Genomic DNA, 576,716 nt, shown 5'->3' with positions numbered 1-576,716 from the left:
TGCCTGATCTCTGCGCCTCCCCTGCTACCTGGCCCTCGGAACTGCGCCTTCTGCCACTAGCGCTGTCGGATGGGAAGTTTACCATCAGTTTGTCCACCAGCGCCCTGTGGTATAGCATCATTCTCGAACCCCTTTCCTCTTCGGGAATGAGAGTGCAAAGGCTCTCCTTATACCGTGGGTCGAGCAGTGTGTACACCCAGTAATCCGTAGTGGCCAGAATGCGTGTAACGCGAGTTTCACGAGAAAGGCATCCTAACATGAAGTCAGCCATGTGTGCCAGGGTACCTGTACGCAACACATGGCTGTCCTCACTAGGAAGATCACTTTCAGGATCCTCCTCCTCCTCCTCCTCAGGCTATACACGCTGAAAGGATGACAGGCCACCAGCATGTCTACCCTAACCAGTGGGCCAAGCTGTGTCTTCCCCCTCCTCCTCATCTTCCTCCTCCTCCTCCTCACCGCGCTGAGATATAGACAGGAGGGTGCTCTGACTATCCAGCGACATACTGTCTTCCCCCGGCTCTGTTTCCGAGCGCAAAGCGTCTGCCTTTATGCTTTGCAGGGAACTTCTCAAGATGCATAGCAGAGGAATGGTGACGCTAATGATTGCAGCATCGCCGCTCACCACCTGGGTAGACTCCTCAAATTTTCCAAGGACCTGGCAGAGGGCTGCCAACCAGGGCCACTCTTCTGTAAAGAATTGAGGAGGCTGACTCCCACTGCGCCGCGCAAGTTGGAGTTGGTATACCACTATAGCTCTACGCTGCTCATAGAGTCTGGCCAACATGTGGAGCGTAGAGTTCCACTGTGTGGGCACGTCGCACAGCAATCGGTGCACTGGCAGATTAAACCTATGTTGCAGTGTCCGCAGGGTGGCAGCGTGCGTGTGGGATTTGCGGAAATGTGCGCAGAGCTGGCGCACCTTTCCGAGCAGGTATGCCAAGTGGGGGTAGCTTTTCAGAAAGCGCTGAACCACCAAATTAAAGACATGGGCCAGGCATGGCACGTGCGTGAGGCTGCCGAGCTGCAGAGCCGCCACCAGCTTACGGCCGTTGTCACACACGACCATGCCCGGTTGGAGGCTCAGCGGCGCAAGCCAGTGGTCGGTCTGCTCTGTCAGACCCTGCAGCAGTTCGTGGGCCGTGTGCCTCTTCTCTCCTAAGCTGAGTAGTTTCAGCACGGCCTGCTGACGCTTGCCCACCGCTGTGCTGCCACGCCGCATGACACCGACTGCTGGCGACGTGCTGCTGACACATCTTGATTGCGAAACAGAGGTTGCGTTGGAGGAGGAGGAGGAGGAAGGTGCTTTAGTGGAGGAAGCATACACCGCCGCAGATACCACCACCGAGCTGTGGCCCGCAATTCTGGGGGTGGGTAGGACGTGAGCGGTCCCAGGCTCTGACTCTGTCCCAGCCTCCACTAAATTCACCCAATGTGCCGTCAGGGAGATATAGTGGCCCTGCCCGCCTGTGCTTGTCCACGTGTCCGTTGTTAAGTGGACTTTGGCAGTAACCGCGTTGGTGAGGGCGCGTACAATGTTGCGGGAGACGTGGTCGTGCAGGGCTGGGACGGCACATCGGGAAAAGTAGTGGCGACTGGGAACCGAGTAGCGCGGGGCAGCCGCCGCCATCATGCTTTTGAAAGCCTCCGTTTCCACAAGCCTATACGGCAGCATCTCTAGGCTGATCAATTTTGCAATGTGCACGTTTAACGCTTGAGCGTGCGGGTGCGTGGCGTCGTACTTGCGCTTGCGCTCAAACTGTGGCACTAGCGACGTCTGGACGCTGCGCTGAGAGACATTGCTGGATGGGGCCGAGGACAGCGGAGGTGAGGGTGTGGGTGAAGACCAGGAGACGGTAGTGCCTGTGTCCTCAGAGGGAGGTTGGATCTCAGTGGCAGGTTGGGGCACAGGGGGAGAGGCAGTGGTGCAAACCGGAGGCGGTGAACGGGCATCGTCCCACCTTGTGGGGTGCTTGGCCATCATATGCCTGCGCATGCTGTTGGTGGTGCCTCCCCAGCTGATCTTGGCGCGACAAAGGTTGCACACCACTGTTCGTCGGTCGTCAGGCGTCTCTGTGAAAAACTGCCACACCGTAGAGCACCTTGACCTGTGCAGGGTGGCATGGCGCGAGGGGGCGCTTTGGGAAACAGTTGGTGGATTATTCGGTCTGGCCCTGCCTCTACCCCTGGCCACCGCACGGGCTCGGCCTGTGCCCACACCCTCACTTGGCCCTCCGCGTCCTCGGCCGCGTCCACATCCTCTAGGCCTACCCCTACCCCTCAGCATGGTGTATTACCAGTGATTTGATTTCCCAGGCAGGAAAGAAATTGGCGCAAGGCTGCACTCAACCGTAACTGGTTGCGTCTTATTTTTTCACGTTCTCCAGGCAGCACACACGTACCCAGAGCCCTTAGGACTGACAGAGGCAGGGCAAATATACTTTCTTCCCTTTTGTTTAAAAGGATAGGCCCACTGCGTCTATTCACTGAATAATAAGTTTAATAACTGACACTGTGTTGCGGCCCTGCAAAAGTGTCACAGAACTTTACTGTTGCAGAGTTATTAACTGTGGCAGAGCAGGTATTTCCCAGGCAGGAAAGAAATTGGCACAAGGCTGCACTCAACCGTAGCTGGTTGCGTCTGATTTGTTTACGTTCTCCACGCAGCACGCACGTACCCAGAGCCCTTAGGACTGACAGAGGCAGGGCAAATATACTTTCTTCCCTTTTGTTTAAAAGGATAGGCCCACTGCGTCTATTAAATGACTAATAACTGTGTTGTGGCCCTGCCTACACAATTCTGTGCCTGTAGTATCAATGGAGGGTGCAATGCTCTGCACCGCCGATTTTGAGAAAAAAAAAAAAAAAAAGCAACACAGCTAACAGCAGCCTGCACAGTACTCCACACAGTTAAATGTGGCCCTAGAAAGGACCGTTGAGGATCTTGAAGGCTACACTCACTCCTAACACTCTCCCTGCCTAAGCACCACTTCTGTCCCTAATACCGGGTGCAATGCTCTGCACTGCCGATTTTGAGAAAAGAAAAAAAAAAATTTCCACTGCTAACAGCAGCCTGCACACACGTAGATGTGGCCCTAAGAAGGACCGTTGGGGTTCTTGAAGCCTACACTCACTACAAACACTCTCCCTACAGCAACTCCAATAGAACAGCACTTTCCCTCACTAACTCACACGGCATCTGAGGCGAGCCGCGGGAGGGGCCGACTTTTATACTCGGGTGACATCAGATCTCCCCAGCCACTCACAGCAGGGGGGTGGTATAGGGCTTGAACGTCACAGGGGGAAGTTGTAATGCCTTCCCTGTCTTTCAATTGGCCAGAAAAGCGCGCTAACGTCACAGAGAGGAAACTGAAAGTAACCGGAACACCGCGTGGTACTCGTTACGAGTAACGAGCATCCCGAACACCGTAATATTCGCACGAATATCAAGCTCGGACGAGTACGTTCCCTCATCTCTAAATGCTACGTTTTATCAGCTATGCCTCTTATGAACAAAGAAGGATAGTAATCTCTACCCTAAACCTCTGAATAGTAATTCTTTTCCAGTTTTTAGCTATTTCCAAATAGCCACCCATATAGGGTAGTAGTGCAAATTCCTGCTTGTAGCCTGGTACAGGTTAAAAATTGCATACATTTAATTATATAATATAAGTAATTGATGATGAAATTAATAAACAATAGTTTTTTCTCTTTGCAGCAGTATGTAGAAAACATTACAGTATAAACTTTTTATTACTATGTTTTATTACTATGTAATGCTTTCTACATACTGCAGCAAAGAGAAAAAGCTATTGTTTATTAATTTTATCATCAATTACTTATATAAATAAATGTACACAATTGTTTACCTGTAGCGGGCTACAAGGAGGAGCGCTGCCTTTGCTGACTGTCATATTATGTACTATGTTAGGGGTGAGGATGGTGGTTGGCTTGAACTCGTGCCTTGCAGCGTTGGGGTCCTCGGTTCAAATCAGAAAATATCTAGTGCTGTAAAGAGTCATGTAATATGCATGTGCTATATATGTAAAGATGAGTATTATGCAACACAAGGAGAACATGCAAACTCCGTGCTAATGTTGTCAGATTTGAACTTAGTAGCCCGGGTTCGGGTTAGCAAAGTTCAGCCCAAAATAGAGTTCAACAGGTTCGATTTGCTCAATAATCAGGGGCATAGCTAAGAAGGGGCACAGCAGGCCTGTGTTTCATGTGCATGGTTCTGAAAGGACAGCCACACATCACTTTGTGTTGACCTGAGTAGTTTCAGGGCTGAGGCAGTAAACTGGACCTTTTGCACCTCTCCGCCCTCTCCATCTTTCCAAGTGAAAGAAAGCCAAGCTATGGCTCTGACAATGTGATGGTCTAGTACAACAAAAATATGAATACCTGATAATCGAACAAGCAGGAAGATAGTTCCAAACTATTGAAGGTAGATACCTCCAGCCTACCTTCAAGGCTGGAGGCCAGAATCTTTGACTGCCGCTTTTTATTTTGGTGGACCTCACCAAATGACCATGTCTTGTTTATAGTGCAGGTATTAGGGTAGTAGCATTTATGTTAGGGGATATTTTTTCCTTTTTCCACACTGGCATAGATATTGACTTTGGCCAGTTCAGGGATTACTAAACTGTGTCCTTGAATGATTTATGGCCACTAATTGCTCTGTTCATGTGGATACTTAGTGGATTCTATACCCAAACAGACACCCACCTAACATAGTGGGAATGACCTCTGGTATCCACTAGGTTGCTTTCACCATTGACATTAGGGCAGCCTATATCTAAAGAACTTTTTATTACCTAAGTGGGGGATTTCTTTTCGTCTAACCCACAAGGACTAACGTGCAGAGTGTAGTTCATTGTTTGCTTTGTCCTCTTATTCTGATAGAGAGGTTCTATTGTGGTTCCTAAAGAGCCTTTCGTATGGCAGAAGTGCGTTGAACCAGCTACCTGAAGAACCATACACGGCCTTCAGAGCCTATACTGGATAGGCAGTATAGTCTTATAGGTTATTGGCCATCATTAACCCTCAAATCTACTAAGATGTTGGTGGACGATCTAACGTTGTTGAGTTATCTACCCTCTAAATCAGTTCCACCTTCGCTTCTCTCTTTCTAGTCTTTTACTATTCTACTATTTACCTAGTGTAACTATTAATGGAAACTTCCTTATATATGTTGTTTGTCCCTTTGTTGTGAATATTTTAGATTATTTAATAAAAGTTATTTTTTAGGAGTCACACAGGGAATCCAATATAGAAATGTCTGATTCCTCTGCCGCAGTGAAAGAGACAAACTATTGTTTGGGATAAGACATCTTCCTGAAATAATAGTTACCTTGTTTAATGAACAGGGAGCATCGTCATCAGTTAATGGCTACTATTCCTTTAATTCACAGTGGTAAAATAATTTGGTTAATGTCCCCATATAATCCATAGTTATTCACTTTATGCTCCTTGCTTTTGCATGTAATGTTTGCAATGCTTTGCTTCTATTTTAATTTGTTTTCAGTATTTCAACTGTGTGTATTGTGTTAATTTCTTAAAATGTTACCATTGAAATCAATTTACTATGTGTTCTCAATCTAAGGAGATTACTAAATGACAGAACAGGTGTCTCGGCTCTGTAGTCACTGAATGGAATATTATCACCATGTGTATCATCTTCATTTCTGTTTTGTTTCTATTTAGTTTATTTCTCTTTTGCCAATTTATCTTTCACAAGTTCTGAAGTCTTTAAAGTGATACTCCAGGCTGAAAATAACTTTGTAAAATGGACCCACTTGGGGGTAATAATTATACCTAGGGAATTATTTCTGAATCTTTGGTTTCAAGGGGTATGAAGGCAACTCTCCGGGCCTGGACAAGCAACGATGGCTATACTATACCTGATGGATGCCGTGCATTAGTATCCATTGCTAGTCTAATACACTACACCTCCCTTGATTAACTAGTGCTGTCCAAATGAGCAGTGCTGACTAGAGATGAGCGAACCTACTCGTTTCGAGTAATTACTCAATCGAGTACCGCGATTTTCGAGTACTTCCGTACTCGGGTGAAAAGATTCGGGGGGTGCCGGGGAGCGGGGGGAGCCGTGGCGGAGCGGGGGGTAGCAGCGGGGAACAGGGGGGAGCCCTCTCTCTCTCCCTCTCCCCCCCCCCACTCCCCGCTGCAACCCCCCACTCACCCACGGCGCCCCCCGAATCTTTTCACCCGAGTACGGAAGTACTCGAAAATCGCGGCGCTCGGGTGAAAAGGGGGCGTGTCCGAGTAGGTTCGCTCATCTCTAGTACTGACCAATCAGCACAGCATGCATTTTCTTAGACTACCGATGCATACTAGTGCACAGTGTGAATCAGGTGCTTACAGAAGCAGTGCGGCTAACTTTGTTTCCCCAGGCCCGGAAGGGTCGCTTTAGTACTGTAAGACTTGGTAAACAAAACTCTGCTGTTCCAAGAGGGTAAAAGTAGTTGCCAAAGCCCCGCCATCCTCAATCAGTGATCTACAGCTATTGGCTGTAGATGAAGAACACTGATGTCATTACCGTTAGCTCTCATTTCTTGTGATTGGAAATCATTATGTTCTCTTACAGGTGATCCTCCTTTGTGTTTTAATCTGTTTATTAACATTTTTAATAATTATTTCAAAGCATACCAAGGAAGTCAAGATGTTAACATGTATATGACCAGAACAATAGGAATAACAATAACAAGACCCTCAGGGGCAGATTAAATGAGGGAGAGTCATAGTCCAATGGACCAACCTCTGAGAGACCCATTAGCTGCCAACCACATGAGTAAACAATGGTAAGGTCCATATCGACATCAAAAGATTGATACAGTGTCAAAATACCCGCAGGGCCAACAGTCATCCATGTGCCCTTATACAGTGGTGCATGAACGTTTGTGAAGCCTTTAGAATTTTCCATATTTCTGTCTATATTTGACCTAAAACTACATCAGTGTTAGATCCTCTGTTCAGACTAGCTTCCCTCTTCCTGGTGCTGGCAGACGTGGGCATCGTCCTGCTCTCCCTGTAAGCTGAGCTTTCTTTCCTGCTTTCAGCAATGCTATGGTTAATTTCTCCAGGGCTTCTCTGCTCAGCTGTGGCCTCGTTGACAATCTCCTTCCTACATAGCTGTGCTAGGACTTTAAAGCAGTCCTGCAGAGTTAATGTTGTTTTAGACCTGCTCTCTGGCTCATAGTTTGCTCCTATTTGTGTAAGTAACCCATTTGCATTCTGTGTCCTGTGCTGTATTGTCTTGTCTGTTCTTGCACTCCTCTGTATATTCTCTGCACCTGTTCCTCTGTATATACTCTGTACCCGTTCTTCTGTGTTTCCTTGCAAGCCTGCCTCTTCCTCTGTCTCTTGATTCCTCCTAGTCCAAGTCTGTCTTTTGTCACATAGGTGTTCTGTCCTGTTAGGTTGGGCAGCGTTTAGAGAAGACTGCAGGGTTGTTCTTATCAGGTCGCCAGCTCTGCTTACAGGCAAGAGCTTTCCTCTCCTTCATACTAGCTCAGGGCTAGCTACCTCCCCTAGTTTGCATTCCCGGACTGGGTCGCAGTCATCTGGTATCTCACCTCCGCACGCTAGAGGATCAGTTGTTGGCGTTGCCGGATCAGGTCATCGGATATCTGGTAAGTTGACGCAGTGGATCTACGTCCACTTCCCTAAAAAATCAGATTTTCACATAAATTCTAAAAGTAGATAAAGAGAACCAAATCAAACAAATGAATCAAAAAAAAATTAGACTTGTTCATCCATTTTTTGAGGAAAATTATCCAATATTAAGTATCTGTGAGAGGCAAAACTACGTAAACTTTGGCATCTGGTGTGACCGCCCAGTGCAGCAACAGCTACATCTAAAGGTTTCTAATAATTGCTGATTAGTTTTGTACATCGGCTTGGAGGAATTTTGCCCCATTCCTCCGTACAAAACAGATTCAATTGTTATGTTGGTGGGTTTGCTCCCAAGAACTGCTTGTTTCAAGTCCTTCTAGAAGATTTCCGTAGGATTAAGGTCAGAACTTTGACTGGGGCATTCCAAAACTTTAACTTTTCTCTAACTATTCTTTCGTAGAACAACTTTTGTGCTTTTATTCTTTGCCTTCCTGTTTGACCCCCATTCCCTTGACATTCAGCTCACGGACAAATATCCTCCCATTTTCTTTTAGAATTTGCTGGTATAATTCAGAATTCATTTTTCCATCAAAAATGGCAAGCCGTCCTGGCTCAGATGCAGTAAAACAGGCCCAGACCATGGTACTACCAGCACCTTGTTTCGCAGATGGTATGAGGTTTTTATGCTGTAATGCATTGTTTTTCTTTCTCTAAACATAACACTTCTCATTTAAGCCAAGAAGATCTATCTTGGTTTTACTGATACACAGAACATTGTTCCAATAGCCTTCTGGCTTGTCCAGGTGATCTTTATCAAACTGCAGATGGGCAGCAATGATATTTTTGAACAGCAGTGGCTTTTTCTTTTTGCAATTCTTCCATGCACACCATTGTTGTGCAGTGCACCCCTGATAGTAGATTCATGAACAGGTTTCTTTGTAGTCTCACAGACTACCATACACCTTGCTCTTGGAGTGATCTTTGTTGGTTGACCACTCCTTTGCAGGGTAATAATGGTTTTGAATTTCTTCCATTTTTTTGTTACAGTGGAATTACAGTGTTTCATGCATTTCCTTGCATATTGTGCACACATTTGTGCACCCTGCAGTGACTTTTATGGGGAACTTTGATGAGCAATAGAGATGAGCGAACCTACTCGTTTCGAGTAATTACTCAATCGAGCACCGCGATTTTCGAGTACTTCCGTACTCGGGTGAAAAGATTCAGGGGCACCGGGGGCGGGGGGCGGCGTGGCGGAGCGGGGGGTAGCAGCGGGGAACAGGGGGGAGCCCTCTCTCCCTCTCCCCCCACTCCCTGCTGCAACCCCCCCACTCACCCACGCCCCCCCCCCCCCCCCGAATCTTTTCACCCGAGTATGGAAGTACTCGAAAATCGCGGTGCTCGGGCGAAAAAGGGGCGTGGCCGAGTACGCTCGCTCATCTCTAATGAGCAAATACACAGAAAGATAGAACATACTCTATGTTTTTTTTTTGCATAGCTAAAATGTGCATGTGAACAAGTCCATTGAAATTAATGGTTCTATTCACTGTGCATTACACGTGCAAATACGTCTGTGTAAAGCTGGCCTAAAGGACCACATACTTTTGCCACTCACAGTCTTGATATTAGGTCATTTTCCTCAACAAATAAATGAGCAAGTCTAATATTTTTGACTCATTTCCATGCTTTGTTTCTCTTTTAGGACTTGTGTAAAAATCTGATGTAGTTTTAGGTCAAATATAAGCAGAAATATTAAATTCTAGAGGATTCACAAACTTTCAAGCATCATCGTAGGCATCTAATTGTCTTTAAACAAAATTGTAATTACGTATGTGGCCCTTTGATCAGCCTCAATTAGTTGCATATTTTTACTGCCTATTTGGGCCATTCAGAAGTAAAATACCTGTTGTAGGAAATAATGTGAGATTATCTTGTATGCCTAAACTAAGAGGGCTGCCTGCCAGCTGTAATCTCATGTGGGCAGAGAAAACGTCATTTCTTATCAAACGCAAGTAGTGGAAGCAGTACTTCTAAAGCTAAGTGTGATTAAAGCCTTTTTCCGGACTTTTGCAAAAAGTGCTCGCTACATAACGGCACTTACTGACATATTTCAAGTGGCTTTGAATTATAGTTAAGGGAAGATTAATTATTTATAAAAAGTCTATAACAGGGAGAAGTATCTACACTTAATGCTGCAGGTGATGCGCTCATCAAACATAGTGCCGCTGAGAACAGCTATACTGTTTGCTATCCAATGCAGTATTTAAAATACTGGGGCTGATGGAATTTACGAGGGAATATCCAAAAGATACAGGGATCTTATTGTGGTGGTCTGGGCTTTATTAGTACAGGCGTCTGTTGCCAGGTGAATGTCTATAGAAGCCTTCTGAGACGGTCTACCAGCCGATGTTGTTGGTGAAAGTTGCATTTGGCTCCAACAAGTTGTTGAATTGTGGGCAAGTGAGATGTCATGATGGAAGAGCCAGTCACCTGTTTGCCCACACAGCACTAAGTGTTAAGGAATATTTGATGAAAAACGGCATGACACCCTTGTCTCACTCTCCGTATTCACCCGCTCTCGCTCCATGCAACTTGTTTTTGAGCAATGGAAAAGGATACAACATGTTGTTTCTATGAATGAGCCATCACGAAGCAGGTGAAAAACTGAACAACTTGTAGAAAAAAAAATCACTAGAGCCAACCGTTACCTTCCCTAACAACGTCGGCTGGCAAACCGCCTCATAAGGGTTCGCAGACATTCACCCAGCAACAGAAACCTGTACTGGTATTACCCCAACCACCACAAGAAAATGTATTTTTATTTTGAATTTGCCAGTGGGATTGTGCTGGCTGTGCTCCATCCAAAAGCAAGGTTGAAAGCGAAACATCAAATTGGTGGACTCCAGTGCAAAAACTCTTATGCAGTTTATCCTGGATGGACAGTTGTGCAGCATAGAAATGGCTGCAGAAACTCTAAGGGTGTACTGGTCAAGTAAGTGTAGGTAAAGGTAAGGCCCCCTGGTGCAAGCACAGAGATATGACCAACGCCGCGGCTGCCTCAAATTGTGACATTTTTTTGGCAGACTGTTTTTTGCAGGGTGGTTTACCATTTCCTTCTCCAGTCATCTTTTGCCACCCCCCAGCAAACTGGGTACTCATTTTACCAACCTCAGAAAGATGGAAGGCTGAGTCAACCTTGAGCCGGCTACCTGAACCACCCGGGAATCGAACTCGTAACCTTTAGGTCGTGAGTGAGAGCATTTTTGCTTCCTTAAGGCCCCCTGTCCACGGCCGTTGCGTAATATTGCTAGCCATATTCCACAGCAGGGAAGGAGGGGGGCCGCTGTCAGTGCTCTGCGGTGAGCCTATCTGACCGATAGGCTAACTGTGGAGAATTGCGGCAAATCGTGGATGCCGCAGATTGAATCCCATGAGCAGAGAATCACTATGATTCTCCGCTCGTGGACAGCGGGGCTGCGCTTTCCATAGTCCAGCCGGATTATCGCCATGGGTAATGCAAAAAACTAACGCTCGTGGACAGGCAGCCTAACATTCTACGCCGTACAAGGCTCATGTCAAGTAAGTGTAAAGCCCATATTTATTGTATGATCTGGCTGGTCTCAGCAGGCTAGAATGGAGGGGATTGAAGGAAATCCTCCCTCTGCAGACTGATCATGATTGCATCAGCTGGACCATGGGCACGGTACACTCGAGAAGGTCACATGATTCACTCTATGATGTCCCAGATTATTCTCTGAGTAATCCAACAAGGTAAAAATGAATATGTCTTATGAAAGCTTTCCAAAAGAAAATCTGACTTTGTTGTCCATAGCAACCAATCACGGTGTAGCTTTCATTTCTTATACGCTGAAGTAAAAATAGACAATTTTTATAAGAGTATGGTGCCAAGCTACTTTTCCACGGCCCACCCTGCACAAAAGAAAACCAGTAAGGTCTTTTACTTAATTAGCTGAATTAAGCATTTTCTCCACTTTTCACCATCCACTAGTTTTGACAAACTTCACTGTACATGAGTCACTGTGCATCCATCAAGAGTATACGTTGATTGAGTAAAGGGGCTTCCTTTATGTTAACCAGGACTGAAGGTTGTAGTGCTGATGCAACTGATTTTTCATGAACTTTGTGCTGATTCCTTCATTCCTTATTTGCCCACAATGCTTGGCTTCCATTATATCTATGCTCCATTACCCTGGACTTTCAGTGTAATAATCCCATACAATATCCATTGTTTTGTGCCATACTAATACTGCAAAATACAACCTACATAATACACACTTTATAGGGCCCAGAAATATGAAGTATCCTATTAATACTCCCTTAAAGAGCCCATATAGTATTGCAATCTAACTCACGAATGATACGACGTGTAATTAACAAACTTTTCAAAAGTTCAGTTTGACCAGTTCGCCAAATTTCAGCAAAAAGTTGGGTTTGGTCCGAATTGGTTCAAACTGAACCAGAACTTCACCAAATACCCCTAAAACCAGAGTATAACACTGTCTATGGGTCACCTAAGAGTGTATGCAAGTACCAGCTATTTTAATGCAAAGAAGAAGAGAAAGAAGAAAAGGAAGATGGAGAATGAAAAGCAATAGGAAGAAGAGGAAGAAGAAGAGAAAGAAGAAAAAGGAATAGAAAAAGGAAAAGAAAGGAAGAAGGAAAAGGATGATGGGTAGGAAGAAGGAAAAGAAATAGTAAGAAGGGAAAGGAATAGAATGAGGAAGAAGAGGAAAATGAAGGAGAAGAACCTACAAAAAAATGCAGCCAGGAATAAACAATATGCTGTCTATCTGTAGAGTGCAACATCAGGCAGTGGGAAAAAAACACAATTTTGCTGCAGTAATATGGCATGTTCATTCCCGGGCAGATTACCTTAAAGGGCTTTTTTCCTATAAAGACTGTCTACAGAATAGATGATACATGTCTAATCATTGAGGGTCCAACCACTGGGATGAGAATGACACACCCCGAATGCCCAATGTAAACGGAGAAATGGTAGGGATGTGTGAACATCACTGTATTCACTTCTTTGGAATGGAAGGAGATTGCCAAGCACATTAACCCCCCTTTATCCTATAGAAACAAATGGAATGCCCCATTTAGTTGGGGCATTTGGGATGCACCATCCCAGCGGTCAGACCTCTATCCTATAAATAGGTTAAAAATATTTTAGTGGAAAAACAAGGCCCTGGGCTGGTATGTAACATCCTCACACACCCACCCAAATGGTACGTCCTTTGTAATACTATGCCACAACAGTATTTGGCAATTGTCTAGTTTTACCCACTTTTCTACCCATTAAAACATGTTCTATTTCTAAGTCGGTTTTTAGCATTCCTCTACAATTTCTGTATCTGTCACTTTTCGTTTACTTACTTTCTTAATTCCCTTTAACATATTTATTTTTCAGGTTTCGGATAGCGTTGGCCATATTTCTTTCCAAGCATTGATTTTTCTTCTATTCGCAATTAAATAATTACATGTGAGTGTAAATACATTTAATACGTTGTTTAGTTCTTTGTATGAAGAATGACTACTGAATCCTTCCATTTAGCTAGAATATTCTTAAACAGAATAGCACCAATTAGTAATCCAGGGTCTAAATAAGTTCAACCTCTAATTAAGTGTCTATTATTGATGTAATAGGATATTTACAATCTGACAAATTATTTCTCTATACTGCAATAACTTTAATGAGGCTAACTTCCTTTAATTAGTTGTTTACTTTAAAAAGGTTACTTCTGTGATGCTCCCACATTTATCAGTCTATTTGTATGTAAGTACAGACTGTACGTCCTGCACAGTTAAGAGCCTATAATTAGTGTATGGATAAATGAGGACATATGGTATGGGTCCATTAGGAGTCTTAGAGAGATTGTATAAACCTGGTGCTGAATGAAGCCAAAATCAACCTGGTTAATTGATTTATTTATTCCACTCAATACATATTTCGCTGTACAGATATCGTCATCACATTGAGCCTTCTCCGCATTGGGGCTTACAATCTAAAGTATGTATTTGGAATGTGGGACGAAAGTGGAGTACCCATAGGAAACCCACACAAACACAGTGTGAACACACAAACTCCATGTTGCCCTCAGAGTTTGAACCGAGGACACCAGCGCTCCAAGGCAACAGTCAATGCTAGTGCTTTCTACCAATCCACGGTATGGCAGTGGATGGAATTATCTGACTACAAGGAAATGGGGATGGTCATACATTTTGATTACTTTCTGCAAAAATTCAGGTGTAGTGTTGAGAAAACTGAAACAGTAGAACTCTGTTTCGTGTCAAACTTTATAAAAAGTTGGTTTGGCATGAAGCCGGACCCTGGGCAAGTTATCTCAGCCGAACCAACTAAAACAAAAAGGGCAGAAGAAGGGGGAGAGGATGAAGAAGAAGAGGAAGCATAAGAAGAAAAAACTTCATATTCTTCCTCTTCTTGATCTTCCTTCTTCCTCTTCCTTTTTTCTTCTTTTTCTTCTCCCTTCTTCTGTCACATGGGACTTTTATGGATCTTAGACAGTGTTATACTAGTTTTATGGATATTTAGTAAAGTTCTGGTTTGATTTAAATGGAGCCAAACATTTTGCTAAAACTCAGAGAACAAGCTGAACCAAACTTTTCAAAATTTTGCTCATCACTGTTCATGCGCAAATGTAGCAGTTACATATGAGTCCAGGAACTTGAAGGTGACCAAAGAACCTTTTGCCACATAAGAAAACATCATTATTGTGAATGGCATTGAGTAAGTGGGAAGCCTTTGGTTACATATTGCGCAGTGGAGCCCAAGAACTTCAAGGCTATGCCTATGGTAGCATGGCTATTAGCAGCCAAGATATTATATTAGAAAACTATTAGGGTATATGAGCATCACTGAGAGGGATAAAATGGGCTCATCGCAGTTGGAAAAAACAGAGTTAGTAGTAGAAGGATAGGAAAAGGATATTCTGTATCATTCCTTAAGACTCCTTTCACAGTTTTTGTTTTGTGTGATGTTTTTTGAGGCTTGCATGAACCGCCATAAATTTCATGTGGTTTTCATACGTTTTTATTGGTGGCTTTTTTTTTATACTCAAGTAGTTTTTTTCAGATGTTTTTTTTCTTATAGAGAAGTCTATGTGAAAAAACCTGAAAAAAATACTACACTTGCAGCACGTTTTTTATAAAAAAAAAATACCATAGACCAAAAGATGCATCTAAAATGAGGAGGAAAAACACCAAAAAAAACCTGTAATTGTGTTTCATTTCTTATTGACTTACAGCTTAAAATGCAGTAAAAAGAAGCTTGGAAAAGCACCACAAAAAAAATCAATGTTTTTCTTTAAAACGTTAAGTGTGAAACCATCCTTAGAAAGGTCTAGCACAGTAGAGGATTTTGGGATGTCAGTTCAAGGCTTGAAGAACTGTTAATGAGCTCTCATTGCTATTGTCACAGCTATGAACTTCCCTAAGGGATCGCTGGTTGTTACATTACTACAGACAGGAAAAACAGAACATTAGCAAGTGATCACCTTCCAAAGTCTATACCAAACATACAGTAGCATTTCTTGAGATAGTTTACAGATCCATGTCGCTGCAACCCATTTTGCTCTGGCTCGACTGAGGTACAGAGACTAAGGGTTTCCTGGCCAACATGAGTGAAAATGATTCTCTTAACCTCTTCTTGAGTGCATCAGGTAAATATATGTCATGTGGTCACAAAGGGTCTATGGAGTGGGCTCGGAAGTCAAGTCCATTAGCTTTTAACAGCTAATAGCTGTTGGCCAGAGGTAGGACTTAATAGGCAACATTGAAAATTACTGTATGCTGCAACACTAAAGTATTACGGTATACAGTAGAAGCAATCAAGTGAGTGCAAGCTCAAATACCCCATGCAGACTAAATAGAAAAAAAGTTTAATCAATTTCTTGAAACAGTAAAAAAATAAAAAGTATTTGAAGTTAAAAAAAAAAAAGTTTCCTGATTGTCCCATTAAAAAAAATCGACACAATAAAAAAACACATATTTGGTATTGCCATGCTCGTGAAAATCTGAACTACTAAAATATCACACTATTTATCCCGTGTTACATTCAGTAGGATAGTACAGATGGAAGGAAGTATGTCAAGAAGTAACAGGGCAGATGGAATACAGTGGGACTACAAAAACCCTGCATAATCCAATCCTGATGACCGTTACCATAGAGACACGTAGGTCTGCATAGAAGCTGCATATACAAAATAGTAGACGCTTCTCTTTAAGATAGTTTGCAAAACATTTTAGATGCACTGGAAAAGTGAAGTCTAAAATTGATTGCAAAGATGGACATAGGATTAACAAGGGTTCTCCTTGACTTCAATATGGTTCAATGGTTCATCACACCCAACATCTGCTGTTGGGTCAGGAGCCTCCATACACATTACTAGATTGGACAAGCCCACCAAAAAATTATCACGTTCAGTCAATCCACATCTGATATGCTCTGTTACTCTTAGGATACTTCAAGTATGACCTCAGAGACCCTAAGTTCAACATAGCAGTGAAGGGGCCACTTTCCCCTTAGGCACACCAGCTTGTGTGTATAACTGTTTGTGTCTGGTAACACAGCTTGATCCTCATTCAATTGGGATTAGCCATCAATGTTAACCCCTTCCTGACATACATCTGACTGCCTATTCCCAATGCAGTTAGAACTGTACGCGCCAAGTATGAAACAGAGGCAGGAGCAAAGCCTACTCAATACACAGATGATATGGGCTATCTTTGACGGCCAACACTCACTCACAACAGCCATCAGGTAACTTGGAGGCTGTTAAACCTATAAATGTCACTGTCAATTCTGTGTCCTGATCAGGAGTTAAGTGCCCCAGACGCCAACTACCTCCTGCGATGAAATCGTTGAGTCTTGTCTGGATGTCATGGCAGGGACTGCTATGATTGTGCGCCTATTAGGATGTGCCACAGGTACATCTTAATAAGATGCTTCTTAAAAACAGTGACATGAAAGGTGACGGCAACAGTAATCATATTTGATACCCCAGTTTTAGAATTGGTAGAATTGCTGCTGGGTCAGAACATTGCCTTTGCGTCTCTAACACTTTAATGTCAGTAATTCTGTGATGTATGGAGGCTGTACACAAATATTAAAACAAGCAATGTTCCCATTTATATTAAATTACAGGAGCGGAGCCGGTGCTTCTAATCCGCTCGCTGTCTGACCCAGTTTCTTCAACTGTGAAAAGATTATTTCTATCTGGAGGTTTGACAGGTAGAGTATCAGTAAGAAACTCACTAATATGACTGCAAAAGGAAAATAAAGACTTGTCTGGGCCAAGCAGCACCAGTGGACTACTTAAGAGTGGAACTGAGAAATCAAAATTTGACATCTTTGGTACATCACAGGGTTTTTGTATGCAATTGAGTTGGTGAAAGCATTGTCACTGAGTATGTGACACCAACTGTCAAACATGGAGGAAGCGTGATAATCTGGAGCTCTTTTGCTGGATCCATTGTTGATAACTTGCACAAGGTGACTGGCAAATTGGACAAAGAGGGCTAACACAGGATTTTCATATGCCATCCAATGCCCTCTGGTGCACGCCTAATTGGTCAGGAGTTCATATTACAGCAAGACAATGATCCAAAACATCCTCATAGGTAGTATCTGATCTGCTTAAGAAGAAAAGAAAGACTTTAAACAATTGAATGGCCTTTCAATGGTCCAGATCATACCAAACCCCATTGAGCTTGTTTGGGATGAACTGGACAAAAGGGTGAAAGCAAAGCAATCTACAAGTGCAGCACATTTGTGGGAACCTCTGCAACAATGTTGGGAAGAAATCTCTGAACAATATCAGAATGCTATTGTAGAAAAAATGCCTCACTTGTGTAAAGCTGTTATATCCGCTAGAGGGGTTACTTTGAAGAGTCAAAAATCTAGATTTAATTTGGTGAATCAAAGTTAATCCATAATTTTTATTCATCTTAACGTGTTTATTTGTTCTGTGTTTTCATTTCACAGTAGATTTCAGACATTAAACTGTGTAAATATCAATAAGAGCTGGAAACATTGAGGTGTTCTAAAACTTTTGGTGGGTAGTGTATGTGTGAGATACTCATCCTGCCCCCACAGTAACTGTATGGTGTTAATATTTACTGTAAGTAGCAACATGGAAATCAGCAATATGGTTTGTTATTCTTCTATCTGTACTTCTACTTTAGCATAAAACTGTCACTATTTACATTGCTAATTTAATAGGAAAGTAAATAGTGTTCAGTGAAAGGTGTTTGTGCGTATGTGCATGTGTACATCAGTTTGTTAGCTTGTAAGCTTGTTTCCCTCTACAGTTAACTATTGGATTATGTTCATATTTTATTATATGATCGAGTGTTGTGTTTAGGAGAAAACTTCCAGTGCGGACACCAAACATAGCCATAGGCCCCATGTCACTTTTGTCCTGGACTGCTGACAAAGCCATGGGTGATATGGTACCACTGTAAATGAAATTTGAAGTGCCTGCCACTCCCTTTTAACACCTCTGCAGTCCACTGCCTGTTGTTAGGCATTTGACATCTCTAGTAGCAGAGACATGGGGGCACTGCTTGTTACTAAATGCAACAGAGGGGTGGGCATTCTAATTCTGCCTTGCAGCTGATTGGAGCAGGGCTATGCAAGGCAACATGGAAAGTGTGGGAGAGGAAATACGGCCAGTACATTACTGGTATAATGGTTGCTTAGGACAACCCACACCTGTACGTGGATTACAAACGATAGGGCCGCAGAAAAATAGGAAAATCTACATGGAAAACAGAATTGATAAACCTGACACTGAGTGCAAACAGCTGCAAAGCAGTGACCAATGAAGAGCTGGGATGTTTAGGAAAAGTTTCTGAAAGGTCAAGTATGCTTGCAGCTAATTGTTTCTTATACCAGGTACCTTTGTTTTGTTTCATTCATACTGAATGTTCTCTATATCTGACCCTATAATACAAGGCCAGCCCTTCATTTGGATCACTACTCCATTCCACAAAGGAGTTGTGCCCAAATCAACTGCTATCACCTATTCTTAGGATAGGTAATAAAAGACTGATTGGTGAGATTCTCACCGCTGACACTTCACCAATCCTGAGAATGGGAGTCCCATGTCTCCCTTTGCTTATCGCTGTAGGGTCGCTTCTCCTATCCGCAGTGATGTCAGATTGAATGGATCACTGACTGCTGCCACCACTCCATTCATTGTACTCGGTTATCTCTAGCAGTCCCATTAAAGATGAATGGAACCACACCGCACATGTGCGACCACCACTCCATTCAGTCTACTACTCATTGTGGAAGATGCATTCTCAGGATTAGTATGGGTCTTAGAGATGAGACGCTCACTAATCTGACTTTTATCACCCATCTTAAGAATATCCTAAGAATAGGTGATAAAACTTGTTTCTGGTACAACCCCTTAAAGGCCCAATGTCAACAGGTGGATTTGAATTGTGGAACCCACACAGGATACCCGCATGGGAGATCTGCAAATAAAACCGCCCATAGGGATGCATTAGTGTCCACAAGACAGTAAAAAGCACGTGGATGGGAAGAGATCGCAGCATGCTCCATTTTCATGCGGATCCCACACAGACGGTTTCCATTGAAGTCAATGGAAGCCGTCTGATCCACGGACTGCCCGCAACTGTCACTGTAGCTGTGCCACGGATCCGCGGGACAGCAGGAGATTTTTTAAAAAAAGAGCACTGCGAATGTGCCCGGTGCATCAGCTGGCACGCCCGGACACATCCGCCGTGCTGAAGAAAGAAGATCCGGCCGAGACGGTGGATATCTGCGCTGGATCTGGAGAGGTAAGAAAATGTATTTTCCCCTCCATGTCTGCAGGCACGCACAGATTCCACTGCGGGATTCAGCAATGGAATCCATGCGTGCAAGTGGAAATTGGGTCTAAGTCTTTTCACAGTGGAACATTTGAATAACTGCAGTCAATCTGCTGAAAATCCTCATTTTTTAATTGCAGTTGGTTTCTCAGATGCATTGTGTGTCATTCGCACCGACAATATATTCCACATGTATAGATAGCCTGAAAGTCAGCGGTGACTATTAATTATTAAATGTATATAAAATAAATGCTGCTAATGATCTGTGTTATGCTGTGATCTGGAGATATCTTATCGCGCATCTTTACCGTTGCTTCCTTTGTCTAATTCTAAATTGAAAGATTCAAAGAATATCTGAATTACTTTAGGCAGATTCATAGTGATTTAATTAGTGTAACAAAGACTTCATTACATGCTAGCACTGCGTGGAAATGATACCCCTCCCAATTCCATGTGTTTCCCATAAGCATCAGGATGGATTACTAATATTACACAGTGATGGTTTTTTGTTAGTAAATTCAGTATATTTGTAAAACACTGCTTGTAAGTGATAATGCTTAAATGAACCTTTCTTTAAATCTGAAATATTGTCTTAAAGTTAAGTTTCTTCACATATACCTGCAAAAAAGAGATTGTTTCTGCTGCTTGCACGTATTAATGTATGCAGTTGTGTGTGGTTATATGTTATAATGAAGAACCAACAGGCAATACATTATAAAATCCTGGTATAGGAGATGTGTTACTATGCAGATCACAAGCACATTGCTCCTGATCCCACAAAATTGGCAAATAATAATGATTAGTCCTAATGCCCCTGTACCATGGTGCATCGTGCCTCTTAAGTCTCGACTGGATTGTAACTGGGAACTAAAGAAATAAGAACATGAAGAACTGAGCGGTGCTTAGTGTTGAAGTGTTCCACCTGGTCATGGCCCGCCTTATCTATGTGCAACCTGTGTGATCGCCCAGGCTGCTAGCCACCAGCTTGTAGTAGGACGCTAGGCAGATGTAGGCTGGGGCGATCACCTTCCTTGAGTCTGCCTGGCCAGAAGATCGTTTTTCTCCAAATGGCAGTGTGGAACTACATGAATCATCCTCCTACTGGTTCTGACTCCTCCCCTCTGATGTTCCAAGGTACCACTCTCAGTTCATTGGTGCTCCTGCCACACAATGACTACGTTCTGCTACTGTACTTATTTTATTAGCTTAGTTCTGGGGCTGTATTTATGTAATAAGCTTGGTTCTGGTATTCCATCTACGTACTAAGTTTGATTTGTGTTGTATTTATGTACTGAGTTTGATACTAGTGCTATATTTATGTTATTGTTCTGGTTCTGGTGCTGTATTTACGTTATTAGCTTGGTTTGGGTACTCTATTTATATTATAAGCTGGCTTCTGTGGCTATATTTATGTGACAAGACTGGTTCTGGTATTGAGGTTGGTTCATGCTGCATGTACCCAAAAGAAATGGAGTCCTTTCCCCCTCTTACACACTCCTATTTATAGTCTTACTCATACCACGTGACAAGACAAATTGATATAATTACAGGTAATTTCCAGGCTCATGCAAACACTTAACCCATCACACGCTGCAGCTGTGCAATACATATAACAGAATGACTAGACACTTTTGCACAGTGCACCAACACAAGACTTGACATGCATGACATTTATGGAGGGGGGCAGGAATAGATGTATTGGGCCACTACAGTTCCCCCCTACTTAAAAATAAGCCGACTCCGGTGCCTACATAGTGTAAACAAAGTGTAAGATCCAGAGTAGAACTATCCTCAGTGTGAAACTTCCATTTCACTTGTGAGGTCTCTGCGCAGTCACGAGTGTGCAAGGCGAAACCTATAAACACAACCCCTACCCGCCGGCTACTTATATACAGGATAAACCCATTCCCGGTGTACTGAGATTAACGGTGAATGTTTCTTTCTGAGTCTAGTTTTTTGATTATAACAGTGTGTAAGAAATATGACTTGCAAGTACATGTAAAGTTTTCCACTGGGCCGAACAGAATACAGGAACACTAGTATTGCTATGGAGCACATACATAACTCTTCACTCCACGGACAAAAGAATGAGACAAATAGAATGACCATCACTTTCTCGGTAAAGGACTGAAACACACCGCTACTAAACTACAGAACAGAGAAGGGTGACTGGCAGGAAAAGCAAGAGACGAGTGGAATGACCATCACTCTCCCTTAAAAAGTAGTAGTCTATGGTACAGTCAGTAGCTTACGTCTATACCGCTGCCCGTGACTAAAGAAACACTTAAAGTAAGGCCCTGCCTACTGGGACAGACTAGATGGAGGGCAAACACTGAGACAGCACATGGGGACACGAAAAAAACTCCTGTTATACACATAAATCATGCATACCATGCACACAGTTTCAACCACACAGGGACATATTAAATTTAACATTACTTTTACTCTTTAGGTCCAACAAATTTTGGTATCTAAGAGCATTAGAGCAGAAAATAATAGGCGCACTGGAACAAACTTCCTCCTGCACATAACTTGAACATTATAACATTGCAAACAGTACATAGCATTTTCAATATGAAACATAACTATGAAAAGGGAAATAGCTTTTGAGTCCTTTTATAAGAAGGGGCTTAACTGGGAAAAACACAAGTGTCTCTCATGCAAAGAGTCCCTTATTACAGGAATATGAAACAAGGCGAGATAACGCTGCTCATCGGGATCTCCTCTCCCTCTTCTGAACCAGTGGTCCATCTGGTAGGTGTGGGGGTGCTCTCCAAAGAGTGGATCCCTAGCGAAGCAACTGATGAGGGACTATCTGGGTCCCGAACCCAACGGGTCACAGTTCTAGGAGTTGTAGCAGCACTGACAGGGCATGGCTCCTCAAAGGCTGCCAGACTGGTGCGTAGAGGGTGCAGCTTACTCTGTAAATGCAAGTGTTCCCTTGCACTGAAAAATAACTTCACCCCAGGGTTCTCAAAGTCACAGATGAAAGGACACAACCCTGGGGGAACAGCAGATCTGGCCACCCCCTTGGCCTGATGAATGATGATCCAGGGTAAAATTGGATCCTTCCCCTGATAGGGCAGCAGCTGCAGTGCCGGCCTCTGGTGTGGCTTGGGAGGTGGAGAGGCAAACACGGGAGCATCTGACGCGGGGGCTTCTGGTAGAACAACTCTTGGAGTAAACCTCCTGGACCTAGCAGGCTGTAGGGGTACAAGTATTAGAGTCCTTTTCTTAGCGGAGATGGCTGAGGCATCACTGGGGACATCTGGCTTTATCACGTCAGCTTTGTCACCCCAAAAGAACCGCAGGACAGGTGGCGGGTAGCCAGCAGCTACGCCTTGTATATTCCTGCTAGAAGTAGCAGTCTCCATTGTGCCTGGGAAGCAGCAAGAAATGTCCGTGAGGCACAAGTGCAAAAGGTTCTTGAAATTGCTAAGCTCCACCTCTGGAGGCAGGCGTAAAGTTGGCACCAGATAGTCTGAGCAGGGGGAGTCCACCCCCCTACTTTTCGCTCAGCCAGAGCACGGTCCTTTTGGCGCCACACATCCGGTGGGAAAATTCTAGCAGGAACGTGGGAGAGAGACGAGAGCGATGGCCGATGGGTGCCATTTTGAGCAGTGTTGGCGGGAACATGAAGTGAAAACATTGGTAATTTTTTGAAACATCATCCAACTTTGCACATTTTCTATTTGGGTAGTACCTCTGGGGAATCGCAGGCATGATGATGCAGCACCGAGGATGCTATCCTGTTCGTGATGCCACGATTAAGTAGGCTGCTGCAGCATCCCGTAGGCTGACCCCAGACACAAGGCACACGTTGAGGAGCTGGGAGAGTAGAGTGGTCACTTGCCATGGTGGCACTTACCAGGCTGCCTCCCGGAGGGACACACGTAGCCTGGGCCAGAGCAGCGCTGGGCTGACACCCCTAGGATAGGGATGCCCAATAAACTGGAGAACAGGGATAGCAGATGTCACAGATGATGCCACCACTCCATTACCCATTGGTATGACCCTCAGTGGTAAATAAATGGAGCCGCAGGCAGAAGTAACGTACTGGGAACTTTACTGGAACAACTTCTTGTATACAAGACACAAATGACAATGATTTGCAGTGCAGGTATTAGAGAGACTTGAGAGTACCTCCACCCGGTGACCCCAGTCTTTAGGATGGCTAGATGTGACAAATAAAGAAGTTTACTTCTACGCGGTGATCCACTAGATCCGGATGGCCATGTAGGAAAAAAATGAATAAAGAGTACCTCTGCACTAGGCCTTGGAAGTGGCACCTGCTTCTTGCTCACGCTCTCTCTCTTCTTCAATTAGAGCTCACTCCTCTCTCATCTCTGGAACATGCACTCTCAGGGAACCTCTCTTCTTCCTCCATTCTTCACCACATGAGGGTTGAAGGTACCCCCATGTGGCTGGCACTCTCTCACAGGAACTCAGAAGAAATGGAGTCTGAACTCCTTTTCGTGCTCTCACACACTCCTATTTATATTCTCACTAATACCATGTGACAAGACAAATTGATATATTTACAGGCAATCTCCAGGCTCATGCAAACACTTAGCCCATCACACGCTGCAGCTGTGTAATACATATAACAGAATGACTAGACACTTTTGCACAGCGCACCAACACAAGATTTGACATGCATGACATTTATGCAGAGGGTCAGGAATAGATGTACTGGCCTCTACAATTACATCACCTGTGCAATAATGAGAAAATCCAGAAAACATGACCTGTTGTGAGGACTGAAGTTTGGGAAACACTGCTCTAGATGGTCCAAACTCACAGGTTGTCGAGGTTGGCATCCCAGACAGTCTCATGGCCACAGAAGTGTGGTAATGTTGTGGAGACATTCCTGTGACCCCCATGCGATGGCCCCCCAGACAATTACACCAGAGTGCTAAGTCTCCAGCTATGGACATGGCCATCTTTAGTGCCCAAACTAAACCTGGATTCATCACTTCAGACAACCTTGTTTCACTTTGTAGCCGTCCAGTTTATTTATTCATGACACCACTGCACACAGAGGTGGGTGTCAAAGGCAGTACATGTAATGGGCACTGGGAGACCAAATGTCCTTCAGCCAAGTGCCTGGAAATGGTTCCGACAGACACAGGGGCCTGTAACGATGGGGCCACCTGTCTCAGGATGGTGAAGAGCAAAACACCTAGAACTGCTTGTGCTTGTCAGACAATCCTCTCTGCTGTTGATCTGTCAAGGGCATCCTGAGCCCAGTTGCTTTGTGTGCCCTCACACATCCACTGGTCCCAACACCTAACAGTCTGGTCAGAATGGCCCAGGTGGCGGCAATTCATTCATACAACCATCCAGCTTCTCGCATTCCAATAATGCGCCCTCCTCAAACTCTGGTTGCGGGGTGAAATTTCTTCAATTGCATCGTAATCGGTCACTACACACAAGGACCCTCCGAGAGCCTTTTATAGGCCAAGATTGGAACCACTTTTAGGGCCTCAGATGGCAAGATCATTCATCTAATCACACCAGAACTTACATCATTTGTAGATCTGTCTGAGATGTAACTGCATGCCAGGTTTTGCAGCAAAACGACAACTTCTTCTAGGGGAAGGATTATTTTTTTTTTTACAATGAGTATATATTGGATTTTATTAATGATGGGAGAGAGGACTCAATGTATAGTTCCATCTAACCTAAGCCCAACACTGTACCAGCTTACCAGTGAATTCAGGCTCTTGACTCCAATGAATGCAGTGGGGTCACAACATAATCACAGAGGAAGTAATTATAGTCAATAGTTTCTTTACTGTAGATCAGGAAGAACAAAGTACAGCACTGCTGCATGCAAGCTATGCACCCTAATGCATTCTATAATATGCTAAAGGCGCTAGTAAATTCAGATTGACTATACAACAGTAATCTTATTGTTAGTAGCAGTCACTTCTTATACCAGATGCCCTTGCTGTATTAAGCTAATGCTGTTTTTTTTTTTATCACTGACAAAAGTTGTGGAAGGAAAGCAGATTTTCCTTTGTGTTGCAGCTCAGGGATGTACCTACAGGGGATACAGAGGATGTGGCTGCACCCAGGCCCAGGCGCCTCAGGGGCCCCATAAGGCCTCTCTTCTCCATATAGGGAGCCCAGTACTATGAATAAAGCATTACAGTTGAGGGCCCTGTTACAGGCTTTGCATTGGTGCCTAGAAGCTTCAAGTTACGCCTCTGCTGCAGTTGTTTCTGTCTCTGAGTCACCTATCCAGTATGTGGCCAGCTTCTTCTCAACAAAAATCAGGTACAACTCCCGAAACAGTTTAAGTGATCTCTGGTGGCTGGATTTTCAAGTTTCTGAATTCATGGCACACGACTACTACACCACACTTCCACTTCCTGCTTGTGCTGAAACTCTTACCCTGGCCATCTTAACTAAGACTATGGTGCCCTCTGCTGTTTGAAACAAGTATGGCCATTCTGGATATTGTAGCAGCGTCCCTGTGTGCTACAACATAATAATGGGTACTAAAGATCCAACCCTATTTGGAGGCGACATTGGAGCCAATCATTTGTCACTAAGGCCTTTTTCTTATGGGTTGATGCATAGATAACCTATTAAATGTTATACACCATACTTTAGGTTTTGAGGGTGCATTTGTGCCTGGAAACCCCTTATGAGCAGTTTATTAAAAATAAATCTAGTCAAAGGCCAAACCTCTTTCTGCTGCCACTAGGGGGAGAGACCTACATAATTTATTAGTGAGCTCAATGGGAGCTGAGCGCAGTACGCTCTACCTACTGGTGCCTGCAGGCGAACATACTTTTACTATGTTTCTCTCTTCTGTGCAAAGGGAAGCAAGGGATTTAGAGCTCTGTATCATAGAAGCAGAAAATAAAGAATTCCAGAACTGTTTAGGCTGAAAAAAATACCTATGTGGGTACATTTTCTTGCCTGAAACCACCATTAACCTCTTCACCATCCTAAGCAATACAATAATAATAATAATAATTCATTACAGTAAATGTGGAACTAGTAAACCATCCTAGACCATCAGGAAGATTTGCTATTAACCCATAACCATCCTATTCCACTATACATAGTGTATATCAATACCTTGCTTTCACCCTAGACCACCGAAGGTATCAGGTATGAACCACCTTAGCTCTTTAGATCATTATTTCTCAACTTCAGTCCGCAGAATGAATGTTTCATTGAAAAATAACCCATTATAATTAAATTAAGGTTTTAAGTTACCACATTTTTAAAGGATTTTTGGTATTTTTTTTTTAATTTTGATGTTATGATCTATATTTTAAAAAATCCCCAAATCTCGCAGTACTCACACTGACCACTAAGCCTAATAGTCTGACACATCCTGTTCTGTAGAGATCACTTCTCAGCAGTCACCTCACTATCATCACAGGAAAGAATACCATAAAAGGTAACAGCTATATATGTATAACACAGAAATTACCATTCACAATAGGCAATGGTCACAGCTCTCCTCCTCCCTATCCCTGCACAATTATTCTGCATGGTTAGCAGAGTGTATTTAGAACAGTTTCTCCTAGAAGTCAATGGTTCTCTTCCTGTCCATTGTGTGAATGGCTCATGAGTCTGCTGCAAAGCACCTCTCTAAAATAAATTGTAAAAATGTGTTTTAAAAAATGGAAAATGTTTCACTACCTGGTTTTAATTAGTAGAAAAAATATATAGGCGATAAATTCCCTTTAAGATCCCCCAACAGGTCATGCTTTTAGGATTTCCTTGATATTGCACAGGTGATGTCATTATTATCAGGAATTGTAATAGGTCTTCTCTCTATAAGATATCCTCAAATCATGACTTAGGCGGGGGGACTTGAGGAAGAAGCTTTTGAATGACAGCTGAGAGCTGTCTCTGATTGGTCACAGTGCTCAGCCAATCAGAGGCAGCCCTTTCAGCAGGCGGGGATTTTAAATCCCCGCTTGCTGAAAGCTCTTCATAGCAGTTAAGGAGAAGATCCAGCCTGAAGCACCTGAGCCCCGACAGCTGTAGAGGTGAGTGTATATATATTTTCTTATTTTTTACACATTTTAGGAATGATTTTCCCAAGTTCTATGCCCCTTCGACTGTCATTGCTGCTTGTTGGATTCTCTCAGCAGCTTAATACAGATACATAGACTTCTAAGTCCATTTTCATCTGCCGAGAGGTGCTGACGGGCAGCAAAGACATCCAAAGGGCACAGCACCCAGGTGAGAGTGCAACTCCTTAATTTAAGCAATCAGCGGGGTGTTTTTGTGGGGTGGTTTACCTCCCAGCAAGCTGGGCACTCATTTTACCGACCTCGGTAGGATAAGTCAACCTTGAGCTGGCTACCTGACCCAAGTGGGGATTGAACCCGCAACCTTCAGATCATGAACAAGAGCTTAGAACTGTATTTCTGCTGCCCTAGCACCCTATCATATCTACAAGATTACTTGGTTTCTCTTGCTGAGAACAAGCACATTTTATTCTAACATTTTGGCATGGTCCGAATTAGTTTGAACCAAAACGAAACTTCACCAATACCCATAAAACTGGTGTAGAGCACTGTCTAACAGACATAAAAGCCCTGTGTAACACTCTTAGGGCACCTAGGAGTATAGCTACCGTAAGTACATTCGAGCTGTTTTCAAGGTAAAGTTAACGAAGAGAAAGAAGAAGGAAAAAGAGGAATAAGAAGGAAAAAAGGAAACTGAAAAAGAAGCAAGAAAAAGGAAAAATTTTGTTTTTCCTTCATTTTACTTCCTCATGTTCCATCTTCTTCTTATTCCTTCTACTTTTCCCTATTTCTTAAAGAAGGAAAAAGAAGAATTTTAGCAAGATTGGCCAAGATTCAGGTTTGTAGCGAACCGAACTTTTTAGCAAAAGTTCCACCCCGAAACGGTTAACTACGGTGGAGATACCTATGCTATTCTCCTATTTATTACTATCTTTTTATCTCAGTGCACAATATATCTGCCCCTTCCAGCAATCTCTAGTGACGACTCTTTACAGATCATTGGCACTCTATTTGCTTTGTGTTTTGTAGGACTACAACATATTATTAGCAGTGATTTATATTCCATACCATGAAATATAAATTGAGAGACATCCATTTCTCTTTGTAAATCAAAAATGTATTATTCATCTTACTGATAGCTAAGATTTAGCTCCTTTCAATGAAGACATGCATTGATTGATGGAAGACGGCAATCCACACAGATACCATATAATCAAAAGCACATATTATGTAGACATGCAGAAGTAAAATAGATTAGTCTCTCACACGGCGTATGACATTGACATGTACACTGATCCCTTGGGGGTGGGAAATTGGGAGTATTTGATTCAAGTACTTTCTAAATGTGATTGACTCATAATAATATTGCTGAAAGGGTGTATTGTACGAATAAAGCGTATACAGCTATTAGCGCTGGAAGGTAAAAATGCAAGAATTAGACTTGGAGTCTAAATGCCTCAGAGCTACCAGACTAATGCGTACAGAGAGGAGATCAGTGAGTCATTTATTTGATCAGACTTCACTTTTTGGTGAAAGTTTTTGACTCGTAGGGTTTATTCACACAAGCGATTTTCATGTCCGTGTGCGGTCCGTATTTGCAATGGACAAAAAAAACAGCAAACTGACCTATTACAGTAAAGGGGGCCATGCAGAGATGTGTTTATTACACAGATTGTAAACAATTGCAGCATATCCTATTGGGGTCCGACTTCTTGGACGACAGGGACCCATTCAAGTCAGTGGTTGTGCAAAAAATAAAGGAGTGCTCACAGAGGGATTTTTTACGTATAGTTTATTTAGTGGCTGTTTTTCTAGCTTGTACAAGATGCAATCATGCATATTTTTACAAGCTTTTTTGGTGGTGTTTTTTATCTGTAGACATTTAGGGACGTCTATGGGAAAAAAGCCCAACCCACAGCATGCTGTGTTTAAAAAAAACTGTCCTGGACCAAAAAACTGTATTTAAAGTGAGAGAAAAAGCCACAAAATGCACTGTTTGTAGTTCGTTTAATAGTTCCCTATTGACGAAATGGAAGCAAACTGACAGAAATCCATTTTTTGAAAATCGATTAAAAAGCGATAGGGGAAAGACTGGAAACTTTAATTCTGATTTTCTGCCCCAAGTATGGAACAGAGATGGAATTGTGCTGCAAAGTCCCAAAGCAGGTGTGAACTTGGCCTTAAAGGGGTTCTGTCAGCAAAATGAAAAAAAATTGCACTCACCTCTATCCTGCCCTGCATCACTTTACAGTGTTACCTGTGGAAACAGAACACTTAAAAAAAACAGCATATTCACCTAATTCCGTTGTTCTTGGACCCGCCGTTGCTTAGGAGCCGCGTGCGGGGTCATCTTCAGCAGCTCCTACGTTCTCCCACCGTCCTGGCCGCATCTAATCTCTGCCGTCTATGGAGAGTTGACAGCGAGTGCGCATGTGCGCCAGGAAGGGGGACACATACGCAATCGCGTCGGCTCACCCGAGGACGGCAGACGTTAGATGTGGCCAGGCCAGTCAGTGGGCGACGCGTCACTTGTGATGCATCGACCACTGACCCGGGCGGCAGTGGTTGGAGCAGAGGCGGAAGCTGGCACGCCAGCTTCTGCCCGATGATCAGACGGCTGCCAGAGGGAGAGGAGAAGACCTGCAAGATCCCAGTGACCGGCCCGTATGGCAGAGGTGAGTATATATATATTTTTTTTTTTTCTGATAGAGCCCCTTTAATTAAAGATTGTTAGTAGAGATGAGCGAACGTACTCGTCCGAGCTTGATACTCGTTCGAGTATTAGCGTGTTCGAGATGCTCGTTACTCGAGACGAGTACCACGCGATGTTCGAGTTACTTTCACTTTCATCTCTGAGACGTTAGCGCGCTTTTCTGGCCAATAGAAAGACAGGGAAGGCATTACAACTTCCCCCTGCGACGTACAAGCCCTATACCACCCCCCTGCAGTGAGTGGCTGCCGAGATCAGGTGTCACCCGAGTATATAAATCGGCCCCCCCCGCGGCTCGCCACAGATGCGTTCTGACAGAGATCAGGGAAAGTGCTGCTGGTGCCGGAGCTGCTATAGGGAGAGTGTTAGGAGTGATTTTAGGCTTCAAGAACCCCAACGGTCCTTCTTAGGGCCACATCTAACCGTGTGCAGTAGTGTGGAGGCTGCTTTTTGCAGTGTTGCACTTTTTTTTTTTTTTTGTATATCGGCCGTGCAGAGCATTGCGTCCTGCAGTAATTTTACATTGTCCAGGGCCAGTAGTGGTGAGGCAGGGGCAGAAGACATATTTAGTGTATATAGGCAGTGGGCCTTTCCAAAAACATTTGGGAAAAAAAATCTATTTGGGCTGCCTGTGACCGTACTCTGTGTACTGGGTCTCTGCTGGGGGTAGTTGTCCTAATTAATACGCAGCCAGCTAAGTGTTACAGCAGGCTTGCGCAAAATTCTTTCCTGCCTCTGTGTTGCCTCTTACATCACCGCTGTATTCCTGTCCACAGTGAAACAGTCTGCAGTAATTTTACATTGTCCAGGGCCAGTAGTGGTGAGGCAGGGACAGAAGACATATTTAGTGTATATAGGCAGTGGGCCTTTCCAAAAACATTTGGGGGAAAAAATCTATTTGGGCTGTCTGTGACCGTCCTCAGTGTACTGGGTCTCTGCTGGGAGTAGTTGTCCTAATTCATACGCTGCCAGCTAAGTGTTACAGCAGGCTTGCGCAAAATTCTTTCCTGCCTCTGTGTTGCCTCTTACATAACCGCTGTATTCCTGTCCACAGTGAAACAGTCTGCAGTAATTTACATTGTCCAGGGCCAGTAGTGATGAGGCAGGGACAGAAGACATATTTAGTGTATATAGGCAGTGGGCCTTTCCAAAAACATTTGGGAAAAAAAATCTATTTGGGCTGCCTGTGACCGTCCTCTGTGTACTGGGTCTCTGCTGGGGGTAGTTGTCCTAATTCATATGCAGCCAGCTAAGTGTTACAGCAGGCTTGCGCAAAATTCTTTCCTGCCTCTGTGTTGCCTCTTACATCACCGCTGTATTCCTGTCCACAGTGAAACAGTCTGCAGTAATTTTACATTGTCCAGGGCCAGTAGTGGTGAGGCAGGGACAGAAGACATATTTAGTGTATATAGGCAGTGGGCCTTTCCAAAAACATTTGGGAAAAAAAATCTATTTCGGCTGCCTGTGACCGTCCTCTGTGTACTGGGTCTCTGCTGGGAGTAGTTGTCCTAATTCATACGCAGCCAGCTAAGTGTTACAGCAGGCTTGCACAAAATTCTTTCCTGCCTCTGTGTTGCCTCTTACATCACCGCTGTATTCCTGTCCACAGTGAAACAGTCTGCAGTAATTTTACATTGTCCAGGGCCAGTAGTGGTGAGGCAGGGACAGAAGCCATATTTAGTGTATATAGGCAGTGGGCCTTTCCAAAAACAGTTGGGAAAAAAAATCTATTTGGGCTGCCTGTGACCGTCCTCTGTGTACTGGGTCTCTGCTGGGGGTAGTTGTCCTAATTCATACGCAGCCAGCTAAGTGTTACAGCAGGCTTGCGCAAAATTCTTTCCTGCCTCTGCTGTGCGTTCCGTAAGCGACGTCAGTCTCCAACCACAGGCCAATAAGCGGCACATTTAATTACAGCGTTCTGTTTCTGCACTACTGGTAATACACCATGCTGAGGGGTAGGGGTAGGCCTAGAGGACGTGGACGTGGCCGAGGACGCAGAGGCCCAAGTCAGGGTGTGGGCACAGGCTGAGCCCCTGATCCAGGTGTATCGCAGCCAACTGCTGCGGGATTAGCAGAGAGGCACGTTTCTGGCGTCCCCACATTCATCTCACAATTAATGGGTCCACGCGGTAGACCTTTATTAGAAAATGAGCAGTGTGAGCAGGTCCTGTCGTGGATGGCAGAAAGTGCATCCAGCAATCTATCGACCACCCAGAGTTCTGCGCTGTCCACTGCTGCAACTCTGAATCCTCTGGCTGCTGCTCCTCCTTCCTCCCAGCCTCCTCACTCCATTACAATGACACATTCTGAGGAGCAGGCAGACTCCCAGGAACTGTTCCCGGGCCCCTGCCCAGAATGGCCAGCAATGGTTCCTCTCCCACCGGAGGAGTTTGTCGTGACCGATACCCAACCTTTGGAAAGTTCCCGGGGTCCGGGGGATGAGGCTGGGGACTTCCGGCAACTGTCTCAAGAGCTTTCAGTGGGTGAGGAGGACGATGACGATGAGACACAGTTGTCTATTACTCAGGTAGTAGTAATTGGAGTAAGTCCGAGGGAGGAGCGCACAGAGGATTCGGAGGAAGAGCAGCAGGACGATGAGGTGACTGACCCCACCTGGTTTGCTACGCCTACTGAGGACAGGTCTTCAGAGGGGGAGGCAAGTGCAGCAGCAGGGCAGGTTGGAAGAGGCAGTACGATGGCCAGGAGTAGAGGCAGGGCCAGACCGAATAATCCACCAACTGTTTCCCAAAGCGCCCCCTCGCACCATGCTACCCTGCAGAGGCCAAGGTGCTCAAAGGTCTGGCAGTTTTTCACTGAGAGTGCAGACGACCGACGAACAGTGGTGTGCAACCTTTGTCGCGCCAAGATCAGCCGGGGAGCCATCACCACCAGCCTCACCACCACCAGCATGCGCAGACATATGATGGCCAAGCACCCCACAAGGTGGGACGAAGGCCGTTCACCGCCTCCGGTTTGCACCGCTGCCTCTCCCCCTGTGCCCCAACCTGCCACTGAGATCCAACCCCCCTCTCAGGACACAGGCACTACCGTCTCCTGGCCTGCACCCACACCCTCACCTCCGCTGTGCTCGGCCCCATCCAGCAATGTCTCTCAGCGCACCGTCCAGCCGTCGCTAGCGCAAGTGTTGGAGCGCAAGCGCAAGTACGCCGCCACGCACCCGCACGCTCAAGCGTTAAACGTCCACATAGCCAAATTTATCAGCCTGGAGATGCTGCCATATAGGGTTGTGGAAACGGAGGCTTTCAAAGGTATGATGGCGGCGGCGGCCCCGTGCTACTCAGTTCTCAGTCGCCCCTACTTTTCCCGATGTGCCGTCCCAGCCCAGCACGACCACGTCTCCCGCAACATTGTACGCGCCCTCACCAACGCGGTTACTGCCAAGGTCCACTTAACAACGGACACGTGGACAAGCACAGGCGGGCAGGCCCACTATACCTCCCTGACGGCACATTGGGTGAATTTAGTGGAGGCTGGGACAAAGTCAGAGCCTGGGACCGCTCACGTCCTACCCACCCCCAGAATTGCGGGCCCCAGCTCGGTGGTGGTATCTGCGGCGGTGTATGCTTCCTCCACTAAACCACCCTCCTCCTCCTCCTCCTACGCAATCTCTGTCTCGCAATCAAGATGTGTCAGCAGCAGCACCTAGCCAGCAGTCGGTGTCGCGCGGAGTGGCAGCATAGCGGTGGGCAAGCGTCAGCAGGCCGTGCTGAAACTACTCAGCTTAGGAGAGAAGATGCACATGGCCCACGAACTGCTGCAGGGTCTGACAGAGCAGACCGACCGCTGGCTTGCGCCGCTGAGCCTCCAACCGGGCATGGTCGTGTGTGACAACGGCCGTAACCTGGTGGCGGCTCTGCAGCTCGGCAGCCTCACGCACGTGCCATGCCTGGCCCACGTCTTTAATTTGGTGGTTCAGCGCTTTCTGAAAAGCTACCCACGCTTGTCAGACCTGCTCGGAAAGGTGCGCCGGCTCTGCGCACATTTCCGCAAGTCCCACACGGACGCTGCCACCCTGCAACATTGGTTTCATCTGCCAGTGCACGACTGCTGTGCGACGTGCCCACACGGTGGAACTCTACGCTCCACATGTTGGCCAGGCTCTATGAGCAGCGTAGAGCTATAGTGGAATACCAACTCCAACATGGGCGGCGCAGTGGGAGTCAGCCTCCTCAATTCTCTACAGAAGAGTGGGCCTGGTTGGCAGACATCTGCCAGGTCCTTGGAAACGTTGAGGAGTCTACCCAGATGGTGAGCGGCGATGCTGCAATCATTAGCGTTACCATTCCTCTGCTATGCCTCTTGAGAAGTTCCCTGCAAAGCATAAAGGCAGACGCTTTGCGCTCGGAAACAGAGGCGGGGGAAGACAGTATGTCGCTGGATAGTCAGAGCACCCTCCTGTCTATATCTCAGCGCGTTGAGGAGGAGGAGGAGGAGCATGAGGAGGATGAGGAGGAGGGGGAAGAGACAGCTTGGCCCAATGCTGAGGGTACCCATGCTGCTTGCCTGTCATCCTTTCAGCGTGTATGGCCTGAGGAGGAGGAGGAGAAGGAGGAGAATCCTGAAAGTGATCTTCCTAGTGTGGATAGCCATGTGTTGCATACAGGTACCCTGGCACACATGGCTGACTTCATGTTAGGATGCCTTTCTCGCGACCCTCGCGTCACACGCATTCTGGCCACTACGGATTACTGGGTGTACACACTGCTCGACCCACGGTATAAGGAGAACCTTTCCACTCTCATACCCGAAGAGGAAAGGGGTTCGAGAGTGATGCTATACCACAGGACCCTGGCGGACAAGCTGATGGTAAAATTCCCATCCGACAGCACTAGTGGCCGAAGGCGCAGTTCCGAGGGCCAGGTAGCAGGGGAGGTGCAGAGATCAGGCAGCATGTACAGCACAGGCAGGGGAACACTCTCTAAGGCCTTTGACAGCTTTCTGGCTCCCCAGCAAGACTGTGTCACCGCTCCCCAGTCAAGGCTGAGTCGGCGGGAGCACTGTAAAAGGATGGTGAGGGAGTACGTAGCCGATCGCACGACCGTCCTCTGTGACGCCTCTGCCCCTTACAACTACTGGGTGTCGAAGCTGGACACATGGCCTGAACTCACGCTGTATGCCCTGGAGGTGCTTGCTTGTCCTGCGGCTAGCGTCTTGTCAGAGAGGGTGTTTAGTGCGGCTGGGGGAATCATCACGGATAAGCGTACCCGCCTGTCAACCGACAGTGCCGACAGGCTTACACTCATCAAGACGAACAAAGCCTGGATTTCCCCAGACTTCTCTTCTCCACCAGCGGACAGCAGTGATACCTAAACAATACGTAGGCTGCACCCGCGGATAGAAGCATTGTTCTCTATCACCATCAAAAACGTGGACCTTTTAGCTTCATCAATCTGTGTATAATATTCATCCTCCTCCTCCTGCTCCTCCTCCTGAAACCTGACGTAATCACGCCGAACGGGCAATTTTTCTTAGGCCCACAAGGCTCAGTCATATAATTTTTGTAAACAATTTTTATACGTTTCAATGCTCATTAAAGCGTTGAAACTTTTACCTGAACCAATTTTTATTTTAACTGGGCTGCCTCCAGGCCTAGTTACAAATTAAGCCACATTAACCAAAGCAATTAATGGGTTTCACCTGCCCTCTTGGTTGGGCATGGGCAATTTTTCTGACGTACATTAGTACTGTTGGTACACCAATTTTTTGGGGCCCTCGCCTACAGTGTAATCCAATTAATTTTTTGCCCATCTGCATTAAAGCTGACGTTACATCAGCTGTGCTGGGCACTGCAATGGGATATATTTATGTACCGCCGGTGGGTTCCAGGGAGCCACCCATGCTGTGGGTCCACAGGGAGTTGTAACTGCATGTGTCCACTTCTAAAGAACCCCAGTCTGACTGGGGCATGCAGTGTGGGCCAAAACCCACCTGCATTTAATCGGACGTTACCTCAGCTATGATGGGCACTGAAATGGGATACATTTATGTACAGCCGGTGGGTTCCAGGGAGCCACCCATGCTGTGGGTGCACACGGAATTCCCATTGCGGAGTTGTACCTGCCTGTGACTATTTATAAAAAAACGCGGTCTGACTGGGGCATGCAGACACCTTGACAGAATGAATAGTGTGTGGCACATAGGTTCCCCATTGCTATGCCCACATGTGCAGCTCCTGATGGCGGTGGCACAGGATTATATTTCTCATTGCTTCTGTACAGTATTGTGGGCTATCGCCCCGCCCGTTTTAAAGAGGGTCGCTGCCTAGCTATGCCAACCCTCTGCAGTGTGTGCCTGCAGTTCCTCCTCATGGCAGACGCACTTATAAATAGACATGAGGGTGGTGTTGCATGAGTGCAGCTGAAGGCTGCGCAGAGACACTTTGGTGTGCGCTGTGGACACTGGGTCATGCGGGGGGGTTGGGCAGCATGTAACCCAGGAGAAGTGGCAGCGGAGTGTCATGCAGGCAGTGATTGTGCTTTGTTGGAGGTAGTGTGGTGCTTAGCTAAGGTATGCATTGCTAATGAGGGCTTTTCAGAAGTAAAAGTTGTTGGAAGGGGCACTCTTGCCGCTATTGTGGCTTAATAGTGGGACCTGGGAACTTGAGATGCAGCCCAACATGTAGCCCCTCGCCTGCCCTATCCATTGCTGTGTCGTTCCCATCACTTTCTTGAATTGCCCAGATTTTCACAAATGGAAACCTTAGCGAGCATCGGCGATATACAAAAATGCTCGGGTCGCCCATTGACTTCAATGGGGTTCGTTACTCGAAACGAACCCTCGAGCATCGCGATAATTTCGTCCCGAGTAACGAGCACCCGAGCATTTTGGTGCTCACTCATCTCTAATTGTTAGAAAAAGATTTGTGTTTTTGAATGGCCAAAGTCCTAAACTAGACACCCTATAAAGATGCTACAGTTGACCTGAAGATGGCTGTGCACACAAGGCATCCCATAAATCTTGATTAACACATTTGCACAATATTGTACAATAGATGGAAGTGATTGCTACTAAAGAGGAATCTATAGGTTATTAAAGGGATTTCCCAGGACTCATGGAAAAAAAATCTACAGCTGTGAAATAGTGTGAGATAAAGAAAAAAAAGACTCACTTCCTCCATCCATTGCTGAAGCCCCAAGTCTTGCCACCTCAAACCCAGAAGAAGCTGGCTGCGATCATGTGCCATTCATTGTGCTCAGCCAATCACAAGCTTCAGCTGTGATGCTGTCATAAACCATAAACAGCTGTAAAAGCTGAAGCCTGTGATTGGCTGAGCAGTCATGTGCACTTCTGCAGCTTCTAATAGGTTACTTTATTATTTATTGTGTATCATTCATGGATGTAGAATTCCCATAAAACCCTTTCAAATCAAGGATTCACTTACTTATACCTGTAGTAAACTCTGCCTAATCTTTGGTCATGTGCTTAGAGTTAGTTTTTTCTTATATCATTGACCTTGAACTGCATTGTTTTTTACTGCCAAGTTTTCGTTTCCATTCCCCTTTCCACTTTTATTTCCTTTCCTAGTTGCACTGTCCTTTCCCCCTTTCTTCCCTCTCCTCTTTCCCCTTTCGTGTTTTTTCCTATCCTTTCCTTTTCCATTTCCTTCTATTTCTATTCCTTTCTTTTGCGCTTTCATTTCGCCTTGCTCTGTTTGAGACCTGAACTCCAGTCATCTGCTTTCAGTTAATTTTGACTCTTTTTTATTAAATCCTTTGCTTTCCCTTCTATTCCTTTCCTCTCCTCTTTCCCTTTCCTTTCATTTCCCCTTCTCTTTTCCCCTTCCATTTCCCATTTTCTTTCCTGTCCTTGCTCCTTTTCTTTTCTTTCCTTTCCCCTTTCCTTTGCCATTTCTTTTTCCTTTTCTTTCCTTTCCCCTTTTATTTTCTTTCTCATAATCTATTAAGAAACAGATAATTTGCATCTGGTCCCTTGCTCTGTTTGAGACCTGAACTCTAGTCATCTGCTTTCAGTTAATGTTGTCTCTTTTTTTATTATATCCTTTGCTTTCCCTTATATTCCTTTCCTCTCCTCTTTCCCTTTCCTTTCATTTCCCCTTCTCCTTTCCCCATTAATTTCCCATTTTCTTTCCTGTCCTTTCTCCTTTTCTTTCCTTTCCCCTTCCCTTTGTCATTTAATTTGTCATTTCCTTTCCCTTTTCTTTCCTTTGCCTCTTTCTTTCTGTTTTCTTTCCTTTGCCATTTATTTTTCCCTTTTCTTTCCTTTCCCTTTTTCTTGTCTTTCCCTTTTTCTTTTCTTTCTCATAATCTATTAAGAAAACAGGTAATTTGCCGTAATTATTGCTCAGCCTCAAATGCTTTCTTATATAACACCCCATGCCATTAACGTCAGTTCTCCTACATTAATTCTTTGTTGTTGTTTTTGCATTAACTGTTAATTGCATTTCCGTTTATTCAACATGATGGTAATTTTGTGCTACCTTCTTCATGTGATGTCAGTAGCCTTGAATCCACTGAGTGAATTATATTATGCTACACATATCTTTAAAATGGTAGGGTTTGCAAAAAAAAGGATGCTGAGATACATAATCTGTAGACAAGCTTTTGTAGTGCAGACCTCTCTGTGGAGTTGCATTTGACCTTCTGACAGATTTCGCAAAAGATGTTTTATGCAGTAATATTCAGTTTGCTTTTATGTTCTTCCTTCTGTCAATCTCTGGTTTCTCACTCGGCTCGGTATGCTTAACTGCTAGCAGAAGTGTTAGATGTGTTATGTCTAGACATGACTTTCAGGGTTCCCATTCATGAGGAGTTTGATTCTTTTAGTGGTTTGATTCCGTTGCATTCAGTGCTCAAAGTACACAATAAAGTAGCAGGTAAATGGACAGCTGGGCTCTATGAAATACACAATGGTTACCTGGAGAATTATCATATTTTCATATGATTTTACCAGCGCCAAGACCAATGCTACAATTACATCTCAGGAGCCTGTAGGCAAAAACTACAAGGAGTGGTGTGCGGGTGATTTGGACATTGTGCACCTCTAGTAGCACATTTTAAAATGTAATTCTACACCTTTGTACAATCAGACACCGTCATGTAATTTTGCGGCAAAGCGTACTTTTTCATAACAAAACATCAAAATTTATATTTATGGACACAAACAGAAAATTAGACACACAACACTTCCTAAAAATAAAACTTCAAAATATATATACATGCCGTGTATATCTGTATTTTACATACACATATCTTTCTAAAATCACCGAGACTGAAAAGACAAAAAATGAAAAGATGAAAAATGCAAAAAATTCAAGAAGAAGGATTTACATAAAACTTGAGTTATACAATAGATTGTACATCATGTTTAAATCTTAGACGTCCACACTAATCTTGTCTGCAATGTTACTCCCGCAAGCACCCAATCTAGTTGGTAGGTGTTGACCTTATATTATCATCAGCTGGTGGATACCCTCTATATGTTTCTGTGCAATTGAGCCTACATCTCCATCTACCAAAAGAGGAAAAATGTAACATAGTAAAACATAGTATGCTAGGCTAAAAATAGACAAATGTCCATCCAGTTTAGTCTGTTTCCACCCCTCTTGTTGATCCTGAGGAAGGCAAAAAAACTATGAGACAGACACCAATTTACCCCATTTGGTGGAAAACAATTTCTTCCCGACTCCATAATGGCAGCCAGAATAATCCCTGGATCTACATTTGCAGGGAGGTCAAAGCAGGGTATAATAGGGTAAGATTCTGGCATAGTACCACACAATTTTTAAGGTGATTCACTTACTTTCCAAGAATGGTCCAATAAGGTTAACAATGGTAGCAAATATTTTCATATCTGATTAATTGTAAGACGATTGCACCAAGTACCATTTTGAACTATTGTATAATTTTTGTATGTTCTGTGTTTTTTGGGGACTTAAAATGTGTATATATAGTATATAATATACAGTATATACTGCTGATTGAATTTTGGATAGAGGGGATAATTTATCTATTTCTATTCGGTGGAATACAATTTCATAATTTGCTTAAAGGGAATTTGTCAGTTGGAACCTGCTATCTAAACTTCAGGCATCATGCTATAGAGCAGGATGAGCTGAGCAGATTGATATAATTTTATAGGGGGGAAAAATCAGCATAGCTTGTAATTTATTAATTTACTTCTCTGATCATTCTGAGCTGAACAGTCCAATGGGCGGTCCTAATAGTGATTGACAGCCTTTCCTCTATGCACAGTCATACACAACTATCAATCAGTGATAGGACCGCCCATTGGACTCTTCAGCTGAGAATGAGTAGAGATGTAAATGAATAAAATATAAGTTACACAGAATTTTACCCCATAAAACTATATATCAATCTACTCAGCTCCTCCGGCTCTATAACACATTGCCTGTAGTTTGGATAGTGTACTCCAGCTGACAGATCCCCTTTAAATGGGATTGTCGAGCTTCAAATGATTTATGATTAGAGATCAGCTAGCATACTCGTCCGAGCTTGATGCTCGTTCGAGTATTAGGGTGCTCGAGATGCTCGTTACTCGAGACGAACACCACGCGGTACTCGTCTCAATTAAAAGAGCACTGACCATTGAATTCAATGGAGCCGGCAATACAGCCGGCTCCATTGAAAGCAATGGGCTGCCGGCGAGCGAGGGATGAATTTTCGGGAACGGCTTAAAAATATAAGCCCTTACCTGAAAATCATCCTAAAATGTGTAAAAATAAAAAAAAAATGTATACTCACCTTTCCGCTGCAGCCGGAGTTCAGCCGCAGCCGGCCGGCAGTTCTCCTGAACTGCTTTCTGTAGTATTCAGCAGGTGGGGATTTAAAATCCCCGCCTGCTGAATGAGCTGCCTCTGATTGGTCACAGCCTCACCAATCAGAGGCAGCTCTCACTCACCCATTCAAGAATTCATGAATGGGTGAGTGAGTGCTGCCTCTGATTGGCTCAGCGCAGGGACTAATCAGGGGCAGCTCTCAGCTGTCATTCAGCTTCCCTGATTGGTCCCTCCTCTGATTGGTTAGGCTGTAACCAATCAGAGGCAGCTCATTCAGCAGGCAGGGATTTTAAATCCCCACCTGCTGAATACTACAGAAAGCAGTTCAGGAGAACTGCCGGCCAGACGCGGCTGAACTCCGGCTGCAGCGGAAAGGTGAGTATAATTTTTTATTTTTACACATTTTAGGATGATTTTCAGGTAAAGGCTTATATTTTTAAGCCCTACCTGAAAATTCATCCCGCGCTCGCCGGCAGCCCATTGCTTTCAATGGAGCCAGCTATATTGCCGGCTCCATTGAATTCAATGGGCTAACATCGTTCTTCTCTGCCACAGCTGTTACAGCTGTGGCAGAGGAGAACGATCTTTATGCTGACAGTGCGAGGGGGGGGGGGGGGTCTCACTCTTGCCACTATTGTGGCTTAATAGTGAGAGCGCGGAGCCCGAAATGCAGCCCTGCATGTTGCTCCTCGCCTGCCCTATCCATTTCTGTGTTTTTTACATGACTTTGGTGATTTGCTAAGATTTTCACAAATGAAAACCTTAGCGGAGCACCAGTCATATACAAAAATGCTCGAGTCGCCCATTGACTTCAATGAGGTTCGTTACTTGAAACGAACTCTCGAGCATCATTGAAAGTTCGACGAGTAACGAGCACTCGAGCATTTTGGTGCTCGCTCATCTCTATTTATGATCCACTCTCAGGATAAGTCATTAATAGCTGATTGGTATGGGTCCACAGCCTAATCAGCTGTTCATTGGGCTGTTTCAATGTACAGCACTTGAAGTACACAGCGCCATACATACTGCACTAGCTTGGCATGATATTGCAGGCACAGTTCCTATGAAAATGTGCCTGCAATACCATGTCTGGCCACTGCAGTGTGTATGGAGCTGTGCTTTTGGCAGACATCAGCTCTGTTCAGGAGTGCACCAGCCCTGGCAAACAGTTGATCAGCGAGCACTCTGAGTGATTAACCCTAATGATGACCTTTTTTGAGGATACAGTAGGTCATGAAACCTTTAGAGCTTCGAACCACTTTAACTATGTGATTAAAATATTAACATGCTTCTATCTATCTATCTATCTATCTATCTATCTATCTATTTTTGTTATATTTGTTTTCCTAGAAAATATTCTATAAAGCACTAAAACTATATGACTAATGACAGTTCTGATCAACTTTTTTAATTTTTCAAGATGTGGAAATATGGAAGTTTTTAATACGACACAATAAAATGTTAGACGAGCACTCCTTCTCGAAAATGAATATTTAATTATCATTTCTAGAGGAATGTGCGTGTTTTCATGATAAATTTCCTTTAATGCCTTTGAATACAATTTATTAGCACAAAGTTCACACACCAGTTTTATTGGTCCTTAGGAAGCATGGATTCGTCTTAGGGAGTGTTAATTTTTTATGGACTTTTTTATAGATGCAATTATAAGTACAGTGATTTTAAATTCTCCCAAACCCTTGAGCGCACATGAAGGAGATATATGCCAGTTTTAAATCTCTGTACACCATGTGCGTATATGGGTAACTCTCTAGTTCATGAATTAAAGGATACTGTATAAGTCTTTCTCACAGATTTGGCAACCTTTAGTGGTCTGAACCTCAGCTGCGTATCTGGCTTCCTATTTTAATCTGATTTGCTATATGAAATAATAGTTCCCAATAAAAGTTAACACACTTGAGTTATAAACTACAGTCTCTGGGAGAAAAAGTTCTACACTGAAAGTAACACTCCAGTTAAAGTGGATGTACCCTGCAATGATGTAAACGGGCTGGCAGTAGGCAGAGCTGATACTTTCATGAGAACACATGATAGCGCTCCATTCACAGCCCAATATGACATGCTCTTCTGAGTGTATATACGCTGGAGCCCTGATACGTAAATAACGTCCATGTGATAGGAGCTGCATTTCTTTCACTTAGTTCTGAGTTTTACCTATTTGTTCATTTTATGTTAATAACATACTTTTTAGAGTTTATCAATGAGTGTGGAGAGCAAAGGAAATGACAGGTGTGGAGCCGAGAGGACATTCGGATGCCTACTATGAGCTCTAGGAGAGAGATGGCACAGGCCTGGTTCATCCCATTCACGTTGTTATTTGGCAATGAGAACCTGTGCAGGACTTCCACTGAGAAATTGCATCATTAGCAAAAAGAGGTTGCTCAAAGAACTTGGAAAGGGATTAGAGGAGAAACCTATTCCAAACCCTTCTGTCTTGGGTGGCAAAACCTGCCCCCATAATGCGAGGCCATGTTGATTTTTGCTATGAAGCTCACCATTTTGTGTTGTGACCAGACGTGTATCTAAGAGAAGGTTACATGGTCCTCTTTCAATTGTATTCGCATTGTCAAGATACAGATACAGCTAAGTACAATAAGAATGAGTTCAACAAAAGCTTCATAATGGATTTTTTAACCAACTCCCTCTAGATAAAATGTTGTGTACATCCCTGGTTGATACTTTCTATCCTGGGCAGCAAATTCTAGCAACACAACGGGAGTAGACTCCCATCTTTGCTTTGGGGCCATCATCTGTTTTGTATTGTGGATTGAAATATTGTGAGTTGCTCAAAACGTTCATCTTGAACCTTGCCAATCAAGCAACTAGAAGAAGTTTGCTGCTATACTGACATGCAGATTTGAAAATGATTAGAGTTGTCGCATGATTGGATGAACAGTGTTGCCACAAGAGGCCCTTAAATGGTTCCACCATTGACCTATTAAAAAGGCTCTCAAAAGCTACTTGTGTGTAGTGGACCTCTTTTGCTACAGCTTGTTGACCACTAGACATGCCTCTACAATGCAATCAAAGAGATTTTACACAGTTATTAGAATGCAAGAAGCTGAATGGTCATATTGACAATTGCCTGCCACTTGGGCCATTCGCACCATACTGTTGGGAGGTGTTGGGAACAGCGGATACGTGAGGGCATGCACACAAAGCAACAGGGCTCAGGAGACTCTCGGAAGTTCACTAGTTGAGAGGATCTTCTGACAAGCATGAGTATCTCCAAGTGTTTTGTTGTTCGCCATCCAAAGACGGGTGGCACCATCAAATACTGACCCCTGTGTCTGTCGGAAGCATTTCCAGGTGCTTGCCTAAAAGACATTTGGTCTTACGACGTCCATTACATTTATTGCCTTTGACACCCACCATCTCCTCAGTTTGCAGTGGTGCGGCGACTGACAAAACTGGATTAATTCAGAGTGGAACCGGGTTGTCTTCAGCAACGTATCCAGGTTTCGTTTAGGCACTGACACCAGCCATATTCGTGTCTGTAGACGTAGGGGCAAGCACCTCAATCCTGCCTTTTCTGTGGAGTAGCGCACTGTCTCCACTGCTGGTGTGAGATTGCCAGATCGGAGACAGGAAGGAATTTTCTTTCTTAAATGAGAAAAATTAGTTTCTGCCTCATTGTTTTTTTTTTTTTGCTTTACTCTCGATCAACATTGGGGGTTAATAGACTAAACTGGATGGACCAATGGCATAGCAAATTCAACAGCCTGTGAGTTTGAATGACCTAGAGGCTCAGTTACAGCAAATGTGGATAGATACACTGCAGGATACCATACGGAACCTATATGCCTCAGTGCCTGTCCATATCACATCGTGCATCCAAGCTAGAGGAGGCCCAATAACGACATGCCCGCCCGTATCAAATCTTGCATCCAAACTAGAGGTGGCTCAACAGGGTACTAGAACCTTCATGCCTGCCTATATCACACTGTATATCCAAGCTAGAGGTGGTACAGCAGGGTACTAGAGCCTTCATGCCCGCCCATATCACATCTTGTACCTAAGCTAGAGGCAGTACAACAGGGTACTAGAGCCTCCATCCCCCATGTATCACATCTTGTATCCAAGCTAGAGGCAACCCAACAGGGTACTAGAGCCTCCATGCCCACCCGTATTACATTTTGTATCGAAGCTAAGGGGGTTCAACAGGGTACAAGAGACTTCATGCCTGCCCATATCACACTGAGTACCCAAGCTAAAAGCGGTACAACAGGGTACTAGAGCCTCCATACCCACCCGTATCACATCTTGTATCCAAGCTAGAAACAACTCAACAGGGTACTAGAGCCTCCATGCCCCCTATATCACATCTTGCATCCAAGCTAGAGACAACCCAACAGGGTACTAGAGCCTCCATGTCTGCCCGTATCACATCTTGTATCCAAGCTAGAGGCAGTACAACACAGTACTAGAGCCTCCATGCCTGCCTGTATCACATCTTGTATCCAAGCTAGGGGCAGTACAACAGGGTACTAGAACCTCCATGCCCCGCATATCACATCTTGTATCTAAGCTAGAGATGACCCAACAGGGTTCTAGAGCCTCCATGCCCGCCGGTATCACATCTTGTATCCAAGCTAGAGGCAGTACAATAGGGTACTAGAGCCTCCATGCCGACCATATCACACTGTGTATTCAAGCTAGAGGGGGTACAACAGGGTACTAGAGCCTCCCTTCAAGTGTTCAGTTTTGTGCAATAAATTCTCCTTTTGCTCTGAAATTGTAATCACTTACTTATACCAACGTTACAATCACACATAGAAAGTTTCATTCGATTTTGACAACTCCTTCTAGGGGCTCGATTTTTTTTTTACAATGAGTGTACATTAGAGATGAGCGAGCATACTCGTCCGAGCTTGATGCTCATTCGAGTATTAGGGTGCTCGAGATGCTCGTTACTCGAGACGAGCACCACGCGGTGCTCGTCTCGATTAAACGAGCACTGACCATTGAATTCAATGGAGCCGGCAATACAGCCGGCTCCATTGAAAGCAATGGGCTGCCAGCGAGCGTGGGATGAATTTTCGGGAAGGGCTTAAAAATATAAGCCCTTACCTGAAAATCATCCTAAAATGTGTAAAGAGTAAAAAAAAATATATACTCACCTTGTCCCGGCAGAACGATGTTAGCCCATTGAATTCAATGGAGCCGGCAATACAGCCGGCTCTATTGAAAGCAATGGGCTGCTGGCGATCGCACAATGAATTTTCGGGAAGGGGTTAAATATATAAGCCCTTCTCTGCAATTCATCCAGAAATGTGTAAAAAAAAAATATATATATACCCACCTGGTCCCGGCAGACGGAGTTCAGCTGCGGCCAGCTGGCAGATCTCCTGAACTGCTCTCTGTAGTATTCAGCAGCATTTTTAAGCCCTTCCCGAAAATTCATCCCGCGCTCGCCGGCAACCCATTGCTTTCAATGGAGCCGTCTGTATTGCCGGCTTCATTGAATTCAATGGGTTCTTCTCTGCCACAGCTGTTACAGCTGTGGCAGAGGAGAACGATCGTTATGCTGACAGTGGGGGGGGGGGGAGGTCTCACTCTTGCCACTATTGTGGCTTAATAGTGAGACCTCAGAGCCCGAAATGCAGCCCTATATGTGGCTCCTCGCCTGCCCTATCCATTTCTGTGTTTTTTACATGACTTTGATGATTTGCTAAGATTTTCACGAATGAAAACCTTAGCGGAGCACCAGTCATATACAAAAATGCTCGAGTCGCCCATTGACTTCAATGGGGTTCGTTACTCGAAACGAACTCTCGAGTATCACTGAAAGTTCGACTCGAGTAACGAGCACTCGAGCATTTTGGTGCTCACTCATCTCTAGTGTACATCATACTTATAAACTGTAAACAAGTTATAATGAATAACAGAACGCAAAGGTACGTCCCCAACATTTAGATGTACTGAATAGTGTAACTCCTTTATGCATTAGGAGAACTGGCCTGTATGGATTTGTATGCCTATATCTACACATAGTGTACAGTACATTTGTGTATTCTGATGTAGAAAGTAGGAATTGTCTATTAAATATGTTCTACACTGTATTAATCCTGTTATTATATGATAGCACAGATTAGTTCTACCATAATCATTTTCCAGCCTGATAGAGGGAAGTGGTCTGACAGAATTCTTAATACAGATTAGTGTTTAAGTCCAAAGTAAAAGTCTACAGTATAATACACCAGAGGCACATTTTTTTTCTCGGAGATAAGGTTAATGAAAGCTTGGGAAAATGTTGACTTGACTCTGCAGCCCTCATAAAACTTCTATGTGTTTGAGCAACTGAAAATCTCAGTATTTGCAGGGCCTACAAGTTATGGGGAACTTTGCTATGCTATGACTAGGCACTGTATCATCCCGAAACATGTACGGATGAGCTGTCTTGTGTCCTGTTCGATCTTACGGGAACTATAATAAAGATGTAGTTTTACTGCTTATGGATGCTGGATATGTGTTTCTCTAATATTGCTACCTTCTACTACACAGTCCACAAATCCTTCTTGGCCAACTTTGATTTAAAGTTCAACACCAATTAGATAGGTTTTGTGGTTTGTTATTTGTATAGCGCTAACGTATTCCGCAGCGCTTTCAGGTAATTTATTTATTACCCGCCACCAAGCTGGGTACTCATTTTGTCAACCTTGGAAGGATGGAAGGCTGAGTCGACCTTGAGCCGGCTACCTGAATCAGCAGGATTGAACTTGCAACCTTCAGGTCGTGAGCAAGAGCTTAGGCCAGCATTTCTGCTGCCTTAACACTCTTTGCTACACGAGGCTCAGATTTTTTGTCATATGATTTGTCACTAAAGGGAACCTGGCATCAACTATAAGCATAATAAGTTAAGTTATGGTGCTTAGAGTTCAGGTGATGCGGAGTTAATGGAGCATCATTTCATACTTACCCAGTCCTCCAATTCCTGTGGTGCCCCTCAGCAAAGTGAGCTCGCACACAGCCAGCTTGACTCTTTTCAGAAGGCCATGAGCGCATTCCCATAGAGATGAATGGGAGTGCATGCGCAAAGTCTTCTGAAAAGAGTCAAGTTTGTTGTTCGTACGCTGAATTTGCCTATCGGGAGACACCACAAGATTGGAAACCAGGTGAGTATGACAAGAGCTTCCCCGTATTGCACGTAAACTTTGTTTATGGTGTTTTTAGTTAATGACAGGTTCCCCATAAGAAGGTAACATTAGTATGATGCAAGAAAAAGATGGCTGCTGCTCTGTTCTTTCTATTAAGTGGCCACTTAGCTCCTCCAGTAGTTGTGTGATGTTCTAGGACAACAAGAAGGTATCTTCAAGAATATACAGTACTAGAAGCATAAACGAAATACTGGGTTTAAATGCACATAGCATACGCTATAATCATCAACACATTACATGAGTCAGGAATACTTAAAGATAGATTAGCCAATGAGGAAATCCTCCCCAAAAAGGCTGGGTTGAGCAGCATGGTCTACTGGATCATAGCAACTGTCCTGAGAATTCCTTCTGATCCTAACAAGCTCTGAGTACTTCCACGTGAGACTTATAGGCTAGTTGCACTACACTAATGATACTGCTCCCTTCTCTCATTAGGAAGCTGCACTATATATCATATAGGTCTGTACCCCAGATTCTGCAAATGATCATAAAATAGACTGTGTCTTCTGTAGAACATAAGCTTTCAGCTCCTGCAGATCTTCTTTATAGAAAGGCTAGTTTAGTGTACATTATTGTACACTCCATAAAGACCTGTGGACTCTGAGGAGATGTAATTAATATATGTTTATGTCACTTTAATATGTTAATGATTTTTGGTCAACCACACTTTCGTGGTACAAGGTATAGCCTAGTTTAAGGGCATGAGATGGCTAGTTAGATGAGAAATAGCCTGTGATAGGAAGAAAGGTCCTACAATCGGGTTGGTGGAGTGTAGAAAGGTAGGAGGAAAGAGAGACTGGAGAGAGAAGAGAAAAAGGAGATGGAGTGCTAGGAGAGAGAAGCAAAAGCTGAGAACCAGTGTGGTGAGAAGGAAAGAAAGTGTGAGTACCCCAAAAGTTCTGTATTTCAAACTAACAGAAAGAAAAGAAGAGAAATAAATCAGCGTCAGCCATAATCTGGAGTAACCGTAAATCATAAGGGAAGACTAAAGTAACTGTAATGCTTGCTAAGAAAGGAAATTCAAGAATCAAGAGAATAGCAGAAACTAGGGAAAGAGAAGCAGAAGGGCAAAGTATAGAATGTAGGAGAAAGTCCCGTGCTTATTTACTGAAGGAAGAGCCTGTTTGTTGTCCAGATAGAAAGTCTGAGCTCCATACCTGCATAAGCTTTAGTTATACTGTTACCACCTCTAAGTAACGTAAACTAAGAAACGCACCTTAAAGAAACATCAAATTGGAATTGTACTGAGAAACGCAAAGTAATTCTAAACTGTACTAAATAAGCTGAAGATTCTTGGGGCGCTAAAAGGAAATTAACTGTTCAATGTGTTCACCATTGATCCTGGAGACCCTTCCCACCATTCACCATCTGCACTGAGGTATCCCACTATATTTCAGGGGAAAGGAATGTTTTATTTAATTTTTCTCCTTTTTATATTATTGTTTTGTCCAGCACCGGCCCTGGTCTGTATACACACTGATGTCACAAACTTGACAATTGCCCTTTTCACCTGCAGAAATCGCACCTGAAGCGCACTTTTCCAAGTGTAAGAGAGGAGCAGCGCCACTGACAGACAGACGCTTTTCCACTCCTCCTTCACTAAAGGCCCATTTAGATGGTACGAATGTCAGGCAAACGATGCTGACACTGATCCCCGCAAGTACCCGCTCACGTGCTTTTCAACAGGAGTGAGTATTGTTGCTTCACAGCGGGGCGGTTACAGGAGATTTCTTCCCTCGCTCTCCCCCGCCCCTCTCCATTCACTTAACATAGCGGCCGTTCAGTACTTAATGGCTGCTATTTACACTAATCGCTCATCGTTTAGAATTTTAAGCTACATAAAATCCTGAACGATGAGTGTGAGTGTAAATAACAGCCTTTCAGTATTGAACGTTTGTCATAAACAAAAAAAAATTCAATACTTACCTATTCCTCCCCAGGCAGTCTACTTAATGCATCTTCTACTCACCGAACTTCTCCTGGCTCCTGCAGCCCCCGGGTCACTTCACCACAAACTGGCCGGATCCTCTTCTTCTTCCTGCAGATCAGTGTAAGCTACGTCTCTAGTGACGTAGCCTACTCTGCCTAGCAGGAAGTGCTGGATGCTATGCTGTCTCGCGGCCTTAGTATATGAACTCTTATGATGACATTGCGTGCATACGCAGTCCTGGCATTAACCCGACATAGCATCAGGCACTTACTGCTAGGCAATGAACACTATGTCTCATTGCCCTGCAGGAAGAAGACAGCAGCCAATGGACGCTTCTTCACCCAAAGAATCGGCTGGCTGGAGGTGAAGTGACCCAGGGGGACTGCAGGAGCCAGGAGAAGATCGGCGGGGAGATGGTGCCTGGGGAGGAATAGGTAAGTATTATTATTATTTTTTTTAATCACAGAACCCCTTTAGATCTTTAGCTTATTTAGATGCATATAGAAGGTAATGATAATTACAGTGTTCTCCCAGCAGGCAGAGATGGTACTGGCTTTAGCGGGTCATATGAAGAGAAAGCAGGGAGAAATCTAAGATGATGCCTGTATCAGACAGGAGGCTGCACTGCGTGGACACAAAGGCAATATACATAGGAGACATCCAGAGTGTGACAAACAATCAAGCAAGGCATGTAATGATGTGTATTCACTGGAGTAGCCCTTTAAGAATACCTTAGGATTCCATGATCTGTATAAATACACTCTGATGATGGTCTCGTGCTTTTATCATAGAACTCCTTTTATATATATATATATATATATATATATATATATATATATATATATATATATTCTTATAATTAGGGAGATTATCCCATATATTATTGTATACACCTCCAGCTTCCTAATTCCTGTTTAGTTCTTCTTTTACCAGCCGACAACAGACTAGTCCTTATCATTCAAGACAGAGGCTTTCCATCCTTCAGTAAAGCATCCTGATGTACAATTCTTGTCTTAATAATAGGATTGTATTATTAAAATCCCCTAAACAGTCAAGGACCTGATGTGAACTACAGAAATGCCTCGCATCTCATTCATCGGAGAATAAGTTTATCACCTTGAACTTTTAATTGCATGAAGTGCACTGGGGCGCATATTCATTGGTTGTTAAATTGTATTTCCATGGCTGGAGGTAAAAGTTCTTTCCACCCTCTAACAAATCACTTCTCTCACAGCCAAATCCATGATTGATTGCTTTTCTCTTGCCTGAGTCTGTTATGTGTCATAAAAAGTTCAGACATGCTTAAAGTGCAGTCTTATTCATAGTTCAAAACTGTATCATTATAAACAACAAAAAAAAGTCTTGTTCCTTTCTCAAGCATAATAGTTTCCAAATATTACACCATTATTTATTGCTTGGGATTTGAAACTTGCCTGTAGTTCCGAAAATGTGATTCCGGCTATTTACCAGAAGAGAAAATCATAGCTTGGAGTTCAAATAAATTGCTACCTTGAGAGAGCACTTATTGAGGGTGCTGCACCTAGTTCAGGCTGAAAACACACAGCATGACACGAGGATGAACTGTATGCTGTGTACATATATACTGTATATAGGATAGGAGGTTATGGAAAACCAGTTTAAAGTAACCGATTACAAGAATGCAGATGAAGATACAATTGCAACCAAAATGATTCAAGCCCCATTGCAAATTAGATTTATTTGTCAATTTTACAAACTTTCAGCTGTTTGCAAAAAGCATACAGCAATTTAAGTATCTCAACACAACTAATATAGCAAGTGGTTTCTCCAAATGCAACACAAAATGCCACGTTTAATGACTACTGCAGTCTCCGAATTATTCACCCCCCTGAAGAGTCCTCATATGAGCACACATTTGTAAATCAGGTTTTGCCTTAAGCACACCTGATGCAACTAATCAAGGGCTTTGTTAGCTTTATCAGTTGTACTTAAAACATAACATATCAAATTCCTGGACTGGCTACAGGGGTGCCCAAAGCTTTCATGCTTTCTGAGGCAAAGTGTGAAAAGTTATCCCCCCCCTAACAAAAAAAAACAACCCAATATATTCATTTACAAGCATTGAAAGCATCAATACACAAGACACCCAACACATGTTTGAACCACTGAGACTTGTCTGAAGTGACAGAGTAATAGTGACCCCATTAGTTGCCAAAGTAGTGATAGTAACTGTCATAGTGGCCCAAGTAGTAACCGTGACCCCGTTAGAGGTTCCAGTAGTAATAGTGACCCCCATAGTGCCCCCAGTAGTAATATTAATCCCATAGCAGTCTCAGTAATAGTAGTGCCCCAATACTGACCCCAGTAGTAATAGTAACCTCCATAGTGGCCCCAGTATTAATAGTGCCCCCATAGTAGCCCCAGTAGTAACAGTGCCCACATAGTAGCCCCAGTAGTAATAGTGCCTGCATAATACCCCCAGTAGTAATTCTATTCCAAATAGTGGTCACAGTAGTGATTGTGACCCCATAGTTCCTGTAGTGAACCTCCAGCCAGGCAGCAACCAGGCCACATCAAGCATATCACTCAGTCTGTAGCTCCAGAAACTGCAGCTCCTGTAATCAATTTGTAACCCCCTTTCTGCCCAGCATCTATGCTGCATGAAGGAACGCAAATGCCAGGGAGAAAGGTCAAAGGTCACCAACTAATTACAGCATTGGCGCCCGCCAGACTGGAGCTACAGACTAAGTGAGTAAAATGTTCATTGGGTTGCTGACTGGCCTGCTTGCAGCTGGCAAATAAATACTGGCCGGATGGGCTGGTGACTTAACAGCCAGGTGGCAACCCACCAGTACCCCTCTGAGCTCCTGTAGACTGTTGCAGCAGGCTCAAGTCACCTCATAGTAGGGGCACTTTTGACTGTCTGGGGCTGAAGTATTCTATTGAGGGGGTTGAATAATTCTTAGATTGCAGTAATCATAAAAAGTGGCCTCTTGTGTTGGATTTGGAGAAACCACCCGTTATAATAGTTGTTATTTAAATTGTTCTACCTAGGTTACTTTTTTTTTTTTTTTTTTGCAAACATCTGAAAGTTTGTATACTTGGCAAATGAACATAACTTGCAATGAGGGTTAAATCATTTTGATTGCAATTGTATATACTTTTCCATATTTTGGAAGACCTTAAAGGGGTTTTCCAGGCAAATACTATTGATGATCTATTCTCAGAATAGGTCATCAATAGTTGATCGCCCGGAATCCGCAGCTCGGGATCCCTGTACTAATGATAAATGCAGACTTTACTAAAAGTGAACACAAGTCACAACTTTATGGGAGAGAGGCAAAGAAAATACACTGTTGAAAAAACTCAACACAAGTGCATAAAAATCCAAGCTGAATGTAACTTCTTGCCAGATTAACGCTATTTGGGTCACTAAGCATACACAAATCATCTCAAAATCATTTCCCCCTCATACTCAATTTTCTAGGGGTGTTATAGTAGTAGTCCCCCTGTTAATATTTTTTGGTGACTGCTGTGGCATGGTTCTCAAAGAGTCGCAAATGAGTGCCATAAAACTATTGGCTGCATCTGTGGGGCAGTAGCCCCATTGTAGCTAAGGAAAAATGAGCTTGTAGTCACGATGGCTCTGCTGCAGAGTGGAAAAAATACCGGTCTAGGGTCAAACTACAGCCAGTGGTAAAAAGTAACAAATAAACTACTGAAAGCAAAAATAAAAATAGGTAGTTGTAACAACCTGCCACCCGTGGAGTCGGATAGGGTAAGATGTTAGTTTGTCGTGACGCCAGCCTGTATACGGGTAGGGACCTGTTACAGGCAAAAACTAAAAATATAAAAAGTGGATAACTAAACAATAAAGGGGGTAGTAGTCTTTGCACTCCTGTAGTGTCATGTGGTACCTTAATGCAGTCTATTGGTGATGGAAAGGAACTCCAGGAAGCAGACTTTAGATAGTAAACCAACTTTTAACTCTTTATTGCAGGGAGAGAGGGACATGTGAATCTTGCAGTCGATAAACACAATTTGGATTCATTTGCAGTAGCTGTTGAAATACGTTGACTTGAGGTAGCTGAGGGTTTGGAATTACATCAGTACACATTGCTCACATAGACACTTTTTCAGGGGGCTGTAGCAACACATTGCAATAAAACACTTTCAGCTTTTATAACCTTCTTTGACTGCTACAATAAACATGACTTGCTAACTTGCTCACTTTCCTCTTTTCCCTTCTGCTTCTGTCCTTTCCCTCTTGGTCTCCTCTGCTAATATTCCAACACAACTTTGCTTTAGGTACTCCCACTTAGATATTCTAGCTCCCCATGCACTGACTCTGATAGATGTTCTCTTTAGAAAACTTTGTTAAAGATGTTCTCCTTGTAACTCCCCGATCTCTATCTCTGGCTGTCTTCTCTAAGCTATCTCCAGGACTAGACTCTCCTTCATGGCTGGGCTCCAGGACCAGACTGGTTCTGATGAGTGATAAGATCGTCTCCTGGCTCTTCCCTGATCTCTATCACAGGCTCCCCTGGACTAGACTGCCTAACCCCACCTCTGTCTTTTATACTCTCCCCACTAACCAATCCTGAGCTAGGGGGAATCTGACTACACAATTTCAGGCTAGCTAAGGGTGACTGACAGGTGTGAAAACAGGTTAGGGTGTACTATGCACAGTCATGCAGTGTTAGGTAGTAGGAACACTAAACATTAGCTCTTTGTCAACCATTTACAGTAATACAAATAATTTCACAAATTCCTACGCATATCTATACATTTACATTACCTAGTGCTAATAATGCTGTGGGACCCCTAACTCTCGGGTACTACACCATCACTGCTCACCCTCTTCTATGACTGGTGTCATTGTATAATTTTATGTTCTCTTACAACTTTAGTGCCTCCTACAGGGGATTTCATGGCACAGATTCCTATTAAAATGAATGAGGCACTTTTCTGGTGCTGATTTGCTGTGGAATTTGTGTGGATTCTATGTCAAATGCTTGGCAAATTTCCTCTGTAGGAACTTGTGGCAATGTTCAGAGCATAAAGCGGTCGCCACCACACTTCACCATAGGGATGTGCAAGAAGTGAATGGGTCTATATACTTCCTGAATGCATTGTATTACTGTGTATTACTGTATCACTGTGATCCTTCCTACTATATTTCTTTTCATCAGTTCATAAACTAGCTATCAAGTATTCAGCCATAGAAACATGCCACATATCATGCTATAAACATCTGCTCAGGACATAAAATGCACACTGCAGTTCATAAATCCAAATTGGGCAGAATGATCCCAAAGCCTTCATGTGGACCATTCTGTAGACTCATTCGTGGTGCCTGAGGCCCATGGAAATATCAAGGCTAGCACAGGGAAGCATGTTGAGTCTGGGATTCTGTCGCAGAAGTTCATTTTTTAACAAAGGTCACTTAATCCCTTGTGAAATTTCTTTGTGACAGTGGAAGTATTTTTCTGCCAAAAAAAATTGAAAATACCTAAGCTGAATACTGAATATAGCTATTAGATTATCTCCTCAATGACGGATTTCTTCTACTTCTGCCAGTTATAGAAGTAATTCCGAATTACTGATGGAAATTAAATATAATAGGTTTATGATAATAGATATTCATATCTGCAATACAGAGAGGTTGGCCTAGTTTTCTGATACCCAATGTGAACATGGCCTTACATTTTCTCTCGTAGTCCATAAAAATGTGTGTTTCTCATGCACTGGGTCCCTAAAAATCAATGTCATTGGTCATTTTTATACATGGAATCTCCAACTGCAGAAGCCCAATCAGGAGAACTGGAGATATTAGCTACAGGTTTGCTACTATTTGGGTAGCTCTTCAACTAGCTCCATCATTATGCAGGGATCATTGTGTTCAAGTGGTCTGTTTTTTGTTATTACACTACTGGGGGCTTCATTCACCCTGCTTATCACAACTGTCTTTGTATGTGTAAAAGCCAAACACATTTGTCAGTGTTAAAAATGCAAAATGGTGTCCGGAAGAACATTTGATTGCTCTTATCACATTCAGATCAAATATAAATGTAACACATACAGCATTCTTGAAAGATCCAATTGAATCATTACTAAGTCCCTGCAGGAATAAAATGATGTACATATGTGGGTTTTTTTGCATTGAGTTTTCCTTCTCATGTATTTACAAAGCTTCATACTTGATTTACAGGCTCTCCTGCATCCAAAATTCTGGCCTGGGGTGTTCCAAGGAAATAGTGGGTGCTCCAAAAGCATTGCCAGCAATTTCAGTTTGCTGATATAAGCTACTCTTAGGGCTCGGTCAAACGAGTGGAGATTCATGCGTTTTTCTGCGCAGAAAAAAACACAACTCGTGTGCAGGAAAAAATCCACATGACCACGTCCATTGCCACCCATATGTTCTATCTTTTGTAGGTGCTATTTTTTTCCCGCACACATGTTGGGTTTTTTTTTTCCGTGCAGAAAGATGCGTGAATCTCTACTCATCTGACCGAGCCCTTAAAGAATTAAAATTTGGGGGATTAAAATCTGCCACTAAAAAGTAGTGAAGACTGTCACAGCAGAGACCTGTATGCCGACTTCTCTGTTCGCAATAAATAGTCCAACAGCTCTGGTTCTGGGGCAATTATCACGCACTATTTTAGACCTTTAAGGTTATCAAGATACCCATAGACACAACGTTATCTGGATATGCACTTACAAAAGTAATACTAGTACAAAAGGAGAAACTGCCTTAGGGCCTTCATCAAATAGAGACCACCACCAACCAGTTCCCAACTGCCCTTTCATCAGAAAAGATTAAGTGTTAAAGTGTACCCCCAACAATGTAAAAGCTTTCATATGTGGCAGAAAAGATTGTTTTACAGCTTATACTACTGAGAGCTGGAGCTCTGATTCCCCTCCTGCCTGCAGCCCTGCTAGCTAACAGAAATCCACTGGTTCATCCTTTCATTAATACACCTGCCACTAGGTCACATTCGGCAGTTCTGGTATTTACATTTTCAAAAAACTATAATTTTTTAAATTTTCGGGTGCCATATCTACTTAAGGACTTTTTTTGTGAGACGAGTTGTATTTTTCAGAGGTACCATTTAACTTATCTTGTATGTTATTGGAAGATTTTTTAAAAATCCTAAGTGGTATGAAATGGGGAAAAAAAATCTGTAATTTCATCATTGGGGGGCAGGTACGTCCCTAATAGGCAAACAATCATAGCAGTCCTAAGGGTTCACAAAGCCCCATCAATAATCATGCCCAGCCAGAGGTGTAACTTGAAGCTTCTGAGCCCCAATGCAAAATCTGTAACAGGGCCCCCTACTATAAGGCCTCGTTTACATGGGCAAGAAAATCACAGCAATATCGCATCGCTGGTCCGTGTGATATTGCTACCTCTTTTCGCGACAATATCACGATTTTGTAGCGCTACAAAGTCGCATGTGGCTCTACAAAGTTGCGCGACCTTCGAGGATTTTTCAGGGTGGGGCTTGAAATATATGCCCTTCCCCCCCGAAAATCAGCCATAGCTGAAGAAAATTTTTTTTAAAAAGTATACATTACCTCTCCCGCGCTGTCTGGGACTCCGCCGCAGCCTCTCCCCGGGTCCCCAGCACTGATATTCTTCTTCTCTTCTGGACAGGGATTGAAAAATCTCCACCTCCTGGAAACGCTAATTGTGATTGGCAGTGCTCAATGAATGGCTGTGATTGGTTCATCGAGCTCCAGCTGTGATTGTCTAAGCGTTAGCCAATCACAGCCAGTGCTTCCAGGAGGCAGGAATTTTTCAATCCCTGGCCAGAAGGTGATGCAGAGAAACAGTCCTAGGACCCGGGGAGAAGATGCAGCCAGTCTAACAGCGCTTCTAAGGTGATGCATGTGTATTTTTTAATTTTTTTCATGCAGCTAGGGCTTAGGTTAGAGCTTGGACAGTAGGATTTCCTACTGTCAAAGTTGCATCACACTGCACAAAAATCGTGTATTTGTGCGATGCAACAGAAAGGAAGGCTCCATAAGGAAACAGCTAAAAAACCTCACGAGTCACAGGCATATCGCAGGACCTGTGAGGTTTTTGTGTTGCATTGTTGCATGCTACAAAATATCGCACGTGTGACGTTACCTATAGGAAAGCATGGGCTTCACATACATGCGATTTGTAGCATTGTAGCAATGCGACAAAATCACGTGACTTTGTCACCCGTGTGAACGAGACCTAACGCTTTATTTATACTACTAGGCCTACTATATGGAGATGAGAGGCCTCATGGGCCCCCTAAGGTTTGGGGCCAAGGAGCACCCGCATTCCCTGCATCCTCTATAGTTACGCCCCTGTCAGACTGGCGACTCAGGCAGCTGCCAGATAACCTCGATTCTGCTTACCTCCTGCCTGAATAGAGGATTTTGTATGATAAAACCCAACATGCCGAACCTTGTTTCTCCCAAGAGCGGACATTAGAGGACTTTTGGCTGCACTCATGCACATCGCTGTCATATCCTGCTGATATCAATATGATCTGCTGACAATTAAGTAATGGCTAGAGGTATAATTATAAAGGGTGCAGCTATTGCTGTTGCATTCAGACCCAGAGCCATAGGCGCCCAAAATTTCCTTTGCACCATGTGAGGAGATCAATACTATAAATTATGTGAATTATGTGTTAAAGTTGATGTCCTTTACAGATGTTGTACTGGAACACAGGTTGTGCAAGTTAAAGTGCCCTTCCAATGTTAAGGTTCCTTTACATGGGACGATTATCGAATAAAATGACAATCATCCCATGTGCACATGGCCTCCACAATTTCTCTCGCACCTATAAAACAATTTCTTGCAGACCTATTTGTGACGTCTGTACATTGTTCAACAAGTTTCTTGCACATGTCCTATTCTGCTTAAAAGGCTCCATGCATGAAACTTGTAGGGCAATCCAACTGTCTAATCTAGAGTTGCATCTCTCCATGCCCGATCGAAAGATCAATCGTGAAGGCAACATTGGAGGAACACTTTAAAGGGGTTATCCAGGGAAAATATTGTTGATGATGTATTCTCAGGATAGGTTATCAATAGTTGATTGGCTGGGGTCCAGCGCTTAGGAACTCCCACTGACAGCGCCGCAAACACACAGGTGTCAGAGCGGAAGCAAATGCTCCAACCCCTGTGTACTGGCCTATGCTTGTAACTGCAGGATGGGGTCTCATTGAAGTTTATGGCAGCTGCGCCTGTAGTTACAAGCACTGGCCAGTACAGAAAGGTTGTAGCATCTGCTTCCACACCAAACCCTGTGCATTTGCGGTGCTGTCAGCCAACCGGACTCCAGCCAATCAATTATAACCTACACTGTAGATAGGTTATCAATAGTATTTGTGCCTGGAAAACCCCTCTAAATGGGTTGTTTGAGTTAATAGAAGTTACTCACCTTCCCCGTCCCCTGTTCTTCCTCCACCACCAGCTCCAGTCTTCCTGTAATGTCACTTTGCCTATCTACAAATAAGCTTCAGCAACCAATGACAGTGCTCAGCGGTAGCGATTGGCTGCTACAGCAGGTTTACGGGATGTCACAGCTGCCTTTAAACAGACAGCAGAGACCAGAGCCGGCAGCAGGGAACGAATAGGGGAGCAGGGAGAAGTTAGTAGCTGCTGATTTGTTATTTTAATGCATGGGGGACCGATTGACATGAGTTTCTCTTAACTTTGACAATCCCTTTAAGCCTTTGCTAATACCAAAATATATACGTTGGCTCATTCACCAACCTTGATCTGGCCCAGCAATCTCCACAACTAAAATATCCCCTCTTTTCCTTACAAACCTTATTGTACATGCAAATAAGGGAGATGGAATAATGCCTCCACAGGGCCACCTATTGGAAGGCAGCATTCCTTCAAGCTAAAGTTAGACTCTTTACACAAGCCTTGTAGCAATGACTGGGAATTAAAAGCAATGCTAGACTCCATGTACAGACAGCTGTTTCAGTATATGTTCCCTTTATCAGTGTACAGTCGAAGTCTGGCTTTGCTACTGAGAGGCCTGGGATGGGGGTGAGAAACACTATCTTTTCTCCTTAGGGAGAGCACCTAGACGGTAAGTGAGAAGACTCAAAAGGCCATTCATGCTCCTCTAGGTAATATGCAAATAAGGGAGATGGAATAATACCTCCATAGTGCCACCTATTGAAAGGCAACATTCCATCAGGCCAAAGTGAGACTCTTTATACAAGCCTTGTAACAATGACTGGGAATTAAAAGCAAAGCCAGACTTCATGTACAGACAGCTGTTTCAGGATATTTGCCCTTCACCAGTGTACAGTAGGAGCCTGGCATTGTACATGCATTAATGGTACGCAAGCATTCTAATTGTAAAATAACATTATGTTATCCCGAATGCTACATTTACAGCAGCCACACTTGCTGATTTTGTATTACAACTGCAGACTGTGTGATTGTGAGGAACAAAAGCATGCCCTGCAATCATTGTTAAACTTCTCTTTAAAGCAGAAAAGGTTGTAAGACTCGCCAGAGATCCCCTAAGGTTAGCTTTTTTTACTCACACAATGTCAAATGTTCCTATGAAATGAATGCGCAGTCCGAATATTTCTAATGACTCCGCTAATGACAAAGCAGAAAGGTTGCTGCATTACAGTAGTTAATGATCCATCACTGGGCATTTCCAAACTTTTAACTTTACGATAGAATCTATAATGTCACCTTAATGTAGTGTTTTGTAATTATTTTTTTTTTAAGCTGCGGTCTTTTGCCTAGGGCTTTTTCAGCTTCTATTCTGCCGCACAGAGAAAGTTTCATCATCACACTGAAGGTTTAAGGTTTAACAAAGCTATTATATCTTTTTTCCCTCTATAAATATGACACGACCAAGGTCTTAGATCTCATCAGAAAAGAATTCTCATAGGTATAAAATACTCATCACGCTGCTCGAAGTTGCTAAAAAATCCTATCTTCAAAGTTGTGATAGGGTATTCTTGTTCAGTCGGAGCTTTGCCTGCTATAAGCTTTATTAGCAGCTACTTTTGACGTATAGAGTTTTGATCCATATTGTGTAAACAAAGAAGAGATGCAAGAGGAGGAAAAAGGAAAGTATCACCGGAAAGATGTCATATTACTTCAGATTTTTATATTTTTGGTATTATTTATGATATTTTTACTATTGGCGCTTCTCAGTATGGAAAGTAGACCCATAACCCCAGAGTGCCGCAGAAAATCAAGTGAGCAAGTCAACATGCAGCCAATCAGCAGCAGGAGCACCTTGCTGATGTCACCAAATGCATCCTCCATCTTGCATAGGGGCAACAGTTTAATTTGACACTTGCATCAGATGACGAACACTGATATAACATGGGAACTGTGTAACCAAGAACCTTTTAACAGCTGAGCACAGGACCGAATTGCTACATCATGTTTATATGCCTCTATAACACGTGGTCTGTTAGGACTAGATATTCCAAAGAAGATATACAGCTACTGCTGTGAAAGCTTATATACCAGTGTTATATTGGAGGGAAAAGAAAAAGAAGCTGCATCATGTCTATATGTCTACGTGGTCTGATATTAATTGGAACAGATATTCGGCAGAAGATATATTGCTGCTGGTGTGAAAGCTTGTATACCAGGAAGGAACCTAAATGGGGTTCTATTGGAGAACAGAGAAAGTTGCTGGGCCAAGTTGGTACTTCAAGCTGCTCCCACTGAAGCAATAGCTCCACGCTCTGCAGCAGGTGAGGCAAGCCCACTGTCATTTCCTAGCAGTGGTTCTGCCTGTGCGTTACATCCACAGCATGCAGAACAGATCGTAGAGTGGATGACACAGCCTCAAGAACCACCACCTCCTCTTCCTCCAAGTTGCTGGCACACAACAATCAGCTTGCACCAGTCAACCATGAGCATCTCCCCTCTACTTCACCCCATACCAAATTCCCCGCACCATCACCCTTAGGTACTACTAGTCACAGCAGCAACGTTAGACCAACAGCTAGGTCTGATCACAGGGCGCGTGCAGCCTGGGCATTCTTTAAAACCACATGTTAAGACAGAATTGTGGCTATTTCTAAGGTCTGCATAAGCATTAAAAACACTGAAAGAGCCTAAACAAACTCAGCACAACATATATGAACTCAAGTGATCTCCCACCACCTGCTGCCTTAGAGAGGCCACCTAGGCCAAAAGGCAAAACGTCAGCCTTATCCTGCTACCTCTTCTGATGCCACATTCTCCATCTCCTTCTTCATGCAGTAGCCTCTGATCACAGAGAGTCAGCATTGTGTAGAGGCAGTAGCACGTCTACTTCAGGCCTCTTCTCCGCAGTTGACAATTGGCTGCAGGCTTCACAGCCAGAAGTGGGAAATGGAGAGCAGAAGTTGAGCCAACACCATCAGGACATTGACATCCACATCATATTTCAGTGTGTCCCAGGTCAGCAGCAAGCCTTCCATCCCCCAACTATGGGAATGTAAAATTAAATACCACCCCGACCATTCACGAGCCTAGAGCATCGACGCAAGCTTTGCACAGCTGCTTGCAATGGAAATGCTGAGGCTAGTGGACACAGATGCCTTACACAATGTGATGCAATGTGCTAACCCACAGTACCAGATGCCCAGCCACCATTTCTTTGTCCTAAAAGCCGTCCCCGCTCTGCACCACCATGTGAGTGATAACATGTACCTGGCATTGAAAAAAGCCATCAGTGGCAGGGTGCACCTTACCATGGACGGGGGCATTACATATTCTTAACAGCACACTGGGTCAATATCCTGCAGGTGGGGCATGAAGCCGAAAGTGGTGGTCCACGTTTCACAGTACCCCCAAGAGTTGTGGGACATTCATCGTTATCTGTCCCTTCCTCACCCACCTCCTCTTCTTCCTTCTTTTCCTCTACCTTTGCATACCGCTTTATCTATATGTGACAAAATCCAACCTCCATACAACAGTTTAGTGGTAAACGCCAAAACGCTGTCCTAAAACTCATATGTCTAGGGGAATGTAGTCACATGGCCGAAGGGCTGTTGATGGCTCTGCAGGCCCAGGTTGACACGTGGCTTATCCCACACAATTGGAAGCCAGGCAAGGTAGTGTGTGACAATGGGGCCAACCTGCTGGCAGCCCTTCGCCTTGGCAATCTCATATCTGTACCTTGCCTGGTCCATGTGATGAACCTAGTAGTGCAGCGCTTCCTAAACAATTACCCAGGTTTACTTCCAGTGCTGGAAAAGACTAGGAAACTGTACCCACACTTTTGGCATTCACACTCAGCTGCCTCTCATTTGGCAGAAGTGTAGCGACAGTTCGAGCTACTATCCAACCGTCTAATCTATGACATGCCTACATGGTGGAATTCCATGTTGCATATATTGTAGAGGTTAAGCCAGCAGCAGAGAGTGATCATGGAATTATGGAACACCAGATGGTGTATGCCATTAGCAGACGTTGTATGGAGGTCGGTCACTTGATATCTGTGGAGTGGCTGCAAATCAAAGACGTGTGCCATTTTAGCATGCTTTGAGTAAGCTACCAAAATGGTCAGTTATGATGACACACTGATCAGTATGATCAACCCTATAGCATGCATGCTGAAAAAGACACCACACGGCCTCAGGGACAATGATGTGTTGTTGTTACAGGAGGAGGAGGGAGGGATACCAATCTCTCAACTGTCTGGCCATTCTGTCATTACTCAACACTACAGGGATGGTGGCTATGGGCAAGAAATGGGGGGAGTCTTTTTCCACACGTTTTTCCATCCATGGGAGAAGTATAGATAAGGAAGAAGAGGCAGAAGAGGTGGGTGATGGAATATGACTAATGGCAGGGGCGGGGGCTACAGAACTTTCTTTCTATCCATCTCTAACCCCAGCTTTTCTACGTGGATGGTGGGACCAGATGGAAGACACTCTTGGTGTGTGAAACTGCTGCTCTCCTTCTCCTGCTTCCATCATGTTTCCACCTCCTTCTTCCAAAACAATTTTTTTAAAATAAGGAAGATGGAACAACACCTCTGCAGTGCCACCTATTGAATGGCAGCTTTTCTTTAAATCAATGTACAACACTTTATGCAGGTCTTAACAAAGATTGGGAATTGAAAACCAAGCCAGAATTCATAAGCAGACAGCTGTTTTGGGGTGTTTGCCCCTCATCAGTGTGCAGTAGGATTCTGGCTTGGCTAATGAGAGGCCTGTGATGTGAGTCTCCTCAATCACCTTCTAGGTGCTCTCCTCAAGGAGAGACAATACCCCTCCTGACTCACACCACAGGCCTCTCACTAGCCAAGCCAGAATCCTACTGCGGACGGATGAGGGGAAAACACTAGAGATGAGCGAACGTATTCGTCCGAGCTTGATATTCGTGCGAATATTAGGGTGTTCGGGATGTTCGTTATTCGTAACGAACACCATGCGGTATTCGGGTTACTTTCACTTCCTTCCCTGAGACGTTAGCGCGCTTTTCTGGCCAATTGAAAGACAGGGAAGGCATTACAACTTCCCCCTGTGACGTTCAAACCCTATACCACCCCCCTGCAGTGAGTGGCTGGGGAGATCAGATGTCACCCGAATATAAAAGTCGGCCCCTCCCGCGGCTCGCCTCAGATGCCTTGGAAGTTAGATGAGGGACAGTGCTGCTGCTACCGGAGCTGCTGTAGGGAGAGAAATAGCAGTTAGTGTAGGCTTCAAGAACCCCAAAGGTCCTTATTAGGGCCAGTAATACCTGTGTGTTGGCTGCTGTTAGCAGTGCCTTTTTTTTTTTTTTCTCAAAATCGCCTCTGCAGAGCGTTGCACCCGGCATTAGGGACAGAAGTGTTGGATAGGCAGGGAGAGTGTTAGGAGTGAGTGTAGCCTTCAAGAACCTCAACGGTCCTTTCTAGGGCCATATTTAACCGTGTGCAGTACTGTCCAGACTGCTGTTAGCAGTGCTGCATTTTTTTTCTTCTCAAAATCGCCTCTGCAGAGCATTGCACCCTCCATCGATACTACAGGGAAAGAATTGTGTAGGCAGGGCCACAACACAGTTATTATTCATTGAATATACGCAGTGGGTCCTTTTGTTGTAAAAAAAGGGAAAAGAAATCTATTTGTCCTGCCTCTGTCCGTCCTAAGGGCTGTGGACACGTGTGAGCTGCGTGTACAACGTTAAAAAATCAGACGCACCCAGCTACGGTTTACTGCTGGCTTCGCCATTTGCTTTCCTTAATTGGGAAAAAAATACCTGCTCTGCCAGAGTTAATAACTCTGCTACCCTCAAGTTCTGTGACACATTAGCAGGGCCACAGCACAGTTATAAAACTTCTCATGTTCATTGAATATACGCAGTGGGTCCTTTTGGTGTAAAAAAATGGAAAAGAAATCTATTTGTCCTGCCTCTGTCCGTCCTAAGGGCTGTGGACACGTGTGAGCTGCGTGTACAACGTTAAAAAATCAGACGCACCCAGCTACGGTTTACTGCTGGCTTCGCCATTTGCTTTCCTTAATTGGGAAAAAAATACCTGCTCTGCCAGAGTTAATAACTCTGCTACCCTCAAGTTCTGTGACACATTAGCAGGGCCACAGCACAGTTATAAAACTTCTCATGTTCATTGAATATACGCAGTGGGTCCTTTTGGTGTAAGAAAAGGGAAAAGAAATCTATTTGTCCTGCCTCTGTCCGTCCTAAGGGCTGTGGACACGTGTGAGCTGCATGTACAACGTTAAAAAATCAGACGCACCCAGCTACGGTTTACTGCTGGCTTCGCCATTTGCTTTCCTTAATTGGGAAAAAAATACCTGCTCTGCCAGAGTTAATAACTCTGCTACCCTCAAGTTCTGTGACACATTAGCAGGGCCACAGCACAGTTATTAAACTCCAACATGGGCGGCGCAGTGGGAGTCAGCCTCCTCAATTCTTTTCAGAAGAGTGGGCCTGGTTGGCAGACATCTGCCATGTCCTTGGTAATTTTGAGGAGTCTACCCAGGTGGTGAGCGGCGATGCTGCAATCATTAGCGTCACCATTCCTCTGCTATGCATCTTGAGAAATTCCCTGCAAAGCATAAAGGCAGCTGCTTTGCGCTTGGAAACGGGGGCGGGGGAAGACAGTATGCCGCTGGATAGTCAGGGCACCCTCCTGTCTATTTCTCAGCGCGTACAGGAGGAGGAGGAGGAGCATGAGGAGGATGAGGAGGAGGGGGAAGAGACAGCTTGGCCCGCTGCTGACGGTACACCGGCTGATTGCCTGTCATCCTTTCAGCGTGTATGGCCTGAGGAGGAGGAGGAGGAGGAGGAGGAGGAGGAGGAGGATCCTGCAAGTGATCTTCCTAGTGAAGACAGCCATGTGTTGCGTACAGGTACCCTGGCACACATGGCTGACTTCATGTTAGGATGCCTTTCTCGTGACCCTCGCGTTGCACGCATTCTGGCCACAACGGATTACTGGGTGTACACACTGCTCGACCCACGCTATAAGGAGAACCTGCCCACTCTCATTCCCGAAGAGGAAAGGGGTTCGAGAGTGTTGCTATACCACAGGACCCTTGCGGACAAGCTGATGGTAAAATTCCCAGCCGACAGTGCTAGTGGCAGAAGGCGCAGTACCGAGGGCAAGGTAGCAGGGGAGGTGCGGAGATCGAGCAGCATGTACATCCCAGGCAGTGCAACAGTCTTTAAGGGCCTGGACAGCTTTATGACTCCCCACCAAGACTGTGTCACCGCTCCCCAGTCAAGGCTGAGTCGGCGGGAGCACTGTAAAAGGATGGTGAGCGAGTACGTAGCCGATCGCACGACCGTCCTCCGTGACGCCTCTGCCACCTACAACTACTGGGTGTCGAAGCTGGACACGTGGCCTGAACTAGCGCTGTATGCCCTGGAGGTGCTTGCTTGTCCTGCGGCTAGCGTCTTGTCGGAGAGGGTGTTTAGTGCGGCTGGGGGAATCATCACAGATAAGCGTACCCGCTTGTCAACCGACATTGCCAACAGGCTAACACTCATCAAGATGAACAAAGCCTGGATTTCCCCAGACTTCTCTTCTCCACCAGCGGACAGCAAGGATACGTAAGCAATACGTAGGCTGCACCCGCAGATGGAAGCTACGTTCTCTCTCACCATCCAAAACGGGGACATTTCTGCTTCATCAATCTGTGTCTAATATTGCTCCTCCTCCTCCGGCTCCTCCTCCTGAAACCTCACGTAATCACGCTGAACGGGCAATTTTTCTTAGGGCCACAAGGCTCACTCAAATAATTTTTCTGAACAATTTTTAAAAGTTTCAATGCGCTTAAAAGCGTTGGAACTTTAACTTGAACCAATTTTTCGTTAAACTGGGCTGCCTCCAGGCCTAGTTACCACTTAAGCCACATTACCAAGCGATTAATGGGTTTCACCTGCCCTCTTGGCTGGCCATGGCCAATTTTTTGGATGTACATTAGTACTGTTGATACAGCAATTTTTGTGGGCCCTCGCCTACAGTGTAATCAAATGAATTTTTAGCCCACCTGCATTACAGCTGACGTTACATCCACTGTGTTGGGCAATGCAATGGGATATTTTTGTGTATCGCCGGTGGGTTCCAGGGAGCCACCCATGCTGTAGGTGCACACGGAGTGTAACCTACATGTGTCCACTTGTAAAGAACCCCAGTCTGACTGGGGCATGCAGTGTGGGCCGAAGCCCACCTGCATTAAGCACGACATTACTACCTCAGCTGTGTTGGGCAATGCAATGGGATATTTTTATGTACCGCCGGTGGGTTCCAGGGAGCCACCCATGCTGTCGGTCGACAGGGACTTCACAATAGGGGGTTGTACCTGCCTGTGTCTATGAATTAAAAAGCCCGGTCTGACTGGGGCCTGCAGAGACACCTTGACAGAATGAATAGTGTGTGGCACATAGGTTCCCCATTGCTATGCCCACGTGTGCAGCTCCTGATGGCGGTGGCACAGGATTCTATTTCTCATTGCTTCTGTACAGCATTGTGGGCTATCGCCCCGCCCCTTTTAAAGAGGGTCGCTGCCTAGCCGTGCCAACCCTCTGCAGTGTGTTCCTCCTCATGGCAGACGCACTTATAAATAGACATGAGTGTGGCGTGGCATGAGGGCAGCTGAAGGCTGCGCAGGGACAACTTGGTGTGCGCTGTGGACACTGGGTCATGCGGGGGGGTTGGTCAGCATGTAACCCAGGAGAAGTGGCAGCGGAGTGTCATGCAGGCAGTGATTGTGCTTTGTTGGAGGTAGTGTGGTGCTTAGCTAAGGTATGCATTGCTAATGAGGGCTTTTCAGAAGTAAAAATTGTTGGAAGGGGGGAGGGCCCACTCTTGCTGCTATTGTGGCTTAATAGTGGGACCTGTGAACTTGAGATGCAGCCCAACATGTAGCCCCTCGCCTGCCTTATCCGTTGCTGTGTCGTTCCCATCACTTTCTTGAATTGCCCAGATTTTCACACAAGAAAACCTTAGCGAGCATCGGCGAAATACAAAAATGCTCCGGTCGCCCATTGACTTCAATGGAGTTCGTTATTCGAAACGAACCCTCGAACATTGCGGGAAGTTCGTTTCGAATAACGAACACCCGAGCATTTTGGTGTTCGCTCATCTTTAGAAAACACCGTGAAACAGCTGTCTGTGTTTGGGTTCTGGCTTGGTTTTCAATTCCCAATTTTTGTAAAGACCTGTATAAAGGGTTGTACATTGATTTGAAGGAATGATGCTATCTAATAGGTGGCACTGCAGAGGCATTGTTCCATCTTCATTATTTGCATATTACCCAGAGAAGCATGCATGACCTTATAAGTCTCCTCACTCACTTTCTAGGTGCTCTCCTCAAGGAGAAACAATGGGGAAGGAGCATACTTAGCTGTTCTGTTCACCTGGGCGAATTTGTACTTTGCAATTTTATGACATTTCTTTTAAAATAAACAGCATACCTGCTTTATTGTGTAGCACAATCTTTGGTAGCTCTACAGCTGTTCCTTGGAGTAGGCCCATGCTTGAGTGTTGTCTTCACCTGACATAATGTTTCCTTGTAAAATTCATGACATTGTTTTTAAAACAAACAGTGTACCTGCTATCTTCCTTGATGCAATTTTTGATCTAGGAGGCCCTATGTGTACCTTCTTTTGTTTTCAGTGACACCCCTGTGCTACAATTGACCCTCTGCAATACTGTACACTATTTGACCAATTTTTGGGAGGAGCGTAGTGTTCTTCAAGTGTATGGCTATATTTCCATACAATTTTAGGAGTTTGGGCTGCATTGGGGATAGAGATGAGCGAACGTACTCGTCCGAGCTTGATGCTCGGGCGAATATTAGCGTGTTCGGGATGCTTGTTACTCGTAACAAGCACCACGCAGTGTTCGGGTTACTTTCAGTTTCCTCTCTGAGTCGTTAGCGCGCTTTTCTGGCCAATTGAAAGACAGGGAAGGCATTACAACTTCCCCCTGTGACATTCAAGCCCTATACCACCCCCCTGCTGTGAGTGGCTGGGGCGATCAGATGTCACCCAAGTATAAAAGTCGGCCCCTCCCGCGGCTCGCCACACATGCCTTGTGAGTTAGCTGAGGGAAAGTGCTGTTCTATTGGAGTTGCTGTAGGGAGAGTGTTTGTAGTGAGTGTAGGCTTCAAGAACCCCAACGGTCCTTCTTAGGGCCACATTTACGTGTGTGCAGGCTGCTGTTAGCAGTGGAGAAATTTTTTTTTTCTCAAAATCGGCAGTGCAGAGCATTGCACCCGGCATTAGGGACAGAAGTGGTGCTTAGGCAGGGAGAGTGTTAGGAGTGAGTGTAGCCTTCAAGAACCTCAACGGTCCTTTCTAGGGCCACATTTAACTGTGTGGAGTACTGTGCAGGCTGCTGTTAGCTGTGTTGCTTTTTTTTTTTTTTCTCAAAATCGGCGGTGCAGAGCATTGCACCCTGCATTGATACTACAGGCACAGAATTGTGTAGGCAGGGCCACAACACAGTTATTAGTCATTGAATAGGCACAGTGGGCCTTTCCTTTTAAACAAAAGGGAAAAAATTATATTTGCCCTGCCTCTGTCAGTCCTAAGGGCTCTGGGTACGTGTGTGCTGCGTGGAGAACGTAAAAAAATCAGACGCAACCAGCTACGGTTGAGTGCAGCCTTGCGCCAATTTCTTTCCTGCCTGGGAAATACCTGCTCTGCCACAGTTAATAACCCTGCAACAGTAAAGTTCTGTGACACTTTTGCAGGGCAGCAACACAGTTATATTAGTCATTGAATAGGCACAGTGGGCCTTTCCTTTTAAACAAAAGGGAAAAAATTATATTTGCCCTGCCTCTGTCAGTCCTAAGGGCTCTGGGTACGTGTGTGCTGCGTGGAGAACGTAAAAAAATCAGACGCAACCAGCTACGGTTGAGTGTAGCCTTGCGCCAATTTCTTTCCTGCCTGGGAAATACCTGCTCTGCCACAGTTAATAACTCTGCAACAGTAAAGTTCTGTGACACTTTTGCAGGGCTGCAACACAGTTATATTAGTCATTGAATAGGCACAGTGGGCCTTCCTTTTAAACAAAAGGGAAAAAATTATATTTGCCCTGCCTCTGTCAGTCCTAAGGGCTCTGGGTACGTGTGTGCTGCGTGGAGAACGTAAAAAAATCAGACGCAACCAGCTACGGTTTACTGCAGCCTTGCGCCAATTTCTTTCCTGCCTGGGAAATACCTGCTCTGCCACAGTTAATAACTCTGCAACAGTAAAGTTCTGTGACACTTTTGCAGGGCCGCAACACAGTTATTAAACTTATTATTCATTCACTAGAGGCAGTGGGCCTTTCCTTTTTAAAAAAAGTTAAAAAATTATATTTGGCCTGCAGGCTTGCGCCAATTTATTTCCTGCCTGTGAAATCAAATCACTGGTAATACAGCATGCTGAGGGGTAGGGGTAGGCCTAGAGGACGTGGACGCGGCCGAGGACGCGGAGGGCCAAGTGAGGGTGTGGGCACAGGCCGAGCTCCTGATCCAGGTGTGTCGCAGCCGACTGCTGCGCGATTAGGAGAGAGGCACGTTTCTGGCGTCCCCACATTCATCGCCCAATTAATGGGTCCACGCGGGAGACCTTTATTAGAAAATGAGCAGTGTGAGCAGGTCCTGTCCTGGATGGCAGAAAGTGCTTCGAGCAACCTATCGTCCAGCCACAGTTCTGCGCCGTCCACTGCTGCAAATCCGAATCCTCTGTCTGCTGCTCCTCCTTCCTCCCAGCCTCCTCACTCCACTACAATGACACATGCTCAGGAGCGGGAAGACTCCCAGGAACTGTTCTCGGGCCCCTGCTCAGATTGGGCAGCAGTGGTTCCTCTCCCACCAGAGGAGTTTATCGTCACTGATGCACAACCATTGGAAAGTTCCCGGGGTCCGGGGGATGAGGCTGGGGACTTCCACCAACTGTCTCAAGAACTTTCTGTGGGTAAGGAGGACGATGACGATGAGACACAGTTGTCTTGCAGTGAGGTAGTAGTAAGGGCAGTAAGTCCGAGGGAGGAGCGCACAGAGGATTCGGAGGAAGAGCAGCAGGACGATGAAGTGACTGACCCCACCTGGTGTGCAACGCCTACACAGGACAGGTCTTCAGAGGGGGAGGCACGGGCAGCAGCTGGGCAGGTTGCAAGAGGCAGTGCGGTGGCCAGGGGTAGAGGCAGGGCCAGACCGAATAATCCACCCACTGTTTCCCAAAGCGCACCCTCGCGCCATGCCACCCTGCAGAGGCCGAGGTGCTCTAAGGTCTGGCAGTTTTTCACAGAGACGCCTGACGACCGACGAACAGTGGTGTGCAACCTTTGTCGCGCCAAGATCAGCCGGGGACCCACCACCAACAGCCTCACCACCACCAGCATGGGCAGACATATGATGGCCAAGCACCCCACAAGGTGGGACGAAGGCCGTTCACCGCCTCCGGTTTGCACCGCTGCCTCTCCCCCTGTGCCCCAACCTGCCACTGAGATCCAACCCCCCTCTCAGGACACGGGCACTACCGTCTCATGGCCTGCACCCACACCCTCACCTCCGCTGTCCTCGGCCCCATCCACCAATGTCTCTCACCGCACAGTCCAGCCGTCGCTAGCGCAAGTGTTGGAGCGCAAGCGCAAGTACGTCGCCACGCACCCGCACGCTCAATCGTTAACCGTCCACATAGCCAAATTTATCAGCCTTGAGATGCTGCCGTATAGGGTTGTGGAAACGGAGGCTTTCAAAGCTATGATGGCGGCGGCGGCCCCGCGCTACTCAGTTCCCAGTCGCCACTACTTTTCCCGATGTGCCGTCCCAGCCCTGCACGACCTCGTCTCCCGCAACATTGTACGCGCCCTCACCAATGCGGTTAGTGGCAAGGTCCACTTAACTACGGACACGTGGACAAGCACAGGCGGGCAGGGCCACTACATCTCCCTGACGGCACATTGGGTGAATTTAGTGGAGGCTGGGACAGAGTCAGAGCCTGGGACCGCTCACGTCCTACCCACCCCCAGAATTGCGGGCCACAGCTTGGTGGTGGTATGTTCGGCGGTGTATGCTTCTTCCACTAAAGCACCCTCCTCCTCCTCCTCCTCCTCCTCAACCTCTGTCTCGCAATCTAGATGTGTCAGCAGCAGCAGGACGTCGCCAGCAGTTGGTGTCGCGCGGCGTGGCAGCACAGCGGTGGGCAAGCGTCAGCAGGCCGTGCTGAAACTACTCAGCTTAGGAGATAGGAGGCACACGGCCCACGAACTGCTGCAGGGTCTGACAGAGCAGACCGACCGTTGGCTTGCGCCGCTGAGCCTCCAACCGGGCATGGTCGTGTGTGACAACGGCCGTAACCTGGTGGCGGCTCTGCAGCTCGGCAGCCTCACGCACGTGCCATGCCTGGCCCACGTTTTTAATTTGGTGGTTCAGCGCTTTCTGAAAAGCTACCCACGCTTGTCAGACCTGCTCGTAAAGGTGCGCCGGCTCTGCACACATTTCCGCAAGTCCCACACGGACGCTGCCACCCTGCGGACCCTGCAACATCGGTTTAATCTGCCAGTGCACCGACTGCTGTGCGACGTGCCCACACGGTGGAACTCTACGCTCCACATGTTGGCTAGGCTCTATGAGCAGCGTAGAGCTATAGTGGAATACCAACTCCAACATGGGCGGCGCAGTGGGAGTCAGCCTCCTCAATTCTTTTCAGAAGAGTGGGCCTGGTTGGCAGACATCTGCCAGGTCCTTTGAAACTTTGAGCAGTCTACCCAGGTGGTGAGCGGCGATGCTGCAATCATTAGCGTCACCATTCCTCTGCTATGCATCTTGAGAAGTTCCCTGCAAACCATAAAGGCAGCCGCTTTGCGCTCGGAAACAGAGCAGGGGGAAGACAGTATGTCGCTGGATAGTCAGAGCACCCTCCTGTCTATATCTCAGCGCGTTCAGGAGGAGGAGGAGGAGCATGAGGAGGATGAGGAGGAGGGGGAAGAGACAGCTTGGCCCACTGCTGACGGTACCCATGCTGCTTGCCTGTCATCATTTCAGCGTGTAACTTTAACTTGAACCAATTTTTCGTTAAACTGGGCTGCCTCCAGGCCTAGTTACCACTTAAGCCACATTAACCAAAGCGATTAATGGGTTTCACCTGCCATCTTGGTTGGGCATGGCCAATTTTTACTGAGGTACATTAGTACTGTTGGTACACCAATGTTTTGGGGCCCTCACCTACTGTGTAATCATAGCAATTTCTATGTTCTTCGCCTGCACTCATGGTACAGAAGTGTGTGTGGGGTTGGCCTACACTTTAGCTACATAAATGTAACTTGGGCCTTGGCTATACTGCAGCTACTGAAATGGAACTAAGACTGCGCTCCCACTATACTGCTGCTTCGGAATTGTTCCTGGGGCCTGTGTAGGCTGCTACAATGACTTAAATGGAACTAAGACTATGCTCCTCCTATACTGCTGCTTTGGAATTGTTCCTGGGGCCTGTGTAGGCTGCTACAATTACTTAAATGGAACTAAGACTATGCTCCTCCTATACTGCTGCTTCGGAATTGTTCCTGGGGCCTGTGTAGGCTGCTACTATTACTGAAATGGAACGAAGACTGCGCCCCCACTATACTGCTGCTTCGGAATTGTTACTGGGGCCTGTGTAGGCTGCTACTATTACTGAAATGGAACTAAGACTGTGCTCCCCCTATAATGCTGCTAGTGATATGTTAGTGGGGCCTGTCGCTAATGCTACGGCTGAAATGTTACTAATTCTGGGCTCTGCCTATACCGCTGCTAATGGTATGTCTCTGGGGTGTGGAAACAGAGGCTTCCCAAAGACATGATGGCGGCGAGGCAATTTCCCACCAACGCTGTTACTGTTAAGGTGCATATAACCACGGACACGTGGAGAGGACACGTAGTGCCTCCAAAACATCCCCCGCCACGGCCCACTTAATCCTGGCCACATTCCGAAAACCAACTACATTAAACCGCGCTACCAGGTCCGCAGTCACCACCACATTACCACCAACGAGGTTACTGTTAAGGTACATATTACCAGTCAGACTGGGGCATGCAGTGTGGGCCGAAGCCCACCTGTATTAAGCACGACATTACTACCTCAGCTGTGTTGGGCAATGCAAAGGGATATTTTTATGTACCGCCGGTGGCTTCCTGGCACCCACCCATGCTGTGGGTCCACAGGGAATTATAAATGCATCTGTTTCCACTTGTAAAGAACCCCAGTCAGACTGGGGCATGCAGTGTGGGCCGAAGCCCACCTGCATTAAGCACAACATTACTACCTCAGCTGTGTTGGGCAATGCAATGGGATATTTCTATGTACTGCCGGTGGCTTCCTGGCACCCACCCATGCTGTGGGTCCAAAGGGAATTATAAATGCATCTGTTTCCACTTGTAAAGAACCCCAGTCAGACTGGGGCATGCAGTGTGGGCCGAAGCCCACCTGCATTAAGCACAACATTACTACCTCAGCTGTGTTGGGCAATGCAATGGGATATTTCTATGTACTGCCGGTGGCTTCCTGGCACCCACCCATGCTGTGGGTCCACAGGGAATTATAAATGCATCTGTTTCCACTTGTAAAGAACCCCAGTCTGACTGGGGCATGCAGTGTGGGCCGAAGCCCACCTGCATTAAGCACGACATTACTACCTCAGCTGTGTTGGGTAATGCAATGGGATATTTTTGTGTATCGCCGGTGGGTTCCAGGGAGCCACCCATGCTGTAGGTGCACACAGAGTTTAACCTACATGTGTCCACTTGTAAAGAACCCCAGTCTGACTGGGGCATGCAGTGTGGGCCGAAGCCCACCTGCATTAAGCACGACATTACTACCTCAGCTGTATTGGGCAATGCAATGGGATATTTTTATGTACCGCCGGTGGGTTCCAGGGAGCCACCCATGCTGTCGGTCGACAGGGACTTCACAATAGGGAGTTGTACCTGCCTGTGTCTATGAATTAAAAAGCCCGGTCTGACTGGGGCCTGCAGAGACACCTTGACAGAATGAATAGTGTGTGGCACATAGGTTCCCCATTGCTATGCCCACGTGTGCAGCTCCTGATGGCGGTGGCACAGGATTCTATTTCTCATTGCTTCTGTACAGCATTGTGGGCTATCGCCCTGCCCCTTTTAAAGAGGGTCGCTGCCTAGCCGTGCCAACCTCTGCAGTGTGTGCCTGCGGTTCCTCCTCATGGCAGATGCACTTCTAAATAGACATGAGGGTGGTGTGGCATGAGGGCAGGGACACTTTGGTGTGCGCTGTGGGGGGGAGGGGGGCGGTTGGGCAGCATATAAGCCAGGAGAAGTGGCAGTGGAGTGTCATGCAGGCAGTGATTGTGCTTTGTTGGTGGTAGTGTGGTGCTTAGCTAAGGTCTGCCATGCTAATGAGGGCTTTTCAGAAGTAAAAGTTTTTGGGAGGGGGGGGCGCCCCACTCTTGCCGCTATTGTGGCTTAATAGTGGGACCTGTGAACTTGAGATGCAGCCCAACATGTAGCCCCTCGCCTGCCCTATCTGTTGCTGTGTCGTTCCCATCACTTTCTTGAATTGCCAAGATTTTCACACAAGAAAACCTTAGCGAGCATCGGCGAAATACAAAAATGCTCGGGTCGCCCATTGACTTCAATGGGGTTCGTTACTCGAAACGAACCCTCGAGCATTGCGAAAAGTTCGTCCCGAGTAACGAGCACCCGAGCATTTTGGTGCTCGCTCATCTCTAATTGGGGACCTTCTGGAGGGCAAATTAGTGAACCCGAATTTGGCCTGATACCATAACCAATTATTCCCCTAATCGCTGATCACTAGTCATTTGACTCTTATTGGCTATGCTAAATAGATTTCAAGGCTCCCAGAAAGAGGGCTATATTTCCTGGCCGTATGATAGATAGATTTTGTCATTAAAATCATTGGCGAATGGAGATTTGTAGACATCAGTAGTCTCTAATAAAGTGGTTATTCAGTATAATTTACAGTTAGATGCCCAGATGAAGTACTATAGTAACATTATAAGGCTTTGTATATAGCTTCACTATCATTCTTTTGGGAAGAGGGCTGGACTAAATCTCTTCCTGGAGATTGTATAGGGCTATGCTTACTTTGCATTTGGGCTTTACATTCGGCACAAGACATTGCAGGGATTAATGTTATTGCATTCTATATAGTGGCATACATTGTCCTCTGGGTTCTATGCAAAAGAAGCACACATTTCTCTGTGGGATCTCTAGACAGCTATACCTTTCTGTATACTAATATAAAAAGTAGACCAGCTTATACACTATAAATGTATTCCAAAATTACATGTTTTTGGCCTACGTTGTGTAATTAGATCCCTTTGATAAGTTCAACATACACTATCCTATCAAACGTAATTGGAAACCTGAGCAAGAATCAAAAGTAGGATTTATTTCCATATGTTAATACTTAGTGGGGCTCCTTTGGCCCTAATGACATTGCCTACTCTAAATGGTATATTTTTAACTAACATCTGAAATACTTCATCTGGTATTTCCCTCCATTCATCCAGCAAACATCTGCAGATTTTTTTTCAAAGAAGATGGATGCTGTTTATATTTCCTGAACTGACATTTTAGTTCGTCCTAAAGATTCAGACTCTGTGCAGCCAGCCTAATGGTGGAACATCTATATGAATGAACCTAGAGCTTTGCCCATGCATATGTGAGTGCAGAAATAGAACTTGCTGCAATATTTTTGCTGCAAGCGGACCTGCGACTGTTCTATTCTTTCTAATGGGTGCAGAATGCTGCGGATTGTCCGTGCAGGTGACGATCGCAGATTCCGCAATCCGAATCTGCTTGTATGCAGCCAGCCTAAGGCTGCATTCCCACGAACGTATATCGGCTCGGTTTTCACGCCGAGCCGATATATACGTCGTCCTCATGTGCAGGGGGGGAAGGTTGGAAGAGCCAGGAGCAGGAACTGAGCTCCCGCCCCCTCTCTGCCTCCTCTCCGCCCCTCTTCACTATTTGCAATGGGGAGAGGCGGAACAGGGCGGGGCTAATTCTCAGCACTTAGCCCCGCCCCTGTCCCACCTCCTTTCATTGCAAATAGTGCAGAGGGGCGGAGAGGAGGCAGAGAGGGGGCGGGAGCTCAGTTCCTGCTCCTGGCTTTTCCATCCTCCCTCCCCCCTGCAGATGAGGACGACGTATATCGGCTCGGCGTGAAAACCAAGCCGATATACGTTCGTGGGAATGCAGCCTTAGTCTACTGATATTTCACTGATTATTAATTTTCATTCATTCCAACTGAGAGAAAGTCTACACACCCTGTTGCCCTGGCTATACAGATATTACAGGAAGGGAAAGTGTCCCTCCAATATGGCCGTCCCAGGAAATAAAAAAATAAAAAAAATCTACAGCATTTTAATAAAAACACATTTTTCTTTTACATAATTACAACTAATAAAAAGTTACAATCAAATATATGAGAATTTCCCTTTAAGAGAACTACATAAAGGCTCTTAGAGAATCGTGACAATGAGAGATAATGCCATCAATCAGCTCTGGTCGTATATGATCCTTTTTTATGCTTATAACAGTGTTGTCAGCTGATTAAGAGCTAAGGATGATCGATGGCTGTTAAGGCAATTCATTGCATGCTGTCAACTGAGAGGAAAGAGATTTTCTATATATTCAGGTCATACTACGTTTTGCCAATGCTCTGCTATTTCAAATCAATTAATATGATCTATAGAGAATAGATAGAGGGCAAGCAAACCAATTAGATGTGGATTTCAAGGGACATAATGCTGAAATAATGCAGAACAGTTTCAAACAATGAACAGCATTAACAAAGTGGATAATGTGCTATATGGTGTTTAGAGCGGATTCTGCAGCCGATTCTGTGTCATGAGGTACACAGAAAAATTAACCATTAAAAGGGTTGTCCAGCTGTAAACTAGTGATGGTCTATCCTTAAGATAACTCATCAATAGTAAGTTGGCTGTTGTCCATTGTCTGGGATGCACTACCATCAGCTGTCTGCCAGGCCGGCATGCTTTGCACCAAACTGAATTCCACGGGAAGTAGACAGCTCTGTTCTTACTGTAGTGGCAAGGCTTGGTATTGCAGGCAAGGTTTTCATTCGTTTCAATGGGAACTTGGTCTGAATTACTAAGCCTGGCCACTACAGTAAGAACAGAGCTGTGTACTTCCTGCAGTATTCAGTTCAGTGCACAAGCATGACAGCCTGGCAATCTACTGTTGATGCGTTATCCTGTGGATAGGCCATCAATTGCTTACAACCATGCAACTCCTTTAATTTCAAGGTCTTCCTACTGCCAGATGTAGAAGACATTCATACACTTCATTCAGATAGTTGTTTCTTTTAGGAATATACACATGTTCATATTATGTGTTCATGTTATAGGCATCTGTGTTATGGTACCTATAGCTAAAGGTCGTACTGTACCTCCCATTTTACATAGAGACACATGAAGGTGGGTGGATAGGATACTGATGAGAAAAGAAATTCTGGCAAGGAAGCAGGTTATACCGGCAGCACACAAATCAAATCCACCAGGATGAGGCAGTGTAATATGCAACGCCAGCTTTCAGGAACCTGAGCCCCAGTTCAAAGGAATTCCAAAACCAAATTAAGCAATGCCGGCAGCATAAATGGTGCGGAAGAAATCTACCTTGTTTATTTCTCCATGTGAAAAAACTGCATGTAAAATAAATTCAGTGAAAGTTAACAACATTCAACATACAGTAGTTTGAAAGTCTAAAAAGATATACCTCCATCCATTTCAGCCTATTATCCTACAATGTTGATCGAAAGGAAGGCAAAAACCCCATCAGGTAGAAGCCAATTTCCCTCATCTTAGGGGAAAAAAATCCTTCCTGACTCCAAATCTGGCAATCAGAATAACTACCTGGATCAACGACCCATCTCCAGTAATCTTTCTGCTAGGGAAAATCTGCAGGAAATCTACCACATGTGACTGCTGTGACAATATAGTTGTCAGGGCTTGAACTCAGGAGCGTCTGTGTTTCAAATGACGTCTCTACCCGTTGAGCTATCCAGTCTTCTGATAAGCTCCCCTGCTGAATTCTTGCTCCTTGCTCTTGGTCCAGTTCCCTGTTTTGGCTCCACCCTGTTCCTGATTGGGCACTCTATATAAACCTGCCCTGATGTCTCCCTCTTTCCAAGATTATTGTACTCCCAAGCCTGTAGTCCAACTCCACCACCTACCTGCTCCTCCACACTGCAAACAGATATACTTGCGTACCGACCTCAATATGGGTATCGTTGATGACACGGAGATGTGTTGGTTTAGGTTGCCTACTGTCACCAGTATATCAAACACCTGTAAGATGCATTAAAAAGAACTTGAAGAGTTCTTCTATCTCATCATGTCATTCTGGCTGTTGGATGTCACTTCATGTATGAAGAAATCAGTTTGACTTTCGAAACATTCTTTTTGAATCACCCTGTATATCAGACTTTCTGCCTTGTACATAGTTTAATGTATATATTTTTAAAAATTCTTTTCTGTCAAAAGCCATAAAAACCTAAAGTAACCTTTTCCACATTTAAGACTGAGTAAAAAATGACCCCCCAAAGTCCAAGAGGAAAGTGTGTAAAATAGATAGTAGACGTGCCACAAGCATCCTAGCTGTATAAAGTATATGGTAGATTAACAGAATGGTATACCATATACGTAATAGCTACTTTGGAATATCTCTGGGCCATTTAATCTTTCTCTAGAGTACAGCAGCAAGTCATGTATAAAGAGTCTCAAAACTGTATTCTAAAACTAGTAAAATTCATATGCATTAGAAACCATTTGCATAATTCAGCTAACAAGTCAGCCAGCCATAAGACACAAACAACCTCATAAGAAGGCAGGCTTCATTAGTCTGGGTACAGTCATCAGAATATTAGAGTGGTAGAAGGCTTGTGTAAGGAAACATCTCTTAAATAAAAATGTTAAATTCCCTTTTAAAGAAAATGATTTTTTTTCCACAGATCCCATTAATATTCTTTATGCATAAATATGCAGTCAAATAATAGGAACTCAGACTATGAGATCAGCACTAAAAAGTGAATTTCCTTGTAAGGAATGGAAGAAAGAAGAAAACTTTTCAAAAAATAGAAAATGTTCACTTGTTGTAGATGAAGAGATTACTAACAGATTCTATCTTTCTACTAGGTATATATTTGATTTATAGATGCCCCCCCCCCTTCTCTTTTGGCTTATTGTGTGAACTCAACCATGTTATAGTAAGGCTATTTAAGATTTCTGTACTTAATACCTGCGGGATGGTTGCTTATTGTATAGTCCTGTTCTATGGATAGACATTCACTATTGTAATGCTGAACTGTGGCAATACTTTTCTTTATATGCTCCTATACTGTTATGGTACTCTTACCCCCACATTTAGGATTGTTGAAAAAGTTTGCAAAACTCAGTAAAACTTGTAAGGAAAAAAAAAGACTACCTCCAAGCCTTAGGCCCCCCTGTCCATGACCGTGAATTAGCTGGCGGTAAATCGACGGCGAATCACGCAGGCTGGAGCAGGCTGAAGCTTTCCATAGCAACACTATGGAAAGTGCTTGGCCCCGTGTCCATGAGCGGAGAATCATTGCGATTTTTCACTCGCGGTGGGCAATTGGCAGCATGCTGCGAATTCCCCCGATTCTCCGCGGTCAGCCTATCTATTAGATTAGGCTGACCGGCGGAGAAACGTGTGCGGCTCCTGCTCCCGGGCGGCAGCTCTGGCGGCGGAGATCTGCCGCGGGACTTCGCAACGCCCATTGACAGCCGGCCTTACTGATGTTGGAGTATTAGTAACAGCTGCAGAGTTATTTTGGAGGAACTATTTGGCGCTGTGTTTACTGCTAATGTGTAGAGTAGTTCTTCTGGTATAGTGAAAGGGTCTCTGTTGTTAGGAGGTCCTTCTCCCTCTTTCTGTATCCTCCATGTTTCATACAGATGTGGGTCAGGAACGCTATCTTTTCTCCTTAGGGAGAGCACCTAGAAGGTGAGTGAGGAGACTTATAAGGCCATGAGTGCTCTTCTGGGTAATATGCAAATAAGGGAGATGGAACAATACCTCTGCATCGCCACCTATTGGAAGGCAGCATTCCTGCAAGTCAATGTTAGACTCTTTATACAAGCCTTGTAACAATGACTGGGATTTTGATGCATAGAAATAGATCCTGTATTTCTCAAGTAATCAGTTTATTTGTTGGAACAATGTATCTCCAACTGTGAGATAGATGGGACACGGGTCCCCCATTCTCTGGATTGGTGGGGGTTCCAACAGTTGGGCCCCCACAGATTTATCAGCTTTCAATCATCCTGGATAACTTGTTTAACCCCTTCATGCTCCAGGATATGCAGTCATAGCTCTCTTTGACAGCTGACACCTTTCTGCAACATTCGCAATCAGCATTTGTCCTGATTGCTGCTGTTAACCTTTTAAATGTCACTGTCAATTCTAAAAGCAGCATTTAAATGCCCCTATCAATGTTCAGGGCCCAGAATGGTTCCCGGGGCTGCTATGACTGATTTCCTATCAAGACATGCTTGTGGCATGCCAGAACATAGTATACTGCAATATTATGTGTATAATACTGTATGAGTGATCAAATGGTCGTGAGTTAAAGTCCTCTACAGGGGACTAAAAAAAGAAACATAGACGTAAGTTAAAAAAATGTTTTATTAGAAAAAATAAAAGGTAATAAAAGTTAAAAAAAAAATCCCATATTTATAATAAATTAAAAAAAGACCCCAAAACATATTTGATATCACCGCATCCGTAAAAGTCTGATCTACCAAAGACAAACACACTATTTACCCGTCATGGTGAACATCATCAGGAAAAAAAAAATACAGAATACCAGGATTGCACTTTTTTGCTCACCCCATCTCCAATAAAAGATGTCATTAAAAGCAATCAAAACGTCATATGCACTCCAACATGGTATCAATAGAATCTGCAGGATGTCCTACAAAAAACAAGCCTGCACTTGACTATATCAAAAGAAATAAAAATGTTATGGCAGTCAAAAGATGGCAGAATTTTTTTTAATCTTTTCTAAAGTTGTTTTATTTCTTAAAAGCAGCACAGCAAAATAAATAAAAACTATGAAGTTGATATTGTTGTAATCACAGTCACCCATAGAATAAAGTCAACATGTTATTATTGTCGCATTGTGTATTCCATAAAAACAAGACTCCATCCCGACCCCCAAAGTTGGGGGAATTGCGTTTTTTTCCATTGCATGAAAGGTTTTCAGTACAATATATGTTATATTAAGTATTACCACTGAAAAATACAACCCATCCCACAAAAAAACAAGCCCTCAGACAGCTATCTCAGTGGAAAAATAAAAGAGTTTAATTTTTTGAAAGTGGGATGGGAAAACCAAAAATTAAAAAAAAAGCTACGTCATTAAGGGGTTAAAGTGAACCTTGGAGCTATACTAGTGACTTATATCACCAGTAATTCCTTAGTGTTTGCCATACTTGCAAAAAAATTACTGCTTTTACAGAGACCTTCAAGTAATACAGTTGCTCATCAACTGTTGAGGAACTACAACTTCGAATTACGACTGTTGGCAGTCAGGGAATGTAGTTTCACAACAGTGAAAGAGTCACAGTGCAAACCATTCCAACTCCATCTGGGATATGTGTTTAGTAGGAAACTGCACCCCAAGCTCCCACAATGTAGTGCCTGGAGGAGCGGCCCTGAAGATTGCAGCTGGTGAGAGACCAAGTCCCGAGAGAGAGCAGGATAGTCATGTCCAGAAGGGATCTTGTAATCTGTTGCGAACCACTGACCTGAAGGTCTTATAGACTGGTAGAGTTGGAAGGGATCTCCATGGTCATCGGGTCCAACCCCCTGTTCAGTGCAGGTCCATGGATGACTTGTAAGTGTGACTAGAGCTGAGCTTGCTACGCTGAGAATGCTTGAGGGATTTATTTGCATGTAAGGAGTGGGTGTAATGAGTTGTGTACTGAGGCTTGCTGATGCACAACGAGCCACACTAAAAACTAGATGCAAAAGCAAGTCCTGCTAAGTGGAGAATTGCCTGACATGCCAGTGATAAAGACTGCGAACTGAGGTAAAACCACACTGGAGTGTAAGCAAAGGTCTGAGTAATAGAGGCTATTTGATTTTGCTACCAGCAATTGCCAGATTCAATAAAGTGTTAGAGACGGTGTTACTGCAAACCACCAAGTTATTTTACTCTCTAAAGAAGTGTAACAAGTAAGCCTGTTGCCTATATTAAGATACTGTAACCACCACAGCCTCATAGTGAATACAAAAATGCTCTGGTTTTCTGGTTAACCCCGCCATGCCCGTGTCATTGTCTTCGCCATGCTTTAGTGAGGTCCAGGTCAAACACGCTGGACTAACTCTCCTATATGCTTTAGTTAAAAGCTTAAGACTTGATCTTTAGAACTTTCTTAAGAATATAACTGCTTCAGTTTGAAAGATCATACAAAATGTAAAATGTGTAAAATGATCAGGAACTTACAGACAAAGACATGAACTACTAGGAATGACCTTGCTTGACCTCCACAATATAAATTGAGTCTCACATTGAAAGATGGTGTATTCAGGAGTCAGATTTGCTGAGCCTTGTTAAGCCTCTGGATTTATTAGTCTATTGGTTACAGGACAAAGACAGCAATAATAGGAGGGTTACACAAAGGTTCACACAATATCTATGCCAAGATCACGTGATTCCTATATTGTAGCAAAATAAGCAATAATATATTAAAAGAAGTCTATGCTCCAGTGCATACATATCAGAGACACAGGAGAGACTCTATTACAATAGTAATTGTGTTCCTCCTTCGTAATTAAAGTTTTAGAAGTTGCATTCCAAGTTACCCCAAGGGGTAACACTGAGTTGCGATAGATATGATAGACTTCAAAATACTGGAGGCTTCTTGGGGTAATCATTTTTCAAATGTGGGGTATAGGGGGCATTAAGATCGTATCGCGAGGGAATAAAATGTAGCACTCTCCAACATATAAGGGGGATGAAAAAGCACTCTATGTACTATATGTGCAAAAATTTCAGAGAGGTAACATAGAATACTGATGTTTATTAATAGAGATGAGCGAACGTACTCGTCCGAGCTTGATATTCGTGCGAATATTAGGGTGTTCGGGATGCTCGTTACTCGTAACGAGTACCACGCGGTGTTCCGGTTACTTTCAGTTTCCTCTCTGAGACGTTAGCGCGCTTTTCTGGCCAATTGAAAGACAGGGAAGGCATTACAACTTCCCCCTGCGACGTTCAAGCCCTATACCACCCCCCTGCAGTGAGTGGCTGGCGAGATCAGGTGTCACCCGAGTATAAAAATCGGCCCCTCCCGCGGCTCGCCACAGATGCCTTGTGACTTAGCTGAGGGAAAGTACTATCGTGCTGGAGCTGCTGTAGGGAGAGCGTTAGTAGTTAGTGTAGGCTTCAAGAACCCCAACGGTCCTTCTTAGGGCCACATCTACTAGTGTGCAGTTCTGTGTTAGCACAGTATTTTTTATTTTTTTTTTCCAAAATTGGATCTGCAGAGCATTGCGCCCTGCAATAGGGACAGAAGTGGGGGTTAGGCAGGGAGAGTGTTAGGAGTTAGTGTAGGCTTCAAGAACCCCAACGGTCCTTTCTAGGGCCACATCTATCCGTGTGCAGTACTGTCCAGGCTGCTGTTAGCAGTGTTGCATTTTTTTTTTTTTCTCAAAACCGGCTGTGCAGAGCATTGCACCCGGCATTAATACTACAGGGATAGAATTGTGTAGGCAGGGCCAGAAGACATACATTATTCATTGAATACACGCAGTGTGGGTGTTCCTTGTAAAAAGCAGGGAAAAAATTCTATTTGGCCTGCCTCTGACAGTACTCAGGGCTCTGTGTACGTGTGTGCTGTGCGCTGAACATTCAGAAAAAATCAGACGCAGTCAGCTACGTTTTACCGCAGGCGTGCGGCAATTTTTTTCCTGCATGGGAAATCCCTGATCTGCTGTAGGTAGCGAATTACTTTGCATCACTGCAGTTCTGGGACAAATTGGCAGGGCCACAACACAGTTATTAAACTTAGTATTCATTGAATACACGCAGTGTGGGTGTTCCTTGTGAAAAGCAGGGAAAAAATTCTATTTGTCCTGCAGGCTTGCGCCAATTTATTTCCTGGCTGTGAAATCACTGGTAATACAGCATGCTGAGGGGTAGGGGTAGGGGTAGGGCTAGAGGACGTGGACGCGGCCGAGGACGCGTAGGCCCAAGTGAGGGTGTGGGCACAGGCCGAGCTCCTGATCCAGGTGTGTCGCAGCCGACTGCTGCGCGATTAGGAGAGAGGCACGTTTCTGGCGTCCCCACATTCATCGCACAATTAATGGGTCCACGCGGGAGACCTTTATTAGAAAATGAGCAGTGTGAGCAGGTCCTGTCCTGGATGGCAGAAAGTGCTTCCAGCAAGCTATCATCCACCCAGAGTTCTGCGCCGTCCAGTGCTGCAAATCCGAATCCTCTGTCTGCTGCTCCTCCTTCCTCCCAGCCTCCTCACTCCACTACAATGACACATGCTCAGGAGCGGGAAGACTCTCAGGAACTGTTCTCGGGCCCCTGCTCAGATTGGGCAGCAGTGGTTCCTCTCCCACCAGAGGAGTTTATCGTCACTGATGCCCAACCATTGGAAAGTTCCCGGGGTCCGGGGGATGAGGCTGGGGACTTCTGCCAACTGTCTCAAGACCTTTCAGTGGGTGAGGAGGACGATGACGATGAGACACAGTTGTCTTGCAGTGAGGTAGTAGTAAGGGCAGTAAGTGCGAGGGAGGAGCGCACAGAGGATTCGGAGGAAGAGCAGCTGGACGATGAGGTGACTGACCCCACCTGGTGTGCAACGCCTACTCAGGACAGGTCTTCAGAGGGGGAGGCAGCAGCAGGGCAGGTTGCAAGAGGCAGTGCGGTGTCCAGGGGTAGAGGCAGGGCCAGACTGAATAATCCACCAACTGTTTCCCAAAGCGCCCCCTCGCGCCATGCCACCCTGCAGAGGCCGAGGTGCTCAAAGGTCTGGCAGTTTTTCACAGAGACGCCTGAGGACCGACGAACAGTGGTGTGCAACCTTTGTCGCGCCAAGATCAGCCGGGGAGCCACCACCAACAGCCTCACCACCACCAGCATGCGCAGACATATGATGGCCAAGCACTAGAGATGAGCGAACGTACTCGGATAAGCACTACTCGTCCGAGTAATGTGCTTTATCCGAGTACCTCTCTGCTCGTCCTGAAAGATTCGGGACGCGCTGCGGAGCGGGGAGCTGCAGGGGAGAGCGGGGAGGAACGGAGGGGAGATCTTTCTCTCCTTCTCTCCCGCCCACTCTGCCCCGCTCCCCGCTGCGACTCACCTGTCAGCAGCGGAGCGCCCCGAATCTTTCAGGACAAGCGGAGAGATACTCGGATAAAGCACATTACTCGGACGAGTAGTGCTTATCCGAGTACGTTCGCTCATCTCTACCAAGCACCCCACAAGGTGGGACGAAGGCCGTTCACCGCCTCCGGTTTGCACCGCTGCCTCTCCCCCTGTGCCCCAACCTGCCACTGAGATACAACCCCCCTCTCAGGACACAGGCACAACCGTCTCATGGCCTGCACCCACACCCTCACCTCCGCTGTCCTCGGCCCCATCCACCAATGTCTCGCACCGCACAGTCCAGCCGTCGCTAGCGCAAGTGTTGGAGCGCAAGCGCAAGTATGCCGCCACGCACCCGCACGCTCAATCGTTAACCGTCCACATCGCCAAATTTATCAGCCTTGAGATGCTGCCGTATAGGGTTGTGGAAACGGAGGCTTTCAAAGCTATGATGGCGGCGGCGGCCCGCGCTACTCAGTTCCCAGTCGCCACTACTTTTCCCGATGTGCCGTCCCAGCCCTGCATGACCACGTCTCCCGCAACATTGTACGCGCCCTCACCAATGCGGTTAGTGGCAAGGTCCACTTAACTACGGACACGTGGACAAGCACAGGCGGGCAGGGCCACTACATCTCCCTGACGGCACATTGGGTGAATTTAGTGGAGGCTGGGACAGAGTCAGAGCCTGGGACCGCTCACGTCCTACCCACCCCCAGAATTGCGGGCCCCAGTTCGGTGGTGGTATGTTCGGCGGTGTATGCTTCGTCCACTAAAACACCCTCCTCCTCCTCCTCCTCAACCTCTGTCTCGCAATCTAGATGTGTCAGCAGCAGCAGGACGTCGCCAGCAGTCGGTGTCGCGCGGCGTGGCAGCACAGCGGTGGGCAAGCGTCAGCAGGCCGTGCTGAAACTACTCAGCTTAGGAGATAGGAGGCACACAGCCCACGAACTGCTGCGGTTGTCTGACAGAGCAGACCGACCGTTGGCTTGCGCCGCTGAGCCTCCAACCGGGCATGGTCGTGTGTGACAACGGCCGTAACCTGGTGGCGGCTCTGCAGCTCGGCAGCCTCACGCACGTGCCATGCCTGGCCCACGTCTTTAATTTGGTGGTTCAGCGCTTTCTGAAAAGCTACCCACGCTTGTCAGACCTGCTCGGAAAGGTGCGCCGGCTCTGCGCACATTTCCGCAAGTCCCACACGGATGCTGCCACCCTGCGCACCCTGCAACATCGGTTTAATCTGCCAGTGCTCCGACTGCTGTGCGACGTGCCCACACGGTGGAACTCTACGCTCCACATGTTGGCCAGGCTCTATGAGCAGCGTAGAGCTATCGTGGAATACCAACTCCAACATGGGCGGCGCAGTGGGAGTCAGCCTCCTCAATTCTTTTCAGAAGAGTGGGCCTGGTTGGCAGACATCTGCCAGGTCCTTCGAAAGTTTGAGCAGTCTACCCAGGTGGTGAGCGGCGATGCTGCAATCATTAGCGTCACCATTCCTCTGCTATGCATCTTGAGAAGTTCCCTGCAAACCATAAAGGCAGCCGCTTTGCGCTCGGAAACAGAGCCGGGGGAAGACAGTATGTCGCTGGATAGTCAGAGCACCCTCCTGTCTATATCTCAGCGCATTGAGGAGGAGGAGGAGCATGAGGAGGATGAGGAGGAGGGGGAAGAGACAGCTTGGGCCACTGCTGACGGTACCTATACTGCTTGCCTGTCATCATTTCAGCGTGTATGGCCTGAGGAGGAGGAGGAGGAGGAGGAGGATCCTGAAAGTGATCTTCCTAGTGCGGACAGCCATGTGTTGCGTACAGGTACCCTGGCACACATGGCTGACTTCATGTTAGGATGCCTTTCTCGTGACCCTCGCGTTACACGAATTCTGGCCACTACGGATTACTGGGTGTACACACTGCTCGACCCACGCTAAAAGGAGAACCTTCCCACTCTCATTCCCGAAGAGGAAAGGGGTTCGAGAGTGTTGCTATACCACAGGACCCTGGCGGACAAGCTGATGGTAAAATTCCCATCCGACAGCGCTAGTGGCAGAAGGCGCAGTTCCGAGGGCCAGGTAGCAGGGGAGGTGCGGAGATCAAGCAGCATGTACAGTCCAGACAGTGCAACAGTCTTTAAGGGCCTGGACAGCTTTATGGCTCCCCACCAAGACTGTGTCACCGCTCCCCAGTCAAGGCTGAGTCGGCGGGAGCACTGTAAAAGGATGGTGAGGGAGTACGTAGCCGATCGCACGACCGTCCTCCGTGACGCCTCGGCCACCTACAACTACTGGGTGTCGAAGCTGGACACGTGGCCTGAACTAGCGCTGTATGCCCTGGAGGTGCTTGCTTGTCTTGCGGCTAGCGTCTTGTCGGAGAGGGTGTTTAGTGCGGCTGGGGGAATCATCACAGATAAGCGTACCCGCCTGTCAACCGACAGTGCCGACAGGCTAACACTCATCAAGATGAACAAAGCCTCCACCAGCGGACAGCAGCGATACGTAAGCAATACGTAGGCTGCACCCGCGGATGGAAGCTACGTTCTCTCTCACCATCCAAAACGGGGACGTTTCTGCTTCATCAATCTGTGTCTAATATTCATCCTCCTCCTCCTGCTCCTCCTCCTGAAACCTCACGTAATCACGCTGAACGGGCAATTTTTCTTAGGGCCACAAGGCTCACTCATCTAATTTTTCTAAACAATTTTTATATGTTTCAATGCTCTTAAAAGCGTTGAAACTTTAACTTGAACCAATTTTTCGTTAAACTGGGCTGCCTCCAGGCCTAGTTACCACTTAAGCCACATTAACCAAAGCGATTAATGGGTTTCACCTGCCCTCTTGGTTGGCCAGGGCCAATTTTTCTGATGTACATTAGTACAGTTGATACAGCAATTTTTGTGGGCCCTCGCCTACAGTGTAATCAAATGAATTTTTAGCTCACCTGCATTACAGCTGACGTTACATCCGCTGTGTTGGGCAATGCAATGGGATATATTTATGTACCGCCGGTGGCTTCCTGGCACCCACCCATGCTGTGGGTCCACAGAGAATTATAAATGCATCTGTTTCCACATCTAAAGAACCCCAGTCTGACTGGGGCATGCAGTGTGGGCCGAAGCCCACCTGCATTAAGCACGACATTACTACCTCAGCTGTGTTGGGCAATGCAATGGGATATTTCTATGTACCGCCAGTGGCTTCCTGGCACCCACCCATGCTGTGGGTCCACAGGGAATTATAAATGCATCTGTTTCCACTTGTAAAGAACCCCAGTCTGACTGGGGCATGCAGTGTGGGCCGAAGCCCACCTGCATTAAGCACGACATTACTACCTCAGCTGTGTTGGGCAATGCAATGGGATATTTTTGTGTATCGCCGGTGGGTTCCAGGGAGCCACCCATGCTGTCGGTCGACAGGGACTTCACAATAGGGAGTTGTACCTGCCTGTGTCTATGAATTAAAAAGCCTGGTCTGACTGGGGCATGCAGAGACACCGTGACAGAATGAATAGGGTGTGGCACATAGGTTTCCCATTGCTATGCCCACGTGTGCAGCTCCTGATGGCGGTGGCACAGGATTCTATTTCTCATTGCTTCTGTACAGCATTGTGGGCTATCGCCCCGCCCCTTTTAAAGAGGGTCGCTGCCTAGCCGTGCCAACCCTCTGCAGTGTGTGCCTGCGGTTCCTCGTCATGGCAGACGCACTTCTAAATAGACATGAGGGTGGTGTGGCATGAGGGCAGCTGAAGGCTGCGCAGGGACACTTTTGTGTGCACTGTGGGGGGGAGGGGGGGCGGTTGGTCAGCATGTAACCCAGGAGAAGTGGCAGTGGAGTGTCATGCAGGCAGTGATTGTGCTTTGTTGTAGGTAGTGTGGTGCTTAGCAAAGGTATGCCATGCTAATGAGGGCTTTTCAGAAGTAAAAGTTTTTGCCGCTATTGTGGCTTAATAGTGGGACCTGGGAACTTGAGATGCAGCCCAACATGTAGCCCCTCGCCTGCCCTATCCGTTGCTGTGTCGTTCCCATCACTTTCTTGAATTGCCCAGATTTTCACGCAAGGAAACCTTAGCGAGCATCGGCGAAATACAAAAATGCTCCGGTCGCCCATTGATTTCAATGGGGTTCGTTACTCGAAACGAACCCTCAAGCATCGCGAAAAGTTCGTCCTGAGTAACGAGCACCCGAGCATTTTGGTGCTCGCTCATCTCTATTTATTAATGAACATGATATAAACTAGAGCCTCGTGTGGTGCAGAATGCTAAGGCAGCAGAACTGCAGTCCTAAGCTCTCGCTTACATCCTGAAGGTTGTGCAAGTTCAGTCCCGACGTGATTCAGGTAGCTGGCTCAGCCTTCCATCCTTCTGAGGTTGGTAAAATGAGTACCCAGCTTGGCTATGGTGGTGGTGGGGTAATAAATAAATTACTTGAAAGCACTGTGGAATAAGTTGGCGCTATACAAATAACAATATCTTAAATACTGATAATAAAATTTGATTGTTTTCAGTAAGAGAAGCCAAGTAACCTGGCAGATATGATACTTTATAATAGCTAATAAAAATACATATTGTTATGGGGGTGTCTAAAAAGTTGATTTATGTATACAAATAGCTCAATGTCAGGTATATTGGTTCCTGTTCAGAGTTGGTCCGGATGATTATGATGTCATCAATGTAGTGGAAATAGACTGATGTTTCTTAAGAGAAATGCTACTGATATAGTGATTAATGTTCATTAAGTAAATGTTGTATAGTAGGCAAATGACTGATGGCTGCTATACAACTCATGATGGCTGTGTGTAACTATGCAGTTAGGTTATTGTGATAGTCTATGTTGGATACTCCATGGACAAGTTGTTGTTGTGTTGGCTGTGGTGGTGAAGTGAGCAGCAAGTATGAGAGTTTGAAGCAACGTTGGGTATAGCAGGAGCCATATGAGAAGCTCTGGAAGAATCCTGTAGAAAAGGTTGGATGCAGCCTGAGATGTGAAAAACCAAAGTCAGAGCTGAGAGCACCCAGTCAGACAAGTGTGAGATCTTCGGTGGTGGACCTGCTGTATTGCTGAGAGAGTTGAAGTCCACCATTCACAGACCGTTAGTGTGTACTATTGTCATATTTACTAATACAAGAGGGCTGGCATATACACCATGTAACCACCAACATGCAGCCACTCACAAACCCTTCTAAATAATGAGGTGGGTGGCTGCTTAGTGTTTATTGCTGCATAGAAAAGTGGATACAGAGTGTTAGACCACATTATATTTGTAGTGCATCATGCAGGCTTACAACCTATTACTAATGCCATATTTGAAACCAGCTGGCTTTCCCGCACCCACAGCTTCACTGGCACTCAAAACTACACTGCATATTATAGATAAATACTGATAAATGTGTGGTATTAGCTGATATTTTGGCCAAAATACGTGAGCCCACAACCCTGATCATGAGTTCTCGCTTATTGTGGACAGAATAAGGACCCTTTTACATGAAATGATTATCGTTCAGAACATATTTTAAACTAGCGAAAATGAACGATAATCGTTCAATGTAAACATGGCCAACGATTAAGTGATAATATGTTTTCACTTATCTTTCATCAATCATTTCATGTTGGCTCATTCGTTAATTGTTCAGTTAAACACTGATTGTTCAGTTGCACTCATTCATCGGTACAGTGAACTGAACAATCCTGTAAAAAAAATAAACAATTTATCTTTGTGTCTAAACTGACTGCCCAAACGAACAAACAAACTGTGACATCGTATCCTCATTCACACGGGCAAAGGATAATCATGCCGTGTAAAAGCACCCATACTCCACACCTGCTGAATATAAGAGACTGAGACTCGTTCCTGCATGGGCTGATAAGCCAAGACAGTGAGGATGAGCAGTTAATCCAACATTGCTAAAGTATTGAAACTGTGTTGCAATGTTTTGAAACGGTGTGCCTAGTTAGACTATGCTGCTAATACAACGTCAATGAAAAAGTGGTTATTCTTCCCTCCAACAGGTGCTCTATCTATTAACTCACCAGCACTGTCGGATCCCACACTCACAAACATTTTCCCCCCATAAGCATATGTTTTTGCTTTTAACCCACCCTAAATACTTTACCCATTCACAATTAAATATAGCATAAATCTGCATAGAAATAATACCGCCATAATGTTACTACCATACATTGGACAGCAAACACTGTACTGATCAAGTGCAATCAGGGGGACAATAATTATGAATTATAAGCATAAGGACTCATAGTTGATAACTTTTCTGATTGTAGTTACATTACCGCATTGACACCAGCATGAACATAACCTCATCACTGTGGGGCTTGATTGGCCACTGCAGTTATGTTACATTTTCAGCATATGAAACTGTATTTTTACTTTTTGGAAAACTATTCAGCTCATACAGTAATGTCGAGCCTACACAACAGTATATGCTTCAGGGGAGCTGTGTATACAACCATATCTTTGTATTTATACAGGGGCGTAACTATGGGGGATGCAAAGGATGCGATTGCACCCGGGCCCATGAGCCTTAGGGCACCCATAAGGCCTCTCTTCTCCATATAGGAAGCCCAGTACTATGAATAAAGTATTATAGTTGGGGGCCCCGTTACAGGTTTTGCATTGGGGCCCAAAAGCTTCAAGTTACGCCCCTGTATGTATAGTTTAAATATCCTGTGTTATATAGGCCCCAATAGCACAATAGAGATATAATCCATGATTAAAGGGGTATTCCCATCTCAGGAACCCTAATTCAAGGTTTTCAAAATTTCTAAACAATTCATTCACCCAAATTATGTTTGTTTCTAAAATACTCCTGTTATATCTGTGCTGAGCACGGAAGCAAGACAGTATTCATACCGGATGACTAAACTCCAGAAATTCCCACATACAACACCAAAACCACTACCCAACAAAAACAAGGGAAAAGATGGGGTAAATCAAGCCATACCCGCTGAAGGCGAAAAAATACCCCTGCCTAAAGTGTGGTGATTAGAGATAAGTGAGCCTACTCGGTAAGGTAGTTACTCAAGCGAGCATCGCTCTTCTCGAGTAACTGCTTAGTGATTCGAGCAGGCTCGGGTGGGCTGCGGGGGTGAGCGGAGCAGAATGGGGGGAAGAGAGAGAGATCTCTCACTCTTCCTCGGGCTCCGCTCTGCTCCCCCCCGGCCCCCCGCAGCCCACCCGAGCCTGCTCGAATCACTAAGCAGTTACTCAAGAAGAGCGATGCTCACTCGAGTAACTGCCTTACCGAGTAGGCTCGCTTATCTCTAGTGGTGATTGACATGACAAGTAAAGCAGTTAATTGTGACAGCAGCATTGAAATGGCCCAGCAACTGGAGGGAGCTCCCTCTGTCTCTCAAATGCCCTTCCCACACAATAATATCAATTGGTGTTGTTCAAGTGTCATGGCAGCCTGGGATCTTCTGAACGCCCCCAAGACTGACATATATTTTCGCATATTAATCTGTGCCTATGGCAAGGCTTAATAAAGTGATTGCAGAAATACAATGTACTGCAATACTGAAGTATCAAACTATTGCTATTTCGATTTCCCTATGGGGACTGAAAAGAGTGGAAACATAAACAACAACAAAATAAAAAAAACATATTAAAAGTTTATGAAAACCCCTTTTATGACTTTTAACATATGAATTGGCATTGCTGCATCTGTGAGATTCAAATCTATTAAAATATCGAAATAACACATTAGTTATGCCGGTGAACGCCTTTACAGAAAAAAGTGTCATAATTTTTTGGTTGCCCCAATCCCCAAGGAAAATATTAATAAAGGTCAACCAAAAAGTCATATGTACTCCAATGGTCTAAATAGAAACTACAGGTCATGCCACAAAAAAGCAAGCCTTCATATAGCCATATCACAGAAGGGTTTATATTAATTGCATTTATATTAGTGTAGGGACCCACTACAACGCAAGGAACCGTGAAGTGGTTAGTGGGCTCATGTATCTTGGCCAACATTCAACCAATGCCTTGCATTTATTATCTATCATTCACATGCAGTGTGGCTTTAAGACTCCAGGGGGAGCCCAGGGTGGCAGTACCAATGTGGTTCACTGTTGGAAATGCAGGGCAACCCGCCAAATTATCATGGCGTCATTAATAGGTTGCTGGTCTGCATGGTGAACTACATATATCAGAATGGTCTGGCACCCTGTATCCACTATGTGTGGGAGTGTACACCAAGCATCCATCCCCCTCATTATCAGGAGGCAGCGTGAGTGGGTGTTTTATCGGTGCCCTCACAGGTGTTATTGGCTCCTCCATTTGGTAGTCAGCTACCTGCATGGTGAGAGGATGCATCTATATGCACTCCTCACCCAGTAAGTAACGGCCATTTTCAATCAATGGAAAAAAATGATAATGGCGGTCAGAACAGGGGCACAGAAAGGTATTTGTTTAAATTATTTTTTGTAAGTATTACAACAAAAGCTCTATAAAAACTTGGTATCACTGTAATTATACTGATTCTCAGAATAAAGTTGGCATGTCATTTTCGTCGCATCTTGTAAATCGTAAAAATAAGGCCCCTGAAAATGGCGCAATTACGTTTTTAGCCATTTCATGGCATTTAGAAATTTTTAAAAGTTTTTTTTTACATGATGCATTAAAGCAGTGTTCCCCAACTCCATTCCTCATGGACCCCCAACAGGTCATGTTTTCTGGATTTCCTCAGTGTTGTACAGGTGATGTAATTATTGTCGGTGCCTCAGACATTACCACAGGTGTTCTTACTATAGGATATCCTGGACAGATGACCTGTTGGGGGTCCCTGAGGACTGGAGTTGGGGACCCCTGCATTAAATGATATAATTGAAAAACAAAAATGGAAAATGGCTAGGGAGTGAAGCACTTTATATAAGTAAGAATATCCTAAATAAACAAATCATGTATTAAATAACGGCATTAATTCCCTTTGTTTAAATAAGAATTATGCATTTTATTAAAGATTAAGCCAAAGATGTAAAAACATGGATTACTTCTTGTTTTCTAGGCCCTGGTTTCACATAAGAGGCAGATGGTTGTTCTTAAGGTAACATTCATGGAAATATGCACAAAGCAATCCTCAAGTTTCTCAGAGATCAGGCAATGTCAAGTTCACAAACCTGGAAATCAAGATCTCAGACAACACACAATGACCCAGTGCACAAGAAGAAGCGTGCCACGATACCTGAAGGAATTACTTCAAATAATAGCTCCTCAAGCATTCTCAAGCTTTCCCTTTAATGCAAGGGCAAAGGAGACCTATTAAGCAATACGGGTGGGACCACCACCATTAGGACTTGCACAAATTACGTGTTATATCCCCAGGTTATTTTTTGTGAAAAATATGGATTGCAAGAAACACAGAGAGAATGAGAGTAATGAAAGAAGGGAAAGAACAAAGGAGGAATTGCTGGATCATGCTCACGATGAGTATGAAAGGACCCCTGTGACAGTTATTATCCACAGTGTCATTGTTGAAATGCAACCTGAAGTGGAGTGTGCAGGAACAAAGCTAGAGAGGAATGAAAACTGGGTGTCCTAATAGGTCTAGAGTAGAGATGAGCGAGCGTACTCGGAAAAGCACTACTCGCTCGAGTAATTTGCTTTATCCGAGTATCGCTGTGCTCGTCCCTGAAGATTCGGGTGCCGGCACGGAGCGGGGAGCTGCAGGGGAGAGCGGGGAGGAACGGAGGGGAGATCTCTTTCTCCCTCTCTCCCGCCCGCTCTCCCCTGCTCCCCGCTGCGACTCACCTGTCAGCCGCAGCGGCACCCGAATCTTCAGGGACGAGCACAGCGATACTCGGATAAAGCACATTACTCGAGCGAGTAGTGCTTTTCCGAGTACGCTAGCTCATCTCTAGTCTAGAGACATTTTAATGCTAAATTTGCCGTTGAGAGGGTATCTATTGTTAAGGGGAGTCAACTCAAGGTGTGTGAACAGCGTAGGCCCAGACCAAGCCCCCAAGGAGCATGATGTGTGCTGAGGGAAGAAGGAAGAGCTTGAGAGCTAGAGTGAAGTTGCACAGGGAAGTCTTCCAGTAGCTGCAATTGCCGGGGTAATGTGTGCAGAGGAGGCGAAAGTTATAGATCAACAGAAAGTTAGATATTACTTGCCCTAAAGGCCCATTTACACGTTACGATTATCACTCAAAATTTGTTCAAATGATCGAAAATGAGCAATGACCGTTAAGTGTTAATCCTGCCATCGTGCACTTTTCGTCTGAACGATGATTTTAATGTGAACTTAAAATCCATCATTCAGTTACTGGAGATATAGTATCTCTCAACAGGTTGCATGCTGTGTTCTGCACGGGAGTCGAGAGCATACATTGTATTCTGCTGGGAGCCATATGGAGAGCCACGCAGCTGTGCGCACAGCTGGGCATGTGATTAGTCACACACTGGGCTCTGCAACACAAATCCTAGAGGCCCTTTTACATGTAAATTAAGATGATAAAGTGTTAATGGGCATTATTGGCCATTAACACTTTATGCAAAAAGATTGCTAACATTTTCAATCATTTGAAAGATTATCTTTGCTTGTAAATGGGCCTTAAAGCCAAGGTAAAACCCTGTGAATACAAATCCAGCAGACTGTGCAGGCTGGTGCAATTAAGAGGGATTCAGCATCCATAAAATCATGGCTTTGTGGAGACATACAAGTATATAGCAACTATACCTGTGATTTGAATTTTTTTCTTATAAAATCAGTTTGCCATCTATTCTCTCACAATTTTTTCACCTTCAATGGCAAGTTTGTTCTTCAGTGTACTGGGGCCAGTATTGGAGGAAAATTCTTCCAATCCATTATCATAATTTTTATGGTTTGATGGGAGTAACACTACTTTTTTTGCAAGGACAACCCCTATAATGCAGTTCTTGCTTGGTACAGCCGTTAGATAGTTGATCTGTTATTTATTTGGTTTAGGAATATGGCAGCCGTGTCACTGCTAATAACAATCCTTTTAGGTTAAAATTTTCCTTTTTTTTCCATTGATTTTCTCCATTTCTTATCTACATTTACAGTTGAGCACTGACCTTGATTATCAACAGGTAAATAAGCTTACATACTAAAAAAAAACCCACTAGCAACATGGTGTTGCACGCTTCATAATGTCCCCCCCGCTCCCCCCTCTCACAGTATCATGATGTCTGTGGGTTTCATATCCAGTCTGCAGTTCTGTGGTTCAGTCGGAGTTCGCCTGCCGGTGAGATTCATGTCCCAGTTTGGCATTACAGAATACATATGTACACAGATAAGGAGATATTTGTTAATCTCCCTGTTTGCCATTAACAGTTTCCTCTCAGCCTTCTTTTTTGCAAGTTAAACATTCCCAGATCCTTTAACCGTTCCTCAGTGGACAGTATTTGCAGACTGCTCACCATCTTGGTAACTCATCTCAGAACTTAGTGGAGTGCCCAGAACTGGACACAGTATACCAGATGAGGTCTGACTAAGGAAGAATGGAGAGGGATAATTACCTCACATGATCTAGACTCTATGCTTCTCTTAATACATTGTAGAATTGTGTTTGCCTTTTTTGCTGCTGCATCATACTATTGACTCATGTTCAGTCTGTGATCTATTAGTATACTCCTGTTTTTCACATGTGCTGCTGCTTAGCCCAATTCCTTCCATTCTGTATGTGCTTTTTTTCATTATTCTTGCCCAGATGTAGGACTTTGCATTTCTCCTCGTTAAATACCATTCTGTTAGTTGCCACCCACTGTTCAAGCTTTTCTAGATCTTTTTGAATCCTTTCTTCTCTAGTGTGAGCTATCCCTCCTAGCTTTGTGTTGTCGGCAAATTTCATCCGTTTTCCATCAATTCCCTCCTCCAGATCATTTATAAAAATGTTGAACAACACTGGGCCTAGGGCAGAGCCTTGTGGTACCTCACTTGAAACATTCTTCCGATTGGATGTGCAGCAGTTTATGACCACTCTTTGAGTAAGATCACTCAGCCAGTTGTAAATCCACCTAATAGTTGCCTTGTGAATCCCATATTTGGTCATTTTTTGAATAAGTATGGTATGAGATATTTTGTCAAAGGCTTTACTAAAGTCAGGATATACTATATCCACCGCATTTCCCTGATCAACCCAGTGGGTGATTTTGTCATAAAAGGAAATTAGATTTGTCTGGCATGACTTGTTTGTTACAAACCTATGCTGGCTCTGGTTAATTACTCCATTCTTATCCAAACACTTGCATACATGCTGTCCGACAGGGACAAAAACCCCGGACTCAGGGCCTTTGCTAGTCCCTCTTGGATCACCAGCCTGCAGCACTTCTGCTCTGCTGCACTGTCACTTCCCCTGATCTTGGCAGGAACTGATTCTTTTGTATCCAATTCCTGCTACACCCAGGGTGTTAACCCTGTCTATTCCTTTTTCCAGGTATCAGACTGCCTATTTATCACTTTCTGTAGGCCAGTCTGATACTGTCCTGCTACAGTAGCTAATTAGCTACTTAAGAATTAAATGCAAATGGAGCTGGACACCGCTGATAGCACCAAGAATAACAGCTGTTTTGTATATGCAAACATCTGTTTTGTTCGCAGAGCTGTCAACTGGTATCCTGCTGAGCTGCTGTGTTCTCGGAGCTATCGTTGAGAGTTCAGTGCGGGATAGCAGCTGAAAGAATGCTATCAGCTAGTATCCCACTGAGAACTCAGCGCATGGTGCTGATATGGCTCATCGCTGACTTTAAGCTTGCTAAAAGTCAACTATGAATGAATAGTGCACGATGAGTGCGCGATGGCCACCCAATTAGACACCACAATTATCGCTCAAAGGATGGCTTTTGAGCGAATTTTGAGCGAATCATTGTATCTAAATGGGCCTTTAGTGAGGCCAGGAATATCTGCAGCAATCATGTGTTAGTCACATAATTGCACAATGCAGAAGTAGCAGTGGACAGCTACTAAGAGCAGCAGAGGAGGAGAGTATGGACGTTTTTTTTTTTAAATTACAGATAGTCCCCTACTTGCGAACAGGTTCCGTTCCAGGAACCTGTTTGCAAGTACATTTGTTCGTATGTCCGAACAAATGCTTGTATGGAGCAGGATCGTGGGTGGATCCCGTTCCATACAACCTCGGGTGCAGGCTGTTCTTACAGCGGACACCTGGCGGCAGCAGTTCCGACAAGCCGCGCCGTTTGTCAGAACTGTTAACACTTTAAATGCCACTGTCAGAATAGACAGCGGTATTTAAAGCGTTAACAGTTCCGACGAGCATTGCGGCTTGTCGGAACTGCTGCCGCCGGGTGTCCGCTGTAAGAAACAGCCATAGCATTACATCATACTGTGCAGGACAGATTGTTCGCATCTTGCGAAGTTTGTAACTCGAACGTTCGCAAGTAGGGGACTATCTGTACTTACATAAACGTTGGGGGCATTATTAGTGAAAGGGGGGTCCTACTTCTGAAAAGGGGGCATTACTCCTAAAAGGTTGCATTATTACTTAAAAGGCGGACACTGAAAAGGGGGCATTATTAATGAAAGGGTGCAAGAGGACATTATTTTTGCAAAGGAGGCATTCTAAAAGGGGGCAAACGAAAGCATTATTTCTAGAGTTGAGTGAACGTACTCTTCCGAGCTTGATGCTTGTTCGAGTATTAGCATACTCGATGGTGCTCTCTACTCAAGCGAACATCACGCTGTGTTCGACTTCGCCCCAGTTTTGACCCCTCTCCACCGCTGACGTGTCAGATTTGACCCCTCCCTGCTGCAACGCTGCGCACGTCAATGGTAGTTTGTGGCTGGCTTGACGGAGGGGAGAGAGAGAGAGAGAGAGAGAGAGAACACAGGAAAAAAAAAAAGTTTGGCAACCGACAGGTCCCATACAAAAATGCTCGAGTCCCCCATTAAACTCAATAGGATTCGTTACTCGAATAGAGCTCTCGAATTTTACGAAGAGCTCAACTCGATTAACGAGGACCTGAGCATTTTGGTGCTCGCTCATCTCTAATTATTTCTAATTGAGGCATTATTTCTAAACAGGGAGCAAATGTGTGTATTATTTCTAAAAGGATGCCTTATTCCTAAAAGGAGGCAATATTAGTGAATGGGGATAAAAGAGGCAGTATTACTGAGTGAAGACATAAAGCATCATTGCTAGGAGGAGGCACTTTTACCGTGTGAGGAGTATTGTATGCAGCACTTACTGTGTGAGGCCTACAGGAGGCACAAAAATGGGGACAGTAATACTGTGTGCGGTACCACCAGTGATATTACTGCTAACTTGGGTACTATAAAAGGGGGTATTGTGTAAAGGTATAGATAATGTAGGAAGGGTGATGGAAAAGCAAAGCACCAAAGATGTCAGTGTCAAATTCCACAGAGACAAATTGTGGCTGGGAGAAGTCATCATGATGGCCTGGGCCAGATACAGAAAAAAAGGGAAACCGAATTACTCCAGTCAGAGAGGATGCCACTTGTAAACACTGGATATAATAGGTGTTATCTACCATTATATATTTACTTTATGTGCTGCTTAAGATTTACCGCTGCATGTGTTGTGACACACTGCAAAGGCGCAGTTGCCCAAGGGCCCACATAAACCTGGAACCAGCCCCTATCCTATGAATAGATGATAAAAGTCTATTTAGGTCCACCCCTTTTAATTACGTAGGACCAATGCAGGCTTTTCTGTCATATTAAACTGTCCCGAGCCTCCGCTAATGCAATAGCTAACTGCTCTAATATCTGTTGCATTCAATAATGATCCCATGATAAAAAACGAGTCTAGAATAAGCTATTTTGACTTGAACACGTATTCTATGCGCACAGAGCTTTGCTTTTTTAATTATAGCTTTGCATTTAAATAGCAAAACATGTGCATAACAATGAATGAAGCTGAAATGTCACAACACTACCTCTGCTAAATGTGGAGGATGTTCCTTGTTTTATAACATAGCAAACGCGGTACAGATGCCATTCTCTCTAACAGGACCACCTACCCAGCCACTTATCTAAATCTGACTTTGCAGAAACCAGTTTTAATGATTATGTTAAAACCCCCATTGTGATTAAGGTTAACGCTACCACTAGGTGGAACAGATGAAAAAAACGTGTTCACTTAATCACTGAGTAATCACTGCTAAAGTACATACAAAGGCGGTGGAAGGGGTGAGATGCCACCTTGCAGAGGTTAAAAGAGAAGTTAGACATAGCAGCGCCTATTGCTCGCATGTCTCTGCATTAGCTGGGCCCAATTATTATTACCCATTGCTGATTAATGTCAATCACTCTCCAAACAAGTGATGTGTGAGACAGTCCTGAGACGGTGGCATTTTTAAAGCACTTAGATGTAAATTTGATTAAGGATAATTCAGCGGAGAAAGCAAGGATGAAGAGGAGGTGGAGGAGGGCGACGGAGAGCCGCTGACACAGCTGGTGTTTTATTTGCTCTTAGGTTTATTTCAGGAACGAAAGACATTTTCACACTAAAGTTGTGATCAGGCGATGCGCATATTTGTAACCAACACTGATAGAAATAGCAAGAACGGTTCCTCTTGAATGCACGGATCAGATATTTAAGTTGAATCATCAAAAAAAAAGACTGATTGTATAAATCATGGTTTTTATGTTAACCCCTTAGTGAACAAGCCTGTTTGCGCCTTACTGACGAAACCAAATTTTGGAAATCTGACATGTGTCAATTTAACATAAAATAACTCTGTAAAGGTTTTGCATAGGCAAGTGATTCTGACATTGTTTTTTCGCAACACATATTGTACTTCATTTAAGTGGTAAAAATAGACGTTAGAATTTGTGCATATTTATTAAAAGTGTCAAAATTTGGAAAATTTGGAAAAAATTGTCATTTTTTCACATTTTCAATTACAATATCTTAAATATGTGCAAACATACTATACACATTTTTGCTAAGATATATATTTCCATCTGTTTACTTTATTCTGGATGCACATTTGAAAAACTTTAGTTTTTTTTTTAAGCATTTAAGAGACGTACAAATTTAACATTACTTTTCAACATTTTGAAGAACATTTTGTTTTCCTACACCAAGCCAAGATAGGAAAGGCTCATAGGTATCAGAATGATAGATACCCCCCCCCCCCCCCAAATAAACCCATTTTAAAAACAACACCCCTTAGGCTTCATGTCCACGGGGAAAAGATTACTTAAAATCTGCAGCGTTTTTCCCGCACACGGATCCGCGCCCCATAGGGATGCATTGGACACCTGCAGGTAGTTAAATACCCGTGGATGTCATTTCTCCCTTCAGGCGCAGATCCGCGTGTGGGAAAGAAACCACGACATGCTATATTTTAGTGCGGGTCTCCCACGGGGACGGCTCCCGCAGGCTTCTATTGCAGCCTAGGGAAGCCGTCCGGATCCGTGGAACACCTGTACCAGAATTAAAACTTACCTGTCCGGACGCTGCGGATCTTCCCTCCCATGACAGCCGGATCTTCTTTCTTCGGCCCGGCGGATGTGCCCGTCACATGCACGCGGCACGCTGCCAACGTACCGAGCACATCCGCCGGGTCGAAGAAAGAAGATCCGGCCGCGACAGAGGGAAGATCCGCAGCATCCGGACAGGTGAGTTTATGATCTTATTTTTTTTTAGCCTCATGTCCGCGGGGCAGGAGGGACCCGCTGATGGATTCTGCATGGAGAATCTGCGGCAGACCTGATTTTCCCCGTGGACATGAGGCCTTAATATATTCACTGAGGGGTGTCATGAGTATTTTGACCAAACAGTTTTTTTCAGAAGTTAATTCAATTTAGAGCATAAAAAATAAAATGTCATATTTTTGCAAATATGTCATTTTAAAGGCAGGTTTTTTTTTTCCATAGTGCACATGAAAATGAGAATTTGCGCCCCAAAATGGATACCCTTGTTTGTCCTGTGTGCAGAAACATACCCATTGTGGCCCTAATATTATGTCCGTATGCACAATGGGGCCCAAACGGAAAGGAGCAACCGGTGGCAAATGAGAAATAGAATTATAGGATGGTAGAGCTGGAAGGGACCTCCAGGGTCATGGGGTCCAACCCCCCTGCTCAGTGCAGGATTCACTAAATCATCCCAGACAGATGTCTGTCCAGCCTTTGTTTGAACACTTCCATTGAAGGAGAACTCACCACCTCCCGTGGTAACCTGTTCCACTCATTAAGCACCCTCACTGTCATAAAGTGTTTTCTAATAACTAATTTGTGTCTCCTCCCTTTTAGTTTCATCCCATTGCTTCTAGTCTTTCCTTGTACAAATGAGAAATAGAACAGAAATTTTGATTGAGGGTGTTTTAGGCCCCATTGCCCACTAGTAGAGTTTTGAGCAGCTAAAACAATATAGAACTCCCACAAATGACCCCATTTTGAAAACTAGACCCCTTAACAAATTCATGTGTATTTTGATGCCACAGTTTTTTAAAGAAATCTAAGCGAAAGAGAAGCAAAAAATTACTATTTTCATTTTTTTGGCAATTGTGTCATTTTAAAAACTTTTTTTTTTTTCGTACAACATACATATGAATGAAGACTTTCACCCCAAAATGGATACCCCTGTTTGTCCTGTGTTCAAAAACATTGTAGCCCCAATCTACTTACAGGATACATGGCTAGGCCTATAATTGTGTTCCTTGATCAACCACCTCTGCTGGAGGTGGTTGATCAAGGCAGAAAAGGGTGACCTCCTAATACCACAGATATGGGCAGTGAATCACACACTCAGGGTGATTGGTACCTTCGATAATGGCTCTGCACAGATCCATTCTTTTTTGGAGAAATACTTGGTCATACTGCAGGAGGATTTTGATATTAAAGATCTCCTACCCAATACCCCGAGGTAGAGACTTCAGGGATATGCTCATTAAGAGCCATTTGGCACCACAGCTTTTGGTAAAATGTGGTTGGGCAAGTCCAAAATGGTAGGTACATTTCCATGCTCAAATTGTTCGACATGTTAATAGGTTGAAAAAAGTCCCACGTTGCCGTACCTCTAAAATCATCTATTTGGCAAGTTGCTCCTGTCCCCTCAATTACGTGGGCAAAACCTATCAACAGCTTAGGAGATCTTGGCCCGCGTTGGGAATATAAGAAGGGATGAGGATACAATACTCGCCCCACATATGCACAGTTATCATAATAATGATCTTGTGCAGCTTACCTTTAAGGGCATTGAGGTCATCCACACCAATGGTAGACATGGGAATATTGACAAGAAGCTGCTGTGTAAGGAAGCCTCCTCAATATTTAGGATGAACTCCACAGCACCAGATGGGCTTAAAGGGGTTGTCTCGCGGCAGCAAGTGGGGTTATACACTTCTGTATGGCCATAATTATGCACTTTGTAATGTACATCATGCATTAAATATGAGCCATACAGAAGTTATTCACTTACCTGCTCCGTTGCTAGCGTCCCCGTCGCCATGGATCCGTCTAATTCTGATGTCTTCTTGCTTTTTTAGACGCGCTTGCTCTGTGCGGTCTTCTTCCTGGTGAATGGGGCCGCTTGTGCCGGAGAGCTGGTCCTTGTAGCTCCTCCCCGTCACGTGTGCCGATTCCAGCCAATCAGGAGGCTGGAATCGGCAATGGACCGCACAGAGCCCACGGTGCACCATGGGAGAAGACCTGCGGTGCATCGTGGGTGAAGATCCCGGCGGCCATCTTGGTGAAGGAAGAAGAAGGAAGACGTCGCAGAGCGGGGATTCGGGTAAGTAATAAAAATTTTTTTTTTACCACAACCTTTGGGGTTGTCCTGCGCCGAACGGGGGGCCTATGGAAAAAAAAAAAAAACGTTTCGACGCGAGACAACCCCTTTAATGAGAGGCTTTCTGTCAACTGCTTCTTATGATCATGTGCCAATGGGTATTTTTATGTCTTTAAGAAGAGCAAAATAATCCAGCGGTGATACAAAATCCTTAATACTTTATTGGGGGATGATCATAAAAATATGTAGAGACATATGAATGTCTGCTAGCAGTCTGTCTCTACATATTTTTATGCTCATCCCATAATAAAGTATTAAGGATTTCATATTGTTGCTGAATTTTTTTGCCCTTGGATTTCACTCTTCATTCCTCACTATCTCAGCGGATTCCGGCCATAGTTCCAAGGACTGTCCATGCGCTATTTTGTGACCCACATTTTTCCTATTTTTATATCTTACCCATTATTTATTTCTTATCCATTCCTTCCCGTATGATCATGAACCTGTGGCATTTGTAACTCTTATCCACTATGAACATCATTGCAAACTTTAATATTCTTGTCCAACCTTAATAAAGAGTCAGGCTGTCTCTCTTGGCTTCTATTTTCCCCTTATTCCCGGAATCTGCTCGATTTGCCTATATTTATTTACCTATATTACATGATTGGGAGCAAAAACATTGGGACTTTTGTGATATATTGTTGGGGAATATGTCCCGTATGAAACATTGGCTTCAAACTAGCTGCGTATCCAAATCATCCTTGGTACGTTATTTGACCACAGTATACTATACCACTGCAGTTAATAGACTAGGTTGCGTATATGGATACTTCCACTTGGGGAGGTTGAAACCACTGAATGCTTGTGCTGTTATTAGTAACATACACATGCGCTTGAGTTCTCTCATCCCAAGCTGCTCTGGGTGTCTACCCTGATGTTAACACACCTGCGTCTGACATCAGGACACACACCGTGCAGGACTCGGGTGCATCTGACATCATATGTTAGGTGGGGTTTCACACATATGTTAAAGTGGACATTACTCACTGCCCATGATGCGGAGTACTTAGCGTCTGGATAATTATGGCAACCTGCATCCCACCAATCAGGATAGGTATCCTCCCTTTGTTTGGAGCATGTTGCTTCCCACTTAGGGGAGTTATAGTATATCAGGGCACTTTAATCACATGCCTACCAATACCACCTATTCAAGATATGTGTATCCTATTGGACGACTGTAGTTGAGACCCCTCTGGAAGGTTCTTTGTTTGGGCTAAATAAGCCCAAGTTGTTAGAGCAGAAGCAGATGCCATTTCACAATTGTCAGTCCACCATCAGGGCTGACAGGTGCTATGTTTATTATTTTCTCTGCTATTTTAGGGGGATTATTCCTAAGTTCTTTTAAGGGCTATTGAGAATTTTGTAATTCAGTTTAACTTTAACCATGTGCCCGGGGTACTATTTTGATCCCATAGTTTTTGTATCTATTATTATTCTACAAGACTAGTAACACTATGGGTGCAATCTATCCTGATCTAAATTTACTGGGTTCCTGATGAATTGGGATTTACCCAAGGAAATGCACTGAACCTGAACTGAACCTGAACTCAAGATCCTTCTTTTTTTCCAAATATTTTTGAGACCAACTCCTCCAACAAACCTGAATCTCTAGCACTTTTTTTTCTATATTTGGGATTTTACATAGTATCTTCATTTGAAACGCACAAGCAATATGAATCAGAGACACTTTTGAACAGATTAGTAAATTGTCCATGCCACTTATCTGAGACATTTTATAACTACATGCCAGGCTTAGAGTTATGCTTAAAGGGGTTGTCAGGGACTTTACTATTTAAGACCTATCCTCAGGATAAGTCATCAATAGATGATTGGGAGAGGGAATACTACTCTGGATCCCTGTCAATTAGATGATCACCAGACAGTGCTGAAATTCAATGGTAGATGTGCTTGTAGTACCAAACAGGTCTGCTGTAATGTGGACAGTGCTATCTGTTTACATCGTACTGACAGTAAGCCTGGCAATCAGCAGTTCAGGGAAATTTCCAAACAGCAGATCCCTGCTAATCAGCTATTGATGATCTATATCCTAAGCATAGGTCATCAGTAGTAAAAGTCCTGGACAACTCTTATTAGCACAATTCAACTATGTGAGTTCAACACTGCTCGAATCTTCTAAGAGTCCAATTGTGCTACCTCAAAGAATGTTGGCTTTCCTTTTTTTTATTTTTTTCCCCTTTCTGTCTCTGTGCAGTAGCTCTTAAAAAGCCTATCTACCTTCATATCCCACAAGCTCTAACTTGACATTTAAGGGGGTATTCCAGAGACTGGGCAAAATTTCAAAATTTCCCCAATGTTTCCACTTATTACTATTATTTCAAATGTCCATCTAAATCATCAAACTGAACTCCAGTCTTTTTTTTCTTTTTGCTGACCTGCACCACCGCTGCTTTCCAGACAGCTTCAGATTTCCACATTGTTAATTAAAATGGCTGCCAGGGAATTCAAAAACGATATCTCCCACAATGCCTTACTTCCAGTTGCTGATGAGTGTGCATTCATGACTGCACAAAAAATATCAGTAGGGAATTTGAATGTACTGAGCATGCCTGCCCCATAAAACAGCTGATTTTACAGGTCGTAACCATTGGATACCAATGAAGAACTAAGCAGGGAGAGGGGAGACCACTAGTTAAGGAATATCTCTGTAGCTTGTGTAGTACTTTCTGTGTTGACTACAGTGCTAAAATCATGTTTAAATGTGATGTATGATAAATATGAAAAGTTATGATATTGTTGTTCATATTTCTCCACTAAATTATTATCTGGCAATATCCTCCAGCCTCTGGTGTTTATAGGTCACCTAGAAACAGTCAGGGAAATGTTTACCAGGTTTAGAGAGCCTGTGATTGGTAGAGCTCCCTAGATAGGCTGGGTTAGTTACAGTACAAACAAAGAGGGGTGAGTGGAGCTAAGTCAGTCTTCCAAGTCCATTGTGTCGCAGCTTATCGGACGCGACAGTATCGTGGCCTGGTGGCCTTAATGCAGGCTCAGACCTGTCGCCTTGTTATGCAGGACAAGGGTTAATATGCACATTGTGCAGAGACTGCTGGTTGCTGTCTCTCTATGCTGCATGGGTGCATGCTGACTAGTAGTCATTCCTGGGAGAAGGTTAGAGGTGTGGAGAGCCAATCTACAGGTGTGGAGAGCTTTATATTCTTACCCCTCCCTTTACTCCTTGCTGCTTATTCAGTTCCCTAGAGGAAAGGCTGGAGTTCAGTGTTCCTCTAGGCTGGGTGGAATGCTCTGTATTCAGGTAAGTGCTGTTGTTTGCAGTCAGTTGTATTTTTGCTACTCTTATTGTCTTGCTTTGTAGTGTCAGTTCATCTCTTTAGGGGTTCCTATAGGGTTAGCCAGGATCCAGAAAGAAGACAGTGAGGCTGTCCTTAGCAGGACATTTACTCTGCTTTCAGGCAAGGACCCTTCACCCCCTGGTAGGTTAGGGACAGCCTGTCATCTTCCTGAAGTGGTGCTCACTGTCCTACAGTGCATAGTGTCATACAACAGCAAATAGTGTGAACATCACCCTCTGTCTGCGCAGAGCGTGGTGCTCTTGTGCCACACAGACGTGGCATACAGGCTTTCATCTTCCTGGAGTGGTGCTCACTGTCCTACAGTGCATGGTGTAATTCGACTACATTAAGTATTAATGTCACCCTGCGCCCGTGCTGTGCATGGTGAACTTGTGCCGCATGGATGTGACACAGAGCTAAGCTTGAAAGAGGTCAGGGAGGAACAAGGAGAAAGCCAGTGTGGTGGGAAGTGGAACATCAAAAGTGTGAGTAACCAAGGACAAGTTTTTCTGAAGAGTTAGCAGTGGAGCAAAATAGAGAAAGAAGAAAAAGAGTTTGGCCAGGAGAGAACTGCAGCAAGAAGCTAGTGCAAATGTCAGAAACTAGTCAGCTCTTTGTAATCCCAGCCAGAGAAGTAAATCTAGAGTCTAAAGTCAGGGGTACAAGAAGGGGAAAGTCAACCCTAATTTCTCAAATCTAATCCAAGTGTTTTTTGAATGTCAAGTTATCTTAATTACTTCTTGTAGCTGTATTCAAAGTTGTGTAATTCAACTTGTGTAACTGCTGCCAAGTAAAGAACTTTCTCTCTCCCTGCCAATAAAGTGTTAATGTGTATTTACCAGCTAAATCCTGCTTCCTTGAGAACCTTCCCACGATCTATAACATCTGCACTGACGTACCACATTAAACACTCCAGAAACAAAGACTACTATCTCCATTTTTGTTTAGTTCTCCAATTTATTTTATTTATTATTTTTGTTCGGGACGGGTCCCTATTCATATATTGACTGGCGTAACAATAAAACAAAACCTTCCCCTACCTGACTCACCGGGTAGTGTCCAACTGGGGTAACATCTGCCCAACCCCGTGGGCAGCACGCAGTGAGAATTGCCAAAACTTACCACTGTGCAGCACCATGCCAGACCATATTCACCAGCTTTCCAGGAGAAGCAGCAGAGCCACCATGACTACCATTTTAGTTTCCCTTGCTGCTTACCCCCTCCTAGGTCTGGGTCGCTGCACTTGTTAAAAAAGTTCTAACATTATATTGCAAAATAACATATTATTGCCTTATGAAGCATATAACTTTCACTTTGAATCACTGCAATACCCCTTTAACTCAACGAAAGCCATTGGAAGAATCAAGTAAAAGTTTGTATTTAACAAGTCAAGTGAAAGTTAACTGCATATCTATTTATGTATCTCATATCTATCTATGTATCTCATATCTATCTATCTATCTATCTATCTATCTATCTATCTATCTATCTATCTATCTATCTATCTCATATCTATCTCTCTATCTATCTATCTAATATCTATCTATCTCATATCTATCTATCTAATATCTATCTATCTATCTATCTAATATCTATCTATCTCATATCTATCTATCTCATATCTATCTATCTATCTATCTATCTATATCTATCTATCTATCTCATATCTATCTATCTCATATCTATCTATCTATCTATCTCATATCTATCTATCTCATATCTATCTATCTATCTATCTATCTCATATCTATCTATCTATCTATCTATCTATCTATCTATCTATCTCATATCTATCTATCTATCTATATCTATCTATCTATCTATCTCATATCTATCTATCTGTCTGTCTGTCTGTCTGTCAGTCTATCTGTCTGTCAGTCTGTCTAAAGCCTCCATACTTCTATTAATGCATTTGCCAATGATAAAACATTTCTCCGTTATATGGCACTTTCACTTTGAATCACTGCAATACCCCTTTAACTCAACGAAAGCCATTGGAAGAATCAAGTAAAAGTTTGTATTTAACAAGTCAAGTGAAAGTTAACTGCATATCTATTTATGTATCTCATATCTATCTATGTATCTCATATCTATCTATCTATCTATCTATCTATCTATCTATCTATCTATCTATCTATCTCATATCTATCTCTCTATCTATCTATCTAATATCTATCTATCTCATATCTATCTATCTAATATCTATCTATCTATCTATCTATCTAATATCTATCTATCTCATATCTATCTATCTCATATCTATCTATCTATCTATCTATCTATCTATCTATCTATCTATATCTATCTATCTATCTATCTATCTATCTATCTATCTATCTCATATCTATCTATCTATCTATATCTATCTATCTATCTATCTCATATCTATCTATCTGTCTGTCTGTCTGTCAGTCAGTCTATCTGTCTGTCAGTCTGTCTAAAGCCTCCATACTTCTATTAATGCATTTGCCAATGATAAAACATTTCTCCGTTATATGGCACTTTCAGTTTGAATCACTGCAATACCCCTTTAACTCAACGAAAGCCATTGGAAGAATCAAGTAAAAGTTTGTATTTAACAAGTCAAGTGAAAGTTAACTGCATATCTATTTATGTATCTCATATCTATCTATGTATCTCATATCTATCTATCTATCTATCTATCTATCTATCTATCTCATATCTATCTCTCTATCTATCTATCTAATATCTATCTATCTCATATCTATCTATCTAATATCTATCTATCTATCTATCTAATATCTATCTATCTCATATCTATCTATCTCATATCTATCTATCTATCTATCTATCTATCTATATCTATCTATCTATCTCATATCTATCTATCTCATATCTATCTATCTATCTATCTCATATCTATCTATCTCATATCTATCTATCTATCTATCTATCTATCTATCTATCTATCTATCTATCTCATATCTATCTATCTATCTATCTATCTATCTATCTATCTCATATCTATCTATCTATCTATATCTATCTATCTATCTATCTATCTATCTCATATCTATCTATCTGTCTGTCTGTCTGTCTGTCAGTCTATCTGTCTGTCAGTCTGTCTAAAGCCTCCATACTTCTATTACTGCATTTGCCAATGATAAAACATTTCTCCGTTATATGGCATCCCAATGTAATGTATTTGAATTCAGTTCAATCTTCTACCATTAGTTACAAGGTTTCCACTTACCTTCCAAAGAATGGTCAATTTATTTTCAATGTAGATTTATTTGTTCAAGTAATGACTGTTTGGAAAATATAACAGAATAAATTTGCTGTGAAAATAAAGGGTTACCAAGAATTACATAGAAAAAAAAAGTTGCATGGCATATTTTATTTTTCATGGCGGATTGTTAAATGTCTGCGATGTAATCTACAGCCATAGGAGGAAAAAAATGATAGCTGTGTTCATCAAATTATCAGTGCCCTGGTGAAAGCATTTACATTCTAAATGCTTCAGCACCTCCGTTCCTTTTATGATGTTGAAAAGGTCATCCTTCAAAAACTGCAATCCAATTCATATAGAAGATTTAATGTCCGCACATAGAAAACATTCTATTGCTCCTTTGAAATCTTAAGGATAGCGGCTATAAAAATATGCGTTTTTTTACGTGTTCTTAGATAGAAAATATGCAGAAAATTCATAACCTGGTGAAGAAGTACTTAAAGGGGCCTTTATGGCATATCCACTGGACCTCTTGGACCCTTACTAGAAGAATGTGCCCCCGATTACCCCCTTTTGCCGAATGCCCATAGTCTCGAAAAAGCCCAGGTGCTCAGCTCATGCCATAACTCATGTAGACCTTGATGTTGAAGGCTACAAGTTGCCACCTCTCTTTTCGACTCAACAGACGAATCATCAAATGAGGGTCAACATATTTGTAATAGCTTATGGACTCAGAAGTAAGACAGCATCTATCAGGCATTTATGGCCTAACCTTTAACCTTCCTTCTTATCCCTTTTTTTTAAACTCTTTTTTTGATTTTTCTTTTTTAGTTTCTACTAGAGATGAGCGAACCTACTCGTTTCGAGTAATTACTCGATCGAGCACCGCGATTTTCGAGTACTTCCGTACTCGGGTGAAAAGACTCGGGGGGCGCCGGGGGGCGTGGCAGAGCGGGGGTAGCAGCGGGCAACAGGGGGAGCCCTCTCTCTCTCCCTCTCCCCCCCACTCCCCGCTGCAACCCCCCACTCACCCACGGCGCCCCCCGAATCTTTTCGCTCGAGTACGGAAGTACTCGAAAATCGCGGCGCTCGGGCGAAAAAGGGGCGTGGCCGAGTACGCTCGCTAATCTCTAGTTTCTACTCATCGCATAAAAAAATGACTTTTTATTTTTCTGTTGACGTCGCTGTCTAAGGGTTTGTTTTTTGTGGGACAATTTGTATTTTTCAATGGTGATATTTAATTTACCATATACCTTACTGAAAAACATTAAGGGACCTTTCACATGGGAAAAAATTAGTCTACACAACATTTTTGTGTCACAATGTTATCCCTATGGAGCTTGAATTAAAATCTGTGCGTCTTTACTTCAAAAAAGAACATTTAAATTCTGCTGCGGAAAAAGCTTTATGCTGTGGAATTAGGGACGTCTTGCGGAATTGGTGTTGCGGATTTCTAACATATAGGAGATGCAATTCCACAACTAAAGTCTGCGGGAAAAAAAAGCAAGAAATCCTTCACAGAATGCATAATGCAGTTAAAAACATGCCAAAATCTGCACTAATTGACAAAATCCGTATTTTCACAATTCCGTACTGTGTGAACGGTCCCTGAAAAAATTCTTAGTGAAGTGAAATTGAAACAAAAAAAAACAATTGCAACATTTTTTTTTTGGGGGGGGGGGCTTATTTTTATGGTAAACATGGTGCAGCAAAAATTAATTTGGTAACTTTATTCTGTAAGTTACTACAATTATAATTATACCAAATTAGTATATTTGGCTGCGGTCTGCAGCGTAATTCCATCCGGTGTGAAAGGTCCTTAACTGTCACAGCTTCTAAACCCTGCTCGATAGAACCCCCATGCATGCCAAGTAGTTAAATGCTTGTAAAAACAATATGTATTCCAAGTGTTTTTTTTTTAAGTGTTTTATAAATTGTGACATTTAAAACATGCATTTTTTACAGGTGTTTTTTAATCTCTACAGAAAGGCAACGTTCATCAGCAGTGAAAATTGCACAAAATCCACTGAATTCAATGGAGCCGTAGAAAACATTGCACGGCATGCGAGTGCAATACAATGCGAGGTTTCACATTAAAATAGTGGGAAACACATGCGATCCTCCGGCGCAGCTTTCACACAAAAACGCCTCACATCTGCGGCAATATCGTGCTCTCCCATGTGAAATTAGCCTAAAGCTCGTGAAAAAAACTCCAAAATAATGCCATAGCCAGATTATTTCAGATTTTAGAAAAAAACACCCAAAACACCACAAACCAAAATGCCTTGTATGTAGTGAGTTTTATGATTTATTATAGACCATAAAGTAAGATCTTACTGCAGAATTCTTCATATAAGAAAAGAAATGCTGTTAAACAGCAAAAGTTCTGCAAAATGTTGTGCCTGAAACCAACCCTAAAGGGGTTGTAGTAGGATCTATAGTTATCCCCTATTTGCAGGGTCAATGATAACTTTATGATCAGTCATGGTCTAAATAGCCACTGTGTTAATGGAAAAGAGGCAGCCTCTCCATTAATTCCAATTGCACCAGAGATTTTCAAGCACTTGTACTCGGCAATTTCCATTGAAATGAATGGAGCGGCAGCGTCCATGTGCAACTTCTGCCCCAATAATATGGCGCCCACCAGAACACTCATTCTTCACATTGGTGGGGATATGTGTGCTAGGGGCCGTATTAATGGAGCAGAAGTTACTGATCAAAAAATTATCACTTTTCCTGCATATATAGGATCATTTTATAGCTTGGTACAACCCTTTAAAGAAATTTTCTCATTACAAATATTACTGGCCTCATGGGAAAATTTCTGCAACAAATATGCAGTGTTTTTGAAAAACGCTGCAGATTCTAAATCCACAGCATGTCTATTTAAGCTTCAGACTTAGGCCTTAGTCACACGGGCATTTTTTCGCGCGATTTGCGGATCGCATGACAGATGCGCATCCGCAAATCGCGTGACCGGGGCCAAAAAAAAAAAATTGCTCGAAAAATCTGCTCCTAGCCGCGTTTCATTAGAATATAGCCGGCTCCATTGAAAGCAATGCGCTGCGGGCGAGCGCGGGATGAATTGTCGGGAAGGGCTTAAATATATAAGCCCTTCCCTGCAACTCATCCAGAAATGTGTAAAAATAAAAAAAATATATATACTCACCTTGTCCCGGCAGACGGAGTTCAGCGCGGCCGGCCTGCAGTGGGTGTGAAGGGGGTGTGAGTCAGACCTGCCCCTGATTGGCTCAGCGCTGAGCCAATCAGAGCCAGGTCTCACTCACACCCATTCATGAATTCATGCCGGGACAAGGAGAGTATATATATATTTTTTATTTTTACACATTTTAGGATGATTTTCAGGTAAGGGCTTATATATTTAAGCCCTTCCCGACAATTCATCCTGCGCTCGCCGGCAGCCCATTGCTTTCAATGGAGCCGGCTGTATTGCCGGCTCCATTGAATTCAATGGGTAAACATCGTTCTTCTCTGCCACAGCTGATACAGCTGTGGCAGAGGAAAATGATTTGTCTACTATATGTTCTCAATGGGGTCGGTGCTACTGCCGCCGGCCCCATTGAGCGCATATAGAGAAGGGAACAGGAATCGCAGATCGTAGATAGGTGCGATCTGCGATTTCTGTTCTATAATTTATCGGACGAGCGCATAAAAAGCGCTCATGTGTGCGATACCATTGCAAAGCAATGGTTTTTAAAAAATCGCCGGACGCATGCGCATGCGCAAATCGCGCGAGAAAACGCCCGTCTGACTAAGGCCTTATGCTGCGGACTTCAATCCTAGAATTACAAGAGCTAAAAACCACAGCAGATTCACTACAAAAAATGGTGCAAAATCCACACCACTTAGGTATGGATTTGGCTATTGCAGTTTTGTCGTGAATTTGCTGTGAGTTTTTGGCTGCAGAGAGTCCACACCAAGTACGACCTGTATGAAGCTGGCCTTATGGTATCTTACAGAATTCTTCGTTTTATGCTTGGGAAAACCAGTTTGGAAATGAAGGGTCGAGAGTATAATACACAAGGGGCTCCCCAGGTTGTGGTGCTCCACTGGGCCTAGGTGATACAGGAGCAGATGGGCCTAGGCAAAGGCCCAATAGCAAGCATTCCCCATGAAATGGAAATACAGGGTCATGATGAGGCCTGTCCACATATAGACATTTCACTCTCCTACTTCCAACTTTTAGTAATGGGATGAAATAAGGCACAGTTTACTCTCACCAGCATCAGAGTTAAAACGTGGGAGCAACATAGGACAGAGCCGGCAGTGTTCTCCCCAGCATTCATTTACGTGAACTCAGTGGTGTACATAGGATTAAAAGGGACCCATAGAAAAAACCTTAAATGCATCCCCCATTATGGTGCCTGGTTTTGCCACCCAGGACTTGAGTGCCTAGGGTTTGTTTCCTGTTTTATGCCCTTTAAAATGACTCTTGGACCAATTATCCACCTCTTTGTTTCTTTACAATACAATTCTTCATTGGAGGAAGGTCCTGCATATGGTCTTAATACTTAATTTCCTCACTCCTCCTGCTGCTACCAATACACTGGCTGTAGGCCTTCTTCCAGTTATATGTTTCCTTCCTCCCTGTGTCTCACAAGAAGAATGCTCTCAACTCTACCTTGCACCCTTTTTCTTAAAGCAAGAGTAACAAATTAACAATAAACACTGAAACAAATGTCAATGACCATTTAGTAATGGGAATAAAGTCCTTCTAGAGTTGGGTAGTGGTACCCCACTTCACTTAAACATATTTAGACCTTTATAGAAACAGTCCAGAATGAAGCAGATAACCCTAGATTTTTTGGTTTTGTGTAAAGATCTGTAGTAGGACATCCATTGATGATATTCTGTTGGCACGTTTGTTTTGGCATTAGCGTAGAAGGACACTCAATATACCAACTGAGGATTGGGGGGGGGGGGGGGGGGGGGCTTCTATTGTAGTCAAGGATCCTTCTTATAGCCAGAAACTGGATTGGAAAAAGAAGCAGGAAGAGGCGGATGTCTGATCTTTTGGGGCACGTAAAGAAGATTTCTTTATATGTGTCTTACCTTTGATTCTAATCTGAGATAACAAAAATAATCAAAGAAAAGCAAGAGATTAGAGAAGAAATTGTTACAAAATTCTTCTTTTCTTGTGTGCATTTATATGTGACAAGGAGAATATGGGTGCCAGGAAGTTGAACCTCGATCTGTGGTCCAATACAATAGAAAAACGAAGAAGTTGCAGCACTCCGAAGGTTCCAGTGAAAAAATGTACAATTCATTCATTCAATCATTCATTCATTCATGTCCAATGCAATGCTTTCATAACTTATTTTCATAGTCTAATCGGACAGTAGTTCAAGTTTTTTTATTGGTCATTTGATTTATTTGTACAAAATATTTTGTTTACTTTTGCTTTTTTGATTGTCTAATTCATTTATATACAGTACAAAGATGTGAGCATTTTTAACAATGATGGTACGACAAGGAAAATACTGATCCTTAATAATAATTGTGAATATTGCCGAGTGTGCACTTAGTTTTAATGGTCTTATGCTGATATTTCTGTAGATGCACCATTTCGCGATAGCACAAGATCCTATATTACCATATTAATTCAGGGGCAGATTTAAGTGCAGCATGTGATCATTGTGGCCAGAGATTGGCTGTAGTGGTTACATGCTGATACCGCACATCAAACAGAGACTGGTAAAAAATGTAGGGCAGCAGCGGTACTTAAGCAATGTGGGCTTTAGGACTTAAAAACACGGGCGCATGCGCAAATATGCTTGGCGCTATGGAGCATATATGCACATGAACCAGTGCAGGGAAGGTAAGTGAATAACTTCTGTATGGCTCATATTTAATGCACGATGTATATTACAAAGTGCATTAATATGGCCATACAGAAGTACTTAACCCCACTTGCTTTCACGAGACAACCCCTTTAAGGCTTCAGAGCCCAGTAGCGCCTGCTACCTCTGCACTCCCTATATCTATGCCCCTGTTAGGAATCATTCTGATGAACAGTCACTGAACAGTAAAGCAAATCACAGCTGACTACAACACTGGTGCTCCAAGTAGCATGTCCAAACACATACCTTAGCGCGGATGGGCTATAACAGCCAGTGACTCCAGTGAGCAAAAGAGTGTAAAGATTGGATCACTGAGCAGTAGAAAGACATCACCTGGTTAGTTGAATCCAAATTTCTGTTCCATCAGACTTTGATGTAAGCAGCATGAATCAATAAACCCTTCCTGTTTGTTGTCCAGGACATGTCAGTACCTCCATCTAATTTGTGGTAAATACAAGAAGCTTCAAGTCCAATATTCCTGCAGAGCAATTTCAACACCAAGTGGAATCTATGCCACCTTGAATTACTGCAGTTGTGAAGGCCAACTGGAGTCCAACACAGTACTAGGTCGAAGGTTCTAACCTGGCCATTCAATGTATATCGGTAGCTGGTTTCAATTAGTAAAAAATACAGGTCATATATTGTCTTCAAGGATCTTTAGTTTAGAGCACCTCAGAAACTTCCAGAGTAAAGAAATAACATCCCTGCTGTTACATTATCTGTCTGTCCCAGTGTATTCATTTTACTCATTATGAAAATTGAGTTTCATTTTAAGCGGCTTTATATTAAATTATATTTCCTATCATTTGCTCTATCGCTAAAGATGAGTTCTTGCACTGTCTTACCATTTTACTGTATGTGATAAGCTAGCTTTGGAGTACTTCAATTGTATTAGGCCGGTTTTACATCTGCAGTGGAACTTCGCTCAGAGGTTCCGCCGCAGATCTGTCTCAAAATATTGTACAGTGTAGACAGCGCCTTGAAAGTCCTAGTTCATATACAGGAAAAGTTCTTCAATCCTCCTAAAATCCGTCAACAGCTGGAGAGCAGCACAAACAGCTGGAAAGAATATCCCCCAAATATGTAAATGATGGGGGTGAAAAACAATATTAGAAAAGAAGCTGTGCGCTAAAGTAGGAGAATGATAGTGAAATAGTGATCTTGGGTACACACTCCGAGGGGGGGTTCCACAATGTGCCCAAAAATGAGTGTCACTAGAGATGAGCGAGTATACTCGCTGAGGCACATTACTCGAGCGAGTAGTGCCTTAGCCGAGTATCTCCCTGCTCGTCTCTAAATATTTGGGGACTGGCGCGGGTGACAGGTGAGTTGCGGCGGGGAGCGGGGGGAAGAGAGGGAGACAGAGATCTCCCCTCCGTTCCTCCCTGCTCTCCCCCGCCGCTCCCCGCCCCCTGCCGGCCCCCGAATCTTTAGAGACGAGCAGGGAGATACTCGGCTAAGGCACTACTCGCTCGAGTAATGTGCCTTAGCGAGTATACTCGCTCATCTCTAGCTGTCACCTTCTCTTCTATAAGGATGGCCTTTCAGATCACTAGGAGCTTGTCGTGGGTGCAGAATAACACTATCACACAGAGATAGTATTTCTCCTCTATTCTTCTTAAAAGATAAAAATATTGAATGAAAAAGCCCTGCATGCAGCACTTTTTCTTCCGTCCACAAGCTGAGCACCTGGAAAATGTACGGACCCCATTATAGTCAATCAGGTTCGGAGAGACATTTTGGTTGCATGAATTCCCCTTGCCTACTTCCCAAACAGACCAGGAAAGTGGAATATAACCCTGGGCGCAGGAATGAAACTGTTGTGTAAAGTAAAATGCGTCACTTTATATTCATTATTTCATCTTAATTGTCAATAAATCAGATAAACCCTTGATATTTCCCCAATTTTTGCCGCTGCCGATGAGGCCATTTTATCACGTATATAACCCTATACTACATATTCTGTTGCAGTAGTCTGAGACATAGCACTGTGTTTGCTTTAGGTGACCACATACGCCAGTTCTTCTATCGGCACCTAGTATAACATGGAATATTTATGCATACTCTCCTAATTAATTATTGATGAGACTATAGTATGCCCACCGGCCTGCATACATAATGGGATGGCAGTGCAGCTAAACGCTCGCGGTAACATTCTGTAGAACAAACCCCTTGAACATTCTGAAATGCAATATGAACATGAAATCTGACACATCCAAAAGAGAAGAAACCTCTAAATAACCTTTATGTGTACTTAATTTATATAACCTAGACATCTGGCTGCAAACGATTTGATGCACTGTGATAAAAAAAATTCTCTCTACTAGAATCTCACAGTTGAAGGTTCAGCCAGTCATGACCACTTTATTGACACAGTTCCAGGTCAGTGACTGACAAATCCACCTCGAAAACCCTCAGCACGTTTTATGCACAAAGCAAATGCGACAGGTGGCAAGCATAACCCTTTCATGACCATGGTACCGTACCCGTGATACTATGAGGAAGTATGACATTTACCAGAGGTCTACTAAATATTCTATTCTCACTGTACATATAAAGCACAAGGAGTTAGAATCATTTTCATTATGCAACCTCAAAAAAGTTGTCTGGTGTAGAAAAATATTTTTAAATACCTTGTTAGGGAAATCTGGGTTAAAGGGGTTTTCCAAAAAAATACTATTGCTAACCTATCCTCAGGATAGGTCATCAATAGTTGTTTGGTTTGTTCTGCTGATCAGGCGTCCACTGTCAATGCAACTACCCACAGGGGTGGAAGCTGCTCCTTCAACTCCTGTGTCGTGGCCAGCAGTTGTAACTGTAGGTGCAGCTACCATTGATTTCAATGAGAGCTTGCCTGCAGTTACACGCATCAGTCACTATACAGGGATTGGAGCAGCAGCTTTCGTTCTTTACCCTTCTGTGTTGTGGCACTGACAGTAGTCAACCAATTAGCTAATTAGCTGGGTCTCAAGTAGGCTGACCGCAGTTGATCAGTAGCATTTCCCTAGAAAACACTTTTAATAAAGGGTTGTCCCCCAATGGGCATCAATCAGGATCTTCTCACACTGAAGGACCCATATGTCCATCATTAAGGTGGCTTTAGATGGGGCAACTAGTAGTTCCTCAAAATAGTCGCTAAAGCATGTGAACGACTGCTGCTTGCGTGCTTTTAGAGTAATTGTTGTTCACTTGTTGGAAGCATTTACATGGGTTGAAACTTTGATGACTCGTTAGGGAGCGTGAGGTTCTTTGGTTGACATGTATTTGAAATTTTGACCCATCCCCATTACCCACTCAATGGTTGCAGAGTCCACTGAATGCACATAGGTGTATGCCAGTGATCTTCAAGTCAATACTCAATACAGCGGTCTCTCGCCCGACCAACTGAGCAGTCAGTGCTGCGGAGTGTGTATCTTTGAAGACCAAAACCAACCAGAGACAGTAGCAGCAGGTGTTTTTTCGAAGCCCAGATGTCAACCGAGAATTAATGTGTTTTTCAGGATCCAATGAATGTTAAATGGGAGGGTGAAATATTCAAAATAAGGTGGGAGTTAATGTTTGCTGGAATGTCACACACGTGCATATCTCCTTCCAAAGTTGTACGCTAGTGGTTGAAATATAGTAATTACTAGAGATGAGCGAGCACCAAAATGCTCGAGTGCTCGTTACTCGAGTCGAACTTTCAGTGATGCTCGAGAGTTTGTTTCGAGTAACGAACCCCATTGAAGTCAATGGGCGACTCGAGCATTTTTGTATATGACTGGTGCTCCGCTAAGGTTTTCATTTGTGAAAATCTTAGCAGATCACCAAAGTCATGTAAAAAACACAGAAATGGATAGGGCAAGCGAGGAGCAACATGCAGGGCTGCATTTCGGGCTCCGAGGTCTCACTATTAAGCCACAATAGTGGCAAGAGTGAGACCCCCCCCCCCCCCCCCACTGTCAGCATAAGGATCATTCTCCTCTGCCACAGCTGTAACAGCTGTGGCAGAGAAGAATGATGTTAGCCCATTGAATTCAATGGAGCCGGCACATTGAAAGCAATGGGCTGCCGGCGAGCGCGGGATGAATTTTTGGGAAGGGCTTAAAAATATAAGCCCTTACCTAAAAAAGAAAGATTTTAGTGTAAAAAAGAATAAAAATGCAGGCATTCTCTTCAATGGAGCCGCTGCTGCTGCCGGCGACTCCATTGAAGACAATGGTCCACTGGCACACCTGAATTCTTTTTTAGGGAAGGGCTTTACATATAAGCCATTCCCTGGAAATGAATTAAAAGTGATTTAAAAAACAAAAAAATAGATACTCACCTCCCTTCAGCTGCCGGGGCACAGCCGCGTCTTCTCCTGCTGTCCCCTGCACTGTGGTGCTGAACTGCTGTCATTCAGCTGAGAGCTGCACTGAGCCAATCAGAGGCAACACTCACTGACCCATTCATGAATTCATGAATGGGTGTAAGTGAGATCTGCCTCTGATTGGCTCAGCGCTGAGCTAATCACAGGGGCATGTCTGACTCACACCCCCTTCACACCCACTGCAGGCCAGCCGTGCTGAACTCCGTCTGCCGGGACAAGGTGAGTATATATATTTTTTTTATTTTTACACATTTCTGGATGAATTGCAGGGAAGGGCTTATATATTTAAGCCCTTCCCGACAATTCATCCCGTGATCGCCGGCAGCCCATTGCTTTCAATGGAGCCAGCTGTATTGCTCCATTGAATTCAATGGTCAGTGCTCGTTTAATTGAGACGAGTACCGCGTGGTGCTCGTCTCGAGTAACGAGCATCTCGAGCACCCTAATACTCGAACGAGCATCAAGCTCGGACGAGTATGCTCGCTCATCTCTAGTAATTACCTATTTACCCTAGATGATATTTAATTAACCAGCAACTATTTTAAGTGATCTAAAAAGAAGCGACTAGTGAATAGTGAACTATCTCTCACTTGTTGGTGCCCTTGGTTACACAGAACAATTGTCACTTACATTTGTTCTATTGATCGATAGTTCTCCGATGTAAATCCACCCTTACATGGACAGCCCATTGATGTCAATTAAAACTGTGTAATACTTTTCTTATCCTGTGGGGGTGATGTAGGGAAATTACACAGTTGCTGACAGGTTCTCCAACGGATTACAGGTGGTCACTGGAGAACCCAGCAGTGGGACACCCTGTGATCAGTTAATCATTTTAGGGCTCCTCTAACAAAAAATAGGGTAATCCAAAAAGACCCCTTTAAATGTTGCTACTCTAAACCATACAATAAAAATGTGACTGTAGGACTGTAGATTTTCAGATAGAAAGCTTTAAAAGGTATACTTGACTGCTTTGTGGCTCTTCCTCATGAACCTTCCCCCATTCATGTCAATGTTCTCATTGTTGGGCACTGGCATGGATTGATCTCAGTAGGCATCAGTGCCAGTAGTACTTGTTTGCTGGGCTGTTGAGCATGTTAGCCAGCCGAATGTTGTCACACTGAATTATCTCATTTACTGTACATGTTAATTAGCTAAATCTTTTCCATCATTTCTACAAAGTTTGGAGGCATGTGAACATTAGAATAATGCAAAGAAGAAGAACCTCTGGTCTTTCTCTTTTTAGGTAATCCATACTAATGTTATAAATGTGAAAGTCTGTCTGTTTGTTACCTTTTCACGGCTAAACCGCTGAAGCGATTTTGATGAAATTTGGCAGGGAGATAGCTTGTATCCTGAGGAAGGAAGACTTATCCCGAATATTTATAGAGCTCTCTAGGGAGCGCTACAAGACAGATTTATTTGGTGATGCAGCACATATAATTTCAGTTCACAGCTAGTACCCCTCAGTATTCACTTGTTTTTTTTTCGTGCACACTCCATGTCAACCCCAGATACTCCACCAGGTCCAAGATGTTCAGTCGTTCAATTTGACATTGCGTCATACTCGAACTTTGCTAAAAGTTTGGCTTGGCATAAACCTAAATAGAGCTTTTAGCAAGGTTCTTCCCAAAACAGGGTTCTGCTAGTTCAGTTTACTCAACACTAGTTCTGAACATTGGTGTACAACACTGTCTAAGAGCCGTAAAAGCCCGTTATAATACTCAGAGACACCATTTTTAAGGGGTTTGGTGAACCTCTGATTCAATTCGAACCAATTCGGACCAAGCTGAACTTTTTGCCAAAAATTGGCGAACCGACCAAACCAACTTTTTCAAATGTTTGCTCGTCACTAATTATGAACATCATCATTATAGGGAGTATGGTGAAGGAAGCAAGTAGTGATTTGTTATCATTTATGGTCATATAGGACTTGATGAATGTGCCAGTGGCTTCTAACTGTTCATTGGACACAGCCATGCCAATGATACCTTGATCTCACTTACCTATTGCTCCTTACAGATTAGCGTACTACAAAGACAAATCTCATAAAAGAGGAGGATAATCCCATAACAATACCAGAAACATAAAGCTTTTTTGTTCAATTTGTATCATTTAATGTTTTTCTCCTTTCAAAAAGAAAAGCTAATGAAGGCAATCATAATGGCAGGTTACAATTCCCATCCAAACAATAGCTATCATAGAGTGTAACATTACCGGGGAGGTAAAATATTTACACTTGCTGATTCCAATTATGTTTTCTAGAGAGTAACTTTTTCCTTTTTTAAGAAGATAATTGGACATAATAAGCAGCAACACAATATAAGTAGTGATTTGTCCAGTGGTGATGTTTTGTCAGCAGCTTAGAAGAGACGTGCTGTTCGAGAGAAGACTTTGCTGCATGAAGGATTTCTTTGGCCAGAAAATAATTTCTTTTTTATAGGTAATCCAAGCATATATGGCGTTTCCACTTTAACAATGGTTTAAATAAGCTCATATATATTCTCCCGTTGGTAGCTGAATCTATTACATTGTGAATTTGAAGCTATGTCTGAATGTTCTTCAGTAGCAGATGTAATGTGTGCATATACTGGATATCAGATATACATCATAGCTAAGCTAAGGTTGTGTAATGAGATAGAGATTGCCCCCAGAATCCTTGATGAGATGTAGTGCCAACATAGGACAGTGGACCCATGCAGATCCGTACAATTTCAAGGGAAATGGGTTGCTATTTGAAGTTCTCAGAGGTCAAAAATTGGATGGCAGACATCAACGATTAGAAAACCTTTTTTGATCCACCAAGAGAGGTTATCTTATCACCGATTGACACATTAAGGGATAACTACATGATCAGTCAGGGTTCGACTGATGAGTCTTGGCTATCTCTGATAGTTTCACTGAAATGAATGGAGAACCAGCAGAATGCTCAACTGACACTTCAGTCAATTGGGAACCTACAAAACCTACATTCTTGAAATTGGTGAGAGTCCCAGTGTCATGGGTGGTGGTGCAATGCAGGATTCAGAATACAATGCAGCAGATGGAGTAACCAAAGTTTACAATATTTAGAACAGCAATAATGGTTACACAATTAAATCTTTTTACTTAGAATCATCTGTTTCTAACTGTAGATAACTAGATCCTATTATCCAAGGATAATACTTTGTGCAGAATAAAAAATAATTCCAGAAGGACAAGATCAATAACACCCGACTATTTATAGGACCATTTCACACAATGTCTGATGAAAATAAAGGCTTAGTACCGCGTTAGCCAGTACAGTAAAATGTTATTGTTCCCAGCAAGAAAAGTATGTGTGTCATAAGTGTGTATAAATATGCATGCCTCTTCGGATCTATTTCATTTAGGCCTGAAGAAGAACCCTGTATTGGTTTGGAAGCTCACTATAACGTCATGTAGTTTTGTTGGCCATTAAAAGGTATCCTATCTACAAAATTACTTGGTTTCTCTTGCTGGGAACAATCACATTTTACACAATGTCTGGTTATGGAGTAAATGGCACAGTGACCCAGCTTCCCCTTAGGGGTTAACACATCAATACAGACTCCTCCACCATGATTTCCGTAGATCCTTGTTGCTATCCAGGTGTCCTACTGGATCTGGAGACACAACGCTGACTCTTCTTAGCTCAAGTCACCAGGCAGTCTCTAGCCACTGTCTTTTCTCAACACCTAGAGCAGCTTACCCTGACAGGCAGCAGCTCCTCCACTCGCTCAGGACCAGCTTCAGCAGCACCTCCAGCTCACTCTGTTCAGCACTGTCACTCTACTGTGATTGAGCACAGAAGTTCCCTTTTATAACCAAGGCTCCAGTTTCTACTTAGCATGCTCAGTTCCAATGTGTTGAAACTTGGCGCACATTTTGGCACACACAGTGTAACGTCTTACTGTCACTGAATAGGAGCCATGGGTGTAGTAGCCATAAAAATCAGTAGTCAGGATAGCCAGGAGTCTATATCGGGAAATCTTGGTTACAGTACAATTGGGCGAGGCAAGTAACAAAGTTAGAGAGAAAGCCAGAAGTCATCAATGGGGGGTCTTGGTTTGCAGTTCAAAGGGATGAGGCAGGTAACATAGTCAGAGAGAAAGCCAGAAATCAATATCAGGAGATCTTGCAGAAATAGCGGAAAAGCAGGCAACATAGAGCTAGATTAAACCGTTCTGTGGAACAGATTAATCATGCATTGGTGCAATGGCAGGGCAAGGCTTTTATAGGAAGTCTAATCAAGAGCTTGGCGGAACTAGGATATGAGCTGGGTTAAAAGAATCTGGGAACAAGGCAACAGGTTTGCAAGGGAACTGTCCAAAGAGCTGATGGCTCAATAAGAAGGGCTACTGCTTGGAGTACAGGAGGTTCCAAGTTTGAGTCCTGACACACAGGGATTTTGGTGCAATTTTTGGCAGAAGTCACAGTCTCTCTCCATAGCAACATTTAAACCAACAGGTAAACCCTCATCAATCACATAATTATTACACATCATGTGGGTAAATAATAACTTCTTTCACATGGGACAGAATTGGCAGCGTAATTTGTCCTTGTGCAGAAAATTCAGCCTTTGTATTACCAAAAATCCACAGCAAATCTGCAGCATAATAGACATGACTTAAAAATCTACGGAACATCCTCAAATCCGTACCAGAAAATCCTCTACATCAGAATAGGATCTTGAAGACCCCCACACACATTTTGGCTGGAGAAAAAACAAACAATTGGTTCTCCATAGTGCAGATCTGTGGTGCTAAAAAATGGAGCGAAAAGGAATAATGCCAAAAGGGCAAGCAATTAGGTGTGTCCTGGTAGCAGCAGCCTATCCAATTCAGATATACAAAGCTTTTGTAGCAATGCATAGAAGAAAGAAACAAGGGCAATGGCGAGTTAAGGCAGAGGCAGGATGAGGCCTCATTGGCAACGTGTTTCAACGCCGAATCGACAACTTCATCTGGCCTTTATTGACAAGCAGCAGTATATCTAAGCTTAAATAGACTGGGGACATAGTGCAGATTACATAATAGGGTCATGTGATCATGCCACATAAAGATGTCACATGATCATGCCACATGACTATCCCAGCCATTTAAATATATCATATGAGTGCAGTTTTGAAATCAAGAGAACAAAATATCAATAACAAGACACTGAAAGGTAGATATAATAATACAGAAAGTCATAACCTGAGTTATACATAATAAGAGATAACAAAAAAAAAACTAGAATATAGGTAAAATTGGAGTCAAAAGCAGCACACAAAATTAAATTCCCCCGGAATAATAAAAACTAAATGTAAGCTAATTGTCCCTAAAGAACTAAATACTGGAGACCAATTTGATAGTAACTACATGAAGACTAACAAAACAATCATTATGTAAGATAAAAACAGATGATCATAATGTAGATAGTAAAAATAAATACTAAAGTTGTATAATAGTTAGTAAAAATAGGTGATAAAATCCAGGATATAGAAAACCATACAGAGTGAACATAAAAGCACAAATATAGACATAATTAGTAAAAGAATAAAAATTAATATAAACATAGGGGGGTTAGGTGAAGTCAGACTGGAACAGCCAAATTAGTGAATTATATATATTACATATATATATATATATATGTAATGTAACCACAGAAGCAATAAAACCAGAAGATAAAATTAATGAAAACAAAATATAACATAAAGGGAGGGCGGATGGAGTGAGCTGCAAAACACTAGCAGGAAAAGAAAAAAGGGGGATTTTATAAGATGTGGAATATAAAAGCTTGATTCAATACACTTGATGAGGCCATTAGGGACAAGGGTACATAATTTGAAAGTCCAAAGGGCCTCACTTTGTCTGAGTCGTAGTAGGAACCTATTAGATATCATGGGTGGAATTTGTCTGACCGATGTAATACGGAGAAGCTTAAAATCTGAATTATGAACTTGTGTAAAATGAGATACACCATGTATAACATATTTTATTTAGTATGTTGGACCTATGTTTGTTGAGACAAGTATGTAGGGACTGTTTAACTGTATACTGCATTATTTTTGGCCAATTTAAGAGTATGAGGAGAAATTGTTTTGATAATCAAGTTTTCACCCAACAGGCTACTATTTTAGAATCATGTTTTAAACCGAAGCATTATTTGTCATCCCTTATTGGAGAATCTCTTTCAAGAGCTGGCAATGTCACCCAACCTGACAGTCTTCGAAAACTGATCCTACTTTATTACCACTTTTTCTTCAGGCCGTAGACCAATCTCTAGTAGGTTCCTACGCCTCAGGCAATGCGAGGCCTATCGGACTTTCAAATTTTGTATCCTGGTTCCCAATGGTCTTAACAAATGTATTAAATCAAGCTTTAACTATATATATATATATATATATATATATATATATATATATATATATATATATATAATATATATAGTAGTGAAGTAAGGGGTAAAGTCCTGGATGGTGTGTATATACCATGGAGATTACTAAACTCCAGGATATAACTCCGGAGTTTGCATGAGACAGGGGCTGTCCGGGTCACACATATATTCCAGTCGAGGAAGTACCTGAACCTGGAACAAGGCTGAAACCTATTTGAAAAAGGAGCAGGAAAAGCTCAGTAAGGGCGCCTGCACACGACGGAAATTCTGTGGCGGAATTTCCCGTGGAATTTCCGCCCCTGGAAGCTGCCATAGGATTGCGTTAAGAAACGCAATCCTATGCAGACGGACGCGATTTGGCCGCGCGAAATCTGTCCGGCAAACAAATCGTCACTCACCGGCCACCGGCCCCGCTCTGCTCATGCGCCGGCAGCCGGCACATGAAAGAGCCGGGGCCGTGGGAGAGGTGAGTAGCCGCGCTACTCTCTGCAGACGCTCGGGTTGGGTCCCGCTGCGGGAATTCTCGCAGCGGGATCCGACCCGGCCGTCTGCAGGCGGCCTAGGAGAGAGATTGTTGCAGAGTGTGTTCAGCCAGACCAGAGAGAGGACAGACTGTGTGCAGAGTCCCTGGAAAGCCGGGCAGAGTTAACCTGGAAAGCTGAAGAGAGCCAAACCCTGAGGAGGAGGGTTGGGTGAGAATTCCTGCCATAAAGTTACAAGGACTGTTATTTTTGTGTGACTTATGGACATTATCTTGCTGGAGAGAGCCTGTTTTGTTTATGATTGAAAGTTTGGCAATAAACCACCCTGAATCACCATCACCTGCCTCTGCTGCCGCCTGACTTCCTACAGCGGAAACATACCTGTTGTTGGATCCTGCTTACAATATATATATATATATATATATATATATATACACACACACACATATGTATATATATATACAGTATATATATATATATATATATATTCACTGATTTTGGTGCTTTAGTTTTTCAAAAGCAGGAATCATTGGGGTGTGAGGATATCAAGTTCAGCATTATGGAGCCTCTTGAAGAGGGTTGACTATTACTTGAATGCCACTCATGTCCGCAAGAAGTATTGTGTACCTGAGAGGTAGAGTCTACTGAGGGAGTGCTGCATGACCAGATTGATGTAAGAGTTGAATACACACCAAAGCCAATCAAACAAAACCAGTGTAGGCTGTTCAAGTTATTCTCCATAAAGAACGGTTGGTTGAGCAATATGTGGCAGTATTTATTTAGCACTCTGTCATACTGGTTTACTCCAAGATACACCTTGCATGACTGGTATGGCTTTGTGAGTAATTCACCGCTAAATCGCCATAGTAACATAACAACAGCAAAAACTGAGTTTCCTGAGCCGTACGGTGAGCTTATACTGTCATGTGTGATACTGTGTGTGATACCGACTGCTGAGCTACGGCATCTAATTTTGTCATGTGCAATACAGCCTACTGGGTTGCTGTATTTAACCCTATTATGTGTGACACTGCCTACTGAGCTGTGTATTAGTGATGAGGGACCTTTTGAAAAGTTAGGTTCACCGGTTTGCCGAACTTTTGCAAAGTATGCAGTTCAGTCCAAATGAGTTCAAACCAAACCAGAAGTTCACCAAACCTCTAAAATTAGTGCATAACACTTTCTGATGGCCCACTCTGGGTGTTATACAGAGCTTTTATGGCTCTCATACAGTGTTATACACCAGGATCTCAAACTCACTCATCATCACCATAGCATCTACAGGGTTGACCATAGAAAAGTAGTCCGACACCACTCAGTGTCTAAAAGAAAATGTCTTTGTGATCCATAGCAACCAATCACAGTGCAGGTTTCAATTCTTATACTGCTGAGGTAAAATGAAAGCTGCGCTGTGATTGGTTGTTATGGGCAGCAAAGATTTTCTTTTAGACCACTTTCATAAGAGTGTGGTGTGGGCTCATTTTCTGTGACCCACCTTGTATATGCTGTATTAATGTTGGGGTACCCATAAGTCACCCAAATCCCATCAATCATGACTTCTACTTCCTTAAATACAATTTTTTGGTGATACATTTTCGAAGTTGCCATGTGATCTACATATACAAAGTTTTTGCACACAACATAAGATCAGTAATGGACTGTCTAGTTTTATAGCCTTTTTATTTAGGCATCTATATTGCTGATGACAAAACTGACAAATCCCGTCATATAGATGCTGAACGTATGCTGAGTAGTATCTGCCATTAGCAACATCTAAATCCGCTTGACTGCTTGTTCAAGGGTTGCTGCCAGTTGTGACAGAGAGAATGAGATCGTGTAGCATTTTCCATGTCAATAGGAACTAACTCTATACACATCATAGGTGCTGTCAGCAAGAGCGCAGCTATTTATGGAGTCACCGGTTCAAGGACATAACAGCAGCCCTGGATGCAGCAAACGACAATGGAGAATCTAGGGCTGTTCTGCTATTTTACAGATTATTCAATCGACGTTACAGAATATGGTACTAATAAGAACCGATGATGGAAAAATATTTCGGAACCTATTTCAAAGTCAACTAAAAAATGAAGCAAAACCAAGTAAGAAGACAGATCGTGTAATAAAGAGAGAAACAGAAGTAGAAAAGCTTTATATTTTCACCCCTTAGTGCTCCATGACGTACAATTATCTCATGGAGGTTTGGGGTTTGTAAGGAGGGGAATAGGGAGTCAATACCGCTCCATACATTTCGGATGCCGACTGTTTCTTACTACTGACACCTGCCCGCCACAACTGCAATCAGCATTCACGCTGGTCACAGCTGTTAATACCTTAAATGCTGGCGTCAATTCTGACAGCGGCAATTAAATGTCCCGATCGGAGTTCAGGGGTCCCAAACAGCTCGCTGTGATGAGATTGCGGAGTGCTATTCAGTTACCATGGCATCTTGGGGTATTCTGAAAGCTCCCAGAGCTGCATTGCAGATTGACTATCAAGCCATGCCTGAATATATTAAAGCTATCACTAGAAGAAAGTTTGCGACTCTGTATTGCATATACACATATGCAGCGACCGGGGCGCAGGGCACACCACTGAGGAGGTGACGGGGTAGTTGTTAGGGTTGTCACGGTGACGCTACCAACTCCTTCCCTGGGGGACGCGTGTGACCCTTGGCCAAGGCACTGACAGGCCTCTGCAGGCAACGCTAGGGTAGCGGTTACCTGAATAAATGGTGTAGTGGACTTGAAGAATTCTGTCATGGTTGATGCCACCGTTCCTTACTCCGCAGGATGTTCGACAGGAAATAAGAAAGTCCACACATGGTTAACTTGATGAACTCAGTTGCTAGGAACGGTCAACGACTGGAACTTTACTTGAAGGTAAATAACTTGATATAGACTCACAATTTTTTGAGGGGAATTTCACACACCAGTGCAGGAAAGACAAGGATGGAGGTCAGGGAGGAAACACAGGATGACACCGGGCCTGCAGTCCAGTTATCGGTATGACTCCGCTCCTGGACACACACACACTCCGGAGGAGGACAAGAACACTCCACTGACACTCACTTTTGGGAAGCTTCTAGACACTGCATGGCAGACTCACTCTCTTTCTTCTCTTTTCCACACTCACTTTCTCTCTCTCTTCAGAGTAGGGGTCCTGGGCATGAACCTCCAGGGTATCGCTCCTTTGCTTCCATTCTTTACCACATGAGGGTTGAAGGTACCCCAATGTGGCTGGCATTCACTCTCTGACTGACTAGAATGGAAAGCTCTTTACTTGCACCTTGCACTCACATATATCTTGCATGCTCCCACAAATTGTTACATTTTCCAGACATATCCCAGACATTCACAGACATTAACCTCTTACATGCTGCAGCTGTGCAATGCACATAACTAGTGACAAGACAATTTGTACAGAGCATCCACACTAAAAGACATGACACTTACAGCAGTTATAGACAATTATGGAGGGGCCAGATATATGTACTTTAGGCCACTACACATACATTGCACCGGGTGCCTCCCTTAGCATACAGACCTTCCACTGACAACCAATTATTTGTACGTCTGAACTGAAACTTAAAGTCACTGTGGGGTAACGTGCTGGCCAAACTTCCAGCGTGCTTTGCAACATATCTGACACCAGAGGCGTAACTTGAAGCTTCTGGGCCCCGGTGCAAAATCTGTAACAGGGCCCCAACTATAATGCTTTATTCATAGTACTGGGCTCCCAGTATAGAGAAGAGAGGCCTTATGAGCCCCCTAAGGCTCCTGGGCTCGGGTGCAACCGCATCCCCTGCATCCACTATAGTTACGCCCCTGTTTAACACTATTTATTATATTAAAAACAATATTTGAGTCACATCACGTTATTTATATAATTACGTGCAAACTTTGCAATTTGATTTATGTGGGATGCGCTATACCGAAGCTGGAGGTCAGAATTTCAGAACATTTGTCAGGTATAGGAAAAAAAGAGGAATGTTTCAGGAGCGGTTAAACAATTTATTGACAAGCTTAATGGAAGGATTTTGTTTAAAGCAATTGAAAGAGTTATTACCCCGTCAAGGGGAGGAGAATGGAGGAAAAGGGGTCTCAATAGAAAGCGCTTGGCTGTAAAGATGCTGTATTGACTTGTATGTTACTAAGTCTTTATGATGTTACAGGGTCACACCTTTATCTTAAAGATATTGTTGTGATTGTATTTAAAGCCATGAGGACCAATCAGTTTTTCATTTTTTGTAGGGTGTGATCAAGAAGTAGTGTGTAGCTTTAAACGCGTAAGCTCTGTACCATACTATGGTCTTTTAACCGATGATGAGGATATAATAAAGATGATTCTGTTTTTGTAGAAGTGCTGGACTTTCCTCTTATCTGTAGCAAAGATTGATATGACTCTTAACATGTTAAAATAACTTTCTGTCTCGTAGTTTATTTGCCCTTTGAATAGTTTTAATGACTTTTGTTGTGTTAAGATAACAATTGCTTTTCAGTGGCTCAAGGTAAGATAACTTGTCACAGAGAGTTCTCACAGTCAAACTAAACTTAGTTATATCTCGACCTAGATAGATAGATAGACAGACATACTAGTATTTGGCCCCCCCTATAAGTATAATGGATTGCATCTTATAAGCATGTCACATGTCCTAATCCGTGCTACATAAAATGCAAAACCTTGGAAGTGTCAGCCATAGTTTGTGATGGGAACTGCTCACTATTGGATGGATATACAGGTTATGCCGCTGCACACAAGCCATCCATCACAAAGAGCAATGCATTAGCCTGTCTACAATGGTGAAAGTAGTGTCGTCATTGGACAGTTGAGCAATGGAAGAATATTTAATGAAGCTGCGAATTACGCTAGTCCATCAAATCAAATGGAAGTATCTAAGTGTGGAGGACACCTGGGAATGCCTTTTTCCTGAGTGTGTTGTTCCAACAGTTAAGTAGTAGAGAGGTTTTGCTATGCTCTGGGGATGTTTTATATGACTTGTTGGTTGTAGTGGCAAGAAACATGAACATGGATTGTATGTTGACATTCTTGACAACAATATGCTGCTAACAATGGGGAAATGCTCTAGAATGGTTGGCAACAATTCCAACAAGACAATGCACCTTGTTTTGCATGCTGATCTTAGATAAGAGACAATAGAATAAGATGCACCAAATGTATTAAGAAGCACAAGCCTCTCATTACATGTTGGGCTGGCTGTGTGCCACTTTCTAAAGTCAACAGCAAGTAATAACTGCTCTGGATTTTGTAGTATAATTTATGCTGGTTTCTGGTGTAAATTATAGTAAACCTGATGGGCCTTGTCCAGCCCCGCCCCCTCCCACCAAGCCCCACCCGCTTTTTCTATAAAAGAGGCATGGGTGGCATAAAATTCAGAAAAATCGCACATTTTTTACAAAATGTGCAACGTTTTATGGCAAAATTCAAAGACTTTTATGAATTCCCCCAATATTTGTTAAATCTATAAATTGTGCCTTGGCACTGGACACTGAGGGAGAATCACCTCCCTTCTGTCTTTGAGCTGATTGGCTGAGCTGCATATCTCAGCCAGCCTATCAGTGACTTGCTTGGGGTATTTATTCTGGCTCCTATGAGCAGAGGATGCTGGTAATACTCTTGTATTCAGGTCTCAGTGTTACATTTATAAATTAATAATAATAATCTTTATTTGTATAGCATCAACTTATTCCGCAACACTTGGATTGGTCTTGGATTCACTTTTGGTTACTGTTCCTGTTCAGTCCCTAGATTTGTTTTGCTTGTGAACTTTTGAGTACTTCAGTGCTTTCATTTTATGGACTTTGGATTTTGGATTGCTTCAGTCACTTTTTTCTCTACCCTTGATTTGCTTCTTTGTTTAATCTGTCTCTCCCTGCCCTTTTTATTTCCTTCCCTTTAAAAAACATGTAGGGGCATTTCAGGGAAATAAGTTAGGTCCCAGCCATGGGTTCGCCCTTTTCAGGGCAGGTGCTCCATTTTACTGGCAGTCTTAGGGAAAGATCAGTCCCACTGTTTCTCACTCCTCGATTTTCTGCATTTTACTTATCAGTTGTACTCGTCATTCTGTCTCTATCCTATGTCTCTGTATTAGTTTACCAGTTCCACCAACAGGAATGAATGGACATGCCATCACAATACAATCCCCAAAGAATACTCAGAGACACAGCACAGAAGATATTGTGATAAAGTAGCCTTTCATTTGACCACATATTATAGTATGTGTTCAAATACATTCTAAGATTGAAAAACGGTCCGGAGAACCTGATGTCAAGAAGCATCATACATGCTCTGTTGAAATAACTATCCTACTATTAATAGGCCCTGGATTGACTTCAGGAGTTCTAAATGGTGGCTTAGTTTACTATCCAAGCCTAGATAGATATTGTGCACACCACCACCAGGTGAGTGTACTTCTTTACCTGCACTCACATTGATACTTTTGCAAACATTATTAGAGTTGAGCGAACATACTCTGCCAAGCTTGATACTCGTTCGAGTATTAGCGTACTCGATGGTGCTTGTTACTCGAATGAGCATCAAGCCGTGTTCGACCGCGCCCCAGTTGTTGGCTCCTCCCCGCTGTCACGTGCCTGTTTTGGCACCTTCCCGCCCCTCCCTGACGCAGCGCGCATCATTGGCAAATTTTTTCGTCTGGCAGGGGAGAGAGAGAGAGAGAGAGAGAGAAAGAAAAAAAGAAGAGCTTGGCACCTGGCGTCCCACATACATAAATGCTCTAGTCTCCCATTGTAGTCAATGGGGTTCGTTACTCGAGTAGAGCTCTCGAATTTTACGAAAAGCTCCACTCGAATAACTCGAGCATTTGGGTGCTAGCTCATCTCTAGTTATTATGCTACGGACCCCTCTATCTATTTGTTCCTTTACGGAAAAACTTTTTTTTTTTGCATTGTATGCTGTTAAGCACCAATTGACTCATATTTTTCCAATATCTCTAAACATAGAGCAAGATCATCTCTATAAAATGGTTTACAAAAGACTATTCAGCGAGACTATGGAAATCATTACATTATATCTCTGGCATTCCACCAATAGCTTTTCTCGTCAATACTACCAGCCCTGTTAGAACATTGACAAAATGTAGCTGGCGGGTACAGTGGATAAAACAACAAAATAATTATCAGCACATATGAGTTCTGTCTCCACTATTTATCAGTGTTTGCCAAGAATGGTAGCAGTGAGGAGCCAACTGCCTCCCACTGCAGTGATTTGTCAAACTGTTTGAAGAAAGAGATTTTAAAATTTCAATGTTGGAAACAAAGATTAACAGGAGATTAGTAAAGCAATACTTGGAAGGGAGGAAATAAATAAATAAAAACAGTCCGTGGGGTTTTTGATGAGATGTGGCACCTCTACAAGCCAATAATTAAGGATTTTTTAGAATTTGTCTTTATAATTACAAATTTAAGACCATTTTTAATCACGGTGAATTTCCACCCTTGAAGACCATTTTGTATTTCTGATCCAGAGCTCCATATTCCCTACATCGAAATAGAATTAAAAGATAACATGCTGCCTACCTGCAGCCTTCACAATGGAAGCTTACGGCGTAAAGTTTATGTGTTGGCAATCCCTATTGTGTTGGCTGCAGGCAGTCAGGATGTTGTCTACTAGGTTTATATATATGAAGACAATTTGGAGCTCTGTATGAAAAAAACAATGCTTTAGATATTGTAATAGGGCAGTTATGTAAGCGGTAGAGAAACTGCTGGAGTGGCCGGCTATGCATATAGGAAGGTCAGTTCAATAGAGGAGCAGACATCTCCTTGTACTGGGTTTAAAACCTGGAAATTAGCCTGGTTTGTGGATTTAATTCAGAGAAGAGAGGCTCTTACTCCATCTATTTACTCATGGTTTAGGGCTGTAGTTAGTGATGAGCAAACTTTCCAAAAATTTAGTGTGACTGCTTCACCGAATTTGGACAAAAAGTTTGGTTCAGTCTGATGTAGTTCAAAACGAACTGGAACTTCACAAAAACCCCTAAGACTGGTAAAGTACTCTGCCTAAGAACCATAAAAGTCCTGTAAAGCACTTCTAGGTCACCTAGGAGTGTATCTAAGTGCTTTAGTACTAAGTAGCTGTGTTTAAGGCAACGTTAATGAAGAAAAAGAAGAGGAAAAAGACGAATATGAAAAGAAGAGGGAGAAAATAAGCAAGAGAAAGAAAAGGAACACAAAAATAAAGAAGAGGAAGAGGAAGAAAAGGAACACAAAAATAAAAAAGAGGAAGAGGAAGAAAAGGAAGAGGAAAAAGGAACAGGAAGAGCAGGAAAAAGAGTAAGAGAAGGAAAAGGAACACAAAAATAAAGAAAAAGAGCAAGAGAAAGAAAAATGAAAAAATAGAGTGAGAGGAAGAGGAAGAAAAAGAAGAAAAATAACAGATTTTAGTGGGTTTGGCGAAGACAATCTGAACTTTTCGCAAAGTTCAACCCTAAACAGGATTTGACTGTTTCAGCCCACTCAACCCTACAGTAGCTGTGGTTATTAAAAGCATTTCATTGAATAGTTGGTTTGTGTTATGATCAGGCCAATTTCAGGAAAATCGTCATGAATTGTGATGGGCAATTCCGGCTCCCTTTAAAGTCAATTGGTTTCACTATTTTGCCCAATGCAGCCAAACACCCCACTTTGCATGGGAATACAGCTACACATCTGGGGAATACTGTGCTCCTCCCACAAACTGATCAAAAAAGTGTACAGTGGTGTGGGGATCAATCGTAGCACATGGGTGCCTCTGAAAACAAACGAAGGCCACATAGGGTCTTCAAAATCAAAAATTGCATTAAAGAAGACAGCAGGTGCGCTGCTTGTTTTAAAGGCAATGTCATACATTATACAAGGAAAAATATAGCCAGATGAACACAACACTCAAGCACAGGACAGCTCAAAGGAACAGTAGTAGAATTACCAAAAATTGGCCAAGGGAAATAGCAGGTGTGGTGCTTGTTTTAAAAGCAATGTCATAAAGTTTGCAAAGGACTAGTTATACCAGGTGAACAGAACAGCCAAGCACGGGCCTTCTCTAAGGAAAAGCTGTAGACTTTCAGCTGTTTCTTGAGCTTTAGAAAATGTTCCTTTTGAAAGAAGGAGGGGCAAACATGGCAGGAGCAGAAGGAGAGCAGCAGCATTTTCACCATTATCACCAGCAACACCGACAGCACCTTGAGGGCACAGTGTGCTCCTCATGGAAACATGAGAGCTGTAGCCCTGGATTTTAATATTGACATATTTCTCATTTGGGGGGAAGGGAGGGGGAGGAAACATGGCAGAAGGAGAAGGAGAGCAGCAGTAGCACCACCCCCATCCACAACAGAACCTTGAGGGCACAGTGTGGTCTTTGATATAACTCTATGCCCAATCATATGTGAGTAAAAACTGCCAGCATGCTAACTAATCAGTGGGGGTACAGAAGTCAGGTGGAATTCATGTGTGGTTCATTTTTATAAATGTCCAGAGATTCACATAGTCTGTGACTAATTCATAGTGGCCTGACTCGTGACTGAACAATGTCTGAGGCCACCCACAGAGAACTGCAATAATCCCCATGCCAAAGTGTAGTTTGTCTGTCTGCTTTGCTGCTATATACATTGACAGCAGCAGAAATATACCCTCTCCCAATATACAGACCACGGTCCACGACTATGAGTATGATGTACATGAATCTTTCTCTGCTCCCTACAACAGAATCCTGCTTAAGTTCTCTGCTGGTATACATCCAGCAGCAATATATCCTCTGTAGAATGTCTGTCCCTAACAACAGACCACATGTTATATAGGCATATAAATGTGAAGCAGCTTACATGTCCAATGAAACTGCTGCCCGTATGCAACATTTGGTGACATCATCTAACCCTGGCTGTTGATTGACTGCATGCTCACCTCTATAGCAAGCATTATGATAATTACCCGATTCGATCTGGCAACAATTTGGTTAATTTTATCGTCCAGCTGATCAAGACGAGCAACACTAGTTATGAAGCTTGTTATGCCCCCCCACCCTTAGAAAGCTCATTAAGAAAAGGGTGAGCCTCTTGAACATGGCTTCCAGCATGGAGAAGAAGAGTTGAAGTTAGCCTCAGGGAGTCGTGCACCAAATGGTATGAACATTATATTTGTATTACGTCCTGGGCAGTAGGTCTGGACCTAAATAGTGAGGGACAATAAATGTATAAGTTGGTGACCATACAGCCAGGATTTTTTGCTTTCAACTGCAGTGAATTTTAACCCTTTACAATCCACTGTCTGACGTCTAAAGACATTCTGATTGAAGGTTGTACAGCTCCGATGTCAGAAGATGTTCGGCAGGGTATTCTTACTGTATATTACTGGCAGCTCTGTTGTCGGGGGCCTCTCCAGCATGTCCCATACCACAGTACCTGCTCTAGCCAGCAGATGGGGCCATTGTATAATGGCAGGAAGAGAAAGCCCCCTAGCAAACCCTGAATCCAAAATTGGATTGCAAAGAGTTAATTCTGTACAAAGAAAGAAAATTGGCCGTGGTTAGTTTCAAATCAGAATCCACTATGTCCGAGTGAGTTTACTTCTGCCAATCACGGAATTTCAGTGATGGCAACCTCATGAGCTGACTAACCCCCGATTTGTCACAAAATTAAAGGTATTTCGATCTTATGCATTTATAGTATACAGCTCTGATCAATCTTTTTATTTCCCCTAAGTTTTAAGTGCAAATAAAATACAGGCTGTCCCAAAAAATGTATACACACTTCAATAGTGGTTATCTATGCCCTTTTTTGAAATCCAAATTGAAATATGGCAGGAATATGTAGCATTATGCTGTCTCTAAAGATGTCAGGAAAAAATTCCTTCGCGACTCCAATCTGGCAATTGGACTAATTCTTGGATCACCGACCCTTCTGAAGTAATTAGTGACTATAGCAAGAAATATTCTCATTTTATATACCAGATAATTCATCTTTGAACAATTGCCTGTTGACAGTAAATGGAGACGGGCAGCTGGAAGAGATCTCTGGCGCACTCCGCCTCCATTCACTGAATAACTACTGTTGTTCCCTGCTGGGTTAAAGCAAATCTAGTTGTATCTGATGACCTGGCTGTAGACTTTTTGGTGTGCTTGGAATGGAAACTTGTATTGGAGAGGGAACACTAATGATGGACACATGATTTGTCTTTTTGGTAACTGCATCTATAGTGTTCCTTCTCTTCTCATGTGTGGAAATATACAAGCTATTTGCCAGAATTCAAACCTGCGACCTTTTACCGCCCTGAGTGGCAGACCTTCATACTGAGCTATTCAGCATGCTGGAGTACTACTCTTGTTTTCCTCATTTCTTGTCCCCTGTTCCATGTCTTGGCTCTGTGTCTTCCCTGTATAGTCCACGCTGTGTCATGTACCTTCCCCAATTAGTCTTCTATATAAACCTGTCCCTGTTCCCTCCTTCCTTGCATGTTTATTGTGCCCTGTGCCTATAACCAAACTATCCTCCAACATACCAGCTCCTCTACAACTGACAGTCCATCTAGTGTATGAGACCTCAGCTATTCCTCTTGACTACGTTACTGCTTGAGCCCTCTGTGCTGCACCACCATCGTATGTACCAGACCTCGGGTATACCTCCTGACAATTCTTCTGCCTGAACCCACTGTACTGCATCGCCATCTTGTAAACCAGATTTCGGCTACTTCCGGACCACGCTACCCAGTGGCTAGAACACAAGATTCCAGTCCCACGCTAGACTTGTGACACTATCACTTGTTTAGTGCTTGCATATAATGTTTAGGCATATGATATTTATATTTAGAAAGTGACCAATTCCTGTTAAGGAGCTAAAGCTAATAACTCTAATCTGTGCAAATCAAACATTTAGTAACTAAATTATGAGTCGTAATTAAAGAGCTACCTAAATGGTGATACTTTTTAAACACTTTGTAAAATACATTATGTTTCACTAAATATCACTAAATATGCCAATTGCCAACATTGGTGGTTGCTAATGTAATGCCAACCTGGTATTATCAAGGGTTTTTAGAAGTGATAGTAAATATGGTAGATAAAAGTATTTGTGTTGTTTGCCACTGCATTTATATCTGTCTGAAGAAAAGGGAACACTGGCAACCTGACTGTGAGAAGAAAATTGGCAAATGCCAGGACATACGAGGAATACCAGGTTTACAGTAGAGAGGTTAACAGAATCACAGGGATGTACTAAAACAGAAGACAACAAATTCAGTATGGGGTGTATTATTATCTGCTGAGTTATTTTATAAACCCGAGAGGCAGAACATTTCCCATCAATTTTCTGAAACATATTTTCTGCATTGTTGCAATGTTACGGCAATTATTGATTTACCCCCAAAGGAGTCCCGTTAAGTTTCTAAAGTGTTGTCTACAATCAAACATTACAGTAATGCAGTAATAGCATTGTAATACCTGTCTCACTAGAAGCAGAAAGTATGTCTAATCACAGGAGCACAGAAAGATTACTCACTATCTATCTATCTATCTACAGTTGAAAGAAAAAGTTAGTCAACCCTCTGGAATTACTGGATTTCTGCATTGGTTACTAATAAAATGTGGTTTGATTGTTATCTAAGTCACAATTATAGACACACACAATCTAACTAAACTAATAACACACTAACATTGAACACACATTGAGTGAATCTGTATTGTGCAAAAAGAAAAAGTAAGTGAATCTCTGTATTTATTCCTTTTTTCAAGAGCTAACTGGCAAACGTTTTTAGTGTTTCAATTAAGGAGATTAGAAGTGTGGGTTTCACAGGTGTCATGCCCAGTAAATAAAGGCATACAAAGCCTGGTTACTGTTCAATGTATTCTTCTCAAGAAGGCTTGGTTAGTGTGAACCATGCCTTGATGCAAAAAACTTCCAGAACACCTCAGAAAATATATTATAGAGAAGCAGGAAGCTAGAAAAGGCTACAAAACTATTATTAAAGACTAGTGTTGAGCAAACCGAACCAGTAGAGCCTTGTTTTGGGTTGAACTTTGATAAAGGTTCAGTTCAGCACAAAAGAAACTTCTAGCAAAGTTTTATCTGAAACAGGGTTCTACTGGTTCAGTTCAGTCAACGTTAGTCCTGAAAACTCGTGTATAATACTGTGTAAGAGCCATAAAAGCCCTGTATAGCTCTCTGATGGTATTATACAAGGCTTTTAAGGTTCTTAGATGGTGTTATGCACTGGTTTTAGGGGTTTTAGTGAACTTCTAGTTCAGTTCAAACTAATTTGGAACAAACCAACGTTTTCAATAGTTCACTCATCACTCCTAAAGAACTGAGTGTACATCAGTCCCTGTTTTAAGCAAATTATCTACGAATAACATAAGCAAGACTCTTGCTATTCTCTCTAGGAGTGGGCATTCTGCTCAAATCACTTCAAGAGCACAATGGGCAATCCGGAGAAAGATGAGAAAGAACCCAAGGGTAACAACAATAAATATTCAGAAGACTCTACGGTCTGCCAAAAAAACTCCATGGATGCGTCCACTGACAAAATGGTATTACTGGAAGGACACCACGAAAAAGGCTGCTGATGTCCAAAACAAACACCGTGTCCCGTCTCAAGTATATAAACTGTGTCATTATATAATTTCCTATGTATATGAAAGGAGGACACAACATTTATTACCAGTCAAATAAGCCATAGTAACCAACCTGTAATGCAGAAGATGTTTTATAATACAAGCAATGGCAAGATTTTGCTACGCTAAAGTAAGTTTGAGATGGGCATAATTTACCCATATTTAACTGTCCATAATACAGACATAAGTGTCAGGTCACCGCGGTTCTACTAACTAAACAGAGCTGCGGTGATCTACTTTGAGTCTAGTAGAACCACAAGGGGTCTGTGTGTTCTGACAGTTAGACACTGGAGCAATACGCCCATCTGAAAACTTAGGCCTTAGAACCACAGGACGCTGTCTACTCTTTTCTCCCTTGACTGCGATGAACACATATAGACATACTTAGTTTTTTTATGCTTTCTCATAATTTCTTAAGTGGAGCACAGTGACTGGATAAATGCCGAACGTAAAAGGGAGGCATATATGTGTTCTCTAAGTGTTGTATAGTTCTCATTAAAATCAATTAGCCTTCAGAGCAATGTGTGGATGTGCTAGCTCCTCCAGAGTGAAGGTCAATCTTTGTAGCCATCCTCCAACTGGGATTACTAAATGAGGGTCCCGAATTTAGGATTCCCTTCGATTAGCCCAAATTCTCCAAAAAGGAAAGCCAAAAATGTTTCTTTTAAAGCATACAATCCCTTTAACTGTGAATAGCGATGTTCTCCTTTCTGTAACAATGAGAATATTAGAATAAAATATTGATAATGAATTAAAATGTCAACATGTCCTACTAATTAGTTATTTTAATGGTAATTGCTTACTGTTTGCAATGCTTTGCTCACTTGTAAGATACATGTGTTCTATAATAATAGCCTCAATAAATTATTCAAGCACATTGTGCATCGACTTTCAAGATCAGACTCAATTTTTCTTATAATCATTCTTTCGTATCTGCATGAAGTCAGCAGTTTTAGTTATGCAACAAGAATTGAGTATTATGTTAATGAGATAAATACAGCTTTATTCGTGTACTTTATATTTGCTTTATGTACATGTATATACAGTGAAACCTCTACAATAGACCACCTTTGGGAGAAGTCCACTGTCCAATTCAGGTGTATTTACCATGACTCATTTTCAGTTTCGATATATATATATTATGCCCACTGACCATCTTCTTTGAGACGGTTTTTGAATGCAATTTTGGATGGTGGTCTCAAAAAGTTTCATTGGATGTGTGTATGTATGCATATAGATATGCTTTTATGCAGATATTTTTCATGTGTCTATACATATTTGGGAAGTGCATACAAGTGCATAGATAGATAGATAGATAGATAGATAGATAGATAGATATGAGATAGATAGATAGATAGATAGATAGATATGAGATAGATAGATACACAGGGTATCCCCAAATATGTGGACATTAGGAAAAGTATAAAAGCTTTCTTAGGGCTCAGTCACATGGCAATACAGCCGGCTCCATTGAAAGCAATGGGCTGCCGGCAAGCGCTGGATGAATTTTCGGGGAAGGGCTTAAAATATAAGCCCTTCCCCGAAAACCATCCTGAAAATGTGTAAAACTAAAAAAAAAAAAGTATACTCACCTTTTTCCTGCAGCCGGAGTTCAGCCACGTCCGGCCAGCAGTTCTCCTGAACTGCTCTCTGTAGTATTCAGCAGGCGGGGATTTAAAATCCCCGCCTGCTTAATGGGCTGCCTCTGATTGGTCACAGCCCTCACCAATCAGAGGCAGCTCTCACTCACCCATTCATGAATTCATGAATGGGTGAGTGAGTGCTGCTTCTGATTGGCTGAGCGCAGGGACCAATCAGAGGCAGCTCTCAGCTATTGAATGACAGTTATCTATTTGTACGTCGATGCGTGGTATATCTGCCTAACATTTGGTCCATAGTGTCGACACCAGCTTTGTATTTATTATAATTCTTCCATGGTTTCCTAACCTCAATTGAAAGTACGCACACAGCAGAACGCGTTCGGACTCCTAATGAAATAGAATTTGTAATGCATTGTATTCATATTTGAATATATATATATATATATATATATATATATATATATATATATATATATATATATATATATATATATATAATCATAGTGAGAAAAGAAAGATTTTAAAAGCTTGTTTCAGTAAAAACGGGAGAAAAATATAACAATAAATAGCTGCATTTCTGTCAGAAAACATGTGCTTCTGCACAAAAATTCGAAATACAATGAACGGCCAATACTCACAGTCCTCTCCGAGCAAGAGTTTATGCGTGACTCCCGAATTCTATCTGTTTATACATCCTAGAGCAGCTGTAATGCGGCTGGGTACCCGAGTACCCCAGGTGCCAAACATGGTTGATAAGTCTGGGTGCGTACATAAGGGTTAAGATTGGACTAAATGTCTTTCTAGAGTGCTGTGATATTACAGGATATAGACATTAGGTGACCAGTGGGTTGTTGATCTCGAATGTTGATCCAAGGATCTCTCTGGCTGCCATTATGGAGTTAGGAAGGAATTTTTTTCCTCCAAATGAGCTAAATTGGCTCGTTTTTTTTTCTTGCCATCCTCTGGACCAACAAGGCGGAGGAAGGAGCGGGGGTACTATGTTAGTACTATGTTACTATGGTATAATGTAGAAGTGAACCCAAAAAGGTGATTTAGGAGCTTAAATACAGCTCCTTGTTGTTTGGAAGTCAGAGCCAAAAAATCAACATAGTGATGTTGCCAACCAGGTAGGATACCGCACCCAGGATGGGCGGGCGTAGGGTTAGAAGACTAAACTAAATTTATTGCTGGCAAATTTTCATAATAAAGCATCAACAAACATATATAATTTATAAGAGACTATCCTTGTATTGGTGGATTGTATTGTACACCAGACTTTCTTCATAGTTGGTTGGACTTCTTACCATTAACCCTTTGCAATCCAATTTTGGATTTAGGGTTTCCTAGGGGGCTTTCTCTTTCTGCCATTATACAATAGCACCACCTGCTGGCTAGAGCCAGTAGTGCAGTATGGGACATGCTGGAGAGGCCCCCGACAACACAGTGGCCAATAATATACAGGAAGAATACCCTGCCGGACGTCTTCCGACATCGGAGCTGTAAAGCCTTCAATCAGAATGTCTTCAGACGTCAGACAGTGGATTGGAAAAGGTTAACATGTACACATTCTCAAATTTCCAATATCATTTTAAAATGGTCTTGTATTGTTTGAAAGTCAAGTGTATCTCCATCCTTTTATCGGACTCTCCTGGTGGCCACATGGCTTTAGCCATGATCATTCGACTATTGAGGGTCTGACTGTAACTTCCACCCATCAGAAAGCTAGAGGCCCTGCTTTCCCTGTTTGAATGGAGCAGTGATCAAGCATACCCACTACTACTCCATTCACTGTTTATGGAGATGGTCAAGAATGACTGTACCGACTGTCAGTTCCATAGAAAGTGAATGTAGCACCTGTCCTGTGGATGAGGGCTCCTGCACACTTGAGTTTTTCTTGCACGTTTTTTTCCACGCGATATCACTGTCTTTTGTTTACACATTTTTTCACGCGATTGTCAATGCGACTTTCTAATGTTAAAAACGCATCGCAAGTTGGTGCTTTGCAATTTTCGTGCGATGCGTTTTTAACATTAGAAAGTCCCATTGACAATCGCGTAAAAAAAAACAAAAAACGCAGCAATATCCCGTGAAAAAAATCACGCATGAAAAACGCAAGCGTGCAGGAGCCCAGACTGATATACATTGTTTGTAAGCAAACCCTTTAAAGGGGTATTCCAGGCTTTTACTATTGATGACCTACCCTTAGGATAGGCCATCAATAGTTGATTGGCAGGAATTCACTGCTTGGGACTCCCGCTGATCCTCTGGCTTTTTGTCGGTGCAGCTGGTCCGGACGTCCGCATCAGTGGTCAGGGCCAGAAGTCTAATAGAATGGGTTCATTCTCATTGAAATAAATAGCAGTGATGCCTTCTATTACACTTCCAGCCCTGACCACCAATACGATCATCCAGCCCCGCTGCACTGACAGAGGATCTGTTGATTGCGAAGATCCTGAGTGTGAACCATCCTCCCCACTAACTATTGTTGACCTATCCTGCAGATAGGTCACCCATAGTTAAAGCCTATAATACCATTTTAAGGACATGTTTATTGTTGCGTTCAACTGGACATGCAATATCTAAAACAAACGAAAAAGGCACACCTGTGCAAAAGAAACATAAAACTACGGAAAAACCTCTCCCTATAAACCCCTTACCCGGGAGGGGGCCCTGCCTGCTCGGCGGGCCGATCGCTCCGATAGGTGCGGACCCGCACTCGTTCCTGGGCCACTGACAAGTCCCTATCAGGGAGCCCCAGAACCAAAAGAAAGGGAAACAGAAAACCAAACAAAACAGATATAGGAACTTAGCTAGCACGGAGCAGCTTCAAGCAGGATGTGTTTCCTTAGCAGCTGTCCAGCGGCAACTGAAGCATTGACCAGCACTGGGGTCAATACTAGCACTGCTTAAATAGGAGCAGAGCTATTCAGCACCAGGTGAGGACTGACATTACTCTTACAACCACCACACCCCTCAGCTCAAGGAGAGGTAGGAATACTGCTAAACCCTGGTCTGGCCTGAAAGCAAGGTGGGAACCTCCGAACGGCTACAACAGTTATGATGGTTTTTAATTCAACTGATATATGTTGCTTTAAAAAATTGGTACTTGGCTCATAATAATTACCTTTATTACTAACATGGACATGGTAAACAGGATCCACTTTAAGAAGAAAAATCTCTGATAAATGTGGTCCCCAGTGGTACTACATGCTCAGTCCCAATCATGGCCATTCATGGCCACTGCACAATGTATGGATCTGGGCTTGTTCTGATGTACAGCTGTTCTTGCGGAGAGCAGATCAGAGGGCTTGCAGGAGTCAGACTCCACAAATATAATAATGATGTCATCAATACAGAGTCCTGGAAACCCCTTTAAATTAAGCATCGCTTAATAGTGGTTATAATTTATCTCTATGGCTATGTGGAATATTTGGAGCTCTTCATCAGAAAAGCCTCACTGCTATAAAAGATGTATTAGGTAACTAATCAGCACAGAATATGGGGCCGAAAAGTGTCATTGTGGTAAAAAGTGTGCATTCATTTTAAGCATCGTTAGTCGTGTCAGAAAAGTTACAAAGTTAAAAAAAGTATATTTCTGTGTGCATTGTTTTAGTCTTGTACGTTCCTCCCCAGAGGTCCGTAGGGCAGGTTTTGTGTATTTCACCTCATAGTGTTCATTTTCAACTTTTAAAATCACTATATTTTTCTGACACTTGACACAGAAAAACAGTTCAGTTATGTGCGCCCCTTATTTAAAGATACACATCCTGACATTTTGTCCTCACAGGGCTACTTTAGCTACTCAGGTAGAGGAAATTGGCTTCTGCATAAATGTGATGGTTTGGAGGCCAAAGGCAAAATCATATGTTGTGTCGTATTAATGTAGCCTAGTAGATGCCAGGATGAATTATGCTTGGAAACAAGACAGTCCAAGTGTTGCTGGATTAGTGTGGAGCCTGTAATGAAGGGGTGAAAGGGTGTCTCATGGTGACATCTCACACATCGCGGCTTCAGATGTTCTATACGGTAAATGAATACAATTAAATATTCCCATAAATGTGAGTGGGGGCAAAAACTTTCTTAAACTGCATGAAGTTGATGTTTAATTTGCAGAAACTGGATTTTCAATGACAAAATAATGTTTTTCTCAATTTATCTCTGATTTACAAGTTTCACAAATTTTGAAACTCACCCTAAATAAATAATAAATAATGAGACAATCAATTTACGTGAATTTATCATCTGGGTAATTAAAACTAGACAGTGAAATATTTTCTATTTTCTATTTTTTTATTAGCAGATTGTAGTTTTTTTTAATTATAGTTCATGTACATACTATAAAGGTGACCATGTTGCCTGAAGGGCAGTTGCAGCATTTAGATGCATGCTTTAAGGCAGCTTCATAAGGTATTGCTATAACAGACAGGACCTGACTCATAGTCCTCTATGAGAGAATGTTGTGGGCATTCTATGTGACCCGTGCAGGTAGGGGGAGGAGGTAAGCTGTGACCATCCCCTATTGTGACTAGTAGATACTGTGTTATGTATATACTAGGAGATATACTCGTATGCTGTCAATAGAGACCGTGAGAATTGTGGTGCTTGCAACGCTGGATCACTAGGGCTGAGGATGGGTAAGTACCATTTTTTAAAATTATTTTAAGTCATTCAGCTTTAATTTTAAAATTGACCTAAATTAAATTAAAAGAATAACCTGGTGACTTTGTAACCAACAATTCCTATAACTTAATAGATCATCTGAACCAACCTAAACACCCTATTAAAGAAGTCTGACTTAGTACAGACCCACCACCGGACTGGGTTCGAAAGCTTGCTGTAACATCATGTATTTTTGTTAGCCATTAAAAGCTATCATATCTACAAGATCACTTGGTTTCTTTTGCTGGGAACAATCACAAGGAAAGGGAACATCTACTGCTTCATTTCCGAAGGTCCCAGCAGCAGGATAACAAGTGATCAATTTTACGCTGGGAAACGGATTTTGACATGGTTTTCAGCCGAGGAAAATATGCAGAATTTCCACTACATGTGAACGTACCCATACTCGTATATATGTTGCAGAAATTTTTGCTACTGAATGCCAGTTCCATTCAGTGGCAAGGGCATTGATTTCTGAAGGCACCATTCAGATTAATGGAACTGTTGCAGAAATGTCTTATCTGCCACATGTGAATATAGGATCTTCTAGTATGTTGAGTAATGCTAAGTTCCAAACCACCCTAAAAATACAGAGAATCCAAGTTTAGCGGTACATAATCTACATGGAGTCGTTGCTTGGGCTGCCCTGAAGAGAATTTAGTCCAGCTTCTACTGTCAGTCCTTCCCCCACACATTGCTTCCCTGTCCTCTCCTATAAATTGTGATTCCATTTTCCATCGCTCTAACCTTTTTGTTCTCCGTCTCCTCTACGGAGATGATAGCTTTACTTCAGGCCACATTCATATTTGATTTGTATGAGTGTTTTAGGGTAATCTTATGGTTGCCCTTAAAGTGATAGCTTTGTTTCCTACTGGTTCTTCTGCTGCCTATTCCTTTCCATCTCTTTTGTAACTTTGAATGTTTAAATTCAAATTCTGCCACTTTTTAATTTAAGGGGTTTTCCAGGGAAATACTATTGATGATCTATCATCAGGATAGGTCATCACTAATTGATCAGCTGGGGTCCATCATTCAAGACCCCAACCGATCAGCTGAGCGAGCCCAGGCTGTCAGCACTGCAAATACACAGAGTTCAGAGCAGAAGCCTCCACGCCGACCTCTTTGTAGTGGCCAGAGCTTGCAACTGCAGGCACGGCTCACATTGATTTCAAAGAGAGCTGTGCCTGCAGTTGCAAGCGCCGGCCACTACATGGGAGGTAGGTGAGAAGACTTCCACTCCAAATACACAGAGGTCGAAGCGGAAGCCTATGCGCTGACCTCTATTTAGTGGCCAGCGCTTGTAACTGCAGACACGGCTCCCATTGATGTCAATGAGAAGCTGTGCCTGCAGTTACAAGTGCCGCCCACTACACAGAGGTCCGTGGAGAGGCTTCCGCTTCGACCACTGTAGACTTGCGGCACCGCAAGGTCCTCAATAGTATTCTTCCTGGAAAACCCCCTTTAAGGACATTGTTTTTCCATTGTACGGTGCATAAAATGTGAGCAAAACCACTGGCTTCTCCAAATTTTTTAAGTTAAAAAATTACAACGTTGATAAACCTGGTGGCAACATTTGTGTGCCAAAAGTAGTTTCAGCATATATATGGTGCCTACTATTTAGTATATGTAGTAATCTTTTGATAGACACTGTAAATGGAAGTAGAATCCCGTGAGCATCTTATAGATCCAGTGACAGGTTTACTTTTAAGGCTTACACTGGGAAAGAAAAAAGTATTTGAAATCTCTTCAAAGCTGTAAAAAAACAAAAAGTTATACTCACCCCACCAGATTCCTTGCAGCTCAGATGCAGATAGTGTCCAAGCAAACTTTCAAGTCTGTGAGAGAAATTGCCAGGATGGTCTGGGCCAAATGAAGAAGAAAAACAAAGTCTGTTGCTGGATTAAAGATTTTTTTTACTTGTATCTTTTTTTTTTGCAGTGTTTAAATCTTTCAATAGTGAGTAAGGTGGATGTTAATATATTCTAGGGGTTGCGGGGAGGGGGGAAATCACAATTTGTCTAATCTGCCTAGGGTAGCAAATCACCTTGTCCTGGCCCTGCTTTGATAGGACGTTGTCTGAGGAGACAGAAGAAGAGCACACTGTCAGGACTGGGCACCATGTCAGAATTGGAGCTGTGGGGAATCAGGTGAGATGCGTATGATTTTTTTATGTTTTTGAACGACGCTGAGCACATTTCAAATTAATTTTGCACTCAGGGCTATCCCTTTAGCACAATGAAAAAAATGTAAAAAATAATGTCATAGATTTACAAATTCACATATACGTGCCTGTACAAATATATGATCCATAATGTAAAATGTCCTCCCCACTAAAAGCGATGCATCCTTCCTTGCAATGATCAATGACCCAGTTTTTTGGCAATGCATGTAGGAAAAATCATCATGTGTTCTCCGATAACAGTTAAGTGACTGGTAATAGTAAATCATACCCAGCATTTCCCCTTCCACAGCATTTACCTGAATATTTGTCAGATGCCACTCTTTGGCGCACGGAGAACTGTGTCATTCTGTAACGTGTATTTTTCATTTGCCATCTGACATGGATTTTTATTTGTAAAAGAAAAAGGCTCCCGCGGAGAAGTTTGTCATATCTGTCGCCTTTCGAAAATTAATTTCAACTTAGCAGATGTGCAAATCTTACTCACTTCTATTTATTTGCATATCTGCTTCTGTTCTGCGAGATGGACAGAAAGATTACAAATAACATTTTCCATTTCTCAAGAAAAAGGGTTTTAAAGAAAAATGACACTTACAAAAGGAAAATGCTTTCACATGCTGTGGTGTACAATCTCCAGAAAAAAAAAAGTGAACCCGTTGGAATCAACTACATTTCTGCATTGATTACCAGTAAATCGAACTAACACAATCTAACTAAATGAGTAACACACAAATACAAAGGGTGGACAAAATTATGGAAACACCGTACGAAATGCATGGGATTTTAATCATGAGCACTGAGCTGCCCTTTTGGCCCCCTGCTTGGCTGAGAGCTTTCCTACCAAATTTGTGTTTACTTCACCTCTTGCCCTGCTCTGGGTGGTTTTGGGAGCCAGCTGGTCACAGCAGCTGAGGGGCTCAAACCTCTGACCAATAAAAGCTTGTTGCTCAGAAAAAAATGTTTACTTCTGCCCGGCAGCATCTGTGTCATATTGCCTCCACCTAAAATTAGTCACCACATGAAATATGATTTAGAATTCCATGTAACTTAAGGCATGCTTTTCATACAGTGTTTCCATATTTTTGCCCACCCCCTGTAGTTTTACCAGTCATGCCTTTTATTGATCACTTTAAATAAACATCTGCAGTGCGAGGAGCAAAAGCAAGTAAACTCTAAGTTAATGGCTTCTCCCATAGCTAACTGTTAAAAGGTGTTTCAATGAAAGAGATGAGATTAGAAGTGAGTTTTATGGGTGCACTGTGAAAATAAGGGCATACAAAGCCTGGTTACTGACAAATCTGGGGAGCTGGATAAACATAAAAAATTACATTCCTGGACCCGCAGCCCCTTATCCATGAGCCCATAAACTTAGTTTATGGTGCTCATAGGACATCACAGGCTCACTTTAATTGCTTTATAGGTTAAGGGCCCTTGTACACGAAATGAGTATCATTCAATAAAATCATTGGATCGTGCAAATTTGAATGATAATCATTCAGTGTAAACACAGCCAACGATTGAACAACAAAACGATCATTTGTGGTCTTATCGTGCATCATTCACTGTATGCAGGCATAAAAATCTTTGTTCGCTCTTTCACAACTCATTGTGTGTAGACAGCGATTGTTTACTTTCACTGATAAAGGGCCTTGAATGACTGACGGATCAAGAGAATAAAAAAAGTAGGGCTATAACAGGTGGACATGTTGAAACAAAACCATTGATTTTAATGATTTCGTCTTGACAAAGGGGATTCTCGCGCCTTAATACTACGCACGAGAAGAGATAGGGGAAGACCTATCTTCCTGCTTTCTTATCACTTTTTCCTGCCTTTTTATCACTTCATTGCATATATCTTAGCAACATGTATTTCACATGCATTGCTTACACAATTGGTTGCCTAAGCACTGGGTTTGTCTTGCATATTCACACGCACCCATAGAAATCAACGCGACAAAATAGAGCATGCTGCCATTTTTCTTTCACGCGTATTGACATACAGTGTCCATGCGCACATGTGCTTGGATCAACAAAAATCCATTGACTTTCATTGACTCCATTCACCCATATCCCGCGGCCATGTGACGCACGTGTAATATGCATGGAAAAAAAACGCCTGTGGACATAAAGCCTTAAACGATTTATCTGTATATGTAAATTAGCTGTTTTTCTATCTGACATCTTCATCTTCATCTCATCCTTGGATACGCTGTAGATTATTACTACTCATTGCGATTTCCTAATTGATCTGTGATTCCCTCAGATTACAGACAGAGCAAACAAACCATTTTTTTTCAACACAATCCATATATTGTTTAATGGAATTGATCATTTCTATTGAAACCCGTGGATGAGATCAGCATAGGGTGGCGGGTGGAATGTAGCATTTTATAAATTGTCTTCCTTTCGTCTCTTAGACCTCTGCTAGACAAACAATGTGAAACTAATTAAATTATTTTAGACACAAGATTTTTTTTGCCCTATTAAGTGTAGCTGGAGGCTAGGCTGACCCTATTACAGCAACTTAGCATTGATGTGCGCACTGGGATTCCTGCATAGCAAAGACAAATTTAGCTGCTGCTAGAGATCTGGAGTAAATGTTAGCTGGATATCCAACATCAATACATTAAAGAGGACGATATCAAGTGCAATAGACGTTACTGAGAAATAATCTGCATATAATACAAATGCTCTGTATATAACCTGCTTTTATTGATTTAATAGAAGAGAGCAATATTAGTGCAAATGACTTGATGCTGAGATTGATGATTTTTGGGTTTACGGGCCTTTTTCTGCATATCCTGCACATGCACTGTGAGCATCCATAGATCTGCCCCTACTAAGTTCTGGCAGTGCGCCTGTGCCCTGCGATTACCTCAGTAATGTGCTGTAGTGGCACAGAAACCATATCAACATGTGGGGAGAGTCAAATGGAAATAAATTGGAATGTTCATCTACGCCATGTGGGCGTGGATAAGATTGTATAAGAAAAGTTAAAAGACATATTGTGGGAGAAAGTTGATGAGTTCAAACATAAACATAAAAATTATATATATTTGGAAATTTTTCAGCTATTCCCTGATAAAAATACTTTGCAGGGGTATAAGATACTGTGGAAGGCAAAAAGAAGAAGGGCCGACCAAGGGTAAGATGGATGGATGATATCCTTCAGGTGATAGACTGGACCTTGGTGGAGTTGGGAGTGGCGACAGCCGACAGGAAGCTCTGGCGCTGGCTGGTCCATGAGGTCATGAAGAGTTGGATGCGACTGAACGACTAATCAACAACCTAAGATACTGACATATTCGTGTTCAGGCCTAATAGAGTGCCCAAAGAGGTGTATTGGCCTCTAGTGTACCTCTCTCTGTTTGCCCTTGCTTTCAGAAAGATAAGAAAGGCAGGTGTCTAGGTTGCAGCTGTCTCTCTTGCTTAAAGCTTATGGAAATCTTTGTGCATAAAGAAATCAAAACACATATCTTACTTAGTCCCTGCAGAAAAAAAAATGTTGCACTTATCTGTTTTTGCATTGTTTTCCTTCTCATGCATTTAGAAATCCTCATACTTGGTTTGCAGGCTCTTCTACAGTCAAGTTTCTAGTTCAGGGGCATTATAAGCTGGTCTCTTTCATGAATGTTCAGGAGCTCAGCTCTTCCTCCCCTCTTTTAGAGGCTATTTAGCTAAAGCACACCCACTGTTACGTGTGCTGCTGGGATCTGCAGTTCTAAGCTTCCTAGCAGCACAGACCTCACAGGGTTAATTAATTGAGCTGGCTGGGTGTGGTACTTTCTGCTAGCCCATCTCCTGAGTTTGTGCTCACATATAAACCCAGCTCCTGGTCAGTCTGTCTGGTGTTGAGGGTGAGCAATCATGAATCCTTATCTGTTGCAAGCTTGCTGTGTGATCTGTGTCTTGCTGGTTCATGTCCGTTTGTTCGTTTATATTATGTCAGTTTTGTGTCAGCTTACTGTGTGACCTGTGATCTGTGTCCTGTCCTGTTGCAGCTTGCTGTGTGAACTGTGTCCGGTGCTGCTGGAGTCCTGGTTAGTGTAGGGACTAGCGGTAGAGCCAGGAGCCGTGAAGTGGCCCACTAGCTTTCATGTTTTATACAAAATGTCAACTAATACCTGGTATTTATATTCAGCTTCCATTCTGTTACTAGTGGTTACATTTTGGCTGCTCTATGCTGTGTATTCTGGCTCTGTGTGTCCTGTTTTTCAGTCCCTGTCATGTGGCATGTGAATGCGTCCTGTTCTGGTGCGTGGCTCCTAGGATGATCTAGGGCCCAGATCCGAAGACCGCTGGGCTGCCCTTATTGGGGCAATGTCCCCGCTTAGGTAGGGCCGTGTCATCCTCTGGTAGCAGAGGGTCAGTTTATCCGAAACCCGTGAACTCGTCTAGTCCCTTTTGGGTACGATTGTGTTGGCCCCGTGCTTAGTCTGCCCACCCGATCGTAACACCCACTCAATAGTAAACAGCTATCTTTCCTGTATCTATCCATCCTCTCTCTGAGTAGTTGCTGGTCATTCCCCATCAGTGCTGATAAGAGCAGAAAATTCACTAGGAGTGATTTACAGTCCTCTGTAATAGTAACTTTCTCCACTCTCTGCCTTCCTGATCTCCTCATTGGAAAGGCAGTGAATGGATGTGCACAATAGGGCAGCAGGCTAGGGAAGTTGCTAAGAAATCCATCTGTTTACTATGACTGACAGAATTTGCTAAAATGTCAGTCCTCCAGTCTGCAGAGTCTTAGAAAACAATACAAGCATAGAAATCAAACAAACAGAATTTTTTAATGAAAATCAATTAACAAAAAGTTTTCATTTCTAAAGAATACGTTGATTTAAAAAAATAAAAAGAGTGTGAGATGTACACAGCCTTGATGGGAGACTTATCAGGAGACTCTCAAATGTGATTAACTCCTTTAGGACCAGACATTTATCACTTCATTATTTTTGTTTTATTTTGTCCCCACCTTCCAAGAGCCATAGCCTTTTAATTTTTCAATTGACATGGTCGTATAATGGCTTGTTTTTTTTGTGGGGCGAGTTGTATTTTTAATGGTACCTTTTAATATATCATATAGATGAGGGCTCGGTCAGACGAGCATGGTTTACATGCTGCTAAGCAATGTGTAAACCACGCTGCTGACATGCAAGGATCATGCGTGTGAATGAGGCTGCCCCTAACTCCGTGGAGCAGCGTGGTCACATATCCATGGTGGGAGCAGCCTGCTTCATAGGCTCCCATGGGAGCCTATGGTACGCACCTTGGACAGCGTGCACCACAGGCTTAGATTCTGTGCTTCTAAAAAGGGTCCGTGTGAGCGCTTCCATAGCAACCTATGGAAGCGTGGTTTACATGCTGCTGTACCAGCGTGTAAACCACTCTCGTCTGACTGAGCCCTGAGAATGAAACGTTCATAATTTTTAAAATGGCAAGAACTTTTTAAAAATGCAATTGCGCTATTTTCGGTGGGTTTCATTTTTACAGCGTTCACAGTGCAGTAAAAGTAATATATGGACTTTGTTCTATGAGTCAGTATAATTACATTGATATAAATGTATATAGATTTTTAATGTATTCATATTTTTAAAAAGTAAATACCATGTTTTTCTTAAACAAAAATAGCTTTCCACTGCTATATTCTGAGACATGTAATTTCTTTCGGCAGTTGGGCTCATTTTATGAAGAGTGAGCTATTTTGGAGAGCATGCATATTTTTGATTACTTTTTATTCAAAATTTTTGGGAGGTGGGATTAAAAAAAAATTGCAATTCTGCCCCTTTTTTATGGTCTTCAATATCGTAATATTTTTTAATTGTTAAAAAAATGTATACATTTTTTTTCCCCCCAACAAGGAGCTTGCACTTGCAATCATTTGATTGCTTGTACTATATACTACAGTACTTTATTATAGGCTCCATTCTAGTGCATCGGCACCCTAAAATCACACTGTGGGGGGTGTTGAGGGGGCACTTGGAGAGCGTTTTCCCCACTGCTGAATGTTCAGATGCGCGGTCAGCTTTGATTGCAGCACCTAAACTGCCGCAATCAGAGCTAACTCCTGAGCTGACTCCATACCCACTTCAGGACCACAGGACATTTATCATCGTTTGGCGGTCCTGTAGTGGTTAACATTGTCTTTTTAGCTACATTTTTTCAAACAGGTCCACAATGGTGGAATAACCTAAAAAATCCATACCAAACTCACTTTCTCCTCTGCTGGTCTTCACTGTTGACTGAAGAACAATGATGCCCTGACAATAAGACATGTGTCCGCTGCAGCTAATCATCAGCCTGCTGAACCAGCGGGAGAATTTTAGGCACTTTTTTTCCACCACTCTGAGCCTGCTTAAAAAATGTTCCTCTCTAGATTACCCCTTTAAAGTGTAACTGTACTTTTTTAAAACTTTTGACATGTCAAAACTTTTGATCAGTCGGTCTGAGCGCTGAGACCTTCACCTGTTGATTACTGAAGTGAGGGGGCTGCAGTTCTCACCCAAGTGCAATAGCCTTTCGGCTGTCTTCACTGCCTGTTGGCTCCTCTCGGCAACCGAATACCAATACATAGATGTCTATAGAAATCTATGCATCTGTCTTCAGTTGTGAAGAAGAAGTGACAAGTAACAAGGACAGCCAAAGGGGCATAGCACTTGGGTGAAGACTGTAGCCCCTTCGTTTTATCGATCAGTGGAGTCTCAGCACCTGGACCCAACTGGTCAAAACTATCGACAAGTCACTCTGAAATGTCAAAAGTCTTTAACCAGTGCAGTTACTCTTTATGCTCTATTAGCCATCATTGTATCTCTGTTCCTTTTCCAGGACTACAGAGCAAAGAAAATACTATATGGGACAAAGCAAAAATAGCTTAAACATATATAATTCATATAGCGAATCAAGACTGCCCCTGGCATGTATGCTCGACTTGTCTACACACTGTTTATGACCCTTGAGGTAATTTTAGTTTGTTCCCTTGTATGTATCACTCCTTAACTAGTTATGGTATTTATCTAGAACTAAACATTTCTGCCTTTTAATTAAAGACTAAGCTCCTTTCTGTTCATTTGTATGCATATTTAATAGCAGCTCTAAATCAGCAGAAAATGTCAAGTTTATCACAGCTTCTAGTAAGGTAGCGTAATCACCACGGCTGACATCGTAGAAAAAGTCCTCTACGGTGACAGGAGTAATTATAAGTTCTACGGCCCCTGTGGCAAAGACTCAAACACGGCAAACATTAAGGACACAGACAGCAGGAAACGCAAAGTGTGACATGTGAATGAAAGACTAGGGAGACAACGCAGTAAGATGGCAAGAGAAATGTTCATTTTCTCTAAAAGCATGTGCCGAGAAGGATTAATGAGAAATAATGAGCACCGTGCTAGAAAACGCAAAGGCAGGATTGAAGATTGAACCGTGAGGAAGATTTATAGAAAGAAATGTTCAGAGGAAACATTGAGCAATCATTAAGGTTTGTAGGGGAACATTACAAGTCACGGTGCCTGTGTATCAAATGATGGGGACTGCCATCCCTCCGATGTGCTGGTCGGCAGGGGTCTCGGAGGTCACACCTCCACTGTTCAAACATTGGTGATCTATACTTCAATGTTTAAGTCACGGAGAAGCTCTTTTAAAAGTTTGACCTCTTTTAGAAGGTAGCACCTGCAGCAAACAGCTGGAGGAAGTTATGGCCAGCCAAGCACTCGCCTTGCAAAGGCCACTGCGGTGGAAATGTAGCATTATATGATGGCCAATGGTTTTCCTTGTAATACAAGAATGGATCAAGTTCTGGTTTTGCTCTTACTGAGTGGCTCCCATCCCAGGTCATAAAGGAGATCCCAAGTGGGGGATCCCTCTCTACCCACTTTATGACATCCATATACCCTAACAGAGCGTATGAACATGGGTTGTCTTCCTTGGGCAACCCCTTTAAAGTATAGTTATAGCTCTTCTTTCATATATCAGTAGTGCATATGAAGATATGACATTTTATAACATCTTATCTTTCTATTTAACAATCTGTCGTTCCCTTTTAATTGCCTTCAGAGTCTATGTAAATTTTCACAAAACCTCCTTAGTTACTACAGAACTTGTCTAGGGTTGACAGTAAATAGAAATTAGGAATGTGGAGAAGCTTCCTACAGCAAAACAGCTCCATATACAAAGTCATCTGCCCAGGAGAACAATTGATTGCTGGGGGATCCTGAGCAGTGGATCTGCTATTGTTGACCTATCCTAAGGGTAAGTCATTAATAGCTAGAAGGGAGAGAACCCTTTTTATAACTTGCTGCCATAACTTTATAACACCCTTTTTTGCCAGGATGTCCACTCTTTATAAGTGGAACTACTCTTTAATGAGCAATTCAGCTTATTCGCCCTTTCTGGTGAATGAGATGTGTAGAAAGCAGGGGCGTAACTATAGACAATGCAGGGGATGCAGTTGCACACAGCCCCAGGAGCCTTGGGGGGCCCATAAGGCCTCTCTTCCCCATATAGGAAGCCCAGTACTATGAACAAAGCATTATAGTTGGGGGCCCCATTCCAGGTTTTGCATTGGGGCCCAGGAGCTTCAAGTTACGCCTCTGGTAGAAAGGGTTTACAAGGAAATGCAAAACTTGTGCTCAGTGACACATCTTCAGTAACTTAGCAGTAGTTATAATGGATCCATCAAAATAAACTATGTTTGAGTAAACTAATGACGGACTACTAGAAGAAGACCTAAAGCAAAGTGCCCTAGTTACCGGCTACCTTACCAAGAACAGCAAAGCCCCTTGAAAAAATATATCTAGTTGCAAAACATAAAGTTATGATTGAGAGATTTATTTTTAAGGTCAGCTTAAAAAAAGAGCCATGTATCATACATCTGACAACATGAAAGACAGGTGATTTCCCATAGAGGGATCCAGCAAGTTAGCTCATTTATTAAAGGGGTCAAAGTACATGCTTGCTCATGTCTTTCAAGAAAAATAACAATTAACCTTCTGCCATGCACACAATTGTTTGAAAACAGACACCAAAGGTTCTGGAGAAAGAGCGTAAAGTTAATTAGCTTGTATGTAATATGGTAATTTTCATATTATCATCCTCAGCAGCTGGTAGGCAGAGCTGTTTTGAAACATTAATCAAGCTCCAAATATATTCTGATTGTCTGATTGCACCTGTAAATTAAAAATGTTTCCCACGAGCATATTTATATCTGTATATACATGTAGGGAAATATGAGACGGAGTCTACAAGTATTTCCATTAGACAAGGGTGTTATTAAATTATTTACCCCTATCCCATGAGGACCATGGCTTAGTGTAGTTAACATATGTATTGCTACCACCACGTACAGTTAGAGCACGTCCGCACAAGTACATATCAACAAGAACATGGCGTGATAATATTCAGTTATTCCATTTACTCGTGTAGCTCGGAAAAAAAAGGTGCCTTGTCTCTGTTCACGCTTGCCTTGGTGGGCTCTGTTGAGGTGTTCATCATTTTTGACAGCAAGAATAAGACAATATCCATCACATTCTTGTGCCATCAAAAAGTATGGAAACCCGGGTAGGACCCCAATAGACATGATGGGTGATCTGTTGGACAATGGATCCATCACAATGTCAGGTTCCTTAAGAGGTGCCCAAACCCACCCCCCATTTCGGCAGGACTGGCTCAATATCACTGGCGTAACTATAGAGGATGCGGTTGCACCCGGGCCCAGGAGCCTTAGGGGGACAATAAGGCCTCTCTTCTCCATATAGGGAGCCCAGTACTATGAATAAAGCATTATAGTTGGGGGCCCCATTATAGGTTTTGCATTGGGGCCCAGGAGCTTCAAGTTACGCCTCTACGTTAAGGGGTTAAGAGAACTTGGGGGCCCCAAGATAAACTTTTGCACCTGGGCCCATGAGCCTTTAGCTACGCCCCTGCTCAATATTATATGTGTATGGAAGTTTCCTTAGGGTGTTTTTACATGGAAGGATTATCGCCGGATTGTGGAAATCTGATTGATAATCGTTTAGTGCAAACGCTTGCAGCGACGGAATGATGAATGATAATTTGTTCGCTAATCGTTCATTGTTCAGTTTATGTAAAAAATGAATGACAATGAGCTTGTGTAAATAGGCAGTTATTTATTTATGAGTGACTGCCTGTTTACTGTGAATGGGGGCAGGCAGCCAAAGCTCCGCCTCCATTCACTGAGCGATGATCGCTGCGGTGTAAAAGCACAGTAGCGATTATCATTGGGACAACTGTCATTTTCTTTTGTACCCAACAACTGTCCAATGTAAAAGCACCCTTCTTCTCCCATGAAAGATATGGCCTGTGGAAAGCAGGATCAAGCTTGTTGATCCCTTTGTTCACCCTGGAGATACATGGGTGGACAAAAATATGGAAACACTTTACGAAATGCATGGAATTTTAATCATTAACTCTTTGCACTCCAATTTTTGATTCAGGATTTTCTATGGGGCTTTCTCTTTCTGCCATTTTACAATGGCGCCATCTGCTGGCTAGAGCCAGTGCTGCAGTATGGGACATGCTGGAGAGGCCCCTGACAACAGAACGGCCGGTTATGTACAGTAAGATTATCCTGCCGGACATCTTCCAACATCGGAGCTGTACAGCCTTCAATCAGAATGTCTTCAGACGTCAGACAGTAGATTTGAAAGGGTTAACACTGAGCAGGCCCTTTGACCCCTGCTTGGCTGAGAGTTTTGCTGCCAATTTGGTGTTTACTTCACCTCTTGCCCTGCTCTGGGTGGTTTTGCAAGCCAGCTGGTAACAGCAGCTGAGTGGCTCAAACCCCTGACCAATGGGACTTTGTTGCTCGGGTAGATGTTCACTGCCGCCCAGCAGCATATGTGTCATATTATCTCCACTTAATTTACATGTAATTATAAATTATATGTCAATAAGACATGTAGGGACCAATGTTGGGGCATGCATTTTGTATGGTGTTTCCATATTTTTGCCAACCCCTGTAAGTCGCGGCCAGAGCTGCCACTTTCACCACTCTGCCTATTGAACACACTTGAATGCTCAACCAAACTGAGCATTCTTGAGTATGGAGGAATTGAAAGGAATAGTCAGCCTAATGAGCATTTATGTGTCTAGGGAAATCAGGAGAAATAACTAATGGGTAAACAAGCATTTTTTGGCCAAAACTTGCTTCGTAGGGCAACACCATATTCTAATGTGGATAGATATGTAAGCAATGCAGAGATGCACTCACTTAAAGTAATTGTGCTGCAAGTGCAACTTGCATGCCCACCTTAATCAGCATAGATGCCAGACTTCCTTCACCCAGAACCTTATCTGAAACTGGTATCTTCAGAATACAACACATATGAAATAATTGGAGGGAATGCTTGCCGATACTCACTGACCAAATAAACCCATTGCCTCTGACATAGAAATTAACTTCTACGTCTGTAGAGATATACTTTATGGTTGCCACCTGGCCATACGCAAATCAGTTTAGAAAAAGACTTTTTGACTAACATGGGAGAGTGTTGTGAGCATGCTCCGTGCAGGAAAGGGGAGGAGGAGCTGAGCAGTCACCATTGATGCCCTTTCACATGGGTTAACAATCACTTGGCAAACTTTTGAGGGCATGGTGCCAGAAGTGGATAAGTGCAGTTTCGGTCAAATTTGAGTTAATGGCACCACTGATCTAGTATTGAGATCATCTAAGCAGTGTATACAATAAACATTACAGATTGGCCACTGTCATCAGGACCCTTTCACGGTAAGTGCGCTCTCCAGTGACGGGAGGTAGGAAGAATTGGACTTATTCAAAAGTGGATATCTGCAGTGTTTTCAAAATGTAATAGAAGTTTTTAGACGGTGGTTTGCGGACACTTAGTCATCGTTTTAAGCAAGTAATGAACTAAGTAATTACCACAGCAGAATACATTTCCAACAGCATCCTGATTTTACATGCACACTTCCTTCATTTTCTTGAATCAGCACTCATCCACTTCTGGCACCTCGCCCTTGTTCCTCAGCTGATCGCATGTTTTGTGCATTCAACAAAATGATTGTTTTTGGCTGCACATTTCCTCATGTGATTTGTGTTATCTGCATGAAGTTTTACCGTAGAACAGTTAGTAACAATGATGATACTCTGATGAGATAACTGCTGACCTTGTGATGAGCAGTGTCACCCAAACAATGAAGGGACTGATCCCCAAAGCATAATATTTGCTTAACCTTTCCCAACATGTGCTGTACATGTATGACACATGCCAGTGTCACTGTATGGTGGATGTTGGCTGTTTTGAGGTCTGACGCCTGCCTGTAACACCCAGATGTCACGCTAGTCGCAGCTGTTAAGCATTCAAATGTCGCTGTTAGTTCTGACAGCAGCCTTCAAATTTTCCAGTTGTGATTAAGATGTTCCGAACGGCCCCCTTTGAAGGGATCGTGGAGTGATATATGGGTGTCATAGCAGCTTGGGGCCTTCTGAAGTCCCCAGAGCTGGAAAGAATTTTTGCCTTTTAAGACGGACCTGTGGTATGTCTTAATAGAATGCCTGTCAAAATATAGCATAATGCAATGCCATAGGATTGCAGTATACTGTATAAGTGATTAACTGATTACAAGTTCTCTATATGGACTAAAGACAATTAAAAATATAGTTTGCTTATTTTTACTTCTAACACCAAAATAAATATCAAAAGTTAAAAAACAACTTTTCCCATTAAAAAAACAAACTAAAAAAACTAAAAGTTGGTATTTCTGCCTCCGTAAAAGTCCAGTTTATTAAAATAGTACATTATTAAGCATGCATGGTCAATGCCATCAGAAAAAAAACACAGTGCCAGAAATGCGTTTTTTTTTTGTTGGCCCGTCTCCAAAATAAAAACTGATTAAACGCGATCAAAAAGTCACATGTACCTCAAAGATTAAAGTTATGGGCTTCAAAAGATGATGGCAGAAAGCAATATTTTATTAGCGGTATTAGAGGTATTTTATTTTTTAAGCATTACTACAGAAAAGCTATATAAATTTGGAATCTCTGTAATTGTACTGACGCACAGAATAAACATGCCAGTAATTTTTGCTGTGCCGTGAACACCATAAAACACACCTCACCCCCACAAATGGCACAATTGCCCATTGCATTTTATCCATTTCATAGAATCATAGACTGGTAGAGTTGGAAGGGACCTCCAGGGTCATCGGGTCCAACCCCCTGCTCAGTGCAGAATCACTAAATCATCCCAGACAGATGTCTGTCCAGCCTTTGTTTGAACACTTCCATTGAAGGAGAACTCACCACCTCCAATGGCAACCTGTTCCACTCATTGATCACCCTCACTGTCTAATATCTAATCTGTGTCTCCTCTCTTTCAGTTTCATCCCATTGCTTCTAGTCTTTCCTTGTGCAAATGAGAATAGGTCTGATCCCTCTGCAGTGTGACAGCCCTTCAAATATTTGTAGACAGCTATTAAGTCTCCTCTCAGCCTTCTTTTTTGCAAGTTAAACATTCCCAGATCCTTTAACCGTTCTTCATAGGACATGATTTGCAGACCGCTCCCCGTCTTGGTAACTCTTCTCTGAACTTGCTTCTGCTTGTCGATGTCTTTTTTAAAGTGAGATGCCCAGAACTGGACACAGTATTCCAGATGAGATCTGACTAAGGAAGAGTAGAGGGGGATAATGACCTCATGTGATCTAGACTCTATGCTTCTCTTAATACATCCCAGAATTGCATTTGCGTTTTTTGCTGCTGCATCACACTTTTGACTCATGTTCAGCCTATGATCTATTAGTATACCCAAGTCTTTTTTTCACATGTACTGCTTAGCCCAATTCCTCCTATTCAGTATGTGCTTTTTAATTTTTTCTTACCCAGATGTAGGACTATAAGTTAGTTTACCAGAAACGCCTGAACTGGACTGGACCCTCAAGCAAAGCACCTGCCCTAAAAAGGGTGACCCCACTGTGGGAGAGAGACCAAATACCAATTCCACGCATACTTGGCAACACCTGATATTAAACACAAAACTTTGGAGAAACTAAGAATGTGGTTAATTGTACTAAAATACTAAATGTAGAAACTCTAAACACTGGCACAGCTTGATGGCTAGATGGTACCCTTCATACCAAGGGGCCAGTTTTAAATACTTTTACACGGAGACTGATAGGCTAACTTGTCTGAAAGACAACTTACCCAGCCTATCAGCACTGGTAGAGAGTGAAGTTATTTCCTCAGTGACCAGTATAGAATGACAGCGCACATGTACCACCCAACACATCACATGATTCTGGGCTGTCATACTGATGTCAACCCACACCAGTCCATGCAACCCAGACATTATGGCACTGTTGGTAACATGACAAAATATTTTCAGCACTCTGCTAAGATAAAAAATAGGAATAATGTATAATTGCAAAAAACTGTTTGAATATTGTAAGTAGAAATCTGTCTATGTGCTATGAAGCAATTCTTTATCAAGGATAGCGTGGCCCTTTGTTCCACTAATACGGTTTTTCCTATTCATCTGCTCCTTTAAATGAACTATAATAGAAGGATGATAATGGCCAGATGCCATCAAAAAATTATATTTTCATTAATGGGTACTCGAGTGGTACTTCAGTGCTGAACATAGGAATAAACAAGATATAAAGGGAACTGGGAAGCGGATGAAAATCTAAAACCTCTAAAAGAAGCAGAAAAATGTGTACATTCCAGGATATGTTATAGGATAAAATAAAAATGTTGAAGTGGACTAAATGTTTGTTAAGTAGTTGTGGGGGGCAAATTCATCTGCATGCACCAAACACAGAGAATAGAACCCATTGACTTCATAGGGTTCATTCTCATAAACATGTGCATGGGAAAAAGTAGGACCCACTTTATTTTCGTGCAGTAAAAATCCCATAGAAGTCTATGGGAAGTGGGAAAATACGCAAGGAGAAGGGCGTAACACTGCGCAAAACGAGGGGAAAGAACATATTTGAAGCTCACTAGGCATTAAATAGGCAGAAAATCCATGGAAAGGGTTTGTCATAATTAAAACAAATTATGTACCTCCTCAAACTTTGTTCATGCGCAAACATGCTGCGCTGCAGCAAGTGTTTTTGCGCATAGCCTCATGTGAAGTCGCTATAATAGTACAACAATCCGCTACTACTCAGACTCTTATAAACCCATCCATTGTACAAAACCATAAGGGTACATTTAAATGGGCATATCTTCTGTCCATGTGCTATCCGTATTTTGTACTGACTGAATACAGAGAGCGCATGCACCCAATAACAGACTATAGGAGTGTAAAAAAGCCACAATTAACACGGATGCATGTGCGCTGTATTTTTTACGCATTTTGCCAAGTGACAGCAGAAACAAAGAAGTGACATTAACCCTTTTTCAATCCACTGTCTGACGTTTAAAGACATAATGATTTAGGGCTGTACAGCTCCGATGTTGGAAGACGTCCGTCGGGGTTCTCTTACTGTATATTGCCAGCCTCTCTGCTGTCGTAGCCTATCCAACGTGTCACCTCATGCAGTACTGGGTTCAGCCAGCAGATGGCACCATTGTATAACAGCAGAAAAAGAGTAAGCCCCCTAGGAAAACCAGAATACAAATTGGATTGGAAAGGGTTAATTGGGATATCTTGGGGGGGGGGGGGGTGTGCACATGAAACACAGATAGTACATAGATGTAAAAATCCACACATATGCAAAAAATGCCAGCGCATGCATATGTAGCGAAATCATTCCGTTTTTTACAGACAGGTATTGCATATGCCCATGTGAATGAACCTTAAGAGGGCTCCTATTGAAGTACAGGACATATGTCCTCTACAACAGAAAAAAGGGGAAACCGCTGAGGGAGAATATCTCCAAACATACTGTGTGACACCCAATGGAGTCAGTAGTTGAAATTGCCATGGCATTGCCCCTATTGTAGGTATATCATATTGAGACCACAATCTTCCTGGACAGTGTTGAGCGAATCGAACCATTCGAACTTTGCCAAGAGTTCGGTTGGCTCTGAACATGAACCTCCGGTGGTTCACCCTGGTCAAACCCACAAATGATGGTTCCTGTGTCTCAGTGGGTAACACTGGTACGTTGCAGCACTATTGTTCTAGGTTCAAATCTGATAGCATCTACATGGAGTTTGTCTGTTCTCCATGTGTTTTTATAATAATCATCTTTTAGGGCTTCTTCACATGGGTGAGATTCTGTCCTGTTATAACGGGACGAAACGGAAACGTTAGATTTTAAAGGTTTCATTTCATTAGCGGCATTCTCACCAGGTAATACTACGTGCAGGAAAGATAGGGCAGGACCTATGTTCCCGCTGGTTTCTTCCAAACTTGTGTGCTATGGTGCGGAGATTGAATGGCCCAATTAAAAGAAAAACTGTTCATGAGCAACGACAAGAAGAGGTTAAACAGGCTGAACTAGATGGACATTGTCTTCATTTGGCCATAGTAACTATGTTACTATGTTGCTCTCCATAGCAGCGTGCATAGTTGCTCCTACACCCACGTGTTTTTTCCCTTAGGGCACATTCAGACGAGCGTGTTTCTGTACGTACATAGTTGCGAACAAAACCATGCGTCTATTTAGATCCATTGGTTTCCTATGATGTGTTCACATGTCCGTCTTTTACAGGCGTGCAAACACGCACACCTGCAAAAGATAAGACATGGTCCATGGTGCGTGTAAATATTCCCCACGGGGAGTCCCCTTGTCACTGAATGCTGTGACAGCCCATTGCTTTCAATGGAGTCGCCGGCAGCCTCATTGAAAGCAATGGGCACGGACCTTCATTCACGCGTGTTTTGACATGTCGGTGGACGCTCGGTTTTGTGCGCGCAAATACAAACTCATCTGAATGAGGCCTTAATTATATAGCACATGCATATTACACAGGACTTTATAACATTTGATATTTTCTGTCCCCACTGGGTTTACCTTCTACATTCACCTATTAGTATGTTTTGGAAATGTGGGAGGAACCAAACAGAGAACATACAGCACATAGTCCATGCAGATGTTGTAAGGCAACAGTGCTAACCACTGAGCCACCATGCTTCTTTATGCTAACCACTGAGCTACATGTTGCTGCGTCTTTTTCCTCCTCCTCCTGCAGGCCATCCGTACTAAGACATGATTATAATTATAAGAAACCCTTACAAACACAGGGAAAGCATACAAACTCAATGCAGTTGTTGTTTTTGGTCGGGCAACGGTGCTAACCACTGAGCCACCATGCTTCTTTATTCCTCCTTCTCAATAAATGTATGAACTTTATAATGGCGATTATTATTATTATAAGAAGAAAACCCTTACAAACACAGGGAAAGCATACAAACTCCATGCAGTTGTTCTTCTTAGTCGGGCAACAATGCTAACCACTGAGCCACTATGTTGCTGCTTCTTTTTCCTCCTCCTCCTACAGCCCATCTGTACTAAGACATAATGAATTCAGATATGTCAGTTGGAGTACAAATGTTGCCTGCATCAGAAATTTCTTGACTATGTGCCGCCTATTCATCGGAGATATTTTTATGATTCTTGAATCCTCCTCTGACCCCTTTCATTCATGACTTTCACAGGATCCCACTGGATGTTTTTCCTCAGTCACACTACTCTCAGTATAGTCACCACACTGTTGCATGAGAAAACCCCAAACGGTTTCCACTGAAATCCTTGCCCCGGCTCGTCTAGCTCTGGTGACCAGGTCTTGTTGTTAGTCGCTCAGATTGCAGAATGTTCCCTTCTATTGTGGAGTCATACTGAAAATGATCCACGGAAAATGTGCTCACTTGATTTTTTGCTGCACCCTGGGGTCTCAAGTCTAATTTCTAGAGATGAGTGAGCATGCTCGGATAAAGCAGTTACTCGAGCGAGCATCGTTCTTCTCGAGTAACTGCTTACTGGTTCGAGCAGGCTCAGGGGGGCGGTGGGGGTGAGCGGTGAACGGCAGGGGGTAGCAGGGGTGAGAGCAAGAGAGATCTTCCCCCCCCCCCCCCCCTCCGCTACCCTCCGCGCCCCCCCCGCCCCTGAGCCTGCTCGGACCAGTAACCACTTACTCGAGAAGAGCGATGCTCGCTCAAGCAACTGCTTTATCCGAGCGTGCTCGCTCATCTCTACTAATTTCCATCCAAGGAAGCTCCAGTCATGAATGGTGTCTCTAATAAAGTAGAGGACATATTGCTACTTCTAGCAGTCCAGCACATGCTTTGTATTTAGAGCATGGCGTGGGTATTAAATATGAATTTATCGTCCGCTATAATTTAAGCTTTTATTGGTAGATTAAAAATGTATTATTTCGAATGATGGTCTCCAGATCAACAGATGGACATTATGAGCTGCAGGCATTTACTGACATAGCTATTCATATTTTTTACACATAGAACACGGCAGAAGGCTTAATTTTATTAAGAGCAATGCAAGTTATAAATTTCTCCAAAGCTTTGATAGACACAGAAGGTATGCAGATGTTGATGAATACCTAATCAGCGCGGTGCGGAAGCGGAATGTAGGACAGTTACTTTAAGAGAAGTTCTGATTATAAAGTCGTAGGCTTCCACTTTTAGTGCGCATTAGAGGAGCGGCTGCTGCAGGTGCGCTCAATTTATATTGATTGAGTTTGGCTGACAAAGAATTTATGATATTATTTTATGCTAAACAGAACAACTCTTTATTCTACTTTGAGAAAATCCGGCTGTAGTAATGAGATAAGTATTCATGTATTGAGATTAGCAGGGTTCATAGTCATTAGGAGAAACTTCAAAGAGAGAACAGAATTAAATTTTCACCTACTGTTTTGCAACTCTGGTCATAAAAGTACAAAATTGCAAAATGATCCAGTAGGAGAAAATATATTAGGACCTGAAAAATGTATAGGAAATGCATTTAATAGTCAAAAAGGCCGCAAATTACAGGAGATTTGGGAATTTAATGGAAAAAGCAAGTAACCTCACTGGATTTTAGTTCTTTGGGCCATATAGTGACATGGCAAGAATGCCAAAAGGCTGGTCAGAGTTGTGTATTGGCATAATTAGAGTAAGGGCTCTTACATGATATGTATTCTGTACAAGCTTGGGTGCAAGGAGCCATAATACTGTCCATGATATGGGCCGAATGGACTCATACTATACTTTCGTAGCTCTAGTTTCGTAGGGAGTAGAGATGAGCGAACATACTCGCTAAGGCAAACTACTCGAATGAGTAGTGCCTTATTCGAGTACCTGCCCGCTCATCTCTAAAGATTCGGCTGCCGGCGGGTGGCGGGGAGTGGCGAGGGAGAGCGGGGAGGAACAGAGGGGAGATCTCTCTCTCAGTCTCTCCCCCCGCACCCACCTACTCACTCCCGCAACTCACCACCCACCCACGCCGGCAGCCGAATCTTTAGAGACGAGCGGGCAGGTACTCGCTAAGGCACTACTTGCTCGAGTAGTTTGCCTTAGAGAGTATGCTCGCTCATCTCTAGTAGGGAGGCATACATGGGTTCTTGGGATGGAAGCCAACAGACATAAATTGTGGCATGCTACATAAATTGCATAACTGTTAGGAAAGAATAGAGTCCATATTACAGTTACTAAACTTGGACGTCCCTAAGACTTGGGTTTCTATAGTGATATAAGTCAAGTTCAGAGGAGCCATAGGCAGTCTCAGCATGGTGGTAGTATTATTTTTTTTATTAAATTACTTTTTATTCTAAATTTTTTATTTGACAAAGCAGCTGCAAACATATTCTTGCATTTTCGTGTTCATATAACAACATATACGAAATCTTGTGTTTTCAATTGAAGTAACAAAATACCGACATCCACTTAGCTTTACCAGAATTCCGCAGCGTGAAATAACCCACAGCATGTCCTACTTCCCACGGGATTACCCGCGTCCGGCTTCCATTGTAGTCAATGGAAGCCGGCCATCACGCTATACTTCCACTGTAGCACAGCGGAAGTATAGCATGAATACGGGCCGCACCCACTGCCGGCCGCATTATATGACACTGCCGGCGTGTTATGCACTGTACTGCGCATGCGTGTTGGTGCATCATATGGGACTCACGCAGTGGATCCGGAGGTGAGTATGTGGTCTTGGGGGGGGGGCGCTGTGATGGATTCGGCTGCGGTATTCAGATTGCCGTGGGCATGAGCCCTTATAGTCATTCCTGCTTTGGTTACAATACAAAGTTTAAACACGATCCCATTGTGTGCATAGGAGGTTGTTGTAGTTAAAGAAAAGCAAGATAAGGGATCTTAGCAAGAACTGAAAATACAATTTACATTTTCGCCCTATGGTAGTAGCATTATGCACACCAAATGCATTTATGAAAGTGGTCTAAAACTGTGTTATTGTGTCTCCAGTAAAACCTGTAACAAATCTTCACTCACAAAATACATAAAAATAGATATCACTCTTTATTAGTAAGCAATTAAATATACAAATACATTTCATAAAGATGACTCACTGATTGACTGACTGATTGACTGGCCACTAATTCTCTAACTTCCCGGTGTCATACAAGCAAGAAATTTGGCACAAGCATTCCTTAGGTCCTAAATAAGAAAGGTAAAGGTCACAACTCGATTAATCAGTGACAATTGCAAAAGTAAGTGCATGCCTATGTAATGCACCTAATCCAATTTTCTAACTTCTTGGTGTCGTACAAACATGAAATTTGGCACGACCATTTTTTAGGTCCTAAATAGGAAAAGTAAAGGGGTCACAACTTAATTATTCAATGCTAAGTGCAAAAGTATTGGCACCCCTATGTAATGCACCTAATGTAATTCTCTAAGTTCCTGGTGTTGTACAAACCTGACATTTGGCACGACCATTCTTTAGGTCCTAAATAGAAAAAATAAAGGGTCACAACTCGATTATTCAAAGTTAATTGCAAAAGTAAGTGCACCCCTATGTAATGTACCTAATCTAATTGTCTAGTTTCCCTATGTCGTACAAACTTGACATTTGGCAAGACCATTCTTTAGCTCCTAAGTAGGAAAGGTAAAGGGGTCACAACTCAATTATTTAATGCTAATTGCAAAAATAAGTGCATGCCTATGTAATGCACCTAATCTAATTCTCTAGGTGTCGTACAAACATAAAATTTGGCACAAGCATTCTTTAGCTCCTAAATAGGAAAAGTAAAGGTATCACGAGTTATTCAATGCTAATTGCAAAAGTAAGTGCACCCCTATGTAATGTAACTTCCTGGTGTCATACGGGCGTGAAATTTGGTACAAGCATTCTTTAGGTTCTAAATAGGAAATGTAAAGGGTCACAAGTCGATTATTCAATGCTAATTGCAAAAGTATTGGCACCCATATATAAGGTACCTAATGTAATTCTTTAACTTCCCGATGTCGTACAAACATGAAATTTGGCAGAACCATTCTTTACGTACTAAATAGGAAACATAAAGGGGTCACAATTTGATTATTCAATTCTAACTGTAAAAGTAAGTGACCCCCTATGTTATGTTACTTCCCGGTGTCTTACAAGTGTGAAATTTGCACAAGCATTCTTTAGGTCCTAAATAGAAAAAGTAAAGAGGTCGTAACTTAATTAGTCAATTCTAAGTGCAAAAGTAAGTGACCCTCTATGTAATGTAACTAATATCACACATCTGAACCTCACAAACATCAAATTTGTCATGTCCATTCTTTACATCCTGAATAAAAAAAGTAAAGGGGGTCACATCTTCAATAATCAATTCTAAGGGTTCAGTCAAACAAGTGTAGTTTACAGCAGGTTCCTATGGAAGCACTCACACGGACTCTTTTTAGAAGTGCAGAATCTGCGCTTCTAAAAAAGAACAGACAGCGAGTGTCGACTTGCCTGTCAGCTCCGTGGTGCGCAGCGATGAAGGGTTCTTTCCATAGGCTCCTATGGGAGCCGTGGAAGCATGCAGCCCATACCACGGACTTGTGACCGGGATGCTTCATGGAGCTAGAAGCAGCCCGGTCACGCAATCTTTTTTAGGATGACAGCAGCGTGGTTTACATGTTGCTTAGCAGCGTGTAAACCATGCTCATCTGACTGTACCCTAAGCGTGAAAAAATCTGCGATACATGACATAGTTCATTTCTCAGAAACCTTAAAGCTTAGGGAAATTATTTGTATACTGAGGAGAATCTACCTCACCTCTATATGTATATACTGAGGAGAATCTACTGCTTCTCTATGTGTAAATACTGAGTAGAATCTACCTCACCTCTATGTGTGTATAGAAGAGGCTGCAACCTCCAGTCTGGGTGTAAATTTGAATAAAAAGCGCGATACCTTTAAGAGTAAAAAGTGAGGAGAGTGGGAGGAACGGCACATTTTGCAGAGGAACATCACTACATGCAGTGTGAGGATAATCTAATTCTCCCCTGTGTGTATATGCAGCATCCCGTAGGGTGACCCCGGACACATGGCATACGCTGAAGAGCTGGGAGCGCAAGATGCTGGCTTGTCACGGCAGCACTTACCATGCTCCCTCCCAGAGGGACACACGTAGCCAAGGCCAGGGCAGCACTGGGCCTCTTCTGGACACCCTCGGCATGGGGATGCCCAATTAACATTAGGACAGGTGAAAGGGTTGTCACGGGTGACGCCACCATTCCGGTTCCCACTGTCATGAACTTCGGCAAGGAAGTAAACGAGCCACAAACAGTTGCATAGTACTTCAGGTCCCTGGAAATGGTCCAGGTCTGTAATAACATTTACTTGAAACTACAGCAGTACAAGGCACAAATGACAAATTTGGAAAGTGCAGCCATTAGATAAGACGAAGTACCTCCACACGGCAGACCTAGACTTCAGGCCACCTGTGTGTAACTAAATAAAGATGCATACCTCCACTCAGCAGGATCCAGACTTCAGGACACTGGAGTGTGAACAATGAAAGTAGAGTACCTCCACCTAGCAGTCCCAGACTTTAGAATGCACGGGTGTAAAATCAATTAGGAATGAGTACCTCTGCACTAGGCCTTGCCACAAGAACACGCACGCTCGACTCATGCTTTCTCTCTCTTTTGGAGGCTCACTCCTTTAGCAACATTGCTGGTGGTGTATGGGAAATCTCTTTTCCTCCTCCATTCTTCACATAATGAGGGCTGAAGGTGCCCCCATGTAGCTGGACCTCTTTGACAGGAACCCAGAAGACATGGACCCTTTCCCACTCTCATGCACACCCATTTATATCTTCCCTCACCCCATGTGACAGGACGTAATTGTTACATTTGCAGACAGTCTCTATGCTTTGCAGACATTAACCCATCACATGCTGCAGCTGTGCAATACACATAACGGAATGACAAGACAGTTTTGCACAGAGCATCTACATAAGACAGACATGTATGACATTATAGAGGGGGCCAGAAAAGTGTGTACTGGGCCACTACATATACATATTTTATTCGTTGGTTCCTCTAAAGTAACCTTGACTTCATAAAATTTTCCATGCAAACAACATGTAAACACCTGTACCAAGGTAACTTGAGTGAAGCCGGGTATATCAGATAGTAAAATATATAGGAGGTGATTGAGCTAAAAGAACAGCCCCTCAACAAGAGATACAAACTCCTAATGAAGCTGCTGACGCAGGGCAATCCACGCCGAGGCGTTTCTTGGGACCTATTCTGGCATTTGCTATGTACTATTTGTACTTGTTGGTTATTTTATCACTTTGTAGTTCAGTGCATTGCTATTTATCCCCTGTGCAGTATTGCATGGTGCAGTGAACAGTGTCTTATGTATTTACAGTATATTCATGCATCCTGCAGATATTTAATCCTCTCTATTTATACTGGATGGTCATTATCTTTGTATCTCTTGTTGAGGAGCTGTTCTTTTAGCTTCATTATTTCCTATACATCATATTCATGCTTTCTCTATAAAATGTATTTGTATATTTAATTGATTGATATCTATTGTTATATATTTTCTGAGTGAGGTTTTATTGTAGGTTTTTCTGGTTGTAGTCCTGCTCATATTTTTGTATGTTTGGAAGTATCTTTATATTGTGTCTCCTGTGCCTGATAGTAAATTTGCCCTAGTAAGCTTTCTTTCACAAATGGCAGAAAAATCCGCATTGGATAAATGCACCACAAAATCCACATCTTACATGCCACAAAATTGCTGTGGATTTCTCACTTTTCAAATCTACATAAAAATCTGCATCCAGTTGTAATGGGCTGGGGATCAAGGGGCTAAAGGCTCAGACTCCCAGGAACAGTACAGGTATAAATCTAGCTCTCCTTTGTAGGCTCACTCATTAGAGTCTATTTTTTTATTCTGAACTGGAGAGGAAACGGTATGTATTTTTATGTCCAGAATCTGGCCATACCGGGTCTGCTGGTGGCCGTGTACCAAAGTAAGTCTGGCTACTCTGGGTGGCTCGGCGACTAAAAGGGTATGTCACAAAGCCAGAAAACACAGCCAAAAAATCGGAAGACTTTTTTATTTCTTTTCGAACAGGAACCAACAACAAACTCCTTTGTAACGTGACTGTACCTCTTTCTCGCTTATAAGGGGCCTTAGTGGTGTCTCTTTCCCATTAGCACAGGGTTTTTCACAGAAGCAGGAATAGAGGAGCCAAAGCACTTACTGTACTTGTTATTTTAAAGTCCGATATTAATGGGTTTCTCTGTTCTACAGTAGACCTTGCCAATTCTTCACCGGGGGGGGGGGGGTTCTGATCCAAAGGCCATTTGGCAAACAGCAGTGCACACTGCAGAAACTCCCTCCAGCCACACTTCCCTAACTCTCTGAACTACTTCCTCTCTAATTTCCACTTGCTTGTCCATTGCAGCTCCCTTCAAAGGCACACTAACTTAACAAAATCTTACATAAACAGACTTGTTAGAACATAGCACAAATTTTCACTCTTTAGGCCACTCTCACGCAGGCCATCTTTTACAGCATTTAGCGCGGCGTTTCAACTTTACTTGAACTTACGGTACAACATGAATCGGCCACACTGGGAAAAGTCTTCAGAGCCTGATTTGGTCCACAAGGGGTCAGTTTCTCTTTAGTCTCTGTCAATCTTTGCCTCAAGGGGTACACACAGTTTCAGCAACACAGTTCAATAGCAAAGCATTAACTTCTCATCCTAACGTGGAGGCACTTTACTTGTTACAGGTACACAATGAGGTATGTCTTTCTGACAACCTATAAGAACACAGTTCACTTCCCCTTTACCCAGGTTTGGTGTTGTTTGGTACCTTACATTATGTCCCTTCTTTCTCAGACCCCCCTGTGGCCAAAGTTTCAATACCCTTCAGCTTTCCTACTGACTTAGACCCATATTCAGTAACAGCCTCACTCTAATGCTCTCCTCTACACCAGCTACTCTTGAGTCATTGATGCACACAGCAAAAGCCTTCAGCCATATTGACCCAAACAATCAATAACCGTCCTGCGTATACTGTCAATCTCATTACTTGTCACAGCTCGTCACTTTACTCGGTCTCACTTGGTAGTGTTACACTCAATGTCATTTGACTCTCTTTTCGCTGGAAGTAACTTCCCTAAATACAAGGTGTTTCAAAAATATGGACCCAATTTCAAGGAAGTAAATTTCACGTTTGCAAGTTACACAAAAAGCTACAAATGGTATAATGACTTATTAAGTTTAACTAACCATTTTATAAACGCTCTATATGCCCTCCATCTGTTGTACGGACAACATTGAGATAATAGTTGAATTAGTCCCAAATGCCTCTTAAAGCGTCTTCTTCCATGAGGTCACCGCTGCTGTTATTCAGTTTTTGAGGCTATCCAGATTGGTCGTAAATGGTGGTAGAAAAACATGGTCTTTGATGTATTCCTACAAGAAAAAGTCACAAGGTGTAATGTCTTGGATCTTAAGGGCCAAGAGTGTAGCGCCAAGTCTTAGGGTCCTGTGTGGCCAAACCCACGCTGAGGCAGTGTGTAATTTCGAAAACATCAAACCTGCAGATGCCATTGTGGTGGTGCTCAGACTTGCTGAAAAGTGAAGTCTTCAGAATCTTCATTAAGTTGTGGAAAGGGCCAGTTCTGCAGCAGTTCAAGATTTGTTTGCCCTGTAACTGTGTTTCCTTCAAGAAAAAAAAACGGCCATAAACCTTTCTTTAAGAAACAGCACAAAACACGTTCCCTTTTGAAGAATTACTGTCATGATTTACAGTTTCGTGAGGATTCTCTAATCTCCATATAAGCACCCGGTGATGGTTGACTTTACCACTTAGATGAAACGTTGCTTCATCACTAAAAATCAAACACAGTGAGAAGTTGATGTCCTCCATGTTCTGTAACATCACATCACTACATTCTATACGCTTTCCATTGTCATTTGCATGATGAGCCCATACTAAATCATATAGCCTCCTGTTTAAACGTCACCGGAGATTGCAAGTTCTCGTCTGGCACAGCAAGTGGATTTGCGTGGGCTACACAGAAAAATCTCTTGAATTCTTCTCACATTTTCGGCCGAAGTGCATGGTTACTCTGTGCTCTTGTCTTTACATAAACAGCATGCTTCCTCAAATTGTTGGTACCAATAACAAATACTCTTTGGCACTGGTGGATTAATGTTAACGCAGAATGCAAAAAACACTGTGTTGCAAGATTGCAGTCTTGTGGTTGAGGCTAGGGGCTCTTTGTGTGCTGGCAGAGGCAACTAGTGGTATTTATTCAAAACTATATGCCCTGTCCTTTCATGGAGTAAGAGTTTTGTTTATGGATGGTTCGCGGTTTCAGAAATATTGTAATTTCAAACTGAGTCCATCTTTTTGAAACACCTTGTAGATTAGTTGACTCACATGAATATGCGTGGTGGGGTTACACTCTTGAGCTTTCACAGAGCTTGACTATTATAGGTGGGATCCCAACCAATATGGCATCTAAGGCCATAACTCTCAACACCATATTGATTAGGTTATGCTAAAGTAGCACCAAGTTGGAGATCAGCTCTAAAGGCCCATTTACACGGAGCAATTGCTCAAAAATTGCTAAAAAGCGATTGTTTGAGCGATAATCGTTGCGTCTAAATGCGCGGCTATCGTGCACTTTTCGTGCACTGCTAGCTGATTGTTGAATTCAGTCCAACCTAAAAATTGTCCTTCAACCTTATCAGTAGTTCTCCGCGGGTAGTGCTGATAGCATTGTTTCCCGCTGGAGAACAAAAGAACTGAAAGCTGATAAGAGCCCTCAGGCTATTAACTGCTTAGAGCTAAGGCTTCATTTGCACACCTAATTGCTCTTAAGTAGCTGAGCAGCTACTTAATAGTTTATGCAAAATGATCGCTCCAAGCTGTCAGTCAAACTGTGGATCATCGCTCCGTGTAAATGGGCTTTTAACAATTGGCCTCATGCACCCAAAGTCCCAACAACTCTGTACTATGAAGTCATAGACATTTTGTGGGCTGCCATATATTGCCTTGTATAGCATCATATTATTGAGATTTTCTTCCCTGGAAGTACGTGGAATTAAAATAAGTGACCATAAAGCTTCTGTAGGTAGCAGCCACTATCCTATCAAAAGTATTTGGACAGCCCTATTAGCAGAATGGATATCGTCTTATTAGTATGTCACATGTCTTAAATCATACTACATAAGATGCAAACCTTTGGAGGTGTCAGCCATAGCCTGTGACGGGAACTGTACACTGTTGGAAATACGGGTTAGTCCACTGCACACAAAGTGCAGTGCATCAGCCTGTCTACCAGAATGTAAAGAGGGACCAATGGAAGAATGACAGTTGACCAATGGAACAATGTTCTATGGATGAATCCCACTACTCCATCATCAAATCAGATCAATGTACCTGGATGTGGAGGAGTCTGGGGAACGTATTTACGGCAGATGTTTCATTATGATCTGGGGATGTTTTACATGGCATTGTCTACATCCGCTGGTTGTAGTGGCAAGAACCATGAACAGGGGCGTAACTATAGAGGGTGCAGGGGATGCAGTTGCACCCGGGCCCAGGAGCCTTAGGGGGCCCATAAGGCCTCTCTTCTCCATATAGGGAGCCCAGTACTATGAATAAAGCATTATAGTTGGGGGCCCTGTTACAGGTTTTGCATTGGGGCCCAGAAGCTTCAAGTTATGTCTCTGTGCAGCATGGTTTAGGTATGGGTACGGGTACAAATCCAGATAGAGGAGGGGGCCCAGCTCACGTTTTGCATCAGGGCCCCTGAGCCTTTAGTTACGTCCCTGACCATGAACATGGAGGTGTACCTAGACATTAATGTGCTGCCGACAATGTAGCAATACTCAGGAAATGGTCGGCCATACTTCCAACCAGACAGCACACCTTGTCTCAGATCCAGCGATGTTTTTGGATCTGGATGTTCCATGACTGGACCTGTCTGTACAGTGTCACAACCTGAACCCTACTGAACATATAAGGGATGAACTGGAACCTAGAATCAGGAACTACGAACAGCATCCCTTTTCTTTGAGAGAACTTGCCTGATGTTTGCAGAATGAATAGAGGGAAATGCCAACTAAAGTGTATCAGACGATAGTAGAAAGTATGCCATGGAGAGTATCCAATGTCATTAAGGACATAGGAGCCCCACTAAGTATTAATATATGCAAATCAATACTACTTTTCATTCTTGCCCAGTGTCCAGTTACTTTTGCTAGGATAGTGTATTACACCTCCCTACATCTTAAACATTGTACAGAGCTGTAATATGGCCATATACACAGCCAGTGACTGCCTGTTCCTTAATAAGTGTTAACTTAGCAGGGAATTCTGGTATATTGCTTAATATATTTATTTTGCTTTCCGCCATTGAAAAGCATTATAATCTGCAGTTTATCACATGATTTGCTGCTGACTTAGCAGGCTTTAGGGCCGGGACATTGCGAGGTCATTTCAACAATTGATCAATACTTCAATGGATGACTTCATTTTTTCTCTGGCCCGCTGCCTTTTGTTTATAAGAAGCAGGACGGAGTAGATCAAACTTATAAGAAGTTGAGGCCGCATGCTATTTGTAAGTCATTCGTATTTATTGGGACATAGTAGTTATTAGAAAAAGGGAGCGAGGTCCCTTGATCGTTTGTTCAAACTCACATTGCTTTTCAGTCTTTGACTCGCTGTGTGGAACACCATAGAATCAATTTCCTTGCTGAATGGGATTAGTAGATTACCTGTCAACTACATTGTTAGCAGGAAGACTTCAGTGAACGACTGTCTGCTCTGATGAAGTTTACCCTCTGTACTTCAGAATATCTCTTTCCAAATAGCATATCATAAACTAGGACAGATTATTATGTAACAATGTAAATAGGACAAAAGACTTGAAGTACAGAAAAGAGACAGATGAAAGAGCAAAGAGTTTCATTGCCAAAGAACTATTTTCATAGCTAGCCATTGTTCTCCTAATAGAATACAGACTGTGGTGAGAAAAGAGAAGCTAATTCGGCTGCACTGCTGTGTCGGCTGCATAGCCAAAGTTTGACAAGAGGATTGTATGTGGTGAATGCTAAATGTATACATATTGATGTAAATATGGATGTTGCATGGAATAATTACCTTTATTTCTATAGCGCCAATATATTCTTAGACAAAATCAGACGTTACATACAGTACTGAACTAATGAATAACTTAAAAGGGTTCTGTCACTAAAAAAGAAAAATTCTATACTTATCTATTCCTCCCCCATTAGTCTACTTACCAGATCTTCACCTCCCCCATCTTCTCCTGTCTCCTGCAGTCCAGGGGGGTCACTTCACCTCCAGCTGCCTGATTCTTCTCCTTCCTGTGAGGTTACGTACATTTGGTTGGCAGTCTTCTGCCTGCCAGCCAATGTACGTTATGTCACAGCTCACAGGCCAGCAGGGGGACTGCCAATCTTCTTCAGAGATTGTTCAAGAGAGCTATCTCTGAAATAGATTACAATTCCTTCCTAGGCAGTGAAGCTACAGCACAGGGATGTGACCTTCACTGACCCAGCAGGAAGGAATTTGAGATATGCAGCCCTCATAACAAGCTGGGCTCAGCCTGCAGTGAGCTGACCTGGGGCACTGGAGAAGCTCAAACAGGAGAAGATGTGATAAGGAGACAGACAGAGAAGGAATAGGTAAGTTTAGATAATTTTTTTTAATGACAAAACCCCATTAAGGATTGAGCCCTAATTGCAAGAACTAGCAATCTTTACGGAATTAGGATGCCATGAGGTACGTACTTGTTCTGTACAGTGGTCCAGCCGTAAAGCTGTATGAGCCGCCGGTATCTGTGTATGTACAGATATGAAGCAGTTTAGGGTGCATGGCATGTAGGGGATACAGTGAGATGAAGAGGAATGTTGAAGAGGGATAAATGGAGAAGACTTAGATTACGCCTGTCTACAAATTTGTGTTTTTAGAGCACTCTTAAAACTGTGGATGTTGAGGATTAGCCTGATTTTCCAGGGTAGAGCATCCCAGAGAACTGGTGCAGCTCAGGATAAGTCTTGGAGGCGGGAGTGGGAGGTTCAGTTCAAGGAGGAACTCTAAGGTCATTACAGAGTGGAAAACATGGCTAGGGTGGTAGGCAGAGATGAGGGAGGATATATAGGGTGGTGCCACACTGTAGATAGCTTTATGGATGGGAGTGAGGAGTGGGAATTGTATTCTATAGTGCACAATTAGCCAATACCGTGACTGGCACAGGGTGGAGACATTGGTATAGTGATTGGACAAAAAAAATGAGCCCAGCTGCTGCATTTAGGATAGATTGTAGAGGGGAGAGTTTAGTGAAGGGGGAAGACCTTTTAGTAGAGAGTTGCAGCATATAGATACGCTAGTGCCTTCTACAAGTACATTGGTGCACCTCAAACAGCCTGGCCATCAAGGCAGTACAAACAGAACTACAAGCTCAGGGAGAGTAAATTGTGCCAAAGATGTGACCAGAAGTCTATTGAAGATGAGGCCCACTTTCTGCCGTGTTGTTTCAGATACTCAGCAGTGAGAGACACTCACTTCAAGAGTGAGTGTCTACTCTACATCCTGTTGGGGGAAGAGGAAAACAACGGTCATTATGTTAGTGCCTGCCGTAGACTGATAGGAGTGTGATATGCCATGGACTTCTCTACCGCCTCACCCCTATCCCTTAATCCCTATTCTCTACTCTCTACTTGCTTTGGCAATACTAATGTTTATTTGTTCCTGCTAGTAATGATAATATGAATATGAATTTAATTGGATATGACGGTGTGTACATGTTATAACGATCAAAACATGGTCTTTTTAAATAAACCACTTTTTTAAATTACTTAAACTACTGGGGTTTGTAAAAGATATAAAGACCTCTTGAGGGTATTTCACATGTGGCAGATTTCTGGCAGAAATTTCTATGACTACCCCATACATCTAAATGGGGTTTGTGGCAATCTTTGTATATGGTGCCAAAATAACACAATTCAGATTTATGGAACAAAATTACTGTTACAGAAATGTTGTGTGTACATACGTTTAGGCTGCTTTCAGTGTTATGGGTAACATCTAATTACCACTGCAATACCTGGACTTCCTGGGGTTCGACTGAATCAAAGTTAGATCCCCATTTGTAGTATAAAGGAATGGGGGATCCAGAGCGGGTCATAAGATATAGTGAGAGCACAATAAGGCGATGGGGCTTTCTCATGCTTAAAGAATCAGGTGCAACTGCAACCTTTTTGTACCCTCCATAGTCAGCCTCATAGTTAGGACTTGTATGAGAAAATGAATGCAGAAGTCAAAAGTAAAAAATTTACAAAACTTTTCAATACAAAGACAGCATGAAAGGTAAGATCAGATATAATGCAATGTATTGTTACAAAGCAGTGAATACTCAAATACCGCTATTCACATAGGTGCAAAATCCCTTTAAAAAACAAGGTTACAGGAATTACAAGACAATGTTTTTTTGATATTGGAGCAATAACCTTACCTACGGTTATTTCGGCAAGTCATTTCCTTTTGAATGGCGTCAACTGCGCACTTGCCCTATTACATTTTGTCTGTAACTGCATGGTATGATACATAAAATCCATAGATTAATCAACTTGTTTTTGCACTGTAAGATGGATGCAATTAGAGCCGTCACATCCTATCTCGTAATAGCACCTTCGCGGTAGCTTAAAGAGAGGTCTATTGTTTCCGAGGATAATTGTCGTACATGTTCCACTTATTCCCAATGTACAAAATGTTATAATCATTTCAATGGTTTCAGAAGCTCCATTGTTAAAGAAAATGAGTTTGTAAGAGCCGGCGCTCTCAATCACCTTTAATCTAAAAGTGACAAATTAATACTTACTAAATGACCTTACTTTTTATACAGATAGATGTCCTTGGTGAATGGAGGCTCATTAGAGGATTAATACATTACATGTAATACAAGGCTTCCATAGAGAACTCAAGGAGCTGTCTCTGTGATTAAACTTCAGCATCATGACAGATGACAGCGAAAATTTAATAGCGGGAGAAAAGTAACAAATCTTGCTCTATATTGGATACAATGGCTCAAGTATTTCAGGTTACAATGTCACGATCATCAATTACTACTAAGGAGAAGTTATGGAGGGCTTTTTCTTAAAACTACTTAACCTTCTGCAGAATACTAATGATAGAATCTGGATGTTAAATAACACTTAGAGAGGGAATACATTTACATGTAAGGACAGAGTTTCTGATAATATTAGTTGGATTTTGGGGGAATTAAACTTTGGAGACCCTCAGGGCATTGACTTTTTGGACAATATGAAGAGAAACATGTAGTTTCATTTGGTGGTATTTAGAACCCAGCGAATTTTGGGTAGTTTGTAGTTCTTCTTATTAAAGTGCTAACTAGAGATGAGTGAGTAGAGCGAGTATACTCGCTAAGGCACATTACTTGAGCAAGTAGAGCCTTAGCCGAGTATCTCCCCGCTCGTCTCTAAAGATTCGGGGGCTGGCGCGGGTGACAGGTGAGTTGCGGCAGGGTGCGGGGGGGGGGGGGGGGGGGGGGGGGGGAGAGAGATCTCCCCTCCGTTCCTCCCAGCTCTCCCCCGCCGCTCCCCGCCCACACCTGCCCCCAAATCTTTAGAGACGAGCGGGGAGATACTCGGCTAAGCCTCTACTTGCTCGAGTAATGTGCCTTAGCGAGTATACTCGCTCATCTCTAGTGCTAACCAAATTTTTAACTAAAAAGCCTCACAAACTGTTGACTTTTTTTCCTTTTTAGTTTAACATGGAAATTGAGTAACTAATATACTTCTGTCATTCTTATCATAGTCATAGTGTTGGACTGGAGTACCTATGACTCTCTAAATAGAACCGTGGCATGACGATATCCGATCACACTATATAGCAACTATATCAGCACTGTGGGGACAGAGGAACTAACTTCCCTCTATCTAATCACTGTGTAGTTGCCCAGAGTTGGGGTGTTTTTGGTTGGTATGTGTCTGTCTCATGAGTATTTGTCGTTTGTGTATCTGTGTGTTCTATGTTGGTGATAACAAGCTTTGTAGTGGCAAATCTGTCTTCCCTAACTTGTTGTTGAGTATGGTATTGTGGGAGTTTAGGGAAAGTTGGGAGGCGGAGTTGAGAGTAGAGAGAGGGAGTACAGAGATGTAGTCGGTGGAGGTGGATGTGTCAACGGGAGGCTGAAGCTCGTTTTTGCTTCTGCCTGCGCAGAGCCACGGGCCTATCCCATTTGCCGTGGTATATATTACCTCCGGGGACTGAGGCTCAGAGTAATGGTTCCTGCTATGACAAGTTGGCAGAAGTAACCAGCAAGTAAGGATGAGTAGTGTTGTGTGTTGATCCACCATGTCAGGAGTGTACCCCTGGGGATTGTCTATCAGATGACTTAGACTGAAGACACCCAGATTTCAGGAAGAAAAGTGCCTCCTAGGAAATGAGTGTGTGTGGAACAGAGTTGAATCAGAAGGAAGCCTGCCAGAAGTTTTATGTCTGAGACTGTCAACCTACTTTATTCTTGGAAAGTCAAAGTTAGATTATTTGAGTAAAGAAATGCCATGTACCTCCCGTTTGAAAACTATCCCTTTGTCTGTAGATTCTTTCATTTAACTACTAGCAACTGTTTGCCTAAAAAGAGGTACTGGCGTCATGTGACAACACCGTTAGGACTAATTACCATCTGCCTGTTCTTTGTGCACTGCACACGACTGAGCTGGGCCACGTCGGGGTGAGATTGCAGAGCCACCTGTGACAACCATCTTGGTCTCCTCCACAACGTCCGGCCTTTCACATGGACGCCACAACTGTGATACTATGGTTGCACTTGACTGTAGCATCTAGGGCGTTAAATGACAGGGATCAGAGTCCTTCTGATCCTGGCCATTACAGGAAGAGCTCAGCTGTCAGTCAACATGGGGATCATGCGGAGCAGGACGCATGACATAAATGTCTGTCATAGAAGCTAAAGACAAGGCAGTCTATCATGTTCATTTACATCATGGAGGCTTAACAGTTTAGAAATAGGAGGCCCTGTAATGTCCTGTATATCTCCAGTACTAATATATTCAGTGCTTTATAGTAAATTTGCTGGGGTGAGCTATGCACACCCCATAGGCTTCTCCCCTCACACCACCTTTGTGGCTGCGGCAGGCAATTTTCTGACCCCTGCCTACTTGTATTCGCCCCACTAGCTGCTGGTTTGGGCCAATCTACAAAATAGGACCACTTTGTAATTTTTTGCATCCGTCTCAAAGAGTAGAAAAAGATATGATTAGAATGGATTCATTTTAAGCCGATCGCTGACGCAACTGCACACGCTTCATTGTTTGCTTATAGATGATAATAGCATGGATTACCACCTGCCATCTGTAATAATACATAGATATACACAAAAAGAAAACAATTCATACAGAACAAAACATTGAAATGGTAAGAAAGGGCTTGTAATAAAATACTGCAAATATTTTTATTTCATATTTAGTCTTCTATTGTAAAAAAATGTGAACCCGCTGTAGTTCAATGTGTCCAAAGTATTGTGATGTAAAATACAATAAAAGGGAAAACAACAGTAATAAATGCAATTTTCAGCAGATAACTATAGTGGCAGTTATGTACCATTAGCTTGTGAAAACACTTCAAGCCTTTGTGAGGGCAGCACCGCAGAGCTAAAAAAAAACCCTTAAGTGATGTATGTATGCTGTTTTAGTAGAACTCTAATGTCAAAGAAAATGGATATTAGAAGCAATAATATTACAGGATGTCATTAAACCTGGTGCGTCAACCTCAAAAGTCATGACAAGTGAATGGAGAAAAAAATCACAATCTGTATTGGTTCTAGAGGAATGCGTGGAGACTATGTCACTCCTAGAGATGCCATGCTGGAAACAGGGGTGTTGCCATTAAAATATGGTACTCCACTGAGCAATTATCCTTTAACCCCTATAGTTTAGAAACCTTAGCAGTCTTTATCCTATTTCCAGTACTGTTACACTGCATTGCCCGCTTACTGTTGCTAATTTAGCAGAAGTACAAACTAGCAATACTTTGATTTTGTATGCTTTGCACTTGCCCTTTTAATTCAAGTAGGACATACATTTAAACATTTAGGGGTTAAGAATAGAGATGAGCGAGCGTACTCGGTAAGGACATGTACTTGAGCGAGTATCGTCCTTACCGAGTACCTGCCTGCTCGCCCGCAAAGATTCGGGTGCCAGCGGGGGGCGAAGAGCGGCGGTGGAGAGCGGGGGGGGGGGGGGGGGATGGGAGGGAGATCTCTCTCCCCCCCTGCTCCCTCCTGCTCACTCCCACAACACAGCGCTCACCCACGCCGGCACCCGAATCTTTGTGGGCGAGCAGGCAGGTACTCGGTAAGGACGATACTCGCTCGGGTATCTGTCCTTACCGAATACGCTCGCTCATCTCTTGTTAAGAAGTGTCTTGTTGGTGCTCATTTGCTCTAATGGACATGTGAATATTTTAACCCTTTCTAATGCAATTTCCCTGCTTCGAATGACCAAACAGAAAAGGAAGGGAAAGGAAAGAGGATCCTATAGCTGCCTACAATGTATATAGCACATGTTTCTAACAGTATGCAGAACAGTGTTCCAATGAAGCGCTGTCCTGCATACTGTTACAAACATGTGTCGGACCCCACCCGACCTTGAGCTAAGCAAAGAAATGTTAATGTCGGACAAGGTTTGACACTGGATTCAACTTACAATGAACACCTGTGGCTGAGAACCAACTGTGTGGTGCCAAGTAAGAGATGGAACAATAAATTGGATAGGGATAATACTTGTGTCCTTGTGACTCTTGGTACAGGTAGGCTGGGTCCACACCAGCACTAAATCTTTCCATTGTTTAGCTCTGTACTAATGACGAACAGTAGAAAAAATTGAAGTGTCTGATCTGGCGAATGATGTGGTGCATTTGGCTTTTGGAACATTGTCCAGAATTTTCCCAGATGAACATAGCCTTTGAAAAGTAAATTGGCCAATTACCCCAAAGGCTCTTAATGAGATATTAGTGATGTGCGATTATTATTGAAATCAATGGGAGTAAATATCAATTTCAGTAACTTTGTATGTGTTTTTCTATGAATGTAAAAAGAAAAATAGTTTGGTATCATGTTAGCCAGTAGGAAGAACCTCAAGTAGGTTTGAAAGCTTGCTGTGACCTCATCTCTTTTTGTTAACCATTAAAAGGTTTCATATTTGCAAGATGACTTGGTTTCTCTTACTGAGAACAGTCACATTTTTCTATAAAAGTGGCTCAGTTCAGATTTGAACCTAGAAGGCCGGCACTGCAAGACAGCAAAGCTAACAACTAAGCCACAAAGCTTCTCCTGTTTTCCTTGTCTTGCTTTTTCTCCAGAGAAGGAGAAGGAGAGAAAGAAGGTGAATAATGAGAAGATCATCTTCTTATTCTTTCATCTCCTTGTTCTGTTTCTCCTCCTTCTGCACCTTCTTCATGTTCTGCTTCTTCTCTAATGGAGGAGGAAGAGGATGAAGGAAGATGGTGCTCAGTCATTAGCACTGGTGTCTTACAATGCTGGCGTCCATGGGCATCTACATAGCCTTGTATGATCTCTTTGTGTTTTTCTGTCTTCTGCAGAGAAGGAAGACCAAGTTGTTAGACTTGCAGAGCTGGAGTTCTAGGTTCTCTCTCTCACCAAACAACACTATTGTTGATGTTTATGGTCGATAAGCCTTCATATGCGGATGTAACTTGAGCTTTCTTTAAAAATAGCATTTTACTAAGTTAGAAAACTGTAAGACACTGAAGACAAAATACTGTGTGTAATGCAATAGCAAGTTAGTACTTCAGTTTCTTTGGGGCTTCATGCTATGTTTACTATGTTCTACATAAAGCTGTAGAAAGAAAGTCAAACTACTGAAAGAAGTGCAGACATGAACATCAGACTACTTGCCCAAGCTCCACTTTGATACATTTTTAAAAAAACATATATGTAAGACACACCCTTTCACAGCAAATCTTCCTGCTCTGGAGATTTAAGAATTAGGTTTATCATGCAGATACCTAGCTGATTATGGGGTTTCTAAGCCTGCTGTGAAACATATTTCCTAGCCTAGCCTTAGTAGAGAGGAAAAATGGCAACTTTATCCATGAACCCATGCCACCGTTACGCATTCCTCTCCCCTGGTTCCACATATTCCAAGCCAAGGTGGGCAAAGATGTCTTCTTCAGTTCGGGCTCTCAGGAAAAGTTTCTGCAAAACACACAAAAAAGGAAACTGATACTATTAGTAATTGAGTTGATTTATGAGGCCTTTGCCAGCAATGTATTCTCATAACTAACTTTATTAAGGTTCAGGCGCACGTAGACTTTTTGTAGTACAGAAGGTCAAATTTCAATCAAGGAGAAGAAGAACTGGGCAGAGCACCCTTAAGAGAGGAACCTCAAAGCCAGGGTGATACACAGATGTGCCATGTTTAAGGGGTCAATGTGGAAAAGGTACTGCCAGCCCTAGTATGCTGGTTGACCAAAGGTCATGTAAACATTATATACTAAAGTGGAAGGAGGTCAAAAAGGCCCTGGCGCATGGCCTGTTGGCAAGCAATGACTTAAGAATGGCCAAGGGCACTAATACTGAATTGCTGGCCACCAATGGTGATGAGTGTTTTTGCATTTCAGACCCTGAAAGTCACACATTGTCATATAGTTAATCCAGATGTCTAATGAGGAGGTCTACCCTGTTTACCTGAAAATTAGACCTACCCCGAAAAAAGCTGTAGCCTAATTTTCAGTGAAGCTTGAAATATAAGCCCTACCCCAAAAATAAGCCCCGTTCACACTACATTAAAAAAATAATACATTACCTAGCATGCTCAGTCCAGGTCTCTACCACTGCTCTCTCTAGAGGTTTGGCGAGGTTCTCACCTCCAGGAAGCGATAACTGTGATTGGTTCTTCGACTGCTGCTTAGCCAATGAATGCAACACTGGATGAACCAATGCGATGGCTGTGATTGGCCATAGTTCAGCTGATTCATAAATCCCGCCTCTACAATGCGATGGCTGTTAATTGGTTCTTCCACCGCTGATCAGGCAATCAATGCAGCTCTGGTTAAACCAATCACTGCAATCGCATTGGTTCATCTAGTACTGTATTGATTGGCTGAACAGCGTATTAAGAACCAATTACAGCCATCACTTCCTGCAGGTGGGATTTATGAATCCCTTAACCAGGAAGTGAGGTTGTATGAGCGGCCGAGGGCTGTGGCAAGCACGTCATAGCTGTGGAGAGCAGCGAGAGGGACCTGGACCGAGCCTACTAGGTTAGTATAATAAGACCTCCCCTGAAAATAAGACCTAGTGACTCTTTTGGGGCAAACATAAATGTAAGACGGGGTCTTATTATACGGGAACCTGCTGGTTCTCGTATAATAAAATATAATTTCAATCAATAAACTTGGATTCATTGTGTTTCAAGACAGTCATTGCCTGTCAACAGGTCATGTCAGAGTCTCCGCTCACTTTAACTTTCTTCCATCTCAATTTTCAACCCGGTACTCTCTCATGTATATATTTATGACACAGCTACATATGGGTTTTTATTTGACTTGATTCCTAACAGGACGCGATATCACGGTGTGCCGGGCCATGAAGGTGGTTTATCTACACTTTGAATTACTCTACAATGAGTTTTGTTGTGCTAAGATAACAATAGCCTTTTTATAGGTTAAGATAACTTTCTGCACTGTGCTATCGCAATCAAGGTAGAAGCTGTCTCATCTGTATGTGTTTCTATGCAGTGCAGTTGTTGCACAATGGTTGACACTGAAGCTGCTGATCTACAAAATTGTGTGTGCACCCCACCCCATCCCAAGCAAGCGCTCTACTAGATGGACTTTCTACCTATTTTTTATGCCTTTTGTTTTGCATCTAGAGGTAATGCAGAAAGAAAACAATATACATGACATTATTTAGCACCAAGTAACAAGTAAAGAGACATTACAGATTGCCTTACTAACCGATATGACAGTATTTAATGTGTTTGCCAATAAACTTCAGTCTTAAAATTACTCAAGAGTCAGATTTTTATTGCAGCACATTCATAGCACATTTCCACGTCAGTCTGCCTTACATTATAGCCATGGCTGTTTGGTCATTAAGACACTGATTGTAAAACTTGAAAAAACTATTCAGATGTCCCTCTTGCTGAATATACTGATACATACATAGTTAGATTAGCCTCAGGCTTCTTTCACATGAGCGCAAAACGGCCGGCCGATATGCTTGCGAGACGTAAAAACGCCCGGCCGGCCAATATAGCTGGAACTATGTTTTGGGCCGGAACACATCGGCCGCTGCATGGGCTTCTATGGGAGCCCATGGCAGCGGCCGTAGGTGGGAGGGAGTTTAGCAGCATGGCTGCTAAACTACCTCCCTCTGTTCTCCTCCCCTTTCCCATGCAATCTTACCTCTCCTCCACGTGGGAAGGGGGAGGAGCTAAGTGCTGATCTGCCCCGCCTACTCCCATTGATGCCTATGGACAAGGATGAGAGGAGGTGGGGGTGGATCAGTGTTTAGTTCTGCCCCTGTCGAGTCCCTTCCATTGCACAGACCGAGCGGGGAGGAAGAGAGGTAAGCCTGCAATGGGGAGGGAGGGGAAATGGGAGATGGCCTGGTGAGGTCGGCGCATTTGAGACGGCCTCACCAGGCCATATGAACGGGCGCAGAAACGTTTGATTTGTGCGCCCATTCACCAGTTTTCTCGCCCCCAACGTAGCGTATATTTGCTGGCCGTGTGAAAAAAGCCTGAGCTAGATGTATCCTCTGTGAAATAGATGGAAAATAGATTTCCTTGCATAGAGCATGATAAATCTATATGGAATTCTGTCTTATTTAGCAGAAAGGCTAAATTTAGTATTGAAGAGACCATGTATCTCAGACCAGTAGTTCCTAATAATCGAGTAGTCCCATTACCTACTTTGACTGGATCATCACCAGAGAGAACATGGTCATGCCTGTGACTTACCACTGGTTGAAGTTCAAATTAGGTGGCACCATACCAGTGGGGCTCACCCTATGATTTAAGAATCACTGGTCTACCCCTGCCTACATCCTCCCTCTCTCATGGTACTTAGCCATTACAACAAGTATCACTGTCCATAAAGGTAAAATTTTGTAGGAGTCTTCATTCACATTAGAACTTGGTCATTATTTTTTAATATCAGTACAGATTATAGGAAAAAGCCAGCTTTTTCTTTTTTAGGGTGCCTACCCACTAGCAATATATTTTCTTGTGGTGCGAGTGCCTTGCAGTGCAGAAAAAACTCTGCAATAACGTTCAGTGTTTTCAATGGGGCTGGCGGCAGCAGTACCAGCCCCATTGAAAACATAAGGAATAAATTGCGGACTTCTGCCACAGCTGTCACAGCTGTGGCAAAACTCCATGATACTATTCCATTGCTTTAAATGGGGTCAGCACTGCTGCAGCCCCATTGAAAGCAGTGGGTTGCAGGCAACTCCCGCAATGATGATTTTCGGGGAAGGGCTTGAAATATAAGCCCTTCCCTGAAAATCATCCTTAGCTGTAAAAAAAAGCTTAAAAAAAAATTGTATTCACCTAGAAGAGCCGTCCGTCTCTTCTGTCCAGCTCCAGCAGTCATCTTCTGGAGGCCGGGGATTGAAAAATTCCCCGCCCCCAGAAAGCGCGGGTCTTATTGGCTGAGCGCTCAGCCAATCACAGGCAGCACTCAGCCATTGAATAACAGCTGAGTGCTGCCTGTGATTGGTCACAGCGCTCAGCCAATCACAGGCAGCGCTCAGCCTTTCATTGAATTCATGAAGTTAGCGTGCAGCCAATCAGCAGCCAGGGGCCTTGTTGATGTCCCCAACAGTGTCCTCCATCTTGCATATGGGCAACAATTTCATTGGACGCTTGCATCACATGACCTAGCCATATATAACATAGGCACAGGGTAACTAGCAGCCATCTTACATTTCAGCAGAGGACAGATAAGCTGCATCACCTGTAAAACACGTGGCCTGTTGTTAGGGACAGATTCTACAGAGGATATATTACTGCTGGGGTGAAAGCTTGTATACTGGCAGAAAACTTAAATGGCGTTCTAATGGATGGAGCAGAGAAAGTTGCAGCATCACATCTATATGCCTATACGAAACATGATCTATACATTGGGAGAAGGTATATTTCTGCTGCTGTCAACATGTATAGCAGCAAAGCAGACAGACAAACTTCACCTTGGTGTGAGGAATATTACAGTTCTCTGTCTGTGGCCTCAGAGGTCATTCAAAGTCACCAGTCCAGACACTATGAATATTTTCTGACCTTATACAGCTAGTAGTGGGGTTTGGGGAATTCAATCACGCTGCGCCAAGCAGGGACAGCTCGCAAAGATACAAGCTATACTCTGTGGCCTTCTGTTCTCATATTGTGCCTCCCAGGTATTGCCGCCTATTTAGTTGGCAGTAGTCTTTTTATTAATACAAAACACAAAAATAAAAACAAACAAGGAAACAGCAAATGCACACAGTGTGTGCCAGCAGCCTCAAGCATCATTCAAAGTTGCCAGTGGTTTTCTACAAAATACAAATTTAGCTGATTGGTTGCATAAAAATACATTAAAAATTAGACAAAAAAACTAAATAAGCAAAAAATAAAAAGGAAACATTAAGAAAACAAGGGATAGGGGATGTGTCGGTGGTGGTGTTGGAACTGGTAGAGGACAGGCCAAGTTGGCACTTCAAGGAGCTCCCACTGAACTAACATCTCCCCCTTCTGCAAGAAGCAAGGAAAGCCCAATTACATATATCAGAAGTGGTTCTGCCCATGCATTACATCCGCAGCATGGAGAACAGATCGTAGAGTGGATGACACAGCATGCTTCAAATGCCACCATATCCTCTTCTTCCCAGTCGCTGGCACACAGCAGTCATTCTGCACCAATCAGCCATGAGCATCTCTCTCTACTTCACTCCATGCCAAATCCCCCGGAGTCTCCAAAGCAGTCTACATAGATCAGTCTGAGGAGTTTTTTAATCATTCAGTGTCATAAATGTCAACTGGGTAGTCCAAACAACCAAGTGAGAAGACCAATACATTGAATGTGCTGATACCCAACCCTTTTTTTCCACTGAAGAGAAAGACAAAGATTGGTTGGAGCACCCGGTCAACCCTCCACAGGCAATACGTACTCAGAGGGATGTGAAAATGGAGGTGTCAGCTCCCAGTGTTCATTGTGATATGAAGTCCACTCAGGAGGAGAAGGATGATGAAAAGGAAGAAGAAGTGGAAGAGCATCCTCTTCGACCTCCTCTTCGTCACCTTCTGGCACCTCCATTTCCACATCCCCCGAGTACACATTGCCTGTGGAGGGCTGACCACATCCCATGACCCGTTTGATCTAACATGGAGAGCAGGGAGTGTCAGCGCATAGCAGCTCGCAGGGGGAGGAGAAAGAGGCGAACGTTGTGGGGTGTTACAGAAAAACAAAAGGGCAGTGCCACCACCCTCAGCTACTACAAGTTGCAGCAGCAACGTCAGGCCCACAGCTAGGTCTGCTCACAGAACTTGTGCAGTCTGGGCATTCTTTGAAACTGCACATAATGACAAAAAGTGGTCATCTGTAAGATCTGCAGTAAGTGTTTAAAATGTGGCAAGAGTGTAAAGAACCTCAACGCAGCATGTATGAACAGTCTCATGAACTCCCACCACTCGCTGCCTTGGAGAGCCCCTCTGCATAAACAGCAAAGAGTCAGCATCATCCCGCTCCCCCTTCTGCTGCTTTATCTGTCTCTTCATCCATCTCCCTCCCTGTTCATGAAGTATTCTCTGAGCAGTTTTGTGTAGGGGCAGTGGCATGCCTACTTCAGGCCTCTCCTCCACATTTGACAATCGGGCTTTAAAGCCAGGAGTGGGAAATGGGAACTTGAAACCACCCCGACCATCTACAAGTACATATCCTGAACGCAAGCATTGCACCAAGGAAATTTTCACCAGGCCATATGAGCGGGCGCACAAACGTTTAATTTGTGCACCCGTTCACCAGATTTTTCACTCCCAACGTAGCATATATCAGCTGTATATTGCTCTTTTGAAAGAAGCCTTAAGGCCCATTTAGATACAATGATTGTCTCTCAAAATTCGCTCAAAAGCCGTCTTTTGAGCGATAATGGTTGTGTCTAAATGTGCCCATCTTTCAGTTTTCATCGGAACAACGGTTTTCAGTTCTGCTTAAAAAACCATCGTTTGTCAGAACAGCTGATAAGCAGGACCGCATGCTATGTTCTGCCGGAGGAGAGCAGATAACATCATATCAGCTGTTCTCAGCTGTCAGCCCCACCGGCAGATCAAAGCGAAAGTAATCAGGAAACAGCGGGAGGTCTGTTCCCTGATTACTGCTCCCAGCAGTTCACAATCTGCTACTTAATACTAATAGTCATTAGTGGCAAGTAGTAGTTTATGCAAAATGATCGTTCAAACGCCATATTTTGAGCGATCATCTTTGCAGTGTAAATGCAGCCTTAATAGCTGCCACTTGGACATGTGTGCTGAGATGTTGGACCGTCATACATGTAAAAACAAAAAATTGATCCTGCTTCAGTCCAGAAAGAAAATGGAGCTTTATTTCACAGGTACATTAAAACCCCCTACGGCAGGTAGGTGACATGTTGTGAGTGCATCTTGCTCTTAGTTATAGCACAGATGTGGCATTTTTTGTTGGTGTCTATCGGCATACCCGTTCAGCAAGTTGGTATTGGAACCAAGAACTGGCACAAGGTAGGCATTGCACTCATCTTTCCATCAAGGGAACCCATTTAATATTATTTTTCGCATTCTTGTTTTACTATGTTCTTCATCCATATGATGAAGGTGTTTATTTGATGATTACAATCAGTTACTATTCTTTACTCCTTCCTAGTGGAGGAAGTAGATAATGAAGTGTGTGTCTTTGTCTACATTTTTGCCATTTCAGAGTAACATTTAAAGAGCTTATAGCTAATCTCTAATCAGCATCAATCAAGCTTATATAAAATGCTTAAGAGCAGCTGGCACTCCCTTGTCTTCGCTATGCCAATCAATTCTGCTATTTCAATGACTGCAAATAATGCTTCTGTAGCTGTAAACATGACTATTAGCTACACTTAGTGCAGAACAAATGCCTATGGAAAGCAATGTCCTCTGATTTGCAGCTTCCTATAGTTATATGTTGACACTAATAATCAATAGTGAAAAAACCCAGTGGCAGCAGAATCAAAGATGCTTAAACTGTCATTAATTGATGTATATTTTCTAATCATGGCTAATCAGGGCTTTTAGAGAGAGCTGGATACATGAGCACAGTCATTTTCATTCATTCTTCATCTCATATTATGGGCATCTTTACTTTTTGAGGTGACGCCTTGATGACTAATTTTCAAATACCCTTCTAAGGCCCATTGGGATGGGTGTATTTTCGATCTGTGTGCTGTCTGTGTATTCCACGATCAGCACGCGGACCCATTGTAGCCTATGAGGATAAACACATAAGCAAGCCCAGGCATATATATGCTACCCATGAGAAGCATTGGTTCACAATGCATTCGTTCAGAAGGGCGATTATACGGTGCATAAATACGCCGGCAGCGTGAAAAATAGAACATATTCAGCAACTTTTTTTTTAGCTAATATACACCGGCGGGTCCCATAGACTCCTATGGGAGCAGGGAAAAAGAAGGGAGGGGGAGGGATTTTTTTAGTGTCCAATGCTACAAAAAGCTTACAGGTGCCTCTATATAGGCACTGGATGGCATCCCAAGGAATTTGGCAGAGAGAGGGTTTTCCGGGGGGCAATGTATGTTTGCGAGGTCTCCCTGAACATGGCTGCACTGCCCATACACGAGATGTTTTCCATTTCTGAATAACATTGCCAACATGTAATGTGAGCTAGCAGGCATGTAGATAGGATTACTGGTAACAGGGTTATACCTTCACTAAAGCTCTATCATAGCAAACAATGATAACAACTTCCCGATGCAATCCGGTCTCCTCCACTCCAGTCCCCATTGATACAGGAAGCAGTCTCAGTGGTCATGTGTGCATGAACTACATGTGTGTGCTGAGGCTAGTGATTGGCTGCAGTAGTCATGTGAACAATGAATGTGATGACATCACTTCCGGGGATTAGAGGAAGGAGACTGTAAACATAAGAAAGTGAATAATAGCCCTGGGGAGTCCCCTCATCCCCGGGGAGTCCTCTTATCCCTGCGGGGACTAACAAGAGCTTACAGCAGAACCTTAAAAATGTGCTTCTGTGTCTAGAGGCGCAACAACACTCCCTCCCCCCTTATCTCCCTTCCTCTACCATTCCTATTGTTTAGAAGTTTTTTCTAAACTAATCTCCCTTTCCCCCCTCGCAGTTGTTATCCAGCTTCCAGAGGAGTCTATGGAAGCTGCTGTGCATCACACACCAAAGACAGCTTAGTTCCTAGCTTTTCACGCAGCAGGGAATTTCAGTTGCGGGACTTTAGTCGCGCATGTCCTATTATTTTAGGTGCGATTTTTTTTGTTTATGCAATTCTTTTGCCTGAATGTTTCCATAGGAATCCATTAATTCTAATAGCCGCCATTTTTTTCAAGCTCGTACTTTTTATACGCGTAGGTCCCCGTGTAAAGAGGCCTTAAAGATAAGTCAGCCACTGCAACCTACAGATCCCTGCAGTTTGCTCCTTCTTCCCCACCCCTATGAACAATTGCATTGCCATTACACTTTTGGGGGGGGGGGGGGGGGGAAGGGGGGTGAAATCAGAACTCAATTCCACATGCAAATGAAGAACAACAATTTCCCTACCTGCAGTTGTCCTAAAATAATGAATGCTATTCCTCCTTTCTACACTGGAGACGTAAAATAAAAGGATGCATTAAAGAAATCGTATTGTTCCCCATGGCACTGGTTATTTTAATCCGCATCCTTTCTCAGGACTTTTCAATCAAAGGACATATTGCTAAAAATAAGCCACATTATGCTCAACGGTGCGGCTAGAGTCAAGCACAGGCTGTGACTGAAGGGAAAAGGGTTTTTAATAAAAAAAAAAAAAAAAAGCAGAAGATGGCTTGGAATTCAGTGGTTATCTTGCTTTTGGTTCCCGATGACTGCTGTGTCCAATCGGAAAACAACTCGGAAATCTTAGATTTTCTGATTAGACCCAGCGTGTGTTAAAAAGCAACTGTAGAAAAAACACTACATCGCCGGCCGATACACCGTGTTTTCTCCATTTATCACTTCTTGTCTTCTATACTACATTTCTTTAATTTCAGTGTATAAAGGCAAATTCTGTTACCTTCATATTTGAAGCATTGAATTATGTAAAACTCGGCCTATTTAAAAGACTTGGAGGCTGAAGTGCTTCACTTACGAAGCGGAGAACAAAGGCCACCTCGCTAATGATTCAACCACACAAAGTGATCATGGAGCTGAGATCAAGCGCAGCTTGTTACTGACACGGCTTCAATCAGAAGTAAATGTATACAGGTGCAAGGACATTCACAACAGTCAGCTTACGGTCCAAGTGCTATTCTTGCCCTGGGCTCAGCTGCGTCTGTGTAGGGAAGCAAAAAGGAACTTGTTCTAAAAGATGTCAAAGTCCAGGTGGGATATTGGTATTAAGTCCAGATCACCAGCCGCTAATTGTACTGTATGGGGATATTTAGGCTGATGTAGTCATTTTAATAATTGGGTTTGGTGGAGATATAAAATGTTATACAAAAAGCAGAGGCATTACAGGACCGCTCCAACGATCACACATTCATTTATAGTTTGGTGGGACAGGGGGACCTTTACGGCATTAGGTTAGATGACACCCTGTGTGGAAATTTTTTTAGCCCCCACCCCTGTCATATGGTAAAAACAATTCTTATATGTATATATATATATATATATATATATATATATATATATATATATATTGCACCAATAGGCAATCTGTTTGCATTCCGCTTGTACAGAAAGCAGCAAGATAGCAGCATACCCACACCAGAGCATTTCGGTGAATAAATAATATACCAGAAGCAAGCTCAGTACATAAATACAGCACCAGAACCAACTTCATTACCTAAAAATAGCACCAGAACCAAGCTCGTAACATAAATACAGTAGCATAACTAATCATAGAATCATAGAATGGTCGAGTGGGAAGGGGCCTCCAGAGTCATCGGGCCCAACCCCCTGTCCAATGCAGGATTCACTAAATCATCCCAAACAGATGTCTGTCCAGCCTCTTTTTGAAAACTTCCATTGAATAAGAACTCACCACCTCCCATGGTAACCTGTTCCACTCATTGATCACTCTCACCGTCAGAAAGTTTTTTTCTAATATCTAATTTGTATCTCCTCCCTTTTAGTTTCATGCCATTACTTCTAGTCTTTCCTTGTGCAAATGAGAATAGGGCTGATCCCTCTGCAGTGTGACAGCCCTTCAGATATTTGTAGACAGCTATTAAGTCTCCTCTCAGCCTTCTTTTTGCAAGCTAAACCTTCCCAGAGACTTTAACCGTTCCTCATAGGACATGATTTGCAGACTGCTCATCATCCTGGTAGCTCTTCTCTGAACTTGCTCCAGTTTGTCAATGTCTTTTTTAAACCAGGGTGCCTAGAAATAGACACAGTATTCCAGATGAGGTCTGACTAAAGAAGAGTAGAGGTGGATAATGACCCCACGTGATCTAGACTCTATGCTTCTCTTAATACATCCCAGAATTGTGTTTGCCTTTTTGGCTGCTGCGTCACATTGTTCACTCATGTTCAGTCTGTGATCTATTAGTATACCCAAGTATTTTTCACATGTTCTGCTGCCCAATTTCTCCTATTCTGTGTGTGCTTTTTTCATTTTTCTTGCTCAGATGTAGGACTTAGCATTTCTCCTTGTTAAATACCATTTTATTAGTTGCTGTTCAAGCTTGGCTAGATCTAAGCAATTGAAGGTCATGAGGAAATGAACTAGCTAGGGTTATGTCTGAGCTGGACACCAAAATATCTTGTCTGGATCAAACAAAATAGTAGCCCAAAATGACGAGTATTATTACTATGAAAAGCTCAGAGAACAAAACTAACAATGACAAAACTAAATATTGAGAGAAATGAAATGTCACACTGTCTGACTATAACAGGAAAAACCCTGGAAGTCTGGAACTACATTAGTCTATACAAGAGCAGCCTGGGCCATAGACCAACTGTGGGTCCATTCTTCAAGGTCCCATAGCAGTGACTTAGATCAGTAAGGGAGAAAAGGTGGAGTGTAACACAAAGTGCCTAGGTAGATAGAAAGTGGGTTGACTCACCCCAGCATACCAGAGTCACTCTTGGTTAGGGAGGGAGTATGGTTTACATACGCTGGTCCTCAGGACATCCGGTCACGGAGAGCATCAATGGGAACCCGAATATCAAATGTATCAGAGGATAAAATCAACAAAAGTACACCATAGGTCAGAGCCTAAAAAGAATACCCAGCGCTCCAGGTAGTAAACTAAATATTGGTATATCGTGAAGAACTTACTTCTGACCTATACTGTACTTTTGGTGATAGCAATGACATAGCTATTATGCTATATCAATGATTCCAAGCAATAGTTGGCATAACTCTAGCATGGAATCCAAAAATGACATGGCTTTTAGAGATGAGCGGGTATACTCGCTAAGGCACATTACTCGAGCGAGTAGTGCCTTAGCTGAGTATCTCCCCGCTTGCCTCTAAAGATTCAAGGGCTGGCGGGGAGCGGCAGGGGAGAGCGGGGAGGAACGGAGGGGAGATCTCTCTCTCTCTCCCTCTCTCACCCCCGCTCCCCCCTGCTCCCCGCCGCAACTCACCTGTCACCAGCGCCGGCCCCCGGATCCTTAGAGACGAGCGGGGAGATACTCGGCTAAGGCACTACTCGCTCGAGTAATGTGCCTTAGCGAGTATACTCGCTCATCTCTAATGGCTTTATAAAAATCACCTACTTTACACAAATAGGTTTTGGATTCAATTCTTAATTTTTAATGAATCCATAAATGACCAGATTATTATAATTAGGAATGTTAAAATGTTAGAGGTTCCTTGGGCTGGAAGAGGAAATTATCCTGATGGGTCCCCTTCCAACTATACAGAATGTGAACATATTCCATTCAGCTCCAAAATGGTAGAGACTTCCGCTGGACCTTTGAGACTCGTTATTGTGTCAAAGACTGGGTTCATTTGAGGATCCCATGGTAGCTTGGTGGGTGAATCAGACACTGGTGGTTTGACATTGGATCCTAGGAAGTATAGCCTCCCCGAATAGAGCAATCAACTCGTCTTCAATCATAAAGTCTGCAGTATCAAACTTCTCTATGAAGACAAGTTATTCCTTTCAACTTGTCAGAATTCTGACTTGAAATGAATAATGTTATTCAAATGATTTTCTATCTTGATGTTGGTAATCAGCATTACTGTCTCTTTCATCATATCAAACACTGCACTGATCTTTACAAAGAACTGATCTCCACAGAGCATCCCCCGAGAATATACAGAGCATGCAGTCTGGACTGTTTAATTACTGCAACATATAAAGGCGACTCATGACAATTACCAGCATTCACAATTCCAAACGCTAACACGAGGCTCATGGGTCTCAGGAGATATAGACAGACAAAGCAGGAAAAGCCTGGAACTCCTGGATCCTGATCCACGCTCTGCCAAAAACTCCAAACCATGATGTGCAATGAGATAGCACTGTACAGAATTAGTGCTATGCCAGCTGACACAGCAGAACACTGTTTTGGGTCCAACATTGCTAAAATTTTGGTTCGGCAAGAGCCTGAACCTCGGGTAGTTCATCTTGGCGGAATCTGCTTAAAAAAAGAAGGGGAAAGAAAGAAAAAGAAAGAAAACTAAGCAGGAAAAATAATGTTTTTCCTTCTTTTTCTTGTTCTCCTTTTTGTTCTTCTTTTTTGCACTTTCTTCTTCCCTCTTCTCATTATCTTCTTTCTTTTTTTTTAAATTCCTTATTTAAAGTTTTCCAAGTATATAACAAAAGAAGTCCCTCCTGGGGAGGCAACATTGAAATACATACTTTGATCTAGCGAGAGAGATCGCATAACTCTGTGAAACAACCTTTCACAATCAGTGGTTAACAGTCGGATTCACCATATACTGTATATATGCCATTATAGTGAATCGGTATGTTTGAAGAAACAAATAAATTCACATCAACCAGATTTCTTCTTTTCTTTTTTACTTTCTTTATTATAGGAGTTTTCCGTGACTAAACTATTGATGACCTGTACTCAGGGTAGGTCATCAATAGTTGATCAGTGGGGGTTCGTCACTGGTGATCCCCGACGATTAGCTGACTGAAAAGGCCAATATGCTCCAGTGAGTGGGCGACCTCTTCTCAGGCCAGTGATGCCCCGTTCATTCGTCACATGTTCTGAGAGCAGCTCTGCCCCATTCAAATGATACCAGGTAAAGTCACTATACAATGAATAGCACCACACCTGGTATGGACTTGAAGTGACATCAGCGCTCACCCGAGCACCGCTGTCACTTCATTTAGCTGATAGGTGGGTAACATGAGTGATGGACTCCCACCAATCAACTATCCTGGGCATAGGTCATCAATAGTTTAGTGCTGGAAACCCCTTTAATATTGCCTTAAAAATAGTTCAATAGCCCTGTATAACACTCCTAGGTGATCTAAGAATGTTAGACAGGGCTTTTATGGTTCTTAGACAGCGTTTTACACAGGTTTTAGGTGTATTGGTGAAGTAACAATATTACATGTTATAGTCACTGATTACTTTAGAAGGGTCGGTGATCCAGGGATTATTCTGATTGCCAGATTAATGTCAGGAAGGAATTTTTGTCTCTAAATTGAGGAAAATTGGCTTCTACCTTATTGGGGTTTTCTTCCTTCCTCTGAATCAACATTCCAGGATAATAGGATGAACTGTATGGACATGTGTCTTTTTTCAGCCCTATAAACTATGTTACTATATTATAGCTTCATACCTAAATGGATTGCCCCATGCAGACAATCCCTTTTTAGAATATTCTCTAGAGCTTCTCTAAACCATCAAACTACTAATGACCATTTGTCAGTTAGTATGTGAGTGCTTCTGATGCTCCGCCCCTGGTGATATCATGGCTCCACCCTTGGTGACGTCATTAAAGGTCTTACAACAAATATAAAACACAGAGCCTGACCAACAGAAGTATAACACAGTTAGCGCTCTTGAAAAGGGGAGGACAAAAATAACAAAATGAGAATACAAGTAAGCCGTTATTATGGCCGCCTGCAGACGGCCAGGTCAGATCCCCTGTGAGAATTCTCGCAGTGGGATCCAACCTGCATCCCTGCAGGTTCCAGTGCGGGTCTCACCTGCTCTCGCGGCTCCGGCTCTGTGATACGCTGGCTGCCGGCGCATTCGCAGAGCGGAGCCGGCCCGGCACTACTGACATTTCTGTGTGGGCCTCTGTGAGTCACGCACCGAAATAGAACATGCCGCGATTTGTTTTCTGCGTGTGATTTCACGCAGACAAATCGCGGACGTCTGCCTAGGATTGCGTTTTCTAATGCAATCCAATGACAGCGGCCATGGTTGGAAATTCTGCAGGAAATCCCACCCCGGAATTTCCACCCGTGTGCAGGGAGCCTATCTCAGACACAACTCAGTGGTCCTGACAGAAGACACTGACCTACCATTGTGCAGTTTGGTAGCAAGTACTGCATACTGAATAAGCCGACAGCAGCAATTTCCAGGACCTGTGATGATGTCACCGTCATGTGATCACCTGTGTGGGTGGAAACAGGAATCACATGACCAGGGGCTCAACACTGTATCCTAGAGTCTGGTGATGTGTGGAAATCAGGATGGATGTGGATGTAGCAGAGCTGTGTGTGTGATGTGTGTGACTCAGGATATAGCAAAGCTGTGTGTGTCATGTGCTGTTTGTGTAATGTGTGGGGTCAGGATAGATGTAGTAGAGTTGTGTGTGTGATGTGTGGGGATCCTAATGGATGTACCATGTAGCAGAGCTGTGTGTAATGTGTGGGAATCAACATGGATGTAGTAGAGCTGTGTGTGTAATGTGTAGGGATCATAATGGTTGTACAATGTAGCACAGCTGTGTGGGTAATGTGTGGGAAACAGGATGCATTAAGCAGAGCTGCGTGTGTAATGTGTGGGGATCATAATGAATGTACCATGTAGCAGAGCTGTGTGTGTGTGTGTGTGTGTGAATCGGGATGTAGTTGAGCTGTGTGTGTAATGTGCTGTGTGTGTAATGTATGGGAATCAATATGGATGTAGCATAGCTGTATGTGTGCGTGATGTGTGGGGATCATAATGGAGGTACTATGTAGCAGAGCTGTGTGTGTATCAAGATATTGTAGAACTGTGTGCATCATGTGCCATGTGTGTAATGTGTGGAGTCAAAATGCATGTAGTAGAGCTGTGTGTGTATTGTGTGGGAATCAAGATTGATGTAGTACAGCTGTGTGTGTAATGTGCTATGTGTGTAATGTGTGGGGTCAAAATGGATGCAGTAGAGCTGTGTGTGCTGTGTGTGTGTAATGTGTGGGAATCAAGATTGATTTAGTAGAGCTGTGCGTGTAATGTGCTGTGTGTTATTTGTGGATTTAGCATTCATGTAGTAGAGCTGTGTGTAATGTGTGGGAATCAAGATGGATGTAGTAAAACTGTGTGTGTGATGTGTGGGAATCATAATGGATGTACAATGTAGTAAAGCTGTGTGTGCTATGTGCTGTGAGTGTAATATGTGGGAATCAAGATGGATGTAGTAGAACTGTGTGTGGCATGTAGTAGAGCTGTGTGTGTAATGTGTGGGAATCAGGATGGATGTAGTAGAGCTGTGTGTGTGATGTGTGAGGATCATAATGGATGTACCATGTAGCACAGCTGTGTGTCACATTGTGCCACCTCAAAAACACTGGTACTGTAATTTCCTACTAATTGCTAGTCTTTTGATATCGCCGAGGGTATTTCTGTGTTGCTGCTCTTTGTATATCTACTAGAGATGAGCGAACGCGTTCGTCCGAGCTTGATATTCGTGCGAATATTAGGGTGTTCGGGATGTTCGTTATTCGTGACGAACACCATGCGGTGTTCTGGTTACTTTCACTTCCTTCCCTGAGACGTTAGCGCGCTTTTCTGGCCAATTGAAAGACAGGGAAGGCATTACAACTTCCCCCTGCAACGTTTAAGCCCTATACCACCCCCCTGCTGTGAGTGGCTGGCGAGATCAGGTGTTCGCCTAATATAAAAGTCGGCCCCTCCCGCGGCTCGCCTCAGATGCGGTGTGAGTTAGATGAGGGACAGTGCTGTTTATACCGGAGCTGCTGTAGGGAAAGAATTGGTAGTTAGTGTAGGCTTCAAGACCCCCCAAAGGTCCTTATTAGGGCCACTGATAGCTGTGTGTTGGCTGCTGTTAGCAGTGGGATTTTTTTTTTCTCAAAATCGCCTCTGCAGACCGTTGCACCTGGCATTAGGGACAGAAGTGCTGCATAGGCAGGGAGAGTGTTAGGAGTGAGTGTAGCCTTCAAGAACCTCAACGGTCCTTTCTAGGGCCATATTTATCCGTGTGCAGTACTGTCCAGGCTGCTGTTGGCTGTGCTGCATTTTTTTTGGGCTTCTCAAAATCGCCTCTGCAGAGCATTCCACCCTCCATTGATACTGCAGGGAAAGAATTGTATAGGCAGGGCCACAACACAGTTATTATTCATAGAATATACGCAGTGCTGCCTGTTGGTGGGAAAAAACTGAAAACAAATCTATTTGTCCAGCCTCTGTCCGTCCTTACGGGCGGTGGACACGTGTGAGCTGCGTGAAAAACATTGCTAAATCATACGCACCCAGCTACGCTTTACTGCTGGCTTCGCCATTTGCTTTCCTTAATTGGGAAAAAAAATACCTGCTCTCCAAGAGTTATAATAACTCTGCTACCCTCACGTTCTGTGACACATAAGCAGGGACACAGCACAGTTATTAAACTTCTCAGGTTCATTGAATATACGCAGTGCTGCCTGTTGGTGGGAAAAAACTGAAAAGAAATCTATTTGTCCAGCCTGTGTCCGTCCTTACGCCTGTGGAGACGTGTGAGCTGCGTGAAAAACATTGCTAAATCATACGCACCCAGCTACGCTTTACTGCTGGCTTCGCCATTTGCTTTCCTTAATTGGGAAAAAAAATACCTGCTCTCCAAGAGTTATAATAACTCTGCTACCCTCACGTTCTGTGACACATAAGCAGGGACACAGCACAGTTATTAAACTTCTCAGGTTCATTGAATATACGCAGTGCTGCCTGTTGGTGGGAAAAAACTGAAAAGAAATCTATTTGTCCAGCCTGTGTCCGTCCTTACGCCTGTGGAGACGTGTGAGCTGCGTGAAAAACATTGCTAAATCATACGCAGCCAGCTACGCTTTACTGCTGGGTTCGCCATTTGCTTTCCTTAATTGGGAAAAAAAATACCTGCTCTCCAAGAGTTATAATAACTCTGCTACCCTCACGTTCTGTGACACATAAGCAGGGACACAGCACAGTTATTAAACTTCTCAGGTTCATAGAATATACGCAGTGCTGCCTGTTGGTGGGAAAAAACTGAAAACAAATCTATTTGTCCAGCCTCTGTCCGTCCTTACGGGCGGTGGACACGTGTGAGCTGCGTGAAAAACATTGCTAAATCATACGCAGCCAGCTACGCTTTACTGCTGGGTTCGCCATTTGCTTTCCTTAATTGGGAAAAAAAATACCTGCTCTCCAAGAGTTATAATAACTCTGCTACCCTCACGTTCTGTGACACATAAGCAGGGACACAGCACAGTTATTAAACTTCTCAGGTTCATTGAATATACGCAGTGCTGCCTGTTGGTGGGAAAAAACTGAAAACAAATCTATTTGTCCAGCCTCTGTCCGTCCTTACGGGCGGTGGACACGTGTGAGCTGCGTGAAAAACATTGCTAAATCATACGCAGCCAGCTACGCTTTACTGCTGGGTTCGCCATTTGCTTTCCTTAATTGGGAAAAAAAATACCTGCTCTCCAAGAGTTATAATAACTCTGCTACCCTCACGTTCTGTGACACATAAGCAGGGACACAGCACAGTTATTAAACTTCTCAGGTTCATTGAATATACGCAGTGCTGCCTGTTGGTGGGAAAAAACTGAAAACAAATCTATTTGTCCAGCCTCTGTCCGTCCTTACGGGCGGTGGACACGTGTGAGCTGCGTGAAAAACATTGCTAAATCATACGCAGCCAGCTACGCTTTACTGCTGGGTTCGCCATTTGCTTTCCTTAATTGGGAAAAAAAATACCTGCTCTCCAAGAGTTATAATAACTCTGCTACCCTCACGTTCTGTGACACATAAGCAGGGACACAGCACAGTTATTAAACTTCTCAGGTTCATTGAATATACGCAGTGCTGCCTGTTGGTGGGAAAAAACTGAAAAGAAATCTATTTGTCCAGCCTGTGTCCGTCCTTACGCCTGTGGAGACGTGTGAGCTGCGTGAAAAACATTGCTAAATCATACGCACCCAGCTACGCTTTACTGCTGGCTTCGCCATTTGCTTTCCTTAATTGGGAAAAAAAATACCTGCTCTCCAAGAGTTATAATAACTCTGCTACCCTCACGTTCTGTGACACATAAGCAGGGACACAGCACAGTTATTAAACTTCTCAGGTTCATTGAATATACGCAGTGCTGCCTGTTGGTGGGAAAAAACTGAAAAGAAATCTATTTGTCCAGCCTGTGTCCGTCCTTACGCCTGTGGAGACGTGTGAGCTGCGTGAAAAACATTGCTAAATCATACGCAGCCAGCTACGCTTTACTGCTGGGTTCGCCATTTGCTTTCCTTAATTGGGAAAAAAAATACCTGCTCTCCAAGAGTTATAATAACTCTGCTACCCTCACGTTCTGTGACACATAAGCAGGGACACAGCACAGTTATTAAACTTCTCAGGTTCATTGAATATACGCAGTGCTGCCTGTTGGTGGGAAAAAACTGAAAAGAAATCTATTTGTCCAGCCTGTGTCCGTCCTTACGCCTGTGGAGACGTGTGAGCTGCGTGAAAAACATTGCTAAATCATACGCACCCAGCTACGCTTTACTGCTGGCTTCGCCATTTGCTTTCCTTAATTGGGAAAAAAAAATACCTGCTCTGCCACAGTTAATAACTCTGCTACCCTCACGTTCTGTGACACATAAGCAGGGACACAGCACAGTTATTAAACTTAGATAATTCATTCACTAGAGGCAGTGGGGCCTTTCGTTTTCCAAAAAGGGCAAAAATTATATTTGGCCTGCAGTCTTGCGCCAATTTATTTCCTGCCTGGGAAATCTAATCACTGGTAATACAGCATGCTGAGGGGTAGGGGTAAGCCTAGAGGACGTGGACGTGGACGTGGCCGAGGACGCGGAGGGCCAAGTGAGGGTGTGGGCACAGGCCAAGCTCCTGATCCAGGTGTGTCGCAGCTGTCTGCTGCGCGATTAGGAGAGAGGCACGTTTCTGGCGTCCCCACATTCATCGCCCAATTAATGGGTCCACGCGGGAGACGGTTATTAGAAAATGAGCAGTGTGAGCAGGTCCTGTCCTGGATGGCAGAAAGTGCTTCGAGCAACCTATCGTCTACCCGCAGTTCTGCGCCGTCCACTGCTGCCAATCCGAATCCTCTGTCTGCTGCTCCTCCTTCCTCCCAGCCTCCTCACTCCACTACAATGACACCTGCTCAGGAGCGGGAACACTCCCAGGAACTGTTCTCGGGCCCCTGCTTAGATTGGGCAGCAGCGGTTCCTCTCCCACCAGAGGAGTTTATCGTCACTGATGCCCAACCATTCGAAAGTTCCCGGGGTCCGGGGGAAGAGGCTGGGGACTTCCGCCAACTGTCTCAACAACTTTCTGTGGGTGAGGAGGACGATGACGATCAGACACAGTTGTCTTGCAGTGAGGTAGTAGTAAGGGCAGTAAGTCCCAGGGAGCAGCGCACAGAGGATTCGGAGGAAGAGCAGCAGGACGATGAGGTGACTGACCCCACCTGGTGTGCAACGCTTACTCAGGAGGACAGGTCTTCAGAGGGGGAGTCAAGGGCATCAGCAGGGCAGGTTGCAAGAGGCAGTGCGGTGGCCAGGGGTAGAGGCAGGGCCAGACCGAATAATCCACCAAGTGTTTCCCAAAGCGCCCCCTCGCGCCATGCCACCCTGCGGAGGCCGAGGTGCTCTAAGGTCTGGCAGTTTTTCACAGAGACGCCTGACGACCGACGAACAGTGGTGTGCAACCTTTGTCGCGCAAAGCTCAGCCGGGGAGCCAACACCAACAGCCTCACCACCACCACCATGCGCAGACATATGATGGCCAAGCACCCCGCAAGGTGGGACGAAGGCCGTTCACCGCCTCCGGTTTGCACCCCTGCCTCTCCCCCTGTGCCCCAACCTGCCACTGAGATGCAACCCCCCTCTCAGGACACAGGCACTACCGCCTCATGGCCTGCACCCACACCCTCATCTCCGCTGTCCTCGGCCCCATCCAGCAGTGTAGTTCAGCGCACCGTTCAGCCGTCGCTTGCGCAAGTGTTCGAGCGCAAGCGCAAGTACGCCGCCACGCACCCGCACGCTCAAACGTTAACCGTCCGCATCGCAAAATTCATCAGCCTTGAGATGCTGCCGTATAGGGTTGTGGAAACGGAGTCCTTCAAAAGTATCATGGAGGCGGCGGCCCCGCGCTACTCAGTTCCCAGTCGCCACTACTTTTCCCGATGTGCCGTCCCAGCCCTGCGCGACCACGTCTCCCGCAACATTGTGCGCGCCCTCACCAACGCGGTTACTGCCACGGTCCACTTAACTACGGACACGTGGACAAGCACAGGCGGGCAGGGCCACTACATCTCCCTGACGGCACATTGGGTGAATTTAGTGGAGGCTGGGACAGAGTCAGAGCCTGGGACCGCTCACGTCCTACCCACCCCCAGAATTGCGGGCCCCAGCTCGGTGGTGGTATCTGCGGAGGTGTATGCTTCCTCCACTAAAGCACCCTCCTCCTCCTCCTCCTCCTCTGTCTCACAATCAAGATGTGTTAGCAGCAGCATGTCGCCAGCAGTCGGTGTCGCGCGGTGTGGCAGCACAGCGGTGGGCAAGCGTCAGCAGGCCGTGCTGAAACTACTCAGCTTAGGCGATAAGAGGCACACGGCCCACGAACTGCTGCAGGGTCTGACACAGCAGACCGACCGCTGGCTTGCGCCGCTGAGCCTCCAACCGGGCATGGTCGTGTGTGACAACGGCCGTAACCTGGTGGCGGCTCTGCAGCTCGGCAGCCTCACGCACGTGCCATGCCTGGCCCACGTCTTTAATTTGGTGGTTCAGCGGTTTCTGAAAAGCTACCCACGCTTGTCAGACCTGCTCGTAAAGGCGCGCCGGCTCTGCGCACATTTCCGCAAGTCCCACACGGACGCTGCCACCCTGCGCACCCTGCAACATCACTTTAAGCTGCCAGTGCACCGACTGCTGTGCGACGTGCCCACACGGTGGAACTCTACGCTCCACATGTTGGCCAGGCTCTATGAACAGCGTAGAGCTATAGTCGAATACCAACTCCAACATGGGCGGCGCAGTGGGAGTCAGCCTCCTCAATTCCTTTCAGAAGAGTGGGCCTGGTTGGCAGACATCTGCCATGTCCTTGGTAATTTTGAGGAGTCTACCCAGGTGGTGAGCGGCGATGCTACAATCATTAGCGTCACCATTCCTCTGCTATGCATCTTGAGAAATTCCCTGCAAACCATAAAGGCAGCTGCTTTGCGCTCGGAAACGGGGGCGGGGGAAGACAGTATGCCGCTGGATAGTCAGGGCACCCTCCTGTCTATTTATCAGCGCGTACAGGAGGAGGAGGAGGAGGAGCATGAGGAGGAGGGGGAAGAGACAGCTTGGGCCGCTGCTGACGGTACACCGGCTGATTGCCTGTCATCCTTTCAGCGTGTATGGCCTGAGGAGGAGGAGGAGGAGGAGGAGGAGGATCCTGAAAGTGATCTTCCTAGTGAAGACAGCCATGTGTTGCGTACAGGTACTCTGGCACACATGGCTGACTTCATGTTAGGATGCCTTTCTCGTGACCCTCGCGTTGCACGCATTCTGGCCACTACGGATTACTGGGTGTACACACTGCTCGATCCACGGTATAAGGAGAACCTGCCCACTCTGATTCCCGAAGAGGAAAGGGGTTCGAGAGTGTTGCTATACCACAGGACCCTTGCGGACAAGCTGATGGTAAAATTCCCAGCCGACAGCGCTAGTGGCAGAAGGCGCAGTTCCGAGGGCCATGTTGCAGGGGATGTGCGTAGATCGAGCAGCATGTACATCCCAGGCAGTGCAACAGTCTTTAAGGGCCTGGCCAGCTTTATGGCTCCCCACCAAGACTGTGTCACCGCTCCCCAGTCACGGCTGAGTCGGCGGGAGCACTGCAAAAGGATGGTGAGGGAGTACGTAGCGGATCGCACGACCATCCTTGGTGACGCCTCTGCCCCCTACAACTACTGGGTGTCGAAGCTGGACACGTGGCCTGAACTAGCCCTGTATGCCCTTGAGGTGCTTGCTTGTCCTGCGGCTAGCGTGTTGTCGGAGAGGGTGTTTAGTGCGGCTGGGGGAATCATCACAGATAAGCGTAGCCGCTTGTCAACCGACAGTGCCGACAGGCTAACACTCATCAAGATGAACAAAGGCTGGATTTCCCCAGACTTCTGTTCTCCACCAGCGGACAGCAGCGATACGTAAGCAATACGTAGGCTGCACCCGCGGATGGAAGCTACGTTCTCTCTCACCATCCAAAACGGGGACATTTCTGCTTCATCAATCTGTGTCTAATATTCCTCCTCCTCCTCCTCCTGCTCCTCCTCGTGAAACCTCACGTAATCACGCTGAACGGGCAATTTTTCTTAGGGCCACAAGGCTCACTCAAATAATTTTTCTGAACAATTTTTATAAGTTTCAATGCGCTTAAAAGCGTTGGAACTTTAACTTGAACCAATTTTTCGTTACACTGGGCTGCCTCCAGGCCTAGTTACCACTTAAGCCACATTAACCAAAGCGATTAATGGGTTTCACCTGCCCTCTTGGCTGGCCATGGCCAATTTTTGGGATGTACATTAGTACTGTTGATACAGCAATTTTTGTGGGCCCTCGCCTACAGTGTAATCAAATTAATTTTTAGCCCACCTGCATTACAGCTGACGTTACCTCAGCTGTGTTGGGCAATGCAATGGGATATTTTTGTGTACCGCCGGTGGGTTCCAGGGAGCCACCCATGCTGTAGGTGCACACTGAGTTTTTAATACTTCTGTACACTTCTAAAGAACCCGTCTGACTGGGGCATGCAGTGTGGGCCGAAGCCCACCTGTATTACGCACGACATTACTACCTCAGCTGTGTTGGGCAATGCAATAGGATATTTCTATGTACCGGCCGTGGCTTCCTGGCACCCACCCAGGCAGTGGGTCCACAGGGAGTTAAACCTACATGTGTCCACTTGTAAAGAACCCCAGTCTGACTGGGGCATGCAGTGTGGGCCGAAGCCCACCTGCATTACGCACGACATTACTACCTCAGCTGTGTTGGGCAATGCAATGGGATATTTTTGTGTACCGCCGGTGGGTTCCAGGGAGCCACCCATGCTGTAGGTGCACACTGAGTTTTTAATACTTCTGTACACTTCTAAAGAACCCGTCTGACTGGGGCATGCAGTGTGGGCCGAAGCCCACCTGTATTACGCACGACATTACTACCTCAGCTGTGTTGGGCAATGCAATGGGATATTTCTATGTACCGGCCGTGGCTTCCTGGCACCCACCCAGGCAGTGGGTCCACAGGGAGTTAAACCTACATGTGTCCACTTGTAAAGAACCCCAGTCTGACTGGGGCATGCAGTGTGGGCCGAAGCCCACCTGCATTACGCACGACATTACTACCTCAGCTGTGTTGGGCAATGCAATGGGATATTTTTGTGTACCGCCGGTGGGTTCCAGGGAGCCACCCATGCTGTAGGTGCACACTGAGTTTTTAATACTTCTGTACACTTCTAAAGAACCCGTCTGACTGGGGCATGCAGTGTGGGCCGAAGCCCACCTGTATTACGCACGACATTACTACCTCAGCTGTGTTGGGCAATGCAATGGGATATTTCTATGTACCGCCGGTGGCTTCCTGGCACCCACCCAGGCAGTGGGTCCACAGGGAGTTAAACCTACATGTGTCCACTTGTAAAGAACCCCAGTCTGACTGGGGCATGCAGTGTGGGCCGAAACCCACCTGCATTAACCCTTTCCAGTCCACTGTGTGACCTGTGAAGACATTAGGGTTTAAGGCTGTACAGCTCCGTTGTTGGTAGACGTCCGTCGGGGTTCTCTTACTGTATATTGCCAGCCTCTCTGCTGTCGGAGCCTATCCTACGTGTCAGCTCATGCAGTACTGGCTTTAGCCAGCATATAGCGCCGTTGTATAACAGCAGAAAAAGAGTAAGCCCCCTAGGAAAACCATATACAAATTGGATTGGAAAGGGTTAAGCACAACATTACTACCTCAGCTGTGTTGGGCAATGCAATGGGATATTTCTATGTACCGCCGGTGGCTTCCTGGCACCCACCCATGCTGTAGGTGCACACGGAGTTTTTACTACATCTGTACACTTATAAAGAACCCCAGTCAGACTGGGGCATGCAGTGTGGGCCGAAGCCCACCTGCATTAAGCACGACATTACTACCTCAGCTGTGTTGGGCAATGCAATGGGATATTTCTGTGTACCGCCGGTGGGTTCCAGGGAGCCACCCATGCTGTGGGTCGACAGGGACTTCACAATAGGGAGTTGTACCTGCCTGTGTCTATGAATTAAAAAGCCCGGTCTGACTGGGGCATGCAGACACCTTGACAGAATGAATAGTGTGTGGCACATAGGTTCCCCATTGCTATGCCCACGTGTGCAGCTCCTGATGGCGGTGGCACAGGATTCTATTTCTCATTGCTTCTGTACAGCATTGTGGGCTATCGCTCCGCCACTTTTAAAGAGGGTCGCTGCCTAGCCGTGCCAACCTCTGCAGTGTGTGCCTGCGGTCCCTCGTCATGGCAGACGCAATTCTAAATAGACATGAGCGTGGTGTGGCATGAGGGCAGCTGAAGGCTGCGCAGGGACACTTTGGTGTGCGCTGTGGGGGGGAGGGGGGGCGGTTGGGCAGCATGTAACCCAGGAGAAGTGTCAGTGGAGTGTCATGCAGGCAGTGATTGTGCTTTGTTGGAGGTAGTGTGGTGCTTAGCAAAGGTATGCCATGCTAATGAGGGCTTTTCAGAAGTAAAAGTTGTTGGGAGGGGGGGGGCCCACTCTTGCCGGTATTGTGGCTTAATAGTGGGACCTGTGAACTTGAGATGCAGCCCAACATGTAGCCCCTCGCCTGCCCTATCCGTCACTGTGTCATTCCCATCACTTTCCTGAATTGCCCAGATTTTCACACATGAAAACCTTAGCGAGCATCGGCGAAATACAAAAATGTTCTGGTCGCCCATTGACTTCAATGGGGTTCGTTGTTCGAAACGAACCCTCGAGCATCACGGGAAGTTCGTTACGAATAACGAACACCCGAACATTTTGGTGTTCGCTCATCTCTAATATCTACACATGTCAGCCATTTGCTAAATGGCTACTTATTGGGCTCTTTACATATGTTGGATGTATGTTCTAGAAGCTTACCCAGTGCATATGCTGAACATAGAGTTCAAATGTGAAAAAATGATGAATGCAATTCCTAGTTTCTACACTAGACACATAAAACAAAAGGATGTATTATAGAAATCGTATTGCTTCCCATGGCACTGGTTATTTTAATTGCATCCTTTCTCATCCTTTTCTCCATTAATTTTTTATCTCTGTAGAATACGGGCTGTTGTGAACAATATATGTATACCAGCACCTGCAGGTTATGTACATAAGGATTTAAATGATCACAGAATCACCGAAGTGGTACAAAGTGGTATTCAAAAGTCTTACTCAAAAAGAGACATAACTTTTAATGTGTTCAAAACAAAATAACTGCATGAAAACCAGAGCTGAAAAGAAAACTGTAGAGCAAATATCGACATATGTGCTAGAATTCTGTCTCAAAATGCTTGGAAAAACCATGTTTAAGTGTTTTAGACACTTTTTGTGCCTTACCAGAAACTTTTAAAGGTATCTATTTAAGGGGGCATGGCAAGGCTAAGTGGCCCAAATGAGAGTTGTTAATGGGAAACACTAGTTATTTTTTGCAACATTTAGGTGTAAAATAAGCCAACCAAGAGGTGGCATAAGGAAAGATGAGTTCCTAATAGAGATGAGCGAGCCCACTCGTCTGAGCTTGATGCTCATTCGAATATTGGGGTACTGGAGATGCTCGTTACTCGAGATGAACACCACGCGGTACTCGAGTCAATTGCATTTGCTTCACCGCATGTTTAGCGCCAATTTATAGCCAATAAACATGCAGGGAAGGCATTACCACTTCCTGCTGTGACGTGCCAGCCCTCTGCCCGCCAACAGCAGTGAGTGGCTGGGCCGATCAGGTGACCGCCGAGTACTGAAACTGGTGCCGCCCGCGACTCGCCTCAGATAAAAGCTGGTAGAGGTTAGGGAAAGTGCTGCTGATATAGGGAAAGTGTTAGAATAGGATCCTGTCGACAAGAACCCCAACGGTCCTTCTTAGGGCTACTACTCATCCTGTGCATTACAGTTGTGACTGGCTGGGAGCAGTAGTGCACCAATTTTTTTTTTTAAGCATCTAGGGCTGTGCAGGCCATTTCAGCTATAGCAGTCTGCAGTGCATTAGGCAGAGTTTAGGGACAGAGCTGCTTATATAGGGAAAGTTTTACAGTCGTGATCTTCTCTACAAGAACTCCAACGTTCCTTTTTAGGGCTACTTCTCACCGTGTGTATTATAGTTGTGGCTGGCTGGGAGCAGTAGTGCATCAATTTTTGTATTACGCATCTATGCCTGTTCCCAGCCTTTCTGTTATAGCATTCTCAGCCTGCAGTGCATAACACCGAGGTCTCACCGTGAAACAGCACTCTAATATTTCCTAGGCTACTGCAAACTATTTCAGTTATACCGTTCTATGTCTGCAGTGCATTAGACAGAGGTCTCACCGCTAAACAGTACTCTAATATTTCCTGGGCCACTGCTAAGTATTTCAGCTCAGCCACTGTGCAGAGCGTCTCACAATACCCTTTCCTTGGCTGGGTTGAGATTGCCACAGTTACCAGCACTATCCACTGGCTTTAGAGTCTTCTCCCACTCCACAGAGCCTCTCTTATCTACAAGTCTCTGTGAGCGGTAAATTACCCCTAGGTATCAACGCAAGACAGCGGGTTAATATTTTCAAGTCACAGCATAGAGCCTCCGCTATCTACAAGTCTCTGTGTGCAGTGAATTAAGCCACAGTTGTCAGTGCTGTACAGTGGGGTAATTTATTTGGGCCCTGCTCTATTCTTAATCCACCATGATGAAGAGTAGGGGTAAGGGTCGAGGACACGGATGTCCAAGTGAGGGTGTGGGCACAGTCCGAGTTCCTGGGAGGAGTGAATCACAGCCGGCTGCTGAGGGATTAGGAGAGAGGCAAGTTTCTGGGCTCCCCAGCTTCATATCCCAATTTGCGGGTCCGCGTGGTAGACCTTTATTACAAACAGAGCAGGGCAAGCAGGTCCTGTCGTGGATGGCAGAAAACGTGTCCAGCAATGTATCGACCACCCAGTCTTCTACGCAGTCCAAATACTCCCAGCCTAGGGACTGCAACTCTGAATCCTCTGGCTGCTCCTCCTTCCTCCCGGCCTCCTCACTCCATGAAAATGACATATTCTGAGCAGGCAGACTTCCAGAAACTGTTCTCGGGTCCCTGCTATGAGTGGAAAAAAATAGTTCCTCTCTCACCTGAGGAGTTTGTCTTGACTGATGCACAACCTTTGGAAAGTTCCCGGAGTCCGGGTGATGAGGTTGGGGACTTCCGGCAACTGTCTCAAGAGCTTTTTTTGGATGAGGATGATGAGACACAGTTGTCTGTCAGTGAGGTAGTAGTAAGGGCAGTAAGTCCGAGGGAGGAGCACACAGAGGATTCGGAGGAAGAGCAGTTGGACGATGAGGTGACTGACCCCACCTGGTTTGCTAAGCCTAGTGAGGACAGGGCTTCAGAGGGGGAGGCAAGGGCATCAGCAGGACAGGTTGGAAGAGGCAGTGGAGTGGCCAGGGTTAGAGGCAGGGCCAGAGCGAAGAATCCCCCAACTGTTTGCCAAAGCACCCCCTCGCGGCAAGCCTCTGTGCAGAGGGATAGGTGTTCAAAGGTGTGGATATTTTTTTAGTGAGAGCGCGGACGACCGACGAACTGTGGTGTGCAACCTGTATCGCACCAAGATCAGCTGGGGAGCCACCACTACCGGCCTCACCACCACCACCAGCATGCACAGGCATATGATGGCCAAGCATCCCACAAGGTGGGACAAATGACATTCACAGCCTCTCTGTCACACCACTGCCTCTTCCCCTGTGCCACACCCTGGCACACAGATCCAATCCCCCTCCCAGGATGCAGGCATGAGCGCCTCCCGGCCTGCACCCCCACCCTCACCTCCACGGTCCTCCACTCCATCCAGCAATGTCTCTCAGCGCAGCGTCCAGCTTTCGCTAACACAAGCGTTGGAGCGAAAGCGGGAATACGCCGCAATCCACCCGCATGCACAAGCTTTAAACATGCACATTGCCAAATTAATCAGCCTAGAGATGCTGCCGTACAGGCTTGTGGAAATGGAGGCTTTCAAAAACATGATGGTGGCGGCGGTCCCGCGCTACCCAGTCCCCAGTCGCCACTATTTTTCCCGGTGTGCCATCCCAGCCCTACACCAGCATGTCTCCCACAACATAAATCGTGACCTCACAAACGCGGTTACTGGGAAGGTCCACTTAAGCACGGACACATGGACAAGTACTGGCGGGCAGGGCCACTATATCTCCCTGACGTCACATTGGGTGAACTTGGTGGAGGCTGGGACCGAGTCAGAGCCTGGGACCGCTCACATCCTACCCGCACCCAGAATAGCAGGTCCTACCTCGGCGCTAGTATCTGCGGCGTTTTATGCCACCTCCTCCAAACCCCCCCTCCTCCTCCTCCGACACCTCTACCTCTCAATTAAGAAGTGTGAGCACGTCACCAGCAGTCGGTATACTCTTGCTACATAAATGCTACGGGGGTCCACCTATACACTTGCTACTGAAAGGTTTGAGGGGTCCTCCTATACTCTTGCAATAGAAATGTTACTGGGGTCTGCCTATACACTTGCTACTGAAAGGTTTGAGGGGTTCGCCTATACTCTTGCTACAGAAATGTTACTGGGGTCCACCTATACACTTGCTACTGAAAGGTTTGAGGGGTTCGCCTATACTCTTGTAACAGAAAAGTTTCATTGGTCTGCCTATACTGTGGGTGCACAAAGGTTTCCCATTGCGGTGTTCAGCTGCCTGACACATACACAGAATGAAGTGTGTGGGGACACATGGATTTCCCATTGCTATTTAACTCACGGCACCTTGGGTCACACAAGGTGGAGGCTGGGATCGACCTTGACCCAGGGCCCACTCAGGTACTTCCCACACAGAGTATTGCGGGTCCTACCTCGGTCATGGTTTCTCTGCCTTATTATGCCACCTCCTCCTCCTGCTTGGGGTATGGGGATCAATGCTGGGCAGCATGTATTTTCTCTTGTGTTACCACAGTTATCTGAGACAGTGGTTTGGGCCAAACAAAAGGAGCGTTACTGCATTAATGAGACGTTCACAGCTGCACTAGCATCCGAGTCCGCTTGAGGCCCACGATTACTGAGGGTGTGAGCCGAGGCCGAGGTCCTTGGCGGGGTGAAACTGCCTTGTTTGGGCACTCTGATTTCTTTATGTGTAATACCGTCTTTGAGTTTCATGGGCTCACCTATGCTGTGGGTGCACAAAGACTTCCTATTGCATTGTTTTACCTGTCTGGCACAAATACACTAAATGACTAGGGCAGAAGTGTGAGCCGAGGTCCTGGGTGGGGTGAAACTGCCATGTTTGGGCACTCTGATTTCTTTAGGTGTAATACCGTCTTTGAATTTCATGGGCTCGCCTATGCTGTGGGTGCACAAAGTCTTTCCATTGCGTTGTTTTACCTGTCTGGCAGAAATACACTAACTGACTTGGCTAGGGTGCAGACGGCTTTCCCATTGCGGTGTTTTACCTATCTGGCACAAATACACTGAATGACTAGGGCAGAAGGGTGAGCTGAGGTCCTGGGCGAGGTGAAACTCTGCCATGTTTGGGCACTCTGATTTCTTCATGTTTAATACTGTCTTTGAGTTTCATGGGCTCGCCTATGCTGTGGGTACACAAAGATTTCCCATTGCAGTGTTTTATCTATCTGGCACAAATACACTGACTGACTTGGGTAGGGCACAGAAGGCTTTCCCATTGCGGTGTTCAGCTATCTGACACCTACACAGAATTAATTGTGTGGGGACACATGGATTTCCCATTGCTATGTAACTCACGGCACCTTGGGTCACACAAGGTGGAGGTTGGGACCGAGCCTGACCCTGGGCCCGCTCACGTGCTACCCACACAGAGTATTGCGGGTCCTACCTTGGTCATGGTTTCTCGGGCTTATTATGCAACCTCCTCCGCCTGCTTGGGGTATGGGGATCAGCGTAACCACAGTTATCAGAGATACCGAGCGTGTGGCATGAGGGCAGCTGAAAGCTGCGCAGGGAAAATTTTGTGTGCGCTGTGGACGCAGGGTCGTGTGGGGGGTTGGGCAGCAATGCCAACAGGTAACCCGGGAGAAGAGGCAGCCTTGTCACCCACAGGCGGTGATTATCCTTGATTGGAGCTAGTGTGGTGCTTAGCTAAGATGTGTCAGTGCGTGTGCCTTGCTAATGAGGGTCTGTCCCAAGCAAATAATTAGGGGGGTGACCACCAGGCTATTGTCCCCATTTTGGCTTATTAATGGGACCTAGGAGCCTCAGATGCAGCCATGCATGCTGCCCCTGCCATTCCCTATCCATTTCTGTGGTATTTCGATGACTTTCTGATGTTTTCAGGTGTTCCACAAATCATCCCCTATGCGGAGCATCGGTCCCATACAAAAATGCTCGAGTCGCCCATTGACTCCAATGGAGTTCGTTACTCGAAACGAGCTCTCGAGCATTACGAAAAGTTTGACTCGAGTACCGATCAACCGAGCATTTTGGTGCTCGCTTATCTCTAGTTCCTAACATGTCAAGATGCACAAATTCTATCACTGTAAGACATTTGGCACATCTTCTGCCTGAATCGTCTGCTTTTAGCAAAAATTCCGCCATGGAGAAATCCACACCAAAAATCGGATGGGGTGATCTCACATCTGCGTCAAAGATCCGGCTCAAAATACAGGAAGAAAAATCCAAGCAGCTGAGCGGAAACTGAATGGACCCCATTAAAGTCAATGGGATCCGTTTAGCACTATTTGGTTCCGTTCTAAGCAGTTCCGCCACGGGGATTCCCCTTTCAAGCTCCCCAAGAAAGCGGAATCCCATAGGCAGATGTGAAACCACCCATATTGCCACAGATTTGCTGCGGAATTGTGGTTTTTTTAGCCGGCAAAATTGGAGTGATTTTGCATACATATTTTTTCAGAACAGAGAACTCCCTCTAATGAGCACCTCCCCATCGTATAACCCTAATGATAGGCTTCCAGAAGAGGATACTGAAATGTAAAAGTTTAGTCCCAGTGGAGAAATTAGTTTTGTTCTGATGTCTCCCCTCCCGAGACTAGTACTTGCATCGTTCAATTGAACCAGAAGGGTTACACAATTTACTACCAAAACAATATATCAGGCAGGATCCTTCAAAAATTAAAGCGCTTCCGAAGAACGCTAGCTGTACAGAAATGATACACTGTGTTAATATGGACAAAGCGGATTTGAAAGGAATTTTTAATAAGACCTGGAAGAGCAGCTACACAGTCTCTTGCAGGCTTGAAAGATGCAGAGTTATTAAATGTAATTTATGCCGTCAGCCCAAAGCTATCTTCTTTCAGCCTAAAGATGGGAAAAAAATATTGAGAAATAAATGGAACATTGTAAGTAAAAACTTGAACTTGGACCCCGCTCCATTTTCTAAACTATAACAATTTGTTGAGCGCTAAAATATTGGACAAGCATAAAGAAAGCTATAAAAAAACAAATGGCTTTAGCTACAGGGGAGCCATTGTATGAGTCACATAGAAGAGCGCCGAGGCTTTTTTTTTTTTTTTTTTTTTGCTTTTGCTTAAGCGATTATGTATTATGCTAAACAAGTCTATGACTTATGTTTAGAACTTGTAATGTGTAGGCATTGTAATCTTTTCTGCGCTGTGTTCCCAAAGCCTGATTATCATATTTATTGTCTTTTTTTCTACATATATTCTTCAGACTCTGCCTCATATATTTTACCTTTATGAGCTTGTTCAATTATCTTCAAGGTTTAAGTGGATCCAGTAAAAACGAAAAAAAAATCAGGTCGAATTGAAATGACTGAACTATTAGTTTTTTTATTAAATAAATTATGAAATGCACGCTTCTAAAAAGACAACAGAGACACCGAAACCAAAGGAAAAACACGCCACTGTAATAAAGCTTCATTAATTTGTTTTTTCGCATGTGGGTGATGTTATATGGTTTATAGGATGGGAAGGGAGTGTTTTACACTGATCTGAAATGACACCTTAAGAATGGGGGATTATGGGGGATTTGTTCCTCACTCAAAATAGTTATTTAATCAATGTTTATAGGGAATGCAGAAGTTAGAGTCACACTTGGACTCCTAAGCCTCAGAAAGACCAATTGCTCTTCTCAGAGGTGTAACTTGAAGCTTATGGGCCCCCATAAAAAAAACTGTAACAAAGCCCTCAACTATAATTCATAGTACTGGGCTCCCTATATGGAGAAGAGAGGCCTAGTAGGCCGCCCTAAGGCTGCTGGGCCCGGGTGCAACCACATCCCCTATAGTTACACCAGTGGTTCTTCTGCTTCATGAGAGGAGATCAATAGTATAAAGATCCCTTCATATATCTTTGTCATGGATATGATTAATGTTGAGCAAACCGAAACAGTCGAAAACTTTTTCAGATCGAACTTTGCTAAAATTTCGGTGCTGTGATGGGCGGTGGTGTAGCATAGATTCAGGATAGCAAATGGAGGCAGAGGCGGTAATTTTTTTTTTCTTTTACAAACATAACTTTTACTGAACTTTTGCATGATAAACAGGATTAGGCTGCACAGGAGGGTTCTGGTACTTTAAACATTGCATGGTAACTCTGTGTAAATTCTCTTAAAGCAACAGTACTTTATATATCCTATGTGACAGTAATTGTTCTTCTCATCCCATTTCTACTAGTGGCATCTCTTGACGACATTTACATCATCATACGGTGTCCCTCGCCGTCATATACATCTCCTTTACTTCCTCCTGGCAGCAAGGCACATGACTCTCACATCACTATCAGCAACTTATGTCACTTTGTAACTTCTCTACAACAGTTGTTACTTGCAATATCATAGTTTATGGCCATAGGGCCAACCTCAAATGCCAAAAGGAGCAGTGCCCTCACAAAATGTTTACCAGACGTCACTAAATATCCAGAGGTCATCACATCATTAATGACAGTTCAATCCCTGCATCACAAATCACTCTATTTAAATCCATGCTACAACTCTAGGTCATGTACCTCACTGCGCCATTCCATATACTACGTCCTAAATGCATCTTATACATTACTCATCAGTATATACACTTTACGCATAACACTTACATTACATATCCCATAAGGCCTTGCATATCTACTCTATGGCGCAGTAACTCCAATAACTATATCACAGTCCTGCGAGTTCATTTACTCCCACCCTAACCAGGGATTTAACATTATACAACGTTGACAGAGACAGCATGCTGCTACTATGTAAGGAGGGCTATGCAGCACTACCCCCCTTACAGTGCAAAAACCAAACCTCATGTGGTACAACTTCAACTGCTGCTCCTTAATAAAGGTATGCAGTATTTAAATAATGATAATTATTATTATGAAGAAGAAACTCAAATGAACACAGGAAGAACATACAACCTCCATGCAGATGCTGTCCTTGTCAGATTTGAACCTAGAACCCCAGCGGTGCAAGATAACAGTGCTAACAATTGAGGCTCCTCCTTTTCCTCCTCCTCTTCCTCTTCCTTGTTTACTGTGAATAGAGGCAGGCAGCTGGAAGAGACCTCCAGCATGCTTCACCTCTATTCAGCAAGCGATCATCACTCCTAGACTAAAACACAGGAGCGATAATCGCTGGGGTGACAGTTGGGCGCTTAAGTGCCCGTCCCATATAAAAGTACTCTAAGAATGGCCTGTTGACACCCCCATGGCACATAGCCCATTAGCCCCCCTCTTCTAACTAAATCCATTGGAAAAAAGCTCATATACTTGCTGCGGTGTCTGCTTCCCACATGAATGTCTACTCCTGCACAATCCTTTAACTTCAGCCAAGTGAGAGACCAACGTCACCGCCCAGATCCAAGCGGCAACACAGTAGTGGCATAAAGTATCTCCAAAAGCTAAACGAAGCCGGTAAATCTCTATAAAGGATATGCTATTCTTTATTAAATAAACTATGCCATTACATATCCCACATAAAAAGGAAATACTGGAGGATGCGTTTCAGCTCGTAGCGCCAACCTTGGTCATATCCTTTTTAGAGATTTACCGCCTTGGTTTTCCTTCTGCAGATACTTTAAATCCATTGGAGTCTTACACAGTTCAAGGACAATGAATGAAGTAGAACTGTGGCACTTTTTAAAGGGGCTGCACCAAGATTGACTTTTATCACTTATTCATAGGATAAGTGATGAAAGTCTGATTGGTGGGGTATCAGCAGTCTCAGTCCCATCGATCTTGAGAATGGAAGTCCCTTGTCCCCCCTCTACTCCTCACTGCAGGCTCACTGAAGCCTCCAGAGAGTGACAGTTGAGCATTCTATTCATCTTCAATGGGATTGCCGGACATAGCTTGGCTTGGCGCCACACCTGCGTGACCACCACTCCATTCATTCTCTACATCATGGATGCCACAAGCCCACAGAAACTAGAAGAGGAGGACACTGGACCCCCCTGTTCAGGATTTGTCAGGGTCTCAGTAGTGATGAATAAGTGATATAGATAGATGATAAAAGTCAATCTTGGTGCAACCACTTTAATGAAGTCCACAACAGCTAGATCAACCACCTCTATAGTACTGTACATATGTCCTTGTCACTTATTTACTTTGAGCCTGTAGACACAATTGGTTAAGGTAATGAAGACCACCGCTATTACTATATTGTTGTTATCATTCGTTGTAACACTAATTAACACATTAATTGTCTATACATCTACCTGGAAATCGAATAATCCCTTAAGCAGTAACTCAGCGCCCTTTTGGTTCATTAATTGACATAACCACCATGAGAAGTTCCCGCATTAATTCAGCTGGCGGTTTTTATGTTACGGTACCCAGTTAGCTGCAAAATCTATCAGATTTCCACAAATCGGGTTGTGCTTTATTATTACTCATTATCATTCGGAAATGTCCAACTCGGTGAATTTGCTCAAACATTTGCATTTGTGGAAAGCTCCAGTTTCTATGTAGCAAACAGCTTATATTTGACCTTCAGTGGATCAGGCCATCAAGCGCCGAAATCTATAGTTCTCCTAATGAATTATAGATGGAGACATTACCTTGTTAGTTATCTCTGTTACTTGTTACTAATTCTGACATTTTATTAAAACTTTAATTATATGGAGCTAGCAGACACTCATTAAACTTTATTTGCATTTGCATTATTGCTAATAAGTTATCTTTCCCTGTGCTAACATAATATCCTGGTGACAGGTGCAAATGGGCTCGGTGATAAATGGCTATCTAAGTAATTATTTAATTATCTCGCCTGACTGATTATGAATTCACTTTGCAAAATTCACCTGTTTATTAAACCTGTGCTATTATGTAACATTTAAAATGGAATGTATTAGAAAGTTGTAAGCTGACAAACGCAAGATAATAATATAGTAATGTGGGTTCACTTCAAGGTTCTGACCAGGGGCATAACTACATTATCCTACCTAAAATAATCGGAGACCTGAGCAAGAATCAAAACTAGTATTTATTCACATATGTTAATACATAGTAGGGCCTCCTTTAGCCCTAATGACCTTGGATGTTCTCCATGACATACTTTCTACTAACGTTTGATATACTTCAGCTTGTATTTCCCTCCATTCATCCTGCAAATATATAGTTGTGTGAGAAAACATTCATGACTTGTTATTGATCTGGCCTTAGGATCCCAGAGGGTGTTCCTACTCAATGATTGATAACCTTCCCTTTATGAGCGTGTATATAGAGACAGCTGTCAATAACTAGGTAAGACCACCCAATGGACTCCTAAGGCCATAATGGGTTCAGGTCAATAAATTACAAGTTCTAATGAATCTTTTCCAACAAAACTATGTATTACTCTGCTGACTCTTCCTGCTTTATAACATGCTATATGCAGAATGGACTGCATTTTCAATGTGACAGGTTCCCTTAAAGACAAAATAGTACAGGAAATATATGAGAGAAATGAACTTGTAGAGTCTCTATGGAAAGAGATATATGGAGGGAGAAACAATAATAAAATACTCATAGGGATTTTCTATAGGCAATTAAATATAACACAAGCCTCTGAAAATCTATTAATGAGGCATATAGATGAAGCAGCAAATCACAATGAGGTAACTATTATGGGGGGACTTGAACTATATCGATATAAACTTGGAAGCTAAAACCTGCAGATCTAATAAAGGTAACAAGTTTCTGTCAATAACTAAAGATAATTACTAGAGATGAGCGAACGTACTCGTCCGAGCTTGATGCTCGTTCGAGTATTAGGGTGACGAGTACCACGTGATGTTCGAGTTACTTTCACTTTCATCTCTGAGGCATTAGCGCGCTTTTCTGGCCAATAGAAAGACAGGGAAGGCATTACAACTTCCCCCTGCGACGTTCAAGCCCTATACCACCCCCCTGCAGTGAGTGGCTGGCGAGATCAGGTGTCACCTGAGTATTTAAATCTGCCCCGCTCGCGGCTCGCCACAGATGCATTCTGACATAGATCAGGGAAAGTGCTACTGATGCTGCTGCTGCTGCTATAGGGAGAGCATTAGGAGTTATCTTAGGCTTGAAGAACCCCAACGGTCCTTCTTAGGGCCACATCTGACCGTGTGCAGTACTGTTGAGGCTGCTTTTAGCAGTGTTGCACATTTTTTTTTTTTGTGTATATCGGGCATGCAGAGCATTGCGTCCTGAGTCTGCAGTCATTGTACATAGTATAGGGCCAGTACTGGTGAAGCAGGGACAGTGGGAAAGGTGAAAGAGATATACTGTCTATATAGGCAGTGGGCTTTTTCAAACAAATTTGGGAAAAATACTATATTTGGGCTGCCTGTGACTGTCTTCAGTGTACTGCGTGTCTGCTGGGGGTAATAGTCCTAATTAATACGCAGCTAAGTGTTACAGCAGGCTTGCGCAAAAGTGCTTCCTGGCTCTGCGTTGCCCGTTACATCACCGCCGTCATCCCGTCCAGAGGGAAACAGTATACATATATACACTGCCTACAGTATCTGTCTGCTGTCTCAGCTCAGCCTTTCAAAAAATAGAAGCAAAATACTTAAGGCCTACTAGTGGCGTTTGGCCACTTAACTGCTTCAGCGCTGTGAATTCCACTAGCTGAGTCATACGCACCTACGTCTCACTACAGGCGTGCGCTAAATTGTTTCCTGGCTCTGCGTTGCCTGTTACATCACCGCCGTCATCCCTTTCACAGGGAAACAGAATATATAATATACGCTGCCTACAGTATCTGTCTGCTGTCTCAGCTCAGCCTTTCAAAAAATAGAAGCAAAATACTTAAGGCCTACTACTGGCCTTTGGACACTTGACTGCTTCTGCGCTGTGAATTCCACTAGCTCAGACATACGCACCTATGTCTCACTACAGGCTTGCGCAAAATTCTTTCCTGGCTCTGCTGTGCATTCCGTAAGCGAAGTCAGCCTCCAACCACAGGCCAATAAGCGGCACATTTAATTACAGCGTTCTGTTTCTGCACTACTGGTAATACAGCATGCTGAGGGGTAGGGGTAGGCCTAGAGGACGTGGACGCGGGCGAGGACGCGGAGGCCCAAGTCAGGGTGTGGGCACAGGCCGAGCTCCTGATCCAGGTGTATCGCAGCCGACTGCTGCGGTATAGGAGAGAGGCACGTTTCTGGCGTCCCCACATTCATCTCACAATTAATGGGTCCACGCGGTAGACCTTTATTATAAAATGAGCAGTGTGAGCAGGTCCTGTCGTGGATGGCAGAAAGTACATCCAGCAATCTATCGACCACCCAGAGTTCTACGCCGTCCACTGCTGCAACTCTGAATCCTCTGGCTGCTGTTCCACCTTCCTCAAAGCCTCCTCACTCCATTACAATGACACATTCTGAGGAGCAGGCAGACTCCCAGGAACTGTTCTCGGGCCCCTGCCCAGAATGGGCAGCAATGGTTCCTATCCCACCGGAGGAGTTTGTCGTGACCAATGCCCAACCTTTGGAAAGTTCCCGGGGTCCGGGGGATGAGGCTGGGGACTTCCAGCAACTGTCTCAAGAGCTTTCAGTGGGTGAGGAGGACAACGACGATGAGACACAGTTGTCTATCACTCAGGTAGTAGTAATTGCAGTAAGTCCGAGGGAGGAGCGCACAGAGGATTCGGAGGAAGAGCAGCAGGACGATGAGGTGACTGACCCCACCTGGTTTGCTAAGCCTACTGAGGACAGGTCTTCAGAGGGGGAGGCAAGTGCAGCAGCAGGGCAGGTTGGAAGAGGCAGTGCGGTGTCCAGGGGTAGAGGCAGGGCCAGACCGAATAATCCACCAACTGTTTCCCAAAGCGCCCCCTCGCGCCATGCCACCCTGCAGAGGCCGAGGTGCTCAAAGGCCTGGCAGTTTTTCACTGAGAGTGCAGACGACTGACGAACAGTGGTGTGCAACCTTTGTCGTGCCAAGATCAGCCGGGGAGCCACCACCACCAGCCTCACCACCACCAGCATGCGCAGGCATATGATGGCCAAGCACCCCACAAGGTGGGTCGAAGGCCGTTCACCGCCTCCGGTTTGCACCACTGCTTCTCCCCCTGTGCCCCAACCTGCCACTGAGATCCATCCCCCCTCTCAGGACACAGGCACGACCGTCTCCCGGCCTGCACCCACACCCTCACCTCCGCTGTCCTCGGCCTCATCCAGCAATGTCTGTCAGCGCAAGCGCAAGTACGCTGCCACGCACCCGCACGCTCAAGTGTTAAAAGTGCACATAGCTAAATTGATCAGCCTGGAGATGCTGCTGTATAGGCTTGTGGAAACGGAGACTTTCAAAAACATGATGGCGGCGGCGGCCCCGAGCTATTCGGTTCCCAGTCGCCACTACTTTTTCCGATGTGCCGTCCCAGCCCTGCACGACCACGTCTCCCGCAACATTGTACGCGCCCTCACCAACGCGGTTACTGCCAAGGTCCACTTAACAATGGACACATAGACAAGCACAGGTGGGCATGGCCACTATATCTCCCTGACGGCACATTGGGTGAATTTAGGGAGACCGCTCACGTCCTACCCACCATCAGAATTGCGGGCCCCAGCTCGATGCTAGTATCTGCGGCGGTGTATGCTTCCTCCACTAAACCACCCTCCTCCTCCTCCTCCTCCTACGCAACCTCTGTCTCGCAATCAAGATGTGTCAGCAGCAGCAGGTCGCCAGCAGTCGGTGTCGCGCGGCGTGGCAGCACAGCGGTGGGCAAGCGTCAGCAGGCCGTGCTGAAACTACTCAGCTTAGGAGAGAAGAGGCACACAGCCCACGAACTGCTGCAGGGTCTGACAGAGCAGACCGACCGCTGGCTTTCGCCACTGAGCCTCCAACCGGGCATGGTCGTGCGTGACAACGGCCGTAACCTGGTGGCGGCTCTGCAGCTCGGCAGCCTCACGTACGTGCCATGCCTGGACCACGTCTTTAATTTGGTGGTTCAGCGCGTTCTGAAAAGCTACCACGCTTGTCAGACCTGCTCGGAAAGGTGCGCCGGTTCAGCACACATTTCCGCAAGTCCAACACGGACGCTGCTACCCTGCGCACCCTGCAACATCGGTTTAATCTGCCAGTGCACCGACTGCTGTGCGATGTGCCCACACGGTGGAACTCTACGCTCCACATGTTGGCCAGGCTCTATGAGCAGCGTAGAGCTATAGTGGAATACCAACTCCAACATGGGCGGCGTAGTGGGAGTCAGCCTCCTCAATTCTTTACAGAAGAGTGGGCCTGGTTGGCAGACATCTGCCAGGTCCTTGGAAACTTTGAGGAGTCTACCCAGATGGTGAGCGGGGATGCTGCAATCATTAGCGCCACCATTCCTCTGCTATGCCTCTTGAGAAGTTCCCTGCAAAGCATAAAGGCAGACGCTTTGCGCTCGGAAACGGAGGCGGGGGAAGACAGTATTTCGCTGGATAGTCACAGCACCCTCCTGTCTATATCTCAGCGCGTTGAGAAGGAGTAGGAGGATGAGGAGGAGGGGGACGAGACAGCTTGGCCCACTGCTGAGGGTACCCATGCTGCGTGCCTGTCATCCTTTCAGCGTGTATGGCCTGAGGTGGAGGAGGAGGATCCTGAAAGTGATCTTCTTAGTGAGGACAGCCATGTGTTGCGTACAGGTATCCTGGCACACATGGCTGACTTCATGTTAGGATGCCTTTCTCGTGACCCTCGCATTACACGCATTCTGGCCTCTACAGATTACTGGGTGTACACACTGCTCGACCCACGGTATAAGGAGAACCTTTCCACTCTCATACCCGAAGAGGAAAGGGGTTCGAGAGTGATGCTATACCACAGGACCCTGGCGGACAAACTGATGGTAAAATTCCTATCCGACAGCGCTAGTGGCAGAAGGCGCAGTTCCGAGTGCCAGGTAGCAGGGGAGGTGCGGAGATCAGGCAGCATGTACGGCACAGGCAGGGGAACACTCTCCAAGGACTTTGACAGCTTTATGGCTCCCCAGCAAGACTGTGTCACCGCTCCCCAGTCAAGGCTGAGTCGGCAGGAGCACTGTAAAAGGATGGCGAGGGAGTACGTAGCTGATCGCACGACCGTCCTCCGTGACGCCTCTGCCCCCTATAACTACTGGGTGTCAAAGCTGGATACGTGGCCTGAACTCGCGCTGTATGCCCTGGAGGTGCTTGCTTGTCCTGCGGCTAGCGTCTTGTCAGAGAGGGTGTTTAGTGCGGCTGGGGGAATCATCACGGATAAGCGTACCCGCCTGTCAACCGACAGTGCCGACAGGCTTACAATCATAAAGATGAACAAAGCCTGGATTTCCCCAGACTTCTCTTCTCCACCAGCGGACAGCAGCGATACCTAAACAATACGTAGGCTGCACCCGCGGATGGAAGCATCGTTCTCTATAACCATAAAAAATGGGGACCTTTTAGCTTCATCAATCTGTGTATTATATTCATCCTCCTCCTCCTGCTCCTCCTCCTGAAACCTCACGTAATCACGCCGAACGGGCAATTTTTCTGAGGCCCACAAGGCTCAGTCATATAACTTTTGTAAACAATGTCTATACGTTTCAATTCTCAATTCAATAAAGCGTTGAAACTTGCACCTGAACCAATTTTTATTTTAACTGGGCCGCCTACAGGCCTAGTTACAAATTAAGCCACATTAACCAAAGCGATTAATGGGTTTCACCTGCCCTCTTGGTTGGGCATGGGCAATTTTTCTGAAGTACATTTGTACTGTTGGTACACCAATTTTTTTGGGCCTCGCCTACATTGTAATCCTAGTAATTTTTAGCCCACCTGCATTAAAGCTGACGTTACCTCAGCTGTGCTGGGCACTGCAATGGGATATACTTATGTACCGCTGGTGGGTTCCAGGGAGCTACCCATGCTGTCGGTCCACACGGAGTTGTAACTGCTTGTGTCCACTTCTAAAGAACCCCAGTCTGACTGGGGCATGCAGTGTGGGCCGAAGCCCACCTGCATTTAATCGGACGTTACCTCAGCTGTGATGGGCACTGCAATGGGATTTATTTATGTACCGTCGGTGGGTTCCAGGGAGCCACCCATGCTGTGGTTCCACAGGGACTTCACATTAGGGATTTGTACCTGCCAGTGTCTATGTATTAAAAACCCCGGTCAGACTGGGGCATGCAGTGTGGGCCGAAGACCACCTGCATTAAACCTGACGTTACCTCAGCTGTGCTGGGCACTGCAATGGGATATATTCATGTACCGCCGGTGGCTTCCTGGGACCCACCCATGTTGTCGGTCCACACGGAGTTGTAACTTCATGTGTCCACTTCTAAAGAACCCCAGTCTGACTGGGGCATGCAGTGTGGGCCGAAGCCCACCTGCATTAAACCTGACGTTACCTCAGCTGTGATGGGAAATGCAATGGGATTTATTTATGTACAGCCGGTGGGTTCCAGGGATCCACCCATGCTGTGGGTGCACACGGAATTCCCATTGCGGAGTTGCACCTGCCTGTGACTATTTATAAAAAACCCCGGTCTGACTGGGGCGTGCAGACACCTTGACAGAATGAATAGTGTGTGGCACATGGGTTCCCCATTGCTATGCCCACGTGTGCAGCTCCTGATGGAGGTGGCACAGGATTGGATTTCTCATTGATTCTGTACAGCATTATGGGCTATCGCCCCGCCCCTTTTAAAAAGGGTCGCTGCCTGGCCGTGCCAACCCTCTGCAGTGTGTGCCTGCGGTTCCTCCTCATGGCAGACGCACTTATAAATAGACATGAGGGTGGTGTGGCTATGAGGCCAGCGTGTGGCATGAGGGCAGCTGAAGGCTGCGCAGGGACACTTTGGTGTGCGCTGTGGACACTGGGTCGTGCGGGGGGGGGGGGGCAGCATGTAACCCAGGAGAAGTGGCAGCGGAGTGTCATGCAGGCAGTGATTGTGCTTTGTTGGAGGTAGTGTGGTGCTTAGCTAAGGTATGCCTTGCTAATGAGGGTTTTTCAGAAGTAAAAATTGTTGGGAGGGGGGGGGCACTCTTGCCGCTATTGTGGCTTAATAGTGGGACCTGGGAACTTGAGATGCAGCCCAACATGTAGCCCCTCGCCTGCCCTATCCGTTGCTATGTCGTTCCCATCACTTTCTTGAATTGCCCAGATTTTCACAAATGAAAACCTTAGCGAGCATCGGCGATATACAAAAATGCTCGAGTCGCCCATTGACTTCAATGGGGTTCGTTATTCAAAATGAACCATTGAGCATCACGAAAATTTCGTCTCGAGTTTCGAGCACCCGAGCATTTTGGTGCTCGCCCATCTCTAATAATTACCTTACCCAACTTGTACAGGACCCAACTGGAGAGACAGAAATTTGGACTTAATATGAACCAACAGACCTGACAGAATAACAAGGGTGCAAGTTGAAATACACCTGGGAATTAGTAGCCATAATATAATGAATTTCCACTTGTCTTTCAAAAGAGAGTTTTATCGAGGAGCTATGAAAATACTAAACTTTAAGCCTCTTTCACACAAACTTTTGTATTGCGCTGAAGTTAACCACACAAAGAAATCACAAACATCTCTCCCGTAAATCGCGTGAATGGACGATTTTCCATGATTGAGCCCTGCACTTAAATATCATTTTCTCATCCATTCACACAGCGGGTGCAAAGTATTGCCAAAAAAATGAGCTGCTGAACTTTGCCGAAATCCTCCTAATGACTTTCTAATGACTTAAATAAAGGCATTTGTCATATTTTCCCAGCATTGCACACAGCTAAACTCCCTCCCCCTCCCATAGAAGTCTATGGAGACTCCAGCGTTTTTCGGTCCAAAGATAGTGCAAAACCTATATTTTTCAGCAGCAGGAAATTTCAATTGCTGAATTCAGTCGCTTATGTGCTATAATTTTCGATTTGATATTTTTGCGCAGCTAAAAATCGTTCATCTGAATGAATATATTGCAAACCACTGGTTCTGGCAGTTACAATTTTATTGCACACCCACCCACGCAAAAGCGCTCGTGTTAATGAGGCCTCAGGAAGGCAAAGTTCAACCAGCTCAAAAATGCCTTTAACCTTATTGACTGTGACAATATCCTCAGAAATTAGAGTACAGACAATATATAAGAAATGTTTAAAACATCTTAAATACTTACCCTGAGAAGTTTTGACTTTACAGGAATGAAGGAGTTAGGAATAGGATTAAACCAATGTGGCTCAATAAAGATGTAAAGGGGGTAATAAAAAGCAAAAATAAAGCATTTAAACTACTAAAATAAGAAGGCAGAGAATAAGAAACTCTAAAAATCTGTAATGAAAAAAAATGTAAAAAGCAGCAAAGGCAGAGACAGAGAGAATCATTGCCAAACAGTGTAAAACTAACCCTAAACGTTCCTTCAATCATAAAAACAGTAAAAGGGTTAATACTGAAAGTATTGGCCCTTTAATAAATAGCATAGGAAAAATTGTAGAGAGGAATGAGGAGAAAGCAAATCTATTAAATATTTTTTTTTTCTACTGTGTAGTCACAGAGGAAAATGAACTGTCAGATGAGATGCACAGTGATAAAGTAAACTCTCCACTACATGTCACCAGTTTAATCCAGTGCAGAGCTGCCTTAAAAGGAGTAAAATAGGCAAGTTGTAGAGTCAAGATGGCATACACCCCAGGTACTAAGGAATTGAGTAATGTGACAGACCATTCTTTTTTATATTTAAGTACTCTACAGTGACAGGGTCTGTTCCACTGAACTGCTGCAGGTAACGATGTGGTAACAATATTCAAAAAACGGTCGAAAAGTAAACCTGGAAACTACAGGCCAGTAAGTTTTACTTCTATTGTGGATAAAATGTTTGAAGAGTTTCTAAGAGATGCTATCCTGGAATGTCTGAAGCAAAATAGCTGTATAACTCCAAAGCAGCATGCATTTATGAGGGATGACTCCTGTCAAACCAACCTGATCAGCTTCTATGAAGAGATTCTAGACTGGACCGGGGAGAGTCATTGGATCTTGTATATCTGGACTTTTCCAAAGCATTTGATACTGTGCCACATAAAAGGTTGCTATATAAATTGAGAATGCTTGGTCTCAGCAAGAATCTGTGTAAGTGGGTAAATTACTGGCTCTGTGATGGAAAGCAGAGGGTGGTTATTAATGGTACATGCTCCGATTGGGTCACTGTTACTAGTAGGGTACCACAGGGGACGGTTTGGGGCCTGAAACTTTTTAATATATTTATTAAAGACCTGGTAGAAGGACTGCACAGTAAAATATCAATACAAGTCACTATTAAACACTAAATGGGAAATCACTGGGCAAGGCTGGCATTGAAAATGACTTGGGGATTTTAGTTAACTGTAAAAACAACTGGAGCAACCAGTGTCAGGCAGCTGCTGTCAATGCCAATAGGATCATACAGTGCATCAAAAGTGGTCTAGGGTCGCATGACGAGAACATTTTTCCTCTTATTTACAAGTCACTGGTCAGACCACACATGGAATATTATATACAGTTTTGAGCACCAGGACTCAAGAAGGACATATCTGAGATTGAGTGGATTCAAAGGCACGCAACTAAAGTAATAAATGGAATGGACGTACTACAATACTCAGAGAGGTCATCAAAATTGTGGTTATTTAGTTTCCAAAATAGACGGCTGAGGGGTGACCTAATTAAGTATAAATATATCAGGGGTAAATACTGAGGTCTCTTCCATGATCTATTTCTACCCAGAACTATGACTGTAACAAGGGGGTTCCCTCTACAGCTTGAAGAAAATGAAGGTTTCTACACCAACATAGAAGGGGGTTCTTTGTTTGTAAGAGACTATGGAATTTTCTGGTCATTTTTTTCCCCTTAAGTGAGGAAAATTCCCTTCTACCTCATTGAGGTTTTTGCCTTCCTCTGGATTATCATTGGGGAGTGGGTAATAGGCTGAACTAGATGGAAATATGTCTTTTTTTTATACAAACATACTATGTTACCATGTAGGAAGACCTCATTGCATAAGCACTCTTGAAATCTATCTTACTAAATCCTTCAAAAGTTCTCATTTTTCTAAATGATCTCCTAGCTTTACTCAAAGCAAAAATAGAATTCTTGGCTCAAAGTATATTCTCACTTCATCTACTGCATCTCATGGTGTTTTTTACCATCATTTTTTGAGGTTGGACATGAGTGTGTATTAACTCGAAACATATCTCAATCTTCAGTTAAAGAGACATTTATTTCAGAATTTAGTTTAGGGAAATAAATTGGTAACCTACTAGTGTCTATGTTCTGCATAAAGAAATGTTGAGTGCATACACACCAACCATTTTTTTCTGGAAAGATAGGAATCCACTAAAACTACATAGTTAATGTGGCTGAAAAAGTTCAACTTCAACCAATGAAGGAGTCAGGACATAGTGTTGCTAAATTTGTGCAGCCTATTTGTCGCGGCTTGTGGGTCGCGACAGCGTCGTGGCATAGTGGCCTCAATGCCGGCCAAGACCTGTCGTCTTGTTATGCAGGACAAGGGTTAATGCACCATGTGCAGAGCCTGCTGGTACTGTCTCTCTTTGCTGCATGGATGCATGCTGGATTAGTCATTACTGGGAGAAGGTTGGAGGTGTGTTCTCTAAATTGCTCTGCCAGTCCTCAGGTGTGGAGTAGCTTTATATTCTCACCCTCCCTTTGCTCAATGCTGCTTATACAGCTCCATAGAGGAGTAGTGGAGAGTTGAAGCTCCTCTGTGCTGGGTGTACTGCTACTTTCAGTTAAGTTACTGCAGTTTACTTTTTCAGTCGTATTTCTGTTTTCTATTCTGTTTTGCTTTGCTATTTGATTCATGTCTCCAGGGGTATCTATAGGAACAATCAGGGCCCAGGAAGAAGATCATGGGGCCATCTCTATCAAGGCGATTACTCTGCTTCTAGGCAGGGACCCTTCACCCCCCCCCTGCTAGGTTAGGGCCATGACTCCTTCTCCTTGGAGTGATGCTACTGTTCAGCATAGCGTGGTGTGCACTGTGCATGGTATTGTCAACTGCAGTGGTTGTGAACATCATCCTGTGTCCGTGCTGACCGCAGTGCTTATGTGGCACATGGACGTGATACTATTCAACTATTTTGGCTTGTGAGTATCCCGCTAAAGAATCTAATAGGTATTTCATCAGGGGCTTTTACACTAGTTACCAACTATTCTACTACCTTTATACCAAGCAACATGTGAAAAGGCAAAACTGAATTTGACATACTGCATCAAGCTAAATTAGATATGTCAGAAGAGTCAGATTGGGCATATGAAGATTTGCTCCACCAATATTCGTAATCAATGGGTCCTGTTCCTTTGAATTCAGACATGCACTAATAGTCAAAAGTTTTAGAGCACCTCGATTTTTCCAACTTTTATTGATATTTACAGAGTTTAATGTCTCAGATATACTTTGAAATGAAAGCATAGAACGAATAAACAAGTTTAGATGAATAAAAATAATAGATTAACTTTGTTTCACCAAATTAAATCTAGATTTTTGACTCTTCACAGTCGCCCCCTCTAGCTGATATAACAGCCTTACACAATCAAGGCATTCTTTCTACAATTGCATTCAGATATTATTCAGAATTTTCCCCCAACATTGTTGAAGAAGTTCCCAGAAACGTGCTGCACTTCTAGGTTGCTTTTCTTTCACTCTTTTGTCCAGTTCACCCCAAACAAGCTCAATGGGATCTAAGTCTGGAGACTGTGCAGGCCATGCCATACTTTGAAGCCTAAGGGCTTCTTCTTATCTTCTTAAGAAAGTCTGACCTAACCTAGGAATATACTTTAGATCATTGTCTTGCTGCAAAATGAACCTCTGACCAACTAGACATACGCTAGAGGGTATTGCATGGTGTATCAAAATGCTCTGGTAGCCCTTTTTGTCCAATGTGCCAGTCACCCTGTGCAAGTTGCCAACTCTGGATTCACTAAAAGAGCCCCAGACCATCACGCTTCCTCCTCCATGTTTGACAGTTATTGTCACACTCAGGAACCATCCTTTCACCGACTCAACAGCATACAAAAGCCCTGTGTGATATACCAAAGAATTTTGATTCATCAGTCCATAAGACCTTCTTCCATCTTCAGTCGTCTACTGGAGGTGCTGCTTGGCCTAGGCAAGTCTTTTATTTTATTTTGAAATCTTAGCAGTGGCTTTCTTACTGATACCCTGCATCTTGAAACTACAGGTAGATGTCTTCATTTCACAGTTAAAATAAAATATTGTTTATTTTTTGGTGCATTAATCTGTGCTTGAAGATTTTGTGCTGTGAGGCACTGATCATGCAAACTGTTGACTCTCCAAAACTTGTCATCTTCTGTCATAGTTTCCTCCAGTTTCCAAGTGCCTTTTGATGGTATAAGACACTGTACTGCCTGCCACTTTGGATTTCTTGGCAAATTCTCTGTTGGACAGACCTACACTTCTAAGGGTTATAATTGTTTGTCTGTCTTCTTCAGTTAATTGCCTTTTCCTTGACATTATGATGATAATGTGTTCTGTCCTGAAGAGCAAAACTGTCTAAAGGCCCATTTAGACGGAATTAGTGTGGGGCAAACGATGCCCGACACTCATCCCCGTACATACTAGCTCCTGTGCACCTGCACGGGAGCTAGTATTGCTGGCTCACAGAAGGGAGGCTGCAGGAGATTTCTCTCTTCTCGCTCCTTCGCCCATCTCGTTTGCCTTAACATAGTGGCTGTTCAGTACCGCAGTACTGGCTCTAGCCTGCAGATGGCGCCATTGTATAACAGCAGAAAGAGAAATCCCCCTAGGAAACCCTGAATCCAAAATTGGATTGCAAAGGGTTAATCCCGCCCTAAACACTGTTATAATGCAGTCTGTTTCAACACTGGTTATATAGAATCAGAGGGTTTGAAGGTAATCTACAAAAGTTGAGACACCTGTAGAAATTGTTTGCACGATAATTTGCTTTCTGTGCTGCAGAGCAGCTATCCTTGAGGTGCTCCCTGAAAAAAACCCTTTGGTAAAATTGTAAATTCAGACTACTGTTGCGTTTCAGGTTAAAATTTCATAATAGTTTTATTTCATAAAATGTTTTGAACTTAATTTAGAACCATTCCACTGGATTTGAACTATGTTAATGTCAAAAATAACTGGACAAATTGTGGTGATCTAAAACTTTTGATCAGTAGTGTATTAGCACGTTTTACATTTTATATTGAAATCAGTTGGAGTTATAGACAGGTTTTACTGCTCATAAAGGGGATGTTCAAGTCACAGTATTAAAAATATGAGGCAAATGCAGGAAATAAAAAACATAAAACAAAAGAAAGCATGTTTGATCCCCTGCTATAGCGATATACAGCACATGACCCTTGAGGCCAGTGGTTGCCTGCTGTAATCACGTGGGTATACAGACACATCATCACTGCAGCTAAATAAACAAACTATGGTAAAGAAGACAGGGGGGCAGCACTAGAACGGCAGGTGATTGATCAGGTTAGTATAGCTTCTTTTGGTTTTCACTAATTCCTACAGTTGTCTCTTTAAAAAAAAAAAAAGATGCAACTGCTAAAGGGGCCATTACTGATGGCCTGGCACTGGGGTTTTGCAAGTACCATAAATCTAAATATGAAAAAAGTTTGGTACCATGTTAGCTAGTAGAGTAAAATCTGATTGTTCTCAGCAAGAGAAACCAAGTAGTCTTGTAGATATGATACCTTTTAATGGCTAACAAAAATACATGATGTTATAGCCAGCTTGCAAAACTACTTCCGGTTCTTCCTTAGGCTTATGGAATAGATCTGAAGAAACATGCATTTATATATACATACATATGAAAAGGCACAGACCTGGTGTGATTAACTTGCACTTAAAAAATACCAGAACAGGATCAGCAGAGGAGTAAATACTTAATTAGTCCACTGATAAGGGATGTGAAAGTTTCATGGTCTCTGAATTGGTGTGAGGGTGGTCACCAGGCCAGTGTGTTATCCATGCTATACATTTCTCATACTTCCCAGCCATGCATTAATCTGTGTTATAGGTTTCTAAATATGAATCCCATAGAAGAATTATTTAGACATTATATAGCACATTAGAATGGTAATTTCTGCACAAAGTTGCTATTAGGTCACTGAGTGCCAGTACTATTTGAGTACTATGTGGCATTGCTGCTTATGCACAGTTCATTATTTTATTTTTGCGGACTATGCCGGTGGTGACATTTTATCTGGCTCTGATCATTAGACATTGTAGGGTATATGATCATTTGTACACTGATAAAATGCGGTAGCGTATGGAAGATAAGAAGATGCCTCCAGAAGATACCACACAGATTGCTAAGCAGTATATGTTTTTCTCTAATTATAATGCAGATTCACGATTTATAGGAGAGAGTTAAAGATATCTGTGTGGGTTGTGAGCAAAGATAGATTTTCCATGTTTACTGTAATAGCCGTATCCATGTCTTCAGGAAACACTATGTACACTCTGCTCGATGAACAGGTAATTACCTTGTAATCTTATTTTTGTCTTCCTCCTCTACGCATTCACACTATTTTCCATTTTATTTAGGATTGAAAATTATTGCAGAGGCGAAACACTTCTCTTTGATGTGTCATTGAAAGACATTATCTGAGATGTGAGGAGCAGTACTTAGCAGTGATATATTTAAAATGGAAATTCCAAGTGATTTTTTTGCTGGCTGTTTTTGTTACCGAATGATTGGTTCAAAAATAATGTATTGCTAATCCTCGTGTAGGCTTAGTGTCAAATATACATAAAAGGGATAACTAGAATTCGATATTTGAGAGTTTCATAGAAGGGTTCTGCACTGTATGTTTCTCCTCCGAGCTAAAGGTTATTAATCTCAGTAAGTGAAACAAAATAACCTTGCATATATGATACCTCATATAATGGCTAATCATAATATAAGTTATGCTACAGCGAGTTTTTGAGGTTACTTAGACCTCTTCATCAGGCTGGGAGCTAAAAATGCAGACAACTTTTCTTAAGGATTCCATTTAGTTCAATGGAAGCAGGACTGCCAACCTAAATTTTTCTTTTTTTCTGGACAATTTTCTTAAAATCATACGCAACCAAAATTTTGTACGAACAAATTGGAAAACTATAATGAATGATAAAGTGTTAACATGCGGCTGTTGCTGGTCCTCCCGGGGCGGCGGTATACGGGGTCCCGCGGTCGGAACACGTCCCCCCGGCTTGTTGTCCGGCTGCCGGGGCCGGCGTGGTGCTGGTGGCGTGCGGCACCGTGCGCGCACGGACCTGTGAATGCAGCTGCCGTGCACGAGCTCCCTTTTATTATGTTCTGTTGGGAGTTGGCTGTCTCCCTCTCTCCGCCCCTGGGCGGAGGCTTTTGTTTAAAGGTCAGGCAGAGACTTGCAATCACTGCCAGTTATTGGTTTCCCTCAGTGTACTAGCTAGTCTGCCTCTGTTGGTCTCCTGCTTCTGTCATCTATACTTTTCTACTGTCCGCCAGGTTTTTCCATCTGCCTCAGTTCTACTTGGTATTGTTCATGTTGGTTAATTACATCTGCCTTTTCTGTCGGTATTCTACCTTTTCCATCCAGGTATGCCAACGTCCCTTTTCGGTCCCTAGTGAGAGTAGGGACCGCCACCCAGTTGCCCACCTGGGGTTAGCCAGGAGTGGAGGCAAGCAGGCAGGGACAGGGGTTGTGGGTGAGGTCTAGGGCACCCGGGCTGGCGTATCAAGGGTAGTATACTGTAACATAAAGATTGTAAGTCATACATACTTAATATTCAGCTACTGATATAAACTCATCATTACCAGCTTTTACTGTGAACTGTAAAATGGTGATAATTATAATTACAATTGCCTGCTCAAACCACCAGCCTAAAAAGACTGGAAAAAAAAAGTCTATTATTTTTATGGACTGTCCACAAATTTCTGGATGGCTGGCAACCCTAAAAGAAGGGCACAATATTTTTGAAATTGGCTCGAAAAGTATGGCTGTATGGTTTGATGCTTTCATAGTCTATTATTGAGCAGAGGTGGAGAAAATGGGACCCATACTAAGAGTAAAATTTGGCCCACTTTTGTTGTTGGATCATGTTGCTAGGCCATCCATTTAATAGGGCAATCTAGCACTTAAAAGGCTTTTCCAAGACAAGCGACCTATTGTTCAGTCACTTGTAGCATCAAAAAGAAGCCAATTTCTTACATCTGAGAATTGACAAAAATGTTCTGATCTCTCTGTGGGTCGGGTAATGCTGCCATCTCTGCTTTCCTGGCTTCCACTTACGTTGTTTCTATTTGAGTATCATTGATCCCTTCCAGCCACTTGAATGTATGGCATATCACGTCTGATGTCACATAGAAGGTGGCCGGAAACATTAATACATATGCAGAGCAGAGGTAGAGTGGACGGTCTTGGTGAGTAGGTGGGATGTTTACTGGGCTTTTTCTGAGATAGCTGAGATGGCAGCACTATGTAGATTAGGAAATGAAGGAATTGAAGACCATAAAATGCTTCAGACTGCAGGTGCAAGAAGTAAACTGTTTGATGCATTGTCAACATGAAACATACTTTGATTTATTAGACAAAAAGATATTTGGGTGTAAATACAGTATAATATACATTATATTCAAGTACTTGGATAAAAATGGAGTAATTAACCAGAGACAGCATGGGTTTGTAACAAACAAGTCATGCAAGACGAATCTAATTTCCTTCTATGACAGAATCACCGACTAGGTTGATCAGGGAAATGCAATGGATATAGTATATCTTGACTTTAGTAAAGCATTTGACAAAGTATCTCATTCCATACTTATTGAAAAAATGACCAAATATGGGATTGACAAGGCATCCAAGACATCCAAGTGGAAGAATGTATCAAGTGGGGGAACACAAGGCTCTGTCCTAGACCCAGTGTTGTTCAACATTTTTATAAATAATCTGGAGGATGCAATTGATAGGAAACTGATCAAATTTACTGACGTCACAAAGCTTGGAGGGATAGTGTCAGGACTCGGGGTCCGGGAAACTGGAAGTCCCTGAAGATACCCGCAACCCCTGTCCCTACCTACTTGCCCCCCTGGGCTAAACCCCAGGGCGACAACTGGGCGACGGTCCCTACACTCACCAAGGAAGGGGGACACTGGGACAAAACAAACAGACAGACACTAGAACAAACAACAGCAAGGAGAGTCAGACAATCCGGGTCAGCAACGAGAGGGTACGCTGTACAAGAGGGTCAGGCAAAGGCAACGTCAGGTCAACAGGCAGAGAGTCAGTATCAGGAGTCAGGAGTCAGAAATACGAAGTACGCTGGTGTAGTAGGAAATCCAAACTAACACTGGCACTGGTCTGCAGACACCAGCAGGTTTAAATGCTGTCAGAGCTCCCGCCCCAGCAGCTGATTGGGGCGGGGAGCCTGACAGCAGCTGAGTGCACCCAGCAGCACTGAGGAACCCGCCCCGAGCCCTGCAGAAGGCAGGAAAGGAGACACATGTCCGGTTGCTATGATACCTAGGACACGGTGCGGGGCAACACCCATCGCGTCCCTAGCAACCCGGCGGCGAGGCGGAGCTTGGCGGCCAGGGGAAGTGATGAGGACCGGGGTCCCCCTGCGCCGCACAGCAGCCGCACGTGTGACAGGACCGGCGGTGCGGGCACGACAGACCCGCGAACCGCCAGTCCTTACAGATAGCTAACACTAGGGAACAAAACAGAATGGTATTTAACAAGGAGAAATGCAAAGCCCTACATCTGGGCAAGAAAAATGTAAAAAATACATATAGTATAGGAGGAATTGGGCTAAGCAGCATGTGAAAAAGACTTGGGTATACTAATAGATCATAGACTGAACATGAGTCAACAATGTGATGCGGCAGCAAAAAAGGCAAACACAATTCTGGGATGTATTAAGAGCAGCATAGAGTCTAGATCACGTGAGGTAATTATCCCCCTCTACTTTTCATTAGTCAGACCTCATCTTGAATATTGTGTCCAGTTCTGGGCACCCCACTTTAAAAAAAGACATGAACAAACTGGAACAAGTTCAGAAAAGAGTTACTAAAATGGTGGGCGGTCTGCAAATCATGTCCTATGAGGAACAGTTTAAGGATCTGGGAATGTTTAGCTTGCAAAAAAAGAAGGCTGAGAGGAGACTTAATAGCAGTCTACAAATATCTGAAGGGCTGTCCCAGGGCAGAGGGATCAGCCCTATTCTCATTTGCACAAGAAAAGACTAGAAGCAATGGGAGGAAACTGAAAGGGAGGAGACACAGATTAGATATTAGAAAAAAAACTTTTTGACAGTGAGGGTGATCAATGAGTGGAACGGGTTACTATGGGAAGTGGTAAGTTCTCCTTCAATGGAAGTCTTCAAACAAAGGCTGGACAAATGATTCCCGATCATCGTTACAAGGCTTGTATATAGAGTCTAACAGTGATTTGAAGGAATGCTACCTTCCAATAGATGGCACTGTGGAGGTATTGTTCCATCTCCCTTATTTGCATATTACTCAGAGGAGCGTGAATGGCCTTTAAGTCTCCTTTACTCATTTAGCATCTAGGTGCTCTACCGAAGGAGAAAAGATATGCCAAATACTAAAAACGCAAAAAAGGTTTCCCTGCGTTACTTCTAACAGGCACCCCAAGGTGACCACCGATGCAACGTATTTTTCAAGAATAAACCAAACTTAGCAATATGCTTGAAAAAGACGCCGCAGAGCGTTGAAGCTCATTACATCCCAGTTTTTGTGTTATGTCTGTCAAATTAAAATACATTTTATTTGACATTATTAGTGGTCCCTGTTAGAAGTAGCACAGGGAAACCTTTTTTGCATTTTTATTATTTGGTATATCTGCTATTGTGCCACTTTTTTGCAAAGTTGGCATACTTTTCCCAAGCGGCTCTTCAGGTTCCACAGAATAAAGATGAGCATCAGAGGTCCACCACTTATTGATGAGCAAACTGGGACATTAAGGTGCTAGTGGAGTGTTCTCCACGTAGAACCTCCACTGTGCACCAGGTAAGTCCCCTTTTATTCTTCTTCCCCATGTGGTTAGCCTTTAATAAGGCATTGTTCAGTTCATATTGCAGAGCGCTGTCCACATCATTGTTTGTATAAGGAGAAAACATAGCATTTCTAAGCCAGATTGAGGGACATTAAGTTACTATAGAAGCAGATGCACGGCTGCCAATTTTTACTGCTCAGATAAACACCCTACTCCAATTTTCTGGGTGCCACGGATTTCAGAGCAACTTGATTTGGACCCCATAAGAGCCAAGTTGGCTGCTGCTCCAGTATGTATATTTCCACCAAAAAAATTCAGAATAGCTGGAAATGCATTTAAATGGGTAGTTACGTTGCAGTCATCTCTTTAAAATTGAGATTCATCACAGTGATCAGCAGCTCCCAAATTATGGAGGGAATGATGCAACAGACTGGCCATTTCCCCTGCAACAGCCATGTAGTGTTAACATACATCGGTGGCTATAATCTGCAAGACCATAAGCCATTGCTTGTAGATGGCGCTCAACCTTACTTGTGGATAGAGGTCCCAATCAACCTTACTTGTGAATAGAGGTCTCAAGAGGAGGACCCCTTTCTCTGATGTCCATCTACTCTAATAGAGTATATGGAGAGGAGGTGTCCTGATTAGAGATGAGCAAGCACCAAAATGCTCGAGTGCTCGTTACCCGAGTCGAACTTTCAGTGATGCTCGAGAGTTTGTTTCGAGTAACAAACCCCATTGAAGTCAATGGGCGACTCGAGCATTTTTGTATATGACTGGTGCTCCGCTAAGGTTTTCATTTGTGAAAATCTTAGCAAATCACCAAAGTCATGTAAAAAACACAGAAATGGATGGGCAGGCGAGGAGCAACATGCAGGGCTGCATTTCGGGCTCTGAGGTCTCACTATTAAGCCACAATAGTGGCAAGAGTGAGACCCCCCCCCCCCCCCCGCACTGTCAGCATAAAGATCGTTCTCCTCTGCCACAGCAGTAACAGCTGTGGCAGAGAAGAACGATGTTAGCCCATTGAATTCTCTGAAAGCAATGGGCTGCCGGTGAGCGCGGGATGAATTTTCGGGAAGGGCTTAAAAATATAAACCCTTACCTGAAAATCATCCTAAAATGTGTAAAAATAAAAAAAAATGTATACTCACCTTTCCGCTGCAGCCGGAGGTCAGCCGCGTCTGGTTGGTAGTTCTCCTGAACTGCTTTCTGTAGTATTCAGCAGGTGGGGATTTAAAATCCCCGCCTGCTGAATGGGCTGCCTCTGATTGGTCACAGCCTCACCAATCAGAGGCAGCTCTCACTCACCCATTTAAGAATTCATGAATGGGTGAGTGAGTGCTGCCTCTGATTGGCTAAGCGTAGGGACCAATCAGTGGCAGCTCTCAGCTATTGAATGACAGCTGAGAGCTGCCCTTTGTTTGGTCCCTGCGCTGAGCCAATCAGAGCCAGCACTCACTCACCCATTCATGAATTCATGAATGGGTGAGTGAGAGCTGCCTCTGATTGGTGAGGCTGTGACCAATCAGAGGCAGCTCATTCAGCAGGCGGGGATTTTAAATCCCCACCTGCTGAATACTACAGAAAGCAGTTCAGGAGAACTGCCGGCCAGACACGGCTGAACTCCGGCTGCAGCGGAAAGGTGAGTATAAATTTTTTAAAATTATTTTTACACATTTTAGGATGATTTTCAGGTAAGGGCTTATATTTTTAAGCCCTTCCCGAAAATTCATCCCGCGCTCGCCGGCAGCCCATTGCTTTCAATGGAGCCGGCTGTATTACCGGCTCCATTGAATTCAATGGTCAGTGCTCGTTTAATCAAGACGAGTACCGCGTGGTGCTCGTCTCGAGTAACGAGCATCTCGAGCACCCTATGCTCAAACGAGCATCAAGCTCGGACGAGTATGCTCGCTCATCTCTAGTCCTGATGTGACAATCCTTTAAATATCCCACAGAACAAATATTAATATTGTCTGATGTTCATTGAAACTCTCAAACACTGGCAATGCAAAACCAAAAGTAGAGTGTAAACCAGCAAAGGTCGGCGGTATCTATTTAGTGGAAAGCACGCTTGGATTCTTTTCCTATTAGATCTTTATTTTCTTCTACGTGCACCTCATTATCTCCATTTACTTGTGGACTTGTTATGCTATTTGATTTGCTAATGCTGCTTACTGGGGCTTTAATAAAAACACATTTCCAGTTTTCACAGGCAATAGAAAATGAACTAAGCTCTATGCAAACAACCCTGCTTTGCACAAACTACATTACAATGTATAACAAAAATTATCAGTCGGATGCAAGTTGATATGCCGTACAAAATATCGTTGACCCATGAATATATTTAGATAAAGAAAGGATGTTGTGTTATTATACTCGGCACTTCGAGGGTCATTGTCAGTAGAAATGTGGCTACAATTTTGGAAAAAAAATGGTGGTGGGGGGGGGGGGGGGAACAGTGTTTAACACTTCACATATGAAAAATACATCTCCTAAAAGGGATGTTTCATACTCAAAAATGACTTGTACATGCTATCTGAAAGGGGTTATGCAGGCAGCTCCCGCTTGGGTTGGAGTGGAAGCACTACTCCGACCCCTGTGTAGTGGCCGGTGCTCATAATTGCAGGTGAAGTACTGATTGAAAGTAATTGGAGCTGCGCCTGCAATGAAAAGCACTTCTCCCATTGATTTCAATGAGAACTGTGCTTGCAATTACGAGTGGCGGCCACTACGCAGGGTCCGATTAGTGCTTCTGCTCCAACCCTAATGTATTTTGACAGACGCTGTCTAGATAGCCCCTTTAATTTATTATATATTTTCAAGAAACAGTGTCATTCACTTGAATGGGGCTGAGCTGCAGTACTTGATATATGTGTCTTTATGCAGCCCATGCTACATTTCAACCTACCCAATGAAGTCTTTATCGGATGAAGATCCATTGAGCGTGGACCGTTGGTTCATTCTCTTCTCTCTCTCTCTCTCTTGTGAATTAATTGCAAGTTGATTTACAGCCTGTATTATAGCTTAAGGGAGCATTTATAATCATGCTGGTTGTTATATGGAAGTGGTCATCTGATTGCTTGTCAGACACCCCCCCAACAGATGGGTTGAGCTCCTGCAAAGGCCCTTTTACATGATCTGATCATCGAGCTGTGTGAATACGCCCAGATCTGCTAACAAACAAGCAAAAACTCATTTGTTGGCTGATTGCCTGCACACGTCCCTGTAAATTAATGCAATCTGAATTGGGATGAATGATCTGAGTAACAAATGTTTTTCTCTATACTAGCAATGACCTGCCCATGTAAAACCACTGTAAGAATGACAATCGTCACTCTACTATTGTTGGTCGATGCTCGTTAAATAGGCAAGAATTGGCCCATGAAAAAGGACCCTTATGCAATGGGGCATATATTATTCAACAGATCAGGCTACATTCACACATTGTTTGGGCCCCCGTTCAGCCTTTCCTTCTGCGGATTCTATCCGACAGGCCAAAAATGGCATTCAGGCAGAACACTGGACTGCTCCATGGGCTGTCATTACTAACATGCAGACCAAATCTGTAAGCTTTGGTCTTCATTTCTGTTGGTTTCTGGCATTTTAGCTGGAAAGCATAGCATAGTCAACTATGCTTATTGTGTCCAACCAATATGTCAGAAACGGAAGTACAACAGTGGTCTCCATTTCAGCAAATTCTGTCCGAATGCCATTTTTGGTGTTCAGGCCCCCTCCCTATATGGGAAGGCTGGACGGTGGCCTGAACAATATGGGAATATAGCCTTCCTTTATAATGCCTTCTGTGAAGATCAGACTTTCCAAAATGCAAATCAGAGGAGCAAGCTCTGTGCAAACACTGAGCCCCACAAAAAGAGGAATTTCAGCTCTGAAGTCTGCAGAATTGGAAATTCAGCTTGTCCTATAATGCAGATTGTAAGTAAGGATCGCTAGAAATCAAGTAATGTAATATATTTTCAAACTTACTCAACTTTTTATATACAGTAGATTAATGTCATTATGTAAATTGTAAAATGTTGTACAAGGGTGAATTAATTGCTGGGCGATGAAATCTGGGTGATTACAATGAACGTTCTTGCCAGACTGTTTATCTTATGGTGCCTTTGCCAGGAAAACAATTATATACACAAATGGAGACTCATCAAGGAAATGTGCAGCGAGGATATACCCAGAGGTGAAGTTGGAGGGGGGGGGGGGGGGGGTTATAGAGCTTGGGGTTGTCCAAACAGTCCTAGCCTTGGACACTCCCTTTAAAAACAAGATATCCAAAGGTGAGAACTCCTGAAATACTTCTCCTTGGTAATTAATACAGGTATAAACTAAGATACGAGATTGAACTCCTTTGGAATACTAATACATTTCTCACTTCAAGAGGGAACGTAAACTAATTACAGTAATGTTCCCGTCAACCAGGTGCGAAGACAAACAAATAACTCAATTTAAAGCACAATAGCTTGCTGCAGAAAAATGATAAAAGCCCGGGAATCACTTAGGTAATGAAGGAATATGCATCTGTTATTGTGTTTGCAATATGATAGTATTTAATTGTGGGAACGAGCAACACGTATCAAGTTAGAAATCAATATTATAACCTCCGTATATCTTTATGGCTCGTCTCAGTCATTATTGCAGACATCTGAAGGAAGCGTTGCAGATGTGGAATGTTTAATTTATCAAGATGTTCTTGGGGCTGACTATTTCCCTGTTATAACCATATAATCTTAGAGCGGCGTCTGCCAAAACAAGACTATTACATCTAACTTAAAAAGGCATAAAAAGTCTGTTTAACTGTGCAAGCAAATAGCTTTAGGCTTAGGCAATGAAAGGCAACCAGGAAAACAAGCTCTTCACATACCACCTAATCATGAAAGATGCCCCCCTCCCAACACTTTAATAAAGCAAGCAGATTAATAATGTCAAATATGACGGTTTTATGGAGAATTTGAAAGGTATCTTTGAGCTCATCAAGCCCCCATGTTATCAAGAGTATGATAAATCTCTGTTATAAAGACGTATACCACATACTCATAGTGAAATTATGTTCAAAGACAAGCTAGAGGAACCTGAATATGGTTGTTTTGAATGCTGGACTCGTCCACTGATGGAATTAAAGGCCATTGGACATACCCCATTGACTACAATTGGGTTAATCCAGCTTCCACTTTGCCCTTTGGCATTGTACTGGATGAAATAGCATTCTTAGCTGTTTTGTCTGGGATTTTTGGACGGATTTGAGCCGACAGCCTAACTCATTAATAATCATGATACAATAATGCATTAAACAGGTTATCCAACCTTGCAAAATTAATGACCTATCCTCAGGACAGACCATTAAAACTGTTAGGTTGTGCTACTGGGATCTGTAGTACTATGGGTTTCCAGGATCACACCTTCACAGGTGTGGGACAATTGTGCTGGCTGGGTGTGGATTTCTCCAGCCAGCCAATCCCTAATGGTCTGCTGCATATATATATAGAGGATTCTGTTTTTCTCATTTCCCTTGTGTTTGCATTCATGTATGTTTTTTGGTATGATGTGAGAAGTGACGTTGTTCTGTGGCTCTGTGCAGGTGGAGAAACATGGTGTATGAACAGTCCTATTCTGTGTGGGATGCATTCCTTGGTGTGTGGTGTGAACTGTGTCCTGTCTGCATGGACCACTTACCGTCTCACGGCTAGTTAGGTTCCAGCGTGGGGCCGTCCCTGTTGGGATGATTGCCCCGCATGCAGGCAGGATTCATGTGGAAGTTGTCTTGTAAGAGTAGGGGCCAGTGAGACAACGATGACCCTGCAAGTGGGTTTGCGGGCTGAAGCATCTTGGCCAAAATATGAACTAATACCTCATACATTCTATAGTTATTCCATCTGGCTATGTGTGCAGGCAGCTGGTGGGTGTTTTGAGCATTTTCAGTCATCTGCTGGCTGTGGAGGAAGCAAGAAACTTGGAGCTGGTTCCCCTGTTTACCTGTGACTATGCAAAGCTGAGTACAACAGTTTATATTTATTTCATCTTGTTTTCTGTATTATTCTCCTTTCCCTCGTAGGGTCAAATAATGGCCAAGGTATATGGTCATGTTCGTCTATGTCAGGACAAGTTACCTGCGGATAGGCAGGCCCCTTCCCTGGATTAAGTTCATTAGGGAGAGTTTGTTTCCTTTCTGTGGTTGCCTTTATTATTTTGTACTGTTAGGTCTGCAGTAGCGCAGTGTTTCAGGTTACGTATCCAACGTGTCCCATTGAGACATGACAAAAATCTGATCGTGGGGGTCTGCGGCTTGGGATCCCAGCTGATCAGCCAATAAAAGGGGCTGCAGAGCTCCTATGAGTGCTGTGGTCTCTTCAATGCCTACAACTGAACATGATTGTGCTCGTACTGCAAAATCTCGTACTATTGATAGCGGCAACTTTAAAGTACTACAGGTTTGGTCCAATTAAGTGAATGGGACAAGCCTGTAGTACTCAGAGGCTACTATCAATAATACAGTGTACTGCAACACAATTATGCTCAGATGTAAACAGTATAGAAACCACAGCAGTCGTACAAGTCCTGCAGCCCCTTCAATCAGCTGATTGGTGGGGATCCCTAGTGGTAGACCCACACCAATCAGATATGGATGACCTGGCCCAAGGATAGACCATTATCAATTATATATGGCTGGATAACCCCTTTAACCCCCTCTTGCTATAGGACGTACAGTTACATGCTGCGGGGTCGGATAAACGGAGATCACAGGGCGACCTCTCTTCATACAGCGCAGGTGCCAGCTGTTTATTACAGCTGACACCCGCACTGCTGATTGGCACTATTAACCCTTTAAATACCACTTCCAATTCTGACAGTAGCATTCAAATCCCCCAAACGATGTTTGGGGATCCCGTACGCCCCCACCACCACCCGCGATGAGCTTGCAGGGAGCCGTGCAGTTGTCATGGCAGCCGGGGCCTTCTGAAAGGCCCCAGGGCTGTCTTAGCGATTGCCTATCAAGCCATCCCAGTAGGCTGCCTCGATAGACTGCCTGCCTTATCGCAGTATGATGTAATACTTTGGTATTGCATCATACTGCAGGAGCGATCAAAGCATCGCTAATTGTGGTCCCCTAGAGGGACTGAAAAAAAAATAACATTCAGAAGAATAAGGTTTTACTATATAGATACTTAAAAAAATTAATACAAGTAAAAAAGAACCTTTTCCCATATTTACAATAAAAGAATCTAAATAATAAAACAAAAATACATATTTGGTATCGCTGCATCCATAAAAGTAACTCATTATTATTCCCACACGGTGAACGTCGTCTGAAAAAAGAAATAAAGAATGCTAGAAATGCACTGTTTTGGTCACCCTGTCTCTCAGAAAAAAATGCAATACAATAGCTATCAAAAAGTCATATGTATTCCAAAGTGGTACTAACGCAAAGTACAGGACACCCTGCAAAAACTTAGTCCTCTAACAACTATGTCGATGGAAAAATAAAAAAAAGTTATTGCGTGTAGAAAATGACGGCAGAAAATAATTTTAAAAAATTAAATGTCTTTGAAAAAAAATAAAAGCAGTACAGCAAAAAAAAAACTATATAAGTTTAGTATCGTAGTAATGTTGCTGACCCATAGAATAAAGTTATCATGTCATTTATGTCGCAGTTTGTGCGCCATAGAAACAAGACGCACTGAAAGATGGCGGAATGACTTTTTTTTTTATTTTACTCCACTTAAATTTTTTTTTAAGTTTTTCAGTACATTAAATAGTACCAGTGAAAAATACAACTCATTCCACAAAAACAAGTCCTCATACAGCTATGTCGATGGATAAGTAAAGCAGTTAGGATTTTTTTAAAGGGGGGAGGAAAAAATGAAAATGGAAAAAAAAGGGCCACGTCATTAATGGGTTAAAAGCATAATAGTAAAAAAAAATGACCACATTGTACAAAAATATGGAAATTACAACTAATGTCTTTATGACAAATGCTTGTGGAAAAAACTTAAATGGTCCCCACACTTTGAAACAACTTGTGTTAATATGTAAGGGAATGTAATAATAACTGTGGTAAAGTGCAAATCACGTTATGTACTCAAAATTACATTTTTGTGTTGAAAATCCTATTTAAAAAATGGTCACAAGGGTCTCCTTCCCTATAATTTGCTGTCCACTGTCTATTTTCATGTGAGGTTTTTCTCTAGTAACAGAGACATTTTACGGGAAGTGAAGTAGGGTGATGCCAGAACCTGATAGATATGTCTATCAAGAGGAGACAGGTGAAGAGGAAGCTGCTGCAGAGGGAAAGAGAAGTGTAGTGGCCCAATACATCCATTCCTGGCCCCCTCCATACAGGTCATGTCTTATGCTGGTGCGCTGTGCAAAAGTGTCCAGTCATTCTGTTATGTGTTTTGCACAGCTGCAGCGTGTGATGGGTTAAGCATTTGCAAAAGCCTGGAGATTGCCTGTCAATGTATCAGTTTATGTCCTGTCACATGGTATGAGTGTGATTATAAATAGAAGTGTCTGAGAGCGGGAAGAAGTCCGTGTCTTTTGGGTTTCTGACCAAGAGTGCCAGCTACATGAGGGTACCTTCAACCCTCATGTAGTGAAGATTGGAGGAAGAAGAGAGATTTCCCTGGATTGACTGTTCTAGCATGAGAGAAAAGTGAGCCCCAAGTAGAGAGAGAGAGCATGAGCAAACCATGAGTGAGTTCTTCCCAAGGGCCAGTGCAGAGGTACTCGACTTTAATTCACACATCTGGCATCCTGAAGTCTGGGACGAGTGGGAGGAAGTACGCATCTTCAATTGTTCATACACTGGCATCCTAAAATCAGGGATCACCATGTCGAGGTACACTTACTCAAGTCTGTCTTAATGCTGGCACTTGGAACATTGTTTATTCTGCCTTGTACTGTTGAGGTTTTATTTAAGTAAAGTTTTGCCAGGCCCTGACCATTCCCAGGGACCTGAGGTACGTTATATCTGTCTGTGGCTCCTTTATTCTCCGCCATGTGTAACGGAAAGTTGGCATCACCCATGGCAATACTTATCCTTGTTCTACCGTTTATTGGGCATCCCTTTCATAGGTGGCCTAGGCTACGTTCGTCCCTCCGGGAGGGAGCGCGGTAAGTGCCGCAGTGACAAGCCAGCATCTTACCCTCCCCGCTCCACAATGTACGCCCTGTGTCTGGAGTCACCCTACGGGACGCTGCAGAAGCAGAGTGATTCACACAGATGTAGCTGCTGTAGCTAATAGTGATTTACTGCATTATAGCTACTGGAATCACTTTTTTACCACTCAATCCTGCTGTATATTATCCTCTAGATCAGTGATGGCGAAGCTTTTAGAGGCCGAGTGCCCAAACTGCAACCCAAGACCCACTTATTTATCGCAAAATGCCAACACTTTAGGGGGTGGGGCTTATTACAACATATGATTTTACCTCCGTCATTATAAAAAGGACTGGGCTGTTTCAAAATAGACATGGTGCAGATTTTGACTGCTTTTTGGATGCGGAAATGCTGCGGAATTTGCCACAGAAATTTCAGCTGAGGACATTCTACAGCATTTGAGCCATGTGTAAACATTCCCCAGCAGTAATAGTGACCCCCACAGTGGCCTCAGCAGTAATAGTAACCCCCACATTAGCCTCAGCAGTAATAGTTACTCCCACAGTGGCCTCAGCAGTAATAGTGACTCCCGCAGTGGCCTCAGCAGTAATAGTAACCCCCACAGTGACCTCAGCAGTAATAGTGACCTCCACAGTGGCCTCAACAGTAATAGTGACCCCCACAGTGGTCTCAGCAATTTTTGGTTAAAGCATTTTTTTTTCTCCCCTGCCCTCCTGCACACAGGACCTCCGACACATCCAATACATCTTTGGAGTCGTGTCACCCCCAGGCATCCTGTTGTCCTATCCAGCCGAACTGACAAAGGGGTTCTTCCCCGAAATGCGTATTCTATTGCTGGTTTTTAATTTGTGAAAAAATAATAAAAAAGAAGTGCTTTCACCATCACACATTGGACTTTGATCTACATCTTCTAGTAGCTTAGAGGGTTGCGCCTCCATACCAGTTCTTTTCACATCCTTTTTCGCTACACTCACGCCCACTCTGGTGGAGCGTCATCTGGTTGGCAGCACCTCCACCATTCAAAATACTCAATCATTGAAAGCTCTTTGTACTCCATAAATATTCCACCACCCTCACTGGGTCTTGCTCCACCCTCCTTTTTCATTTCTTTTACTCACCTCAGCAGTAATAGTGACTCCCACAGCAGCCCCAGTAGTAATAGTGTCCCCCACAGCGGCCTCAGTAGTAATAGTGACTCCACAGTGGTCGCAGTAGTAATATTGACCCCCACAGAAACCCCAGTAGTAATAGTGACATCCACAGTGGCCTCAGTAGTAATATTGATCCCCACAGTAACCCAATAGTAATAATGACCCCCACAGTGGCCCTAGTGGTAATATTATTACTACTGGGACCGATATACACTATTACTAATAGTATCCCCTATATCAGCCCCATTAGTAATAGTGCACCCTTGAGACCCATATACTTACCTCCTCATCATCATTGAAGTGCCGCTGTTCCTCTGCTCAGCGATGCCCCGGAACTTAGTGTATGCACCCAGACACCTCCTCCCCTCTGCTCTTGCGGAACCAAGGAGGAGACATCAGGAGAGGAGGATCCCGGCTGCACACTAACGTCACACTGTGCACTTGGGATCAGCGCCGCTAGCAGTGCCGCTTAGTGAATATCGTTTGGGGAGCCACGGCACCCTGGCCAGGATTCACTACTGTGGTTAGCAGCTGCTGGTGCATGTGCCAGCAGGGAGGACTCTGCGTGGCGCCTCTGGCACACGTGCCATAGATTCGACACCACTGCTCTAAGCTGATGATATGTCTTTGTGCAACAGAAAGTTTAGGATCAAAATCTGCTGTTTTCTCCATGCGCAGTGTATATATAGAAGACATCATAACAGCATTTGGAGAGGGGAAAAATAGTGATAAATGCAGGAAACAAGTGACTAAATGGATAAAAACAGTTATACCTTCATACACACATGGCAGCTTATTCTGAAAAAGCATCTGAAAGGGCAGGTTCCTGTTAAAGACTGTGTTCATAATTAAAAAATGAATGAAAAATTCTGCAACTTAATTGTATTCCTATTTATTTCTGTGGTTGCACCCTACAAACAAACTCTCTGTAGTCTGATCCTGCAGTCCCACTCCCTTCCATCTGTTTCCTTCTTTTTGTTACATGTATGTTAGTTAGAAGACAGAAGGATGACAATATGACTGCAGAATCAAAAACAAGCTGACAAATTCCCTGCACGCTCTGAAGCAGACCACATCAAGAGCTGTTTGATCATTCAGTGTCATTAATGTCATCCGGGCAATCTAAACAACCAGAGAGAGAAGTCCAAGACATTGAATGCACTGATGCCCAAACATTCTTTTCCTCCAAAGAGGAAGATGAGGGTGGGTCAGTGTGTGCAGTCAATGTGTACTCAATGTGGTGAGGTACCAGCTCCCGGTGCTCACTATGACAGAGTCCATGCAGGGGGAGAAGGACGACGAAAACAAGAGGAATTGGAAGATGACAACGTGGACAGACAGGGAGACTCATGATAGCAGTTCGCAGGGGAGCAGGATGAGGCGGACGTTGTGGGGCAGCACCCTGCCAAGACAGCAAGTGGGGTGTTGCAGAAAAACAAAAGGGCAGTGCCCCCACCCTCAGGTACTACTAGTAACTGCAGCTCCAACATCAGGCCCTCAGCTAGGTCTGCTCACATGACTTGTGCAGCCTAGGCATTCTTTGAAACTGCACATCATGACAGAAGAGTAGTCATCTGTAAGACCTGCGGTAAGCATTTAACATGCAGAAAAAGTGTAAACAACCTCAACACAACATGTATGAACAGTCACATGAACTCCCAAAACTCGCTGCCTTGCCTACTTCAGGCCTAGCATCCATAATTGGTGATCAGGCTGCAGGCTTTAGAGGCAGGAATGGGAAATGGAGAGAAGAATTTGAGCCACCATCATCACCAGCACCTTCACTGACATTGACATCTACAGCATATTCAAGCATGTCCCAGTTCAGGAGCCATCCCTCCATGCCTGTATGAACAGCTGTTTGAAATGGAAATGTTGCCCCCCAGGCAAATGGACAGACGCCTTCTGCAGTACCAGATGCCCAGCCACCATTTCCTTACCCAAAAATCCGGCCCTGTCCTGCACCCTCATATGAGTGATAACATATCCCTGGCATTCAAAAACAGACATGTGGTTCAGCAAACATGGCTAGCGGCATTATGTATCCTTAATAGGCACACTGGGTCAATGTCAGTGTCCTGTAGGTGAGACATAAAGCTGAAAGTGGTACACCCTGTTTCATGGTACCCCCAAGACTTGGCTCTAAGTGTCTGATATGTCAATGTACTAAACAGGGCCCACTAGGGGATTCATAATGATGGGCCAGTCTGAGCCTAATCATATGTCCAGGGGAGCACAGCCACATGGCTGTGAAGTTGTTGACAGTTTCCATTCAGTGCTGTATTCAGTATTCACACCCAGCCATTTCTCATCTGGTGAACATACAGAGACAATTTGGGCTACCACCCAACTGTCTCATTTGTGACGTGTGTTTACATGGTGGATTTCCATATTGCATATGTAGCAGAAGCTAAGCCAGCTGTAGAGAGCAATCACAGAGTACCAGATGTTGTATGCCATTACCAGACACTGTATGGAGTTTGGTCACCTGATGCCTGTGAAGTGGGTGCAGATCAATCATAGGCTGCTTTAAGGAAGCGACCAAAATGGTTAGTCGTGATGATGCACTAATCAGTATTACCATCCCTGTTGTCTGCCTGCTGGAACAGATGCTACAGGGCCTCAGGGACAATGATTTGCTGTAGTCACAGGAAGAGAAGGAGGAGGGAATACCAATCTCCCAACTGTCTGGCCAGTCCGCCATTACTCAACACTGCAGGGAAGCGAGCTTTGGGCAAGAAAGTGGGGTGTCTTTCCAAAACGTTTCTCCACCCTTAGAGCTCTTTCACACGAGCGTATATTGGCCGCCGTTTTTACAGCCAGCCGATATATGCTACGATGTGAGGAGTAAAAACATGTGAACGGGCGCACAAATCTAACATTTGTGCACCCCTTCAGATGGCATGGCCCCCGGTGCATGTACGCCAAGGCTGCCATGCTGTTGAGCCTTCCCCATCCCTCCCCCTCGCCGGCTCACCTCCTTTCTCCTCCCCATCAGCTGATTGCAATGGAAGGGGGCGGGACAGGGCAGAGCTAAGAACCGCCCTGTCTCGCCTCCTCCCATTGCTGGCTGCAAACAAGGGGCGGGAGCTTAGCTCCACCTCTGCCCCACCCTTTTTCTGCAGCAAGCAATGGGAGGAGGAGGGATGGGGCGGCACTTAGCTCCGCCCAATCCCGCCTCCTCCCATTGGAATCAGCTGGAGGAGAGGAGAGAAGAGGGAGGGAGTTTAGCAGTCACTCTGCTAACCTCCCTCCCACCTCCTTTCTCCGGCTGCTGTCATTGGCTCCCATAGGAGCCCATGCAGCAGCCGACATATTTCAGCCCAAAAGATAGTTCCAGGACTATCTTTTGGGCCTGACGTAAAAACATCCGGCGCTATATTGGCCGGCTGGGTGCTTTTACATCGCGAGAATACGGCCATGTGATCTGATGCATTGGAATCCAATGTATCAGATCACAGCGTATATCGGCTGACCGTGAAAACGGACGGCCGATATACGCTCGTGTGAAAGAGCCCTTAGGGAAAGTATAGACGGTAAGGAAGAGGAGAGTGGTAATATAGGGCCAGAGGCAAGAGAGGGGGCTAGGCAATGAGGTGTAGTATAGTTTTTTCAGCCTGTCAAAGCCTGCAGCAAAAGCATAGGGTTGGAGTCACAGGCAGCACTTATCCATGATGGTCTAAGAGTATATCAGATCCCCTATGGATGTACTCAGATATAGTCCCTTTGACTTCTGGATGTCTAACTTATTTGAGTGGCCAGAGCTTGCACAACATGCTTCAGAAGTGCTTACCTGCCCTGCTGCCAGTGTGCTATCAGAAAGGGTGTTCAGAACAGCGGGGTGGAGGTGATAACTAACAGACACATCCGCCCGTCCACAGACAATGTGGATCATCTGCTGTTTATAAAAATGAACCAGGCTTGGATTTCACCTGACTTCTGCACCTCCTGATTAGTTAACAAATTGGCGATTTTTACTCCCATATGACTGTGCATAGATTAATATCAAAGACCATACTGTGCCCTCAGGGTACTGTTAATGCTGGTGGTGGTGGAACTGCTGCTGCTCTCCTTCTACTACTTCCACCGTGTATCCTCCTCCTACTTCTCTCAAAACAAAAATTTTCTAAAGCACAATCTACAGCTTTTCCTTGGAGTAGGCCCGTGCTTGGCTGTTCTGCTCACCTGATAGAATTTATCCTTTGTCAACTTTAAGACATTGCTTTTAAAACAAGTAGCACACCTGCTGTCTTGCATAGCTAAAGTTTTGGTAGCTCTACAGCTGTTCCTTTGAGAAGAAGGAGGCACATTTTTCAGTGTTGTGTTCACCTGGCAGAATTTGCTTTTGTAAAATGGATGACATTGCTTTTAAAATAAGCAGCGCATCTGCTGTCTTCCCTGATGCAATTTTTGATCTAGGACACTATGTGGGCCTTCTTTTGTTTTCAGTGACACCCCTGTGCTATGAACATGGTTGTCTTTAGCAACAAATCCAGGCTTAGTTTGGGCACTGATGATGACCTTGTTTGTGTCTGGAGACCTAGGGGTCAGTGCCTCAATCCTGCCTTTGCTGTGGAGCAGAACACTGCCCCCACTGCTGGAGTAATGGTCTGGGAGGCCATCACATACACTAGTAGTGGTACGTAGAAACAATGACAGTTCAGGACATCCTGCAGCCACATGTGTTCCTCTCATGGTGGCTCCCAAGAGGCATTTTTTTCAGCAGGGTAATAGTCGGTTGCACACACAAGGGGGTCACAGCAACATCTCTACAACACTGTCACACTTCTGTGGGCTGCCTAGTCACCAGATTTATCACTGATAGAACATATATGGGACCATCTAGGATGCCAACTTCGACAGGCTACGATATTTGCATGATCTAGAGGCTCAGTTACAGCAAATGTAGATAGATATGCCACAGAATACTATACAAAACCTATAAGCCTCCATGCCCGCCCATATCACATCTTGTATCCAAGCTAGAGGCAGGCCAGCAGGGTACTAGAGCCTCCATATCCACCAGTATCACAAAATTTATTTTCAAGCGAGAGGCGGTACAACAGGGTACTAGAGCCTTCATGCCCGCCCATATCACATCTTGTGTTCAAGCTAAAGGCAGTACTACAGGGTACTAGATCCTCCATGCCTGCCGGTATCAGATCCTGTATCTAAGCTAGAGGTGATATGACAGGGTACTAGCCTCTCCATGCCTGCCTTTATCACATCTTGTATCCAAGCTAGAGGTGATATAACAGGGTGCTAGAGCCTCCATGCACGTCTATATCACATCTTGTATCCAAGCTAGAGGCGGTACAACAGGGTGCTAGAGCCTTCATGCCCGCCCATATCATATCTTGTGTTCAAGCTAAAGGCAGTACTACAGGGTACTAGATCCTCCATGCCTGCCGGTATCACATCTTGTATCTAAGCTAGAGGTGATACAACAGGGTACTAGCGTTTCCATGCCTGCCTTTATCACATCTTGTATCCAAGCTAGAGGTGGTACTACAGGTTCCTAGATCCTCCATATCTGCCGGTATCACATCTTGTATCTAAGCTAGAGGCGATACAACAGAGTACTAGAGTCTCCATGCCCACCTGTATCACATCTTGCATCTAAGCTACAGGCAGTACAACAGGGTACTAGAGCCTCTATGCCCACTAATATCACATATATCCAAACTAGAGGAGCTAATACAGGGTACTAGAGCTTCCATGCCTGCCTGTATCACATCTTGTATCCAAGCTAGAGGCAGTACAACAGGGTACTAGAGACTCCATGCCTGCCTGTATTACATCTTGTATCCAACCTAGAGGCGGTACAACAGGGTACTAGAGCCTCCGTGACTGCCTGTATCACATCTTACATCCAAGCTAGAGGCAGTACAACAGGGTACTACAGCCTCCGTGCCTGCCCATATCACATCTCGTATACAAACTAGAGGCGGTACAACAGGATTCTAGAGCCTCCATACCCACCAGTATCACATCTTCTATCCAAGCTAGAGGTGGTACTGCAGGGTACTAGATCCTCCATGCCCGCTCGTATCACATCTTGCATTCAAGCTAGAGACGGTACAACAGGGTACTAGCACCTCCATGCCCGCCCGTATCAAATCTTGTATCTAAGCTAGAGGTGGTACTACAGGGTACTAGAGCCTCTATGCAAGTTTTCAGTTTTCCACAATATATTCTCCTTTTGCTCTGATATTGTAATCACTTTCTTATATAAACATTATAATCACACAGAGAACATATAATTTTATTCTAAGCATTGCGCCTATTTAGGAAATATCACAAAGCAGTATCCGGGCTGCATATACTTTCTATGGAGCCTATACACTGCTCCAAGCAGGGACGTAAGTAGCTGAATGGGCACTGCACTTAGATTAGTGCTTCAGCATGTTTCTTTTAGTCATCAATGGGAATCGCAGCACCTAGACCCCATCAATCAACATTTCTGACATATTACTATGATATATCAAAAGTTTTCTTAAACTTGAGTTAGCCATTAACCCTTTCCAATCCACTGTCTGATGTCTAAAGACATTCTGATTAAAGCCTGTACAGCTCCAATGTGGGAATACGTCGTCCAGCAGGGTATTCTTACTGTATATTACTGGTCGCTCTGTTGTCGGGGCCTCTCCAGCATGTCCCATACTGCAGTACTGGCTCTAGCCAGCAGAAGGCACTATTGTATAATGGCAGAAAGAGAAAGCCCCCTAGGAAACCCTGAATCCAAAATTGGATTGCAAAGGGTTAAGTTATTTTGTTCAGTCAACAACTGTTTCTCCTGACGCCATAAGCATAAACAGTCAACTCCGCCAAACCAAAATGCTTATTTCAATGAGGAGAAGAGAATGAGCCGTTGCCAAACACCTCTGGCAGTGGCATATCTCCTACGAACACAAAGAATTGGGCATGTTGCATTTCAACACCATCTACTCTTATCTGCCATCAGTAGCATGCAGGAGGCATCCATGCACATTCAATTGCTAGCTGATCTTGCCAAAATCTGCGAATGTGGCCACCGTTTGCCTTATGCATAAAGCCAATAAAATGCAGTATGCTGTACGTGTCCGGCCAAGCCAACCGTCATTCTACAACACAACCATCAAAGAGAACATCAGGATCAGCCTTTTCCTTTCTAAGTTAAGACTGAACTAATCAGTGTAAACTTTAAAGAAAGTATATTTAGCAAATCAAATGAAACAAAAAAAAGTCCTTTCTTCAAGGTAGATGCCCTCCTCCTCCGAAGACTTTGAAGTGCAAATACAATACTCATTTCACGCTCCTTCTTAAGAAATTATTTTTGATTCCGTGACACTTGGAGATAAAGGTTGTAAATCCTACAATATGTGTTAAATAGTAATGTCATTAGATTGATTTTCTGGTATAAAATGCAGCACATTTCACAGAAAGACTTGGTTTTTGAGGTTAAACACAACACACAGCAGAAAGGTGAAAACGCGAGAAAGTAATTGACAAACACTGGAAGCTTTCAACACTATTTGAGCATTAACTGACGAATGTACAAGTCGGAGGAAGGCGCACTTATAATCATTTCAATACCATTTAAACACATTGCAAACATGATCTCTGAAGGTTGCTCGAAAAGGTTATAAAGCTGTTATGGAAATATCCGAGAGCGGTCTTAGGGTTGCTACTATCTCTTTCTGTACTTTCAACACATTTTCTTTAGACGGTTAGTTTAAAGCAGTTATCTGGCTAATTAAATTCCTTACCGGAACACGCAGTGTAGGATCCGCCACTTCCGGTTGCTTTCCGACAAAAGGTCTTGTGGTATCACGTCCTCCATTGTCGGTGAGGTCATGGGAGAGCGACGGGCTGTTGCCTTATTAAATTAATTAGGGAAGGCCCTCTTTTTATCACTGGTCTTTGGGTTTTCTTATTTTGTAGCTCACCATGTGGATGTAGTATAAATAACTTTGTTCTGCAGTTTAGTACAATTATGATGATCAGATTTTAGTACTATAGCACAGCAAAAATGCTATAAAAATATTTTTTGTATCACCATATTTTTCTGTTGATGTAGCTATATGAGAGGTTGTTTTTTTGTGGGAGGAGTTGTAGTTTTCATTGACACCATTTTGGGGCAGTTACACATTTTTGATTAATTTTTATTTTGAATTTTAAGAGGCAAGATAAAGAAATGTCATCATTTTATAGTGATAATAAACATGATAAACTTTAGTTTATATATTGCAAACCTTCTATGTTGCGTTGTATATTATACTTGTTAGTGAAAACTGAAAGGTGTCCTATTAGACTCTGAGTTCCAATATGGCAGACCTTGGGGGTCTTTGACAAGTTCTATTAAAGGGGTTTTGTCATTAAAAAAAAATTATCTAAACTTACCTATTCCTTCCCTGTCTGTCTCCTTATCACATCTTCTCCTGTTTAAGCTTCTCCAGTGCACCAGGTCAGCTCACTGCAGCTCACTGCAGCTTGTTATGAAGGCTGCTTTATCACAAACTCCTTCCTGCTGGGTCAGTGAAGGTCACATCCCTGTGCTGTAGCTTCACTGCCTAGGAAGGAATTGTAATCTATTTCAGAGACAGCTAGCATGAGCAATCTCTGAAAAAGATAGGCAGTCCTCCTGCTGGCCTGTGAGTTGTGACATAATGTACATTGGCAGACTGCCAACCTAATGGTAACCTCACAGGAAGGAGCAGAATCAGGCAGCTGGAGGTGAAGTGACCCCCTGGACTGCAGGAGACAGGAGAAGATAAAGGAGGTGAAGATCTTGTAAGTAGACTGATGGGGGAGGAATAGATAAGTAGAGCATTTTTCTTTTTTAGTGACAGAACCCCTTTAAGGTAAAATTAGATACCATAGAACCCTAAACTATTCTTAATTTAATTAAACATGACTGGATGTTATACAAACTGTAATATAGAAGCCAAAATGTGGTGATATTATGACAGTATCAAACAAGATTAAACGTGTGATGTTATAGGCTGTTTATTATCTATATAGCTATAACTAACTAGAACTAATATCATTGTCACATAGTAGATAAATGTTGGCAAGATCCGCTGATTTTAGGGGGACAAGCAAACCATCTAATGTGCATGGGGATGCCCCACCCCCCACCCCACTCGACTCTCATCCCGGTAGATATTGGAAGAAAGAAGGATTGGGCTGCTGGATATCAACATGCCCGATCCTTATGTTCTCAAGGAAGATAAGTTGCTGCCAAAGCTTTTTAGAAGACATGCATGCTCAGCTGATCTCACGGTACGTTGGTTGGGGGATCGAAAGAAATATTGAGTGATTATAATCATATATAATATAATAATTATTGAAATTATCATCAGGTTGGGAGTGACTGACCCGATTATAAAAAAAATTGTGAATTGAGACTCCCAATTCTTTCTTCCATTAAAAGCAATAGGAGGGAAACTCAGGTTCATTGATTTGGCCTCCAAAACGATAATTGAACAACATAGGTGGTGATGGCCCAGTGGTCAACACAGCCATGAATCCCCAGGCTCAAATCCCCATCAGACTTGACTCTAGAACTCCAGCACTACAAGGCTGCAGCCCTAAGCCAACATACCTGTCCTTTCTGCTCCAAGAAGAAAGCTAATATTTTTTGTCAATTGTTACTAACAATAGAACTGGATGATCTGATCCGATTTAGCAAAAAATTGGCCTGATGATGATGACGAGCAACACTAATCACGAGTAATAGCTGTTGATAGCAACCTAGAATGTATAGCCAGCTTTATTTGGGTCTATTGGTTCATATGGAATAATGCAAATACCGTACAAATGGTTTAAGGTTTTCATTACTTTTCCCATGGATAGTGAATAGTAGCAATCCAATAATGCAGCAATCTGCAGATCTCCTGACAAATAGAATAATAGCACAGACTCCTGCCGCAGTACCCAGTTTGCCTTGCGGCAACAAGCTCCCACATCATTTCCCCCCTTACTCCTACACCAAAATCCGAAATCGTATATACATTAGTAGAAAGAGCCGGACTGTCCTAGTTACAACCTGAGAAAGAAATCTAATAAAAGCTTATCACAAAAAGTTACATTCCCTGTGGTTTCAATGAAGCCTTGATTAATAAGTCGTTATTTTATTTCTCAGCTTCTATCTACTCAGCTTTTTGTAGCTTCTCTCTGTTGTGGCGTCGATGCTGCTGTTGTACATTTCAGATAAGAGATAACTAAATCAATTTGATGTTTTTCTAATGTGGTTTGGAAACCTTATTGAAAAAGAAACAACGGCAGCGGTAAATATTTAAAGGGGGTTGTCTATTTTGAACATTCCTTTTTACTTGGAATGGTACCCCAAAAATAAACTCATTACAGGGTTGTTTCACTGTAATGAACTAAAGCTATCAACCGGGATGTGCAGGGAAAGCCGTTAGTAAGTGTTCAGTTTGCCTGCAGCGCCTCCGCAGGGTAAAAAAGGAAGAAATACATAGTTCGCATTAAAAGCAATGATCTGACTATGTAATGCATGAACTGGCTGAGTCCCCCAGAGAGAGATAGAGATACTGTCCATTCAGGCTAGTTTATGGAGGGGTTAAATTAAGCGCTCCCCTCTATTAAGGCCACATTAACATGGGCGGGTCGGATACCTGCTTTTCTTCTTCTTCTGCCGTCGGACATGCGCAGTACAGATTTTATTGTAATGGATCACAATTGGTTTCCGCTCATGTGCATGAAGAATCGCTTTTCCATAGCATGCTATGGAGGGCTATTGCTGCGGAATCCGGAGTTGGCGTCCGCCGTGTGCGTGAGGCCTAACTTTCAAAAATGGAGTTTCTAAACCAGACAACCTTTGCGAGAAAGAATTAATTTAATGGACGTTGTCTAACTTAAACTCCAACAACTGCTAGGACAGCAGTGGTAACTTCAAAGCAATGTATTGTCAGAAAATGGCGCATGGTACAAACCAACTTGCTATAGTAAACATTTTTTTTTTTAATTTGGTGATTTTTTAAATTTTGTATCCCACTGTGCATCATAAAAAAAATCCTAATATCTTCCAGTTTTGACTCTGACCACTAAGCCTAATACTTCTGTTCTGTATAGCAACCTCATGGATAAATAAATCTTGGTATTTGTATAGCGCCAACTTATTCCGCAGCGCTTTCAGGTAATTATTACTTATTACCCCCCACCAAGCTGGGTTCTCATTTTACTGACCTCAGAAGGATGGAAGGCTGAGTCAACCTTGAACCGGCTACCTGAATCATGTGGGAATCAAACTTGCAACCTACAGGTCATAGGTGAGAGCTTACACTCTGTGCCACACGAGGATAATAAAAACAATAGAATGGCGATGGCTCGATGAATTCTGTGGAGAATGTTATGGGCATGTTCTGTGACAAATGCATAGGTCATTGTGCAGGGAGGGGGAGGAAGTGAGCTGTGACCATCATCTGCTGAAATTATCATTATTATTATTAATAAATTTATTTCTTTATAAAGCTCCATTAATTCCAAGGCGCTGTACATATGAAGAATTGGGTTAAATTAAATCACACTACATATAAGCTCTGACTACTACTACATTGGTAGCTACATTTTAGATATGAAACATTAAGGCCTCATGTCCACGGGGAAAATCAGATCCGCTGCAGATTCTACATGCGCCGGGCACATCCGCCGAGCCGAAGCAAGGGAGATGCGGCCGTGAGGAAGAGCAGAGCTTTGCGGCCCGCTGCGGGTGAGTAAATGCTTTAAATTCCTATTTTAGGTCTCCCGCGGATCCGGACGGCTTCCATAGGCTTCAATAGAAGCCCGCGGGAGCCGTCCCCGCGGGAGACTCGCATGAAAATGGAGCATGGTCCAGATTTTTTCATGCTCCATTTTTTTTTAAATCACTTTTATTGACGATCCGCGGGTATTTATCTACCCGCGGGTGGTCAATGCATCCCTATGGGGTGCGGATCCGCGCGCGGGAGATCCGCTGCGGATTTTAAATCTCATTTTGCCCGTGGATATGAGCCCTAACAGTAAATATCCACTAAATGACTAATAAAGCGATACAGAGGACCCTTCCTGCAAGTGTTTACAGAGAACAGGGGAAAGGAGACAGTAAGTGGGGGTAGGAGACACTCATCTTGTGGTGGCAGCAGGGTTACTGTAGGTTGTAGACTTGCTTGAAGAGATGGGTTTTTAGGTTCCTTTTAAAGCCTTCCCAGCTGGTGGAGTCTGTTGGGTTGAGGTAGAAAGTTCCAGAGTATAGGTAAAGCACGGGAGAAATCCTAGAGATGATTAAGTGATGAGCTCACTAGGGGAGGGTAGAAGCAGAGGACTTGCGAGGGCTGGAGGTTATGAGTAGGGAGATATCGGGTAATTAGGTATAGAGATGTATGAAGGGCACTTGTTGTAGACGGCCCTGTAAATCATTGATAAAAACTTGATCTGGATTCTCTGACCTATAGGTAGCTAGTGCAGGGATTAGGAGAAGGAAGAGGCAGATGAGTAATGGGGGGAGTGGGAGGTGGATAAGCTGAGCAGCAGGATTGATTGGAGGGGTTCAAGGACATTGGAAGGGAGGCCACAGGGAAGAATGTTGCAGTAGTCTAGACAGGAGATAATGAGGGCATGCATTAGTATTTTAGTTGACTCAGGGTTGAGGAATTGTATCTGAGAGAGCTTTTAATCTTGTATGTGCGGTTTGAAAGAGAGAGCGAGTCAAATGTAGGTGTGACCTATCATTGTAATACTGAAAATGAGATGACTGCTGAAAAGAGATGAGCGAACGTACTCGTTTAGGGCGATTTCGCAATCGAGCATCGCTTTTTTCGAGTAACTGACTACTCGGGCGAAAAGATTCGGCGGGCGCCGGGGGGCGGCATGGTGGAGCGGGGGTAGCAGTGGGGAACAGGGGGGAGCTCTCCCCCCCCCACTCCCCTCTGCAACCCCCCGCTCACCCCCGGCGCCCCTGAATCTTTTCGCCCGAGTAGTCAGTTACTCGAAAAAAGCGGTGCTCGATTGCAAAATCACCCTAAACGAGTACGTTCGCTCATCTCTACTGCTGAAAAGTTCTCTCTACAGAACTGGAAGTGTGAGATTACTGATAGGCATAGTGGCCAGAGTGTAAATAGCAAGATATTAGCATTTTCCTTTAAATATAAACAGTAACATAGAAAAAAACATGAATAAATATAACATAAAAACTTGATTTAAACTCAACTATAGGTCATTTTCTAATGACACGTTCCCTTCAAATCTATTAGAGAGCTGTAGGCAGTTTTGTAGATGATTTATGATAAGATGTGACTTAATTCACTGTAATTAACCCCCAGGTCTAAACATGTTCTATCTTATGCAACCATATTTCCGTTGTTTCATCACTAGTCAATAAATAAAAAGAATGGGCAAAAGTGATTAAAAGTAGAATTCCATGACTTTGATCTTATCTGTTTTCTGAAATTCATCAAATATTATTTTATCTATCAGTCCTGCCTTTGTTGACCTCTATTTATAACCATCCCCTTCAATATATGTCTATCACAATCTGCTTCTCTGCTACCTATCTTAGGCCTCATTCACATAAGTGTTGTGATTTTACGCCGGCTATGTCATGGACGTAAATCGCATAAATAAGAATAACCACGAGTCCTGAGATGAATTAGCGTTTTTTCATCCATTCACACGAGCATATCACATGAAAAATAGGCTGCAGCGTGGATTTCCGCCGGCCGGCAGAAAAAGGAATGACATCTGATGCTTAAATAGAGGCACCTATCTTCGTTTCAAAGTGCCAGACGCAGGTTAACTCCCTCTCTCACCCTTTTTTTCAGCTCTCATAGGAGTTTATGGGAGCCTCCAGCAATTTTCGTCAAAAGATAGGTCAACTCAAAACCTATCTTTTGACGCAGCATGAAAAATTGGGACAAAAATAGTCGGCGATTTGACGTTTTGCCGCTGTGATTTTTTTCACGCATCAGAAAATCGCCCATCTGAATGATTGCATTGAAATCCAATGTTTTACACGGTCATGATTTTCAGCCAATGTTTTATCGGGGTCAAATAGCCACGTAATTAGGCCTTACAATGTGAGAATGGTATGTTTATGCAACTGGAGACATTCTTTGTTACATACTGAGTATTACAAGCAGGACAAGATTATAGAAAAGGTTACATACCGCGTTTCCCCAAAAATAAGACCCTGCCTTATATTAATTTTTGACCCAAAAGAGGCACTAGGTCTTATTTCCAGGACATGTCTTATTATACTTACCTTGCAGGCTTAGTCCACGTCCCTGAGCCACAACATTGATTGGCCAATTCATAAATCCCACCTCCACAACGCGATGGCTGTGATTGGTTCTCGAGCACCGCTTAGCCAATCAATGAAGCGCTGAATGAACAAATCACAGCCATCACATTGGTTCATCGAGCACTGCACTGATTGGCTGAGCAATGCTCAACAACCAATCAGAGCCATCACTTCCTGGAGGCAGGATCTATGAGTCCCATAACCAGGACGCGATCTTCTGTGTATTGTATTGCTTTTTTATTTTCTTATGTAATGCAGATAGGGCTTATTTTTCATGTAGGGCTTATATTTCAAGCCCGATTGAAAATCAGGGACAGGGCTTATTTTCAGGGTAGGTCTTATTTTCAGATACACGGGGTAGTTACATAGTATGTAAAGCGAAAAAAGATATATGTTCATCCAGTTTAGCCTATTACCCACCAATGTTAATCCAGAATAAGGCAAAAAAAACCAGGGGAGAATAAGGGATTCCCCAGCACAATGCCGGGGTTCCACTGCAGGAAAGAAGGACAAACATCCCCCGTAGCAGGGAGAGAGAGGTGTTCCCTCTCTCCTCGCTACAGGAGAATTCCTCCTTCTCCCCTGCAGGGGAACCCTGGCATCGCACTTCTGGGGAATCCCTTATTCTCCCCAGCATCACGCTGAGATGAAAAGAGTCCCCAGCAATAAAGGGAAGCCCTAGGAGAACCCCCTTTATCTCACGGTGGGGCTTCCCTTCACTGGACTGAGAGAGATGCAGGGGGTTCCCCCGGGGAATCGCCCTGCCCCTTGCAGCTAGCGCTGCAGAAGCTCTCTCGTTCAGGTGATTTTCTGCAGCGCTAGCTGCAATTTATCATATAACTGCATGAGCCCTGAGTCTTTGATGTTTGACTAGGAAGCCCAGGATCTGAGCTTTATTACTTATTCATTGTGATAGCATTATTTTGGGCACTACATGGTAGTGTTATTTGTGCACTTTAATCCCTATCAGCCACATGGCCCATGCATATGGTAGAGCTTGCATGTAGCGTACGGAGCCTGCTCCTTATACAGTGGGTATTGGCTATCTTGTACAGTTACCTGCACAAAAAATAAACCCTTATCCAACAAAAAAAGTTATCGGTCTCAGAAAAGGGCAACAAAAAGCAATAAAAAAAACTATTTTAATTTTTTTAGAAGTAGTAAATCCTTTAGAAAATTAGATACATTTGCTACTGCCATAATCATAGTGGCTGGCAAAATAAGGCAAACATGACTTTTTTACCTTACCATGCATGCCACAAAAAAAACAAAAAAAAAACATGGCACGTTGTGATTTATTTTTGAACTTTTTCACTCAATTTAGAAATTGATAAAAGTTATACATTACATTCTAAAGAACATCAAATGGTATCAGTAAAAAATACAACTTACAAGAAACCAGACCTCATGGGGCTTAGATGACAGAAATGTAAAAAAGTTATAGATCTTGAAAGGCAGAATTGAAAAATATAAAAAAACATAAACCGAAAAATGTCAAGGGGTTAACTGAGAAATACCAGTCTGCTGTATCTATATGTTTGCAGAGGAATGATTATAGTAAATATTATGTTTTTCATTGCTTAATGCCATAAAAAATTCATAGATTTTATGATCAGCAAATCTCTCAGTCCTGCTTGTTGTGTATGCGGTCCTTCTTATTGGCATACTATAATAATAAATGAATCAAAAACTCTTTATGCCATCGCTATAAAAAAAGGGGGCAGGGATCAAATACATTATAAGCTACAAAATGCTTTTAGTGCGACTTGTCTATGGCGTGTTCCTCATTAGCAACCATAATTATCTCCTTAAATCACAAAAAGAGTCTATAGATAAACCAATTAGTCTTGCTACGCCAATAAAGAGTCTAGTAATGGATCGTTTATCTACAAATGTAGCAGAGCTGAGTTTGCCAATGTAGCAGAAAGTTATCAAGATGCACAAATGAAGCTTAGTGTCTTCATTATTCTTTCACTACTGAACATAGTATTATGGTGAAGTGTTAATTTGACTTGCAGAAATTATTCCTCAATTGCATAGTAGCCATTTTTTTTTTTTTATTTGATTCAAAAGATTTTTTTCTCTGCCTGATCCATAGAAATTCAACAAAAAAAAAATTGTAACATGTTCCACTGGACATTGTATTACCGAGGTATTTCCCTTTAGAAAGTTGGTACTAGGGTAAAATATCTCTGTAATAAGGTGCCATATGAAGCAGCATGTGGCGGTACATGAAGTGCCTGTGACTGTTTAGTATGGAGCCTAAGGATTCCATTGGCTGCTGTATAGCTACGGGGCCTAAATGTGTGAAAACCAGTAGCATACTGCCTATCCCCAAATATTGATGTGACTTTGTATACATTACCTTCATGGCTTCCGTTAGAAAGCTCACAATTTATTCATCTGTCTATGTTGAGCAAACCGAAACAATTGAAACCTGTTTCAGGTTGAACTTTGCTAAAAGTTCAGTTCGGTGCAAATCGGAACTTTGGGCAGTTCATCTGGGCCAAATACATTAAAATGGCATCATATGCCATAAAAGAAAAAGAAAGAGGACTACGTAACTTCAAGGTAGCCTACAATGCCTTAAATTAGTTATTTCTTTTATTTCTTCTCCTCTTCTTCCTCCTCCTCCTCCTCCTCTTCTTCCTCCTCTTCTTCTTCCGCCTCCTCCTTCTTTTCTTCCTCCTCCTCCTTTTTTTCTTCTTCCTCCTCCTCTTCTTCTTCCTCCTCCTTCTCCTCTTCTTCTTCCTCTTCCTCCTTCTTCTCTTCTTCTTCCTTTTCCTTCTTCTTCTCTTCTTCTTTCTCCTCCTCCTTCTTTTCTTCTTCTTCCTCCTCCTTCTCTTCCTCATCTTCCTCCTCCTCTTCTTCTTCATTGTCTTCTTTATTAATTTTGCCTTAAAAACAGCTCAAATTTTTTTAGATACACCCCTTAGTGACCTAAAAATGTTGCACTGGGCTTTTATAGCTCTTGGACAGTATTATCCACCAGTTTTAGGGGTATTGGTGAAGTTCCTGTTTGAACTAATATGGTCCGAACCTTTTGCCGAAATGCAGCGTCCGGCTGAATCGTAGTTTTGAAGATTTTCCTCATTACTACATCTTTCACCAATAGATTTCCACTGTGAAATAAAGTATAGACTATGGTAGTCACTGCATAAGTAAGTGCAAACCACTACATCTTCCTACTCAGTAGAAAAGATGGTATGTCAATGCATACTAGGCTAAATGTGGCCGAACAGACACTCGTATTGTCTCTATCATGTGAATGGGAGGCTATGGACATGTTTAAAGCGTTGTTACAATCAGCAAGGCGTCTTCTGCTTCATCATCATCTGCAGCTTTCTAAGATGCTATTGGGTCAGTTGTTATGTACTGCACCTGTTCCTACAGCTGATAATAGAGGGGATTCCACTGTTCAGCCTCATTACGGAGAGGTTGGCTCCCTTTTTGGTTTCTACAGCCTGGTGTTCTATCCTGTATTTCTTGTTTTAGTTCCAAGTATCGAGCTCTGGTCCAGTCTTGTCTGCTCTATGCAGTCAGTGTATTTTTGGTTTTCTAGTCCAGTTTGTGTTTCTAATTTGTGGTTTGGCTATTTCCCTGTTTGCTTTGGGTCATTCCAACATTTGCTTCTTAAGCCTCTTGTCTCTATCTGAGTACCCTCTTGTTCTCAGGGATGGTATTTTAGACAGTGCCATCTGTAGGGACAACTTAAGGCTGTTTAGGGACAGTGGGATCTGGTGTTGAAGGACAGTGTCAGAGAGAGATTAGGGAGATATGAAGGGAGAGCTGGTGTTAGTGTAAGTATTTTTCCAATTGTAATTTTGGGTCCTTTCTATCGGTTCTAGTCACTACTATCAGTATCATTAAATTCATCATCATCACCCAGTTACTGTTATCTTCTGCCTTGACATGTAATGGTGAGTCCTGAGTTGCATTTGTGACATCTGATTTCTTGTGACGTCTGATTGTTGCACTATTTGACTCTACTGTAAGTCCTGTGAGTATCTGAGTGCTTGGAAAAGTGGTTAGTATTCAGAAATGGTGACTACTAAATATGAAGTTGAGTTTTGCCATTTAGTGTCCAGCTGATATTGCATTTGTATGGCCACCTTTACAGTTTAGTGTCATCAAAGTGGCATTTGGTATGTTAACAAGCAATCAGTATGTAATTTATTTTCTAACATATTTAGGCTAGTTTCACATGAGCGTTTTATCGTGGCGATTTTGCCTTGATAAAGCTCCGGCCAAAAATCGCGATTATCTGAAGCATTGAATTCCAGTGCTTTTATGCCAGCCAGAAAGTCCTATCTTTTGCCAGAATACGCCGGCTGCTCCCATAGACTCATATGGGAGCCTATGAGAACCATGAGGAAAGGGATCGGGGAGGGAGTTTAGCACCGTCGCGCATTGCTAAAGTCCTTCCCCTTCCTCTTGCCGGCAGCTCCCATGGACTGGGAAGGGAGAGGAGAGAGTTTAACACGACAAGCTCTGCTAGACTTCCGTCCCACCCTCTCCCCTTGCCGGATGGAGAGGGCGAGGGAGTTTAACACACCAGCTCTGCTAAGCTCTCGCCCCCTCCCTTTGCCGGCAGCTGGCAAGGGGAGGAGAGGGAAAGGAAGGGGGAGGGAGTTTAGCAGAACCCGGCCATCTGAATGGGCGAGAAACAGGAGATGCAGCCACGAATTGGTCACCACTGCCTCTCGTTCATGTGATTTTTGACTGCAATTCTGGTGGCCGAAAATCGCAGCACCCGTGTGAAAGAGCTGTGAAGAAAAGGAAAAAAGAAATCTGATTGGTTGCTATGGAGCCCAGTCTCCTTATAATAATACTGAACAGAGGTGAAGCAGGTGTTATCATGGAGAAACAGGTAAAAAAGCGATTCTAGTAGAAGCTCTATAACTTTAAGCTGTATTATAGAAGGACTCTTTTTTTCTCATTTTTTTATTGTATGTGCTTTTTTAAAGTTAATTTTATATGATACTGTACCTTTAAAATAATTTTTGGCTGCCATTGATTACATTTAATACTTGAATGAAATGAAAACCAACTGAAAGCATATTTATTTCTCACTACTACCTTGGTTTTATCATACAGCGCGTGGTTATCCAGCATCATCTTTTTCTCTTGGGTAGCATATCTCCGTAAATCTCGTTCAAACTGCTGTTAAGGAAAAACAAAGAATACATTTCATTTTTCTTAAAGCTATTGAACGTCTTATCAACGGCAGTAATGTGATGAGTTCCCACCAAAATATTGTCACTGAATATAAATTTTCTGTTTTCACAATGTTAGAACATGGGTATTAGGAAAGCTGTTTAGCTTATAGATGGGCATCTAAACTCGGATTAAATACCTGATAAACTGTCTGAGCTCTGTATTAAAAATAATTGGCCTGCGAGGATTATCACTTGACAAGACCATGTGCTTCTTCACTGTTCATTTACAACATTAAAGAACAGCAATCTGAGGGGAACTGCAGGTATTTCATGCATTTTAATCCCATCTCATATCTACTTTATGCAATTCTTACAGGATTTAGAAATAAATGAGAATTATCCTGGAGAATGATGTTTTACTTGGCCAAATAAACAGTTTTCACTATGAACTATTCATTTGCATGCAAATTGTATTATCTAAAGGATATGGACACCTTTGGGTGGCAATTTTTTTCCATTTAAATGCATATATTGCTCTCCGCTTTCCCCCCTCCCTACCAGAGAGACATCAGGCAGAGCCGTTGATTACTATAAGGAGGGGTGCGGGGTACTGCTTACCCCCCTTACTTAAGCATTTTGGGCTGACAATCATTTTTGCAATAGGGTAAATGAAAAATGTTGTTCTGTTTGTTTTCTGAAGCTTCTATATACTGCATTTCCCTGAAAATAAGACAGTGTCTTATATTATTTTCTGTTCAAAAAGGTTTAACTTTTTTTACATGTATAGCTGCCTGGGCACTATTTAAATTGACTTTTTAATTAACTGTTAGCAGGGCCTAATTTTGGAGTAGGGCTTATATTTCAAGCATCCTCAAAATGCCTGAAAAATCATTTTGCATCCTCAAAAATTCTGGAAAATCATGCTATGTCTTATTTTCAGGGTATGTCTTATTTTCAGGGAAACAGGGTATCACTGTATATAGAAACTCCAGTCGATATCTCAATAGGAGATCTGTCACGGAGGCCCGACTGATCGCTTGGTTTTCAGCCATTAACTCTTTTCTCCTGCCCATTTTATCAGCTAATTTATGACCACAACAAAGTTAAACTTTTCTTGTGGTCATAAATTAGATGTTTAGAACGTGCAGGAGAGGAGAGAGCAGAGGGAAACTAAACCATCAATTCAGTATATTGACAGATCTTCTATTCAGAATGTCTGCAGTTTCTATATACAGTGATAGATAGAAGCTGCAGATGACAAACGGTGCAAAATTGTTAATGAAACCCTATTGCAAAAATGACTGTCAGCCCAAAATGCACATGTAATGGAGGTAAGTGGTGTCCCGCACCCCCACTTTCCATATAGTAATCAATGGCTCAGCCAATGCCTGATGTGGACTGGTAGGCCATGCCGTAAGCTTAGCCCATTCTGCCTGGGACCTGGCAGGGAGAGGAGAGACAGACTTGTCAGTGCCATCAGTGAAGTGCTTACTGTGTTGTGTGAAAAGGTCCCACCACCGGCCAGAGCAACAACCGAGGTGGGGAGAAGAGCTGACAGGTTCAAGTGTTGTAAGAAGGACCAGGTGCTCTGAGCACTAGTACTGTGCATACCCTCCTCCTGTCAGTGAAGCAGCTAGGCAGAGGAAAAGTGAAAGCACTAGTAAGGACTGGTAAAGGAGGCTCTGCCTCCTAATGAGCTCAGCGGAGATGCAGCTAGCACTTCACTGCTGGGCAGATCTGACCCAATAAGGATAATGCATGCGATGGAGCTAGGCCCTCCCTGAGCCCTGCCCACTGAGATGTCGCTCGTGGCCGTCGTGGCAATAAAAAGGAGTTGAAATACGGTCACTGTCAGAGCAGCAGTGACACAACATCAGAGAGCAGAGGAAAGCAGCAGCCTACAGTGTGTTTGCAGCAACCAGCAGCAGTGCTGGGGCATTGCAGTGGCCATTTCTGGAAATGGCATAGTCCTAAGGTGAAGTTACAGCCCGTGAGCAGTTGGCAGCTAAAGGCTGCTTAAAGAGAATGAGAGCGGCCAAGCCACAGAAGTGACCACTCAGCATGCTGGGGAGTGGTCTGGACTCAAGTGACTGGACAACAGACGGAGCTCTGATGACCTGGGGGCCAAAGTTGGCATTACTATGTGTGGAATGAGAGGTAGGCTCCCTTCTCTTATGGGACTCAGTCCATGAAGACTACGAACCAGGATGGTCACAGAGTTGCCAGACATGTGAGGTCGACCTCCGATGACTAAGTGTGAACACACTTAACAGGCTATGACGGAAGTATGTGAATGTTAGTTTAAGATGCATTGTGTAAATTGAGGTGATATGGATTGATATGTTATACTGGGTGTGCAGGGGTTAAGTACTAGGAGTAGTAAATAATGTGCTGTGTAATATGTATGTCCTGCGATGACAAGGCACTTTAGAAAATACCCACGTGTAAGGAGAAGTTGCGGTAAATGGGAGGGAATTGAGATTTGCATTTTGTATGGTTTGAGAAATGTACTCTTGTACCGGCGGTGCATTGAAGTTACGATGATAGTTTAAAACTGCAGACCTCCAGAAATAAAGAATGCTGTACTATGATAAAGACGGACAGTTACAAGAGTGTTTGAAACGCCGCACCGAGATTGAGACATATTGTTATTGTGAGATTCTGGTTAAACTTTCATAATGTTAAAGTATAAAGAATAGAGATGAGCGAGCGTACTCGGTTCGGGTGTTTTTGCACTCGAGCACCGCTTTTTCCGAGTAACTGACTACTCGGACGAAAAGATTCGGGGGCTCTCTCTCCCCCCCCCCCCCACTCCCCTCTGCAACCCCCCGCTCACCCCCGGCGCCCCCCGATTCTTTTCGTCCGAGTAGTCAGTTACTCGGAAAAAGCGGTGCTCGAGTGCAAAAACACCCGAACCAAGTACGCTCGCTCATCTCTAATAAAGAACCCTCCTATTGCTCATCTGGTTAAAATTCAGTAAAGTTTGTTTTTATACAGAAATAATCTGGCCTCCGCCACCGTCTGTCAGCTGCTACGCCACAACCCCCTTTTTTTTAAAAGTGAAAAACTGTTGCCCCCCTGAAGGGTGTCCATGCTCTTTAAAGAGCATCAGGTGATATACGTAACTTGTGTCCACAATGAACTAAAATATATTGTACATGTATGATATAACCAAGAAGAGGGTATCACAAAATAGGGCAAATCATAGTAACAAAATACAGGAATGGGAACACTCTCGCTAACCAAATTTGGCTTGATGAACACTGCCTAAAAGTAGGGTGATCGTCCCGACAGGGACGACCCCACTTCTCAAACCTAAGTGGCTCAGCCTGTCCCTATAGACAGATTGAGGATAAGAAGAATATATAGCAGATGGAAATGTTAACAGAGCTAGGCAAAGGTGAATAAACGCCACACAGGATTAATTGGCCCCCAGCACCAAATGACTGGGTGCATGTGCTGAAGGTGCAATCAGCTGGATTGTTGTAATCTTGTGACTTCCTGACTGCAGCCAGCACAGCGCTACAGACTATAACTGAACTGTTAGAGGACAATATAGTTATCAGAGGCAAATGCAGGTATTTTTTTTAACCCGATAAGAATGTCACCTAGTTTGTTACTTAACGGCATGACTTTACTTTATTTTTCAATCTGCATTATTCAAAAGCCATAACTTTATTATTTTTTTCATAGCCATATGAGGGCTTGTTCATTGCAAGGTGAACTGTAGTTTTTATTGGTACCATATTGAAGTACATATACTGTTTAACTAAAACAAAATCTGGGGACAGGATGAAAAAAAGCCATATTCTTTTTCTTTCTTCTTTTTTTTAAACAGTGTTTATAAACTACATAATATTTTTTTTCTGCAGGTTGGTATGATGACCGGCATATGAAAATCCTTTTTTTTTTACATTTTCTACTTTTGCACATTAAAACTAGAGATGAGCTAGCACCAAAATGCTCGGGTGCTCGTTACTCAGGACGAAATTATCGCGATGCTAGAGGGTTCGTTTCGAGTAACGAACCCCATTGAAGTCAATGGGCGACCCGAGCATTTTTGTATATCGCCGATGCTCGCTAAGGTTTCCATTTGTGAAAATCGGGGCAATTCAAGAAAGCGATGGGAACGACACAGCAACGGATAGGGCAGGCGAGGGGCTACATGTTGGGCTGCATCTCAAGTTCACAGGTCCCACTATTAAGCCACAATAGCAGCAAGAGTGCCCCCCCCCCCCCCCCCGCACTGTCAGCATAACGATCGTTCTTCTCTGCCGCAGCAGTAACAGCTGTGGCAGAGAAGAACGATGTTAGCCCATTGAATTCAATGGAGCCGGCAATACAGCCGACTCCATTGAATTCAATGGGCTAACATCGTTCTTCTCTGCCACAGCTGTTACAGCTGTGGCAGAGAAGAATGATTTCTCTTCTATATGTTCTCAATGGGGTCGGCGCTGCTGCCGCCGGCCCCATTGAGCGCATATAGAGAAGAAGGACCGTTGGGGTTCTTGAAGCCTAAAATCACTCCTAACACTCTCCCTATAGCAGCCCCGGCATCAACAGCACTTTCCCTCAGCTAAGTGAGAACGCATCTGTGGCGAGCCGCGGGCCGGCAGATTTTAATACTCGGGTGACACCTAATCTCGCCAACCACTCACTGCAGGGGGGTGGTATAGGGCTTGAACGTTGCAGGGGGAAGTTGTAATGCCTTCCCTGTCTTTCTATTGGCCAGAAAAGCGCGCAAATTTCTCAGGGAAGAAAATGAAAGTAACTCGAACATCGCGTGGTACTCGTTACGAGTAACGAGCATCTCGAACACCCTAATACTCGAACGAGTATCAAGCTCGGATGAGTATGCTCGCTCATCTCTAATTAAAACCCTTTTTTTTAAAAAAAAACAACAACTTTATTATGGGCATTGCTGTACTCAAAGACTCATAATTTTGTTTTAATTTTCCCATTGATGGGGTTGTATGAAGGCTTGTTTTCACGATGTAAAGTGCCAAAGAGCAAAAACTACCAACATGAGGTGCAAACACAAATAAGTGAAATAAAATACAAATTCACTTGAGCACTTAAATATAGCAACAAACCATAAATTCTTAGGAAGACAGCAAGGACATAAGGAGCTAATATATTTCTCGATGCTTGAAACTTTACAGAAATAAGAAAAATTATGAAGAGCAAAACGTTCAGTGAAGTCTCATATTCCAAGGTGAAAATCCCATTTAAAATGAAATTAATTAGCTGAATATTAGAACCTCTTGATATCAGAGAGGCAGAGGATTGCAGATTCCTGTAGGCAGTCCAGGGAGCAGAAGATGTTAATGATGGATGGTGTGTCACGGAGGCATGGAAAGAACTGCAAGACAATGAATTAATGTTTGCTAAGGGAAAATTAAACTTCCTTGATGAAAGTAATTATGAAGTTTGTGGTGATGGTGATGAGTATATGGTGATTGTGCTGCTATCTGCAAAATGACTTTTCTACTGCAATTTAAGGAAAGGCAAAAAAAAGTTATGGTTCTCGGTTGTTAAGACCTTTGAATGGCTAAGTAAAAAGATGATGACACATCACAAGTTTTTGAGATGACTTAGATCTCTTCTTCAGACTTGGTTTAACAAAAATATCTGAAAAGTCATATATACACAAAAAGAAATCAGAATAGTGTGGCGAATGACACAATGATCTAGAGCAGATGATATCGATATGAAGCGAGGACTAAATAGTTGGAGCAATAAATAGCTGAAGCAGTTGGTAGATGAGGAGTATGAAAGCTTTATTGTTCTTTGATTGAGATCTGGTTAATGGTCGTGATGTCCTTGAGATGAGGTCTGAGGTGTCCACTGAGGGGTATAACAGTCACTTTCAGAGGCGTAACCTGAAGCTCCAGGGCCCCAATGCAAAACTTGGAACAGGGCCCCAAACTATAATGCTTTATTCATAGTACTGGACTTCCTATATGGAGAAGAGAGGCCTTATGGGCCCCCCAAGGCTCCTGGGCCTGGGTGCAACCGCATCCCCTGCATCCTCTATAGTTATGCCCCTGGTCACTTTTACACTAGCTACCCCAGATCTGCTAGAACTTATGCAGTTTTCTATCACTGATGACAGCTCCGATTCAAAACTGCACCTTCAACCAGGTTACCACTCCAATTAGCCATCTCTCTCTCATCGATTCAATCTCTCGGTAGGATTGCCACGTGGCCAGTAATCCATTGGGACAGGAAGTAATGAGCTGCAGGAGCTGATGTCAGTAATTATTTTTTAGCAGCAATATTAATTGCCGGTAACACTGGGTGACATTGGGCTGAATGGCCTCATCCCACCACTGACATGTTGGAACCAGCTGCCAAACATCCAGCCAGGTAGCTAAAAAGCAGCTTTTTTGGTTACACTCATTGTGAGAAATCCTGGTTGATGCACACCACACTTTGCTGAGGCTATCCTGACCACCCCCCACCACTTCTCCTGCACATAGTGTACTCTAGGACAGGAGAAAGGGGAGGAGTCATATTAGCTTCAGCATAGAGCAGCATATACATACATACATACAATACATAGAAGCTGCTTCTCAAAAATTTACTTCCCTTTCGGCCAACATTGGGGGCAGGGAGAAAGGGGGATAGGTCCACAGAGGGGGGCATTATTACTAATTAAAGGAAAACTGTCACCAGGTTCTTGCTGCTCAAACTACAGGCAAAATGAACCCAGAACAGTTAAACACAGCACACCCATGTATGTTTTATTTTGAAATACTGTGTTGTATATAAGCATAGACAATGCGTGATTAATTGACATATAAAACAATACCAGAACAGGATACGGAGAGGAGTAATTAATTAGTCCCCTGATAAGGACATGAGAATTTTATGGTCTCTAAATTTTGGTTATGGGGGTCACCAGACCTGCATGTTATCTCTGCGCCAGATTTCTCATATACTCCACTGTATCACTCCTCCCTCACACAAAAAGGAACTTATCCCTGCAACGTAATGCTTCTTTGGATCTATTCTATTAAAGGGGTTGTCCCGCGGCAGCAAGTGGGTCTATACACTTCTTTATGGCCATATTAATGCACTTTGTAATGTACATTGTGCATTAATTATGAGCCATACAGAAGTTATAAGAAGTTTTTCACTTACCTGCTCCGTTGCTAGCGTCCTCGTTCCCATGGAGCCGACTAATTTTCGCCGTCTAATGGCCAAATTAGCCGCACTTGCGCAGTCCGGGTCTTCTTTTTTTATCAATGGAGCCTCTCGTGCAGGATGCCGGCTCCGTGTAGCTCCGCCCCGTCACGTGCCGATTCCAGCCAATCAGGAGGCTGGAATCGGCAATGGACCGCACAGAAGCCCTGTGGTCCACCGAGTGAGAAGATCCCCGCGGCCATCTTCATCAGGTAAGTAAGAAGTCACCGGAGCGCGGGGATTCAGGTAAGCGCTCTCCGGTGTTCTTTTTTAATCCCTGCATCGGGGTTGTCTCGCGCCGAACGGGGGGGTTGAAAAAAAACAAAAACGTTTCAGCGCGGGACAACCCCTTTAAGCCTAAGTAGGTTTGAAAGCTTGTTATAACAGCATATCTTTTTGTTAGCTATTAAAAGGTATCATATCTACAAGATTACGTAAGTGTGGCAGTGCAATACATAGCAAGGTCTGTAGGGGGCTCCAGACAAAACGTCTGGTACTGAAAGATAGTGAGAACACCTAGTGGGTAAGGCAGGAAGCAACATAAAAGAGTCAGTTCCTGTCACACTCAGGGGGAATGCTAGCTGCTAACCAGAGAGGTGGTGAGAGATGCCACTTCAGGGCTGGGAGCCTGAGGTCTGGTGTGGACCAGTCTGGGCCTGTTGTTAGAGGAGGGTGCCCTCTAGACACCCCAGGAGGGGATAGCAATGAAGACCCTGTAGGTTTGTGAACCCTAAAATTATGGACTTTGTGTTGTATGCTGTGCACATATGCTTTGCTATGTTGTACAAATAAATGCTGGCAGGTGCCAGTTTTAAAGAATTTCAAGTGTCTGGAGTGATGTCTACATGTGAGGTGTCCATTTCTGGACCGGGAAGTTGGCAATCTGCAGGAGATAGATATGAGATAGATAGATAGATAGATAGATAGATAGATAGATAGATAGATAGATAGATAGATAGATAGATAGATAGATAGATAGATAGATATAGATGTCCAGTAATTGTAGACTGGATAGGTAAATTAGAATAAATTAAGGGTATGTGTAAAAGACAGAGAAATGAAAGTTAAGTGCAAAAACAAAGGACACACTGATTAAAATGGATATTCCACTGCTTCCTTCCCCTCCTCGTGCCCTAAACAAACAGCAGTTATCTATATTTTGATGGAAATCGCTATGGAAATTGATTGTGGAAAACCTAATCCATACTTTGTCCACTGTTCACATATAATATCACTTTTCCCAGCTAATATTAGTTCTGCCTGTCTGCTCTGCTCTAATTACGGAGTGTATTTGGGTTATTACAGCCTGCGCAGTTCTGCATCTGTTTAGGGGAGTATACAACTCTTTACATGTGCAGGATTTCATTTTTATGGAGTAAATGATAATAATATTGTGTAAGACAGAGCTCTAGAGGCACATTTGATTTCTTCCTGCAAGAACTTGCAATTTAATCAGGGTTTCTTGATGGTTTGAGAAAGGGGGGTATACTGATCGCCTTAGAATTGTGTTTCTAAAGAGCTCCTTGTAATAACATTAGACAAAGATGGGTTGTGCCAGGTACATCTTAAATGAAGACGTATTTCTTCTACACAGGCAATTTTTCATGCAGAAGACATTTGCTGTAACAGCTTCACTTTACATTATAATGTTCCAGGGATTAGAAATGAAAAATATGAGATTTTCTTTCTGAAGTTTCTTCACACTGTGCTGTGTAAGTACAAATAATTAAAGGGGAATTGGCACCTCTGGACTATGGTCACAAAACATATTCATTTTTTGGCTGTGTTCTGAATTTTTTTGTGCCACCCCCACCCCATCAAAAATTAAAAAAAAAAACTATATATACAAATAAGCAGTGTTATGCTTGTGCAGAAAATAGCAAGATAGCAGACAAAAATAGCTCAGTAAATAAATAATACCAGAACCAAGCTCATAACACAAATACAGCACCATAACCAAGCTGATAATGTAAATACAGCACCAAAATCATAACATAAATATAGTACCAGAAGCAAGCTCATAGCATAAATACAGAACCAAGCTCAGTACATACAGACAGCACTAGAACCTAGCTTATAGCATAACTACAGCAGCAGAAGCATGTTTATACCATAGATACAGTGTAGTGGCCCAGTACAACGGGCTCCTCCTAAGAAGTGTGGATGTTGTATATTGTCTTGTCAGTGTTTTATCTGTTGTGTGATTGAGGGGTGTTGCATAAGCGGCAGCACTGAATGTGTTAAATGTTTGAGTGATGATCTTGTGTATGTCCGGTGACCGAGACTTTTTATTGGAATGCAAGAAAGGCTTCAGTGTTCTGGGTAGTTCTGAGTTCGGAGAGAGCGGGGAGAGGTGTTCAAGTCAGCTGTCTGTGGGTACCATCAACCCACAGACACAGAATGAAGGAAGCGGAGAGAATAAACCTCTGCTAGTATGTTGATCCAAAGCCTGAGAAGCCGCATACTGTGGGGTGGCCAGTGAGTGTGGACCAGTAGAGAAGCAAAATGCGTGAAGTGGAACCGGACCGGGACCTGCAGATAACTTAGACTGTAGTTTCTCCTGTTTCTCCATGAATTCTCCCTGTCATACTACTGGACTAGTTTACTCTTAAATTTGCGAGTTGTTAAAGTTCAGTAAAGCGACCAGTCGCCTGTTCTTTTTCCGGAGACTGTATCTTAAAAAGGTACCCGTGTGAGTGTGAATTTACTCCGCCACCTTGGAATTCCACCATGAATGCTGCACTTGAGAGGATTTACTTCACCAACCAGGGATCCCCTGATGAAATGGTGGCGTCACGAATGACAAACCGAGCCAAGGTAACTAAGAACTGTGTCCTTCCTTTGTATCAACCAGCTCGCCACCCTTAGACGCGGCATGGTTGCACTCTGGGTGGGAGATAGTAGTGCCACCATGACTAGGCCCAGACTCTACCCTGCCGTCTCCTAGGCCGTGGCCCGCTCCTTGGTCATTCCCCCCCCCCACCACCACCACCCTTCTGGGGCATTGCAACAGCGCCAGAACCAAGCTGATGATATAAATACAGCACAAACCAACCTCAATATACGGATACAATACCAGAACCAAATAAACACACAGTGCAGAATATGCACTCTCCTTTGGGTTCCTACACATGGCATTGCTGTGTACATGAGGGCATACCCCAAACTAGGATTTTATCATACACTATGTGGATCCCCTGTGCTTCTAGTAGTCGCTACATTACACCTGACCCTCCAATATTCATCTGTGTTCTTGTTAAGAGCAAATATCCACTTTCTGCATATTATAACATGTATTATTTGTCTGGTTGTGCAGCAGCAGTTGGTATAGACCAGGGAGGAGAATCTCATAGTGGACTTGAAAGACGTTGGAACAAATCAAGACTGGATGAAGAGTAGAATGCCATGAAGTATAAAAACTGTACATGCATGTGCCATGACTGCAGACCTGGAGAACAGAGAAGTGCCAGGGACTAAGTAGGACCATTGACACCTGAGTCCAGGAACTATTACACAACCATAGCTAGAAGTAAAATGTACAACAAAAGCAAGACAAGCAGGACAGGATCGAGGATTAGCAGGCCTATGTGAGCCAACCACCAAAATAGAGGCGAAGTTCAGGCGCTCAATGCCTAAAGGGTAGAAAGTAATTGAGGGGCCAGTTGAAAAGCGCTTTTGCTTCAGTTTTAACAATGGAATGGTGACATTTAGCTGCTCCCACAATGAAATAGCTAGAAGAAAACAAAAAACTCTACTGTGAACTTAGATTGTATCACAGAGGGCCGTTGGCGCTCCCTCTGTGAACCCTTTACATGCCGCGATGTATATTGATCACGTTATGTAGTGGGGTTAATAGCGGGGATAGCTGTTCTCATCGATCCCCATTGTTGCTGCGGGAGGCCGGCTGGGGTCCCTAGGTTTAAATCACCTTATATATTGCATACATTTATGGAGAAGAAGAATACACACAAACATAGGGAGCCACATGTATTGAGGAGGGGATGGGGGAATAATTTTAGTGGGTTTGGCCGAGATGACCTTTCTGAGGTTCAAGTTCACACCAAACCAAACGTTCGCCAAAGTTGGACCCGAAACAGGGTTTGACTGTTTTATTTCACACAACAGTATTTACTTTAGCTTCATAATTTGCAATAGTCTGATGCTTACAGAATATCAGGAATTAACGCCCCCACAGGCCAATATATACAGTCACAGGCACAAAAAGTTTTTAGAGATTGACAGAAACGTGTACTGTATCCTTTGATTAAAATTTCAATTTCATTAGTAATCAAATTATCTAAAAATGTAACTGCACCCTATAATGACCCAAACTATAATATCTGAATGAGCAAGCGGAGTAACTGCCCCCAAAAAGGGCGACCCCACACTGGAATCGGACCTGCCTCTTCTTATCTTTCCCTAATTAATTTGATTCTCCTTACTGTCTATTGGTACCTAAAGTGGTGAAGTGGAAATCGTAAGTAGTTGGGAACCTTCTCAATCCTAGATTTGATCCATTACAATTTTTTGATGATTGATAATATCTGACTATATATTATAAATGATATGTGTTCGTGGCATCAGTTATTGAGCGGAGATTCCCGATAAACCCTTTGAACTTAGGGGTGAAACGCGTAGATAAAATAAATAAATCTGCATCGTTTGATGTCATGAGGGTTTGATGTTAAATATACTTTTTTTGTATAGATTTTTTCATTTAGGTAGTGGTATTTTCTATAAATATTTTTTTGACTTATTATTATTTTCATTTTTTGGATCAAGTCTCTTTTTACCTGACCTAAGTATCTAATACGTCCCCCTTCTCTCCCTCTCCCTATTTTTAATTAGGAAAAGATAGGAGGAGGCAAATCAGGATCTACTGTGGGGTTGCCCATTACAGGGCGGTTACCCTGCTTGCTCATCCAGATATTATAGTTTGGGACATTATAGGGTGCAGTTAGTTTGATTACTAATAAAATTGAAATTTTAATTAACGGATACAGTACACGTTTCTGTGAAACTCTATCAGTCTGATGCTGCCAGGTGTATAGTAGTGTGATGAAGTATTATATCTTACTGGAGTTCCTGTCCATCCAAGAAGTGCAAAGGCATACTGTTCATGTGGTGTTATAACAAGGTCCACCCGTATAGCCTTCCAATCTCTACTCTCAATATCCTCGGACCTTGACCAGCCATCATCTCTCGGTTTTTCAGTCTTAACTTCTTTATTCAAAAGTTTCAATATTAAGAAACTCTTTTGAAAATGATCGAGGGCGTCCACACTCCTGCTTGGCCGCTTCTTGTCATCAAACGTAGATTCAATTAAGTCATAAAAAAGAAGGCGACCCTTGTAAAGAAATGAATGCAAGGAATTAGAATTATGAGTTGGCAGCTTACCGCTAGAGATGAGAATTTGCTAAGATTAGCATTTCATACATCAATCAAGGTATGATTGAGTGAAGTAAAGTCAAATTTATTAGGAAGCGCGTGTCTCATTGGTGCATCGTTGGCTATCCATTTGCCAGAAATTGCAACAAGCAGATTTTTGCCATAATTTATGCCAATTGATCAGGAAAATTATAGAAAATGTGTCAAACTGATGTTGGCCCCACCCCTTTCACTTAACCCCATCCACTAAGTAATGGAAACAAAAAGTCACTAATTTTAGCGAAAACATAATGTGTGCCAGCATTTGTGACTTTGTGACAAAATTTGCACCAGTTGACTGGCGTAAACATTTACTAAATTACCCCCAACTTCTCAATAGAATGTCTCACCTGATTTTTCAGTACGTTAATGGTGTTATGTAAAATATTTTTCTCCCCTCCTTCTCTGGGACATGTAATTAGGAGATCCACATCATGACCGGTATCCTTACCCCTGATGATTGACAGCAAAATATATGTTAGATAAACCATCACAAGCTGTTATTACTTACTATACAACAGATTATATAGTCCTGTCTGATTGCATCTTGTGCATTTTCATATGTAGTATATATATATATATATATATATATATATATATATGATAAACGTACAAAATGAATGAAAAGAAAAGCCTTGCTATGGCTAAAATGGAAAGCATCTGTGAACTTTAACCTTACATCAGTTTTTTAGCATTTGAAGGGTAGTGGTGGTAGTATGAATGTGGATTAGTGGTTAGCACTGTTGCCTTGCAATGCTAGGGTCAAATCTCATCAAGGGCAACATCAACGTTGAAAAAATCCAAGCAGCCATCACCCTTGGTCAGATTTGAACCTACAACTCCAGCATCGCAAGGCAACAGTGTTAACAACTGAGCCTGAGTCTAGGTTCACCTCTGACTATGGACAACATCTGCATGGAGGTTGTATGTTCTCATTTGGTTTATTCTTCTCAAGCATGGTGGCTCAGTCATTAGCACTGCAGCACTAGAGTTGTAGGTTCAAATCTGACCAAAGGTGATGGCTGTGTGGAGTTTTTGAAAGTTAATGAGATTTGAACCTAAGATCCCAGCATTGCAAGGCAATAGTGATAATCAGTGAGCTATATTCATTGAGCCACAAGCACCACGCAGAAAACAGTCAAAACTGGAAATGAAAAACAGATTGTCCTCAAGTTGGATCCGCCTCCCATCGAGTACAATGCAATAAAAAAAACTATCCATCTGTATTCCGAAACTGGAAACGCAAGCGCAGCAGTCTGTGCTTTTGATTAAGTGTAAAAGACGTAAAACAAAAAAACGAACTTCAATACATTTCTATGGACTATGAAATGGAAACATTTCCTTTCCTTTTTGCTGTTCCCACAACCAATTAGCAGAACGGAAAGCAAAACACTAGTGTGAAAAGGTCCTAGCTAAAGATGAGCCAGCACGCTCGGTAAAGGCAGATACTCGAGCGAGCATCGCTCTTCTCGAGTATCTGCCTACTCGTACGAGCAAATGCGGGAGGGCGGCGGGGGTGAGCGGGGAGGGGGGGGGAGAGAGAGATCTCTCTCACATGGGTGTATTCCCTTGGTGTAAAAGCACCCAGCCGGGCCAATATAGCGCCGGGTGCTTTTTACACTGAGATGGAAAGATAGTCCTGGAATTTCCATTGCAAATAGCCAGAGGGGAGGAGAGAGGAGGTGAGCCAGCGATGGCAAGGGAAGGGGGAAACAGCTAAACCGTCTCCTTACACCCAACAGCATTGCGGCCTTGGCGTACAGTATATGCACCTGGGCTGTGCTGTCTGAACGGGCCCACAAAAATGTTAAATTTGTGCACCTCTACACGCGTTTTTATGGCGCCGGACGTGTGAGAGAGCCCTCAGTTTAATTTCCTCCAGCGCACTTAATACATGAACCTGGCATACATCTCTGCTATAATTTACGTCAGCTTCTGGCTAGAGATGAGCGAGCACCAAAATGCTCGGGTGCTCGTTATTCGGGACGAACTTTTCGCGATGCTCGAGGGTTCGTTTCGAGTAACGAACCCCATTGAAGTCAATGGGCGACCCGAGCATTTTTGTATTTCGCCGATGCTCGCTAAGGTTTCCTTGTGTGAAAATCTGGGCAATTCAAGAAAGTGATGGGAACGACACAGCAACGGATAGGGCAGGCGAGGGGCTACATGTTGGGCTGCATCTCAAGTTCACAGGTCCCACTATTAAGCCACAATAGCGGCAAGAGTGGGCCCCCCCCCCTCCCAAAAACTTTTACTTCTGAAAAGCCCTCATTAGCATGGCATACCTTAGCTAAGCACCACACTACCTCCAACAAAGCACAATCACTGCCTGCATGACACTCCACTGCCACTTCTCCTGTGTTACATGCTGCCCAACCGCCCCCCTCCCCCGCACAGCGCACACCAAAGTGTCCCTGCGCAACCTTCAGCTGCCCTCATGCCTCACCACCCTCATGTCTATTTAGAAGTGCGTCTGCCATGAGGAGGAACCGCAGGCACACACTGCAGAGGTTGGCACGGCTAGGCAGCGACCCTCTTTAAAAGGGGCGGGGCGATAGCCCACAATGCTGTACAGAAGCAATGAGAAATAGAATCCTGTGCCACCGCCATCAGGAGCTGCACACGTGGGCATAGCAATGGGGAACCTATGTGCCACACACTATTCATTCTGTCAAGGTGTCTGCATGCCCCAGTCTGACCGGGCTTTTTAATTCATAGACACAGGCAGGTACAACTCCCTATTGTGAAGTCCCTGTCGACCGACAGCATGGGTGGCTTCCTGGAACCCACCGGCGGTACATAAAAATATCCCATTGCAGTGCCCAACACAGCTGAGGTAGTAATGTCGTGCTTAATGCAGGTGGGCTTCGGCCCACACTGCATGCCCCAGTCAGACTGGGGTTCTTTACAAGTAGACACATGTAGGTTAAACTCCGTGTGCACCTACAGCATGGGTGGCTCCCTGGAACCCACTGGCGATACACAAAAATATCCCATTGCATTGCCCAACACAGCTGAGGTAGTAATGTCGTGCTTAATACAGGTGGGCTTCGACCCACACTGCATGCCCCAGTCAGACGGGTTCTTTACAAGTGGAAACAGATGCATTCATAATTCCCTGTGGACCCACAGCATGGGTGGGTGCCAGGAAGCCACCGGCGGTACATAGAAATATCCCATTGCATTGCCCAACACAGCTGAGGTAGTAATGTCGTGCTTAATGCAGGTGGGCTTCGGCCCACACTGCATGCCCCAGTCAGACTGGGGTTCTTTATAAGTGGACACATGTAGGTTAAACTCCGTGTGCACCTACAGCATGGGTGGCTCCCTGGAACCCACCGGCGGTACATTAAAATATCCCATTGCATTGCCCAACACAGCTGAGGTAACGTCAGCTGTAATGCAGGTGGGCTAAAAATTTATTTGATTACACTGTAGGCGAGGGCCCACAAAAATTGCTGTATCAACAGTACTAATGTACCTGAAAAAAATTGGCCATGGCCAACCAAGAGGGCAGGTGAAACCCATTAATCGCTTTGGTTAATGTGGCTTAAGTGGTAACTAGGCCTGGAGGCAGCCCAGTTTAACGAAAAATTGGTTCAAGTTAAAGTTTCAACGCTTTTAAGAGCATTGAAACATATAAAAATTGTTTAGAAAAATTAGATGAGTGAGCCTTGTGGCCCTAAGAAAAATTGCCCGTTCAGCGTGATTACGTGAGGTTTCAGGAGGAGGAGCAGGAGGAGGAGGAGGAATATTAGACACAGATTGATGAAGCAGAAATGTCCCCGTTTTGGATGGTGAGAGAGAACGATGCTTCCATCCGCGGGTGCAGCCTACGTATTGCTTACGTATCGCTGCTGTCCGCTAGTGGAGAAGAGAAGTCTGGGGAAATCCAGGCTTTGTTCATCTTGATGAGTGTTAGCCTGTCGGCACTGTCGGTTGACAGGCGGGTACGCTTATCTGTGATGATTCCCCCAGCCGCACTAAACACCCTCTCCGACAAGACGCTAGCCGCAGGACAAGCAAGCACCTCCAGGGCATACAGCGCTAGTTCAGGCCACGTGTCCAGCTTCGACACCCAGTAGTTGTAGGGGGCAGAGGCGTCACCGAGGACGGTCGTGCGATCGGCTACGTACTCCCTCACCATCCTTTTACAGTGCTCCCGCCGACTCAGCCTTGACTGGGAAGCGGTGACACAGTCTTGCTGGGGAGCCATAAAGCTGGCCAGGCCCTTAAAGACTGTTGCACTGTCTGGGCTGTACATGCTGCTCGATCTACGCACCTCCCCTGCTACCTGGCCCTCGGAACTGCGCCTTCTGCCACTAGCGCTGTCGGATGGGAATTTTACCATCAGCTTGTCCGCCAGGGTCCTGTGGTAAAGCAACACTCTCGAACCCCTTTCCTCTTCGGGAATGAGACTGGGAAGGTTCTCCTTATAGCGTGGGTCGAGCAGTGTGTACACCCAGTAATCCGTAGTGGCCAGAATGAGTTGAATGCGAGGGTCACGAGAAAGGCATCCTAACATGAAGTCAGCCATGTGTGCCAGGGTACCTGTACGCAACACATGGCTGTCCGCACTAGGAAGATCACTTTCAGGATCCTCCTCCTCCTCCTCCTCCTCCTCCTCCTCCTCAGGCCATACACGCTGAAATGATGACAGGCAAGCAGCATGGGTACCGTCAGCAGTGGGCCAAGCTGTCTCTTCCCCCTCCTCCTCATCCTCCTCATCCTCCTCCTCCTGAACGCGCTGAGATATAGACAGGAGGGTGCTCTGACTATCCAGCGACATACTGTCTTCCCCCGGCTCTGTTTCCGAGCGCAAAGCGGCTGCCTTTATGGTTTGCAGGGAACTTCTCAAGATGCATAGCAGAGGAATGGTGACGCTAATGATTGCAGCATCGCCGCTCACCACCTGGGTAGACTGTTCAAAGTTTCGAAGGACCTGGCAGATGTCTGCCAACCAGGCCCACTCTTCTGAAAAGAATTGAGGAGGCTGACTCCCACTGCGCCGCCCATGTTGGAGTTGGTATTCCACTATAGCTCTACGCTGCTCATAGAGCCTAGCCAACATGTGGAGCGTAGAGTTCCACCGTGTGGGCACGTCGCACAGCAGTCGGTGCACTGGCAGATTAAACCGATGTTGCAGGGTGCGCAGGGTGGCAGCGTCCGTGTGGGACTTGCGGAAATGTGCGCAGAGCCGGCGCACCTTTACGAGCAGGTCTGACAAGCGTGGGTAGCTTTTCAGAAAGCGCTGAACCACCAAATTAAAGACATGGGCCAGGCATGGCACGTGCGTGAGGCTGCCGAGCTGCAGAGCCGCCACCAGGTTACGGCCGTTGTCACACACGACCATGCCCGGTTGGAGGCTCAGCGGCGCAAGCCAACGGTCCGTCTGCTCTGTCAGACCCTGCAGCAATTCGTGGGCCGTGTGCCTCCTATCTCCTAAGCTGAGTAGTTTCAGCACGGCCTGCTGACGCTTGCCCACCGCTGTGCTGCCGCGCCGCGCAACACCGACTGCTGGCGACGTCCTGCTGCTGCTGACACATCTAGATTGCGAGACAGAGGTTGAGGAGGAGGAGGAGGAGGAGGAGGAGGGTGCTTTAGTGGAAGAAACATACACCGCCGCAGATACCACCACCGAGCTGGGGCCCACAATTCTGGGGGTGGGTAGGACGTGAGCGGTCCCAGGCTCTGACTCTGTCCCAGCCTCCACTAAATTCACCCAATGTGCCGTCAGGGAGATGTAGTGGCCCTGCCCGCCTGTGCTTGTCCACGTGTCCGTAGTTAAGTGGACCTTGCCACTAACCGCATTGGTGAGGGTGCGTACAATGTTGCGGGAGACGTGGTCGTGCAGGGCTGGGACGGCACATCGGGAAAAGTAGTGGCGACTGGGAACTGAGTAGCGCGGGGCCGCCGCCGCCATCATAGTTTTGAAGGACTCCGTTTCCACAACCCTATACGGCAGCATCTCAAGGCTGATAAATTTGGCTATGTGGACGGTTAACGATTGAGCGTGCGGGTGCGTGGTGGCGTACTTGCGCTTGCGCTCCAACACTTGCGCTAGCGACGGCTGGACTGTGCGGTGCGAGACATTGCTGGATGGGGCCGAGGACAGCGGAGGTGAGGGTGTGGGTGCAGGCCATGAGACGGTTGTGCCTGTGTCCTGAGAGGGAGGTTGGATCTCAGTGGCAGGTTGGGGCACAGGGGGAGAGGCAGCGGTGCAAACTGGAGGCGGTGAACGGCCTTCGTCCCACCTTGTGGGGTGCTTGGCCATCATATGTCTGCGCATGCTGGTGGTGGTGAGGCTGTTGGTGGTGGCTCCCCGGCTGATCTTGGCGCGACAAAGGTTGCACACCACTGTTCGTCAGTCGTCAGGCGTCTCTGTGAAAAACTGCCAGACCTTAGAGCACCTCGGCCTCTGCAGGGTGGCATGGCGCGAGGGTGTGCTTAGGGAAACACTTGGTGGATTATTCGGTCTGGCCCTGCCTCTACCCCTGGCCACCGCACTGCCTCTTGCAACCTGCCCTGCTGATGCCCTTGCCTCCCCCTCTGAAGACCTGTCCTGAGTAGGCGTTGCACACCAGGTGGGGTCAGTCACCTCATCATCCTGCTGCTCTTCCTCCGAATCCTCTGTGCGCTGCTCCCTTGGACTTACTGCCCTTACTACTACCTCACTGCAAGACAACTGTGTCTCATCGTCATCGTCCTCCTCACCCACAGAAAGTTCTTGAGACAGTTGGCGGAAGTCCCCAGCCTCTTCCCCCGGACCCCGGGAACTTTCGAATGGTTGGGCATCAGTGACGATAAACTCCTCTGGTGGGAGAGGAACCACTGCTGCCCAATCTAAGCAGGGGCCCGAGAACAGTTCCTGGGAGTGTTCCCGCTCCTGAGCAGGTGTCATTGTCGTGGAGTGAGGAGGCTGGGAGGAAGGAGGAGCAGCAGACAGAGGATTCGGATTTGCAGCAGTGGACGGCGCAGAACTGTGGCTGGACGATAGGTTGCTCGAAGCACTTTCTGCCATCCAGGACAGGACCTGCTCACACTGCTCATTTTCTAATAAAGGTCTCCCGCGTGGACCCATTAATTGGGCGATGAATGTGGGGACGCCAGAAACGTGCCTCTCTCCTAATCGCGCAGCAGTCGGCTGCGACACACCTGGATCAGGAGCTCGGCCTGTGCCCACATCCTCATTTGGGCCTACGCGTCCTCGGCCACGTCCACGTCCTCTAGGCTTACCCCTACCCCTCAGCATGCTGTATTACCAGTGATTTGATTTCCCAGGCAGGAAATAAATTGGCGCAAGCCTGCAGGCCAAATATAATTTCTTTTCCTTTTTTGCAAAGGGAAGCACCCACTGCGTATATTCAATGAACAAGAAGTTTAATATCTGTGGTGTGGCCCTCAAAAAGCGTCACACAAGTATAGTGTAGCAGAGTTATTAACTCTAGCAGAGCAGGTATTTGCCAGTCAGGAAAGACAATGGCGCTAGGCTGCAGTAAAGCGTAGCTGGTTGCGTCTGATTTTTGTACGTTGTACACGCAGCACACACGTACACGGAGACCTTAGGACTGACACAGGCAGGCCAAATATAATTTTTTCCTTTTTAGCTTAGGGAAGACCCCACTGCGTATATTCAATGAACAAGAAGTTTAATATCTGTGGTGTGGCCCTCAAAAAGTGTCACACAACTATAGTGTAGCAGAGTTATTAACTCTAGCAGAGCAGGTATTTGCCAGTCAGGAAAGACAATGGCGCTAGGCTGCAGTAAAGCATAGCTGGTTGCGTCTGATTTTTGTACGTTGTACACGCAGCACACACGTACACGGAGACCTTAGGACTGACACAGGCAGGCCAAATATAATTTTTTTCCTTTTTAGCTTAGGGAAGACCCCACTGCGTATATTCAATGAACAAGAAGTTTAATATCTGTGGTGTGGCCCTCAAAAAGTGTCACACAAGTATAGTGTAGCAGAGTTATTAACTCTAGCAGAGCAGGTATTTGCCAGTCAGGAAAGACAATGGCGCAAGCCTGCAGTAAACCGTAGCTGGTTGCGTCTGATTTTTGTACGTTGTACACGCAGCACACACGTACACGGAGACCTTAGGACTGACACAGACAGGCCAAATATAATTTTTTTCCTTTTTAGCAAAGGGAAGACCCCACTGCGTGTATTCAATGAATAATGTATGTCTTCTGGCCCTGCCTACACAATTCTATCCCTGTAGTATTAATGCCGGGTGCAATGGTCTGCACAGCCGGTTTTGAGGAAAAAAAAAAAAATATGCAACACTGCTAACAGCAGCCTGGACAGTACTGCACACGGATAGAAGTGGCCCTAGAAAGGACCGTTGGGGTTCTTGAAGCCTACACTAACTCCTAACACTCTCCCTGCCTAACCACCACTTCTGTCCCTATTGCAGGGCGCAATGCTCTGCAGATCCAATTTTGGACAAAAAAAAAAAAAATACTGTGCTAACACAGTACTGCACACTAGTAGATGTGGCCCTGAGAAGGGCCGTTGGGGTTCTTGAAGCCTACACTGACTCCTAACGCTCTCCCTACAGCAGCACCAGCAGCAGCACTTTCCCTCAGCTAAGTCACAAGGCATGTGTGGCGAGCCGCGGGAGGGGCCGATTTTTATACTCGAGTGACATCTGATCGCCCCAGCCACTCACAGCAGGGGGGTGGTATAGGGTTTGAACGTCACAGGGGGAAGTTGTAATGCCTTCCCTGTCTTTCAATTGGCCAGAAAAGCGCGCTAACGTCTCAGAGAGGAAACTGAAAGTAACCGGAACACCGCGTGGTACTCGTTACGAGTAACGAGCATCCCGAACACCCTAATATTCGCACGAATATCAAGCTCGGACGAGTACGTTCGCTCATCTCTACTTCTGGCATAAATTATACATAACTCCGTTGGTCTATGGTGGCCACGGTCCTGCCTGGTAAGCCCCTCCAACTTTTCAGAAACATAGCAGGGCCAGCTCAATAAGAGAAAATATTGCAAATTTTGGCACAAATCCTCACTTGCACAAAAACTGATGACTTTTTTTACACGGGAGACTGGAGTACAGGGCTTTATATATGCACCCTATAGTGCAAAGATGTACACAGCCTTTAAGTAAGACTAGACAACAGCTTCCAGACTAAATAATTTGGTAAAGGCTTATGTAATCATTTTGGATACAATCGTCCCCATGTGTCATTATGACAAATTTGCTGCAGTTCAGGGAATCTCATGCACAGGTAATGGAAAGAATTAGAAGTTTGTCCAACTAATGGAAGAAACTGAGGGATAACATGTGACATCAATTGAAAATCCAGCGACTAATAGGTCCCAATTATGCTGTATTTAAGGAATTTGGCTGTACCTTCCATTTATATTCGTGACAAGGGCTCTTATTGACCACATTAAAAAAACTCGCCAAACAGAAAAACTTAGAAACAAGAAGGGAATTGTGATTTTTTTTAAATTTATTGTTAATAAACCGTAAGTGGCATCAGAACACATTGTAACACATCTGAAAACAGATTTTGGGGGGGGGGGGGGATTTTTTTTTCTGTCTCAGAAACATGTGCTTCGTCTGGGAAAGCGATCTGCATCGGCGGCTTTAGATGCCCATTTTCAAATCAGATTCACTCCAGTGCAGATCATTTGCTCTGGTACCATCTGAAAATAATTAGAATATGCTATTTCTGTCGGAAGCCTGTTTGCGAGGGTTTTTTTGTATGTACAATTATTTCCAGGCGTGATGTGCATGTAAAACATCTCATTTACCATTTCCAAGAATTTCTAGATCAAATACTATGAGAGCTTGTAGATATTCTTTGCAATTCTTTTTACAGTTGTCCTTAACCATTGAGCCTTTCTTCTATGGCTCCTTCGGGCTCCTTCACGTGGGCATATATTTGCACGTGTAAAATGTATGCATGCAATACGCAGAGAATAGAATCCATTGATTGTAATGGGTTCGTTCATATTTCCGTATTTTTTACACGCATTTCGGTTAAACAAAAAAAGAACGAAGCATGTTCTGTTTTCCTGCGCATTTGTGGAGCAAAGGTTCCCATAGAAGTCAATGGGGGTACGCAAATGCGTATGAAATAAGCAAGAAGATGCGTGATACGCTGTGTAGTTTCATTGGAAAAAGAACACATCAGGAACTAGCAGCGTATTTTGTTTGCCGCATGCAAATAAATAAAGCCCTGCGGGAGGAAGAAGTACCGTACAATACGCCGATGCACACGCAAAAAAAGCATAGTTTGTTCCACAAAAGCAAAGCGATGCGCATACGCTCGTGTGAAGGAGCCCTGACTCTTATCCTCTTGGCAAACAAGTACCCAGAATGCAAAAAAGCAACAATGATTACCCAATTTTTCCAACTGTTCTTAAGGAGGTAAAGGCTTCATTCACACGGGCAACAAAGTCGCGCGATTTTGTCAGGTTGCGACAATGCTACAAATCACATGTATGTGAAGCCCATGGTTTCCTATGGGTTAATTCACATGAGCAATGTTTTGTAGCATACAACATCCCGACACAAAAACCTCACCGGTCCGGCAATATGCTTGCAACTCGCAAGGTTTTGTAGCCCATGTTTCCCTATGGAGCCTTCCTCTCTGTTGCATCGCATGAAAAAGCGATTTTCGTACGGTGCGATGCAACTTTGACAGTAGGAAATCCTACTGTCAAAGCCATAACCTAAGCCGAACTGCAGGAAAAAACAGTAAACATCACCTTAGAAGTGCTGCAGCTTCCTCTTGGTCCCCGACACTGTTTCTCTTCATCTCTTCTGGCCAGGGATTAAAAAATCCACGCCTCCTGGAAGTGCTGGCAGTGATTGGCTGACACTTAGCCAACCACAGCCAGCTCTCGATGAACCAATCACAGCGATTCATCGAGCGCTGGCTGTGATTGGCTAAATGTCAGCCAATCACAGCCAGTGCTTCCAGGAGGCAGGAATTTTTCAATCCCCGGCCAGAAGAGATGAAGAAGAAGAGTGTCGGGGACCAAGAAGAAGCTGCGGGGAAGCCCCTGAGAGCGCTTCTAGGTGATGTATACTTTTTTTTTCCTGCAGCTAGGGTATATTTTCGGGGTAGGGCTTATATTTCAAGCTCACCTCCTCACAAATCCTTGCATGTGGTGCTACAAAGTCACGCGACTTTGTTGCGCTACAAAATTGCGATATTAACGCGAGAAACCGCAGCGATATTGCACTGACTAGTGATGCAATATTGCTGCGATTTTCTTGCGGCGATGTCGTGTCGCTCCCCATGTGAAGGAGATTCGGCTGAGTGCTTTTATGCCAGCGGAGGCTGCATAGACTCCTATGGGAACCTATGACAGCTGCTGGAAAAGGGAGGTGGGAGGGAGTTCAGCAGTGTGACTGCTAAACTCCCACCCCCTTCCATGCTCCTCTCTACCCCTTTCCAGTTGTTTGCAATGGGAGAAGTCAGGATAGGGGTGGAGCTAAGCTCTGCCCCCGTTCCACACCCACCCATTGCTGGCTGCGACAAGGGGTGGAGCTAGCATACTAGCTCCTGCCCATCCCACCTCCTCTCCTTGCCCAGAGACGGCGAAGGGGAGGGAAGGCAGAGACACAGTTTAAGAGAGCTAAACTGTCTCCCCCCACCCAATGCCATTGCGGTCTCAGCGTATATGCGTCAGGCCAGGGCTATCTGAACGGGCGCATAAAGGTTAGTTTTGTGTGTCTGTTCACGCGTGTTTATGTCAAACATAAAAACGCTGACGCCCGTGTGACTCCAACCTTACCCAGTTTTCAGCCGCCTACACAGCTGTTCCAGTTTCAGTTAATGATTGTATTTCAACCTACATATGAAATTCATGATCATTATCACCTGTTTGGTAGAAATGGTTAATCAATAATCATACATCTGACTATAATCCTACAAAATCCCCGAGGGCTCGTTCGCATGGATGAATTTGCATAGCTAACTTACATGTGCAAAAAATAACGACTACTAGAACCAATGGTCTCCTATGGAAACGTTCAGATGATAGAATTTTAGCTGCTCAAAAAACAAGCACTTAAAAAAGTTGGACATGATCGACTGCAGTTTCAACAACTGGAGTAGTGCAGGAGTTTCCATAGACTCCTATGGGAGATGGATAGCAAGGAAGGGGGAAGGGAGATTAGCTAAATATTCCGATTGTTTATTTTAAACTTCTAAACGATGGGAATGTGAGAGAAAGGGAAATAAGGGGGAGGGAGTGCTGCCTATTAACGTTTATGCCGCTGATGGGTAGTTTAAGGGCTAAAAGGTATAATGACAGTCAGTGTAATTACATCCTGTAGGAGAACCCTTCTCTCCCCACTACAGGGGAATTCCCCCATAGCAGGGAGAGAGAAAGAGCAGGGCTAGAAAGAGAGGGCAGGGCTAGCAGGGGGAAAGAAAAGGCCCGGCTAGAGGGGTTCTCTAAGGAATTCTCCCATAGCAGAGAGAGGGCGGGCTGGAGGAATGCCCCTGTAGCAGGGAGAGAGAGGTTCCACTGCAGGGGGGAATCCCTTATTTTGCCCTGCAAGCGGAACCCCAATCTCGCCTCTGCTGGGGGATTCCTTCTTCTCCCCTGCAGAAGAACCTCTCTCTCCCCACAGCAGGAATATCCCTCCAGCCGCAGTCCCCAGTGATGAAGGAAAGCCCTGTGGGGCTTTCCTTCATATTTTTCTCTCTCTTCCTGGAACAGCAGTGCTTGTTTTCAGCGACACACAGCCCAAATCATGTGGATGGGCAATTTCACTGCTAATTAAGCTCGGAACTTGATCTGGAAATCACCCCTTTGCACAATTTTTACCGCAATTAGCCGCGATTTTTTTTGTGCAACTAGCTTCTGCATGATTTGCACGCCCATGTGAACAAGCCCTGTCTTTGTGTAAGGGTACCTAGAAGAATTGATGTTGTTTGGACCGGAAAGAGCGGTCACACCACATGTTGATTAGATTTCTCTTTTGTTCACTCACTTTGCATTCTGTTAATTGATGAGTTTTTAAGGCATTCTTACTTTCCAGCATTTTTTCCACACCTGCCTAAAGCTTTTGCACAGCACTGTATACTACACATTTTTGCTAACTCTAACCTCAGGTATCCTGTAAACCAGAGACAAGTGAACTATCATAAATTCTGGACTATCAGAAGATGTATTACTGTATATCATTTTATATATGTTGGGTGAACAGGTGACTTCTTGTATCTTGTAGTGGTTTATTTTTGTATGCTCTGTTTTATACAAAGTGTCCATCGTAATAATCCCATACTATGAGTAATGCCTCATGTGGAAAGAACAAGAACACTATGTTTAAATCTGGGTATAACACATTTATCGGGCAGGCTGACCACCAGTAAAGCATGAACAAATGATCCCAAACCTGTGATTACATTTCCAGCCACAATTCTAATATTATCTCAGTTAAACCACATTTGTCATTACTGGAGCATGTAAAAAGCGCAGATCTATAATTTACAATAGCGTTGTAAGAGGTAATTATTTTTTTTGAAAACTGTGAAAATAATGAATTATTTGTCACCCGAAGCCTTTCCTATTTTTATTTTAAACAGCTACATAAATGTTGTGGGCTGGCGATAAAGAATTTTTTTTTACCTATACAGACTTGAGAAATCGGTCTTCCTATAGAGACATTAGGGCTCATTCATATATGCGCTTGGAATATATGGAGCAGGAAAACGACACCCAGTATCCGTATAGAACCATCATATGATGGAACTGAACAGCGCCAAACGAACCCCACTGACTTAACAGGGTCTGTTTTGTTTCCGGCCAGGCTTCTGGCATTTTATAGGAAGAAGTAATGGGATTCAGCAACGGACACTCCAAACGGAAGCTCTGACGCTGATATGAACGAACCCTAACCAAAACTATTCTCGGGTTCCAGAAAAACAAAGGAAAACACGCCGATCTGTCTAATCTCAATAAAGGAAGTAATGTTTACCAGGACAGAGCAGGATATGGTGGAAAAGTGTTAAAATAGTTGAATATGTTAAGGCAGGTACAGTTTCAGGAACTAAAGTAGTATAAATACTGCGCAATTGAGGGAGTAGGACGCAATTCATACACCACTGCCATGCCGCTAAGAGCTTGTCTCACCATTGTCATAATACACACACAGTGATAGCACAGCATGGAGATAATTGATACAGTGATGTCATTGCATAAATCTAATGCATTCAGTGATGTCACATTGCAAGGATAATTTAATCAGAGAAGTTTACAGCTCTGGGATGTTGCAAACTGTGTTGTTACAGTAGAGAAATAATAAACAGTGATGTCACAGTATTGAGATAATACAACAGAGTGATGTCACAGTACAGGATTAATAAACACAGTGGTGTCACAGTACAAGAGTAATACACACAGTGACATTGCAGTACTGAGATAATACAACACAATAATGTCAAAGGACAGGGTTGTTAAACAGTGATGTCACAGAACAGGAATAATATACACAGTGATGTCACAGTACTGAGATAATACAACATAGTGATTTTACAGTACGGGAAAAATACAACACAGTGATTTCACAGTACAGGGTTAATAAATGATGATGTCACAGTACAGGAATAATACACAGTGATGTCACAGCACAGGAATAAAGCACACAGTGATGTCACAGTACAGAGATAAAGCACACAGTGATGTCACAGTACAGAGATAAAGCACATAGTGATGTCACAGTACTGAGATAATACAACACAGTGATGTCACAGTACTAAGATTATGCAACACAGTGATGTCACAATACAGGAATAATACACACAGTGATGTCACAGCACAGGAATAAAGCCCACAGTGATGTCACAGTACAGGGATAAAGCACACAATGACGTCACAGTACAGGGATAATACACACAGTGATGTCACAGTACTGAGATAATACACACAGTGATGTCACAGTAGAGGAATAATAAACAGTGAGGTCACATTAAAGAGATAATGTATAGAATAATGTCACAGTACATCATGCTCATATATCCCATTCCCAATGAAGATGTCGTAAATGTGGTGTAAAATATTAGACACTAGGAGTTCTCTACTGTTCATTTTAAACCTCTGGGTTCAAGTTGCAAATGATTAATCATTGGGGCTGGTAATCCTGATTTCACTCTGGCTTGTGTTCATTATACAATACAAGGAGTGCTGATTCAGAGTCCAGAAAGTAATACACTGTACATTAATCAAAAGAAGTACTTGGCACGTAGTTTGACTTTAGCTCCCTTCGTTGCTTGGCTCTAATTCTTCACACGTTTTTTACAAGTGAATGATAAACGTTGGTTTTATTGGCTGGCTAGAGAAGGGTTGGGTAACTAGTGAGACTTTGTGTCCCTTCAGGAATGGATTATTGGTCCCTCTACTATGAAATCACTGTACTGCATTTATTATTGATGTACTTTGATATCATTGTGTTTTATATCAATGTTCTGTGACATCACTGTGTCTATTACCCATATACTGTGAAGCTCACTGCACCTCTGAGGTAAGACCCTGGTCTACAGACCCCCAGTGGCTTATGCCTTAAGAGGAGGAGGGCAGGTGAAGACCCCGTACCTGCTATAAAACCCCATACTGCTGCTCAAGCTCATCTTCCAAAATTGTGCCACACCCAGCACTTATTTCAGGCTCTTCCAAGTCCTGAGCATATGACACATTAGATGTGCCTGTCTATAAAATAAAGTGGAGGCACTTGTAGGCCTATTTTCCTAGCTGGTGATGAGCTGCTTGTATCACTCCAGAGTAGAGTTTCTTGTGCTTGTATAACAGTGGAGTTGGAGTACATCATAGAGAGGTGTGATGCTATATCCCAGGTGGCAGCATTGCCCTTTTTTTTTTTTTGCAGCCCCTCTGCCCCTTAACTCTCTTTTAATGCAGAGATAATATACACAGTGGTGTCCTAGTAGCACATTTATAGGGCGGCTTAGACAGATGTTTTTGCATGTGATTTTGCGAGCGCAAAATATATGTGCGCAATATGCAGTGAATAGAACCCATTGATGTTAATGGGTTTGTTTGAATTAATGAATTTTTTGCACGCAGGCATGCACACAAAAAAGACTCATTCACGGCACAAATACAATGCGCCGAAACATGCGTATTTGTGCACACGCTCGTCTCAAGGATCCCTAATACAGGAAGCGATCACATAACAATGTCAAAGTAAAGCCAATGGGTGACAGAAGTGAATGGACAGGTTTCCATTTGGTTCTGTTTTTGGTGTCCATTTGATGGATCGGTTTTTAAATGAGTATGTGCAGATGGGAAGAAATACAAAGGAAGACAAACCGAATCAGTTAAAATGGATGGAAATAGAACAAGATGGAAACAAACTGATAGAAATGCTCCTTTTTGACATATCTGTCTACCAGATCTGATAAAAAACACTCTTAAATCTGCTGCCATCCATTTCATTTTTTATAAACAGATCTGTTAAAAACAGAAGGTAAACCGCTGATGTGACTGAGCCCAATTCTGCAATTGAAACTGGAAGAGATCCGTTGCAACACCTCATTCGGCCGGATGGTGGAAGCAACAAATACACTCACCGACAAAAAAATAAGGCACCCAGATCAAAAAGTCAGATTGCTGCAAAACTCGGCAGACATGTAAATGATTACAGTTGTGGTCTGATTAGACACATTGGTCTTGCCATCAGAAACTGTAAAATTGCTTCCCATGTTGCCCTATTAAAAGGCTCTCAGAGGCTACTTTTGTGTAGTGGACTTGTTGAGAAATTGTTGACTGCTAGACATGCCTATATGATGCCCTCAAAGACATTTTGCCCATTGAGAGGGGGAGCAGCCTTGGAGGAGCAGGATGGTCATTTTGACAAATTGCCCACCATCTAGGCTTCTCTGACCAAGCTGTTACGAGGTGTTAGGAGCAGTGGTTACATGAGGGCACCCACACATGGCAAACAGGCTCTGGATGGCCCAGTCAGACCACCAGTAAAGTTTGATCCCCCAACAAGCATGAACAGATCTAACAGGCTCATTGTCCACCATCCAGACACAGGTGGCACCTTCATTACAGAATCCTGTCTCTGCTCAGACCATTTCCAGACACATAGCAGAAAGAAATTTGGGGTCATGATGTCCATTATGTGCCCTATTATTAACACCCCAACTCCATCGCCCTCATTTGCAGTGGCATTGCGAATGAGAAATCTAGACTGCTATGGACTGGAACCGTATGGCCTCTAGTGATGAATCCAGGTTCTGTTTGGGAGACGACGATGGTTGTGTTTGAGTATAGAGGCCTTTTGATGAGCGTTTCAATCCTGCCTTTGATGTGGAGTGACACACTGCCCCCACTGCTGGTGTGATGGTCTGGGGGGCTATAGCATACGACAGTCGGTCACCCCTAACAGTACTACTATGGACAATGACAGCTCAGTGATATGTTCAGGACATCTTGCAGCCACATGTTTCCTCTCATGGCGGCTTCCAATGGGCATTCTTCAGTAGGATAATGTGCACCCACACACAGCAAGGGTTTCCCAGGAATGCCTCCGCCAGGTGGCCACACTTCCTTGGTCGGCAGATTTATTGCCTTTATGGGACCCTCTGGGATGCCAGACTATGAGTGTGCGGGATAACATATGGAGCCTGCATGCCTCCATGCCCAACCATATCTCATCATATATCCAGGCTAGAGGTGGTCTAACAGGGTACTAAAGCCTCCTTTGAAATGTACAGTGTTTCTCAATAAACTTATCCTTTTCCTAATATTGTAATCCCATACATGTATCATCATTACAATCTCATTATAACATTTCAGTTGATTCCAACAACTTTTTGTCAATTCACCAAGTCCTATTGGCATCATTGCTGATAAGTTTTTAGGACCACTGTGCAGATGCTCCTTTTTGGAACACTATTATCTGGTGATGGGGCACTTTTAGTTCACGTTATAGGTTCACTTTAAGCCCACTTGGCTAATGTTAATTTCTGAATTCTACATCAGCAAATGTTATAATGAAGCTGCGCTTTGAGGACTTGCAGGTTCTCAGTTTGAAAGTTCCTAAAACAGATTATGAAGTTTGTTTTGTAAAGTTATGTTGATATTACTGCTGATTCAGTTGTCATGGGACAAAGCCTAAATAACAGGATTTGAAGGTAGGAAAACTCTGTTACTTTGCTGCTTAATAGGGTTTTTTCTTCTGAAACGCTATCTTCAATCCCTAATAATCTTCTTATATAAGTATAGTCTTCAAGCGCTACAGCTCCGAACCTTATGGGAATATAATTTAAAGTGTGCAGGCTCGAAATTGATGCAATTTTCTTGTCTCTTATTAATGCTTATACACTTGTAGCAGGTAGGAGGAATAAGATAAAGTGGAATAAAATCTTAAGTACACCAGAAATTAGAAAAGAAAAATGGGTCCTTTGTACGCTGCTCAAGGGACTCCATTTTGTCTTTAGAAAGTACCGAGAAGGCGCAGTCTACCTAGTTTACATGCATTTGTATGTTAATTTATGTAACCTCTGTACCAAGGTAAATTATGCCGAATGCTTTGAGCCCATACATAGTCTTAGCAACCCCTGCCACGCAGAAAGTATTGTGCATGCCCCTTGGTGTGTATATGCACTTTGCATTAATATAATACCGAACGGCAGTGTAATTCTGTTTGTATTAACATCATGGAATCAGCAAGCGGTACAAGAATTGTTTATTTCCATTTCTACTCCTGGTCTCACTTACATCTCGGTAGAGGCAGGAGTCTAATTTGTGCCATAAAGACAGAAAAATAATGGATCTGGAGAAATTAGACTCTGAATGGGTTTCTTTTATAACCTTGTACAATATAAATATACTGATATCTATTGCAGCATGGAACATTTTCATGATGTATGATGTCATTGTTGGAATACAGTTTTTTGGGACCACTAGAGGAAATGATTCTAAGGGGCCACCCTCCATCAATACAGAGCATGTCTAATATTAAGTACTTCCTGTACAGAGGTTTTACCCCCATTCCTTATCAGGCATGAGCCACCCGAATAGTTTATGGGTAGTCAGGAACTGGTTAAAGGGGGGTTGTGCAACTTAAGCCCTTAAGGACCAGGCTGTTTTGTACCTTGAGGACCAGACACTTTTTAGGGATTTTAACCCATGTGGTGGTTTTACTGCCTTATTTTTTTTCCTTCAGCTATCAAAATTATTTTTGTTGCATTTTTTTCCCGTGACATATAGGGTGATTGTTTAAATATGTTTTTCACTGAGTTTTTTTTCCCGTTTTTAGTTTTATTGGGGGTGAAAAGCTAAACAAATTGATTTTTTTTAACATTTATAGTTATTTTTTTAATTAGTATATTTATGCTAAAATAAAGTATGGGAACGGATTCATCATTTTGTTTCAGACATTTTGATATATAACATGTATGGTTTTGGATTACAGGGCATGTACGGCGATGGTTTTGGTTGGCGCCGGCTTTGGGTTATTTACTTTCTTATGTATATATTGTTGTTTTATTCTGTAATTTTGTTTTACTTGTGTATGTAATTATGTTTTTTACTATCTATGTCCCCCTATAATGTTACACAAGACCTCTGGTGGACATTCGTTTTGTTTTTTTTTGTAATTGGCATTTTTCTTCTGTAGCTGGGGCATCCATAGGAGCCCAAGTTGCAGAGGAAAACATCCCCTGTAGTGACAAAAGTGACTGGCAGAGCTGGTCAGCGTCTGCTGGGACCCTGCAGCTCTGCTGTAGCAGGGAATCCCGGCAGTCACGCGACCCCTAGGCTCCCGTAGTGGAAGTTACACTTCCACTTTCACGTTTTAGTACACAGTGCTCATTGAGCACTGTGTACTGAAGAAAGGAGGAGGCAGAAAGAGTTAATCCTGCCCTGCTTCTGATTGATTGCAGAAGCAGGAGGCTTTAATCCCAGCAATAAATTTACATACGGCTAGGCTTAAAGCCCAGGACCAGGCGCTGTATATTTACACTGCCTGGTCCTAAATGGGTTAAAAAATATAAAGGAAATAGCTGTCCATGCCTTAAAATAACAAATGAACTATACTCACCCCTCTTTTTCCCCTCAGGAAATAGTGAAAGGCTCCCACAGTAATCCTGCTTTATGCTGAAAGCCATAGTCAGCAGCATCATTGTTCTTGACTCCTGGCAGCATGGCAAGGATGGTTTAAAGGATAGTAGCAGATGGCTATTCCTGAAACTGGTGATATATAGGAAAGCTGCAGGCTTCGTGGCCATGTTGAGAAACACACATTAGCAGTACGAAGAAGAAATGGAAGTACATGTTTAGGCCACCATCATCCGGACTAGACTTGGAAACTAGATTTAAAAATTTGATACCTTCATCGATTGAACTATTGTGCCTCTGAATCAAGTAAAAGTGAGTTATGCTGTTACTGTAGCATTTTAGGTGCTCGGTTGGAGCCGCGGGTGTAGTAGCTATGTACAGGAGGTCCCGGGTTTGAGCCCTAACAGTAGCTCCCTCCTTCCAGGTTGGCCTTCAGTCAGCCCAGAGGCTGGTTTTCCTGGATACCTACCATGGAATTTCCGTGTCAGCCAGGGGCATGGACATTGGCGGCCGGCTCCTAGGAATTCTCCTCTAGCCCATATGCTTGCCACTGCAGACTTCCCCAGTGCTTCAGGAGTTCAGGATCTTTTCCACCAGAAATGTATCTTGATCTTGTATTTTTACAGGAGGGGAAGTGGTTGCTGTCTTCCAGCTAAGGTATTTTCCTGAAAAGGCTTCAGCAGGGACATGTGGAAGTCAGGATGGACTCTGGGGCTTTCTGGGAGCTCCAAACAGAAGGCCACCAGGCTAATCCTTGCTGCAATTCGGAAAGGTTCGATGAACTTATATCAAAGTTTGGGAGAAGGTACATGAGTGTTTAACTTTTTGGTCAATAACCACACCTTGTCACCCACTTGGAAGGTAGGGGCTGCTTGATGATGTGTCGCTGCCCCCTTTCTCTAAGCATCTTGGGCTTCTTGTAAGGCTTTCTTCAACTTCCCTTGTGTTTTGGACAATGCCATCAGTCTGTGATTGACCATCAGAACAGGAGTGTTGATTGGAAGTCCAGGAATAAAGATAGGATGTGTACCATAATTGGCGTAGAATGAGCTCTGGGTGGTTGAGCTGTGTCTGGCATTATTGTAGGTGAACTCCGCTGTTGGTAGATAATCTACCCAGTCGTTCTGAAGATAAGAAATGAAGCAGCGGACATACTGCTCCATGGTCGGGTTCATCCTCTTGGTTCAGTCATTAGACTTGGGATGAAAGGCAGAATAAAGGCTTATGGTGGTACCCAGGGCTGTACAAAAGTGTTTCCAGAATTTTGACATGAGCTGAACCCCTCTGTCAGAGACAACATCATCCAGAATTCCATTTAGTCAGAAAACTTCCTGGATCATCAACTCTGCAGTGTGCTTGGTGGTGGGAATTCTTTTGATGGGAATGAAGTGAGCCATCTTTGTAAGTCGGTCCACGACAGCAATAATCCACAGTGAAGTCCATAGATTTAGACCACCATGGCTTAGATGGGACTGAAAAGGGCTGTAAAAAACCCAGAGGGCGAGCTCGTGGTGTCTTGTTCTGAGCACATACTTTGCAAGAGGTGACATACCTCTTCACATCCCTCCTGCAGTTGGGCCACCAGAAGAAACAAAGCAAGAGTTATAAATTCTTTGTGACCCCAAGGTGATCAGCAAGCTTGGAATCATGGACTAGTTTAAGGACTTCGAGCCAACCAGCCTTAGGGACATAGAGTTGGTCTTTTCATATCTACAGTCCATTCTCAAAAACAAGCTCCACATCTTTAGAGGGACAACTCAGGAAAGGGTCACTTTTGTATCCTTCTTTAAACTTTGCTAGTAAGTTTCCTGAGTGCACAAAACCCCCAAAATTTCTTGAGGACAGAATAGTGCAGTCCATGTTTGATCCCCCTTCAGACTCTGAAAAAGTCCTAGACAAAGTCGTCCACATTGCCATTTCTGCAACCGAGTCGATAGGAAACGACAAAGTTGAACCTGGAGAAAAACAGAGCCCATTGGGCTTATCTTGCCAAGAACCTCTTGGCTGAACGGAAAAATTCTGTACAGCCAAGAGGTTTTTATAATCAGTAAGAACTGTTACTGGGTGATGGGCTCCTTCCAAGAGGTGTCTCCATTTGGTGAAAGCAACCTTGAGGGCCAGAAGCTTCGTGTTTCTGACATCATAGTTCTTTTCTGCGGGTGACAAGGTATATGACAGAAATGCACAAGGATGTAGTTGCATCTTATCCCTGACTCGTTGTGACAATATAGTTTTAACAGCAGAGTCGGAGGAATTTACTTCAACGATAAAGTGCGTTTCCGGGTTTGGGTGGATCAGCTTCAAGAAGTTCTTAATAAATCTTCTGCAGAAATTTGCAAATCTGATAAGGTGCTGTACCTCCTTTACATTTCTTGGAGTGAGACGCTCAGTGATAGTTTTAATTTTGCTAGGATCCATACTTAAGCCATCTGGAGAAATAATATATCCCTGGAATTGCATCCAGGTCTGTTCAAACTCACATATCTCTAGTTTGATGTAGAGTTGGTTCACTTAGAATCATTCCAGGACCACTTGGCGTGCCTGCGGTGTTCCTCCAAATTATCAGAGAAGCTAAGGATCCAATGAACTGGATCAGGGATATACAGTAGGAACCAGGCTAAGGTCCAGCAAGGGAACTGTCCAGAAGGTTGGATGGCTCAGCAGGGAGAGCTGCCCATTACAGTACAGGAGATCGAGCCCTGACAGCTCCTCCTCACTCTCTGAACTTTTCTTTTTCCAAGGGACATTTCAATACACCAAACCTACATACCAGGGAGTAGACACCAACCCTTTACCATCACCCCATATCTCATTCCAGTGCAGTCATTTTGCGAGTGTTTTATTTAGTAATGGCCACTGTGGGGAAAACACTATCCACCCAAAATATCACCTGAATTATAGTGCACCACAATCAAGGGTAATCACTCCAGTGGTCCCTGATACTTCATTTACTTTCCTGCAGCGACAGACCCAAATGACCACTGCAGCCAACCACTGATCTCCATGGTTTTATGTCTCAATGGTCTTTGTTTCATATATGTCAGCATCCCTGTTGAGGTCAGTGATTAGCAGCAGCAGTCATATGCATGCAGAGAAGGAAACAAATACCGGTGGGAACCACTGGAGTGGCAGCAGCAGGGAATCCCGGCAGTCACGCGACCCCTAGGCTCCCGTAGTGGAAGTTACACTTCCACTTTCACGTTTTAGTACACAGTGCTCATTGAGCACTGTGTACTGAAGAAAGGAGGAGGCAGAAAGAGTTAATCCTGCCCTGCTTCTGATTGATTGCAGAAGCAGGAGGCTTTAATCCCAGCAATAATTTTACATACGGCTAGGCTTAAAGCCCAGGACCAGGCGCTGTATATTTACACTGCCTGGTCCTAAATGGGTTAAAAAATATAAAGGAAATAGCTGTCCATGCCTTAAAATAACAAATGAACTATACTCACCCCTCTTTTTCCCCTCAGGAAATAGTGAAAGGCTCCCACAGTAATCCTGCTTTATGCTGAAAGCCATAGTCAGCAGCATCATTGTTCTTGACTCCTGGCAGCATGGCAAGGATGGTTTAAAGGACAGTAGCAGATGGCTATTCCTGAAACTGGTGATATACAGGAAAGCTGCAGGCTTCGTGGCCATGTTGAGAAACCCACATTAGCAGTACGAAGAAGAAATGGAAGTACATGTTTAGGCCACCATCATCCGGACTAGACTTGGAAACTAGATTTAAAAATTTGATACCTTCATCGATTGAACTATTGTGCCTCTGAATCAAGTAAAAGTGAGTTATGCTGTTACTGTAGCATTTTAGGTGCTCGGTTGGAGCCGCGGGTGTAGTAGCTATGTACAGGAGGTCCCGGGTTTGAGCCCTAACAGTAGCTCCCTCCTTCCAGGTTGGCCTTCAGTCAGCCCAGAGGCTGGTTTTCCTGGATACCTACCATGGAATTTCCGTGTCAGCCAGGGGCATGGACATTGGCGGCCGGCTCCTAGGAATTCTCCTCTAGCCCATATGCCTGCCACTGCAGACTTCCCCAGTGCTTCAGGAGTTCAGGATCTTTTCCACCAGAAATGTATCTTGATCTTGTATTTTTACAGGAGGGGAAGTGGTTGCTGTCTTCCAGCTAAGGTATTTTCCTGAAAAGGCTTCAGCAGGGACATGTGGAAGTCAGGATGGACTCTGGGGCTTTCTGGGAGCTCCAAACAGAAGGCCACCAGGCTAATCCTTGCTGCAATTCGGAAAGGTTCGATGAACTTATATCAAAGTTTGGGAGAAGGTACATGAGTGTTTAACTTTTTGGTCAATAACCACACCTTGTCACCCACTTGGAAGGTAGGGGCTGCTTGATGATGTGTCGCTGCCCCCTTTCTCTAAGCATCTTGGGCTTCTTGTAAGGCTTTCTTCAACTTCCCTTGTGTTTTGGACAATGCCATCAGTCTGTGATTGACCATCAGAACAGGAGTGTTGATTGGAAGTCCAGGAATAAAGATAGGATGTGTACCATAATTGGCGTAGAATGAGCTCTGGGTGGTTGAGCTGTGTCTGGCATTATTGTAGGTGAACTCCGCTGTTGGTAGATAATCCACCCAGTCGTTCTGAAGATAAGAAATGAAGCAGCGGACATACTGCTCCATGGTCGGGTTCATCCTCTTGGTTCAGTCATTAGACTTAGGATGAAAGGCAGAATAAAGGCTTATGGTGGTACCCAGGGCTGTACAAAAGTGTTTCCAGAATTTTGACATGAGCTGAACCCCTCTGTCAGAGACAACATCATCCAGAATTCCATTTAGTCAGAAAACTTCCTGGATCATCAACTCTGCAGTGTGCTTGGTGGTGGGAATTCTTTTGATGGGAATGAAGTGAGCCATCTTTGTAAGTCGGTCCACGACAACAATAATCCACAGTGAAGTCCATAGATTTAGACCACCATGGCTTAGATGGGACTGAAAAGGGCTGTAAAAAACCCAGAGGGCGAGCTCGTGGTGTCTTGTTCTGAGCACATACTTTGCAAGAGGTGACATACCTCTTCACATCCCTCCTGCAGTTGGGCCACCAGAAGAAACAAAGCAAGAGTTATAAATTCTTTGTGACCCCAAGGTGATCAGCAAGCTTGGAATCATGGACTAGTTTAAGGACTTCGAGCCAACCAGCCTTAGGGACATAGAGTTGGTCTTTTCATATCTACAGTCCATTCTCAAAAACAAGCTCCACATCTTTAGAGGGACAACTCAGGAAAGGGTCACTTTTGTATCCTTCTTTAAACTTTGCTAGTAAGTTTCCTGAGTGCACAAAACCCCCAAAATTTCTTGAGGACAGAATAGTGCAGTCCATGTTTGATCCCCCTTCAGACTCTGAAAAAGTCCTAGACAAAGTCGTCCACATTGCCATTTCTGCAACCGAGTCGATAGGAAACGACAAAGTTGAACCTGGAGAAAAACAGAGCCCATTGGGCTTGTCTTGCCAAGAACCTCTTGGCTGAACGGAAAAATTCTGTACAGCCAAGAGGTTTTTATAATCAGTAAGAACTGTTACTGGGTGATGGGCTCCTTCCAAGAGGTGTCTCCATTTGGTGAAAGCAACCTTGAGGGCCAGAAGCTTCGTGTTTCTGACATCATAGTTCTTTTCTGCGGGTGACAAGGTATATGACAGAAATGCACAAGGATGTAGTTGCATCTTATCCCTGACTCGTTGTGACAATATAGTTTTAACAGCAGAGTCGGAGGAATTTACTTCAACGATAAAGTGCGTTTCCGGGTTTGGGTGGATCAGCTTCAAGAAGTTCTTAATAAATCTTCTGCAGAAATTTGCAAATCTGATAAGGTGCTGTACCTCCTTTACATTTCTTGGAGTGAGACGCTCAGTGATAGTTTTAATTTTGCTAGGATCCATACTTAAGCCATCTGGAGAAATAATATATCCCTGGAATTGCATCCAGGTCTGTTCAAACTCACATATCTCTAGTTTGATGTAGAGTTGGTTCACTTAGAATCATTCCAGGACCACTTGGCGTGCCTGCGGTGTTCCTCCAAATTATCAGAGAAGCTAAGGATCCAATGAACTGGATCAGGGATATACAGTAGGAACCAGGCTAAGGTCCAGCAAGGGAACTGTCCAGAAGGTTGGATGGCTCAGCAGGGAGAGCTGCCCATTACAGTACAGGAGATCGAGCCCTGACAGCTCCTCCTCACTCTCTGAACTTTTCTTTTTCCAAGGGACATTTCAATACACCAAACCTACATACCAGGGAGTAGACACCAACCCTTTACCATCACCCCATATCTCATTCCAGTGCAGTCATTTTGTGAGTGTTTTATTTAGTAATGGCCACTGTGGGGAAAACACTATCCACCCAAAATATCACCTGAATTATAGTGCACCACAATCAAGGGTAATCACTCCAGTGGTCCCTGATACTTCATTTACTTTCCTGCAGCGACAGACCCAAATGACCACTGCAGCCAACCACTGATCTCCATGGTTTTATGTCTCAATGGTCTTTGTTTCATATATGTCAGCATCCCTGTTGAGGTCAGTGATTAGCAGCAGCAGTCATATGCATGCAGAGAAGGAAACAAATACCGGTGGGAACCACTGGAGTGGCAGCAGTGCTAGAAGAACAGGGAAGTGAACAGGTGAAAATTGTTTTTTAATCAACTTTCCTTTTGTTAACCCAGTTTTTAAAAATCACTTTGAAGATCAGAAAGCATTTAGTGTGACAGACAGGCATTAATAAAGCTATTTCAAAAGGAATAACTGCGTTTTCACAGCATTTATATTAAAATTTTGGTTCATCTGTATAAATCAGAAGCATGTTTAAAACTACTTTTTAAATTATGTTTTCTTATCTTTGTGTCATTATTCCCATAAGTAAGATACTACAGGATGAGTATGGCCAGGTTGACTAGAGAGGCCTAAGGCACTAGGGATGTTTGCCTACAGCTCCCCGATACATAGATTCTGCAAGGTCAACAATGCAGAATCTGTCTAAATTAGAGACACAAGACTGGACATTGAGAAAGAAGGAGTGAAGTAGCAGAAGTGTAAAAAGGAGTAAAAAATAAAAAATTTGGAGGCAGAAAGAAGAGTTGTTGAAGAAACTGAAGAAGACTCTGCAAAGACAGAGGTAATTCCAGAGGTTGTAAACTTGCTTGCAAGAAAAGCAACATGAGGCGCGGTTTTTCAATAGTCAAATTCTAAAGCATACAAAATTAGTGCGATAATTATTAAAAAAACAAGTCTTTTATGGCAGCTAGTATGAAATTTATCAGCTAAATAGTGAGTTACCGTATCCTATTACAAGTCCAAATACTAAAGCAAACCTCCTATAGTACCTCAACATTGATTAAGTATATACAGTTAAAACAAAATTATTCAGCCGCCATTGCAGTTCAGATTTATTTGCCAAATGTATAAACTTTCAGCTGTTTTCAAAAAATCCAGTCAAACAGGAGCAAATTAAATAGCTCCACACAACTAATATAGCAAGTTATTTCTCCAAATTCAATGCAAAATGCCACTTTTAATGACTGCTGTAGTCCCAGAATTATGCACTCCCCTGAATAGAATTCTTCATTAGAGCAAACATTTGCAAATCAGTTGCTATCTCAAGCACACCTGGTGCAATTAATCAAGAACTTCATTAGCTACATCAGGTGTGCTTGAGATAAAACACATCAAATACTTGGATTAACTAGGGCTTTGTTGACTGTGAAATATGATGTAATAATGTTGATTGTAACTGTACTGTATACAATGAGCTAATATGATCTTACTACCGGTAACATTACCGACTGCAGACATGGAACAGGATACAGGCAAAGCAGTGTGGCCTGATGGCAGGAATAAGCAGGGAAACAGTTGAATAGACACATGGCTTAAGGAAGAAAGGTTAAAATTTGGAAATGAACTGTAGTCCAGCTTTAGGGTTTATTCGGATGACCGTATATCGGCTGGGTATTCACGTCCGGCCAATATACGGTGTCCCTCTCTGCAGGGAGGAGGAGGCTGGATGAACCGGGAGCAGTGCACTGAGCTCCCGCCCCCTCTCCACCTCCTCTCCGCCCCTCAGCACTATTTGCAATGGAAGGGGGCGGGGCGGAGCTAAACTCTGCCCCCTCTCATTGCAAATAGTGCAGAGGGGCAGAGAGGGACGCCGTATATCAGCCGTTATGGATACCCAGCCAATATACGGTCATCTGAATAAGCCCTTAAGGAAAAATAGGGATGGGACTTGAGGGTGGCTAATTTATGTGCTTGGGGGAGGGTTTGGAAGTTGATTTATTGAACATGGCAACAAAATGAAATAATAGTATGCACCAAAATGTTCCCTCTGTTGTAAGTTTGGGTGGGTCTGAGTAGTATTTCTTATCTTAAAGATACAATTGCAGTGCATTAGAAGTTTTATTTTCTATAAGTGCAGGAAAAAGGAAATGGAAGCAGTATCCTTGGAGGCGGAATAATTATAGGCAATCTACAAGGTCTTCTTATGAATTGATCAGTACTGAAATACTACTATAGCTGTTATAGTAGAACTGAAGTGGGGCATCCTCTTGGTGATTGAAAGCCCCAGAAGTTAGAAGGCTAAGCTCTGTGTATTTGTGTCATTTGGACATATTGTTGCAACTAAGGATAAAGGTGTCAATGCACAAGAATTACTGTGGAGTGATATTTAGAGACATACTAATGCCTCTAGAAACTCTTCCTGCTGAGGCCTTAGTCAGACGGGCGTTTTTAGCCGCGATTTGCGCATGCGCATGCGTCCGGCGATTTTATAAAACCATTGCTTTGCAATAGTATCGGACACATGAGTGCTTTTTATGCGCTCGTCCGATAAATTATAGAACAAAAAATCGCAGATCGCACCTATCTGCGATCTGTGATTCCTGTTCTCTTCTGTATATGCGCTCAATGGGGCCGGCGGCAGCAGCGCCGACCCCATTGAGAACATATAGAAGACAAATCATTCTTCTCTGCCACAGCTGTAACAGCTGTGGCAGAGAAGAACGATGTTAGCCCATTGAATTCAATGGAGCGGCAATACAGCCGCTCCATTGAAAGCAATGGGCTGCCGGCGTGCGCGGGGTGAATTGTCGGGAAGGGGTTAAATATATAAGCCCTTCCCTGCAATTCATCCTAAAATGTGTTAAAATAAAAAAAAATTGTATACTCACCTTTCCGCTGCAGCCGGAGTCCAGCCGCGGCCGCTGTCAGTTCTCCTGAACTGCTTCTTGGCACTATTCAGCCGGCGGGGCTTTAAAATTCCCGCCTGCTGAATGATCTGCCTCTGATTGGTCACAGCCCTGACCAATCAGAGGCCGGTTTCACTCACACACCCATTCATGAATTCATGAATGGGTGAGTGACTGCTGCCTCTCAGCGCTGAGCCAATCAGGGGCAGGTCTGACTCACATCCATTCATGAATTCATGAATGGGTGTGAGTGAGGCATGCCTCTGATTGGCTCAGCGCTGAGCCAATCAGGGGGCAGGTCTGACTCACACCCCCTTCACACCCACTGCAGGATGGCCGCGCGGAGCTCCGGCTGCCGGGAGAAGGTGAGTATACAATTTTTTTTTATTTTAACACATTTTAGGATGAATTGCAGGGAAGGGCTTATATATTTAAGCCCTTACCGACAATTCATCCCGGGCTCGCCCGCAGCGCATTGCTTTAAATGGAGACGGCTGTATTGCCGTCTCCATTGAATGCAATGCGCTGGACAGCTCCGGCCCGTTTCTAATGAAACGCGGCTAGGAGCAGATTTTCGGGCGATTTGCGGGCGACTTGCACGCACCGGTCACGCGATTTGCGGATCGCATCCGTCATGCGATCCGCAAATCGCGCGAAAAAACGCCCGTCTGACTAAGGCCTAAAAGTGTAAGATGTTAATTGATTCTTTAAATGTTACTTAATGTTTTATTTAAGAGGTGTACTGATTATAAATGGCTGCTCTGGCCTTTTCAACCAAATCTTGTAAGTATTGGTTATTGCATCAAGAATTGGTGTGGAAATAGTGGGAAAATATGTATTTTTTAAACTGCTTTTTTTTTTTTAATTAAACTTTATTGAACATTGTTTGGCACTATTTTGAGCCCCTCAAAGGGACTTGATGATGCAACTGTTTGATTGCTAGGATAATACACTACATTACTTATGTAGTGCATTCTACTATGCCTATGATATCAGCCTATTAGACCTTGCCAGGGGCAGGGTTTAACCCTTTGCAATCCAATTTTGGATTCAGGGTTTTCTAGGGGTTTTTCTCTTTCTGCCATTATAGAATGATGCTATCTTCTGGCTAGTGCCAGCACTGCAGTATGTGACATGCCAGAGAGGCACCAACAACAGAGCGGCCAGTAATATACAGTAGGAATACCGTGCCGGACGTCTTCCAATATTTGAGCTGTACAGCCTTCAATCAGAATGTTAGAAGACATCAGACAGTGGATTGGAAAGGGTTAATAGGCTGAGTTACAGGACAGAGGCAGAGGCCGTAGACAGGCCTGTTACCATGCAGGGCGGCGCTGGGTCCCGCGGCCGGCGCGCGCCACTCCGATGTCGGTTCCGGCGTCCCGGAGCTCTGCAGTTGGGGCTCTCCCGGCGGCATGGGGCAGCCAGTGTGCGGCGGCGTGGGCGTGTCCGCCCGTAGGGTGCCGCCCGCTCTCCCCCACCTTCCATATGCAACAGTGGGAGAGTCGGCTCCTCCCACTCTCCGCCCCTGGGCGGAGGCTTGAAGTTAAAAGGCTGGCAGTGACCTGAGCTCACTGCCAGTTATTGGTTCTGTTAGCCTCTAGTCAGGTCTGTCTCAGTCTGCTCTAGTTGCTAGTCAGTGTCCTTCCAGTTTGCCTGTGAGCTCCATCTCCAGCCTTGCTCTACCTTGTAAGTTCTGTTGGTCTGTTCCACCTGCCTCTTCTGTCGGCACTCTGTCCCCCGTTAGTAGTTCCATCTAGGTAGTCGCCAGGTCCCTAGCCAGAGCAGGGACCGCCGCCCAGTTGTCCGCCTGGGGTTAGCCAGGGCCGAGGCAAGTAGGCAGGGACAGTGGGGTGCGGGAAGTTCAGGGCACCCCACCTTGCGCTTGGGGGGCAGAGTGCCGTAACACCTCCGGCTGCTACAGGAGCCCATTGGTACCTTTCGATTACTTTGGGAGTGCTGATGGGTGAGAAAAAGAGCCTACTCCTCCCCGTCATCTGCTCACATGCTGCAGTTGCTATTGATTGTGGCATTTAGGGGTTAAGCTGCCAGGATATTAACTTTCTTCACTTCTGACAGTTAGAGCAGGAGCCTGGCTGTCACTAGTCAGCCAAGCCATAACCTTAAAAAATGTATTTATGGGTTCAAAGCCCATTAGCGAGGTCAGTAAAAAGGCGTATTGGCCATCACTAAGAGTTTATATCCCCCCAGTCATGACCTTACCGAAATTACAGTGTTTCAAGTAACCAGATGGTACTACATAATGGTAAAGTAACTATACGTGCTGGCAGAGCTTGTACTAGGTCTTTATATTCTAAACAGGTATCTCCCATTGAAGAACGTTCATGGCTCCAATTCAATCGACACGAAGCAAGTAAGCTCAGCAAAAGGAAAAGTTGCAAGGAGAAAAAACTTTCTCCTGCATTTTAACTCACTGACGTGTATTGTGCCACTGGAAATAACTTTAATAAGGAATAAATTAATTAATTTCTTTCGTGATCTGTTTTCAATTTGTAGCTTTTTTCATGAAAAAAAAAGAAAATCTAACAATTAGTTTCCGTGTGCCCCATGTTAATAAAGCTTATTAAGGAATTATCTTTCTCAGCGACAAATAAGCATTTAATTCCCACTAGAACAAGTATCATCTGATAAAACGGTTGCTGGATTAACAGTGACAAGCCCTAAAAATAGGGCTTCAGCTGGGAATTAGAAGTTGTTTCCCTGGGGTGACAAAAGCAATAAAACGATGTAATCGTTGTAGACCCGTGTCTCACACTGCCGTAGATTTGTCCCAACACTTTGAATTGTGAAAAGTTCACCTAGACTTCGAATGATTACAGCTAATTGGTCCTCGATTAATCATTGTAGCAATTTTGTATTACATATGTCTTCCGTTCTAAAAATGGTCTTTTTCAATTACTTATAGAATTCACTGAATTAACTATTGAAATTTATAGCAACAGGAACTAGAGTAGAATATGCATACATGGGGAAATGTAGTTAAGGCTGGATTCACACAAACGTATATATCGGCTCGGTTTTCCTGCCGAGCCGATATAGGTCATCCTCATCTGCAGGAGGGGAGGCTGGAAGAGCCAGGAGCAGGAACTGAGCTTCCGCCCCCTCTCTGCCCCCTCTCCACCCCCTCTCCACCCCTCTGCACTATTTGCAGTGAAAGGAGGTGGGATGGGGGCGGGGTTAAGTTCCCCGAATTAGCCCCACCCCCGTCCCACCTCTCACCATTGCAAATAGTGCAGAGGGGCGGAGAGGAGGCAGAGAGGGGGCGGGAGCTCAGTTCCTGCTCCTGGCTCTTCTAGCCTCCCCCCCCCCCCTGCAGATGAGGACACCGTATATCGGCTCGGCGTGAAAACCCAGCCGATATACGTTCATGTGAATGCACCCTAAGGGTGGAAAACAAAAAGTAGTTGTATGAGGTGTATTCAAGTTCTAGGGTCTCCTAACTTTTTTTTCTAAAAAACACTACTTACCCAAAAAGCTGAAAGTATTGAATCTTCTCAACATAGTTTCCCTCTTGACGTAGACATTTTTTACAACATCGATGCCATGATTGCATGGCTGCTGCTAATGCTTCCTTAGGGGGTCTGTTTTGCCCACTGGAGAGTCACCAGTACAAAAGTGGTTTCAGGATTGATAAACGGCATCCATGTCTCATCCATTGTGACAACTGATGGAATGAAGGCATCATTCAGGCCATCATCACTTGTCAAGATCACCTGACACATTGCCACATACACAGCCTTGTGATCCTCGGTCAACATTCGTTGCACCAACTTGGAGGGAACTTTCCACATTTCCAGGACTTCACGCATAATGGTGTGTACAGATCCAATGGAAATGCTGAGTTTGCAGGCAATCTTTTCCATAGTCTATCAGCATCCTCCATAACCACAGTGCTCCATTCAGGGCAATCATGTTGTCAAACCAGATGGTGCAATCTCATACAACGTTCTGCCTTCTTTAGACTGTCACAACCGCTAGCTTTCATTTTTCACTTACACGACACCTTAATCCCACGTCTCAATCAACTGACAATGAATGTTGATGGGTGTCATTCCATGAAAGTGAAGAAAACGGATGATTACATGTTGCTCTTGGAATGTGAATGTCACCAGGGCTTCTGTACATTGGAAGATGCTGCCATCTGTCTTGCTCATCCCCAAAGAATGCCTAGATCTTCTAAAATGTGTTTCATATCTCTATCTGCTTCCAGAAAAAAAATTAGGAGACCTTAGAACTTAAATGCACTTTGTAAGCAGTAGACACTCCAAAAAGACTCAAATCAGTTATTTAAAAGTAGGTTATTTAAATTTAATAAATGTGCTTTTTCTTTATGCCATAAGGCGTTTCACAAGATAAAATAGTAACGTTTTAGACAAAGACCTTTTTCAGGTTTTTCATCATCAACAGCACAAAATAAAGAAGGACTTTGGAACTATGCTATTTTCTCTTGTGAAACCTTGAGAATGTAAATAAAAGCACATTTATTAAATGTAAGACTGTGGTTTGGTTCCATCTATTTGGATTGTTAAAGAACAAAAAAGTTCTACAAAGCAACTCTCCTCTGTAAGCAGATTTGGACTGGCCCACCGAAGTACCGGAGACTCTGACATTATAAAAGACCTAAAGATCCAGAGTAAGACAACAGAATTGGAAATGACTCTACAGCCAATCACTTGCCACTACAGTCTGCTTCTGAGGAGTTGATTCACAAATAGCTTAGTTGATCGTATTGGAATGTTTCTTATGGGACCTCACTGAAGCCCAGTCTGACACAATCTGTAAGATCCACTTACACTTTATAATTAAACTTCCGGCTGTTAGCCTACAGATGCAATTTTATCATTTCTAACCTTTTCTTCTTAATAGACTACAAAGGACTCTGCTATTTATACATAAGTATTTTACTGACAGAGGCACTAAAGCTATATCTCATGGGGCAGGTGGAATGAGACTTGGGGGATAAAGTACCCTTGGGCTCAAGATCTCATCCTGGTGACACTTACTGCTTGGCTTAGCAATTTGGATATGGTAACACTGATATATCATGATGATTTAAGGTGCAATTTAGGACTCCCAGCTCTGCCAAGGATTAGTGACAAGCGAACTCTTGAAAAGTTAGGCCGTTTCGCTAAACATTTGCAAAATGTTTGGTTGGTCAGAATTAATTCAAATCAACCAGGAAGTTAACTAAAACCCTTAAAACAGGTCTACAACACTCTGAGAGTGTCATACAGGGCTTTTATGGTTCTTAGACGTAGAACAGTGTTCAGAACTAGTATCGAGTGAACTGAACCAGTAGAACTCAGTTCGTGTTCTTGTTAAACCAAATATTTAGGAAAGTTAAACCTGAAACAGGGTTCTATTGGTTTGGTTCGCTCAACAGTGCTGGGAATGTGTAAAACACCCCAATTCAGGGTGGCACATCTCTGTAATGCCTGGTTTAGACACAACGATTCTCACTGAAAATTCGCTCAAACTGCAGTTTGAGTGACAGTTTTGAGCGCTCACTTTGCATAAGTGTGTAAATGAAGGCTCACGCTGTATGCAGAAGACAAGCGGGACCACTATCTTCTGCATACAGCTGTTGTCTTCTCCGAGAACTCAGCTAGTATACAGCTGAGCGCTCCGAGTGGGGTATGCGGAAGACAAGAAGGGCACTTGTCTTCTGTATACAGTTGCTGTGTTCTCGGAGCGCACAGATGGTATACAGCTGTGTGCTCCGTGCGGGGTATGCAGAACACAGCTGGAGCGCTGTGTTCTTCATACTCCGGCTGTGTTCATGGAGCGCTGAGCTGGTATACAGCTGTGCGCTCCATGCGGGGTATGCAGAACACAGCTAGAGCGCTGTGTTCTTCATACTCCGACTTTGTTCTCCGAGCGGGATACCAGCTGAAACAATAGTATCAGCGGTATCCTGCTAAGAACTCAGCGCGCGGCACTGATAAGGCTCACCGCTGTCTTTCAGCTTGCTGAAAGACAACGATGAATGACTCGTTAACGAAAACTGTACGATGTCCGTGCATTTAGACCCAATGACTCTCGCTCAAAAGACGGCTTTGAGCAGTTTTTGAGCGAGAATGGGCCTTAAGTATGTCAAGAGTATAATACATGAATGTAGCCATGTGTACTTCTAATATCACATGCTACATGTTACAACTGACACAGTTAGCATAGTTGTTGTTTTGTTGGCCTCTGATGCAGCTGAAAACAAAATCACTTAACACTTTTACCCAAAGAAGCTGTGCAATCATAATCAAGTAATCAAAAACTACACAGATTTGTGGCTTATATGGTTTCTGGCCGCATTATGACTGTACTTTCAGCAAATAGTGACCCCTATGTATGGTATTCCCCTTAAGGGTATTCATTATATCTATAATGCCAAATCCATTGAATATATTCAGTTGAAATACTTTAATTACATTAAAGTGGTTGTCTGCGTTGGGCGTTTTATTTCTAAAATCCCGTTCCTCATGCAGTAAAATAAGTGACAAGCATATACTCACCTCTCCCAGCTGTGTCCCATGCCACTGCTCATGGTCTCCCCTCTGACATCACATTTACAGGTTTCCCCAGCCTGTTTATGGGACATCGCAGGTGGCTGCAGCCAATGACAGAGCTTAGTGACCTATTGCTGAGCTCTGTCATTGGCTGCAGCAGCCTGTTATGTTCTGTAAACAGGCAGGGCTGCAACTTGTAAACAAACAACGGGAGGGGGGACTGAGCAAGGGGCACCGGACACAGCAGAGAGTGGGGAGAGGTGAGTATATGTCAGTTATTGTACTGCATGGGGAACGGGGTTTTAACAGACAAAAAAACTACTCGGACAACCCCTTTAACCCTTTAACTACAAGCCATTATTTTGATTTTCGTTTCTGTTTTTTTGATCCTCCTCTTTCAAGAGGCATAGCTTTTTTATTTTTCTGTCGACATAGCCGTATAACACCCTGTTTTTGCAGGCTGAGTTTTTTTAATAGTGCCATTTAATGCACCATTTAATGTATTTGGAAACTTTAAAAATTTTTAAGTGGGGAAAATGAAAAAAAAAACACAATTGCTTCATTTTCGGGGAGTTTTGATTTTGCAGCCTTCACGGTGCGGTAAAAATGACATGTTAGCTTCATTTTATGTGTCTGTATGATAACAATGATGCTGCTGTATGTTTATAAGGTTTTACAAATTAAAAACTTCTAAATAAGATTAAAAAAATGTTGTCTTCATATTTAGACCCCCATAACTTTTTTCATTTTTCTGTCAACGACAATGTGTAAAGGCTCATTTCTTGTGGGTGAGCTGTAGATTGTTTGCTGGCATATTTTTCTTCACAAGATTCACTGTGTGAGATAAATAGTGTGATAGTTTGGGATTTTCCGGACATGGCATTACCAATTATGTATTTTTCTCAGATTGTCTTGTCGGAAAAATGAGGAAAAGGCTCTTTTTTAAATTTATAATATTTTGTATTTCTTTTTTATTTTAATTTAATTTGACTTACTCTTATATTTTTTAGTCCCTTTAGGAGGCTGGAACTAGCAATTGTTATGATTTCTTTTAGAATATACCACAGTACTTTAGACAAGGCTTAATATGGTTAATAACATGGCAGCCCTGGGAGCCTTCATTAGGCCTAGGACTACTATGGTACCCTGCGATAGCATCATGGAAAGCCGATGGTGAGTCAGAGGGAAGACCCCCCCCCCCCCCCCCTCTCCAGCTGAGAGTTTACATGCTCTGGTCAGGATTGACAGTGCATATAAGCTGTCAAACAGCTGCGATTGGAGCTGGCTGCAATCATGGCAGATTACAGAAGTTTTCAGCTGTTTCAAACAGCCATCACCCACCAGATATGCAGCGGGCTCACCTCATGACCCCACTTCACACCCAACCTGTACTTCTGTGATATCCATGTACGCCACAGAGGACGAACAGGTTAAGGATGGGGCAACACATTGTGGTTATATTTGGCTGAGAATTGGGGCTGCACCTCAGCCAATTATCAACCAGAATGCCTGACCTGACCCTAATAAATGTAAAAGGAGTATTCCAGGCATTTACTGCTGATGATCAAGCCTCATGATAGACCATCAATAGTTGATTGCTTGGGGTTTGTTGCTTGGGACCTCCACTGATCAACTGATTCTCTGGCTGCTATCAGTGCAGCCAAGCCAGAAGTTTGCATTGGTGGTCATAGCTGGAAGTGTAATAGATAGACTTAGCTTCCATTGAATTCAATGAGAGTGAAGCCTTCCATCACGCATTCGACTCCTCATTGCGGTCAGAACCAGAAATGCAATAGAAGGCATCGCTCCAACTGATTTCAAAACAAGCAAAGCCTTTCTTTTATACCTCCAGCGCTGACCACCAATATCAATGTCTTGCCTGGCTATGCTGACAGCAGCCGAAGGATCAGCCATTCATTGGGGGTTCTAAGTAGCGGCTCTCGACGATCAACCATTGATGACCTATACTGAGGACAGGTCATCAATACTAAATGCCTGGAAAGCCCCTTTAACCCTTTCCAATCCACTGTCTGAAATCTTCCTACATTCTGATTGAAGCTTCTACAGCTCCAATGTCAGAAGACATCCAACAGGGTATTCTTACGGTCTATTGCCAGCCACTCCGCTTTAGAAGCCTCTCTGGTGCACACACTGGCTTTAGCCAGCAGATGGCACCATTGTATAAGAGCAAAAAGAGAAAGCCTTTTAGGAAGCCCTGAATCCAAAATTGGATTGGAAAGGGTTAATCTTTATCTTATTGTTACTTATATCAAGCCATTTTCATACTGCTTGAAGCGTAGCTCACAGAGAGACACATAAAACATGCTGGCCAAGAATATTTCCGTAGACTACATCATTAATTGTTACGATTAACTGTCTTATTTATTGTACCATCGGTTCATTTACAATTGTGCTCTATGAAAACATCCTTTCATTTATGGCCAGCTGAGAGTTTCACATTGAATACTCCCAACCTATTGCTCAAAATTCAAATTTTTCTTATAACTTGAAACAAATGGAATTACTGGTCTGCGAAATCTGGTGATCTAGGACTCTATAAACACAGTGACCCCAAGAAATTTTAAGGGACGCAGAGTGAATAATAGAATTTAACGCTGCTTTATCTTCTGTGTGTTCATTTTATGCCTTTCCCAGAAAGATAATAGAGGATGGTGCATATAACAGATAGCGTGACAGAGATGAAATATTGATGTCAGCACAGGCAATGTTGCATTCAGCCCACTAATGCTAGAAATGTATGATCTCAGAATCAAAAACTGCCAACTGTGGACACGAGATAAGATTGATGAGGAAACCAACAGCGAGCGCTCATTTTCATTTCAAGTCATTAAAGGGCCACTCCACACATTTTTCCTCCCCCCCACCCCCCACCCACACACACCTGATTGCCCGTCACACTCTGGAGGTCACCTCTATGTATATCAGCCACTTCCATGCAGTGCAGCCCCGTCAGCCCCCATCTCGGAAATTAGATTTCTTTACTTTCACTTTCACATCTATCCCATGATGCAATGAGCTATGGTTATACCATTCTACCTGCAGAGGGACAGTTTAATTATCATTATCCTCTATATTACCCTAAATAAATTGCAGCCCATAAATATACAGTCAGAAGGATGAGCCGTGATCTCCTCTATTATACCTGTATGACAGGAGCTGTGTCAGTAACTGTGACAGGAGTGCATATCTCCCCCTCAACACAGTTGCTGTGCTAGATCGATGCAAAAACATCACTCAGGCTGTGGAACTAGAAAATGAATACATAACCCCAAGTAGATCTGAGCTGGTCAAAATTGAGATCACATGACGAACTGAGGAAAAAGAGGCCAGGAGTTTCAGATAGAAAGAAACAACTTACCAGGGTAACACTAGTCACTTATATATTCTGGTGGGATAGCTGCATAATGAATGAATAAAAAAAAAAATCATCGGCATGGCCCTTTAAATGTACAAAGATTCCAATAGTAAAGGATGGGATCATCATATGCATCAATCAGTAGGGATCTGCTTCTTATATGCTTCAGTCAGGCAGAACAAAGATTCATAAGCATACATTTCTACTAACGATGTATACTGTATGTTGAATTACAGCCCATCGTAAGACCAATACATTTTACATAAAATGTTCATCTCTTCCACTTTTTGTTACTTTTATAAATGTATTTATTGAAAACACTGGTATAGGGGTTAAGGGGTCAAAACAGTCATAAAGCATTAAACAGTGGTGGGAGACAGTCCAAGATGTGGGATGCTGTCTCACAGCCCCGGGTGACAGGAGGCATGTCCCACCACTACTAGCACTCCACCTATGGACAGGACTTGTGATGAGGTCACAGGAAGTGGAGACCAATAGTGAAGACTGAAGGTCCTTGGATTTTTGGTTGAGATCTTATAGGAGGTGGAATTGTAGTTCTCTCCTTTTCTGACTTCCCATTATAATAGCCTGGGTGTGTTGGGAGTTATAGTTCTTCTTACTCTCTCCTTGTAATGTTTTTAATATCACATAACAATGTGAGCATACTGTGACTTATGACATCTCTTATATTCTCCCTTTGTAAGTTCCTCTGTTAAGGAGGCATTCCAGCACTTTATTATTTTTTCTATTCATAACCCACAGGTCATCAATAGATGATTGGCAGGGATCTACCATTTTGAATTCCCAACGATCAGCTGATTCCTGGGGCCACTATCACTGCAGTCAGTTCAAAAAGCAAATTGTGCCGATTGTAGCACAGCATCCTGGGTTGGTACTGTTGGAGGAGTCTCAGCATGTTGTTTTGCGATATCACACCTCCCAACTGTCCCGGATTTGGTGGGACAGTCACGGTTTTCAACCGCTGTCTCCTGCTTGTCCCTGCCAGCTCCTTCTTGCCACACCCCCACATCTTCCTAAATCCTTTCATCACGCTCAAATTTGCTGGCACACACTGCGGTGTCACAAGCTACACTTGGCTCCTAGCTCCGCTGACCGGTGCCTTCTGTGTGATGCAAGATGTCAGCTGGAAGATGCCAAGAGGTGGACAAAAAGTGCCATGGGGCCCTGGGGAAGGTGAGTACATTTGTTATTTTAATATGGGGGATGTTATGGCTATTTATTCCTACAGGAGGACAGTATGTCTATATAGGTATTAGTGTATCTTGATGCCACTAGGGGGTGGCAACAAGATACACTCCCACAACCAATGCCCCATGCTGGATTAGCTGCCCAGGGCAATGGAACCAACGCCCCCCGCTGAATTGGCTGCCCAGGGCAATGGGTCGCCCTCATTTCCCTAGGCTGCTGCAGTGAAGGTCCTCTCCGGCGCTTGGGATTAATGGCCTGCTGTTACTGTGAATGTACCCTCCACCGCCCTGGCTTAATGGTCTGCTGCTGCTAGCAATGTCGGCTCAGCCGCTCCCCAGCCAGCTGTCCAGACTGCTCCTCTGAATTTCCCAACGGCTGGTCGGCCTTAATGGGCTGCTGCTGCTGTTAATTTCCACTCCCCAGCCGGATGCTGTAAATCCCCACAGTGGTTGCTGTTGTTCCCTTCAGCTGGCTGGGAAAGTCGCAGCGGCTGAGCAAGTGTGGCAGAGCTGGGAGGCCTGAAGGCACAGCTGTGGCACCTGCCCCACTGACACCTGACGGCATGTGTCAAGGGGGGACCTTCCAAGCGCAGCCCTTGTAAGCTGCGCAGGCAGCACAGGAGTCCGTGACAGCAGCTCCGGTTGCCACTGTTACAGCGGAGGAGGTAGCGGACCACACTGTAGGACTGTGAGATGGAGGACCGCGATGCAGTGTGCCAGTGGGGGTGAGTGTGTGCAGCAAAGCACTAGCCAAGTGCAGCACCACACACATAATCCACGGGACACCTGCAGGGTCTAATTAGCCTGATTTGAACACTGCTGAGCAGCAGTGGGACCGACTGTGAGCAGCGTAGCACTTGGCCGAAGCTGGCCTGCCCAGCCAATCCAGCGGGGGGCGTTTGTTGTGGAAGTATATCTTGTCTCCACCCCCTAGTTCCGGTGGCATCAAGATACACTAATACCATTTATATATTCCTACAAGGGGGTAGTATGACTCCTTATTTACTACAGGGGCAAAGTGCAGGTCTCTACTACAGGGGGACACTGCAGCATATTGTTTATTACTCAGGAGGTGCTGTGAGTTGCACTGCTATACAGTATGTTGGGGAAACCATGTCTGGCACTATTGAAAGTTTATCTTCATATAGGGATTACAAATATGAAAAAGCAAAGAATGAAAGATGTCTGTGTGGCAATCTCTGAAGAGACAAGTTGTGTCTAAGAGAAGTTGTCATGCCGATCTGGACTGGATGCAGAAGAAAGCCACAATGCTAATTAGAGATGATATCACATGTGAGACAGTCACTGTATTTTCTGTAGAATGATGGTAGATAGTGGCATTCTTATTTGTGAACTGGTAACTCCCATTATTTGTATTAGGAAGTACAAACTTAAATAACAGGGGCTAACTTGACTTTACAATTTATTCCTTTACTTGATTCTGGTGCTATATGTATATTATAATGCTCGTTTTTTATTCATGTAATGAACTGTTCTACTATTAATGATTACAATAATATATATATATATATATATATATATATATATATATATATATATATATATATATATATATATATTACTTGGAGTATTGTAATTGTATTATTGGACTATTAGTTTAGGGATAATTCTCTGTGGATGTGCTACATCGCAGGAATTTCACATGCAACTTTAATCACCCAGTTAGTGAATGTGTTGTTACAAACGTTGAGTCCCACCCCTAAAAGCAGAACCTCCTGAAAAATTTGTTGTTGTCAGGAGTGGTGACTGGGTGTGGCCAGGGACAAGGATTGGTTGGGTGCAAGGCTTAGAAAAATTGGTGCAGCACCTTGCCTGTCCCTCTTACCTTCCCTGAAAAAGGTGCTTCCAGCTTGTGTCTTAAATCTCATGTTTGAAATTATACACTGAATGGCCACTTTATTACAGCCCATATCTAGTAGCATGTTGGACCTCCTTTGACCTTAAGAACTGCAGCAATTCATCATGGCATAGATTCCACTAGGTGTTGAAATCGTTCTGCAGGAATATTAGCTCCTGCAGACAGGAAGTTTCTTGTAGCTGATGCAAATTAGATGGAGGTACTGATATGTTCTCCCCAGCAGACAGGAAGGGTTCATCAATTTATGCTGCTCGTGCCAAATTCTGACCCTCCATCAGCATGGTGCAACAGAAATCTGGATTCACCTGACCAGAGCTCTTTTGCCCACTGGAGCCTCACCCATAGGCGTACCGGTAGGGGGTGCTGGGGTCGCAACCGCGACCCGGCCCTTGCGCTTGAGGGGGCCCAGAGGCCGCCCTGCAGCATATACAGGTGACTTTCACTTTGCACTGTCGGCGGCCGCTTGCTAAGTTAGTGCGGTCCGGCCAACAGCACAAGCCAGAAGGAGAGTAGGAGAAGGGAGGGGGCAGGACTTGGAGAGAGGACAGGGGAAGAGGAGGGGGTGGGGGAAAGAGCAGAGAGGACGTACCGGCACAGAGGCACAGCACAGCAAGACATCGAGTGGCCAGGGAAGATGTCATCTCCTTGCTGCTTCCTTCCTGTTCCTGCTGACACTGCATACACCTGCTCTCCTGAGCAGAGAAGTAGTCCGGGCACCAGGGTATGTATGTATCTATCTGTCTGTCTGTATGTCTTTCTATGTGTCTGTCTATCTATCTTGCCTAGTCTCATATCTATCTCCTATCTATCTATCTATTTCATATCTACCTATCTATCTATCTCATATCTATCTATCTATCTATCTATCTATCTATCTATCCATCCATCTATCTATCTATCTATCTATCTATCTATCTATCTATCTATCTATCTATCTATCTATCTATCTATCTATCTATCTATCTCCTATCTATCTATCTATCTATCTATCTATCTATCTATCTATCTATCTCCTATCTATCTATCTCCTATCTATCTATCTCATATCTATCTATCTATCTATCTATCTATCTATCTATCTATCTATCTATCTATCTCATATCTATCTATCTATCTCATATCTATCTATCTATCTCATATCTATCTATCTATCTCATATCTATCTATCTATCTATCTATCTATCTATCTATCTATCTATCTATCTATCTCATATCTATCTCCTATCTCTCTCTCTCCTAGGCCTCATGTCCACTTGCACGCACGGTGCTGAATCCCGCAGTGAAATCCGTACATGCCCGCGGACATGGAGAGGGAAAATACATTATACTCACCTCTCCGGACGGTCCGGGGCTCCCCTCTGTGCTGGCCGGATTTTCTTTCTTCCGGTCGGCGGACGTGCGTAGCACATGGGCAGCGTGCCACGTGCACCAATATTTAAAAAAATCTCCTGTTCTCCCGCGTATCCACGGCACAGTACAACAACAGCTGCGGCTGTGCCCCGGATATGAACAGCTTCGATAGGCTTCAATGGAAGCCGTGGGAGCCGTCCGTGTGGCAGATCCGCAGGAAAATGGAGTATGCTGTGATTTCTTCCTGTGCGTGTGACCCGCAAACCGGGAAGCAATCCCATCTGCATGCTTTTAGCTGCCCTACCGATGAGAACGCATCCCTATGGGCAGCAAGATGCACGGATCTCCAGTGCGGGTCCACGTGCGGATTTTATAAATAAAATCCGCACGTGGACATTGGCCCTCAGACATAGATATGGGGCGTGGGGGAAATAGGACCTGAGGGGGGCCGGAGCTGAACTTTTGCACCCGGGCCCCTGAGCCTTTAGGTAAGCCCCTGGCCTCACCTTTCTTTTCTTCTTAGACAGCAATGGTGCTACAACTGGCTGTCTGCTGTTACAGCCCACCCGTGCTAAGAAATGATGAGTTGTGTGTTCAAACTCGTCAGATGGAGTCTCACAATTGTATTCGACTGAAATTTGCTTTAATGTCAGAATGATTCTTGACCTTCTTCTTTGACCCCTTTTGTCGATAAGTTGCTTCCATCCACAGGATCCCCTTTCCCTGGATGTTTTTCCTCAATCACACCACTCTCAGTATACTTTCCACACTATTACATGAGAAAATCCCACAAGCAAGGCCGTCTACGAAATACTGGCCTGGCTATTCTAGCACCAATGACCAGTCCTTGTTGGAAGTCACTTAGGTTGCTCAATGCTTCCATCTAATTTGGAATTATACTGTAACTGATCCGCAGAATACTTGTCACTTGATTTTATACTGCACTCTGGGTCACAGATTTAATCTCTATGCAAAGAAACCCCAATGGTGAAAGGGCCAGTGTCTCGAATAAACTAGACATTCTGTGGAGATGCTTTGCACCCCTTTCTATTGGTGGTCTAAGTGTGGGGTACATGTAGACATTAGACAATAAGACCAGCACATTGTCTGCAAATATGATGTATGCAATTATGGCACGTGTATTGTCTGTCCTGCATTTGCCTTGCCTGTGTGTGGCTGTGATCAACTACCCCTATAGAAAAAAAGGTATGTATTGCCCCTGGGAGTCAAGGGAGTTGGTCATGGATGGATTCTGGTGTTTGCAGCCCTATATTAATAATTGTTATGTTAACTTCATGCATTTGTGTATTTCATGTATAATTTACGATAAATATTAATTTGTGCAATTGATCATGACCATTCAAGATGTCATACACCTATCAACCCATGGCGTAAATCACAGTAGACAACCCTGAGGGGGCTCTCGAGGAAAAGATCGATGTGATGCATTTTATCTCCTTCTGCTCATCTCCACATCTATGGAGAATCATCTTAAACAGCATCCTCCAAGGATATTAGTATCTTTTAACCTCTAAATAGGCCAAGAATAGATTCCTTGTGAGGATTTTGTAGAAATACAATATCTTGCTTTACTTCTTAGGTTCAGATTAGTCATTTAACCCAAAAAAATCTGGTTTAGGGAGATAAACAGGAGGCCGAGAAACAAGTAACTTGTAATCAAGCAAAGTAAAACAAGATATGTCTGCTGGATCTTTCCGAGCAATCTATTCTTAGACGATGCGGAGGTTAACAGGTACTTGCATCCTCTAAGGACAGCATTTAAGATGATTCTCTATGGAGATGGGTAGAAGGAGATAAAATGCATGCCATCGATCCATTCCCAGAGAGCCCCATCAGGGTTGTCGATAATGATTTACACCAGGTGCTGACCGGTGTATAATATCTCCAATGGCCAGGAAAACCTGTACAAACAAATTTTTATTGCAAATTGTACATTAATTCTCCATATGCCTAACATTAACATAGCAATCAATAACCTGGTTTCTGCTGTTTTAATGGATTACTTCCCCTAATTATAGCAGTAAAGAAGGAAAGTAACAATAAAATTCGATTTTTCATAACGAGGTGTACTGAATTGTCTTGTGAACATATAAATTTACTTAAAGGAGTTGTCCCACTTCTATCTGTTTTGCTGCAGGAAGCAGATAGCTCCGTGCATTGAGCATCTTAGTAGGACTCTGCCTGCTGTACCAACCGGGGCCACTGTTCAATATACGGAGCTGTCTACTTATTGCAGCAAGAAAAGCTGGATGTGGGACAACCCCTTTAATAGGGTTTTACCAAGATTACACATTATCCCTTATCCACAGGATTGGGAATAATTTGCTGACTAGTAGGGATATCATGGCTGAGACCCCCCACAATTTTGAGAAATGGGCAGGGGTGTAGCTAAAGGCCCATGGGCCCGGGTGCAAAAGTTTATCTTGTGGCTCCTCCAACTTCTCTTATATCGGAGGAGTAACGTGAAGCTTCTGGGTCCCAATGCAAAACTTGTACCAGGAACCCCAACTGTAATGCTCTATTCATAGTACTGGGTTCCCTATATGGGGAAAGAGAAGCCTTATGGGCCCCCTAGGGCTCCTGGGCCAGTGTGCAACCACATCCCCTGCATCCCCTATAGTTACACCAAAGGAACCGGGGTCTCTTGTTCTCCATTGTCTTCACTGCAGGGTTACTGCACCCCCAGCAATAAGGAGGTGACTGAATTGAGCACTGGTCGGGCAAGCATACTGACACTCCATCCAGTTTCAATAGGACTATGGAGATACCCTAAAAGCGCCTGCCAGGTGTCGCCATTGACAGAGCCTCCTAAAATGGTATAATTAACCATAAAAGTGCCTCCTGTTAGCAGATTGTTACCATCTGTTTGCATGACATTGACAGATGAATTCTTGATACAAACCTCCAATCATAGCTTATATGTTATTTTGCATTCTCTTCTTCACTAAAGCAAGTATGCAAATGAGAGATGGAAAAGTAGCAACATCGGGTCAATCTAGTGAATATAGAACCAGCAATAAAATCTGTTTTGAGGCAGAGGGCCTCTTTAGCAATTAAGCTGGCAGATAGACAGCGTGATGCTGGTTAAGGAGCATGGGGCAATTATTCAGGCACCAATCATGAGACTGAGATTCCTTAGGTGCCAATTCCTATTGCTGGTTTTATATTAATAAAGACCATTCAATGTCACAAATCTTCTGCTAGATTTTTCTTTGGTGGCTGTGCCATGTACCAGACTTTTTATCAAGTGTTCTACATTGCAATTTATACCATGAGGCATTAGCTTGGTTGGTAGCACCTCCTTTCCATCTCTATCTGCACTCTCAGCTTCAGGCACCAACTTGAGTTTTCTCCACCTACTTCTTATCTTGTTTTTGCCCTTCTAATAGGCCTTGTAGCATGACTATGTATGTGAGCCAAACCATAGTCTTCTCCAAAAGGAAAAGAAAACCCTTTCAAAGACAACCATTTGGGGGTTCTTCCCACTCATCAGTGAAGAGCAGGGTTCTGGTTGGCTAGTTGAGAGCTACACCTTATTTCCCAGGGAGCATTGCATGACCTCTTAGTCTCCTTAAGTGATCTAAGTGGTCTTCATAAGGAGAAATAATACTCCTTCAGACTCACTTCTCGGCCCAATAAATGCATAAAAATAATATAATAAAGGTTCATCATGGAAAACACATCATCGAAGGAGCAAGCACGGTGGGGGAGGGCGGGTTCATGTCATATTTAAAATACTGTACTTCCTAGAGAAAGTGCTGATCTGAACATAAAGCTGTATACTTCCTCTACTAAGCACATATCATCTCTACTTTATAGTCCTCATTGTATTTCTCTTGGTGAAGTCGAGAGAATTGACCACAGCTGGTAGTAAAACCAAATCGAGATGAAAATTTAAGGACTCTCATAAATGTAATTACCATGGCTCATGAAAATACCCCGCTTGCTCTAATCTAAACATAAAACATATCCCATATATATTCTTATAAAGCCGAGAATAAAAGACGATGAAGTGGTAACACAAGTGAATATAGATTTCCAGAAAAGAACAAAGCCAACATTGTGAATCTTTTTTACATAGCCGCCTGGGAAAATAGACGGCTCAGCTAAATTGTACTGATTTCATCAAATGGCTCAGTCTATAAATGGCTATCTTAGTCGTTGGTAGAGAATAAGTGGATTTTCTGTATGTTTTTGTCAACCTTATAAGACAAAAAGCACAATATTCATGTTTTTTCTTCATTTACTACTACATAAGGTTGTCCACCCTTAGTGAACTCCTCCTTAGGGTGCATTCACACGACCGTATATCAGTTGGGTTTTCATGCCCAGCCGATATACGGCATCTCTCTCTGCAGGGGGAGGAGGCTGGAAGAGCTGGGAGCAGTGCTCTGAGCTCCCACCCCCTCTCTGCCTCCTCTCCACCCCCTCTCCGCCCCTCTGCACTATTTGCAGAGAGGAGGCAGAACGGGGCGGGACTAAGTGCTGGGAATTAGCTCTGCCCCGTCCCGCCTCTCCTCCTTAAATGTTATATGTCATTAAATGTTATATGACATTATCAATCATTTGTCGCATTGTGTGCTGAATAAGGCCTCATTCACACGGGCTACAAAATCATTGCTGTTTTGTAGCCTGAAAGAACCCATTGGAAACCATGGGCTTCACATACATGCGTTTTGTAGCGATGATTTTGTAGTGGCCAGAAGTCTATGTTGCTGGCCCCTCCATAAGTGTCATACATGTAATGTCTTCCGTAGGTGCACTGTGCAAAAGTGTCTTGTCATTCTGTTATGTGTATTGCACAGCTGCAGGAGTTAAGTGTTTGCAAGACACTGGGAGATGCTTGCAATGTATCAATTTGTCTGTGGTGTTAGTGAAGATATAAGTATGAGTAATTTGGGTGTAGTCTGGGTTGTTGTTGTTTTCCATCATCTCATGAGTTCTATTGAGAGTACTCAGCCACATGGGGGTACCTTCAACTCCCATGTGGTGAAGAATAGAGGAGGAAGAGCAGTTCCTGAATATATGTATGCCAGTGACCATGGAGGAGTGAGCCCCAAAAGAGAGAGAGCATGATTGTGTTGGTGGTGAGTTAAGGCCAAATCCCTGTGCAGAGGTACTTTAATCTTGCTATTCCGACGCGGACATCCTGTGCCTTGGGATCACTGCGTAGAGGTCCTTTAATCCTGCGGTTCCCACATGGCCATCCTGTGCTAGGGATCACTGTGTAGAGGTACTATAATATTGTTGTTTGCCTGCACATCCGTTCTGTGTAAACTGTGCCTTTCACCCATTGTTTATGCAAAGTAAAGTTTTGCCAGGCCCTGACCGTTCCCAGGGACCTGAGGTACGTTGCTCCAGACTGCGGCTCAATTATTTACCACCAAGGGTCTTTCCAATGGGTAACAGAACGGCGGCATCACTCGTTATTGGACATTCCTTTCCAAGAGGTGCCTGGAAGAGACCCAGCGCTGCCCTGGCTAAGGCTACATGTGTCCCTCCGGGAGGGAGCGTGGCAAGTGCCACCACGAACAGTGTCCATCTTGCCCTCCCAGCTCCTTAACGTATGCCCTGTGTCCGGGGTACCCTACAGGATGCTGCAATTTTGTAGCGTGATTTTGTAGCCTGTGTGAACGAGGCCTAAAGGAACAAAAATATTTGGTTCATCAATCATGAACAGTGGCCACTGTTGGCAAATGACACTACAGGATTTCCTAGTAAGGAATTGTTTAATAACAATTAGCCCTTTTTAGTTATCTCTGTGAGGGCATATGGACATAAAGAGTAGTGATAAACTAACTTTCTAAAAGGTTTTGGCAACAACTTTGCTTTGGCCCAAATTATTTTGAATCAAATTATAACTTTACCAATACCCCTAAAACTTGTGTATAACACTGTCAAAGAGCCATGAAAGGCCCTTCTGCATGCAGCGCAGATGCTCAACAGTCTGCCACAGCGCCCATCATTCCTGTTCTTTTACACAAAAATGATTATCGCTACTGAATGCAGGATGCAAAATTCTAACATCCAAAAGTTGTAAGTTGTGCAGCGGGCAGAGCAGGGGCGTAACTATAGAGGGTGCAGGGATTACGGTTGCACCCGGGCCCAGGAGCCTTAGGGGGCCCATAAGGCCTCTCTTCTCCATATAGGGAGCCCAGTACTATGAATAAAGCATTATAGTTGGGGGCCCGTTACAGGTTTTGCATTGGGGCCCGGGAGCTTCAAGTTACGCCTCTTGGGCTGAGGATCGTTCCAGCCCAGCCGCCACCATTCACAGTAAACAAATGACTGCCTGTTTACATGGGCCAATTTGTCATTCAGTTTAATGCATGCATAAACTGAACGATGAACGTGAAGCAAACAAATTCTCGTTTGCCATTCAGTTGCGGCATGCATTCACACTGAACGACAGCGGGAAACTGAATGATTTATCTGTTTATGTAAAACTACCCTAACACTCTAGGGTAACCTAACAGTTTATCTAAGGACTTTTTAGTTTTTAAGGAAACGTTAGGGCGGCTTCACATGACTATATTCGCAAATGCGCACATTTCAGCACAACGTTTTTATGCTAGGAATGAGGTTGATTTACACCTGTATTTCGCACATTGTACTGTACCTTTTTGCACAAGCAGGGCCTGATCATATGCGCACGCAACACCCTGATTTAAAAGGTTATCTAGCCTAATCGTCCAGAGGTGTTCTTCCTTTCATTTAATCATGCAACATATTGCGCATTTCCATGCACATTGAGCGCGCATTTGCTCACTCCCATAGGACCTTTGCTGCGCCCAAAATTAGAGCAGCTCCTATTGTTTTCTTGTGCGTATAAAAAAGGAAGTGAGAACAACTCCATTGAAATCAATAGGTTCAATTCTCTGCTTATTGCGTGTGCAATTGTGGTGAGCACTATCATAAAAAAGTACACCACGCCAGAGTTTAGCTTTTTTGGTTACCCTGTCTTCGAGAAATAATTGACTAAAATAAAAAAAATCATATGTACCCCAAAGTGGTATCAATAAAAAACTATAGTAAATGTGATGGGCTGTTCACCACCAAGTCCCAAAAAGCCAGGGCCTGCCCACTTTTTGAGAAAGTTGTGGGGCACAGTAGAAATGCCCGAAAAGTCAAAGTTTTATTATGTGCACCAAAATTACAACTTTTGGATGTTAGAATTTTTGCATCCCGTGCTTTATAAGCAGGTCCTACTGTTTTTGCTACGTCAGATAAGAAGACGTGACTTCATTGAAAGAGGTGTGGTCTAAATCAAATATTGTACACCAAAATTGTACCAAATTTGTGCCAAAATGTTGGCTCAAAATCTGTCATAAATTATGCCAACTAATAGGTGGTATACAGCTGGGCTCACTCGAGTGTGTAGTAAAACGCTGTGTGAGCCGGCCTATCGCCGCATATGGCAGTGATTTTTGGCTGCACATAAGAGCATATCTCACGCACGCTGTCATGCGCAATCTTTCTTGTTTCTTTTTTTTTAAATTTCCCGCTCTGTCGATTAGCGATGTTGCATATAAAGGCTGCGCATACACAATGTAGTTACGTATCTATAGCATTTATTACGTGCCCATAGAGAAAAAGAGGGCACTATTGCACATAATATGTGATGAAATAGAGCATGCTGCTTTCTTTTTTACACGCGTATTATATGCAATGTAAATACGCAATTGTGAATATATCAATGGAAATCAATGTAATTTCATTGACTCCATTCACTGTGTATTACGCGCACATACATCTCGCACGCAATGCGCTATTAAATTACGTTCATGTGAGCCTGCTCTTAGATTACACAGTCTAAAGATTTGCTACATTTATCATCCAGCATCAGCCACTTTGACAAACTGGCAAATTTTACAACTGTCTAGTCTAAAGCCCCATTTAGACGGGACAAATATTGGGCAAACGATGCTCAACACCCATCCCCGCACATACTCGCTCTCGTGCTCCGTATACTGAATAAATGATGAGCGATGAGTTTAACTATGACAGTGCAGTGTAAATAGCAGCCGTTCAGTATTGAACAGCCACTATATTAATTGAATGGAGAGGGGCGGGGGGGGGGGGGAGCGAGAACTGAAATCTGCCCCATTTAGACGGGACAAATGTCAGGTAAACAATACCCCACACTTGTCTCCTGCACGGAAGCGTTTATGTGCGGAGACAAGTGTGGGGTATTGTTTACCTGACATTTGTCCCGTCTAAATGGGGCTTTAGTTTGTATCCGATTATGAGACAGTATTAGTAAATCTGCTCCATTATATTCAAAGTTTCGATTTCCTGCAATGTGCCTGGCCTTGTGTCAAACCCCATACCCAGAACAATTCCTATAGAAACCATGGGGCTTATTTACTTAAGGTACCTTTACACTGGGCGATTATCACTTTAATTACTGGAAACAGTGAATTGGGGCGATAGTTACCCCATGTGCATGCGGTCGCTGACAGGGCACTGCGCGATCTCTCACTCACTTATTGGAGTTGCTTGATTTTTAACAGACCGTGTAAGCAGGCAGTCATTCAGCTATGATCAACTCCTGCGTACAGCGAATGGAGGTGGTTGGCCAGAAGAGTGCTCCGGCCCGCTCCGCCTCCATCCACTGACGGACCATCGCTCCTGTGTGAAGCACAGAAGTGATAGTTGGTGTACGGCTGTCGGGTGTCTATGTGCTGACAGTCGTATAGTGTAATGGCCTCTTCACATGGACATATGCCCAACTACGCTCACCGCTATGGAATGTAGTTGTGCATGAACGAGGTCAAAATCTTTTTTTTCATTCAAACTCTGCGCCATTTCACGCGAGTTTGAAAAAAAGCGTGAAGATAGGTCCTGCTCGGTAGCATTAACTACGTGTGAGAAAGATAGGGCAAGTCCTCTCTATTCCCGGGCGTAGTATTAACGAGTGAGAATACCACTAGTGGAAGCAGAACCTTTGAAATGGTTTTGTTTCGTCCCGTCATGCGCCCGTGATTATCATGGCCACATAACGGGACTAAATCACACCCATCTGTTTAAGCCCTAAAGATACCTTTAGGGCTTATTCACACAAATGAGAAACTCGCACGAATATGAAATCCATTCTTCTGTGAGTGATTCTGCTAAGAAAAAAGTTGCAGTATGTTCTATTTTTTGGCATTCCCGTGGGAGGAGTCGCCTATTATTTCCTATGGGACCATGGGGAAAAAAAAATTTAAAATTGCATGCTATGATACGTGCATGAGACTGAAATGCAAATTTTCCCATTGGAGTTTATAGGAAACACTTGAGATCTTTTCACGCGTGAGAAATTGACACGTTTGGATACTAGAATTCTGGCATCCAAGGCTTCATAAATATGCCTGTGTTTGTTTTTTTATCTGCCGGCCATCATGGTGCATCTATGAGGCCTCTTTCACCGGTTCCGTAAAAACGTGTGAACGGGCGCACAAATCCAACATTTGTGCGCCCATTCAGATGGCACGAGCCCTGGCGCATATACACCGAGTCTGCAATGCTGTTGCCTCTCCTTCCTGGCTCAACTCCTCTCTCCTTCTGTTTGCAATGGGAGTGGGCGGGATGGAGGTGGAGCTAAGCAAACCCCCCTTCCCACCCCTTGTCCGCAGCCAGCAATGGGAGGGGGCAGAGCAGGGCGGAGCTTAGCTTTGCCCCTGTCCCGCCCCTCCCATTGCAAACAGCCAGAGTGGAGGAGAGAAGAGGGAGGGAGTTCAGCAGTCTTGCTGCTAAACTCCCTCCCACCTCCCTTCTCCGTCCGCTGTCATTGGCTCCCATAGGAGTCTATGCAGTGGCCGACATATTCCAGCCAGACAGATAGTTCCAGGACTATCTTTCCTGCCCCGCGCTATATTGGCCGGCTGGGCGCTTTTACGCTGCGGCAATACGACCATGTGATCTAATGCATTGAAATCCAATGCAGCAGATGGTAGCGTATATCGGCCGGCCGTGAAAACGGCGGCCGATATACGCTCATGTAAAAGAGCCCTAAGTCTGGGGCTTACAATATATGCCAATGAAGCGGTTGTTAATGGCTAGTAGATTGGAAATGGGCAGTTATATATAAAACCGCTATAATATCATACCACTAACTCAAAGTATTTGAAAAATATTAGGAAGTGCAAGAAGTGATTATACCTACTCCACCTGCAGATGATTGGTATTAGTAAAATATATATGTATATGCATAAAAGCATAATAGCGTTTTATGGCGCTTTTAACTTGACCTCATGTCCTCTGTGAAAATATAAAGACAGTAACTCATCTCGCTGTCTTTGGGAAATGCACCGCAATGCTGACACAGATAGAAAGGTTGCAGAGAGCTATAATGTCAGGCCAGTAACTGTAATCTCTCAGCTATAATTCTAATTGAGCCGCTGTTATATTGTGTTCTGTTTTACTAAGTGATTTTAGGACTATTTTTATTAAAGCTATAGCAAACGTTAGCCTGACATTTAAAGGAGAATTCATCGAAGGACCATTAAAGGGGTTGTCCCGAGGCAGCAAGTGGGTCTATACACTTCTGCATGGCCATAATAATGCACTTTGTAATGTACATTGTGCATTAATTATGAGCCATACAGAAGTTATAAAAAGTTTTATACTTACCTGCTCCGTTGCTAGCGTCCTCGTCTCCATGGTGCCGACTAATTTTCGCCCTCCGATGGCCAAATTAGCCGCGCTTGCGCAGTCCGGGTCTTCTCCTCTTCTCTATGGGGCTCCGTGTAGCTCCGTGTAGCTCCGCCCCGTCACGTGCCGATTCCAGCCAATCAGGAGGCTGGAATCGGCAATGGACCGCACAGAAGCCCTGCGGTCCATGAAGACAGAGGATCCCGGCGGCCATCTTCAGCAGGTGAGTATGAAGACGCCGGACCGCCGGGATTCAGGTAAGCGCTGTGCGGGTGGTTTTTTTAACCCCTGCATCGGGGTTGTCTCGCGCCGAACGGGGGGGGGGGTTTAAAAAAAAAAAAACCCGTTTCGGCGCGGGACATCTCCTTTAAATCGGATTGCCCAGTACAGCTACAGTATGACTAGTGTGCCTTGTATACCTATTTTGTCTCTGCTTCTGGGCGCCCATCCTGTATATCAAGTAAAAATGTATTTTAGCAACATCTATGGACGCCATGTCCATACTCTCACTACGGATCTTCTGATCCTGTCCCTGAATTTTCGGACATCTGGTCTGAGTGCTAGTCAGATGGGACTATCATCGCTCCTTCAGTCCTGTCCATGGCTTCTAACATCTGGCCTGACTGCTGGTTAGATGGGTGGTCCGTAATCTTTGGAGAATCTTGAGCATGCTCAGTCACATCTGCCATGTGAGGTATGTACTGCAAAGAATAGCGGCGTGCAGCAGTGACGGCATGCACTAGCCGTTAAAAGATACAAAAGTAGTGATGATCATACCTATTAGCATAATTGGGAATGATACAGTCACATCCTTGGACAACTCCTTTAAAAGGGTTGTTTGAGACTTTTATTATTGACTAGGTGATATACCGGTGCGTTACACTGCGATTTTATGAAGAGCAGTCCTGGAATATACCAAGTGGGGCACAAAAAAGGAGCCCAGCACCGCACTCTTATGAAAGCTGTCCAAAAGAAAATCTGTGTTGCCCACAGCGCAGCTTTCATTTTACCTCAGCATTATAAGAAGTGGCAACCAATCACAGTGCAACTTTCATTTTACATCAGCAGTATAAGAAAGGATAGCTAAGCTGTGATTGGTTGCTATTGGCAACAAAAATTACAGGGGACATCGGTGGGTTTTTCGATTTTAATTACACCAGTATTCGTCACCTGGTGCTGTAGAATGCTCATGCAAAATTTCACTCAAATCGGACCAAACCAGTGAATTTGTATACGACACAAACAAGCAGATTTTGCATTTTATATATAAGATGACCTAACTTCAGGATAGACCATAAACAGTTGATAGGCAGGATCTGTTTTAGGTACGGGCAGCATTGGAAGATGATAGTATGGCGACCCGGTACCACCCTTGATACTGGGGAAGGTGGCGGGATAGAACACTTACTTTTGTCACAGGTGGCTCTACCATCTTCTCCTTCAAGGCCCCAAAGCGTAGTTAGACTGGTCCCATAAATGACACCAGTGTAAGGAATTGTTTAATACCTAATTGTCTTCGTGACGTCAGTGCCCCTTTCCAATGTTGAGTGTAAATAACAAAGGCCACAGACAAAGGAATAATTTTTCCAAAACCTGAGGCACATGGTTTTTCTCTTTAGTTTTAATTCAAATGGTGTGGTTCCATTACAGGGTTTCAACAGTCTTAAGCAAAAGTATGCAAACACTTGTTCTTAGATTCCTCCCTCCACAAGTTCGTATCCAGAAGTCACTCTCTCTAGTTTGAGGCATCCGCAGTCTAAGTTATCTAACGGACCTTTGTTGAAGTGCTCCTGTTGCAAAACTAGGCACATAAGTCAGTACAGTTCCCTTCTTAAATGACTCCATACTCCCCAACTCTAGTTACCCAGTCTATCTCACGGGCAATCATTAGTGAAGCAGACGTATAGAGGAACCATGCACACGCCACTGCTGAATCCAGGAAAATAGGATCTGCTCCCTGATTTCTCCCAAGGAAAGGCCTTCCATTGCTGCGGGAGGGCGCCTGGTACACGGCACCGGTAAGCTCCAAGACTCCTGTCTCCTCACACAGCTTTTTTTTCCAGCACTTTCTAACCCCCTCCTTTCACATCTTTCTTCTGACTACTCCTCCACTGTCTAACTCCTCCCCCTATCACCTGCCTCACTTCACATCACCCATGCACACACAGAAGGTTAGGAAAGACGATAAACATAACCAGACTTGACTGATACAACACCAGACACCACACATTAACCCTTTCATGACCTGTCTGAGTCAATACACATCACACTACACAACTTTGAACAGTGACATGAGACAACCATAAATACAGCACAGGAACAAATACAAATGCACTCTCACTCTGGGCCACTACAGCTCCCCATCCGCCACTCAAAGAACATATTAAACCAGAGTAGCAAAAGGTTACAGCAGAATTTCAACACTTTTCCCTTTTGGTTGTTACAAAGTATGCAACGCATCCTGGCAGGACTTACCAAGGATCTCACTTCCGGTGTTAGACTTTAGAGAAAATGTCAGTGTGTTATTACTTTAGGACTGGCCAGTAGCTTTTACAAAATAACTACTGAGCCAAGCGGAACTCGGTATGCATCAGCATACGTTATGGGGCCCATTCATTATTCTTCTCCCCAAAGCCTCATGAAATTTGCACACACACAGAAGCTTATACTCAGAAAAAAAGTAGCTGGTTTAGACAAAATAAGGGTGGAAATGGTATTACCTTCACTTTCTCCTAGCTTGTACTGGACAGCAGGACTACTTGCTTGCAGCCAACTTTGCAGCGACATAAATGGGTATGTGCTCCTAAGATAAAACCTTTTACAAAGTCACAAGCACACACTGACATCTGAACTGCAGCCCACTTGCATAGAATTCACTCTTCCACTTAGTCGTTTCTTTTTTACTCACAATCACCAAACTATAAATTTTTCTACTAATGCATTAACACATTATGCTCTTTTTAAACAAGTAAACATTACCATTATGCCAAATATCTAAACACTTGTCAGAATGAGTATAAAACACAACAGTATTTATCCGTTTGCAGGAAATTAACTTTAGAGTCCAAAAACAGGGAACGGCAACAATAACTTAGACATATATAGTCCAAATTTTCAATGTCTACATGTTTTTAAGTTTAATAGTTCTCACGATCGTATGATCCCAATGGTCGCGTAGGTTCCTCAGTCTCTGACTCTGTTGAGAAGCCAGTGAGGGTTGGGTTACTCTCCCACGATCTGATTCCCAATGACGAACAAACAGAGGGCCCAGGACTGAGGAATACATAAACTTCCTGGTCTTCCTCCGATTCCTCTTCCTCTAGTGGGGCAGGAGTCTCCACACTAGCTTCCATTTGTATGCTGGCGGTATCAAGTCCTTTACTGGCTGGCTTCTGCACTCCCTCACTCATGGCTCGGTACCGATGTAGGGCACGCTTGAGTGCTATCTGTCTGATTTTCATGTCTCTTGTTGGTATACGGATCGTCTCCAGTGTAGGTTCCAACATGGCTTCACCCTCAGAGCTCCTGCCAACCACCACCAGATCCTCCTCCATCTCCCCAGCACACTCCCTCACTTCTCTTGAGCCCCTGGACAGATCCAGCTACCGCCCTCCTCTAGCTCAGCAGTGGGGGTTTTCCTCCCTCCTACTTTTTTCACGCTAGTGGCGAGTTTTTCTGGTGGGAAGTTTTGGCAGGCTTCATCTGGCAAAGAAGAAGAGTTGGGCTGGGCGTTATTTTGAGAGTCCATCTCCTCCATGATACGAATGTCCAACAGCGACATTCCTTCCAATAGCACTACACAGTCCCCTCACATCCTGTAGCTTATTTCTCTCACATACATCCTGTCCTGATCGATATTTCCAGCGTAATGCAAAAATAAAGGACGAAGAAAGTCTCTTTCACCATTAAGGGCACAAAAGGTGTCATCCTCTTTGTGACACCAAGGTGGGGCTCTGCGGCGACCCGGTACCACACTTGGTCTGGGGAAGATGGCAGGATAGAACACTTATTTTTGTCAAAGGCAGCTCTACCATCTTCTCCTTCTAGGACCCGGAGCGTAGTTAGACTAGCCACTCACCGGTCGCATAAATAACACCTGTGTAAGGAACCATTCAATACCTAATTGTCTTCATGACGTCAGTTCCCCTTTCCAATGTTGAGTGTAAATAACAAAGTCCACAGACAAAGGAATAATTTTTCCAAAACCGGAGGCACATGGTTTTTCTCTTTAGTTTTAATTCAAATGGTGCAGTTCCATTACAGGGCATCAACAGTCTTAAGCAAAAGTATGCAAACACTTGTTCTTAGATTCCTCCCTCCACAAGTTCGTATCCAGAAGTCACTCTCTCTATTTTGAGGCATCCCCAGTCTAAGTTATCTAACAGACCTTTGTTGAAGTGCTCCTTTTGCAAAACTAGGCACATAACTCAGTACAGTTTTTTTCTTAAATGACTCCATACTCCCCAACTCTAGTTACTCAGTCTCTCTCATGTGCACTCATTAGAGAAGGAGACATGGAGGAACCATGTACACACCACCAGGAAAACAGGATCTGCTCCCCAATCTCTCCCAAGGAAAGGCCTTCCATTGCTGTGTGAGGGCACCTGGGACATGGCACGGGTAAGCTCCAAGACTCCTGTCTCCTCATACAGCTCTTTTTCTCCATCGCAATTTCACTCTCCAACCACCTTCTCTCACATTTTTCTCTTGACTACTACTCCATTGTCTAACTCCTCCCCCTGTCACCTAACTCACTCCACATCACGCAGGCACACACAGAAGGTTAGGAAGGACAATCCATGCAACTAGACTAAAGTGATACAACCCCAGGCACCACACATTAACCCTTTTATGACCTGTCTGAGTCAATACACATCACACTACACAATCCACAACTTTGAACAGTGACATGAGACAACCATAAATACACCACAGGAACAAATACAAATGCATTCTCACTCTGGGCCACTACAATAGGGCTGCAGCAGCGGCCCAGTTTGGTACTACACAGTAACATAACATAGTATGTAAGGCTGAATGAAGACATTGTCCATCTAGTCCAGCCTGTCTATCCTACTTTGTTGATCCAGAGGAAGGCAAAAAACCCCAAGGCCAGAAACCAATTAGCCCTTTTGGGGGAAAAATTCCTTCCCGACTCCCTAATGGCAATCAGACTGTTCCCTGGATCAACCCCTAATAGTTCCTACCTGCCTATATACCCGGATTGACACTTAACCTAATATTTATATCCTGTAATATCCTTCTTCTCCAGAAAGACATCAAGTCCCCTTTTAAACGCCTCTGTGGATTTTGCCATCACCACTTCCTCCGGTAGAGAGTTCCATAGTCTCACTGCTCTTACAGTAAAGAATCCCCTTCTATGTTGGTGATGAAACCTACTTTCCTCTAATCGTAGCGGATGTCCTCTTGTTACCGTCGTGGTCCTGGGTGTAAACAGATCGCGGGAGAGATCCATGTGTTGTCCCCTCATGTACTTATACATAGTTATTTGGTCCCCTCTTAACCTTCTTTTTTCTAGAGTAAATAGACCCAATTTGGATAGCCTCTCTGGGTATTCCAGTCCCGTCATTCCATGTATTAGTTTAGTTGCCCTTCTTTGAACCCCCTCCAGTACCGCAACATCCCTCCTGAGCACCGGTGTCCAGAATTGTACGCAGTATTCCATGTGAGGCCTGACAAGTGCCTTATATAATGGAAGGATGATGTTCTCGTCCTTCGCCCCTATACCTCTTTTAATGCACCCCAAGACTTTATTTGCCTTTGCAGCAGCTGACTGGCATTGGTTACTCCAGTTTAGTCTATTATCCACTAATACCCCCAGATCCTTTTCCATATCACTTTTCCCTAGTGGTACCCCAATAAGTGAATATTGGTGACATCCGTTTCTCCTGCCCATGTGCATAGTCTTACATTTTTCAACATTGAACTTCATTTGCCATTTTTCTGCCCAAGCCCCCAGCTTGTCCAGGTCCGTTTGTAGCTGCACATTGTCCTCCGTTGTATTAATTATATTGTATAATTTTGTGTCATCTGCAAATATTGATATTTTGCTGTGCAGCTCCTCTACCAGGTCATTGATAAATACGTTGAACAGAGTGGGGCCCAAAACTGAACCCTGTGGAACCCCACTAGCGACTATGGTCCAATCAGAGTACGCACCATTTATTACCACCCTCTGCTTTCTATCATTGAGCCAATTTTTTACCCACTTACACACGTTTTCGCCCAGTCCGAGCTGCCTCATTTTGTATATTAGCCTATTATGTGGCACGGTGTCAAAGGCTTTAGAGAAGTCCAGATATACAAGATCAATAGATTCTCCCTGGTCCAGCTTAGAGCTTACTTCATCGTAGAAACTGATCAGATTTGTCTGACATGAGCGACCCTTCATGAATCCATGCTGGTGAGGAGTTATTCCCTTGTTTTCCTTGAGGTACTCATCGATGGCGTCTCTCAGAATCCCCTCGAAAATTTTTCCCGTTACTGAAGTGAGACTTACTGGCCTGTAGTTTCCAGGCTCACTTTTGCTCCCTTTTTTGTAAATTGGAACCACGTTGGCAATGCGCCAATCCAATGGTACTATAGCGGTCTTGATAGTGTCCAGAAATATTAGGTATAGTGGCCTAGCTATCTCATCACTTAGTTCCTTTAGTATCCTTGGGTGTAATCCATCTGGGCCCGGCGATTTATCAATTTTAGTTTTCTTTAGACGCTTCCGCACCTCCTCCTGTGTTAGGTATGAGATATTTTGTGAGGGGTTCGTTTTATTCCCCTGTATCTCGTGTGGCATTTCCTTTTCTTTTGTGAATACACTTGAGAAGAAACTGTTTAGTAGATTTGCTTTCCCTTCGTCATCATCAATGATTTCTCCTGCATTGTTTTTTAGCGGGCCAGTGCTCTCCCTGCAAATCCTTTTGCTGTTAATGTAGTTGAAAAATAGCTTCGGGTTGTTTTTGCTCTCTTTGGCGATCCGTCTTTCTGCTTCCTCCTTGGCAGTTTTGATCGTATCTTTGCATATTTTGTTTTTTTCCCTGTACGATTTTAGCGCTTCTTCGCTGCCTTGTTGCTTTAGTAGTTTGAACGCTTTCTTCTTTTCGTTTATTGCCCCTCGTACCGTCTTGTTGAGCCACATTGGTTTCCTTTTAGTTGAGTTCCTTTTATTTTTAAAGGGAATGAACTGCTCACATGAGGTGATTAGGATCCTTTTGAACTTTTCCCATTTTTCCTCCGTACTGATATTTTTGAGGATGTTGTCCCAATTAATGTTACCGATAGTAGTTCTAAGCTCATCAAATTTTGCTTTACTAAAGTTTAGTTTCTTTGTCGCTCCCTGATAAGGCTTCCTATCGATTGACAGCTGGAAGTTGATTATATTGTGGTCACTGTTCCCCAGGTGCCCCTCAACCTGTACCCCCTTTATTCGGTCCGGTTTGTTAGTTAGTACTAGGTCCAGAATGGCCCTCCCTCTAGTTGGTTCCTGCACAAGTTGGTTCAGGTAATTGTCTTTAATTACTCTCAAGAATTTGTCACCCCTGTGAGATTTGCAGGTTTCCTTCTCCCATGTTATATCCGGATAATTAAAGTCCCCCATGATAATTACTTCATTGCGGTTTGACACCTCTTCTATCTGCCTTAGTAGTAAGTTTTCAGTTTCTTCTGTTGCTTTTGGTGGTCTATAGAAGACCCCTATCAGGATTTTGTTATTTTTTCCTCCCTGTATTTCAACCCACAGAGATTCCACCTGTTCGTCTCCTACCCCTATATCCTCCCGTAGCCTCGGCTTCAAGTTCGATTTGACGTACAGACATACCCTTCCCCCTTTCTGGTTCCTTCGGTCTCTTCTGAAGAGATTGTACCCCTGCAAATTCACCGCCCAATCGCACTTATCGTCAAGCCATGTTTCCGTTATTCCGACTATATCATAGTTTTCATCAGTCATTCTCGCTTCAAGCTCACCCACTTTACCAATCAGACTCCTTGCATTCGTGGTCATACAATTTATGACTAGAAGCACAACTCCCATTGAATTCAATAGATGCTATGCCTGTAGTCCCAACTACCAAACCAGGCCACTGCAACTGTCCTGGCAATCAACTCTGACAGGTTGGGATCCCGAGTGATCAATCTCCTAGTAATGCCTTATCCTGGGCCTGCACAACTTGGCAGTAGGTCGGTGCCAAAATTAAAATTGGCAAATGTCTAGGGGTTGCAGATAGGTTTTTAGTGACCTACTTGTCCGCAGCCAGCAATGGAAGGAGGCGGGACGAGGCAGCACTTAGCTCCACCCCTGTCCCACCCTCCCCCATTGCAAAGAACGAGTGGGGAGGAGAGCAGAGGTGAGCCTGCGAGGGTAAGAGAGGGGAAAGGGGCGACGGCATGATGACCTCAGCATAACATGTGTTTCTACACCCCAGATGGCAGCGTATATCGGCTGGCCGTGAAAACGCCAGCCGATATACGCTCGTGGAAACAAGCTCTGGTGGAATGTTGAGCGATCTAGACAGTCACCCAAAGCTCTGTGGCATTTGTAGGTGCAGGATCTAAAATGAAAATGGACTTGGCCACCACATCCCATGCTTGATTGGGCTAATTACATGTGAGCGTGCAGGCCACTTCATTCCCAAAGGACATTTTTAAATCAGGGTTACCATCCCACCTCAATTGATTATCAGATCACCGGAGCCACCAGGATACCCAGAAATCAACTACTGCGATACACAGAAAAAGAAGAAAATGATCGTGTACCTCTAGTAGTGATCTACAATTCACAGCTAGAGGTACTAAGGAAAACTGCAAAGAAACTCCATCATTCCCTACTCAAGGATGACCGTCTGATCACCATATCACCATATTCCTGGACCTTTCCCTCCTATGTTCCAGACAACCTCGAAATTTGAGGAACTTTATAATCGGGAGTGCATTGCCCTCTGACGCACAAAAAGGAACTTATCCCTGAAATATAAGGAGCTGCAAGACCTGCTCACATGTACTGACTGCGGACTGCGGACAGGACACCAATCCCAAACACACAGCGGGACTATAAGATCCCAGGGACATTCACATGTTCCACGTCCCATGTTGTATAACTGATCCTGTGCAGTAAATGTCCCGTTGGCAACCTTTATGTTGGAGAAGCAGGACAAAAACCTAAAGAGAGGATGAGATTTAATCTCCACACAATTAAAGGAAGACTGAGTTACCTGTGGCCGAGCATTTTTCTAGCCATGGACACAATATAAAACATATGAAAGTTACCATATTAAAAGGCAATTTCAAATCTCAACGTCATAAAAGCATTTGGGAGTACAAGTTTATGACTATCTTTGACACTCTCAACACAGGATTAAACACTGGCTTCATGGTAAGAGCGGAGAATTTAAGAAATCTATACCACAGATAACACACAGGCCTGGTAACCCCCTAAAACCAATTTAGAGACCATAAAACTTTCACATCCTTATCAGTGGACTAATTAAGTATTTACTCCTCTACTCATCCTGTTCTGGTATTGTTTTAAGTGCAAATTAATCATGCCATGTCTGTGCCTTTTTATATTTATGTGTGTAATATAGGAAGACCCCTAAGGCGGTTTGAAAGCTCGCTACAACATGTTGCCATTAAAACATATCCCATCTACAAGTTAGGAACTTTCCAGAATGCTTCTCAAACTAAATCTGAAGAACTTGGGCCCAAGGGCAAGTGCATTATCCTGCTGGAATATTCCACCATTGTAGGGGTACATGAAGTCCATGAAGGGCTACAAATTGTCATCAAGCAGTGAAACGTAGTGGGCACCTGTCAATAACATGTTTAGGTGGACTAGTGGACCCAACCCATGTCACAGCCCACACCAGTATGGAACCACCATCTGCCAGCACAGTGTCTTGTTGACAACTACAGTTCATGGCTTCATAGGGTCTATGCAAGACATGAACCCTACCATCAGCCTGAAGTAATTGGTACTGTGACTCATTGGACTATGCCGCTTGTTGCCAGTCCTCTGGGGTCCAGCAAGGAATCTCATGAGCCCAAGTGAAGCACTGTGTTCTGTTGTGGTGTTAACAGAGACTCTCAGGAGGGTCTTCTGCTTCCATATTCCATGGAAGTTAAAGAACGCTTCAATGACCTGTGTGTGGGGGGCCTCCTCCCGTGAATTTGGATGTGATTTATGCTTGAGTCGCTTGTCTGTTCGCATGGACAATTGAAGCCAGGTGCCTCTAGTCATGATTATTAAGCACCCATGGACAGCCACTGTGGCTGAAAATGCCTTCTATGACATACACATCTGACACTGTGCCCGCATGACTTTGGAAATGGAATGCCCCATCTGTCTGGCAGTGTCGTGTCTTGTTTGATCTGCGGTAACTCGCAATTCACCTTGTCATGAGCTCGCTGGCCAGTGTTCAGCCTTACACACAAGATAACACCTGAATACTGTTTCAGGTGTGGGTGTACCCAAGCCAAACCCTGAGGCTACGCCACTTCATAATCAATTTACATACTGCTATCCCATGACTTTTGGCACATGAGTGTAGATTTACATTAGCTCTGTATTATGGTCCGCAAACACAAACTAAATACAGAGTCTGAAAGCAGCCTTACGCCAGGCTTTTCAGTGCATTTTTGGCTGAGCATCCTTTACAGGTAAAACACAGTCTGGACATATGTTTACTTGCATTATATGCCACTAACATAGAGCTTTGTGTGGTACAGAGTGTTCAGCCAGCAGAAGTGGAGTCCTAAGCTCTCGCTCACGACCCAAAGGTTGCGGGTTCAATCCCTTGGCTCCAGTAGCCGGCTCAAGGTTGCCTTCCATCCTTCCGAGGTCAGTAAAATGGGTACCCAGCTTGCTGGGGGGTAAGAGATGACTGGGGAAGGCAATGGTAAACCACCCCGCAAAAAGAGTCTGCCAAGAAAATGTCACGGTATGAGGTCATCCTAAGGGTCCATCATGAATACAGTTTTCAAACAGGCCATCTCATCATATGCTAACACTTTCTGTCCCCTTTTATTTACCCAGAGCATGCTCACCGCACATTAGTTGACTGCTGTAAAGCAAATCTTTGTTACAACAATTCAGCCAAGATGGCTGCCCTTATAATCATACAAACAACATAAAATAAACAAAATCTAAAAAGTTAAAGTTTTAGTTAGTTGAAAAAAGTTATATGTTCTTTGAAAACCTTGCAGAAATACACCACTGTAAGCATCGTTTCAACTCACTAGAAATGAAGGCTCCAGGATAGATTGTCGTGTGATGCCTAATGATAAAAGTTATTTTAAAAGTCCATATTTTCAAAAACATTTTGTAAGATTCCTACATAAAGCGACGAGTAACCAATGCAAAACGTATCAAACAGCCCATAAATATTGTTTCTTACAAAAAAACGAATGTTCAGTCTTCAAAAAGAAGCTTCTGCTTTCATCCCCCAAACAAATATCTCCCTTCCATTCCTCAAGTTCTTCTTGATGGTTAAAACACAAACCGTAAACACATCAAGAGAGCATTTAAAGTGCGCGAATGACCATTTGGAAATGAAGCCGCTTATAGTATCTGGAAGATGGAGATGCATAAAATAAATTAAATCTGCTGTATAGACGTCTCCCATGGGTGCGTGACAGCTCCGGCTAAGAGATAAACATATCTAAAATAGCTATAGGGAAGGACAACCGGCTCTATTGTTAGATCATTTTAGCAGGAAGCTGCAGCGTTGACATATAAATCGACAAGAATGCAAGAAATAACAAATTACATTTCTTCTCTCCGGAGACTATGGGTCACTAAGTGTAAAATCGTTCATGTGAATTCTGTGTTTTATCAAAGTAAGTAATCCATATCTCTACAAAAAACACTTTGGAAGCTTCATTTTGCATGAAGTTGGGGAGGAAATGAAATGGTACACACAACGCGCAGTATGTAGAAATGATAGCAGATGGAACAGGCAGTGTTGTTTTTGTATTTACGGACCATAAGAACATATTCTTCTAGGATATTTCTGGAGGTAAGGATTATAATTAGAGCTGAGCGAGCACGCTCGTTTAACCCGTTTAGGACCAGCCACAGTAAATTTAAGGCGGCTGGTCTTGGGCTTAGAGCACCGCCGATAGTAAAGTTAGTGACAGCTGATAACCCGGAGCAGAAGGCAGGAGGGCTTTTTAACCCTTCCTGCCTTCTGCTTCCCCGATATACAGTGCTCAATGAGCACTGTGTGGGGAAAGAGAAAGTAACAGGTACTTTCACTACGGGAGCCTCGGGGGTCATGTGACCTCCTGGGATTCCCTGCTATGCAGAGCTGGAGGGTCAGACTTAGACCCTGGCAGCTCTGCAGGTGACTAATGTCACCACAGGGGTTGCTTTCCCCTGTAACTAGGGCTCCTATGGACGCACCAGCTACAGTGGGAAAGTGTCAAATAAAGAAAAAAAAAAAATGTGAATGTCCCCTAGAGGTCTTATATGATGTCATGGGGGGCATAGATAGTAAAAAACATAATTACATACATCAGTAAAACAAAACAACAATACATAAATAAGAAAAAGAATAACACAAAGCAGACGCCAACAAAAACCGTCGCCGTATGCGCCCTATAAACCAAAACCATACATACTATATATCAAAACGTCCGAAACAAATAGAGGAGCCCGTTCCCATACTTTATTTTAGTGTAAATACAAAAATAATTAAAAAAAAAAATTATAAATGTTAAAAAAATGATTTTTTTTTTAGCTTCTTACCCCCAATAAAACTAAAAAACGGAAAAAAAAGTCAGTGAAAAAGATATTAAAAAATAGTCCTATATGTCACAGAAAAATAACGCAGCAAAAATAATTTTGGTAGCTAAAGGAAAAAAAATAGAGCAGTAAGACCGCCACACGGGTAAAATCCCTAAAAAGTGTCTGGTCCTTAAAGGGGTTGTCCCGCGCCGAAACGGGGTTTTTTTTTTCAACCCCCCCCCCCCGTTCGGCGCGAGACAACCCCGATGCAGGGGTTAAAAAAGAACACCGGACAGCGCTTACCTGAATCCCCGCGCTCCGGTGACTTCTTATTTACCTGCTGAAGATGGCCGCTGGGATCTTCTCCCTCGGTGGACCGCAGGGCTTCTGTGCGGTCCATTGCCGATTCCAGCCTCCTGATTGGCTGGAATCGGCACGTGACAGGGCGGAGCTACACGGAGCCGGCATCCTGCACGAGCGGCCCCATTGAGAAAAGAAGAAGACCCGGACTGCGCAAGCGCGTCTAATTTGGCCATTAGACGCCGAAAATTAGACGGCTCCATGGAAACGAGGACGCTAGCAATGGAGCAGGTAAGTGAAAAACTTCTTATAACATCTGTATGGCTCATAATGCACAATGTACATTACAAAGTGCATTAATATGGCCATACAGAAGTGTATAGACCCACTTGCTGCCGCGGGACAACCCCTTTAAGGAACAAAACAGCTTGGTCCTTAAGGGGTTAAGGCAGATGCTTGATCGAGCATCGGTCTTGTCGAGTAACTGATTACTGGACCGAGCACCTTGGGGGGGGGGGGGGCAGGGAGCAGCGGGGAGCGGGATGGAGAGTGAGAGAGATCACTCTCTTTCTCTCCCCACTGCTCCTCCCACTGCCCCCCTTCTCCCCCGCATGGTGCTCGGTCGAGTAATCAGTTACTCAACAAGACCGATGCTCGATCGAGCATCTGCCTTAAATGAGCGTGCTCGCTCATCTCTAATTATAATACATAAAATTACTGGGATACATAGATAGAGTTGAGCGAACCAAACCAGTTGAACCTTGTTTCGTGTCAAACTTTGCTAAAAGTACGGTTCAAGGCAAACCGGAACTTCAGGTGGTTCGTCCCAGCCAAACCAACTAAAAGAAGAAGGTGGTGGTCTTCCTGCGACTCATTGATTAGTGCCATTGTTTTGCACTCTTGGAGTCCTAGGTTCAGATCTGACCAAGGACAACATCGGCATGGAGTTTGTATGTTCTCCCTGTGTAATTAGATAGCACATACATATTATGCAGCAGTTTACATCATTTAGAGGGGCTTTCCCATGGCTTAAAGGGGTTTTCCATGGAAAATACTATTGATGACCTATCATCAGGATAGGTCATCAATAGTTGATTGGCCCAAGGTTCATCGCTCAGGACCCCAATTAGCTGAGCGAGTGAATGCTGTCAGCGCCACAAGTACACAGAGGTCAGAGTGAAAGCCTCTGCACTGACCTCTGTGTAGTGGCTGGCGCTTGTAACTGCTGTCATTGAAAACAATGGGAGCTATGCTTGCAGTTACAAGCACCAGACACTTCACAGAGGTCAGCGTGGAGGCCTCTGCTCCGACCTCTGTTATTGCGGCGCTGACAACTAACACAATCTATATTCATCTATTAGTTTGAGGGTGAGTCAAAAATAATCAGCGCTCTGGCTGTAAAATTTTCAGTAAAGACAAAAACATTATTTTTCGACATAATCTACTGGTTTTTGATACACTTTGTCCATCTGTCCACAAGCCTTTGTATTTCCTTATTAAAGAGTATTTTAGGCTGAGCTTCCTAAAATCATGGGAAAAAAATTGCGGCATGTCCCGTCTTTGGGCGTTCGCTCGGAACGCCTTGCATCACCCATTGTTTTCTATGGGAAACGACGTGCAAGGTACACGCAAGTGCAATGCAATGCAAGGCTTACCCATTGAAAACTATGGGAAACACTATCCTCCTCTGGGGCTAAAAGCCAGACAGTAGTTGTCCTGTGTAAAGCCACCCTAATGCAACCAGATTTTTATCCATAAGGAGTTAATAATATTATAGATAATTGCAACAATTGTACGGAAGCTACATTCTGATAAGATTTAGCTCACTAAATAACGTTTCTACCTTACTGCTCATTGCCAAATAGTTTGAACTTTTTTAGACTTTTCACTGATCACACCTAATTTGTGACACATCCAGTCTTGTACGGTGACACATGATTGTATCCTGACAGCTGGCTGGAATCGTTGATGTAGACTGACACGGAGAGATACCTGCCTGGCAGCTAAATACGCCTGGAAATAGATTTCACATCTTGGCAGCTGTGCCACTTGCAATGACTCTGGGACTCTACCCTTGGCACATGCTCAGTCTTGCTGTGATGTCTAAAATAAATCTGTTGCAAATAACACAGACAAGTCCTCTCCGGGAGAAGCCCATCTGACATGCTCATCAGTTCATCAGATTTTTCCATCATTGTAACATGTAGGATGTCTTTATGAACCGGAGCTTCCTGGTGAGTAGCGAAGCAGAGAGGTCTTTGTTCTAGAAAGGAACTTTCTGTATATAGATTCTATGGAGTTTGTTTTGCCAACTTTCTGCAACTATTGATTTACCTCCTGACCTAAAACTTTGTGTTTAGATATCGTTTGCTTACCTCCCACAGCTCCCTTTTAACAATGCTTGACAAAGGCACGGTAGGCGTTTTACTTTTGCCAATCAAGTCACAGAAGCTTTATTAGTCACCTCACTGTACTTTTTGGTGCCAGAAACTTTTGTTTTTCTTCCTAGTAAGTTTTCACACCTGTGACACGGTTTCTTCCAAGTATGATATGATGAGAGAACATTAGTGCTATAATTATAGTCTGGTAAATTGCATTCCTGTCGGTTTCCAATGCATTTGTTGTAATAAAACCCACTGGTATATTATATCGCACTACAGGCTAATATTAGAGAATGGTAGTGTAATGATTTCCAGATATAGAATGATGGTAGGATTGAACTATATAGGATTTTTGAAATATGAAATATAAACAACTCATCCAATTTTTATTTGGGCTACCAAGGCAATGGAAATACATACCACATTAGCAATTAGGCTGTTATGGGGTTCTTAGAGAAAGGGACGTTCCAAGACTTGATTGGTCCCATTCCCTCTGCTAATGGCTGGCAAGAACCTATGCAGGTCTCCCCTCTTGATGGAAATCATTGTATTGGGACTATGGTATTAGTCATATTATGCAGGTTCCTGTGAGTGATACATGGTGGTGCTACTTCTTTTCTCTCTGCCAATCTTTAGCAGCTTTCTCTCAGCTCAGGTAGCTGTCTCTTTCTACCAGCAGGGTAGGCTTGGGAGAACATGCTCACGTCTTCCGAGCTGCTCCAAATCTAACTGTGTCGCCAGTTCTTCCAGAGAATACTCCTCAACAACCATTTCAACCCTTCTCTGTCAGGGTACCTAAAGATTATCAATCAGAAAATCATCCAGAGTAAAGCAATTCAGAGGTGTTCTTACACAAACTGGCCACTAGTTGTCACTGTAATATCACATTTTACATTAAAGGGGTGCCTAAGTTAAGGACACTCCTATCACTGGGTCCACCATGCCTTAAAATAAAAAGTCAGCAGTTACCCCCACTCCCCTGTTCGACCTCCACTGCCGACTCCAATCTCCACTGTGATGTCACTTTAGATGCATAGCCTATCTACAAACAAGCTGCAGCAGCCAAAGAAATTGATTCTTTGCCACAGGTAATGGAATGCCTAGCTACACCTCTGTTTTATTACCTAGTAAAAAAAGGGATGGTAGAATCAGAGCTGCGGTCCCCTTTCTCTAAGGGCCTCATACAGTCCCACGGTCTGTCTCTGTGGTATGTATGCCCCTGGTATTGAGCCATATACATGCCGTTTTTTCAAGATTGGACCATAAGTATGGATTGTGGCAAAACTTTGGCAATTGTGGTAAAACCATGTCAAAAGCAGCATGTACAGGGTAATTCATAAAGAATGGTGCAAAAGTCAGTATGACATTAAAAAATAGAAATTTGATGCAGGCACTAGATGACCTAATACAACACGGCTATGCTGCAATGGAATCAATGACAGTGGATATACCAGGAGGGAGGTATGCAGGCAGAACTGCACTATGTCCATTTATTTATGCATAAATCAGCCCTATTTTTAAACAATAGTTTTTTTAGGCCCAATGCAGCAAATAATACCCATAGACACGCTATGGAAAATCACATTTCCATGTCCATGAGTGGAAATCAATTGTGATTTTCCACTTTCGGGGGGAAAATCGCAGCATGTCCTATTCAAGCACGGATTCCATGCGAATGGCTTCCATTGAAGTAAATGGAAGGCGTCCGATCCGTGACCCTTATGCAATGACATTGCAGAAGGGCCACAGATTCCGCATCTTCACCTAGCGACAGTGCAGCATTTTTTGTATTGCACATGTGCGCCAGCGTGCCGGACAGCACATCCGCCATACAGGAAAGAAGACTGCGGACAGAAACGCGAGGGTCACTGGCTGGGCACAGGGTTGGATTCCGTAGCAGGATCCCACATGTACAATCCGACCCAGCCATGTGCATTTGGCGTTACTCACCCTATATTTACATGCAGTTTACCTCAGTGCAATATTGTGACTAGAGATGAGCGAGCCTGCTCGGATAAGGCAGTTATTCAAGCGAGCCTCGCTCTTCTCGAGTAACTGCATTTTCGTCCAAGCAGGCTCGGGTGGGGGTGGGGGGGCGCGGGGTTGAGTGGGGGCGGCGAGTGGTAGTGGGGTGGAGAGAGAGAGATCTCTCTCACTTTCCCCCCCACCTCCCACCCGCTCCACCGCCCCCCCCCCCCCCCTTCCCGAGCCTGCTCGGACGAGAATGCAGTTACTCGAGAAGAGCGAGGCTCGCTTGAATAACTGCCTTATCCGAGCAGGCTGGCTCATCTCTAATTGTGACTCATGTGAATGTATCTTTAAGCTGGCCATAGATTTTAAATAGCTGTCATCTGAATGCTCATTTGGCCAACAGTTTTCTCTCCCGACCCTCCTTTCACATGCACGCTCAGCCAAAAATAAAGGGATTAGACATGTAGAAATCCAGCAGTCCAACTTTTCTCTCATCGACATCTGCCATCAGAGGAGAGTCGCCCCCCCGCCCCCCCCCCCCCCCTCTCATACACATTAGTTGGTTGATCTCAACAAAATCAATTAATTTAGTCAACACTAATGTTCTTATACTTTCCCTACCTAATTAGAGGGTGCATTTCACTTTTATCCTTGGAAGCATCACTGGGAGAGTCGAATGATTGACTAGTTGGTCATACTTCTGGTCCCATCTCAGTCTTCAGCTTATATTCCACTATGCCGATTTATTATAATTTCACAAGGAGATTTTTTTTTTTTCAGAATTCCAGTCAACGTCTCTACTAAAATTAAGTTTTTTCGTTGTGGTTGTCAACAGGCCACCCATGCAAGTAAGTCGCGGTTTTAAAAATTAACACTGCTCTCTGCTTTGTCAGCCTTTGATTATGAGTCTTTCCACCTCTGCATGCTTCAAAGAGTTTCCTTCCACTGCCTTTTCACCATCTCATTTTATCCCCTTCCACTTTCTGCATATGTTATGTCTAGGAAAGAAACGGAGCCTCTAATTACAGCGGAACGTAAGCGAATTTCTGTCATTTGCTTATGCCGCTTTACTAGATGCAAGGAGGTTTAGAAAGCTCACAGCAAGTTCCTCCTTGTACTCTGCACTGTCAGTCAGTTCAGAAAATGCCAGGATGGTAATTAACACTGAAGCATCAGTCTAGCAAAGTAGCTAGGACGAGATGAACACTCATTTGAGAGCATTTTGCACTTGCCATTGAATATCAAGCTTCTCAAGTGGCACAAATGAGGAAAAGCTAAATGGAAGACAAAGCGGTTGAAGGACTTTAATTGCATCTAGAGAAAACAAAAGTGGATGAGGGAGACAAGGTGAAGCCGTCCCTTGGAAATTACTTCCATGTCCTCTATGCACAGTCAGTGTATATGAAGAAAGATAGTATGCAGCATTCCTGCAAGCAAGGTGCTATTTGTATTCCATTATCATATACTGTACATAACACACGTCCTTGTACTGTTCTCTCCGTCCTGCTGAGACCCGTTATCAGAAAGGATTCGCTGCTCTTAAGTTAGGCTCACATCTTGGCTGGAATTCTTGCGTAAAAGACACATTTTTTTACTTCATGTTATCCAAAGCAGAATAAAGAAAACATCAAATAACATACGTGTCAAACCAGCTTTTGAACCTGGAAAAAAGAGAGCCAGAGATTTCAACACAAAGCAAAGCAGAGATAGGCAAACAGTCTGTTAAGGGAGCGGTGACACCCTGTAATTTTTTACGAATGTTGATGCAAACACCGAGCCGAGAATGCAAAAAGTTGCACTTAGAAGAAATTGCAATTTTCATGCTAACGTTACTCAATGACTATGTGAATAGGTGTTCTGCATTGTTGCAGCCTGTTCATGTATATTGAGTTCTGGTAGCTCAACGAGGCCATAATGTTGTGCTGCAAGACATCTAAAGAGGACTGCAACTTTGACCCAATGACCCAATAAACTACATGAGGAAGCTGTCTGGGATTTGTGTTTTAGATTCATTGGGTGCCCCATTCCTGCAGTGTATCCCCGCGAAGTTGGCACCTAAACACATCTTGACTTTTTTCAGATGGCTCTATGTGTGTATTCTCTTATTTTTCTTTATGGGAGAGTGCGCACACACAGAGTCGTTTGAAGAGAGTCACTCTGTGTACATGTGCCAACTTTTCGGGGGGCACGGTACAGGAAAGGGGCATCCCATGAGTATAAAACATAGCTCCCCTATGGGCCACAAGTGTGACTGCGTTCCCCATAGTTGTGCGGCATAAGGGGGCCCATAGATGCGGTTGTGTAGGGATAAGGCTTCGGCCACGTTATGACTTTACCAGTAGACCTTATATAGTCAAAATTTTATGTGCAAGCATCTCAGCAGTTGACGGTAATATCACATCACATCACATTCATGACACATTAACAACGAGCCTCAAAGTGGCCATAAGTGCCAAACTTGAAGCCCTGCCCACTGCAGACTGATGCAACTAATGAACTTGAAGCCTTGCCCCCTGGTGATGCGGATACAGCATCTCCAGTGATATAAACAGTAGGCAGGGGGATGATATAAGCGCCAGATAGCACCTTTATAGCAGAAAGTGGGGCGTAGCACAGAGGGCAGTTAAAGTGGTAGAGGCCTGTGCTAGAGACAAGAGTAGTGCAGGCCACAAGCATAACTGCATTACCCCCTGGTGTGTGACATAAGGGGCCCATAGAGTAAAAGAGTTGAATAAAAGGCTGGTGTAGTGGCAACTACATTGGTGAAGCTGATATGGTCCAAAAAGGAGTAGCTGGAAGTGAGATGTGGAGAGAATGAGAGAAAATGCTGCCACACATGGAGAAAAAGAGAAAGAGAGAAAAAACAAGATTTCCTAGCAAGAGAAAGTAAGGACTAGAGAAAAGTGTCCCCATGTAGAACAAGAGAGAAAGATAAGGTGGAAACAAACCAGAGGCCGTGACCTGTATGCTGATGGGTAATGGGTGATACCATGTGGGCCAGCTACAAAGACAGAGATGAGCGTATACCTTAATGGCTGTTATGCGTGTGCTAACAGGTCCTGTTCGTGAAGCCGTAGGACCGAAGAGTTGGGGCAGCTCTGATGATCGACGCCTGTGTTGCTAAGAGAGTGGAAGCTTTACTACCAGAGAGACTGCAATTGCTAATCTCCATCTACTGTTGAACATGACCCTGGAGCTACGCCAATCTAGTTATACACATTTTAATCCATATTGGCCATTACAGTCTGACCATATGTGCTCAATGACACCAGAAGGACTATCGTTCTGGGAATGTCCTTTCCTGGAAAGATCATTCATGGATTAACAAATACTGTATGAACATTTTAAACAGGGTCGCCTTCTTTCCAAATGATGATGTTTTGTCATCAGATGGCTAAAATGATCCTTGCAAAATATTACACAGCAATGAATTGCTTTGGTTGAAATTGTCTGTTTTGAACAACTTTAAACTGATGTCTATGGCCACCGCTACACTGCACCTTACCACATACCACTATCTTGCAGGGTTGCCTTCTTCATATGGAACAGTGGTGATTATAACCTCCACAGGATACAACAACCCAGCCAGTAACCATCTCAAATGGACCTTATACTGTTGCTATAGTATTGCCTGTTTTTTGGACCCAGCTTGAGTTTCCACAGACTACTCTGCAACAGATTGTAACGTCCTTGGACACTGCCATCAAATGGGTTCATGCTAACTGCGAATAATGTTGAGGATTTGTATGGCTCCTCCAGTTTACCTGCTTAACTTGTTCTTTATAGATCTTTTATTTGTTCTGCACTAGTCTAGAATTCCTCTAAGACATGTAATGAACATGCCTCTGAGGAGACCTGCCTTTAACGAGCCAAGTAGAGATGATCCATGACCAGATAGCATACAGTGGCTATCAGATAAAGAAAGCTGTTATGTGCTAGTAATTTATCGATCTCTGTCAATAGAGATTGTTGTTGGAGCAGGCAGAACCCACGGATATGAATTGCAGGAGCACTAAGGAAGGTGGACACTGCTGTAACAGCTGTTTAGGAAAGGGGACACTGCTGTGACTACTGGAAGTATGAGAAGTAAGAAAGGCATATCTATGGCTGCTGGATGAAGGCACTCACTACTAGGAAAGTGGAATATGCTTGGCAATGGTTATTGAGAAAAGGGACTCTCTGTTAAAGGGATTGTCCAATTGTAAACTGTTGATGACCTTTTCTAAGGATAGGTCATCAATAGTGAATTGTCGGGGGTCGGCTACTAGGGACCCCCACTGATCAGCTGTTTGCCAGGCCAGTGCCTGAGCTGTCTACTTCCTTTAGAAATCAGCTCATTATAAAAGTGCACTGGCCCGGTAAACAGCTAATCATGGGGTTCCCGGGTGCTGGACCCCTACGATTCACTATCGATGACCTATCATGAGGATAGGCGATGAATAGTTTTACAACTGGGCCACCCCTTTAATACTATGGGAGAGGAGAACACTCCTATCTTACTGTATAGATATGAGGGACAATGCTGTGATCATTTATGTGACTACTGGAAGTGAAACATCAGTGACTGCCGGAAGGGAAAGCAGTGGTACACTTCTATATACATTGGGGAAGAGGGTGCGATCAGTGTTTGGAAGTAGATCTATACTAACTATCAAGGGTTAGCGCAGCAGTAAAGAAACATCTCAAATCACTGTTTCACTATACAAGCTCTATGTTATGCAAAAACTACAACTTTCCAAAAAAAGGGATGTTCCCTAAGCTACCAATTATCTTGTATTCATAGGACCCAGACATACAAATCTAGTATTGCATATTACTTACTAAGCTTTTTATACTATGCCAGCTCATCTAGTAGCTTTTTTTCTTACTTCAAAATAAAGAGGTATAGCTGGGAATTATGCATGCAGACTGGTAGCATAATCAACAAAGGTGATGCTAGGGATTATGTAAATGAGTTAAAACTCCACCCTATTAGGCCATTTTCATTTTAATTGAAGTTCTATTATTTAGGGTTACTATCAATAGACCGGAGCATAGAGTGCCTAGAAAGAGTGTCGATTTCACTGGAGAACCCTGCAAGTTAGAGTGCAGCCCATTGATTTCAAAGGTCAAATGTTTAATTCTTAAATCCTACCCATGCAGAATAAGCTGTTGTGTATGTGTATATGAGGAATAATATGATTTCTGCCCATTCTATGACTTGTATATGGAATTTTTCCCTAGTTCTCCCCTCTGTATCTCTAATTGTCAGTTTTTCGGAGCTCATTGGAGACTAGCTGCTATGATGATTTACATACACTGCACACAGAGAAAAGAGATTCTGCTTCCCTTTCTCTCTGTAGCAGACCCTCAGCAGCAGCATGGAGGACATTATATATAAGTACAGAGCAATGTAGGTGTTTATCCAGCACTAGGCTGAGCTAAAACATTTACTACAGCCTTCAGCAGCATCTTTCTGCCTTTCAAAAATCAGCTACATCCTCTTTCAATTGTAGGTTGATGCAGGAGGACAGTGAAAATGATTACTCTGTGAATGGTTGAGAGATTTGTTTCTATACTGAGACTTCTCTGGAAAAGTACAATGGTGTAAGAACCACAAAAATGTAGGACTTTTGTCACTAAACTACAAGTGAAGCAGACAGTTCTATATATCAGTCTCTTTACATCTCTGATTAAAGGGGTTGTCCCGCGCCGAAACGTGTTTTTTTTTTTTTCAATAGTTTAAAAAAAAACAACCAGATAGTACTTACCCGAATCCCCGCGCTCCGGTGACTTCTTACTTACCTTGCGAAGATGGCCGCCGGAATCTTCACCCACGGTGGACCGCAGGTCTTCTCCCATGGTGTACCGTGGGCTCTGTGCGTTCCATTGCCGATTCCAGCCTCCTGATTGGCTGGAATCGGCACACGTGACGGGGCGGAGCTACGAGGAGCAGCTCTCCAGCACGAGCGGCCCCATTCAGAAGGGAGAAGACCGGACTGCGCAAGCGCGTCTAATCGGGAGATTAGACGCTGAAATTAGACGGCACCATGGAGACGAGGACGCCAGCAACGGAACAGGTAAGTGAATAACTTCTGTATGGCTCATAATTAATGCACGATGTATATTACAAAGTGCATTAATATGGCCATACAGAAGTGTATACCCCCATTTGCTTTCGCGGGATAACCCCTTTAATCCTTCGTTATAACTTGTCTCAAAATTGCCTGCTATCTTAAAGTACCATCTGATCGACCTATGACAGGTCAATACTGAGTCTCTGTAGCGGTTTCAGGCTCTGGGTTGGAGCCTCAGGTGTAATAGCCACAGGCCTGGAAGAGCCAGGAGTCAGCAACAGGAGGTCTCTAGTACAGATGGATGTGGCGAGTAGCGTAGTAAGCAGGGAAGCCTGGGGTCGGTATCAGAAGGTCTCAGTAGAATCGCAGAGGAGAAGGCAAAAATGGAGCTTGATCAAGGCATGGAGCACAGTAATCACACAATACATTAGTGGCAGGGTGGGGCCAGGACAGGGAGGCAGGAACTAAACTAGCAGGACCATAGAACAAGGCTAGGTATGCAGGGGAACTCGTCCAAAAGCCTGGATGGCTCAGCGAAGACAGCTGCTGGCTGGAGTGCAAGAGGTCAAGTTCTGACAGTCTGGCTGTCTGGCCAACCCACAGCTGTCTTTGTTCTAATGCAGCAGTATCATTTTATATCCTCTACTGCACATCTTGATACTTATCCTGGCACACTGCAGCAGGTATTTCTTCCTCTATACACAAGCAGTTTGCAATGATCTCTACCTCTAGCCTTCTGCTTGCACACACTGCTGTTTCACAACACAGAAAAGACATCCTCTTCCCATTCCAGAAAACACCTCTCCTTCCAAAACAGGGACTTTCTCTCTCAACTGCATAGAAACAGCCCTTTGACTCTCTTTAGTGACAACTGCAGGTTACACAATCTCCATAAACTTCTATGGGCTGCATGTAACCTGATCACTGAAAGATGCTGAAAATCCATCTAATGTCTGCCTTTTACAAGACAGATTTTAGTAGTAACTTAAGAATGAGTAATTAGTGCTGCAGGCAGGGGAATAGATGAAGTGACTGATAAGTGGAGAAAGAAATTTTTTTGTAGGACATGATCTATTACAATTATTACTGTAATATAAGATAAATTACGTTTCTTATCTTTACCTGTACTATCGATTTATGCAAAGTTTGTATAAAACACAGTGACTTTGTAATTTCCCCCGTGGTAGCAGGGGAACTGACCTTGCTGCCAAATTTCTGCACAGATTACTGCCTATCACTGGGGTCCCTTCATCTCAAAAGAAGTACGTGCACATTTTTATTGTATGACATGGTTTGCTTGGTCAAGTATCATCGGTATTTGATAAAATAAAGAGCATACTAGGTAATCTTTAACATTTTTTATAGAGCAAGACTTTTCGGCAAGTAAAGATAATGTCTAGGCTAGATTCCAACTCATTCAGGCTCTGCTATATAAACTTTGATCTATGTGAGCATGGAACTGAAGAGAAGACGTTCACTATCATGGATGTGCTCCTTGGCTGTGAATCACCAGCCGTTCCTTATATTCCTTAGCTACGCTTTGAATTCTTTTTCCTCTGAAAGCCAAAATATGAGTTAGTGAAGTGGAATCTATTAATCATGTGGGCAAGGAGGCAGATGACTTTTATTGCAAAAATATTCATCGGCGGAGCGGTGTGAAAATGTATCCATGTAAATCTTTGTTTAATGCAAGAATTTAGTATACACATTGTCACTGTAATGCTCAAGCTGACAGAGCTGTTTTATTTGTGTACAACCTGGTCTACAATTATTCATGCTTTATGTTCTCTTACAACCTGCTTCACCTTTACCATTGGGCGCCATGTTACAGAATATGCTAACCATTTATGAGCACAAGTTAAATCTACACTTAGATTTGTCCGGATACCAATTTTTGGAAAGAAAATGTTACGTACAACTCTACAATGCAGACTAATGAGAATTAATCGGGGCCAACCCGGGTCATCATGGTGACTAGAAAAATCGGCCATGGCAGAAGGGCTTTGTTTCTGGGCTTTCATGCAATGCAAAGTGCATAGAGCCAGGAGCTCCTTCCCTCACTGCTGCAACAATCATAGATAATGACATATAACGACAACTGTGTTCGGTTTGAATGATGGAAACAACATAGAAAAAGCTCAACAACAGGATGAAGGCAGAGAGCATGGTGTTGTAGAGTAGATTGGAGAGGGGGTGGCTTGCTGCGCTAGGGAAGAGGGCTGGGGTGAGGTTTGCTGTGAAAAAGGGGATGGTTTTCGTGTACTTATTAGTAGGGTTCTGCTGCGACTACTGGGGGAGGACGTTACTGGGAAAGTGAAAGTCTTCTGCCTCTAGTGGGGTAGGGGGCTGCTGTGACTAATGGGAATGTGGGAAGGAACTGCTGTGACTACTAGAGTAGAACTGAAGCTCAGAAAATCACACTGAGATCAATGAGAAGTAAAACAGAACTGCTTTTTTTTACAATCTTGCTGCTCCTCTAATGAAACAGCAGAACAGAAAACAAAAACTCTGATGTGAACGCGCCCTAAGACTACTATGGAAGTTATAAGTGGGGCTTCTTATGAATACTTGGAAAGCTGCAGTTCTATTGCTGTGTGTAATGCAGTAAGAGGCTATTGTGACTCCTAGAGAAGGGGAAGGGCCTGCTGTGACTACTGGGGAAGTTATAGGGGGCTGCTTGTGTCTACTAAGGAAGTAGGATGCTTAATCTGATGACTGGGGGTGGTAAGTGAAGGAAAACCTCAGCACAGTTGTTTATTACTAGAGGAGAGGGGTACACTGCTGTGAATACTATGAAGGGTGTTTTTATTCTGACTACTGAGTAATGGCTAACCTTCAAATGACAAAGCTTAATCCATGGTTGGAATGCATTTACATAACATCTTTTTCTTTATCTCAATCTCTAACTCAGTCACATGGACTCAACTTTTGGAGATGGCTCCTAGTTAGGGGTAGTTTTACACGGGAAAGCTATCTTCTAAACAGTCGCTCAATAGGGCGAATGTAAGAGACGGTTGTTTTGTGTAAACACAGCCACCAACTGGGTGACGAGTGAGAATTTGTTCTTCTCTCAAAGACCGCTCGCACATATTTTATGTACATTCAATGAACTGGTCAACCAATGAATGTACAGCTGAGAGAGGTCAACATTTCAAAGACCAGCTCGCCAATAAACCTCACACCCACCTAACTAGTTGATCATGAAAAATATTTTGGCTTGTGTGAATGCTCCAAACAACTTGTTCAGAGATTGTGAAAGAACAATCACTCTGTCTAAAAGCACACACAACAGTCATTCATACACTTTAGTACCTAACACATGCGAATATTCAAACAATAGTTGTCTCATGTAAAGCCACCCTGAGGGCAGCTTCAGAGGACCGTATGTGCAATTGTGCACACTTCAGTGCAATATATTTGCTCAGTGAACGAGGTTCATGAGGTAGATTTGCACACATATCAGCGCAAAGTAGGGTAATTTTTGGCCACACAGGACCTGTTCACATGTGCATGGACCCCCTCCTGCCCTGATTGAAAAGGCTATTTAGCCTAATAAGGTTCAAATTTGTTTTTCTTTTTCACAGTATTGCGCAGCGTATTGCGCATGTTCCTGCACTTTGTGCGTGCATTTGCACACTTCGCACAAACATCTATGTGGGCCTTTGCTGCACAATATGCAGAAAGCCATAGCAGAACCTATTGCTTTGTATGTGAAATACATGCGCAAATAATCATTCATGAGAGTTAATGTTAGGTACTCTAACATTAGTGTGGACCCTTTATGCTTACCAACCTGGCCTGGCTTTTGGACCAGACCTAGTGGGGCTGGCAGCTGACCTCAGTTGCAAGGCAAACTCAGATAGGGAATCTTGCCCTTAGCAAATCAGGAAGATCCCTGACTAAAAGCAGGGGAGGCGTCCTGATAAGAACGGCCCTGCGCTGGAACCTCTGAGCTAACTATCCCTGGCAGGACACAGAGACAAAGTCCTGAACACAGGGCACACAGAACACAGAACAGGACTGACTTACCACAGAGATGGGCCCGATGCACAGACTGGAAGGAAATGGAAAAATGCACACAGGCTAAAGCACAAGGCAAAGAACATACAGAATAAATAGTGTGGCAGGTTGGGATTACATTTATTTCAGCATAGGTATTCAGTTTACAAAACAGTCCAGCATATCATATGCAACATGCAACTGCACACTGTTGTCCACCACAGTGCTAACAGCAACGATCACCACTTCTTCCAGCGGACCTTCCAGGAAGGTGACTTCGCCCCGACAGGCGATGAGCAAGGGGCCAACTACCCCATGTCCACTCTGTGCTTCCAGGTCCCTCATAGACCAGCACCGGGTCTACATAGACCTCAGGCCCCACAGACCTCAATGGCCCTAAGCTCCACCCAGCTTCAAGGACACTGAGTTTGTGAGGGAGGGGAAATTTTACCTCTGTAGCTCCCTTGCAGGTGCAGGTTAACTGAACCAAACACAGTGACTGTGCTCAGAGGCCCTCTACAGGCCACTCTTGCTACTGCACTGTCACAGATCCCCCCCATGATAAAGACCATCAGTCTTTTCATAAGCAACTTAGACCCACCAGGATCAAATACTTGCTGAACTCTAACAAGGGGCCTATGCTGTCCCTCAACATTTTCTTTCATTTGTCTGATAAGCTGTCTCTTCTTGTCTTCAGCCTTATCATGTTTTGCGCATCTCTCTCAGACTGCGCCCTTTCAGCTTGTGGGTTAACGTCCCAGTGCTACTCAGCCTTCCCTGGGACTGGCAACTCATCCTCAAACTGCATCTTCACTTTTCCTTCTTGTACATTCAAGACGAGTGCTTTGCTTAGGTTTTCAGCAGCCTCTGCTCCAGCACTATACTGTTCATCCATTTCTCTCTCCATCTGCTCCAGCAGGTCAGACTCTTCTGCATCTTCAGCAGACATGGCTTTCTTCTCCGTCATCTGATAGACATCACTCACCAGTTTCCAGCCCTCTCTCTTATTTGGCTCCCTAATCTCTTCCCCTGGCTCAGGCAGGGCCTCACTGGCTTGAATGGTGGCAGCTTCAGTGTCTCTTACATACATACTTCTTTATTCCTGCCACCGGTTGTTGGACCACGCCCTTCTGTTATCTTTGTACCAGAGTTTGCTTTCCAGCCTCATTATCAGGAATCTTCCACAAGCCCTTCTTCTTTCACTGGCTGTCTGAACTGGCTCATAGACCGCACTAGTCTCCGAACCCTCTTTTCAGCAACATGACACTGTGCTGCCCAGCATTTCATCTTTGCGCTTGAATTCTTGGTGAACTTTTGGAACAGCCCCTTTTTCTCTGACATCATTTTCAGGGTGCGAGCCAAAGTTAACCCTTCAGTCTTTTTATACAAACTCTTTCTTCAGCACGCTCATATTCAGTGAAATATTTTGCAGATCTGATTTTCTCCTCTGTAAGCTGCTGTTCACATATTTTCTACGTCTTTCTTAGTTTGGACACAAGCTCCTTTTGGGGACCAAGCTTCACAGAAGCATCTTCTATCTCTTGCTGAAGACTTACTTTAACCTTCTCAAGCTTATCACAGGCAGCTGTCTTCTCTTCATACTGCTGCCTTGTAACTTCTAACTCCTCTTGTATTTCTCTTTTCTGCTCTTCCACAGAATCCAAGCACACTGCACTCTTCTCCAGTCTATATTCTAGGTCAGACACCTCAGCCTGAAGTGTGGCAACCTGCTCTGACAGGTTTCTCTTAGCTTCTGCATCTTGCTCTAACTGCTTGAGGAACACATCTCTCTCATCTTGCATTGTCTTCAGGTGTGCGCTAAAACCAATCCTCCGCTGCATCTCTTCCTGTAGCAACTTCTGGGACTCTTCAGTCTGAGCTTCCAGCTCCACATGCAGCCTATTCACCTGCTCAGACAACTCTGTCTGCACACTGTCACCTTCAGTGACTTTTACTTGTAGCTCTTGAAGCTGCATCTCTACTGCAGTTTTCTTGCATTCCAATTCATGTTTGTCTTCCAACAACCCCTTCACCTTTTGGGTCAGCTCAATACACTCACTTTTCAACGTTTCTTTCACTTTTTCAATTTGCTTCAACTGCTTGGACAGTTTCCCAACAACTACAGCATGACTCCGTTCCAGCTCTTGGATCTGGGTTCCATGTACTTCAGCTTTCTCATCCAAGGTCATCTGTAGCTGGGACACCAGTCTCTCATGCAATGCCTCCTTGTTTTCCTTGTAACCCAGTAAGTCTTTGAAGATCTCTGCTTGCTTCTCTGCCTGACTGCAAGCAGCTCTGTCTAGTTCCAGCTCCTCCTTGAGCTGACTTATCTGGCATTCCAAGTCACCATTTTTCTTTGCTAACTGCATTTTTAATTCTGCAACCTGATTCTGCAAACCTGTAAGTTGATTACGTGCATCTGTAGAAGCTCTTTCTAACTCACAACACGTCATCTCCAACTCTTGGGTTTTCATTTGCAGCTTCTTACAATCCTGTTCATACTGCACAGACGGTGCCTCCAGACATACTCTGCGTTCAGCCTCATCTCTGGCTACATCTCTGAGGTCCTGTATCTCTTCATGGGCTGTTGAAAGACATCCCTCATACTTGTTTTTCTCACTTCTCATCTCTTTTAAGCTCTGTTCACACTGAACATTCTTCTGTTCCAGCAACACCCGGTGATCAGCTTCCTCCTTAGCCAATCTCTCAAGACGCTTATTCTCCTTTAAGAGAGCCGCATTCTCTGCTTTCTGCTGCTCAGCTTCTTGGAGAATACTTTCCTTTTCTTTTAGGAATTTATCTGTCTGCTCCTCTGCTAACAGCCTTTGCCGCTTGGCCTCTTCTCCAAGCAGACACAAGATAGACCTTTCTTTCTCAAACTGCACGTCAAGTCTTTCATTAGCATTTTGACATGCCTCCTCCAGAAACTATATAAGCTTGCATTGGTGCATATCCCTCCTGAAGTTTAAACAAGCGTTCTCTTGCTGTCTCACCCTGGACCTCCATACGTTTCTGCCATACCACATTCACACGAACAACCTCTTGTCCTAAGCGCCTGTTTTTATCATTCAATTCTTCCTCCAACAAGCTGATGCGTTCTCTTGCATTTGCTTCCACCATGTTGGATTTCTGTTTCTCTACTAATAACTCCTGCCTGAGTTGACTAAACAGACCCTTCAATAAGGCTATTTCATTTCTAGCAGCAGAAAGTAACTTTTCTTCTTCCTGCAGCTGCACTGAAGTGTCAGAACCTGAGGGGTTAATCCCTTTAATTCTAAGTGTGCCACACAGCACCTTTCCATGGTTACTATCTAGTCTAACCATACCGGAGCAATTCCCCACATATGCATTTTTAGACACCAATTCACATTGTGGAGATTTCACTTCATCATCATAAGCATTTCTACTAGACATGTGTTCATATTGTGCAGATTTCCCTGCACCAACCTGCAACAAAGACATATTATGTAATTCATACGATTTTGCATTATTAAGTTTTCCCCCCATCATGCAAGAAAACCACATTATTATAATGTTCCAGTCCATTTGGCCCCCTTTGATCAGTCCTCGGAGTGGTCTCCTCACTCCCCCGAGTTGATGTGTGGCACTGTAGCCGCTCCTCTAGGCACACAGGTGGCAGTCCTTGAGCACTGTTCACACTTGCCATTTTTGTATGAGACTGCAGTGGATCCTTTCCCTCCCACAGCTGAAAAAAATGGGGAAAGTCTGTGCCCAACACAAACTCCACTTGCAGACTCTTACATTTAGTCAAGACCTATGTCACAGTGCCATATGGAGTCTCAAAGGTTAGACTCACCACTTTGTCAGTCTTTGGACCGCAACAAAGGAATGGCAAAATGTCTGGCATATGTGCTGACCTGTCCTGCTGTGGATCCAAGTCCACCAAGAGTGGGATCCCACCCCACGATTAGTTGGCAGGTTCTCACCTCCACTTGCACTGGCCTCTTGGCCAGTAGGATCGAATACACAAAACAGTCCTAAGACAGGGAACCTAGATATGCTGAGTGTCTAAGACAAGCACACATCAATACTGAGGCAAAGAGGAAGTGCACCAGCCCAACTTAAATAGGAGAGTAATGCCTAGTTACCCTACAACTGGGCTGAGAGAAAGGGAACTGGTTATCTCCTTCAGTGCTGGTAGTAAATTGAAGAAACAAGTACATTCATACAGAAGGAGCAGAGTGACGCCCGAATAAGCCCAGAACAGCAAGGGGCATGAGACACGGGTAGCAGACTCAACAGCACCTCCCCCTTACCCTGCCCCCTCCCTGGATCCATAAGCTCTAGATTCATCTCCTGAAGCTATGGAACTACTGCTATCATCAGAAATGGTGTATTTCAAGTATGAAGTAAGGTCTTCAAGTAGCTTAATGCTACAATTCATTACAGTGGAACCATTCTGGAGAAGATCAACGGCTTGTCATTGAGTACTCAAGTAACTTGCTTTGCCTCGTCCCCCTTAAGACAGAGAACCCCATCTAGGACCGAGCCATCCATGAGACTGCTTTCGACACCTCTTGTGGCCAGGGGAAGAGGAAAAGTTATTTGATTTTTTTGGGAGTGATAGTCATAGAATCATAGAATGGTAGAGTTGGAAGGGACCTCCAGGGTCATCTGGTCCAACCCCCTGCTTAGTGCAGGATTCACTAAGTCATCCCAGACAAATATTTATCCAACCTTTGTTTGAACACTTCCATTGAAGGAAAACTCATCACTTCCCATGGTAACCTGTTCCACTCATTGATCACCCTCAGGGCTCCCACACACTTGCGATTGCGTTTTTTGTTAACGCGATTGTCAATGGGACTTTCTATTGTAAAAAAAAACGCAACACACGCAACTGCGTTTTTGGTGCATTGCGTTGCGTTTTTAACATTAGAAAGTCCCATTGACAATTGCGTTAACAAAAAACGCAATCGCAAGTGTGTGGGAGCCCTCACTCAAAGTTTTTTCTAATATCTAATTTGTGTCTCCACCCCTTCAGTTTTATCCCATTGTTTCTAGTCTTTCCTTGTACAAATGAGAATAGGGCTGATCCCTCTGCACTGTGACAGCCCTTCAGATATTTGTAGACAGCTATTAAGTCTCCTCTCAGCCTTCTTTTTTGAAAGCTAAACATTCCCAAATCCTTTAACCATTCCACACAGGACATGATTTGCAGACCGCTCACCATCTTGATAACTGTTCTCTGAACTTACTCCAGTTTGTCTATGTCTTTTTTAAAGTGGGATGCCCAGAACTGGACACAGTATTCCAGGTGAGGTCTGTCTACGTAGAGGGGGATAATTACCTCACGTGATCTAGACTCTAAGCTTCTCTTAATACATCCCCGAATTGTGTTTGCCTTTTTGGCTGCTGCATCACATTGTTGACTCATGTTCAGTCTATGATCTATTAGTATACCCAAGTCTTTTTCACATGTCAAGTTGTTGCTTCCCTTTAGGTGAGTGGAAAGGAGACAAAGCATTGTCATGACTGACTTGGGGATCTCTGCATCACCTTTGCATCACCTACTGTAGCAAAGAAGAATTCTCTGGAAGATCCTGGAGGTTCTGAGGCACCAAGGGGCGACAAACAGGTTGTATTGGAAGCAGGCACTTAAAATGGCAGAATAACCTCCAATGTAACACCCTCCCAGAGCTCCAATCTAAGGTGGGATTATTCAGATGAAGCCAGGACAGGCCTAGTAACAGGGTACTGGTGGATCTCGTAAAAAATAGCAAAGAAATCTTCGCTTAGTGGAGAGTGCCTACTTTCAGATCCAGCGGCTCTGTGATAAACTGGATGCTCTCAGAAAGGGTACCTCTACTCACAGTTGTCACCACCAGAGGTCTCTCCATACATCAGGTATGAATCTGGTAGTGATCCACTAAGCCTGATGCACTGAATTCCCAGCTGAACCAGAATCCAGACAGGCAGACACAGAGAGGTGCGTACAGGAGATGGACAATGTCACAGGTAAATACAATCCTGGAGAGGACTGGTTTATACCTAGGGTAGCCACTCCTCCTGACTCTAGGTTTGAGAGCTTTTATGATTTATGAGTACAGGTACCGAAATGATGACCCAGAACTCCTCAGTTCAAGCACAGTTTTTTAGAGTGTCTGCGCATGTGCTCCTCATCAGTTAATTTGAGCCGGTCAACCTGCATGGACCCAGGATCACTAGACACAAAGGTAGTAGGTGGGACAAAAAGCAGTCTCTGGTACTTGGGTGCCAGGCAGGTCAACTTCTTCTCCTGGGTAGCCTTTTTGGTTCTTTCCTAGAACTGGAGATCAATTCTCATGGCCAGGGAGATCAAGGCATCAAGGGAAGTCGGTACCTCGCAACCATACAAGCCCTCCCAAAATGCTGCTACCATGGCCTCATTGTTCCAACACAACTCCAAGGCCAGGGTTCTAAACTTAATGGTCTATTGCACCACGGTGAGACTACCCTGACATAGATGTAGCTCATCAAACACTATCCAAAATGTCTCCACAAATATACTTAGGTCATTAACCATAGATTCATCTCTCTCCCAGAGCAGGTTCACCCAGGCCAATGCCCTTTTCAGAAAGGTGACACATAATAAAAACCACTTTAGCGTGGTCAGTAGAGAACTAGTGAGACAACAGCTCGAAGTGTAGTGAGCACTGATTAATAAACCCACGGCATCGTCTATGATCTCCCTCATAACGTGGGGAGGCAGATAATTGTGGACCGGATCCAGCCACAGATATTGACTGTGGGATGGAGCCGGAGTTGCGTCTGCTGTGGAAGACTGTGGTACTGCTGCGTCAGTAGATATGGAGTTCAGGTGAGCATTCAGATTGTACAAATATGAAAAGATCTGTTCTAGGTGCTCCTGCTGCTGAACCAATTCTTAGTACAAATCTGAGATTCCCGCATAGGCGGGATCAGGAGAATTCATGGTCTCAGTATACTGTTAGGGACTCTGAGTGTGTAAACACTGTGCTAACCAACCTAGCCTGGCTTTTGGACCAGACCTGGAATGGCTGGCAACTGACCTTGGTTGCAAGGCAAACTCAGACGGAGAATCTTGCCCTCAGCTAATCAGGAAGATGGAAAGACCCCTGCCAAAAAAAGGGTAGGCAACCTAATAAGCATGGCCCCTTGCTGGAAGCTCGGGGCTAACTATCCCTGACAGGACACAGGGACGGAGTACTGAACATAGGGCACACAGAACAGGACTGACTTACCATAGAGATGGGAACGATGCACAGGCTGGAAGGAAATGGAGAAGCGCACAAAGGCAAAAGCACAAGGCAAAGAACATATAGAATAAACAGGAACAGGATTAAACAGACAAAACAGTCCTGAGACAGGCGCCATAAATGTGTCTAAGACAAACACACATCAATACTGAGGCAAAGAGGACACGCATCAGCCCAGTTTAAATAGAAGAGTAATGACTATTAACCCTGCAGCTGGGCTGAGAGCAAGGGAACTGGTTAACTCCTTCAGAGCTTGTAGAAAATAGAAGAAACAAGTACATTTATAAAAAAGGAGTGAAGTGACACCCGAATCCATCTTGAACAGAAAGTGGGTAGCAGACATGAGTAGCAGACCTAACAGTTATCACATTGACATCAATAAGTTTTATTCTCTGTGCATTTCGTGCCAATCTTAGGGCCCCTTAACAGAAACGTATTTGCATTTGCAGTACACAGGGAATAGAACCCGTTGATTGCAATGGGTTCATTCTCATTACTCTTTTTTGCATAAACGAAAAAAGGCAACATGCTCTATTTTTGTGCGCATTTGCACACCAAAGGTCCCCATAGAAGTCTATAGGAGGTGCTCAAATGTGCAATACGCTGTGCTATTCTGCTGGAAAAAGAACAAATCTGGAATTCATTAGGCTAGATCCCCTTTTTAATCTCGGTGGGGGTGCCTCCCATGTGAACTGACCTTGCGAGTGCGAAAAGTACAGTAATATGCACAAAAACACATGCAAAAGCGAATCGTTCACAGCGCAAATGTGTTGTGCCTAGGCAAGGATTTTGTGCATACGCTCTTGTGAAGAGGCCATAAGATTTGTCCAGGCTTGCAGATGACTGCAAATTGCATTATTCTATTGTGTGTTAACTATCTTTGGAAATAATGAATTGATGAATTAATCATAGCAGCCATTTACCTCTTCATCTACTAGTATCATTTCATGAGCAACAACATGTATACACCGATAAAATGTAAAAATGTTGTGAAAAACTATTTAAAAAATTCAGTATTTCTATATTTGTTTCTACATTTCATTGCATTGTATCTATTTCTTATGCGTAACATTTATGTGGTTCAAGTGTGCACAGAGGCTGTAGGGAGGCATGTTGGGCGTCCGCAGCTCCATACTAGCATGCCGTAGGCACTCAGTCTGCTGCAACATGGTGTCTCCGTATGGCACCGCATTCTGGACATATTTTCCCTCAGAGCTCATGCGTGCCACAATTTCTCACGGAATATGACAGAACAAATCCTTGTGTGCCATATGAAAATGTAGGTACAGAGGGATGGCGTTGGAGCCCATAGGCTTATGAGCGCTGTATTATACAAACAGGACACTGAAATGCTGGCAGTTCTGCTCATTAGTTATCAACAGCTCTAATTTCAATTTTTTGCAATGCCCACATTTTTATAAAAATAATCCTGGATCCAGAAAACTGTTCTGTGCAGCTGCATGGCACTGCTGCAACATAAATTATACCACAGAACACTGCCAGTAATGGGAAAATCACACATTTACTCACATGAGAAATTAAAAATGACTTTAATAATAACCAGGAAATGACAAAGGGCCAGAAATCTGAGGGAAGATGCTGATAATAGGCTTGATGCTATATTATATCTTTTCAGTCCATGAAATACATCAACTATTTGTGCCTGGATTACAGTGTAGCAAAGTGGAACGACTCTAAAAAGGCAGCCATCCTCATAGGTCTGGGAGATGAAACTGGCAAATAGTCATTAAAAAGGTCGTGTAAAGGTACAAAACTACTCCCAGAATGCGGGGTCCGAGGCGAACAGCTGTTCACCTTGTGTCCCACTCTTGGCAATCAGCTGACGTTGCAAGAGGAAGCCATAGCTGCACATTTTCCCAGCAGCGGTCACTTCAGTATTTTTGACCAACAACAACGGTCATCTTTATAGCAAAGCCAGAATCCTACTTCACACCGAAACAGCTGTCTATGCATGGGTTCTGGCTTTGCTTTTAATTCCCAGTCATTGTTACAAGGCTTGTATAAAGAGTCTGACATTGGTTTGAAGGAATGCTGTCTTCCAATAGGTGATACGGTGAAGGTATTGTTTCATCTCCCTTATTTGGATATTACCCAGAGGAGCAGGAATGGCCTTTTAAGTCTCCTCACTCACCTTCTAGGTATTCTCCCTAAGGAGAAAAGATAGCGTTTCTGACCCAGTTCCTATGCTTTCATGCATAGCTGAATTGCTTGGCCTTATTTCCACAGTATAACTTTCTTGTATCTTGTTGCTATGCTCGGTCTTGCCATGATGTATGACCTGTGACATGGAACTGTCTTCCACAACCTCACCTTTGTAGCAGTATTTCGTTGTTTTAAGCCTCCTACACAGCTGTTTGTTTTTCAATTAGTGACTATGTTTCAACTAACATATGAAAATAAAAACCATTATCACTTGTTGGTATAATCGGTTAATCCTACTCCTGACTATAATCCTACAAAATCCCTGACATGAAGTGTACCTGGAAGAATTAATGTTGCTTTGAAGGCAAAGGACGGTCACACCAAATATTGATTATGTTCACATTTCTCTTTTGCTTATTTCCTTTGTATTTTGTTAATTGACAACAAACTATTTTTGAAAGCATTCTTACTTTGCAGCATTTTTTCCAAACCAGCCTAAAACTTTTGCACAGTACTGTACAATAGGTAGAATTGCCCTTCAGGGCTCTTTCACATAGCTGTATACTGTTTTCTCGGCCACGCCGTAAAATTGCATAAACAGCTGTTTTTTCGCGCACACAGCCCACGTTTTCTCGCCCATTCACACGACTGGGAGCGACTATTTTTTAGTAAAAAAATATGTTGCACCTTGGAAAACCCTCGTTCTGCCAAAATCCTCGGGGTGGCTTCCAATGCCTATATAGAGTCACCTGTAAGCTTTTTGCAGCGTTGGACACTGCTGAAATGCCTCCCTCTCCCTTTCTTTCTCCGGCTCCCATAGGAGTCTATGGGAGCCGCCACCATATATTGTGCAAAAGATAGTTCCAGAACTATCTTTTTGCCCGCCGTATATGCGTCGGTGCGTATTTCACTCCAGTATGTTCCATTTTTCACGGTCCAACGTATTTACACGTCGTATATTCGCCCGTGGGAACTGATACATTGGAAACCAATGCCTCAGATGGTCGTGAAAATCGGTCAGCCGTAAAAACGCGCCGTTGATGCACTCGCGTGAAAGAGCCCTTACACACCACAATATGTACCTCCCGAAATGAATAACCAATGTTATGCAATTAGTAAACCAATTAAGTAGCTGAATAGATGAGAAGTCATAGATAGCTAATCCAAATACTGATATAATATATTAAAGAGCACCATTGATTTGTCTGTGATATGGCTTTAATATAACTTTGCAGCACTTAATTGAAAATGAAGAGGGGGGGGGTATAAATTTGGGTGCTCATAAATATGTTGGTCCCTACTGATCCATCTAGTTGACAAAAACATTTGTCTCTTGTGTTTGCAGATAAACACAAATCCATTATTTTCTCAATTTCTCTTTCCACAAAGATAAAATGTCTGTAAAGCCTGTAAAGGCAGGACGGCAAACAATATAGGAGATTTTCGGAATAATATTCAGTGCTCCAGAGTCTAGATGCTTTGTTAACACTAATCGTTGCAGGCGAAATACTAAAGAACATGAATAGGGTCCATCTGTGTCTCTTTCCAGCAGATCTGCCAAATGTACCTCAATTCTCTAGAAACTCAACAATGTAAATGTAGCAGAGTGATCAGTTCAAGTACCAGACGAGAAGCAGATCCCCGAAGTGTTTACCGAGAACTCCACTTACTACTGCCGAGGAAAACATCTCCGCTCCTCACAATAGCTTCACGTTGGGATGTGATTGTAAACTTTTCTATTAGTAAATATCACTTTAGTAAAGAAATTTGTATACCCGAAGGGCTTTTGTGTTTTTTTTAAAGGATCCATGATGGCTTATGACATCTATTCTGTGATATATCTTATTGACTTGTGAGAGGTTTATATTGTTGTTTTGCTCTGGATAGAATTAGACAGCAGAGATCATTATTCAGTCCACTGGGGCAATGGAATCCCAAGGAGTCGGAATGCCAGTATGAGGAGTTGTAGTTATAGTGGTTGAAGCTGTCACTAAATGTGAACAGTGGCATAGCTATAGGTAGTGCAAGGCTTAGGCTAGATGGCACTCTGCACTGATTTTTTTTGGCGCCTGCCTGCCCACCCCCGCCATAAGAAAAAATAAAACATATAGATTGCACTAATAGGCAGTCTGATTGTATATGGAGTAACAGGGAGAGTATCACCTGCTGGTTGATTAATTAAGCTAGGTAGTGGGTGGATATTTAAGGAGCAGCTAAGAAACCAGAAGTTGCTCTGTCTGGGAAACAGAAAGCTGGTCTGTGTGTGGCTCATGTATGAACTGTAAGTGCGATTGGTAAAGGGTAATCTTTGTATAAGCTGGAAGAGAGGGAAATACTCCATATTAGTTAGTGTTGGACAGGAAAGGCTTTTCTGTTGAGCCTGCTGCTTTTTTGTCATGTTTACTTGAAACTGCGCTAATAAAGATGGACAACTGTCAGTTTGAAACCAATCCTGGCTGTTGACTTCATATTAGGTGAAAAAGATATGGGTCCTTTGACCCCAGCAAATGTGATCCTGAGCTAATACCCTCACATTTATATAGCACATACATATTCTGCTGCACTGTACATCACTTGCTGTCCCCATTTAGGGTAACAATCTTAGTTCACCTATGTTTGTAAAATGCGGGAAGAAAGCCACACAAACACGGGAACAACTCAATGCAGATGTTGTCCTAGGTGGGATTTGAACCGCAGACCCCAGTGCTAACTATTAACCCATTGCGCTGTCCCAAAACAGCAAACCTAGAACACCTTAGTGAATGAATACTGTATTAGAACCAAGCTCATAACATATGTACAGTAGCAGAACCAAGGTTGTAATATAAATATAGCACCAGAACCAAGACAGTACATAAATACAGTAACAGAGCTAAATTCATAACATAAATACAGCACCTTAACCAAGCTCAGTACATAGATATTATACCAGAACCAAGCTTATAATATAAATGCAGTCGTAGAACGAAGTAATATTATTGTAGGGGGTGCCAATAGGCTGACAGCGGCACCTCGGAAAATTAAGAGAGGAGGTAATAAAGCCAAGAGGAGGATGATTCTATTAGCCCTACAAGATCCTGTCAAACAGAGAAAGAAGATCACCTAGCCAGGCAGACCTAAGGGAAAAGATTGCCCCCAACCTATATTCACCTAGTGCTTACCACTACAAGCTTGTAGCTTGCACCCTCTGCAACCACTCAGAAGATAAGTGAGGGTCAGAGGCAGTGGCATAGTTATAAGGCTCACAGTGGTTGCAGTTGTCCCTTGCCACTGTGTCTGGTTGATTATCGTGGGTGAACCCCCCCCCCCCCCCCCCCATGTGGCCCTGCCTCCACACCTCCAGCCAGTATCTTCACACTGCTGACTCCAACTCCTCTGGCTCAAACTGTACAGAGAACAGGAGACTGGGTGGAGGAGTTGGGAGGTTCGGATGGTAGCATGAGTGACAGTGTGAATCAAGATATTGGTGGGAATTGTGGTGCAGGGGCTGCTGAGGGCCACTATAATTGTGTGTGTTTCACAAAGGAACCACTATACCTCTGTTTGGGCGCAGAGAGGCTGTTACAATTGTGTTCGGGCACAGAAGGGCCACCCTACCGGTCAAGCACTAAGGCCAGTGGTTAGCTACAACAGAATGTGGCATTCTGTTCACAGGCTACCTCTGCAGTCCGTAAACAGATCCGGACGGAATAACGGATAGGTGGCGCTAGAGCTGTGGTGACCTAGGATGGGTGAGTCAAGGCTATTTTACAATAACACATGTAGATTTTGCCATGACATTTTCATAGATTTACCCCAAATTTATACCCTATATCCAAAGCACAAAATTCCAGTACCTGTGGACTCAGCCTGTGACGGTTGAGTAATCTTGATCAAATTGCCTAGAAAAACTTGTGGTCCTACAAAACTGAAGAGTTGAAACTATCTGAGGATGAATCTCTGACGAACTGCAATGTTGAACATTGAAAGCAAATTAAATTGATTGTGTTCCGATGAAAGAATGAAAGGCACAGAAAGTTCCATCATTCCGTCAATTGAGGCAATATGGAGAGTTTAGTCAATGATTGCTCCATTCTGTTGCAGATAAATGGTGCCGGAATGAAGTGCTACTTCTGATTGTTACCTTTTCTGGCAGCAGACAGGAAATCATATGTATTTACATAAAGAAACCATTACATCTAATGACAAATACGAAGCGCTCACTTCTAAAAAGCCGAGAAACAGATACAACGGAGGGAAAGAAGATGATATCTAATTTTTAGCATTCTGCAAATTTCATGTGAAATTTGTACAAAAGGGAATGGAAACTTTGCTCTTCAGAAAGCTTTTTTATGGGTTATATAAGAACATTGCCTTTCAATCCAAATTAGATATGAAATCATGGTAAATAGTTGGGTAATGGCTTTTTTTTGCTTAATAGTGCCTCAGAGTACTCAATACGATTTACGGCATAAAGTACATCCCATTTGGCTGTCCACATCTTATCATTCATGGATACCTTAAATCTCAACAAAGAGAAACTGCTGATAATATATCCTCAGAATATCATAAAAGCCTTAAAGGGGTTGTAAGATCTCAGTGCAATCCATTCCCCATACAGTAACATAAGAAATAGTGCTATACTCACCTCTCCCCGATTTTGCACTGGTGCTCAGTTCTCCACTCAGGTCTGTGTTCAAGACCCGCTTGGTTTACGGGACATCAAGGAGTCCGCAGCCAAGAACAGAGCTCAGCGATTGACTGCAGCTGTAAACACAGACCGGCGCACCGGTGCGGGACACAGCAGGAGCGGGGAGAAGTGAGTACATCACTATTTCTTGTGTTACTGCATGGGGAAGGGGGTGTACTGAGATCTTTGAACAGCTCCTTTAATACTTTAGCGTCACAAGACACATTTTTATGTCCCAGCTGCGTGGGGTTAACATGGCGCAGACTCGGAAGCCAAGCCCAATCTATAGATGGAGAGGTGGATCGGCTACAAAATCCATAGCAAAATCCACATCAATAGTTTGAGTTTTGACTCTACTCTTGCTGCGGAAACTACTGCAGAAAATGCGCACCAATTCCACTATATGTGAACATACCCTTAGGGCTCACACCCCCTGGCTCTTTTTTCTCCACTGTGCTGCGAGAGTAAAGAAAAGTCTCGCAGCGCAGTGCGAGAAAAAAATCGTCATCACGCCGGGATATCGCCAGTCTTTTCAATGGGGCCAGCGGAAGCAGCGCTAGCTCCATTGAAAAGAAATGCAGAATGCCGCGGACTTCTCCCACAACTGTGACAGCTAAGATAGTGCTATTCATGAATGAATAGCTAAGGACTATCTGTCATTGGCTGAGCGCTCAGCCAATAGCTCAGCACTAGCTGCTATTGGCTAAGCCGTCAGCCAATCAGCACAGCCCTTTCAGGAGGCGGGTTTTTTTAAATCCCCGCCTGCTGATAAAGCTTAACAGCAGTGCAGGGGAGCCAGCAGGAGGATGTGTCTAAGCGGCGGAGAGGTGAGTAATTTAAAAAAAAATTTTTTTACCATTTGTTGATGATTATCGGGGAAGGGCTTATATTTCAAGCCCTTCCCCGATAATCATACTGCGGGGCTTGCCAGAAAGCAGTGCTTTCAATGGGATCGGCAGCAGTGCCGATCCCATTGAAAGCAATGGGATAGAATGCCGCGGACTTCTGCCACAGCTGTCACAGCTGTGGCAGAAGTCCGCGGCATTCTTCCTATGTTTTCAATGGGGCTAGCGCTGCTGCCACTGGCCCCATTGAAAGCACTTGCGATATGTCGGTTCTATTTCCGCGTCTTTCTTGCGCTGCGAGGCGAGAGTTTTCACGTGCTCTCGCAGCGCAGGAAAGAAAATATCGCCAGTGGGTGTCCACCCTAAAGAAGACAAAACTCCACTAATTGTAGCACTAGCAAACACCGACTTCAGAAAAGCACATGTTCAAATAGGCACATTTCTGCGCAGTGAATGAGGTTGATTTGCGCACATCTCGGCACATTGTAATGTACTTTTTTGCGCATGCATGGCCTTTCCACATGTGCGTGCAACACATCCCAATCCTGATTTAAACGGCTTTTTAGCCTAATGAGGTTTAAATGTGTTTTTTTTCACAGACTTGCGCAGAGTATTGCGCATTTCCTTACATATTGAGGGAGCATTTGTGCATCTTCCATAGACTTCTATGGGAACCCTTAGTGCGCAAATAAGCAAGAAAATAGATCACGTCATAATTATTTGATGCATGCAAGAAAAAAAATTAAAGCAAGCCCATTGAAATCAATGGGTTCTATTCTCTTGCGCGTGTAAATACGTCCGTGTGAAGCCGCCCTCAAACAAAGACTAATGTACTTTATGCACAGAAAATCCTTTCTGATTGTGAATGTAAGGCAAGTATCCCGGGCGCCTGACAAAATGTCCAGTTTGGTTACATTAGGTATTTGCTGATGAGAGGATTAAAACCCTTTATTAAAGTCGGCTTCCAGTTATAATTTGCGCTGCTCTGCTTTTATGAAGGAGGTGTGCTTAACTTTGATGTAATTAAATAATGGCTGAAATGAGAAGAAAGGAATTGAGCTATGTTTAATAATGCATGTTATTGAAGCCGCCTGAGCGAGGTATTTATCTGCAGCAGGTTGACGTATTTAATTACTTGAAACTTCGTATTGAAACTTCAATGGACTTTCCACTGTAAGGTAAAAGATGCTATAAATAAAGTATTAGTCCTTAATTAAAAATAACAAAGCTGCTGGTGGCCATATTTGACAGCGATATATCGCGCTCACCACCGTTAGTAATCCACAGACAATTGATAGGTTGGATGCTGATGTAGAACGCCTCAGTTATCCTTCTCTTTTCTGATATTCAAGTATTTAAAATCCTTAATGCATCTCTGGAGAAACTGCAATATTGAAAAAATAAAATAAAATCTTGTTATTTGTATAGCGCCAACTTTTTCTGCAGTGCTTTCAGGTAATTACCTCCCACCAAGCTGGGTAATCATTTGGCAGAACTTGTAAGGATGGAAGGCTGGGTCAACCTTGAGCCGACTACCTGAACCATTCAGGGATTGAACCTCCAACCTTCAGGTCGTGAGTGGGAACTTAGGACTGGTTTTCTGATGCCTTATAAAACTATATGTACAGTTAAAGAGGTCAACTGAGGTGGAGGATGGGGTATGTCCCTAACCACCAGAGGGGGGCCACTGCCAGAGGTGCAACCAGTGAAGCCACTGCTGGAGCCGTAGTGGTGTGAGTACTGAAAAGTTTGCTGTCATTCGTGGCTAATGTTGGATAAACTTTAATATAACAACAAGGCCCGTGGGGACGCTTGTAATTACAGTTTTGTAATAAGTGGCCCTACTGGTTGGGTACACAACTAAATCCACAGCTTTGGAGAAACAAAGATTAAACATATTAGCACTGGGAGAGTCATGTATTTAATGGCCACACTCAACTGTAAATCTTTGGTAAATAATGATTTTCAGTTCAAAGGCCTATCCAGCCATATGCTCTGTGGCCAATGGTCATTTCCAGTGCAGATAAGATTGGTCACCTGGTCCATTGGAGCATAGCGTCCTCTTATTCAACAGGCCTGTTGTGTCCATAATATTGTGCACACCTAATGTTTGGGTCTAAGGCTAGTTTCACGTACGGTCCCGAAAGATGGGAGTCTGCATTACTACTGACCCAGGACTGTCTGGGGGTCAAGAATGTGACTCTTCTACTGCTCTCCATGCTCATTGTTGCTTACTCCAGTTCAGGGCTGTAGTGCAGGCTCTCTTCAATTTGAATTGAGCATAGTCACCAGCTCAAGATGGATTGCCTGCTACCCTGCCTATAAAAGAGTGTAGTTTAGCTGTGACACAGAAGAGTGAGCCCTGTTAGAGCTGTGACCTGCATCTGAGGTCTCCCTGGAAGGACAGCATGCTGCAGTTTGGTGAGCTGTGTCAAACTGCAGTGTTGGACATGAAGGTAGGATGGTGTTGCGGTTGATGTGAAGAACTCCAGAGGTGCAGAGCAGCATTGATTCCTGAATGAACCAAGCTGTATGAGAGCCAGTAGGACCTGATATGTGTTAGTGCCAAGATCCATAGGAGACAAGAGCCAGTAGAGTCAAAACCTCCCACCATGGAACCGTAAGTGGGCCCCACCATATAGGTGTGCAAACTGGAAGGAATGTTATTACGTGGCCTACAGGCCTGTGGCAGGGCTATAAGTGTAAACTGCGAAGGATTGACTTACTTGGAGAACTATATTCTACTACACTGAATGTGGAATATTGAAACAGGTTTGCAACCTGTATGCATTACTGATTTTCCGTTGCATTCCTTATCTTTGCTAAGAATCTTTCTGTTAGTAATAAATCTGTTAGTTAATCTACCTGCTGCACCGTATTCTTCGTTCTTGCATCGTACTACCATCCCTGTGACACTTGGCTATCGCTACATTAATGCAGGGAGACACAAATCTCTCTTTCTCATGATCAGTGGGGGTTCTAGTAGACAGACCCCCCCCCCCCTCCTCCATTCACACTCTTATCACATCCGAATACCACTTCCCCATGCAGTCATAGCAAGGGATGGTGCCAATACCACAACAATAAGCAACCCCATAGGAAGCAGGTATTAGTGCACCTTGTGGGTGTTATTAGATGAAGCTTCCACGTCTTCAGTAAGCTCACCCCGAGTATGGGATCCTATACTTGTATTTTCAGTAACATAAACAAAGCAACATGGGTCCCTTAAAGACGTTTTGTTAGGAGCACAATCTCTGTTCCTATTCCATATTAGGGCACAAGAACAGCATAAACGGAATCCCCAACTTGGGACCCCCCTTTATCACTCAGAATGGAGAGCCGCTCAGTAATAGCAGCTCCTATTCTGGCAGCCCTTCTACCACACTGCTATTACAGAGCAGCCATTCATGTGAACAGCTATCTTGTAATGCTACATTTCTCCTGTAGTGGCCGCTGTGGGGAAAATATGTAGCTGGCTATGGCTTCTCCTGATAAAATCAACTGGGCTGCTGAGAGCAGGAGCAGGGTCAATCCGCTGTTCATTCTAGGTCCACATTCTGGAAGAGGTTGTGTATCTTGCATAATCTCTTTAAGATCTCCTGGTAATGGAGGTGGAAACTCTTTAGATGTTAGGGCTCATTCACATGGGCATATACAATTTCAAAGTGGATTCACACTGCCGTGGGCACAACTATGCTTGGCAGGACGGAGCGGAGCTGTGTCTGAATGAGGGAGATTTCTTCTACCTCGCTGGCAATGCAAACTCACGCCAAAGTGCAGGAGTTTGAAAAAAGAGGCGGGAAGCTAGCAGCTGCCCGATCTCTTCCACACGTGGTATTCACTATGTGCAGGGAAGATTGGGCAGGTCCTATCTTTTCCCGGCCGTACAAATCATGGTCGGGAAAAGAAGTGGTAAAAACGAAACCACTGAAATCCTAAAGAGATCAGTGGTTTGGTTTTGTCCCATTATACGGCCGTGATTATAAAGGCTATATAAGCGGATAAAGTACGTTCGTCTGAAAATGCCCTCAGTCCATAAAAACAGTGATTTCACTGTGTGCGTGTTGTAGTTTTATGAACGTAATTTGGCTAGAAAACACACCCGTGTGAATGAGCCCTAAGAGGCCCACAAAGTTTTAATGGTGGCCTTGCAATGTTTATAATTAATGACATCATAACCCAATATTCAAATTATGCGCAGATACTTTATAACTAGAGATGAGCGAGTATACTCGCTAAGGCCTTAGTCACACGGGCATTTTTTCACGCGATTTGCGCATCGCATGACGGATGCGCATGCGCAAATCGCGTGACCGGCGCCGAAAAATCGGCCGAAATATCGCCCGAAAATCTGCTCCTAGCCGCGTTTCATTAGAAACGGGCCGGAGCTGTCCAGCGCATTGCATTCAATGGAGCCGGCAATACAGCCGGCTCCATTGAATGCAAGCGCTGCGGGCGAGTGTGGGATGAATTGTCGGGAAGGGGTTAAATATATAACCCCTTCCCTGCAATGCATCCTGAAAAGTGAAAAAATAAAAAAAATGTATGTACTTACCTGCTCCTGGCAGCCGGAGATCCCCGCGGCCGTCCTGCAGTGGGTGTGAAGGGGGTGTGACTCAGGCTTGTCCCTGATTGGCTCAGCGCTGAGCCAATCAGAAGCAAGTCTCAGTCACACCCATTCATGAATTCATGAATGGGTGTGACTGAGATCAGCCTCTGATTGGCTCAGGCTGAGCCAATCAGGGGCAAGCCTGAGTCACACCCCCTTCACACCCACTGCAGGACGGCCGCGGGGATCTCAGGCTGCCGGGAGCAGGTGAGTACATCCTTTTTTTTTATTTTTTCACTTTTCAGGATGCATTGCAGGGAAGGGGTTATATATTTAACCCCTTCCCGATAATTCATCCCGCGCACGCCGGCAGCCCATTGCTTTCAATGGAGTCGGCTGTATTGCCGGCTCCATTGAATTCAATGGGCAAACATCGTTCTTCTCTGCCACAGCTGTAACAGCTGTGGCAGAGAAGAATGATTTGTCTTCTGTATGTTCTCAATGGGGTCGGCGCTGCTGCCGCCGGCCCCATTGAGCGCATATAGAGAAGAGAACAGGAATCGCAGATCGCAGATAGGTGCGATCTGCGATTTCTGTTCTCTAATTTATCGGACGAGCGCATAAAAAGCGCTCATGTGTCCGATACCATTGCAAAGCAATGGTTTTAAAAAATCGCCGGACGCATGCGCAAATCGCGGCAATAAACGCCCGTGTGACTGAGCCCTAAGGCACATTACTGGAGCGAGTAGTGCCTTTGCCGAGTATCTCCCCGCTCGTCTCTAAAGATTCGGGGGGCCGGCGCGGGTGACAGGTGAGTTGCGGCGGGGAGCGGAGGGGGGGGGGGAGAGGGAGAGAGAGAGATCTCCCCTCCGTTCCTCCCCGCTCTCCCCTGCCGCTCCCCGCCCCCTGCCGGCCCCCGAATCTTTAGAGACGAGCGGGGAGATACTCGGCTAAGACACTACTCGCTCCAGTAATGTGCCTTAGCGAGTATACTCGCTCATCACTACTTATAAGTCTTCTAAATGTAAAGTATATCTGTGCTGAAACTCTTTGTTGAAAAAACGTCTCGTTGCAGCGCTCAGGCGAAGAGACGGGAGCGAATTAATCCATGCAATATCCTGCTTCCTGTTCCTCATAAAAAATCTTTTTCTGCGTCTGCTGAAATAACTTTGTGACATTTATTGCTATCAGTGGAATTTGTTAGATAGATGAAAATAATAATAATAATAATCTGCTGAGGAATCTAAAATGTGAGCGCTTACTCCTCTGTGACAAGCGCCAATGTAGACGCAACAAATATTTAGTTAAGGGAGCAAAATATAGTCCGACATTTATTTCACTGTAAAATATATAAGCTAAAAAATTATTGTTATTTTGTGCCCGAGAAAATGGGATAAAGGGATTTACATTAGTGTAAGGAGCTTTATTGCCTAGTGTCTTGTTAGATCTATGAACCTCATTTTGCTGCATTTTAAGCATCTTGCCAGGCAGGAGGGTCCCTTCTGGTATTCTATATACTCGATTCACATTTACTGAGTGTTATCCTTAAAGGGATTGCACAGAATAATGAAACAGCGCCACACCTGTCGATAGGTTATGTGAGGTATTGCAGCTCAGCCACATTCACTTCAGAGTTGAGCTGCAATGCAAGTCACAACTCATCGACAAGAGTGGCACTTTTTTGGAAGGAAGCAGTCCTATTTTTCTAAAGCTGTAGAAATGTTTTTCACTTCCCATGAATTCTAGGTTATAGAGCACATGTGTCAAACTCAAGGCCCGCGGGTCAAATTTGGCCAACCACATCACTTTATGTGGCCTGCGGTAAGGTCAAGATATAGAAGGACAGGCTTTCAACTTTCCCTGGAGGAAGCAGACAGCTCTTGGCAGAGGGAGTGGCGCCAGCACAGGGAGCGGGTGCAATCTTGGATTCTGAGTTCTGGCGCACACCTCCACACCACTTTGTTCAGCAACGTACAGGTGGTGGCACAGCTCTGACAGCCCTACCCATGCACCCTAGCCACCTTCCAAGGTGGGAAGCCAAGTGCTAAAGAGTTAAAAGGGGAGAAACACCATCATAGTGTACTTGGCACTATAGTCATGTTAAGGGCTTCTTCAGCCGACCATATTTGCGTGCATAAAATATACGCACGCCAAACGCAGAATAGAACCCATTGACTTTGATGGGTTCATTCTTATGAAGTAGGACCTGCTCTATTTTCTTATTTGCACACAAATAGCCTCATAGAAGTCTATTGGAGTTGCGCAAATACCCATACAAATGCACAATACGCCGCACAAAACCATGAGGAAAAGAACACATGGACTAGGCGAAATAGACTTTTAAATTGGGTTGGGGGTGTCTTGTACCATGCATGCGCAAAAAACACAGTACTATGTGCCGATACTAAGCAAAAATGACTTGTTCATGAGCAAATACGTTAGGCTTAGGCAAGTATATTTGTGCTTACAGTCATCTGAAGAAGCCCTAAGGAGTAGTTACATTTAGGGCTCACTCATATGGGCGTATGCAGTTTCAGTCTGTGAAATGGGCAGCGATTTCATGGGCCGAAACTATGTGTATTTACTGCAGATTCCGACGTTGCCTGCAGCACCACTTTGCAGTTGAACAGGTTGAATCTATGGTACAGTATGTCTGCCTTTAGGCATGTTGCTTCATGTCATAGATCAAGGGGTTAAACAGTGGATGGATATGCCCTAAACGTAAAATTAGTGGGAATCCAATTCCTAAGAACTCCACTGATTCAAAAAACAAGGATACCCAGTCCCTGTTGCAGTTAGTAGTTGTTCACTCATTGCTAAAGTCAATGAAGGAGGCACCCAACATTAGAACCTCATCGACTGAACATTTATAGCTACTGAAGAAACAAAAAGGCACAACAGGAAATAGTAGAATGTAAGGAAGTAGAAGGAACCATCATGTCTGCCCCTTCCACCTCCAATGTCAGCTTAAAAAACTCACACGCACTTGTTCATAATGTATAGGGAGTCTTTTGTATCTCCTCTTCTAGAACATCCACTATCTCCCCATGTGCGAGTCCCTGCCCGGTGGTCCTATATTGCAATTCTATTTAATCCTATGCTGTATAACCAGCTGGTTTCGAAGTCTAGTTTTCATTCATATAAATTTACTGAAACTGCACCACCGACAAGTCAAATGATTGACTCAATGCATCATGACTAGAGATGAGCGAACGTACTCGGTAAGGCCGATTTCGCAATCGAGCACCGTGATTTTCGAGTACTTCACTACTCGGATGAAAAGTACTCGGGAGCGCTGTGGGTGAGCAGGGGGTTGCAGAGGGGAGTGGAGGGGAGAGGGAGAGAGAGAGAGCTCCCCCCTGTTCCGCGCTGCTACCCCCCGCTCCACCACGCCACGCCCCGCCACACAGTGCCCCAGAGTACTTTTCACCCGAGTAGTGAAGTACTCGAAAATCGCGGTGCTCGATTGCGAAATCGGCCTTACCGAGTACGTTCGCTCATCTCTAATCATGATAGCAAGAGGGTCAAACTGCCAATCAGCAAAACCTGAATCATAGTAACATGGTAACATAGTATGAAAGGCCGCAAAAACATACCATGTTTCCCAGATAGTAAGACCTCCCCCGATAATAAGACCTACCCTGATTTTCAGGGAGGCTTGAAATATAAGCCCTCCCCTGAAAATAAACCCTAGCTAGGCAACATGTAAAAAAAAAAAACTCACCTACCGCCGGCGTTCCAGTCCTCATGCTGGTCTCCGTCACTGCTGCAGGCTGCCGCGTCCTTCTTCAAGCTGACAGAACAGTTCTTCCTGGAAGCAGGGCTTGAATACCCCACCTCCAGGAAACTAATGCTCTGATTGGTTAATCCTGCGCCACATCGGTTAATGACAGCCAGCGCTAGATTAACCAATAACAGCCAATGATGTCACCGAGTCATCTGGGGTAAAATTAGGCGTCTACTTTTTTCCACCACTCCTGCCCATGCTCGGTATTGCAGCAATTCCCCATTAAAGTGAATGGAGCTGAGCTGCAATACCAGACACAGCCCATAGACAGGGGTGGCGCTGTTTCCATAGTGGGTGAAAGTAGATTTTTTTTTATAGGTTTGGTTCTTTTAACTCCACACAAAGTTTGTTCTCTGAGTTTTCATATTGATAAAAATCCTCTAATCCTAACAAATCCATATGTTGCAAGTACAGATCAGCACCCAGAACAGATTGCAGGCGCCGTCTTGCAACCTTAATTCCCTCCGTCAAGTCTATTTACGATAGTTTTCTAAATACACCAGCAGATTAAAGTATAGAAATGCGGAGATGTAAAAAAAAAAAAAACAGAATGTAATTAATTGATTATTGAAGCAGAAAGATTAAAAAAATGTTATTTTCTTATGCACAAGAGGGTTTTTCCTCCTATTCCCAAATTAGGCCATACAGCTGTTCATCCTGAATTTCCTACAGAAGAAACTTCAGATATATTTTGTTTTATTCTATTGCCAAAGGCAACTTTCTTTCAAAATCTGTTCTTGTTCTGAGGCTGGGAATCCACAAGTCTTCAGCGCCCGGCTACATTACAAATGGAGTTTCAATGTACGACATCATTGCTTATTAAATCCTGTTTATTCTCGGAATGCTGACTTTTTCAGAGCGATAGAATCAATTCTATTTGTCCTGGGATCAAGATGAAGCAGACTCAAAATGAGCATGTAAAATGGATATTAAGGACAAATTGATGCATAATACAGTTTTGATGGAGCCTAATCTCTGGAGTTCACTGGCTGGTTTAAACAATTAGTGACATGTGGATGACACTGCCTTTTTAAGCACTTGACATTACATTAAAAGAGTCCCCAGCTCGTACCGCAATGTTGCAGACCTTCGAAGGGATTTCCATGAAACTCATGCATTGTCAAGAGGGAATATGTTTTCTTTGTACGACGAATCAAAGCGATGATTTCAAAAAGGTGCAATAATATATGGATGGGGTAAAGATACAGATTCTGATTGTCATGAAAGTCTTTCCGGTATAACATACAATCTTTGGATTATAAATATCATCTCTGTTCCTGCGGTAGACTGAGCTGAAATTCACAAGAAACATCTATACGTAAATCGGAGATCAACCCTTTCCAATCCTCTGTTTGACGTCTAAAGACATGCTGATTGAAGCCTGTACAGCTCCGATGTCGGAAGACGTCCGGCAGGGTATTCTTACTGTAGATTACTGGCCGCTCTGTGGTCGGGGGCCTCTCCAGTATGTCACATACTGCAGTATTGGCTCTAGCCAGCAGATGGCGCCATTGTATAATGACAGAAAGAGAAAGCCCCCTAGGGAACCCTGAATCCAAAACTGTATTGCAAAGGGTTAAAGGAAAAGTTGACTTTTCCACAACACATCCAAAACATCCCAAAGGAAATTTACATGACATGTTTTATTCTCCATGTAGACATAAAGCTAAAATTTAAGAAAGGGCTGGATTCCTGTTACTGGAGAGTAGTGCATTGTGGGCGGTTAAAGGGCAACTGCAGCACAAAAAAATCCCATCCCTGTACCCCTTACCTGATTTCCTGTCCCATTCTGGATGCCTCCTATGTAGATTGCAGTCACTTCCATATAATGCAATCTCCTGTTCTTTGTATGCTCTGCTAAAACTCCAATGGTGCATCAGCACAGCATTAGATGATCATCTAGAGCCAGTACCATCTCTGCTGGCTGGGAGGACACTACATTACCTTCTGCATTCTATATTCACCTAAATAAATTACAGGCCACAATTTTAGAGTCAGGGGGATGATCTGTGATCTCCTTCGTTATAACTGTGTGACAGGAGCCTCTAATCATCAGCAGTAGCTGTGATAGAAATTTCTGCCCCCCCCCCCCCCCCCCCACACACACACACACACACACACACACATGAAGAGCATGTGTGGTACAGTCCAGGTAGTATCATACAGGAATTATGCTGACTGAAAAACTGACTTCTTGAGAGAACATTGAACCAAGATCCCATAATCCATCTGAGGATAGAAAAGAATAACTGGCCAATTTACATATACTGCGAGCTAGTTACATAATGAATGGAAGAAAACAAATTCCCTGCAGTAGTCCTATGAAAAGGCATTGTGCTTTAAACAAACTTGTGTTTATGTGATAACTAGCAAAAGGGCAAATCACTTTATTTACTGAAAATGCTTTTTTTGTGTGCTAAAAATAGTGATGGGCAAATTTTTCAAACGTTCAGTTTGGCCGATTCTCTGAATTTGGGCAAAAAGTTTAGGTTGGTCTGAATTAGTTCAAACTAGAGATGAGTGAGCACGCTCTGTAAAGGCAGATACTCGAGCGAGCATCGCTCTTCTCGAGTATCTGCATACTCGTCCAAGCAATTGCAGGGGGGGCGGCGGGGGCAGCGGGCAGTAGAGTGAGAGATATCTCTCTCCCCTTTCTCTCCCACCCACTCACCCCCGCCACCCTCCACAATTGCTCGGACGAGTATGCAGATACTCGAGAAGAGCGATGCTCGCTCGAGTATCTGCCTTTACCAAGCGTGCTCGCTCATCTCTAGTTGAAACCAAACCGGAACTTCTCTAATACCCAAAAAACTGCTGTATAACACTGTCCAAGAGACATAAAAGCCCTGTACAACCTAGGAGTGTATCTAAGTACTTTTAAGCTGTTTTTAAGACAAAGTTAGTGAAGAAGAAGAAAAAAAAGAGAAAGGAAGAAGGAACAGAAGAGTAAGAGAAGGAGGAAGACTATTTTAGTGGGTTCGGCACAGACAAACAGCCCAAGCTTTGGGTTTGTGCCAAACCAAACTTTTAACAAAGATCGGCCCAAAACAGGATTTAACTGTTGCGGTTCACTCAATGCTTTTACAAATAAATCACTCTGAAGTGCTGTCCACTAGGTATCTCACTTCCTTTTAATTTGCTGCCCTTAATTTGTCATATAAAGTCCATCTCTAGCAGTAGTGATGCAGAGACAGATTAGTGGGGATTTTGCTTGCTGCTGTCTCATGCTGCCCATACAAATGGGAGAGTGGGGAAAGAATGAAGAGGAACCAAGTGAAAGAGAAGCAAGGAAACTCATGCAGAGTTGCTGCTGCTAATTGTATTTTATCTCATCCAAGTGTTGGATTCACATCAACACTGCTCAGTACTGCTGTATAATGTCCTCCATTCTGCTGCTACTTCTGAGGGTGTGTTACTGAGACCTCTTAGCAGCTAATCTCCACACACCAGCTAAATAAAATGGAGAATTATATATACAGGTGAAGACAACGGTGCATTCATGGCTTTCAGCTCAACCTAAAACATTTTTAATGAGGCAATATGAAAGCTTGTTGACAGATGGACAAAGTGCATTGAAAAGCAGGGAGATTGTCGAAAATAATGTGTCTTTTCGGAAACTTGATTCAAAAGCTACCCACTTGAATGGAGTGAAGGTCAAACATGTGCAACTCCACTCCATTCATTTCAATTGGACATTGCCGAATGTCCGATTCAGTAATTTCTGATACTCCCATTGAAATGAGTGGAGCAGCAGTGCTCATGCATTACCTCTGCTCTATGCATGTGGAAACTGCCATTCTCAAGATTGCTGGGGGTCCATGCAGTTGGACACCCACTGATCATAAAGTCTTCCCCTGTCCTATGGATAGGAAATAACTTTTTATCTTGGTACAAACCCTTTAAGAAATAATTAATTTCATTCAAAGGGAAACATATACTATTTGTAAACACAAATTAAATTGCAACATTGTCTAGAAATACAACATTGTGACATGCTAACAACACCCTTCTAAACTGCATTTCACATCACAACCACTGGGTGGACACATAGACTCGCACAGCATAGACAACTCCTGACAGATCACTGAGAAATCACGTTTTTTCTTTCAAAGCTTATCATGTCACTTTTCAAGATATGTTGAGTCAAGAGGAAATATAAGGAAGGACACATCTGTGGTTTGCCAATAATGTCTCCAAACTTTTATATTGTCAAGCAAAATATGAGATGTCACATGCTGCGATCACTTATCTAAAGTCAAAGAGCAAAGCATTAAAGGGCATCCCTGTATAATCCTTACAAAACATTAACTCAATGTTCATGGCAGCACATAAAGGTGGCAAGTCCGTGTTGAATGTATTTTCTGCATGAGATATTTCACATCCTAAGAAAATTCTATTCAGGTATATCTGGAGCTCAAGCTGTGCACATGAAACAAACAGTAGGGATCCCTCACCGCAGGAGCCCCGGGGAAGGTAGAGAGATAATTACAATATTCACATGCTGCAGGAATACCGTAAAACAAGTTTGCAGTTTTGTACCGTAACTTTCCTCCTCTCGCAATTCTATCAAAGTTCATAATTTATGAAAGTAATAAGAAATTGTTTCATCAAATGTTGGTCACACCTATGAAGCTCACCTATGTCAGAGAATAATACAACACACACCATCATCATATCAACCATCCATCTCAATGTGAAGTAGTAGAACAAAATCTGATTGCCTTTATCTGGCTTTCCACCCAAGATAGATAGCCATCTTTTTTCACAAGACAGTTAGAGCTCATTTACAGGCAAAGACAATCTTTCAAACGATTAAAAGATTGACAGTTCTAGCGATCATTTTTCATAAAGCACTAATGGGCACTAATGCCTTTTAACACTTTATCAGCTTCATTTGCATGTAAATGAGCCTCCAGCAGCGGTTTGCAAATCCCAGCATGTAGTCTGGACTTTGCACTCAGCTGCTTTGTGCCCCCATGGGCTGTTGCAGGCTGTCAGTTGAATACAATGTAATCAGCTGCTCCCATGGTGAACACAGCATGGGGTCCCTGCTATCTCTTTCCCGCTGAATGTTGGATTTTATGCTTACCTAAATAAACATTGTTCAGCCGAAGAGTAAAAGATGAAGTTTTTACATGCAACGATTATTGCTCAAAAGCCATCATTTGAATGAATTTTGAGTGATAATCGTTGCATGTAAATGGGGCTTTACCATCACACTCATGAATGTAGTCAACAACCAAAAACTTTCTTTAGATCTGGCATATTCCAGTTTCATTGCATCATAGACCTTGTAAACAGCACTTCACACATTGACAGTGCACAGGTTCATAAACAAAATCCTGTCCATCTGGCCTCTACTTAAACACTTGGCATTGCCTTTACTAATAGGCCTAGTGCCAAAACTTCAAACATCACAGGTCAGTAAGCATTTATCATGTATCTTGTGTCAGCACAGGTGGTGTCCACCCTTGTCATACCTTGCAGTGAGTAGCATATGACTCTGTCCAGACAGCATGGAAGTCAGAAAACAGTGAGCTCAGAGCTGTTCTTGAAAGGCGCACACTCTCCCTCAAGGCCCTTTTACATGCAACGATATCATTTAAAATTTGTACAAGTGGACGGAAATGAGTGATAATCGTTATATGTAATTGCAGGCACTTTTCATTTGAAAAATGGATTTTACTTCTCATAAAATCCATCTCTCAGCCGCTGAATGCATTTCGGTCATCTTTCAAAAGACTGCAGGATGTTTATACTAGCTGCGAGGAGAATAATGAAATGTGCTGCCAGCTGTTTGCACAGCTGGATGTGTGTTTAAACACACTCTGGGCTCTGCAAACATCTCATAGAGGTCCTTTTACATGCAATTTAAGATGATAAAGTGTTAATTGACATTAAAGCCATTAACACTTTATGCAACTAGTTCACTAAATCTTTCAATCATTTGAACATTGGAAAGATCATCTTTGCATATAAAAGGACTTTTACTGAGAGATCTCAGGTGCTTCCTATTTAGGCAAGTTAGTTTGACTAACACCTCAAAAAACTCTACCCTTTCCCCCTCTGGTAGCCACCTTAGTAACTGCACTCTAAATATATATATGCAAACATACACACTAAATGCTCACTTTATTAAAGACATCCATCGAGTAGCGCGTTGGACCTACTATGGCCTTCAGAACTGCAGCAATGTTTTGTGTCATGGACTTCACAAAGAAAATTTTTCTAAAAGAATATTGATCAATGTGGACAAGAGAGCTTCTTGTAGTTGCCACAAATTGGATGGAGGTACTGACATGAGTTGAGTCCAATGCATACACCGAGCGTCGGCTTTCCAGGCAGACTGCGATGGAAAGGGAAGGCAGGTGAGCATGAAAGTAACATCCCCGGACTCAGCGATCTCCTGTCCTATGAGCCCATAACCTTAGTTTATGAGGCTCATACAACCTGACAAGTTCCCTTTAATATGGACTAGAAAAGCATCCCCACAACTGTTGGCCGATCTTCACACGTAGACCAATGGTATTAGTTAGGCTTTGTATAGCTGCACTATTTACCCTGTTTTCCTGAAAAATAAGAACTACCCTGATTTTTGCGAGGTTTGAAATATAAGCCCTACCCTGAAAATATTCCCTAGCTTCATTATATTAAAAAAAGCAATACAGTACATAGCGTTCTCAGTCTGTGTCCCTCCTGCTGCTCTCCACAGCTCTGGCAGACTCCAGAGAAGATCGTTTCCTGGTTACGGGATTCATTAATCCTGTCTCCAAAAAGCAATGCCTCTAATTGGTTCTCAACTACTGCTCAGCTTATCAAAGCAATGCTCAATGACCAAAGCAATGGCTGTGATTGGTTCATCCAGCACTGCATTGATTGGCTGAGCAGTGCTTGAGAACCAATCACAGCCATCGGGTTGTGGAGGCGGGATTTATGAATTGGCCAATCAATGCCGTTGCTCAGCCAATTCATAAATCTTGCCTCCACAACGCGATGGCTAGGATTAGATCTCAAGCGCTGCATTGCCTGGCTGAGCAGCGCTTGAGAACTAATCAGAGCCATCGCTTCCTGGAGCGATCTTCCGTGGGCAGACAAGGTCTGTAGGAAGCCTGCCAGAGCTCCAGATAGCAGGGGGAGGTACATGGACTGAGCCTGCTAGGTAAGTATAATAAGACATCACCCCTCAAAAAAACTGGTGCCTCTTTTGGGGCAAAAATTAATATAAGACAGAGTCTTATTTATGGGGAAACACGGTAGATATTATGCAGCACTAGTGTGAAGGTACTATACAACTAAAGCAACACTTCGGTCCCGGACAAACCAAGATGGCCACATCACTTTTCTGTCTACTGATGCACACTGTGCCCATAAGTAGCGATAGCCAATCAATCAGTGTGTAGTATCTTAGACTACCAGCGCATTACGAATACACAGTGTGCATCAGGTATACAGCGAAGCCATAAAGCCATTCGGTTTGTTCAAGACCGGAGGGTCACTTTAATTGTGTAAGCACTAGAGGTGAGCGAGCACCAAAATGCTCGGGTGCTCGTTACTCGGGACGAAATTATCGCGATGCTCGAGGGTTCGTTTCGAGTAACGAACCCCATTAAAGTCAATGGGCGACCCGAGCATTTTTGTATATCGCCGATGCTTGCTAAGGTTTTCATTTGTGAAAATCTGGGCAATTCAAGAAAGTGATGGGAACGACACAGCAACGGATAGGGCAGGCGAGGGGCTACATGTTGGGCTGCATCTCAAGTTCACAGGTCCCACTATTAAGCCACAATAGCGGCAAGAGTGGGCCCCCCCCCCCCCCCCAACAACTTTTACTTCTGAAAAGCCCTCATTAGCAATGCATACCTTAGCTAAGCACCACACTTCCTCCAACAAAGCATAATCACTGCCTGCATGACACTCCGCTGCCACTTCTCCTGGGTTACATGCTGCCCGACCCCCCCCCCCCCCCACGACCAAGTGTCCACAGCGCACACCAAACTGTCCCTGCCCAGCCTTCAGCTGCCCTCATGCCACGCCACCCTCATGACTATTTATAAGTGTGTCTGCCATGAGGAGGAACCGCAGGCACACACTGCAGAGGGTTGGCACGGCTAGGCACCGACCCTCTTTAAAAGGGGCGGGGCGATAGTCCACAATGCTGTACAGAAGCAATGAGAAATCCAATCCTGTGCCACCTCCATCTGGAGCTGCACACGTGGGCATAGCAATGGGGAACCTATGTGCCACACACTATTCATTCTGTCAAGGTGTCTGCATGCCCCAGTCAGACCGCGTTTTTTTATAAATAGTCACAGGCAGGTACAACTCCGCAATGGGAATTCCGTGTGCACCCACAGCATGGGTGGCTCCCTGGAACCCACCGGCGGTACATAAATATATCCCATTGCAGTGCCCAACACAGCTGATGTAACGTCAGCTGTAATGCAGGTGGGCTAAAAATTCATTTGATTACACTGTAGGCGAGGGCCCCCAAAAATTGGTGTACCAACAGTACTAATGTACCTGAGAAAAATTGCCCATGCCCAACCAAGAGGGCAGGTGAAATCCATTAATCGCTTTGGTTAATGTGGCTTAACTGGTAACTAGGCCTGGAGGCAGCCCAGTTAAAATAAAAATTGGTTGAGGTGAAAGTTTCAACGCTTTAATGAGCATTGAAACGTATAAAAATTGATTACAAAAATTATATGACTGAGCCTTGTGGGCCTAAGAAAAATTGCCCGTTCGGAGTGATTATGTGAGGTTTCAGGAGGAGGAGCAGGAGGAGGAGGAGGAATATTATACACAGATTGATGAAGCAAAAAGGTCCCCGTTTTTGATGGTGATAGAGAACGATGCTTCCATCCGCGGGTGCAGCCTACGTATTGCTTAGGTATCGCTGCTGTCCGCTGGTGAAGAAGAGAAGTCTGGGGAAATCCAGGCTTTGTTCATCTTGATGAGTGTAAGCCTGTCGGCACTGTCGGTTGACAGGTGGGTACGCTTATCTGTGATGATTCCCCCAGCCGCACTAAACACACTCTCTGACAAGACGCTAGCCGCAGGACAAGCAAGCACCTCCAGGGCATACAGCGCGAGTTCAGGCCACGTGTCCAGCTTCGACACCCAGTAGTTGTAGGGGGCAGAGGCGTCACCGAGGACGGTCGTGCGATCGGCTACGTACTCCCTCAACATTCTTTTACAGTGCTCCCGCCAACTCAGCCTTGACTGGGGACCGGTGACACAGTCTTGCTGGGGAGCCAGAAAGCTGGCAAAGGCCTTGGAGAATGGTCCCCTGCCTGCGCTGTACATGCTGCCTGATCTCTGCGCCTCCCCTGCTACCTGGCCCTCAGAACTGCGCCTTCGGCCTGTAGCGCTGTCGGATGGGAAGTTTACCATCAGTTTGTCCACCAGCGCCCTGTGGTATAGCATCATTCTGGAAAACCTTTCCTCTTCGGGAATGAGAGTGGAAAGGTTCTCCTTATACCGTGGGTCGAGCAGTGTGTACACCCAGTAATCCGTAGTGGCCAGAATGCGTGTAACGCGAGGGTCACGAGAAAGGCATCCTAACATGAAGTCAGCCATGTGTGCCAGGGTACCTGTACGCAACACATGGCTGTCCTCACTAGGAAGATCACTTTCAGGATCCTCCTCCTCCTCCTCCTCTGGCCACACACGCTGAAAGGATGACAGGCAAGCAGCATGTGTACCCTCATTAGTGGTCCAAGCTGTCTCTTCCCCCTCCTCCTCATGCTCCTCCCCCTCCTCCTCCTCAACGCGCTGAGATATAGATATGAGGGTGCTCTGACTATCCAGCGACATACTGTCTTCCCCCGCCTCCGTTTCCGAGTGCAAAGCGTCTGCCTTTATGCTTTGTATGGAACTTCTCAAGAGGCATAGCAGAGGAATGGTGACGCTAATGATTGCAGCATCCCCGCTCAGCATCTGGGTAGACTCCTCAAAGTTTCCAAGGACCTGGCAGATGGCTGCCAACCAGGCCCACTCTTCTGTAAATAATTGAGGAGGCTGACTCCCACTACGCCACCCATGTTGGAGTTGGTATTCCGCAATAGCTCTACGCTGCTAATAGAGTCTGGCCAACATGTGGAGCGTAGAGTTCCACTGTGTGGGCACGTCGCACAGCAATCGGTGCACTGGCAGATGAAATCGATGTTGCGGGGTCCGCAGGGTGGCAGCGTCCGTCTTGGAGTTGTGGAAATGTGCGCTGACCCAGCGCACCTTTCCGAGCAGGTATGACACGTGTGGGTAGCTTTTCAGAAAGCGCTGAACCACCAAATTAAAGACATGGGCCAGGCATGGCACGTGCGTGAGGCTGCCGAGCTGCAGAGCCGCCACCAGGTTACGGCCGTTGTCACACACGACCATGCCCGGTTGGAGGCTCAGCGGCGCAAGCCAGCGGTCGGTCTGCTCTGTCAGACCCTGCAGCAGTTCGTGGGCCGTCTGCCTCTTCTCTCCTAAGCTGAGTAGTTTCAGCACGGCCTACTGACGCTTGCCCACCGCTGTGCTGCCATGCCGCGCGACACCGACTGCTGGCGACATGCTGCTGCTGACACATCTTGATTGTGAGACAGAGGTTGCGTAGGAGGAGGAGGAGGAGGGTGGTTTAGTGGAGGAAGCATACACCGCCGCAGATACCACCACCGAGCTGGGCCACGCAATTCGGGGGGTGGGTAGGACGTGAGCGGTCCCAGGCTCTGACTCTGTCCCAGCCTCCACTAAATTCACCCAATGTGCCGTCAGGGAGATATAGTGGCCCTGCCCGCCTGTGCTTGTCCATGTGTCTGTTGTTAAGTGGACCTTGGCAGTAACCGCGTTGGTGAGGGCGCATACAATGTTGCGGGAGACGTGGTCGTGCAGGGCTGGGACGGCACATCGTGAAAAGTAGTGGCGACTGGGAACCGAGTAGCGCGGGACCGCCGCTGCCATCATGCTTTTGAAAGCCTCCGTTTCCACATGCCTATATGGCAGCATCTCCAGGCTGATCAATTTGGCAATGTGCACAGTTAACGCTTGAGCGTGCGGGTGCGTGGCAGCGTACTTGCGCTCGCGCTCAAACAGTGGCGCTAGCGACGTCTGGACGCTGCGCTGAGAGACATTGCTGGATGGGGCCGAGGACAGCAGAGGTGAGGGTGTGGGTGCAGGCCAGGAGACGGTAGTGCCTGTGTCCTCAGAGGGGGGTTGGATCTCAGTGGCAGGTTGGGGCACAGGGGGAGAGGCAGTGGTGCAAACCGGAGGCGGTGAACGGCCTTCGTCCCACCTTGTGGGGTGCTTGGCCATCATATGCCTGCGCATGCTGGTGGTGGTGGCTCCCCAGCTGATCTTGGCACGACAAAGGTTGCACACCACTGTTTGTCGGTCATCAGGCGTCTCTGTGAAAAACTGCCACACCGTTGAGCACCTTGACCTCTGCAGGGTGGCATGGCGCGAGGGGGCGCTTTGGGAAACAGTTGGTGGATTATTCGGTCTGGCCCTGCCTCTACCCCTGGCCACCGCACTGGCTCGGCCTGTGCCCACACCCTGACTTGGGCCTCCGCGTCCTCGCCCGCGTCGACGTCCTCTAGGCCTACCCCTACCCCTCAGCATGGTGTATTAGCAGTAGTGTAGAAACAGAACGCTGTAATTAAATGTGCCGCTTATTGGCCTGTGGTTGGAGGCTGACTTCGCTTACGGAACGCCAGGAAATAATTTGGAGGACTACTACACCCAGCAGAGATCCAGAACACTGAGGACACTGACAGGCAGCCCAAATAGATTTTTTTCCCCAAATGTTTTTGCAAAGGCCCACTGCCTATATTCAATCAATATGTCTTCTGTCCCTGCCTCACCGCTACTGGCCCTGGAGTATGTCAAATAACTGCAGAGTGTTGCACTGTGGACTGCAATACAGCGGTGATTTAACAGCCCAGACAGAGCCAGGAAATAATTTTGCGCAAGCCTGCTGTAACACTTAGCTGGCTGTGTATGAATTTGGAGAACTACTACACCCAGCAGAGACCCAGAACACTGAGGACAGCCACAGGCAGCCCAAATACATTTTTTTCCCCAAATGTTTTTGCAAAGGCCCACTGCCTATATTCAATCAATATGTCTTCTGTCCCTGCCTAACCACCACTTCTGGCCCTGGAGTATTACTGCAGGGCGCAATGCTCTGCACGGCCGATATACCAAAAAAAAAAAAGTGCAACACTGCAAAAAGCAGCCTCCACACTACTGCACACGGTTAGATGTGGCCCTAAGAAGGACTGTTGGGGTTCTGGAAGCCTAAAATACTACTAACACTCTCCCTATAGCAGCTCCACCAAGACAGCACTTTCCCTCCTCTATGTCAGAATGCATCTGTGGCGAGCCGCGGGAGGGGCCGATTTATATACTCGGGTGACACCTGATCTCGCCAGCCACTCACTGCAGGGGGGTGGTATAGGGCTTGAACGTCGCAGGGGGAAGTTGTAATGCCTTCCCTGTCTTTCTATTGGCCAGAAAAGCGCGCTAACGTCTCAGAGATGAAAGTGAAAGTAAGCCGAACATCGCGTGGTACTCGTTACGAGTAACGAACATCTCGAACACGCTAATACTCGAACGAGTATCAAGCTCGGACGAGTACGTTCGCTCATCTCTAGTAAGCACCTTTTAGATGTATGATATTAGCACCCTACAGTATGGAGCGATATTTAGGACTATAACATGGGTATCGAATTGGTTTCCATTTCCCTTTTGTTCCTAAAAACTGTATGACGTTTTGCCCATGGGCTGCTACAGCCCTTGAATAATATGTGGAAAGGGACCATAGCAGCGATAGATTCAATAAACCATAGAAAGCTGTTAGTATATAGCGCTAATGATATCATTTTATGTTGTATTGCGCTCGCAGAGCATTTGCTTGACCTTTACACCGCACACCTAGCTAAGAAAAGTCACTTTGCCTTTATGGCCATAGAGTGCAAGAAGAAAATAATTCAAGATTGCGGGTCTGCAGCAAGTTCCTGGTCATCATTGCTGCTTTATTACTACATTCCTCAATCTGAAGGAAATATTCCTGCAGCACAGCTGTGATTCCGCTGGATTCTTCTAAGGCTTTTAAGTGCCGCTATTTATATTTTAATTCGCTGGGAAATGTGTGTCACTGCAGCGAAGATCCACTTGTACATTAAGGTCTGTAAGAAATTGAATCCTTAAGAGCATATTAGCGAAAATGTTTTACAAAATGTGTCAGAAAGAGAGGAAGAGGGATCTGGGCAATGTGATTCAATTATATCATGTCAGTGGGGTTTATTTGATGCCTTGTGCTTTCGACTGGCAATGCCTTTACAGTAATTATGTGTCTGTCAAGTTTCTCATTCGCAATCAGTGGTATACATTATTATGTACCATTAAATATGCGCGCCGGATGATCTGCATCGTGGTTTCTCATTTTGAAAGAACTATTAAGGCTAATATACTATATGTTGGTTGTTTTTCCACTTTTAACTCCTTAAGGGCCCGTTCAGACTAGCGTGTTTTCTCGCGCATATACGCGCGCACAAAACTGCGCTCCTATATAAAACTATGGAGTTCCTATGAAGTGTTCACATGGGCGTGTTTTTAGTGCGTGCGAACGCGCGCAGCAACGAATAAAGGACACGCGTGGCAGTTTGGTCCGTACTGCGCAGCTCTTAACATTGGCTCCTATGGGACACGCTGCACGCGAGTCCGCTCGTGTGAACGACCCAATAGACAGCAATGTAATTTTTTTTTCTTTTTTATGCTAAAGCTAAATGCTTTTGTGTCTTTCCCTTTGCATAAAGCACTGCATGTTGTGTTCCGGATGTGTTTGGTTGTAAACACCAATAAACGATGTGCAGCCTGTTATATAAAGGAAGACACTTAGTAATCCAAAGTTCGCTGGGGCGCGAAAAATCGTGTGTCTCACAACTATCAATACTTAACCCTTTCCAATCCACTGTCTTACGTCTTCAGACATTCTGATTGAAGGCTGTACAGCTCCGATGTCCGAAGACATCCGACAGGGTATTCTTACTGTATATTACTGTTATTGGGGGCCTTTCCGGCATGTCACATACTGCAGTCCTGGCTCTAGCCAGGAGATGGTGCCATTGTAAAATTTCAGAAAGAGAAAGCTCCCTAGGAAACCCTGAATCCAAAATTGGATTGTAAAGGGTTAAAATACTGGCACCGTGTATATTGGCTGGGATGCTGATACAGCTCAAGGTATGAAGCGCATCTACATGCGCTCCATGCAGCCAACATCACATTTGCTAACACGCATATGTAAAGCACGGACCTTCGTTCACGCGCATTTTTGCGTGCACGTTCAAACGCGCGCATGTGCGCACGCATTAGCGCATACGCATACGCTCGTCTGAACGGGCCCTAAGGACCAGGGTCTTTTGGTCCTAAAGGACCAGACATTTTTTAGAGGATTTTACCCATGTGGTGGTATTATTGCGCTATTTTTTATCTTCAGCTACCAAAATAATTTTTGGCTGCAATGTATTTTTTTCCATGACCTATACGCTATTTTTTAAATAGTTTTTACTTAACTGACTTTTTTTTCCCCCAATTTTTTTTGTTTTATTAGGGGTATAAAAAAAGTTTTTATATTTTTAGTTGTTTATTTTTTAATTAGTATAGTTACACTAAAATTAACCCTTGTAATCTAATTTTGGATTCAGGGTTTCCTACGGGGCTTTTGTCTTTGTGCCATTATACAATGGCGCCATCTGCTGGCTAGAGCCAGTACTGCGGTATGGGACATGATGGAGAGGCCCCCCTACCACAGAGCAGCCAGTAATATACAGTAAGAACACCCTGCCGGACGTCTTCTGATGTCTTCTGAGTTGTACAGCCTTCAATCAGAATGTCTGAAGACGTCAGACAGTGGATTGGAAAGGGTTAAAGTACAGGAATGAGTTCCTCATTTTGTTTCGGATGTTCTGATAAATAATTTTATCAGATTATAGGGCACATATGGCAACTGTTTTGATTAGCGTCGGCAGTGGGTCATTTTCTTTTTAGATATATAATATATATAATTTGTATTTTATTCTGTTAATTTTTTTTAACTTATTTTTGTAACTATTTTTTTTTACATCTGTATCTCCCATGACGTCATTTAAGATCTCTGGGGGTCATTTACATTGTCTTTTTTTTTATTATTTCACACTTTTCCATTATAAGTGCTGCATCTATAGGTGCCCCAGTTTCAGGAAAAAACATCCCCTATAGTGACAGTAGTTACTAAGGGGGCCTTTACACTGGCGGTAAAATCGTACAGTTTTGCACAATGCAAGAGTGAGTGAAAACGCAGAATTATGGAACTCAGCGCTGAGCCAATCAGGGGGCAGGTCTGACTCACACCCCCTTCACACCCACTGCAGGCCAGCCGCGCGGAACTCCGGCTGCCGGGAGCAGGTGAGTATATATATTTTTTTATTTTAACACTTTTCTGGATGAATTGCACGGAAGGGCTTATATATTGAGGCCCTTCCCGACAATTCATCCCAGGCTCGCCCGCAGTGCATTGCTTTCAATGGAGCCAGCTGTATTGCCGGCTCCATTAAATGCAATGCGCTGGACAGCTCTGGCCCATTTCTAATGAAACACGGCTAGGAGCAGATTTTCGGGCGATTTTCGGGCATCGGTCACGCGATTTGCAGATGCGCATCCGTCATGCGATCCGCAAATCACGTGAAAAAACGCCCGTCTGACTAAGGCCTAACAATGTGGAGTGAAAAAAAACACCACGGCATGCTCTATCTGTCTGGATTTTGCTTTTTTTTTTAGCTCCCATGTTTCCCTATAAAGCCTCCTTTTTATCGCATTGCAATGCATAAACTTGTGATTTTCGTACGATGCGATAAATTTTAACATGAAAAAGTCCTATTATATGTCTTGCGTGAAAATTGCAAGAGGCAGTGATGTTTTAGGGCTCAGTCACACGGGCGACGATCCGCCCGTGTTTATGCACAATAAGACGGCTGCACCACGTGCATACAACTCTCTGCATGACCGGCTCCATTGCCGGCCATGTGTTTTTTTACCGGCCGGTGCAGAGAGTCGTCCGCACCTGCAGTGCAGTGGTCAGAATCGTACAGAAACACGGGCGGATCGGCACCCGTTTGACTGAGCCTTTAGTGAGAAACAGCAGCGCTAATGCTCAAAAATCATGTGGACACAGATTTTCTTGCGGCGATATCACAATTGCTAGTGTGAAGGAGCCTTTAAAGAGCTGATCATGATCTGTAGGACCCTGCAGCTCAGATATGCCAGGTGGCACCTGGCAGTCATGTGATCACTGGGTCGAATAGCAAGTCTTCTAGTTTGAATGCTCTGCACAAGTGCTGATGACCTTAGCAGTGACATCAGCACTCAGCAGTCGTTGAAAAGACTGTCGGCCATTGTAAAAGGGCCTTTAGGAAAAATTCTGCAAGTGTCAATGAAAATAAGCCAGAGGGGCAACATGCAAAGGTATTTCCACATTGGTTTGCCATTTGTATTTTGTATATTCAAAATAGCTGATGCCTTTGCATTACAACTATTATCACTAATTCCACTAAGTAACTTTCGTGAGCATGGATATTTATATGTATAGATTGCAGTCATTGTTCTTGGACAAGAGCTCTTCCCTTAAGTGGATGCATTTTCCCTTACAGTCACAGTCCTGAGACGGACTATCCACTAGTATGTACACAAGAGCATTTGTATGCATGGGATGAGGGGAGTCCTGTGATCAGGTTGGGATGGAGAGCATAGAAGCAGGATGGGTGGGAAAGAGATTAAAATAGTTGGTGTTGGGTATTATCCTTATTCTCCGTCGTAGCACATTCCAGAAAACTAACGCAGCTCAAGAAAAATCTTGGAAATGGGAGTATGAGGTTTGCAGTACAGCTGAACTTAGTTTGAGGTCATTGGCTGAATGGAGAGCATGTGTGGGTCTGTAGACATAGATGAAGGAGGAAATACAGGATGGTGTAGCACTGTGGAGAGCTTTATGGATGAGCATGATAAATTTAAATTATATTGTATAGTGCACAGGCAAATGCAATGACTGGCACAGTGTGGAGGTGTAGTGACCTGGATTGGCACTACAGAATAAAAGTACTTTACCTGCAAGTTAAGACCAACTGTTCTAACTACCAGTTAATGTAACAAAGGGTAGTTATGCTGAACTTCATTTAATAAGAAGTGGAAGTTAAGGTTGTTTAGACACGTTGTAAATCAGTTAGTTAGCAGCTGAGCTGTGACAGGCCCCCAGGGTGAGAAAAAAAGGAGGGGGCTTCTTCAGCTTTATTTTTGAGTACCGCTGTTTTTTTTATGATAAACAATGTTAGAAGACGGAAGTGAAGGGCAGAGTGGAGCGCGGCAGTAAGCCGTTCAGTCAGAAGGGAGAGAGGACCGAGATGGACACAGTGGAAGCTGACAGCCATGTGAAGTCCCAGCTTCTCCTTCCGCTCTGCACTGCTGTAATTAGAGACACGTTATGTAAACTTTCAAGAAATCCTGTGTGCAGCTGCTCATAAATTAGTCCAACGCTAAGAGAGATTGTTCGTTTTTCCAAACCTGATGTCCGTTCAAGCCAGCTGAGCTTTCTACCGGACGACAGCTTCAGACAAGTAGTAGAGAATCTTCATAGAATTTTGTGAGTACTCAGGGTGGATTCAAACACGCTTCTATTAGAAACATTGGTTCACTATGGTGTGTTCACATGTCCGTGTTTTACAGGCGTGCAAACACACGTACCTGCAAAACATAGGACTTGCGTGCATCATAGGTCAGTGGTGCGTGTCCATATTCCCCAACTGGGAGTCCCCTTGTCACTGAACACTGTGACAGTAGTGTCACAGTGATCAGTCTTGAGAGGACTCCTTGCAGGAAGTAAAGAATCCCCTGCCACAGCTGTCACATCTGTGACAGCTGTGGCAGAGGATTTCTTCATCCCTGCGGCTGCTGGCAAACCCTGCAGGGATTTTCGGGAAAGGGCTTTAAATATAAGGCCTTTCCTGAAAATCATCCCCAGAAGGTGTTAAAAATAAAAAAATAAATTATACTCTCCTCAGCTGCCCAGGCTCAGGCGCGTCTAGCCTGTCTTCTCCCTGCACTGCTCTGAAGCTCTTTCAGCAGGGAGGAATTTAAAATCCCCGACTGCTGAAAGGGCTGTATCTGATTGGCTGAGTGCTCAGCCAATCACAGGCAGCTCTCAGCCATTCATTGAATGACAGCTGAGTGCTGCCTGTGATTGGTCACTGCACTCAGCCAATCACAGGCAGCACCTGGCCATTCATTGAATTCAATGAATGGCCAAGCACTGCCTGTGATTGGCTGAGTGCTTTTTAGTAGTGAATGGATGATGTCTCAGGAAGTGATGTATAATTTGGTGTCATCAATGTAGAGATGGTAGTTAAACCAACTCTGCTGACCGTTTGTCCAATAGGGGTTGTGTAAAGAGAAAAAAGGAGCGGGACAAGGACTGAAACCTAAGGAACCCCAACAGCAAGAGGAAGAGGAAACAAGTTAGAGCTAAGGAATGATACACTGAACAAGTGGCCAGAGAGGTAGGAGAAAAAACGGGAAAAGAGCGTTATCTCTCAGGCCTATTGAGCGGACAAACTGAGGAGGAGTTGGTGCTCTACAGTGTCATATTCTGCAGAGAGCTCCAGGAGGATCACTAGAGAGTATTCCCCATTAAATTTAGCTGTCAAGAGGTCATTTGACACTAGTCATTGGTGTTTGTCAGCACTCTTCGTGTTTGGCATGTGCTACATTTTCTGCTTCCATTATTCTCATAGTTCAGCTCCTACAATGGAGTCAAACAATGGAAAACCAATGTTGAGATGTGAACATAGCTTCAGCAGTAAAGTCTACCTCTATGCAATGTCTGAAGAACTTCCTAATGAATAACTACAATGGGTAACTAAAGTTTGCCTTTCTTTCTTAGATGATTTGTTTCCAAAGGGGAAATGATACAAATCCTGACACCTTCAAACTTTGGGAGTAACATTTATCATAATGTTGATTTTTTGGGGGAAATGCTCAAGTAAAACTCCAGTCAACTTTTCATAATTGAGCTACCAGGGCCATTTAATATAACAAGACACCATTTTATTTTCACTCTGGTCCCTCAAATGCAAGTATCTAAGGTGCTATGTGCCACTAGATGACCTTAAAACCACTAGCAATAGCAAAATGACTGTCTGTTCATGGAGTATACAGAAGATGTTGCCAAAGTTACACCCCCTTTCTGACATCAGTTTCTGCTCTGTAACTATTGATTGCAGCTGCCCCAAACTGACTTTCTATTCTGCCTGCCTCCTGCAAACACACAGTTCCATTTTAGATGATTTTTATACTGTCTTGGTACCACCGGGCACAGGTCTGTGGTGATATCACAACATCAGTCCCGGGTCACTTGTTGCGCATTTCATTTAGTGCTGGATGTCAAGGCAGAAACATAATGATTGACAGACCATCAAGCGAGTAAGTAGTTTTCTTAGGGTTGTTTAGCCGTGTGCATTGTATTGTTAAAACTTGATAGGTGGTCAGAACATGGTTTGTCTGTGAAGAAAATAAAGATGCATCAGGACGGATGCAATTTTACTGCACTATGCAAATAAGGGAGATGGAATAAACCCTCCATCTCCCTTATTTGCATATTACCCAGAGGAGTGCGCATGGCCACTTGAGTCTCCTTACGTAGTTTATAGTTGCTCTCCCTAAGGAGAAAAGATAGCGTTTACTGCACTATATATGCTGCTCAAGACTTGTCTTTGTATTGAATGAATTGGATTTTGGAATCAGATCCTCAACTTGAGCATACATTGCTCTTCTTCTCTGGTATAGGGTATAAAGATTGTGCTGCTGACTGAACTGTTTTTTGGAGGTCTATACGGATGTGACATATATGCAGAGTGAATGTAGGAAGTCGGTCAGCTGCAGCTTCAGCCAATAGCTGTAGAGTAGGAAGTGATGTCAGACAAGGAGAGCCATTTTGGCAACTCTTTGTTAATAATTTGGTTATTGATTTAGGTATTAAGGACAGAGAACCTTGAAATTTGTGTGACAGACAGAAAGAGTTAATGACCCTAGTTAATTCCCTTAGGTTCTTAAATGACTGTAGTAGTTTTTTTTTAAATTTATGTAAAATTGTAAGGTTTTCCACTTTAGGGAAAAACAGGCTCTAATTTTTCTACTCCTTGACCCCTTTGCCCTCACTGCACAGCAATAAAGAATTCATTAAAGTGTAATAAAAAAAAACTTTTTGGCTTATATATTGTCATCATAGGCCAACAAGTTCACTCGACAAGTTAACTTCTAGTTTGATGTCTTCAATTTACAGCAACAAGACTTATAAAAACATTGCCTACAAATGATGCCAAAGAAATGGAGCCATAGTAGGAGCTATAACTCGTAATCCAATATTAATAATAGTTATGTTATGCTTTATGTAGAAACAAGACAGAAGGTCTGGGATTAATGGAAGAAAGGTCACACTGGGCTACATTACCATTAAAATCAAGTGTGGTGCGTTGAAAGCCCCAGTCAACTCATCATGGCATATTATTAAATCAATGGAAAGCTATGAAGCTATAAAGGTCATATTCTGCCTTTTTATGAAGTACTGTATATGAAGCATTCATTACTAGTGCTGATCTTATATTACATTTTGTTGTTACAACTAGCAAAACTCAGAAGGTAAATCAGAAATTAGACATGGAAATATAGGACAGTTGCTATGACCCAACGTGGTCATTCAGGTAATGTGAACCATTGAATGATGACCCAATTTGGAACCTAAGTCATAGGTAGCATTTAGCCTCCCCTAAAATTTAAGGGAAGAGATGGTAGGACTGATTTTCTACATCGTCAAGCATTCTTCAGTATTTCAATGGTATATTCATTGCATGTAGTAGTATTCAAGTGGAGCTATGTTGACCATTTATGGTTTCATTAGTGTAACGGACAATTTGTTAGTGGCTAGGCACGCTCCAGTGTATATAGGTTTATAGACCCATTAAAGGAAACGCTCTACTGAGAGTTGTATTTTCTCTGGACACTTTTGTACAGTTCTATAGTAAGATGCTCATTGGATTCAGTTAACTTTTTATCATTTCCCAACATGCTGAAGGCATCTCAGAAAACATAAAAAGAAAAGTTGGGTATCGTGTTAGCCAGTAGAACAAAATGTTGTCACTCTCAGTAAGAGAAACAAAATAATATTATAGATATGACATATTTTGATGACGAATAAGAAGAAATGAAGTTACAGCAGGTTTTCAAGGGTACTTGGCCTTTTCGGCTGATTGGTATAATGTTTATACCAACCTGATGAAGAAGCCTAAGTAGCATTGAAATCTTGCTGTAACTTCATTTCTTTTTGATAGCCATTAAAAGGTATCATATCTACAAGATTTTGTTTCTCTGTGGCCTTAGTCAGACGGGCGTTTTTTCGCGCGATTTGCACATGCGCATGCGTCCGGCGATTTTTTAAAACCATTGCTTTGCAATGGTATCGGACACATGAGCGCTTTTTATGCGCTCGTCCGATAAATTATAGAACAGAAATCGCAGATCGCACCTATCTGCGATCTGCGATTCCTGTTCTCTTCTCTATATGCACTCAATGGGGCCGGCGGCAGCAACGCCGACCCCATTGAGAACATATAGAAGACAAATCATTCTTCTCTGCCACAGCGCTGAGCCAATCAGGGGGCAGGTCTGACTCACACCCCCTTCACACCCACTGCAGGCCAGCCGCGCGGAACTCCGGCTGCCGGGAGCAGGTGAGTATATATTTTTTTTTATTTTAACACTTTTCTGGATGAATTTCAGGGAAGGGCTTATATATTTAAGCCCTTCCCAACAATTCATCCCACACTCGCCCACAGCACATTGCTTTCAATGGAGACGGCTGTATTGCCGGCTCCATTGAATGCAATGCGCTGGACAGCTCTGGCCCGTTTCTAATGAAACGCGGCTAGGAGCAGATTTTCGGGCGATTTTCGGGCACCGGCCACGCGATTTGCGGATGCGCATCCATCATGCGATCCGCAAATCGCGTGAAAAAACGCCCGTCTGACTAAGGCCTTAGTGTTTTCACTGGGGCAAGAATAGTCCAATATTGAGTTACAACTTCTTCACTTGTTTGGACTTAAAACTTAACTTTTAATAATACAACTTAAAAAATTAAAATAACCAATGTGAAAACACACATAGAAAACTTTGCAAGTTTGCTCAAAAACCTGAAGGAAAGTTCTTCGAAAACTGGGTGAGAATTCCCGCAATGACTCAATCATCAATATCATCTCTCTAGCCACAAGGCAAGTGCAGCCTTCTCTACCTCAACCAGTCCAGCAAAACAAAAGCAGAGAATGAACCCTTCCGAGGAACAACCTGATGCGAATGTGACTTTTTAAAAATACCCTTTTTTAAAACTTTATCACCTGCTATTGTGGACATTTTCAATGATATTCTTGTTAATGATGCATCAGTTCCAGGTACCTCTATGAAAGCAATGTTGTAAGCACTGCAAATATCCTTACAATCCAACTTTGCTCAGCTTATCCTACCTCTTAGCTCAGTTATTGATGATGATGAGAAACTAATCAGCCACATGGAGACTAAAATGGCTGAATTTGCATTGTCAGATAGTAACCATCTAGACTTGCACTACTACTTGAATCAGGACTTGAAAGACTCCAAAATAAAGTGGCAGACATGAAGGACAGGTCCAGCTGCAACAACATTAAGTTCCGAAGCATCCCAGAGATAGTCTCCACCTCTGAATTGATGCATTACTTGTAGAATCTCATGAAATCAGTATTACCAGAATGCTACTTGCAGGATCGTATAATTGATAGGGTGCACAGACTCCCAAATCCTAAATATCTAGTGCATCATATACCGATAGATACTCTGGCTTGCATTAATTTATTCTATATCAAAGAAAAGCTGTTGGAGGTGGCCAGAAAAATGAGCCTATTAGCTAAGTCCTTACTTATGAATTTATCTGCTGCAGCTTTGGCACAAAGGCGAGAACTTCTCCCTATCACCAAAACATTTAGAGACACTAAAATAGCATACAAATGTAGATTCCCGGTGTGCCTAGTAATAACCCACAGTGACACTACCTTCATTTTTAAATCATTGGATGAAGGAATTGGTCTCTTACGACAATGGAACTTAGATGTCTCCTTGCTTTCTAGGGATCCTAGACCACGTAGATGGGGAAAGCACACCGTGAAATCTCACAAACAAGTTCATTGCTGACTTCCAAATCTACCCTGCTTGAATAATGCTATGAAACATCCATAATTCGGAAGCACCAAGGAACTTTTACCACCACCCATGGAAATAAGTTATGAAAGAACTGCTACATTTCCCTTCTCATCCGCAAATTTGTGAAGGACTGTTCATTACGTTTTCCTGTCTCTTTTTTTTCTTTTCTCTTTATTGAATACCAGGTATGACCATTGGCTGACTTGGCGTAAGAAAATTGCTCCTACAATGACAACTATGCACAGTTTTTACAGCAAAAGACTTATTGTATTTACTGTTAAACACGGTGCTTAAAGTAGTATCATAAATGTTAAAGGGCTCTACAGCCGACAAAAACAGGCATTTGTGGGATAATGTTAAAAAGCTGTCCCCTGATATATTTTGTACACAAGAGACACATTGCATATAAAAAGATGCCTTCCGTACAAAACATATCCCAAAATTTTTCAAACTTATTGTTCTACTAAATCGAGAGGTGTTGTTACGATCGTGTGGGCAAACTAAGCATGGGGCCCACACGATCGCGACCAAAGGAGGACTGGATGAGTTCACGGGTTTCTGGCAAACTGACCCTGTGCTACAGCGGAGGAATGGCCTGGCCCTACCTAAGCGGGGACATTGCCCCAGTAAGGGCAGCCCAGCGGTCTTTGGATCTGGGCTCTAGCTGATCCTAGGAGCCACGCATCAGAACAGGACACATTCACATGCCACGTGACAGGGCCTGAACAATAGGACACACAGAGCCAGAATACACAGCATACAGCAGCCACAATGCAAACACTAATAGCAGATGATAAGCTGAATATAAATGCGAGGTGTTAGTTCATACATTGGCCAATGAACTTAAGCTGCAAGCCCCGGCAAGGCCCCTTGTATCTTGCAGTCCCTACACTAGCAAGACACATCTACTAGAGGGCCCTAGGGGCAACCTAGCGCAGACATAGCAAACAAACTCAGCAGACCAAACTGACACAAAATAAATGTACAAACGGACATGAACCACAAGACACAGATCCCACAGCAAGCTGCAACAGAACAGGTAACAGGACACATGTCACAGATACATCCAAACAGTACAAGACCAACTTCAGACTGACCAGGAACTGGGTTTATATGTGAGCACAGACCCAGGAGATTGGCTAGCATGAAGTACCACACCCAGCCAGCTTAATCATTAACCCTGAGAGTGCTGTGCTGCTGGAAGCACAGTAGCACAGCATGTCTCAGCAGCACACATAACAAGTGTTCTTGCTGCGATAAAAGATTCTGTAGCATTTCGGCTAATTCAAGAGACAAAAGGCAGATATGTTATATTGATCTGTTTCATAAATAATACAGATATTATGGGAATAAAGCATACTCCAGAAGATTTTCCTGATTTGCTCCAGATTGGTTATAATGAGAAGCTTCATGCATGAATATATGTATTTGAACTCACGGATACTCTCCATCAACCCCCATACCCTTCTGGTTTATTGAAAGGAAGTACAATACAGTAATACTGAATATGACACACCAATTACATGCATGCCCCTCCCAACATCTTAACAATTCATAATTGGCCTAGTATGTAATGACGCTGATGATTAACATATGTTTATGCCCCAGGTGTATGTTGCTATGTGAACACGTAATTCCTATATACCCAAGTAGCATAGACTTTATTAATATTCCATTCTAGACCAAGGAATCCAAGGGAGGAGATAAGAAGCAGCCCCCCTCCTTCTTATGAGTGGTGGGCATCTCAGGTCTTTCTCATAAGAAACACATCTCAGGACTTTGTTAAGTCTTGGGAATTGTGTGTAGGAGTGTGTTGCAGATACTAGCACAAGAATGCAATACACATATAGTGTACAGTATTAAACCAGTTAACCATTTCATTGCTAGCTATTTTCTATGAAGGTGGATATATGAATATATATTATTATTACTGCAACACAGTGTATACTTTAGCTTCAATCTAGGCTCATAACAAAAAACAAAGAGGTTTTACGCATAAAATCCAAGTATTCTTTCAAAATGCAAACAAAGAAATTTAGTTATTTGCAACAATTTCAACACAGTCTCAGATAGTGTTAACACCACCTCCAACTTGTGCAGTCAGTCCCAATTCCTAAGTGAAATATAGTGGAAAGAAGACCTTTTCAATGTTGACGAGCAATGCATAGCTCCAAGAGGGATAACTCCTTCCATGATATGAATCTCAGAGGGGTTTTCTACATCAGTGGAGATTATGAGATATGAGAAACCCAGAGCAGAGGTAACACGCTGGCCTGGTGTTGACTCCCTAACATCAATTTAGAAACTATAAACTTTCACATTCCTTGTCATTGGACTAATTGTTTTCTGTTATGCTCATTACTCCCTGGTATTTATCAAAGTTCTATTAGTCCCAACATGTCTGTGCTCTCTTAGCCTGTCTCTGGTATTTATCTAGTGCAAATTAAGTGCACCATGTTCGTGCCCTCCCAGGTGATAATGCCTATATATTAAATACATCTTTAGATTTGTTCCCTTATGCCTGAGGAAGGTTTGAAAGCTCACAAAAACACCATGTATTTTTGTTAGCCATTAAAAGCTATCATATCTACAAGATTTCTTGCTTTCTCTTACTGAGAACAATCACACCTTATTTGGGGATTGATATGCTTTTGTTAGATAGAAATCTACTTTTACTTTCCCAAGAGTCAACAATTGAAACAATCACCTAGTCTGATCATGTTGCAAACTCCTTGACCCTTGCTGAACACTACAACCAACCACCAACATATATTTGGCATAGTAATGATTCGTTATTACTTCAGGTGGAACATAAGAACAATCTGGAGAGAGATTTAAAGTACTACTTTACTCATAATATATTCCCTGATGTGAACCCTCATATCTTGTGGAACGCTTGTAAGTCATACATAAGAGGTTCTTTCATCGGAATAGGACACCATGTGAAAAAAGAAAGGACTAAAACATTAAATGATTTACTTAACAAAATAAAGGATTTTGAATCATGAAATAAACGGAAGCAAATACTCCAACAGGCAGAAGAGCTCTTTCAATACAGACATAATCTTCAAAGTCGCTTACTACAAAAATATGAGAGGAAATTAAAAAGCACTAAGGCCCAATATTATTCTCAAAATAATAAGTCTTGAAAGTTTATGGCATCTCATCTTAAAGCCCAAGATCTCAAATCACGAATTCCATAGTGGTCAAAATAACAAAGGTAAACTCACAAATCCCATAGAAGTAGCAAATAGTTTTCAGGATTATTATTCATTCTCATACAATCGTAAAGACGACCCTTTTATGTTCCCAAGTGCAACACAACGATTCAAGAGTTTCTACAAAAAAAAAATCAACTTGCCTACTCTTTATGAAAGTCAACAGGAAGCTTGATTCAGCTATTATGGTAGCAAAGGTCCTCAAACATATGAAGTACCTACCAGTTGGCAAACCATCCGGCCTAGATTCTTATTATAAAACCTTTCAAAATCTCTTGTCTCCGCATTTGTGTAAGGTCTTTTAAATGGCGGCTACAGAAGGGTCCTTTCCTAAAGAAAATCAACAAGCTTTAATAGTTACCCTTCCTAAACCAGGGAAACAACCAGATACCCTCCAGAATGGCCTACATCACTATTAAACACGGATATCAAAATGTATGCAATAATTTTAGCCTCTAAACTAGCACCTTTCTTGCCTTATTTGATAAAAAAAAGATCAAATTGGTCTTGTGAGGGGTTAAAAAGCATTAAATGCTAGAAGGGTCCTAGAACTCACATTATATCAAATTCTTAAAAATTCCTGCGTCTTTTCTTGTTCTGGATGCCGAGGAGCCATTTGATTGTATTAACTGATAGTATGCCTTCATGGCTCTAGATAAAATAGGCTTCAGCTGTCTTTTTCTCAATGCCATATCAGCATTGCACTCAAACCCTTTGGTACGATTATTCACCAATGTTACTTTATCAGATAATTTGAAAAATTTCCAATGGTACTATGCAGGGTTGTCCTCTATCCCTGATAATCTTTATACTGGCCATGGAACCATTAGGTCAAGCTCTTAGAGAAAATTCCTCTATCAAAGGAACAGAGATCGGCGATCATTCTCATCTTATATCGATATATGCCATAGATCTTATTCTAACGCTATCAGATCCCATACCCTCCACTGACAATGCATTGCAGATTATAAAAGAATTTGGACAGATATCTTACTACAAAGTAAATGCACAAAAAACCCACATCTTGCACGCAAGTATTCCTAATGGCATGCTTCAATATCTTCATAATAAACATCACTTTGGCAAAATGAAGGCATAAAATACCCACGCATAGCAATAACTGCCTCACATGCAAAACTTTATCAACACAATTTTGATCATATGTTGAAAATATTACAAGGAGACTCACAAAGACTAAATGTCGAAATTTTAGATGATATGGATGGGTAGAATTGCCACCAGTAAAATGTTTTTATTGAGAGAACTCAAATATTTATTCTGCATTCTTGCTATTGAACTACCACAATGTTTTGTTATAAGCATGAACAAAATCCAATCTCAATTTGTTTCATCAGAAACCACGTTTGACCTGGTAGGACCATACTTACAAAAGACAGATGGACAGGAGGTTTAAGCCTCCTGGAGACTAAAGACTATTATATAGCTACAGTAGTCTCCCAATTGGCTCCATGGTGGAGATCTGAGCACCACAAGCATTGGATCCATATCAAATACTACCTAGCCTCTTTTGTCCCGTTTAAATCTTTACTTACAATTCCTCTATGGCATCTACATTTGCCTCCCCACCTCTCTCCGCTGACTCAAACATCTCTAAAAATATGGAACAATTCCATAATGTGACAAAATTCCAAAGCTCCCTCCCAAAAGAATATATTACTTTAGACTTGCTTCAATATGCCATCCCATATCTGAATATTTCAAAGTGGAGATCATCAGGTATTTTTACACTCACACACATACTGAGAGAAGAATCTCTTGTTTCATTCAAGCAACTAAAATCTCAACATCATTTGACTCCATGGGCCCAATACAAATATTTGCAAATACAGCACCTCCTACAAGTACATAAACCTCCATTATTTCAGGGCAATTTAAATATATTTCAAATTTTCTCTAAGGAAATTAACAGATTAATATACACATTGATTCACGGATGAGCTGTCTTCCAAAAAGCATACCCATTACCCACTAAGAGTATGGGAGGAGCAAGACTAGAAATCAGCGACAAAGAATGGAAACAAGCTCTCTCGCTCTAACTTATAAAGCACTGAAATGTACAATACATGTAGAAACATTAATGAAAATTACACTAAGATGGTGTTATACAACAGTTCGTCTGGCCCATATATATCCTAATTGTTCAGCTAATTGTTGAAGAAGTTGTGGCGGCAAAGGATCCGTGTTGCATATATTATGGAACTGCCCTCTTTCCATCGATATTGAGACTCCTTATTATGATTATTATTCTCTAAGGTTAAATATATAGTAACATAGTTCGTAAGGCCGAATGAAGACAATGTCCATCTAGTCCAGCCTGTCTATCCTCCTGTGTTGTTGATCCAGAGGAAGGCAAAAAAAACCAAGAGCAGAGGCCAATTAGCCCTTTTGGGGAAAAAAATCCTTCCCGACTCCCTACTGGCAATCAGACTGTTCCCTGGATCAACCCCTAATAGTTCCTACCTGCCTGTATACCCGGATTAACAATTAACCTAAGATTTATAACCTATAATATCCTTCCTCTCCAGAGAGACATCAAGTCCCCTTTTAAACTCCTCTATGGATTACGCAGTCCATAAATCTCCTTTATTGGCATTGATAAATATCAGTTCCGAATTCTAGCCTGTAAAGTGCTAGCTATATAAAACTTAGACATTGAAAAAGTATTGACATCCCCGATATAGTGGAAACTGTCACCAAAATCAACCAGACATTTGTATATTAAAAAATGCTTGCATGTAATCCATCTTTATTGGTGAAATACCAATATATACGGAAAGCCTGGGTGTCTTGCAATCAGTGCATACCTAGGTGATCGCTGTTTATTCTTCTACCTTTGTAGACTTCTTTGCTTTTATAGGTCAGCCGTTAAATCCCAGGAGTTATATGTGTAATTTTCTTTTGCTTTACCTGGTGTTAGATACTTATCTATTTACTTCTGTTATTCCATTGTTTACATCAATAGATATTTTCTTTCTTCTTTATTCCATAACCTGCTTAACCTAAGCCCCGCGTTACATGGCTACTGAATACATTTTACTGTATTTTCTTTTACACCTCACATATTGCTTTAGTAACATTTGTACTGCAGCTTATTGTGTTATGAAAACATTTTCTAATAAATAGTATTGAAACAAAAAGATAAGTTGTTGCGTTGGGTTACATTTTTCTACATTGTTACCATGGTGTTGTTGACGGTGGGCAAGTCCCCTATTTCCCTCTTGTTTTAAGTACCAGCTATGGCTTGTGAAGGCTGAATGAACTTGTCAGGTCACAACACAGAGGTTTTTAAATTGACCTGCCAGCATTAATGCCAACATAACCTGAGAAAAGGATCAATGGGTGGCTTACCAAGGTAAGTCTTTGAAACATCTGAGTAGGACAAGGGGTGCAAACCCTAGAAGCACTACAGTATCTTCATCAACTTACCACCATACTACTCTCTGCAGCCTGACAACCTCTGTACACCTTGATCCAAGTGACCTTGGTGTCAGAAAAAGTGTCACCAGGTGAACACGCCCTTTTGTCAGTACCGTTATTTTCCTAACACTATGACCATAAGGTACCCTTACCCCTTCTTGGTTTTTGCCAAAGGTAGCACACCACCGCTATGAGGCCAGGAAGATAGAAAAGATATTTCAGACTTGGTAGTTTGGTATAACTTCTATCTCTTTCACAGCACTGTACAACCTTGGCACCATTGGTAACCTTGGATGATGGGACTGGGCATGAGTGCACCAAGATGGGGCCCACTTTATGGGCACCTTACCTTATTATTTTACACTTTTCCCTAGTACTCTACACTCTCTTCTACATACTTTCAAAATTTTAGACATAGATTGAATATTGAACTACCCATGCAGCATTTTATGTCCCTTGTCAGTCTTTGGAGAGATATTTTTGAGTAGTTTACTAATGTATTAGCAAAGTCTCTAAAAGCTAGGAAAAAAATGTTCCTCTCTTTTGTGACTCTTCATTTAGTCGCCAACCCTTATTAATTTGAATAATATACATCATCAGAAATCTCACATTGTACATATTTATTCCCTCATCCCTAGTTACCGCTCAATTCTGCAATAGTGGAGAAAATAAACATGATATATCAAGATAATAAAAGGCAAAATCTAAGATGCACTAATAGGCCATGATATCTAGCGGAAGTAAATAAACAGTTGCCAACGTTACTTCTGAACAAGTTGATGATAAGCTACTAAATAATGCACACACATCTGTTGGAAGGCAGAGATAGAGTCTCTGTACTAATAAATAAGTGAGTGTTATGGTTATTGAGGAATAGTAATAGTACATCATTATTTTTGCATGTTTTATAAATATTTACTGTAGTACAGAAATGCAGAATTCTCAAATCCATCACTGGATTTCAAGTGAAAAAAATAATTTCAACAGTTATACATATTAAATTTTCCTATGTATATCACATTGAGGTGGATTTATCAGACCCAGTGCCAGGTAGTCATATTTTCTTATCTAATTTCCCTAGGATTTAACATGGCAAAAGAGCTAATATTAACATCCCTAATTGAATAAGTTAAAGCTAGTCTGAGTTGTAATAGCGTAGTAAAACCCCTCCACATGCAGTAACATAAGAAAGTCATATACTCACCTCTCCCGGCTTTGTTCTGCACCGGGGTTTGATTTCCTGCTCTGGTCTGTATTTACAGCTGCAATTGATCACTGAGCTCTGTTATTGGCTGAGAACCAGTAAATGGGCGGGTCTGCAGCTGGAATCACAGACCGGAGCGGAGAACGGAGCACCGGGGCGGGACACAGCAGGAGCAGGGAGAGGTGAGTATATGACTAGTTCTTACGATATCATATGTGGAATGGGTTGTACCAATATATTACAACTCAGACAACCCCTTTAATGATAGCTTCACTAGTAGTTACCTAGGTACCTTTACACAGAGCAACTATCATTCACTAGTCATTCAGAAAAGTTGTTTGTTTGCTTTTTCACACAGCACTTATTGTTCATCAGTTGGCTGCTAAGATATCGTACCTGGAGGGAATTTCCATGTAAATTGGTTTGCAAGTTGTTCAAAAGCAACAACTGGGACTTTAATCAGTCAAATTTTAAACAACCAGTGACTATTATTTTTGAAGCTAAAACAAAATAGCTAGAAAGTTATCACTCGTCACCCAATTGGTGGTCTTGTTTGAATTTGCTCTTTTGACCAATAGTCATCCCAACCAAAGGTACCTTTTAGATGCTGAACAGATCAAAGCCACTATCCTTGATAGTCTAGGTCAGTGAAGAAGGTAATATTGATTACTCTATATTGAGGATAGGTCACTACTATCAGGTCCATGGCAGTCCATCGCCCGGGACACCTGGCAAACAGCTATTTTGAAGAGGCCACAGGCTGTTGTGCTTGGGTAATCCTACTCCAGTAGTTGTATGGCGTAAAAATTAATCCACATCTGCAAACCTAGTTAAAGATGTAATACATTTATCAAAATCGTGCAATATTTGATAAATATGTTGCATCTTTAAACTGGACAAGGGAAGACACGCTGCAAGAAAACTGCTGTCAAAAACTCACGTGATAATAAATTTTCCCCAGGGTGGGAAATTTGTCATCAAAGGAATTTTTAACATCACTTTTTTTTCCCCTCTGCAATGTAAAATACAAAAAAGTACTGCATTTATAGGTTATTTATTTTCTTTACTGATTTTTTTTTTTGGGGGGGGGGGGGGTTTCTTTTCTGCTTAGTTCATTTTCTTCTCAAATTAATGTAATTCCAGAAATACTTGACTTCTTAAGTACTCGATTGTTACAACTCTACTGCAATTTGAAGTCAGCAGGCAGTAGAGTTGAGCGAACATACTCTGTTGAGCTTGATGCTCGTTCGAGTATTAGCGTACTCGATGGTGCTCGTTACTCGAACGAGCATCAAATCATGTTCGACCCGCCCCAGATTTTGGCTCCTCCCTGCTGTGACGTGCCTGTTTTGGCCCCTCCCCGCTGCGACGCAGCGTGCGTCATTAGCAATTTTTTTGTCTGGCAGGCAGGGCAGGGGGAGAGAGAGAGAGAACACATGAACCAAGGAAAAAAAAAGCTCGGCACCCGGCGTCCCACATACAAAAATGCTCGAGTCTCCCATTGTAGTCAATGGGGTTCGTTACTCAAGTGGAGGTCTCGAATTTTACGAAAAGCTCGACTCGAATAACGCGGACCCGAGCATGTGGGTGCTCGCTCATCTCTATCAGGCAGTTACACAATTACTATTTGATGGAGACCCGCATGTCCCACCATTTATAGCCTCAGTCTGGACTTGAAATTTGAATTAATGTAACTTACATTGTTTCTACTAGACTCCTTCGATAAAAATTTATCATATAAAGTTGGGAAATTTGTCACATCTTAACCATTTCTAGAGATGTTCCTACATTTTTTGTCACCCACCTACTGGTGTAGAGTTCTTCAAAAATGTTGAGACTTTTTAAAGTATCTCAATTGATAAATCTGTCTAAAACCCGCATTCCACTCAAACCGAGCCCCCTTTTCTGGATGCTTTTGATAAGTCTATTGAGGCTTAACATCTGTTCTTTTTGGCTGAAGTTAATAGTTAATTTGTCTAAACTGATGTACACCAAAAACAAAGTACAACTTATGCCAGAACTCTGGCACAACACCAATAGACAATGTGCCCAACTGAGCCTGTTCTGAAAAATGTGCACATTTTTTTAATATAGAAAATTGATTTTTTTTTTCTCCTACAATTTTTTTGCTCTTTGCTTTAGGGTTGTTTGCTTTACTGCCGATGCCCTTTCAAGCAGAACAGAACAATATTGTATTCTGGCCTTGTAAACAACCTAAACGGGTTTTATGTATTCTAAAATTGCATTGTGCAAATGTTGAATAATATTGTTATGAAACATCTGTTCATCAGCGGCGCATGTACAAGGTTAATATATTTCTGCCAAGTTCTAGAAATATGTCTGTTGTTGTTGCAACAAAAATCTTGTCAGTATCACATTACCTTCGAAAGCCGCCAGTGATTGTCACAATTGCATCTGGCACAAATTCACAAATAATATTCTTCACCAGGTGCTCTACTGCTTCTGCTTCCATCTTTGATACATAGCTAGCGATGTCCTCAAAGTAGAGTAGTCCTGCAAGGCAAGAAGATATCACAGGATGAAGTATAATACACTGACTTGAATATGTTTTTGTAGACCGACCATACGTAATTACAAATTGTCCACTTATTGTAATTATGAAAAATTAGCTTATGGTTCGGAAAGAAAAATTAATTGTCACCTTTCTATTAGGGACCTTAAGCCACATATAAAGATTTCTCATATATGTGTATTAAAAATTAAGACTAAGGATAGACCGTACACCTCAACATTTTCAGAAAAACAATTTCTCTTACCTCAACACCATCATTCTGGAAATCAACGGTTGAAGAGAATCCATCACCAGGCTCATGCTGCCCGAACAATGGGATGAACCTGGGGCAACTATGGATAGTGTCCCCATGTATTTTTTACTCTGAATAACTGTAGTGTTTCACAGTAAACATACTTTGAAGTTTGACTCGGTACTTGAGTTTCGAGTCATGGAGGCAGGCCACGCTTGCCTCTTCCTATCCATGCTGGTAAACTAATAGCTCTCTCCCTATACAGAAAAGTTCTCTGTCAGTCTACATGACCCACCTCCATGACTAGGAGCTCCGTTCCCAAGTCAAACATCAAAGGATGCTTTTTCTGAAACCTCTTAGTGTTTCAGAAAAAAAATATACACTGAGGTAATAGGCATATATGTCCCAAATTTTTGATATCCATAGTTTGGGCAGCATGAACCTTGTGACAGATTCCTTCTAAAGATAATGCACTTAATGCTTAAATGACCACTTGTATATTGTATTGCCGAGTCTGAATTCTTGGCCCCCAATAGCTGTTGGTGAGGCAGTGAGACATTAATAGAAAATCCACAGAAATCCAACACTTCAAAAGAATCTTCTTTTTTAGAATAAAGTTAAAATTTGTAACATCATCTTCCAAAGAGCATATTGCTTACACTCATGCGTTTCGAACCTATGGGTTCTTGATCCTAGCATACCACACATTGCATCATGGTAACTTTTTAAAATAGCCATTGCAAATAGATCAGTCATTATGCATGCTCATTTAAAGCCATATGTCACTGTCATTGTAATGCAAAAGTAAGTACCAGATAGTTGAAAACAGTTATAACCAGTCAAGTTAAACTCAAGAACCCATGGGTTTGAAATGTGTAAGCCTGTTCACACTATGCTCTTTGGACCATGCTGTTAGAAATTTAACTTTTTATCAATAAAGGAAATTTCATTCATAGTGTTGGATTTCCAAACATTTGCTATGCTGGAAATCACCCCACTGTCTACTATGAGGAAACGACTGAAGCCTGTGCAGGCCATGACAACATGATATCTGAGCATCTCTGGCACGAGCAACCTGGCAAACAGCATAGAAAATACTAAAAGCTCCGACTACTACACTTCTTCACTGTAGCATTTCCTACTCTATGTGCCAAGTGTCATGGCAGTGATGCTCAGTTGTCATGGCCAGCACAGGCTTGAACTGAAGGATGGTAGAAGAGAGTGAGGGATCTCCAGAATGGCGGTTTTTTTACAGATGAGTAAAACTTTGAGGAATCGTACAGTACTCTGCAAAAGTGGGTAGGGGAGCAAAAAAAATGCTGCAAAGTAAGAATGCTTTCAAAAATAGAAGTGTTAAAAGTTTATTTTTGTCAATTAACAAAACACAAAGGGAAAGAACAAAAGAGGAAGGTAAATTAAATCAATATTCAGCGTGACTGCCTTTGGCTTCAAAACAGCATCAATTTTTCTTGGTACACTTACACGAAGTCATGGATTTTGTAGGATTATAGTCAGGTGTAAGTTGAAACAGTCATTAACTTGAACAAACAGCTGTGTAGGGTGAGATACAGTCAAACTCTGCTACAAAGGTGAGGTTGTGGAAGACAGTTTCATGTGACAGGCCATACGACATGGCAAGACTGAGCACAGCAACAAGACACACAGTAGTTACACTGCATCAGCAAGGTCTCTCCCAGGCAAAGAAACTGGCAACACCGGGGACTGTAGATGCAGTGGTCATCCTAGGAAACATACATCATGTTTATTTTTCTTCAAAACTGGAAAATTTTCAGCAGTGTCACCGAATCAGAACTGGCAGAAATCAGGGAAATCCAGGTAAACCTATCTACTAGTCGGAGAAGTCTGGCTAGAAGTAGTCTTCAAGGAAGAATTGCAACCAAAAAGCCACACCTTTGACATAGAAACAAGCAAAGCGATGCAACTATGCATGAAAACATAGGAATTGGGGTGCAAAAAGGCAGCTGATGCTCCTGGACTGATGAGTCAAAAATTTGTAATATTTGGCTGTAACAGAAAACAGTTTGTTCACTGAAGGGCTGGAGAATGGTACAATAATGAGTGTCTGCAGGCAACAGTGAAGCATGGTGGAGAGCTGTACAATAATGAGTGTCTGCAGGCAGCAGTGAAGCATGGTGGAGAGCTGTACAATAATGAGTGTCTGCAGGCAACAGTGAAGCATGGTGGAGAGCCATACAATAATGAGTGTCTGCAGGCAGAGGTGAAGCATGGTGGAGAGCCATACAATAATGAGTGTCTGCAGGCAGAGGTGAAGCATGGTGGAGAGCGGTACAATAATTAGTGTCTGCAGGCAACAGTGAAGCAAGGTGGAGAGCTGTACAATATTGAGTGTCTACAGCTAACAATGAAGCATGGAGAAGGTTCTTTGCAAGTTTGAGGCTGCATTTCAGCAAATATAGTTGGGAATTTGGTCAGGATTAATGGTGTCCTCAATGCTGAGACATAGAAACAGATATATATCCCTCATACAATACCATCAGGAAGGTGTCTGATTGGCTGCAAAGTTATTTATTTTGCCACAGGACAACAACCTCAAACATTCAGCCAATATCATTAACAATTATCTTCATCATAAAAAAGAACAGAGTCCTGGAAGTTCCACAGAGCCCTGATCTCAACATCATTAAGTCTGTCTAGGATTACATGAAGAGATAGAAGGATTTGAGCAAGCTGGCATCCACAGAAGATCTGTGGTTAGTTCTCCAAGATGTTTGGAACAACCACCGTGTTGATTTCCTTCAAAAACTGTGTGCAAGTGTATCTAGAAGACTTGATGCTGTTTTGAAGGCAAAGGTTGATCACACCAAGTATGGGTCACGTTGTATTTTGTTAATTGACAAAAATAAAATATTATCACTTCTATTTTTAAAGCTTTTTTACTTTGCAGCATTTTTTGCCACACCTGCCTAAAACTTCTGCACAGTACTGCTTAGTGCCACGGGGCCGGTAAAAAGCTGAATTTTCATTTTTGCCTGTAAGTTCTTTCAGGGTTATTCATCGAGTGGTTAGCCAATATACACGTTCCAAGTTCTGTAGGACCAGGACTTGAGATCCCATAATACTGATGTCACCTTGACATTTTCTACCACCTGTGCAGTGTCAGCGAGTAACAATCACAGAAGTCCATATTTATGTACAGACAGGAACTAAAAAAATCTTTGAAGTTCGTCATAATTTCCAACAAGATCAGTCAATTAGAAGTGTGAGATAACCACCAGAGGCAAGAAGACTGCACCTTATCTAAACTCTCAATACATCTCTAGGTCAATTGATCGTGACTGAGCTCTATTCAGTTTTACGTTATGTAAACCATGTCTACAGTCTTTATACTTTTGTATAATTGTCAAGGACTGTTGTGAATTTCAGTAATAAAGGTGGTAAATAGAGCAAGTCACTAGTACAATAGTTCTAGTAGGCGTTCTACAAAGATTTTACCAGTTCATTAAGAGACATCAGAGTAGACCTGGTGTGTTGACAGCCAGCAAATACTTCAGGATATCTTTAACCTTGTGAATTCTTACAGCAAATGGAATGCTTTTTGTTCACTCTATTTCCTAGACAGTTCCCAAATATGCTCCATGTAGTATGTAAACTAGTACTAGGCTCTACAAGAATACTGGAGCCCTTAACTCCTTACTTTATCTTAGCTTGGTTTCTAAATTTTGCTTAGTTTTCAAGGATGCTTGACAACAATCCACCAAGACAAATTTGATACATTTGTACAGGGTGATTCAAGGAGAATGATGAAAAAGTGAAGCTGTTTTCTTCATACATGAATTGGCATACAACAGTCAGAATGACATACAAAGATAGATGAACTCTACCAGTGTTTAATGCACCTTACAGATGTGCGATGTGGGCACTGTTGAACTGTAAAAAGGTTAGTACCATGTTAGCCGGTAGAGCAAAATGTGATTGTCCCCAGCAAGAGAAACCAAGTAATTTTGTAGATATGATACCTTTTAATGGCTAACAAAAATACATGATGTCATAGTGAGCTTTCAGACCTCTCAGGTCTATCTAGTCCGAGAAAGAACCCTGTGTAGGTTGGAAAGCTCACTATAACATTGTGTATTTTTTAAGCCATTAAAAGGTATCATATCTACAAGATTACTTGGTTTCTCTCACTGTGCACATTGTTGGTGACGCAGCAGGTCTCATGTTGGTAGTCCAGCTCTACCCAGATTCATGCCGACATATCCTCTGTTATTGATTCGACTGCAGCAGAGATGTGTTACCTTAGGTCCTCTATTGTGACCGCCAGCACCCACATTGAACATCTGTAAGGTACATTGAAAACTTGAAGAGTTCTTCTCTCTTTTCATCTTATTCTGTCTGTTGTATGTCGATTCATTTTTTCCCTTTACACCATTCTTTTTGAATCACCCTGTACTTGGTCATTGTATTATATCTAACCAACTGAGGATGAGCTATATATAATCTTATTGTAGCGGGAGATACTGATATGATCCCACTATGTCTACCATGATGATATAATTCCACCACGGAGGTAGTGGATGGGGCAGGTTACCTAGCTAATAGGTGTTGTATAAAGGTTGTCTCGGTCATTTAGGAGACATTAGAGTAGACCTGGATGAGTTGTTTAACAGCTCCTAGCTTATTTGTTCTCTTTTCTTACATTGGAAGCTTAAGGTTTACCTACTTGTCATTAAACTAGACTAAGGGGAAGTGGAATAAATGACAATTATTGAGTGGATGAGTGATGGATGCATGAATTTTCAACCCCACATAACAGTTACATTTTAAGTTTTTAACATATGGAAAATTACATGGGTGCTTATATGTAGTTTGTAAGTTGTCAAAGTAGCCATAGGATGTGTCTTGCAAGTAAAGGTTATTGAAAGGCACAGCATGATGTTCTGGCAAACTGAAAGAATTTTTCAGAATTGTGTTAAGTCTCAGAATTCTCACATATATCATTTTTACAAGTTCTAAAACGTTTGACTTTGAACCTGGTATACCGGCAATGCAGAAAAGCCATGGTCATAAGAGCCACATTTATGCCTCATGTTGACCATCTGACACCTACATACAAGCATAGCCTCCAGACATTAACTACACAATGCTCAGTATTCTCCATGTGCGTTGGAACATGCTTTTCTATCTCCGCTAGCATCACTATAGCAACTGTTTCTCTACAAGATTGGAGTATTGGGTGACTTTTCTCTCTTAACTCCTTTACTATTAAATGTAATAAACAATATCTCTTATAAGGATAGATTACCATATTTTTGCATGCTTCTAAGCTTTAAATCCTTTTTATTTTTTATATCTTCTAATGTCCTAAGGCCCATTCTGTACCACTTTTCTGCAGTCTTCAGTCCCACTCCAAAGATAGATGTAAAAACCTGTTGAATAAATAACATGAAGAACGTAAGAAAAGAGTCAAAGTTGAGTCAAAATGGATACATAACTGTGCAATGGCTGATGTAGATTCTGAGGGGCCAGAGCATGACAAAAGGACTCTATTGAATCCCTATATTTTGCAACATCTCCTCAAGACTTGTACTAGGTGTAATATAATGTTTAACCCCTTAAGAATGTGGTCTAGTTTGATACTTAAGGACTACAGATGAGCGAGCATACTCGCTAAGGCAAACTACTCGAGCGAGTAGTACCTTATTCGAGTACCTGCCCGCTCGTCTCTAAAGATTTGGGTGCCGGCAGGGAGTGGGGAGAGGCGGGGGAGAGCGGGGAGGAACGGAGGAGATCTCTCTCTCCCTCTCTTTCCCCCTGCTCTTCCCTGCTCACCGCCGCAACTCACCTGTCACCCGCGCCGGCAGCCGAATCTTTAAAGACGAGCGGGCAGGTACTCGAATAAGACACTACTCGTTCAAGTAGTTTGCCTTATCGAGTATGCTCGTTCATCTCTATTAGGCCTCGGTCACACGGGTGATTTTTTGCGCGATTTGCGCATGCGCATGCGATCTGCGATTTTATAGAACCATTGCTTTGCAATGGTATCGGACACATGGGCGCTTGTTATGCGCTTGTCCGATAAATTATAGGACAAGAAATCGCAGATCGCGCCTATCTGCGATTCCTTGTGTTCTCTATATGCGCTCAATGGGGCCGGCAGCAGCAGCGCCGACCCCATTGATAACATATACTATACAAATCATTCTCCTCTGCCACAGCTGTAACAGCTGTGGCAGAGAAGAATGATGCTTGCCGATTGAATTCAATGGAGCCGGCAATACAGCCGGCTCCATTGAAAGCAATAGGCTGTCAGCGAGCGCGGGATGAATTTTCGGGAAGGGCTTAAAAATATAAGCCCTTCCCTGAAAATCATCCAAAAATGTGTAAAAATAAAAAATATATATATACTCACCTTGTCCGTGCAGCCGGAGTTCAGCCGCGGCCAGCCGGCAGTTCTCCTGAACTGCTGTGAGTAGTATTCAGCAAGCGGGGATTTAAAATCCCCGCCTGCTGAATGGGCTGCCTCTGATTGGTCACACCCCTCACCAATCAGAGGCAGCTCTCACTCACCCATTCATGAATTCATGAATGGGTGAGTGAGTGCTGCCTCTGATTGGCTCAGCGCAGGGACCAATCAGAGGCAGCTCTCAGCTGTCATTCAATAATTATTGATAATGGCATTCTATCTCTGTCTATACAGCAAAGCTGACAAGTGCGCTACAGGAAACAGGAAGTATGAGCTGTTTTTTTCTATATAACTATAATAAAAACCCCTAATTTATATACTATGTGACCGGCACTTGAAACTTCAGTGTTAATATGATGACTACAAGCACACGATGCACCTAATGTATGAACGGGCACATGCCTCCTAATACATTAGTCATATCTCGGATTATCCATGCACCTAAAAAGTAATCTACGCCACATATGAGCTACAGTAGATTACTTGTATAATTTATTCCCGTTTCTGTTATAATTTATACATAACGCTGTCTTGCTATGCAAGGCACAACTCCTCCGACAAGCCAGGCTCCTTTTTTGGAAAACTGGCATAAATTGGAAAAGCGGCATAAATTTTTGAAAGTTACAAAAGTTTTGCAAAACTTAGCTTTGCACCAAATTTTGCAACTTTTTGACACTAGTTTTTCACTACATTTCCTGCCACGTCCTATGCTGATAATACGTTTCTTTTAAGCCATCTATGTTTGCAGTCTTAAACATTTTTCCGTAGATGGAAATTCATTTAATACTATAACTTCATAAAAGACCAAAGTCACGTTCATTTACTGAAAACAGATTTTGCTTGCACTTGGTTCATACCCAAGAATGATCAGATGCAAATTTACTATTCTCAATATGTTTCTGATAGTTTCAAACGTCAGAGTCAATAAATTTTTATGCTACGGATGCAATATTTCCAGTCGTGTCTGCAAACTAATATTTTCTTTGTAGTAGACTGCAGGAGTCGACTGCAATAAAAAGTGACAATGTTCCAAAGTAATTTAACTCTAATACCGGGCATTCTTATTGAGAAAAGCTTGGTACATTTCCTCTAGACACATTATTGCATTTCTCATTAAAAGAGATTTATATCTGCTATTTTTAATTATTTTCCATTTATTATTTTTTTAAGGCTCCATCAGAATATTGCACACAGTTTCATTAACATCAGCAGAGGAAATAATAATGCAATTCTGTCCTACGGAACATGAAAATGTTCGAATAAAGGGCTAGACTGCCACGTAAATTGCAATTACTATAATGTCGCTTTTAATTGATGAGTTTTACCTGTAAATTTTTATTTCTTTTTTCACATTGCTTTTCAAAAACACGGAGAATTTCTTGTTTTTCGTATGACCAAATAGGGCATTTTCATGTTATAGAGGAAGAGTTAAAGGGGTTGTCCCGCGGCAGCAAGTGGGTCTATACACTTCTGTATGGCCATATTAATGCACCTTGTAATGTACATTGTGCATTAATTATGAGCCATACAGAAGTTATAAGAAATTTTTCACTTACCTGTTCCGTTGCTGGCGTCCTCGTCTCCATGGTTGCCGTCTAATTTTCGCCGTCTAATGGCCAAATTAGACGCGCTTGCGCAGTCCGGGTCTTCTGCTTTTCTCAATGGGGCTCCGTGTAGGTCCGCCCCATCACGTGCCGATTCCAGCCAATCAGGAGGCTGGAATCGGCAATGGACCGCACAGAAGCCCTGCGGTCCACCGAGGGAGAAGATGCCGGCGGCCATCTTCACCGGGTAAGTAAGAAGTCACCGGAGCGCGGGGATTCAGGTAAGCGCTGTCCGGTGTTCTTTTTTAACCCCTGCATCGGGGTTGTCTCGCGCCGAACGGGGGGGGGGGGGGGGTTGAAAAGAAACAAAAACCCGTTTCGGTGCGGGACAACCCCTTTAAATGTCTAGAAGTCAGATCATTAAGTATCAGCAGCTTTGTCTCTGTGAGCCTGAACCATTGATGCATTTCATGGTCGCCCATCCATTGGAATGTTTCTTATATAATACTACATTTCTTCTGCAGCAGCCGACCTGGTCATAACCGGGGATCGCCATGAGTTTTAGAAGCTGGTTCAAAAGTCAGATCAGCTGATTACTGAGCTGTCCTCATTTCAAAAAGTTATTGTCATGAACAGATAACCCCTTTATGATGTTTTCTATCATTAATTAAATAACTTGTATATTTTATTTTCCTGTTCAGATGATCATAATTAGTTAGGTACCATAAAATGTAAAGATCACCAGGAAAATTTGATCCATCCTGATTTGTTAATTAAAATTCTATTCATTTTTTGTCTTAGTTATAGTTAGTTTTTCGGGAAATCACTGACCACTCAGGAAAGACATTGCAGTGCTTGAGGGGGTTCAAAGACGGGCAACTAAATTAATAAACGGAATGAGAGGACTGGAATACCCAGAGAGGCTATCAAAATTGGGATTATTCACCCTGGAAAAAAGACGGTTAAAGGGCGACCAAATAACTATGTATAAAACATTAGGGGACAATACAAGGATCTCTCCCATGATCTGTTATACCCAGGACTGTGAGGGTAACAAGAGGGCATCCTATACGTCTAGAGGAATGAAGGTTACATCACCAACATAGAAGGAGGTTCTTTACTCTAAGACCAGTGAGACTGTGGAACTCTCTGCCTGAGGACGTGGTGATGGCAAAATCCATAGAGGAGTTTAACAGAGGACTAGGTGTCTTTTTAGAGAACTACAACATTGCAGGATATAGACATTAAATAACCAGATGGGTAGTTGATCCGGATATCTTCCGACTGCCGGTCTTGGAGACAGGTAGGAACTGTCCAAATGTTGATCCATGGATTATTCTGACTGCCATTATTGGGTTGGGAAGGATTTTTCCCCCCAAAATGGGTTAAATTGGCTTCTGCCTCATTGGGTTTTTTTTTGCCTTCCTCTGGCTTAACAAGGCAGGGGGGTGGAAACATGCTGAACTAGATGGACATTTGTCTTTTTTCAGCCTAGCATACTATGTATATGTTACTGATATGGCCTAAATTGCGACTCCCATGGTGATTTTCACATGGCTGTCCAAAAATTTGGAATGGCAGATCTATACATTGGCATGGAAACAGAGGTGTAGCTAAAAGCAGTGCAGAGGTACTGTAACAGTCACTCATGAAACTTGGTGCCTAATGGATCGAAAGACTTCCCTGTTACATAGTAAAACTTATTATAAATGGCATGTGTGGGTTCTTTTTAGAGATTCTTCATTGGGGAGCAGGAGCAGCTACACTTCTGTATGGAAGAGCATGATATTTCCTATATAATAGCGGATTCACTGGTTAGGTACCAGGTAAAGCTGGGTGACAAGTACCAGAGTGTACTTTTGATAGATAAAACATGGTCTAGTTCTGTCATGTTTGTGGTGGCTGCATGTGTACAATGACAGTCATCTTTTTTACTTTCACGCAAAAACTAAACTAAATTGTGGAATTTCTCAACTATTGGGTGCCAGACATACTTAGTGCAAATGCACATGGCTGTATTATGGCTGCATAAGGCTTTCATTATCAAAGGCTGATAACACACCAGCGTATTCCGCCTACACTTATGAGTCAATAATATGGATCAGGCTCCCAGCCTGATTGTCGGCATCCTGACCCAAGATCTGAGTACCATTGGAGTCTATGATGCTCAGAGTTTGGGTCAGAAGACTCACCATCATGCCAGAAATGGTCTAGTCCTGTCCCTGGCAATAAAAAATGGGCTAATGCCTAAACCTGTAATAGAGCCATCTTCGCAGAGCTTTTTGCTGTGCAAACAGTGATTATATGATTATACTCTTCCTTGATTGACATAGAATTTTTTCTTTTAATTAACTTGCACATACTCGTTAATAATAATGTTTAGACGTCAGAAACCTCCAGACGCTTTATCAAATATCACCCAATGTTCCAAGGACAAAATCTAATTACATTACTATTAAATGAATGATAAATAAATGTACACCTTAAATGCTTTATATCGCTCTGAATTCATCACTTCTAGAACTCGGCAGCATTTTCCCTCTTCAAGGATTTCCTGACAATAAAAACATATTATTCAGTCCCGTAATACATTAGTGTTCAGTTATATTCAGTGATATATGAAAACATAAAAGTCATTTCCAGTCTGTCACTTTATAATATATTCTATTCAGAATATTCAACTAAATGCAGTCATTTACATATCTCAGTCTGCCATTGCAGGCTTTATGAAACTTTATATAAGTTCAAGTCAGTCTACAGCCTCTTGCACGTGACCATATTATGGCCTCATACATCCACCAAGGTGTATGTAGCTGTAATGTGGCACCCAGAGCAGTCTGTAGGCAAATACTGTAACCTTATCTACCTCCAGATGAAATGAAGAGCAATGGAGCTCCAAGGGATGAACCCAGCCTCTATACTGCATAAAGTGATCTGTAGGAAGGCACCCCCCTCCATCCGGGAGCACATCTGCCATGAGGCAAGTTGGGTCACTCATGTGAGGCAGCACCACCTTGTGGCAAGTGGGGTTTTGGTGTGTCGGCCAGAACTTACATAAAGCAAGTGAAGTGTCATTATGAACTGTGTGTAAGCAACCACCAAGCACAGCATGTGGGTTCCAATGGCAGCTCAGTATACTTCTGGTAAAAGTGCAATACACTGCAGTGCCAAAGTATTGCAGTAAATTGTACAACCAATCAGAAGATTATAAGTTCAAGTCCCTTCTGAGGACTAAAAAAAGGTAAAAATAAGTTTAGCACAGTTTTTATAAGAATTAAAAAAATATATTAAAAGTAAAAAAAACAAACAAATAAGAATCTATAATTGGTATTGTCACATCTGTAAAAGTCTGAACTGTTAAAATATCAAATTATCTATTCTGCACAGTAAATATCCTAAAAAAAAATTCACAATTGCATTTTTTGAGCACCTCTTTGCAACCAAAAAGAAGTAGGAATAAAAAGCGATCAAAACATTGTATGTACCCAAAAATGGTACGAATCAAAACTACAGCTCACTCAAGTCCATCCTTGTGAAATTAAAAATAGTTATAAGTCTTGGAATGTGGCACTTAAAAAACTCTATAAAATTGGTATCACTATGAGGCCTCGGTCAGATGAGCACTCTTTTTGCGCACCAGTAGGCGTGCAAAAAAAAAAATCACAGCTCACATTTGTCAAAATCCCGTGAAAGAGCAATATTTTACACGCAGAAGAGCTTCATGTACATGAAAATCGTCCATTCACTGGAGCAGCTGTGCTTTAAAAAGCTGCTCCAGGAGGAGAGAGCAAAGAAGCCCTGCAGGGCTTCGGGATTTACCCATAGCAGGGAGAGAGAGCGGAACTATGGGGGATTTCCCCATAAGAGGGAGACACGAAGCGGGGCTATGGGTTAACCCCACCATAGCTCATCTCTCTCTCCCTGCTATGGGAAAATCCCTCATAGCTCAGCTCTCTCTCCCTACTATGGGGAAATCCCCCATAGCTCAGCTCTCTCTCCCTACTATGGGGAAATCCCCATTTAATGAAGATTTCAAATTGAGTTGGAAATGCGTCAACTTGGTGTTTTGCATACTATGAGTTGTTAAATCAGTTTACCAAGAACACATGAGGTTTTAATTTTACTTTGGGAGCTGGAGTTTACCATTGTTGCAACAAAATGAGATATTTGCAATCTAAAATATTTCCAAAATTGCTTTCTTTTTATCCTTGACAAATTGGAGCAATACAAAATTGTTGTATATCCTTTAACCAGATTCAAAATGGCACATGCATCACCACAGCCTTCTTAATTTACCACTTTGAACGCATCTTTAATTTTTCCTTACAGTTAAAGGGAATTTCTTTCAGAATTTTTACTTATTTCTTATGCTTTATGATTATTATTAGAGTTGAGCGAACATTAGAGATGAGCGAGCACCAAAATGCTCGGGTGCTCGTTACTCGGGACGAAATTTTCGTGATGCTCGAGGGTTCGTTTCGAGTAACGAACTCCATTGAAGTCAATGGGCGACTCGAGCATTTTGTATATTGCCGATACTCGCTAAGGTTTCCATTTGTGACAATCTGGGCAATTCAAGAAAGTGATGGGAACGACACAGCAACGGATAGGGCAGGCGAGGGGCTACATGTTGGGCTGCATCTCAAGTTCCCAGGTCCCACTATTAAGCCACAATAGTGGCAAGAGTGGGCCCACCCCCTCCCAACAACTTTTACTTCTGAAAAGCCCTCATTAGCAATGCATACCTTAGCTAAGCACCACACTACCTCCAACAAAGCACAATCACTGCCTGCATGACACTCCGCTGCCACTTCTCCTGGGTTACATGCTGACCAACCCCCCCCCCCCCCCCCCGCACGACCCAGTGTCCACAGCGCACAGCAAACTGTCCCTGCCCAGCCTTCAGCTGCCCTCATGCCACGCCACACTCATGTCTATTTATAAGTGCGTCTGCCATGAGGAGGAACCGCAGGCACACACTGCAGAGGGTTGGCACGGCTAGGCAGCGACCCTCTTTAAAAGGGGCGGGGCTATAGCCCACAATGCTGTACAGAAGCAATGAGAAATCCAATCCTGTGCCACCTCCATCTGGAGCTGCACACATGGGCATAGCAATGGGGAGCCTATGTGCCACACACTATTCATTCTGTCAAGGTGTCAATTGCCCGTTCGGCGTGATTACGTCAGGTTTCAGGAGGAGGAGCAGGAGGAGGAGAATGAATATCATACACAGATCGATGAAGCTAAAAGGTCCACGTTTTTGATGGTGATAGAGAACAATGCTTCCATCCGCGGGTGCAGCCTACGTATTGTTTAGGTATCGCTGCTGTCCGCTGGTGGAGAAGAGAAGTCTGGGGAAATCCAGGCTTTGTTCATCTTGATGAGTGTAAGCCTGTCGGCACTGTCGGTTGACAGGCGGGTACGCTTATCTGTGATGATTCCCCCAGCCGCACTAAACACCCTCTCTGACAAGACGCTAGCCGCAGGACAAGCAAGCACCTCCAGGGCATACAGCGCGAGTTCAGGCCACGTGTCCAGCTTCGACACCCAGTAGTTGTAGGGGGCAGAGGCGTCATGGAGGACGGTCGTGCGATCGGCTACGTACTCCCTCACCATCCTTTTACAGTGCTCCCGCTGACTCAGCCTTGACTGGGGAGCGGTGACACAGTCTTGCTGGGGAGCCAGAAAGCTGTCAAAGGCCTTAGAGAGTGTTCCCCTGCTTGTGCTGTACATGCTGCCTGATCTCTGCGCCTCCCCTGCTACCTGGCCCTCGGAACTGCGCCTTTGGCCACTAGCGCTGTCGGATGGGAATTTTACCATCAGTTTGTCCGCCAGGGTCCTGTGGTATATCATCACTCTCGAATCCCTTTCCTCTTCGGGTATGAAAGTGGAAAGGTTCTCCTTATACCATGGGTCGAGCAGTGTGTACACCCAGTAATCTGTAGTGGCCAGAATGCGTGTAACGCGAGGGTCACGAGAAAGGCATCCTAACATGAAGTCAGTCATGTGTGCCAGGGTACCTGTACGCAACACATGGCTGTCCTCACTAGGAAGATCACTTTCAGGATCCTCCTCCTCCTCAGGCCATACACGCTGAAAGGATGAGAGGCAAGCAGCATGGGTACCCTCAGCAGTGGGCCAAGCTGTCTCTTTCCCCTCCTCCTCATCCTCCTCATGCTCCTCCTCCTCCTCCTCAACGCGCTGAGATATAGACAGGAGGGTGCTCTGACTATCCAGCAACATACTGTCTTCCCCCGCCTCTGTTTCCGAGCGCAAAGCGTCTGCCTTTATGCTTTGCAGGGAACTTCTCAAGAGGCATAGCAGAGGAATGGTGACACTAATGATTGCAGCATCGCCGCTTACCATCTGGGTAGACTCCTCAAAGTTTCCAAGGACCTGGCAGATGTCTGCCAACCAGGCACACTCTTCTGTAAAGAATTGAGGAGGCTGACTCCCACTGCGCCGCCCATGTTGGAGTTGGTATCCCACTATAGCTCTACGCTGCTCATAGAGCCTGGCCAACATGTGGAGCGTAGAGTTCCACCGTGTGGGCACGTCGCACAGCAGTCGGTGTACTGGCAGATGAAACCGATGTTGCAGGGTGCGCAGGGTGGCAGCGTCCGTGTGGGACTTGCGGAAATGTGCGCAGAGACGGCGCACCTTTCCAAGCAGGTCTGACAAGCGTGGGTAGCTTTTCAGAAAGCGCTGAACCACCAAATTAAAGACGTGGGCCAGGCATGGCACGTGCGTGAGGCTGCCGAGCTGCAGAGCCGCCACCAGGTTACGGCCGTTGTCACACACGACCATGCCCGGTTGGAGGCTCAGCGGCGCAAGCCAGCGGTCGGTCTGCTCTGTCAGACCCTGCAGCAGTTCGTAGGCCGTGTGCCTCTTCTCTCCTAAGCTGAGTAGTTTCAGCACGGCCTGCTGACGCTTGCCCACCGCTGTGCTGCCACGACGCGCGACACTGACTGCTGGCGACGTGCTGCTGCTGACACATCTTGATTGCGAGACAGAGGTTGCGTAGGAGGAGGAGGAGGAGGGTGGTTGAGTGGAGGAAGCATACACCGCCGCAGATACCACCACCGAGCTGGGGCCCGCAATTCTGGGGGTGGGTAGGACGTGAGCGGTCCCAGGCTCTGACTCTGTCCCAGCCTCCACTAAATTCACCCAATGTGCCGTCAGGGAGATATAGTGGCCCTGCCCGCCTGTGCTTGTCCACGTGTCCATTGTTAAGTGGACCTTGGCAGTAACCGCGTTGGTGAGGGCGCGTACAATGTTGCGGGAGACGTGGTCGTGCAGGGCTGGGACGGCACATCGGGAAAAGTAGTGGCGACTGGGAACTGAGTAGCGCGGGGCCGCCGCCGCCATCATACCTTTGAAGGACTCCGTTTCCACAACCCTATACGGCAGCATCTCCAGGCTGATAAATTTGGCTATGTGCACGTTTAACGCTTGAGCGTGCGGGTGCGTGGCGGCGTACTTGCGCTTGCGCTCAAACACTTGCGCTAGCGACGGCTGGACGGTGCGCTGACAGACATTGGTGGATGGGGCCGAGCACAGCGGAGGTGAGGATGTGGGTGCAGGCCAGGAGACGGTAGTGCCTGTGTCCTGAGAGGGGGGTTGGATCTCAGTGGCAGGTTGGGGCACAGGGGGAGAGGCAGCGGTGCAAACCGGAGGCGGTGAACGGCCTTCGTCCCACCTTGTGGGGTGCTTGGCCATCATATGCCTGCGCATGCTGGTGGTGGTGAGGCTGGTGGTGGTGGCTCCCCGGCTGATCTTGGCGCGACAAAGTTTGCACACCACTGTTCGTCGGTCGTCTGCACTCTCAGTGAAAAACTGCCAGACCTTTGAGCACCTCGGCCTCTGCAGGGTGGCATGGCGCGAGGGGGTGCTTTGGGAAACAGTTGGTGGATTCTTCGGTCTGGCCCTGCCTCTACCCCTGGCCACCGCACTGCCTCTTCCAACCTGCCCTGCTGCTGCACTTGCCTCCCCCTCTGAAGACCTGTCCTCAGTAGGCGTAGCAAACCAGGTGGGGTCAGTCACCTCATCGTCCTGCTGCTCTTCCTCCGAATCCTCTGTGCGCTCCTCCCTCGGACTTACTCCAATTACTACTACCTGAGTGATAGACAACTGTGTCTCATCGTCATCGTCCTCCTCACCCACTGAAAGCTCTTGAGACAGTTGCCGGAAGTCCCCAGCCTCATCCCCCGGACCTCGGGAACTTTCCAAAGGTTGGGCATCGGTCACGACAAACTCCTCCAGTGGGAGAGGATTCGGAACCATTGCTGCCCATTCTGGGCAGGGGCCCGAGAACAGTTCCTGGGAGTCTGCCTGCTCCTCAGAATGTGTCATTGTAATGGAGTGAGGAGGCTGGGAGGAAGGAGGAGCAGCAGCCAGAGGATTCAGAGTTGCAGCAGTGGACAGCGCAGAATTCTGGGTGGTCGATAGATTGCTGGATGCACTTTCTGCCATCCACGACAGGACCTGCTCACACTGCTCATTTTCTAATAAAGGTCTACCGCGTGGACCCATTAATTGTGAGATGAATGTGGGGACGCCAGAAACGTGCCTCTCTCCTAATCCCGCAGCAGTCGGCTGCGATACACCTGGATCAGGAGCTCAGCCTGTGCCCACACCCTGACTTGGGCCTCCGCGTCCTCGCCCGCGTCCACGTCCTCTAGGCCTACCCCTACCCCTCAGCATGCTGTATTACCAGTAGTGCAGAAACAGAACGCTGTAATTAAATGTGCCGCTTATTGGCCTGTGGTTGGAGGCTGACTTACCTTACGGAACTCACAGCAGAGCCAGGAAACAATTTTGCGCACGCCTGTAGTGAGACGTAGGTGTGTATGACTGAGCTAGTGGAATTCACAGCAGAGAAGCAGTCAAGTGGCCAAAGGCCAGTAGTAGGCCTTAAGTATTTTGCTTCTATTTTTTTTAAATGCTGAGCTGATACAGCAGACAGATACTGTAGGCAGCGTATAATATTATGTATACTCTTTCCCTCTGGCGGGATGACGGCGATCATGTAACAGAGACAGCAGATCCAGGAAACAATTTTGCGCAAGCCTGCTGTAACGCTTAGCTGTGTATTAATTAGGACTACTACCCCCAGCAGATAGATACTGTAGGCAGCGTATAATATTATGTATACTCTTTCCCTCTGGCGGGATGACGGCGATCATGTAACAGAGACAGCAGATCCAGGAAACAATTTTGCGCAAGCCTGCTGTAACGCTTAGCTGTCTATTAATTAGGACTACTACCCCCAGCAGATAGATACTGTAGGCAGCATATAATATTATGTATACTCTTTCCCTCTGGCGGGATGACGGCGATCATGTAACAGAGACAGCAAATCTAGGAAACAATTTTGCGCAAGCCTGCTGTAACGCTTAGCTGCGTATTAATTAGGACTACTACCCCCAGCAGATAGATACTGTAGGCAGCGTATAATATTATGTATACTGTTTCCCTCTGGCGGGATGACGGCGCTGATGTAACAGAGACAGCAGATCCAGGAAACAATTTTGCGCAAGCCTGCTGTAACGCTTAGCTGCGTATTAATTAGGACTACTACCCCCAGCAGATAGATACTGTAGGCAGCGTATAATATTATGTATATTGTTTCCCTCTGGCGGGATGACGGCGCTGATGTAACAGAGACAGCAGATCCAGGAAACAATTTTGCGCAAGCCTGCTGTAACGCTTAGCTGCGTATTAATTAGGACTACTACCCCCAGCAGACACGCAGTAAACTGAAGACGGTCACAGGCAGCCCAAACATAGTATTTTTCCCCAATTTTTTGGAAAAAGCCCACTGCCTATATAGCCTGAATATCTCTTTCCCTGCCTCACCAGTACTGGCCCTATACTCTGTACAATGACTGCAGACTGCGGACGCAATGCTCTGCACGCCCGATATACAAAAAAAAATTGTGCAACACTGCTAAAAGCAGCCTCAACAGTACTGCACACGGTCAGATGTGGCCCTAAGAAGGACCGTTGGGGTTCTTGAAGCCTAAAATAACTCCTAACGCTCTCTCTATAGCAGCTCCGGCACCAGCAGCACTGTCCCTGAGCTATGTCAGAATGCATCTGTGGCGAGCCGCGGGAGGGGCCGATTTATATACTCGGGTGACACCTGATTTCGCCAGCCACTCACTGCAGGGGGGTGGTATAGGGCTTGAACGTCGCAGGGGGAAGTTGTAATGCCTTCCCTGTCTTTCTATTGGCCAGAAAAGCGTGCTAACGTCTCAGAGATGAAAGTGAAAGTAACTCGAACATCGCGTGGTACTCGTCTCAAGTAACGAGCATCTCGAACACGCTAATACTCGAACGAGTATCAAGTTCGGACGAGTACGTTCGCTCATCTCTAGCGAACATGCTTCTCCAGGCTTGATGCTCGTTCGAGTGTTAGCATACTCGATGGTGCTCGATACTCGAGCGAGTACCACGCTGTGTTTGACCTCCCCATTTTGACCCCTCCCCGCATTACCACTTACTGCTGCGACGTGTCACAGCAGTATGTGGCTGACTGGGGGGGAGAGAGAGAGAGAAAAAAAATTTAAGAAAAGCTTGGCACCCAGTGGGTCCAATACAAAAAAGCTTAAGTCTCCCATTGACTTCAATGGGGTTTGTTACTCGAATAGAGCTCTCGAATATTACGAAAAGCTCAACTCGAATACCGAGCACCCGTGCATTTTGGTACTCGCTCATCTCTAATTATTATCCTTTTCTGATTTTACATATATTTTCTATGTACGTATTATCATTTCCAAATCATATATACCCTACCTCAATGATATACTTTATCTCCTCCCCTAAGAGTGGCAAACCTTCCAAGTCTTTCATGGAAGCAATAGGAGACTGAAGGGATTTCAGGACTGAAGATGCTCTCATAAATTTCACACGAGGACCTTTATTTTCCCAGAACTCATAATTTTCTGCCAAAATATCAAGTGCATCCTACAGAAAGAAAAAAGAGAAAGACAAATATCATTCATGATGTTTCTACTTAGTTACTCCTAGTTTGCCATGGGTCAGACAATGGGGTATCTGTGACTTCGTGAAGGAATAATAGCCTTGTAGCTTTAAAAATGGCTGCTATAACCTACCTATTCCCTTAGATATAATTATAAGTATAGATCAGGAGCATAAGTGGCAGATGTGAAGGCAGCCTGAGTGACGAGTGAAGTTTTGAAAAGTTTGCTTTTATCCAAATTAGTTCAAACTGAACCGGGAATTCACAGAAACTCCTAAAACTGGTGTATAACACTGTCTAAGAGCCATAAAAGCCCCGCATAACACTCTTGCTCTTAGACTGTGTTATACCCAGTGTTCAGGACTAGCATTGAACAAACCAAACCAGTAAAACATTGTTTCAGGTAGAACTTTGGTAAAAGCTTGGTTCGTGTTCGTGCCAAACCAAATTTGTAGCTAAGTTCAACCTGAAACAGCGTTCTACTGGTTCGGTTCACTCAAAACTGAACACAATGACAGATTATTTCTGACACTGGGCTAAGATGTACTTGAAAGGGAACCTATCACCATTTATCAAATGTATGTTTTTGAAAGTACTTGTGTGCCCAATGAATTAACAATTCTGGAGAATCTTCTCTTAGAACTCTGCATTGTGTTTTTCTTCTGTTATTACTCCTGGAAATGGATGGATACATTTCTTCTTATAGAATTCATGTTTTCACACTACCGATAGTAACAGTTGGATAGTAACCTTGCATCTGCTCTCATGGCACATATATTGCACTTAACTGATTGTGTGATGTGCGCTCATGTATGGGCTACGAGGAAGCATGACAGCTCCTGCTGTGAACCTATATAGATCAGAAGTTACTCTATAGCTTCTGAATTGTTCTTCTTCTTTTTCTTTGTAATATACAGCTCTAAGAAAAAATAGGTCAGTTCAGCAAAATGTGGATTAGACTCCAGTTACTGAATAACTATATGTACCAGCCTTTCCTTCTTTAGGCTATGTTCACATTTAATGCGGATTTTGGTGCGAAATTCACCCTCTCATTAGAGGAGGAGGAATCTGCACCAAAAATCCGGTACTATAATTGACATGCTGCAGCGTTAAAATTTGCACCGCATGTCAGCTTCCACAAGGGTTTTGTGCTGATTTTTCTGCAGTATGAGGACAAGATTTTGAAAATCTCATCCACTTTGCGGCTACTGTAAATACTACAGACTTTTTTTGCTGAGGAAAATCCTCAAAAAATCTGCCCCTTGTGAACATAGTCTACGAGAAGGAATTATCCTCTCAGTTTTCATATGGTCAGTGATGGGAAGTAGAGAATATTTTGCAGTGCAGGTCAAAAGTAATCAGCAAGACGTCCTAGTGATAAGAAGCAGACATGTTTGCAAAATGTAGATCAGAAAAATGATCTGAAGATAAATCTAGAATATATAAAAAATCCAGACTGAGTTTTTACTTTGCAAATGGATAGATAGACAGAGACAGACAGACAGATAGATAGATAGACAAAGACAGACAGATAGATAGATAGATAGATAGATAGATAGATAGATAGATAGATAGATAGATAGAAAGATAGAGACAGATAGATAGATAGATAGATAGACAAAGACAGACAGACAGATAGATAGATAGATAGATAGATAGATAGATAGATACAGATAGATAGATAGATAGATAGATAGATAGATAGATAGATAGATAGATAGATATGAGATAGATAGATAGATAGATAGATAGATAGATAGATAGATAGATACAGATAGATAGATAGATAGATAGATATGAGATAGATAGATACATATGAGATAGATAGATAGAGAGACAGATAGATAATAGATAGATAGATATGAGATAGATAGATAGACAGACAGACAGATAGATAGATAGATAGATAGATAGATATGAGATAGATAGATTGAGAGACAGATATGAGATAGATAGATACATATGAGATAGATAGATAGAGAGACAGATAGATAATAGATAGATAGATATGAGATAGATAGATAGATAGACAAAGACAGACAGACAGATAGATAGATAGATAGATAGATAGATAGATAGATATGAGATAGATAGATTGAGAGACAGATAGATAATAGATAGATAGATATGAGATAGATAGATAGATATGAGATAGATAGATATGAGATAGATAGATATATAGATATGAGATAGATAAACAGATAGATATGAGATAGATAGATAGATAGATAGATAGATAGATAGATAGATAGATAGATATTAGATAGATAGATGTGAGGCAGATAGATAGATATGAGATAGATAGATAGATAGATAGATAGATAGATAGATAGAAAGATAGAGACAGATAGACAGATAGATAGATATGAGATAGATAGATAGATAGATAGATAGATAGATAGATAGATAGATAGATAGATAGATATGAGAGACAGATAGATATGAGAGACAGATAGATAATCGATAGATAGATAGATAGGAGATAGATAGATAATCGATAGATAGATAGATAGATAGATAGATGATAGATAGATAGATAGATAGATAGATAGATAGATAGATAGATAGATAGATGATAGATAGATATATAGATAGATAGATAGATAGATAGATAGATAGATAGATAGATAGATAGATAGATAGGAGATAGATAGATAGATATAGATATGAGATAGATAGATAGATAAATAGATAGATATTAGATAGATAGATAAATAGATATGAGATAGATAAATATGAGATAGATAGATAATAGATAGATAAATAGATAGATATGAGAGAGATAGTATTAAGAACCCAGAATTCATTAAGAAATGGGAGAATGAATCCACCGCATTCTCCCTTCAACTAATCAAGCTATTACTGGAAGAGGAAAAAACTACATTAGCAATTAATCAGAAAAAATTGGATGACTTGATAGCTAAAACCAAAACATTTTCCTCAGACCCAGATTTTCCAGTTAAGGAAAGAACTCTTCAGACCAATATTGAGAAATTCACTCTACAAATTAAAGAACGTAAACACGTACAATTTAATAGAGACTTACAGGATTTTCGTGAAAACCGGGTCTATACGGATAGGGGCAGATTTTCTGAGACAGACATTAGCTCTTCAGAGCCTGAGCAATCAGATAGTGAGAGAAACAGCAACAGACGACCCACGCGACCACAAAGACGAGGCTCATTCGCGCAACAATCAAGGAGACGTGGGAGACCAACTCAACCTGCCGGTTTTTTAGAACAACCGATCTCTCAATACTTCCTGAGAGGGAGGAGAGATCAGTGATTAGAAAAGTAACTAATAGATCTAGAACTGGTAGGAAACCACCACAATACCAACCCACCACCCCTCTGGGCTCTAACGTAGTGGGGATCACACCTACAAACAAACTACAGGTGGTGAATCTGTCAAACCACCACCTCACCCTGGACGAAAAACGAGTTTTGGAGAGGGGGCTGTCCTTCGTCCCCACGACGCAATATAATCCGTTCGTGTGGGCGAAGGACATCTCCCTCTTCACTCGGAAGTTGAGGTGGCATAAATACTTCAGCACTAAAAACCGAGAACGCGCTAAAGAACTGGGGCTCGCTGTCACAGACCTACCTGGCCTGGACACACTTCAAGCCCTGGAGGAAGAAAACATGAGAGAAACAGGAACCGGTCCCTTTACGGACCTTAAGGCACCTAACACCTCAAATCCTCCGGCATGTCCATGCCCAGAGATTGATATTTTTGAGCGCCTAGTTACGGCGGACCTGAAGATTATTAAGCCCCACAAAAAATGCCCCAACTTATCGCAAGGGGAGAGTGAAGCACTACAAAGACTCAAAGCAAATGAAGGTCTAATAATTAAACCAGCAGATAAGGGGGGGAATGTCGTTGTCATGAACAGGGACGAATATAAACAGATGTGTCACCACCTGCTTGGTGATCCTGCTACGTATAAAGTCCTTACTACGGATCCGACAATACATTTCCAGAGGGAACTAAGGGAACTCCTCTATAAGGCCCGAGAGACAGAATGCATCGATAGAAATGAATTCACATATATGAATCCAACACACCCAATTGTGGCCACTTTCTACGCCTTACCTAAGGTCCACAAAGGGACGAACCCCCTGCGTGGTAGACCCATTGTGTCTGGCATTGGGAACCTTACACAGAACATGAGTACCTACGTAGACGAGATACTACGTCCCTTTGTAACATCCCTTAGATCCCATGTTAGAGATACCATGGATGTTCTCAAAATCATTGATGGGATTTCTGTCGACTCTGACACACTCCTCGCCACACTTGATGTGGAATCTTTGTACAGTTCCATCCCCCATGAGGGAGGTTTAATGGCCACACGGTTCTTTCTGGAACAGAGGGGGACACAGTTTCTGCAACATAATCAGTGCGTTCTGAATTTTCTATCATTTATTTTGACCCACAATTTCTTTCTGTTCGATACCCAGTACTTCCACCAGCTCAGGGGGACGGCGATGGGGACAGCTTGTGCCCCATCGTACGCCAATCTCTACCTGGGCTGGTGGGAGGAAAAGTACATATACCCAAATGAAGAATGGTCTGAAAACATCACCCTCTGGTTGCGCTTTATTGATGATATCTTGGTCTTCTGGAGAGGTTCTGAGGTATCCTTCCATAGATTCATTGAAACACTTAATACCAACAATTTAAATCTCAAACTCACCTCGGAAATCAATAGCGAATCAATTGCCTTCCTTGACTTATTGATTCAGAAAAATATCGATGGATCAATTACATCGACACTGCATCGTAAAGCAACGGCTACGAATAGCCTCCTTAAATGGGATAGTTACCACCCCTTTACCTTAAAGAAAGGAATCCCAAAAGGGCAGTTCCTCAGAGTTAAACGGAACTGCTCGAGGGAGCAAGATTTCCAGAGAGAGAGCGAAGGACTGAAGCAACGTTTCTTGGAGAGAGACTACCCAAGCAATATAATTGAAGACGCACTGAAACATGCAGAATTACAGCCGAGACGAGATCTCTTAGTCCCTAGACAACGCAACAACCCGAGATCCTCAAGGATCATCGGGACCTTCGATACAGGAACGAGAGAGGTTCGGCACATCCTGGAACACTACTGGACCATCCTCTCCAATGACCCTGACCTGAGAGACATTATACCAACATACCCGATGATAACATTCCGGAGGGGTCACAACCTCAGGGATCATCTTGTCAAGAGCCATCTAACCCCTTGTCTAAAGGAAAACTGGTTGGGCAGCCTAAAACCATGTGGGACATTTCCCTGCCATGACTGTGAGGCGTGTACCTTTATACTGAAGAGCAAGACGTTCACAAGTGCCAATACCAACAGAACCTACTCCAACAGGAGTTTTATTAACTGTAAAACACGAAATATTGTCTATATGGCGTCTTGCCCGTGCCCCAGGAACTACGTCGGTAAGACTATTCAGGAATTCCGGCGTCGTATCCTGGGGCATGTGGGGAATATTCGACGCCGAGAAAAAACACCATTGGCAGACCACTTCCTAACAGTACATAATGGCAATCTGGCTGATTTGAAATTCCAGGGAATCGAAAACCTACGAACGAACGCCAGACGGGGCAACATTGACAAGATGCTCCTCAGAAAAGAGGCGGCCTGGATCTTTAGGTTAAATACGGTAACCCCCGCGGGTCTAAACGCGACCCTAAACTTCAATTGCTTCCTCTAGACTCAGTATCGCTGATGCGAGATTCTCAACTTCTTCTTAAATTGATAGCCTCCTTTGCATTTTCTTGTTACTCCTGACATATGTCGGATCTACTCCCGCCCTATCGTGGGTTAAATAGGGGATCATTTCCATATATTTCTAACATCTCCTAGAACAATATGCGATAATTTTCTCGCATGGAGTCCTCGGCTATGATAGTCTCCCCGCCTGACTTTGATTTGCATACTGGTAGTGATATATTTTGCTGTTGTACATTGATTCCCCCTACCTATATGTAGAAATTACAACTCTGACCATTAAAATTTATTAATTTGGGGTATACATACTTGATATAATTAACATCCCAGAAACTATCACTATATGGGAAATATATATACTTTGGGCTCCCTACCATGAGTAGTACGTTACTCATAGCAACCTGATGCAGACTTCACCATCATTGCCCCTCTCAAGGAGGCTAATTCCGGACATCACGATCTTTATTATTTCTTGGATCTGAACGGTGCCCCATTTGCTACCGGTTTTACATACCGAGCATTTGGGGGCGGAGAGACAGCAGTGCAATGATTCCCACGCTGCCTGTGTCATTAATATACCTCTTACTTGCATACTCCACCCACGGATTCAGTTTTCCAATGACTACATCGCGCTGCCGCCCCCTCGGGTAAGCGGTGTGTATGGAGCGCGATGACGTCATTCCGCAACGGAGGATGCGTTCCAGCGTGGAACGCGGAAGCGTCATTGCACTGTCCGTGGAGGCAGCGACAGAGTGGGTAAACCACTCCCAGGCTGCCTGAGCGACTCGCCTCTCCCAGTACCGGCTCCGCCCACCGACACAGCTTCCAATTGATGATATCGTGGTGCCGTCCTCCCGTCCAATGGGGGCGTACGGTGCGTGATGACGTCACCAGGCAACGATGCATGCGTTCCAGCATGGAACGCGGAAGTGCTGTATGTTTGCCTGTGCTGCCGATCGTGGCCTCATATCTAAGAATCGTTAGGTTGCTTTGGATGCACGGTCAGCAGCGCTAGGACCCGGACTACATTATGCAAGTGACACAGGCAGTGTGATGACGGATGGAGTGCACTGCCATTTACCCTGATAAGTGCAAATCCGCCCCACAAGGGAACCCATTGGCTAATTACTGACAGGCCCCCGGAAATAGGAGGAGCTATATCCCTTTTTAATCCCTGCTGTGAGCTCTGGGACTTCATTGCCAGCCGCTCACCATCAGAGCCGCAGGCATTATACCTCTTCTCCTCTCTTCCTCCCGCAACTTACCTCCCCTTACTAGTAGGGCTGCGCAGCCCTGTCCGGCATCTGGGGCAGCACTGCTTACCTATTTTTGGGCGCTTTGGATGATTGATCCAACCCTATCAGACTACCCCTTACAGGCTAAAGGCTGTAATAGGACATCGGTCCAGTACCTATAGACTTGGACATACGAGTCTATTCGCCTAGCCCTTTATTTTTGGGGCATGATTCATATTGCGCCTTTGAAGGAATTGTCTCTGGAGATTTCTTCTGAGAACGGGGAGCTGAGATATTTTTTTCTCCTACTTGCCGTGAGACTTATATATGCCAATTGGTCTCACTGCAATTAGTAAAGTTGCTAGCCATATACCTATAGGCTACCATCGGTCCGTCTGCTATTCTATCTAGCAAAGTGACCCTTTACACTAAGTCTCTGAACCGAGACGGGGGAAGCAATAGGAGGAGAACTTTGTCTTATTTCCTTCTAATAAAAACAAGGACTACCAACAAGGGTCTTATTTACTATAATAGGATTCATAGGGATTATCACACAGATTTAAGGGCGATTCTCGGCCCTGCTCCTGAAGAACCGCCCCAGACAGGGACGGAGAAACGCGTTGAGCCAATACCCTATCCCTAAAGGAAATTAACTTCGTAATAGAGCTAATATCTGAACGAAGAGCCACTGAAGTGATCACTTACCTCTGGAGCGATTATCCCGCTACTTTAAACTGATGAACGCTTGAGTGATCACTGAGTGACTATTCGAAATATGTACACTAAACACTTGAGCAGTCACTCACTGTGTGAAATCAATACACAACTCTGAGCTAATACGTTAAAAAGTGTTGAAACACTGAAAGACACCCCAGTAGTCACCTACCTGCTGAGCAACTATCTCACTCTCAAGACATGAAATGAATGCTGGAGTGTTTATTTGACTACTCGGTTATTGACGTTGGAACACTAACACTAATATCTGAGTGATTATCCACTGTGGGGAATAATTCCTCCAACATGAACGTTGAAATATACGAACCATGAGTGACGATTTATTTAGTATGGTGTAACATATATCTCTGATTAACCATATAATCCTTATTGAAAATAGCGATAATAATGGTCGAGGGGTTTCCAACTATGGACTATTAACAGATACGTTAGATCGGAAACCTAATATCTTTTTGACCTACTTCCTATTGTGACATCTCGCTATAAACCAGTGACCCAGTCCCCTAATTTTGTCAGTAGGGGTTAACCCGACTGGATACTCGAGGGGAATTGAGACCCTCACTCCATCTGGTCACTGAGTCACACAGTATGATCCATGTTGTCAGTCCACGTCTGTTAGTGTTTGTTATATGATTTATGTGGCCCTAATTTTAAACAAGTTATTAATAAAAGTTATTCATTTTAATTTCGTCTATATCTGTGAAGGGCATTCCTATGATTATATAGATTTGAAATACCACTGTGATTTCTGAGAGAGATAGATAGATATGAGATAGATAGATATGAGATAGATAGATAGATAGATAGATAGATAGATAGATAGATAGATAGATAGATAGATAGATAGATAGATAGATATTAGTTAGATAGATAAATAGATACAATACATAGATGAATATGAAATAGATATGAGATAGAGAGATATGAGATAGATAGACAGATAGATATGAGATAGATAAATAGATAGATAGATAGATAGATAGATTACAATTAGAGATATTATTCAGAAACTATTAGTATACATTATCTGCCCACACCTGAAATTCCCTTTTTTTGCTTTCGACAATACAAATATCATCCGTCATGTAATTTCTTGAACAATTAATTCCACCTCTATCACCTGCTGATGTCAAGCTGAAGGTGACCAGGTAAGATTGAATTCCCACTGCTGCCTATGGCCTTTCATAGCATAAGCATATGTTACAGGGATGTGCCGTGCCTGGAGGTCAGCTTTGTGAATTCCAGCCTATGAATCATGTCTCTCAGGTGAAGGGAAGAGTAGCAACTTTTTATGACTCCGATTTGTCAGTTTTCACAAGTCTAATGTTAATCTGGGCCTTCCTGAGGCATCTTTCATCTCTGTGTCCAGAGGGCACACTGCTTTGGAAATAGATTTCAGAAAAATATAGCTGCAATAAAACAGCATTGCCAAATCAATGCCCAGTTTATACGTACCCGGTGTGTTCAACCAGCAGTTATACATGACAAACACATCGCACCTCCTGCTCTTAAAATGACTGGAGCTTTAATCTGAATTTTTTATTTGTTTGTATAATGAGGGGAGCAGGAATAACTGAGCGGAATTATAGATTTAATGCCCCCATCTTGTGCAACTCAAGCTACAAAGCATCACATTTTGCATAATACTGTGTTTCTTTGATTTTTGACAAACCTTCACTACAAACTCCTGTTCCGCTCTTAACATAAAAATATGTAGTTGGTTAGATTCTAACTTAGCTTTAATACATGCATGAATTATTGGGCTATGTTCACATGACGGAATCTGCCTCAGAATCCGTGAAAGAAATCCATGGATTTGCATTTGTTTGGCGCAGATCTCCACGTGGATTTGGCCCTTTTTAATGTGCAGATCTGCATGCACATTCCTTTACAATGTGAGTCATAAAGTTGCATGTCACTTCTCTTTTTTCCCCACTCTGATTTCATATCCATGCCATATAGACTAGACCGCAGATTCCGCACTGGTAAAAAGGTTGTACCAAAGAACTGTGGCTCTGGCGTGACCTGTTGTCAGGTGTTTGGTCTTAAACAAGGATGAAGTTGACCAAAGGAGGACACTTTATTTAGAACCAGCAGGTAAGGTGTTTCGCAGTACGTAGACCTCTTCATCAGACAGCTGAATAGAAGATATGACAGTTAGAGATGAGCGAGCACGCTTGGTTAAGGCTAATCCTCGAGCGAGCATCGGTCTTCTCAAGTAGCTGTATATTCATCCGAGCAAATGCGGGGGGAGCGGAGGGAGAGTAAGAGATCTCTCTCTCCCCCCCCCCCCCCCCCCTGCTCCCTCCCGCTCCCCCCCCCCCCCGCATTTCCTCGGACGAGTATGCAGTTACTCAAGAAGATTGATGCTCGCTTGAGTATCAGCCTTAACCGAGCGTGCTTGCTCATCTTTAATGACAGTACATCATCTCTTCATGGTTTGATACATGAAACAATCATGTCCATTGGTGGAGAGCAGTAACAAGCAAGTGGCCCAGGGTACACAAAAGTCCTGCCTTGGACGACTTTCACTAATAGCCACGATTACTTTATGTATTGCACCTTGATGAGATGATGCAATGTCATATATTCCATCCAGCTGCCTGATGAAGAGGTCTACATACCTCAAAATCTATTAGCTGCTGATTTTAAATAATCTGTTCCTCCTTTGATCCATATCATCAACTTCTGCCTACAGGTCACGCCAAAGCCACAGTACTTAGGTATAACCTTCTACCTCAACATTTCTTGCTAGCATGCCCTTGGGTTGACTAGCGTACGTGGCCAACAGCCCTTTTTTGCACTGTCTTCATAAGGTCTATTTTAGACCACTGTACAGCCGTACTTTAATTTTGGTCCACACTTCTTCCCCCTATTGCTGCTCTGTCTAGTTTTCCCTACTGTATTCATTATAAGCAATGGGAAGTTTAGGAGGCAAATTTCACTATCTCGACCTCTGACTGTTGATGGCCAACACCAATCTAAATCTGTCTACAGTTGTAAGCCCCTCACAGGTTAAAAGATCGGTATTTTATCTTGTGTTATGCTATAATTCGTTTTGTGTATGCTTTTTTACTTTGCAGGTCAACTCTTAAGAAAGCCTTATAATTTTCAATTTGTGTATTCCTTTTGTTGCAATATTATAAAACAGGGGCCGATGGTATATTGTGATATGTAGTGGTTCTCAGGCACATAATAACCATTCTATAACCAATATGTAATGGGCTGAGATTTCATGATTAATGGGGAACCAATAGTTAACTGGTCTTAACCAACATTGGAATGCAAGGGCATGAGCACACCAAATTGTTCACGTGGACTTGTGGCAAAGCTATAAGTAGGAGTAGTTTCCCACCAAGACGTAGTGGTTGTTGTTGTCAAGAGTATGTGCTGTTGATGGAGACAGTGTGAAAGCTGTCACAAGAGTTAGTAAGTGTCAGAGGCCCTGTCAGGTATACACCCTTCCTACCCTCCAGTTGGGCAAGTTGTGCCGCAGAATGTGTGAAATTGAAGACTATGACCAAAAGTGAATCTGCAACAGTTTAAAAGCCAGATCTGTTGGAACTATGACTGTGGCTATGGGCAATGAGTCTGAGATAGTGAGGGCATAGGGAAGCCCCCCTGAAGACCACTGCACTACCGTATACAGCTTGCAGTAACCACAGAAGTCTGGCGTTGGCTTTCTCTTCTCACTACATTCCTAAGTATTGATGTTTTCAAATAATCAAATCCGAGACGTACCTATAAAAACACCCATGATGTTAAGCCAAGCTGAATATTATAGTTACGGGGACTGCTCTATTATTGGTAATTGGGATTGATTCATGTGTAAAATCTAAATCCTTGATGCAAACCAAGAAAGTATAAATTATCCTGGCAGTGCCGAGTAAAATATTCAGAAGCTTACAAAACACACGTACATATTAAAATGATAAATGAAAGAGAGTATTTGGTAAATAATCAGGGCTGTAGTTAATCTACGCCTTTCCTAAATTTTCACTGCAAGATAAAGATTCAGAAGGAGTAAAAATGACTAAGTGAAGGATGAGAGATTCAATTTTTGTTGCTACTCCAATATATTTGCTGCCACCGTTTGATAGTGACAAATACAGACAGTATTTCTGAAAGTTAACTTAATAAAGTTAAGTAAATAAAGTATTTTATAGACTCAGTGAACTGTGCCAACTTTGGTGTCAATGTCTACTGCTTTTAAAAATGCAACACTATATCACATTCCGGGTAATTACACTATGGTTTATTAATATCTGTAAGACAATCATTTTTTTCAGGGTGACCCTTGACTCATAACCTCAAGGCCCCACTATAGGATAGTGCAGAAATGGAGGTGGACAACAGCAATCAACCACAAGAGGCACAGAGCGTATTGGTAACAGGTACAATAGGCATAAGCCTACTCGTTACATAGTCTTTGAGGTATGGTTTTCGGTGGTTACACTTAACCCTTTCCAATCCAATTTGTATCCTGGTTTTCCTAGGGGGCTTACTCTTTTTCTGCCATTATACAACAGCGCTATATGCTGGCTTAAGCCAGTACTGCATGAGGTGACACGTTGGATAGGCTCCGACAGCAGAGAGGCTGGCAATATACAGTAAGAGAACCCCAACGGACGTCTTCCATCATCGGAGCTGTACAGCCTTAAATCATAATGTCTTTAGATGCCAGACAGTGGATTGGAAAGGCTTAATAGTTTTTATGGATTCTTTGCAGGGCTCTTGGCTTGTTAGTGACCATCTCTGAATTTACAATACACTCACTTGAATTAAAAACAGGGCAACATGTTACACCTATCAACTTAGTTCGGCTCGGCAGCTCTCCCTGGGCTCAACTAGCCCACAGCATCAATTTCCAGTTAGCAGTCCGGAACTGTCCCACTTTCCAAGAATACTTTCAGTTATGATCACTCTACAAACCAGAGGTCAGATTAGCAGATGGCCACCAATTGGATCCAGAGACTTTAGCAATGCTTGCCATGCTGGTCATTTAACCACCCCCTTGTATGTCTTATCATTACATATCAGCGCCACTATAAGGGTCCATTTAGATGGGACGAATGTCGGGCAAACGATGGCTGACACGCATCCCTGTGTGTCCTCATTCCCATGCTCCTGCTTGGGAGCTAGAAGCGCTGGCTCACTCACAAAGCAGCCAGCAGTGGGGTGGGCGGCTGCAGGAGATTTCTCTACTCAGCTTTCTCAGCTCATTGTCTATCGTTTATGCTGCATACATTTACGCTATGTTAAATAAATAGAGAGGGGTGGGAGAGCGAGAGGAGAGAAATCTCCTGCACTCCCTTCTGTGAGCTAATGATACTAGCTCCTGTGCAGATGCAAGAGAGTGAGTATATTCAAGGACGAGTGCCGGGCATCGTTTGCACAACATTCGTCCAGTCTAAAAGGGCCTTTAGCCTCATTTGCCTACTCTATAGTCAGATTGCTTCGTCAGAAGGCCACTTTAATTAGTACAGTGTGGGCCAAGGTAAAGTAGCCAGCATCCAACAATACTGCGACAGGAAGAATGAGCCCGTGGATTTTTTTTTTCTTAAGCTTTATCGATTTACTCCCATGTTACAACTAGAGATGAGCGAACCTACTCGGTTCGGGTGTTTTTAAACTCGAGCACTGCTTTTTCCGAGTAACTCACTACTCGGACGAAAAGATTCGGGGGCGTCGGGGGGCGGGGGGGCGTGGTGGAGCGAGGGGTAGCAGTGGGGAACAGGGGGGATCTCTCTCTCTCTTTCGCCCCCCCCCACTCCCCTCTGCAACCCCCCGCTCACCCCCGGCGCCCCCCGAATTTTTCGTCTGAGTAGTCAGTTACTTGGAAAAAGCGGTGCTCGAGTGCAAAAACACCCGAACCGAGTAGATTCGCTCATCTCTAGTTACAACAGATGCTGGAAATGATTCCTGTTCACTTCTTTTTTTATAAATTCTTTATTTGGAATTTTCATTTAACTTCCTGTTCACTTCTTTGCACCTCTGGGAACACCACACCAAGGTGACTGATACTACCTGTAACTCGTCAACGGTAATGCTGCCGATAGTGTTCATGATGTTTTCCTTGAGTTCATCCAGGCTAGGCGGATTATTGGCATACATTTTCTGCTGTACATTTCCCCACAGATAATAATTATATGCAGATAAGTCCAGTGAATGTGGTGATCATATCTCTTTCCTCACTGCTCGCTCTTCCGTAAACAGTTCATGAACCAGTGAGTCATGGGAGGTGCGGCATGTTGCTCCATCTTGTTGGAAGAAGCAGTACATCCTTTCTTCTGGAGTTAGTTGGCTATAAAACTGCTCAAACATGTCCAGAAAAACCGCAGTAATCACAGTTGATTTAAAGAAAATTGGGCCCATTAATCATGTTGCTTACACTGAGCACGAAACACCAATTTACTGGTCCTACAGTGGTGTTTCATGAGTCATGTGTGAATTTTCAGTTGACCAGTACCTCATATTCTGTGAATTTGCGTGACCTGATACATGAAATCGCCACTTCGCCCAATTATAAAGTACAGCAATGATTCTTTAAGTTGTCTAGCAATCATAGTCAGCTACCACCTACAGTCATTTAGGTGTTTAGCTTTGTCCAGCTCTTTCAGTTCTTGTACACACTATTTAGTATGGTTTCCGGTTCAGACATTTCAGCACTCATGACACGTTGTTTGTGATTAGAGATGAGCGAGTATACTCACTAAGGCACATTACTCGAGCGAGTAGTGCCTTAGCCGAGTATCTCCCCGCTCGTCTCTAAAGATTCGGGGACCAGCCCGGGTGACAGGTGAGTTACGGCGGGAAGTGGGGGGGAGAGAGGGAGAGAGAGATCTCCCCTCCGTTCCTCCCCGCTCTCCCCCGCAGCCCCCCGCCCACTGCCGGCCCCCGAATCTTTAGAGACGAGCGGGGAGATACTCGGCTAAGGCACTACTCGCTCGAGCAATGTGCCTTAGAGAGTATACTCGCTCATCTCTATTTGTGATGCATCAAGCAGCTGCAACCATCTCTAAGTTGGTTTTTGAGGGTTGTTTTAAACCGTTGCTTCAATCCACCTTTTTATGCTTCAGACAACTGGACTGATGAAGACCTCCGTTTCTTCATGTTTGCAACACATCTGATTTTGTATTTGGGTATTTGTCAGCAAAAGCCTCTTGTGTTTCCTTACTTGATTCGCTTTGCACATAGTCTTCCACAATAATTATTCACTGTTGCAGGAAGAACACCATCTTTCTGAAGCGACATGCACAGAAGGACTAAATATCGGGGTGAAATAAAGCCAGAACACTGCAACACAACTTAACACAATCGCGTGCAAGGTACTATGGCCTCCTCCAAAGACTAAAGTTATAGAATCAGAAGCAGGTTACTTTTCCATGGCCCACGCTATAGAATTTCTATATTCCTTGCCCACTTTTATAGGTACCATAAATAATGATAAAGTCTTTGGCTCTGATTCCCTAACTGTTTTGATGAGGATTTTGATCTTGACTGGTTCTGCTCCTGTATGTTGTCTTTTGTTCTGGTTCTTCTTCTTGAGACATTGCTTAAAGGGTTTACCTAGTTTAGAAAAAACATTTTCATATACTCTATCAGAGAATTCTGAGTTAATAGAGGAGGCAGTGGCGTAGGAAGCCGGGTGCGGCAGGGGCGGCCCGCTCTGGGTGCTATCAGCGAGGGGGGTGACAGCTCAGCTGTAGTCCTGCACACCCCTGTACTCCTCCCCTACTCACCAAAACATCAGCAGCACTCGGCGATCACTGAAAGGAGACTAGAGGAGGAGCGAGGCACAGAGGAGCCTCCCTCGGAGGAGGACAGGGGCCACCCTGCTACAGACGGAGGAGAGAGAAGAGGTGACACTGACTTGAGAGAGATGGCCGAAGGGAGGAAAAAGAAATGACAGGATATCAGAGACAGTGGAGGAGAGAAAGATGACAGGAGAGAAACAGCCGAGAAGAGAAACAGCTGAGGAGAGAGACATGACAGGAGAGAAACAGCCGAGGAGAGAGACATGACATGAAAGAGACTGCAGAGAGAGGCATGACAGGAGAGAAAAAGCAGAGAAGAGAAACAGCTGAGGAGAGAAACATGACGGGAAAGAGACTGCAGAGAGAGATATGACAGGAGAGAAACAGCTGAGAAATAAAACATGAGAGAGACATGACAGGAGAAAGAGGCACAACAGAGGAGAGAGACATGACATGAAAGAGACTGCAGAAACAAAAACATGACTGAAGAGAGACATGATAAGTGAGACAGATTGACAAAAAAGAGGTGACAGGAATGAGAGACATGGTAGAAAGAGACAGCAGAAAAGAGAAACATGACTGGAGTGAGACAGAGAAGATAAAAAGATTGACATGCCCAGAGTGAGAGCAGAGAGACATCAGAGAAGAGACAGAGTTTTTCCTTCTTTTAATAATTTCAAAATTAGGGGGTGGGAGGGGTGACAAAAAAAAAATTCCCCGCCCGGTACCATCTGACCTTGCTACACCACTGAGAGGAGGAGCTTTGACCAGGAGCCTCATCTCTTTACCAGAGAGAAAACTGGTTATAAAGAATGTCTCTTGGTCTGTAGAAGTGAGTAAAGGAAAAAAAAAGTGGTGGGCATAACCCACAGTTGTGTTTAAATATCTACGTAAGAATAGTAGGATTAGGAGGACCCAAAAGTGAATTCCTTTACTAAAGAAGGTGCGGAGATGCTGCCCAACCAGATGAACATCTTGCTGCATGCAAGGGGTCATAACACAGAGTGGAATCCCCAAAGCAACTGGTCGAATGGCCTAACCTTCCAAGATACAAAATAGAAGCAGCAAGGTTAACGAATTATGACCAACCTCTGGTAGAATGCTTTTACAGTAAATGAGGAGTTGTTCATAATCCCTTACCCTTGCCGATTCTAATTTGCACTTTGTAAAGTTTCGCCCTTCTACCAGTTTTTGGGGGAATCCCAGTCTGTTCTGCTTTACGCAAACAGTCCATGGATGTGAATGTACAATACTGTGTAAATGTTTTAGGCCTGTGTGGAAAAAATGCTGCAAAGTAAGAATTTTTTTTTAAATGAAAGGTGTCTGATTGACTCCAAATTTATTGTGCAATAGGACAATGACCCCAAATATAAAACCCATGGCATCAAGAACTACCTTTAACGTAAAGAAGAACAAGCAGTCCTGGAAGTGATGATATGGCCACCACAGAGCCCTGATCTCAACATCTTCGATTCTGTCTGGGATTACACAAAGTGATAGAAGGATTTGAGCCAGCCTAGATCCACGGAAGATCCTGAGTTAGTTCTCCAAGATGTTTGAAAAAACGTCTTGACCGAGTTCCTTCAAAAACTCTATGCAAGTGTATCTAGAAGAAATTATATTGTTTCAAAGGCAAAGGGCGGTCACACCAAATATTGATGCGATTTTCATTCCTCTTTTGCTCATTTACTTTACATTTTGTTAATTGACCCAAAAACTATTAAAACATTTTGAAAGCAAATTATCATCAAGGTAGCCTCCACTTTGCCTTTACGTGTTTCATTCAATTTAAGTTCAGAGGGTCCGACATTCCAAGTATTTCTAAAAAAATGCCTAAAATACAAGATCAAATTAATAACCTTCCACCCGCATTTAATAGTGTTCCATTCTGAGGTCTTTCAGGACCGTCTTTACAGTAAATGCAATAACAATTTGCAAGAATTGGCAACAGTAATCTACTATTTTCCGAGTCATCCAGCTATTACGCGGTTCCTTTCAAGCATTTGGGCTAATTTGACTAAAAAGGTGTACCTCGATAATGAATCTCGCTGTTGGAAATCAATACCACTCATTATAATGTAACGTGATAGGCACAATACACTAGAATTAAATGAAAATCAGTTTATTGAAAGCAAGAAATATACCAAAGCTCCCACTAAGGCTGGAATAAATTGTCCTTTTATGTCTGTAATTAAATTTTACATCATATATAAATGCTAAATTGCTTAGAAGATAGCGGCATCCAATTCTTTTGATGATGTGTTATAGCCACAAGACAGTTGCCTTGAACTCGTACTCGGGAGGTCTGTCATATGCCAACATAAAGAATTTAATGCACAACTGGATAATAATATAAATGGCTTTGGGTGCATTTACTGGAGAATAGAAAAATTGGTCTTGTCCCTGTAAATCTGTTTTTTATTTGCAAAGTAAGTCATGCGTGCTGCGACCTCAATATCCCACAACGCAGAACGTGTCCCAGCTTTGCATAGTAAGTATAAACTACTTAGCTACAGTCTTCCCGAAGCATGAACACTGGGACGCCTTAAAGTAGTAATCTTAAAGATTATCAGCATTGCCTTCCCCAAGTATTCGATAATAGTAAGATGAGCCAGCTAGCTGAAACATGTACATATTTAAGAATGAAGAATCTAATGTTTCCAGAGTAGGCTATCACCTATGGATTCATCAAGATGCCGAAAAACCATTGGGCAGAATCCGGTGGGGTGCGGATAAGGGGCATTATTTCTCTACAGCTCGAATTTACTTGAGCATTAGCCGACCCGAGTATAAGCCGAGTCAATACGTTTTACCACAAAAAACTAGCTATACTCGAGTACATACTGGGTAAAGAAAAAAATGCAATACTCACCTCCCAGCCAGCGTCTGTGTCCCCAGAGTGATGGTCTCCCCGGCGGTGCGTCAAGCTGCTTGAGAATTCTCCCTGCTGTCATCTCCCTGCTCAGCTTTGAATTCCCCCGCCGTCAGTGCTGTGTAAGTAAGCGCTGTGATTGGATCGAGTGACAGCCAATCACAGCCGGTGCTCGATAAACAAATTATGTCATCCACTGAATGGCTGTGAATGATCAAACGCCAGTTGTCAATCCAATCACATCGCTTACCTACACAGCCGGGGGAATTCAAAGCTGAGCAGGGAGATGACAGCGGGGAGAATTCTCAAACAACTTGCCGCACCGCCGGGGAGACCATCGCGCCGGGGACACAGACGCTGGCTGTGAGGTGAGTATTGCGGGTTTTTTGTTGCTGTTTTTTTTACCTCACTCGAGTATAAGCCGAGGGGGGCTTTTTCAGAATTAAAAAATGTGCTGAAAGACTAGGCTTATACTCGAGTATATACGGTAAATGCCGTTGAAAAGTTGACATGTTGGAACAAGTACATTACGATTAGGGCTGAGCGAATATCAATGCAACTTTCAAATGTATAGGATTGTAGAATCATCTTTGCAAAATACATGTTGCAGTGAACATGAAAAATAGCCTGTAGTCGAAGAATGCAAAAATCATTTTCGCTATTGATTCCCAAGTGTTTGCAAAATCCTGCCCAGATAAGCCCTATGCAATTAAATGGAATATTTCTGTCCCTGCCAGTACCAGTCACAGCTGAAACGGGGCTTAGAAAATCACAATGAAATTCTATTTCACTGCTATAAATCTGACCCTTGATTTTATTTTTTGTTCCACTCCGCTGACTGCTATATCATTATTTTAGCAAGCTGTTTTGATGACTATGTAGCCAATAATTATTACCGTGAATATTCTGTTGATGTCTTGCAGCGGAGTCCGTCTCTGACATGCATATGGAGACACATGGACGCATGATGAAGAGACCGGAGGATTGAAACTGGCAGAACAATCTTCCCGGACCTGAAGTGAAAAGTACATATAAGAACAACAGAAACGTTAGAAAAATGGAATGTTTCATCCCTTTTCGTCTGTGTCGTACAGAAATTCACAGATGCCCAGTTAACATTGAAAATAGAACAAACTCTCTACGAACGGCTCCAGTTCTAATCCCCATGGTCTTCGAAAAGAGGTTTGCAATTTTATGCAATTAACTTCACGTGTTCAACAGTACAATCAGTGGTGATTGCCCTTAAATATATTTATATTGGAGCTTTTCAAAGCTGACACGTGCGCGATGGTAAAACGTGTGATGACAAATTAATGCATGGCGTTTACAACTTGGAATAGTGGAGTGGGCTATTTTACTAATTATTAGAATGTTATATCAAAAGTAGAAAAATATAGGGGATACCATGGCGGAGCAAAATATCATCCATTTTGTACTGAAAATTGCATTCGCTACGTAGATTTGCAGTGCTGGGGTCCCAGGTTCAAATCTTATCAAGGACAGTATCTGCATATATGTTGAGAAGCTCCATACAGATATTGTCTTAGAACTCCAGCACTGTAAAGCAGCAGCAGCGCTAACAACTGAACCACCAGAGACTGGACAGACATCGGTCTGGGATGATGTAGTGAACCCTGCACTGAGCAGGGGGTCGGACCAGATGACCCTGGAGGTCCCTTCCAACTCTACAGTTCTATGAAACTATAAGAACAAGAATCTAATACAAATAAGCCTACATGCTTTTTCTTGCACCACACTTTGACCCCTTTGCTGTAACTTTGGTGGATGATGTTGGTGTCATTAGATGACACACATGCTCAACGGTGCTGTAAAATCATCAACTGTGAGTTTAATACATTCAGGGACCTGTCAGGCGGGTTGAAAGTTACAATGTTAAGTCTATGGGCGGCGCTGCTGTGCTTCAGGCATGCGCTGGAATGAGTGAAGCATTGCTTAGCAATACAGCATACACTGCTAAGCTGAACGATACACTGCCCAACCAAGAGCGATGGAGAGACAGCAATAGAGAGACAGACAGAGAGAGCGATAGAGACAGAGAGAGCGATAGAGAGAGAGACAGCAATAGAGAGTCACCGAGAGAGACAGCGATAGAGAGACAGAGAGAGAGACAGCGATAGAGAGTCACCGAGAGAGACAGCAATAGAGAGACAGAGAGGAGCAATAGAGAGACAGAGAGAGAGCGATAGAGACAGAGAACGTGATAGAAAGAGACACAGTGAGAGAAAGAGCAATAGAAGCACAGAGTGAAAGAGATAGAGAGACAGAGAGAGAGCAATAGAAAGAAAGAGAGAGATAGATAGTGAGACAGATAGAGAGAGCAAAAGAGATACAGACAGAGAGAACAATAGAGAGTCAAACATAAAGAGAGCAATAGAGAAACACAGAGAGAGAGTGATAGAGAGACAGACAGAAAGATAGAACAATAGAGACAGAGATAGAAATAGAGAGACAGAGAGAAACAGACAAAGAGAACGAACAATAGAGAGACAGAGAAACACAGAGAGAGCATAGAGAGACAGGGAGAGGGATAGACCGACAGAGAAAGCAATAGAGAGACAGATGGCAATAGAGAGACAGAGAGAAACAGACAGAGAAAGAGCGATAGACATTTAGAAAGAGAGCGATAGACAGCGAGCAATAGAAAGACAGAGAGAGCACAATAGAGAGACCCAGAGAAAGCCATAGAAAAACATAGAGAGAGCGATAGAGAGACAGAGAGAGAGCAATAGAAACAGAAAGAGAGAGCAAGAGAGAGACAGACATAGAGACAGAGAGAGACAGCCGAGGAGGGGAAGAGGACAAGCGCCAGAGCACCAATAAAAGCCCCCAGTCCCCTGCTTGACCAGCGGCAGGGAGCAGGGGAAAGTGTAAGAGGCACACAGTGCCATATTGTTGTAGCCTCAGGAGAGGCTGAAAAGAGGGGTTCTTCTGATCCAACTGGTGATCCGTCCACATTTGCTCCGAAAGGTCTGCAGTATGGAGATGGTGTACATGGAGAAATAAATAAAACAAGCATGAATGGATTATGGTTCCCAAGATACAATCCCTGGCCAAGGTGGGGGTTATCGACTCACAGGAATGTGAAACTATTAGTGTAAAGTAATAATGGCACCATAGTATAGGTTAAAGTAAGGCCTTGCGTAAAGAGTAAATGATATATGTGATGTTATGTTATATTAATGCAAAGTTATGTGCCTTGCTGCTACCAAGGAGGACAGAGATATGATGGAGATATATGTGACGGCCAAAGAAATTGTGTAAGGAGGTTGTGCATTTTCAGTGGCAGAACATATATGGAGTGCTGTCGCTTTAAGAGTACCGTTGCTGTAAGACAGTTTACGCTAAAGTTATTTTGTAACGTTAAGGTATGCTGAACCTCCTAAGGAGAGCAATTAAATTTATTATGCTAATTTTAAGTAAAGTTAATTTTGGAAAAAATGTGCCGCCTCTGCATCTGTCATCGCTGCGCCATCCTGAACCTGTGTCACACCACCACCCGCGACATGTATGCTCTACTGAATATATCTCCCTGTTTATATATAGCTAGGCCACATGATGCGGACATCCAATGAAACTGCTGCCCATATGCCAGATGGTGACATCATGAAGGCAACCTGGCTGCTGATTGACCTCTGTAGCGTGCATTTGGGGAAATTCAATTTCCCCCGGATTTTCAACAAAAATCAGGTCAGACTTATCCAATTTGGCAAAAATTGAGGCGATTTAATCGCCTAGTTGATCCCAATGGGCAACACCAACTCTCGAAGCTTCAGAAATAATCACTGGTTTTCCAAAGAGTTATGGTCTCAAGTTACAATAGTTCCAACTTACAATGGTTGTTCCAGAACAAATGAATATTGTCACTTGAGGAACCACTTGTATAACTATGTGAACAAGGTATTCCTTGAGTGCTGTACATATCTATGTGGTCACCAATTGGTGCTACGTGAGCACATTATGGTTCTGGAGAGTAAATCATGGTATTCTCTGGGTATGACTGACATCGTGTAGTGCGGATAAAGTATGTTGGTATATTGGACTGGATGAATTGAAGAAAACCTAATTAAGTAATAGATGGTTACCAGTAGAAATGAGCGAGTATACTCGCTAAGGCACATTACTCGAGCGAGTAGTGCCTTAGCCGAGTATCTCCCCGCTCGTCTCTACAGATTCGGGGGCCGACGCGGGTGACAGGTGAGTTGCGGCGGGGAGCGGGGGGAGAGAGGGAGAGAGAGATCTCCCCTCCGTTCCTCCCCGCTCTCCCCCGCCGCCGGCCCCCGAATCTTTAGAGACAAGCGGGGAGATACTCGGCTAAGGCACTACTCGCTCGAGTAATGTGCCTTAGCGAGTATACTCGCTCATCTCTAGTTACCAGTCATAGTATGCCCCCTGGTTCATTAGTCTATGTCACTTATTGCCACATGTAGGTGTTTTCTTGGGGGGCATCTATGGCAAACATTTATGAGGAATCTATAATTGAAATATTTATTACGGTGCAATCCAAAGTAATATTGGCAAGATTGTATATCTATTGGCAGCCGCGGTTGGGCGGAGTCTCAGCCCACAAGTCGGGACCTGTTATGTGGGAAGGCTTCCTTATGGATCCTGTGGCTGAAACAGATTATAGCAAGGAGCTAAATCAACCCTACTAATTAGTGTAAAGTCTAGTAAAGCACATTGACACTAATCACATAACTATACAATCTATGAATTCTTTTTCTGTAAAATTCTGTGTTTTCTGTGAAGATCAGTTTAATCATGCAGAAAATCAGGAAGGTAGAACAGTTTTTTAGTCAAATAAATGCAAGAAATATAACAAAAGGCCCTTGAGGAGCACTTGAGTTTTGAGCAATATACTGCATTAGAAATATTACTCATGGTGACATGCTGCTTGAGTGCGAGAGCAACAATGAAAATTTAGCAAAGATAAAATAATACAGAATAAATGTGCATGAATCCCGAAAAATGAATAAAATTACAAGTAGTTTAACCTTCAAAAACAAGTGATTTGCGGCACATGAAAAATAATGACTGATAATATGGCAGTAAATACAACATGACCTTTAAAAGTAGAAAGGTAATTAAAAGTATTTATATAATCAACAAAGTCAGGGCCATCGTTAAAGGGCAATTTCATAGCAAGTTGTCACAAATAATGACACTTGCATTTTTATGTTCTACTTGGACAATGGATTCATGAGTGGAAACAGTTTAGAATAAATAATTCCACAAAGTTAAAGGGGTTGTCCAGTTGTAAACTACTGATGGTTTATCAGCAGGATTGGCCATCACTAATACTGTAGATTAGCTGGGGTCTGCCACCCGGGACCCCCAATCATCAGCTGTTTGCTGAGTCAGTCTGTTCATTGAAGTGAATAGGAACTTGGCCTGCAATGCCAAGCCGGGCCACTGCACTGAAAACAGAGTTGTGTACTTGCTGCAAAAATTAGCTCATTGTATGAACACACCGACTCAGCAAACAGCTGATTATTGTGGGTCCTGGGTTGCAGACCACAGCCACTCTACTGGTGATGGACTATCCTGCTGATATCCCATCAATAGTTTACAACTGGAAAACTCCTTTCAGTAGAAAGTATTTACACATTTGACATTAAGGGGGTTGTGCCAAGTTATAAAGCTATCCTCTATCTACAGGATAGGGAATAACTTTATGATTATTGGAGTCCAACCACCGAGACCCCTACCAATCGTGTGTTACCATGCAGGGCGGCGCTGGGTCCTGCGACCGGCGCGCACCGCTCCGATGTCGGCTCCGGCGTCCCGGAGCTCTGCAGTCGGGGCTCTCCCGGCGTGTCCGCCCGTAGGGTGCCGCCCGCTCTCCCCCACCTTCCTTATGCACAATGGGAGAGTTGGCTCCTCCCACTCTCCGCCCCCGGGCGGGGGCTTGAAGTTAAAAGGCTGGCAGTGACCTGAGCTCACTGCCAGTTATTGGTTCTGCTAGCCTCTAGTCAGGTCTGTTCCAGTCTGCCCTAGTTGCTTGTCAGTATCCTTGCGTTTGTCTGTGAGCTCCACCTCCAGCCTTGATTTACCTAGTAAGTTTTGTTGGTCTGTTACACCTGCCTCTTCTGTCGGCACTCTGTCCCCTGTTAGTTAGTTCCATCGTGGTAATCGCCAGGTCCCTAGCCAGTACAGGGACCGCCGCCCAGTTGTCCGCCTGGGGTTAGCCAGGGCCGAGGCAAGTAGGCAGGGACAGTGGGGTGCGGGAAGTTCAGGGCACCCCATCTGGCGCTCGGGGGGCAGAGTGCCGTAACATCGTGAGAACGAGGATACGATCAGTCCTCGAGTGAATGGAGCCTATATCATTCTGTAGTGGCCCGAAACACCTGTTTCTGGGCCCTCCATAATTGTCATACATATCATGTCTTGTATGTGGATGTACTGTGCAATTGTCTTGTTTTCTGTTATGTATATTGCACAGCTGCAGCATGCAAGAGGTTAATGTCTGAAAGTTGCTGGGATATGTTTTGGAAAGTAACAAGTCTGTCTCATCAGTGATGTTTGAACACTATAAATATGAGTGATTGTGAGCAAGGTGTGGTCTACTATTTACTTCAACGGTAGAGAAAGGAGGGAGAGCGCCAGCGACGTGGGGGTACCTTCAACCCTCATGTGGTGAAGTGATGGAAGAAGAGGAAAGGTACCCTGATGCCCTCAATGCCAGGAGCCAACTCTAAGAAGAGAAAGGAATAAATGAGTCCGTCGTGAAGTCTACTTCAAGATTACTGAGTGTCAGCAGAGTGTTGTCCCCCTCCAGAATTATTCAGAGTCCCGGAGTGTTTGTGTGTCCAGGAGCGGAGCATTACAGATAACTTAGACTGTAGGCCCGGTGGGCCGAAAACAGATAAGTATGCTTTATTTTTTTATTTTAACTTATGACCAGCTGCTAAAAATTTTTAACTTGGAACCACATAACTCCTTTAAGGGTACCTACTGACATTGAGGTCAGAAAAACATCTATGCCGGTGATCACTCTCCTTATCTCACATATCTCCAGTTCTAGGAACTTTAAATGCATATCTCAAGATTTCACATGTGAATCATAGCATAATGAATATCCCAAATACATAAGTCTATCATGTTAATACAGCTGCTTACTTGAACATGGTACTTCAGTTACTTGCTATCCTCAACTACAGCAAATAATCTGTACAATGATGCATTACCTAATACGACTTAAGTGATAAAAATTATATTGACACCAACATCATACACCCAAGTTACAGCAAAGGGGTCAAAGTGTGGTGCAAGACAAAGCATGTAGGCTCACTTATATTAGATTCCTATGCCCATCTACCTCTCCATTAATTCCTTGCCTGGTGTCTGCAGCTGATTGCCACCTCACCAGACCAGGTAGGGACTCCATATTCTGGAGATAGGTTCTAATGTTTGATATTTGCACCTATCAGACATTTATGTGATGGAAAGAAAAGCTTTAATATAATGATATATACCCTACAAGTAATAGTGCCCACCTTTTCTACCATTTCAATACGTGAATGTATGCAGTCTGCCCATTAAGCTGCGATTAAATGGCACACATGGCAAAATGTCAGCTATTCCTCATTTTATCTATAACTATCTGCTTGAAAATGAAGGCATACACTTTAGAAAAAAAAGTTGAACCAGCAGACTTTTCAGTTCAAGTTTGGGTTCAGCTGTGTCTTAGCTTTTTCCATTCTGTTTCATTATCATCCTCTATATTTGAAGTTTTCAGTGATGGTATTCCTTTAATATTGCAGTTTTCAGCCTATTGCTGAAAAGATTCTGGATGTTCCATCTCCTTCATCTTTAATTGAAATGAATGTCCCATGTATAGAATATTACCGGTAAAATTTGGGATTAGCAATGCCTTTTTTACTGTGTTTTACAGATGGCCTACTCAACGGATAACCAAATCCACATGGCAATTCCATGCATACGATGTGTGTGTCCATCGGAGTGTATTGAGTACATTGCCATTAAAATTGCAATAGTACAGCCTTGCAGATCCATAGTATGCAATTCATGGACTCCATTGGGGCTCTACTGTGCCACCACTAGCTTTCGACTTCATACTGAGTTTAGCTTCTGATGGATTCTATATACATATGAAAAATTGTGGTATGCTTGATCTGTACATGAAACTGCACCCAGAAGTTCAGTCAAGGCTCTTGTTTGGCACACTGGGGCAAGGTATCAGGCTTGGCAAAGTCATTTACCGGACCTGGGGGGGGGGGTATACTAGCCTTGTGTCACTTTGTTCCACCTTGACATGGAATTGCTGTGCAAGAACGTGCTCATGGGGCTTGCCTAGGCCCTACCCTTGTTGCTGGGAATTCTGTGAAAAAAACTACTCCATACTGATGCAGTAAGCGCAGAACGTTTTATCAACCCCGGTGGTGGTCTTCTTCACTCTGTAGTGGTGCTGGTCAACTGGTTGATGCCTCAGGCAGTTCAACAGCATGCCAAAATCTTTCCTCGCTGAGTGAGTACAGCGTACTAGACTCATCTTTTTAGATATGACATAGCCTTCTGGTACAGGCAAACACATTCTTCTTTCACTTCTTCTGTCTCTAATGCGCCACATCAGAACTTGCACTAGTTTTCATATACTACTTCTGTTGCATAGCGACACTAATTCTGCCTCTTCCACCCAAGGCATTTCTCAACCAATTATGTTCAGCTCCTGAGGGTACCAAGCAGAAAAAAAGCCATAACATATTGTTACGTGGCAATAGGACAATAATTCGTAACTGGTTGCCCCTCTTACAGATCAGTTGCTATATTATTTCTACAGAAGTAGTCTAGCTTGTCCGTCTTAAGAGGCCACGCTGCTGAGTCTTGGCTCTAGTCATTCTACTTAGCAAAGTCTTTGAGAGCTCATAGTCTTCACCGTTGCCCTTCTTGATGAGGGTTGGACTTTGCTAAAAGGAGTTTCCTGTTTATGTCTGCAGAGTGACTGCCAACTGGCTTGGAAGATGTGAAGAGCATAAACTATGGGAAGCCAGGGGTCGATACTGGATATACAGAACACTAGTACAAGCCAAATCAGAAGGTTAAATCCAGGTCAGGTGCAAGGCAGGTCAGAACACAGTGAAGAAACTACAGGTCAAAGGACATCAGAAAAGTTCTAGCAGTCTACGTTCAGATTCCGAGTAATCAAAGAGAGGGTTTATCCAAAAGAAAGGTCAAAGATAGGCAAATTTAGGAATCCAGAAAATAATTTAACATGACTAGCACTGAGAAGAGACAATTACTGTCAAGAGCAGGGGCCTAACTATAGAGGATGCAGGGGATGCGGTTGCACCCGGGCCCAGGAGCCTTAGGGGGCCCATAAGGTCTCTCTTCTCCATATAGGACGTCCAGTACAATGAATAAAGCATTATAGTTGGGTTAACCGCTCCAGGTCTTGCATTGGGGCCCAGGAGCTTCAAGTTACGCCTCTGGTCAAGAGGAAGCTGGATTATATAACCTGGCTAAATTAGCTTTGGGCTAATTGGCTAGGGCTGCAGGACTTTTGAGTTTAGAAGTATGGAGAAGAGTAAGGGCTTTTTCACACAGAGTGATTATCATTCAGACTCTCACTGGATAGCTGGAATTTGGATGACAATTGTTGAGTGTAAATGCCGCCAGCGACTGAATGATAAATGATCATTTGTTCGCTTGTTGTTCATTTTCAACAGGCATAAAAGCTAAATGATGATCGGCCGGTGAAGGCAGGTAGTCATTCATCTATGAGTGACTGCTTGCTTACTGTGAATAGTAGTGGGTGGCCAGATGCGATCTCCGGTCCGCTCCACCTCCATGTTACCAAGCAATTAGTGCTAGACAGCTATCAGGCACTTAAAGGAGATGTCCCGAGGCAGCAAGTGGGTCTATACACTTCTGTATGGCCATAATAATGCACTTTGTAATATACATTGTGCATTAATTATGAGCCATACAGAAGTTATAAAAAGTTTTTTACTTACCTGCTCCGTTGCTAGCGTCCTGGTCTCCATGGTGCCGACTAATTTTTGGCCTCCGATGGCCAAATTAGCCGCGCTTGCGCAGTCCGGGTCTTCTGCTGTTCTCTATGGGGCTCCGTGTAGCTCCGTGTAGCTCCGCCCCGTCACGTGCCGATTCCAGCCAATCAGGAGGCTGGAATCGGCAGTGGACCGCACAGAAGAGCTGCGGTCCACGAAGATAGAGGATCCCGGCGGCCATCTTCAGCGGTAAGTACTGAAGTCACCGGACCGCCGGGATTCAGGTAAGCGCTGTGCGGGTGGTTTTTTTAACCCCTGCATCGGGGTTGTCTCGCGCCGAACGGGGGGGGGGTTTAAAAAAAAAAAAACCCGTTTCGGCGCGGGACATCTCCTTTAAGTGTGCAACAATCATATACAAGGACCTTTCATGTGGAGCAGTTAATCATTAAAACAAGCAAATGAGGAAAGAAGTAATTTGCTTTCAAAGACATCCATTTACATGCGTTGGTAATCGTTTACAGTTTTCAGAATTTTTTCATCCTAGCTTGATTCTAGGGATGAGCGAACCTACTCGTTTCGAGTAATTACTCGATCGAGCACCGCAATTTTCGAGTACTTCTGTACTCAGATGAAAAGATTCGGGGGGCGCCGGGGGGCGGGGGAGGCGTGGCGGAGCGGGGGGTAGCAGCGGGAAACAGGGGGGAGCTCTCTCTATCTCCTTCTCCCCCCCCCCACTCCCCGCTGCAACCCCCCACTCACCCATGGCGCCCCCCGAATCTTTTCACCCGAGTACGGAAGTACTCGAAAATTGCGGCGCTCAGGTAAAAAATGGGCGTGGCCGAGTAGGCTCACTTATCTCTATGATTAATCTATCGTTGGCCGGTCAGTAGAGTCTGGAAATGTTTAGGAATGGCCTGCGAACATCTGAATGTCCATCTTTTATATGGAACGGCCGGCAAATGATGAACAACGATTTTTATTCCTACATAAAATGAACAATAAGTGCAAAGTGAACGAATTATCACTGATTGTTCATTTATTTGCTATGTTTAGGCCTCTTTCACACAGACGACAAAGTCACGCGATTTTGTAGCGTTGCTACAGTGCTACAAATGGCATGTATGAGAAGCCCATGCTTTCCTATGGGTTACGTCACACATGCGATGTTTTGTAGCATGCGACAATCTGACACAAAAACCTTGCGGGTCCGGCGACATGCCCGCGACTCGTGAGTCGCCCATGTTTCCCTATGGAGCCTTCCTCTGTGTTGCATCGCATTGCACGAAAACGTGGTTTTCGTACAGTGCAATGCAACTTTGACAGTAGGAAATCCTACTGTCAAAGCTATAATCTAAGCCCTGGCTGCAGGGAAAATAAAAAAAATACACATACATTCCCTTACAAGCACTCTGATGCCGCCGCAGCTTTTCCCCAAGTCCAGGCACTGTTTCTCTTCATCATCCTCTGGCCGGGGATTAAAAAATCCACACCTTCTGAAAGCGCTGGCTGTGATTGGCTAAGCGTCAGCCAATTGGCTAAGCGTTAGCCAATCACAGCCAGCGCTTGTTGAGTGGCTACGATTGAACCAATCACAGCCATTCATTGAGTGCTGGCTGTGATTGGCTAAGTGTCAGGCAATCACAGCCAGTGTTTCCAGGAGGTGGGGATTTATCAAAAATCCCCCGCCAAAAGATGATGAAGAAAAACAGTTCCAGGGACCGAGAAGAAGCTGCAACGGCACCCCGGACAGCGCGGGAGAAGTAACGTGCACTTATTTTTTAACATTTTTTCTACGGCTTATTTTCAGGACAGGGCTTATATTTCAAGCTTCCCTTCCCCCCGAAAATACTCGCATTTGGTGCTACAAAGCCACGCGACTTGCAGCGCTACAAAGTCGCGGTATCCCTACGAGAAGACGCTGCAATATTGCACGGACCAGAGACGTGATATCGCCACGAGTTTCTCGCAGCAATGCAAAGTCGCTCTTGTGAACAAAGCCTTCCACTCACTGGCGTAACTATAGAGGATGCAGGGGATGCGGTCGCACCCGGGCCCAGGAGCCTTAGATGGGGCCCATAAGGCCTCTCTTCTCCATAAAGGGGGCCGAGTACTATGAATAAAGCATTATAGTTGGGGGCCCGATTACAGGTGTTGCATTGGGGCCCAGAAGCTTCAAGTTACGCCTCTGCTTACACTGAATGATTATCATTCATTTTTGGACGATAATCGTTCTCTGCTCAAGGGTCCTTAAGCTGCACCTACTGGGTGTGAGCACATAGCTGTGTCAGGATTCCAGTAATAGAACAGCAGAGCCAACTAAATCCCCATGATCAGATGGCTACATGACAATACGGCTGTCACATGCACCGGCCAGATTGGTTGGAACGCGGTGAGGTAAGTCTGTAAGAATCATGAAGATGTCCTCTAAAAATAGTGCTCCTAAAGGAGAATATCTACACAGTAATAAGGCACCATATGGTAGCCCACATAGTGCCTACAGCACATTCCTCTGCCTATTAACAAAAATATGGAAGTAAAGCGGTTGGAGAAATGTTGTACATTACTATTTTACTCGCTCAAGGAAAACCTTATTTTTAGACTTACGACCCATAGTGTCGGAGCGAAAATATATTCCCACCATATGATACATGGAGCCACTTCATGTTGTTTATTCTCAAAAGTTTGACTATTTTCTATAAAAACTTTTTTGATAATAATGGCACTGTTTGTGCACCCTGTAAATGACTCACGAGCTGTCCTAAATTCTAGGGACAACTTATATATCTAGAGCATATGTTTCGCAACATTTTCAATATTTAAATGTTCATTCTGTATCTTGCAGGCAGTTTGCACATGGGAGCCAATTAGCACAGAAGTACACTAAGGGAAGAAAGTATTTTTTTTCTTTCTTCACCTCAGGAACAGGTGACTCCCTTTACATAGCAAAGACAACCTGCTTTTCTGAATATTTCCAAGTATTTGGACACCTCATTAGGTAACTCTATAATTCTCTAGATGGATACTGTGTATAGTAACGGTGTCCTGGCTGGGTGTGATTTTGACAGGCAATTACGTTGGTTTAGACCTAATTTGCTGCAAATTGCAATGTGTATGGGACTGAAATGACCTCCGAACCCGATAAGCTCTTGATCTACATCAACAGTAAATTCAGTAGGATGAAGACACATTTGGGTATTTTGAGTTTAACATATGCAAAAGTTTCCAATGTATAAAAAGTTTTTCCCCAACTTTAGGCTTAAGGTATATGGCTAATTGTTGCACTATGGTTAATGGTGCAGGTGACTCAAAATCATCATGTTTTGTTCCATTGATCTAGAGATTTAAAGTGCGACTGCAGCTACAACTAAAAACTTGGACTTAAGGCCCTTTTACACGCTATGATTATTGCTCAAAATTTGTTCAAGCGGTTGAAAGTGAGCGATAATCATCATATAAATGTGGGCAGTCGTGCACTATTCGTTCAATTGTCATTTGGTGCTGGTTTGTAAGCGGCATAAAAACCATTGTTTGATCACTCAAAATTCATTCCATTCCATCACTCCAATCAGCGGCTTGCTGACTTAACAATGTACTCATTGTGGTGCCTTGCATACATAATGAGTACACTGTTTATTCTTCAAGGAGAAGACAATGGACTCCTGCCGGCCATATAATCCCTTGCATAAACACACGCCCACCTGAGCAAACAACTGATACTGAGTTTACTTTAGATAATGGAGGAAATACAGATAATTAAAAGCCATTATCTTTACATGTAATTTTATTGAAAACTGTCGTCTTTTTTTTTTTGTCATGTGGTTGTTTGCCAAAAACTATTTCCTAAAATGTTTTACTCAATAGAATGCCATCATGCCAAAGGTCTACCACTGTCCTTTACTTGAAGATTATGCTGGTCACGATAACTAAGCAGCAGTATTTATCTTGCTCTGCTTCCGCTCCAGTGCACTCCAGGTTAGTGACCACAGAGCAGCTAACTATATATGAAATCTTGCTTTAAAGCTTTCTGTAAATGTATAGCAGATACTGAAACATCATGTGTAGCAGAGTGTTAGGTCATCAGAAATACAGTCTTAAGCTCCCACTCATAACCTGAAGATTGTTAGTTCAATCCCCGTGTGGTTCAGGTATCTGGCTCAAGGTTGACTCAGCCTTTCATCCCTCTAAGGTCAGTAAAGAGATAACTGGGGAAGGGAATGGCAAACCACCGTGCAAATACAGACTGCCGAGAAAACTTCATGTTGTGACATCACCTTGGGAGTCAGTCATAACTTGATGCTACCACCAAGGGACTTTACCTTTACCCTACTGAAACATATTCCTTTTTCTAATCTGTATTATTTTCTGATAATATATTTTTTTTTAAATCTACTTTCTGCAAATGACTATTGCGGCTAGATCACAGATTTGCTTTACAGCCACCACATTGACGTAGATGCTGTAGTTGGCAGATGACTTACTGACTTGTATGGGAGGATTGTGGGCACGCTGTTTGATCTATGAAGAGGTCATTGTGCAGGGAGGGGGAGGAGGTGAGCTGTGATCATCACCTATCATCTTTCAGTACATGTCTGTCTGTGATGATAATGAGATAACTGCTGAGAAGCAATCTCTATAGAGCAGGTAGTGTCTGTCTATTGTGACATTCAGTGATCAAGCAGAAAATTGCATTATTTGAGGGTTATTTTTAAATCTAGATCATGACATGAAAAACTACAAAAATATTTGTAAGAATATGTTTAATATAATGATGGAATTCAAACAATAGGTCCTTTTTTGAGAATTCAGTTGAGAAAATATATGAGAATAGGACACAATTTTTTTTTTATACAGACCATCAGTCCGTGTTAAAAAACATTCCTCTAAATAGTCTTATTGGCTAGAATTGGTCCATGTCCTGTCATTGGAATACATGGACAGCACACTGACCGAAAAGATGCTCATTTTAATAAGCCCTTAAGCTGAGAGACCAACTATTATATCCAAAAATATAATGTTTATTCTTTTTCTGGAGTTTTTCAAGGGTACCGTTCCTCCAGTTAAGAAAGTTAAGCCAATATAATGTAAGAGTTTGCTATATATAATAATTTTTGTAAATCTTCATATTGGGGTATTTTGCTTTTAAGCAGCAGTAGAGACAGGCCGCAGACCGTGCTGCGAGCTACATCTATCTCAACAGTAGGAAACCTGTCAATGGTGACACTGAGCCCTGCACTTTTCCCAGGCTGGTATATTCAGTGCCGATGCTACACTGTAGGGTCCTGTGGCATTGGGCCTTGCACTGAGAGTGGAAGCTTAGAGGGCACAGTAAGGGTCGATGTCAGCATGGAGCCCTACAATTAGGGCTCAGTCAGACGAGTGTGTATTTGTGCGCATTTGTGATGCGGAAAAAAAATCGTTGCACGGATGTGCAAAATGCGCGTGACCGAAGCTCCGCACCCATTGTTTTCAATGGGGCCAGCTCTACAGCCGTCGGCCCCATTAAAAGCAATGGGATGCCGGCAACCCCCACAGTGATTATCAGGGAAGGGCTGGAAATATAAGCCAATTAGAGTTAGCGCTCAGCCATTCATTGGATTCAATGAATGGCTGAGTGCTGCCTCTAATTGGCTGAGCACTGTGGCCAATCACAGGCAGCGCACAGCTGTCATTCAATAAATGGCTGAGCGCTGCCTGTGATTGGCTGCGCGCTTAGCCAATCAGACCCAGTGCTTCCGCAGATGGGGATTTTTAAATCCTCGCTTGCTGAAAGAACTTCAGAACACTTGTGGGGACCAACCAACAATCTACATGTGCGATTTTTCTCTTGCAATGCTGCTAGAGAAAAATTACAGAATGTACTATATTTTGATGATTCTTTCCTATAAGAGCAGGAAAAAAATTGCACTTGCATGTATATGCAAGTTTCATGCAAGTGCGGGTTTTCTCCCATAAGGAATAATGGCCGAGTTTTACGCACGCAAGTAAAATGCAACTTTCATGCTACAAGCATCCCACTTGCATAAAAACTATGGGTTTGCTTGGAAAAAGCCTCTTAACACTATCTACACCATCATAACCATTTTTTTCTGTGCCAAAGAATCTAAAATGAAGAATTAAGTAATTTAGCAAAGGCTCTTGATTAAAACTTTATTGTTTTTGTTTACGCAGATGCTATGCAAACTTATTGGTCTCCATGGCAACAAACAAAAAGCAGTCTTACTTTCTTCCATCTGACCCTCAATTCTTGGTAACTTTCTGAAAACACTTTGTTAGTGTTAATTTGGGAACAGACAGAAGAAAGCATGACTGCGGGGTCAGATTTTACAGGGTTTGTTTGTTGCCTGCTACCATGGAGATAATTAGATCTTTCATGAACTGTAGACCCCAAATAATAGGAAACTTTAAATTAAGTAATAATGATTACCTACTGCAAAATTACATCACTTTTTGGGATGCATTAGGACAGTAAAATAAATTTGGTTGCAAATGTGTGCATAGCTATAACCGTTCTACCAAATTTATAGCAGCACTAATCTAATACTGCCCTCTACTGGCAAGCATTTTGAGCATTGTGTTGATTAGATGGGAGAGTGTTCCTCAAAGTAAGCCTTCAAAAGGGTTGTGCCAAAAACACAACTCCTGTTCATATGCCCAGTTTCTCCTTGAGCTCAAGCCAGTGGGAGAGAAGGGTTTGTAGCTACTGCTCCATCTTGTATCAACCCCAATTCGGCTGCAGTGAGTCTACTGGAGTGCAGTGGCTATGGGCATCTGCCCAAGTGCTGACGCCAGCCGCGCTGGACCAGACGGGCCCATGATCTGACCAGCTTACTTGGATTTCTCAATGTAGAATTTGGCCAATCTGCCTCTGGACCAAGGTCCCCCACTTGGGATCCCCTCCATAAGCCTTCCTTGTGTTACTGAATGGCCATTCATCTCAATGTAATACTACATTTCCTCTGCAGTTCAAGAGCCTGGTTTGCCATGGCTTTACTTGCCATTTGCTAGGGGTGCCAGGAGTAGGACTTGGTACGCGCCAGACAATGCATACTAAAAAGGGTGGACGTTGATGGGAAACTCCTTTAAAGAGTTAGGGTATAGTAGCAGCTGCTAGACTTAAAGTGGTAAAATGAAAATTGACTTTTTATGACCTGTTCACTGGATAGGTGATAAAAGTCTGATCGGTGAGAGTCTCACCACTAAGACCCCAACCGATCCTGAGAATGGAGAATCCATGTCCCTCACTCCTCTTCACTTTGTGCTCGCTGAACTCACTTGCAGTGAATGGGAAACTTAGTGGAGCGGCGATCACACATGAATGCCACCCGTCCATTCATTTCAGTAGGGCTGACATAGATAGCTGAGCGCTTGTACTTGGTTATTTCCGTCAGCTTCATTGAAGATAAATGGAGGGAAATCTGTGACCACTGCTCCATTCAGTCTTCTTCTCACTGCAAGAGGTGCAGCGAGCACAAAGTGAGGATAAGAGGGGATCATGGAAGCAGGGGTCAAGAGATCAGTAATGAGACCCTCACTGATCAGACTTTTATCACCTATCCTGTGGATAAAAGTCCATTTTGGTACAACCCCTTTAGGGAACTTTCACTCAGGACAGAATAGTCCGCAACAGCATTACAGAATACAGATACTGTACATGCAGATTTTGGTTCGGAATTGAAAATAGCAGAATCCTACTGGTAATTCCACATCAAAAGAGACACAGGGGACTCCGTGTTCTGCCATACTGTGTGCATGAGGCCTTACTTCAATTTAATTATACGGTATTAATTTAAAACTAATCTGTATCTTATAAAAAGGTCAGAAAGATTAAAAAGATACTAAGACTATTTAGGGAGAAATGGCAAAATACATTTAGAATGTTCAAATGCAGCTCTTCTTAAACACTATAATTCACTGCAATGGGTATTTAAGTGTGAAAGGATTGAAAGTGTATGGAAATGAGTTGAGAGCGATGGCGGAGGAGAGGACGCAGGAGATTTCAGGATTAGCATAATTTCAAAGCAATGTACTGTTCCCAGTTCTACATAAGATGCTGAGAGATTTTATTTGTGTGCCCCATTGCTATGAACCAGGGAGAAGCACTACACATACTAAAATACCGCCGCTCTAGAAAGTCATGCATGACACACCATTACACTTTTAGTTTTGTCATATATATAGATATACCAAAAAAAAAATCTCATAAAACCTAGACCCCAGTCATCCATACATAAGTCCTAAAACAGAAAGAAATGTTCACATCCCACAGGCAAAATACTTCATTACTTCCGAGGGAATTTAGGATCTAAACCATTTGAGGAAAAGTAGCTTATGACTGATATTTAACTAAAATCAAGAAACGGTTCCATTAAATCCCTTTTTAGGATTCTGACAGCCCACTTTAACTAGCTGCTCAAAATCCCTTAGGATATGTTCCACATGTGGAGATATTAAAGAGCAAAAAATATGCTTATACTTTGCTCTAGGGATTTTCGGAATGTGTTATTAGAAAAAAAAAGGTCAAAAAAATAATAAAAGAAATATATTTTAGATGAGCTTTTTCTTTGGGTTCTCTTCTTTAACCGGGGCAGACTTTGTGTATACATAGGGCTCTATGTGTTCTCCAATGTTGGCAGCTGACCCCAATATGGTGGGCTGTCATACCGTGTAGTAATTGGAAAGACAGTGGAAGACTCCAATGCCAAAAAACCTCGCATATGCATGAGCGCAATATCGGGCCGCGTTTTTACAATGAAGTATAAATAAAGTTTGGCATGTTTCACGGTGCTGGAGCCTCGCACTAGTTTTCCAATTGCTGTACACAGGACTCTACTTGGCATTCCTCTCTCCGAGCAACTATAGTACTTCCATGCACCTTTCCCAAGGACGTTAGTGCTTGAGTTCCCCTGCTGATGCTGAGCTGATTCATGTCTGTCTTACTTCCACTGTACCATACCATAGTTAATTATAAGCTCCATACAGTATCAAGCCTCAATAATAGAGCCATATATTGGCCAAATCAGTATGACACCATAAGCCAGAGGCAATGAACCCTAATGTGGGACCTTAAAATATAACTTTTATTAATATGTACTAAAAAAGATCACATTATATAAATTTGAAAATTCCATATCAACCACTGTTGACAGTATGGACAGGTTGCGACAAACATTTGCCTACATGTGTCCGTAGATCAATAAGGCCAAATATAAGGAGCCAAAGCTGCCCTCCCTATAAGGTACAAGGCTGCATATAATTAGTCAGGCCTATTGGTGAAAGCTCTACGGTCCATTGCGGACCAAGCAAAATGCCAGCATTCCCTACTTAGTCAGCCTATACTGACCCAGGTCACCAATAATTCCCTACTAGTAATTATTAGGAAATTATAGTACCAGTATTTCTGGGGGCGCTGTGCTGCATGTACGTCACACACACAGCACTGCTACATACATTGTTCATCTCACGCAACAGGGATCAGAAGCAGCACAGCAGTGGAGATGAAGGACCTGTGATGACATCACCGTCATGCTTCACCCCTGATCACATGACGGTGACACTCATCCCAAGGGAATGACTTACATGCTCCACCCCTGATCACATGGTGCTGACATCATCAAATGTCTTTCATTGCCAGTGAGGGAGTTACATGCCCTGCCCCTTATCACGTGGCGCTGACATCATTAAAGGTCCTGCATCCTTGTGCAGATTACGGGCAGACTAAAAAAAAACCTGTGGCCTCAGTTGCTATGGAATACTAACGAACACCTAGCGGGACAGCAGCCATGTGCGTATAGGATCTGTGATGATGTCATTGTCATGTTATCAGGGGAGAAGCATGTAACTCCCTCACTAGGGATGAAGGATTTTTGATGATGTCACCGTCATGTGATCAGGGGTGGAGCATGTAAGTCACTCACACACACACAGATGGACAGGTCATCGTTTGATTGTGGACATATGAAAGTAGCAAAGTGTCTACAATTTCAATCACTCAGTGAGTGAGAGATATGGATTCCCTCCTCACATAGTAATTAAGCAGCTAAATGAGGCGCTGTGCTAAGCTGAACTGCAGGGATGGATATGAGTTTAAAAGATAAAGAATCCCCCAGATAAAGAACCTCGCCAGACAAACTGGCATCCTCAGAGGTGACAACAGGGTTATGGATAAAACCACCACAAACTGACAACTCTTATAACACAAAGGGGTGGTACCTGCATGATCCTTATAACCCATCCTGAGAGATCTACACTATGATTGAAATGAGTAAATACCAATCCTCTCAGTGAAGACAACCATGTCATCACCCATCTCATCATCCAATGGTTCCTCATGTACAGACGCACCTCTCGTATAATGAGTTCCTACTTATGTCTCTTCCCATTTGATAATGTCACGCAAGTTCATAATGTGATTACAACCATAATAAATAAAATATAAAAAGGGATTTTTTCACGATTTTTCACCATGCTTTCACCATATATGGATCATTTGCACTCTTAATTGAAATGCAGGCCTAATTAATGCTATTCCAGAGGTTTCACAAACAGGCCCCAAAGGAGACTTAGGCCACCAGCATACGGGCAGGTCTGATTCAACATGCGGAATCTCGCAGCGGAATCCAACCCTTTGCCCGGCCGGTGTTCACGTGGAAGTCTTTTTGCTGTACCTCAAATGGTCCATACAGCGAGCCATCGGACATGCGCAGTAAAGTTTGGTTTTTTTACATCACTGCTTTTCTCGCATCATCGCCTTGCGATGACACGGAATCCGTGACCTTTCCGCAATGTCATTGTCGAAGGGCCACAGATCAGACAGCATCCATTGACTTCGACTTCTTCTCCGAGAGTGGAGAATCCCTGTCGATTTCCTCTAATGAAAATGAAATTGCGTGCTATTGGCTGTATTTGCTGCGGAATGTGGATGCGGGCGCCCATTCCAAATTCTGCAATGACAATTCGCCCATGTGCAGGCGGCCCTAATCTTCTTGAAAAGAGTGGAGAGGTGAATGAGTGGCACAGTGGCTAAACAGCCTGTCGCACTGCTAGCTGTTGAGACAGTGCCAGCAGTGGTCCCCGGTTCAAATCCCACCAGGAACGCCTCTTGCATGCATGATCGCCCTGTATCTGCGCGGGGAAGAGAAGGAGGTGAAACATGGATTTGCGCCCGTACAGTACAATTTATTTCTTGTGTTAATTAGTAGTTAATTTTAATTAATCAGAAACGGATCATATAAACAAAAGTTAACTCATGCTGTCAGTAGTGGAAAATAGAAACGTGAAGTATAAACAAAATGAAATGCAGTATAATAATAGTGACCTATCCCCTTTTACAGAAATGTAACTTATTATAGGTATTAGTTACAGAAAGGCTGCAAATGAAAAGCCCTCATTTAATCCCTCCTGTGCTTTACTTTGTAGATGGAAATTCCACCTTGACTCTTCCCTTAACAGCTTGGCGTATATTGGCTAAATAACACTTACATACTGCTATACATTGCAAATATAATCTGCAGTACAGTGCATATCTACTGAGTAACACCGCCAGACAATGCCAAAATAAATACTGCAATATAATGCTCAAATAAAACAAAATGTCGATTGACCAAATAACAGTTCCATATATGCATCAGGTGCCAGACTATGTGTGCAAACCCTCAGCAGCGGGGGATAATACGCTCTGTGTGAGTGCATAGGTTATAGACCCCTAGGTTCTCCATCCCTACCATTGCTAGTACTTATTTTACATTAATTGACATTATTACAGGTTCCATTGATGGCAAATCAATGCCACCTCCATGAATATACAATGGACTGGCTAGCAAATAGGAGAAAAATGGAGAGGAAGATGACTGCGGGATTACAATACCCAGCTTTGTTTGTAGACATGTAGGTCTGCATAAGGTAGTATTTTTTTGTGGTATTACCATAACCCCTAGGCAACACACCCGATGTCCTATATTCATCTCATATCTTTCCTTTACTCCATATACTTAATCACTTGCTCACTCATGTCACCTGCACTGCAAGAACATCTCCAGGATTCACACTTGTTTTTCTGTAGAAACAGCTAAAACTCTTATTATTGTCTTATATTACTGCAAGCCATTACTACTCAGTCTTCCCCTCTCCAATTTATCCTGAATGTATCAACCAGGCTGATCTTTCTGTTCATCTGTTACCCAAATGCCTCCATCCTGTGCCAGTCAGTGTACCAGCTGCCCATCCTCAATAGCATACTATTTATACTCATCCACATTGCTGCCCTATATCTCCTCTCTGCCAACCACCTGATCCGTGTTCTACGTTCTGCCGACTATCTAAGAGTAACCTCCTCCGTAAACCAAGCCTTCCACTCCCATCTCAACACTTTTCCTGAGCTGCAGGAGTCCACTGGAATGCGCTACCCAAATCACATTAATTATCAATTTCAACAGTTTTTAAAACACATCTCTTTAGGCAGAACTATCACATTTCACAAATTGACACCTCTCCTTTTATCACCATCATTCTTCATTCAACAATATCCCCCAAACCCACTGAACCTTCATGCACTTCATATCTGTACTTACACAAATACCTTCCAGTGAACAGCTGATACAACTTTAGATACACGACCCCATTTAGTATAAAAAATGGCCAAACCTTTGTACACTTTTACATCTTGTGTCATCCTTATTTCCTTGACAACAAGCCTTCACCCCTATTGCTGGAATCGGTAACTGGTTTATTACTCTGTAATGTCTGATTTTCTCTGTATATATATATTTTAGATAACCCTTTTAAGTGCCCTTTAAGGCCCCCTTCGCAAGGGTGTATTTGTGCATGCAAAATGTGCACAAGCAATATGTAGAGAATACAACCCATTCACTTCAATGGGTTCGTTCACATCTCATATTTTACCTGCGCATTTCTATCATGTACAAAAACCCAGCATGCAATATTTTCCTGCGCATTGGTGCACCCAAAGTCCACATAGAAGTCAATGGGGATGAGCCAATGTGCACCTAATATGCTAGGAGATGAGTGAAACATTGCGGAATTGCACAGGAAAAAGAACACATCAGGAAATAATTGGACTAATTAGCCATTTCAATTAGTATTTTTTGTAACATACTTTGATGGTGCAAAAAGTACAGTAAAATACGGAAATGCACGCACAAAAAAAAAGCATAATTCATTCTGCAAATACGCATATATTCGTATGAAGGGGGCTTTAGTAGAGAAAAGTTCTTCTGATATGCAGTTAGAACAGCTCAAACTTTCTGTCCTCTTATAACATATACTGTAACTACTCAATGTGTGACTGTGTAGTTCCGTGGCATTGTACCGGGGCACACATGGGCCATATGGTTTTAACAGCAATAAATGTGACTTTTACAAACATTTTCAACACCTTCTTCTCACCAATCAACACCTTTGAAATCAACACCAAGATCTCAGCCTGCGAGATTGTTATTGCCACCGTTGATACAAAGCTGAAATTTGAACCAGGTCAAAAAAAAAAAAAATCCATCTCAGGTATCTCCGAAATGAACAAATGCAGAAAGGTGACAAATATACAGTACTTGAAAGGAATAGGATATCGCACATATCAAGTGGTCTACGCTTATCCAGCTTTTGTGGAGATACTTTCTGTGACTTTTAGCTCCATGACAATTAGCCGTTGTATTATGTATTGAAGTTGATTAATAGGTTGCTCCACACATTACACATAATTTTCTCATTACGAGAATTCCCCTTTCTTCCCTATGCAGGTAATCACACCTTAAATGACTTGTCTGGTTTAGAAAACTAATTTTCAAGCAAGTTATAAGAACAGTCTGACTTAATAGAGGGTCTCATATTATCCAGAGAGGATGAGGAGCTAAAACCTCCATAAATTACAAGAACGATCCATTGATTTCAATTGGTTACATGTAATGCTCTATTTGGCCTGTGGAGGTGCTGTAGAGGAATTGAGCACATGCTGTCCAGTTGCATTACATATCACAGCTGATCGCTGGTAATCTTGATGGCATTGTCCCAAGAGTTAAAGGAACCTGTCATGTCCTATAAGTAGTATAAACTAAGGTATGGTGCTTATAGGACATGACAGATTCCCTATAAACTTAACACCTATGTATAGGATAATGGTTAAGTGTCAGATCATAAGAATGGGGGTCCCTCATATTAAATGAGCAAAGATCAAGTATGAGTGCCGTCACTCCATTCCCTCCATTCATTTCTATAGGAGTGGTGGAGATTGCTGAGTGCTGTACTCAGCTTGTTTTCGGCAGCTCCTTATAGATACATGCTTGTTGAGCCACTGTATTCTTACAGAAGGACACAACAACCCACTTTCTAGTGAGGGTACTAGTTTTCCCCTATGCTTTTGGTTGGTAATACCTTTAAATCTTGGGATAACCTTTTCAACAGTAGGACACCATATTTGCATTGGAGACTCAGTTACTATTACTATCCAGAAGTGTGCATAATTAGAGATGAGCGAATGTACTCGTCCGAGCTTGATACTCGTTCGAGTATTAGCGTGTTCGAGATGCTCGTTACTCGTGACGAGTACCACGCGATGTACGGGTTACTTTCACTTTCCTCTCTGAGACGTTAGCGCGCTTTTCTGGCCAATAGAAAGACAGGGAAGGCATTACAACTTCCCCCTGCGACGTTCAAGCCCTATACCACCCCCCTGCAGTGAGTGGCTGGCGAGATCAGGTGTCACCCGAGTATAAAAATCGGCCCCTCCCGCGGCTCGCCACAGATGCGTTCTGACATAGAGGAGGGAAAGTGCTATCTTGGTGGAGCTGCTATAGGGAGAGTGTTAGGAGTATTTTAGGCTTCAAGAACCCCAACGGTCCTTCTTAGGGCCACATCTAACCGTGTGCAGTACTGTGGAGGCTGCTTTTTGCAGTGTTGCACTTTTTTTTTTTTGGTATATCGGCCGTGCAGAGCATTGCGCCCTGCAGTAATACTCCAGGGCCAGAAGTGGTGGTTAGGCAGGGACAGAAGACATATTTATTGAATATAGGCAGTGGGCCTTTGCAAAAACATTTGGGGAAAAAAATCTATTTGGGCTGCCTGTGACTGTCCTCAGTGTTCTGGGTCTCTGCTGGGTGTAGTAGTTCTCCAAATTCATACGCAGCCAGCTAAGTGTTACAGCAGGCTTGCGCAAAATTATTTCCTGGCTCTGTCTGGGCTGTTAAATCACCGCTGTATTGCAGTCCACAGTGCAACACTCTGCAGTTCTTTGACATACTCCAGGGCCAGAAGCGGTTAGGCAGGGACAGAAGACATATTGATTGAATATAGGCAGTGGGCCTTTGCAAAAACATTTGGGGAAAAAAAATCTATTTGGGCTGCCTGTGACTGTCCTCAGTGTTCTGGGTCTCTGCTGAGTGTAGTAGTCCTCCAAATTCATACGCAGCCAGCTAAGTGTTACAGCAGGCTTGCGCAAAATTATTTCCTGGTGTTCCGTAAGCGAAGTCAGCCTCCAACCACAGGCCAATAAGCGGCACATTTAATTACAGCGTTCTGTTTCTGCTCTACTGGTAATATACCATGCTGAGGGGTAGGGGTAGGCCTAGAGGACGTGGACGCGGGCGAGGACGCGGAGGCCCAAGTCAGGGTGTGGGCACAGGCCGAGCCAGTGCGGTGGCCAGGGGTAGAGGCAGGGCCAGACCGAATAATCCACCAACTGTTTCCCAAAGCGCCCCCTCGCGCCATGCCACCCTGCAGAGGTCAAGGTGCTCTACGGTGTGGCAGTTTTTCACAGAGACGCCTGACGACCGACGAACAGTGGTGTGCAACCTTTGTCGCGGCAAGATCAGCTGGGGAGGCACCACCACCAGCATGCGCAGGCATATGATGGCCAAGCACCCCACAAGGTGGGACGAAGGCCGTTCACCGCCTCCGGTTTGCAACACTGCCTCTCCCCCTGTGCCCCAACCTGCCACTGAGATCCAACCCCCCTCTCAGGACACAGGCACTACCGTCTCCTGGCCTGCACCCACACCCTCACCTCCGCTGTCCTCGGCCCCATCCAGCAATGTCTCTCAGCGCAGCGTCCAGACGTCGCTAGCGCCACTGTTTGAGCGCGAGCGCAAGTACGCCGCCACGCACCCGCACGCTCAAGCGTTAAACGTGCACATTGCCAAATTGATCAGCCTGGAAATGCTGCCGTATAGGCTTGTGGAAACGGAGGCTTTCAAAAGCATGATGGCGGCGGCGGCCCCGCGCTACTCGGTTCCCAGTCGCCACTACTTTTCCCGATGTGCCGTCCCAGCCCTGCACGACCACGTCTCCCGCGACATTGTACGCGCCCTCACCAACGCGGTTACTGCCAAGGTCCACTTAACAACAGACACGTGGACAAGCACAGGCGGGCAGGGCCACTATATCTCCCTGACGGCACATTGGGTGAATTTAGTGGAGGCTGGGACAGAGTCAGAGCCTGGGACCGCTCACGTCCTACCCACCCCCGAATTGCGTGCCCCAGCTCGGTGGTGGTATCTGCGGCGGTGTATGCTTCCTCCACTAAACCACCCTCCTCCTCCTACTACGCAACCTCTGTCTCGCAATCAAGATGTGTCAGCAGAAGCACGTCGCCAGCAGTCGGTGTCGCGCGGCATGGCAGCACAGCGGTGGGCAAGCGTCAGCAGGCCGTGCTGAAACTACTCAGCTTAGGAGAGAAGAGGCAGACGGCCCACGAACTGCTGCAGGGTCTGACAGAGCAGACCGACCGCTGGCTTGCGCTGCTGAGCCTCCAACCGGGCATGGTCGTGTGTGACAACGGCCGTAACCTGGTGGCGGCTCTGCAGCTCGGCAGCCTCACGCACGTGCCATGCCTGGCCCATGTCTTTAATTTGGTGGTTCAGCGCTTTCTGAAAAGCTACCCACACTTGTCATACCTGCTCGGAAAGGTGCTCCGGGTCAGCGCACATTTCCACAACTCCAAGACGGACGCTGCCACCCTGCGGACCCTGCAACATCCGTTTAATCTGCCAGTGCACCGATTGCTGTGCGACATGCCCACACAGTGGAACTCTACGCTCCACATGTTGGCCAGGCTCTATGAGCAGCGTAGAGCTATTGCGGAATACCAACTCCAACATGGGCGGCGTAGTGGGAGTCAGCCTCCTCAATTATTTACAGAAGAGTGGGCCTGGTTGGCAGCCATCTGCCAGGTCCTTAGAAACTTTGAGCAGTCTACCCAGATGCTGAGCGGGGATGCTGCAATCATTAGCGTCACCATTCCTCTGCTATGCCTCTTGAGAAGTTCCCTGCAAAGCATAAAGGCAGACGCTTTGCACTCGGAAACGGAGGCGGGGGAAGACAGTATGTCACTGGATAGTCAGAGCACCCTCCTGTCTATATCTCAGCGCGTTGAGGAGGGGGAGGAGCATGAAGAGGAGGGGGAAGAGACAGCTTGGCCCACTGCTGAGGGTACACATGCTGCTTGCCTGTCATCCTTTCAGCGTGTATGGCCAGAGGAGGAGGAGGAGGATCCTGAAAGTGATCTTCCTAGTGAGGACAGCCATGTGTTGCGTACAGGTACCCTGGCACACATGGCTGACTTTATGTTAGGATGCCTTTCTCGTGACCCTCGCGTTACATGCATTCTGGCCACTACGGATTACTGGGTGTACACACTGCTCGACCCACGGTATAAGGAGAACCTTTCCACTCTCATTCCCGAAGAGGAAAGGGGTTCGAGAATGATGCTATACCACAGGGCGCTGGTGGACAAACTGATGGTAAAATTCCCATCCGACAGCGCTAGTGGCCAAAGGCGCAGTTCCGAGGGCCAGGTAGCAGGGGAGGCACAGAGATCAGGCAGCATGTACAGCGCAGGCAGGGGACCTTTCTCCAAGGCCTTTGCCAGCTTTCTGGCTCCCCAGCAACACTGTGTCACCGCTCACCAGTCAAGGCTGAGTTGGCGGGAGCACTGTAAAAGGATGGTGAGGGAGTACGTAGCCGATCGCACGACCGTCCTCGGTGACGCCTCTGCCCCCTACAACTACTGGGTGTCGAAGCTGGACACGTGGCCTGAACTCGCGCTGTATGCCCTGGAGGTGCTTGCTTGTCCTGCGGCTAGCGTCTTGTCAGAGAGTGTGTTTAGTGTGGCTGGGGGAATCATCACGGATAAGCGTACCCACCTGTCAACCGACAGTGCCGACAGGCTTACACTCATCAAGATGAACAAAGCCTGGATTTCCCCAGACTTCTCTTCTTCACCAGCGGACAGCAGCGATACCTAAGCAATACGTAGGCTGCACCCGCGGATGGAAGCATCGTTCTCTATCACCATCAAAAACGGGGACCTTTTTGCTTCATCAATCTGTGTATAATATTCCTCCTCCTCCTCCTGCTCCTCCTCCTGAAACCTCACATAATCACGCCGAACGGGCAATTTTTCTTAGGCCCACAAGGCTCAGTCATATAATTTTTCTAAACAATTTTTATACGTTTCAATGCTCATTAAAGCGTTGAAACTTTCACCTCAACCAATTTTTATTCTAACTGGGCTGCCTCCAGGCCTAGTTACCAATTAAGCCACATTAACCAAAGCGATTAATGGATTTCACCTGCCCTCTTGGTTGGGCATGGGCAATTTTTCTGAGGTACATTAGTACTGTTGGTACACCAATTTTTGGGGGCCCTCGCCTACAGTGTAATCAAATGAATTTTTAGCCCACCTGCATTACAGCTGACGTTACATCAGCTGTGTTGGGCACTGCAATGGGATATATTTATGTACCGCCAGTGGGTTCCAGGGAGCCACCCATGCTGTGGGTCCACAGTGAGTTGTAACTGCATGTGTCCACTTCTAAAGAACCCCAGTCTGACTGGGGCATGCAGTGTGGGCCGAAGACCACCTGCATTAAACATGACATTACCTCAGCTGTGATGGGAAATGCAATGGGATATATTTATGTACCGCCGGTGGCTTCCTGGCACTCACCCATGCTGTCGGTCCACAGGGACTTCACAATAGGGAGTTGTACCTGCCTGTGTCTATGAATTAAAAACCCCAGTCAGGTTAGGGCATGCAGTGTGGGCCGAAGCCCACCTGCATTAAGCACGACATTACCTCAGCTGTGATGGGCACTGCAATGGGATATATTTATGTACAGCCGGTGGGTTCCAGGGAGCTGGAACTATTTATAAAAAAACGCGGTCTGACTGGGGCATGCAGACACCTTGACAGAATGAATAGTGTGTGGCACATAGGTTCCCCATTGCTATACCCACGTGTGCAGCTCCAGATGGAGGTGGCACAGGCTTGGATTTCTCATTGCTTCTGTACAGCATTGTGGACTATCGCCCCGCCCCTTTTAAAGAGGGTCGCTGCCTAGCCGTGCCAACCCTCTGCAGTGTGTGCCTGCTTTTCCTCTGGCAGACGCACTTATAAATAGACATGAGGGTGGCGTGGCATGAGGGCAGCTGAAGGCTGGGCAGGGACAGTTTGGTGTGCGCTGTGGACACTGGGTCGTGGGGGGGGGGTTGGGCAGCATGTAACCCAGGAGAAGTGGCCGCGGAGTGTCATGCAGGCAGTGATTGTGCTTTGTTGGAGGTAGTGTGGTGCTTAGCTAAGGTATGCATTGCTAATGAGGGCTTTTCAGAAGTAAAAGTTGTTGGGGGGGGGGGCACTCTTGCCGCTATTGTGGCTTAATAGTGGGACCTGTGAACTTGAGATGCAGCCCAACATGTAGCCCCTCGCCTGCCCTATCCGTTTCTGTGTCGTTCCCATCACTTTCTTGAATTGCCCAGATTTTCACAAATGAAAACCTTAGCGAGCATCGGCGATATACAAAAATGCTCGGGTCGCCCATTGACTTCAATGGGGTTCGTTACTCGAAACGAACCCTCGAGCATCGCGATAATTTCGTCCCGAGTAACGAGCACCCGAGCATTTTGGTGCTCGCTCATCTCTATGCATAATATATCTTATTAGATGAGTAACTTGAAACTCAATGCAAAACCTAAAAAAGGGCGCTCATTCATAATACTGGTGTCCTCTTCTGTGGTTAAGAGAGCCTTGTGTCCTCTCATGCACAAGGGCCCCAGTGTGACTTCTACATCTGCACTGTTATGTCCAATCTAAATGTATAGTTGCTTCCAAAAAGAACAAGTACAGTATATACACATTTAGTATAAACACAATTAACACAAAAATGTATAAGGAAACACAAAAAGGTGTATACGGGAAACAGACCCCAAACCCTCTAATATGGAAAGATCCTAACTATAAGCGGAACGCTCGCCCTGATTAGGACAACCCCACATCAAGAATCTGGGATGCTCCTGATTTTCCCTAGATGGTGACAGAGATTAGCGGCTAGGCAAGATGTCAGACAATAAATACAGAACTAGCAGAGTGCAGGGAATAAAGGCCCATTTAGACACAACGATTATCGCTCAAAAGATGTCTTTTGAGCGACTTTTGAGTGATAATCTTTGTGTCATTTACAGCCCAAGATGATCACTCAAACGCTGAGTGATCACCTTGCGCTCCAGCTGTTCCCCGCTGTACAACAGCCAGGCGCTCTGAGCGGAGGATGCAGAAGACAAGCAGAGTGTCTAAATGGGCCTTAAGCTGACAAACACCCCTGATCAATCAGAATAATAAATGAATAACTAACATCCTTATCTTAACCCCTTAACGACCAGCCCATAGTGTTTTTACATCCTGCCCAAGTGGGCTTTATTCTCTGAGGACGTAAAAACATGCGTCCTGCAGAGAATAAAGCCCCGTGGGCTCTGGGCGTGACAGCTCCATGCTGTCGGTGCCCGCAGGGCACAGAGGGGCTCAGGACCCGGGAAATTTAAAATCCCTCTGCTCCTGGCTGCCATGTGTAGCCAGGAGCAGAGGGATGTCCCTGCAGAGATGATCACTATTATCCAATGGATAGCAGTGATCATTTAAAGTTTAAAAAAAGTGTAAAAAAGTAATTTAAAAAAGCGTAAAAAAGTTTTTAAAAAAAGTTTAAAAAGTAAAAAAAAAAGTTTAAACCGCTTACATTTCATCTCCCCCCACGGATCATATCCGTGAGGGAGGATGAAATTACATACCTAAGGCCCCCGGATTTATCCGTAGACCTTACCCCAGCTTCTGCGCACGCGGCCGTCGCCAAAGCGGCAGACGCATGCGCAAAAGCCCTGGATTGCCAGGATAACTTAAAATCTCGCTGTTCTTGGCTACAAAACTTAGCCAAGAGCCTGGAAATTTCACGGGGGCTGAGGTGAGCGGTTCCTGATCACGTGTTCGCCGTTATCCAATGGATAATGGCGATCACGTAAAAGTTTTTTTTTAAAAAGAGGAGATGAAACATTTTACCGGAGGCCTCCGTATTTTCACCCCGACGCGATCCTCATCCGTGAACTTACCCGGATTCTGCACATGCGACCGCTGGCAAAATACCGGACACATGCGCAGGAGTCGGGGAGCCCAGGAAGCTTAAATCCCCTTGCTCTCAGCGACCAGAGCCTGGAGCAGTGACGGGTGGCCTCGTTGAGCGGTGCCCGGTCACGTAATAAAAAAGTAGCGATCTACCTTAGGTCGGTCTCACATGACCGGATAGGAATTACGGATTCTGCATGCGTCTGATCCGCGGTAATACGCAGATCAATTGCATTGGATTATACAATTCCGCTCACATTAGTGGGTCAGAACTGCGTAATCCACTCGCAGAAAAGAGAACGCAGCAGGTTCTATTTTACCGCGGCTATCCGCAGCATAGAGCCTATTGTGCTCCATGGTCATGGATATACCCGCTGCCCATATGCAACTAGGTTGTATACGGGCTGCAGGTACCCGCGTCATCGCTAAGCAACGGTGCGGGAAATACAAACCAAAAAAAATGTACTGCTTATGACCGCCTGTGTGAGTAGGTAGTTATGCGCAGTACATTACGCGGCCGTACGCAGGGTCACAGCCGCGCTCACAGATGGGATCCGCTGCGGGCCTCTGCAAGCGGATTCCGCCTATGGCTGTGTGAGCCCGACGTTATTCAGACCGCTACCTGTAATACGCAATTTACAAGAAGCCCCGGGAACATTCGCCTTCATGCAGTTCCAGGAGCAGCTTGTTGAGCGCCTTCTGTGTGAGACCACCGCACCTCGGCAAGCTTACGGAGACTCACAGAGCGCCACTTTTTACACCCCATACCCGCCACTGAGGTCAAGAAATGACCCCCAAAAAGCATGAGAGGTGGGGGGATACACGGTTTAATTGCCCCATGGGCCCATTCCAACCAGCCTCCGTAATTACCCCTGTCTTCGGAAATACCACACAGTTCACATTATAACTTTTATCTAAGATTTGCGAACGCCGAAAAGGGTGCGGAGTGTGTGGGGAAGGGGGAAAAATTTTTAGGGAGCCAATTTTAATTCCGTACAAATAAGCAATGGGGCCTGGAATTTATTCAGTTGTGCCCTGAAATCCAACGGGTGTTCCCTCCTTTATAGGCCTTGCCATGGGTCCTGTAAGTAAATTAGGACCACAATGGGTATGTTTCTGAACACGGGACAAACGGGGGTATCCATTTGGGGGTGAATGTCTTCATTCCTATGTACCCTGTACAAAAAAACTGTTTTTAAATTTAAAAAATTGCCAAAAAAATTGAAAATCATAACTTTTTCCTTCTGCTTTGCTTAGATTCATTCAAATACTGTGGGGTCAAAATACGCAGTACACCCCTAGATGAATTCATTAAGGGGTCTAGTTTTCAAAATGGGGTCATTTGAGGGGGTTCTTTATAGTTTTGGCCGCTCAATGGCTCTATAAATGGGCAATGGGGCCTGGAATTTATTCAGTGGTACCCTGAAATCCAACGGATGTTCCTTTCATTGTAGCCCTAGCCATGTGTCCTGTAAGTCTATTAGGGCCACAATGGGTATGTTTCTGAACATGGGACAAACAGGGGTATTCATTTTGGGGTGAAAGTCTTCATTTATACATGTGCTGTACAAAAAAAAACAGTTTTAAATTGACGCAATAGCCGAAAAAATGAAAATCATAATTTTTTCTTACTGCTTTGCTTAGATCTATTCAAAAATTGTAGGATTAAAATACACAGTACACCCCTAGATAAATTCGTTAAGGGGTCTAGTTTTCAAAATGGGGTCATTTGTGGGGGTTCTCTATGGTTTTGGGCGCACAAGAACTCTACAAGTGGGCAATGGGGCCTAAAAAGACTTCAAGCAAAATCTATGTTCTGAAAGCCACCTATTACTCCTTTCTTTTTGGGCCTCGTTGTGCATGCGGACATAAGATTAGGGCCACAATGGGTATATTTGTGAAAACAGCAAAAACAGGGGTATCCATTTTGGGGTGCAAGTCTTCCTTCATATGTGTGCTGTACAAAAAAAGCTGTTTTTAAAATGACAGAATTGCCAAAAAAACGAAAATCACAATTTTTTCCTTTTGCTTTGCTTGAATTTATTCAAAAACTGTGGGGTCAAAATACGCAGTACACTCCTAGATAAATTTCTCAAGGGGTCTAGATTTCAAAATGGGGTCATTTGTGGGGGTTCTATATGGTTTTGAGCGCTCAAGAACTCTACAAGTGGGCAATGGGGCCAAAAAGGACTTCAAGCAAAATGTATGTTCTGAAAGCCACTTACTACTCCTTTCATTTTGGGCCCTGTTGTGCGTCCAGATATAAGATTAGGGCCACAATGGGTATGTCTCTCAACACGGGACAAACAGGGGTGTCCATTTTTGGGTGCAAGCCTTCATTCATATGTGTGCTGTACAAAAAAAGCTGTTTTTAAAATGACAGAATTGCCAAAAAAACGAAAATCACAATTTTTTCCTTTTGCTTGGCTTGAATTCATTCAAAAACTGTGGGGTCAAAATATGCAGTACACCACTAGATAAATTTGTTAAGGGGTCTAGTTTTCAAAATGGTGTCATTTGTGGGGGGTTTCTATGGTTTTGGGCGCTCAAGAACTCTGCATGTGTGCTATGGGGCCTAAAAGGACTTCAAGCAAAATTTCTGTTTTGAAAGACACTGACTACTCCTTTCATTTTGGGCCCTGTTGTGGACTCAGATATAACATTAGGGCCACAATGGGTATATTTCTGAACACGGGAGAAACAAGGGTATCCATTTTGGGGTGTAAATCCTCATTTTCATGTAAACTATAGGAAAAAAATATGTCTTTAAAATGACAGATTTGCAAAAATATGAAATTTTACTTTTTCTCCTCTAAATTGAATTAATTCCTGAAGAAAAACTGTGGGGTCAAAATACTCATGACACCCCTCAGTGAATACATTAAGGGGTGTAGTTTTTAAAATGGGGTCATTTGTGGGGGTATCTATTATTCTGACACTCATGAGCCTTTCCAATCTTGGCTTGGTGTAGGAAAACAAAGTGTTCCTCAAAATGCTAAAAAGTAATGTTAAATTTGTACGTCTCCTAAATGGTTAAAAAAACACGAAAGTTTTTCCAATGTGCACCCAAAATAAAGTAAACGGGTGGAAATATATATCTTAGCAAAAATTTATATATTATGTTTGCACATATTTAAGATATTGCAGTTGGAAATGTGAAAAAATGACAGTTTTTTCCAAATTTTCCCAATTTTGGCGCTTTCAATAAATAAACACAAATTCTATCGGTCTATTTTTTCCGCCTATATGAAGTACAACATGTGGCGAAAAAACAATGTCAGAATCGCTTGGATATGCAAAACCTTTCTGGTGTTTTTCCAAGTTAAAGTGACACATGTCAGATTTGCAAAATTTGGCCTGGTCATTAAGGCGCAAACAGGCTTGGTCACTAAGGGGTTAACCAAGACGTAAGTCAGTACAGAGAGACGCTGACAGAACCAAAATTGCATTCAGACAAACATATAACCAATGTCCTCTGTGAGGAGGAGCCTGATTAAATATATACACAAACTTCAAGCTGATTGGTTGTATGGGACACCCAACCTCCACAGCCAACCAAGCAATCCATACACCAGCAGAGAAGTGTCCTGGTCAGCGTCTAATACTGAAATGACAGTGAGCATGCACCAGCATGAAGATCGCGTGGGCTCACACTGTGAACTCACTCTAATCTCAATCCCCACTGGTCAGCAAGCTGTGCCATGCACCCTCTATAGCTACACCCAGCTTTATTCCTACTAAATTCATAGTTTAGGTTTTATATAGGAGATTAATATAAGTAAGTTTGCTTTCAACGGATGCACATAGGTCATTGCACCCCCCACCCCCTTCCCCCTAGGTGAATGGAGATTTCAACTCCCACATTTTCAACATTGACCAATCATTTTTTTCTGATATTTCTTTACACAACTATTTCCTTGGCGAAGATACATACAGTAGTTTCAAAATAATATTTTTTATGGTTCATTGCGTCCTAAAATAGGGTTAAATAAATCCCATAAATCAGTATAATACAATTTGCGAGAATCTCAACCATCTGTTATAAAACCATACAACCCAGCTATTGCTTTGAAAACTTTCAGGGACACAAAAAATTATTTGTGCCGTTTAGGAAAAAACAAAAGGAAATGAGAAAAGTCCTCGGAAGCATTGAAAAACATTGCTTTGATGAACGGATCATAGAAATGAAATAGAACCTTGGAACCTCACACATAATGTGCGCAAGGTGCTACGACCTCTCAAGATTAAAAAGCAGTCAAGAATTTATAGAGTTCTTCACCAAGGATTGAAAGTTGAAAAACAAAATTCAAGAAATTTCTTTACAACGACTGCTGTAGTGTACACACTTCATATGTTAATTACTGCACCTCCGGGGGTCACATCGATCACTCACCATGGCAAAATGCAGAAAGATACTGTGCCAGTGGTGACACATTCAGGGGCATGAGATGTATGATCATCACACTATAATTTAATAAACGGAATGTATAATCAGAAAACAACCAATTATTTTAATCATGTTTTTATAATGTACTTTTTTTTATTTTGGGCGATTGTTTTGGTGTTCTTTTTTGACATACAGCAAAAACAAAAACCTCAAAAAATCTTGTAGTTTATTACGCTGGCCATTAGTGCAGACACAGTAGAGTTAAGGGCCTTTTACATGGGCCAATGATAGGGAATGAACATTCATCCGAACGTTCTTTCATTCAGTCATTGCCCTGTGTATAGGTGTTGTCAATAAGCTGATAAATGAGCAAGCGATCATTTATTTGTTGGGTGATCACATCCACTTTTTAGCACCTAAAATTACCACTGTTGGTAGCACTTTTTCCCTGTAAATGTTAGGTCCGCTGACTGGGTCTGCCTCACTCCTGCTATTGCAGGCACACACAGGCGTCGCTGTGCCCCTCCTGCATGAATAGCTCTTTTACTTTCCATTAGCACTGCTGGAGTTCATCCTCTGCAGTGCTTTCCACCAGCACTGCAGGAGTTAACCCTTCTCAGTGCTCTCAGCCCAGCTGCTGGGTTAATGAGCAATTAATCTCCTATTTAAGCTGAGCTGGGGAACTTCCTCCTTGCCAGAGTATTGGTGTTGTTTGTTTCCTGTTACCAGCTAGCTATTTTGATCTTCTGTGTACCGACCCTTGGACCTGTTTACCGGACTTGCCTGAACTCTGCCTGCCTTGACCCTTGGAATTGTGAGCTGGACCTGCTTTAACTCTGCCTGCCTTGACCCTTGGAATTGTGACCCAAATTTAGTTTATATACCGCCTGCTCCGACATAAGGTCTGTATCAAGACTCTGCGCTTTGGCCCGTATCTAGCTGCACTGCACCAGTGTCGCTGACCTCCATGGGTCAGCTGCCCCACAGCAAAGGCCAGATCCCTATACAGGGTCTAAAGGGTGGATACCGGGGAACTGCCAGGATAACGCCTTAGCCCAAAGCCAAACAGGTTAGTTGGCACAGTAGGTCCACACTCGCTGGTCGTTACAGTAAATAGGAGATGTGCTGCTAACAATGATGAATGTATGTATAGGGACAAACCATAATGTTAATGATAATTCGTCTCCTATGCAGTTTCTATTGACCTCTGTGATGGATGAATTTAAATGAGTGCCAATATCGTTGATCGGTGCTCATCAACTGGCTCACGTAAAGCCATGTCAAAAGACCCTTGTGCTATCTATTTTCTGTAGCCCATGAGCCAGGCTTTGCAGTATAAATCGAGACAGAATTGAGGACTATTTCACACTACATTTTGTGCTTTCTGTCTAGCTGTTCAGTCATAGCAGTAGCAAAATGGAAAGAAAATGTTTCCGTCTTCCAGCCATTAGAAATGCAATGAAACTAAAGACCTCCATTTCCTATCTGTTTCTCAATTTTCCATATCCATTCCATATTTTATACTGGAGCAAAAGTACAGACTGCTGAAAAAATGGAGACCGATTGGGAAGGTCCATTTCATTATCAATAAAGGATGGGAAAGGTCACCAGCTCTATACTGCTGGAGGCCTAGAATAGAAAGCAGTTTTCTTTCACTATACACACAGGTGAGGGCTCAGTAAGACGAGTGTTTGTTTGTTTTTTAAACACGTTATGTACGTTTCCGATTCGCATCTTTTAGAACCAATGCTTTTCAATGAAAGAGGTCACATGTGCATTTCTGACATGCGAATAAAATTCGCAGCTGTAAAAAAAATAGGACATCGATTCGCAAACGCACCTAAAATTCGCACATCTAGTGAGGCCCCATTGAAAGAAATGGGCACGGATCGCTATCCCCTGCTGCAGCTGTGACATCCAGGGGTTTTCCTTGTGGGCAACAGGGCCGGCAGCCCCGTTGAGAACATACAGGGAAGATTGTGATCCTCTGCCACAGCTGTAACAGAGAATGCCTTCATCTCCGGGGGGAGTTCCCTCATCACTGAACACTGTGACAGCACTATCACAGTGTTCAGCGACAAGGGGACTCCCCGTGGGGATGAAGAATTCCCCTGCCACAGCTGTCAAAGTTGTGGCACAGGAGCGCAATACTCTTCCATTGCTTTCAATGGGGCCAGCGCTGCTGCAGCCCCATTGGAAGCAATGGGATAACGGCAAGCCCTGCAGGGATTTTCAGAGAAGGGTTTTAAATATAAGCACTTCCCTGAAAACCATCCCTAATTGTAGAAAAAGAAGAGGGGGGAAAAAAAGGTAACTCCCCTAGAAGCGCTGTCCGGCTCTCCTCTCTGTCCACGGCAGTATTCTTCTGTCTTCCGGTGGCCGGGGATTGAAAAATCCCTGCCTCCAGAAAGCGCTGCCTCTGATTGGTCCCTGTGCTCAGGGACCAATCACAGGAGCGCTCTCACAGGACAGCATCCAGGGTTTTTTTACATCCAAGGAATCTCCTGCTGCAGCTGTCACAGCCCCAGCAGGGGATAGCGATGGGACCGCACTTTATGTGCGAATTTTGCCATCATGTGATAGTGCAACAAGTGTGAATTTAAAAACAGCGCTTTGGTCATGCAAATTTTTTTTACATATGTTTTGCATTTTTTTTCACACACCTAAATACGTGAAAAAAACGCTCATCTGGCTGAGCCCTAAGGTTATGTATATATGCCCCATGCCATTTCCTGTTGTCTGGAGGGGGGACCATACTCTATCACTTGTTGCAAACTACAATAATTTATAACATTTCACTGTCAATTAACTCCCATTCACTTCAGCTGCCATAAACCACAATTAAGGCCATGCACCCCTTTTACGAAGGAATGCCCCTTAATCAGATATAGCAAGAAAAGTGTCTACAACACAGTAAATGTGGTGCACAGCATGTCTGGGAGCTTTCTGGAGCAATTTGTGCCAGAAAACTGTTCAATTTTCAATGCTAAATAAGCCCAACTATTTCCACTCTGCAGACTTGTATCTCATTAATGAAACTAAAACTATATGCATGAGATGTTCCCTTTCAAATGCCAACAGCAGATCAATTATAAAATATTCCTGCTATAAGTAACAGCTAATAAAGAGCTCATATGGGGTCAAAAGCTGCTCACCATGCTGTACCACCATAAAAGAATGTACACTCAATTCCCTCCCCTCTTCCCCGCTGTTCCTATTCCGACCAAGCCTGGTCCCCTGTTGGTTTATACTTCCGGGTGCAGACTGATGATGTCCTGACACAGGAAGATGTGACTACTGCAGCTGGTAAGCCAGTGATTCGCTGCAGTGGTCATATGACCCTGTTGTTGATGATGTCGTCGCTGGCTCCCTGCACCCAGAAGTGAAGACCAGTGTATAATGGGCACCTGTAGAACAGGAATGGTAGGGAAGGTGAGTATGGCGTCTTTGATATTGATAACGCAGGGTGGTCAGTTTTAGAAAAACAAATTGATCCCGTGTACCCCCTTTAACTAATACCTTGAATAAGCCATTGGAGAGTTATACACAAGAACAAAACATACATGTATAGAGAAAGAACATGCAGTTCATAGTTGACCAAGTTCAGATTTGTCTTAGTGCCCATACTATCAATTAGACTTGCACATAAATTAAGGCTCTCCAACATTAGGAGAGGAGGGTGGACCAAGGTAATGGAGGATACCCCAACCCCCCTTTCCTTCAAAGGATGGGAATTTAACCCCCCTGACTGTCTATGAGAATAATTGGTTGTGTAGGCTGTACATCGCCCCACTGCTTCTCTAAGGCCCCCTAATTCTCTTTGTACACCCTTGTGGGAAAGGTTCCTACCCTCCATCATGAAAGCTCCTAAATCATGAGCTGTGGTAGGTCAGTAGGATTTGACCACACTGCCTACTTTATATAATATATTTTTATAACATCCGATACATAAAATTGTATTAAATGTTCAAACCAAACTAGTAACAAAAAAGTTATCTTCGAAACTTTCTTCAGGCATGTGCCAACCCTGCATGGGACTACTGACCTTATTACCATATTAATAAGACCGGCTGTTGTAGGGAAATGAAGATCCACTGTTAATTTGCATTGCGTATGATGCAATACAATGTATCTAGCACAATGGTCCTCCGAGTATTGAAAGTTTACAAACTTCGGGAAAGAACAGAGAAGTTTGAAGTAAGACGCACAAAACCCCAGACAAAGAGACAAAGGCAGCGGAGCCATGAGGCAATGCGTGAAGTCCCAGACAGATCTTTGCTGATTCTGTGGACAACATCCAATCTATTTGCCTATTCCTACATGACAAATACTCATTCACATATCAAGGTAAAGTCTGATTATAGTTTTGTTCTTCATTTACATGAATGTATTTAAATGATTTTCTCCTCCGTAGGACACAAGTGAAGAACGCAGCTTCCTGTTGCTGAGAAATAAAACACATTTCCTGGCTTGCAATTGTTCTAAGCCTGAGAGCGATGGCTCCATCTGGTGTGTTGTTTCTACTTTGCTGGTTTTAAAAGACCTTTTGTTTGCAAATAATCCATTGGAAAAGTAGATCACATTGGTTTCGCTAATGCAGCGAGAAAAAAAGATAAGAAAGGAATAGAAGAAAAAAAATTCAAAGTGCATTTTCTACTAAGGTGAAAAATAAAAATCACCAGTAAAAAAAAATATTACATTATTTTCTTATCTCATGTCTTAATTAGTCTTAATGCTTCTACAGTCCACCAGGACTGGATTTAGGACAAGGCATAGTCGGCCTGTGCCTACGCGGGTGTAAGGGGCGCTTTCCCTATATTCTTTCCTGCACATCTCACTGTTTGTTGTATGTTCATATGTAATAGTGAATTGTGCCTTTGAGGGGGTCCTAGACTAGTGTGGAGTGGAAGGGGAAACCATGCCATCTTGTAGGCAGTTGCAGAAAAGGTAGTCAATACACATGCTGCTCCTATGAGGCGACGTGCCCGCCCCCTTCCCCACTTTAGGACACACCAGTAAAAATCCAAATTACCAGTGATTATTCATTAGGGTGTGTTCACACAGGCGAGTGTAACCTTGGTCTGAGACATGAATGGGTGAGTGAGAGCTGCCTCTGATTGGTGAGGGCTGTGACCAATCAGAGGCAGCCCATTCAGCAGGCGGGGATTTTAAATCCCCGCCTGCTGAATGCTACACAGAGCAGTTCAGGAGAATTTCAATGGGCGGACAGCGCTCCTTTGATCGGGCCCGTTTTGCCGAAAACGCTGCTAGCTGCAGATTTTTCAGCGAATCGTCGGCCCCGGTCACGCTATTTGCGGATGCGCATCCGTTATGCAATCCGCAAAGCGCGGCAAAAAACGGTCGTCTGACAGAGGCCTTAGAGCGCAAAACCAGGTTGGAGACCCAGAGCAGAAGCAGTACATAAAGTGAGAAGAGTCACGGCGGTGGCTTTTTCTCCACTGCATGTGTTTGAGTGAGCCCTGCCCTCCTGTTGGAATACTCTTCCTTGCACTAGGAACCAGAGCTGACAACTACCAGTCTGTTGTACAAAGACTGTCCTTGATATTTCTGCACCATTTATGCCCGTTGTAACGATTTAAAGCCAGAACCCCATAATTTGCACCAAAGCTTTAAAGGGGTTGTCCCGCGCCGAAACGTTTTTTTTTTTTTTCAACCCCCCCCCCCGTTCGGCGCGAGACAACCCCGATGCAGGGGTTAAAAAAGATCACCGGAGAGTGCTTACCTGAATCCCCGCGCTCCGGTGACTTCTTACTTACCTGATGAAGATGGCCGCGGGGATCTTCTCACTCGGTGGACCGCAGGGCTTCTGTGCGGTCCATTGCCGATTCCAGCCTCCTGATTGGCTGGAATCGGCACGTGACGGGGCGGAGCTACACGGAGGCGGCATCCAGCACGAGCAGCCCCATTGAAAAAAGAAGAAGACCGGGACTGCGCAAGCGCGGCTAATTTGGCCATTAGACGGCGAAAATTAGTCGGCTCCATGGGAACGAGGACGCTAGCAACAGAGCAGGTAAGTGAAAAACTTCTTATAACTTCTGTATGGCTCATAATTAATGCACAATGTACATTACAAAGTGCATTAATATGGCCATACAGAAGTGTATAGACCCACTTGCTGCCGCGGGACAACCCCTTTAAGAAGAGATTTTGTTTTTTGCAATAACATTTTAATAGCTAATATACACCGCCTGGATACCTCTCCGAGATGGATATGGCAGCAGCCAGAGCTCGTGGGCTCCAGCTCCCAGGCAAGGCCAAACATGGGCCATTGCAGGACACCAGGACAGACACCAACAACCAGCGTAGACTTGCCTCCCAAGGCCCACTATGCCCATCCTGAACTGCATCTGGTGGCCCCGTTACATGGGATCTGGGGAAAAAGCGGTTACCGAAGGGAGCATTACATATGTATACAGTGAATGTGCAATGATATGTTAATTAGACACTCTTACTGTATAGCTCTACAACTGGGTAATAGTCAGTATTGCATTCACTTCTCAGGAGCCTACGGGCAAAAGAAATTTGGTGATATAGACTCCAGCCATCAAGTAGGCCGCATCCTGGAAAGGATCTGTCAGCTCTCCAGACCTGTCTGCTTTGCTAAGCATTTGTATTGCCTATGAAAAAAAACAAATTCTGGGACGTGTATTTTTTTAGAACTCTATGTCATCACTCATCCGATACTCCTCTTGGAAATGCTTGAATAAATTGACTTTTCCATTTGTTAATAGGGTGTGACTCATACTGCCAGTGTAGTGGCCCCGAGTTAATGGGGTCCCCTTCGGAATGTTCTGTGTTTGGCTCATGTCAGTGCCTTGTTTGTAGAGTGCATCAGATTTTCGTGTATTGTATGGCTGCAGGCACAAAAGGTTAAACGTCTGGAAAATGTATTGTTTTGTATGTATCATTTGTGAGCACATAATGATGCCTGTTATTTGTGTTTGCAAGAATGCAAAGGGAGTCGAGTCGAATCTAGTCTAGTCCAGCAGTCTGTTGGTCTGGAGATGGAGAGACTACAGAGAGGCTGTCAGGTCGGCCTGTGTGTGGAGCATGGAGGAGGCTGAACGATTGCCTGACGCTCAGCCTGGGCCCGTTCAACCCTGGGATCCTTTGTACTACTGCTAAGTACAACAAGATCCACTGCAGGAGAAGGAACGGTGGTGTCACGAGTGACAACTGGACTTAAGATAACCCTCGGTTACTATCCCTGTGAACTCTCCCAAGCAGTAACCAGGTCGGGTCCCAAGCTACCCTTAGGGAGGAGATGGTAGAGCCCTGTGACAAGGTTAACATCTTTACCCCACTGTCTCCTCGGCTGAGGGCCTGCTCCTCGGAATCTATACCAGTATTGCTTGGATTCTACACATAGGTTATTATGGCAGCACATGGAGGCTGTGCAGTTCCGTACTAGACAGGTTGTTAGACATGTTTTGTCTTTCAGGCCACATGAGAACTTTGGAGTATAAAATGAAATAACATAGCAGTAATCACTATACTATGTTTGCAATGAAAGATGTTATAAAATCTGTATGAAAGTCTTAACAATGGCCTTAGCTGTGTGAGACTGGCCACCACCTTGTAGGCAGCAGAGCATTAGACAGATGCAGGGTGGGGGTAATGGCTCCCCCTGAGTTCCGCTTGGCCAGATGATCTTCTTTCTCCATGGGATAGCATCTTATGAAGCTACATCTCTTCCTGGCTCTGCCTCTTCCCCTCTGATGTTCCAAGGTACAACTGTCAGCCCATTAATACCCCATGCAATTGCTTAGTTCTGCTACTGTATTTGTTATGAGTTTGATTTTGTGGCTGTATTTATAAACTGAGCTTGGTTCTGTTGCTGTATTTATGTACCTTAGCTCTAGGGATGTATCTATGTTATGAGTTTGGTTCAGGTTCAGTATTTATTTCTTTATTTCTTAAGCTGTTATGGTCTGGGTATGGTGCTGTACTGCTGCTTTCTGCACAAACAGAATACAACCAGATTGCATATCAGTGTAAAAAAAATAAAATATATATATATATATATATATATATATATATATTTATTGTTTTTGTCTTATGACAAGGAGGAGGGCATGCCAAAAAAAATTTGAACATCTAACCTAAGGCTGAAACTTATCTGAATGTGTAGGGAAGTGCCCAATTGTCAATTTATTCATACGTTTCTAGGAGGAATAGCAGAGGAACAGCACAATGCAGAGTTCTAAAGAAGTTGCTCCAGAATTGTTATTTCATGAAAAATACAAATTTATACTAAAATAAATATCTCAGGAAAATGGGTAGGTCCAATTTAACTCTTTGAATCGGGAGCAAGGTGTGTGTGTGTGTTAAAACATCTCTGTCAGATATTATGCACCTGTCAACTCAAAACTCAGCAGGTGCTGCCAGTGACTTCTCTATCTGAGGGCTTTAACAGATGACCCTGATTTCGTCATGTTATGCAAAACGCAAAATGTGACAAGGTGAAGCCATTGATTTCAATGTGTTTGTTTTGATGGCCGTGTTTCTCGCTCAATATTACTACGCGCAAGAAAAAAATCAGGCCTTGTCCTATCTTTCTTACATGTAGTGTTGGACAGGACTTATCTTCCCACTTTTTTATTTAGCAAACAAAAGATTTTAGACTGGTACATTCGAGCGTTTTTGCGGATGCACCCATCTGAAGAAGCCCTGAGAATGTCCTTTTCCCAATTTGCCACCTGAATGACCAGTGAGAACATTATTTTGAGTGGAAATAGAATTATAATGACATTCACATTTATTGTGAAGATGTGTGCACGACACTGGGGAAAACTGTGTGTGCTCAGGGAGCCACAAGACAGAAGAAGAGGGACATGACACTTATAGGCTGGGAGTGTAGATGTGCCCTGGATACAGGCTGGGGTTCTCCCCTTGCCTTCGGAGGGATATGTCTAACTGGCTGGGTAATCGGGGACACCTCCGGGAATAAGACACCCAGCTTCTACAGGGTCACACGGTCAACATAAGTGGTGGGTGTCACTAACAGGGCCTCGTGGCCTGGCTTCAACCAAACTGGTTCAGTCGATGGCCTAATCTTGTAGTATGCCCTAGGTGTGGCAGTATTGTGAAGGCTTCTAGGGAAGGTAATATAAGATCCAGGACCAAACATCTTTGCTGAAATCACATTTTAATAACAGAACTAGGTAACTTCAACCAGAATAAATACCCGGACTTGGGCCAGTAACAAACGGTGTAGTTCTTACCAAGTGTTATATCACAACAACACTTGCTTTGTGCTCTTGGAACAATAGTTATCAATAGGGGCTTCACCCATGCAACAGTCCTCCTCTTGCAAGAAGAGCAATCACTAATCTGGTACCAGCAACTGAGTTATAGTAGTGCCATTATCGGAGGAAGCCAGGAGAATACTGAGGGTTGGCTGGCTCAAGCCAACTGTTCCAGCGGAGGTGTACAAATTCTGCAATTCTTGCCTGTAGGACAACTTTATCTCTCTGTATGTGCACTGGCTTGGAGATTCTCCAAACACACCTCATGGCCCGCACTGCCCATCTTCCGGTTTCCACTTGGTAATTTCCCGGCTAGAGCCATTTGCTCCCTCCCCCTCTTAAAAAGATAGCCTATGTTAAACACAAACATATAAAAAAATACACCATCAGTATAACAATAGGGAAAACATGTTCCCCTTACAGGAGTAGGGTCAATCTATTTTCGCACATTTCAGATTACTGCATGTCACAATTTAGGCACGGGTGACAGAATCCACCGACATTCCACCAACAGATCATTTGAGTTGGGTAGTTTATGCCCCATCGTATGTTCTGAAAGAACACTTGTGTAGAGCAGTGAACGCACACATATCTGAATTTCAGCTTTGGATTTCTGCCATGGATTTTCTGAAAGACCCATGGCCTATGGCAAATCTGTGCCATGTGAACATGACTTGACAGAGCAAGTCATTAATTTCTCTTGATTTACATCATCATACAACACTCATCTTTTTGCTCCCGCTCCTCAAATTTTCTTACCTATAACGAATATTCCCAAATCAATAAAAGCTAAAAAATGTTAAAAAGTAATAAAAAAAGATGAAAGAATTGTCCCACTCACACCAACCACATCTATGCTAATGAGATTTACCTGCAGCTGATGCCTGCCTTCAATTTGTATGGGGTATCCGGCTCCCATACATTCTGTGAACCAAGAGATATCCACAATCTGACATGCATTTGCTTTGATCAGTTTTGCAGATTGCAGCCACGCCAGGACTTCATCCCCAGAGTTGTTCTCAGCCACAATATGAGTTACCGAATCTCTGAAAGACAGATATTGAAAGTGATGTTAAATAAAATATTGTCCACAACAGACTAGCCACCCTCCAAACAACTACCAATGTACCCAGCTATACCAACAAGAACAGGCTGATTTTTTTGAGGTGCGTGCCCCTTCTGTGGTGCACAATGTACGGACTCTAGGAGCTTGGAAAGGTTTTGTTCTGTTCTCCTCATTCTCTTCTTGGATCAAAATAGAGTATAGTATGCTGGAGATAATAATAATAATCTTTATTTGTATAGCGCCAACATATTCCGCAGCGCTTACATAGACAGGGGGAATACAGAGAGACAAAAGTACAAACATTACAGAACCACGGTTACATAGTAATCAGTTGATGAAAACAATAGGGGTGAGGGTCCTGCTCCAACGAGCTTACATTCTACGAATGGTGGGGTGATACAGACGGTAAAGGGGCTGGAGATGTGCACGGTATGGCGAGGTGGAGAGTGAGGGGTGATATACACATAAACAATGGTCAGACATTTAGCCGTGTGATGGCAGAAACGGTGTGACTGCAGGAGCGGTTTATGATGGCTTTCAGGGATTACAGTCAGTAGGTCAGGGAGCATGTTATCAGGCGGAGTACAGAGAGGTTTGTTTATGGAATGCGGTATGCCTCCCTGAAGAGGTGCGTTTTTAGAGCACGCCTGAAGTTCTGCGAGTCCTGGATTGCTCGGGTAGCCTTTGGTAGTGCGTTCCAGAGGACAGGTGCTGCTCTGGAGAAGTCTCGGAGGCGGGAATGAGAAGTTCGAATTAAAGGGGCGCTCAGTCTGGTTTCGTTAGCAGAGCGGAGAGCCCGGGCTGGGTGATGGATTGAGATGGAGGCGATATAGGGGGGCGCTGCGCTGTGGAGGGCTTTGTGGATGAAGGTAGTGAGTTTGAATTGAATTCTGTATTTAATGGGCAGCCAGTGGAGATGACAGAAGAAAGAGAGGGAATAAAGAGTAGAGAGGTGGATGGATAGCCTGTTGCAATTTATCAACTTGCCATTGACAAAGACTAGAGATGAGCGAACGTACTCGGTTCGGGTGTTTTTGCACTCGAGCACCGCTTTTTCCGAGTAACTGACTACTCGGGCGAAAAGATTCAGGCGGCAGCGGGGGGTAGCAGAGGGGAACAGGGGGGAGCTCTCTCTCTCTCCCCCCCCCCTCCCCCACTCCCCTCTGCAACCCCCCGCTCACCCCGGCGCCCCCCGAATCTTTTCGTCCGAGCAGTCAGTTACTCGGAAAAACCGGTGCTCAAGTGCAAAAACACCCGAACCGAGTACGTTCGCTCATCTCTAACAAAGACCCAAAGAGATGACAAAGTATTTAGAATAAACCCTTAAAGCGACCCTCTGGTCCTGGACAAACAAAGACGGCCATCTTTGTCGAAGTATGGAGGGTTGCTTAAAAATGATTGCCATAAATTGTATATGATGTAGATGAACTAATAAACTCTTTGTCATGTTCCAAATTTTGGACCAGATGTTACCATATAATAACTTCTACAACGCTATAATACTTTATCCTGGAAAAAATCTACATTTTGGATTTCCATGCAAACTAAGGTATTCTTAACTTAAAAGGGTTGTACAAGATTAGAAAAACATGGCGGATTTCTTCCAAACACAGCGCCATTCTTGTCCGTGAGTTGTGTGTGGTATTGCCGCTCAGCTCCCATTCACTTCAATACTTCATTTCACCCATTCACACAACCCTATGGACAAGGATGGTGCCTTTAATGTGAATCCCCACCTTTTTAATTTTGGTCCAAAATTCTGCACTGATTAAAGGGATTCCCAGGACTTTACTATTGATGATCTACCCTCAGGATAGGTAATCAATATTTGATTGGCAGGGGTCTGCCACTTGGGATCATTGTCAATCGGCTGATCATGGGATTTGCTGTTAATGCGGACAGCACTGGAAGTACATAGCGCCGTCTGTATTGCAGTGGGACAGTTTGGTACTGCAGACACCGCTCCCATTGACTTTAATGGGAGCTGTGCCTGTACTACCAGACCACTGCAATGTTGAAAGCAATATCAGTTTCCAACGCTGTGCACACTGACAGCAGCGCCAGTGATCTGCTAATCGGCAGGATTGTGAACAGCGGACCCCCATCGATAAACTATTCATGACCTATCCTGAGGGTAGATCATCAATAGTAAAGTCATGGACAATCCCTCAAAGTATAGCACTGATTTCTTAATAAATCTTTAAATATTGCCATCAGTATTGCAGTTCTTAAGTTTCTTTAAGGCGAGGGCATGGCTACTTTGGATACAACATAGGATGTGTGACCACAGGTCGCTATGTAGTCCTATGACTTCTCAATGGCGCTTGCAAGTTGTTGTGACCGCGATCTGCAGATTGTAAAGAATCCCCCGCAAATCCAACATGAGGAACCAGCAGGCTGTGGCCAAAGATCTGTGGGAGCCATGTGTATGGCTGCCTAAGGATGCACCTTGGGCTTGGTTTTGAGTTTTTGAGTGGCCAGACAGGCCCAGGCTTTATTGAGTTTTGTTGGTATTATTTGCATTGCTGGGAAGTGCTATGCCATGTGCAGAATAAAACTGGCTGAGGCAAGATTAAACTGAATTTCCTATATGTGCCAACTGCCTGACCCCTGACCTGTCGATCCCATGGGCTAACATTCCACCAAAGTTGTCACATAAGAATTCCTGCATACATATATGTATTTACAAAGAGCACTATGTCATGTCTGACAAGGCTAATATTCTCAGTCATGCTGCAAGACTCGTTAATAGCTAGGACAGTGACCTTTAGGGCAGCTGCCTCGAATAGGTGGCATTAGCAAGTCAGTTTCTACATTCTGGAGGAAAGCTAATTTGCATATTATGTTGCAAACAAAAGTGTTCTGAGCCGTGCTATGTCATTGCCATGCAGTAGTTACAAAATAAATGTTGCCATATATTGTGCTGATATATATTATACATTGTCAAGAGTTCCATACTCTGTACAGAGCCTACATAGTGCCTACTGTCCAACTCCATAATGCTCCCAGACCCTAGCCTTCTCTAAGGCCGGCTCTTTCTTACACTATGTATTGTGGGTGGCAGTATGGCGATGCAGCAGATGGAGTAACCCAAAAAAATAATATTTATTTAAGAACACAGAAAAAAAGCTAAACAATGAAATGGTAATAATTAAGAAATTGAAATTTTATCATCAAGTACCTAGGTGCTATCTGCTACTAACTAAAACACAGGAATAGTAATATCTTGTGAACAATCCGTAATAGCACTGGTACCTGGAGAGCAATATCAAAAACACTTCACAAATAATGGTACAGTTTCACAGAAATACAGATCATGAAATAGAATATACAGTTCTCCCTATGGGGTTAATATTTCAGTACAGTTTACCCTTAATATGTCCCTTTTAAGGCTTGCTTGATACCCCAGGTGACATTTAACCCTTGCCACCAAATGAGTTAGTCCGTAGACAAAGGCTCGAAGACTAGAAACTCATCAACGGCTCAGTGTCCTTAGTATAAGACCCATTTCTACAGCAAGCCTGTTGACTACCTATATTTTAACCTTTTATGTTGTGCACACCCAGTGTCCCTTTAAGCACCGGCCTCACTTACGGTTCCAGTGTAGGAATCACCACTACTACAGACCCAGGAAATGATGCAGCAAAGACTAGTGTCAGGAGCGCTACTCTCTCTGCTGATGAGTTGGCAATCATACTCCTCTATGAACCCGGGCGGCACCGTCTTTCGGCTCTCAGGCTCACTCCGATGCCACTACTTCTCTACCACACCTTCTCTTATCCCAGAGCATCATTCACCCAGAAAGTTCGCAGACAGCATGCTTAGATCTGCTGCACCAAATATGCTCATAATATATGTTTTTAGGACTGATATTTAATAAAGTTTCTTGACATGTGTTACTATATAATTTTTTAACTGATTTTTTTAAACTATTTAGCTGTTTTTGTGATTTTTTTTTTTTTTTTTATCCCATAGGGGTTTGTCAAAAAGAAGGAAACACCAATATAAAATGAAAATGGTTTAGCAAATGGTGATCCAATTTAAGGCACATGTTGTGAGGGAAGGCGGAACCTCTTAAGGTCATTTCAGCAAATGGTGCCCATCCTGAATGCTGCCATCTTGGATTTAGCTTCAAATTTTCAAAGTGGAAGGTAGGTGTGTGACCTCTCCCTCTCCCTCTCTCTTCCCTTTCCCTCTCCCTCTCTCTTCCCTCTCTCTCTTCCCTCTCTCTTCCCTCTCTCTTCCCCCTCTCTTCCCCCTCTCTTCCCCCTCTCTTCCCCCTCTCTTCCCCCTCTCTTCCCCCTCTCTTCCCTCTTTCTTCCCTCTCTCTTCCCTCTCTCTTCCCTCTCTCTTCCCTCTCTCTTCCCTCTCTCTTCCCTCTCTCTTCCCTCTCTCTTCCCTCTTCCTTCTCCCTCTCCCTCTCTCTCTTCCCTCTCCCTCTCTCTTCCCTCTCCCTCTCTCTTCCCTCTCCCTCTCTCTTCCCTCTCCCTCTTCCTCTCTCTATCTCTATCTCCATGGGAAAAATGTAGCATTGCGTCCCTGCTGCGCACAATTTTCTGGCATGAAAAAACACGTGGGTTTGTCAGGAGGAAGTTAATAGGAGGTTCTAATGTTAAGGGCTTATTCAGATGGGCGTATATCAGTCAGGTTTTCACGCCTGACTGATATACGCTACCCCTCTCTGCAAGGGGAGGAGGCGGGATGGAATAGGAGCTACTACATTGAGCTCCCGTCCTCTCTCTGCCCCTCGCCACTGTTTGCAATGAGAGGAGAGGGATTGGGCAGAGAGCTAACTCCCCCCCCCCCATCCCGCCCCTCCCATTGCAAACAGTAGCGAGGGGCAGAGAGGACGGAAGCTCAATGCAGTAGCTCCCGGTTAGACCAGCCTCCTCCCCTTGCAGAGAGGGCCAACGTATCTCGGTTAGGCATGAAAACCCGACCAATATACGCCCATCTGAATAAGCCCTAAAATCGCAGAACTGTCCATTGTGAGATTCCTCTGTTACTCCTGGAAATGTATGAATAAATTGACAACTACATAAGAATCTATTGATTTTCTGAGGATATTGGATATATAAGTTTTCGCTTCGTACACATATGGGTCTTGTATAACCTAAAATAATAAACCACACTGGGTTAGAAGGGTCTTTAGCCTCTACTGGAGGAGCATTTAAACAATTGCCTTTAGGTCCTGGAGACCAGGGCCCCAACAAAGCTGCCCTATGTGCACTATGCTTACTCACCATGTTCTAGAAACTTGGAAATTTCTTGTAGTTTCCACTTTACAAGCACAAATCCCAGCATGCGGTGCACATTGGCAGCAGGTGAGATTGGTGGAAGGATATTCCGAGAGTAGCGGGCTTTAGTTCAACAGCTGGTAACACACATATTGCCAATCTCTATAATTTTCCTCTTTTAAACAGCAGATTCCGTTGCCAGAATAATTGTATGCTGCTATTTTATGTACAAGTGAAATTCTTAGTAAATAATGAATAATTAAAAGAACAGCTTTTGGACAACAGGAGTCCTTGTTAATTTATGAATCTTCCATTCCAATAAAGATGTGTCGCTGCTGCAGATTTCTTGCTTTTTGTGCTCATTTTTTTAATATTGAGAGGAGCTTCTATTTTTTTTCCCTCAGTCATTCTTCTTGTAGAGTAAATCTAACCTGCCAGCAGGATCAAATTGGGCACATTTCTCTTATTCTTAATGAGTTCATAAAAAGTCATGAAAATATTAATATTTCAAGATATATTTATTTCTCCTAGGCAATGCGTTCAATACTCGCCGATGTTTTTAAAAAGCCTTTCATACAAATAAGTCGACTTTTCTGCAATGGCTTTAGAAAATGTTTTATCCTTGTAGATCTGGGCGAATAAAAAGTCTCCTTGAGCCAAGTTGGTCTTAAATATGTCATGCAATGCTCTATGGGAAAAAAGGAAGTAAATAGGGAAAGGAAAAGTACCTCTACTAGAGATGAGCGAGCGTACTCGTTAAGGCAAACTACTCGAGCAAGTAGTGCCTTATGCGAGTACCTGCCCGCTCATCTCTAAAGATTCGGGTGCCGACGGGGGAGAGTAGTGAGTTGCGGAAGTGAGCCGGGAGGAGCGGGGGGAAGAGAGTGAGAGAGAGATCTCCCCCCTGTTCCTCCCCGCTCTCCCCCGCCACTCCCCGCCGGAACCCGAATCTTTAGAAACGAGCGGGCAGGTACTCGCATAAGGCACTACTCGCTCGAGTAGTTTGCCATAACAAGTACTCTCGCTCATCTCTAACCTCTACAGCACCACCTATTGGCAGATAACTTCCCTATATGTTACTGTTCGACTTTTCAACAGGGCTTAAACAGGTTGTCCCATGAAAGCAAGTGGGGTTTAGCACTTCTGTATGGCCATATTAATGCACTTTGTAATATACATCGTGCATTAAATATGAGCCATACAGAAGTTATTCACTTACCTGCTCCGTTGCTGGCGTCCCCGTCTCCATGGCTCTGTCTAATTTCAGTGTCTAATCGCCCGATTAGACGCGCTTGCACAGAAGGGTCTTCTCCCTTCTGGTCGGTCCGGGCACGAGCTGCGTTCTGGCTCCGCCCCCTTCTACGCGGCAATGCGTAGCTCCGCCCCGTCACGTGTGCCGATTCCAGCCAATCAGGAGGCTGGAATCGGCAATGGACCGCACAGAGCCCACGGTGCACCATGGGAGAAGACCCGCGGTGCATCGTGGGTGAAGATCCCGGCGGCCATCTTGGCTGAAAAGAAGAAAGAAGTTGCAGAGAGGGGATTCGGGTAAGTAAAAAATTTTTGGGGATTTCAACATGTCCCTTGGGTTTGTCCCGCGCTGAACGGAGGGTCTATGCAAAAAAAAAAAAAAACGTTTTGGCGCGGGACAACCCCTTTAACAATATAACTAAATATATAACCAAGAGCAGAGTCTTCTTCAGAAGTAGAAGATTCCCTAATGATGACGTCATGTTTACCTCTCATCAGTGCAGAGCAGGGTACTGGTTTTCTGGGTGAAGGACTTTAATGTGGGGAAGGGAATTTCTCCTTAAGGAAAGCACCAAGTTGGTGTATAGAGTTTTATATAGGCCATGCAATGTTCTCTGGGGAAAAAAAAGTATGAAAATAGGCGATGGAAAAGTACAACCACAGCGCCACCTATTGGAAGGTGACTTACCTATAAGTTAATGTTTGACCTTTTAACAGGCCTTGACAACATGACTAAGGAATCTTCTGGAGAAGACTCTGGCTTGGCTTCTATCCTTAGTCATGGTTTTAAGGATTGTTGAAAGGTCGAACTTTGACTAATAGTAAGTCACTTTCCAATAGGTAGTGCTGTGGAGGTATTTTTCCACCTACGGTTATCATTGTGGGAAAGAGAATGCTTTGAAGAGAAAAATCACATTTAGGCTTTATTCACTTGAGCATATATCGGCCGCGCTTTCATGCCCAGCCGATATACACTGCCCACCTGCATCAGTTTAGATGGGTGTATTCTCGCTGTGTAAAAGCGCCCAACCAGCCAAGATAGCACATTTCAGCTGGGCACCTTTATGTTGGCCAGGAAAGATAGTTCAGGAACTATCTTCCTGGCCGGAATACGGCGGCGGCTCCCATAGACTCCTATGGGAGCCAATGGTAGCTGCCGGAGAAGAGAGATGGGAGGGAGTTTAGCTGTGTGTCTGCTAATCTCCCACCCCCCTTCCCTCCTTCTCTCCGCCTCTTGTCAGCTGTTTGCAACGGGGAGGGCGGGAGAGAGCGGAAGCTAGTTGCTAAGCTCCTGCCCATTCTTGTCCCCTCCCATTGCTGGCGGCTGACAAGGGGCGTAGAGAGGGCAGGAGCTTAGCAGACTAGCTGCTGCCCCTTCTCATCCCCTTCTCTTGCTGAGAGTCGGCGAGGGGGCAGAAAGGGGGAAGACTGTTTAGCAGAGCTAAACTGTCTCCCCCTGCCCAACAGCAATCTGGGCTCAGCATATATGCGCTAGACCCGGGCCTTCTAAATGGGTGCCGAACAACAGATTTGTGCGTCCATTGATGCAATTTGCGGTCACACTGTGGCTGTGACACAGCCGAATGAAAATAGCTACGCTCGTGTGGATGAGCCCTTAGCCCCATTTTATTCCTTACTGTGGTAGCTCCTCAGAACAAAGTCTACATTAACACAAAATGAGGGGAATTCATTGTCAGCAGTTTTCTGGTAGCGTTTCTTCCCTTCTCTTGTTTAAAGATGCGCCAAATTTATCAAAATGTTGCAAGTTGTTGATTAATTTGTTGAATTTAAATATCTGTAGAGATGTGGAGTCACTTGGTACACCGTACAGCTACTGCTTCTTAATTCCTTAATATCAAAAAAACACACTCCACTCAAACCCCGCCCTATTCTAGACACTTTTGAAAAGTGGATTGAGAGGTGCAGCATCTGTTCTTTGGGTGCAAGTCAATAGTGAATTTGTCTAAATTGACTTGTTCCATAAATAAATATGCCTTAAAGGGGTTGTCCCGCGCCGAAACGGGTTTTTTTTTTTCAACCCCCCCCCCGTTCGGCGCGAGACAACCCCGATGCAGGGACGTACAGAAAGCTTACCGGAGCGCTTACCTTAATCCCCGCGCTCCGGTGACTTCTCTACTTACCTGTGAAGATGGCCACCGGAATCCTCTTCCTCCGTGGACCGCAGCTCTTCTGTGCGGTCCATTGCCGATTCCAGCCTCCTGATTGGCTGGAATCGGCACGTGACGGGGCGGAGCTACACGGAGCCTGCATTCTGCACGAGCGGCTCCATTGAAGAGAGCAGAAGACCAGGACTGCGCAAGCGCGGCTAATTTGGCCATCGGAGGGCGAAAATTAGTCGGCACCATGGAGACGAGGACGCCAGCAACGGAGCAGGTAAGTATAAAACTTTTTATAACTTCTGTATGGCTCATAATTAATGCACAATGTACATTACAAAGTGCATTATTATGGCCATACAGAAGTGTATAGACCCACTTGCTGCCGCGGGACAACCCCTTTAATAAGTATAGGTAATTCCTAAGTGTAACTAAGGCTGAGTTCCCCCAAGATAGAAATACAGCGTAAATCTCGTGGCTTGGCCACACGGAAAAGCCGCGAGATCTCCACAGGAGACTTGCAGCTTCGAAACCCACAGTAAAATGCCGTGGCTTTATGAGCGGTTCGGCCGCCAGCATTCTACTGCAGCTTTCTTTCCCCATAGAGAGGAGTGAGGCCCCACCGAGAAAAAAAATAATTGACATGCTGCAGCTGTCAATTATGCGCCGCAGTGCTGGTTTCTCCCAGGTTAGCAGCAAGGGATTGGCCGCCCTGTGTGGACGAAATTTTAGCAAAATCTCGTCAACATGGCTGGCTAATCCCAGGCCTAGGAGCCTCGGGCAGATTTGCTGCACAGAAATTCCGCACGGCATTTCCGCTGCAAATCTGTCCTGTGTGAACCCAGCCTAAAAGTTTTAAAAACTTCTGACATATCATATTGACATATCAGATGTTTTATTCAGTGGGGCTCCAGGTGCTGAGATCCCAACAAATCGCTAAAACAGACAGGTAGGAATGCTCATCTGAACACTTTGCTCATTCTTTTTCAGCAATTGGTGGGAGTCTCAGCACCCAGAGACCACTAATTAAAACATTGTGTTACACTTTAATATAAAAGAAAATGTTTAGTCTTCATGATCTACTTCCCTACCTTCCTTCCTGTTTCCCTTAACTCTCATTAATTATTATTCCTTAATTTCCCTAATTAATCCTTGTTCTTCCTTTCTTCCTTTCCTTCTTTCTTTCCAGTCTTTTCCTTTCCTGTTTACTTTTATTTTTTTAATTTTTCTGCCTTTCTACTCTCCCTTTTTGCCATCAAGTCTTTTCTCCCCCCCCCTCTCTTTTTTCTTCCTTCACCTTCATTCTTAGCTTTTTTTTTAAAAAAAGCAAATATTTGGGTCCTCCATTTTCTTCCATCCCTTCTATCTCCTTCTCTCCTTTCACCCTTCCCCTTCCTTTCTCCCTGCCTTTTCTTCTCTTCATTATTCCTTTCCTTCATTTCCTCAATTAATGTTCTCCTTCCTCCCCTTTCCTTCTTCTTTTCTCCCTCTTCCTTCTTTCCTGCTTTTGCTCCTCTTTTCTCCCACTTCCTCCTTTGCTACCTTTTCTTCTCTTTTCTCCTACTTCCTTCCTTCTCTTTTCTCCCACTTCCTTATTTCTTTCCTACTTTTCTCCTCTTTTACTCCCCTTCCTTCCTTTCCTCTTTTTCTCTTTTGCTCCCCTTTCCTTCATTTTCTCTTTTCCCTTCCTTCCTTCCTTTTCTCTATTTCTCCTCTTTCCTTTATTTTCTTTTCCCCCTTCCCTTTCTCCTCTTTTCCTCCCTATTTCTTCTTTCTTTCCCCCCATATTTGTTCCTTCCTTCTGTCTCTTTTTACCCCCATGTTTTACATAATCCATGTTACTATTCAATGGACTTCACTTTGGGCGATGAATTGTATTCACTCTGAAGTAAAACACTTTGAGTCAGTAATTGAATGTAAAGATAAATACCATTCATGAATGTCACAGCTGTATGCATATGTTCTAACGGAATAAGGACAAAGCACTATTTCATCAGTAGGAAAATTCAAGGCTTACGATATATCTGTATAGCAGTCAATGAACCTAAAATTAGCAGAGCTGTATACAGATACAAAGGACATCTCATGAGTTGATCACGCTCTTCACAGACCTCTTCTTACAGGATGTTTCAGTTAAATGTTTGTTAAGAACAGACACTTATTCCTATTGCATTCTCTAGTAAATACCACAACCCGTTAGGATTTTTCCTGTAGTAAGAACATCAGTTGAAGATAGAACGGCTGTTTCCTGTGGTTTGTCTACATTATATAAAATATTCACATTAATTGTTAATTTTTTACACAGGCGGCAAGACTGGGAATATTGCCATATCCAGACCTAGTGTTGTGGTAGTAGAGGCACTGGAGTTGCTGATCGCAGTGCTCCCCCGATACTTGTACAGCTGTGTCTGCTCTTTGGCAAAGAGAATAAAATATATAAAGCTCTCTCAGCTAAACACAGCAGAAAAGACAAAACTCTAGATAAAAAGTACAAAATAACAGATGCTTCAAAATTATACACAGCAAGTTACAACTTGACCGGTTTTCTTCAGTTTATTGTCCTGGAAGGTGAAACTACCAATGGAGTTTGGCCTTGTTTTGACAACGCTTTTGATGTGTTTTTCAACCGAAACCAGAATAGAATAGAAGAAAAGAGAATATGTGTAAGACATTCCTAATACTTTTCTTCTGGTTTTTGAACTACTCCTAGTTTTGGCAAGGAAATACACCAAATCAAACTTCTAACGATGACCTGTCTGTCCGTGTGTGAGTGAGTGGGTTTGTGAGTGACTTTAGTGCTCCATCCCTGATCACATGACAGTGATGTCATCAAAGGTCCTTCATCCCCAGTGAGGGAGTTACATGCTCCGCCTCTGATCACATGATTGTGACATCATCACAGGTCCTGTACGCACATGGCTGCTGTCCGGCTAGGTCTTCCTTAGTATTGCATAGCAACTGAGGCCACAGGGGGTTTCTAGTCCACCCGTAATCTGTGCAAGGATGCAGGACTTTTGATGACATCACCATCATGTGATAAGGGGCGGAGCATGTAACTCCCTCACTGGCGATGAAGGACCTTTGATGACATCACTGTCATGTGATCAGGGGTGGCGCATGTAAGTCATTCACTCGGGATGAGCATCACAGTCATGTGATAAGGGGCAGAGCATGACGGTGACATCATCACAGGTCCTTCATCTCCCGTGCTGTGCTGCTTCTGATTCCTGTTGTATGGGGTGAACAATGTATGTAGCAGTGCTGTGTGTGTGAAGTAGATGTAGCACAGCGCCACCAGAAACACTGATACTATGATTTTCTAATAATAACTAGTCTACTCCCTATGAATAAGGGTCTGATAAGACAAGCAGTATCCATATAGTCCATGTGGAAGTCATACTATATAGGGGGGTTCATCAAACCTAGAGGTCTGCGAGTCTCAGCTTTCCTCAGCCAAAACAGCTGGGTGTTCTAGTATCCACCCCTGCGGCAATTAACAACACATCATTTTAGGGATTGGTAACTTTTTTATTTTCTCAGTATTGTCTGATGCGGAGCTGCTAGCAGACTTCCCTCAGATAGCACCACCTACCCGGCCAGTTGGTTATATTCTTTATTCAAAAGGAATGGGAAAAAACCTTAAGAAGGACTAAGGCTGTTCTCACATGGGCAATTTTCACGCATGAGTTCTGTCCCAGTCCAAGATGGTCAGAACTTGCAAAGGAAAAGCACTAGATATGAGCGAACGTACTCGTTTAGGGCGATTTCGTAATCGAGCACCGCTTTTTCGAGTAACTGACTACTCGGGCGAAAAGATTCGGGGAGTGCCGGGGGGCGGGGGGCGGCGTGGTGGAGCGGGGGTAGCAGTGGGGAACAGGCAGGAGCTCTCTTTCCCCCCCTACTCCCCTCTGCAACCCCCCACACCCCACACACACCCCCGGCGCCCCCCGAATCTTTTCGCCCGAGTAGTCAGTTACTCGAAAAAAACGGTGCTCGATTGCAAAATCGCCCTAAGCGAGTACGTTCGCTCATGTCTAAAAAGCACCCATTCACTTAAACAAGTTAATTCCCATGTGATTTTTTTCACTTAAATTAAGGGCTTCTTCACACGAGCGTGTTTGCGCAGGTATTTGAGCATGCAAAATCTACCCGCACTAAACACGGAGAATAGAACCATTGATTTCAATGCATTTGTTCTCATAAGTGTGTTTTGCATGCACATTTCGTGCAGGCTCATAAAAATCGGACCTGCTCTATTTTCCTGCGTTTTGCGCAGCAAAAGTGCCATAAAACTTTATGGCAGGTTCGAAGGGTGTGGCACTGCGCAAAATGAAGGAAAAAGAAGACACCTGGACCTTATTAGGCTTAAATAGCCATTCAATTCCACGAAAAGGGTGTGCCACGCACGTGTGAACTGGTCCTGTGCGCACAAAATTACAGTAATATGCGCAGACATGTGCACAACACTCTGATTATGGTTCTCTTCAAACCTCGTTTATGTGTCTATACACTGCGGTGAGTGTATTTGTGCATTCGCTCGTGTGAAGCCACCATCATAGTGCAAGTGTGAAAAACTGTTGCATGCCCTATTTTTGCGTGAATATCCCATTATATTCAATGGGGGAATTTAAAAAAACAGATGTCACTTGCATGCCATGCAAGTGCGATCCATTTTTAACTCATGCTACTATGGGGACTATGTGGAAAAAAAGAACCAGGAAATGCAGTGAATAAAAAATGGATGGAAATCACATGTGAAAATTGCAAAAACACATAACAGCTGTGACCTCTAAAGATGCCTAGTGGTACCATCTAATGTGCTGAGTGGGGAGTGCAGGGAGCAGAGCTGAGTGAGAGCACTGGATGTATGCAGCTACAATAATGAAGCCATACAATGAGCTGGGGAAGCAGAAGTTAACAAGAGGCAGCAAAGGGCGTGTGTTACGGATAGCAAAAGTGGACCCACTGTGCTAACCAGCCAGCCTGGCTTTTGGACCAGACCTGGTGTGCCTCGCAGCTGACTCTAGTTGCAAGATAATTTCACATGGGGAATCTTGCCCTTAGCTAATCAGGAAGATGGCAAGACACCTGCCTAAAAGCAGGGTAGGCGTCCTGATAAGAAAGGTCTCACACTGGAAACTCGGAGTTAACTATCCCTGACAGGACACAGGGACATTGTACTGAACACAGGGCACACAGAACACAGAACAGGACTGACTTACAACAGAGATGGGAACGATACAAAGATTGCGAAAAAATGGACAAACGCATACAGGCTAAAGCACAAGGCAAAAAACGTGTAGGATAAGCAGATACCTGAGCAAATAGACAGAACAGTCCTGTGACACGTCACCTAGAAGTGCTGGGTGTCTGAAACAAACACACAACAATACTGAGGCAAAAATGGAGGATTCCCCGCTCAGCTAAATCAGGAGGTAATTACCAATTAAGTTGCAGCTGGGCTGTAAGCTAGTGCATTGCTGGTAGAAAATAGAAATGAGTTTATTCATACAGAAGGAGCGCAGCAATGCCTGTGTCTGCCTGGAATAGCAAGAGGGCCAAAGACACAGGTAGCAGACCTAACATTGTGCATGGCATTGGTCCTGGTGATATCCTTATCTATGGAGCCTCTCAGAGAGGACCCCAAAAGCAGATTCAGAGAGACGGGCATATGCTTCTATACAGTTGTTTATACAGGCGCGGCCCTGACTGAAGAAATTGGGGCTATGTCTATGAAGGGCCTGTGCCTGCCTCTTGGGAACTGCATGGGGGTCTTCTTTGAGCTTCTCCTAGCTCTACATATATTGTCTTCCTTCATGGTGCACCAAGGACCCCTGGTGTTAGCCCATTCCTCTGTAGTCCTGCCTTGCCCCCTAATCACTACTCCAAGAGTAGACCCAATTCAATGAGAAATTCTGGCCACCTGTTCTTCCAGGTCTGATGATCTGCAAAATACCATCACTCTGATTCTCCCTTACACTCCCAAAATATCAGTGGTGCAGTGCTCAATCCAGACATTTCTGAGCAAGGGGCTGTGTGTTCCTGAAGCATGTCAAATGCTCTGGTTTTGATTTAATAAAGAGAAATTTGGTTATTTCCCTGGTCTCAAAGAACATTTTGTACAAAAGACTGCAGCAACAGTCCATCATTTCAATGTATGGTATTCCTACCTTAATTCATTTGCAATTTGAAAGCCCCGTTTCCTTCCAAGTTCCATCAGAAAATTCCTCCTGCTTGTCCCCATCTTCCTTTCCAAAAGGTACAAGACTATTCCTTTAAATTTGACCTCATAGTGGTAAAAAGAAGTAGAAACATGGACCAGTTTGGGTTTCTTTTTCATAGGAACCAATGCTGGTGTTCTAACCCGGTCCATGATATCAGCTTAATGCCAGTGCAGTCTTGATTATGCCAGCTATTCCACTGGCAGCTGTTTTTTTATATCACCACAAATTAATTTCAGTTTTCCTGCCAGTTTGGTGGTTTGTTTGTACTAGATCTCGTACATCTGCACGGATATTCTCTACAAGTTGAATTATTTTATATCAGCAAATGTCTTAACAGATGTTCTTTTACTTCTATGGCAACAGTAAAACTCCCGCCCTAGTTACATGATGACATTTTTTATCAAACATTTCTGTAATGGTATTCCATGATAATATACTTTGTTATGGAAAAAAAACGTAAATCCTTAGGCCTCATGTCCACGGGGAAAATCAGATCCGCTGCAGATTCTCCATGGAGAATCTGCAGCGGGTCCCTCCTGCCCCGCGGACATGAGCGCAGAAAATAGCAATTTAAAGCATTTACCTTTCCGGCGCGGGCGACGAAGCTCTGCTCTTCCTCACGGCCGGATCTTCATTTTCGGCCGGCGGATGAATTCCTGACGCCGGCGGCACGTCGCCGGCACGTCGTCGACGTGCCGCGCGCATGCGCCGGGCACATCCGCCGAGCCGAAGCAAGGGAGATGCGGCCGTGAGGAAGAGAAGAGCTTCGCGGTCCGCTGCGGGTGAGTAAATGCTTTAAATTCCTATTTTAGGTCTCCCGCGGATCCGGACGGCTTCCATAGGCTTCAATAGAAGCCCGCGGGAGCCGTCCCCGCGGGAGACCCGCATGAAAATGGAGCATGGTCCAGATTTTTTCATGCTCCATTTTTTTTTAAATCACTTTTATTGACGATCCGCGGGTATTTATCTACCCGCGGGTGGTCAATGCATCCCTATGGGATGCGGATCCGCATGCAGGAAATCCGCTGCGGATCCTAAATCCTATTTTCCCCGTGGACATGAGCCCTTAGGAATTTGTGATCAAATTCATACAATTAGACACATGATGCTGAGAGAAGATACATCACTTTCTAACATGTACCAAACCACAATAATCCCGAATAGATGGCCAGCCATTGACCTTCTCTTTTCCGATTTGCTCCATTTATGAAAGGAACTCTCAAGTTGTATGAGCACTAAGTTCATGGGCTCGAAAGACAGGCAACACGAGGAGTGTTTTTTAAACTAAACAACCTTCTTTTTCCCACACTGTCAGTCCTAGAAACTGGTACTTGGATCCTGTGTCAAACTCTTCTCCGCAGTCAGCCAGTGTGCACACCCATAGAGAACAGGGTGTGTTTGTAATGTCTGCAGAGATGAGTCTGCTGAATGGATGTAGTGTTGGTTTCCAGACAACTAGGGAATGGAGAGGCAGTAAGTATAAAAAACACACCTCTGGACTCCACATAAGCCACCCTTTGAGCCCATAAACTTAGTTTATGATACTCATATGATGTTCATGAGCAGAGCTGCTTTAACTATAGGGCAATCTGGTGGGCTAGGAGAGGCCGTAAGCACTGATTCTCTGCGTATTCAGGTAGATCCATTGAGATGACGTAAGACCCTTTTCTGTTTGTCAAGAAAGAAAATACACTCACTTGTTGCACCTCTCCAGAATACACCTTCTTATTTCAAGATAGGTGGTACATGCTGGACACGTCAGTGGCCAATCCTCTCAGACTTTGATACAAAGAATTGGCCAGTGCTATCCACACCCATTACCCCCTACACACACCTTGTTAGGACTTTGCATGTTCCCTAATATTTGCCATCAGGTCTAGGAAGGAGGCCCACTCATGACACCTTGCTCTTGGTCCACATCGTCTTGCAGCTCTGTGCATTGAGTACCTCCAACAGATGTCCAAAGATGCTTCACCTACGCTATGGTACCAAACATGCTAAAGATATGTAAGTGAGGTTGGCCCTCAAAAAAAAGCCAATGTGTGCATATGGATAGTGACTTAAGCATAGGCCTTCCCGTTAAAATTACTCAAGCTCAAAGTAACACCAGGGAAATACATATCCGTCCGCCAGTTGCACATAAGATATTAGACAAGATTTGCATTACTTTTCAACTGTATGTGTAACTGCCACTACTGGTTTGAAATGTTTGGTGGTACTACCACATTTTATAATTAACCCCTTAGTGACCAAGCCTGTTTGCACCTTAATGACAGGTCAAATTTTGGAAATCTGACATGAGTACTTTAACATAGAATAGCTCCGTAAAGGTTTTGCATATCCAAGTGATTCTGACAGTGTTTTTTCGCCACATCTTGTACTTCATTTAGGTGGTGAAAATAGTCTGATATAATGTGTGTGTATATATTAAAATTGCCAATATTGGGAAAATTTTGAAAAAATTATCGTTTTTACTTTATTCTGAATGCATATTTGAAAAAATTTTATGTTTTTTTTTACCATTTCGGAGACATACAAATTTAACACTACTTTTCAGCATTTTGAAGAACACTTTGTTTTCCTGCACCAAGCCAAGATTGCAAAGGCTCATAGGTGTCAGAATGATAGATACCCCTACAAATGACCCTATTTTAAAAACTACACCCCTCAGTGTATTCATGAGGGGTGTCATGGGTATTTTGACCCCACAGTTTTTTTTAAGTAATTAATTCATTTATTTTTGCAAATATGTCATTTTAAAGACATATGCTTTTCCTATAGTACACATGAAAATGAGGATTTACACCCCAAAATGGATACCCCTGTTTGTCCTGTGTTCAGAAACATACCCATTGTGGCCCTAATCTTATGTTTAGATGCACAACGGGGCCCAAAATAAATGGAGTAGTCAGTGTCTTTCAGAACAGAAATTTTGCTTAAAGGCGATTTAGGCCCCATTGCCAACTTGTAGAGTTCTTGAGCGCCCAAAACCATAGAAAACTCCCATAAATGACCCGATTTTGAAAACTAGACTCCTTAACAAATTTATCTATGGGTGTACTGTGTATTTTGATCCCACAGTTTTTTAATGAATTCAAGCAAAGCAAAAGGAAAAAATTGTGATTTTCGGTTTTTTTGGCAATTCTGTCAGTTTAAAAACACCCATTTTTGTACAGCACACGTATGAAGGAAGACTTGCACCCCAAAATGGATACCCCTCTTTGTCCTGTTTTCAGAAATATACCCATTGTGGCCCTGATCTTATGTCTGGATGAACAACGATGCCCAAAATGAAAGGAGTAATCGGTGGCTTTCAGAACATAGATGTTGCTTGAAGACTCTTTAGGCCCCATAGCACACTTGTAGAGTTCTTGAGCAGCCAAAACCATAGAGAACACCCACAAATGACCCCATTTTGAAAACTAGACTCCTTACCGAATTTATCTAGGGGTCTGCTGCCCATTTGGACGCCACAGTTTTTGAATGAATTTAAGCAAAGCAAAAGGAAAAAATTGTGATTTTCGTTTTTTGGCAATTCTGTTATTTTAAAAACAGCTTTTTTTGTACAGCACACATATGAATGAAGACTTGAACCCCAAAATGGATACCCCTGTTTGTCCTGTTTTCAGAAATATACCCATTGTGGCCCTAATCTTATGTCTGCATGCACAACGGCGCCCAAAATCAAAGGAGTAGTCGGCGGCTTTTAGAACATAAATTTTGCTTGAAGGCCTTTTATCCCCTATACCACACTTGTAATGACCCCATTTTGAAAACTCGACCCTTTAACAAATTCAACTAGGGGTGTACTGTATATTTTAACGCTACAATTTTTGAATAAATCTAAGCAAAGCAGTAGGAAAAAATTATGATTTTCATTTTTTGGGCAATTGTGTCAATTTAAAAACTGTTTTTTTTGTACAGCACAAATATAAATGAAGACTTTCACCCCAAAATGGATACCCCTGTTTGTCTCGTGTTCAGAAACATACCCATTGTGGCCCTAATCTACTTACAGGACACATTGCAAGGCCTATAATGAAAGGAGCACCCATTGGATTTCAGGGTACAACTAAATAAATTCCAGGTCCCATTGCCCACTTATAGAGCCATTGAGTGGCCAAAACGATAAAGATCTCCCTCAAATGACCCCATTTTAAAAACTAGACCCCTTAACAAATTCCTCTAGTGGTGTACTGCATATTTGAATGAATCTAAGCAAAGCAGAAGGGAAAAATTATGATTTTCATTTTTTTGGCAATTTTGTCAATTTAAAAACAGTTTTGTTTGTACAGCGTACATAGGAATGAAGACGTTCACCCCAAAATGGATACCCCCGTTTGTCCCGTGTTCAGAAACATAACCATTGTGGCCCTAATCTACTTACAGGACACATGGCAAGGCTTGTAATGGAGGGAACACCCGCTGGATTGCAGGGCACAACTAAATAAATTCCAGGCCCCATTGCCCACTTGTACGGAATAAAAATTGACTCCCTAAAAATCATCCCCCCCCCCCCCCTTCCTCTGCAGCCTTTTCAGCGTTCCCCAAATCTTAGATAAAAGTCATAATGTGAACTGTGTGGTATTTCTGAAGACAGGGGTAATTACGGAGGCTGGTTGGGATGGGTACATGGGGCAATAAAACCGGGTATCCCCCCTCCTCTCATGCTTTTTGAGGGGTTATTTTGTGACCTCAGTGGCGGTTATGGGGTGTAAAAAGTTGCGCTCTGTGAGTCTCCGTAAGCTTGATGAGGTGCGGCGGTCTCACACAGAAGGCGCTCAACAAGCTGCTCCTGGAACTGCAGGAAGGCGAGCGTTCCCGGGGCATCTTGTAAATTACGGATTACAGGTAGCGGTCTGAATAACGCCGGGCTCACGTAGCCGTAGGTGGAATCCGCTTGCGGAGGCCCGCAGTGGATCCCAGCTGTGAGCCCGGCTGTGACCCTGCGTACGGCCGCTTAATGTACTGCGCATAACTGCCTACTCACACTGGCGGTCATGCGCAGTACACCTTTTTTTTTTTTGGATTTCCCGCGCCGTCACTTAGCAATGACGTGGGTACCTGCAGCCCATACACAATGTAGTTGCAAATGGGCTGCGGGTATATCTGCGACCATGGAGCACAATATGTTGCGGATCTGTGCAGTAAAATAGAACCTGCTGCATTCTCTTTTCTGCGAGTGGATTACGCAATTCCGACCCGCTAATGTGAGCGGAATTGTGTAATCCAATGCAATTGATCTGCGTATTACTGTGGATCAGACGCATGCGGAATCCATAATTCCTATCTGGTCATGTGAGACTGGCCAAAGGTAGATCGCTACCTTTTTATCTCGTGACCGGGGACCATTTACTGCTCCAGGCTTTCGGCGACTGTTGGTCGCTGGGAGCCAGGAGATTTTAAGTTTCCTGGGCTCCCCGACTCCTGCGCATGTGTCCGGCATTTTGCCGACGGTCGCATGTGCAGAACGCATCGGTGAGGGAAGATGAAACTTCAATTTTTTTAAAAACTTTTACGTGTTCGCCATTATCCATTGGATAACGATGAATAAGTGATCAGGAACCACTCACCACGGGCCCCCATGAAATCTCCAGGCTCTTGTCTCAGTTTTGTAGCCAGGAACAGGGAGAATTTAAATTACCCTGGCAATCCACGGCATTTGCGCATGCGTCCACCATTTTGGCGACGGGCACATGCATAATCTGTGGTAAGGTCTACTGATAAATCCGAGGGCCTTAGGTACATAATTTCATCCTCCCTCATGGATATGATCTATGAGGGGAGATGAAATGTAAGCTTTTTAAACTTTTTAAATTTTTTTTTTTTTACACTCTTTTTTTTACTTTAACCCTTTCCAGTCCAATGTCGGGCCTGCCCCGACATCATCATTTTCCTCCACAGCTCCGATGTCGGGGCAGGCCCGACACTGCAGTGCAGGAGTGGATCTTCACCCGATCGTCAGGCACATCGGGTGCAGATGCACTCCTTTACTGGTCGTCATCGAGGACCCCCGAGGAGAAGGCAGAAAGGGTTTTTAACCCTTTCTGCCCACTTCTTTATACATTACATAGCGCTCAATTAGCGCTATGCAATGCATAGATTCCGGCCGGCGATCATGTGACCGCCGGTGTTACCTGACCCCCGGCGGTCACATGAACGCCGAGCCGGGAGCCTGCACCGTGCAAGGACCTGCTTACCTGACCAGCGTCTTGTGCATTCTCCTTCTGTCTCCCGACCCGGCGATCATGTGACCGCCAGGTGTCACCTGACCCCAGCGGTCACATGATCGCCGAGCCGGGAGGCAGAAGGAGAATGCGGAAGACGCCGGTCAGGTAAGCAGGTCCCTCCCTGCACCCTCCTGAACTCTGTCAGATCAGGAGGGTGCAGGGAAAATGTATTTTTTCTCACCCATTCTCCCAGCTCCAATTTATTTGGAGCTGCGGAGAATGGGTGAGAAAAAATAAATGGATTGGAAAGGGTTAAATGATCATTGTTATCCATTAGATAACAGTGATCATGTCTCCGGTATAATCTCTCTGCTCCTGGTTACACATTGCAGCCAGGAGCAGAGGGATTTTGAATTTCCCGGGGCATGTGTCCCTCTGTGCATCTGCCCGATCAATGACATCGGGCACGCATGCGCAGAAGGGGACTTCAGGTCCCGGAACACCGGGACATCGCGGAGGACCCGAGGTGAGTATTTCCACCTCCCCCATGGATCCTATCCATGAGGGGAGGTGAAATTTGCACTTTTTTTTCACTTTTCCAAACATGTTCGTGATCGCCGCTATCCATTGGATAGCGGCAATCAAGGGCCCGGGGACCGCTCACCGTGGTCCCTGGTGACATCTCCTGGTTTTTGCAGCTACCTTCAGGAGCCGGGAGCCAGGAGATTTTAAATTTGCCGGGGCTCCCGGCCTTCTCCGATGCGCGTGACATCATCCATCTGACGCACATACGCAGAAGAGCAGCGGCGGGTCTAGGAGGACAAGATCAGCGGGGGACAACGCGGAGGACAGGGGTAAGTAATCTCAGCTGCCCGCATGGATCCAATCCATGAGGGCAGCTGAATCTTAAACTTTTTTTAAACTTTTTTGCACTTTAATGCGATCGGCGCTATCCATTGGATAGCGCCGATCGCATTGCCGGGGGGGACTGCCCGCAGCCCAGGATGACAGCTCCATGCTGTCGGCTACCTACGGGCACTGACAGCATGGAGCTGTCAGGTCCATAGCCTATGTGGCTTTAATCCCTGCAGGACACATGTTTTTACGTCCTCAGGGTATAAAGCCCACTTGGGCAGGACGTAAAAGTACAATGGGCTGGTCACTAAGGGGTTAAGGTGTATTGCCGATTTTTGTCATTTATAAAAGATTGTTAAAATATTCTGCATGCATTAGAGTTGCGCATATCCTTAGTTAGAAACGCCACAGGGTTCCGTTTTCCAGCGCCGTTCAGGGAACAGGAAAGGGGAATCCCCTGGCCGAATTGGTCCATTTTTGATAGAACCGTAAAGCGTCAAATGGACCCAATTGACTCTAATGGGATCTGTTCAATTTCCGCTCAGCTGCCCGGCATTTTACTGGAAGAGAAGGCACTGCATGCAGCGCTATTCCTTCCAATACATTGTTCCGGATCTATGATGCAACCTTCGAACAAGGTTCCAGTGCAGACGTGAACCCAGCTTAAGTGAAGTTGTCCAACCTTTCTGTAATAACTTCATATCTATTACTGGAAGCGGCTATTGCCAACCTATTCTCCAGTTCTGTTATAATAAATATATAGCTTTGTAAGCCCAGTGTCCACAACATCTTGTGTCGCCAGCCCCTACCACGCCATGTACATGTACAAAATAGACATAATCAGGCCTGAAATATACTCTGATGATCACATAACCCAGACCCAGTATTGGGGACCCCTACCAAATTTTTACCCGATCCCCACCAATTTCGATCCAGCCCAGCTTTAACTCTTATTCATACCAAAAACATCTACGATGTCGAAAAAACTAAATTTGTATCCCGCATCCCAATATTATATCGGTGAATATATTACGTGCCTTTTGGAAAGTTTTCTGATCCCGTGGCGCCTTTGTACTTTTCGCGAGGTTATAACCCCTTTGAGCACGCCGATAATTTGTCGTAGGAGAGATTGATACGCCTTAGATTGTTGTAAGGTAAAAACATGTTTGTTTGAGAATGTGTTGTCCTTGTCGCTGGATAAAATAAAGAGCTCCTCTCCATTTCACTGATGTTGTTCCCTTTCTTCTCCCTGTCATACTTTGTACAGTCTCTCTGTTATTTATGACTCCTTGGAGATGCTTGTGATTTCTCGTGGAAGCTCCGCTTTATATTTGTTGCTAAGTGTTTTGCCTATTATTGCTTCAGTCTCTCCATGGTGTCTGAATGCTTAGAAATAATTTTGACGTTCTGCCTCATCCTTTTGGGAGCTGTCTCTGCGGGATAGATTCATAATTTAAATGAATGCTAAAATATAGCGATGGCGCTGTGCTTGTGGCTTTCTGGGGTGTTTTTAATGTACACAGCGCAGTAAATTTTTACATGGATAAAAGGAAATAGCAGAATACCTCTTACGTCCGTTTCCACTCCATGTAGAATATACTGAAGAAATCATTCATCTCGTACCTGAATGGGGCCTTTGATGTTAAAGCTCTGCAAGACCATAGATCTGGAGCTGTATTATCCCTATCAAGTATCATTTACATTTCATACATCAGTCATGGGTTTGTTCTCAATCTGTTCAATTTATTACGAGGCATGTATTTTCTAGTTACTGAGCTCCAATGTAAAATCTGTAGCATGCCACCCCCCCCCCCCCCCCCCAACTATAACTGGCCACCTCATATAGGGGAGAAAGACCTTGTGGGCCTCTCTTTGCATCCACTATAGTTACACAAGTGCGAGCGAGCAGTGCCTTATGCTAGTACCTGCCCGGTCGTCTCAAAAGATTCGGGTGCCGGCGGGGGATAGCGGTGAGTTGCAGGAGTGAGCAGGGGGGAGAGAGTGAGAGAGAGATCTCCCTCCTGTTCCTCCCCGCTCTCCCCCGCCAGTCCCCGCCCCCCGCCGTCACCTGAATCTTTAGAGACGAGCGGACAGGTACTCGCATAAGGCACTGCTCGCTCGAGTAGTTTGCCTTAGCGACAAGCTCGCTCATCTCTAATCACCTATAGTTTTTCACTTTTTATAACCAGACACATGGGGGGGGGGGGATTTACTAAGCCCGGCATTTCCAACATTGGTCTTAGTATAATTTCGTCTGGCACATGTTGAGGGTAATAGTGGAAGAGGTGCATACCTCTTCAAGTATTAAACGCATCTCGGCACCCCCGTGCACCTACATATGTACGCCCAGTCTGACTTGCGTATATTTTACATACATAATACATATTTCATTTATGCTATGTGCGAAATATGCTAAGTGGTTTACCAACCAATAAAGAAGGTATAAGAGAAGTCGGAACATTGGGCTAGAATTTGTGTGCCTCTGGTGTCTTTAGGCACAACTCTTGAATAGCTTTTATTCTGGCTTGTGTGATAGGACTCAGGGGGGCGTTTTAGTGTTCTTATGGAAAAGTTTGACGGAAAGGAAATATTGATCATCAGGATATAAGAGAGTTCTTTCTAGCTAGAATCATGTAGGAAGAGTTATGTTGGGATCTACTAAGGAGAGCCATCTAGTTATATGGATTGTCTTGTAATAGTACTGGGCATCTGGTAGGCCAAGACCTCCCTGCTGTTTCTTTTGAATCAAGTAAGAGTGGGCTAGATGTGATCTACATGTTTTCCATATATATCCACAGAAATGTTGATGCAATTGATTAAAGAAGTGTTTAGGAATAGGGTTTGGAATGGTTTGTAGGGTGTAAAGGATAGTTGGAAGAACATATGTAGCAAGAAGGTTTTTCCTACCCATTCTTGAGATGAAGGGTATATTTAAGTGATGTAACTGGTCTTGTGTCTTTTATAAGGTGAGAAACAAAATTAAGTTTATAGAATGAGGAAAGGTTAGGACTAGAGATGAGCGAGCATACTCGCTAAGGGCAATTACTCGAGCGAGCATTGTCCTTAGCGAGTACCTGCCCTCTCGGAAGAAAAGATTCGGGGTACCGACGGGGGGCGGGGAGCGGCAGGGGAGAGCAGGGGGGAACGGAGGGAAGATCTCTCTCTCTCCCACCCCCCCACCCACCCCGCCCTCCCTGCTCACTCCCGCAACTCACCGCTCACCCGCGCCGGCACCCAAATCTTTTCTTCCGAGCGGCCAGGTACTCGCTAAGGATAATGCTCGCTCGAGTAATTGCCCTTAGTGAGTATGCTCACTCATCTCTAGTTAGGACATATTGTGATGCATAGGTATTTAATTCCTGGGAGAGGCTACGAGAATGGCGAACGTTGCTTTATAGGGTGTAGCACTCTATCGGTGACTAAAATATTTAGGGCTTCAGGTTTGCTGTTATTGATTTGAAATTTACTAAAAAGGCCGAAAATCTCTAGGATTGAGGGGAATGCTTTTTCTGAGTTTGTTATTAAAATTAAGAGGTCGTCTGTAAAAACTGAGTAATTTTTTCCTATTTTAAGGCCTTTTATATCGGAACAGCCACATTTTTTTAAGGAAGGCTACCAATGTATTCTAATGTGATTAAAGAGATTTTCATCTCCTTTGGACACCAGGGCTCAGGGTTAACTGCTACCTCTGCACAGAACAGGCTTTTGGAATCCTACTGAGACTAGGAATCCTTGTCTAGACTATGATATTGAACCCCAATTTACAATATTCTCCCCTCAAATCTGCATAAAAAGCTGAAGAACTGAAGTCAATTCACTTGACGTTTTCTTCTCCATTTATCTCTTAAGCTAAATTCCGAACTCTGCTAGCTTACTGCTACCAGAGACTAGTGCATTATGGGAGTGAAATATGTTTACATTAAAGTAAGTTCTTACGCATATGGCAGAACTGAGTGTACGAAGCCTGTATGGTGGCACAACAGGCCATAGGTTCTGTACCGTACACTGCATAACATTGCATGGTGCCCTTATATATCATGGTATTATGCATAAATGCTCTTTTATGGATAATACATAAACAGAATGAAAAACCTGTTTATGACTCTGGATGAAATGGGAGGCATTGAGATGTGTAGTATGGTGTGGGTGCTGTAGTATGACTCTGCAGAACTTAGGATCTGCATTAAGCTAACTTCACATGGGTGAGTGCAATATTGGGCTCTGAATCATGGCCCGATATCGCACTCACCAACAAGTCATTTCCCTGCAGATGAGAGGCGTTTTTATCTCAAAACCTCCTTGCATCACTTCAAGGAAGTACCCATCCTCCACCGCAGCTGTCAGAGTTTCTCCCATTGTTTTCAATAGGGTAACCTTGCATCGTACCACGTGCACCTAGCACAAAGTGAGATGCTGCCAACGCCCCATTGCTGATAATGGGCTACACAGTGCAAGAGCATGCCCAAACATAGGATGTGCCACGATGTACTTCCCACATCACATCGAGGTGCAATTCGCTGTGGGAAAACAATCGGTCTTGTGTATTACCACCTTCAAAAGAATGGGGTTCACATTCATGCTAGATTTGTGCATCTCGCAACGCAGAAATCTTGCACAATTTTCTCAGCCTTGTGAGCCTTATTTTCTTGTGTATGAGTCCTAACTCAGCTTTTTATATTAAGTATGAGATCATTTCAGAAGGGAAATTATCCTTCCAATGTCCACTTATGGTCCTAAATTTACATACTGGATTTTCTTCTGCTCAGTTAATGGCTACATATCTTACTAAGTCCCTGCACAAAAAAAATGATGCACTTACCTGTTTTTGCACTGTGTTTTCCTTGTCACGTATTTAGAAAAACTCGTATATGCTTTGCAGGCTCTCCTACATTCAATTTTCTGTCTCAGCGAGGCTCTCAGCACCGATCAGCTTGTCTCTGTCATGAGCATGCATAACCCTCCCCTTTGCCCTTTCAGAGGCTGTGTAGCATAACCACACCCATTCAATACTACACAGCTATTTCTCTATCCTCTCTCTGAGAAGCTGTTGGTCTTGTTCCCCCTCACTGCTGATACGATCAGAAAATTCACCCGAACTGAATTAGAACCCTCTGTAATAGAAGCTTTCTCTGCGCTCGTTGCTCCTGAACTCCTTCACTATTCCCTGTCCCTTTCATACAGCCCTCTGTAATAGCACAGGGGAAAGGCATTGAATGCATGCTTACAACAGAGAAGCAGGCTAGGGAAGGAGGCAATCGGATTGACTAACAGAATTTGCTAAAATTTCAGTCCTACAGTTTGCAGTGCCTTGGAAAACAACACATGTGTAGAAAGCAAATAATCAGAAATTTGTAGTGAAAAGCAATGACTAAATGTCGCAATTTAAAAAAAAAACACAATTATTTAAAAAAGAGTGCAAAGTTGTACATTGTCAATACGGTAGAGCAACATTTTTTAAATGGTTTCATACCAAATTTTAGGCACATCGAACCCCAACAACCCTGGTACTGTATCACATTTGTGGCATATATATGAGGCATATACAGAGCCCTTTGTGAGAGGCATTTATTGTGACAACTCTGGTAGGCAACTGTCAGGGCATCTGTGTTAGTCACTTACAAGGGCATCTGAGACTAAACACATTCAGGAGGTATATGTGCCAGATTCTCATACTCAAGGGGACATCTATGGGCAATTATACCCATATATATCACTTATATGTTCATCTATGGCAAGCAATTTGGAGACATCTGAGTATGAACCTGTTATGAGGGCACATAGGCCCAGACTTCTTAAGACAAGTGTTTCATACACCAGTCGTAATATAAAGATATTTATAAATATAAATATAAAATGCGCTGGAGTAAGATACACCTAATCAATTATGATCTGCAATTTTGCAACTTTTGTCTAAATAAAGAGGTGTATCAGAATGGATTTTTCCGCAGATTCCGAAAATGACCTTCAAACTTTCGTATCACGTCCGTTTTTTTCACAAATCCCGAAAATGTGAAAATTGGGGAAAAAAAACGTAATTTTTTTAATGACCTTGATATATGACAATGTTTGTAATGTGTGAAAATGTTCTCTGGAGGGATGGAATGAATGCGCAAGGAATAGATAAACATAAATAGATAGCTGATTACGAAAATGAAATTGATTTAGCTGTATCGTGTCGAGATTTGCTGCACTGACAAAGCCTAAACATGCCAAGTAATCTTGGCACACCAGTACGACTCATACGTCACACCATCTCTCCCTTCTTTCTTTCAATGCCATTCGGTGTACCCATGGTGTGGCGTGAGCCAAGAAATCACAATTACGACTGCTACTTCAGCACCGTGAATATCGTGGGCCATACCAGTAAGTGTAACATTGTGTATCCCAATCTGCCATCTGCCATGAGATCAGTGCCCCATAGTGAATCCATCCCTGTGCCATCCCCGTCCAATGTCAAGCCCCCAACAGACACCAATTGAGGCAGTGATACAAGTGTTGAGATGTACCAGCCAGACAGTATGGAGGATGAAACCCCAGCGCCATTTACCCAGCATTGACTGAATGATTTGGTTTACAATCTGAATTTACCTAAAGACGCATCAGAGTTGTTAGGATCATGACTACATGAAAAGAATTTACTGTGTCCTAAGATGAGATACCAGACACCAAGAAGCAGAATTGCATCCGCTTTTTGCTGAGGAAGGCGGTTTGGTATATTGTCATGACTGCCGGAATGTCTCAAAATACTTCAACAATAATTAGAATTCAGGAGAGTGGAGATTTTTCATAGGTCCCAGCAAATCCAGTTTAACCATTTCCAATCCAATTTTGGATTCAGGATTTCCTAAAAGGCTTTCTCTTTTTGCTGTTATACGACGGTGCCATCTGCTGGCTAAAGTCAGTGTGTGTGCATCAGAGAGGCTCTGACAGCGGAGTGGCTGGCAATAGACAGTAAGAATACCCTGTCGGACGTTTTCTGACATTGGAGCTGTGGAAGCTTCAATCAGAATGAATGAAGACGTCAGAGAGTGGTTTGGAAAGGGTTAAAAGGTGTTTTATTGCACAATACTAACATCCATCCATTCCAGTAGAACATTCTGTGACTATGAAAGAGACATACGAAAACCTAATATTTCTGCTGGAAAGTGTGCAGTACAAGCTTCATGAATGGTCTGTGTGCGGAGATTTCAGGGTGATTGCAATATTGTTCAGCCAATTTCCTTGCTTTTTGTGTGAATGGGACTCCAGAGCAAGGACTGAACATTGGGTTCGGAAGCAGTGGCCAGTCAGAAGTACCTCCACACCTAGTGAAAAAAACATTGGTTCACTTCTACTGGTTGATCTATCGAAAATATTGGTACCACCATTACACATAAAACTAGGCTTAGGGCTCAGTCAGACAAGCCTTTTTCTTCATGGATGAATAGGTGTGTTTAAAAAAAATGGCTCTAATAGAACCAATGCTTTCCAATGAAAGTGGTCACATGTCCGTTTTTTACAAGTGCTAAAAATTTGCACCTGCAACAGATAGGACAGTGTACAGTGACAAGGAGACTCCCCGTGGGGATGAAGGAATCCCCTGCCACAGATGTCACAGCAGTGGCAGAGGATCGCATTCTTCTCCCTATGTTTTCAGTGGGGCCGGCTCTGCTGGGGATGCTGGCCCCATTGACAACAAGGTGAAACCTCTGGATGTGACAGGATCCAGTGGTTTCACATCCAAAGAATCCCCTGCTGCAGCTGTCACAGTCGCAAAAGGGGATAGCGATCCACTCCCATTGCTTTCAATGGGGCCGCACTATTTATGTGCGAATTTTACCATCGTGTGCCCGCACAACTGGTGTGAATTAAAAATGCGTCTGAAGCTCCAGTTACGCTTTTTTTATACATGCATTCTGTGTTATTTTTCACGCACCTGTACATGCATGAAAAATTTGCTTATCTGACTGAGCGCCTAATGAAGCAATTCATGATAGCTTTAACCCTTTCCAATCCACTGTCTGACGTCTAAAGACATTCTGATTGAAGGCTGTACGTCTCCAATGTCAGAAGACGTCTGGAAGGGTATTCTTACTGTAGGTTACTAGCCGCTCTGTTGTCAGGGACCTCTCCAGCATGTCACATACTGCAGTACTGGCTCTAGCCAGCAGATGGTGCCATTGTATAATGGCAGAAAGAGAAAGCCCCCTAGGAAACCCTGAATCCAAAATTGGATTGCAAAAGGTTAAGTAGGGACAGTAAATGCTTTCAGTACCTTGTGTTAAGTTTCCATCAATCACTTCTGAAAAAAATCAAAGCTGACATTTCACAAATATGAAAATTAAAGGCAAACAACATATTCGAGAAAACCATGAGTGAGTGCGAATTGCGAGTATGGAGCGAGAAATGTGGTACAAAAGTTTTTGGGGAACAAGACTGCAAATTACACCATTATAGTCACTGAGATGCTGGAATCCTATAAACTGCTTGTTTGCAACATGAGCGTCCAAAGTTCACTTTCTTCATGCTCATCTAAATTACTTTCCTGGCAATCTTGGTGATTTTACAGAGGAACATGGCGAGCGCTTTCATCAGGATATTAACCCTTTGCAATCCATTTTTGGATACAGGGTTTTCTAGGGGGCATACTCTTTCTACCATTATACAATGGCACCATCTGCGGGCTAGAGCCAGTACTGCAGTATGTGACATGCTGGAGAGGCCCCCGACAACAGAGCGGCCAGTAATCTACAGTAAGAATACCCTGCCGTACCTCTTCTGACATCAGAGCTGTACAGCCTTCAATCAGAATGTCTTTAGACGTCAGACAGTGGATTGGAAAGGGTTAAAGTGATTAAAAAAGAGATAACAGGGAAAGTGGCCCGCACATATGATGGCCGACTATTGTTAGATGTTCAAAAGAGACTGTACGGACGAACACCGAAGAAAATCCAAAAAGAGGGAATTTCACACTAAGCCAAGTGGTAAATATTAGGTATATTTCCATTTTCACATGTTACATATGTTGTCATATATGAATGTCATTAAAAAATTATGTTTTTTTGCAATTTTCACATTTTCGTGATTTTTTTTAAAAAGCCTGACATGATATGGAATTTTAAGGTCATTTTCAGCATCTGCGGAAAAAATCCATTCCGATATACCTCTTCATTTCAAAACAACAAAACCTTGCATATCTGTGAGTCATAAGAAATTTGGCACCTCTTTGACGCCACACTTTGACCGCTCTGCTTGACCTTCGGTGGATCATTTAGCTGTCATTAGATTACTGTAAAATTATAAAATTTGACTTTGGTACATCGAGTGACCAGTGAGGACAGCTTAAAGTTCTTATGTTCATAGAATCATAGAATCGTAGAGTTGGAAGGGACCTCCAGGGTCATCAGGTCCGACCCCCTGCTCAGTGCAGGATCACTAAATCATCCCAGACAGATGACTATCCAGCGTTTGTTTGAGCACTTCCATTGAAGGAGAACTCCCCACCTCCCGTGGTAACCTGTTCCACTCATTGATCCCCTCACTGTCAGAAAGTTTTTTCTAATATCTAATCTGTGTCTCCTCTCTTTTAGTTTCATCCCATTGCTTCTAGTCTTTCATTGTGCAAATGAGAATAGGGCTGATCCCTCTGCAATGTGACAGCCCTTCAGATATTTGTAGACAGCTATTAAGTAAATGGGTGCGTGCTGCTAGGGAGAGTAAACCGTTGCTAAGCAGCGCGAGTAGTGAAAGGACAGCTATGCGCAGCTGGACACACTCAGCTCTACTACGTGCAGCTGGACACACTCAGCTCTGCTATGCGCAGCTGGACATACGCAGTTGGACACACTCAGCTCTGCTACACGCAGCCGGACACACTCAGCCTGCTACGTGCAGCTGGACACACTCAGCTCTGCTACACGCAGCCGGACACATTTGGCCTGCTACGTGCAGCTGGACACACTTAACTCTTCTATGCACAGCTGGACACACTCAGCTCTGCTATGCACAGCTGGACACACTCAGCTCTGCTATGCACAGCTGGACACACTCATCTTTGCTACATGCAGCTGGACACAGTCAGCACTGCAACGCACATCTGGACACACTCAGCTCTCCTTCATGCAGCTGGAAACAATCAGCTCTTCTCCATGCAGCTGGACACACTCAGCTCTGCTATATGCAGCTGCACACACTAAGTTTTTCTATGCGCAGATGGACACACTCAGCTCTGCTATGCGCAGCTGGACACACACAGCTGGACACACTCAGCATTTATATTACATAAAGTATATAAAGGCCCATTTAGACACAACGATTATCGCTCAAAATTTGCTAAAAGCCATCTTTTGAACAATAACCATTGCTTCTAAACGCGCGGCCATCATGCACTTTTCGTGCACTATTCATAAAAATTAGCGATGGGCCTTATCAGCGCCGCGCACTGATATCTCAGCATTGATAGCATTCTTTAGCTGGTATCCCGCTGGCAGTTCACAGCGGGATACCAGCTGAAAGCGCCGAGAACAAAGCAGCTGTTTGCATATATAAAACAGCTGCTTTGTTCTCTGAGCTATCGCGGCTGTATCTTGCTCTGCCTGCATTAACTCTTTAGTAGCTAATTAGCTACTTAGAGTTATGCAAAGATGATCGCTCAAAACTGTCACTCAAACTGTTGTTTGAGCGAATTTTGAGCAATCATCATTCCGTGTAAATGGGCCTTAAGCTGCTATAAGGGTAAGTTCTGCCTAAAGTCAAGACAGCAGATGGTAACAGGGTGAACGCCTTTAATCTCAGCTCTTGCATTACTGCCATGGCAGACTGGCAACGGCACACTTATTTCTCTTAGTTTGCATGTGCTCACTAACATTTTGGATTTGGGGAATCTCAGCTATTCTATACAGCTGACCATCTTAAGAGTATATGACATACTTGCAATGTCCTCACATTCTTCCTTGTTCCTCAGTGAACTCGTTCTCTCAACTTCTATGACCTGCAATCGTTTTTTTTTTCTCTACAAAGTCCGCAGCCTCTAATTATAAACTAGTTCAATAGCCAGAAACAGGCCAGCACTACACGCACGCAGAGGCAGAAGATTAGCAACAGATGGTGCGAAAACAGAAGATTCTGAGAAGGAGGAGACAGATTGCAGAATGTGAAATCCAACTGCTGTTTCATGGAAACAAAACTCATCTGTTCTACATATTCATCTAAATATGCACTTTTGCTCGCTTTATGCTTCTCTGTACCCCCCCCCCCCCCCCCCAACATCCCCCCCTCCCAACTTCCCCATGCATCAAAATGCAGTAACTTCCTGCAAGGCCAACAGACAGATCTAGGTCATGCATCTGTGTCACTTAAGAGGGAACGTTACCATACAGACCCCCCCTCCTCCAGAAATGGCATTTTTATTTTGTGTGTTCTTCTTTATTTCGCTTATGATGTGTGGGGCATGTGGGTATTGTAAAGTACATCGAAATCTTCACATGACAAGAGTTATTTTTCAGATTTGCATACGCCTCCGTAGACATATTGAGACCATAATCTACCGACACACAGTTAAAAACAGCACTTAGCCTATATTTAACAGCTACCTACTAGTCTGCACACCTACAGTGTCATTATATATTATCTCTCAGTTGTCCTTAAAGGGTCTGCCCTCTGGTGCAAGGAGCACCAGGCATGAGCGCCGCTAACTAGTGCTGAACAAAACAAGCAGCAGAACTCTGTTAAGGGTCAAATTCTGCTAAAAGTTTGGTTTGGCGCAAACCTGAACCTCTGGCGGTTCTCTAATTCTTCTTTTTCTTCCTTCTCCTTATTTTTCTTTCTTCTTTTTCTTTCTTTCAAAAAGACGAAAAAACAAAGAAAGAAAAAGATTAAAAAAATATTTTCCCTCTCCTTCTCCTTTCTTCTTTTCCTTCTCCCATTTTTCGTTTTCTAAATTTTTTTCTTTTTCCTTCTGTTTTTTTCCTTTTTCTCCTTTTTTTCCCTTCTTTGTTTTCTTTCCTCTTCTTCATATTCCTTCTTCTTCCATTTTTTTCCTTCTGCTTCTTTGTATTTCTTACTTTTCTTTCCTTTTCCTATTTTTTTTCCCTTTTCCTTTTTTCATTATCATTTACATTAAAACAGCTCAAAAGTGTTCCTCTACACTAGTAATCCAAGATTGTTGTATAGGTCTTTTATGGCTCTTAGACAGTGCTATACACTAGTTTAAAAGTTTTGTGAAGTTCCGGTTCCGTTAAAACTAATTTGGACTTAACTGAACTTTTTGCCTAAATTTGGTGTACTGGCCAAAACCGTTCACTCATCACTAGTGATAACTTGATCAGAGTGCAGACTTTATGAAATTAAGTGTCCAAAAATAATAATTTCAGGGTATAAGCCCTTCTTCAGATTCGAGGACACTACCCTAAAGGATTCTGCCCAGAAACATGTAAATTTGGGCTGTTAGTTTGAATAAAATCTACATTCTACATTTAGAGCTTTCTATATGCAATACTCCAGATGCAGCGGATGACTTGCCTACATCCCAGTGGGGTTATCTGTTGGCATTAGAGATGAGCGAGCATCCAAATGCTCGGGTCCGCATTATTTGAGTCAAGCCTTTTGTAAAATTCGAGAGCTCTACTGGAGTAACGAACCCCATTGACTACAATGGGAGACTCGAGCATTTTTGTATGTGGAACGCCAGGTACCGAGCTTTTTTTTTTCTAGGTTCGTCTCTCTCTCTCTCTCTCTCTTTCTCTCTCTCTCTCTCTCTCTCCCCTGCCTGCCAGACTAAAAATTTGCCATTGACGCACGCTGCGTCGTGGTGGGGAGGGCCAAAACAGGCACGCTACAGCGGGGAGGAGCCAAAAACTGGGGCGGGGTCGAACACGGCTTGATGCTCGTACGAGTAACGAGTACCATCGAGTACGCTAATACTCAAACGAGCATCAAGCTCGGCAGAATACGTTCGCTCAACTCTAGTTGGCATCTCCAATTTTGGCAAGTGTTTGACAGGAGTTGTGTCTTATTACAATTATTATAGGTGAGCGCCCTCCTTTTATATCTAATATTTGGTTTCTCACTACTTGTACACTATCACTCTATATTTACTTAAAATGCCATACTGAGGTTTTTTATCTTCAACCTGCTTTGATGTAAGAAATAGTAAATGTGTATTTCTGAAGAGCTAAATTTGAAGCTGCAGTCCCTAAAATAACAGGATTGCATAAACAACACTTTTAAATACTATTGTTTGGGGGGGAGGGGGTTGCAGTTTAAGGCAGGTAACATATTAAAGGAGATGTCCCGCGCCGAAACGGGTTTTTTTTTTTTTTAAACCCCCCCCCCCCGTTCGGCGCGAGACAACCCCGATGCAGGGGTTAAAAAAACCACCCGCACAGCGCTTACCTGAATCCCGGCGGTCCGGTGACTTCAATACTTACCGCTGAAGATGGCCGCCGGGATCCTCTGTCTTCGTGGACCGCAGCTCTTCTGTGCGGTCCACTGCCGATTCCAGCCTCCTGATTGGCTGGAATCGGCACGTGACGGGGCGGAGCTACACGGAGCCGCTCTCTGGCACGAGCGGCTCCATAGAAGACTGCTGAAGACCCGGACTGCGCAAGCGCGGCTAATTTGGCCATCGGAGGCCAAAAATTAGTCGGCACCATGGAGACGAGGACGCTAGCAACGGAGCAGGTAAGTAAAAAACTTTTTATAACTTCTGTATGGCTCATAATTAATGCACAATGTATATTACAAAGTGCATTATTATGGCCATACAGAAGTGTATAGACCCACTTGCTGCCTCGGGACAACCCCTTTAATTACTTAAAATAATAATCACGCAATTATCATATACTAATTTACTAGAACCCTAAAGGCAATGACTACATCTGTGTTCTCTCATCTGTTAACATTCATTGTGCCCACCTTGAACAAACTTTTTGGAATTGAAGAACACCAATAATGATACACCTATAAAGGGTTGGTAGTCTGGATGAAATTGGCAGAAATTTCCATTTATATGAGACTTCAGCTCTGCATACATTTAATCGTTCTCCAGTTTGTAATTTGTTTTCAGCTGTGCCATAACTTTTTATTGATAGGACACAGCAATTTTTTTTACCCACACCCAGGATCACGGAATAACATGATGCACTTCCAGCAGATGATAAAACTTCGCAGATGGCAACAATAAAATACAAGAATACAGGAAATTATTGACAGTCATCACAACTTAAGCCATTTAAAGTGTCACATAACACCAGTTAAATTCAAGTAGAGCTTGTTTATATGACATAGCCAGTAGGTATGGACAGTGAAAACTAAATTCTACTCTTCTGACCTTGGGAAACTCTCTGCTCCCCTGAGCAATATGGATGAAAGATAGGGGTTGATTATGTGGCTGTCAGTTCCATAGTAAAAGTATTGGTGTTGGTCCTTATCGACAAATTTTGGTTTTTTTTTTTTTTTTTAAGGCACCATTGGAAAGCGTTATGATTGGTTGGCATTGTTAACACTTTAAAAAAATTTTCTTTTTGCATAAGACTTAATATGTTTTCATGATCAGCTCCATTTAACCCCTTGAGTGGCGGGTTTTCTACCACCCTGTCGTGCCCACCAGGGCAGGTTTTTTAAAATGGTCTAATCATTGAATTTCAACTAATTTTGCAGTTGCGTCTCAAGAGCCATAACTTTTTCATTTTTCCATTGACATGGTCATATAAGGGCTTGCTTTTTGCGGGACAAGTTGTGATTTTTTAAACAGGGGGGAGGAAAAAAAAAATGGGGAAAAAAGAAAAAAAGGGGCCATGTCATTAAGGGGTTAAATAATGTATTAACTTCCTTCTCTGGGTCATTACGATGCATGGATACCACATGTGTGACTGTATTTTTGATTTTTTACAAAGTAAAGGGAGACAAGTGTTTTTATAATTTTTTTTTTAATTTTTTAACTTTTTTTTTTTTTTTTTTACTTTTTTTTTTTTTTTGTCCCTTTAGGGGACTTCCATAGGGACCCATCAGGACCCCTGATCACATTCCGGGGGTCTGATGGTGACAGCCCTTTACATGCTGCAGTGACAGCCCTTTACATGCTGCAGTCACATAGACTGCAGCATGTAAAGGGTTAACACAGCAGAGATCGGAGGTTTTCTCTGATCTCTGCTGTAAGAGCTAGTACCTAGCTGTCCTCTGACAGCTAACAACCAGCTCTCCCTGCCACAGAGACCATCGGCTTGCTTCTGACAAGCCGATGGTCTCTATGGCAACCTGTAAACAAACCAGTGCAGGAGTTTGCCGACATATCGGCAATATCTTCTGCTGGTTTTTCAAAGCCCTTGCTTTGTTCTCTGTGGGTCTGTACAGGCAGAGCACAATGTTACAGCTTGTGGCATTGTGCTCTGCAGCTCCCATAGTGATACATAGCCCGGAAATCTTCCGGGCTATGTCGCTATGATCAGTGGAGCTCGTCCCGGAAAATTTCCGGGCGTGCCACTCAAGGGGTTAAAATGTAAAAAAGTGTGTTTTAGTCGACATAATGGGACAGTTTGCCAAGTTTTTCCATCGTCAAAAATTGCACAATTTGTTTTTACATTTCAGTTTTTATGGAAGTAATTTTCAAAGATTATACAAAGTAAGAAAAAAAAACAATAAAACTCTACTGATTTAGGTGGGGGAAGGGATGGAAAGAATGGGAGTCAAAAATAGCGTAACACACAATGACAATGAACAATAGTAATAAACACAAAGTAAAATAAAGCTGAGAGCAAAAGGCTAAACTAATGCACTAGGTGAATCAGTAAAGATTTAAGTCTTTAACCCCTAACGACCAGCCCATAGTGTTTTTACGTCCTCTCGAAGTGGGCTTTATTCTCTGAGGCCGTAAAAACATGCGTCCTACAGAGAATAAAGCCCCTCGGGCTCTGGACGTGACAGCTCCATGCTGTCGGTGCCCGCAGGTAGCCGACAGCATGGAGCTGTCATCCCGGTCTGCGGGGACCTCGCGCCCGGCAATGCGATCGGCGCTACCCAATCGATAGAGCCGATCGCATAAAAGCTTAAAAAAGTGCAAAAAAAGTTAGATATTCAGCTGCCCTGATGGATCAGATCCATCAGGGCAGCTGAAATTACTCACCCGAGTCCGCCGCACTGCTCCCCGCTCTCCCGATGCTCCGGGCCCCGAAGCCGGTCTTCTGCGCATGCGCGCCAGGTGGCATTACGTCAGCCGCATGCGCAGAAGGCCTGGCGGCCCAGGAAATTAAAAATCTCCTGTCTCCCAGCTACTGAAGGTAGCCGGGAGACAGGAGATGCCACCGAGGACCGCGGTGAGCGATCCCCGGGCCCGTGATCGCTGGTATGCAACAGATACCGGCGATCACGAAAAAGTAGAAAAAAGTTTTTAAACAGTAAATGTTTCAGCTGCCCTCATGTATCGGATCCATGAGGGCAGCTAAAAATACTCACCTCCATCCTCCACGATGTCCCCGGCGATCTGGAGCCGCCACGGGCTTCTGCACATGCGAGCCAAGGGGAAAATGGCGGCGCATGTGCAGAAGCGCCGGGAAATTTAAAAATCCCCTGTCTCCCGGCTACCTTCAGTAAAAAAGTTTTTAAAAGTTTAAAAAAGTTATAGTTTCATCTCCCCTCATGGATCCGATCCATTAGGGGAGATGTAAATGCTCCCCTAAGGTCCCCCAAAGCCCTCCCAAAATACAGGGCATTACCCTCTACTGCGCATGCGCCAAACAAAATGGCGGCGCATGCGCAGTAGAAGCCAAAGCCAAAGTGGCATTTGGCTTAGTAACATGCAGGGACCAAAGTGATTGGTCCCTGCTGACATGGGTGGCTGTGATAAACCTATCACAGCCACCCATGTCATTTGTTTAATAAATATGGCACACGATCAGTCTGGCGTATCTCTCCCCTGTCCCTCAGAGTGATTTGTGACAGGAGAAAGATAGCTGAGAAAAATCGTGTGCCATATAGCGAGTTAAAAAAAGGGGGGAAAACCTGTTATTACCCGCCTTCACCTTCCCTTATACCTCAATTACCCCATTTTATCCCTGTCCACTTTTTGGGGGCTAATTTTTTTTTTGTCTACCCCCATTAAAATTTTTTTTAATAAAATGGAGCGTAGGCGCTACACCACCGAGCAAGCATACGCGCTGCTCTTTGCGTCAAGCTCCGGTAGCAAGGCTACCAGTGAGTCGGAGGAGGAGGAGGAGGTTTTTTTTGAAAGTGATGACTCTGCCTCCAATGCTATGGAGGTAGAGGAAGTCGTTGGGGCAGCAGGGCCAAGTTATGCGGCGCCCGCCACTGCGTGGAGTGCTGCAGTTAATTGTCCAGCAGACGAATATATACGCTGGACAATACGTGACTGCACACCCCACGTCGGTTTATTCAGCGATGTGGAACGCCGTAGATGTCCCTGAGCTAAAAAAATTTCTGGGACTTATTTTGCTAATGGGACTCGTGAAAAAGTCATCAATGCGGTCCTATTGGTTCACGAGCGCCATTCACGCAACGCCCGTATTTGCGTCAATAATGCCCCGACGCAGATATGAAAACATTCTCCGTTTTTTTCATTTTGCAAATAATGCCCAAATCCCCCCGAGAAGTGACCCGACGTACGATAGACTGGGCAAATTAAGGCCCCTTATATCGCTATTAAGAGACGCCTTTAAAAACATTTACACTCCCCCAAAAAATCTGGCGGTGGATGAATCGCTGATGAGTTTTAAAGGCCGTTTATCTTTCCGCCAGTTTATTCCCTCAAAGCGCGCAAGATATGGCGTCAAGCTATATAAAATCTGTGAGATCGCCACAGGTTATACTTGCGACTTTTTTATTTATGAGGTCACATTGGTGTCAACGGGAAAATTGTGTGGGAGCTCGTGGGCTCATTTTTAAATAAAGGACACCACATATATACTGACAACTATTATACGAGCGTCTCCCTTTATAGAGTGTTACACGCCGCAGGTACAGGGGCCTACGGAACTGTATGCAAAAATAGGGTAGGATTCCCACAACCCCTTGTTTCCAGGCGTGTAGACAAAGGCGCGTCTTACGCACTGGCCTATGACCCCTTGCTTGCGGTAAAATGGTGTGACAGAAAGGACGTCTTTATGCTGTCCACTGCACACGCAGACACCTCCGTTACAGTTAGGGAGAGGGGGGCTGCAGCGGAGAAAATTAAACCGGTCTGCGTCACAGATTATAATAAATTCATGGGGGGCGTCGATCTGTCAGACCAGGCTCTACAGCCCTACCTTGTGAAGCGTAAAACGCGAGCTTGGTACAAGAAGGTAACGATCTACATTATACAGATGGCTACGTATAACGCTCACGTAATTTATAAATCGTCCGGGGGCACACTGAGCTTCCTCTAGTTTCAGGAGGCACTCGTAGAAAATCTTTTTTTTTGAGACCACCGCACCTCAGGATGCATTGCAATCCGAGGAGGTGCAAAGGCTCACAGAGCGCCATTTTATGAATCCCATTACTGAGACTGCGGGCAAAAAATACCCCCCAAAAAAGTGTCGCGTCTGCACTAAGCAAGGGAGGAGGAGAGATACGCGTTTTTATTGTCCCACGTGCCCATCCCACCCTGGCCTTTGTAATTACCCCTGCTTTGAAATTTATCATACAGTTTTACATTATTAATTTTATTTCACATATAAGAAACGCCAAAAGGGTGTGTGGGTGGGGGGGTGGGTCTTTTTAGGGAATCAATTTTACTTTTATTAGTCTGTCTCCCCAGTTTTCCTGCTTGAAACAAAAAAAAACGGTCCTAAAAGTGTCAACTTTGGTGAAAAAAATGAAATCACATTTATATTTCACTCGCATTATAATTATTTAAAAAAATAAAAATGTAGCGTCAGAATGCCCAGTACACCCCTAGATAAATTAGCTAAGGGGTCTTGATGTCAAAATTGGGACACTTGTGAGGGGCATTTTATTATTTTGGCAGTTTATTGTCTCTACTAGTGTGCAATGGGGCCTGTAATGTATTCAGTTGCACCCTAAAATCAAACGGGTGCTCCATCCACTATAAGCCTAGCCACGCCCCTCTAAGAAGATTGGGGCTACAATGGGGGTATTGCTGAAGACAGAAAAACTAGTGCTATAATATTTGGGGTGTATCTCCCCAGTTTTTCCTGCTTGAAACCAAAAAAACGGTCCTAAAAGTGACAAATTTGGTTAAAAAAAATGAAATCACATTTATATTTCACTCGCATTATAATTATTTAAAAAAATAAAAATGTAGCGTCAGAATGCTCAGTATACCCCTAGATAAATTAGCTAAGGGGTCTTGATGTCAAAATTGGGACACTTGTGAGGGGCATTTTATTATTTTGGCAGTTTAATGTCTCTACTAGTGTGCAATGGGGCCTGTAATTTATTCAGTTGCGCTCTAAAATCAAACTGGTGCTCCATCCACTATAGGCCTAGCCATGCACCCTCTAAGAAGATTGGGACTACAATGGGTATGTTTCTGAACAGAGGACAAACAGGGGTACCCATTTTGGGGTGCAAGTCTTTATTCATATATGTGCTGTACAAAAAAAAACTGCTTTTAAAATGACAGAATTACCAAAAAAATGAAAATCGTAATTTTTTTCTTCTGCTTGGCTTAGATTCATTCAAAAACCGTGAAGTCAAAAAAGACATCGTACCCCTAGATAAATTCAATAAGCGGTCTAGTTTTCAAAATGGGGTCACTTGTGGGGGTTCTCCATCGTTTTGGTCACTCAATGGCTCTACAAGTGCACAACGGGCCTAAATCTCCTTCAAGCAAAATTTCTGTTCCAAAAGCCACCGGTTGCTCTTTTCATTTTGGGCCCTATTGTGCATACAGACGTAAGATTAGGGCCACAATGGGTATGTTTCTGAGCAAAGGACAAACGGGGGTATCCATTTTGGGGTGAATGTCTTCATTCCTATGTACACTGTACAAAAAAAACAGTTTTTAAATTGACGAAATTGCCAAAAAAAATTAAAATCGTAATTTTTTCCTTCTGCTTGGCTTAGATTCATTCAAAAACCGTGAAGTCAAAAAAGAAATCGTACCCCTAGATAAATTCGTTAAGGGGTCTACTTTTCAAAATGGGGTCACTTGTGGGGTTCTTCATTGTTTTGGTCACTCAAGGGCTCTACAAGTGGGCAATGGGGACTAAATCTCCTTCAAGCAAAATTTCTGTTCCAAAAGTCACCGGTTGCTCTTTTCATTTTGGGCCCCATTGTGCATACAGACGTAAGATTAGGGCCACAATGGGTATGTTTCTGAGCAAAGGACAAACAGGAGTACCCATTTTGGGGTGCAAGTCTTTATTCATATATGTGCTGTACAAAAAAAACTGCTTTTAAAATGACAGAATTACCAAAAAAATGAAAATCATAATTTTTTCCTTCTGCTTGGCTTAGATTCATTCAAAAACCGTGAAGTCAAAAAAGACATCGTACCCCTAGATAAATTCGTTAAGGGGTCTAGTTTTCAAAATGGGGTCACTTGTGGGGGTTCTCCATCGTTTGGTCACTCAATGGCTCTACAATAGGGCAATAGGGCCTAAATCTCATTCAAGCAAAATTTCTGTTCCGAAAGCCACAGGGGTACCCATTTTGGGTGCAAATCCTCATTTTCATGTGTACTATAGAAAAAAGTCCTGTCTTTAAAATGACATATTTGCAAAAATATGAAATTTTAGTTTTTCTCTTCTAAATTGCATTGACTCCTGAAAAAAAACTGTGGGGTTAAAATACTCATGACACCCCTCAGTGAATACGTTAAGGGGTGTAGTTTTTAAAATGGGGTCACTTGTGGGGGTATTTATCATTTTGACTCCTATGAGCCTTTCCAATCTTGACTTGGTGTAGGAAAAAAAGTGTTCCTCAAAATGCTGAAAAGTAATGTTAAATTTGTACGTCTCCTAAATGGTTAAAAAAAATGAAAGTTTTTCCAATGTGCACCCAAAATAAAGTAAACGGATGGAAATATATATCTTTGCAAAAATTTTTATATTATGTTTGCACATATTTGAGATATTGCAGTTGGAAATGTGAAAAAATGACGATTTTTTCAAAATTTTCCCAAGTTTGGCGCTTTTAATAAATAAACACAAATTCTATCGGTCCTTTTTTTTTGGCCTAAAGGAAGTACAACATGTGGCGAAAAAACAATGTCAGAATCGCTTGGATATGCAAAACCCTTTCTGGTGTTTTTCCATGTTAAAGTTACACATGTCAGATTTGCAAAATTTGGCCCGGTCATTAAGGCGCAAACAGGCTTGGTCACTAAGGGGTTAAGGTAGCAATAAACTTGGGTTGAGGGGTAATCAATCGTACATGAAAAAGACTGAGTTAGGCCGCCTGCAGACGGGCGGAAATTCCGCGGCGGGATTCCCCGCAGAATTTTCCGCCCGTACACGCCTGCATAGGATTGCATTACAATACGCAATCCTATGCAGACTGCCGCGGTTTGTCTGCACGAAAGCACGCGCAGAAAACAAATCGCGGCATGCTCTAATTCGGTTGCTTACAGTAATTGCTAGCGAAACAAACCGCAGCGGCACTTTAAATGACTTTAGAAAGGAAATTTCTTTAATTATCTCAGAGACAGTGAAGGGGGCTGAGAGAGCTTGTAGTTGGATGTCGAAAATACGAGGTAAGGACACAGAGCTCACGAAGAAATTAATGTAACATTAGGAGGGTGGAAAGTGTGGGAGTCACTTGCAATGTTGCATAGAGAGCTGTAATAATTTTGAAACTGATTAGCTGTTTGTCTAAGGTCAACCTCTTTATTACCCTAATTGTCGGGCAGCTGAGCTATAGAGAGTTTGAAGCTATTTGTTGAACTCTTTGGGCGAGTAATCGGTTTGTAATTGCAGTTGTTGAAGAGCAATATCATATTGTGACAACAATAACAGCTGAAGCTATAATCTTAGAGTAGAGTTCCATCGAGGTAATGGGAAGACGATGAGTTTATTAATGTGGCCCAGGGAGGCTATTTTATTATTAAGGTCCTTCATTTCTTGTTGTCTCTTTTCTTTCTAATTTGAGAGCAAGCTTTTATAGGCAATCTTCTCATAAATGCTTTATGAGCGTTACTTGTCTTATAGAGGGTTGGATATCCAAGGAGCATTAAAAACTGGACTAGTTCATTTTCTACAAATTTTTGATTATCGGGGTGGGAAAGATGTAATTCTAGAGCTGAAATCTCCAACGATAAGTAAAAGGCCTTGAAAGTAAACACTTATTTTGTGTAGTAGGCATGAAGGTACTAGTGTTGCATGTATTAAGAGATGGATGTTAAAAATGGTACATATAACATCGTTTATTCCACGCACGGCCCAAGTATCTACTTTGTGGGTCGTGAATGGTGGATTTTAGGGTGAAAGCAACAGAGTTTTGGATAGTTAGCATAACTCTCCCTTTCTTTTTCTTGGCCAAAGGAGGTCATTATATAAGGGAAATATTTGTCAGAGAATTTAAGGGTTTTTCTGTATTAAAGTGTGTTTCCTGGACTAAGGCCTCATGTCCACGGGGAAAATCAGGCCCGCTACGGATTCTCCATGGATTCTCCATCCTGCCCCGCGGACATGAGGGCTGAAAATAGAATAAACTTATCCGCAGCGGATCGAGCAGGTCTTCTCTTCTTCACGGCCGGATATTCTTTCTTCGGCCGGCGGATGTACTCGGCACGCCGGTCCGCTGCGGGTAAGTTATTCTTATTTTACGTCTCCCACGGATCTGGACGGCTTCCATAGGCTTCAATAAAAGCCTGTGGGAGCCGTCCGCACGGGAGACTCGCATGAAAATGGAACATGTCACATTTTTTTTCATGCTCCATTTTTTTTTTATTCACTTTTATTGACCATCCGCGGGTATTTATCTACCCGCGGGTGGTCAATGCATCCCTATGGGATGCGGATCCGCGTGCAGGTGATCCGCTGTGGATTTAAAATCATATTTTGCCCGTGGACATGAGGCCTAAGAGTTTGTCATATTTGAGATTTTTGGCTTCAAGCCAAAGGAGGCTCCATTTAAATGGACTATTAAGTCCTGCTGTATTTTAAATTAAAGAAATGCTCAGTACCAAGGTAAATAATTCGATGATTCAAAATCTGTTGTAAATTAAAATAGGATAAGGCATGGAATATAAAATGACTGGCAGCCATGGGAACAAATTGGTATAACAGTAATCAAAATAACAAAAACAGATACTGAAAAAATATTATATGGTTCTTTGCACAAAAAAGCACCGTATTCTGTGTTAATGGGCAAACGGAGTGAGAGAATAACATTTGGTAATGCTCACTACAGATTTATGGAAACGCTAGGCTAATCAAATAGAAGATAACTTTACAGTATCGAAGATGCTTACGTGCTCCAGTCCTTATGAAGGTGGGGTAGAAGTTTATACCTGGAAGAGTTGGGAGGATCTACCACAGGTGATGAATATCCCCTCCTCCATATTTTGGGTGATCATGGACAAACCATTTCTCGAGATAACCAACTTGATAGGAAAATCCCATTCATACTGTACTTGCTGGTTTCTCGGGGCTTGCGGGACTGGGAAAAATTGGCATCTTGCTTGAAGTGTTGCCAGAGAAAGATTAGGATATAGAGATATTGAGTCATAAGGTGCTATGAGCGGTGGTGCCCTATCTATAATGGGAATTGAGCACTCGGCCTCAGGTGGCGCCCCTTCCTTACAGCAGTGAAGTGACAATTTACCCGCAGCCTGCTTGGGCTCAGCAAGCTGCCAGCGTGGCCCTAAATGGCAGAATTAAAGGGGTTGTCTCGTGAAATCAAGTGGGGTTCAGAACTTCTGTATGGCCATATTAATGCACTTTGTAATATACATCGTGCATTAAATACGAGCCATGCAGAAGTTATTCACTTACCTGCTCCGTTGCTAGCGTCCCCGTCGCCATGGATCCGTCTAAATTCGCTGTCTTCTGGCGTTTTTAGACGCGCTTGCGCAGTCCGGTCTTCTCCCTGGTGAATGGGGCCGCTCGTGCCGGAGAGCTGGTCCTCGTAGCTCCGCCCCGTCACGTGTGCTGATTCCAGCCAATCAGGAGGCTGGAATCGGCAATGGACCGCACAGAGCCCACGGTGCACCATGAGAGAAGACCCGCGGTGCATCGTGGGTGAAGATCCCGGCGGCCATCTTGGTAAAGGAAGAAAGAAGTCGCTGCAGCGCGGGGATTCGGGTAAGTAATAAACTTTTTTTTTTTTTAACCCATCCCTTGGGTTTGTCTCGCGCCGAACGGGGGGCCTATTGAATAAAAAAAAAACCTGTTCCGGCGTGAGACAACCCCTTTAAGTTTTTTGTATCCACGTCCTTAAGACGCGAATACAATTAACAGCATAATGGCAGTGCTTCTATGTAACGCAGGCGGTGACATAATGTCATTGTGTCCCTGCATTGTTCCGCAGGACATCAGGCAGAAGAAGCCTAATGGTGGGACCGTGGGGGAAATAATGAATTTCTTTTTTAAATTACGATGGACCTTATGGCATTTATTACTACAGGGGCACATTGTGGCTGTTATTAATACAGGAGACCAATATGACCATTAATTACAATAGGGGGACATTATTGCTATTACTACTGCAGAGAGACATTGGGCTATTATTACTACAAGGGGATATTATGGCTGTTTATTACTACAGGGGAACATTTTGGCTATTATTACTACAGGGGCACAGTAAGGTTGTTTATTACCACAGGTAGACAGTATAGCTATTTATGACTGCAGGGGATGCATTATGGCTATTCATTAGTACAGAGGGCGTTGTCATATAAGGAGGTTGAGAAAGTGTCCTCTCCAGTTGTCCAGTATCAATCAGCTGCCGTTCAGGACACAAGAAAGTTGAGCTGACACATTTTTCCCCTTGAATCCACTGTGATAATAGATAAATATATAGATATTAGCCAATCGATAGACATTGTATGTAGAGACGTCAGGCTGTCAGACATTTTGTGTATCAGGCCATGGGCCTACCTCAGCTTCCATTGTATGTTTGTGATTTACCAGGATACTGAGAAGCTGGATAAATTACAATGTTCTAATCTCCCCTTCCTCCTCTGTATCTGATAAGCCTGTGATATACAAGAGGACAAGAAATCCTTTGTCCCACTGGCCATAAACTGGCTAATGACAAGAAAATGCTAAATTGACCCCATGCTGGTGTGGAGTGATACCTTGAATGGTTCACACAGACATCCTAGAGCCCAGCTCATATCAGAAGGGAATCTTCTAATAAAGGATATTTGGGCATATGAAGGTCCTATCCCGATATGAATCATATTTTCAGAATTTGGTGGCCCAACCGAATAAAACACATCTACACATATTGAGGTCCAGGGCCCAGAAAACCCAGAACTTCATACCATGCTGGTGTGGAGTGACACCTTGAATGGTTCACACAGACATCCTAGAGCCCAGCTCATATCAGAAGGGAATCTTCTAATAAAGGATATTTGGGCATATGAAGGTCCTATCCCGATATGAATCATATTTTCAGAATTTGGTGGCCCAACCGAATAAAACACATCTACACATATTGAGGTCCAGGGCCCAGAAAACCCAGAACTTCATACCATGCTGGTGTGGAGTGACACCTTGAATGGTTCACACAGACATCCTAGAGCCCAGCTCATATCAGAAGGGAATCTTCTAATAAAGGATATTTGGGCATATGAAGGTCCTATCCCAATATGAATCATATTTTCAGAATTTGGTGGCCCAACCGAATAAAACACATCTACACATATTGAGGTCCAGGGCCCAGAAAACTCAGAACTGCATACCTGGGAAAAATGGATTTTAGCCCAGCCATGAGAAGGCTCAATGCGTAGGTAAAATCATGACTAAAAATATGCCAGCCTATATTCCTGACCCGAGAACTTCTTGCCGAGATATGACTGAAAATAGGAAATTAGGATTTCTCAGAGTTTCTACAATTCAACCCTCCCTCCTCTGTATGACCTCAGAGGGGGCAGGGAGGAGGTATGTACTGAGGGATCCTTTAAAATGTGGGACCCCACAGGTCCAAATGGTTGATCCATGGGGGGGTGCTGCAGCACATGGATAGTCCCCCAGTTTCTGGAACCCCGCCAAGCAGATATTGGACCCGAAATCCAAATCTGGTAATTTTATTTTAATTCTTCCTGTTTATTTTAAAATCTGCTGAGGGTGTATTACCTGTACTTCCTTATTCTCCCATGTAACAACCTTTTTTTATATCTTTGTTATTGATTAATTAATGCTATTTATTACTACAGAGGACATTATGGTTATTTATTACTACAAGCAAACAGTATGGCTCGCTGTTTTCTACAGGGGGATAGTGCAGATCATTATTCATTCCATGGGGACAGTGTAGCTTGTTATTCATTACTCAAGGGATGCAGTGAGTTGCACTGGTATACAGTATTTAAGGGAAACTATGTGTGGCACTATTAAAGGTTTATCTTAACCCTTTCCAATCCACTGTCTGACGTCTGAAGACATTCTGATTGAAGGCTGTACAGCTCCAATGTCGGTAGACATCCGTCAGGATACTCTTACTGTATATTACTGGCCGCTCTATTGTCGGGGGCCTCTCCAGCATGTCCACTACCGCAGTACTGGCTCTAGCCAGCAGATGGCGCCATTGTATAATGGCAGAAAGTGAAAGCCCCCTAGGAAACCCTGAATCCAAAATTGGATTGCAAAGGGTTAATATGGGCATTATGGATTCAAAAAAGCAAAGAACCAAAGATGTGTGTAGTAACCTCTGAAGAGAAAGGTGTCCAGGAGAAGTTGTCATGTCGGCCTGGACTGGATGAAGAAGAAAATGATTATGCTAAAAAAAAAAGTATCCAATAGTTGTTGTTAGGAAAGGACACAGCCTTAGGAGGAACATTATCTTGAGATCTCATGTTGCATTCATTTGAGGTAAAAAAAAACTTCAATGCGCTTCCTTAGGACAGTGGGTTTATTTCTCTATTTACTTGGGAAAGATGGGATAAACTAATTAGTAGTTTTGATAACCAAGAAATTGATATTTTAATTTTTTGCTCTGTGTTCAGGAAATTGGTGAGGCAATTAGATAAGAAAAAAAAATCACTTGGATCAGAGTCAGCCTGGTGCATCCAAATACTAGTGGATAATGTCCAGCAGTAGTCAACCCCAATTACAGATGATTTTGAGCCAAGTACTTTTTGTTAGGCACAATTCTTATGGCTTCAAGGACATATATACCACAAAAACAGACTATGCCACTTCTAGGGGGCCCAGGTAGGAGGAGATCCAGTGATGTATGGTCCCACCGCCTTTTCTACTCCGTGACTTGAACAAGTCCACAGCTCCCCTCTCTAGAGGAACTGAATTTCTCAAAAACAAGGGGGTGGGTTAATGACTTAAAGGTCATGGAAAGGAAATGGAAGGGAAAACACCAGACCTTTCTGTCCTGGATGCCAAAATCCAGCACCTTAAAGGAGATGTCTTGAGGAAGCAGCGAATTTTTTTTTTTGCCCAGTCCCCCTAATTAAGCATACATAACTAAGCCCCCCTGTAAATGACTTTTCTAGCTGGTTTGTACTTACCATTCCAGCGTTTCCCCAAGATGGCCGCCGGCTCTTTTCCCTTCGCTTGCTGCAGCCCGACGTGTGGGCTCCCGAGACGCTGCCAGCTGTGTCTCCATGGCAACCAGACGCCCCGCAGCCGCCGACCAGACCCACCGCAGCCGCCGACCAGTCACCCACCGCCAGGCAGCAGGTAACCGGCGCTAGCCCCCGGCTCCCCAGCGCTATGCTCCCGGCTCCCCAGCGCTACGCTCCCGGCTCCCCAGCGCTACGCTCCCGGCTCCCCAGCGCTACGCTCCCGGCTCCCCAGCGCTAGGCCCCGGAGCCCAGCGCTAGGCCCCAGAGCCCAGCGCTAGGTTCCGGAGCCCAGGTGAAGGCCCCGGAGCCCAGCGCTATGTTCCGGAGCCCAGCGCTAGGTTCCGGAGCCTAGCGCTGGGCTTCTGGGCCTACCGCTGTGGCCCGAGACCTTCACCTGTTAGTGAAGATCACCCCCCGACCCATCACTTACCTGGGCGGCTTCTCGGGGCTGCTGGGCTGGGCTGGGCTTCTCCGCTGGGCAGCTCCAGTTTCTGCACCTTCCTCTAACAGAGGAAGGTACAAAATGGCCGCTCCAGCGCGCTCCCGAGCAGTGACAGCTCGTCTGCGCATGCGCAGAAGAGCTGTAGCGGGGAGCACACTGAAGCGGCTCGTGCTGGAAGGAGAAGACCGGACTGCGCAAGCACGTCTAAAAAAGCAAGCTGCCAGCGAATTTAGACGGAACCATGGAGACGAGGACGCTAGCAACGGAGCAGGTAAGTGAATAACTTCTGTATGGCTCATATTTAATGCACGATGTATATTACAAAGTGCATTAATATGGCCATACGGAAGTGTATAACCCCACTTGGTTTCGCGAGACCACCCCTTTAATAAGAGGCCGTTGTGATCTTTGCTATGGAGCCCCCTCTTTCCTATGTACGCCAATGTATAAGTTGATTCACAGAATTAATGATATGATCTGTGTGCAAAATGGTAACAATATAGTTTAGGATGTAGTGAAAAGTGTACATGTTCTGTATAGACTGTTGGTATGTTATCATAATTGCTTCCTCTAGCGATCAAAAGCACGTCATTACAACACTTGTAGTTATGCAAAAGTAGAAAAAGGCAGACTAGTAGTTGTGAGTCAAAAACTTCCTAAAACATTTCCCTCTGTAATCTGTTCCTTACAGCTCAAATAAATTTGCATTTACAACAGAACATTGTGCAAACTCAAGTAGCTGAGTGTAACAAGAAGCAGTGATATTTCCCCAAACTGATTTCGTCAGATAAGCTGCGTTCCAGAGCCGAGAGGCACACAAACTTCCTGTAGTTTTGACATTGCTATAATCATAGTAAACCATGCAATTGTTATGGGACCCAGCAGAACTGGGAACCAGTCCAAAAAGTACAAGAGTTTAAAAGCCCCTCAACTTTTGCAGTAAATTCCTGTAGTCAGTGAAAACTAAATAAAAGTAGATCTAGTTAGGGAACCTGCCGAGCTGTGACTGATGATGGGTACTGTTTTGGTCTCTTAGCCAACTTTTTGGCACTTTAATCCACTATTTTATCATATTTACTAGGGAATAATAAAGTTTTAGATGGCTTAAATTATACGATAAAGTTTTTTAAAACTTAGCTTACCATTTTGCCCAGAGGTGTAACTTTAGGCTCCTGTGATTTAGTAAGTGGTCCACCCATCTACCATGTGCCATTTATAATAGTGGTGTATAGTATTTGGGGTGTCTCCAACACAAGGATCTGGATGTGACAACTACCTCTCCACTCACCATAGTAGCCCCTTGTTTTCCCACAATTCCTTCACTACTAGTTTGCTCGGTCCCTACGCAATTATTTATGTATGTCCTACATTATAATTAGAGATGAGCGAGCACGCTCAGATAAGTCAGTTACTCGAGCGAGCCTCGCTCTTCTCGAGTAACTGCATTCTTGTCCGAGCGTGCTCGGAGGGGCGGCGGGGGATAGCGGGGGTAGCGGGGGAGAGAGTGTGAGAGATAAATATGGCCCAAACTACATTTTCTTTGCCCATTTTTCTCATCACTTTCCAAATTTACCAGATTTGGAGTCCGGAAAGGATTTTTTTTCCCCTAAGAGCAGCAATATTGGCTTCTACTTCAGGTTTTTTTGCCTTCCTCTGGATCCACATTGCAGGATAATAGGCTGACCTGGATGGACGTATGTCATCTTTCATCCTTATACACTCTTATACGTTACAAATTTGTTGAGTACTGTAATGGTGGTTCAATGGATGTGCCTCAATGCTTAGAAGATGAACTTTGTAAAACTCCATGTTGATGTTGTCCTTGGTCAGGTTTGAAGTGATTGATAAATAACTGCAATGAACGCAACCATCCTAGCCAAACTGATGAATAGGCGCTGACCCTAAAAGGACCCTAACACAGTCATATCTTCCATTGGCCTAAAAATACAAGTTCAAGAGCAGAAAGTCCAAAGATAAAATTATATATTTTCTGTAATGTATTTTTCGTGAATTTGGGTTAATAGCATTACCAAGTTAGGCGCGATTTCTTTTGATAGCTATTTCATACTATAGAATGACTAAGTAGAGTTGCTTATGCGCCATACAGGTTAATTATCTGCTATTCCAGTGCCAGTAAGGGATGGCAGGGAACATCACAGCGCTAGTAATCATGGAAGACGGCCGCTCTGGGGTACGGTGGCTGTAAACAATTGATGTGTGTACTCTTTGGTGTTGCTTGCACAGTGAAGACATACTGAGGTTGACAGCCTATGACTATTTACACAAGGAGTGTTATAAGCAGATTCATCAGAGTCACAACCTGGGAGAAGAGAACTGACATATCATGTATTCCTCTGGCGCTGCAATGTGAAAGATTCATTCACTGGGAATTACGGACATTTAAATGCACTGATGACATCACAAAATGTTATTGCAGGAAATGTGTAACTGAACAGGGCATCACTATACGGCTGCAGCCATGCGGACCGCAGCACAGGTGCCGAAAAGAGGAGACATAACTAGAAATATTGTCTAAAGCTTCTTTATTAGGCGTCTGTATAATGGGTTCACGTTCAGCAGGTACATCTAAAAGAAATCATTAGGGTTAGCTTGGTGCGTGCTAAGAACAGCCTTTGGGGCTCCTTCAGATGAACGTATTTGCGCAAAATTTGCAAGTGAAATGCGCAGAGGATAGAATCCATTGATTTCAATGGGTTCGTTCTTATGTCCGTGTTTTTCATGCTCATGTCGCGCATGCGGAAAAAAATAGAACATGCTCTATTTTTGTGTGCATTTGCCCACCAAGGGTCCCCATTAGAGATGAGTGAGCATACTCGCTAAGGACAATTACTCGATCGAGCATTGTCCTTAGCGAGTACCTGCCCGCTCGGAAGAAAAGGTTCGGTTGCCGGCGCGGGTGATAGGTGAGTTGCGGCCATGAGCAGGGGGGAGCGGGGGGGAGAGAGAGGTCTCCCCTCCGTTTCTCCCCGCTCTCCCCCGCCGCTCCCCACCGCCGGCAGCCAAATCTTTGCTCCCGAGCTGGCAGGTACTCGCTAAGGGCAATGCTAGATCAAGCAATTGCCCTTAGCGAGTATGCTCGCTCATCTCTAGTCCCTATACACGTTTTTATGGGATGTACAGAAATGTGCACTTATATATACATAGGGTCCTGCAGAAAGTGAAGCTGTAGTTTCAGTCACAGCCGCGTCCCCAACCCCTTGCTTTCTTCATGTTTCCTTTTTATTTAGTTAGTTTTTTTGGGTTACTTTTTAGTGTAGTTTTATTTAACTTATCAACTAGCTTTTATATTTTGCTGAAAATAGCTGCGTTTGGCCTGCAAATAATTTGCAGTGGCCAAACTGGCAAGATTGAACAATATCTATGGGCTTATTCACAAAAGTGTATATCGGCCGCCGTTTTCACGCTTTATTGCACCAGTTTATATTTTTGTATTTGGTGTATAAGCCTGGCACAGGTCCCTTTAAGAGAGGAGGAGCAATGTTTTTAGACCCAGAAGAGAGGAAGTAGCACTGTATTGGAAGAGTAAGCCAGACTAGCTAATAATGCAGACATATTGTGGGATTCTCCTTAGGAAAGCCTGGGCTTTGTGAGGCAGCTCTGCGACCTTTACTAGGGACCAGAATGTATAATATTGCACACAGCGAACAGACCTAGAATGCCGGTGTCTAGATTTTATTTGAACCTCGTGTAGTGCAGAGTGTTAAGGCAGCAGTATGCAGTCCTAAGCTCTAACTTACAACCTGAAGGTTGCGGGTTCAATCCTCGCGTGGTTCAGGTAGCTGGCTCAAGGTTGACTCATCCTTCCAAGGTTGGCAAAATTAGTACCCAGCTTGGTGGGGGGTAATAAATAAATTACCTGAAAGCATTGTGGAATAAGTTGGCGCTATACAAATAACAAGATTTATTTGAAGCCCTTCTGAAGCACTTCCACCTGTTTTGGTGCCATCAGCCACCGCTCCTCTCCTAAACTGGCCCTAGTTAGCAGGATGTACTGTCTGAAGGACTGTGGTTTCCCAAGACCTCATTTTGACATTCTGCAGTCACTTATGAGGCTAGCTCACCAGAACACCTGTTCTCAAATGATTGAGCAGTAAGCCAAGTCGTTACAGAGACTTCAAATCTCATTGGACTGAAAAAGTCCCAGTTATAGCACCAAAGTGCCTTTTTTGCTGCAACCCCACATCTTGACCGGCTGCATCATATAGACTATGTCGCAGTCGAATATTCTTGTTGATACATTTATTATAACTTTTCTGCGCCCTGGAAACTGCAAGAGAATTGTGACTAAAGTTGTATTTGTTCTTGCAAGCATGAAACCTGAGTCTGAAATGGTGAACTTTGACTGTAGAGTACATCTGTTTTTCTAAATCAGCATCTTGAGTCAATCTTTAAGAACACAGTAAGATAAAGAATAACACTTACAATGCGCTTATAGCTGTTTACCACATTGCTAGCAAACACAAATCATGATGATGGAATATGTTAACTTAAATGAGTGAGATTATATAAAAGCATAGAAAAAGTAAGAACCAATTTACAGCTACACTAATAAAAAGTTTGGTCCCGTGTTAGCCAGTAGAGCAAAATATTATTGTTCTCAGTAAGAGAAACCAAGTAATATTGTAGATATGATACCTTTTTAATGATGTTACAGCAGGCTTTCAAACCTACTTAGGGTTCTTCCTCAGGCTTAATAGAATAGATCCGAAAAAATGTATATACACATGAAAAAGCACAGACATAGTGTGATTAATTTGCACTTAAAACAATACAAGAATAGCATGAGCAGGTAAGTAAATACTTAATTATTCCACTGATAAGGGATGTGAAAGTTTTATGGTCTCTGAATTGGTGTTAGGGGTCACCCGGCCTGTGTGTTAGCTGTGGTATGGATTTCTCTAGGTCACTACTAGAGAGACACAATTGTTTCATTCCTTCTCTCTGTATTGAAGTAGTTGACTTCTGGGTATCCTGGTGGCTCTGGTAATTTGATCATTAATTGAGGTGGGATGGTAGCCCTGATTTAAAAATGTCCTTTTAAGATGGTATAGATGTTCCTCTCTGTGTGTTGGGTGGAAGTAGATCTGGTTGTATCTGATGGCCTGTCTGTAGACAATAGACTTTTTGATGTGTTTGTGATGGAAACTGTCCCATCTGAGGTATGTGGGCCAATTAATAGGTTTTTCGTACAGGGATGTCTGTAGTGACTTGTTTAACATTTTTATAGCAGAGATAACACACAGGCCTGGTGACCCCCTAACACAAATTTAGAGGCCATAAAACTTTCACATCCTTATCAGTGGATTAATTAAGTATTCACTTCTCTGCTTTGCATTGTATTCTGGTACTGTTTTCAGTGACAATTAATCACACCACGTCTGTGCCTTTCTATATGTATATGTATATGTAATTCTTTGTAGCCATTCCATTAAGTCTGAGGAAGAACCTTAAGTAGGTTCGAAAGAAAACTATAACATCATCTCTTTTGTTAGCCACTAAAAGCTATCATATCCATAGGATTACTTTGTTTCTATTAGGGCTTAGTCAGACGGGCGTTTTTTGCCGCGATTTGCGCATGCGCATGCGTCCGGCGATTTTTTAAAACCATTGCTTCGCAATGGTATCGGACACATGAGCGCTTTTTATGCGCTCGTCCGAAAAATTATAGAACAAAAAATCGCAGATCGCACCTATCTGCGATCTGCGATTCCTGTTCGCTTCTGTATATGCGCTCAATGGGGCCGGCGGCAGCAGCGCCGACCCCATTGAGAACATATAGAAGACAAATCATTCTTCTCTGCCACAGCTGTAACAGCTGTGGCAGAGAAGAACGATGTTTGCCCATTGAATTCAATGGAGCGGCAATACAGCCGCTCCATTGAAAGCAATGGGCTGCCGGCGTGCGCGGGGTTAATTGTCGGGAAGGGGTTAAATATATAAACCCTTCCCTGCAATTCATGCTAAAATGTGTTAAAATTAAAAAAAATTGTATACTCACCTTTCCGCTGCAGCCGGAGTCCAGCCGCGGCCGCTGTCAGTTCTCCTGAACTGCTTCTCTGCACTATTCAGCCGGCGGGGCTTTAAAATCCCCGCCTGCTGAATGATCTGCTCTGATTGGTCACAGCCTGACCAATCAGAGGCCGGTTTCACTCACACACCCATTCATGAATTCATGAATGGGTGAGTGACTGCTGCCTCTCAGCGCTGAGCCAATCAGGGGCAGGTCTGACTCACATCCATTCATGAATTCATGAATGGGTGTGAGTGAGGCATGCCTCTGATTGGCTCAGCGCTGAGCCAATCAGGGGGCAGGTCTGACTCACACCCCCTTCACACCCACTGCAGGACGGCTGCCCGGAGCTGCAGGCAGAAGGTGAGAATGCAATTTTTTTTTATTTTAACACATTTTAGGATGGATTGCAGGTAAGGGCTTATATATTTAAGCCCTTACCGACAATTCATCCCGGGCTCGCCCGCAGCGCATTGGTTTCAATGGAGACGGCTGTATTGCCGTCTCCATTGAATGCAATGCGCTGGACAGCTCCGGCCCGTTTCTAATGAAATGCGGCTAGGAGCAGATTTTCGGGCGATTTGCGGGCGACTTGCGCGCACCGGTCACGCGATTTGCGGATGCGCATCCGTCATGCGATCCGCAAATCGCGGCAAAAAACGCCCGTCTGACTAAGGCCTTACTGAGAACAATCACACATTACAGCTACATTAAAGAAGGTGGAATCGATTTGCTAGAGTTGAAACTTGTTGCTATATGATTTTGAGGATATAAAAGAAGAACGATTTGGACAACCATATATTTAGGAAATTTCTTGATAATGTATGCAAAATAAACCAGAAGAAACACAGCAAGAAGTACAGCTTTTCGTAAATGAGGGATGCGGATAACATGGTCTGGACCCTACACTGTAGCAGCTACATAGTCTGCTTCAATTGTATGTAGTCTTTACCAAGCAGGCTATAGCAGGACTTCACAGGTCCATATAGGAAAGGAAGTAATAAACTGCTTAGAATTTCCCCTGGACTACACCCAGACATTTCTCTGCTAACTTCTCTTTTAAGTAATTTAAATCTGTGTAAGTAAATGAGTTACAGTAAAAGGATGAAATGCTAAAAATGTTCAAGTAAAAAGGGCAATGCCTGTCAAGGATAAGGTTACCACCTAAATCGCCAAAAGATACCGACCAATGTAAAAAAGGGCGAGCCTTGCTCATCTTGATTAACTGCTTTCTCCTCCGAGCGTGCTTGGGGGGGTGCAGCGAGGGGCAGCGGGGGAGAGCGGAGGGGAGCGGGGGGGGGGGGGGGGGAGAGTGAGAGAGATCTCTCTCTCCCCCCTGCAACTGCTCCCCAGTGATCATAGTGCACCCCTTAGTGGACTCAATACCAATAGTGCACCTCCTTAATACCCCCAATACTGAAAGTGCTCTCCGATCGTGTCCAATAGCAATGGTAGACCCCCTTCGTGGCCCAAATAGTATAAGAACAGCCTCTTAGTGTCCCAAAAGGTAATAGTGCCCTCAATAGTTGCCCCCCAAAAAATTGTGCATCACCCGATAGTGGCCCCAATAGTAATGGTACACTCCCTTAGTGGCCTCAATGGTAATAGTGTCCCCAATAATGGCAACAATAATAATAGTGCACCCTCATAGTGGCCCCAAAGGTTAAAGTGCCCCCAATAGTGTCCCTAAAGATAATATTGCCCCAAATAGTGGCCCCAATAGTAATCATGCATGCCCTTAATGGACCAAATAATATTAGAACCCTCAGTGGTAATATTGCACCCCTTAGTGCCCTTCAGCAACAATCTGAATATCAGAATAAATGGAGCATCGGCCCCCACTCATTTCAGTGAGGCTGAAAGAAATAGGCAAGTGCTTGTATTCAGCTACCTCCGGCAGTCCCATTGAAAATGAATGAAGTTGCACTGTGCATGTGCTGTGCGGCCATCCCTCCATTCAGTCTCCTCCTTACTGCAGGGGTGCAGTGAACCCACAGTGAGAAGGATGGCGGAAACAGGACCATTCTTGGGACTGGTGAGACCCCCACCAATCAGACTTTAATCACCCAACCTATGGATAGCTGATAAAACTCCATCTTGGTACAACCACTTAAAGCTGCTGCCAAACACCTGGTAGCATTTAGTTCCTGGGAGATGAAAGGAAATTACTGCCACATATCTAATGTGCATGGCCAGACTTAGTTATGGTCAGATCATTCAACATTGGTCTTCCATATAGCAGTGTTATCAATGTAATATTATGTAACGAGTAGTGAATTGCATGTTGGTTAAGGCTGCTGTGATCAACTTACTGATGCGGGGTGCGAGATGCATTTTTATGGGCAAGGGATTGAGGGAATAGTCCGGGATAATGAGTTGAGAAGTCTAGACAATGGCATCTCAGTATTTAATAAGGTCAGAACAGTTAGTGTGCGTCAGCATAGAAGCATAGAGAAGCTTCCTATTGTCTACCAGCCTAATATGAACCTAATTTTCGATTTCCCATCTGCTGACTCATATCACATGTATCTTTGCCTCACTCCTTATTGCAGTGACATCAAATACAGGAACCAGACACTACAAACTGTGGATATGAGAGTCAATGAGGATGGGAGTGACAGCCAAAACGTGCGGGACATGTCTTATGTAGAACTAAAACTGCTTTGTAAGTCTAATTATTAACATTATTTTACATGGTAACGACACATTTTATAATTAATGCGTAATGGTGTCCAACACCTTCATGTTCTAAGGCACAATTAATGATCAAATGACACTTTGTACATGTTTTAATATTAATGGAAAATAGTCATTAGTCACAGAAACCATAAGCAGGAAAAATTGTAAAATCAGCTCTTACAGCGGATATAGGAGACATCATAGAACAGCCAGTTCATCTATTTCCGCAATCCCGGCAACCTCAGGCTGAAGGAGATGAGCTAAGGTGGGATCAGGAGCAATTCTGGAGATAGGTGCAGGTCGCAGAGGACCCACATCAGTAAGACATTATTGGCATATCCTATAGATCAGCTACAGTATAAAGATGTATAAGATGGGATCACCCCTTCGTATCTTAAATATACTTTTGATCAAAAAAATAAAGATACTGTATCGTTTTCTGTATGCAGCTCCTATGCAGATCTGTGTGCTTCCATAGTTACAGACTGCAAGCAAATTCAGTGTGTAGTCTGATGCTGCAGTTTTGAGCATTGCCTGCACCCTGTGCACAATATTTTTGGCACTCCCGTATTATAAGAAAAAAAAATATATATAGCTATATTGCACTGTTAGGCAGTCTGCCTGTATCAGAAAGCAGCAAGATAGAAGCATACCCACATCAAAACAGTGAATAAATACTGTACAGAACCAATATAACATAAAAAGAGCACCAGAACAAAGCTCAGTACACAAATACAGCACTAGAACCAAACTCATAAAATACATTCAGCACTAGAACCAAGCTCACAACATAAATACAGTACCAGAACCAAGCTCATAAAATAAATACAGTATCATAAACAAGCTCCTAACATAAATATAATACCAGAATCAGCTCTATCTGAATACAGTGCCAAAAGCAAAGCTTTTAACATAAATGCAGCACCACAACCAAGCTCATAACAAAGGCAGCCGCAGAACCAAACTCATAATATAAATCCAGTCCCAGAACCAAGCTCATCACATAAATACAGAAGCATAAATAAGGGGTTATGATGTGGGGGCACTGATAGGCTGACAGTAGTGCCTCAGAACATCAGATGGGAGGAGATAGAGTTAGGGGAAGGAGGATTCATGTAGCTACACAAGACACTGCTGCAAGGAGGAAGAAGATCATCTGACCAGGTGGACCTAAAGAAGGTGATCACCCCTAGCCTTCGTCTGCCTGGTGCCCCCTACAAGCTGTGTGACCACACAGCTCACATGTAGTTAGTCATGTGTTACTCCATTCCCTCTGACTTCCATTCCTTTTAAACTTACATACACACAGTAGGAAGGCAGAAGGAGTGGAGTAACACGCAACTGCAAAATCAGTCTACACACGAATTGTGTGCCGATGCATAAGTCTGCATACAAGCTGTATACATATAACGGTAAGATAATTTTAATTAGAGGGGCTTTGTTATTAGAAAAGAAAAATCTATAATTACCTATCCCGCTCCCCTCCCCATCCCTGAATCTTCACCTCACTGATCTTCTCCTGGCTCCTCCAGTCCCCCGGGTCACCTCACCTCCAGCCGGCCGGATCCTCTTTTTCCTGTTTTGGAGCGTCCATTAAATGCAGTTCACTTCCTGGAAGTTAGTGAATGCTATGAGTGACGTAACGCTCACTGCCTATCAGGGAATGCCGCAACATTGGCAGCCTGCTTTAGCATGCATGCCCAATATCTCGCTGCTAGTGTTTCATACACTACCTCAAACCCTAGTGTAGAGACTTCACGCATGTGCGGTTGTGCTAAAGCAGGCTGCCGAGCATTCGGCATTCCCTGCTAGGCAGTGAACACTATGTCACTATTGACCGGGTACACTGACCTGCAGGAAGCAGAATACCGGCAATGTACGCTTCATCACAGGAAGAAGAGGATCCGGCCGGCTGGAGGTGAGGTGACCCGGGGAACTGCAGGAGCCAGGAGAAGATCAGTGAGATGAAGATCTGGTAAGAATTGGTAAGTATGGGATAAGCAGTGAGCGTTGTGACGTAACGCTCACTGCCTATCAGGGAATGCCGCAACATTGGCAGCCTGCTTTAGCATGCATGCCCAATATCTCGCTGCTAGTGTTTCATACACTACCTCAAACCCTAGTGTAGAGACTTCACGCATGTGCGGTTGTGCTAAAGCAGGCTGCCGAGCATTCGGCATTCCCTGCTAGGCAGTGAACACTATGTCACTATTGACCGGGTACACTGACCTGCAGGAAGCAGAATACCGGCAATGTACGCTTCATCACAGGAAGAAGAGGATCCGGCCGGCTGGAGGTGAGGTGACCCGGGGAACTGCAGGAGCCAGGAGAAGATCAGTGAGATGAAGATCTGGTAAGAATTGGTAAGTATGGGATTTTTTTTTTTAATGACAGAACCACTTTAATACTTTTATTTTACTTTAGATGGAAGGAAATGGTTGCAAAGCTGGACATTCATTTTATAAAATGATATTTAATCGTTATTTTATGATTTTCTGTTATAGGGGGTTCATTCAAGTTCTAAGGTCTCTTAATTTTTTTTCTTGGGAATAAAAGCAAATAGAAACATGGGACACATCTTAGAAGACGTGGGCATTCTTCAGGGGTTAGTGAGACACATGGCAGTATCATCCAGTTGACATTCATCAACATTCATCGTCAGTTGAGTGAGGCATGCAGTGAAAGTGTCATCAGTGCCAAAAATGTGCGTTTGTGGGTGCAACAGCTCTAACAAGGCCGAACGTCATGTGAGAATGAACCAAGTGAGCCTTGGCCACGCACCAGTCAATCTGCAAAAATGGTTGTGCGAGTGGAGCAAGTGGTTATGGAGGACTGCAGAGATAGCCTGCAAAGTTGGCATTTCCATAGGACCTGTGCACACCATCCTGCGTGAAGACCTGAAGATGCGTAACGTTTCCCCCAGGTGGTTGCCGTGAACCCATCAAGACAATTCTCCTACTCATTGGGTGGCCCTTATTTAGAGGTTTCTTCATGACAACTTTGAAGTGGTTCTTCATGCTCCCTACTCACCCAACCTTGCATCTCGCGCTTTTTGTCTTTTTCCAACAATGAAGGACGCTCTCTGTTGTCACATTGTATCCAGTCATGCCGCTCTTCGGTGGACAAAACAGACCATAAAAAGCATTCACAATGGCCGTGCAATCATGGCCGCGACATTGTGAAAAAAGTGTACATCAAGAGGGAGATTATGTTGAGAAGTGACAATGCTTTCAGCCTTTTGGATTAAGTCGTTTTTTAAAAAGGAAGACGGAAGCACTTGAATGCACCTCGTATTATTCTGTAACATTTAGAGTTTACTTTGACTACTTTCTGGACACATAAATACGCCGTGTTTGACGTTTCGTTGACATTATGCTTTTAAATTGATTTAACCTCATCTTTCACAATGTTTTTCTTAGGGTTAGAGTTTTGGCAGTGTGGGGGTTAAGTCCTGTTTCACACAGCAAGACAGCTAAGGACACTTCCTCTTTGAGAATTAGTAAATCTCTAAGAGCAGCTGAGCACATACTACTGTATTTAATAGAATCCCTTCAAATCTCCAGATTAGACCATGGCTTTTAAACTCCCGCTCCGGGAAGACTTTGAAAGTTGGACAACTTCACAAGTTGCAGATCTTTTTAAGCAGGTAAGAGCCTGTGACATGATGTACTGAATACACAAATCCATGAATTATGGGAATGATGCTTGATGGTTACTTTAAGGGGATTGAAACTTTCTTTTATAAACAAAGTTGTACTGCACTAACTATGCTCTAACTTTGTAAAGTAATGACGCTGAAAGGTTCGGGGTTAAATAGGCTGAGGATTTAGTCACTCAAGCCGTACAGCGGCCTATATGGACATGACATAATCGTAGGACTCAATGTACAGATGGTAGCCATAGAAAATGCTCTACTGATGTGCCTAAGGCTATGTTCACATCTGCATCGGAGGCTTCGCTCTCAGCCTTCAGCATAGATTTGGCACGGAATGTCAGACCAAACAGCGCATCAGGCTGCAGTGTTCATGATGTCAGAGGGCATGATGGAAGGAGGACGGCCACCATTATAGTCAATGGGGTCTATTGAGTGAGATTTGTTTCTGTCAGAGAACGGATCCAGCATTCAACGTTCTTGCTACCAAAGTAGTTAGACATCTGAGCAAGAATCAGAAGTAGTATTTATTTCCATAAGTTAATACTTTGTGGACCTCCTTTGGTCCTAGTGACATTATATACTCTCTACTAATGTCTGATACACTTCAGCTGGTATTACTCTTCATTCATTCTGCAAACGATTTCTCAAAGAAGATAGACATGTTCATATTTCCTGATCCGACATTCCAGTTCTTCCCAGAGATGTTCAGTAGGGTTCAGGTCGGGACCCTTTGCAGGCCAGTCCAATGGTGAAACATCCATATCCATGTTGCTAAGATATGCCATCAGTTAATGATCATTGGGGGTTCGATTTCGCCGATCTCTGTTGATCACCTGAAGCCCCATGTATCTGAACAGGGGCAATCAAGCCCACCCACTAAGCAGGAAACCTCAATACATTTATATTCACACAAGGTAGACAAGTGCACAGAAAAAGGGGAATATTTGTGAAGGAACCGTATCTTGGAGCACGTACAACTTGAGGTCTATAGAACACTTTTTTTTTTTTTCTTGGGAGGGAATTTTTTTGTACAGGGTTCATTGTGTATTCCATTAAGGCTGGGCTCACATGACCGTATGTTCACTGTGTATTACAAGTATTTACGTGCATAATACACAGTAGCAAAATCCCATAGACTTTAATGTTGGGGTTCACATGAATTGCGCGAAATACGTGCAAAATAAAATGACGGCATACACTATCTTGGTGCGTATTAAGATTAGATATTTTGTTTTTTATAAGTAGTACTGGGCATACTGGGTGCTTTTTTATGAAGTTGACCGCCCTAAGAGACCACTGTTCAATGCAATGGTGAGTGGTCATCTCAAATCGTTATATTGCATATACGGTATAGTTTTTAGCTGAAAACGGGTACATGATGGATCAGTCACCAGATCCTATTTTTTTTATTGGAAACAAGCTAGGGTAATAGTGCACAGATAAAAAGTTAATGCCTTAACATGGTAACAGTCCAGGTCAATGCCAGAAGTCAAAAGGAAACCTCAGTCAAGGTGAATTATCCTATTTCTAGAAATCCCCTTTATCATCTTCTCATCTCATTTACCAATCTAACATGGCATTTGGTAACTGTTTATTGCATGTTTTATTACTGGAACACTCAGAGTAGAATGGATATGCTGTGTTATAACTAGTACAAAGCCTGAGGGTGGGGGAGGCTCGATATCAAAACATTATGGAGAGAATCCATGTGTCATGCCCCTCAGATAGACAGATAACCACAATATATTAGTTTTGCCTGGAATCTTCTTTTAATTAGGGTGTCATATTATGTTAAGAAGGTTTCATCCAATGTTGACAACCAAAGCTTCTGTAGCAAGCTGCACATTGCTGAGTTGAAGCCTATCCTGACCGATAATAAAATAAGAGTTAGTTTATCTGTATCTTACACAAATTTTTCTGTAATTATGTAGTGACCCAGTGGGTCCTACAGGGTAGTCCTAAGGTCAATAGGTCCTAAATGACTCACTATGATCCCTCATGGGGACATGGGAGGCACCCTTTAGGGCGAAAACCCTATTCTCTTTGGCAATTTGGTTAAATTAAATCTGCCTAGCAACAGTGCCCCTGGTGGTTGGCTGCCTCCAGCTAATTTTTTGGTTGGTCAGCCTCTCCTTATGGTAGAATTTATGTGAATGGAGGAAACTGGCCATATGAGTGAAAACTGTAAGAGCTCCTGTGATTGAAAGAGTGAGAAAGTAGGAGGAGGGAGACAAGCAAATGCAGTACGCAGGGGAAGGGAAGTGTGGAGTTGGTGGAAAGAAGGGATCAGAGAATGAAGTGCTGCAGAGAGTATAAGCCAGGGCCTGGCTGAGGATAGAGCCCAGAACATAATCTTATTATACAGTGATTGATGAGAAGTTAATGGTCAGGTTTACTTTACCACCATCTGACTTGTCTCTTTATTCCACTAAGGGAATACATTACATTAAAACACTGGCATCACGACAAACTAACACCAATTCATGTAGCCAGAAACACCTTTACAATCTCCCCTGCAACTTAAGCTACCCTCGTAGGCTGAGTAGCCACCACCGTGACCAGGTGAGAGTTGCCGCTACCCACTCGAGTTACTCCCCGTTAACTCTTGTTTGCTGCAATTACAATAAGGCCAGTTTTACATTAGCGTGTTATAACACATATGTAATACAGATCCTTAACATGGACGTATTGCAGATGATATTGCAAACATATGTCAGCAGTAAAGTTCAGGGAACCGCAACACTAGAACCTTGTTTCGGGTTGAACTTTGGGAAAAGTTCAGGGCAAACACAAACCTCAGACAGTTTGGCTCGGCTAAACCCCCTGTAATTACCCTTCTTCTTTTTCCTTTTTTTAAAAAGAAGAAAAAAGAAGGGGAAGGAAAAAGAAGAAGGAAAAAAGCATTAAAAAAAGGAAAAAGAGGAAACAAATCTTTTTTAGAGTTGAGTGAACGTACTCTGCCGAGCTTGATGCTCGTTCGAGTATTAGCATACTCGATGGTGCTTGTTACTCGAATGAGCATCACGCTGTGTTCGACACCGCCCCAGTTTTTGGCTCCTCCCCGCTGTAGCGTGCCTCTTTTGGCCCCTCCCCGCCACGACGCAGCGCACGTCATTGGCAAATTTTGTGTCTGGCAGGCAGGGGAAGAGAGAGAGAGAGAGAGAGAGAGAGAGAGAACACGAACCAAGAAAAGAAAAAAAAAAGCTCGGGACCCAGCATCCCACATACAAAAATGCTCGAGTCTCCCATTGTAGTCAATCGGGTTCGTTACTCGAGTAGAGCTCTCGAATTGTACGAAAAGCTCGACTCGAATAACGCGGACCCGAGCATTTGGGTGCTCACTCATCTCTAGTCTTTTTCCTTCCTTTTTTTCTTCTTTTTCATTTTTTCTCTTTCCTTTCTCTTTTTTTTTTTCATTAATGTTGCCTGAAGAATAGCGACATACTTCTTATATACAGTGACCTAAGAGTCTTTTACAGTGCTTTTATGGATTTTAGACACTATTATACACCAGTTTTACGGGTATTGGTGAAATTTAGCTCCGATTCAAACTAATTTGGACTGAACTAAATTTTTAGCCAAAGTTCAGCAAACCGGCCGAACCGAAATTTCAAAAGTTCGCTCATCACTAGTCATCAATATTGTCATTATTTAATCTATATTTGCTGTCATTGGTTTTGTTTCCTACTGGTCAAAAACAGTTCATAATACAGAAATAGTTCCGATGACATTGCAATGTATTTCATCGGTATTATCATTACTACTTGATCTGGTTTACCTCCATATTTGCTCTTATTGGTTTTATTATCTACTAGGTAACCACGGATCCGTTTTTTCTGCAGTATAAACAATACCAATAAATGGGAACACAGGTCCAATACTGATGACAACATAGATGACCTACAGCTGCATTCATATGTTAATCACTAGACTATAATGGGTGTATTTTTCATGCAACACGGGCAAAAGTAGCGCATGCTACTACAAAAGCTTCCGTTATCTCCCTATTATTGTCTGCTAAACATGGAAGAAGTACAGGCTATAAATACATTAGTCTGAAAGCAGCTTAAAAATAATTAACTAATTGTGAGATGAAATAGTGACTGACCGGCTATCCTTGTGTGTGGTTATATTTCAGTTCGGCATTGAGGAGTGTATAGGAGTGCTGGAAAAATTGGGATTGAATGGCTACAGCTTTTTGGTAAGTCTGGAATGATTTTAACTGCAGTGATTCTCTGTATAACATATTAAGAAAGACTCTTATTAAACTATGGGCTCAAACATGCTGATTGTGAGCTTCTATTATACCCCTGGCACTGGTCCTATAAGCTAATGAGGTATTTGTGAATGACAAATGAAGGGCTAGGAGAAAGAACAATGAAAGTCCATTTTTTTTTTGCATTTTTAAACAGAACTGGTCATTTTGTAGATTAATGTTGTAAAATGCGTTGGTGAAGACAGAAAAAAAAAGAAATGATTATGGTCCATTCAAGAGCTATGCAAAATAAAAACACCAGCTGGAAGACCTAATTGGAGTTTTTTTTTGCCTTCCTCTGGATCAACATTGGTGGTGGTTGGGGGGGGGGGGGTAACAGGATGAACTGGATGGACATAATGTCTGATTTTCAGCCTTGCAAACTATGTTACTAATGATCAGAGTTCACTGCACTTCCATCAAGAACGATCAAGGCCCAGTCATATGACTGCAGAAGCGGTGCAGTTTCATTATTAAACATGTGAGCACCCAGGATCTTCTTCCATTTTATTCTATTCTTTAGGCTTGATGAGTTGTGCAACGTTCAATTAAAAATGATCAGTTTTCAGTAAAAGTGAACTTTGCCCTTTTTTTCTGAACCCTTCAAATGTAATTTGCTTGTTGATGCTTTGTGGTAGTATATTTAAGCCCACTTCAGTCTCTATGGTATAATAGTAATGTTCACCTACCTCTGTTGAGATTTGTCATTAGTTCTAGCCAAAATTGCCAGCATCAGTTAACTTTGGCCTAATGTATCTAACACTGAAATTAATCAGTAGTTGGACAAAAACATAAAGGATTCCACCATTCATTGAGAAATGTATAACCAAGTCTATGTTTGGCTCCAAACAACGAACACCATGAATCTGATGGACCCAAGTGTTAGTTAGGGTGTGTTGTGCCCCAGTGGTATCAGCTGTACGACAGCTGATAGAAATAGAAACCACAAGTGTGAACTGCCCCATTGTGACTTTATTAACTAAATATGATTTTTTATCCTAAGTTTGGCTTTTCGTAATTGTATTTAATTACTCAGTTACATAAATATGTTTTTTTAGAACAGGAACAATTTGCTTAACTAACCAATAAAAGAACTGTCATTTGGATGGAGGTTCTAAGTCCCAATATACCAACTGAGGGCCTGTTTAAACCTTACTATCAGTTCCACTCAAAGGTCCTGTCAGGGTTCCATTTAAAATCTCGAAAAGGCAGCCCTGGATGGAACCTATCTTGGCCATTAAGAAAAACTACTAAAATAGACAACCATAAATCTCCATTTTAGACAGTTTTCGTTCATTGTTGGAACATTTTCAAGCCCTTCCCTGAAAATCATCACTGCAGGGGTTGCCTTTATCCCACTGCTTTCAATGTGGCGGCTGCAGCGCTGGCCCCGTTGAAAGCAATGGGATAGCATCACGGTCCACTGCCACAGCTGTCACAGAGGAGGGCGATCTTCTCCCTATTTTTTCAATGGGGTCGGTGCTGTTCCCGCCAGCCCCATTGACAATAAGGTGAAGCCCCTGGATGTGACAGCATCCGGGGGTTTCACATTCAAGGAATCCACTGCTGCTGCTGTCACAGCCGCAGCAGGGGTTAGCAATCCGCTCCCATTGCCTTTAATGAGGCGGCAGGCGGCCCCATTGAAAGCAATGGGATAGCATCGCGGTTCTCTGCCACTGCACAGAGCTTCAGTCATGGGCAGTCATGATAAGCAGTCACAAAACCTCATGGCGTGGACTTAAACAGTAACAAATATGTTAATGGTGCTGCATTCCACACTCCCCAGTTCCCCAGGAC

General features: G+C 43.8%; 1 protein-coding gene across 1 annotated transcript; it reads right to left on the bottom strand.

Annotated features, from left to right (window-relative positions):
* Positions 1 to 188,810: 188,810 nt before the first annotated feature.
* DNTT (DNA nucleotidylexotransferase) lies at positions 188,811 to 523,362 on the bottom strand. Its single transcript, XM_066598828.1, has 11 exons — positions 523,160 to 523,362; positions 508,190 to 508,364; positions 463,182 to 463,298; positions 443,775 to 443,945; positions 435,460 to 435,531; positions 430,273 to 430,396; positions 424,605 to 424,737; positions 286,498 to 286,600; positions 285,798 to 286,067; positions 273,453 to 273,536; positions 188,811 to 188,897 (listed from the first exon to the last, which is right to left on the bottom strand). Exons 1-11 carry the CDS (start codon positions 523,360 to 523,362, stop codon positions 188,811 to 188,813), a joined length of 1,539 nt encoding a protein of 512 aa, XP_066454925.1.
* Positions 523,363 to 576,716: the final 53,354 nt, after the last annotated feature.

This window comes from Eleutherodactylus coqui, chromosome 4 (genome assembly GCF_035609145.1).
Source record: "Eleutherodactylus coqui strain aEleCoq1 chromosome 4, aEleCoq1.hap1, whole genome shotgun sequence".
In the NCBI taxonomy this organism is placed as follows: Eukaryota; Metazoa; Chordata; class Amphibia; order Anura; family Eleutherodactylidae; genus Eleutherodactylus; species Eleutherodactylus coqui.
This window is presented reverse-complemented; position numbering and strand designations above follow the sequence as displayed.

Bases quoted from the DNA above. Each gene is read 5' to 3' on its own strand.
- DNTT (XM_066598828.1), bottom strand. From the start codon at position 523,362: ATGGACCGGGTTAGAACACCAGCATTGGTTCCTATGAAAAAGAAACCC. The intron at 463,299-508,189 runs GTAAATCTCATT...TTTTCACTTCAG, and splicing joins AAGGCAGGCATCAGCTGCAG to GTCCGGGAAGATTGTTCTGC. The intron at 286,601-424,604 runs GTAATGTGATAC...GTCAATCATCAG, and splicing joins ATCACTGGCGGCTTTCGAAG to GGGTAAGGATACCGGTCATG.